Genomic DNA, 576,716 nt, shown 5'->3' with positions numbered 1-576,716 from the left:
TGGACACACACACACATATATATATATATACACATACACATAAAATAAATGCAAAAGGAATGGTCATCCATATATCTTACTTTGCAACATTAGGCTTTATAACTCAGAGCCACCAACAAATATGATATGTCTATCCTCATATTATTTTTATTATCAGCTTGAGTTTTAGAGTTTTTGAGTTTTTAGAGTTTTGTCTTCCTATGATTTTATGTAAAACAAAAGTTATTTAGGGTTTGCAGGATGCATAAATATATATGTCTAAGAAACTAAAATCTCCAGAATTAACTCCAAATTAAACCATAAAAAATAAATATTATCATTAAGGTAGTCTTTTACTGAACATATATCTAAGGAAAACACATTAACCATGCTTTTATTGCCCCTTTTTAATTCAATCTAAATTAGATATTTAAATATATTTCCTAACTTCAAATACATTTGATGCAGCTCATAAATTACTTTGATTTCTTATATTTAAAATACACCTTACAAAGTAAGAATTTTCATATTCTTTTAACTCACAAATTAAAAGTGCCATTAATTATCACCAAATTCTGAAATAAGATAAAATCTTCTGAAAACATAATTAATTCATTTTTAAATATATCTCCCTGATTTTTAGTTTCAATGTCATAATGTCTTATGGGAATAAAGTCTGTTGTAAGAGGATATAAGCTCTCATTATTTAAGAGTATACAAATAATGCATAAGTTGAAAGATAGGTTGGCTCATCGATTTCTACAGAGTCCTGCCAAAGAGAAAATTCTCAGCTATAACCCACAGAAGTAAGGATGAAAAACCTAGTCTTTAGAATTATTTTTATGTTATTGAAAGAATACGGCCATTGATAAAAGTTTTTATAGTGCATAGGTCTGCAGAGAGAGAAATTATTTTCTGTGAAAAAAATTTGGAGGTGTTCCTACGCTTTAACATCGCCTGGATGAATGATATGCTGTGTACAAACAGACAATATTTGAGCTCTTGGATATTTATATTTTAACAACAGTGGCACCAACTTACCAGGTATTTACACACATTACTTTACATTAAATTTTATTTCCTCTTTTGCAAAGACAACATATTTAATTTTACCAAGCTATGCTTCAAGTTAAAATTTTGTGTGGATATCTAAAAACTTAGGTGATTTTGATTAACAAAAATATAATCTTATTTTTCTGATTTTAAGAATAATAAACGATCATTTGAAAGTATTTATCAATATTTGAGCAGAAAGTTAGAGAATCCCCTTAATTTCACCCTCCTAATATAACAAAGGTTATATATGTATATTTATATATCGCATACATCCATATTAACACTGCCATATTCCATGCCTTCCTATTAATTTCCTTGAGGGATCCCAAGTTGATAATTATTTAAAAGAAACTTTTCTTGTATAAAGAGATACGAGTATAGTTATACTGGAAGTCACCGTATAATCTGACCTAAGCATAGACATGCCTCTGGAAAGCTCAGGATGCAGCTTTTCCTTCAACAATCCATCAACCCAATGACCTGAAATGTAACAAAATTCTATTTATAATATTCCATGTTTCCCCCAAACCAGAAGGTTATATGCTAACAGATCCATACATATTTTTTCTGATTTTCCACATATATACACCAATGATATACTAATAGTTCATATTATTAGGCAAGTAATAATATTATTATTAATTTACAAATACTGAATAGAATTTTAGGTCCTGTCCTGCAACTTCTTCCTTTTGATTAATAATCCTTGGACCACTTCCTCTGCCAATACATAGAGATGTGCTACAATATTTTAAATATTGAACTGAATTCCTTTAATAAATACATCATCATTTATTTAACCAGTTCTCTAGTAATAAAATATTTAGATTGTTTCCAAATTTTAACTGTTAGAAATAATTCTTCACTGAACATTCTCTCTTAAACAGTTTGCATACTTGGGCTTACATAGCTATTGTGTAATTTTTGAAACTAACATTACTGGCTCACTGTGTATGAACACTATTCAATTTATTGATGCTATCAAATGCTTTCCAAAAACTGTAATAATTTACATTACCAACAAAATTGTCAGAAGATGCCTGTTTTATCACCGCTCCTATGCAAATATGAATATTATCACAATTTCTCTTTTTTTCTTTTAAAAAATAAAGCAAATAGTACATGCTAATGTAAAAGACTTCTAGCAATCCAGAGCTATATATAATAAGATTAAAAGGCAGTGTTTATTGTTCTTATCTCTGGCCCTCTTATTGCCCCTTCCTGACACTCACCCACCAATCTCACACCTCTCTCTACTACAGTTGTCTCTGGGCAGTGCTTAAGCTATTTTCAGGTTTTCCCCATACTTGTGTATTTGTGAAAAATAGATTATCTAAAATGGAGATTATGAAATCAAAGAATATGTACAACTGAAATTTTGATTAATACTGCCAAATTGCTTATTAATGTTTAGATTATAATTTTTATGTTACACTGAATTTTCTACATTAGAGCTTTAAAAATTTCTTCTATGTCTGTGAATGTGTTCTTATTTTACCTCTCTCTGTTTTTTTGATTACTTAATGTTTGATCATTTTATTGTATTCCTCCCCAAAACAGCCAGTATATTTTTGCTTTCGATTCTGTTGTTTTTCTATTTTCTAATATTTAAATCTTTTGTTTTATTAAATATTCCCTTCACTTTCCCTTAGGTTTTATTTCAAAGATGCCTTCAAATTATTTGAATTAAACATTTAATGCATTTATTTTTATTCATTATATCTAGTTGTCTTGCAATTCCATTCTCATCTTTTATAAACAAATCTAATGGTTAGGTGGATACATTTTTCTTTAGCTACAAGACTATATATATTTTTTTCTAGATATGAACTTCAAAGTAGAAATATAGAAGCATTAGTCCTTTTGCCTGAAATAACTAATGTTAATAGGTTTATTGTTATAAAATCTTATAACCTTAACTATAATTTGCTAATGCTATGGAGAAACAATGAGTTTAGGTTAAATAGTTTGAAAATGATAATATTTAATAACATAATAATCTTTATATAAAACTTCTTTGCAACAATTGTTTTTAAATAGTTTCTCTTAAATACTTTATCAAAATAATTTTCTACAATGAATATAAGTTTGCAAAATATATGAAAGCACAAAGAAAAAAACTTGAATAATTGGTTATATAGCTACTTAGGTATAATATATGTTAACATTTATGACAAAATAATAATTTGTGTCACAAATTCGGTCTTATACATATTGTTTTATGATTTGAAATTTTTAACTTAATAATGCATCATTATTATTTCTCCATGTCTTTAAATTGTGGCCTCAACCACTAATTTATTGAATTATGATTATAATTATTTGATTATATTGTAACTTATTTATTTCATATTAACATCCTATTTTGGGACATTAGAATTAGAATCTAAATGAATAAAAATTTATTGAATGAAACCTGTCAGAAAACACTAGGTTGTGTGTTTTGACTGTATAAATATAAGTCAGGGGACTTCTCTTTAGGGAAGGCATATGTACATGTGATAAGTACAGCGTACAGGAAAAATGTGGGAGAAATTAGCTCTACTTGGAGAATTTTTTTAAAGGTGAAAATTTAGGTTGGATATTTAACAGGACTAGGAACTTGACATGGGGCCAATATGGAGGCTTACATTCTAGAAGTCACAGAAGTACTGTTTAGAAATAAAAAAGAGGGTGGGTGCAGGGTAGAAGGGGTCAGTGGAGGAAAGGGGGACATCTGTAATACTTTCAACAACAAAGATTGAATTAAAAGAGAAAAAATTTAAAAACAAAAAGAAAAAAAAACAAAAAATAAAACTATTTCTGAAAAGAAAAAAGAAAAGTAAAAAAAAAAAAAAAAGAACTTTGAGGTTGGACAACCTAATGTGATGCTTAAATAATACATTGGGGGCAAATTATGAAGACCATTTATGCCTTGCCAATGATTTGGAGGACTATACAAGTAGTATGATGTCATTTATAGCTTTTTAAATTATAGTCTAGCAAATCATTCATTTAGAATAACAAGGCACTATATAGAAAGTTAGCTTGCAGGTAGAGAAATACGACAGTGGGTGTGTAAAAACACTGGCTGAGAGCTCACGTGGGCAGGGAGCAGTGGTGCAGGGATAGAGGAGAGGTGACAGGTTCAGAGACATTTAGGAGGTGGGCTCTCTCAGACATGGTTAATGAGTGATGTGAATATTAAAGAGATGAGAGGGAGAACACAGAGATGCTGCTTCAGTGACTAGATACCTGTTAGTACAATGAGCAGCAACGGGGAGTGCAGCAGGAGGAGCAGTCTTGGAAAGGATGGTGACTTTATCTAACACATACCTGCTAAGAACAGAGCCAGCATCCTGCTGGCTGTGGGCCTATGGCATGGCTCCGCTCACGGAGCTCCTCATGAAGGAGCAAGGGGGATCCTAGAAGTGTTTTTCTAATTCACTGTGGTAAGGGTTTTCAGCAATCAGAAGGGTCCCAAAATGACATTCATAAGTTCTGCTTTGGTAGACTAGGGAAGGATTCCCAGAGGCATTTAGGCATTACAGGAACTGCACAGGAGGGTCTGTTCTCCGGTGGCGTTGGTATGCGGCAGGGAGGTGCACACAGGAACCTGGTCTGATGTGGCCAAAGCACTGGATGTCCTTAGGGGACTGAGTGGAGATGTGGCTGCTAAATAGGTCAAGGCAGTCGTTTTTAGTTGTGGGATGCTCAGAAGACACCTAAATCCGTCTCTAGATCTGGGCTAGAAAAGCATAGGATCTCTTGATCGCCTATTTCCCAATTTCAGTTTTCCAGACCTAAAAAAGTAATTTATTACTCAGTGTCCTTAGCATGATCCATGTATCTGTTGGTGAAATGTATAAATATTCACAAGGCATGAGATAAATAAAAGAGATTTTGTTCAAAACAAAACAAATTCAGGTTCTTTTTTGCTGCTAGTGAGTTTTGTAGAAAATACAAAGAGCTTTATGGCTTTCAAGATGACAGATAAAGGGCTGTGACCTGTATGTTCACTCAGATAGGAGTAATAATACACTTCTGATGATGTTTGCAGTAGTGGGAGTGGATGAAAATGTCCAGATAGAAAAATGAATTTTAAAAGTAAAAAGTGTTAGTAGACAAACACTAAGAAAAATCATCATCTAAAGGAAATTTATTCATTGAAGGGAATCCAGAGGGATAAGCCTGAATTATTAGAATGGGACATTTAAGAAGAAAATGTCAACCAGATCAAGTATGACAGACTGAGCCAACAAACAGCCATGTGAACAAGAAACTAGAAGGCATTTATAAATGTTATGATGAAAGGAAAACAGGATGTTGTGGTAAAAAGTGCCCAGGAGGCTGCTTTGGAGTGGGTGGTCAGGGAGCCTCTGAGGCGGAAGACCCAACATCATCAAGGAGCACACATGGGAGAGAAGCATGGCCTGGGCAGGAATTTTGAACATTTTTATGCCATTAACTTGACCTCTGTGGAGTTCTGTAGAAGCTATGGATTCTTTCTCAGAAAAAATATTTGTAAATTGTAAATACATAACACTACATAGAACTACAAAGGAAATAAATTATATTTAAATATTACATCAAATATATAATAAAACTCATGCATTTTTGATGTAGTAATATGTGCATTTTTAATTAAATTATTAAAAATCAAAAGCTAGCAGGAAGGTCTAATAACTCATACTATTAAGATAATGATGTATAGAACATAATTGAAAAAAGCACTAAATGAAGAGGTAAAAGTTTTCCTATTCAAGAGAGATTAGTTAATTTCCACAGAGTTTGTCTTCACATGTGATGGACACAATTATTGAAATCTATCACATAATATTCTCCAAATGACAGCTTTAAAAATCAGAGTTGGTTGTTACAAGTTTCTAAGTAACCATGAGACAAAATGATGCAATCTTTCTTTCAGATCCATGTCATAAATTAAATGAGGTTACTATGGAGAGTATCCTAAAGAAGTGTTTTGGTTTTTTTTCAGGTCGTAAGTAAATATTGCAATTTTATACCCTGGTTGTGTTCCTCCTAGCAAAGTCTCTGCTTTTTTTTTTTTTTTTTTTTTTTTAATTGAGGTATAACTGTCATACATTACATTAGGTTCAGATTTACAACATGATTCTGTATTTGTATCTATCGAATCATTATGAAATGATCACCACAAGTCTAGTCAACATCCATCACCATACACAAAGATTTTTTTCTTGTGATGAGAACTTTTAAGATTTACTCTTTCAGCAACTTTCAAATATGCAATAAACAGCATTAGCCATAGTCGCCATGCTGTACATTACATTCCCATGACTTATTTATTTTGTAACTGGAAGTTTGCACCTTTTGATCTCCTTCACTCATTTCGCCAGTGCCCCATTCCCACCTCTGGCAACAGCCAATCTGTTCTCTGCATCTACGGAGAACTCTCCGCTTTGTTGATGAATTTTTATCTGATGACGTTATTTCTTAATTGTATCAATCTGAGCACATCCTTACCACCAGGGAAATTTAATAGGCCCTTCTTCACATCCCTTATATATTCCCAAGAATGTATTCCAGGCGTTGAGGTTTTTGCTTTCCATTCTTAAATACATTGGCACTCAAGGCTGCTTAAACAAAGCATCAACAAAGGTGCCTGTCTTCTTTGAAGTTATTTTCTGCGGAAATCACAGCCACTGACCAAATGATTTGGAAAGATTAAATTGTGCTTATTTTATGGCATTCTAAAACAGCAGGGTTAGACACTGGGCCAGCTGCCAGCCACTCGGCACCCACACTTTCATGTTTGGCTGCCAGATACATCCACACGAATTATTCTGGAGCAGAAATGTGCAATGGCGCCATTCTGGAGAGCAGAAATAAGTTTTTGAGTTTTAATGCTTTGATGAATGACTAATTCAAATATTATCCATTTTTACATGCATACAAAATACTACTTTGGATTAGATTGGATTTTGGTTGCTGGAGGAAGTTTTTCCTCTCCCTTGGAGGAAAGCCATCCTTTACACTAGTTAAATTTCCTTTTTCTCTGATCCAGAGGAATGTGGGATCCCTTTCTCCAGCTCTATCAAAATCAGAAGGTGTACTTAGCTATTTTATTTCTAATAGAAGTGACATATATGTAAATATATACACATTTATGTATATCACATATATATAATATATATACATAAATACACATACACATATATACAGCACATTCATAAATATTAAAGTAAAATGCCAAAATAATAAAGGAATCATAATGACTATGTTGAGACACTTACCCAATTTTTTCTATGTTAATTCCCACCGGAAGCATTTTCCTCTCTGAACTCCACCACAGTCACGAGGCTGAGTCCTGGCTGTACACTCATTTCAGACATCTCGATGTCAGGATGAAACAGTTTCATAGGCTGTGCAGATTTTTGTATAGGCCTCAGAATCTCTGTATAGCCTCACACTCAACGCTCAAGGTCTACAGACACACAGGTAAAACTTTATTAGCAATATGAATTATCTAAAAATACAAGAAGAGCAACAACAAGAATCCTAAAACAGATACCATCCTTAGGCCAAAGTACTTGAGATTCTGCTGTCCCAAATGAATCCAGGTCATTTACATTTAAAAACATTTTGAATGGACATGTGCTGCATTATGTTCATGCTAGGCTGTCTCAAATCATTTTTAAAGGCAGCTGAAATACAGGCTGTACATTCAAAAACAATAACAAACCCATGGAAGATGGTGTTTTTCCTTACATAAAAATATTTTATTAATTTTTTTCTTCTTAAATTTAAGAAGGCCTCATGGAATTAATGCCCTTGTTTTATAAATCATTCAGTGTCTCTTTCAATTATTTTATAGCATTACTAAATAACTAATAAAATTTGTATTGCATTATAATTAAAATCTTAACTACAATGAGAAAATGTGAATGTGTCAGGCTGTGTGAAGTGATGTTGAAATCTTGCCATAAATGGTCCCAGTCAAGCCTGAAAAACTATTATTATTTTTTTATTAATGTCTAAGTAATCTGCATTTTTGATAACTTTAGTAAGCCTCATGACTGTCAAAGTTTGCCATTTACTTTTACTTTCCTCCAAATTATTTTTGACATTTTGGTTTCCATTTAACAAGTAAGTAAGCTAAGCTTCCATTCTTGGAGATGTTATTTAATAGATACCACATGTACAAGGCCATAAGTAAACACCATTTACTGCAAAACAGGTTAATAACACAGTGCAAATATTGTTGCTATGGTACTATATTATGCAAAGAAGAGCAAACTATTTTTGTAGCAATTATCTGAACTCGACAAACCAAAAACTAGCAGAGGCCATCATACCTCAGGTGGGGATTAACACAAAATTAAATTTGTACTAATCTCCCCTTGAGGAAGGAAGCATTAGCAAATGCTCTGTGGCCGCTGCTCATTTTACTATACAGCCAAATGCTACCAACAGGAGGGAATGCTTAGGAGACCAATTTGAATTAACACGTTTGGAAAGTTAGTGGAAGTATAAACACATATGACGTTAAAAAAGAAAAAAAAAGAAAGGACTATACATATAATTCTTACTTAAAGCCACACTTTTCTTTTTAGATTTTTCCTAATAACTCCATTTCTTGAAATTCTATCCAGGCCAGTAATCAAGATGTGGTTCTCTACAATAACAGTTCATTGGTATAGCAATCAAAAAATCTTTTGAGATTTATGTGTAGCAGGTTAATAAAAAAAATGTGATCACCTTTTCTGGAGAAGCTGAAATAGATCTCTCGGAACTGATACAAAATAGGAGTGATTTCCTCTTAGGGACTATTAGCTCAAAAGAAGGCAAAAAAGGGAGCTATCACATGCACCCAGTTAGTAAGAAAGGATCCAGGACTTGGACTAAGAAAGGAAGACCAAGGAAAGGAGATGGATTGTAAGACAGCAAAGGAAAGGACTTATTGCAGTTGTAGAAGTCACAATGAATAGTCTGTGTAAAGAGGATATTAGGAGACTGGTTTCCTCAGACCAAGAGTTCCATGTTACTTGTAGTAACATTAAAATTTGGAAAACTTGTTACATGATAATAAGCCCATGAAAAGAAATATTTGTTGTTGTTGTAGCCTTGTCTGTTTATTATGGCTTTACGATTTCTGTTTGATTTATGCATGCATTGTAAGAGACATTAAGCACTGGTAGATGACAAGTACTACGTTAGGCACTGAGGATACTCATGCAACTCTTGCCTTCGAAGATTTTATAATAGTTGTGTAGCAGTTTAAATATGAAAAATGTTTTTATTTACTCTTAATTGATGCAGAATTCTGTTTTTCTATGTACTTTTTGGGCAACATGATCTTGGTGTCCATGGCAATATTTTTTGTAAAAAGGGTGTGTGTGATTTTTCACATATAAGGAATTATATTACAAATAATATAATGGTGGCTAACTTAGTCAGCTCGGGCTGCCATACCAAAATACCATAAACTGGGTAGCATGAACAACAGAAGTTTATTTTCTCATAATACTGGAGGCTAGAAGTCTGAGATCAGAGTGCCAACAGGGTATGGTTTTGGTGAGAACACTCTTCCTGGCCTGAAGATGGCCACATTTGGCTGTGTCCTTACATGGTGGAGAGAAAGTGAGCAAGTTCTCTGATGACTTTTCTTATATGGGTGCTAATCCCATCATGTGGGCCCCACCCTCAGGACCTCATCTAGACCTCACTGCCTCCCAAAGGCTCCATTTCCAAATATCATCATATTGGGTTTAGGGCTTTGATATATTATTTTGGATGGAGACAAGGCAATCCATACCATTGACATACATGCTGCCACTATAAAATGAAGTTATAGAGTATGTCTAGAATACAAAAGCTCTCTTAGGTCATCTCTTAGTACTATTATGCTCTGTGCTTAAAATCAATGGAAAACTACAACCCATTTCAGACAAGACTACTAATGATCTGGGACCTTCTGGAATGAAGGTTTGGGTCATCCCAACAGGTAAAACAACATGACTAGCTGAGATGCTTTTGTGGGCTAAGAGAATCTGGAATAGAGAGGGGAAATAGGTCCTTATAAATACCAGCTATTAACAGGTAGGCAGTTGCAGAAACTACAACTGTAATTGTCATGTTTCTTCCTTATTATGAATATATATTTGTGTATATATATTTTTCTTCTTATATAACATAAGATGTGTTGACTTTGCATCATAGTATTTAAGTTACAGAATATGAAGGGAAGAGTGATTATCACCCAAGGGCTTACATCATCTTCTGGTGAAACGGTTAGTGGATTTTTAGTTTTACAAAGGATAGCTGTGTCATATTAGGCAGAAATATGACTTTGTTGAGACCTTCAGAGATTAAGTATGATTTAAGGAGATATGTATGGGTGCCACGTTGACAAGGGGTGGACTATGATGGTTAATTTTATGTGTCAGCTTGGCTAGGCTTTGGTGTCCAGTTGTTTGTTCAACAACCAGTCAAGTTTTTGTTGTGAAGCTATTTTTAAAATGCAATTAACCTTTAAATCATTAGACTTGAGTAAAGTAGACTACCTTCCATAACATGGGAGGGCCACATCCAATCAGTTGAAAGCCTTACGAGGAAAGATTAAAGTGTTCCCCCAAAAAAACAATTCTGCTTCAAGACTGTAGTATAGAAACCTTGCCTGCTGGCTTCCCCAGAAGATTTCAAACTTAAGAATGCCACATCATTTCTAACCTGAATTTCCAGCCTGCTGACCCACTCTACAGATTTCAGGCTTGCCAGCCCCCACAGTTGCGTAAGCCATTTTCTTAAAATATCTATCATCTATCTATCTATCTATCTATCTATCTATCTATCTATCTATCTATCTATCTATCTATCTATCATCTATCTATCTATCTATCTATCTATCTATCTATCTATCTATCTATCTATCATCTATCATCTATCATCTATCTATCTATCTATCTATCTATCTATCTATCTATCTATCTATCTATCTATCTATCATCTATCTATCTATCTATCTATCTATCTATCTATCTATCTATCTATCTATCTATCATCTATCTATCATCTATCATCTATCTATCATCTATCTATCTCTATCTGTCTATCTATCTATCTATCTATCTATCTATCTATCTATCTATCATCTATCTATCATCTATCATCTATCTATCATCATCTATCTATCTATCATCTATCTATCTATCTATCTATCTATCTATCTATCTATCTATCTATCATCTATCTATCTATCTATCTATCTATCTATCTATCTATCTATCATCTATCTATCTATCTATCTAATCTATCATCATCTATCTATCTATCTATCTATCTATCTATCTATCTATCTATCTATCTATCTATCATCATCTATCTATCATCTATCTATCTATCATCTATCTATCTATCTATCTATCTATCTATCTATCTATCTATCTATCTATCTATCTATCTATCATCTATCATCTATCTATCTATCATCTATCTATCATCTATCATCATCTATCTACCTACCTATCTAACTATTCTATTAATTTTGTTTCTCTGGAGAATCCTAATACAATCTTATAGTCTGCAAACCTGATGTACTCACTTTTTAAAATAATTTACATATATTTTATTTTGGATTATATGACTATGAAGAGTAACAAGTTTATTTCTGTGCATTTTATTTCCTTTCTTATAATGGCTAGGGAATCCAATAAAATGTTAAATAGCAGTGTTGATAACAGGACATCAGTGGGGAAAACTTTTAATATTTTATAATTTTTTATTTTGCTGTGGATTTTTGTAGATACATTTTAGTATAGAAATAAACTTTTTAAAATTTAATTTTATTAAAATTTTTATAAGTGATGGATATTGAAATTTGGTGAATTATTTTTTCTGATTGCAAAAAGAAAATGTATAAGTTTTTTCTTCATTCAATGTAATTAAATGTACTTACGATTTTTCAAATGTTGAACCAACTTAGCATTATGGGAATAATTCATTCCTAATTGGAACATTTTTATTATTTTTATATTTTGCTATATTTGGTTTGGGCATTTTTTCTTTAAAAATTTTGCATTGTGGCTTATATTACTTTGAATTCTTGCTTTATGGCCCAGTGTGTGATCATAATTTGTAACATATTCCATATTTATTTTCTATTTTCCCTTGAATTTCTGTTAGTTTTGTCTCATAAAGATAAAGCTATATAGTTAGGTATTTAGTATTGTTATATCTTTCTGATGAATTGAACCTTTTATAACCATGAAAATTTCCTTTTTATCTCTACTAATGCTTTCTACCTTATAATACATTTTGATATTAATTTCGGCACAGTTGATTTTTTTGTTTAGTTTCTGCTTTTCATTTTTTTCAACTTTAGTTATTTTCTTAACTTTATTTTTAAATGATTCTCTTGCAACAAGCATAGAATTGTTGTTGATGATAAATTCAGTATGAAAATCTTTGACGTTAATAGGGAATTTAATGTTTTTAAACGTATTTGTGTTTAAATCTACATTTTATTATTTGCTTATGTTATTTTCCACATTGTGTATATATGTATTTGCTGAATTTTCTACCTTCTTTTGGCTTGAACTTTTAAAGATTAATCTCAGTTCATAAGCTTGAAAATTATAATTGATTACATTGAATTCAGAGCTTTCCTTGTACATGCATAACTTTTTACCTCCTTTCAAGACTTGAACATCAAACTCTCTTTGACCTGAAACTCAGCTATTTTATCAGAGAGAAGTAAATGACAAATTCTAGTAAATAAAGAAACCTAGGACATGAGGGTACAATTAAAATAACCCACAATAAGAATGGTATGTTCCAGAAACTTTATGCTTCACCGTAAAAATTCATATGATATTCCTCACAGTATATCTGTTCACTTAAATATTTAACAACTATGTTAAGTAACCACTGAGAAAAAGAATTAAAAATCAATAAAAATAAACGACCACTATGAGTTAGTTGATGCAATGCTATGTCATTGGCTCCATCAATTCCTGAAAAGGGAGCTGAATGCAGAGATTTGATTCCACTTTTTGAGATCACCTGCATGGTTCTATATTTCTGTTTCATATCACAGTACTTAAGAGAGTTAGATTCATAGAAGTAGATGTTTATGAATGTGTATTTTTTATTCGCTGTTTTTAAAGTGGTCAGAGTAATCGTGAAACACAGCCAGAAATATACTGGCTTGTAATTAGTGTCAGGTTTTTTAAATATAACATACTTGAACAAAGATAAAAGTTTTACAGTTCTGGAGTTGGGAAAGCTTATACCTCAGTCACTTCCTATCTACATAGCCAACTACATTGCTTGGAACAGCCTGGGCACTGAGGAAATGGACATTGCTGTAGTGATGCTTTTTGTTATGATTATCTTTAGTTGTGAACTCTTCATGCCTTAATGACTGCTAATATCTTAGACCCAGAAGGGATGTGATACAACTTTGAAGCTAACCTAAGATGTAAGTTGCCTGTAGTTTTAAAGTCTTTTGCTCTTCCAAAAGCACAGTGAAGAAAATGAAAAGGCAAATCACAGCCTGGTAGAAGCCCTAATGCAGCTACCGGACAAATGATTTGAATCAAGCATGTGTGGAGTTCTTACACGTCAATAGACAAACAAACCAAAGAATAAACAAAAGATATAAATAGAAACCTCACGAAGTATTTTAAATGGTGCATAAACATATGAAAACATGCTCAATGTTAGAGAAATTAAATCCACAATGAGACACCACTATACATCTATTACAATGGCTAAAATTAAAAAGACTGGCTATGCTAAGTGTTTGTGAAAATATGGAGCAATTGGACCTCTCATACAATGGAATGGAAAATTGCACAATTACTCAGGAAAAGTTTGGCATTTTCTTAGAAAAGTTAAAAATACACTTTCCCTATGACACAATCATTCTATTCCTAGGTATATGACCAAGAGAAATGAAAGCACATGTCCATACAAACGCTGGTACCTAAATGTTTCCCTTTATTTGTAATATTAAACACTGAACTCAAATGTTCCTAAATAGATGATGTAATAAACAATTTCAGTGTATCACATAATGCAATACTATTAGGCAATAAAAATAAGAATTAACGATAGAGATGCAATTAATCAACAGTTGAGTAATCTAGCATTCATGGGCGGCTTCGTGGTCAGAGAGAGTGGCTTTAAATAATAGTGCAATTAATTATAAAATCATTGACATCTAAGAATAAAAAAGACAAACTGAAATATAGCTGCCACTTATAGGACTCAAAGGAAAATAGATTTTCTGGCAACTAGTTATTCAAATTAGTGAATCCTAAGGATACTTATAATAAACTTACCTAAGCTAACTTAAAAACTTGTACACATAAACCTTAGTGTATATACATTTCAAATTTTGATTTTTTTTTTTAATGCTAAGTAAATAATGAATGACCTGGCTTTGTTATTTGTAGTGCTACACAAATGTATGTGTTATAGCACTTTTGATGATAACCTTCTCATGTACAATACTGATTATTTTGTGTGATTTTTGAAGTATGTTATATTTAAAAAACCTGACACTAATTACAGCAATGTAGTTTTAAACAAAACTGATATGAGCAAAGTTGCATATTGATCTCCCTCGAATTTTTGCCTTTCTAACAGTTGCTCTTTGCTTTTGCATAGGGTCTTCTCCCTCAAGCTTCCATCCTCCAAAGCCTCTTAACCCAATGGGTCTTGCTCTACTTCTCCCTCTGCTCATCCAGCACCTATTCTTCAGAATTTCTGGAGGAAGAAGGTAAAAGCTATTTCCAAATTCAGAACTCTTCCTTTGAGGTAACTGTTGGTACTCCTCAGTGCTCTTTCAAATTCTTTCAGGTTCCCACCCCTTCAGGCACATGTTGGATACACTTGCTGGCCCATTCGTGGTTGTGGGGGTCATGTGACTGGTTCCAGTCAGTGAGTTGTGAGAAGTGACATGTGTCACTCTGGGCATCTGAGTGTCTACGATGCAAGATCCTTTTAAGAATCCCCTTTTCTTTTGGAATAATGATGAGAAAAGTCCCTGAATGACTTCGATGAACAGAAGCCCTCTGCTCCAGTGATAGATAGGTCACATGAGCAAGAAAAGAAAAGAAAACTTTTGTTATTTTAAGTCACTGTGACTTCGTGGCCGTTTGCTACCACAGCATGAGCTTGCCTATCCTGAGTGATATAGAATCATGTTTTATAGTCACAATGGAATTGCTTTAACCTTTGGTTTGGAATCCTTAGGCAAGACTCTAATGGTAGAATTTGTTATGGGAAAGGAGAAAGAGACCCTATGCTGGGGAATCACTGGGGAAAATAGAACTCATATGTGCACCTGGAGGCACATTATATAAGCAGCTACATATTCAGCCTACCTGCAGGGTTGGTTATTGATGATGGCTTAACTGATGGATATTTTTGGGTCTTTGTTTTATGATTGAGAAAAAAATACAGGGTGTCAACTAAAGGTTTTGATTCTCAGACATTATTTAAAACCAAAGAAAGCTGGTGGCAGCCTTTGGCTGCAGGATCCACCATTTAACACACAATGTTGGGGGTGGAGCTTTTCTTCCCTCTCTTTGACAAATGCAAAATGAAGAAGTCAGAGGAAGCTACTTTAAAATTATCAAAGGGCTTACAAATAAAACTCAAGCACTTACGTTGATAATATTGCCCAAGTCTCTCCGAGAAAACTTTCTGAAGCTTAAGTAGGAAAAATGCACTGTAAGAGCGATGACAGCGGCTCACCAATAATTCGGTAAAATATGAGTAATAGCACTGGAACAAGAATAAAGATTTTAGATTTTTCTGTGGGGGAGGGAACACACACAAACACAAAGACTGGTCTTTGGTTATGGACAAATCAGATCTAACTTCTTAATACGAAAGTCGGTTACCTGCCAGAAGCTCAAAACATTTTTTATAAACAAGTTTTCAAAGACACTGTCAAGTCTTTCCCTAAGTGAAGCGAGATGCCAAATCAGCAGAGAATTAAAATATATTTATTTAAAAAAAAAAAAAAAACTCAAGCAGAAGGGCATCTGATGTTTTACAGACATTCCAACACCTTCAGGAAATTTGAACTCACACCAAAGGGTCTGATAGTCATTTGAGTCTCCATCTGTACTGGAACACATGTGCACACACAATGCACATTGAATCACTCCAGTGGAAAAAAGAAAAACAAACCCTGGTCTTAAATTATAGAAGTCTTCTACCATTCTTCTTAACCGCAAAGCCTTTGGCAGCTTCAAACAGTGACTTAGGGTGATCTGGTCATAAAGCTTCCTTTGGTGCTAGAAGCCACAATGCTGAGCTATAGGCAACTGCTGCTCCAGGGACACAGTGGCTATAAACGAAATAGCGCAGAAGAAATCTAAGACTGGGGGACAATATTGGAAGCAAACTAAGAAGCAGGCAGGACTCGTTTTGATTTGTCTCGTGTAACTGCTTCTCGGTTTCTTAAGTTTAATTATGTGCTTCATGTTGTCAGCTCGTTGCCAGGATATGGATGTGCTAAAATTAATTTTCCTATTTCTTTCTTGAAACCAAAAATATCCCTGCCATTTTCAAATCCTAGCTTTATAATAAACTATTTTCTAATATATAGTCTGGCAGTAAAATAAGTGAGAATCTTAGATTCATTGAGGGGAATTACCTATTAGATTGTTTGGGGGCAATGTATGTTAAGGACATTAAATTAATTGCTAACCATTTATTATAATCTTATTGTCCTGGGTATGTGCTTCCTAATCTGCATCATCTCATTTAATCTTTGTAGTAAACCTACTATTATTCCCATTCTACAGATGGGAAAACTGAGTCTTAACAACATAGCTACGTGTCTAGGCTCACACAGCTTGGAAATAGGCAGAAGATGAGATCCAAACCCAGTCCTAACTCTTAGAGACTCTGTGTTGCCTTCTTAGACAGCCCTTTCTTTTCTACATTTATAAAATGTTAGTTTCTCTTGAAAGGGACATCTGTATATCTTTGAAAATAATCACTAGTGCTCATATCAGGGCTTCCATTGGAAAGGAGAGGCAGATGGCTGAGTGCTTGAGAGCGCAATCTGGAGCCAGGACCACCATCTCCCAGCTGTGGGACCAGGGGTGAGTCACTAAACCCTTGTGCTTCCGTTTCTGTGCCAGGCAGCCTTGTTGTGGAGATTTATTTACTTTATATTTATAAAGCCCTAACTGTGTTTAGCAGAAAGTATTCAAATGCAGATGTTCTTATTACATGTGTCTGTGAATATCATATTTACACACTTAAATAAATCAGAACCCACAGATAAGCTATCCCAGCTCAGCCACCCAAATGACACAGAAAGTCCCTTGCGCAGGTTAAATAGAAATCCTCCCTTCCAAGAAGTCCCAGTCCAGAGCACGGCGCAGTGAAAAAGCGATGGTGTGCCACACTGACTCTTAAACTTTTACCTCAAACATTGCCCCGCACCCCCTCCCCAAAATCATGACATGGTAATCCTGTTCTGAACTTTATCCTACATTTCAACAGTTCTTTGGGCCATCTCGGTGGATACAGTTCAAATTTCCTGCTGGTCAGGTAGCACTAATATCTGCATTTCCCTTTTGTTCCTCCACATCATCTCAGGGCTTTCCTCACTGAGGAGGCACTTCCAGATCTGGGGTGAAAACTGAGACTGTGGAGCAGCCGTGTGGGCAGCAAAGCCGGGGCAGGGAGGGCTCATTCATCAGGGCCCGAGCCCCCCATGGAAGCGGGGAGGCGGAGCCGACCTTCCCCAGGGTGAATGTGGAAGTGCTGGCCTCCTTTCTTCTCTCCTTTCCTGTGGTGCCTCCGAAAATGTGCAGGCTCTGGCTCCTAGCCAGTAGGGTGATTTCTTTGCTTAAGGAAAAGTGTAAAGTATTTTCACATTAAATGAAGAACTTCAGACATCTCCAGAATCTGTCCTTTGAGGGCTTGTTAAAATTCAACAAAGGCCCATTTGTACTTTAAGAGAACCTCTTCTTCCTTTCCCGGGTCGCCTTGGGGATTTTCATTTCTTTCTGCAACACCGCTCGATTTTGTCTCAGCAGCTGCTCTCAGAGGAATTACTGCCAAATGCATTCCTCTTTTGTTTTTAAACTCTCGGGTCTCTCTTGCTAATATTTAATCTCATATGTGTTCATCACATTCTTTTTTTAAAAATACAAAACTAAGACATTTGAATTTATTTTTACTGCCCTATCCATGTGTTAGGGGCGACAGAAACATTTATGTTTGATCTTTGAAATCACCAAAATCACAAGTGATGTACTCAGAAACTAGTTTTCTCTGAGTTTGTGATTTCTCATTCCAAGTTTTGTGAGACGCCTATGCATTTCCAGTCTGCACAGTAGACGTCAGGAAATTAAATCAGGAGCAAATATCCAAACAAAAGTTCATTCCTGCCCCTGTATTTACTGGGCACATACATATCTCTTACTTTTTGGGTGGGGAATAAAAATATCCTTTTTAAGAATGAAGAAGATTGTGAACTAGAGGAAATGAAGAGTTCCATTTATGCTGTGTGCCCATTAGCCAGCTGAGTGCCTCCCATGTATCAGACACTCGAAATGTGTTGTCTGAAGGAATACATGAATAAATAAAAAAGATAAAATCTTCATCTTGAAAAACAGTTTTGAATTGACTCTGTCATGTTTTATTACTAGAACTTAAGTGTGTTCTCTAGAACCATTTGTTGTTTCAGTCGTGATTAACTGTATACCATAACACCTTGTGGGAAAGAAATTAACCAGCATTTTTCACAAGTGTGGTAGACTAAAATCACATTTTTGGGTCTTCTCGGGTCTAGTTACATTCACTTTACATTCCATTACCCACCATTATAATTACTCTCTCTCTCCTTGTGTTATATCCGTCTTTCGGAATATCCGTCTTTAGGATCGATACAGCATGGCTATTAGTCCTACATGGCTGCATAGTCTATCTGCAGTTTTATCAGCAACTGTCTCAGAATTGTACCCAGTGACACACTCCATGCCATACCCTCTCCGTAACACAAAAAGGAAGATTAGTCTTTATTATTGTTGGAGAATTCCCACTTCATACCAAAAGAATGCTTAAGTGAGATAATTTCCTGCCTAATTACATTGATTAATTCTTCTGGGATAGTGTAAACTGATCATGTGCATGACTGTGGACACTTTTCTCACTAACTATAGAGGGTGTAAGAAATGTCATTCATATAATTTAATTGACTGAAAAATTACTTGTTTTAATCATATGGCAGGACGTCTATGAGAATTTTGAGGGAAAACCTGAAATAGTGAAATTGAAAAATATTTATTTAAAATCTATCTATCTATCTATCTATCATCTATCTATCTATCTATCTATCTATCTATCTATCTATCTATCTATCTATCTATCTATCTATCTATCTATCTATTATATCTATCTATCTATCTATCTATCTATCTATCTATCTATCTATCTATCTATCTATCTATCTATCTATCTATCTATCTATCTATCTATCTATCTATCTATTATATCTATCTATCTATCTATCTATCTATCTATCTATCTATCTATCTATCTATCTATCTATCATCTATCTATATCATCATCTATCTATCTATCTATCATCTATCATCTATCTATCTATCTATCTATCTATCTATCTATCTATCTATCTATCATCTATCTATCTATCTATCTATCTATCTATCTATCTATCTATCATCTATCATTATCTATCATCTATCATCTATCATCTATCTATCTATCATCTATCTATCTATCTATCTATCTATCTATCTATCTATCATCTATCATTATCTATCATCTATCATCTATCTATCATCTATCTATCTATCATCTATCTATCTATCTATCTATCTATCTATCTATCTATCTATCTATCATCTATCTATCATCTATCATCTATCATCATCTATCATCTATCATCATCTATCATCTATCTATCATCTATCTATCATCTATCTATCTATCTATCTATCTATCTATCTATCTATCTATCTATCTATCTATCATCTATCTATCTATCTATCTATCTATCTATCTATCTATCTATCTATCATCTATCTATCTCTATCATCTATCTATCTATCTATATCTATCATCATCTATCTATCTATCTATCTATCATCTATTATCTATCTATCTATCTATCTATCATCTATCTATCATCATCATCTATCATCTATCTATCATCTATCTATCTATCTATCTATCTATCTATCTATCTATCTATCTATCATCTATCTATCTATCTATCTATATCTATCTATCATCTATCTATCTATCTATCATCTGTCTATCATCTATCTATATCTATCATCTATCTACCTATCTATCATCATCATCATCATCTATCTATCATCTATCTAATCTATCATCTATCTATCATCTATCTATCTATAATCTATCTGTGAGTCGAGCAGGTTGAGAACCCCTCCTGTAACTGAAATTGGCTCTTTATTGGGACACTTTCCCTGGAGCCCTCATATCAGTGGCTTATTTCCCTTTCACGCTTTCCTTACCCTGGGCCTGGACACAGAGCAGATGTTTTCTTCTTCCCTGTCACTCCTAGGCAATCTTTTTTCTTTCTTTTATAAACCCTTTCACTTTTAAAGCTCATGCTGTGAGAGCTCATATTACCCTGTCCTGCTGCACTCATTGACCAACCTCCAGGTCTTTCTCCCCAACCCTCTCTTAAATTGCTCCTGTCTTATTCTTGGTGCTTTCAAAATCTGTGTAGATGCTTCTTCATTCTAGCTTCTCAACTCTTGGACCGCCTCTCTAAAATGATCACCTTGCATCTACATAAGACAGTCAGTGCTAAGGTTATAGACCATATAGTTTCTTTTTGCTAACAACTCTTAACTCTCAAAAATTTCAGTATCAGGATTCTATCTCCATGGCAATTGCCTTTTGTCTTTCCAGTTACCGAGCATTTACACCCTACTGGAACCAAAACCAACTGATCAGAACACCTTTTCATTGCCCCCCCCCCCCCATGAACTCCTTTTCTTATTCACCTTACATTCCATTACCCACCATTATAATTACTCTCTCTCTCTCTCTCCTTGTGTTATATCCGTCTTTCGGAATTTCATCCATGGTTAATCCATGATTAGATCCATCTCTCTGTGTACTCCATATCCGCTCCCGTACAGCTGACTATGGCTACAGAAAAACATAACCATAATGATTGTCTTCTTTTAAATGTAGGACCTCTAATCTCAAGTGGGCTCTTAACACTGCCTGGCAATCATATTATATTTCCCTAGTCCATTCATTCTCCCACTCTCCCTGAAAAATATTTCCTGCTTTTTCTTCTCTCCTCAAACTTCTAATACTTCCTCTTAAATCCTAACTCCTAGATGATGACCTTGCTTCCAGAGAAAACAGAAACAAACAGAAGAAAGCTTCCACAAGCTCCTACCAGAGTAGCGAACTACCTATTTGGCACCTGTCCCTTTGATAGTGGATGACTTAAGAGTGTCTCTAGCTAACACCAATTCCTCCACTTCTCAGGAGACCTTTTGCTTTCTCTCCTACTGTTAGACATTGCTCTCCCTCCCGTATCATTTTCTTCCACTTTCTACTAGATTATTTATATCAACATACACACATACTCTTTATTTCTCCCATCTGAACAAAAGAATTTTACTGACCTGGTCCCCAGTCAGCTATCACTGAATTTTTCATTTATTTTTAATATAAAAAACATTTAAAATTTTGCCTAAATTAATAGTCCCCAACTCTTCCCCTACATTTTTTTCTTAAACCTTCTTCAATCAAGCTTTTGAAACTCACCACTCTAATGGATTTCTCTTATTGAATCACCAATGATCTCCATGTTGCTGAATCTGAGTCAGTTCTGATTCACCATCTCACTTGACCCATTATCAAATCTGACACAATTGATCACTCTCTCTCCTTCTTGAAAGTTTCCTCATGTGGACTCCAGGATACTGCACTCTTCAGGTTTTCTTTCTTCTCACTGGTGGCTCTTTCTAGGTCTCTTTTGAGGATGTGTCTTAATCTCCTTTATCAGGAATCACTGGACTGCCCCAGGGCTAAGACTTCAGACTCTTCTCTCCCTACTCTCACAATTTTTCAGTCTCATCTTTTTCATAGCTTCAAAAATCATTTCTCCATTGAAAACTCACAGAAAAATATCTCCATCCCTGACTTCTCTCAATTCAAGATCTTGTCACTTAGTTATCTAATATGCTTCTCAAATTTAGCAAGCCCAAAATCACACTCTTACCCTTGCTTCCAAATATGCTTCTCAGCAAGACTTCTCCACATCCATACTTTAATTTGCCCAGGCCCAAACCCTTGGAGTCAATCTCTCATTCTCTCATAACCTGCTTTCAATCCATCACCACTTACTGCTCACTCTACCTTTAAATACATCTACAATCCAAACATTTTGCACTCCACGTCTATCAATTTAGTCCAAGTCATCATCATTTCTTGAATGAAAAACTATAAATTACCTTCTAGATAGCACCCCCATTTCTGCCTTTGTCACCCCAACAGTTGATTATTGATATAGCTGACTTATAAAGCATACATTCAAACATGTCACTCTTCTATATAAACACTCCAATGACTTCTCATCTCCCTCAGAATAAAAGCTAAAGTGCCTTCACTGGTCTATATATCGGGTCCTGCTTATACCTCTGTGCTCATCTTTGCTGGTTGCTCCATCTGGGTCATATTGGTCACATTGTTCTTCTCATACTCCATGCATAAAGTGCCTCCAAAGCTTTGCCTTTGTTTTCTCTACAGAACAATTTTCCTACTATAAATGCGCATGGCTGGATTCCTATCCATTGAACTATAAATAGCCTTCTCACTGAAGCATTTCCCAGCTACCATATTTAAAATTCCACTCCCTATTCTTCTTGCTTCCTTTATTTTTCTCTGTAACACCTGTCAATATCCAATATCTAGCTCACTGTATATTTTACGTTTTGTTTTTTAAAATGTCTTTATTGATTTCAGAGAGAGGAAGGAGAGGGAGAGAGAGAGAAACATCAATGATGAGAGTCATTGATCGGCTGCCTCCTGCACGCCCTCTGCTGGTATCGAGCCCACAACCCAGGCATGTGCCCTGACCAGGAATCAAACAGCAATCTCCTGGATCATAGGTTGATGCTCAACACCTGAGCCAGGCCAGCAGGGCTATATTTTATTATTTTTTAAAAATCTATTGTTTATCTTCTTTTGGTAGAGAATGGGCTTCGTTCTTTGTGTTAACTATTGTTCTTCCAGCTGTTCAGTTAATACTTGTTGTATGAATAACTAAGTAAATGAATGAATAAATAAATATAACAATGCTGCTGATGGTCGAATAACCAAAGAGCTCTCAGGGGGGGAAAGTAACTGTAAGAGAGAAAAAGAGAAAAAAAAAATGTTTTAAATGTTTAAAAAGGGTTATAGTGAAATAGAAGACTCTATCTGGGAATTCTGTTAGTATATTCAAAGAGCTAAAACATAAGTGTAAATTGTGTAGGATTCTTTCCTTATTTACAACTGCTTGGCTTTACATTAGAGTCACTAATTGTTAAGAACATACATTCTTTTTTTTTTTCTTTTTAAAAAATATATCTTTATTGATTTCAGAGAGAGGAAAGGAGAGGAAGAAAGAGAGAGACAGAAACATCAATGATGAGAGAGTCATTGACTGAGCCCACAACCTGGGCATGTGCACTGACCGGGAAATCGAACCCCAATCGCCTGGATCCTAGGTCAACACTCAACCGCTGAGCCACGCCCGGCCGGGCAAGAACATACATTCTTCATAAGAGTTTGATGGGTAAAGGTAAAGTTCAATGCATCTTTCAATATTTAATAGCTAAACACCAATTTATATAGACCGGAAAATTTACAAGTCGCCACTAGCAATAACAGAAGTAGAAGATGATCTAGAACATTTTATTTAGTGATACTCATTAATTCCATAGTGTTATTCCTTTATGAATAAAATAGATAGCTAACCTTTAGGGCTAAAAATAAAGTACCACATGGAGTGGGGAGACCTGTCACTCATGATGTAGGTTTTATACTTAAATTTTATATAAAATAGTGAGCGATTCCACTGGCCCTTACAAGGTCCTTTTTACTATAATTAGTTATTAGCGCTCTATATGCTTGTGGAATTTTTTGTACCACAGTTAATCAGTCTGTGCTTCCTATCCTGCCAGTAACTATAGAGTTACTTCTGAAGATCTGATCTTCTTTTTTTTAGTGAGTGAAAAGCACCCAGAGACAGCTTGAAGAATTCCAAACGCTGTCCAAAAACCAGACTGAATTAGCTGAGGGAGGAGAGGGGAAGTGGAAAAGAGCAGTCGCATGAGTTCACGGGCCTGCCTTTTTATCATGCCTACTCCTGGGGCCACATCAGTGGCCTTGCTTTCGTGCCAGGAGCAGTGCAAGTCATAATTAGAATATGGAATATTGCACAGAACGGGGAAAAGGCCCCATCTGTGCAGCCACTTTAACTACAAGCCCAGAACCTGTTTTACAGCTGAGACACAAAGACTGTATTAATCCATGTGGTTAGTTCCTTCTCTGTACATACTGTAGATTCATTGTGTCTGCTTTTTCTAGGTGGAGCAAACACAGACATAAAATATTTTGTTCTCTTTTTGCTGTTACACTTCCTTTCTCACCAGATGCAGCAAACCCTTTCCTAAGCCGTTCTGTCTGAGCTGCCCCGCATGTTGACACCAGTCAGCTTGCAAGTGAGCGGGGCTGTCAGCGCTGGATATTTTCTCCTCCATTGTCACTGGTCTAATGACATCCTCTGGTTTATGCACTTTTCTCCCCAACACCACCATAAGCTAGAATAACTCACACAGTCTGGGTGTTAGGGACCTCTCCTATAATTCATGCCAAGTAAAGGAAATCCCCAGACTTATGGACAAACAGTGGAGCATATGTACAGGGTACTGTGCAGTCTGCATGTGTAAACTCTGTATTTAGTATAATGAAATCAAACATTTCAATGTGCGTGATGCTTTTTATTTGCAGATAAAGAAGTAATTAAGGATGAGCAGTCCTAGTACAAAGACCATTATTCCAAAATCATGGTGAAAGTGAGAGTTTTATATATTTCAAATGGATTTCAGAGTCTAGAATGCTATGGGAGCCTAACAAATGATTGTTAATTATTATTTAAGCACAAGTGCCGACTGAGTAATAATGCTAATGGGTGTCTCTGGAAATATTCTTTACATAGCAATAATTTACCCAGACTTGGTTTCAGGGTTTAATGAAATGGATCAATATAAAAATGCCATATGCATCTTTGTATTTTCAAAAGCCAGCAGGGCCCAGCACATAGGAGTTCCAAAATATATTTTAAACATTTGAACTGAATTTCCTGGATTTGTATTACCTCTTTGGGTTTTGTTATGACAGCTAAAACCAATTGAGAGCTGTATTCTGGCTGCTCTGAAGATAACTGCTTAGGAGCAGTGTTTTAGGATTTTGTTGAGCAGTCCTTGTCTTTGGAACTTACTCCTCTTTAGAAATTTTCCTCGTTAGAACGAGCGAGGCCATTAGCATCAGAGGAGACCAAGTTTTAAGGCTTACTGTTATGGGTGAAATGTTTCTAATGTATTTGTTTAGATTATATTTTAAACTTAGTACATTATTTTGCTTGAACCTTTAGTAATGATAATTTTGTTACAGAGATATTTGTTTAAATCCAGGTACATTATATTTTAAGGCTGGTACCATTCTCTTGGTACTGGTTAGTGAAAGGCAAATTGCAATGGAAACACTGGGCTATAGCCCATCTTCAACTACTCACATAGCATAGTAACTCTTCATGATCTAATGTGGAAATCATGATATATGAGTAGAAAATTACATGAAAATGAAGCCAACTAACTACAAAAGAGAAGAAAGGGTAGTCTAAAACGTAATCAGTATTGAAATAAGGTTTGTTGAGAATTTCTACAAAGTTGTGAGTAGAAAGAGCTGGGAAAAGGATCACTTGAATTAGGCCTGCTGTGATTTTGAATTTTAAAACTTGCTTTGCTTTCTTAATTTGTATTAGAAGTTTGGTTGATTTGTGCCTGAAGGCTGAGCTTATATTTCTAGGCTCACTATCTGATTATTTATCTCTTCTGGTTTTTTTAAAATCAATTTTACTATTTTTAAAGGAATTTCTTAAAAGCTGAACCATGTCATACATGGAAATTATTTTGTGTTTGCTAAGGGGTTCATATCCAAAACATATAAGGAACTCATACAACTCAATGACAAAAAACAAATAACGTAGTAAAAAAAAAAAAAAAAAGGGCAAAGGATCTGAATTAACTTTTTTCCAAAAAAAACATACAAATGGCCAACATATACATAAAAAGGATGCTCAACATCACTAATCATTAAGAAATTGCACACTAAAACCACAATGAAATGTTACCTCATACCTGTTAGGATGGCTGTTATTAAAAAGACAAGAGGTAAGTGTTGACAAGGGTGTGGAGAAAAGGAAACTCTTTTACACTGTTGGTGGAAATGTAAATAATACAGCTATTATGGAACACAATAAGAAGTTCCTCAAAAAATTAAAAATTAAATTTCCATTTGAACAAGCAACTTCACTTCTGACTAAATATCTAAAAGAAATGAAATCAGTATCTTGAAGGGATATCGGGCCTCTCACACTCATTGCAACATTATTCACAATAGTCAAGATATGTCAACAACCAAAGTTTCCATCACAAGATGAATGATACGCGGTACAGGAGGAAACAAGAGGGCGGCCCAGGTAGCAGCTGCCCCCGCCGCCTCCCGCAACCACATCAAACTCACAACTAAAGCACAGAACCACCGTCTCTCAGAGCCCCCTGAGATCCGGCTGCACAGAAGCCCCACAACCAGGGGACTGAAGAAGCACCAAGACCAGTAGGAGGGGCGGAGATGCAGGCAGATCCGGGCTGGATCCCAGAGACACGGCTGCGGGCCCACACCTGGTGCCGTGGGGTACACCCGGGAGGGCATCTCAGCAGCGGAGGTTTCCCGGAGAAGCGAGGGGTCCCAGCCCCACAGCAGGCCCCCAGCCCAGAGCTCCAGGGCCGGGAAGAGTTGGTGCCACAACTCTGGCTGTGAAACCAGCGGGGACTGTGGCTGATTGTCACGGAGGCTGCGGGAGCCCCAACAGCTCCTCCTAAAGGGCCCGGCACGGACTCACTCGGACGCTCCCTCTGAGCCCAGCGCCGGGCAGCAGCCTGAAAGGACCCGGGACACTTGGGGGGGAACTAACCTGCCTGAGATCCGGGCAAGAGGCGGAGGGCGGCTTCCTCCCAGGCAGAAGGGCTGGCAGAGGCCATGGCTCCTGTGGCGAGTCCTCCCCGCTCACAGCCCGCAGGCAGGCACCATGTTTGAATCGCCAGCACCCGACTCACCTTTGGCCCCGCCCCATGATTCCCGGAGGCCCCGCCCTCCCCACCTGCAGCTCATCCAGGCCATTTCTAGGGGCTTTTCTGTGCAAGTGGCCTCTCAAGCCTCATGCTTAGGACTTTCCTAAAATCTCTCAAACAAGCAGCAGCTGCCCCATATGGCTCGATAAGTGGCCCCAGGCCTGGCACTAGTGGCAGCTGCACTGGCTCATAGCTTGGCCTCTCCTGGGCACCTCCAAGCCCAGCACAAGTAGCAGCCAACTACGGTTTGCTGAGTAGCTCATGCTGGGTGGCCCTGGGCAAGGCACTGGCACAGGCTGACTTTGCACCTCCCGGGAGGCCCCAGAGACAGTGCACCTGGTGGTCAGACTCAACCACACTGGATTACAACCCTACCACATCCATGGGTGACACACTCAAGAGGCGCACTTGGTGAACACCAAAGCCCCACTGAAGTAAGTCCTGCTCCATAGGGGTGTCTCCAGCACAGCAGCTCTCTGGCTGTAGTTGCAGCTGATCCTCGCAGCCGATTGGCCTGTGGATCAGTTCCTCCCAGGGATGCCAACAGCAACCAAGGCTCAACTACAACAGGACAGTGCACACAGCCCACACAGGGGAGCACCTAGAAGGCCTAGTTCAGGTGACTGGGGAGGCTGAGCCACTGGACCCTACAGGACACCTACTACACAAAGCCACTCTACACATTCCAGGAGACATAGCAGCTCTACCTAATACATAGAAACAAACACCTGGAAGCAGCCAAAATGCGGAGGCAAAGAAACACGTCACAAAGGAAAGAACAGACGAAATCTCTAGAAGAGGAACTAAATGAAATAAATCCAAGCAAGCTAACAGATACAGAGTTCAGAATTTTGTTTATAAGGATGCTCAACGATATTAGTAAGAGTATTATGAAAATAACTGAGAAAATGGATGACAAAATAAAGTACCAATTTGAAATGAAGAATAATTTACAGGGAATCAACAGTAGAGTAGAGGAGGCTGAGAATCAAATCAGCAATTTGGAACACGAGGAAACAAAAAACACCCAACTGGAAGAGCAAAAAGTAAAAAGAATCCAGAAATATGAAGATAGTATAAGGAGCCTCTGGGACAACTTCAAGAGGCCCAACATTCATATTACTGGGGTGCCAGAAGAAGAAAGAGAGCAAGGAATTGAAAACCTATTTGAAAAAATAATTACAGAAAACTTCCCCTACCTGGGGAAAGAAATCGACTTTCAAGTCCAGGAAGCACAGAGGGCCCCAAACAAGAAGAACCCAAAGAGGCCCACAGCAAGACACATCAGAATTAAAATGCCAAAGGTTAAAGACAAAGAGAGAACCTTAAAAGCAGCAAGAGAAAAGCAGTTAATTACCTACAAGGGAGCACCCATACGACTGTCAGCTGATTTCTCAACAGAAACCTTGCTGGCCAGAAGGGAGTGGCAAGAAATATTCATAGTGATGAAAAACATGGAACTACAACCAAGATTGCTCTACTCAGCAAAGCTATCATTTAGAACTGAAGGTCAGATAAAGAGCTTCACAGATAAGAAAAAGGTAAAGGAGTTCATCACCACCAGACCAGCACTACAGGAAATGTTGAAGGGCCTTCTTTAAGAAGAAGCTCATGAACAAAAGAATCTGACGAACTAAATAGACCAGAGATATTGATGCAGGCAACAGACGATCATATTTCAGAGAAAAGAGGGAAGGGGGGTGGAGGGTGGGAAGAAATTAACCAAAGAAGTTACATGCATATATGCATAACCCATGGACACAGACAATGATGGGGTGAAGGCCTGGGGAGCAGGTGGGAGCGAGGTGGAGGGGGTCAATTGGGGGGAAAAATGGGACACCTGTAATACTCTCAACAATAAAGATAAATTAAAAGAAAAGAATATATGGTACGCACATGCAATGCGATTTTATTCAACCATAAAACAGAGGCAATCCTGCCATTTCTGACACCGTGGATGAACCTAGAGGACATTATGCAAATTAAGTAAAGCAGGTGCAGAAATATGGAATCTAAAAAAGTTGAACATATGGAATCAGAGTAAGAAAGTGGTTGCTAGGGGCTAGGGGTGGGGAAAGTGGGGAGAGTTGGGGAAAGGATAAACATTTTCAGTTATAAAATGAATAGGTTTGGGGACCTAATATTCAACATGGTGATGGAGGTTAATAATACTGCATTGTATACTTGAAATTTGCTAAGGGGGTAGATCTGTTTTCTTAACACACACACAGGTAACTATGTGAGGTGATGAATGTGTTAATATACTTGATTGTGGTAGCCATTCTACAATGAATAGGTATAATAAATCATATTATACATCTTAAAAATGTACATTTTTAAATTTACTCATTATACCACAATAAAACTGAAAAAACCGAAACATCAAAAATCATTTTTAAGAGCTAAACAAAAATAAAATAACAAACTACTGTTGATATCTGAATTTTTGTACATATTCTTCTATTAGAGATAACAATATAGTTCATTCTTAGTTGAAATATGAAACACATTCAGATGCACACACCCACATCTCATTCATTCTTTGATCAATAAACTTCAGTGTTAGTGGTTGGAAGAGCCAACTGTCAATCATCAACATCATTATAATCAAGTTATTCCCTGTTTACATGACCCATCCTAGAATCACATGCCAGGCTCCACCCATGTGCGTAGTACAGAATTTCTTCTTCATAAGTACACAGGAAGCCAATATTTTCTAGCTTCCCCTGAGTTTTGTTGCAACCTGGAACTGATACCTTTGTTTCCCCCCATTCTTTCAGATCTCTTTAAGTGGCCTGTGTGCCCATGCCCCAGCTTTAACATAGCTTGATGCTAACGACTGGCCCTTGACCTCCAGACACTTGCTTTTGGCACTGGTGCTGTCTCACCCCCAAGATGTGGAAATATCCAGGACTTTTACATCTCTTTTTATCTCACCAAACCCAATGGCACAGCAAGTCACTAATAACTGAAATTGCACCATGCTTGACTTTCTTTTCTTGTTTCTCTCATCCATTACTGATTTCCCCTGGGATTACTTCCTACATAAATCCTTGACTCAGGGTTTGAGTCTCAGAGAAACCAACCTAAAGACAGTTACTGAGTTCTGACAAATGAAACTATAAAAGGAAATTTATCACTTCTGATCTGTAGTATTTAAGAGCCAGTGTGTCTCTTCAATCTTTTTTATCCTTTGGCAGCAAATTTGGAGGCCATGTTCTGAAAGCATCGTGTATTCCTGAGTCACCCTATGGTAGAGCTTTGCTCTAGAGAACTTCTTCTTTCAACTTTTATGACTGATATATCAAGGTGTTTTTAAATTCTACAACATAGCCTAGCTATCCTAATAAAAGCTCTTTTATTGCATTTATATATTAATATTTTAATCCTTCCAATAGATTTAAAGAAGAGTGCATGTGCCTTGTATGTCTTTAGATACTCTTCAATGCCTATGCATAATAAACACACAGTATATATTGAACAGTGGCTGAATGGTTGAGTGGTTGCATGCTCAAATGAATTAATGAAAAAACAGAATTGATATGTTTATTTATTTAAAGTAGCAGAAGTAGTCCCCAATCCTGGTAGACTGACTCTATTGCCAATGTCAGGAATAATAATAATTCATATAACTAACAAAGTCTGTTGCCATGTGAAAATAACCTCATAAGCTCTCATGGTTTTAGAATAGTACCAATATACCCAGATTCTTAGAAATACACTGCCAATTTGAAATAGTTGAGTTAGAAAGTCTTAGAGAAGCTGACCAGATTTATATTTTGGATATTATGCTTTTTTCTTGGCCTCTGATCTTGGGGAAGTGTTGGCACATGGCTCTAGTCCCTGCTCTTCACATTTGCTTCCTGAATGGAGAAACCCTGGGCACTGTTTTCCTTTGTTCAGGGGGTTAATTATGTTTCAGGGTGGTACTCACGGGGCAGAACAATTTTATAGCTCCCTGCTTCAATCGGGCCTGCTCTGCCAATCCTTGTTCCACTTGTGGTTAGTGAACCCAAACTCTGGAGAGCTTAGTTTCCCACCCAAACTGCCCACCCAAGCTGGGAGCTTGAATTTAGCATTTGCTTTCCCTGTCAATTTCATCTTTTTCCATTTGCTTTTACTCTTTTCCGGTTCTCATCGAGTTGAACCCAGCATGGTTTTCCCTTAGTTAACTGCTGTGTTGTTCTAGGCATTAATATCATTGTCAGCACAGTTGTGTGAACAAGTTTTATTGGTTATTTTGGGCTTCTCCTGCCAGTAGGAAGACTAAATCTCTAATAGCAATCAAATGCCTTGGAGAATCATTCATTCCATATTTCTCACTTGCCAATTCCACTGAAGAGGATCTTGACTCCCTATTAAAATATTTCCTATTTCTGAATTTAAAAATTAGTAGAACTATAGAATATGAATAAAAACTATAGAAAATATATTTCACTCATAATCCTATCACTCAGATATAAAAAAAAAGAAATATTTTTCAGTCCTTTTTACTCCTTAATACTTATAGTTATATATACATAAACATATGCATACATACCCAAACATTAGTTTTCAAAATCAAGATTACAACACGTAATTTTTCATTTAACATCATACTTCAAAATTTTCCAGAATCTTTAATTATTATTACATGACATGATTTCTAATGACTAAAACAATTTCTCATAGAAATGAATCAACTTATGTGTACACCATTCACTTTTTGATGCACATGCAGAATGTTTCTCACTTTTTGGTACTATGAATACTTCCAGATTTTAAATGTCCTTGCATATCACTTTGTGCATGTATAATTATTTTCTTATGATCATTTTCTAGAATTGGGTTATCTGGGCAAAAATGTATTAAAGCTTTTATATTTCTTGCTTTACTACTCCAGATTCCTTTCCTACAAGATTTTGGCAATGAAAGTGCTATTTTACAGCTTTTATAGCATTAATAACTATTGTTTTTAACCTTCACTAAACAGATTAAAACTAGATGCCATCATGGATATAATTTGTATTTCTCTGAATAAGATATTCTTTATAGACTTGAATCTCATATTCAGTGCCTCCCTTAGAGCATTGATGTGTTCTTTTTTCCTTCTTTTTCAGTTTTCTTTCCTTTTTTGTTTTATTTCCTGCTTGTTTCAGTTTGTCATCTCCCATTAGGAGCGTTCCTAAAATGCCTGGTAATCCTGGATTCCCTACTGTTTCTAAGAGTGAAGGCCCTGAAAGGCTGATTGTAAGCTCTGTGCCTGTGATGGGAACTATTGATCTTGAGATTCACAGTAAGATTATTTGGGCCATTTGTCGGGGCTCCCTCCATGTTAGTCTCTGTAGACCTCTTCTCTTGCGGTGATCAGATTTCCCACTGACAAATTCTCTAAACTCGTGCCCAGAAGTTAAATCCTGTCTGCAGTGTTCTGGTACAGAGGCGCAGGGAATTGAAAGGGGAGTTTCATCATGCAGTTTGCAGATGTTCCACCATTCCCAGGGGTTCTGTTATTGTTGTTGTTGTGATAGCACACCTGCCTTCAGCTTTTCCTTGTGTCCTTCAGTCCAGAGAGCCTCTCTTTCATGTTTCCAATAGGGGGAGGGAGGCAATTACTCAGGGCAGAGAGTGGGAGAGGAGATCTAGGCAGACACTGTCTCTCAAACAGCTCTCAACCTTCCTTCCTCAGCCATCACCCCCACTTACAAAGGAACCTGCAGACATCAATTTCTGAGTCTTTTGACGAGTTTGGAGTCAAATTGGGCCCACGTAAGTGTGATCTTTGTTCTTTAGGATCCTTTGGTCCTAATGGACTTTATTTACTTATTTGAGCACCATGTGATGCTTTTGCTCTTTCCAAACAATGTCTATAATAAATATATAAAAATAAAATCCAAGTTCTTTTTCTCTAATGGGTAAACCTGTACTCTTCTGTGGCTTTTGGTGCAACCTTACTGTACCTATAATAACTCCAGACCATTCTCTATCTCAAGAAAAAGTTGAGCAGCTTGACTGTTCTTGGAAATAAGTAATCTGAAGAAAATAGGCACAAGACGTAAAGATAGAGATGTTTCTCTCTCTTTTTCTCAATTTTCTAAGAGAAAAGCAGGCCCCTCCAAGTAGGACATGGAAAATTTCCCTCAGCTGCATGCTCTTCCTCTGAGATCTGCCTGTGTGACTGCCGGAGCCCACCGGAGGAAGCAGCCCCGATAAGAAAGGATAACAATGGCCTTGGCGTAGCTGAAGCTGCCAGTCGCGTGATGTTGCTTTTCCTCTTTTTCACTTCACTTGGGAGGGTTGACAGGTGTGGCTTGCATGAGGAGTAGAACCTCAAAGCTTGCTGTAGAAGGCCTTATTTTCTCTTTACTGCTCCTATGTTTAATCTGATATTCCAAAGTCTGCACTATTTTTACAGAATCCATTGATCTCTGCCCTGAGCCTCAGGAGCATGGTGACCAATGAGAGTGCTGACACTTGACCAGGGACTTTGACCGCAGCTGTCACCCCTTCCAGCTTTCTGACAGTTTCAACATAACCATGCCTGTGCCATGACTTTTCTTGTATTATCTTCAGTTCTGCAATTATATTCAAGGTACATTTGTCTCTAAGTTTATAGCCACCAATGCCTTCTAAGTGTTTTTGAAGGCATCCTTGGGGTTTCATGTTGAGTTTATAGGATTCTGCCAGTGAAAATGTAAGATATGTATCTAAGAATTAACTTACATGCCTTCATTTTAAAAATTCGCCTGTATTTGCTTTTGTGTTCATTTTTTTGGGGGGGGAGGGAGGCTTTGTATGGTTCCATTACTTTTTTTACATTTATCAGAACAGATTTATGCAAGTTAATCAAATAAAGTCAGCAATAAGCCCCAAATGACTGTTAAAATGATTAAATAAATTTTGTCAGCCATTTTCGGTGATCTAGTCATACTCTTTGCCTGAAAGTATTTATAAATAAGTGCCTGCATCACAGCTAACCAATTATCAGTACTGGCAGAGAAGGATTCAGAGAGAGCCTGTTTCATGTCATTTGTTTTTTGTGGGGTTTGTTTACTATGGGTCCTGTTTGGTAGCCCCTTTTTACAATATTGTAAACCCAGCATTACAATATTAAGACTAAATTGGTCCTTAAAATTTTTCGGACACAGATGCAACTCACATTGCTAAACTTCTACAGTATATTAATTCTTCAATTCTCTCTTTGCTTCTAACAGAATGATAATAGGGATATTGTTACTCTATTTTTACTATTGAGAAAATAGACCAAGTAGGGCTAAATAGAATGTCTAAAGTCATTTAACTATTAAGAGTCAAGTACTTGACTCAAGTTTCAGTGTTCTTTCACTGGACTATCGGCACCCAAATCATTGTGATCATGGTACATTCAGGTGCACAAAGTCCACTCAGACCTCCCATTTGCACTTTGCATTAGTGGGAGAAGGAGGAACAATTATGATAAAAAATAAAATGTCGCCCGGCTGGGCGTGGCTCAGCGGTTGAGCATCGACCTGGGATCCAGGTGATCAGGGGTCGATTCCCGGTCAGGGCACATGCCTGGGTTGTGGGCTCCATCAATGACTCTCTCATCATTGATGTTTCTATCTCTCTCTCTCCCTCCTTTCCTCTCTCTGAAATCAATAAAGATACATTTTTTAAAGAAATAAAATAAAATGTCACAGTCTAAGCAAAATTTGTTCAAGTTGATTTAAAAAACACACACACAGAATTTATTAAAAAGTAATGAGCATTTGAAAAATGTTCAACACAAGACTCACACAAATGGTGCCCTGCCTCCTTGAACATGGCCAAATTTCCAACAGTGCATGTGTGCACCACACAGCAGCAGCTTTGCAACACTGCTACATATTGTCTGGGAGCTAGACTTCATAGTAGGGGAAAAACACACAATATAAATGTTATATTTAGTGATCCTCAATTATGTAAATACATATTGGTGTGGAGTTGACCATCATATAGTTATAAGAAGAGAAAAAATAACTTTGTCTTTTGGATAATTTTCACCCATTGGGTCAACTCTTTCTGCCCAATAGATCATACTCCATTCCATGAAAGGTAACTGTAGTGTAGGTTTTATATAATTTAAAACCATGTTCCTTAGAAGGAAAATATCTAGCCAAATGTATACCTCTGTTTCAATCAGAATAACTTGGTTTTATAGCAATTTATATATTGTAACTTAATGAAAGATTTAAATAAATAAATAAATATTAAAATGATTATCCAAAGAGCATAGAATCTAGTACTTACACATTTTGATGTCATGACACATGTAGAAAATCATTATCTTTAATCAGCACACTGATGTTATCTGGAAGTGATTTGGAAGGGGGGAGTCTATCTGAAGCTTGATGAGAAACATTATTATATTTTCTATATTTCACTTCCTAGTAACAAGAAACATGAAAGCACAAAGTCTAAATGAATGTTTTCTAAAGTTTTAATGAGTAGTTGAAACTTCCTAAATGAACATAATTACTGTATAATTTTGATGCTTGAAATGGCTATATGCAATCATTTCAACAGATACAAATTTTAAATTGCTATAATATTGTTTTAAATTTTGTTTTCTTCTGCAACCATAACTGTAATCCATTTACAACCCACTGATTGTAAATCATGGCACACTGATTGTAAAATGGTGCATTATTCCATGTTCCCTGGCTTCAAACTCTTAGAACATTCTCAGCCCTATAATATTTTGCAATTTAATAAAGATAATATGGAAAGCTGACCATAGAGAGTCTTAAAGTGAGTTTACAAATCTCTTATAATCCTCAGCATAGTTCTTCAATCTTTTGTATTACTTTTAACCCCATTTACACCAGATTTTTCTCCATTCTTTTTTATAAATATTTACAAACCTTTATTGAGCATTTATTATGTGCTAAAAATTCGGCTCAGTGCTTTGTATGTAAACTAATTACCACAAACCTATATAAGATAGATGGTATTATTATTCCACTTATATTGCAAGAAAACTAGAGAACAGTGTGTCCAAGTTTGCAGAGTCAGACAGTGAGTCTCAGCATTTGTTCTCTTAACCACAGGCTCATATTGCTGCTTTCCTGCTGGAAGCCCTCCAAGAGATGGGAAACCAGCTCACTGCAGAGATACATATTCTTTTTTCAGATGCCTCTTATGTGTACACCTATTTTTCTTTATGTTGAACTCGTATCTGATGATGAATAATTACCAGTCTGGCTTTCCTTATTAGGAAACAGAAAATGATGCCTCACTGAAGACTGTTTCAAGGCTGCCCTTGAGATATTTGGAGAGTCCCTCTGCCTCTCTAATGGCTCTACAGGCAGGATAGTCCTCTTAAGGTATGAGACCATGACTTTAAGCCTAAAATTTCTGGTATGTGAGCCTCCATTCAGACACCAAAATTCCAACTGATGAAAAACCAGATTAGAATTTGTTGGCAGCCTCATCACAATGTTGACACCAATTATATGTGATTAGGAAGGAAGGACCAGAATACTTAGGATCTTGTGGCATATAGGGGTGACGTTTATCTTATTACTGCACAGTAAGGGAATGTTATGAACTGCAAAGTTCCTCATTCTGGGTTCTGTCCTTTAACCATCCTCCTTACGAATGAGCCTACGGTTTCAAGTACTCCCTTGAAAATAGCAGTGACATATGGCATCAACTGTGCGAGTGAGAGTAGTGTGGCCTCAGTGGGAGGCAATCAGCCAAAACAAATTGGGGGAGAGATGAGAGATTGCGAGACTGAAGGCTCTTGTTTGAACTTGGAGTTGAATGAGACCTGCCGGGGACAAAACCAGCACATGAGACAAATTAAGGAAATAAAATATTTGGAAATGTGCTCTTGGAATAATAGAAGACTTCGAGGTCTGGCTTTTAACCAGGGCCTGAAATTGGTGGTTCTTTGGTCTAAGTGAAACATTCAGTCATTACAAACTGAACAAATATGGTTAAGTCATGTTCAGAAGGAGAGATTGACTCTTTCTTAAGCTCCTCATTCCCTGAAAACAGAGTATACAATTTTCTAACAATGTGATTTTAATGATATTGGCGTGAGATTTTATTTTTCAACTTTCAAACCATTCTTGATAATTAATCTGAGGCTCTTCATAAACAATCTATAGAGAAAATGCCCATGTTGGGTAGGAAAAATCTAGAATTGTATCCCTGAACTACTATTAGATATTTAATATGTCTCTGCTGCTTTTATTTATTCCTATGTAAATTAAGATTACTTTTTTCCCCCACAGAGCTAAATGTAATGTTTCACAGGAAAACCATTGTAAAGTGTAACCTACTATGTAAGTGTCAACTATTGTCATTAATATTTATAACATTATGTTTCATAGAGATTGTTTTCTATGTATGAAGTTCTTTAATACTGTAAACAATTGTTAAATTGGGGATATTCTACAAATTCTCTTTATCCTTATATTAGAGATTGGTAGCCAACCACCAAAGTCTTTCGGCTCTCCTTCCATAGCAATAGGATTGTAGTTGGAACAGTTCCCAGACCTCCTTGCGGTTAGATGTGGCCAGATGTCTCGGTTTATGTGAGTGAAAGTGACGTATGCCACTTCCAGGGCAATTTCTTAGGACCAGGCAGCACTTCCTGAGTTTTTATTTCTACTGCTCACTAAGTCTAACTTGGGCATGGTGATAATATATGAGGAAGATGCCTTAGAGGATGGTAGAGAGAAAAAAAAATAAAACTTGGGTCTCTGTATCACCTTCTGGACCAAAGTTGCCTGGTACACTGGAAATTCCAGTGTGCACTATTTTGGGTAGAGAAATAAATGAGTTTTTAAGCCACTAAGTCTTTAGTGCCTGCTTGATACATAGCTAAGTCAATCTTGACTGATAAAAAAACCACATCCATGATGTTTTGAGATAGTTTCATGTTTCCTCTATAATCACAGAAAACACATAGGGGAAAATTAGGAAATGTCGTAAAAATAAAAAAAACTCTCAAATTGGCAGCATGGGATGAAATGCATCGAGAACCTACTACTGGTTAAATGATCAAGAAGTTTGATTTATTAATATTGAGATAATTTAATACATATAAAATAATTGCAAAAATTCTACAGAGAGTTCCATATACCTTTACCCAGCTTCCTTTTATGTTAACATTTTATGTAACTACAAAACATTTATCAAGGACTAAGAAATTAACCTTGGTACAAGTATTAACTAAAGGACAGGACTTATTCAAATTTTACCAATCCTTTCATTAATGTCCTTTTTCTGTTTCAGATCTAATCCAGAATTCCACATTGCATTTGTCATGCCCATGTAGTCTCCTCCAATCTGTGACATTCCTGAGCCTAGTCTTGTCTCTTACAACCTTGACACATTCGAAGAATACTGGTCAGTTATTGTGTAGAAGGTCCTTCAGCTTGGGCTTGTCTGCTGTTTTCTCATGATTAGATTAGACTGAGGTTATCAATTAATGAGGAGAGTGTCACAGGAGTAGTGTGCACTTCTCAGTCCTTCATATCAGGGGACACATGAAGTTGATATATAGGACCTTAATCACTTGGCTTTGGTGGTATCTGCTAAGGTTTTCCACTCTAACTTGTGGGTTTTTTTTGTTTTTTGTGGCTTTTTTCTTATTGTAATTACTAAATACTGTGGAGGAATACTATGTAAATATCCTGTTTTAACTTAAACTTCTGCTCACTCATTCTAGAATCCATCTGTGGACCTTGCCTGTGGCAGTTTTTTACTGTGATGTTCTAATGGTGGTTTTCTATTTTCTCTCGGTACTTTTAATTTTTCTAATTACAATTCTTCAGTAAAAAAGAGTCACCAATTTGCCCCCATTTATTTGTGCATTAAATTATTTATTTATATTAGTATATATTCATAGATTTTTACTTTGGGGCTTTAATTTCAAATACTGCAGCAACTTATTTTGTTGTTCTAGCTATTCCAAGTTTGTCCATTGTGGGATCCTTCAGGTTGGCTTCTGTGCCCTTTCTATATGCCTACATGCTTTGTTTCTTTTTCCCACTCCATTATTTCTCGCACAACATATTGTTCCAGCTCATCTTATATTTTCTTGCCTCAGCACTGGGAAATGAGCATTTTCCCCAGGAGCCTTGGGTCCTTTTATTGGAGTGGCATTTGGAAACCAATATCGGGGCACGAGATGGGCTAATTTGCTAATAAGGGTCAGGGGGTAAAGAAATACATGTATGCATACAAACTCATGCCTGCAGCACGATGTCCATAGCTATTTTTCTGTTTACCAGCATATATATTTTACATATATAGAATGAGTCAATATTGATGCATCCACACCAATACAGCACTGCAGGATTCATTCTTACCTTCCAACCCTTTCCTTGTTAAAACATTTCTTTCTCGGTGAGCTTGAGACCTGGCTCTTATTATCTACAATCCATTTACTTATTTGTTCAACCCCAGTATACAAATAAGATAGTTTTAGAATTCTAATCCATATCCCTGAGAGAAATTTCTAGAACAAACAAGAACACATTGTTTCAGCTTCTTTTGTCTCCATCCCCTTTAACATAATTGATTAAGTGATTTATATGGATTACCCTTTCTCCTTACTCCCCAAATCCCCACACGCTGGCTGATTTATTTTTTTTAATTTACACTTAGTAAAATGTACTGTTTTATTATGTGCGATTCCACAGGTCTTGACAAACGCAGAGTCATTTGTTCACCACAACAATTCCATACAGAAAAATTGTATCACTCAATGTTCCCCCCCACACTCGACTTTTATAATATCTGTGTCTCCTAGTCTCCAACTCCTGGCAACAACTGACTTGTTTTTTACCATATAGGTTTTGCCTTTTCATTAACATATAAATGAAATCATACAATGCTGGCCTTTGGGGTCTGGCTTCTTTCACTAAGCAAAATATATTTAAGATTCATCCATGTTGTCTGAATCAATAGTTTGCTCCTGTTTATCTGGAAGCAATGTCAGACACAGTCTAACCACATGGTCCAGACTTTGGGAGGCCTGGCTCCTTATGGAAAAATCAGAGCACTTATATCGAACAAGGGGGAGCGGATGCTGGGCTGGTAAAAGCAATTGGTGTTCACTATAAAGGCCCTTAGCCTGGTGAAACCGAGTGGAAGAACCTGAAATGAAAGTCAGGGAGACTTGGATTGCTTCAGCTTCACCACCAAGGGCCTGTGAGAAGCAATCACTTGTCTCTCCTGCGCATAAGAAATGTGGCAAATGAGTGAAGTACTCAGAATTCTTTAATAGTATGTCCTTATGTAAATTATAGTTAACCATAAAACTAGTATGCAGCGTATATAAATTGTAAAAATTAAAAACCTATTATCCCTATTTTCGCTGAAAACAGCTTATGGCAACATTTAGATAAATGCTATTGATAACTGGAACATTAGGAAAGAAAGAATAGCATGGATTTGTGAGTGTGGGGCAGAGTGGATGCTGGTTAAAAAGTCCAAGTGAAAGGAAAAATGGGAAATAATTATCGATGAACCAGAATTTTTAACTACTATAACCCCAAAAATGTGTGCCTTATTATTTTTTTAATCCTCACCTGAGGGTATTTTTTCCATTGTTTTTCAGAGAAAGTAAAAGGGAGCGAGAGAGAGAAACATTGATGTGAGACACATCAATGGGTTGCCTCCTGTATGCTCCCCAACTGAAGCCAGGGATTTAGCCTGCAACCGGGGTATTTGCCCTTGGCCAGAATTGAACCCGGGACCCTTCAGTCCTTGGGACAACACTCTAAACACCGAGCCAAATCAGCTAGGGTTCAAAAATATATTCCTTAAAAATGACATTATGGGACTTCAAAAAATCATATCCTGCAAAAGCTCAACCAATGAAGTCACAAAGAGAGTATTAAACTAAATTTGAAATCAATGTTCCTGTTCCTCCACATGTAAAGAAATGTCAAAAGGAGACCTAAGGAAGATGCTGGGCCCTTCTAGGTTTTACATTTCTGAGGGACTTTGAGGAGTTCCTAAAATATCTCATCTAGGTTTGTTTTTTGTTAGTGCAAGAACAGCCCATGAATATAACAAAACAGTGTGTATTGTGGGTGAAATGGTCATTGAATGATAGAATATAGAACCTGAGAGAAATATGGGAACCTAGACCATCTTCATTGAACACAGGCTAGTGGTAATAGACTGGAACAAAAGGTCTCTTGCCTAGCTCTCAGTCTCCTGGGATTTTTTTTCCTCCCAAATTTTTACGTAGCTTTTACCGCCATATTTGGTATTTCCCAGACACAATATAAGCAATTCTTAAGTCTTATCACCTGGGAGGGTAAAGTGATACTGAGAAGTCCTTGAGCCTTTCCTAGCTATGGGTAGGAAGACGGAGTGAGCCAGGAGAGAGCCCAGTCCTTTAGTTCACTCAGAGAATACCATTCAGCTGCACAGGCCATAAACAGCTTTCATTCATTCTTCTGATAAATATTTATCAAGATCTTTGTCCAGTTCTGAGCTAGGCACTGAGATGACCATAATAAATAAATAAGAGTCTTTTCCTACATTTAGGGGCCTTACATTTAATTCATTTACAAGTTTATTGTAGGCATAAGAAAGAGAGAGATTTCTTTTCAAGAGGGTGTTAGCGTTTCTCAACACAAGTCCACACCCATGACTAGGGTGTGTGTTGGATGACACATGCAACTATGCTGGGTTTTTTATTTCAGGCAAGGGAGATAATAATCACTTCTGACCCTCACTTCCTGAGTGAAGAGATACAAATATTTTCAGAAAAATGTTGAGGAGCTTCCTGTTGTAAAGCTGCTCTTGGAGACTTGGAAGAGCTACTTGCTTACATCAGTTTTTAGGAAGTAATTCACAGAAGAACAATTCAATTGCAAAGCTTAATGTTGTTCCTAGAGCTACACCCTCTCTCCCTTCTTGTAGAAAAACACTGCCCAGACTTCCTATTAAATACAATATTTTCCTAAAAGCTGGTGAGTGGCATCAATTTTGAAATAATGGAATGCCATCTGGAATGATAATTTATAGAAGAGAAGCTAGCTTAAAAAAAAAAAAAAAGCATTAGTATTAAGGAGACTGACCATGCAGAAGCTGAAGAGTATTTCATTAGGCTTTAACAAATAAACTACTTACACTCTTAATCAAAACATAGAATCTTTTTTGATACTTTTTGAATCAAAAGTCAAAGCAGAACAGAGAAATACACAAATATTCTCCAAAGTATATGTGTATACATCACATATATACTTACACAGTATATATAAATATAATGTATTTGTGCAATGTTTCTGAATGTTTAAACATAATTCTATATAGATAGCAGGATAAATTTAGAAATAAAGAGGAAATAATTTCAAACACTTTAAAATAATGCAACACCAACTTTGAAAAGATTATCTAACTTCTACCTTTTTGTGAACTGTTTATAAAATAGCAAGTAGTTTTCAACTTGCTGACATTTTCTGATCACTACTGTGAGTTCTAGTGAATTAAATTTGTATTTCCTTCAAGATCATATTTTTAAATCATAAAAGTATTTGAAAATTACACATGGAAAATAATCTACTGGAGATACATTAGCTGAAAGAGACAGAACACTTAATTTTCTCATAACTACTAACAACTGTGTGGTTATGCATATTCAAAGACATTGGCAGTCATCTTTATATGCATCTGAATATTCATCTTTTGTGTTTCACTGTGATACTTGTGACAGTATTACACGTCACCTTGACCTCTGACCATCACCAAGGATTACAAAGATGTTCTGTTGAGTGGCAATTGATTAAATTTCACCACACACCTTCTCATGACAAGAAATTATGATCTCCCGCTAGATGTAATAAGTGAGAAACTTCTGTATTTGAAAGTGTCAGGAAATAGGGAAAACTGCCTCAGTACATGCAGGTCAAAGTTCGAAAGAAAATATGTTCATAAAATAGATAGAGATGAGTAAAAAAAATATGTAAACAGAAATCATGTTAACTGGTGCCTATTTTGGAAGGTGCTTCACACACACTCTCACATAGTCACTTACAATCTCTATGGAAACTTCAACTAAAATTATTCAGTGAAAAGCTGGAGACTTTAGACATTCTTTTATGGATCTTGCATATATTAAATTATGAATTTTGGCATATTCCAAAAATATTTCCTGTTGTACTTGCTACATTATCATCTTATTTGGTGGCTGGAAGAATATACTACCCATTATTCAAATGGATTAAAAGCAATCTTTAAAAAAAAAACATGATTTCTCTTGCCCAATAAATTTTCTCCTGCATGACTTAAAATGATTTGTTCTCATTGAGAATTCAAATTTTACTTGTTTAACAGAATACTTGGTTACTATTTGCTCCACATATTATTTCATAATGGTTATTATTAATAAGGCTTTGATTCTGGTTAGATATTTACTACTGAGAAGAATTAATGTATTGAATTTGTGAATTTTTATAAATTTATAAATGTATAAATTTTATTTTAAAGAGCGATTAGGAAAAAATCAAGGTAATCTGAATTGTGTTGTTCTAATTCTTTGCTTGCTTGACTTCAGGAGAGAAAATTCGAGATTTGGTTCCTGGACATGGCAGTTTCAGGCATAGGAACATCAACTTCCATGGGAAGTGATATGAGAAAACTGTAATTAAGTACATATTATGTCATCTTGAAAAAGAAGGTTCAGGTTATATATTTTTCCTCTAAGACACGGGTGTGGAACTTTTTTTCTGCCAAGGGCCATTTGGATATTTATAACATCATTTGAGGGCCATACAAAATTATCAATTTAAAAATTAGCTATGAAAAAGGCTCCTAGATTTATTGAATTTTGAGTCCCGCCTGCGGTTGCCTTGGCAGGGCCAGACCAAATGATTTTGAGGGCCATATATGGCTCCCAGGTCATCTAGAGCCCCCATCTCTGCTCTAAAATATCTATTTTTTAACTAAACTTTTTTTTCAAATGTGGTTCTAAGTCACCTTGATTTATTTTATGTAGATGATGCTTTTAGGAGGTAATAGGCATATCTTTTTTCTTTTCCCTTTCACCTCAATGTCATCATTAATTGTTTGTTCTGCCATCAACTTCTGCAACTGCTAATCTCATTTAAATGTTTTTTTAAATGCTGCTAAAACTCTAAAAGGAATCTATCAGACCCTAGAGTAAAGCCCTGGAAACAGACTGGAAAAGACTTGAATGTAGCAATTAGACCTACCTATAAAATGCAGGACAGAGGCATCAGGGCCAGGTCCCATTTTGGTTGAAGGAATACAGTGATAAAAAGGGCTCTCTGGCTTTCAGGATTTTACACACTCAGGGGACAAAATGACAGACTCTACTTCCACATTAATAATTCCTAAAATCAGTGACTTTCACCTTTTTTTTGATGTGCTAGCTGATGTTCAAGTACATTGCACTGCTCTGAGAGTATACAGGGTTATGAATATTTCTATTCCACTAGTTACTGTTGTGATTTCAATGGTGGTTATTGTCATAGCGGCTACAGCAGATTGATGACTGGTTATCGCGGGGGTCAGCAATAAAATATCAAGACCGAGTGGCAAGTATCAGTACTGGATTCCAGTTTCTGGAGAAACATGTTAAAGCAGATGGGACCAAACATTTCTGGAGCAACTGAAGTTTCAGATCAGTGTTGAGAGAGCAGGAATGAGAGAGCAGGACTTACAGAGCAAATTAAACCACACACCTATCAAACTGAGGTAGAGGTCAAGGACTTGGTCTTAAACTTAAGACAGAATACTTGAATTTAGAACTATAATTTATGATCAAAAAAGGTCTAATGAATCCAGCAATTTGAAAACAAGTCATAGCTCAAACTTCCTCTTCACTGAAGGCAAGACTGGTTGAAAACCTCGAAGACTATTAGATGAGATAATTCACCTAAAAGCACCTAGCCCACCTAGCCCTGGCACTTGGTCAATATAGTTATTTATCTCCTTTTTATATGCCATCCAGGAACCTCTAAAATCATCTACAACCATTCCATTTATACTATTCTCTCCTAAATCAGGAGAAATTTAGCTTAGAGAAGATTATGAAAATGCAATCTGTATCATGTTTTATCTTGTACTAGAGCAACACTTAACAATTATATCAGCCCCCTCTGAAAATAAATTGCTTCCTATTCACCAATATATTGATGAAGAAATTTAAAGAGACTTTAATACATAGAGAGCAGGCTGACAGCTGTCGGGGCGCAGGAAGGAGCTGAGGGGGGCAGGGTGAAAAGAGTGAGCAAAAAAAAAAAGAGAGAGAGAAACAAGGTGGTGATTGCCAGGGCAGAGGGTAAAGGGGGGGGGGATAAATGGTCATGGACAGAGACTTGACTTAGGGTGGTGAACACACAATACAGTGTACAGGTGATGTGTTGTAGAATTGTGCACCTGAAACTGGTAAAGTTTTATTAACCAGTGTCACCCCAATAAATGCAATAAAAAGAAATATCAAAAGAGATTTTAATTAAATGTTATTAGGCTAAGAAATTGGTTCATATAATATCAACTGTGGGTGACACTTAAAGTATTTGATTTGAGAAATGATCTCCATCACATTTCTTTTGTAGAACTACATGCCATGGGAAATAAAGAAAACAAGTATATCTTCAACTAAAAGCTCTGAAAGGGAAGCCATCATATCACAAAACTGAATCACAGTGCAAGGAAGCCATCTGCACACCCCTTTTCTGCACTGAATTTCAAATGTTTGGAACAAAGCAACACCCACCCGCCATCATCTGACTCCCTGTGAACTGTCAGTCTGATAAGGCTAAAAGGTTTCTATCACTGATTTTTTTTCCCCTCCAGAAAAAAAATACCATTTTAACTTTATGTCTCATGGTTTACATTCAGCATATAAGCATTTAAATATCACTCCTGTTTTATGTGTATATTTGAATAACTCCTAATATTGACGTACTTTCAAGAAAAATCTTCTTTAGAAATTTAAACAAGATGTTCAAGAATGCAAAACCGGATTTTAGTAAACTGAGTTCAACTTAAAAGTGATGCTGCGAGGAAAAGAGCAACAAAATGTTTCCTAGTGGTTATGTACGATTGTTTTATTAGGTTTGATAAGACTAAACAGTCCAAAGATTTGACAGTCCTGACACCTGGCATATGAAAGATGGAATTCCTGAATGGAAATTATTCTTATTGAACTTCTCTGAAGAGTTTTGGCTGGAAAGAAGTATCTTTTCCAAAGCCAGTGCATTCTCGGCACTCCTTCAACTGGCTGAAAAATGAGGTACTGAATTCTTTGCTTAATGGGAAATCTACTGTTGTTTTAATACATATTTTTGGAACCTTTCTTTAAAAAAACTTCTGTCATCACTTTTCTTTTGTGGAAATAAATATGACACCATATGGGAAAAAATGTTGTAGCTCCATATGTATAGAATAATATTCTGAATTTAAGGATGAACTAACTCTACCCTCCATTTAATGACTAGAAAATACTGAAAACAACACTCATACAAGTTTATATGCAAAAATCCAAGGTGGTATGGCTACTGTGTACTTGGCTGTGTTTAGGTTAAATCAAAGGTGTTTATAATATGAATAATAAGGTATTTTTATGCGGCTACATTATTTATCTTACTGATTCTACTGTGTGATGCACAACAGACCCATTATTGTACTTCAGTTCAGATATTTATATACAATATAGTTCAAAGAACTGATTCCTATCCTTCTACCTACTGCTTAAAAAAAAAAAGTAAGACAGAAAACCAAATAAAAAGAGGTCATAAATCTCAATAGTACAGATGTTGAAAAAGGAAAGTGCTTTTTTTGTGGGGGTCTGTCAATGTATCACATAAACTTTTAAGCTATGAAATCCATAAAGAATAGTCTCATGATTAAAAACAAACAAAAAAGAGAGTATGGATTAATTGAACAAAGAAATACAGAATTCTGTAGACTTGATTTAGAGACCAGTAGAGGAAGCTATCCATTTTCAAAGGTCTAAGACACAAAGTATTCTGTGATTCTGGGTTATCTTCTCTACTCAGCTCAAGTCTCAACAGTAGGAGTCAATATGGGGCCCCTACTTGGTGTAGGGAGCCAACAGGTATCCTGAACATTTGCCTTTTTAACCTCTTTGAATATGTTCCATATGAGTCTGATGTCGTAATAGGTGATGGACCAGGATTCATGAACCCAGAAAAATGAGCCAAGTGAAATTTTATCCTAGACATGATTAACATCTCTTATTGAATCACTTCAGATGGCAGAGAACTTACTTCCTTCTGAGACATTTTATCTTTGATCCAAACATGATTTCTCTCTACCTTTTACTTATTTTCCTCTGGCACCTAGAGAAACATTTATCTTCTATTCCAGATGGTAATTTCAAACATGTGAAGATAGTACTCATGTTCCCCAGCTTACAGGTCCAATTGAATATAGCATTCTCCAGAGAAATCCACAGCTCTTTCTGTCTTTTTTTAATTAAATTTACGGGGGTGACATTGGTTAATACAATTACATAGGTTTCAAGGGTACAATTCTATGATACATCATCTGTATATTGCATTTTGTGTTCACCATATATTTGATTCTGTTTACCCTTTACTAGTACTCCACCCCCTTTCCCTCTGGTAACCACCATACTGTTGGCAGTGTCTCAGTTTTTATTAGTTTTTTCTTGTTTGTTCCTTTGTTGCTTTCAGTTTTATATCCCACATATTAGTGAAATCATATTGTTCTTAACTTTTCCTGCCTGACTTATTTTGCTTAGCATGATATTCTCAAGATCTGCATTGTCGCAAATGGCAGCATTTCATCTTCTCTTATGGCTGAGTCGTATTACATTGTATATTTATGTCACATCTTCATCCAGTCATTTATTGAGGGACACTTTGGTTGTTTCCATGTCTTAAGAACTCATACAACTCAACACCAAAAAACCAAATAATTCAATTAAAAAATGGGCAGAGGACCTGTCACTGTAAAAATGTGAATTATTATCATGTTTGTTCCTCATCTTAATTCCACATCTTTAAATAAGTTACTGTTTATCCCAATACATTTTAAAATGTGTCATTTAGCACACCTCAAACACATTCCAATTTTTTGTTGAAAATAGGAACACTATCACCCTTTTAGTAACATTACCTGTGATCAGAAAATAAAATATGTTCTACAACATTTACAATGAACCACACTTCCAACACATTGACAATGTTGATTTATCCACAGGATTACCTCCTTACCATTAATGAACTCTCTCTCTCTTTCTAAAATTTTTCTTTTTCTTACAGTAATTTATGGATAAGACAGCAAAACAATACTTAATCTACAATACAGTTTCTTCCCCACATGAGTATTCATGCTTTCCAGTTTTCACCTTTATTTTATCTGAGGTCTCAAATTATTGACAGGATAGTCATTTTTTATATACTTCCCTGGGCCAATACTTGGTTTAATTTCAAACTCCTGTTAAGATGCAGGTATCAGTCTTCAGCTCTGAACCCCTGTCAAACATTTCAGAATGGTCCTTGTATTTCTTTTTTGTAAAATGAAAAATATCAGAGGTGAGGAGGCTCCTCTTTTGCAATTATTTTTTCTTAATATTTTATTTTTATTTATTTATTTTTTAAATATATCTTTATTGATTTCAGAGAGAGGAAAAGAGAGGGAGAGAGAGAGATAGAAACATCAATGGTGAGAGAGTCATTGATCAAGCCCACAACCCGGGCACGTGCCCTGACAGGGAATCGAACCCCGATCTCCTGGATCCTAGGTCAATGCTCAACCACTGAGCCACGCCCGGCCGGGCATATTTTATTTTTTTATTGATTTCAGAGAGAGGAAGGGAGAGGGAAAGAGAAATAGAAACACCAATGATGAGAGAGAATCATTGATTGGCTACCACTTGCATGCCTCCTACTGGGGATTGAACCCAAAACCTGGGCATGCGCACTGACCTGGAGTCGAATTGCAACCCCCTGGTTCATAGGCCACTGCTCAACCACTGATCCACACCGGCTGGGCCTCTTTTTCAATTCTTAATTCCCCTGTTTATACTTATGCATACAAATAAGGCTCAGATGCAATCACTTGATATCAGATATGTGAGAAAGGAGTACAAAAAAAAATCTTCAAGATGAATGATTTCAGCTCTCACCTTTAAGAGTATCTCTTGGAACAGCCAGAAGTTGGTAATTGTGAATATTGTCATATTTGCCCTGGATAATAAAAGCTTTAAAATTTCCTTTTGAATGCATGTGTTATGTCTGAGGAATGTTTCAATAGTACTAAAGATTTATCACTCATTGAAAATGTTGTCAGAGCTTTCCTATGCGTTGGATATTTGGATAGTGAAAATTTTAAACTCCCAGTCTCCTGGCGCCTTTTGCAGGCTCCAGCCTAAAGCTGATCTAAGCTAGAGAAGAGATTTATGTGTAAGCAAGTTGAGAGTTCTAATTAAAATCTTGTTCTGGACATGCTAATAACTGAAAGAAGACAGTGTTTGTAATGAAATGACCCATTACATAAAGAATGAAGGGAAAATCAAGGGGCCTGTTTAAGTTTTCATCCAAGAATGAGAGAATTCTCTCATGGAATAAAATTTAAAGGGGCTGCAGGGAACAAAAGTAAAGCTGCATTTTGATCGGTTATAATTCATGATTCTTGCTACTTTGGAGGTGGTGGCAGCAGAATCTCTGAGGGTAATTGCTTTAAGGAAACTCTCAGGAAGACCAGAGAGATCATGGGCACTGAAAATGCAGATTTGAGCAAAATGCCCTCTTCCAAGCCGGGCGAGGGACCAGTGGTGCCTCCCACCCTTAAGAGGCCATTCCCACCCCATCAATGTGTATTGACAAATGGAAAATTAAATCTAACAAACAGGGAGGCCCCCTTCTAATGGTATGGATTATACACAATCCTTGGGACCTGGGGATCTGCAATAAGAGAGATCAAATTTCTCACTAGTGACTCAGAGTCAGACTTATTTTGATTTAGAAATTTATATGTTTTGATATCTCAATGTGTGGTTTTATTTAAAATATAATATTTGCTCCCTTTTTAAAAGTTTGTGGAAGAGAAGGAAATGAATGGCAGTAGTTGATTCAAGACCTGTACTGGGTGAAAAGGCCATTGGAAGGGCATGGAGTGGGTGATTTTGAGTCAGTAATATCTAAAGATAATTCATAAACAGCCTGGAGTTTCTGCACATCTCTCTCTGGGGCCCCCAGGATGTACATCCCTGTCAACGGTGTAGTTGTACATAGTCCAAACACCATAAGAGCATTTTAGAAAATTACTAATCTTGCTTTACTTGCCTTCCTGGCAAATTCTCTGTGAGTGGTTATTTTTTAGTCCTTAATAGATAGGCGTTTTGTGCCTTTAGAAATACACTGCAATTTTATGGCTCTTTGTGATGAGTGAATTTTTCAGCAACCATATGGTGTGGCTGGCTCCGGCTCCATCAAACTCTAATAACCCTCAGAGTATGCGGAGCAGCTTGCTCATTCAGATCTCTCCTAAGCCTTCCTATACTGATTGCAGTCTTTGATAAGTCAAGTTGTTGAGTTTTCAGTCTCTGCCAGAAGTTTTAAATAAGAAAGCTTGAAACTCATCATTTGGTTGAGCTTCATTTCGCAAAACTTGCTTTCTCCTATGCCCTAGGCACAACAAATTTAAAGCATAAGTTTGCATATTAATTTTGAATATTTTGGAAAATTTTGTTTCTCAAGCCTCTACATGTAAAGTTCTTGAATCTCTTGGGATAGTTTTACTATCCCTTTTCATTTTATTTGTATCAGGATATTTTCTTTTGACCATATACTCAGAGTTTATACTTATTGAAATTTTCTGAAATGTGCTTAACTTTGCAATTATTTCAGAATTTAATGTAGTATAATATTATGTAGTATCATGAACTTGTTGTATAATGTAAAAAACTCTTCTATTTTTTATAATATGATAATCATTTAATTAATATCTACTATATGCCTAATATGGTATCTTCCCTGATGAAATTAATACCTAGAATGAGATATTACTACCATTAGTCATAATAGTATTGAATACAGGGAATATTTGTCGAGTGGTTCCTACCTACCAGGCACCATTGTAGAATTTTACATGTCAGATGTCAATTTTCATATGTAAACAAATGAATACTATTATTACTTTCTTTTAATATTAAAAGAAAGTGAGAAAAGAACAAACTTATTCTCTTGCTCCACTCAGGTAAAAAATGTCACATAGATAGTACAATGAATTCAAATTTAGGCAACTTAATTCTTCTGAATTATTCTGTTTTTCTAGCCAAGATAGAAAAGACGGACAAATTAAAATATTTCTGATAAGAGGAGTTCAGCTTATCAAAGGCCTAGTGATTCTTACAAAAAAAACCCCGGGGCTTTATCTTTGGAACAAGGTAGCTTACTGAGGCAATTTTAGTGAGGGACTGACATAATTGGGTGCAATTTCAGAAAGCTTTACCTGGTAGTTGTGTGGTGAATTAAAGGCAGGAAAAGAGAAATAGTCAAATGTTATTCCTAAGTTTCTGGTTTTTGTTGCTGGTGAATGGAATATTTATATGACAGTGGAGAAGTCAAAGAAATAATGAACTCAGGTTTGAAAATGTGGGGTTGCACTGTGGGAAACTGGGAATGAAGTAGAATTTGGCACTCAAATAGAGATTTGCATAAGAGTTCTGGATGGAATAAATGAGTCTCAAGGAGTTGAATGGGATTATCCTTTGAGCGTTATAAAATATTGAGAGAAAAGAGCCAAGGACTCAGGAAAACTCCAAGAGTTATGGGAGTCCCAGAAAAAAGGGAGTTGACAAAGTTGCCTGACAAAAATTCTGAACAGTGATGGGAGAAATACAAAGCTAGCAGGTATTATGAAAACCAAGAAAGAGGGCATTTCAGGAGACAGGACAATGGTTATCCATTCTTAAGAAAGGCTTTGTAATCTGATGACAAAAGATTCTGTTGGATTTATTTCCAATGAGATTGTTGTCAATCTTGGTGTGAGTAATTTCAGTGGACTGATGGCTTTCACAAAGCAAGCTGAAGCTGATTGGGGAAGACTTGGGAGGTGAGGAAGCAGAAATAGTCAATGTAACAACTCTTTAAGATGATCACCTGTGGAGGCCAGAAGCAAGAATGAGTGGGTGCTGGCCAGAGGGATGTGGAAAAGTAGTACCAATAAGCTTAGAAATAAGAATTCCTAATCAACTGTGGCACTAAGAAAGCAGGATAGGTATAGGCATAGGTGTGTATTTTTACAAATGAATGTAGTGTCAAGAAGCTGAAGTCCTCTGCAGTGATACAGTGGGTTAGAAAGAAGGGGGGGGGGTGCTTAAGGAGCTTAGAGAGCTGCATTAGCTGTGGAAAAGGGAAAGCAGCCAATTGGGGGAACGTAAAAGGATCAGTAAACTGTGTTGAGGAACAGGTTGAGGGTACAGTTCATGGTATGATCCGGGAGTTGGTACTATTTTCTCCAGAAGAATTTAGCACCCTGAGAAAGGCAGACAATTATATTCATTTGTGCTTTGGGGTTTTTCTGTACTAGTGACTAAAGAACTCATTAGAGAAGCGGGCAAGTGTATTATTAGGAGAGGAGTTGAAAAAAATAAATCATGTTTAGTTTGAGTAACAGCAAAAAGATAAAGCATGAATTATTTAATAAGTATCAATACTGTACCAAGTGTAAGGGGATATAGGTACGTGCAAAATAGCTGTGTCCTGCCCTCAATCATGTTACTAGTTGAAATAGAAATAAATAAATACTTCTACAATACCAATGATATCAATTGCTCTGAAAGAAAATTACAATATGTGGTGAGAAGCTAAAAGACACAAAGCGTAGAATGTTTTAGATTGTATATTTTGGAAACAGATCGGCGAAGTGCTTTCAGAAGGAAGTGGGCTTGGATTGAGAGAGAAGATGGCCACAATGTGGCTACACCTGGAGTCTCAGCTGATCCTATATGAAGTCTAGTTATGGGATGACCCTTCAAAGCTGTCCCAGATTGAGGAAAGCAGACAGAGCTTTACATCTTCACTTGACACAGTCATTGTTCACAGGTTGCTGCCCTGGAAAAGTTTATAACCATGAACAAAGTATGCCCACTGCACCTGAGGGAAATTGACAGTGAGGGATGTCACAATGTGCTCTCAGCAGCTCATATTCCCAATAGCGGGGTGTCTGTGGGGGGGTGTATCTCTAAAGAGATCTGAGTGAAGCACTTTATAACTGATTATGGTCTACCACTAAGTGATCCAGATCCACCAGCATCTTCAAGTAAGGTTTCCTATCTGGGAACGGCTCTTCCAGGATTCCTGCTGTCCTTTCCTGGGAAATTTACAATAAAAGGGTTATAGGATGAACTACATACAGTCCCTGCTGCTGCATGTGATCTCTTAGCAGTAACTCACAATCACTGCCCTTCTCCACTGCCCATTCCAGGCTATCCTCATTCTCAGCTAACTCATTTGTGTGCTAGATGGTTTGCCTGGTGGAGTGACTAAGATCTTCACCCCTGAAGGGTCTGAGTCCCTGGTTACCGTTTTCTTCTCAGACAATGACTGCTGTGTTTGTTCATTATTAGAACTGGTCGTGGAAGCAGTGGGATACCCCAGTGAATCCCCTGAGCAAAAATACCTTCAGTCTCATTTTGTAGCATGATCAAGGTGAGTCTTTTGCCAAGATACCTGCTGAAATGGGGATTCTGATATTTTCTTGACACAAGGAGTCTGAAGTTACTAGGGAGCAACTTTCAGATTGAAAGTTAAATTAGGCTCTTATTGTGTCCCTGGTGTGATAGAGAGCCCAAGTGGGTAATTGGACTGATGGTAAGTGGGGCCATGTGTACTTTCAACTCTTTGGTTTCCAGCCTTATGTGTTCGAGATATCAAGGACAAACCAGCATATAAGGTTCATGTGTCCTGGAGAACTACAGTATCCCTCCCTCTCTGTTAGGGGTTGAACTGTGTCTCCCTCCCAAATTCATATTTTGAAGCCATAAACCCCACTATCATGGACTGTGACTGTATTTAGAAATAGGGCCTCTAAAGAGGTGATTAAGTTAAAATGGAGGCCTAACCCAATCTTGTGTCCTGAGGCTTCAATCAGTCCTATATGACTATATGGAACTCAGTTGTCTCAAGCTGGGACAAGGGGCCAGGAATTATTATTCCTGCCTCAGACATGGTATAGCCTTCCGTAGGCAACCATTTCCAGGGAAAGCCGGATGGAACTCTAAGCAGTTGATAGCTGATACTCCCAGCCGTTTACATAACCTCTGAAACAAGGATCTAGGGGAAGCATGCGGTATTTATTGCAGGAGAATTCAAGGTAAGGCTTTTTGTTTTGTGAAAAAATATATAGATTAGTGTCATAAAAAGGAAATGTAAAGGCAAGTGATGGGAGAAGAACCTTTCAGGCAGAAGGAAAACCATGTGTGAAGCTTTGGGGGTTAGGAAAGACTTCTAAAGGACTTGAAGTCCACCATGAAGTACAGTGAACATGGGTGAGAGTAGCTCAGGACCTGTCTGGAGAAGTAAGGAGCAGCTGGATCATGTAGGATCCTTAAGGTTCTGTTAAGGATTTTGAATTTTAGTGTAATATAATGGGAAGTCTTTGAAGAATCAATGGCCAAGAAGTTTAAGAAGTCAAAGTAACATCTTTTTTTAAAAATATCTATTTGAGTGTGAGAGGCAATATTGAGAATGATTTGGGAAAGAACCAAAATACAATCAGAGAGGCCTCTCAGTGATTGTGAATATGAAAACGAGTGAAAAAAGAAACAAAATTTATAACAGAGTCAAATGCACAGGACTTAATAGTGAATTAGTTAGGAACATTGAAAGAGAGGAAAGTGTCAAGAAAGACAAATGAAAACAGTATTCTGGCTTAAAAATCAGATGTTTGGTGTTGTGATCTGGGGGCACTGGAGGTGGAGATTGAAGATCTGAAAGAACCTACAGTTGAGTCAGAACCTGTGAGATAGATGCCCTATGGTGATATCAAGGCAGTTGAATATATGGATATGAAAGTCCAATGATATTACTAGGCCAGAAAAATAAGTTTAGGAGTTATAGATTATACTTAAAGCCAAGGGAAAGAATGGGCTCAAATATGAAGAGGGTATAGGGTGAGAACATATAAAAGATCCCAGATAAGAGACATGAAAGATATTTCCAAATCTGATAGAGTACCTGATTTCTAAATATTCAAACTCCAGCAGTTTACCTTCCCTTTATGTTCCTTTATTCCCCCTCTGTCTCTCTCTACCCCAAACCCGTGCACCTCCACTGGGTGAGCTCCAAACTCTATCAATATGTGGTGTATGTTGCAGACTGTTGCAAGAATGACACTGGAAACCCTTGTCATTCAACTTGAGTGGGTTCTAGGATGCCTTGTGTTTAAATCCAAATGTTTGCTCCCAACCTAAAATACTTCGGAAAGTCTCTTTTCTTTTCAAAGTTGTCTTTATTACAGTTTTATATTTTTAGTTATGCTTATCCCAGAAAAAGATGTTATTACTCCCATTTTTCTTGTCTTTGACACCAGTCTGTCTTGCTTTTGAACAAAGATGTGCCTCAGGATGTGTGAGCTACTTGAATGCAGTGACCATGTCTTATGAATCTTATGGTTCTAATGTTTAACTTATTGTATGGCAAGTAAGCAGTGGTAAACAAATGCTTTTAAATAAATAAATAGATAAATATATAGATAAATAAATAAAAAATAAATAAAAACTGAATAAGTGACTTAGAAGGTGGTATGGGACACGGGGAAAGTTACTATAGCAGACACACAAAAAGGCAGTAACTACTTATAATCCAAGTCATTAGAAAGTCATTGTACCAGGACAGTCTTTTGTACAGCCTGCTCTGACCCCTGGGACAGACAATAGATTCAGAGATGCTGTTAGGTTTGTACATACATGAAAGTATTAAGTACTTTAAAATAGGCATGTTTCATAACACTGTCAAAATGCACATGCTAGGATTGTGGTGGGGATTTTTTAACAGCTGCGTGATGGGTATGAAGCTCCACTAAGAATGCCTGAGGTTACCAAAAAAAAAGGCAGAAAAGAAATGAATCACTTGACATAAAATGACTAAGAAAAGAAGCAAACATTTTTCTATTAGTCAAATGTCAAAGTATGTAGCAAAACTCAAAGCTTAAAAACAAGCAAAATCAAAACAAGATTGCTCAGGCAGAAAAGAAGCGTCGACCAAATAACAAAAGGTTATTCCAAAGCACAGACTTCAGCTCTTTCCTCTGTTCACCAGCAACCTGGCAGCAACTCAGGTTTTAACAATGTACTTTACCAAAGATGATAAATGTGCCAGAAATGTTTATCATAAACAATGGGGGAAGGGAAGACTGCAAAACCAAAAGACCCTGGTGAGAGGTGGGAGGGGGCTGGCTGGAGCTCTAAGGGGAACCAAGGTGCTATGTTTGAGCAATTTGTATTTTCTGAAAACCAGGCTCTGGGATTTTTCCTTTTGCTCTTTTCTTAAATTACTTTTCTGATATAAGTACAACACATTTATTAATAACAAGTAAAGCTAAGTAATATTAGCTTGATCAAAGAAAGTTTGTATTGTAGGATTTCATAACTGAAAACCATTTGAAATTATAAACAAAATATTAGGGGTTTTTTCCATGTCCAATATTTTTGGGACATTTTGAAGGGAACTTTTTCATTATTCAAAAAGGAAATGATTAATCTGCTCTGTTCATTGCCAGATGGTAGCATGAACTTGTAGTTTATTTAAGGACAGTCTTAAATGTGGGGGGAGGAAAATCCTTCCTACTTGCAATGTATCAATAATTTGGTTGAACATAAATTATTTACTGTGTAATTACATGAAAGATGTGTTTCCTATATTCTCCCTGACGTCACCACAAATAAATTGCACCCAAAATCATATTACATGCTGACAACTTTATGGGGCTATTCAAGAATCCTTTCTTGAAACTATTCTAATACTAAAAGAATTTTCTCTATTTGGCTTTTTTAGACCTTAAATGACACCCAAAATATTTCTATTTGACTATGTACTACCTGTTGTTAATAGATAAACTGACTCATTTTATTAAAAATAGTTATTCTAGCATTATTTTCTAGCATTTTTATAAATATGACTCAAACATACCTTGAAAAAAGTCAGAATTTTGGAATATCCATTTTTCTTGAAAATACATTAAACGATAGAGAATTCAGTACACAAACCCACTCTCCAAAGGCTACAGAGATGAAATAAAAATCTATTTCTTACATCCACACAATGGAATATTATTCAGTAAGAAGAAGAAATGTGCTATTAAGCCATGAAAAGGCATGAAGGGATCATAAATACATATCGCTAAGTGACAGGAGCCAATCTGAAAAGGCTAATAGTGTGTGATTCCTACTATATGACAACCTAGAGAAGGCAGATGGAGAAAAAAATATCACTGCTTACCAGTGTCTAGTAGGAGGCGGGGGTGATGAATAGGTGGATCACCAGAGCTTTTTAGGGCAGAGAAATCATTTTGCATAATGACAGATACGTGTCATTAAACATATGTCAAAACACAGGATGTACACACAAAGAGTGAACCCTAATGTCAACTGTGGACTTTAGTCAACAATCAGGTATCAATGTTGGCTCATTAATTCTAGCAAATATATAATACTAATGCAAGACATTAATAATAGGGGAAACTGGAGGTGAGGGGGTATATGAGAATACTCAGTACTTGTCAGTTTTTCTGTAAACCTATAACTGCTCAAAAAAAACCCAAGTCTATTAATTTTTAAAAAATCTATTGTCTTTTCCTGCCCAAACTTTAAAATCTAGGCAGGTGTATAAATAACTATCATTAGTTTCCTAGGTTTGCCATACAAATTACCACAAACTTGTGGCTATAAACAACAGAAATTTATTTTCTCACAGTTCTGGAGGCCAGAAGTCTGAAATCAAGGTGTCGATAGGATCATACTCCCAGAGGGGAGAATCTTTCCAGCTTCTGGGGGTTCCAGGACTTCCTTGGCTTACATCAATCCAATCTCAGATTCCAATTTCCCATAGTCTGTCTTTCTTCCTGTGTGTCTCTCCTCCATGTCTTGTAAGGACACTTGTATTGGATTTAAAACCCACTGTTATAATCTAGGAGGGTCTCACTTTAAAATTCTTAATTACATCTGCAAAAAGTCTGATCTCAAGCGGGGTCACATTCAGAGGTCCAGAGTGTTAGAGTGAGGTGCCACCATTCAACTCATCACATTACCTATAACAAAGAGATGACAAATAAGAGCTATTTTGAAGGTAGAATAGACAGCATGAAATGAATAACTGAATTTAGCGAGTGGGGAAGGATCTGAGGGCGGATCTTCAGCTTACAACTTCAAGACTTAATTTGATTCCATTATCCAGAGCAGAGACTTTTGAAGGAAGGGGGTGGCTTTATGCAAGTGTAGAAAGTCATGAGCTAACTTTTGGATATATTTAATTTTGGTGTATCTTGTACCCAAGTTCTACATTTGGTATATCAAAACGTTTTGCTTCTGAGCAGTAAAGGCCTCTGAGCAAAGAAACTCAAGCTCTTGGGGAAATCTTCAAAATTACCTTTAGAGTTCCCTGCATGGATCCCTCCCAGTCAGTTCCTGTCACAGATGACAAGCTCAAAGAGACCACATGGCCCTGGAAACAAAAGGAAGGAGGGAATCACCAAGTATTAAGAAGTTTTATTGCTTCATAGAGGCAAGAAATATTTTCCCCTTTTGAGGGGATAGAAGAGTTCTGAAATTACTGCCACAAAATAGCAGCCCAATCAATCCTATTAAAAAGAGATTGTACAAAGAGTTAGAGCACAAGCTTTCACCAGGGAGGAGGTCTTCAAACCCACAGAATGTTGCCGTAGTACCTTTATTTTTATCTTTGCAGAGCTGGTGCAATGAAAGAAGAAATCTACATTCCAACATAAAAAATAAACATAATATCACTGTGACAGGGACTGATTCAGTATGGAAACACTGACTGTAGAGGCATTCTGGCTTACTTCAAAAGACTTTCAATAACTGCCAAAAGAGTTTATTTGGATAGTTTCAGTTTCATGTGTTTAATCAACTAAAAACTCAGCCCAGAGTCGAGAGTGTGACACAGCATGTGTTCTGAAGGGGGTGTCCATGTGTTCACATTTTGGGGGGCAGGAGTGTGTTTGCATGTGTGGATGTTTGGGCTTGAGCAAAGGGGTGTGTATGTGTGTGCGTGTATTAAAAAAATTTATTGTTTGATATTCATTTCTTTAATAGGCTCACACTCATAATCTTCACAGCTGTGATCATACCAGGCCTAAATTTCCATGATTTCTATAACACTTCATCACACTCTAGATCTTACAATAGTATGTCGCAAAGGGATTCCATAACTACAGATAAGACTAGAAAGCAGGAAAATAAAACTGCTTTCTTTCCCTCTCTCTGGTTAACAGACTTCATTCAGATTGATGTCACAAGCCTTTCTTTTAGGATTGCTATGTTCTATCTGTTGGTTTCAATGTACTAGAATGTACATTTTGGCATTTAGTTATACAATAAAAGCAAAATAGTGTGTCCTTAAAGGAATTAATCTCTTAGATTTTTCTGTTATTACAATAGGCAAGTCCCTCACCTTAGTCAATCATAGGCCAATGTGTTAAAATTCTGTGGTGACTGCTGCCTACTATACAGTTGGCTTTTTGAGGTTGGGGGCAGGGAGATCAAACAACACTCAATATGATGTTTCTCCCGTTTTTCTTACGTCAGTTATTTGGAGCATTTGATAAAATCATGGATTCACAGGTCCTGTCCCTGCTGAATAGCAAAACTCAGAAAACTATCATTTTAGCTAGCACTTAGTGAGCTAATTAAAATTCAGTAAGTTTGGGAAACAGCAAACTAGTCCAATCCCTTGTTTTTCAGTTATGAAGACTGAGACCAAGGGAAATTATTAATGCTGCGAAGGTCCATTTAGGCCTAGAACCTATGTCTCTTTCTCTTAAACCACTGAGTTGGCCCCCCTGCCTCTTAGGAATACAATACACATAGAAATTCTGATACTGGTGAGTTTTTAAATGGTTCTAGTATGCCACAGTGAATTAGGTCCCATTAATCCATTCAAATATGCACATCAGCATGTAGCTTAGTGGTTGTATAGTATACAAGGTTTTTGTTTTATTTTATATAGTAGATAAACTTTAGTTTTTAAAAAGAAACTGATTTCAAGAATGACTGTATCATTTTACATTCCAACCAACTATACAGTGTTAATGATGCTAGAGTTGTGATATTTATCCCTTTAGTATCACATGAAAAAACAAAAACAAATGTGTTCTGTGCATCCTGCCTCTTACCATGATTCCAGCCAGCTGTCCTGCAAACGTTTGCTGCTGATCCAAGGGGGGCTCAGGTGACAGAGTGTGGGCGACTCGGCACCACCACCCACAAACTCCAGTGTGTGTGTGACCACACTGCCTCAGTAGCAGCACTTCTGCAGATGAAGAGCAACTTCTCTTTAAAAGCAGTGTCATTCGATATTAACTGTTCTTAGTAGAAGCATAGAAATGGCTCCGGTGCCTCAAGAACTTAAAATGTGGGTGGGGAAACAAAGACTGATACAGAAAGGAGAGACTGGTTACAGGCCAGGCTGTGTGCCCAGACCTGTCATTTTGAGCCACTAGGGAAGACACTAGGTTCCCTCTCAATCTTCATTCCATCTACAAGTGTGATAAGTTATGTCACCTGATTGAGAAAATACTGTGGATGATTTTTTTTACACTGACAGTCAATTTTATATTATCCTGGCATCATCCCTCTAAATGACATGCACTCTTTCCTGAAGGAAACAACTCAGTAAATATACATGTAGCTAATTATCTTTCCTTTACAATTCCTCTAAAACCATGAGCAAGGGATTACACATACTGTGTTTTCTTTTTGTAGAAAACATAAACAAGACTTGTGTCTTCTTAACAACTTTGTGAATGCTCATAAACTACTCACATTTTTCACATTTCCATTCGTTGTGATCAAGAACAACTGGTTGGACATATATGGTCTCACCTGGGGCACTGTAAGCCAAGTGCTCAGCTACCTGGCCATTAAATTAGGCAGTATTCACAGTGTAGGAAGTCAGTGGGCGAACAGATAATCACCCTTCCCTAGCTTGCCACTCTCTTTGGGCAGCTCAGAATGCCCTTTTCACTTCTAAGTTTACCAGAGCTGACAACAGATGCTACTGACTTATTAAGAGAGATAAGAGCCCTGCCGGGTGTGGCTCAGGGGTTGAGCGTCGATCTAGGATCCAGGTGATCTGGATTCGACTCCTGGTCAGGGCACATGCCCGGGTTGTGGGCTCGATCCCCAGTAGGGCGCGTGCAAGAGGCAGCCGATCAATGACTCTCATCACTAATGTTTCTATCTCTCTCTCTCCCTCTCCTTTCCTCTCTCTGAAATCAATATATATTTTTTTAAAAAAGAGAGAGACAAGAAAATAAAAACAAATCCATATTAAATTTTATCAACCTCTCCCTGTTGTCAGAAAGCTAGCAAATGGTATCAGCATTAATAGCATTATTAGCATTAATAGCATTAATCACTGCATTTGTCCCCCATTCCCTACCTTCAACCTCATCGCTAACACTGGGGGAATGATTTAACAAATTTTACCATGTGCCAGGGTCTCGTGTAGACACTTTATTTTCATTAATCTCATTTGATCCCCTCGACTACCCTATATGTATGAACATTAAAGTTCATTCAAATTTTCCAGGGAAAATTAAGGCTGAGAGAGGACAATTTTCCCAAGTGCACATGACTATCAAGTGTAAAGCCTGGTATTTGAACACTTTCAATATGATTCCGCAGGCAAAGCTTTTAACCACTCGACTATACTTTCTTCCAGTGAAGAGCTATGGGACCAGAAACAACCGAAAGTCTAAGGCACCACAGCGTGTCTCAGGCTTAAAGCAAGTGCTCGGTGTTTGGTAACTCCCTCTCTTCTTCCCCCTCATTCTCTACGTAAAACTCCTTCTAAATTGATGTTTGGAGGGTCACTAAGGCAAGTTACCAAGGGATGTGTAAGTTGGAGTAATTTGTGGAGAATGGCCCACTGACTTCTCAGGAAGAGAAAGGGAGCTGGCATCCGTTGAATACCAGGCACAAGTGTTTCACTTACGTTGTGACATGCACCTACTGCTATGTGGCGTTGGCCCATTTTGCAGAGGAGGCATTTGAGTTCTTCGGGGTAACCCAGCTGCATCACTTCTACTACCGAAGATGCAAAGGTATTGTTTCTGCCTAGCGGAAAGCCAGATATAAAAATATTCATTACAATAGAGAGAAATAAATGTGGTTAAAGGGAATTATGCTCTAAAATATGCTTACTGAGACTTCATTCACTCATCCAAAAGCTTCAAGTAAAGATAACAAAGAGCCTGGCCCCGGTGGCTCATTACTTGAGCATTGACCTAGGATCCAGGAGATCGCAGTTCAATTTCAGGTCAGGGCACATGCCTGGATTTCGGGCTCCATCCCCAGTGGGGGGCGTGCAGGAGGCAGCCGATCAATGACTCTTTCACCATTGATGTTTCTCTCTCTCTCTCTCTTCCTTCCTTTCTCTGAAATCAATAAAGATATATATATTTTTAAAAAGATAAAGATATTTTCACGAGATTCTACTGAGTTTATTTGGAGAATAGATCAGTTAAGTCTAGGTTGGAATTTAACTCATGTTCAAGTATTCGAAAGCCGTTTTTAATTTAAAGCTTATTCAAGTAATCAAAGGACACCATTAAAGTGATGTTTCCTGTGGTCCTGGATAACTTTCTCCACAAAACTTCCATGGATGGTGCTGAAAACATGACCGTTTGCAGGGTGAACCAGGTAAAACTTGGACAGTGTTCTGCAGTCAGAGGCAGTAAAATCAAAGCTCTGACATTTTTATCCCATCAGGCTATTCCAGATACAAGTTCTACCTTTTGACAGGATGCCAAGGAGTCAACCATTAAAGTAATGTATCTGGCACCACAATATCTGGCTTTTTAAATACTCTTTTCAATAAAACATAACAACGCTGCACTGCACTGGAGTTTTCAATTGCTTTTCTTTTTGATTCTCTTTGAACAGACACATATTTGATTGACAGGATGCACTTAAGTTTAATGTTCCCAAAACCAAAGGCAAAACATTGGGCTATTTTAAATAAGCATTTTAATAGAAAGCATGGACGATAGTAAGAAACACAATAAAATCTAGTGACTTCCCAATACATCCATAAACTGTCAGCTGTTTTAGGGTAATGTGAAAACAATGCACAGAGAGAACCTATCCCCAAAACCAAATCCCAAATATTCCTGAATTAAGTACAATTAGAAGGAGCAGTTGAAACTAAGAAAACACATTCTATATGGAAGACCTGTGAACAAAGAAATATTAAAGCCATTCCCAAATATCAACGAAACCCAGATCTATGGAGATGAACAATGTTATTCTGAAATGACATTATCAATACTAAGCAAAGTAGTATAAATAATGACCTAATTGATAAATGTAAAAAAGATTTCAAAGTATTATAAAACTAAATGCCTACATGTAGTCTATAAGGAAGAAAAATGAAATACATGGAACAGAAGCTAATTCTATTCATAAATATTATAAATTTACTTTTCTTTATTAATAAATGTTTTACTACATTTGCTCTATCTTATAAAGAGATATTGTCATACTTTTATCCTCAGTTTTCATAGAGTAAAAAATCATATATGCTCTCCCTTGCTCCCAAAGCAAGAAAACAAGACCATTCTTTTCATGGGCATTACAATTCACTATTTTCCCCCCAAAATATCACCTCTTTTACTATATCCACATTGAGGTTATTGAAAATGTAAACCAGTCCTCCTGTCTTAAAAACATACATAAGAAGTCTTTCTTTTAAAAAATAATAAAAAAAAATAAGTAAACTTTTTTCATATTGGGATCTAGGGCACTGTAAGAAAGGTATTGCAATTGATGGCAGAAAGCCATTCTGGGGAAACAAACTGTATATAAGCATGGGGACACAGCCTTTGTAGCTCTGAAAAAACTTACACAAAGAACTCATATATAAATTTGGCTCACCTCAGCAACACTTTTTCTTTAAATTACACAGAAATCTGAAATGCATTGGGTGTGTGTAAGGGCAAACTGTGGCCCTGAGTAAAAATGTGTATTTAAAAGGGGGAAATGTGGAAGTAATTATTACCTTGATGTATTTACCAGAATGCATGCACAGAATGTATTCGGCAAGTCTCGCTTGGGCACTGAGGGTTTTGCAGCACACCTATGACTCTGGAAAGCCAGCCTTTGGCATCACGTGATCCCAGAGTTCACGATAAACCACCTTTACCCAGGCACTGTTGCCTTGCAATGCCTCAACCAGCTGGGCTGCTGAGATGGACTGAAATAATTATTTCAAATGAATGAGTCACACTGTTCCTGGCTTCAGCTCCTCTCTGGTTCCAAATGAACAAATCAGTGTTGCAGGCAGGCACTTTAGAGAAATAAACAGGAACTTTTGTTTCCTTCCATTTAGAGGCTAAAAAGGCAAAGACAAAGGAGGGAGTGCTAAGTAACTGCAAAAAAAAAAAAAAAAAAAAATCGAGTTGGATTTCATGATTACTGTGGGGACTTTAAATCTTGCTCATGACTATGCCAACATCCATATTTCCTGCTAACCAAACTTAAAAGGCGGCTCTGGTCAGTATTAAGAAGTGTCCATATGCCCAAGAGTGGGAAGTATGTGTAAGGGGTGGGCTCCAATGTGCTGGCTACAATTGATATGCTCTACAAAGCAACCTGAAGTGGGGGAGTGTGCAGTGGGGAGCCAAGCCAGGGACCTTGAGGAAACGTCCAAAGCAAGAAGCTGATGAAAACAAGAAAATCTCTCATTTAGAGGTGCAGGCACAGAGCTGCAAGTTGGGCCCTGGGAAAAAGGCTATATTGAAATAGGGAGGTCATACATGGCATGGAGTGTCCCTATGACTTCAGCACATTCCAGTGCATATTTTGGGCTTATATTATGGGACCACAAGTGTGTAATCCATGGATATGTTGAGCCAGCCAAGTAGTGCAGGATCAACAGGTCTAAAGTTTTGCATTTGCCTTGGCCTCCAGAACAATCGATGATAACAGCAAAGTTTTAGGGCACATTACTACTACTCTTCCTTTGTGATCATACCTGGTAGATTCTCTAAGTGACCTTGAGAATAATGGATACAAATAAAATGCTGAGCTTATGAAGTAAAAAAGATTTGGGGTTTGCCTGTTACCTAGAAGCTTGAAAGACCAAATCTACTAGAAGTGAAGCAAGGCTTAACTAAATCCAGAAAAGCACGTAGCAGTTGTCTGCTCAGGACAAATGTTGGAAAGGCCATTCCAGGTAAAGGAGAAATAGCATGTGGCCACAAATTAGTGTGCCCAAGGAACTGGAGCCACTTATTAGGGGGTGGACCACAGATTATTTGTGGGGTGGTGGCAGAAGCCGGGCTAGAACTGTTCAGGCTGAGGCCAAATTATACAAGAGCTGACCAATCCATGCTACGGTATTTGAAATTTGTCCTTTGGGTAATGATAAGCGACGGAAGCTACTGAGGTGGGATGGGGGAAGGTCACATGTTTAGACTCACACTTCAGAAACCTCACTCGGGCAGCAACAGGAAATATGGTTTGGATGTGAGAAAAACTGGAGGCAGGGGGAACCCAGTTAGAAAAAAGGTTCTTATAACAGTTCAGGAAAATAAATTGAGATTGTGGAATAAACAGCAACAGGAGAACAGAGGGGAAGATGGATTCAAGAATGTTCAGGAGAAAATGTGTCAGTACTTACGGAAATGGGACATCCTAGAAAGTGGTGGGGTATGGAAAACAGGAGGAACAGCAGACTTGTTGTGGAGGAGGTGGTGGCAGGGGGAGAGAGACAAGGCTCGCTTTTAAAATGGTGTGCCTGTGGGCCATCTGGGCGGATTTGCCTGGGATCACATGGAATTGTTGCTTACAAAATTAAATTCTATTATTCAAGTCGCTTTTTGTTGCAAGTGACACAAACCCGATTCAAACTAGCTTAAAGGAAATCATGGGATTTATTGGCCTTTTCAAGTGGGCACAGCTGGATTCAGAGATCTAAGCACGGTCCTCCGGCCCTTATCTCTCAAATCTTGTTGCTTCTGTTTGGCTTCCCTTTCAGAGGCTCCTTCCCATGAGGCAGCAAGAGGGTCACAGACAGCCCCAGTCCTACATGCTCTTGACTAGGCAGAGAGCATCCTATTTCCAATAGCTCTCTCAGAGTTTCTGGACTCTAATTAGCCTGGTTCGAGATCCACCAATCATGTTTCCAAGGCATGAAATACTCAGATTGTCCAACCCTGAGTCACATTCCCGATTCTGGGGCCAGATCCCAGGTAAGGCCCTGACTGACTTTTCCTGAACAACCACAAGGATAGAGAGGGGTGAATCTCTACTGGAAGGGGGGTTCTCAGTGGCAAATTTTGTTCTGTTGGGGCTGTGTCATTTTTGGAAGCGTTTAGAACTGCCTGGAAACTCTGAGTTGGAAAGGTAAGGAGAATGGGAGCAGATCCTGCATGGCCTGGCTCCCTGAGGAGCTTGACCAGGTGGGCCCCATTCTGGGCTGGGCAATTCCAGTGACTGCCCCAGCATCCTAAGAGCCAGACCAGCCTCTGCCTTGCCCTGTGCCAGCAGATCCAGGTGGCTACTGGGGTTTACCAGGAGCAACCCTGGGGCGTGCAATACCACCTGAGCCTCACCTGCAGGGTGAGTGTAGAAACAAGCTTCAAGGGCTCTGCTGAGAACCAGGTAGGGCCCTGTCTACAGCCTGATTTATAAGTTTAAAATATTCAGGCACGCAATAGGAGGGCCTCAGGTTTTGCAAATGTTAGGACCAAGCCTGTGTCTAGCATTTACCAATTCAAAGGCTTTTATAGTGTAATAAATAACAAATTTAAAGCGAATCTAATTTTGATGCTGTTGCAAAGAGAAATGTTATTTTTCCCAAAGAAGGTTCACTGTTACTGAAGCAATACACACTCCTGACTTCACTGGTTTGCCATTTCTCTGTGGGATAATGCACCATAATGGGACATTTATAAAGTGCCTTTTAAATTCTATTTGGTTTCAGCATTTTAAAAGCTTATAATTGTTTTTTGTGTTTTTTTTATAATCTTTTTTAATTTTTGTATGTTTGTTTCCAAGACTTTAGATGAAATTTCACCTTTAGGGGAAAAAAATGATTGACCTTTGTGTGATCATCGAGCAGGAACAAATTAGGTTCTTGTTGCAGGTCACCTTCCAGTCATCTTTTATAGTCACCTGTTTTATTGTCTTTTGTAAGTGATCACTTGCCTGTGCTGCCCATTAGCCAATTTGTGGCAAGGAACTTGGCCCTCTCGAAGCCCATTTCCTAACACACACCCTTCCTCCTGTTGCATGATTCTGTACCATCCAAAGGCCTTTGCCCTAGTTTTTGTGAAAGCTTAAAAACGTGAAGGGACAATAAATATGCAATCTGCTTCAATTGGCAATGTTATTTTAACTCTAAAAAAATGTTCCCAGGGAGAGTAAATATACTCGGTGCTAGACTAATGGGTAATAGAATAATTATATAAATAGAATACTGTATGAAAGAATAGATTGCCTTAAGATAATGTATTTTGACTGGTGTTAGTTTCCAATATGGGAGATTATGTTAAAGTTTTCAAAGCTATCTGAAGTCTGGAGATGTTTCAGTTCTCGTAAGCTCAAAAACAGATGTCTGCGGAGCCTCACTGTGCTTCGCTACGAGTGGGGACTAGGAAGCGTGTTTGCAGAGCACAGATTACCTCAGCCCTAACCTGTGCGTCTCTGTCTTTAGTTGTATTCTTTACAGTCTGTGGCACATAAACTTTTTATAGACAGTGGGAGGAGACAGTAGCTGAAGTAAAATTAAGTGTCTTACCATGAGAACTTTTATTACAACTTCCTCTGTGACTGAGCAGAACTCCCAAAGAATAGAAAATCTTGAGCCACAGAATGCTCTTGAGGCATTTCTGACCAAGAAAAATGTTTACTTTTGTTGACCATTAGGTAAAAAAAAAATTCTTTCTGGTAACTAATCCACAAATCTAAGTGCTGTCCAAATCACATAGAATTTGGGTTCAGATCAAACTTACTAGCTATGAATTCTCAAGGGGGTTACTTGGTTTCATCTGTAGATTAGGGAGAAAACACTGACCCAGTTGGAATAGTCTGAACAAGAAATGAAATAAAGACAGCCCAGAATCTGGCCTGTAAGACGTGATTAACACGAATTAGTCATATGTCTGTATGTCTGACCACGACTTTCACTTTTTTAGTTCAATATTAATAAATTAATACTATTACAATTAATGGTACTCGACATCTGACACATGTGCCCACCTTTCAAAAGCAGTAACTCATAGGAAACATTACAGAGATGAAAACGTAATTAATGCAATTTAATTTTATATCATATCTTCAAATATATTTACCTAACATAAATAGTGGAAGAAATGACTGTAAATACAGTATCTTCCCCTTTCATTAAAATTTTTGTCCTTGTTTAATATTGCTTTAATAGAAATATATATATTCATATATTGAATCTTGACAGTTTCATTCCAGTTATTTTGAAATTAAGATAGTTTTTCTTTCCAATGACTTCATTATGTATTATTCATTTTTCACATCCTACCACCTAAATTTTCTTCCTTGGCTCCCATTTAGTAATTCAAATGCAACATCTTCCAAAATGAACCTCAAGTTCATTACCCTTCCTTGTATCCCACCCCAAAACAGCAGTTCCTTTTGATATTGCTATTTCTGTTAATGGTACCATTTTTTCCATGTCACCTAACCTTGAATTTTCCTCCCTTTCCTTTAACATCTTATCCAAACTGTTGCTAAGTTATTAAAGTATGAATTTGAAAACACTGTGCCATGGACTTTATACACAGTTTATGTATGTGTGCATATATGTACATATATATCTATGTACATATATGTGCTAGGTAGTACATATATGGAGAGCTAGCATATGTGTGTATATATGTAGAATCAAGCATTTTTAAGTGGATATACACACATATGCTAGCTCTTTCTATATGTACTACCTATCATATATGTGTATGTGTATATGTGTGTGCATATCTATCATCTATCTATCATCTATCTATCTATCTATCATCTATCATCTATTCTATCTATCTATCAAGTAGCCAGTATTTGTTGAGTGGTTACTGTACAAGATACAGAGAACCTGTATTATACAACACAGGAGACAGGTTTCATTTATTCTAATTTACAATCAGCCTATGAAGTAGGTACTATAATTATTTCCATTTTGCAGATTAAGAAAATGTTTCTGGAAGTTATTTAAGCTCAAACAAATAGTACAAAAAGAGAGCTGGGTCTGGAATCTAGATCAGTCTGACTCCAGTACCTGCTCCACCACCTGCTGCTCCTCACATCTACTCCATCCTGGCACCACAGTGTCCCTTCTGCTCCTGAACTGTCACTAACCTCTATTACATTTCTCCCTTAATGGGTTTCTTTACAATAATATCCTGAAGCAAGATGTATCATTTCCCCCCACTTTGGCATGCCATAAACAAGATATACATTTTCTGCAATTCTTCCTATAATTAACTGTTCACTATAGCCGTCCCTTGGTATCCAAGGGGATGGATCCTAAGATCCTTCTCAATACCGAAGCCTGAAGATGCTCCAGTCCCTTAGATAAAATGGCATAGTATTTGCATATAACCTATGCAATCCTCCCAAATACTTTAAATCATTCCTAGATTACTTATAATACCTAATACAATGTAAATATACCATACAGTTTAAGGAATAATGACTTTAAAAAAGTCTGTATATGTTCAGTATAGATGAAGCCATCATAGGCCTAACTGCGTAGTACATGTCAGTCACAACATAACATTTTTCCCAAATATTTTATTTTTTAAAATTTATCTTTATTTTTGAAAGTATTGCAGATGTCCCCCTTTTTTCCCCTCATTGATCCCCTCCCCCCTACCTTCACTGCACTATACCCATGGGCTATGCATATATACATAAAAGTTCTTTGGTTAATCTCTTACCACCCTCACCCCCCCACCCCCAACCCCCAACCTCATCTTCCCACTGAGATTCATCAGTCTGTTCCATGCTCCTATGTTTCTGGATCTATTATATTCATCAGTCTATTTTGTTTATTAGATTCCACATATGAGTGAGATCATGGGGCACTTGTCTTTCTCTGACCGGTTTATTTCCCTTAGCACTACTATCCAGGTCCCACCATGCGGTCTCTCAGGTCCATGGTGGTTGAAGCTGTGGATGTGAACCCTGTGGATACAAAGTGTCTACTGGATTTTTTTTCTCATTTAAAACTCACTATATGACATTGTAGTGTGGGGACAAGAGGGCTAGATGAGAAAGTACATCAGAGTTATTTGTGATACACACAGTAACTCTATGAAATTCTGCTTCAGAGAACTTCATGCAATTAAGGAAACACTCTATAACCTGTATTGTCCAATACAGTGGCCACCAGTCACACTTGAAATGTGGCTAGACATGCTAAGGAATAAATTTTTCTGATTTTATTTAATTTTCATTAATTTAAATTTAAATGGCCCCATGTGGGTAGTGACTACTGTGGACAGTACATGATTCAACAATTTTCAGAGAGCCTCATAATTTAATTCATTTTTGATTCTGTGTAATAATGTTTAATTCTAATCACGTGACCAGATAGATTGGAAACATATCTTTACAGAAATTCTGTTAAAGTCAGATTATAGAATTGATAGTAGAATTTTCTGGAGAACATCTAAACTCATGTTTGATATAAAATATTGTTATGTGACAAAATTAGTCAATAATTAATAATGAGGAGAAATGCACACAATTTGCTTTTCATTGTAATGAAAGGAAATGTTTTTCTGTTGGATAAAGGTAGAGCCATGAATCACATTTGTGGCTGTAGGACCCTGAGCATGCCACTTTACCTGTTTACACCTTCATTTCTACATCAGCAAACAGAGTAAAAATAAATACAAGATCAGGAAAGAGTAGGTTTACAGTTGTTCATATGGCAAATAATACAATAATTAATAAATAATAATACAAAAATAAACTCCATGGTTCGAGTACTCAGAACTATAAGCCTACTTTTGCCCAACCCTGTATTTTATCAGTGAATTATGAGCACCAGTCGGGATAATAAGTGTTAAACAAGAGTGTTCTCTAGGACATAGCAGATCCTCAAGATAGCATATTCCTCCCCCCATAATTTTTTAAAGTTAATTAAAAAATACTTTATACACAATTTTTATTATAGTCTGGAGGGTAATAATTTTTTTTCATTCCCTATTAAATTTGGTTTTGTTTCTTTATGAAAAAAAAAAAAAAAAAGCCACAGACAACAATAATAAAAAAACCACAGTGAAGTATAAATCACAAATCAACAAATCAACGCAGAGCAGAGTTCAAACACTAAACAAAAGAAAAATATTCTTCACCTTGAAGGCCCTTTCCTCCAAACCAGCAAATTAAAGGATTTCTCCATCCACTGTTGGTGCTGGCAAGGAAACCATGCCCTCATGTCCCTTTGCTCGCAGCGTTCATTTCTAAGCCTTACCACTAGGGGTGTTAGCGCCCATCCTTCCAAGGATGCCCTATCCTATCTGGAAGGATTTGGGGCCACCAGGTTGCTAGTGGCTCCCCGCCCCAGCGGGACTGCCAAATGCGTGGGAGCAACTTCCTGCTCGTCACGGGCTGCGCTCAGGCGCCCGCAGTGCCAGCAGCTGTGTGGGGTCCACTCTCACCACCCGCCTCTCACTCGCTGCTGAAGCATTCTTGGAAAGCCACGTTCCAAAGCTAAACAAACTGCACTGATAAGTTTTGCAACAATATGCATTGACATTTTATAGCACGGTTGCAAGGGGGGGGGGGGGTCAGGGGAAGTAAAACACACCCACTAATATTCACACACAGCTCTAACATTACCAAGCTTAGTAAAACTAGACCCATATAGGTATGGGATTCTCATTCAAAGTGATATTCCACAGAGATCCTTATTTTATATTTTTTTACCCTCACCTGAGGATATTTTTCGTTTGCTTTTCAGAGAGAGTGGAAGGGAGAGAGGGAGAGAGGGAGAGAGATAGAAACATCAATGTGAAAGAGGCACATCGGTTGGTTGCCTACTGCTTGTGTGCCACCCAGGGCCGGGGATGGAGCCTGCAACCGAGGTATGTGCCCTTGGCCGAAATCGAACCCAGGACCCTTCAGTCCGCGGGCGGACCTTCTAACCACTGAGCAAACTGGCTAGGGCCACAGAGATCCTTATTTTAAAGAAGCAACAGTTTTCTGTAATTGTGTTTGCTCTTCTTTTTCTAGAATGCTACTGGTGACTCCCCATCTGTGTCATGGACTCTCTCCTCAGGCCTTCTAGTATTTTCAATGTTTGTGAAAAATAAATTTTACTGTGGAACTTGTGTAATTGAACCAGGATAATTAGTCAATGATATTTCTTCAAGTAAGACGTATGGTAAAAGTCATGCATTGAGGAGTCAGGTCGTGAGATGTTGGAAAGCATAAGTCTTGGTTTATGCCTAAATGTACATGCATTTCTCTGTTCGGGGAGACAAAGTGCATTGCTTCCTTTAAGAACCTCTCCTAGCTGTTTAATCTCTTACATTCAAGGAGCACATGCTCAATTCAGTGGCAACTTGAAAACGGGTGACAGATGTACAATAAAATGCTCACACTCAGGGCTCAGAAGGAAAATTAAATGTTTCTGAGTAGGAGAGCACAGGCAGTCATTTTTTCCATACTTTTCTGTATGTGCTACAGGCTCTGGAATGTGCTGAGGAATGCGTAGGGAATGACCGTGTAGACATTCTTTCTTCAGATTTTATTGCATTTACAGGGAAATATAAAATCACTAGGCTTACCTTGTCCATATATTGACATAGAAATGAAATAACATGTGTGATACTTAATGGATATATTGCTTTCTATGTCTAAAAAGGAAAACTTCTTTTCTCCCTGAGAAAAAAAGTCACATATAGTTTATGCCAATTATAATGCAACTTTTAAAACCCCATGTTTGGTTTAGGATGTAGCACTGGAAATCAAAACACACCTTCCCATGTATAGTGAGGGGCTGTAATGCTTCACCCATCAGGCATTGTTATAGGATGAGATGCTTCATGTAAAGGAAATAGATATTTGAATTTGACTCCTTTACATATAAATTGGAAATAAAAAACACAGAAACTATTTTTCTAAGCTTCCTTAAAAATATTATATGTTGCCTTCAGATGCTATGTGCCCTGAATACAATATAATTTAATCGAGTCTGAAACTGAGCTCAGCCACTGATCAGTTACGTAACTTTGGAAAGTTAGTAAAATCCAGCTCAGCCATTTACTCGTTTTATAATTTTGGCAAATTAGTTAGCTTGTTTTCTCATCTGTCAAGCAGAGATAATTATATCTATGTCACAGTTTGAATTAGCTAATCTATATAAAACACCTCATAAAACACCTAACTCATAGACCTACCCAGCATAGCCTGCTGGCCAGGCCTGTGTGTTCTGCAGCCAGACTGTCTGGATTTGAATGCAGCCTTTGCACTTCCTAGCAAGGAAACTTGAGAGATCTTTTTATTTAACCTCTCTATGCCTCAGTTTCCATATCTATAAAATGGAGATAATAGGATTAAGTAAGTAATTCATGTAAAGCCCTTAAGGCAGTGACTCCCATACATACTCAGTGTTCATTCACATTAACTCTGATGAGTAAATATTTTCTGAAGCATTCCCGAATTATCCAGCTGCATATAATTTTGGCAGGAGTGTGTTCGTGTATGTGTGAGGGGGTGTCACATATTCTTTTCCTCCAGCTATCTATGTTTGGCTATTTCACTAATATATTTCTAGGTATCCGCTATAAAAAGTTCTCTGAGGTAGGTCAATAGCTATTTCTATGCTTTTGCACTTTCTGTTTGTCGGTTGTTTTTGTTCTTCCTTCTTGGTTCTCTTGTGAAAACATCACACTCATCCCAGCAAATGCTGCAGGAATCCTAAGGTGGCTGAGAAAATGAGGGCTCCTTAGAGGATCTCCCAGTGCAGCTATGGCTAGTGCCCAGCAAGAAATCGGGGTCACTTAGGCAAATAATAGCCGATAAAATGGTTGTTCTCACAATGCTATGCTCAGATTTGGGCAAGAAAGTTCTTTTGCTTTGGCCACACTTCTCCCAAGAATTTGGGTGGGGAGCCAAAGGATGTGCCTACCTGAAGTCCACATTCCCCTTCTGGACCACCTTCCTGGTGACTATAATTCTAGAATATTTTGCCCATAGAGCCTCGGCCTATTTCTGGGTTACTGAACTGGTATGTACTTCCCTAGACCCACAGGTGGCTATTGGAAACTGGGTATCGGAGTAAAAACAAAGCTCAAATACCCGACCTAGACAGTCCATATGGATATGAACAGGGAGATTTTTGGGGGATGAGAGGTAGTCTGGACTGGGAACAATGCAGGCCGGAAAGCTTTGGGCTGGCTTCCCCACACGGCTACATTCGGTGTGAACTGTGAATCTGTCCCACTAAATCATTCTGAAGGTAGATATGTTCAAGGTAGGGGGATAAGAGATGTTTAAATAATAGTCTGCTAGCTTGATTTAGAAGTTTTAAATATTAGACCATAATCTGCTGATTTCCCTTTATAGTCCGGTCCCAGCCCTTGCACATATTGGGAGTAGGCCTGTACATTCATCTTGTCAGCTGGGATGCTTCTAAACCATTCTGTTGAGTATGTTGTAGCGTCTCAGTATGACCTAAGGTCTATCTTGTCCTGTATACTTCTGTGTCTTTTAATATAATTAACTTCAACTCTAAGCCATAGTGAAATCACCCACTGGGTTTCCAAGTTCTAGTTCTTCATATCTTGAGTTTGTGTTTTAAAGTCTAGCCCTGCTTTAGAGCAATGAGGTTTATTTGTGTGGCCCGGAAGGCAAAAACATCACAAACGCATGGAAGTTTTACAGAAGTCGGTGTCAGCTCTATATAAAAAAATATTTCCCAAGGGAGCTATAAAACCACTAGGGGTAATGTGTTCATCAGCTAATATACATGTTCTGGTTCACTTAAAATTTGATATTCTCTTTGCAAATTAATAAATGGCGTTCTGAGTCATTAACACAAAAATAAAAACAAAATGGGTTGCTGCTGTGAACTTAATTAATTGACTTTAGTCCTTCAGAATTACTGGGTTCCTTTTATTGTGGAAATCATTTCATAATACATCATATATCAAATCATCACATTGTATACCTTAAGCTTATATAATGTTATATGTCAATTAGATCTCGATAGATCTGGAAAAAATAATTATTGGATTCCTTTGGCTAGATATCTGTAGCCTCCTTACTACTGTTTGGTATGTTCTAAAACAAGTCTCAGGACAAACTTGGCCACACATATATTTATTAGTGAACACACACAAATCAGAAATTCAACCTGAAAGCTTAATGAAGTGTCTTTGTTCTTTTGGACATCCTTACAATAAATGTAAAGAAAAAGATTGATCCCATAAGACAAATGCCAAAACATTCCAGTAGCAGAATGGTCAGTCTGCTAGTCAGAATAACCCTAAGCACAGGGCACCATTTTGAGCAACTGAGCTAATCCAAGATTCTTATACCTCATTGAACCAAACTCGGTGATTGGTCCATGTTATCTTACACAATACTCATTTCATCACAGAAAACTCACTGCTGACTCTCCTTAAGCTGATTATCATATCACCTGATACTGAGTGGGAGAGACTCAGGACAACTGAATTGGTTCAGACCACCTTTTTGCAGGGTAGGGCTCTGATGAGGATTTTCCAAGTAGCAATTCACCATCCTTGGGATGTGTAGTCTTGATTAGGATTCTTCAAATTAACTAATGGTTCCTAGGACACAGATTAAAACTAACGTGCACATTTACATTACTTTATTTAAACTGACGTAACCTCAGTTAATTTATAGAAAATAGAACATCTGCGTCATGAAGCCATGGGTCCTTGTTGATGTAAGTGACCAAGTAGATGCTGTAAGGTCAGCTGTTACGGTCTTTGCCATTGGAGATCATCCCTTCACTGAGTCCTGTAGGTCCTCAATCCATTCTAAAGTTCTCTTTTTACCCAAAGTCATACATCTACTGCTAAAACTAGGAATGGAAACTGGTTCTCTTTCTGATCGGAGTGTCTCATTCAGGTTGGCCCTGAGACTTAACAAGTTATTCTACATACTCATTAAGCATTTCTGATTGTTATAATTCAAACACTCATCACTTTTCTTACAGAAATGATACTTTCTTTAGTATCATTCTCTTTTTTGTGATTTTTATGATAAAGTTTATAGTCTGAAGTGATTTTTTATTCTGCAGACTAATCGCAAATCACACTTTACATGAAAAGTATGTAACAAATGTGGTATTAGCTTCCTCTAAATGAGAATTACTCTTGGCATTCACTGAAGTTACAAGTGAAGCTTCAGTTCCTTCACAGCTCACTACTTATACAGTAATTTGGAATATTTGTAATTTTTCAGAATGGCCATATACAATATCTACATCTTTTACTTTTCTACAGATTAAAAACTATGAATTTTAATATGTACAAATGAGATAAAAGCGTAATATAGGTCTATTTATTCTACTCTATTAATTTAAAATGCAAAATTAAGCATCATAATTCTAAATTTTAGTACTTAATGGAAAATAAACATTATAGCTGAGTGATATCCTTGGTAAAGTCACCATTTCAAAACAATTAAAATTGTTTTCATTTTATAGTGAAATTAACACTATTTCTTTTATTAAATAAAACATATTACACAGTAGGACTAAGCTTCAAATTGTCCTAAGGTAACGTTTCCATTCTTTACTGATGAACCTTTCTTGTTCCTGTCGTCACCTCCAAGTTTAAGGGAATATGAAAACCAGCAAAAGGAACAAAATGTTCTGTGGCATTAGGGCTGGTGGTTTTATGGAAACTCAGCAGGATCCCTCTTTCTCTTAACTGTTCATGTATTCTCAATGAGGACAGCTAAAAAAAGGCCAAAACAAATGTTTCCTTTCTGGGGTTTTGAGGCCTCCATTTCCAGTTGAGGAATAAAGGCGCACATTTTGTGGGCTGCTCTGTTGCAATAAAAAACTACTATTCAAGGTCTGAAGAGCTGGATGAGTGATAAATTTAAAGTACAAAAGTTTTTTGTTTCTAAGGAATAGATTTTGATAGACTATTGACAAGATGTCTAATTGAATTTCAGCAAACCAGATCACGGGGAAAAGGAATTCACATCTTAATGCCCGAAGAGTGCTTTGAAAACAGATATCCTACTGGGCACTGCAGCTGAGTGAGTACAGATTGCAAGCTCCTTGAGGACAAACGTCTTTTATTATTTATCTTTACTACTCAATAGTCCAGGCAGGGGATCAGTGGGTGACTGTTGAATGGGTGACATCATTCAGTGCCTTAAGAAAGCAACGGGGCCTTCACCCCGTTATTAACTGTGTCCATGGGTTATGCATATATGCATATAACTTCTTTGGTTCATCTCTTCCCACCCTTTACCCCTTTCCCTCTTTCCTCTGAAATATGATCATCTGTTGCATGCGTCAATGTGTCTGGATCTATTTAGTTCATCAGATTCTTTTGTTCATGAGCTTCTTCTTAAAGAAGACCCTTCAACTTTTCCTGTAGTGCTGGTCTGGTGGTGATGAACTCCTTTACCTTTTTCTTATCTGTGAAGCTCTTTATCTGACCTTCAGTTCTAAATGATAGCTTTGCTGAGTAGAGCAATCTTGGTTGTAGTTCCATGTTTTTCATCACTGTGAATATTTCTTGCCACTCCCTTCAGGCCTGCAAAGTTTCTGTTGAGAAATCAGCTGACAGTCATATGGGTGCTCCCTTGTAGGTAACTAATTGCTTTTCTCTTGCTGCTTTTAAGGTTCTCTCTTTGTCTTTAACCTTTGGCATTTTAATGATGACGTGTCTTGCTGTGGACCTCTTTGGGTTCCTCTTGTTTGGGACCCTCTGTGCTTCCTGGACTTGAAAGTCTATTTCTTTCCCCAGGTAGGGGAAGTTTTCTGTAATTATTTTTTCAAATAGGTTTTCAATTCCTTGCTCTCTTTCTTCTTCTGGCACCCCAGTAATATGAATGTTGGGCCTCTTGAAGTTGTCCCAGAGGCTCCTTATACTATCTTCATAGTTCTGTATTCTAGGTGGTCCCCTGTATGGGCTGTGTGCTCTGACCTGTTGTAGTTGAGCCTTGGTTGCTGTTGGCGTCACTGGGAGGAATTGACCCCCAGGCCAATCAGCTGTGAGGACCAGCTGCAACTACAGCCAGAGAGCTGCTGTGCTGGAGACACCCCTATGGAGCAGGATTTACTTCAGTGAGGCTTTGCTGTTCACCAAGTGCGCCCCTTGAGTGTCACTCATGGATGTGGTAGGGTTGTAATCCAGTGTGGCCTGGTCTGACCCTCCGCTGCACTGTCTCTGGGGCCTCTGGGGAGGTGCAAAGTCAGCCTGTGCCAGTGCCTTGCCCAGGGCCACCCAGCATGAGCTACACAGCAAACCGTAGTTGGCTGCTACTTGTGCCAGGCTTGGAGGTGCCCAGGAGAGGCCAAGCTATGAGCCAGTGCAGCTGCCGCTAGTGCCAGGCCTGGGGCCGCTTATCAAGCCACATGGGGCAGCTGCTGCTTGTTTGAGAGATTTTAGGAAAGTCCTAAGCATGAGGCTCGAGAGGCCACTTGCACAGAAAAGCCCCTGGAAATGGCCCGGATGAGCTGCAGGTGGGGGGGGCGGGGCCTCGGGAATCACAGGGCGGGGCCAAAGGTGGGAGTCAGGCGCTGGCGAGTCAAATATGGCGCCTGCCTGCCGGCTGTGCGGGGAGGACTCGCCACAGGAGCCACGGCCTCCACCAGCCCTTCTGCCTGGGAGGAAGCCGCCCTCCAGCTCTCGCCCGGATCTCAGGCAGGTTAGTTCCTCCCCGAGTGTCCCGGGTCCTTTCAGGCTGCTGCCCGGCGCTGGGCTCAGAGGGAGCGTCCGAGTGAGTCCGTGCCGGGCCCTTTAGGAGGAGCTGCTGGGGCTCCCGCAGCCTCCGCGACCCTCAGGACAGTCCCTGCTGGTTTCACAGCCTGGAGTTGTGGGGACGTCTCTTCTGGGCCCTGGAGCCCTGGGCTGGGGGCCTGCTGTGGGGCTGGGACCCTCCCTCCTCCGGGAAACCCCTGCCGCTAAGATTCCCTCCCGGGTTTACCCCGCGGCACCGGGTGTGGGCCCGGGGCCGAGTCTCTGATTCAGCCCCGACCCGCCCGCGTCTCCGCCCCTCCTCCCGGGCTCGGTGCTGCTTCAGCCCCTGGTTGTGGGGCTTCTGTGCAGCCGGATCTCAGGAGGCTCTGAGTGACGGTGCTTCTCTGTTTTAGTTGTGAGTCTGATGTGTTGCGGGGGGCGGGGGCAGCTGCTACCTGCGCCGCCAGCTTGTTTCTCTCTGGTAGTTGTAGCATTTGAAATACTCATCAGCAATAAGTGCATGAGAGTTCCAGCTGTTCTGTATCCTGTCCAACATTTGGAATTATTTGTGTGGTGTGTGCATGTGTGTGTGTATGTGTGTAATTTTGGCAATTTTAGTGGGTTTGTTAAGCAGTACCTCTTATGATATTAATTTGCATCTCTGATCATAAAAAATATACTTGGTCATTCACACAGCTTTTTGACGTCTCTTGCCCAGTTCTAATTGTTCACTTATCTTTGTAGTATTGCTTTGTAAGAGTTTTTGTGCATTATTAAGTTAAGTTCTTTGTAAGAAGTTAATTGTGAATATTTTCTTCCATCCCATGGCTTAATTTTTCATTTTGTGATATTTTTCGTTGAGCAAAATTTAAAAATTTTTTAAGTCCAATTTATCAATTTTTTGTTTTACAATTAGTGCTCTTTTATTTTTATTTGTTAAAAATGTTTATCCGATATTTCTCTGCCATTTGTTGAAAAAGACTTTCTTTTCTTTCACTAAATAAATTCAGCATCCTTTCAAAAATAAATTGACTACATATTATATATTTAGTTCTATTTCTGAACTCTATTCTGATCTGTAGATCTATTTACCTATTCTTATGTCAACATCATATAACATTCCGTTTTATATATTGTATATTTATAATAAGTCTTAAAATCAGATAGTTAAGCCCTCTAGCTTTATTCAACTTTACCAATGTAAGCAGCATAAACTTGGATATTTCTGAAAACTTATTCTGAAGATCTCTGCCTTCAAATAGGTGTTTAGTTCACTTACATTTAATGTTATGGTTGGCACTATTGAGTTTAAATCTACCATTGTTCTATTTTATTTCTATTTGTCTTACTTATTTTTTGTTGTTGTTCTTTTGTTCTTCCTTTCCTGTGTTCCTTTGGAACAATAAAAGTTTTTCAAGTATTTTGTATTATCCCCTTTAATGACTTTTTATCTATACCTCATTTGCTTTATATTTTTAGTTATTACTTCATAGAATAGAATATGCATTCCTTGTGATTGTTTTGTGAATTTGAACTTTCCCTCTATATAAGATTGGTGAAAGAGGTATTTGGCTATTTAATATTAATATTTGTGTTCTAAGCTCAGATTATAAAGACATTGGAAGACAGGATAAGAAATGAGAGAAAGGTAGTTCTTATAAGAGAAAACAAGGAGTATAAGAATAACAAATATCAATAAGACTAAGCTCCATTTATATTATTTGGACTGAAGATATAAATATTTTCTTTAAATTTATATTAGATTTCAGACAGGTGGTACTGCACAATGAGACTTGATCTACATGTCTGAAGCTATAGCTTGGAAAGGAAACTGTCCTACATGAAAATATATATATATATTTGACTTCAAGTCTTTATATTCAAGACTTTACATTTATACTCTGTTAAGATAAAATGTGACATACTGTTCTCTTCTGATTTCACTCATTCATTCATTCATTTAAGCGTTCAAGAATTAGCTTAGTTTACTATAACATCACCATGACCACTGAGGAAGCCTTTGTCAATTCCTAAAAAGAAGGCCAGGAACAGTTAAAGTTTCTTTTTTGTTCCTTCAAAGCCAACGGAGGCCTGGCCTAAATTAAGCTGGGAGTGCTTTTTGCAAAGCATACCAAGCTTTATGGGACTTCAAGCTCAGCATTTTAGGCACAGTATTTCAAACTAAATCACAAGAAAAAAAGTTCAGCACTATATTACTTCTTTTAAACAACTCAGTATGGTGCATTTTTTTCCTTCGGAAATGGGATACAGCTGCTTCCTGGGTCTTGATTATGTTTGAGAGTCTTTTTGGTAAACTGAGGCCTTCTTGAAGCATTGCTATTAAAATGTGTAAAATATAAGTCTTATTACATTAAATACTTATTGAGCTGTAAAAAAATAAAGATAGTGGACTTCTAAGGAAAAATAATAATTTTCCAGCTTTCTAATGCATATTCTTAAATATTCTTTTTTAAATGCAGCATCTTGTTTTTAGACCATTAAGAGCAATTAAAATTAGATTTTTATTTTTAAGAAAAGAACACTCTTTGCTAAAGAATAATTCACAGTGTAAGAAGAGTTTTATGCACTATTTCAAGTGTTTATATAGAAATGCATTTTACAACCAAACTTTCCCAAAACATTTCATAATTTAAGAGGAACCAAAACCATGTAGCTTATTCTTTATCTTACAGATATTTTTACCATAATGCATATTAACTTGCTCATGGTGTATTTTCTTCCATATTTTTAAGGAAATTGCTTAGGCTTTTTTTTTTTTTTCATGATTGCAAGAGTAATAGATACTCATTAGAAAAAAGCTACAAAGAAAGCCCCAAAAAGTAAATAATTTAATGTATCACTTGATGAAAAATAGTCCCTGTTAATATCTTGCTGGACTTTATTGCATATTTTCCCATATACATATTTTAATGCCAAACATGCATACAAATACAGTATATAGAAACACACAGATATAAACATATATGTTTAATGAGTTCATACTATACTTTCCAAATATGTGTTGTTTTATACCCTGATATTTCTTTCAAACAGGCTTCAAAAATGTTGCATATCTATAACTATAGGTTCAGTTAGACTTTATACCTATTCCACTGAAACTGCATTATGATAAGATCACTACTATCTTCTAACTCAATGTACCATCCTTATTCTTCTTTTCACTTGACACAGTAGGTCTCTCTTTAAACCAATCTTCATTTGGCTTCCAGAGCCGCTTCTCGTTTTATCCCTCTAGCTGCCCCTCAGTCTCCTTGATTGGTTTCTCCTCAATGGCAGTCTAATCATTGGGGTGGCATCAGGCTCCGCCCCTAGACCTCCTCTCTCTCTATACCCATTCCCTTGGTGCTCACATATAGTCCGGTGCCTTTAAATTCATGTACAGGATGGCATCTCCCGAATACATATCTCCAGCCTGGTCTTCTCTGAATTCCTGACTGACACATACAACTGACTATTTGACATCTCTGTTTGAAGATTTCATAGGCATCTCAAACTTAAAATTCAAAACTTCAGAATTCAAGTTCAAACCTGATAGATATTATCCACCAAACTCCTTTTCCCTATCTCAGAAAATGATAACTCCATGCTTCCTGTTATTCAAGAAATAAATCTTGAAGTCATCTTTTTACTGATACCCCACATCTGATATGATAAGAATGTTGTCGACTTTCTAAATAAGCCCTCGATCTTACCGCTTCCTACCTCCACTACGGCACCCAGGTCCAAGCCCTGGCTTAGATAATTACAGAAACCTTACAACTGGTCCTCTTTCTTATACCTTTAGCTCATTCTAATCTATTTTTAACACATCTGTCAGCATAATCTCATTAGAATGTAAGTCAGATCACATTATTTCTCTGTTCTGTCCCCTCCAATGGCCAAAGTCCTTCACTGGCACCAATTTTCCTCTCTGACCTCATCTCCCAGGACTCACCTGTTTACTCACTCCCTTCTGCCCTTGCTGATCCTTTGCTCTTCTTCAGGGGTCTTGTTATTAGCTGTTCCCTCTGTGTAGGATCCTACTCCTCCAAATATCTGTGTAGTCCGTTCTCTCACCTAGTTTATGTCTTCGTGCAAGTTTCACCCTCTCAATGGGTCATTTGTTAGCCACCCTACTATAAATTCCACCACTCCATTTCCCTCTTTTATTATTCTCCTTAGTACTAACATAATATATATATATTTGCTTACGCGTTGCCTGTCTCTCCAGTTAGAATGTAAGCTCCATGATGGCAAGACGTTTTTTGTTTTACTCATTTCTGTATGCCCAGTGTATAGTATAGAACAGTGCCTAAAATATTATGAGCACTGAAATATTTGTTAAATGAGTGAAGAAATAAATGACATCATAGCACTATTTGTAACTACTAATCGTGTTTCATTACATGGATGAACTGTTACTTTTTTCAACCAATTCTGGATTGATGCATGTTTAGGTTGTTTCTGTTTATTGTTATTGACAACATCTGAGTGTTCCTTTAAGGTAATTTCTGAAAGTGTAATTAGTGCATTAAATGATTGGCACAGTTTTAAGGCTTTAATTGTGTGGCTAATAGACCTCCAGAAAACATGCAAAGAATCACACTCCTGAACAGTACACAAGTGTTGTTGTTTCGCTTAACGTCATTTTGTTATAATGTTAATGAGAAAAAAAATCGATACTAGGCAGGGCCACTGTTTGTGTGGAGTTTGCAAGTTCTCTTCATGTCTGCATGAGTTTTCTCTAGATCCACTGTTTTCCTGTCACATCCCAAAGATGTGCGCAGAAGCTGAACTGGTGTGTCTCAGTTGTCCCAGTCTGACTGAGTGTTGGTGCGTCCTATGATGAACGAGCGTCCTGTCCAGAGTGGGCTCCCACCTTGCACCCTGAGCTATCAGGAAAGGCTCTGGCTACTCACAACCTTGAACTAAAATAAACAGGTTGGAAAAGAATGACCTTACTTGTTTTTATTCATCTCTCTTAAATGTTTCTATATACATTTATTTATATATTTATTTTAAATTTATCTCAATCTTTAAAATTAGAAGTGTTTTGAGTCTTTTTTTTTCAGAAGTTTGGTGATGTTTTTGTGACCAGAAATATGCTGTAGGAACATACCTCTTGTTCATATCAATTAACCTATAGTAAAATTGGTTTCGTTATGCATTGTTTCACTTAAAGTCAAACTTTCTAAGTACCTATCAATGACATTGAGGACTTACCGTGCCTCTAGTCCAATGCATTGGCTATAGTGATTATAATCATTCTCTCAGGTGCTTTTCAAAATAATATTAAAAACTTGGCATCTCAGTGTTGTTTTACATTCATGCGACATTTCTCACAAGCCTAGGTGATAGCACCTCCCTCAGCCAACTGGTGAGTGGACAGCTTCTGTTAGTAGTTGTGTAGCACCTTCTTTGACTGCACAGGGAAATTCCTACAAATCCCTGAAATCGAGTTGACTCTTCACTTTCATATATACTTTCTTCCCATTCACCAGACTCTAATTGTAGACCCAGTAACAGGACTGATACTAGTTGTTTTTTTCCTTCAGAGGAAAATAACAAACAAAACCTACCGTAGCTAAAATATCTTTACAAAGAAAGGCACTTGTAGTTCCCCCCTGTCGTTAGCTCTTCAGTGAACCCCTCCATGAGTGCAGGTTTTCCCATCCCTTTCGGGAGGTGAGAGACTGTCAGGAGTATGTAGCTATTTGGTGGGTCTAATGTGAGTCTTTCAAACTGAAGCTTATTTGCTTTGGCTGAGATTCTGACAGGCCTCCTTCCTGTGCTCTTGTTAGATTTTTCTGACTACATTCATAAAATAGAGAGCCTGTCTCTTCATGAATATTGAATTCCTCTATATGATAACTTGTGATTTTAATGAAGTTTCATTCATCTCTAAAGCTTGTGCTCTTGTGTGCCTAGTCCCTCCAGTATTCCTGAGCTGTTTTTACTGTCCTTAGCTAGATGTTACTATCTTGTCTGTCAGTGTAGTTCAGAGTTTCTGTGAATTCTAATAAAAGATGGCCTATTGTCAGGCATCTTCTTCTATTCTAGAATGATAATTTTTAGCCATCTCACTTTCCCTAACTACTCTTGAGTCAAATACAGTGTACAAAGTTGAAGGGGAAAAAATGATGGCCTACTGATATATTCAAATTACATTTTAAGAAATGTATTCCTTCCCATGACTTTAGAAATAGAAGTTAGTTACTCTGTTTAAAAGTTATTAATATAGTGGTTGAAACTACCAGGAGCAATAGTGACAGAAAAACACGATTCTGTATTTATGGGCTTTTGCTTTTGGAGGCAAAGGAGTAGATTTACCTAAAGCAGCCATTTCCAAAATTTTTGGTCTCTGCATAACTTTAAACTATTAAAAATTATTGTTGACTGCATAGAGTATTATTTTGTGAATTATAACTATTGATATTTGTCATACTAAAGCTTGAAACTCAGAATTTGAAAAATTCTGGTGAATTGGTTTATTTAAAGATGAAGTGTTAAACCAGTCACATGTTAGAAGAAAGGGCATATTTGTACAAAAATAACTAGTTTTAAAGTTTCTATGTAGAAGAATGGCATTGCTTTCCTTTTTTAAAGTGTCTTTAGTAGATGAATTAATAGATGGTAGCTGGACCCTCAACCTGTTTTAGTACCCAATCTGTTGCAATATCACACATCACATAGCTTCTGGAAAACTCCAGAGCACATTTGTGAGAAAATGAAAATGAAAAAGACAAATAACATTCCAACATTATTATGAAAATAATTTTGACCTCACAGACTTCCTAAGGATTCCCCAGGGGTCCTCAGACCATATGTTGTCCTACAATAAAGAGTCAGTTTGGTCCAGAATGAGAAAGGGCATAATTTAGGACAAAACTTGAAAAGTTGGAACTTATTACCCTTGGTTTACAATACCCGAGTCTGAGAAGAAGCTATGAAGCCAGTTGAAATTTTAGTGACATGAAAATAGGGCTCACTTGCTCGGTTTACTGATACATCTACATTATGAAAGACTTTCTTTACTTTATTGAAACCTGCTGAGGTAGCAGAGACTGTGTCTCATCAGAACAATTTTCTGTGCTTTACAATGACTTTATTATATCCTAGATTATATCATTCAAAACAAAAGCAAACAAAAGTGAACTAGGGTTTCTCAATTACGAAAGAGGCGATGTTCTTACAATGCCATTATCTTCCAGATTTGTTTTAAAAACCTTTGTTGTAACTTTGATTGAATAGGTAACTAAGAACTGTGTCTCAGACACCTGTTACTCTATTTTATTAAAGCTCCCATGTTGTCTATCACAAGTCTTTTGACTTTGGCTTCCTGAAAACCTTCCTGAATTTAGAAAAGAATGAAAATATTTTCAGGATATATTTTCAGCCTAAGACATTTTTTTAGATTTCCCAGAGGTCTCCCAAGAAATCATAAATCTTGGTTCTGTCACCTTGAAATAAAGAGAGGTGAGATAGCTTTATGTTCATATGATTCATTACTATTCCAAAAGTTGCATGGGAAAGGTTGTCAGCTCAGAAGAGGCACTCAGCCTTTCCTAGATCATGTGCATGTAGGTAAAATAATGTTAATTTAAGCATTTCAGAAATATGGGAGGCCCTTGAAATTTTTTCAGTGCCTTTTGTGTCTGTAATATGTTTCTACTCCCTGGGGAAAACTTGATAAAAATTTCTATACAATGGTTAAATGTTATACTCCAATAGAGAATTTTATTTTATTTTATTTGTATATTATTGATTATTATAATAATACTATTGATTATGGTGATAAAGTAACACAAGCCATTATGTCTCTACATAGTTGGTTTTTTGTTGTTGTTTTTAATCCTCACTTCAGGATATTTTTTCCATTGCTTTTCAGAGAGAGTGGAAGGGAGAGAGAGAGAGAAAGAGATAGAAATGCCGTTGATTGGTTGCCTCCCTCATGAGCCCTGACCTGAGCCAGGGATTGAGCCTGCAAACAAGGTAGTGCCCTTGATCAGAATTGAACCCAGGACCCTTCAGTCCAAGGGCCAATGCTCTAACCACTGAGCAAAACCAGGTAGGGTTCTACATAGTTTTGTTTTACTCTGATGCTTGCCTGAAGTTTCTGCCATGAGCTACTGTCCAGAGTAGTGCCATCAACAAAGGTCTCTGAGACTAAATAATTGAGACTTCAAAGAATAGCTGTGACTACAGGCTTGAGAGTTGACATCACACAGATGGCTTTCACACCATACTAGTAGACTGCTTCATGGAATTAGACCACTAGCCCAAGATCCAAAAGAATAAGACTTTATTTCCTTAGACTGAATAAATTGATGATGAGAATTTTGTTGTGATTATTGGCTTGAATACTGCTGGTATAGTTTTAATTTTCTATTTTTGGATGAAGAAGCCCTTTCTCTTACTTCTTAAGCTATCTCTAAAGCATACAATTTAATAAAATCTGCTTTTTTCAAGCTTAAATAGAGCATTTTGAAATAATATTTGGTTCTTCCTGACCACCTATATTAGTTTTCTTAAGGTTGTCATAACAAATCACCACAAACTTGGTGGCTTAAAATGACAGAAATTTATTCCTACAGTTCTGAAGGCCAGAAGTCTGAAAGTCAGTGTCAGCACAGTTGATTTCTTCTGAAGGCTCTGAGAGGATCTGTCCCATGCCTCTCTCCTAGTTTCTGATGGCAGCTGGCATTCCTTGGACTGTAAACATATCACTTCAGTCTCTTCCTCTGTCTTCATGTGGGCTTCCCCTTCTGTCTGTGTCCCAAATCTCCTCTTTTCTCTTGTAAGGACACCAGTCATTGGATTTAGGACCACCCTAAATCCAGGATGTTCTTAACTCTAAATTCTTAACTTAATTACATCTGCACAGAGCCTATTTCCAAATAAGGTGTTAGAACTTCAAGATATCTTTTTAGGGGACACAATTTAACTCACTAAACCCCTTCTCCAGAATTCAAAAACTTTGTATGTCTCCTTAATTTTTATGGAAATATTTGTATAGGCGCAATAAGAATATGTACTCCAAGGTTTTGTCTAGGGTATTGTATTTAAGACTGGAACTCTTAATCAAGTATGACAAGATGCCTTTGAGAAGGGGGTGGGAGTAAAAAAAGCTTTATTTATGGAGCTAATACCTCCAAACTGTATCTCCATGTCTGCCCACAAAGCATGTGTACTCTCTCTCTGTGTTCATTTTTTACCACTCCTTTCACTCATTCTACTCTGGCCACACTTTTTTCCCCTAACACCTCAGGCATGGTCTCACCTCAGAACCTTTGCACATGCTATTCCTGCGACCTGGAAGACTTTCCCTCAGATAACTTCGTGACTGCTTCTCTCAGTTCTTTTGGACTTCTTCTTACATGTCCTTTCTTTGAAAGACCTTCCTTGGTAAGACCTGTATATAGTCATCTGCTCCTCCCCCCATTCTCTTACCCATATAAAATCATCTACCTCCATTCTCTTACCGCCATTCTCTTATTCTTACTTATAGTACTCTTTGTCATAGCAGTTTTTAATATTTGCTTAAATATTCTTCTACCTTGACATGAAAATATTCATGCCACCTGACTTACTGTATGCTTATCTGTTTTTGTTTATTGCCTTTTTTTCTCCTTTGAAACAGTTAGCCACTGATTAGAAATTTTGTTTGCTTTTCTGTTATGTCTCTACAGCCCAGAAAAGTGACTGACATAGCGTAGATTCTCAACTAACTTCCTATGTGATCCCAATTCTGGGGTATAGGTTGACTGAAAATGCCTTCCCTTGTGCTCATTACCTTCAATGCAACACCCTCTGGAAAGCAAAAGTGAAGTAGTAGGGCTTCTAAACAGGCCCTGGATAAACATCAGAACCATTATTGAGGTGGGGTAGCCTCAAGTCCTTTCTCACTTATCTAAAACTCTCGGATCAGGTAGCAAGCTTTTGGAACCATATGTGCAACAGAAAATCCAACTCAACATGACTTAAGTGATTAGAAGGCATCCAGAGGTACAATTTTTGAGTCCTCAGCCCACAGTTCCTTTAGTTTACAAGTTCTATCTGCTCTCTCCTATGTGGTGGGGCTGGCTTCATCCTGAGGATGCTCCTTTTTTGTGTTCCTGGTGTGACTGCCTGAGGCATTAAGGTCACTTGTGTTGTAACTCACATGAAATAAGAGAGAGAGAGAAAGGCTTTCTGTATCCCTCTCATCAGATCCATGAAAAGTTTCTCTAGAAACCGTCAGAAATCGTCATATCTTTTTGGTCAGCGTAGAGTCACATGTCCATACTTGACTCAATTGCTAATAAGAGATGGCAGTTACCATTAGTCAATTCAGGATCACCCATGAACAGAGGGTGGTGTGGTCAACTTTCTTTTGAGTCAGGTTAGTTACATGAATGAAGTCAGAAATATAAACTAACTCAGACTCGGGCTTCTCTGGGAGGTAGAAAGGAAGAATGTCTGCTAATCAGGTGGTCACAAACATTCACTGAATACTGAAACCAAAGACCTGAAGGCACAGCGACTTGCAAGCTAAGAGACAGCAATAACTATGCCTGTTGAGACAGGCAGTCAGGTGTATATGTATACATATATATTTTACATTTTTGTATATTAGGGTGTTTTGACATCTTAAAAACCTTCCTAACTATGGAAAAATTGCCCCTCCTGGTACAAGCCAATTCTTTGAGATAACAAAGGATCTAGCTGGGAGGCATGCCTTTGAAATGCAAAGTAAGCAAGCCAGAGCACCACCTCCTCTATTTGGTATCTATATATGGACACCTCAGAAGATATTCCTCAGCCTTAGTCACCCAGGGCCAGATACCAGGCAGCTGGGAACCACTCCTATAGCTATATAAAGCCTACTGAAGTTCCTAAACTGTTCACCCTGCCCTGCCTTGCCTTTCCCACAGAAACCCCAGCGAAGGCTCTGGCCTAATGCTTCCTCCTCCCACCTGTCTGTTGCCTCCTGACCACACTGGTGTCTTTTCCACGTGGCCCAGCCTGGTGTGTGGTGCCTCCTGTCTCCTGGACCTGTGAGCATAATAAACTTTGTTTCCTTGAGCCTCTCCTCTGTTTGTTCTTGTGGTAACACCTAACTGACTATCACATAAAAAACACAAAACATTGGGCTTTTTCAGAGAGTGAGGGTATGTGGAGAAGGTTACAGCATATTTGTGGGTTTCTTTGCTCTGGTCTTGGCCAGTTCACTGCTCCAACTACTCTCACTGAATTTAGAAAGCATGAATGAAGTAGACTTTTTCACTGACTTTTTCAAACTTCTCTGGTGCTAAGGGTTTTAAAAAATATATTTAATTTTCTTTCCATTTCTAGCTTGTGAGTGAAGTAAATCAAATATGTATTTGTGAGTAGCAATAATTGGGTTCAAACTCCAAACTTTACCACTTATTAACAATATGCCTTTGTTGGAGTTATTTTTCCTCTTTAATATTCATGTTTTTATTCACTAAAAAGATGACTATAATGCTTCCTCCAGTGGCATTAAATGCAGAGTGTGTGTAAAACACTCTGCTGAGAGTTTCTAAAAGTCTACAGCTCTCCATCAAAGAATGTGAAAGGACTAAATAGGTAACCTTTCTTTGTTTCTAGATCATAGGTCATAGGCATTGTTTAGTTCCTAAATTTCTATTGACAAAGAATTATTCAATAAATAATTATTTTCATTTGATTGGTTCGACTCCCTTCTTTCCCTGACTCTATTGAAAATAAGATAACCCACTCATTATTTGGAAATAATTCAGACTTTAATTCGTAATTGCAAATATATTAATTTTTCTTTGTTGTAATTATAAATACTTTTGAAGACTAAAAATAAACAATAGCATGTTAATTTACTTCTTTCACATCCTCACACTGTGTTTGGAGGTTGAACTGTCTTGTAACTATTTTGATTAGAAAATGTTAGGATGGGTGGTGTCTTGTGCTATTTAAAATAAATTTTTAACATAATATTTTTTCTTTTTAACATTACATCTCTGTGCCCATTGCCTCTTCCCAGATTTTTTTTATCCTCACCTGAGGACATGTTTATTTTTTTTAGAAAGATAGGAAGGGAGGGAGGGAGAGAGGGAAGGAGAGAGGGAGAAAGGGACAGAGAGAGAGAGAGAAACATTGATCAGTTGCTTCCCATACCCACTCCGACTGGGAATGGAACCTGCAACCTAGGATGTGCTCTGACCAGGAATCAAACCCACAACCTTTTGGTGTATGGTACAACACTCCAACCAACTGAGCCACCCGGCCAAGGCTCTTCCCAGATTCCTGCTGCTTACTCCCGGTAAACCCAATCTCCTAGTGACCATAATGACTCACGGATGTAAAGTTAGTTGTCTGCAATATTTCCTCAACAACTTTGTGAAATTAGAGCATTGTCCAAAAAATAAATGAAATACAGGGATTTGAAAAAACCCCAAAACCTGACATGATCCATCCAGGTAAGAGCTAAATTTCTTATGTCTTTCCAAATCATTCCTTTTCCTTCTTGTTACCAAAAACAAGGGCCAATCATGCCAGAAAACCCACAACTCCCTTTGGTACTACCTACTTGCTTTCATTGTCAAGACATGAGAAGGGAAAACTTTCCAATTTTTTTAGGCACTCAAAACTCTGAAACTAGCTTTGACCTTCTGCCAGTATAAATGAATTGCTTTAAGATAGTAGCTATTTCACAAAAATAATTAATTGGAATTCCCAGGCCAGATGACATTAGTGACAGAGAATCCAAAGACTGGGCCTAGCTCTAGGTCAACCCCTGACCACGACGGGGGGGGGGGGGGGGGAGAAAACAAACGAAAAAGTGGGTCCAAAGACTAAAGACAACACTTTGTGTTAGATAATCACTCATCTTTTAGAATCTTGTATAATGTCTAATGATTTCACTCTACATGCCTCAGTCTGTCCTAGCAACACCAACTGTGCTTTTCTTGGCATCCCTTACAAACTACTCTAATCTCAGTGCAAGTTTCCTAGTGGAATCCTGTCTAGCACCCAGTTACACTGAGCGGAGCCAAGGTTCTCAATTCCTCAATCACTTACACCAGCCAGAGGCCCCTCTGACGGGCACACGTGTTTTCCCCACCAGAGCCACGGTTCTCTGCTGATCTGTGCTGATTCTACACACACTTCTGGTTGCGAGTTCACATTTGGATCCAGGCAGTAAGATCTGTTCAGACTCCAGAGCCCATTAAACTTCATCATCTTGAAGTTCACTGGCATAGTTATTATTTTCAAGAACACTTAAAGTATGAAACACACATTCCACATTTACTAAGTAAAACTTTCATCACCGGGAGAATTTCCATATTCAAAATATGAGCTTAGATTCGATCTACGCTTTATGAAAGAAATTCTTCTAAAGAAAGCCTCTATTTCAGTTGACTAAACACTCTTTAGTTTCTAGTTTCTCCAAACCATAATTATTTCCAAAAAGGAGAAACCTAAAAATGAGAAATTGGAAGATCCATTTGTAGAGATAACTTTTAAAATGAACACTGTCTCATGCTATTCTGGCCTTATATCAATTCCAGCTGATGTTCTGCAGAGCAGCGAGGCCGTCACGGTGCTTTCTCTAAAGGCTGTTGTCCTTGTTACTGTGGTTTTACTTTTTAGCATATCAAGAGGCATCTAGTGAATAAATGCGACCAGCAGCACTTCTACTTGAGACATTACCTCCTTGGGGATTTACAAATCTTGAGAACCACAACATTAATTTCATTAGAGATATGAATTTAATGTTTTCACATTCGAAGGTGACATATTTACCCAAAGAAAAGGAAAAAGTTCTATTTATTTTTCATATGCAATTCACTGAGCTGTGCTAAAGTGACTGAACAATGGTTATGATTACAGATTAGCTTTTCAAAGGAGTTTCTAAATAGGATTTGCTTCCAGTTTCAGGAGTTTTTTTTCCTTTTAGGGGATCAGTTCCTGATATGTCTCTGCTGTCAGTTTTATATCCAGAGGTCTGAAAAATGCCACAGGTAGAGTGAAACGTGAATAAATGAGAGAATGCTCATAACTAACAAGGGCAGAAGCAGCAGCAAAAATATACAATAACAAATAAGGGCCAAGACGTGTCTCTTGTCTGTAGCAGGCACAAAGACCTCCCTTGATTATAGTAGGTAAATAAATTAATAGCCAGACATAGAAACATTTAACATTAGACCACATTAGTCTCCTTTTAAATCTCTTAGCTACTTCAAATTATCATTATTCAGCTGGATCCTCTAGAAGCATATATAAGAAGGACTTGTGAAGAAATGGTTTAATTCTGGCCAAGCACACATCATGGCTCTGATGTGCTGATTTATGTTTGTAGAAAAGCATCCCTCAACATTCCAGTGCAGGACTTTCTACTTAAAAGGATATTTGGTATATTGGGGTAACTTTCAGATGATTCTAATATTGTAAATATAGATGATAGATACACAGCTGAAAAGATTGATAAACATAGACAGACAGATACATAGAGTATTCCATGAGATAGTGCCATTATTTTCTTATTCTTTCCCGGTATTCTAGGCAGTATTTCCAAAGGATTGTAAATAGAAACAATGCACACAGATTGTGGCCACTTCCTCTTACTCCACAAAGTCGGAGGACTCTGCTACCTGCCGAGCACACCCCTCTTCCTCCCTGCTCTCCCCGCTGAAACCGAGAGATGACATCTACGCTACTCCAGCGTATTTTATGGCCAATCACAAAGAACAAAGGGTCCTGACATGTTGCTGAATTTCTCTGGGGTCTTTTAAACAAATAGCCTTCCAATGGATTCCAGAAGAGAAAATATCTGGGGCATATGGTTTAGGGCCTTTTATTCACACCAATTTTGAGAAGTGGCTGCCTTGCAGTAGTCCTGAAATCCTAAACTACCTAGGGAATGCCAGGTGAATGCTAATTCTGAACATATTAAGAAGAGAAGAGAAAAATCTTCACTATGATTGTCTCCCCCCAACGCAAGCTGTTTCTACATAGGCAAAGAGATTCTTATTCTTTAACAAGACGTGATTTAGTGTCAAAGCTACCACCGTTTTTCCCATCTGAAAACCCTCAGCAAGTTGAAGGTATTCTGTATTCAGCTGAAGATCACTTTACTAGCTAGTGTGATTCTGTACCATCTAATGGTATGTCCAAGTGCAGAGATATTATGGGTCATGTAATGAATGCATTTATGATTTTTATACTACCTTTATGATGACCTAGCTCTTGCTTGGGAGATTTTAGTCTAATTAATACAAAATAAATTTATGTCAGCATATTATAGGACTTATCATGTTAAATATTAACTTCCTGTAATGTTTTAAGATATGTTTTCATATGTTAAATCAATTTGGAGTGTTTAATGTTTTATATGAATTATTTGGATCATTGCTAATTGTAATCTAATTGAAATAAGAAATCTGTAGTGAGTGCCTACTTTTTAATAATATCAAAATTAATTCTGGGTATAATCAGTGAAAAGTCACACATCCAAAACTGTAGCACACCCTGCCTAGGACAGTAGAGCGCAGTGAACGGTTTGGTTAAAACTGGTAGTAAAATAAATGCACATTCTGATTGGTCAATCAGATAAATAGTCCAAAGGGATCCTTTCGTCCTTGATAAAAAGTGGTGTTAGCTCTAGATGAAAACACCTGCAAAAGATAAAACCTAGAAACATATGTCAAGGAATTCATTGCATAAAGCATAGCTGGAGACAATACATTTTATTAAAACTAGTATGCCCGGGGCTTTCGGGACTTGCAGTTCTTGTATCACCTTGCAGTCTTCCTAATGATCAATTGCCTGTTTCAATGTTCCTTTTTGTTTACCCCCAGAGAAGGCAACTTCGTTTCTCTTGTAAACAGCTCCATTTCCTGTTTTGTATAGATCTTATGCTTCTATTAAAAGGTGTCATTAATTCTTTGTTACTTGACAACCATGTTCTCTTTCAAAGACACGGAAGAAGTAGATTACTCCCCCATGCCTATTGTTGAATGATTGTTTTATTTTATATCTGGATGAAAGTTTCTGCAGAATAAATATATTATGTTTCTTTGAAGTCTAGTTCTACAGAGATTAGGCCAACTTTCCTTTCTAAAAGTGGCACAGTTAAGTGCAAAGAACCCAGGTATCAAACCACACATAGATGAATCAAATCCAGCTCTGCCTCAATGAGCTATGTGGCTTGGAGGAGGCTTCTTAACATCTCTGAACCTCATTTTCAATGAAATATGAAAAATAATTTGTTTCCTTTGGGATTGTTGGAATAATTAAAAGAGATACTATTTTAAATACCTAGTTTAGTGAGCAATGAATATTAGGAGTTTAATAAATATCAGTTTCCTTCCCTCTTTCTGGTCACATTATTGAAGTGCTGATATTATTTCTCCTAGAAAAGGATCCTATTTTAAGGAGATATTATGTATTAGGAGAACATAATCTGTTCTGGCACCATGAAGACCTGGACACTCTTACTACTTGGGTGACTTTGAGTAAGTTGATTCAATTCTCCAAAACTATTTCCTGTAAGCATCACCTACTGAGCCTCGTAGTTATTATATTAAATACTATACAAAATTTTTCAGTGTCTTTTTTCCATATTTAACTTGTATCCCTTTTACAGCCTAGAGAAGGTAGAATGGAAACAATAATGTCAGTGATGGAGACACAATGTATGAAAGTTCAAAGAGTAAAAAATATTCCAAAGGTTCTTGTGGATGAGATCAAGAAAGCATAAAGTAGGGGATCTAGGTCACATAGAGAGTATAGGATGGACAAGTGGATAAGGGAGGAAAATTAGATGTAAATCAGATCATCATATTCCTCTACATGTAAGATTCCAATGGCTTCTTTACACTGAAAATAAAGTCAACCTTTATTTCATGCAAGATCAGGCCCCACCTGTTTCTCTGACCTCTTTTCATGTTCTCCTTCACTAAGCTAGAAATACTGGCTGTCTTTCATCCTACACATGCCAAGCTCAGTCCCACCTTAGAACTTTTGCACTAGCTGTGTACTCTGGAAGAGGCATGAGGGAACTTTTTAGGGTTATAGAATGAATCTCTATCTTTATCGGACTGGTTGCTACATGGATATACGTATTTATAAAAATTCATCAAGCTGTACACTTAACATAAGTGCATTCTATTGTATGTAAAATATACCCCAACAAAGTTAATTTAAAGGGAAAAAATACCTCTAACTCAGTTACAGAAGTCAACAATAAAGTAGAAATGGACCTAAAAATGATCTAAAAAGTTTTAAGAAGAATTGGGCAAACATTTATCAATTATTTAAAGTGAACTGGTAAAATTCAGCTTCTTCGGTATGTTGAAACTGATTTTCCCAGCCTTCAAACATAAACAAATGGATATGGGTTAGAGTCTAAAGGAAGTGGAATTTGGCGAGGAGCAGATAGCATGAACTAAAAAACTGGGTGGTGGACTTAAAATTCAATAGGGAGATATCACAGACTTCATCTATGATTTTCATCCAGGAACAGATCCAGACAGCTGTAGACTGTGTAGGGGGCCTTTAAAATACAGCTACAAAAATCTATTTTTTTAAAAAAAACCCTGATTTGAGCTAAATTTCTTGAGTCAGATTTCAGTTCATCATAGCAAAACAAAAGAAAACAAAAAACACCCTTGGCTTCTGCTCTTACAATCCACTCTGTCTACAAGTAAAAAATATATTAAAGGAAATAAGCTAGGACATAAGGAAAGTATGTACTATTGAGAAGAAACTGTGAATTGTAAGAAAATGAAATTACTGGTGGTGTGTGTGTGTGTGTGTTTTTCTTTTGCTGTGGCCTTGATGAAAAGGAAAGGGAAGAATTTGTGCAGTTGGTTCACTACCCCCCAGGTTTTTAGAATTATGTAAGGATAATAGTATTTCCCCACCCATCCCCTGAGGAGCTTTTAAGACTAGCATCTGTGAGGTGCATTTCCTAGATAAATGCGAACTGCCCTTTGACTCTCTTCAAGATAAGAAAACATTGACCCTTTCAACCAAGTTATTTATGACATTCACATAATGTGAAACAGTGCTTAGACCTGGTGGGAACGCCCAGAAGTACATATACGGAAGGCAGTTAAGATTCCCCTCTACTACTATCCAGGAAAGACCACCACACAAGTCGAACAATGCCCAAGGCTCATTAAGAAGTTTGATGTATTTAATACAATTCGAATTAAAGGAGATCTCAGGGGAATGTGTTTAGAAGAAAACCAGATGGGGCTCTAGTGTAGAGAGCATCCAGGGAGCAAGTGTGGGATGCCCTATCATCCTAGAGATTCTGGAAACATGAGAAAATGGGATTTATCTTCTTGGCGAATGAACACGCAAAATGTGTTGGTGGCAAATTATTGAGTTTCAGATTTCATAGTGAAATTGTCCAGATTGTGAAGAAAAGCGTACAAACAAAACAACACTGGACATTGGAAGGAGTCATCCCCCCTTCCGACGAGACTTGTCAGAGTAAAGGAGCATAAAAGAAAGGAAAAGAAACATGCACACAATATATCAACATTCATTATCAAGTAGGAAATGTCAAGGTGTGTGCCACCAAGAAAATAAGCACAGCGCTAATTGTCAGCTCCCCAGTCGTCATCTTTTCCTTTTCTTAGTACAGAATAATAACTGTAAATAATGACCTTGTGTGCTGGAGTGGAGGGTGGGGGAGTGGGGACTTTTTTCAGGGGAGTATAGAGAAAGGAAGAAAATAAAACTCAATTAGATATTTTAAAAATTAACACAAAGTTTAAATGTAAGCCCCAAAATAGTGAATCTGGAATTGTCAATTTGACTTAGTCATGGTGATGTTACCATTTGTGAAATTAACCCTGATAGACTTAGGCATAGGTGAGGTCCCAGTGTTTCTCTGGTCAGACAAGGGCTGCTAACTCAGAGACGATGGAAAGTTTTTAGTTTGTTTTGTTTTGCAACATCTCATGAAAACATTCTTAAAATATGGCGCTCCTCATTTGTATTACTAATATCTTATTTTGAAATCTTAGCAAGCTCAGACCCAGGACAAGTATTCCCAAATAAAGAAAGCAAGTATTCTGAGTTTCCAATGTGCTCCCTTCACCAGAAAATATAAAATGGTAAAAATTAAATTAATGTTACTTGAAATTCTATCACTTAAATAAAATCACATAAAAAGAAATCTATCACAAAATAAGATCACGTTTTACATGTAATTATATGTGTTTTTCCTTTATATTATATATAATGAATAGCTTTTCCTGTCAAAATTGCGGACTAAAATGATTTTTAATGGCTGCTTAGTAGATTAGCTGAATACAGTCACTAAATATACCATCTTAGTGCATTTTGGTTGTTTCCATTTTTTTAATGCACTTAAAAACAAATGCTAAGATAAATATATGGAATTAAATAATTGGAATGCACTTTAATTATATTTCTGTGATCTTAGACTCAGTAGTTTAATTTCATGACACATAATAAATAATGTGCAGAATTCCATTCTGTCCCAAGGAAATAGGAATCATTTAGAGAGGAAGTAGAACACAGGAAGCCTGAAGTCACCTACAATGACCTTATTAGAAACCTAAGGAAAAATATGTGTCACATAACAAGTAGCTTAACTATAGCTCACATTGACAGAGAGAATGAGAAATGAGGGATGAGCAGAACTTGTCAAAAATGAGGGGTAAGATCATCATTAAAGGAGAGCAAGGGTTGCACAAACTATGGCAGGTTGATATCTACAAACAAAGTGGTACTGAGTAAAAAAAGGATATGTTCTATATTTAATTGACAGAGAAGATATAAATAAGTCATCAGGGACACTGCTGAAACGTTTGGCTAGAATGTGCAGACTGTCATGCTAAGCTGACATGTGGTAGCCAAGACTAATGGTTTCCAGTACACAGTGTCCATTGGGAGGAAGTTAGAAGCAAACGTGGGAACTTCAGAGTGGTGATTCGTATCCCCATACTTGTCAGGATGGCAGCACCTGGAAAGAATGATAGCGTCATGGATTCCTAGAAAAATATAACCTTTGGGGAGATATATAACATGGCTTCTACAAGGGGAAAATAATGCTCCACTAATTAACTCAATCACAATTGTATATTCTATTGATTAAATAATAGATTTTGTTGAAAATAATATATTTTGTCTCCTCTCCTTATTGTTGCTGCTCTCCCAGCTTAAAGCATTGGGCTAGTTTTTCAGATAATCTGCAAACAGCCTCACCTTCCATAATACATCCTTTATTCCATCATTAGAGGAATGTCTCTAGGATGTGACTTAGTGGTCCCTTTCCTGCAGGAAACTACAGGATAAAACAGGAACGACAGAATAAAATAGGAACTTTCCACCATAGTTCAGAAGGCCTTCTGCAGTAGGGCCTCTTCTGGTCTCACCTTGCCCCCATCTCTTGTTCAGAAAGGCCTCATAGCCTACACACAGTTCTCCACACTGGGTGCTTCCTCCATGTCTTACATGTGCTGTTCCTTTTTTTCAGAATGCACCTCCTGTCCCTTGACAGCCAAGTAAATTGTCTTTGGAGACTCTGCTTAAGTGTTCCCTTCAGTTAAACCTACATAAACGTTCCTCCAAGCTAGAGTTAGAGGTTTCTCCCTCTGTACTCTCATTAGAGCACCTAGCTGACTGCAAAGGTGAGCCGTCTTGAGGGCCAAATAAACTTTCCTTCTGTTTCCTTATAGTCTCATACGGTGCCTGGTACTTAGCGGGTTCCCAACAAAGATTAATTGAATAAATGAATCTCTTAGATTTCTCAGAGGTGATGTAGACAAAAGAGAAGGAAATCTTATTTCTACTTTCAGAAAGACTTTGAAAGTGTTATCCTATAGGTGGTCAAACAACCATTTAAAAAATTGGTTTCCTTGTTATTATGGAAAATGTTTTGTCTTAAGTAGGGAAGTGGCATAATGACAGGAAGCAATGTGTAAGAATAAATGATCATTTCTCTACTCAGAAAAGTGTTAGTGTCAAGATTCTCTAGGGACTGAGGCTGGAACACAATCTCAAACAGCATGTTAAATATATTGCTCAGGGAAAAAGAGAGAATCCTTTAACTTTTCTGTTATCTAATTATCAAGGTCTTCTGTGTAGTGAAATACTGAGTTGACAGGCATAACATGCAAGAATATAACACAAGCAATGAAAATAAAGGATACTACCACCACTTTGACTTAAGAAAATAAAGGTAAGAGAGTTAAAGCAAAATCCATTCATCCAGTTTATTTTTGAGGACCTATTATAGACAAAGCCCTATTTTAAGAGTTGCAGGGACTGCAAAAGTGAACAAGACTGAGCCATTGTACTTACTTTAATACACAAGTGCAAATATTAAAGTAAAATGCAATAAGCTTTAAATTAATAAAGTTATATAGATGTTTAGAAGAGTAAGTGATAATTTTTAGTTGGAAGAATTGGGAGTTTCATAAAAAACATGATGTATGAGCAGCTAATGATGTCTAGATGTTATTTTTAAAGGTAAAGATTAACAAGGCGGTGATTTATAATCAAAATGAAATGAGAAAAAGCATCAGATATGACTTTATAAATACAATTGGGAATGACTGACAGGAAATAATTGACAACAAAAAGAAAATATTCAGAAAGCTAATTTGAAGTGAGAAAAAGAATAAGATGAGCAAGGTTGAGGGCAAAGTGACTTTATAAGGTAGGACACTGTGAATTATAAATTATGACTAGAGAAAAAGATCATAGAGTCTGGAGAATATCTCAGACTGTTGCTGCAATGGCAATAGCAACCACAACAAAACCTTGCAATTATGCATCCTAAATTTTATTGGAAATAAAGAATTTTACTGGCAATAAAGCATTTTATTAGAAACAAAGCATTCAATGGGACTCAACTGTCATATAAAGCAATGGTGATAACTGTACTTGAATAAGTCTTAAGCACTACTGTTTGCAATTTATTTCATGGACATGCCTCTCACATCAGGTAAAAAGAATAGGTGCTGTCATTCTCATCTTAAGGGTAGAAGGGCATAGACCTAAGACGTTTAAATAGCTTTCTTCAAGCTTGCATTACTAGCAAGAGAGAGGCAAATCCAGGGATAGAATCTAGACTTCTGTATGCAAATTTAGTTTCCTTTTACTTATTCCACTTAGTGTTTAAGGGAGATATAGATATAAAGAGCTAGATAAAGGGTATCACTAAAAGGGCATCACTGAGAATCAAGAGGATTCTTTAGAAGCAAAACTAAAAAGTATGCATATTAGAAATCTAGAAATCAGCAAATTTTGTTAATAAAATTACAAATGTTGCAAATACACTGAAGATGGCTTAGATTATAAAATTCAGGTATCTAGAACTGGAAGTTAGTCTAGACCAGACGTTACAAACGCCCAACCTGTTGGCCACATCTCTCCTCTAGACACGATTTGCATGGTATATTTTAATATATTTTAAGTAACTGTCACAGTTTTGAAATTGGGAGATTTTTTAGAAGGACTCATATTTGCAAATTCTTTCAAAACTCAGAAGCTCTAGAAAAAGCAGGCTTTGGCCCAATAGTTCACTCAGCCAACTGAAAGGGGGCTTCACCATTTAAGAGGGGAGTTTGTTCTCAGCTTCAACATACTATCGTCTGATGTACGCTACTAAGTACACTACTTCCCAGTGGATTATCCTCAGTCTGCTTTACACCTTTGTACTCCTTGGGAAGCATTTGAGAGTTGGCCACTGGTCCAGAATCTAAGCAGAGATGTTTGAGGTGTCGTTTGATGCTAATGGCAGGCAGGTCAGTTACACTCTCCTTCAAAAGAATTCTTTGGATATGCTAACGGAGAATGAACACCGAGCGAGACTTTAGAAGACACGTTCTACCCATAAAAATAGACTTCCATGTTAACCGCAGAGCTCCGTGGGGGAAATCTAAACACTCCTGCTTCTACAGAATGTGTCCCTGGCTCTTTCCGAAGCCAAGGCTTTTATTCTTCATCAGATTCCATGAGACTCAGATTCATTCATTTATTCAATAAACATTTACTGAGTTCTCACCATAGGTCTGGTATTGTTTTAGGTGCTAAGGCAAAAGGAGTGGATAGAATGGTCTAAAACCCCTGCCTTTGTGGTTAGTGAGAGTAGACAGAAAATAAACAATATAAACATATAAATATGTAGGAGGTTCACGAAGGGGTATTGAGAATGTGTAAGAAATTGTAATTGGGTTAAGGGACATTATGAAAAGACTCATTGAGGAAGTGGCATCTGAATAAAAAATGGGGGGGAGAAAAGGAAAATCATGAAGTATCTGAGGGAAAAGTTTTCGAGAAAAGATGCTCGCTTATCAATTGGCCTTTGTGCTTCTTAGTTCAAGCTTTATTTCCTGCTACTGAAAACCAAGAAAGAAATATTTTTGATCCATTGTATGACATGTCTGATGATTCCAATGCTGCAAAGTTATTTTTTAAATATGTTTTTATTGATTTCAGAGAGACAAAGGGAGAGGGAGAGATAGAAACATCAATGATGAGAAAGTCGTTGATTGGCTTGCCTCTTGCATGCCCCCTTTTGTGGATCAAGCCCACAACTGGGGCTGCCCCAACCAAGAATCAAACCCTGAGCTCCTGGTTCATAGGTTGAATGCTCAACTGCTGAGCCACACCTGCCAGGAAAATGCTGTACAGTTTTTAAAGGTATATGTTAATGTGTCAGAGCACAGATAATAAACTTAGTATCCAAAGTTCTTTGGATTTTGTCAGCTCTACATGGGATATAAGATTTTCTTTCTTTCTTTTTTTTTTTTTTTAAAAAAAAAATGTATCAAGGAGCTGTGTACTCAAAAGCAAACCATCACTACCAGAAAAATGAAGAATTGATTTGGGCTTTTTCTTGAAGTGAGGCAGGGGGAAAAATACATTTTCCTCACTTGGAGGATTCTTCCAAGACTCTCATATTTTAATTATCATTTTAAAGAAAAGAAAAGAAACTGCTACTTATTTTACATTGGGCATGGGCCAGATATTTTAATATTTATTTGGCCTTATAAAATTACTACACAAATGAGTAGATTGAGACTTGGGCTAAATAACTTATTCAAGTTTATACAGCGAAGAAAGAAAAAAAAAAGCCAGGATTCTACCTCACCTGATTTTAAAGTTGGGTTTCTGTATTACGAAAAATTCAGAAGCTTGTTCTAGACCATAATGTGACCATGACCATGGCACTTACTTAAGGTGGCTCTTTAATATATCTCTCAGAAACTCACACCCATTTTTGGCATCATTGTGTGATATTGGTGGAAATATATGAAGGAGAGAGTCATAAATAAATCACCAGTGAAAAAGGTGTCTGTTATCGATGTCCTCCTGCAGATTTATCTGTGCATCATTAGACATCACTCTTTCCTTCCAGGACACTTCTGGAAAAATTCCCGAAACAGCAGTTTCTATATGCAGAAAATTGAAGCAACAAGAACTGAAGAAAAGGAGAGAAGGGCGGGGGAAAGAAAAAAGAAAAAAAAGGCTGTGTTCCCAATGGATTCCATTGTGCTCAGGACAGAGCAACCAAACACTGCTCTCTGCAAAAGAAATGTCAGGCCATGGTGCTTTAGAGGACCATACAGCCCTCTCACGTAACTGTTCTGATGAGGTGTCACCTATTTCCATCCAAAAGCTGTTGTAATATGATAACACCTTTGGGATAAGGCACTTTTCTGTCTATGAAATTATTGAATGCAGGCTTTATTCACCTCTCCACGTTAGGCTTGGATGTTCAAAATCTGACTTTAGGCCCTGCAGAAACGAGAGGAGGCATCCAGCACATGAAAATCTTCCATCTGGAAAACTCCTTAATGGGAAATAGATGAACTAGATGATCCAGTGAGGTCCTCCACGTCTTTAATTTCCATGATTCTGCCTAGGAAGTATTTTGGAACTTTCCTAACCCAAGGCAGATTCCACTGATTTCTAAAGTGGGGAGGGGAGAGGGAGGGGACTGGCACTGAAACAAGGAAAGGAGGCGCTGTCCTTGATCGCTAGGGAAGGATGGAAAGCCCAGGCGGGAGGAAGTGGGGGTAATTGATCTCACACCACCTTATCTTGTTCAAATACCAGAATGGGGGAATGGGACGACCAGGCTGCCAATTTGCTGACTTTTCTGGCAATGGAATGGTCGCTGAAACTACCCTCCCAGTAATTATCTGTTAAGAAACAGACACACTTTCCTCTTTAAAACCCAAGGCCTATTTTTACGTAAAATAAGCAATTAAGTAAATCCTTTTTGGTTCTCAGTCACTTCTTTAACTTCAGTTTCTAATCTGCTTGTTGTTAACTGTCCACATCCTTGAGAGACAGAAATAACAGCTGGCTGGAGAAAGTCTCAATGTGGCGAAACCAGAACAGGATCTGCAATATTTGGTCAATACTACATTTTACTGAACAAAAGAAGCTATAGGAAGGGATCTGTATCACTTCTGAAATGTTGCTTAAAATATTAAATGAAAATGTTGCAGTTTCAACTACATTTGGATTCAGGAATATAAAACAAAATCTCACTACTTCATCCTCATGGTTGCCAATGTTATTGAATCTTACGGAAACTTTTATGACAGAACCAGTATTTCAAACCAGATCCACCTGCCCCAGGGTCAACCAACACACCATCCCATTTAGAATTAGAAATTAAAGTCTCTCCATTTTCTGTGCTTAGTAAACTGGTTGTATAATGAGTAAAGCAATTTTCTATTTGAAATTAAACATATTTTCTATTAGATTTTTATCTCTAGGATTCTGAATCTTTCCTGCTTGAGATCTGTCCAAAGTCCTCGACTGTTCACTATTTTTAGTGCTCTTTTATTACCTGTATGCCCAACACTTCCTAGACACTGCCCCTGCCTTCTAGGAATTTATTTCTGATTCTTCCATTTCGTGTAACTCTTACAGAAAAATAATCACTCACATTACATGTGTTTATATTTCTTTAAAAACTGTTTCAGTGATAAAAATATATTTTCTACAAAAATGTCACATGAGATATTTCCTGAAATAGAATTTTTAGCTGAAAGGGACATAGGCTTTTATCTAGCCTGGCATTCTTACAGGACCGTAGGTTAGTGTTTTGTTTCTTTTAAACTCTTTGTGAATATCTTCCTAAAAGAAGAACCCATCTCTTGACCTCTATTCCAGAACCTAAAAGAATGATTTATTCTTAAAAGTAATGTTTCTAGAGAGTAGCCACGTCTGAGAAAAACTGCGATTCAAGGATCAGTGAAGTATGTGGACCTCTGTCCTAGTGCAGGCTCTCTTTTTGCTACTCACGTGTCGTCTTCCATGATTGTGTTACCATCAGAGAGTGGCAGCCGTGACTGATTTTGAAAATATGAATGTACCACCCCTTGAATTTTTTACTCTACGTGGCAGGAGCCATCATCATGGTTCAATACACACATGCTACGGAGAGTCCTCGTGGCCTTTGCTTGTTAAGGACCAACTCGTTTTGGTCGTTGCCTGTGGAAGCTGAGAGCTGCTCTTGCCTTCTGAGACCTCATCTGCTATATCCAGCTCGAGGTCCCCAACATTTCGCCTGCTGGGGGGCTCATGTTCTTTAAAGGTTAACTGAAGAAATTGAATGAACAAATGAAGTTTGTTCATGTAGTAACGATGTTCTTTTTTTTTTTTTTTCCCTGTCACAGAGCCACCAGTTGTTTGTAGAACCGTGAGGTTGAATTGTATTAATATAAATAAACATGGTCTGTCCCTAATTATACGGGTGACCTTGTGCAGGGGACTTCCCTCGCTAGACCCTGGTTTCCTCCTCAGTAAAGCGAAGGAATTAAACCAGGTAATCTCCAAAGTCCCTTCCTGTTATTCCGCACAGTGATTAGTGCGTGATGACAATAGCGCACGTTCTAGGGTAATTTACAGTGTTGGGACGGCGGGCTTGCCACTGCCGCCTCCTCAGAGGGGACAGGAGCTGAGTGTAATCGGCGAGGGGGGAATGCAAAAGCAAGGGTTTTCTTTCATGTGCAGCCTGTTAGGCTTTTCTGTCCAGGTTTCCACAGGCTCAGAATTAAAAGCTTCAGAAAATATATATATTTCTTAATGCTGGAAAATATTTTATTTAGATCAATTAACTGGATAATTGTTGGTTTTAGTCACAGGAAGGACAGTGCTTTTCATATTCATGAAATATTAGTGACTCCAGCCCCATTTAATTTCCACACATCTGTTAAGTATAGAAAAAAAAGAAACCTAATGATCTAACAGAAAAACGCACTAAAGGCTAACATTTGGTTCACAGACCTATCTCTCTCTTTGCCAAAATGAAGTTACTGAAGCCTGAGTAGTAATTGTTGTGACTGCGCAGAGCAATGGGACTTATGTACATTCATGCTGTATACACATGTATTTGCGCCTTCCAAGCCCATATTAGAACCTGCTATTTATTTCCTGAACGAAACCTAAATTAGATAGTGATATTCTGTGATGTGCTGAGAAGTGGATATGCAATGTGTTCTCGTTTAAAAGAGAGACAATGAATAGACAAAGACACAAAAGCATTAAATTACTGTGCCCCAATTTATTTTTTAGCACAGTTCTTGTTGAAAGGTCTTTCAGGAAAACAAGGACATTCGGGAGGTAACCCTCAGTCTCTGTGGACAAATGTGTTTCTTGAGAGCCTGCTTGGTGAGCAGCGCACAGATTCCTGGACTTGGAGCCCTGTTTCAGCTGTATTTCCCTCTAGTACTACTGCGTGAAACATCCTCAGTTTCTTCATCTGTGAAATGGACTTAGTATAGAATGGTTGTGAAGGTCAAATGAAAACAATGTGAGTATAAAGAAACAGTGGGGAAGGGCATGGAGAGGTCAATGTAAAGTCCACACTGAAAATGTTATTCTACACTACTGTTTTTACTTCTCACAAATTTCATAATCCCCTTGGCTGTCACTAGGCAAGTATGAAAATTACCTTGTCACAGTAGCTTATAATGTTCCTTTACCCTTGTTATAACATAATTGTAATTATAAGTTTACCACCACCACCACCAACTAGGGCACCTGCCCCACCCTTACCTGCAAGTAACAACATTAAAGCAGAGAGGGAATAGAGTGTACGTTCAGATATTATTATAATACATAAAACACAATTTGTAATGAAATTAGCTACATAAATTGTAAAATATATGTAGTTTAACTTGTTTTGTGAAAGTCTAAATTTTGAAAATGTTAAGTCGACTGTAAATCAAAACAAAGATAAAATATGAGTGCCATTTTTTAGCAAAATCTATCACTACTGTATCAGATTACAGTCTTCCAATTTCAACACCTCTACTCCTGACTAACGAAAAAATTTAGGATGTGTGCATTGTGGGGGCAAGTTACATTTGCTCCCAACCCACCTCTACACTACTACTTGATGCTGCTACCTGGCCAGGAAAAAAACATTCTGAGATGTTAAGATTGATCTGGGCCAACAAGAAGGGAAATCACCGTATTCCAGATATCTCCATTCCATCCTTATGTTTCCCATCAATATAGGATTTGTTTTTCTGCACAGCTCTTCCCAGAACTGGCAATTAGGGTGTGAAAATTGGGTATCTCTACCTCTTGAAAGCTCTTCATGACTGCTGCCATTAGTAACCAATCCCGGCTGAGAAATTAATCATCTACATCTCCCAGTCTGTTTTTTCCAGAGTGAACTATTTGCTGCCACCCTTTACCAAACATGGCATCAGAAGGAAGTGCTAAAATCTTGCAGTTGGTCTGTCCTGTTGTTTAGGTTCTCAGGCTCCTTGGCTTTATGTTTCCTTAATATCAAAAGAGTTTCCTGCTGATACACCTACTGAACTTCATAAAGAAAAAAGCTCTTCCATATAGTACCATGAAGACATATATAGCTCTACTAAATAACCTAAACCTGAGTACACAGGAATGTAAGAATTCGAAGTGGTAGGAGAGAAATTCCAGGTAAAGGTGTGGATGGAAAGTGTGTCTTTTATGAATGTCCTCAGCCTGGTCAGTCTGAAGGTGGGTGGAGGTGATAAACGTGTTCACTTGAAAACTAACTAAGGCCCAAATTTGGAAGGTTTTACCTACACTTGCAGGACTACAGGGACTTACTTCATCCTTTATAAAAACCTTTGCCTGGCTATGTCTTGGAATTTCTGAGGGCTACTTAATTTGTGTGCAAAATTATAACTGTTCAGGTTCGTTCATCTCAGTTTTCATTTTCTTTTCTTTTTTTTTTTTTTTTAAATATATCTTTATTGATTTCAGACAGAGGAAGGGAGAGGGAGAGAGAGAGATAGAAACATCAATGATGAGAGAGTCATTGATCAGCTGCAGCCCACAGCCCGGGCATGTCCCCTGACCGGGAATTGAACCCTGATCACCTGGATCCTAGGTCGATGCTCAGCCGCTGAGCCACGCCCGGCTGGGCTCAGTTTCCATTTTCAAAGGCAGTGCCCTCCAGCCATGTAAGGAAGGCTCTCCTGGAAAAGCAAGGCATTGGGCCACACAGCCTTCTTTAGACTAACTTCTCTAATAACATGCAACAAGGTGTTCCATGACTAAACGCATATTTGATGACCTGGAGCAATATTGAGAGTCCTTTCTACATTAAAATAAGCCTCTTTAATGGTCCCTTTAATTGAATTCTTAACTATGTCAGTTTATATAATCAGTCACAAGATAAAATCCAAAGAGAATTGTACTTGAACTCATTAAGCAGTTTAAAACAAAAAACAATGGAAGATCTTTTTACCTGTAAATGTGTGAATTTGACCACTACCACTTGTAAACTCTAATGGAAGAATGTGGCATTTAAATTTTTTGCCAATCAATTACAGTGTTATATTTTAGCCATTCTAATTCGATTCTAAAAGTTTGGACTATATACAATTTTACAAGGAAAACCACATTCAATATACAATAACTATTTAGATTTAGGAACAGTTAATTTATAATATGCATATGTCAAATGTCCATGTTTATCATTCATACGTGTTGTATCCCCCTGACTTACTCTAGGCTAGCCCAGAGTAAGTAGTATAGGATTAGCAGAGTATGCAATCAATTATATTTTATAAGTGAATTCATAATACATATTTTAGTTGGCTGCTGACTAAATACACTATCACATGGCCCATGGAAACTTCATTGCTTAGGGGCTACAATTTCCAAAATCAATTCATAGAATCCATATAATGTGGGGCAAGAGACCAAGCTCATTAACTGCTGTTGTCTCTTTATCCGTAGGCCTTAATAATTTAAATTTTATTGCTCATAAATAATTCATACTGTGATGATATTGTTTTTTAAAAACATGAATTGTCTTATAACTCCTGGTTTTCTTAAGACTCCCTGGCAAAATTTTTCTGTGAAAAACTAAGCATTGGTTCTTTAACACTCCCTGGGAACAAAGAGTTTAACTTGAAAGATGCCAGATTCACTTAAATAATGAACCAGGGGCCATAGATCTTTAACTTCTCCTTCATAACAAAAAAGTACAATTAGATAATTAAAACTGAGTTATATTAAAGTAATAAACCAAATAATGAGGGAGGCATAATGCTCAGTAGAGTCCAAAAAGGGACTTGTATATATGGACTAATGTCTCTTTCTCTGATTATATTTTTTCTAATATTTTGACTATGGTAAAGTGCACATACCATTTACTCTCTTAACTGTTTTTCAGTGTACAGTTCAGTGGTACTAAGTACATTCATATTGTTGTACAACCATTAGCAATATCATCTCCAGAATTCTTTTTATCTTGCAAAACGGAAACTCTTTACCCGTTAAGCAGTAACTTCCCATTCATGAACTCCTCCCCTCAGCTTGTGGCAACTGCCATTCTACTTTGTGTCTCTATGATTGTGATTATTCTAAGTGCCTCCTATAAGTGGAAACATGCAGTATTTGTCTTTTGATGATTGGCTGATTTCACTTAGTATAATGTTCTTAAAGATAATCTATGTTGTGTCACATGTCAAAATTTCCATCCTGTTTAACGCTGAATAATATTCCATGTATGTGTATACCACATTTTGCTTATCTATTCAGACCCTGCTTTCAATTCTGAGTACACACCAGAAGGGGAATTGCTGCAGTACATGGTAATTTTATTTTTAATTTTTTGAGGAACCATCATACTGTTTTCCATTTATAGATTAGCCTAAATTAGCCTATCATAGAACTATGATTCAAGGTAAAAAAACAACAGACCAAATGTAAATATTTACTAATGCTTAAAGATATAAAAATTTTTAAAAACTGAAGTACAAAAACTGTGCTGAAATGTATGCAGTGCTTTTTTTTGGTAATATAGTAGTAGATATTAATTATTATTTAGTTTCCCTTGAAGCATATTTTATCTTTAGGTTATTTTGGTGTATACAGATTGAATACTTTCACATTTGTACATTTTTCCATAGCAGCTGTACCATTTTACATTAACACCAACAATGTACAAGGGTTCCAAGTTTTCCACATCCCCATCAACACATGTAATTTTCTGTATTTTTTTTTTTTTTTTTTATAGTAGCTATACTAATGTAGGTGAGGTGGCATCTCATTATAATTTTGATTTGCATTTCCATGATTATTAGTGATGTTAAACTCTAATTATATTTTTAGTTGTATATCTATAACCCCTTTTCCTTTTACTTGACAATTCTAAGAGAGAGCTAAATAAAAAGGAAATTCCAAAACTATGAGCACAATTTTACCACTTTAAACACATTTTTAAAACTAACAGCTTGATCCTGGGTGATGACATCAGATGATGGGACATAAGAAGGGAATTAATACATCTCAGGAAATGCTCCCTTACCCCTCATCAAGGGTACTTACCTAACCCCATGCACCGGGGAGCAAATATACTTTTCTAAAGCTTTAAAATTTTTCTACAAACCTGACTTTGTAATTTTCAATAATTTTTGTTTAAATATTTTGTCAAGATACGGTACTAATTTGGAATTTTTGTTCCACATCTGAACACTAATTCTAGAAAACAAAAACACACCTATTATATTTGAATCATTATGTTTTCAATTTTTGATGCATGCATTTATAGATTAGCCTAAATTAGCCTATCATAGAACTATGATTCAAGGTAAAAAAACAGCAGACCAAATGTAAATATTTACTAATGCTTAAAGATATAAAAATTTTTAAAAAACTGAAGTACAAAAACTGTGCTGAAATGTATGCAGTGCTTTTTTTTGGTAATATAGTAGTAGATATTAATTATTATTTAGTTTCCCTTGAAGCATATTTTATCTTTAGGTTATTTTGGTGTATACAGATTGAATACTTTCACATTTGTACATTTTTTCTCTCAACAAAACTATGGCTGCATTGCTCATCCTCGTATTTACCTCTGTATTGGAATGTTTTTTTGAAGCTTTCTTTCAGATCTTTAAGTTTCCTATTCTACAGTAGAATGTGCTTGCTGCTCTAACTCTGCTGCCAGGAAGTTAAATTTAATAGTAAAGCTTTATTGAAAAGTGGAAAATAGGAAAATTTGAAAATCGGAATCCTGTGCCTTTCTTCTTTTTTTGAGGAAATGTTTTTGTACCTATGTGCTTTGGGATTTGACATTAGTCACTTGGTTGACCCTAGGAAAGGATGTGAACGGAATCTTCTTTAAGTAAGGTCATTTTCATTGTTAAATATTATTGTATTCTCTGTATAAAACTGAGCTTCAAAATTCCATCTTTCCTGATTGGTTTTGCCTTTATAAGGATATATATATATATATATATATATATATATATATATATATATATATATATATAAATATATTTAACTTTATCAATCCCTGTACCTATTTGTTAACATTTCCTTAAATGTGTTTTCTCCAGATGTTGAAAGTAAAAAGGCCCTTGTTATTTTTTCCATTGTCACTCTTTACTACTTTCCATAGGCGGCATATTGCGCAGGCCAAGGACTGGAGGAAATAACAGATGTGTGAGCCCCAAATTACAGGCACAAAAATAACTTTCATAAAATGGGTTTTAAATGACACCACTTTCCAAAAAGCCAGCTCTAATTGACTCAAGCCTAGAAAGCAGTAACTTTAGGGAACATCAGACACACGTCCACTGATCCCAGAAAGTGTTCCACAGTGTGACATTAGCTGGGATGATGACATTCCCAGCTTGCTGCCAGCACATTCCAGAAGGCAGGCTGGGTATTTTGGTACCGGGCAAGACAGCCTCCTCAATAGTATTGTTCTGACATCGCTGAGATGCTATGTTATTTATGCAACAGCTCCTGAGAACGCCAACTCCACTGCTCACCCGCAACAGATAAAAGACAAGACAGAGGCAGAGAAACAGGAGGGGGAATCCTCCAGTTTTTTCTTTGAATGCAGACAGAATCCTCACCCCGGCTCCCTGACTGGGGCTGCACGGGTTCCTGCTGTTCGCAGAATGTTACAGATGGCTGCCTGGGCAGGAAGCCCCCCTTCCCTTAACGGGGCTCTGGGGAGTGCAGGGGGCCTGGAACCAGCCCTCTCCTTCCCTTCCAAACCTCTTCTTCAAACCCCTACTGAGCAGGAGAAAAAAGGAGGGGGGGGGGAATGCACGTCCCTGGAAACATTTCTGCCAGTCTGTTTTTTATGGAATCTTGAATTAACCTCTTCACTCCCGATTAGAATAGCGATTTATAACTTTGCCGGCATCTCTTTAATGTCCTGAATCAGTTCCACCAGCTCATTGAAGTGCCCTACCATTTGGGTTGAATTATAATGGCACGTTTGAGTTATGCAACAATTTCAAGTAAGCAAAAGCAGGTTTGAAGTCTGAAATAATTAAAAGTATTTTAGCACATCAAATATTGTATTAATAGTGTTCTCTGGTTCCTTTTTTTTTTTTTTTTAAATCACATTTTGAAAGTTTTGTGTTTCCCATAGTTTGTCCTTTGGTGCAATTTCTTTCTTTCTTTCTTTCTTTCTTTCTTTCTTTCTTTCTTTCTTTCTTTCTTTCTTTCTTTCTTTCTTTCTTTCTTTCTTTCTTTCTTTTTCTTTCTTTCCTCTTTTCAATTATACACTTTAAAAGTACTTTGCCTTTGTTTTGGACCTATTTAATATGGAGTTATTTTCATAATCACAGTTTTTCATTTATAACTTGATAAATGAAATTTCATTACCATAGTTCTATTTTTACATATTTTAAGACATACTATATTTGTGTACTAAAACAAGATGTTTCTTGATGATAACTTTTATTTTGGACTTACAAAGTTAGGACAATCAGCTAATATATGTCTCTGCCCAAAGAGGAAGCATAAACCAAATACTTTATGCAAAAATGTAAAATGCAGTATTGTTTCTAACCTCATAACTGTCATCACAATAAAAACAAAATATACCACAGAAAGAATATACTTATTTTGAAGCATTTATACTGCACTTAATTCAAAAATAAAGTGTAGGGGAGGAAAAATCATTTTACCTCTACCTTTCTCTGTTCTTGGCTGAGACCACCCCTGACCCCCACCCTTGTAATGGAAAACAGATTAACAGGATAAAAAGAAACACAAGTTTAATAACATATATGTCTTCAATATATATGGAAGACTTAGGAAAACTGAATAACTCACTCCCTGAGTTGGCCCAAGCCACCACCTTAAATACAGACCTCCAGCTAAAGACAAAAGAAGATACTGGGGTGTGGGGAAGCCAGTTGTGGGAGGTTATAAGGAAAAGCACAGGTGGGTAGCTTTCCCAATGATATCAGTTTGTAGAGATTTAGAATCATTCTTCTCTTTCTGGTACAGAGAACAGACACCCTTACAAATGGAGATTTCCCTTACAAATGGAAATGTCTTTTACAATAGGGTAAAGTCTTCTCAGTTTTCAGAGCTTTTCCTATATCAGCCGTTTCTTCAAAACAATCAGCCTAAAATAATCCTTATGCCAAAGAGAAATCATTTAGGGTGGCAAATTGTGTTCCCCCTCAAAAGTTACAGACCACTCAAACTCTATACTACCAATGGTCAGGTATTTCAACATACCAAGAATAAAATATTCTAATCAACTGTAGTTATACTCCATAAAGAGACAAAAGCTTAAAAAAGGGAAACTAATACAATTTAAGAATGTAACAGATGAAGGAGTAAAAAAGAAAAGAACTTCTCATTTCATACTAAGAAATCTAGATATGCTATGATTCACTACATTTATCTGTTAATTAATTCACCAAATATTGAATGCCTCTGTGTTTCAAGCACCATATTAAGGATTCAGTCATGAGTAAAACACACTGTTGGCTCTCAAGAAACTGACAGTGGAGAACATGACAGTCTGTATATCCATCACATTCTATCTAAAGCTCTTTTACCTAAAACACTTAGAAAGGTTAAATGAAGACAAGTCAATTCAATGAGTTCTCAGTTAAACAATATTCCAATAAATATACCTGGCATCCATTCTGATTGGTCACTGCCTCTGTTCTGATTAGTCCCAAAGCTGTACCATTCCTTAAATATTTTTAATATTATACCTGTTATACACAATAGAAACTTGAATCATTTGGGATTTCTTCTGTGGACCCTGAGAAGAAAGGCTCATTTAATCTGCTAAGATGTACTCCCCATGGTCAACTGAAGGCCCAAATTTTATGAATAACAACAGTCTAGTGGCCATTTGCTCACAGGGGCTCCTCATGTACTCTGTATACCTGGAGGAACCTCAGGCTGAACTCTTGGCTTGCTATGCTATGCCCTGCTTGGTTAAGCTGTCTGAGTCAACCACTTCAAGGAAACCTTGGTTTCCTCTTTCTGCCTAGGTACTGAGACCTATTGCTTTCAATCAGAACTACACAATTGGAATTGGAATACCTTAGTTACATAAAATAGACCCGATCAAAAACCTGGGCACAAACTTTAGTATAAAAGGTGGCCTTCCCTTTGTCTCCGTGGAACACAGTTTAAGTCGCTGTCTCAATCTATGTCTCAATCTCCTGGGCTGCAGCTCCTTTTTGCTTAAATAAATACTTTTTATTCTCTATTACAGTTCAAAGTTAATTTTGGTTTACAGTTCAAACATTTTTTAAAAATGTACTTACCACATATGTTCCATTCTAACTAAAAACTAATACATAATTAAACAAACAAAAAATAAGAAAAAAATACATTGAAGGATTTTTGAGAAATGTTTTTTATTTTTTGAGAAAAAGAAAGAGAAATGTGAGTAGAAAGCCTCAACTATTTTTGGCCTGGCCTCGATATTATTGTGTTACGAAGTGATGCTTACAGGTAAAACAGCCTTGCAATTAAAAAGGAAAGCTAATGTCAGAGGTGTTTGAGCAGGGTCCCTGAAAATTCGAGCTACTTAATTACCCACCTGGGATGGGCAACCTCGGAATTTCTTACATAAGCTATGTTAATAACTCTCCCTGTTTAATCTACTTTTATTTTGGGAATCTGTTACTTGCAGTCAAAGTCATCTGAACTGAAATAACATATTTAGAGGAAGTGGGGTGACTTTTGTTTCATAGGAATAAAAACGGAATGACTATACTTATATTCCAAAGAAAGGATTTTGTAATATGTATTTAATTCATGCAGGTTTTCAAATCATAAAACTTCTTGGGAGGCATATTAAACTCTATAAAACCTAGATTCTAGAATTAAGTATTATTTCTTGGATAAACAGCCCTCTTCCATGCACTCTTGTATTTCAGAAGTTTATCTGACTTTGATAGCTCACTTCAGGTGACTCAGCTTCTGGCTTCAGAGTCAGTGGTGTGTGGTCTATAGTCATACCATACAGTTTGATCCACCACAACATAAAACACTCAATAGAGATATAGGCCAACACATTCAAGCGAGAACCCAAGCCAGAAGCCAAACTTTCCGTATCCATGTGTAATTGTCATTGATTTTAAATATGTATTTGAAAGAAAAGAAAAAGGCCTATTGGGCAAATTAGAGCCTATCAAACTTTAGCTCACTAACTGTATCATAATCATTTTCACATCATATAAGTAAAAACTCAGCCAAAGGGAAGGGTCTGGAAAAAGGGGCATTCTATTTCCAGGGAACGTTTGTCTTCTAGCCTACAGACTCCCTTTGCTATAGTACAATTAGTTCCAGTTCATGTGAAGACAATGATATACAAGAATATATATATATATATATATATATAATTGGGAAATCTAAACAAGTAATGTCATGTAGTTTATTGCAAAATTATTGGGATTTAGGGGTTTTTGAAAGATTCCTTGAGCCCAGTGAGCATGAATCAGTAGTTGAGCATCTGCCTATGATCCAGGAGATCCTGGTTAGATTCTGGGTCAGGGCACATGCCTGGGTCGCAGGCTCGATCCCCAGTAGGGGCCGTGCAGGAGGCAGCCGATCAATGACTCATCATTAATGTTTCTATCTCTCTCTCTCCCTCTCCCTTCCTCTCTTTGAAATCAATAAAGACATATGACAAAAAAACAACAACGATACCTTGATTTCCAAAGCGCAGAAAAAAATTACACAGATATCCTCAATAAAAGTAAGAAACAAAAAAAGCTGTGTGTATGTGTGTGAATGATCCTCATTTATTATAGTTTTTACTGAATAGTTGGATAGAGCATAATAAAGATGCATGAAAGTGGAAAAGGAACCTATGTTGCCTTAGCATAATAGATAAAACATGAAGTATGTTTCAAGGAAAAAAACCAAGTCACACTGGAAATGCCTTAAATGTCTACATATGCAGTGATTCAGCAAGGCCCAACGCGCTAATGACGGCCCAGTGCCGCATGCCACAATGCTGCAAAGCAAAGCCATTCCTTTACGGTCCCCTATCCAAGTCCATTAAGAAATAATGGTTCTAAGATGAAAGTCTTGTTAGGGTTTCAATGAAAAAGTTTGGCACACCATGATGAAAAGTCAACAATCTGCTTTTTAACGAGAGACACTGGAAAAACTTTGGTTAACATACCACTGAAAATATTAATTCTCCTTAATGGCAGGATGCAACATAGCTTTTTATAGTTTTTGATCCGTGTCATAAATTTGGCTATGACAAAGGGGATACTCCGGCTTTAACTCACTGGCAAGAGTATTAGCTATTTTCCAGGCCTAAACGGTTTGGCCCTTGGTATTTTTTTTTTTTTTGTAATGTGCACCAAAGGGCCAGATTTCTATTCTCAGAGGGGTAGGCTGTGTGCGTGCGTGTGCAGCCATGCACAGGCATGCGAGTGCATGTGTGAGTGTGTCGTCAGTGTATGTGTGTTAGCGTGTCGTCAGTGTATGTGTGTTAGCAGTATGAATAGGTTTTTGGGGCTTTTTTGAGCGTTTGGAGAGAGAAAATAAAGAAAAATGTTACAAGTCCCTAGTCCTGGTATCACTGCCAGAATTCTGGAATTTGCAAAGTTGAGTCAATGAGAAAGATAACAGCCTTACAAACCACGATAGCTCCATCACCGTATGCCTGATAATATGCTGCCCATTTCAACTGGACCTGTTCGAGAAAGCATATTTTCCTCATGCCTTTTCCCTCAGCATGAATATAAATTTTCAGATTTTAAAGATGAGAGAGCAACAAGGTGAGAGCAATGAATTTTGGCTTCACAACTTACATTTCAAAGCAGTGTTTTTCTTGTTCAAAATCCTCAAGTAGTATCTTCTCTTCCTAAAATAGAAATACATATGTGATAAATATAACTCCAGTGCCAGACCATAACATTTTATACTGAACGACTTCTTTCAACTCTGCCAATGACTCTTTGTTTTTCTTCAACGCTATTGAAAGGGAAAGGATTTTTTAAATTAGAAAACCACAGTGATATTTACTAGAGGGATAATTCTTGGTTGCTATGTGATAGAAGGACGTACACCAGGTACTGGAATAACATCATTTAGTTCAATGTTGTTTTGTTATAATGATGGGGACATTGGGCATTGACTCCCAGCCAGGGCCCCCATATCTGTGGAGTTTATACATTTTACCCATGTCTGGCTGGGCTTTCTCTGGGGACTCTGGTTCCCTCCCATATCCCAAAGATGTGCACTGAGGGGAACTGGCGTGTCCACATTGTCCCAGTGTGGGTGGGTGTGACTCACCTTTCACCTGGGCTGCCAGGATAGGCTCCAGGAACAAGAGACAGTGATCTGAAATCAGCAGGTTGGAAAGGAAGGATCTGACTTGTTGTTATTCATCTTTCTTAAATGTATGTGTCGCTCACCTTTATTTCAATGTAAGCTTAGAAGGGTTTTAGGTCTTTATTTAGAAGTTTGGTGATGTTTTGTGACCAGTAATATGCTGTAGGAACTTAACTCTAGTATACATCCATTAGCCTCTGGTAAAATTTGGGTTCATTCTACGTCACTGCTTAAAGTCACAGCTTCCAAGAACCTATCAACAGCATTAAGTGAGGACTTACAGTTAATCGTAATCACGTTTCAAGTTTATTCCAGATTGTTTGCATTCTTCTTCAACAACGGCAACAACAAAACCTCATAAATTTCAAATATGTTAATAGATTTCTGTTTCAATAAGTTTCATTGTGGATTCAATGTCTTAGAGCAATAAATGAAGAAAAAATGAAATGTGAACTTCATATACAGGAGAAATATAAAATAGCTTCCCACAAGAACATCTTAAATATTTTTTTGTATGAATAGGAACATGAACTATATGTGGTTAATTATACTTTAATGCTGCTTCCTTATACAAGCAGCTCTTCAACTTCCTAAGCATAAGGACACTTAGTGGATGTGGGGTTAGGGGACCTGTTAAACCAAAAATTTTAGGCTAAAGGAAATTCTAATTCAGTAGGTCTAGGGTGGGGTCCAGGAACCTACATTTTAAACAACCTTCTCTCTCTTTGATACTAATGTCAGCGGTTATTTCCTCAGCTTTGAGAAAACACCATTTTATAACCTATGACTAATTAAATTTTGCACAAAGTCTGTTATTCTTATTCAGGTACCTATTCTATTGGTTTTGCTGTTAAGGGAATAACTTCATACTTACCCTCCAATAAAGTGTATTCCTTCAAAAGAAGAGCCCTTGCCAATGCAAGTGCTCCCATGTTGGCTTAGCACACACATGAAAGGAATGTTAAAAGATAATATTAATATCAGGGCAATGATTAAATCAAGCTAACTTCAAGGTCGCTTCCAACCCTGACCTTTTCGTCATGAGTCCTGTAATGGTCAGTGTTCTTATTTAAAAAAATCATGAGTCTGAAAAGGGAAAAGGGACAATAAAGCATTAAGTTGTCTGTTCATTTTCTTCGTATTTTTTAAACAAAACTTGATGGAGAACTAACATCATACACCTTGTTTTTGTGGCCTCTGGTTGCACTGAGTTGAAATAATCTTACTCTTCAGTCAATGGATTTTATTTTATTTTTATTTTTTGGTTTATATGTACTCTTGTGAAATATGTCCTTTTTTTAAGGCGCACTTGTGTTTAGTTTAGATCCATAGTACTATGTGATATATCACATTCTCTTCTGTGCCTTTTATTGACCATTATGTCTTTAAGGTCAATTTACATTGCAGAGAGTAATCTAATGCACAGACTGACTGCTCGACAGCTCAGGTTGTGCGTCCTTCCAGGTTGTACCCATCCATGTCCCAGCTTGCCTCCAAATCCCTCCATGAAAAAGATGCTGCAGCGGATACCCTCTTTCATGTCCTTTGATGGGCTTGCACACATCAACTTCAAGGCAGATGCTACTGATTTATATTTTAAAACAAACTTTAGCAACAGGAATCTATTGCGGTTTCAAAATTTCTGTCATTTATTTGGTAACCTTAGGACACTGAAAAAAATCTATTTATAATAACTCATAAACTGTATAGTTCACTACATGAAATAATTGTTATAATTCACCCTTTCTCCCCGGTAATGTTCTCTAGAATGATACACTGACTTAAACAAAAAGGAAAGGAGAAAAGGGGGGGAAAGAAACTATTCTCTCTTTATGGCTTTCAAGGAAAGAGAAATAAACCCTACCTCCCCCAAAACCTACTTAGAGTCATGTGACTAAAAACATAGACTTTTTCACCTGTGATTATCGATCCAGGTATAAAATTAGTCCAAATATATGCAATGGTCTCAATAAAATATAATGAATAATTGAATTCTTTCAAAAAAAATTTTATAGCTTTAGCAATTTTTGAATTTTATGTCTAAGTACTAGTATTTTAGATTCATATATCGTTTAATAAGACATATGTTTAATAGATTAGTCTGTTGTATCCATATTTATTGAATAAACTTTCACATCCTAGCATTTGATGAAGTGTTACTGTAATTTGACTTGTTTATCTGGTTCTTCTCTCTTTATATTTAGAATTATCCTGGCAGTAAATACACAAAAGCTACTATGCAAAGATCAGCAAATATCTTTAAAAACTTAACAGCAATTTAAAGGAATGTTCAGAGCACATATTAAAGCTCCTTCCACAGCCCCCTGAAAACATAATCCATGTGGCCATTTCTGTTCTTGATTTGATTTCTGCGCACTTTTAACTGTTGAACGTCCGGAAGAATGGCTCGAATAGCATGTGCCAATAAGATGAGATTTCACATAATATATTTTAAACACATCAGCAGAGGCGCTTTTATTGATTAAGCATCTCAATAAAGTAGGAGGGGGAAAACCCTTTTTAGTGGAAGCAAAGATGTAAAAAAGCTCATAGGAAGTCATTGTGGAAATGAAATTTGAGAGTAGATGAAGCTGAAAGGGTACCTCAGCCCCTGAGTTTGATGTGCACTTAGGAAATTCCCTGGGTTAACCCTAAGTGCATGGCATTTCTTTTTCACTGGGTTGTGCACAAGCTGACTGTAGGGCAGGACAGACTTAACTCAAAGGTGTTGTGCCCCCTGTAGCTAACCATTAAGAGAAGGCTTTAAAAGTTATCAAATACAGTGGATATTTTTCACTTCATTCTCATGATCCTCTGAGATGGGTGAATTCACCACATTTTACTGATAAGGAAACTAAAGTTTGAAGAGGAGGAAAGTCCCTGTGGTTATAGTTAATATCATGATGCTCTTGAATATTCCACCATGCAGAACATCCCCTTTTGAGTCTGCTCCTTTACTCATGGGCAAAACCCTAAGTGTCTTTTGAATCTTAGGAACCTCAAAAGTAAGTTTCACTTGAGGAATTTGTATTAAAAAAAAGTCAGGAATCACAAAGAAAAACAATATTTTATTGGCTTATTCAAAAAACACAATAGTTATTTTCAAAAGGAAATAACAGATAAACATTGTTTATATAAGGGTAATTCAGAATTACTTGGCTGCGCTCGCGTTTGTTGATAAAGCTGAAATGAACTTTCACTTAGATATACTTTGAAGCCCGGCTTCTGGCCCGGTTCCAAGGGTGGAGTGAAGGAGAAATCTGTCAGCAGTCAGTCCCGATTGTATTCAGAGTCCTACGCCGAGTACAGAAGACACATTTCCTTCCTTGCACAGATCCAAAGAAAGGCAAGGCCCGTGCCTGCTGTTTGTAACACCTTTCAAATGTTCTTTTCCTTTCTGATAGCCAGGCAGGAGGAACGAGAGCTGTGATAGCGCTACTTAAAGACCTTTTCATTATTGTATAATATACATTGATACTAACTTGATACCCATGTCCTTAGGCCAGGGTGTCTGTCACCCTCATCATTCTCAGTGTCATTTCTAGAGACTCATTAGTTTTTGACAAACCAGGTTTTAAACACACCATGTAGATGTGTAAACCTTACACAAGGGTCTGTCCAAAATCCATTTTTCCATTAGTTTCTTGACATAGCCCCATAGTGCTAGCATTTCATTCATATTCAACAGAAATTCGGATATCCATATAGCTTTAAGATAGGCATAATGAATCTCTAAGAAAAAGATAAGAAATATATAGCATTTCTCAAATATATTTGATTTCAGGAGGCTAGTGGCCACTTATTTTGTTTTGTCTCAGAAATTAGCCTCATTTGGGTGATATGAGGAAGCTAACCAATGAATAAACTAAAGTGGAATATTAATCTGATTTCTACAGTGGTTCTCAGTCTTGGTTGCATAATAGAATCATCTGGCAAGCTTTAAAAATACTAATTGTCAGACCCTGGTACTGCCAGAGTTGAGAATTATTGAGCTAAGCAATCATTTTTATTAAAAAGTAAAAAAAATGTAAGCATATAATTTCAAAACATGGGAATTTATTTACCTAGTGAGAGAGAGGGCTGTTGGTCTTCCTTGTTTTCAAACTTCATGTGCAGGCATAGGGTAGTATATCTTAGGTTAATCCTTCATAATCTTACTCACCAAAGTGTGGTTCAAAGGTGTAGAAGCTCGTTAGAAACGAATAACCTTAGACTCCTTCTGAGAGCCACTGGATTGTAAGGTGTCTTTTAACAAGACTTCCCTGAGAGGTTGGCATGCACATTTAAGATTGGGAAAAACTGATATATAATTTCAGCTAAAGGAAACTATTTTAAAGTTAGGAATTCATCAGTTTTGTGATTCAATTTTATACTGGAAAATGAAATGAGAACTATATTAAGAAAGGGACAAGGGGATATTACCCCTCAAATTTATAATGTGCCAGATGACAACTAAGTGGACAACATTCTTTTTTAAAAATATATATATATTTTAAACATTCTTTTTTAAAATATATATATGTGTGTGTGTGTGTATACATATATATACACACACACACATATATATACATATATACATATATATACACACACACACACACACACACATATATATATATATATATATATATATATATATATATATATAATTTCAGAGAGCAGAAGGGAGAGGGAGAGAGAGATATAGAAGCATCAAGAATGAGAGAGGGGAGAGAGTCATTGCTCGGCTGCCTCCTGCACACCCCCCACTGTGCCCTGACCAGGAATCGAACCGTGATCTCCTGGATCATAGGTCGATGCTCAACTGCTGAGCCACACCAGCAGGGCTGGAGAACATTCTTAAGACGATTCATAGATATTCATTTTAGTCATTAATTCTTTTCATCCAATACCTAGTTTCATTTAGTAATGAACGTGCCATCTTTTTACATGTGCTTTCTTCCTGCGGCACTACACAGAATTTTTCATTCTAAGACAATTGCAACAGAGGCAATATAGCCAAGTATCGAGGAATGATGTGGTGATTGGCAGCTGGTGACTGAGAAATTTTGCCAGCAGAATATTCAGTTTCCAGCATTGAGTTTCATAGTTCTGACAACCAGAGTCACATTGAATCTTCCATAAAATATTCTTAAACTTCTATGTGGGATTAATTTGCTTCTTTTCAGTGCTTAGTTTAATTCTTCTTATGGTTTTTTTTTCAATCTCACCTCACCCTTCTTTGTACTGGGAACAGGTTGAAGAAAAATCAGGCAGATAAACTCTTCTTGGAGGATCTAAGGATACTTGCTGATCTTAAAAAGTACATCTCTGATAAGACCTTTGCTACACAAACTTTTTGGTACATAAAAAGGCAGAAACTCTTTAGTTTAACTATTGGCTTGTTGTACACTTTCAGTGGACTCCCAATAAAAAAGAGTTTCCTACTCTGCCAAAACATCTCCCTTTCCTAAACACCTCTGAAAATGGCTAACACTTTTTATAAAATAGCTAACACTTATTTGCCTATTTATATTATCAGAAACTAAGTACTCTATATGTATTAATTCATCAAATTTTCATAAGAAAACAGTTGAGGCCACTGAAGCATAGTTTTTTAAAAAGTAAACTTTATTTTTCAGACCATTTTTCAATTTACACAAAAATTGCAAAAATAGTACAGATTTCCCATATTCCCACCCCACACCCAGGGATACTATCAACATTATAATTAACATCTTACATTAGTATGGTTTTAATTAAGGAACCAATATCAATACATTATTCTTAACTAAAGCTCAAACTTTATTCCTTAGTTCTTACTAATGCCATTTTACTGTTCTGAACATGAGATTTTTAAAGTAACCTCCAGGTTACACAATAGTAGTTGACAGAGCTTGTCTTTAAATCTAGACAAGCTCCAGAGGAACAAATATAAGTACTGCTTTATAATGCCTTGTGAGAAAAACGTATGTCCATTAAATCAGACCTCTTTAGAAGAAACTATACCAAATAAAGGGGGAAAAAAGGTCTTGGCTCTAGTTCTGGAAAAGCTAGTAAACTCTGAGGAAGATCCTGATGTTTTGGAAAGCTCACATGTGGCATTTGTGATCAAATAGGCCAAGTCATCGCCATCATTTATAAGTAGGCTTCAGTTTCCTTTCAGGAAAATGGACATAATATCAGTATTCAAGGGCTACTGAAAGAATTTTTGTAAAGGAGAAGGGACTATTATTCATCGAACATCTCCTATATGTCTCATGCAAAACTACTTAAACAATACATTTTTCCACTTCCTTTCTTTCATATCCCAAACCATATGTGTCTATGTTTACTATTTGTAAAGAGAAATTTCATTACTGAGAGGTGATAAAATGTAGGAATGGCCACACAAGTGAAAATCGTGATATTTCCCTTCACCCCGAGGAAGTTGATTGGCCACCATCCTGCGTGATTTTCTTATCTTTGGCTTTATGACAGTATCACAAGACTTGATCCAAATGAGCATTTAAGACCACTTTGGTTTTAATTTTATATTGTGCTGTCTCCCTATGGTCAGTTTCAGGATATTTAAATAACTGATTTTCAAACCCCAGGAGACTGGTTCTCTGCACAAGGATCAACTCAGTATTGTAAGGCTTCTTTCCAAAAGCTGGTCTGGCTTTCCAAAAGAGTTGGCTTCCAGTGTGTTCCTACTGCTTCCCGGTGCTTGTAACAGCATTGGGAAGAGAGAGTTCATCTTTCATACATACAACATGGCTTTGGCAAAAGAGAAAAATGTCTGTCCAGCCAGGGAAAAACATTCACACACTCCCACGTGTTCATGCCACCCACGTGCAAAAGCCTGATCCTGGGAGCTGCCTTTAGGATTGTCATGGTGCTCTGACATGGACACGGGGGCTAAGGCACATGCATATTCCGTAGTGTCTCAAGCCCAGGGACCTGCTCTTCCATTGCTATTCCGTTGCTTCCCTTTTCTTTCCTTCCCTGTTACTGCTTCTATATGTCTCAATATGTCTATGCTATGAATGTTCTAAGATGATCGTTTAATGACTTTAACTAAAATGTGCAAAATATGCTAAAGCCACAAAGACACAAAAAGAGCTCTAAACATTAGATGTTTTAAACTTTGTTAGAGCCCCCTCATTAACTATAAAGAAGTATATTTCATTTGTACTCACATGTAATAAAAATTAAATTTTTTCCTAAAAATATACAAAGAGAAGCCTAATTTATAAATATGAATTATTTCCCACTTAAGATACTAGCTGTTTCATTTCCACATAAAAGAAGCTTATCTGTATCATACATCAATGGATTTAGAAAATCAAATTATACAATTATATAGGGCTCAAAGGGGACCCTGCAATGTTGTAAAAGTCATTCGGAAATACTCTACTATTCCAAATAATATGTTGAAAATGTCCAGAAAAGAGATTTTATGACTTTCTGTAGAAATGTGATATATTTTTTAAATCCCTCCTGTCTCATATTCATATCTCAAGGGAAATAGAGAATTATCATTTCCCACTAATATCCCAAAAATCTTACACTAACTCTGCAAAAGTGGTAACTTACATGAGATTTGACAGCCAGTGTGTGTCAAAATAGATAATAATAGAGACCAAGAACCCCTGTGCAGAGTGACCTAGTAGTTAAGAGAGTGGGTTTTGGACACATTCAACATCAATTGTCTAATGCTGCCATCTCTGTTTTTCTTTAACTATTATGATCTTAGAAAATTATTTCTCCTGTCTGTCTCTCTGTTTCCTCATCTTTAATTAATGTAATAATATTACCTCATCAAGATGAATATATTTTAAGGAGATAGAAACATACTTAGTAAATGGAATTTGTATTATTGCCTATGCAACAGACATGGTGCTTCTAGAGATATTTTAAATATTTAGTCTTCTTTTTATCTCCTGATATATCATTTATGGGCCATTATTATTCCCATTTTATGGGCAAAGAAGCAGGGGAAAGTGAAATCAGAAACCCCCTCTAGAGGACTCCATTTGACAATGGCAGAGTAGAGTTGAACTCAGGGTTATTTCACTTCAAAGCCCATTTCGCCATCTGCCTCCACAATGAGACAATTATCGTCCCTCCCTAGAAGTGATAGCATTGAAGCTCACTCTGCAGATTTTCTTTTTACAGTTTTTTTAACTTTATTATGAAACTATAGATTAAATCTGTTTGACTCAGTTGCATGCTACAATGAGAATTTTACACTATTTTTTAAAGACTGTGTAAAGTACCTTAAAATAAAAACCAACGATTAGGTCTTTATGGTCTGTTTTTTTGTGTTTATTCATACACTTATACAGTAAGCATGTGGTGCACTATGTGAACAATGTTCTAGGTAAGATGAAGATAAAAATGTATTAATGCTAAATGCCACTTCTCAAAGTATTATCTAAATAGAAGAGATGAGACAACTCTTCATTCAATATATGATAAAATACTCAACATTGTCTAATTCACTGAATTAACATCAGTAACACAGGAAAGAGAACGCTTATAAAAGTTTCAACGGTTTTAGGTAGCTCAATAAAATAAGTTATGAGCTAGGAATGAAGTAATGAAGAGAATTTACCTGCGATACACAAGGCGTTCCAGACAAATGATACAGTGTGAGGAAAAGTGTGCAGGTAGAATGCAGTATGGTTTATTTGGAAAAAATAATGAAACAATTTCATGGTAGCAAAAAACCGAGTTGAGATGATATAAGAGCTGAAAAGTGGAAAAACTTATTTCAAAAATATACTATGACCAACTTGGATAATAAATTGCAGTGTTTCCATTTTACTCTCTAAGTATGTTGGGTTCACAGACAGTTTGTGAGTCAAGAAAGTTCTGTAATGAAAGCAATATTCTAAATGATGTTGGGTTCAGTACTAACTTATTTTAATCCCCTTTGTCATCTAAACTTGGTGGAGGGGGGAAAGTGGGGATAGGGTTATGCAAATGCTGCCAGTTTCCATGGAGTAAGAGAGTGTGAGCTTCCAGTCTGAAATATCTGTGCACAATTCTTTAGAGGACGAGATAAAGAAGATCACTAAGACATTTCTGGTGATAAGTGACCGAAGCTAACACATTGTGTGGGAATGGAAAGAATATCCTGAAGGACTAGCAAAAGATTTGGAGGAAAATGTCAAAAACAGTCATACAAATGTCACCAAAAACCTGCTTTCCTGTGGATGAGACTATTGGAGTGCAACAGCTAGATCATAGATGGGACATTGAAAAGATGCTTTTTAAATATACAGAAATACCTTAATCTGTGCCTAAAACTGGAGAGTGAAAAGGCTGTCCTAATAGAAACCAAAGAATTCCTGATATTGAAAAGAAAGCTAGTTGATTTAAAATATTTAAGAGTCCACCACTTCATTTCCCTTCCTGAAACCCCACAATAATACTCTGCATATGAAGGAAAACTGTATGAAACCTGACCATATCTTATTAAAATTCTCTATTTTAGAAGAGTGAGATTCTCTCAAGAAAATCTGAGAAAGGTGTAACTATGTAACTAGAGTAGGCACTCATGAAGATTAAAATCTAATGTCAGAGAAAGATAGGTGGAAATGAAAAACATGGCTGTAAATTTATACAACTATTCTGGAGAATAATGGGGGAAAATCACAAAACTTTAATAATATATAAAGTCTTAGACTCAAGAATTCCTTTACTAGGAATTTGCCTTAAGGAAATAATCATGATTGAATACAAAGATTTGGGTGAACAGATGTTCACGTAAACTCATTGTTTATATTAACTATAAATGGGAAACATCTAAATGTTCAACAAGAGACTTCTTTTTTTAAATTTTTTTAAAAAAATATATCTTTATTGATCTCAGAGAGAGGAAAGGAGAGGGAGAGAGAGATAGAAACATCAATGATGACAGAGTCACTGATCAGCTAGCCTGCAACCCAGGCATGTGCCCTGACCGGGAATCAAACCCTGATCTCCTGGATCCTAGGTCAACGCTCAACCGCTGAGCCACGCCCGGCCGGGCAAGAGACTTCTTAAATCAAGTATATGTCTTTAGGGTAAGAAAATGATTAAATATTATTCAGTTTTTTAAAATTATAATTTAGAGGAATATTTAATGACAAGAGAAAATATCTACCAATATATTGTTTATAAAACAGAAGTCATGGGGAAACAAGAAGATGTGATTTTATATATATATATATATATATATATGATAGTATTTCAGAATCCTAGTGAATATGCTTTTCATCCCTCTTCTCACATCCTTTTACTTAATTTGTTCCCCATCACCTTCCATGTACCTTAAAGGAAACTCAAGTCTCAGCTATGCAGAACATCAGGTGACAATTTTTGTAAATATGGTAGAACAAGTGGCCTAGATCTGAGATCAAGACTGAGAAGTTAAGACTCCCTTGCTCCACTGAGAGCAAAGACCACTGTAGCACTTGGACCATCCCACCTCTCTTTTTCCCCCTTTTACCAAATTTATGTGTGAAGAAAGGGATTAAAATCATGTGTAGTAAGCCAATAAGCATTAAGACATCCTTGAATAAATGAGATTATCAGGAATATGTATCTAATTTTTTTCTTCATCAGAAAAATAATTTACTTGCATTCAGAAAAGAAATTAAGCTAGTTTATGAAGTTGCATTTCTTACACACCCACATTTTTTCACAAAGAAATTTATACCTGCTTCTAAAACATACTTACTGGCAGCTATTGTGAAAAATATTCAAAAATTTGGTGACAACAGTGGCATTGTTTTACATTTTTGGAAATCTCTTTGATGTCTTAATTGAAGACAGTTGCGTTCTTATATTTTCTTCCCTGAAGCCAATCTGTACCAGTGTGAGGGTTGTGTGTGTGTGTGTGTGTGTGTGTGTGTTTTGGTGAAATATATAAAGAAAATCTGTTCTCCCACAGATATATAATTACAAAAGAGAGGAGAATTTTCAGATAATTGCAAGTATTCTTCTTTAATGCTATACCAAAATCTGACAAGGAGCGGTTTCTTAACAGTTAGTTGGAATGTGGAATCGGAAATCTCATCAATCAACTTTTCTTACCCTGTTATATTAAAATACACTAGTTTTTCTTACATTTTAAATGATTAGTTTACTCATATGTGATTTTGTAACCTTATACATTTGTCATTTGGAAAACAGATCACTGATTTATGTAACTCTTCCAAACGTTGACATATTTCATTATACGTTATCAAAAAGTCACAATCATTAATGTCTTCACTAATTTCATCAGAGATGTGTTTAAAGTGTCAGGAAACTAGAAAACCCATGGTGGTACATAAAAATCTTCCAGACTACTCATTTTCTTTTGACAACTCTAATTTTATCACAATTACTGCCAGTTTTTTTCCTCAAAGTGCCAGGTTCATTTCATTAATTTTTGAGGATATATCTGCCCAATACCCAAGCCTGAAGAATCATAGTTTGTTAGTCAATCATTATTTTGATTAAAGATAATGTTTCATGATAACATTTAAGGTCATTCTAGAACAAATAATGGGATTATAATCATACTTAAGAATGGAAAGAACATTCTAAGTAACAGACTGACAAAAGACACAAATGCATTAAAGTGTGTGGCATCCTGTGTACCTGTAAATATACTCTTGTCTGGAGCATAGGATAGATAATCAGAGCAAAGCTGGCAGGAGCTAAAAGGTAGAGGAGATTTTGTTAGCTATTAGAGAATCTTGACTATTATGTTAAAATTTAGGTCAGTTAACTATTTTACTGACTGAATCACAACTAGTCTATTAAATTTGTCTTATACATCATAAAAGATGGTAATGTTTTTTACACCCTCAGCTGTGTATTTCAGTAAATCGGTATTTAGGATTGTAAGTGTCCTTGAAAAGGCTTGCACGAAGACTTAAATGAGGTATTATTATACCATTACCCTTGATCTCCTATAAGCCTAAAAGTCCTTTTGGTAATTAGAAAACATTTTTTTCTCTTTTGGCTTGTTATTGAATTCTTTACAGATAAGCAGCATCGACACACATTTCACCCAAAGTCTGAAAAGGCATCCTTGGGAATAGCTATCTAGAGTCAACTTCTTTCAGTTACTTAACATGAAGCACCAAGCTGGAGGATTTCCAGCCTATAGCTTGTTCTGGAAATCGGTGTCTACATTTTCACATAGATTCTAAGGAGCTTTCTTAGTTGTTACTCAACATTAAGTTTAACTCTGACATTGCCTTAACAAGATGATCTGAAGATAAAAAAAGAACATATCAAACTGTGCAAAAAAATTCTTTGCTGTTTAAAGTCCTTCTAACTCAATCTAAACTTCACCAATAGCTAAGTGATTTCTTTTTGTGATTGTTGGATCAGATAGGGGTTTTATCCAAACTATTTATCCTAATCAGCAGTTGGAGGAGAGGAATGTTAAATAAACGATCTTATTTTGATTCTTTCTCTGGATGTTTACCAGGCTGTTGACAAAACCCAGAGAATGTTTAATGACTTAGTGGGGGGACTTGAAACAGAAGTGGGAACTGCTCTCAAGGAGGCTCATTTGCTTTTTTTTTTTTCAGTGCAACAAAAGGAAAATGATGACAGGCCACCTCTTGGTACCCAGTTTGAATTAGAAAATTCATCATGCTCCTTGTCGAGAGTTCAATTCTCTCACGTTGAATTGAATAAACATTCTCAATGAAAGCCAGAAGGACACAGATAAAATTCAGATGTCTTTAAAAAGAAATTTTACACAGGGGATCGAAGGGGATAGGCTCTCCAAAGTCTCACACATGGACTTATGCAAGGTTGCTTGCCTTGTGCCAAGAAATAAGGCGTGTGGCCTCCCCATTGCATTACAACTGAGACCCTATGGTCACAAACTTAAGAGAGTTATCTCGTAGGAATGCAGTGATAAATAAGCCATTATAATATTAACCAAGGAAACAGATTGGATGCACATCCATTAAAGGAATTACTGGAGTGATTCAATTTTAAATCCTTATTAATCTTTTTATATCTTGGGTAATACAAATTCCCTAAAGCATGCTATTTAAAGCTTAGGGAAAATGCATCCTCAAGGACCGACTGCCAGCAAAGAAGCCGTTTTCAACATCTGGGAATAAAAATCACCACCAAATATAGATCACTGGGTCAACTTGCTTTGGGAAATGGTGAAATTAAAAAACGTGAGTTACAGCATTTACATGAGCTTGCTGGCTTCATGGTAACTAATTTAGAGTCTATTCCTATATGAATGGGAAAGTACAGAGGTGATTGGTATACTATTTTCTTAACTGGCAGCAGAAGTCTGGAAATACATCAATATTTGTTTCAGTATCTTCTTGATTTATTTCATTTTTCTCCCACTGATATCAAAATCCAACCAAAGTAACTTATTTCTTATTTCCTATCTAAATAACTTCAACGATTACTGCACAGAACTTGAAAGTTGTACTGAGTGGCTGCTCTCTCGTTAGAAAAATTAAAGCCAAGACAAAATTTCAGTGGACCTAGGATGTGGGCATCATTTTAATACAGGTGTTACTCTAAACATTCTTGGTCAATTATTTAATATTGACACTTCAATTCTCTTATTTCTAATCAGTTGTTATTTAATCATCTTCTAATCTAGATTTTGCTCTCACGATTACTGAATGTCTCCTTTTACTTTTCCAAGGAATGCTCAACTATCCTCACAATTTTGTAGAATTTCTCCAATCCAATAATAACTCAACCAAAATTGTTCTCATGAACAGTAGTGCCTGCCTCATTGCCCAATCCAGCGGTGATCTGCTGTGCTGAGCACATTATATCATTCACTTCTTGAAATAAATTTATTGAAATAACTCTTGGATATCTTTGTTCCCCACTCACTCTTTCTTCTCTGTTTCCTTTTTGGACACCCCTTTTCCTCCACCAACCCTTAAATTTTGAGGTTCCCTGGATTTTGTTATTTGTTCACTAATTTTCCCACTCTCTCTGCTCTCTCTGATAATTTTCATTCTCATCACACACACAGACACACACACACCCTGCCAGCCAGAATTCCTCTGATAAGCCACAGCAACAGTCTTCTCATCCAGCTGCATCCCACATATATTCATTTGGGTTTCGCATAAGTAACTCAAATTCAACATGTGCCAAGTTGAACTTTCCCACTGACATTTCTCCTCTCAACATTCAAAAACTGTGTTGGTTGCACTGCCAGTTTTAGAAACCTGGGAGGTTCTGGAGCTTGTCTATTCCCTCCCCATTATCTCACAACCAATCAATCTTACACTTCTGGAAGTTTTACATATGAAGTATCTATTAAATCTCTCCTACTTTTCTCTATCCAATCACAACTTCTCCAAATCAGACTTCTATCATACTTTCCTTCGATGACTGTTAAAGGATCCTTAATAGAACTTTCTGCCTCCAATATTGTGTCACCGTAGTTTTTAAATTATCCCCTATATTGTAGTCAGCAAAATCTGAAACAAAAAATCCTATCCTATCTTACTCTGGTTAATAGTCATTAATGTCATACAAGGTATAAGCACCTAAATAGAGAGAATGTTTTAGTACTTATAGTTAGGAGCTTGAGTTTATATCTATAAAATAGAAACACCAGAAATGATACTTGAGTTGCTTATGAAAGAGAGAACTGTATTTATATCTCATAAATATTCTGAAGATAGATTTAGGTTGATGTGGAGGTTTCACAATATCATCAATGACCGGGGAGCCTTTTTTGTTGCTCTGCCATGTTCAGCACAAGATTTCCATTCTCAAGATGACTTTATGATTCAAGATGGTTGCTGGAGCTCCAGCCACCCTACCTGTTCCAAGCAGCAGGAAGAGAAGATACAGAGTGAGTGTCGGGAATGAAAAGCATCTCAACCAGCTCCTAAGGATTTTTTTCTCAAAGTGAGATACAACAGTAAAGAAAAAAAATAGAATTTTATAAGATGGGCTCTACACGGTGAGATATTATATTATATATATTATATTATATTATTATATAATTATATAATTATATTTATTAAACTATTTATATTTTATCTTAAATTTATATTCTAGTATCTTATTATATTTTAATGCATTATATCTTATTTACACTCTATGTTTTCAAGGGCAATCATTTCTCAGTTATTGGTTACACTGCTCCCTCAGAAGATGATTTTGAAGATTAAGTTGCATGTATAAAATTATAGAAAAATTCATGACATATGGAAGATGCTAAATTAACCATATCTTTCACTGTTAATAACACTTATGGATGAGAAAAGACCTAGAAGAGACTAGTATGGAAGGTCCTCTAAGAATGATTTACCCCTGGGGCATTTAAAAGGTCTAATCATTTTCTAAATGCTTGATCCTCTGTTGTTGTTGTTTTTTATCCTATGCCAGCTAGATCCAAAGGTCTTCACAGAGTTGACCAGGAAACGAAAAAGAATAGAAGAGTGAAGTGGAAAGGAGGGTAGAGCAAAATAAAAAAAAACAAATAAAAAGCAACATAAAATCCAAGCCACCCAAAGTCCCTGCCCAAAGTGAATACTTTCAGTAAGAGGTTTAAGGTCTAATTGGTACAGTCTTCTAGAATTTGCATGTTCTCAATTACTTAACACTATTTTGTGTTGATAGCATGTAAATTTATATTTTCTAACATAAAGGGGAATAAATTAATAATTATTCAAATATTAACTCATAATGCTTTTGGTTTTTCTTACTCAATGAACTAACGTTTTGCTCAAATCAGCCTCCCTTATACATTTATTGTGATTCGAAAAATATGATGAGAATAATAAGTTATATACAAAATGACTGAAACCTTGTCAAGTATATCTTGAAATCCTAATAAGTAGTCTGGTATTATTTAATGATGATGAATCTGTGTGATATTATTATTTATAAATTTGCTGTCTAGGAAAAATATATTTCATAGAATGTTTTTATAATAGGATGTTGAGTGGGACTTTTTTAGTTGCTCTGGATTTTATCACTAGAATTGAAAGATAGGGACAAATTGCTGGTCCCAGCCCATTTTAAAAAGAACCAGATGTCTTGAAAAGACACAATACAGTGTTTAAGGATAAACAGATTCACTGTCTCCAACTTTCAGGTGATAGATAGATAGATAGATGATGGGATGATAAAATAAAACATAAACAATATATGAATCCAGGCATTTGGGAGTTTTCTTCTAATGTATTTTAAATTTTCTACAGGTTTGAAATTGTATCTGAATTTTAAATAACCAAAAAAATAAAATAAAATTTACAAAGCTTTAAACATTTAAGGGTCAGATTCACATACAATTTTTAGGAAGATACCACAATAGCTGTGCTACCTTCAAACATCCTTTATCACCACCTCCCTTCAAGCCTTTATAAGCAGAGAGACAATGGAAAGAAGCAATGAAATCATGACTCATTGAGACATCATTCATTGGAAATTTTAATAGTTCCTTTCTTTCCCTAAGGTGTAGGAGGTGAATGAAATAATTTATGCTTCCAATCTTGTGAGGGGAGCCATAAGAGCCACTTACAAAGATTGGGGGCAAAGTGAGGAGACTGGTATCTCATTGCCCTCTTAGATATTAGCTTCTGCAGAGGATTAGCCAATGTGCTTTCTGTGCCTTTTTAGTTGAGGGAAAAGGAAACTGGGATGTGAAAATAGGAGAGAGAGTGAGAGGGAAAGAAGGAGAGGTAGAGGGAAAGGGAAAGAAAGTCTGCGTGAATTTTCCAAGTCAAACTGACACTGAAGAAAACAGCTAGTCTAGCATGATCTTGCCAGGACCACCCTTCCTTCAAATCCTGTTTGTCTCATGGGACTTATAGATAAATTCTTTCCAAGCCCTGCTGAAAGTCTCCCCCTGCACTTTCCCTGACCTGGGAGATCCACTTCCAATTCTTCTCTTCCAATACTGCTTTCAGCTCCTGCTCTTGGTGGTAGGACTGTCTCCAGCAGCCAGCCTCTCGGGTGTGGTGTGTGGTGATAGTTGGGAGTATCAGGCTTTCCTTAAACAAGTTTCACTATCTGAAAAGGGTGTCTGAGCCCAAACTGTTTACATCCTTTTTGTCTGATAGAAGCCAATTTCAGAGCAATCCAAAAATATCAGTGACCATCTACTTACACTTTTTTTGACACATAAAATAGCAGAAACAAGTTAATCTGGCGGAGATCTAATATGACAAATAAATAAGTTCACATTACCCTTTAAGGAATGGAATTCATAACTTATGGAATTGAGACTTCAGATTCCTAGGTTTTTATAATCATCTTCTAATGTCCTTACTGTAGAAGGAGATAAAATTTTTATTTCACTATTAATATTCTTTAAACATTCTTACTCTCATGCTGGAAAACATTTTTGGCTCCTCACTACCTATAATATCCAGAGCTATGAGCGTGCATTAAAGGCTCTATGCAACTCAAAGCAGTCACTCTTGCCTAATATTTCACTGTTCCCCACGTGAATTATCTGCCCCAGTCTGTGAATTCCTTCTTCATACTGTCTCTGGTATTTGTCGTCTTCTTTTCATTCCCACAGCTAACCCTCTAGTCTATCCCACTGTGACCTCACATCTGGATTATTACAACAGCCTGCTTAGGTAGTCCTGTCAAAGCTGTTCTCAAACTAGACTGCAGGCTGCTCCCAGATAATTCTTCCTAAAACATGACTTTAACCATGCCCCTCTGTTCAAAACCATCAGTGACTCCTAATTCTCAAGGATCTAATCATTGTTCTAAGAATTTTCAATGCCTGACTCCACAGCAATGTGCCAACCTTCTCTACTCTCCGTACAATGCGTTGTGGTCCCTCCATGCAATTGCCTTACACATTCACAGTTGCTTTGTATGACTCCCCAGCTTGCCTACCTCTTTGTTTTTACCTTTACAAGTCCTCATCGTTCTTCAAAGCCAACTTTTTTTCTATCTTTATGTAGACTTCCAGAGAATACATATTCACCGAGTAGCTTCTGTTTCTGAACTTTGTTGATTTTATTATTTTTCTGGCCATTTGGAGCACAGGATTTGTAGAAGACACATAGACTCTGGAATAACAGGATCACAGTTTGAGTTCCAGGTCCACCACTTACTACCTATGAGTCTGGGCATCCCACCTCACCTTTCTGAGCTGCATTTGCCTCGTCTGTAAAAATGCAGTATTGTATTTGTATACAGTTTAAGGGTGTAGTCTTGTGCTTCCAAGTAAAGTGTAGTTTTATTAAAAGCAGAATTTCACATCTTATACTCCGTATTGCGCAATGTCTAGAACTGTTCATAGTCGATGCACACAACCAGAGTCTTCTAGTCTTGTGATCTTCCATCTGGGATCTGTGACATCAGGGGGTACATAAAGATTTCTAAGTAATACATGAACATGGGTAGCTTAAAAATCAGGGCAAATTTCCAAGTCTTCATATTTCATCTGTGTTCTTTCCTAAGATTCATCTACCTAAGTAATTGCCAAGGAATTACTGGCTATTCTTCTGTTTTACAACAAAAAGACTGAACCTTTCTTTCATCCATAACCTATGGTGGCCAAACCTCCAGGGAGATGAAAAAAGAAACAGTTCAAAATAGTCTAAATATTGGTATTATGACACCACCAAAAATTAATAACACTACCAATTAACAAGCTATTATTTTCTGCATATCAGATGGTTTTAAATTCTTTGCATTGAGGAACACTGAAATAGACTGTAATCTAGTTATCCACTAATAGATTATCAAAAATAATTTTAAAGATAGACCACCATCTCATTTTTGGCATATGACTCAGTGGGTGTACGAAAAATTTGACAGTGGTAAAATAAAACTCCTTTCATTTCATTTTTTATTATTTATGAGTACACAGTTCCTTAGGGCTTAGATCTATAAAAATGAAAAATGGTAGTTAATAGATGTTGAAACCCATCTTATCCCAGCAATAAAAAATATTAACCCAAGGATACAAGAACTAAACTTAAAAAAAGAGAGAGAGAGAAAGCCCTATCTATCACATTAGGAAATGCATTTCTTAAAAACCTTCACTTTATTATTTTTTTAAACCTTCACATTAAAAGTTTAATAATTACTTTTTAAAATTTGTAAAATATGTTACTTGAATCAATTATTAGGATAATAGCAATAATTACAATAATATGCAGAAGAAAGCACTTTTTTCCTTCATTTTATTCTTGACACTATTACAGATGTCCCATTTTCCTCCTCTTTCCCCCCTCCACCCAGCCCTTGCCCCCCTTCCCTCTGGCCATCACTGCACTATTGTCTGTGTCCATGGGTTATGCATATATATTCTTTGGCTAATCCCTTCACCTTCTTTCTGCCTACAGCTTCACAGTAATATGCCAACTTCCTTAAAATGTAAAACTTAAATTTTAAAAAGAAAACACTTTTTAAAATTTAAAACACTGTATCCTGAGAAATAAAAATAAAACTTAACTGGCAATTTCGATGTCTATTGCTATGGCATAGAAGACTAACACAGAAATCAGTAAAATAATTCGAGGCTAAAAATACACTACATTATGACAAAAATAGTCCTTGGTGGAAATTAGGTTAAAAAGGTGGTAGTACACACATTATAAAAAATACAGTATATAGTACATGTCATGAAATTGCTATGATATTTATTAAAACAAAGATTTCAAATAGTGGGGAGATTGTTTTAATGTCAGTTTTTACAATATACTAGATCACATAGCTCTTGCAAAAAGTATTAAATAAAAATATTTAAATGCATACATGAAAAAGTGAAAAGAAACATATAGTTTTACAAATTATTAAAGAAAATATTAAAGAAAAATCTTTAAGGTGTACCATTTTAATTCAGCCTATTTTTTTCTCACAAATTAATCCTTGTAATTAGGTGAAAGTCTAGTATACATTAAAAAAAACAAAAAAGAAAAAAACAATTGCTTTTTACTAAGCCATATTTCTAATCTTTCAAAATATAAATTTTCACTAAAAAATAAAGAAAGCAATTATGTTTCCTGTCCGGATGGGGAAATCAGGATAAGATTTACCTTCCTGGCATAAACACTAGAAAACTGGACAAAATACATAAAACACTGTTTGCAGACACTGGGCAGTCACCATTACAGGACCAGTATCCTGATATTAGGAGAAGGTAAAGAAATTGTCCTTGTGGCTGCCTCTCTAGAGGCAGGCTCTAGCCCATGGTGCAGGGAACAGAAGCACAGCTACAGAATGGTGGTTTATCTGAAGGGGCAGAGAGAGAACTCCAAGAAGGAGGCAGGCGGACACTGAGGAGTGGAGTGTAAGAAGAAGGAGAGCTACACGAGGGAAGGGCCTCAGAAACCTGCACAGAGCACCCTTGAATCTGTTGCTCAGATGTCAATTCCCCATGCACAGAAAAAGTCCTCTCATCCAGGAAAATAAAGACCTGAGACATGAAGGCCTAAAAATATGCGACTTGGCCCTGGCCGGATTGGCTCAGTGGTTAGAGCATCGGCCCTGGGACTGAAGGGTCCCAGGTTTGATTCCAGCCAAGGGCACGCACCTCAGTTGCAGGCTCTGCCCCGGTCCAGGTGTGAGCAGGAGGCAACCAATCGGTGGGAGAGAGACGCATCGATGTTTCTCTGTTTCTCTCTCGCACTCCCTTCCACTCTCTGAAAAGCAATGGAAAAAATATCCCCAGGTGAGGATTTAAAAAAATATGCAGTTTGCACAAGACTGAGAGACCTTTAAGTTTTGGCCAGTCAGAATGGAGCATTCGGGTCATTCAGTAGAGGCCGCAGAAAGACATAGTAAAAAAAAAATGCTCTAGAATAAAACCACCTTAAACTTGCACTAATAGAGCTTAAAAACAAGCCTCAAAATAAGTGCCTTAATTTTATGCCAGACAATAGTCCAACAGCCTTTAAAAGAGTTTTTAACGAACTGTAATACTCAACAATTTAAACTCACAAATGCCTAACATCTAATAAAAATGAGTAGACATATAAAGAAACAGAAAGATATTGCCTATAACCAGTAATATAAACAAACCCCAAAATGACAGAAAGAATAAAATTAACAGATAATGATTGTAAATTGATTATTACAAATATCTTCAAGTGTTTTATGAATATTAATATATTTCTAACACAAATATATATTTATTACATAATCCTTTTTTATCTTTAACATTAAAGTCAACAGTTTAATTCAGCATGTTCACAGACTAAAAAAACCCCACAAAGGTTACCGCATTATTACCTCAGTAGGTGATTTAGGGCAAAAACATGGAATTTCCCTCATTTCTTCTACACTCGTTTAGGGCAAAAACATGGAATTTTCCTCATTTCTTCTATATGTATTATTTAGAAATCTTCTAAATGGAAGGGCTGCCTTTTCTTTCCCATATATTTATTTTCTAATATTGTTTATATTAGTATGTGTAAATCAATTTTTACTGTAGTCTCCCCCTTTCCACTGGGGATACATTCCTAGTGGATGTCTGAAACAGTAGACAGTACCAAACCCAATATATATTATGTTTTTCCCTATATGCATATACCTATGATAAGGTTTAATTTATAAATTAGGCACAGTAAGACATTAACCACAATAAATAATAATGAAATAGAACAATTATAACAATATACTATAATAAAAGTTATGTGAATGTTGTCTATCAAAAATTAAATTTTTGAAAACTTTCCACCCACACATGTAATCCCTTTTCCATCATGACTATTTTATCTTTCACCGTGGCTGTAGCATGTTGCAGTTGAGATGCTCCAGCAAAACTAGAATGAATTTCTTCTTCCTTCTTCACAATTTCATGAGCAGAAGATTGTTCTAACCATAAACCTAGCACCCTCAGCATACAATATTTTTTCTTTACTTATTAAGTCAAGAACTTTCATCTTTTCACAAAAAGGAAACACCTGATGACTTCTTTTTTGCAGATCCAGATTGCCAGCATGACGACTTGAACTTTGGGGCTATTATTAGGTGAAATAAGGGTGACACGAACACAGGCACTGCGATACCACACGGTGGAGCAGAGAAGTCAGCTGGCTGCTGACCATCAGGGGGGTGGCGTGCACATGGCGAATCCATTGGACAAGGGATGATTCAAGCCCTGGGTGGGACTGAGTGGGAGGGCGAGAGATTTTATCACAACAATCAGAACAAAGCACAATTTAAAACTTATAAATGGTTTATTGCTTTAATTTTCTATTTAGTATATTAAGACCAGTTGACTGCTAATAATGAAACCATGAAAAACGAAACTGCAAATAAGAAGGGAGGACTGTATTTTACTTTATGGGTTAAAATTCAATACTTTATTATTTTTTTTCAAATTTTTCCTTCTTCGCCCATGAAAGTGAAGTCAAGTTTGCTCCTGTAAACTTTTGATCTTTTTTTTGAAGCCAAAATAATTTTGAAAAAAACACTAAGTTGGAGGACTTATACTACCTGATTCAAAGTATAAATAAATATATAAATCAAGGAAGAAAAAAGAGAGCGCCCCAAAGTAAACATGCACATATATGGTTAATCAATGTTAGCAAATAGGCCAACGTAGTTAAATGGGAGAAGATTTCTTTTTAAAAATGGTGCTGGTACAATTAAAAATCCATTTGAAAAATATATACCACATCCCTTACCAGGTTACACTTTACATGCAAAATTAATTTCAAATGAATCATAGATGTACTATCAAAATTAAAACTATTAAATTTCCAAAAAAGTAAGGAAAAATCTTTATGATCTTGGGATAGGCAAAAGTCTCTTGATAACCAACATGTATAAATTACAAAAGAAGAAAATCAATAATTGGACTTTATTAAAATTAAAAACTTCTATCATTCAAAAAACACAATTAAGAAAGACAAAGACCTAGAGAAAATATACCCAATACATATTTCTGACAAAGGACTGATTGCTAGAATATATAAAAATTCCTACAATTTAAGAAGGCAAATAAACCCATTTAAATGAGCAAAATATTTGATAAGCTTTACATAAAAAAAAGATATATGAAAGACCAATAAGCACATGACAAGTTGCTTAAAATCGTAAGTCACTGAAAGCACAATGATATATGCTACACATCCACTAAAAAGGCTAAAATTAAAACGACAGGAATTCTGTTTCTTCCTATAAAGGATTAACTGCTACAGGCATGCCTCTCTGTATAAACAGAAAACTGGACAAAATATTTGCAACAACTGTTTCCAGACATTGAACAACAGACAGCAGAAGCCTGGGAGCCCTGAGCGAAGGGAAACAAACAAGGCGAGCCCCATAAATGCTCCAGTGTACTTCCTGGAAGCAATTTCCAGTCCTCAGGGTAGGAAGGCTGCGTCCAACTGGGGCCTGGTGGCCTTATGGGTCTTCAGATTTAAAAAGACAGACATCAGAGTTTGAAGAAGCCACAGTCGCTGGAATTTGTGAATCAGAAAAAAAAAAAGTAAGCTTTACAGAGAGAGCCTTTTCTTTAGAAATATACAAGCTGATTCTAGAATTTATATGAAAATTCCAAGCACATAGAATATGCTAATCAAATTTGAACAGATTCAATTTTTTTTTTTTTTTTAAAGCTAAAGTTAACACACCAAAATTCAAGAATTTAATAAAGGTGCAATAATGCAGACATTGTGATAATAATGTTAAGGGTATACAAATAGATCAGTGAAACAAAATAGGGGATCTAGAAATGCGTCTATGAACAATTGATTTTTGTCAAAGTTGTCAAGATAAATCAATGAGTGAAGGACAGACTTTTCAACAACAGATAATGGAACAACTGAATATTTATACAGAAGAAAAAAAATGGACCTGAACCCTTACCCCACGCTTCAAGGAGATTAGAGATGTAAATGTTGCTAAAACTATACAACTTCCAGAAAAAACATGGTAGAAAATCATCATAACTTTGACATAAACAAAGATTTCTTAGAATTTATAAAGCTAATCCATTAAAAAAAAAAATGAACTTCACTAAATTAAAAATTTTTACTTTTAGAAAGAAACTATTTTTAAAATATGAAAAATCAAGCCACAAACTGGGAAAAAATATCTGCAAAACAATGATCTGATAAATGTCTTGTATCTAGAATATAAAAAGAATGTAAAATTCAATAAGACAAAATAAAAATTCAAAGCTGGACTGAAGATATGAAAAGAAATTTCACTGAATAAAATGACAAATAAGCATAAGAAAAGTTAATATAAGTCATTAAGGAAATGAAAATTAAAGCCACAATGAAATATTATTATCTGCTCACTGCAATAGTGTCATATCTAAGAAATCTTTCCCAGTACAGTTTTATAAAGATTTTCTCCTACTTTTCTGTTCTCAAAGTTTTATATTTTTAGGTTCACATTTAGATCTGTGATTTATATTGAGTTTATTTATATATATGATGTGAGGTGTGCATTAAAGTTTACATTTTACATAATGATAGCCAATTGTTTCAGCACCATTTGTGTTTCCTTTTTCTATTGAATTGCTTTTACAATTATCCATATATATGTGGTTCCATTTCTGGATTCTCTCTTGTATTTAATTGTTCTATTTGTCTATTTTGATGCCAGTGTCACAGTGTGTTAAGTACTATAGCTGTATAATAAGTCTTGATATCAAGTGTTAGTCCCTCAACTACTTCATTGTTTAAAAATTGTTTTGACTATTCTAGGTCATTTCTACATAAAATTTGAAATAAGTTTATCACTTTTCATAAAATTAACTTGCTGAGATTTTGGTTATAATTGCTTTGAATCTATAATTTGGTGATAATTTACATATTAAAATATTGAGTTCTCCAACCCCAGTTCAACGTATATTTCTCCATTTAATTAGATCTTTAATTTCTTCCAGCAATGTTTTGTATTTTTGTACAGGTCTATCACATCTTTTTTTCTAATTTATCCCTAAATTTTTGATACCCTCTTGATGTGTTTGGGGCATCATCGATCTAGACGTCTAAAATAAATTGTGTTAGAGTGTCAATCCTGTTCCTGTGGGTTGTCTGTCCTCAACTGCAAGGACAGACAAAACATTGAAAAAAGCATCACCCTTATAGCTCAAGCAATAAAATCTTGAGGAAGGATTCCAGTTGGCCTGGCTTGTTTTATATATGCAATTCTGACTTTATCTGTCAGGAGTGTTTTTGATAGTTAAACAGAATATAACATCATAATAATGGCTTAAACAATTGGAAGATTATTTCCCCCCCCAAAAATAAAACCAAGAGAACACAGTCAATGGCTAGTGAAGTGGCTCAAAAACCCAAGCTCTTTCCATTTTTCTGTTCCAACATCCTTGATGCTGACTTACGTTGTTGTGTTTATTGCTTTATGATTACAGAACGAGTGCAGCATCTTCAGGTGTCACATCTGAATTTCAGGCTGGAAATAGAAGAAATGAGCAAATGACAAGTCACCTGACTGTTTTCTTACCAGAGAAGCAAAAATATTCCTAGAAGCACTATTCAGCAAATGTACATCTCATTGACTAGAAATGGGTCACACGACCACTTATAGCCACATGAGAGTCTGGGAAATGAATTATTTTATCTTTTCCAACCTCTGTGATAGAGTCAAGAAGGGGAGAATGGGATTATATTTGAGTAATGGGTGAGCCAAACTACTATGTCTGCCACACTGACCAACGTACGCCTCGGGGATGGGAAAGTGTTATTATTCCAGTCTGGGTTATGGGCCTATCTCTGTAGTTAGGTGAGTGCACAATTTATTTTCATAAGAAAAAGGTCAGCGTATGAAGAGGTTGATAGAAAAAATCGTTTGCTTTTTTGGTTTTTGTTTTTAAATATGTCTTTATTGATTTCAGAGAGAGGAAGGAAGAGGGAGTGAGAGAGAGAAACATCAATGATGAGTCATTGATCAGTTGCCTCCTACATGCCCCTTGCTGGGGATCGAGCCCAAAACCCAGGCATGTGCCCTGACTGGAAATCGAACCACAATTCCTGGATCATAGATTGATGCTCAACCGCTGAGCCATGCTGGCTGGGTGAAAAAAATAGTTATTAAAGATTCACAGAGTTAAGGCACATCTCTGGAGTTTCTCTCTTGGAACAATGTCAATTGGGTTGAGTTCTCAGGAGGATTTAGTTTTATTTAAACTGGATGGGAGGCAGAGTTTAGAATGACACACCTTATCCACTCCTAGTGCCTAGTGAGCTTGCTCTAGTGAATAAGCACCGAGTATGAAAAAAAAAAGAGCATGGGTCTGGTGTCTGAAGCCAGAGTTCTGTGTTCAGATCATAGTGTATATATTACCTGGATTTGTCATAGTCAGTAAATCACTTGAATCTCAGAAGCCTCAGTTTCCACATTTGTAAAATGGCAATAATTAGACTCAATGCCCATAGTATTTAGGGGAGATTAAATGAGATATATGCAGCATCTAGTTTCTACTTGCCACTTAAAAATGACCATTTTCTTCCCAATTGCTCCTTTTTTCTGTTTTCTCCCTTTTATTTCTTTTGATTAATTTAAAGAATTCCCCAAGGTCCTATTTGTGCTCTTCCCCACAGGACTCCTCAAATGCCAAGTTAGGTCCAGATTTTCAGAAGTTTGCATAATATTTGTGAAAGAGCCATGGAAACGTATATGTCTGGCCAAATGACCTTAACTTTCCCAGGTCTAACCAAGTTATAGTGCTGGGAAGCCCTTCTCAGTTTATCTGTGCTCGGAATATAAACTTCCTCATGATTCTGAGATTGCTCTGTATACAGTATAATATAGGTCTTCATAAAAGCCTTCCTTGATCCCCCAGTCCGTTCATACATTTTACGCACCCTCATACAACCTGTATTTCTCTTTGCTAGTATACTCACAGCAATTCTAATTTTGCATTGATGTGGCTGTTTTTAAATTTAGATTTGTATCTCTGATGGAAGAGACCGTGTTTTCTTCTCTTCACTACTGTATCTTGAGTGTCTAGGCCAGAGGTAAGAGATGGAGAACGTTCCAGAAGTAATCAAGTACCCTTTCTGAGATTTCTCTGAAACACAACTTCATCCCTTCCCTTCCCACAATTTAATTTATCAACACTTATTTGTATTCTAGGACTTGGGAAGCTGCCTTTGTGACTAAGCTATTGCTACCAACTTAAGGTCTTCCTTTCAATTATCCACTCCCTAATATATTCATTCACTTGCTAAAAATAATTTTATGGAAAAAATATCTCATTCAGCTTTTATTTTTATTTTTATCAATGACAGAATCTATTTGCAAAAAGTGGGGGTTGGGGTAAAAGGCTCTAAAAATGCATTTCCAGTTAAGCTGATAGACTCTTGTTCAGTGTGCAGTTGAATGGACATTTCCTGTCCTACAACTGCAGACGAGTGGCAACACTAGCTCGTGATCGTGTTGGGGCCTTGAATTCAAAGTGTAGCCCTTGTAAGAGCTGTGCTAAAAGGCCTCTACACTGCCTACCACCTCCTATTTGGAAACCCATTTGACTTTTTCCATTAGTGTTTTCCTTCTTTTCAGAGTGTTGTAATTCAGCCTCAGTGTGTGGTCTGGCTTCATCCTCACTAGAGCAAGGATGGGATAACTGAGCCAAACTGTGGTGGGCCAGTGATAAAAATTGCTTCTATTTTCCATTTGAACAACAATTGTTTTTACTCTAAAAACTTAGAGGCTGGGGCTTTCTTGGGGTGGGGAGCAAGAGAATTTTGAATAGCCATGAATAAAAATAAATAAATAAAAGTAAAATGATAAACCTATGGGAAGGGCCAAACAAGGAAAAATAATTGCACACAACTAATATTATTTCTAAATCTTGATTTAATTTTTTTGGAACTGCTGCTATCTGATTTGTCAGGAGTCATCAAATTAGTATGTGATACAATTTTGTCACTGCAAGCCCACTCTCTTTCCTTTCTGGTGTATTAGACTTCCTTTAAGATTCTACTTTGGGCTTGAATTCATGTTTGTCCATAAGTCAGCCTCTCTTGAACATGAATCACCTCCTGACAACACTTTTTGAATATATCAGTGGGGGATATGTCCACATTGAGTACCTAGTGCTGGATTCATTGCCTTTCTGGTTACCCATAACTGGATGATTACAGAAGAGAAATCTATTGTAGAGTACAGAGTGTGAAGCTGTTCTCACTATGTGGAAATTCATGTTCATCATATAAATTATGTAATAAATTATGTAGTAAATGCAGGAACAAACATGTGGCTATGAACTGAAATTCATTTACTCTAAAATTAACAAACCATTTGTTTTTACTACCTCAACTTATAAAGTCTTCTAAATGGGATAATGACCCCTATCTCTACCGAAAGAATTGTTATCTATAACATGATTCTAAAGTCATCTGGCCCCCAGATGTACTGCTCTTTATAATAAGAATAGACATAGATAATCAACTTTATTCATTATTTACTATATAGCTCAATATTCAAATTAGGTCAATTTCAGAAGACTTAAAACACTATCACTTATCATCATTTTGTAAGAACAATTTGCCCATGACCCACATTTACCCTATTTTTATGAATTATAGCCATGGTTTCTGAGGCTGTGTCTCCTTCCTATATGGTTGATATTTTACTCTGACCCTCTAGATCTTCACCTTTGATTCACTCTGAACCTATGCTTTGAATTAGAATATTTCAATTATTGTTGTTGGTATTTACTCCATTTGTTCATTTCTTTATATACTTATTCAACACATTATATATATAAGGCTTAGAAATATACCCAAAATAAGAAATTCAAAGTCGTCCGTACCTTTGAGTAGTTATATTTTGGGTAGGATCATGAAGTTATAAAAAAACAAGGAAATATTGCACAGGGAGTGATAAGATGGACTATGGCCTTTCTAAGGCAGAAAATATTGAAGAAAGAGCTATAATGTGTAAAAGGGGGATGTTTTGGGGAGCTGCAAGACATATCCTTGGACAGGCAGAATAGTTTCTGCCTTCAAAACCAAGCAGAAAAACTGAAATTTATCATTATTATGCTGTCAGAATTTGCTCAGGGGAGTAATGCAAACTATACTTAAGAAAGACTAGAGTCAGTGTTATAAAGGTTCAATAAAACGAAGGACATTTTGAAGTAATATAACACAATTTTTAGATTTTAAATTTGAACAGAAGTGCAAGAAGTCAACTTGTTTTTTCAGATTGTTATGCCCTGTGAGGATCAAGGAAGAGGAGAGATGTGAGTCAGCATTTGGAACCGAAGACAGGATGACCTTCTAAGCGTAAAGTGATGGCAGCATCTTGACCAAAAAGGGAGCGATTTAAATGTATGTATAATAAAATGTATAAATGTATTTACATTATGCATAAAGGTAGTTTTACTTTTTACTGAAATATAACTTGCATACATTAAAGTATACATATTTGAAATGTACAGCTCAATGAATTTTTTGCAAAGGAAACATTCTTATGTAACTAACAACCAGTTGAAAAACAGAACGTATAGAACATATAGAACATCCAAAAAGTCTTAACTCCTAACAGCCTACCAGTTAAAATAAAATGCCCCAAATATTAACCAATATCCTCACTTCTATCAACTAGATTCATTCTGCCAGTTTCAAACTTTAAATAAAGGGAGTTACACAATCTAGGTGCTAAATTTTAATTAATTATAATAGTTTAAATATTTCTTAAATCTGTGTATTTTATTTTATTTATGTTTCATTCTGAATTGTTTTCTGCTAAAGTCTAATCACTAACCCTGTCTTCTGCAGTTACCACAATGCCATTAAACCCATTTTCTAATCCTTGATTTCAATTATCCAAGGTTTATATATGATTCTTTTTCAAAATTAATGAAATTAATGTTGCTATGGTGAAGTCTCTCAAATTGTTGTCTAATTTATTAAATTTATTAATCTAATTTATTAAAATCTATGTTTATCTTCAAATTTTGGATAATCTGCATATTTGTATCTACCTGTTTTCTCTGTTTTTGGTGTTTTTTTTTTACTTCTTTTGTAAGTTTTTATTGAATGCTGAACAGTATGAGGAAAAAACTATAGTGGCCCTGGATATCTGCCTCCAAAGATTTAGTGTGCTTGATTTTCAGCCCACATTTAACTAAGAGCAGATCAATTTCATCCAGGCAAAACTGACCTATTTTTACTTTGTTTTTACTCGTGTATGAAATGATTGGGAGGAATCTCAATGTAAAAAAAGTTTAAGTATTTAAATGAGATCGTTCTTATTTGGGGGATCTGAACACTGCTGTTTGTCTCTCTAGCACCATGAGATTTTCACAACCTCTGCTAAACTACTGAGCTTCTGAGCAGAGCCTGAGTTCTTCCATGTCTCAGTCAACAAATGCTTAGTGTAGGCATCATATGTAGACTGTAAGACTCACTTTTCTGAAGTCCCTTAATTTTGACCCCCTCAAATTATGGCTCTTCTGGTAATCTTTTTTTTTTTTAATTTGTCTTTATTGTTGAGAGTATTACAAGTGTCCCATTTTTTCCCCTCAATTGACCCCCTCCACTTCGCTCCCACCCCCTCCCCAGGCCTTCACCCCATCACTGTCTGTGTCCATGGGTTATGCATATATGCATATAACTTCTTTGGTTAATCTTTTCCCACCCTCCACCCCCCCTTCCCTCTTTCCTCTGAAATATGATCGTCTGTTGCATGCGTCAATGTCTCTGGATCTATTTAGTTCATCAGATTCTTTTGTTTGTTAGCTTCTTCTTAAAGAAGACCCTTCAACATTTCCTGTAATGCTGGTCTGGTGGTGATGAACTCCTTTACCTTTTTCTTATCTATGAAGCTTTTTGTCTGACCTTCAGTTCTAAATGATAGCTTTGCTGGGTAGAGCAATCTTGGTTGTAGTTCCATGTTTTTCATCACTATGAATATTTCTTGCCACTCCCTTCTGGCCAGCAAGGTTTCTGTTGAGAAATCAGCTAACAGTCCTATGGGTGCTCCCTTGTAGTAACTAACTGCTTTTCTCTTGCTGCTTTTAAGGTTCTCTCTTTGTCTTTAACCTTTGGCATTTTAATTCTGATGTGTCTTGCTGTGGGCCTCTTTGGGTTCTTCTTGTTTGGGGCCCTCTGTGCTTCCTGGACTTGTAAGTCTATTTCTTTCCCCAGGTAGGGGAAGTTTCCTATAATTATTTTTTCAAATAGGTTTTCAGTTTCTTGCACTTGCCCTTCCCCTTCTGGCACCCCAACGATATGAATGTTGGGCCTCTTGAAGTTGTCCCAGAGGCTCCTTATGCTATCTTCATATTTCTGGATTCTTTTTTCTTTTTGCTCTTCTGGTTGGGTGTTTTTTTTTCCCCTCATGTTCCAAATTGCTGATTTGAGTCTCAGCGTCCTCTACTCTACTGTTGATTCCCTATGAATTATTCTTCATTTCAGCTCGTGTAGCTTTCATTTCAAATTGATACTTTATTATATTTTCTCAGTTATTTCCCTAATAGTCTGCTTAAACATCCTTATACACAAAATTCTGAACTCTGTATCTGTTAGCTTGCTTGGATCTATATCATTTAGTTCCTCTTCTAGAGATTTCTTCTGTTCTTTCCTTTGTGACATGTTTCTTTGCCTCCGCATTTTGGCTGCTTCCAGGTGTTTGTTTCTATATATTAGGTAGAGCTGCTATGTCTCCTGGAATGTGTAGAGTGGCTTTGTGTAGTAGGTGTCCTGTAGGGTCCAGTGGCTCCTCCTCCCCAGTCCCCTGAGCTGGGCCTTCTAGGTGCTCCCCTGTGTGGGCTGTGTGCACTGACCTATTGTAGTTGAGCCTTGGTTGCTGTTGGCGTCACTGGGAGGAACTGACCCCCAGACCAGTCAGCTGTGAGGACCAGCTGCAGCTACAGCCAAAGGGCTGCTGTGCTGGAGACACCCCTATGGAGCAGGATTTACTTCAGTGGAGCTTTAGTGTTCACCAAGTGCGCCCCTTGAGTGTGTCACTTGTGGATGTGGTAGGGTTGTAATCCAGCGTGGTCGAGTCTGACCACCAGGTGCACTGTCTCTGGGGCCTCCCGGGAGGTGCAAAGTCAGCCTGTGCCAGTGCCTTGCCCAGGGCCACCCAGCATGAGCTACACAGCAAACCATAGTTGGCTGATCCTTGTGCTGGGCTTGGAGGTGCCCAGGAGAGGCCAAGCTATGAGCCAATGCAGCTGCCGCTAGTGCCAGGCCTGGGGCCCTTTATCACGCCGTATGGGGCCCGCGGCTGCTTGTTTGATAGATTTTAGGAAAGTCCTAAGCATGAGGCTGGAGAGGCCACTTGCACAGAAAAGCCCCTGGAAATGGCCTGGATGAGCTGCAGGTGTGGGGGGCGGGGCCTCCGGGAATCACGGGGCGGGGCCAAAGGTGAGAGTCAGGTGCTGGCGAGTCAAATATGGCGCCTGCCTGCCGGCTGTGCGGGGAGGACTCGCCACAGGAGCCACGGCCTCCGCCAGCCCTTCTGCCCGGGAGGAAGCCGCCCTCCGCCTCTCGCCCGGATCTCAGGCAGGTTAGTTCCTCCCCGAGTGTCCCAGGTCCTTTCAGGCTGCTGCCCGGCGCTGGGCTCGGAGGGAGCGTCCGAGTGAGTCCGCGCCGGGCCCTTTAGAGGAGCTGCTGGGGCTCCCGCAGCCTCCGCGACCCTCAGGACAGTCCCTGCTGGTTTCACAGCCTGGAGTTGTGGGGATGTCTCTTCTGGCCCGGGAGCCCTGGGCTGGGGGCCTGCTGTGGGGCTGGGACCCCTCACTCCTCCGAGGAAACCTCCACCGCCGAGATGTCCTCCTGGGTTTACGCCAAGGCACCGGGTGTGGGCCCACGGCTGCGTCTCAGGGATTCAGCCGCAGTCTCTCGCGTCTCCGGCCCTCCTCCCGCTCTCAGTGCTGCTTCAGCCCCTGGTTGTGGGGCTTCTGTGCAGCCGGTTCTCAGGGGGCCCTGAGTGACGGTGGTCCTGTGTTTTAGTTGTGAGTCTGATGTGTTGCGGGGGGCGGCGGGGGCAGCGGCTGCCTTGCGCCGTCTCGTTTCTCCTCTCTGGTGATCTTGACGTTCAGTTTTTTGTAGTCTGCTGCTTTTGATCAGTCTCTATGTCCATGGCTAGGAACTGGCCGCCGAGGCTGGAAAGTAGAGACAAATGTAGGGTTTATTTCAATGCACTTCGTTTCTCTTCAGGAATGCGGTTCCTCAGTTTCTTATTGCTTCAGTTATTGGCAAATAATTTCAAACAGTTGTTCTATTTTGTTTTGTTTATAATTGATCTCAGTGGGAGGTTTAATACCAACTACTACTGCGTCACAGTAAGAAACCCTGAGTTATAGTTTCAAATACATAAAATTATATTGAAGAAAAACTGGTAAAGTCCTTTCTTTCCATTATTGCACCATTTTAGATTTTTTGCATATTTATTATAATCTTACGATCTCAGTATATGGCATATATGAAACTTCATAATCTGAGTCTTAAACTACTTTTCCGATATCATCTCCCACCGTATTTCTTAAACCAAGCTGAACTTCTCAAGGTTTCAAAAAGGTTTCATGCATTTCCTCATATCTACATTCTTGCATGCCATTTTATGTGGCCAGTGCTAAGCTTCTCAACTTGTACATTTGGAATATTTGTATGCAGCCAATAGATTAAAGATGTGATAAGATACGAATCCCCTTAGCCCATGGGGCAGCTGGTCAGAGCCAGAGGTGGCCAGAGCACTCAGGAAGTTGCCTCTAGCTGAGAATTATTTCCCCATTTCCCACAGCGGGCTATAAAAATATTCATGTGCCATAAGTTGAATATATTTGGAAGCAGTGGCCAGGAATATTTTCCTCCACGCTCTTTCCCATCCCCTTGTATAATCCATTTTTTCCATGAAAGGTTTTGGTCATTATTTAAGACTCTGCACAAGTGTAATCTCCTTTCCACTCACTTTATTCATTTCTATAACAACATAATTTTGTAATTTTGTGGGTTTTGATATTGTACCAAAATTATGAGTTTTCAGGTTAGGAAAACTAAATTTGAATCCTATATGAGTTCTTGTGGTCTTTGGTAAGTTTTCTCTGAGTGTCAGTTGTTACATCTGTAAAATAAGGAAAATACTACCTATCTCATATTTTAAAGCATACTTATTGAATGCATATTTTATGCTAACCACTGAACTGGGCATTGATTAAGAGAATATCTGTGAATGCATATAGTAATAGCACCAAAAGTAGCTTATTATAGACACTTAATTTTAAATTATACTTTTTGTTATTTTAATATCAATACATTAGGTTGATAACAGAAAGGTGTAGAACCAGTTTATAGATGTTCTAAATTTTAAAGTCTGACTAAATAGGTAAATTGTGCCCTGCAACATTAGGTCCTCTAAGCTCTTATTGTTCTGTAGACGAGTTCTAAATGGACTCCTTTGCCGTCCTTTATTCATGAGACCCATTAATTTGAGTACACAATCTACAAATCACACATGTCTTAAGTTTGCTTCCTAATTCATGATTATCTTTTTGCAGTGGCCCATTTATCCAACCCTGCAGGTTGTCAAGAATGTGGGCCCTAAATCAGGCCAATCTGGGGTTGAATTATGGCTCTACCATTTACTAGTTGTTCATTTCATGTTCTTAGAATGTTCGTTGATTAGTTAACCAATCTAGGCTCAAGTTTCCTCATCTATAAAAACTGATGTAATAATTTCATATGCCCTGTAGGAGTTTTGTGAGGATGGGGGCAGGAGTGTTCTACGTGTAAAATTTCATGGCACGGCACACAGAAAGCGCTCAATAACTGCTGGCTATCATTATTTTCCCAACTTTATGCTGTTTTCCAAAAGTCCTAATGCATTAGCCAAGGAGTAATTTAATCTATTTCCTTCTTCCACCCCCATTTTCCAGAGTTCTCAATCCCAGGTGAGGGTGTTGGAAAAGGTTTTCTTTCTGAAATGTTTTGGGCAATCCAGTTACTCCACATAAATCAAGTACCCCCTTGAGGTTCCCCAGTTTTTAAAAGCATGTGAATGTGGGTAGTCTTGGCTTCACTGCCTTTGTCCGGTGTGTAGGATGTCCTGGCAGTTCATCCACTTGAGCCTGAAATTTGGCGTTGGGGTTGGGTCCTGTTCACTTCCTCCTAAGTAGACTTTCAGGCCAGGAAAATGTTGTAATAGAGTTTCTTCTCTCCAGAAAATCCCTAAAGATTCCTCCTCTTGGACTTCAGGGTAGATATTTAAATACTGCCTTCCTGGGATACTTTATAGTTTAGCCGAGGTTTAAATTTTTTAAATTGTCTGCCTTAATAAATATGTCCAACCTCTCTATTCATTCTGTATTTGAACCCAAGATCAGGGGGCTGTTTATATTTAAGCCCCTTCCAGAAACACTCATTCTTTTTTCTTTGTAACCTTTTAACCTATGTGTGTGTGTGTGTGTTGGGCTCTTTAGGTGCTTGCTGACTTTTCCATTTACACGTTTAATCTTCTTTTATATTTTAATATATGCACTAGGGCACAATGAGGGTTTTTTTAAATGCTAACATAAAAGGCAGAGAAAAAAATACTTTGGACCAAGAACAAAATATGCAGGAAATGGACATGGAAAGACCCATTTTAAGTTTAGCTGGTAAAAACATAAGCTCTTTAGGGAGGGCGAAAGTGCTTCCAGAGGACAGCCCTAGTAATAGAAGAGACTCCCATGGCTCTGATGCACAGTCATTTCATATTAGGCTGTGTTCCTGAGTGCAGTGTGAAAATGGATGAAAAGCACTATCAGGACAATTTATTGTTGAGGCCCACAAGTCATGGGGCAGAAAATTTTAAATATACCGAGGGATGCATGCAATGGCACAAATGACTGCACTACAAAGGGTAACCTATACCAAGAACCACTGCTTAGAAGCCCTTTACTCATCTACATCCAGGGTGTGTTGTTTTTTAATTGAAGGCACAGGGATAGGTGGGGGCTATGCGAAGGGTTTCCTCAGGTACAGAGAAGTGTCCTTGGAATATATGCTATTCCTAACAGAGTTCAATAAAGCGTTAGAGCTGATGGCTACAAAGAAGAATGTTCCTCTCGTTAGCTAAGTGAGGCATGCACTTCTTTGGGGAAAGGAAAAATTCAATCCAAATAACCCTGAGAGCTTTTCCCTTTTTCCTGTTATACCTTCAATAACCTTCACAGATATCCTAAAGACTAATGCAGTGAGAGCCGAATTCCCTTAAGGATGGTCAGTGCCTTTTAGAATAAACTCTTATGAAGGGTCATGAGTGGAGGGGCCTGCCTCATCTTAGACTGTGAAGTTGGCAGGCTACACTCTTACTTGCTCTGTCTGCACTTCCATCACCTTGATTATGTTCTAAAAAAGTCTCATGTATTTCATTCTTACAGAACATGTGAGTAGGATTCATTAATTGAATGAGACTAATCCATGTCCAGGGACAGTGGAGAAGCCAAATGTGCCAGAGCTTTAGATCCAGCTTTACTACCATCTCTACCCTCACCTTCTGCCATCTCTTTGCCAAAGAAAGGCCCGATTTGTTACATGGGAAGGTTACTGGATAGTTCTTCTCAAATGTTCTTATGTGAGGTTTTATATTCCCTGAAGTTTGACATTTCCTGGATTTTCATTAATTCTGATGGCTGGAAAATTATCACCTAGTGAAATTTGTAAAATCAAAGTAGCCATGGGCCTCTCTTAAATACCAGCTTTAAAATGCTTATGGAGCCTGGCAAACTAATTGGCTTTTCTATATGTTCCTTCTTATAGAACAGTTGCAACCTAATACTGGGAAGACTTCCAAAAGAATTTCATCAAATAATAAGCAGATTATTCAGTGATCCATAATGATATCTTCAGACCCAAACACAGAAACACTTTCTTGGAAAGATTACAGTGGAAGAGAGATTCAAAACGGACAAATATTTTTATAATTTTCAATAACAGTAACATAAATATTATGTTGGCTAGTGAATGGTATTTTATCGTTTTCAATATTTTGACTAATAAAATTTATGAACGCCTTATTTAAACATATGACAAATGCTATTGGTACTGAAATATTTTTATGTTAAACACACCTTTGACAGATAATATCGTTGTGGTTTTTTTTTTTTTCTAAACTAAGCCAACTTGGTGCTGAGAAGTCTATTTTATATCCTGACTCATTGTCATTCCAAATCTAAGACTTCTCCTAGAAGATCAGTCAGTATACAATGTTTAAATCACTATTTACAGTGCCCTATATATTTTCCCTGGATAGGCTTCATGCATTTCTTTTAATGAACGTTTGATTTTTAGACTGTGCTGTGGCCAAGGTATCCCCTATGAGCTAGAGAGAAAGAGATTTCTAAGTAACTATTACACCATCTTGGTAATAGAGTCATATTATCAATTGCTAGAATTATAAGCAGAAAACTTGAACTTGAGCACTCTGTGGAGAGAATCTGAAAGCAAAACAATAAAAATAAAAATCTAAATAAAGTCAATGTAAAAATAGAAAAGATGTTCCAGTGCTTATTTGGAGTTTGTCAAAACTAGAATTATACAAAGAACAGAGACAGAGCTAGACAAAGTTCAGTTTCAGGTACATCTTCTGGTTTAACAAGCCAGGTCTTGTATTAAGAGTGGTCTAATTGACCATGGCAGGCAAGAGGCCCTTAAAGAAAGGTTTTCCCTGTGTATGCCTTCTCTGAGTGATCTCCCTTACTAAAAAGCCTGAAATTTTTAATCATAAAACCAAACTATAAAATCAATTGTTTTCAAGTAACAAAAGACGTTAATGCAATTTTTATAGCGCAATGGCTCTCATATGTTAGCACAGGCTAATGCTTCATATTACAAGCTGTAATTGGTCTCAGAAATTAATAAGTATGTGATTTGGAAGTATTGCCTGTCTTTTGGGATATATAAAATAAATGATCTATTTTACTAGACTTCACATTTTATATCTTCTGGTGATCAAAGAGAACAAAAATAAAACATTTTCTTGAAAGCACAATTTTAAGAACCATGAATCCTTATATATCTTTTCAACTTTTTAAACTGGAGTGAGATTCTCTCTTTTTCCAATTTCTTTTTTTCTACTCATGCCCCAATTAAATTCAACAAATAATTATTGAATGCAACAATGAACCCAGCACTCTGCTCACAGGAATAGTATGAACAATAACAGCAGAAGTCATGGTTTCCATTAAGGATATAAAATTTTGTTAGAAAATGTAAGTATAAGTTAAATAGATAACATAATATGCCATGCAGGGTGCAAAAAAGTATATCTAGTATAGTAATACTACAGGTAATATTAGGGAAATTTTGCAGAGCAGTTGAGGTGCCAGATAATGGTAGATAGGAAAAAGACAGATTTTAGAGAGGAGTACTTTAAAAATACAATTTAGTAAACTTGGCAACAATCATGAATTCTTGTACAAAGTAGGTTCTTTAAGACTGCTGCTTAGGTGAACTACTGAAAATAGAAAACTGAATAAAACATAAAACACACACACACAAAAAGCCAATTGGAGGGTTTAGAAAACCACCAAGAAGACTTCGGAGAGAAAAGACATGTATTAAAATAAGTCATACATTTGCCACTGCAATTTTCCCCTGGGGGCATTTGGCAATTCAAAGCACTGAGCACTGAGCATAGAGACTAGCTGAAAATATCAGACTATAGGTTTAATCAAGCAAACTGGATTCAGGAAGCAAAAAACTGGAATTCAAGGCCACCAAGACAGCCAAAATTTGAGATTCCAAGTTCCCAGCTAACAAAGAGAATCACAGATAAATGAGCTCAACATTCTCTGTACACTTCCCTTAAGGGATTTTCTAATTCCCAAGCCACTTTTGTGTCGGCCAAATTTAAAAGAAAAAGAGTAAAAATAACTGATAAGGAGTAAAACACATTTTATCAGTCTCACAATGTTACAGAGTAAAAAATTAAAATTTAGTGCCCATCAAGGAGAAAGGACCCTCATTGATGGAGGCCCTTGTAAAAGATCCTTCCTAGGTTTAAAAGCACACCAGAAATAAGCCAACCTTCAAAAACATTTAACCAATAATTATTTTAATTTGAATGGAAAAAACAACCAACCCATAGTCTCATTTATTGCCAGATAAAAATTAAATCTCTGGTACAAGAGAAAGACTCCATAAATTTTTATATACAAGGTACAATAAAAAATTACCAGGTATGCCAGAAGATAGAACCAAATGATCAAAAATCAGGAGAAAAAGTCCCCAGATAATAGAAACAGACACATAGGTGATCCAGATATTGCACCTAGCCAATATGACTTTTAAAATAATTATGGTTATGCTAAAAAAAAAGTACAAAATGGACGGCCTCACTATAGAAGTGGAATCTATAAAACAGAATCAAGTGGAAATTCTATAACTAGAAAATGCAATAATTGAAATTAGGTATTAAATATTATGAACTCTAAGCAGGATATATGCAATGAAAAATACACCTCATTATGGGCTAGAAAAATTGTTGAACAACAAAGCCTAAGAAATTATTTTAAAAGCAGCCAAGAAAAGCAATCACGTTACTTTCATAGTTGCAACAGTAGACTGAGAATCAAATTTTCAACAGACAAAAGGCAGTAGAATGACACTTTTAAAGTTCTGAAAGCAATAACAGCAACTTAGAACTCTATAATTACCAAAACTAAGCATCACAAATGAAGGGAAAATACATTTAATTTTCAGACCGAAAAATGTATTGGCAAGAAATTAGTATTAAAATAAGCATTAAAGGGAATTTTTCTGGGAGAAGAAAAATGATCCAAGATTAAAACAGTAATGCATGAAGGAACAAAAGCTGATAGAAAGGCTAAATATAAGGGTAAATGTAGTAAATGTTGACTGTAAAAAGCAATTGTAACAATATTTCATACTGCATAAGATATATGCAGATTTAAAATGTTACCAAAGTAGAAAAAGATGAGAGATAGTTAAATGGAGTTAAAATAAATAAGATCCTTGCATGTCCGGAAAGTGGTAAACATACTAATTTGAAATACAGTCTAATAAATCAGAGATCAATCTTGCAATCTCCAGGGTAACAACAAAAATAATTAAGGAATACATAACTAACAAAATAAAATAATAAAGCATAGATTAAAAAATCTATGAAAGACAAGAACAAAAGTGCTGGGACGATAGAAACCATATAATAAATGCTAAATACAAATCACAATTATCAGTAAAACTTTAAATGTAAATGGACAAAATGATCCAGTTAGAATTCAGAATTTTCTGACTGGGTAAAAGAATAAATAAAAATCAACTATAAACTGTATAAGATACAGTCCTTGAATGTTTAAAAGTAAAAATGTTAGACATATGCCATGTACACTCTAAACAAAAATAATCTGAGATAGCCATACTGATATCTAATAAAAGAGGCTTTAAAGCAGGAAGTATTACTAGGCAGAGAGAAACATGTCATAAAGATGAAGTTACCAGTCCAACAGGAAGATATATCAATTCTAAATCCTTCTGCACAAACATATAGGAAAATTTTGAGTATACCCGGCCTTCAGAAACTAATAGAAAAAAGCAGACCAAATATCTTAAAAATTAAAGATTATTAATTCACATCAGTATGAATTTAATGTGCATTTTACTGCATATATTACCTTTCATAATGCAAACTTTTCTAGTGTTATACAAGCCCCTCTTTCTTCCTCTCTTCCTCTCCCTGCCTTAGACCCCATAGCCAATCTGTCAGAGTCCTATTGGTGTCACCTTCAAAGTGTAGCCGGCACCCATTCCTTCAAGGTAGTACCCACCACCACCTGGGTCTGAACCACCCTCGCTGAGTTTGTGTGAGTGACGTAGCTTTCAGCCAGTCTTCCTGCTGCTATCTTTCTCTCCTACAGTTCAGACCCATCAGAGGAGTGATGACCTGTTTCAAAGTATAACACAGTCTTTACGGCGGCTTCCAAGGCCTCCTCCCTTTGCCCAGAGGAATTATCTCCCCTCTCCTGCTCTGCTCCATCCTCAGTGGCCCCATTGATTGGCTTCCAACATTGTAGGCACACTGTCGACTTAAAGTCTTTTTTCTAGCATTTCTTTCTGCATAGAATTCCCTTCCTTGTACATCCATTTAGTTAGGCTCCTCATTTCTTTCACTATTTGCCCAAATTTCAGCTTTTCAGTGAAGAGTACTGCAGTAGATTTCATTATCAGCATCCACTTCCCTTCTGTAACGTAAGGTTGGGCTTGGCCGTCTGACTTGCTTCAGCTAATAAGGTATAGGTTAGAAAGAAGCTTTGATAGGTTGTGCTTTGCTGTATTCCTTTTGAACCCAATGCTACGGCTAAGAAAATACTGTTCCTGCTCCATTCGCCTGTTTACAGGAGAAAGGATGACTGCTATGAACAAAGTTCCTGCCAACCAAAGGTGGACACGTATGTTAAGTGAAACAGAAATCTCTGTCACTATAAACCACTAAAATTTGGAACTCTTTTTCTTTTTTTCCTTCTTACTACAGCATGACCTAAGTCTATCTTCTTTACATTACAAAGTACCATCCCTTTTCCTGCTTCCCTTGTCCTGGTGACCCTGATCTACTGTATTCTTCATTCCATAGCAGATATCACCTTCCATCTTTTGGGAAATTGCCTTTATGAGTCACTTGTGCTTCTACACATCTTGCTGGGTATGCCAAGATGCAAAGTGCAGATAGCTCTTTAACTCGGACATTTCTCAGAGTTGTGTTTGTAGCAAGCAAATCTCAAGAGAGAAGTTTGTATCTCTTTCTGAGCCAACGAAAAGACTTGCTTATTGCCTGTTATAAAGTGGTGATTTTCTCTCACGTGGTTTTCCTCAGTTGTGTTACAACTCTACTGTGTCACAGCATACATCTGGTTCCATCTGCATAATCGCCATGCAAATATGCTCATGTTCATATTGCCTGCTGTGTTGTGCATAAAAGAGAACCTTGTCTCTGACCTAAGGGCCTCATGTCTTCTGCTAACAACCACGAAACAGTTAACAGCGTCTTTATCTTATTAACTTTCAAGTAAGTAAAATCCCAGATTACATCATAACATTATTTTATTAACTGAATTATTATATTTATTACTTATTCTTTGTCTCTTCCCACTAAAATGTAATTTCCTTGTAAGTAGAGATACGTGATTTATGCCCAACTATTAGGTTAAGCCTGGGACATAGGAAAACACTCAGTATTTCTTGTTTAAATGAATGAACAATAAACAAATGTCATCATGAAATAATAAGCACCTAAAATATGTTGAGCTTCCATGCTGGAAGTAGGAAGCTATGTTAGATAATTGCTATGTTCTCTTCTATTAGATAATGTAATTAAGACTATGTAATTCTATGACTAGTTTATAAGCAACCCATACTGTAAAAATTATAAAAAGGAGATTTAAAATATAAGGCATGAATGAGAAATACTTAGGAATTCTGTCTCCAAGTAATTCAGGAACATGATAGAATAAGTTTTCATAAATTAATATGTAGAAAATGGCCATTTGGGTACCTTTTATTATGAATATGGTATGTGTTTACGTGTGTGTGTGTGTGTGTGTGTGTGTGTGTACTAAAGGAATTGTTAAGACTAAAATAAAATAATTTCTTGCATCCAAATTGGTACTTTTGCTAGAGCAGTAATAATTTAAAAAGGGGATATAATTTTTTCCAGTTGAAAATGGGTTCTTTCGACACTTGAGATGGAAATATGAAAATTCATTTTAACCTTGGTGAATGGTTGGCAGTGAAGCGAGATTGTTGAGGATATTTTATCTCAGGAGTGGAGGTGGGCTTGACATCTGAAAGGAAGAGGTTAGAACACATCACTTGGGTAGAGTAGGAGGAAATTAAATCTCAGAAGTGGGCCAGGACATCTTTACAAAGGGGAACAACTTTGGCAAGTGACTAGATAAAGTTCCCGATGGTTTGGTTAGTGGGTGAAGTGCCCCAGAAAAATGGAATGCGTGTGAGGGGATGGTCAGTTCACTCAGCAGCTCATTGCGTGGAGTCAGATTGGGTAAAATGAAAAATTTCTAAAGGCTTTTTTTTCTGTGGTGGACTTGGAGGGGATAGATAGAAACACATCTTATTTCCTGAGTTCTTTCCTAATTACCTAGAAAGCCACGTTTATGTTTCCTAAAACACTGGAGCCAGGATCAAACTATCTCCATTACATAAGCCAGGTAAAACCTTTGATGTTGAACAAATCATTTCAGGCATCAGTCTGACAAACCACAGTTCTTCTGAAAAGTCTAAGAAAGTGTAAGTTAGTTTCCTTTACTGCTTCTCTTAAATAATTAACTATCAAAAATGTTTGTAGCCCCAAATTTTTAGATAAAGTTAAAGAACACAGTAATTTGCTTAGAGTCAACATGTTCCAAATTTCCTCAGTAGTGTGCACCACATTACATAAAGAAAAAAGTAGAGAGAAAAGAAATTGCATTTTCTGATCTCTTGTGGTAAAAATAAAATTCTTATGTTCCTGACTGCAAGATCTTTCTACTTTTACTTCAAACAAGAAAAGGATTTTAGATTATAGTGCTCAGATGACGATAAGAGACAATAAGGTCAATAAAGAAATCTGTTAGAAAATGCCAGACTAATAAAATACTTCTGGTTTGATTCCTGAGTAAATCCCTTAAAAGAAAGGACAAACTATTTTTAAATCGATAATTAAACTCAACAGCATTAGAAAATGAAAACAATACCTTCCTGGCCCAACTCTTGTAGAAACAGACTATTCAGGGCATGATTCAAAAGGTCCATGCATAATACAGCAGGTCTGCATGGGTGGACTAGTAGTTCATAGGAATTTCTGTAAAGTAGAAAGCAGGTAGAATCAGATTGACAGGGAAGCTGCAGGGTAACATGGAACAAAACAGTGTATAGACATGCTATCATGGAAGACAGATCAAAGTAACTGAATGTGAGAAGCAGAATGATACTCAGGGGATCTGCCTGGGTGACTAACTGTAAACTTCATGGGAACTAGACCCTCCTGTCTCCCGCTTTGGCTAATTAAGAGGAAGCAAAGGTATTTGGAATAATCCAGGTAGCTAGCAACTCTCTAAAAGGAGATGGAACCCCATATCCAGAAGACACGTTATAATTACTCCTCTTACAGGCATATTCTATCCACTTCCCACAATCATGCAAATTCATACAAAATTTGAACAGAGGTTATCAAATAACACAATGAGCAGACAGTAATGAACCTCCAGGCATATGAAGAAAATCCAATAATCAGAATAACATAGAAGAAAATTTCTCCCATAAAAATTACCATCTTCAAAGTAAGTGTACATACAACAAAATTCAGACACAAAAAGGGTTAGGAAGAGCCACATAATAGAATGCACAGTAAAATGTAGAACTCAGAGGATGAATAGAAAAGTTAAAAGCTTCTCGAAAGACAAAAACAATTTACCTACAAAAGAACTGGTTGTTCAGTTGTGTCAAGTGCAGCATGAATCTTTTACAAGACGTCTTTATGAATTACTTCTGTAATTAAAAAATAATAATTTAAAAACTAAAAGTTAATTATTTCAATCCTATATCCAAATACATGCATACTTTATGGATTTGCCTTGTAAGAGCCTTAATTCCAGGGGCTGAGTTAAAAACCATGTATTGCTTAGGTATAAGACACTATTTTGGAGACTGTGTGTGTGTGTGTGTGTGTATTGGAAACTTCCTAATATTAAATTTTCTCATATATTTATATATTATTATATCATTTTACATTAAAATTATTTCTGGGTGATAAATTATTTTCTTAAAGAATATGTTCCCTTGGGAAGGTCAGTGATAGATTTTAAGGGCCAAAGTCCTGAAATTATCTAATATTATCTGACTAAAAGCTTAATTAACCAATAGAGCCCCCCAACCCCCACCTACTTTCTTTCCCACTCACATAGGTAAAGAAACAGGACATGACAGAGAACAGAGGACTTCCCTATTATTTTTCCAAACCAAGGTTCCTTGGGTCACCATGCCAGTGTGTATTTTGAAAGTTCCTAGAAAGCCCTCTTTCACGTATTCCTTTCAATCTCCAGAATGTGATGTATTTAATTCAAGTGTTACAGGAAGATGAACAATATAGATTTGTTAGTGTCCTTTTTATGAACAAAGATAACATTTTGGTCATAATTGTTACAAATGAATACTTTGTGGTTTTTTAAATTCACAATTAAGCTATGCAAACTAGAGGAAAGTAGAAAAGGTCAAGAAAAGTCTAGAATTCCATTAGATATTTATTGTTCTTTCAAATGATTCTAATAAAAGAACATAATCCAGTGGATTAACAAAAATGCACATCTTTAAATAATGCACTGTCATTGTTCTGAATATGTGATATCTTTCCTAAGATAAGAGACAAGGTTATGTCTTTTCAGCTATTCAAACAATTCACAACTGCTCAGTTTGGGTATCCAGAGCTGGCTTCATAGCTAAAATAATTTCTGAAATCTGCTTTCTGAGATTAGCAGTGCCCTCTCCCCTAATTTGAACAAAAATAATTGCAAAGGCACATGTACGAGCTTCCAGTTTATACAAGTTCATTTATTTAAAATCCCTTGAGCTCCTCCAATTAGAAAACAAGTTTTTGAGTTAATATCCTTCAATTGTTAAAAACTTGCGTCACTGCGAGAGCATAGCGAAACGTAAAGGTCCCAGCACACTGGCAGTTGATTGTGAGGGGATGTGATTGTTCCACATTTAGACTGGAAAGGGTTAGGAACTCTGCTTCCCAATGTGGTTAATGAATGAAAGGAAAATTGGACTCCTGAGCCAGAGTCAATGACCTAAGGGGGTGAAAAATGTTCACAGGTTAACAAGGGCAACTGTTTCTTGCCGTAATTCCCAGAGGAGGTAAATGACAAAAGGGCCAATAAACTTCTGTCTTTGTATTATTTATTAATCCATTTTCTTCCTAGGAAAAATAACTTGGCATAGCTCTGAAAGATACTAGCGTTGAGCATCTTAAACTCTATGCCTGTTCCTTCTTGCGACTGACTCACTCATTCATGATTATATTTTGTTTTAATAATGCATTTGGCATGTTTAATTTAGATCTACGAAGAGATGAATTTATCATCCTATAAATTTTTTAATATTATGGATATCATATTCCCTCACATATTCAGCAAAGTTGAAATTAGAGCTGCTAACTTTGCAGTGACCTAGTGACAGATTCTTTTTTATCTAATGATACAAGTGGCTATAGAGATTTTTTCCCCATTAAAGTGGGAATTATTTCCAACATTTGTTTAAAAATATTGTTTTCTCTGAACTGAAGGGAGTTTTCATAACCATAGCCAAGACACCACCCCTGGTCATGTTCACAGATACAAAACCCCTGATTGGCTGCTGATGAGTCATTCCTGGTGAGGAATCTTATCTTAACACCTGCCTTATCTTGAACATCCTTTTCAACTTCTTCTAGAAAAAACAATAACCAAAAAGGAAAAAAATATTTGGGACCAATCCAGTTTTGAAACACCTGCCTTAGAGATAAAGACTATAATTTTAGGCATCTGTAAAGTCCTTATTTTGGTCCGGAATTTGTTCTGCCTGTTGTAAGCATCTGCTGACTTTCTCAAATCTGTACTGTGCCTTGGAATTACTTCAGGCTAGTAAATTACAAAATGACAAGATCATCTTTGTTTCCATGGAAAAATGTGTGTATCAGAAAAATCTCTGGAGCTCTGGCTTCACAGTAAATGTATTTTATGAGTTAAAGAAACATTACAACACTGGCTCTAATGAATCAGTCAATAGTCCTTTATGATGTAATTCCAGTCTGATAGTGATAATCTTCAACTGAAAGTTAAAGAGGATATCCCAGGTTTATGTGACCACTGTGAACCAAAATAGAACCATTTAGCAAAAAAAAAAAAATTACAGACAGGAACTACACAGCTGGAAACCAGAAGCACCGGTTTTACTTGGGCTATTAAGAAAATTCACAGTTAACTGAATAAAAAATATTTGTTTTACCTCCTTTATTTTCCCCTTGGTAATCAGATGTGTCCCAGATTGGTGCCTGTGAAGAGGTTATTATAAGGGCATAAATTTGTTTTTAAACCATGAGTTAATTTGCTGTATAAACAAGCACAAATTACTGAGCAATTAGATAATTTAAGCTCTTTTATTAATTAGCTATATTAATTTTTAAAGATATACTTTTCTCATGTGTACCTGCTCCCACATTGGACAGTCCTTGCCTGAGGCTCACTTAGCTGAACTTGAGGCAATCAGAAACTACCTGGAAAGAAACAGGGAAAGTGTCTCAGCAAAATTAACCAGCTTCGGGGGGCTTGCCTTGCTAACCCAGACTGACTACATGATGGCAAATGCCTTGATACTAAAAACAAGCTTTTAAAAAATAAATAAGTAAAAGCCCTAAATAGCGTCATAAGGTCCTCTTTCCGGTTAGCTTTCTGAGGGTCGGCTGGCACTAGTGTGAAGAAGAAAGGTGACAGAGAAAGGCCAGCAGGAAAGGGCAGAGGGCAGAACTTGAGAGCTTATGGTTAAAACGGTGACATCAAGAGTTCTTTTAAAGTGACAATGGAACCCTCATTCATCACTGAGGCTAGAAAACTGGTCAGCCATTCTAGAAGTTTCTCAAAAGGTTAAACATAGAGCTGCCGTATGACCCCATAACTCCTCTCCTAGACACGTACCTGCTATGGACTGAATTGTAATTAATTTACTGCCATCAAGGGCCCAGCATGCACAAGCCTGGGTGGGGCAAGGCTGTCTCCTCCTAGGCTACAGAGGGTGGGGCCACCTCCTTGGTTTCAGCAGGATAGGCTCTTCCTGCTCAGGGCCTCAGGGGCAAGGACACAGCACATGAATAAGAGGGCAGGGTCACCAGCCAGACCCCAGGCTGCTGCCCTGTGGGCCCTGATTGTGAAGCTCCACTCCGATGGGTCTGGAAGGTGGGGCTCCCCCTGTGGTGGGCCCAGAGGGCGGAACAATTAGTCCAAGAGGATTATTCTGAAGCTGTAACAGCTCGTGATATTTGCCTTGCTCGGTTTTAGAATTGCTTGGGACCTGACACTCCTTTCTACTTTATGTTTCCCTTTTGGAATAGAAATGTCTTTCCTATGCCTGTCCCACCATTTTATTTTAAAAGCACGTTACATGTCTGGTTTTGCAGATTCACAGCTGGAAAGGAATTCTGCCTCAGAATGAAATCATTCCTCCACCTTCACTTAAACTTGGAGTTAATGCTTGGAATGAGTTAAGACTTTAGGGTCTGCTGGAATGATATGAATGTATTTGGCATGTAAGAAGAATGAGAATTTTGGGGAGCCAGAGAGTGGAATGCTATGGGCTAAATTGTGTCCCCTAAAATGCCTATGTTGAAACCCTAACCCCCAATTTGACTCAACTTGAAGATAAAGCCTTTAATGAAGTACTTACAGTTAAATAAGGTCATAAGGATGAGGCCCTAATCTAAATGGACCGGTGTCTTTATTGGAAGAAAAGAGACATTAGGAGTCTATGTGCATAGAAGGAAAGCTGTGTGAAAACATAAGAAAGTGGCCATCTGCCAGTGAGGAGAGATTTCACCAGAAACCAACCCTACTGGCACCTTGATCTTAGAATTCTAGCCACTAGAAATTCGAGAAAACACATTGCTATTGTTTAAGCCAACTAGTTTGTCATAATCTGTTATTGCAGCTTGAGCAGATTAATATAATTCTCAAAGTGTGAAAAAGATATGTCCACACAAAAATTTCTACATGAATTCCATAGAAGCATTACTCAAAATAGTCAAAATGTGGAAACAAACCAAATGTCCATTAACTAATGAGTGCATAAACGAAATGTGGTATATTCCCACAATGGAATATTTTTTTGGCAATAAAAAGAATTAAGTACGGATCCATGTTATGACATACATAAGCTCTGAAAACAGTAAGCTAAAAGAAATGAGTCACAAAGTATCACATTATATATGGTCCTATTTTTATGAAATATCCAGAAAAGAGAAGTCTATAGGTAAAGACAGTAAATTAGTGGTTGCCTGTGTCTCAGAGGGGTGGGGGAAAGGAAGGTGATAAGGGGAATGATTGCTTAATGGGTGTGGAATTTCTTTTTTAGGGTGATGAAATGTTCTGAAGTTCGACTATAGTGATGTTTGCATAAGTCTTTGAATATACTGAACATTACTGACATGTACATTTTAAATCGGTAAACTTTATGGTGCATGAATTTTATCTCAATACATTTTTTTCAATTGGCATCCTCCAAGGCCACACTAATTAATACTGATATGCATGGTTTATAGACAGTATATCCAATGGCACCTACAAGGGCACCAGTCCACTTAGATTAGGGCCTCATCCTTATGACTTCATTTAACTTCAGGTACTTCGTTAAAGGCCTTATCTCCAAGTTGAGTCACATTGGGGCCTAGGGCTTTAACATACATATTTGCAGGAGACACAATTCGATTTATTCAGGCATGAATCTGTCTAAAATGGAAATAACACCCCTGATTCCTCCTACTAGTCCCAAAAGATTATGGCAAGTGCTTCAATTTCCTATTTTTTAAATCTCTTCCAGTCTTCTTTTCTTTATCTTCTCACTCTTTCATTTATTTTATTGAATAATTTCGTTCTGAAAGCATTAGGTTAGGCAGAACAAGGTAAGTGGCTATGGCAGCATTGTAACAGAGGACATGAGGCTCATTAGAGGGGAGGAGTGTCAGAGCTCAGAGTGAGGAGTATGCCCACAAAGCAGGGATGTCTTGGAAATATTGTCTAAGTTCTACTGGGTTTAGACTGTCACCCTGGCATGAGGTATCAGAGCCTAAGAAAGGTAAGAGGGCATCCCTATAGAAGGGCTGTCCCACAGAGTGTCCAGCCTGAGTGAAAGTGGTGGGAGGATGCACACAGGACAATGTTCCAATGTGGGGAATCAGAGAAAGAGAAGAGCAAGGAGTGTGTTCCTGAGGAGGGACAGCCTGGTGTGAAATATCAGAGGCCAAGATGGGCAAGGAAGATATCAAAGCAAGTGAGATGGTCTGCTGTTTTCTGTTAGAATCCAAGCAAGGTGAGGAGGAAATTTATGTAGAAGGACAGCCCAGCATGAGTTGTTGGAGCCCACGTGTGCTAACCAGGGTTTCTATGCAAGAAGGTGGGTTGCCAAGAGTGGAGAGTCAGAGTCTGAGCAGGTTGTGGAGGGCATCCACATGGAGGGGCTGTATAGTCTGAGGTATTGCAGCTCACAACTCAGTGCTCTGGAAGGGGAAACAGAGAAATGGGCCTTTGTGGCAGAATCCACAAAGCTGGGAAAGCTGGGTGCTCACTGACTCTTACATTGTCCCTTGGAAGAAATATTGGGCCAAGAAGGTTTTTCTTGGCACTGAGCTCTGCTATCTTGGGTGGGGTGATGTGTATAAAGTAAAATTATTCCTCTTACCTTCTCCAATGCATCCAAATTTGCAATTTTTTTTGTTTTGTTTCAGTTATGTGCTGAAAGTTCTCTGCTGTACTACTGGACTTTCACAAAAGTTCACTTGTCCATGATTAATTGTCTAAAATAGTGTTCTCCAGAAAAGAAACATAGAGAAAGGGTTCTGAGAGTAGCTAGATCCAGCTCACAGGGTTCACAACCAGGACCTAGGTCTGTACTCTTCTTACCCAATGCACAAGTGAATGAGACTCCTCTCAGGTCCCTTGGCATATGGTGCTGGATTGAATAGCTCTCAAAGGTACTTTTACCTGTGGTTGGAAGCCAAATTGTTGAAGAATGGATACAGCAAGAAATGTCTTATTTGGCCATCTTGCTGATCTATCCCACATCATCTATTTTTCTTGAATAAACGCTCTTAGTGTTGTTGTAAGCCTTTGGTCAATTTCCAGAGCTCTAAAAAAGTTGATTTAGATTTGTTTTCTCATTAATTTTATGGAAGCAAGGATTTTCAGAAGTCTTTACCTCACCATTCCTTAAGTGCTTCTCTTGCCTTTCATTTTATAGGACATGGTCAGTCATTATCTAGACCTAGACATTTTAAATGATAGCTTTTCAGAAGATATATACCAATAAGATGAATAAACTTTTAGAAATGTAAACTTGAGTTACCCCATATTATTTAAACCCTTCATTCTCTCAAATCAGATCTTTCTGAATATTAATCAAAGATCTGATGACATCCAGTTCCAAATTTGCTATTTTCTTCCAGGCATCCTATTACTCAGAACTGTTTGCCAAGCATGCTGTACTTGCTGCTTTTAATTTTCACACACTCTGTTCCCTTTGGCCATCTTGCCTGAAGAATTTCTTCTAGTCATTCTTCAAGTCAAATCTCAAGTCAAAACTCAATCACTCCTTCTCTAAAGTCTTCCTGTAATGCCAGAAGTAATGTCTTTTTATATCTCCCTCACACCATGTACATTGTTCTATTAAAACACTGTTACATCATATATAACTGTCAAATATGGATAATTTTCCTTTCTTTCTTCTCCAGCAAATGATAAATGGCTTTGTTCTTTTTTCTTTCCTGGTAAGAAAAATCCCCTTTAGCTCAGTAATGCCTCTGAGTGCACCAAGAGTTAATGGTTCAGAGCTCAAAGGAAAGGACTTGGCATGGGCACGGATGGGAGGAGAATTATGAAGCCAAAATATTTGTCTTCATTTTTTCCTCCAACTCTAGGAAGGGAGAAAACATAAAATTGAATATTATATTAAGCGTTAAACAAGGATAACATTCTCACTCTATGATTAAAGGGCAATGGTGCTATTGTGATGTCAGGTATAATAAAACAAACTAAATAAATTATAAGAAGTAACCCTGTTTGTAGGAAGTTATACTGGTTGACATGTCATATCTTTTCCATTTGTAGTTTCCCTAACTTTCTGATTTGTTTCCAACAAAAATTGGTGTTGGTAAGAGGAATAAAAACCTAAGCATGGGAAGAACTTGATGGATAGCTTTATGTGGTGTGCATGGAAAAATCCTCTTCAGGAAAAAATCCAAATTACTAACTGGAAAAGGGTGGGAAGAATAACTCATGTCAGTAAAAAAAAAAAATTATGAAAAATCAAAAGGTCAGAACTTTGGATATTTGTAAGTTAAGGTGTATTTTGACTTGTCCTGGAGAGATTCAAAAACTACAGTTGAACTGAATTACTTCCAATGAATTGCTTGGCTCAAATAATTTCCTATTTCACTACCTTGCCTGCCATAAGGATGAGTGAAATAGACCAGTGCAACTAGTGAGCCAAATTACACAATATTTTTGGGAGACCTTGAATCATGACAGTGTAAACTATATTGCATCACATTTCTCTTCATGTACCATTATTCCATTATTGTAATCAATGATTAGCTCTTCAAAGTAACCAAAACTTTTGCCAAACTTTCTTATATTCTTTCTTCTACACTTAGAAATGTAGTATAATTTCTCATACAAGAAAAGAAATTAATGTATGACAGATGTCCATTCATTGATTAATTAAAATATAGAATTGAAGCTGTACAAATAGTAAAAGCTGGCTTTTCTGTCACTTCATTTAAAATATTACTAATTGATTAAAAATAACATTGATACTAATATATAACTCGGACAAGTTATTTTCTATCAGTTATCTGGTACTTAGAAAAACAAATATGCTTATCACGAACATTAAATTCTGCTTTATACACACAGATATCTTTTCAATTTGCAAGTATAATATATACTGCTAATCATAAATGTTCAATGAAGTATGAGGAAGCCACAACACAAGGAAATTATTAGGAGCTCTTTTAAAAAAATATACTTTTATGCTTTTAACTTTGTGTAGATTATTATACAACATTAATGTTAATACACTCTTTATAACTCTTTGTTAACTTAAAATATTAACATTTTTCTAAGTCACTAAGTTTTCTTACATAGTATCATTCTTTTTTGCTCCAATACTTAAAATATTCTACCTTACCCCCAGAGGCAAAAATCACTAACCCATCCTAATCTGCATGAAAAATATTATTAGTCATTTATGGTGAGGAATGTGAGTTGTGAGTTATGCAGAGCTTAATTTACTTATCCCTGTTAACACAACCACCAAGAGGTTAAGCTGAAGTTGGAATGCAAGAATATTTGCTTTCATATTCTGCCTACCTCTTCCCTTTTTCAACACATAGTTTGAGTGTCCTGGTAATGTGCTATACACCAAGGATTTAACCATGAGAACATCCCATAAAGGACATGAGTATTCCTGCCCCTTTGGGATTCATGCCTAGCGGTTTTTTGTTGTTGTTGTTTTTAGTTTTTTTAGGTTTTTTTATTGTTCAAAATATTACAGATGACACCCTTTTTCCCCATTGACCCCTTTCACCTCCCACCCACTCCCCTTCCCAGGCCTTCACACTATTGTCTGTGTCCATGGGTTGTGCTAATGGTCTTTGAATTAGGCATCAAATAATGTGCCACGGTTAACCAAAGGTAGAGTTGGACAGAATTTCTAATAGTAACCTAAAGGAACATAAAGACAAGGGCCATCAGAAGACATAGCTGTCCTAGGGTGGGCTTTGGCCTGGGGAGAGAGTAGGGGGTGAGGGATGTAACCAAGTTATGGATCAGAAGAACTTCCATAGAGAAAAGTCATGGATAAATAAATAAAAAGATAATAGGAGACAAGTAGTGGTTGAAACAACTGCCTGCATCAGGATGTTCTGGCCAGAAGTAAAGTGAGAGGGAGTTCAAAAGTGAGTTTAGGAAGACAGTTTCTCTAGGGCAGGTCATTGTCCGGAAGAGACAGGAGTTTAAATTCTTAGGTTACAAAATTTAAATTCGAAAGGTAGAATTTCAGTTGGTTTTAGTTTTAGAAAGTGGGGTAAGCAAGGGGATCACCTATTGCTGCCCTAGATAATGGCTGCACTAGTGGCTAAACTTATAAAAAGAAAATTAAGACTTAGGAGCATGTGTCCAGGGTACTGTTAGAATTTAAGGAGAGAGAAGCCATAGGTAAGACAGGACTGAGTTAAGGTCTCTGGCTTATATCTCCTTACATCACCACTGACCAACATCAAGATTGGTTCTATACCCAGAAAAATGCCAAAATGGGGAGGTGTCTCTAAGTGTCCTTAGCTATATGGAGAAAGGATAGAGGTATCCAAAAATCAGACAGATCATTACAATAAACAGGGACAACAGAAAAAAGAAGAAAAATAAGATTTGGACAAACACCCATGGTGGGTTTTTTCCCTTTCTTAAATTTCTGAATGACTAATTTGTCCCTGGATACCACAAACATCAATTACTCATTCCAAACCACTTTGAACATTACTTTTTAGTTTTTTGAAAACATTTTTCATCGTTAGTCCCAGTTTATATAAGCAGAGTTCAGATATAGCCCCTCCGAACATTCCTATTTTATGATATACAGGATGTTGTACTTTTGAATTGGGAAAATTTCCATTCATTTAATTTTAGGCCCCCCAGGATCTTGTCTGTAATATTGAAGAAACACAACTTGACTCCACTCCACGGAGGCTACATGTAAGTTATGGCATTCTCACAAACGCTGTTATGGGATCGCCTAGAGAAGCAAAAAGAAATACTCCATAGAATAGTCAGCGATGGCGAACGAGAAGCCTCTAGTTAGATGCAAGAGGCTGAGTGTGGCTATGGTATAGCAAAGTGGTTCCAGTACAGCTGACACAGTTTAAAGTATATCTTGGTTAAGGGAATAGACTCCAAATGTAAGATAACTGGGTTTCAATCTTAGCTCTGCTCCCTACTAGCTGTGTCATGTGGTGAAGTCACTTAATCTCTTGGCATCTCTGTTTGCTTATTAGTAAAAAGATATATAACGACAGGACCTGTTTCAAAGGATATTATGACAATTACAGGAGTTAATATATGTAAAGTGCCTTGACCAGAACATTGCAATTATGATGATGATAATGACAGCGATAATGATGATGATGATGATAATGGTGATGATGATGTTAGTGAGGCACTGCAGAGGTTTTAGCAGTAAGCAGTCCTAGTGTGGCCAAAATAGAAGTGTGCCCATCCATTTTCTGCTCAGATAACTAGAAACTAAACTGAGATTCATAAACCTCATTGACTATTCTTTATTAAAAATCCAGGTACAGATGACCACAGACAGAAGTCATATAACTGACATTTTGAACAAAAATACAACGAACCAACCTGATACTTAAAATACAGTTGTCAAATCTAACATCAGTTTGATAGCCCTGAAAGGAGGGCTCCTAGTGTACCTTCTATAACATACGTGTTCTGCTGATGTGTCCTGCTTTGCCACCATCGCGCAAAGCATGGAGTACAACCCAAAAGATGGCATGTTTGATCAGATCAGGGTAGCAATTAGCTTTTTGCTCTTCTTTTCCAGACATCATATTTATCATTAGTTTTTCTAACAGCTTTGCTGTACTTTCTCTCAAACTGTTTGAATTTAGAGTTAAATAAAACACTGCGCTACCCACAACATTCTGAAGGTTTTTGAGTTGATAGGAAAGATGAGCGCCAGTTCAATGCTGCTCTTACATAAGAAACTACCAATTTTGGTTCTATTGTTTCAGCTAAAAAGTGACCTCATGCTTGCTGACACATGTTCAGTGGTTATACAAGAAATGTTGATATTTTGTCTTTCGTGCGTCAAGTCAGTCTTCTTTTCTCACTCTCTTGCAGTTCCGCCCTCCTATTTCTTTGAAGCCACTGTCCATTTGACATGAAAAATGTACTTATAGTCTTGTGGCTAATTATTTCAAGGGAGGTGAAAAAAATCTTTAATATGGCATGATTAACTCCATCTGCTTCAGCTAAAGCAATTGCACACTTCAGAATTTCTTTGCAATGAAAACTTTTCAGCAATTCACTTTTGTTAAACATTGCATTCCGTTCCCCCAATGCTGGGCTGATTTTTCTATATATCTTCAGAGAATTAACCCTATCCCACATCACACTTTTAAGGTTATAAATTTTCCTGTGAAATTTTATGTAACCATTTTCTCACCTCTCATGTCATTATTCAAGTTTTTAGCTCCTGATTCTCTAACTTTTCATTCAAAAAGTGAGTGATCCCATGGTGGTTGACTGTCCCATTCAAGATCCGAGGTGCAGAACTGTAGCTGGGGTTAAGGCTAGACTCAGGAGTGCTACCCACATTCTTGATATATGATTATTACCTCTGCTACTCGGCTCCATATCAGTAATATTTCTCTTGTTGCCATCAGACAGAGTTGTTTGCAATAAAGCTCTTAGAGTTTTGCACCTAACCCCAAGCTGGGACTTGATCATATATCTGCTACTTATTACCTGTGTCATCTTAGATAGGTTCTTTAGACTCTCTAACCCTCAGATTCCTCATATATTAATGAAGATAATTAATGCTGAAATATTCCTGGTAGAGTTGTTATAAGGATTAAGACAGATTATTTCAAGTGTTCCTCATAACACCTGACACGTAGAAATTATTCAATAAATGATTGCCACTATTATTTCTGAAAATATTTCAAAAGTCTGGGTGATTTAGATTAAATTATTTTGTATTAGGGTGTAATTAAACATTAAAGAACTTGAAGTAAATAGAACTTTACCGGTACACATATGACTGTATAAACGTTTTGTTTACTGCTATCCCCCAAATACTTAGAAGGGTATTTGAAGTATAATACTAGTTCAATAATTGTTAATTAAATAGTTTTGGACTATAGAGTGAATATACTCCCTTCTATTAAGGGAGGCAGTCTTCAATGAAATTAACAAAAAATTTGTTTATAATTGGATTTTCCCCAAGTTTGGCTTTAGTGATAAAATATGTTTATCTATAATAATGAAGCTCTGCTTTGTTTTCTCCTTGGTTAGTGATCCATGAATGCTTACTTCCTTTGTCAAAATCTAGGAGAGGAAATGTGTGTGGCAGTTAATACAATTCCTTTGGTATACGGAACTGTCCAAGGCCACTCATTATGTCCAGGTTCTATTCACTAAATGTGGCCTCAAATCATCCAGTAATCTGACTTCAAACCCAGAACTCCTTTTTTAAAGAACAGCCATTTTTACAATGGATTTTTAACTCAAAGGCTCTCCAAGATACTACTTTATAAATACTCTCCTGTATCCTTGATCTAGTACAGGGCACAGCAAATTATTGGTAACTGAAACTCTGCATCTTTGTCCAATTAGGCTTACAGGCCATTGGTCCCAGAATGTACCTAGCAAAGTGTTCCCTTATGACTGGGTAGAGGAGTTAGCTTAAAATGTTCTCGTAAAAAATTTATATCAAGGTATATATACTTTACATATCATAAAATTCACCCATTTCAAGTGTACAATTTAATGATTACTGACATTACTAAGTGGTGTAACCATCACCATAAATCAGTTTTAGAACATTTTTATCCCTCCAAGAAGATCACTCTTGCCCATTTACAGTTAATCTGCTTGAGGAAAACATTAATCTATTTTCTGTCTCTAAAAATTTACCTTTTCTGGATATTTCATATATATAGAATCATACAATATGTGGTCTCTTGTGTCTGGCTTATTACACTTAGCACAGTGCTTTGAAGTTCAAATTGACATAGCATATATGTCCAAGGTTCTAGTTTTTATTGCAGAATATTATTTCATTGTATGGATATGCCACATTTTTTATCTCAATTTATTTTGTCTATCAAGTTGATGGACAGTTTTTGGATATCATGACAAACATAACCATGAACCTGTCTATGTGTAGAAGATGTATGTTCAGTTCTCTTGTATAGATATTTAGGAATGGAATTGCTGGATCATATGGTAATTTATTTTTAACCTCTTGAGAAACTGTCAAACTGCTGTCTAAAGTGGTTGCATCAATTTACATTCCAACCAGCCGTGTTTCTCCATATCCCCACCAACATTTGTTATTTTCTCTTACTTATTATAATCATTCTAGCAGGTGTAAAATGGTATCTTACTGTGGTTTTCAGTTGCATTTCTGTGGACAGGGGGATGAGAGTAAGCCAAGTTAGATGTCAAAGACTCCACTGTTTTTACCGAAGTTCAGTAGTTTTTCTTAAGTAATTACTATTGAGATTGTTGTAAGCCTTTGGTTAATTTCTCGAGTTCTAAAAAGGGTAATTTCACTGATATTTTGTTGCTTTTGTGGAGAAAAGGATCAGCCAAGGTTCTAACTCCACCATTCCAGAAGTAATGACTCAAGTCTAAAATATTGTTGTGGCAAGATTTTTTTCTTATTTTAACCTTATAAATTTCATCATTACTCAGATTTGTTAAGTGTCCCCTTACATTTTTAAAAAATTATTTGATTCCTTAACATTAACATTTTTTCTCCTTTAGAAATTTATTTTGATAGAAGCTAGTTAATTGTCTAAATGCCACATGTTAAATACTTCCATTCTCCATATGCTTACCTTTATTCTTTGTCATGTGTAAGCATTTTTCAAGTTTGTATTTTTATTAACAATGATATTTTTATTTATAAATTCAAAAAACACACTGAAAAGTAAGAAGAGAAATAGCCCTCTGAAATGTCACTTAAATACTGTTACCTTCTATTTACATTATTTATCTATATCACTATCTACTTATATTTTCTAAAGTTTCCCCTGGTTGTAATTTTTACATGATCATACTGATTAATTGGATGCAGAGACATCCAATAATCACATGAAAAATTCTCCACCAACTTTTCATTATTCCAATTTTCCGTTGTTGTAAAAGTGCCAGGATGATGATGATGATGATAGTAACAGTAATAATAACACTTATATGTTGTGTATTATGTGCCAGGCTCTGTCCTAAGTACTTATATATATTAACTCATTTAATTTTCACATCAACTCTATGAAGTGGGAACTATTATTATCTCCATTTCACAGAAGAAGAAACTGAGACCCCGAAAGGTTAAATAACTTTTCCATGGTCTCTCAGCTAGAAAATGGTGGAGTTGGTATGCTAGCTGTAGAATATTTGCTGTTAAATCCTATTGCTATCCTTGCTTTCCATGAGCTAGCTAAGGCACAGAGAGGTTAAGAGTTGTTCAACCAATAACTGGTCAAATTGAGACTTTGATTCACTCTAGAGGTGACAAAAGACAACTATTAAGGATAGTGCACCCACATGTCCCCAGGTTTAAGATGGATCAAAAGGAGAGTTTGGAGAGAAAGATATTCCTACTGTCCAAATTACCTGGTACTTGAACTATATTCCAGATATCCATTCCTTGATTACTTGCCTGGAAAGGAGAGTAGTAAACAGTTCAAATATACCCAGCCAGAAGAATATTGCTGGAGCAACAGGAGTTTGAATTCCAAGATGAGCTGTTAAAATATCCCACCTTAGCAATCTGCCTCTGGCAACATCCCAGCTACAGGGACAGGGCCACTCCAAGCCTACAAAGAGATGCTGAAAAGAAAGTATAGCCAGTACTCTTACCAACCACCTGCTTGAGGATCTGTGCCCTTCTGAATAAACTGGCAGCCCAGGCTGACTGTATGATATTCTAGAGTCTAGATACATCGATGGCTCTATATCCCAGCAACATACACATTGAGGAGGTCACATGGGCCAATTCAGACAAACAGATCTTCCTAAATTACTCTAGGATACCACCCAAGGAGGAATACCCATCGCATCCTGCCCTTTCTTAGAACCCAAGAAGGCCCCTGGCCATCCCATCTAGTTATTGCACAAAGCAGGAAGAGAGCCAGTTGAGATCTCTCCAAATACAGTAGACCATCTTTTATCTTCTTTCATCTGCATGAAATTTTTTGGTTCATTTCCCTAAACTTTATTGAGGCATGGTTTTCACTGTGATCATGCCAGCAGTGAATGTTCCTGTTAGTTTTAAAATGTTGACATTGACACGTGACAGTAGGTAGTGACAGTTTATAAAATTTTTCTGTTTATAAGCATTTGTTTACTTTAACTATTGAATGTAAACTTGAAATTTCCTCAACAGGTAATGTTAAACATATGTCACTGATTTTTTAATTCAATATAATGCTTTAAAGTATTTATGAAAATCACATGTACCTCAGAGTATCACAGGGATATCTCTGCTTATGCCTACTGTAATATGTATTTAATCAGAGAACATTATATATTACTTTTTCAAGAGTTGTATGATAGAGTATTTAGTGGAGACAATGTAATAAATTTTTTATTATATCCACTGTAATATATATGGCTGGCTAACTACATTAAACATAATTAATATCATTAATCAGCTAGAATGATCTGTATTATATAAGCTAACTTTGCTATAGTAGAAATAAGTGATTTTTTTTACCCAATTATATTAACATTTCATTGGGCTTCAGAAGCTGGTTGCAAACACTACCGGAGAATTTACGAACAGCAATAGAGGTAAGGAAATAGTTTCTGTTGGCTCATCAGCCAGATTACTCTATAGAAGGATGGAAGGACCCTGCACATACGTGTAGGTTCAACAATTCTTCCCACCATCCTGTCACCAGTGCAGATTTACCAACAGACATGGCTACTGCATCCAAGTTCCCCTTAGAAAGCATATGGGTCTTGACAGTGTTCACGTAGACACTAGACTGATCCCTGCCAGTAAATTCCTCCACCTGTTTTAACTACCTAGAATTTTTTTCACTGATACCAAAGGGGCCCAGCTTACCCAGTCCTCTGCATTTTTCATAGGCTCAGTAAGTCATAAGTGTACAATAAAAATTAAGAATGAAAAATGGACATTCAACTATACATGCTTGATTTCATTTTGGTTTTAAGATCGAAGAGAAATGTCAAATGACAATTCAATATTTAAAAAGTGCAAAAAATTTTAAATCATGGGAATCTGAGTTCATTTAAGCCATATTTCTCAATGTGTGGTTCTTAGGACACCAGTACCTTTCAAGGCATTGTTCTATTGCACCTTAAGTTATCAAATTTGTGGGCGGTGAGTTATTTGCAACTTTCATTTATTATCCTTTTAATGCAAATGAAATCAGTAGACCTAGCCAGTTTGCTCAGTGGTTAGATCATTGGCCCACGGACTGAAGGGTCCCGGGTTCGATTCTGGTCAAGGGCACGTACCTCGGTTGCAGGCCCGATCCCTGGCCTTTGTCGGTGTGTGTGTGCAGGAGGCAACCAATCGATGTGCCTCACATTGATGTTTCTCTCTCACTCTCTCTGAAAAGCAATGGAAAAATATCCTCTGGTGAGGATTTAAAAAACCAAAAAAACAAGTGGAATCAGTAGTAATGGCTTCTCTTTCATTTTTGATACTAGTAACTTGTATATTTTCTTTTTTTGTGGTTAGCCTGACTAGAGGTTTATATGTTTTATTCATCTTTGAAAAGAAACAGTTTTTGGTTTCACTAATCTAATCTATTGATTTTCTATTTTTAATTTCATTGATTTCTACTCTAATTTTTATTATTTTTTATTTTCTGTTTACTTTAGATTTAATTTGCCCTTAATTTTTTAGTTTCCTAGTGTGGAAACTTAGATTTTATTTATTTATTTATTTATTAGTTTAGAGCCTTATTTTCTAACGTGTGCTCATTGCTTGCAATTTCCTTCAAAGCACTGATTTCACTGCATACTACAAATTTTGATAAGTTGTATTTTTATTTAGTTCAAAGTATATTTTAATTTCTCTTGAAATGTCTTGAGTCATGTGTTATCTCAAAGTATACTGTCTAATCTCCAAATATCTGGAGAATTTCCAGCTATCATTGTTATTTATTTTTAGTTTAATTCCATTGCAGACTGAGAGCATACTTTATGAGTTTGATTCTTTTAAGCTTGTTAAGGTATGTTACATGGCTCAGAATACAGTCTATGTTGGGGAATGTTCCGTATGAGTCTGAGAAGAATGTGCACTCTGATGTTGAAGTTATTTTATAAATGTCAGTTAGATCCAGTTGATTGATGGTGCTGTTCAATTCAACTACATACTTACTGATTTTCTACCCCTTGGATATGTCAATTATTGATTTAGGGATGTTGAAGTCTCCAACTAAAATAGTAGATGCGTTTACTTCTTGAAGTTCTACCAGTTTTTGTGTCATGTATTTTGACATTCTGTTGTTAGGAGCATAAACATTAAATATTTTTATGTCTTATTGGAAAATTGATTATTTTATTATTATGTAATGCCCTCTTTATCCCTGATAATTTTCCTTGCTCTGAACTATGCTTTGTCTGGAATGAATATCATTACTCCAGCTTTCTTTTGATTAGTGTTAACATGGAATATCTCTCAATATCCCCTTATTTTTTCACCTGTTAAAGTCTTAAGTTCTACAATATTTGTCACTGTTTTCTTTCATTGGCTTTGTTCTATTTCTTTTTTTGTTTTCCCACTTTTTTTTTTTAAATTTAGCTATCTCTGGTTTAATTGAGCATTTTATATGCTCTTTTCTCACCTCCCTCCCTCCCCCCCTCTCTCTCTCTTTCTTTCTTTCTTTCTTTCTTTCTTTCTTTCTTTCTTTCTTTCTTTCTTTCTTTCTTTCTTTCTTTCTTTCTTTCTTTCTTTCTTTCTTTCTTTCTTTCTTTCTTTCTTTCTTTCTTTCTTTCTTTCTTTCTTTCTTTTCTTTCTTTCTTTCTTTCCCTTCCTCCCTCCCTCCCTCCCTCCCTCCCTCCCTCCCTCCCTTCCTCCCTTCCTTCCTTCCTTCCTTCCTTGCTTTCCAGTTTGGGAAGTTTCTGTTGATATGTCTTCAAACTTTCCAATTATTTCCTCAGCTGGGGCTAGTCTTCTAATCAGGTCAAAGGCATCCTTCATTTCTGTTAGTATTTTTCATTTCTAGCATTTCCTTTTGATTATTTCTTGAGTTTCTATTTCAGTATTTACATTACCCAACTGTTCTTATATGTTGTCAACTTTTTCCGTTAGAGCACTTACCACATTAATCATAATTATTTTATATTCCAAGTCTGAAAATTCCAAAATCTCTACCATCTCTGAGTCTGATATCTTCAGAATGTGTTTTTAGCCTTTTTAACACACCTTGTAATTTTTTTTTGTTGAAAGCCAGGCATGATGCATTGGGTAAGAGGAAATGAGGTAAATAAGCCATTAGTGTGAGATTTTATATTTATTTGGCTAGAGGTTGGGCTATGTTTTTTATTTGTTGAAGCTGTAGATGTCAGGGCTAAAAATTCCCCAGCATCTTGTTTTTGTGTTCCCTTTTGTCTTTGGATTTCCTTTTAGACCCCTTCTTAAATAGGTTCTGAGCTTTGCACTTCTATCAGCTGTAATCTCATTATAATACAGCAGACTTCTTTAATGTGTAGGACAGGAAACATTTTATAATCCTGTGATTAATATTTTAGTGAGCTTGTGCCCCTGGCCTGTGACTTTCATCTGTGCTTCTTAGGCTTTTTCCCTTTTTAGGTGAGACAGGAAGGTTAGAGCAGGCTGTGGTTGGATATTTCCTTTCCCTACGGTCCTTCAGGCTCTGGTAAAACTCAAGTTGTTTAGGCTCTGGTAAACTAGTTTCCTTTGAGGACAGGCCTTTGCCAAGGAAGACAGAATACTATGAGCAATTTCCAACTGGTGACTCTCCCCACCCCCACCCTCCTGCCACAAACATGACAGGATCTTCTGATTTTCACCTTGAGAAGATGGCAAACTCCTGGAGGTAAAACTCAGGACATACGGCAGCCCCTTTAAGGCTGGGTCTAGTCCTTTCTATCTGTGAAGTTAATCCAAGATCAGTCTCTAGCAATTAGTCAATTACACTCTTTAAAAAAAAAAATTATTTTGTTGTAGAAAGGACACTTAATATGAAGTCTAACATCAACAAATATTTAAGTGTACAATATGTTATTGGTGACAAGAGGTACAATGTTGTACACTTAACTGTTACTACCAGTTGCTGTCTTCCGTGGCTGCTTCTCTTCTTGGGAAACTATGATTCTCTGTATTCCCGTCCTTTCTGTTCTCAGGGCAGTGGTTTGCCCTGTGACTTCAATTCTCTGATGATTCTAGAGTTGTTGATTTTCAATATGTTAAGGTTTTTGTTGTTGTTGTGAGAATGGGGTTGATCACTCCTAAACACTTTACATGTTGGACTGGAAGTCGTGAATATTTTTTAAAGCATCAACAAAAATTAAGATCATAACAATACCATCATTTTAAAAAATACATAAAGGAAGATTTGCTAATTTAACCTTCTAATAGCTTCCCAGAGGTAACCCTGACAATGTTGAACTGTACCCAAGCACTTTACTCCTGGAAAACATGGGTGATTAGGAAATCTTCACCACTATTTCATTTTCTAGAATCTTTCACCCTTTTGTATTTCAGGAAATGGCTTACTGTAAGAACCACCCTTCCCCATGTAACTTACATTAAACTTGCTGTCCACTTTCTTTTTGTGACTCTTCTAAGACTTATAGATGGCCCCTTTGCTCACTACTTGTGACAAGGTGAGATATAGACCCTCTGAATTCCCATCCTTTGTCTCACAAAGGATCAGCAGAAATGTCTGTCCCCTAATACTAGCTGCACACAGAGATTACTGACTGAGACTCCCACTGACTGCAATAAAAATCCTTACTATATAATGACCCCACATATAAATGGTTTATTCTTATTTGTATATGTCCAAAGGAAAACCACCCTCCTGAGAAATTCTGGTATGCAGATCTGGAGTGCTCTCCCTATTATAATAGCCTGAATAAAATAATTTTCCTTTCTTGTATGGATATTTGTCTTTGATACACCTCCTAGCAAATTTGTACACATTTTCTCCCACTTTATGAAATAGTTTTGAAGACTTTATCATTTTAACTTGTTAGGAATTTTTCAACCTTAAAATGACAGATAACTTTAAGACATAATAAAAATAATTGACATTTAGTCATATTATCCCATGCCACAAAAAATCAATCATACAATTATTAGTTGCAAGAAGAAAGTCATGATTTTAGTATCAATTTACATAAATTTGTGATGTTATAAGAAGCAACTATTTTTCAAAACTTTTTATTTTGCTAGTTCTCATGGAAAATTATTATATGATCAATAAGATTCTTTCCCAATTTTTTTGAAATTTTTAGAGTTATACATATTTTTTTGTTACCCAATCCAAATTCTAATATCATATTGACACAGAATCTGAAATAAATGCAAATAAGCAAAAATAAATAAATATTCTAATTCTAATCACATATTCTTTCAAGATGCTGATAAATGATAGCTCTTATAATCCTATGTCCTGAGAACCACAGACTTTGCCAGTCAAATTCGATCACATCCTATCCTTGACAGTATACATTCTTCTAACGGGATATTAAAATGAAAACCTTTCTGTTTCGGTTTTGGATGAGACTTCAAATTCCAAGAAGAAAGTAATAGTGAGCAAGTGCTTCCACATTCCACAGCGAGGCGATATACTGCCTGTCTAAGGCTAGCAGAGGAAATAGTGAGGAGACAAAAATGAAAGCTGGTTTTTCAAGCCCTGGTTAAATACACATCTCAGCATAAAAGTTTCGAGGCTGAAGACGTGAACAGAAGAAAGAATTTAAAAAGTTATTGAAGTTTTTTGCCATTTTTCCCCCTCCCCTTTCCTCAAAGAGTCAAAAAAGCTCAGAAGGCACTTTATTCTGAACTGAAGTTTACTAAGAGGGGTTCAATTGAGCCATTTGGAGACCTTGATACACACGCTTTAGAGAGAGTGAGAGAAGTTACCTGCAGAATCTCTGAGCAGAGAGAGAGAGAGAGAGAGAGAGAGAGATGAGGTGGTCATTACACACGTCTCTGAAATAATATGTGAGTATTTTCTGTAATCCAGAGTTGTGCCAAATGAGAAAGAGTTGGCCAGGGCTGGATTTAAAGAGGACCATCTGCAGGTTTGCTATTACCCCCCAAAATGTGTACCCCTTCAGAAATACAAGACTGAGGGAGGGATCTGGAGTTGGGGAGCAAGGGACAAGCAAAAGCTGTTATCACCCGAGTAACCAGAAGTGTGGTACAACTCTCCATGGGAGAGAGTCAAATTTAAACATTTGCCAAAGCATGATCATGACAGTTCTAGGCAAGTAAAGCTGTTTCCTTCCCCAACCTGTCCTTCCTTCCAGCTCCTCTTGCCCTGAAGAAGATAGAAGTGTGGGTTAGTAAAGTGGGGAGCTGAGGGGGGTGGGGGGGGTAGAAAAAGAAACAATAGTTTGCAAAATAGAAAAGATGAAGCTGCATTCCCCTTTGCACGGCAGCCTCAGCACCTGGACGGGTACAACAAGGGAGGGCGAAGAGGAAGGATCACTGATTTGACGAAAATTGGATTTTGATAATTACATAGATCTGGGCATTTTAATTACTGAACACAAAAAGGCAAGCAAAGGACTAGGAAAAATATTTGAGAGACATATCTGACAACAAACTTGTATCTCAAATATATAAAGAATTCCTCTAACTCTATAATTAGAAGATAACACAATTTAAAAATGGGTAAAGATTTTAACAGACACTCTTGTTCTGATTTTTATCTTTTTAGGTGGGTAATCCCTGCATAACCCACACTTCTTTAAGCTACGACCACCAATTATAGTTAATAAAGATATTTTAAATATGTCCAAACCTATATAACTATTTAGATGAAATCTGCTGCCATAAAATTGTATTTTTTTTCTACAGTCTTCACGAAAGTTATCAGTGGAATAAACTAATGTAAATATTCAGACCACTAGAGTTCAGCAATGCTATAACACTCTTCCTGTTCAATTTTGGTGCCTTTTTTGTTTGGTAGTCTAGACATAGCCTGTGTTTCTTAGACATGTTTATAAATGAATCCGAAAGGTGGTCTAAATAAAGGCATTACCGAAATACAAAGCATCTTTTTGTTATACATTGTTGTTATTAAGAAAAGATTCCAAAAGAGGGCTTCTGGCAATGAGTCATATATTCTGACAGATGTTTTCTACACATGAGAGTTCAGCTCCACCTTTCCCAAAAATTTAAGTTTTAGGAGAGGTCTTTCTTTCAAAGCCCTTGGGAAATAAGTTGTAGTGTAGACTGTGTTTCTTAAAAACCACTCCTATCATTGTTTGAAATCCAATGGCAAAGGTCTTCTCTGGTAAATAAATGACTTTGAAACTTTAAAACTTTCAACATAGTTTGCTTCTTGATTCGAAACTTCTTGCAAGAGAACTTGAAAAAGAGAGAAATGGGGAACGTTAAGAAAGTTCATTTTACCACATAAATGTGAAATTGAGTTGTGCAGACAAATATTATGTCCCCTAAAATATGGAAGAGGCTTAGCAAATTACCAAATTCAATCCCCTTCTTTCATAGATAAGGAAACTGAGGCCCAGAGTGAGTAGGTGTAAGGAGCCAGGAGCGGAAACCAACAAGCCACGATTCTGCGAGTTCAGTGTTCTTCCCATTACACCTTCTGAAATGACAGGAGGAAATAATTTCTGACAACATAATTCAGACCACTTAGAGAGGTCAAACAAATTGCCCAAGGTCATGTAGCTAGTGAGTGGCAATGCTGGGACAAGAATCTAGATATTTGAGACCCCCAAAGCCCATAATTTATATTATATTCTTGATACATTTTTACAAAACCAATTAAAATATATTTGTGTTTCAGGAAAGAAACTTCCTGGTTTGAGGTTTGATTCATTATTGTATTCTTTTTTCTTTTTTTTTTTTAGAAATATATATATATATTTTTATTGATTTCAGAGAGAGGAAGGGAGAGGCAGAGAGAGAGAGAAACATCAATGATGAGAGAGTCATTGATCACCTGTCTCCTGTACCCCCAGACTGGGGATCGAGCCCGCAACCCAGGCATGTTCCCTGACTGGGAATAGAACTGTGGTCTCCAGGATCCTAGATTGATGGTCAACCACTGAGCATGCCCGGCTGGGCCATTACTGTATTCTTTACCATATCATAACTACACAATTAATACTGGATATTCATTCACATCCACACATATTGATTGATTTTTATGTGCATATTGTTTAAGCTGAATGCATACCCACTATGTGCTTTGAAGACAAAGGACATTTGTGCGGGCTATAATTCTGACAGCACAAACTTATCTCCTCTGGGACTCTCTTAGAGATGTCTTTGCCATGACTCAAGATGCTCTGGTGTGATGAAGAAAATTTCTAGCTGATCTAATTTATCCATAGAAAAAATAATAAAAGAATGGTATAAATTGCTATTAGTATATGGGTGCAGACATATTCAACTCTATCCACTAATTTCATTTCCCTGGAGGAATTAAGAGAGATTGGGCTGAAGGAAGGTGAGAATGACTGAAAGACAAGTTTCCTTCTATAAGTACATTTATCTTGAACCCCTTAGTAATTTGGGATTTGCTCCTTGAATATCTTTCTCCAGCTATAATTTCCCATTTTCTGTTTCTCTGTCCTCAGTCCCCATCTTTTAAAATATAGTCACTGAAATCTGATTATTGCCTGCAAATCTAGTCCCAAGCTCCCATCATAATCCCTATGATATTGATAATATGAAATTGTGAAACAATATTTTATAGGGATAGAACACAGTACATTTGTTTATATATGCCTCTCATAAGTATGCTAGAAATTGGTTGTGCCTTAAAAATATAGCTTATGAAGAACTGTACAAAACATAGTACTTCTGGCAAGCATAATCTCAATACTTTAGTTCTTTGTAAATACTTCAATTATGTCTGCTAAGTACTTTTAAAATGGCCTTTAACATACTACAATGATTAAGAACAGACAGTACAAAGCTGACATCTTTAACATGTTTTTAAAGTCTAGCATGTGTGGGTTGTGGGTTTGTTGTAATTGTATGTGCATTTAAACAAGTGGAGTATATTTCTCCATGTAGTCCTTGCATAATATACAATCCAAAAATTAAATCAACTGTGACTTTTTAAATGTTTTTAATTATTAAAAGTTTAAAATAAAAAGTTTAAAATATATGCAAACATAATAAATTTAATTAACTTTAATAACTTACACCAAAGACATCAGTAGCATACTAATAGAGTAGATCTTACATATAATATTTAGTAAAATTTGAGAAATAAAACTTAGTAAATAATTTACTAAAATAAGAAAATGAGTAATACAAATGAAGGTGCAGACTAATGTAAGAAGAATTGTAAGTGATCAGCAAACATAAAAAACAATCCTCATCTTTACTAATTTAATATAATTAAAATAATGCTATACTTTTACCTAGATACCTAATTAAATTAACAATCTGATAATATTCTGTGCTTGTAAGGATGTGGTCAAAAGGGTACTCATAAATATTTGGTGTAAATAGATATGGGTTATCTTGGAATATGTGTTTAATTTTAACATTTGTCTACTCTTTGCCCCAATAATTAATTCAACCTCTAAGAATCTATTCTTCAGTTTTACTAGCCTAACAATGATAGTGTACACACACACATTTATGTCCTCATGCAAAGCAATATTCTTGCAGGTTAACAGTGCATAAACATAATGTATTGTCCAGCTACTGAAACATGGATAAGGGATAGGAAGACACAGTCCAAAAACCAAAACAAATACCACAGTTAGACCAGCTACAATGCTAATCTGGTATAATTTGAGGTTGCGATGCTGAGCTACACACTTAGATCTGTCTAAAACAGAATGGGGAGAAAATTCACTTGAATAAAAAAAATTTATTTCACATCTTTGCTCACCATTTGATTACACTACCATTAAAATATAAATTATTTTTCTTCCTCTCACCAAACAATGGGCACCTTCCAATTTTCCTATTGCTCCCAATGACACCATAATTTTTAGTCTACTAGATTCAATATTTAGAATAACCTATAACTTTTCTCCTTTACTAACTTCTACAAATTGTGACAACCATAACCCAAGCCCACATGTCTTATATTTCATTCTAATAACTAAAATAGTCTCCTTGCTCTTCCTGATCAACACAGAAGTGTCAAAGTAATCTTTTTCAAGTTAAATCTGTTTTATAAAGTCTCAACTTGCCAAGAACATCTACCACATTGCAGCTACATGACTTTAGACATGTAATTCATCACTTTCAGACTAAGTTTACCGATTGATAAAATAGGCATAAGAATATTTAATGAAATTTTTATCTCATAAAATCCATAAAGCTGTTGTTAGAATTTAATGTTATCGTCCATATAAAGTTTGTTCTTATTGTTTTGGCGCACAGGATGGCACATAAATATTAACAATCATTACCATCCCTAAAAATGACAGCCTGTTTCTCTTCTTTTCTCTTTCTTACCAGTGTATGCATGTAGCCTTTTAAATGTATAAAAAATGTATAGTTTTGTCCAATCAACAACAGCCAGAGGTGGAGGGTCCTCTAGACCCTCACCAGCAGATACTGTAGGCCAGAGCAACTTCTCTGAAAAGGAGGCATAGAAAGACAGGCGAGTTGCTTTACAAATCAGCTGCAATCTTCTTTCCCCAAATTAATATCTCAAGAGAATCCTCACTGCTTAGGCAGTCATAAGGCACAAAAGTGCTATTATCTCTTCTCTTGTTATGTCAAGTGTAGCGCACTGTTCATTTTTCATTAAGCTAATACTGTGTTAATATTAATAGCACCTGTTAAACATGTAACATCAATATAGGACCTATTCAGTCCTATATTCAATGCAAAGGGGAGTTGAGTTTAGGGGAATGGGAATTTAAGAAGAAAATATTGAGGAATTAAAGAAAAATTAAGTGAAATGGTTTCCTGTTCTGTACTTAAACTCATTCACTGTGTACCTCAGCCTCCATGGGAAGGAGGGGCTTCCAGAACCAAGTCTGAATAGAATTCCAGTATATTCTTTCCTAGGAAGGGTCAGACATTGATGGTAAGGAATCCAATGATTCCTTCTCTTCTTATTGGTTGGCATTGGTATTATTGACCAGACACATTTCCAAACTAAAACACAAGGAAAGAACAATCTTTTCAAATGCATCATTCTTTCCACATTTGAATAGTCAGTATGTACTGAGCATGCAACATCTCCTGCCCCAGATGTTGTTTGTAGAAATGATATACATATCAAATAAAAAGTCAGGACATTCTGGTATTCCACCTGAAAAAAACTGCAGTTGGCCTGGTTACACATTAGAATCAGATGGGAGGTTTTATAACTTATTGTTGCCCAAGATCCACCTCTGACCAATTTAATCAGAGTCTTTGGTTAGGGGTTCACACATTGGTATTTTTTTAAAGTTACCCTGGTGATTCTCATGTGTAGCCAGGTTTGAGAAGCATAGGCTAGCCCTTAGGGAAATAAAAGTTATTAAGAACACATGGGAAACAGATTCTAGCCAGCTGGCTGTACTTCTCCAAACTTAAAAAAAAAAAAAAATACTAGAGGAAGTCAGGAAAATCCAAGTACCCAAGAGACCATGGAAAAGAAGTCTAAGTGGGCAGCCTAGTTGCTTCACAGGTAAGACTGTCACTCAATCAGAGTTCCCAAAGCTGTGTTCTCCAACTCAGGCATGAGGCAGAGACTACTAAATTCAAATTGCACTGTTCTAGATTACATACTTTGTTTAAATACAAAGAAGAAAAAACATAGCATATTATTCTTCCTGGGAAATTGCATATAACTTATATTTAGTCACAAACTAATGCTACTGATATTGGGATTATTTAGGGACTGTTTTCAAGATAGAAGAAGGAATAATCATTGTCATCTGGTGAGTTATAGTGCCATTTTTCTAAGAGTGGTTTTAGACAAGTCCCTCATCAACCTACCACCCAATTTCCTTGTTTCTAAAGTTAAACAGTTGATCTGTTTGTTTACTCAATCATCCATCCATTTATTCTGTGAACTTACATTGATCAGCTCTCTCTAGTCACGCATTGTCCAGTGCTAGGATTACTAAATGCATCAACTGTGCTTTCTGCCTGTAAAATCTTATAGACGAGTGAGTTGCAAGTAAATAGTTTACAGAACAATACAAGTAGGAAACCTGGGGAGATGGGTAGAGGGGTTCAAGAAGTCGGAAAGGATTTCTCATAGGAGTGCCATCCAGGGTGTATTTTCATTCAGTGATAGTGGGTTAAACACATTGGGAAGATCGATCGGATAACTGTGGAAAAGATGAAATGAAGAATGGTAAGTTTGCGGTTGACGACAAAGAGAGTAAAGACATACCCTGGAGGAGAAATTATGATGGCCTGAACTAACAGTTTTTCTGGTAATAAAATTCTAATTCTGAGAGAGGGAAAGAGAGAGAGAGAGAGAGAGAGAATAAAATGAACTCATAACCTCCAAAAAATAATACCTACCAAGTGTTTTTTAATGGCATTTTTGCAGTACGAATAATATACATATATTTAGAACTTTGAGGCCAAGTATTTATATTCTTCTAGTTATCAGTTAACAAGATTATATTAATGTGAGGATGAATGAACCTATAAGGATGTTGGCTAATTGTATTGGGTTTGAAGATACCCACAGATTTCTAAACAGCTCTGTACATCTTTACTTATCTCTAATATAGCCCTGGGGATTTTCAGAAAAATAGCATGTAATGTCAACTCTGTACTTAAACTGTAAGACTCAGACCCTTGGGAACTATCAAGTTATCAGTCTTTACTACTGAAAACATAACACGGTTTAAGTAGAGCTACTCTAAATGGTTCAGATTACATTTAGGTAATATTTTGAGTGAGATGAAGACAGAGAGATTTTCACCCAAACGACTAGTTTAAATTGCCTACATTTGTGACCCAGATTGTTTTCTGTGAAGTCAACCAAGGGTATAAAAAGCTTCCTTTCCAAACAGGAAAAGGCCTTTATATTGCTGAGGTCTGGACATGTGCAAATGGAATACTCTTTATTCCTAAAAGAAAAACAATTGGAACCTTTTTTGTGCCCCTTTTTAAATTTCTTCATAAAGTTTTTAAAAGAAGGAGTCAACCAAATAGAGCTTTATGATCTCACAAATATTCTTTTTGTTTCATTTTATTTGTAATACCTGATGGAGGTTTCATATGAAAGGAGAAATAACCTTGAGGTAAATAACTAATGTGTACAACTCTTTTGCTGTTTATGCTTATAAGCAAATTACCTTTTTTGGATTTTTTAGAGTAGATTCAAGTGCCAAAGCCAACTCAGTTACCCATGAAAACATTTTTGTTTCATCTTGGAAGCCTGGTTACCCTTTGGCCTCATACTGGTTCTCTAGTCCATGTGGCCTCTTCTGCTTTCCCGATGGTGTAGCAGAAAGAGAGACACAGTGGGCCCCCAAAGGACGTTTATTTTTAAAAGCACAAATAATTTCCCTGCTTCTGTCAGAGGAGAAGGAAATAGAGGAAGAGGAAGAAGACGAGGGAAGAAAATGAAAAGGGAGCCAACTGACTGCTAGTTTTGGAAAGAAAAGCTCGTTCCACACGCCCATGAGAGAGGTTAGTGTCCTCTGACTAAAGCAGGGCTCCAAGGTAAAATTGAGAAGTATACGCTTCCCTTGCCACAGGTTCCAAACCTAATTACTATATAGAAACATCTTATAATAATGCTTTCATGATTTAGTAATATGTTTTTCATGATTTAGTCATAAGTTTCATTTCTGGTGGTACTTCCAAGTACCACCAGAGAAAAATAAAGACTAACCTTCTAGGCCTTTAATCAAGCTCAGATCTGTATTAGGATAAAAGAGGATTTTTCTTGACCTGTGATACAGGAAAACTGTGGCCACTATATTGTACTGGAGAAAATTTTGGTCCTGATGAAAGTAAATTGAGTTTTCAATCAGTAATTAGTTTAGGAAGCTGTGTTTTCGTGTGGCACATAAACCTATGTTTAGAGATTAGTGGACCATGTACTACGTATGTTTGGCCAACTGGGAACCATCTACATCAATTATTATGAGGCCATCGAAAAAGTGTAAAATGATAAGTTCAAAATAAAGTGTTTCATATTAGACACAACTGTGTATGACATGGTTTCAGAAGTTATTTCAGTTATTTACAGTGAGAGGCTTTGCTCCAGTCTCTTTCCATTGTAGTTTGAATTGCACTTGGTAGATGGCGCTGACAGGGTGTGATTCATTGTCTCCAACGGAAAACATTCCTCCACCCTTTTCTCAGAATTTCAAAGCCAGTTCCATATTTGCAGATTCTGCTGGGGGAATATTCTTAGGCATTAAGCATACTGAGAATTGATTTTCCAGGTAATTCTCAGAAATATCATTGCATTTTGGGACATGCTTTTGGTGAGCTGTTGTTCCAGAAAATTAAGATATCTAAATCTGGTGTATCAGACCAACTTCCACTTCCCCAACACTTAGGCATATTTTCCAGTTTTTCTTTTTTTTTAAGTTTTCTTTTTTTTGTATTTTCCCGCCACGTGCAGGTGCCAGTGAGAGATCATACAGGTGTGGGATGTAGAGGCTCTGTGAGGCAAACAGCCTTTCTTGTCTGTAGCTATAACTGTATCCAGGTCCAGTGCAACTTTTGCATTCCAGAACTTCTAAACCTTTAAAATCGTGCAGGGCTAAAAAAATATAAGAATAAATTATGTGGTGCAGCATTCTTTTCTATCGCCTGTCGTCCACATATCTCGTTAAGGCTACCTGGTTCACAAGCTCAAGGTTAATGAATAGTTTTAAAATTTAAGAGAAGGGATTTTGAAGTTTGTAGGAAAAGCAAATAATTCAGAGGGAATAACAGAAGGGGAAGAAAACAAGGAAATATATCTTTCAGGTTTAATTTCCTTAGCGGTAGAGTCAGCCATTTCTACGGTTCAGTCAACACAAGTCCAAAACATCTGACCACTGGAAAAATAGGGGTTTTCCACATCTACATATTATGGCTCATTTCATAACAACAATAACAACAATAATAAAACACTCCTTAGAAGTTTGTTTCTACACCTGTTGTTAGAAATTAAAATGTAACTATTGAAGGATCTGTACTTCATTGGTTTATATTCTACATTTAATATATAAACTTTAAAATAATGTACATAAACAATAACTGTCAAAACGTCTTTGCTTAAAGGATTACAAAGTTAATAGGGCTCCTCTATCAGCTAAGGATGCCCATTTTCTAATATTTATAGCTGAAAAATTTGAAGACCATCTAAAATGTGTAGTTTTAGATTATTGTTTCACACTAAGAGCAGATAAGGAATATTCTTCAAAAAATACTATTTCTGTCTTCCCTTTTCTCTATCAAGATTACATTATATACAGTACTGGCCATGTACAGTTGTTTACTCAAGAAGCATTCTCAATCTGAGATGCTAAAATCTATAACATTTTAGTCTTTTTTTTTTAATTTAAAAAGAAGAGTTTAACATCTTGATGTTTTTATTTTAAAATTCAATTGTGGGAGATCTCTAAGAATTTATTCCTTACAAAAACATGAAAATAGAAAAAGGGACAATGAAATACGTCATTAGAATATTTTCTTTGACTCTGTACATCCTTTATTTCCAACTATTACGCAAATTCCTAAAATGCACTTTATCACGCAGAAGTGTGACTCAGTTAAATGTCATCTTCATCATCTGCTATGTTGACAGAAATGTCCTACAGTGTGAAATGGTGATTCATATTCACTGCTGAGAATCATATGAAAGTTAAAATTCCCTCAGGGAGGCAAGAATTTGGGAACCCAAATATATATCCTTGTGACATCAGGGCACGAGTGTGGGAAAGAATGAGACGGTAGCCATAAAGCCTCTGCTTCTGTGCTCACATTTTTGATTGGTTTTTAAATCATGTCAATGGCTTTCTGTCACCCATTTGATTTTTACTTTTTTCCTTATTATGATAGTGTTTATTTGGGAAAATTTATCTCTATACACATTTATGGATTAATTGAATATAAACATATATTCGAATGTGTGTTTAGAACATACCTTATATATACCAGAGGTCTAATTTCAAGAGTATTTGAAAATTTGTCATCATGATAATGGCAAGTCATAAATCATGAACACTGAGAAGGTCCTAGCTGCATCAGCCCCCAAACCACAAACCTGAGTGAGGGGTTTTTGTCCAATAATGAGCATTTTACAAACTCCAAGGTTGGATGAGTTTGATGTAATTTGTCATTTTAAAAAGAAACACTATTTAAAACAATAGATATTCCACTAATGGAAAGGAAACTGGAGATATGTCTCTGAATAAATAAATCATCTGGGGAAATGCAATCGTTTAGAAACTGGTTCTCAAAGTAACTATCATTTTCCAGAAAAGAGCCTAGTACTATATGAACATAGTTAAGATTGGATCATAACCACACTATTACTTTGCAAGCCACAGGCTGGTGTCATATTGTTCAATACCTTCAACTTTGGCGGTAATTTTATAGATAGAAGTTGTCAAAACTAAAAACCTTTTATGCTTCCTAATCAGTTCGAGAAAATCATTTTTTTGTGTGTGGTTCAATGTATCAAGCACAGTATTACAAATATAAATGTGACATTTTTAAGGTGTTATGAGAAATGCCAAAACATCTTTGAACAAAACTCTTTCACACCAAAATATTGTATATTCAAAAATTCTAAATTTGAAATCAAAACAATTGATTAGAATTTGACAGGAAATCAGAAATTTAGCTCAGTGCTTCAAATTTCCCACTTGCACTACTTCTACTATACCAATATTATCTTAATTCAATCCATTTGTTTCTTCTTAAAATGAAATCAATTTTTATGACTATGTATTGACAAAAATTAAATATTAATATTAAATAACATTAAATTAAATATTCTTGGTAATAATATAGATATTCACATGGCATATGGTAGTTATAGGTGTAAAAGTTTAACATATATGATTAATAATAAAATGTCCCTTGACATTTCTCTGTACCTAAACTGGACTCAGAAATAAGTCTTTTCACTATACAGGCTTGCTTTCTTCAAATTAGGAAAACATTTTATGAATTTAAAATAAATCTTATGATATTTGTGTAGGCATAAAGTACCTTTTTAGATCGTATTTTTCACTGGTTATTTTTAAGGCAGAAATATATAGTACTTCCCCAGTTTATATTCCATTTTGATGTAGTGCGTGCATACACATTTTTATTACTAAGGATCTATATCCTAATTATTAAGACACATGAAAGGTTCTCTGTCTCTCTCTTGCATGCCTGGAAGCTCTAAATTTACCTTGGTTGCTATTATCTCTTCTCCCCCTTTCAAATCCTGTTTTTGTATGGATTGTATTTGTTTCCCTCTGTAGTAAATTGCTACCAGCTCATCTGTTCCTAAACTAAAGAATCCACCTGGGAAGGGTCTCTTTTTATTTCTTCTACCACCCTGTTTTATGAATGCTGTGGACTGCTTTTATGAATGAAAAACTAAAAGTTTGTTGTATAATAGCAATTCTTCTAAAATTAGGGACACACACCTTACCTTTTTTTAACTAAAGAGTTGTGAAATCTGTATATATATAACGCATATCTATATATAGTCTAATATCTGATATATTTGTTTAATATCTATGTTTTGTATCTTATATTGAGATATCTTTCTATCTATCTAGAGATACAAAAAGACAAAGTCAGAAAATCGGTCCTTTGTCTCAATAATTAGAACATACGTTCCCTATGCTTTGAAAGTTAGCCTGTCTAACTGGAAGTCGTATTATATCCATAGCGCTGACTAAACTAATTGCAATTCATTCTTTGTCATCTCCTGGGGAGGACATTAAGCCGTTACGTCGGAAAGGACTACAGCACGCACATTCTAGTCCCACCCATATTCAGATAACTGCCAATTGAAGAACCCCACGGTCTTCTAGTCTTCTTTGCTTAATGAGATAAAATCATGTTGTCAGTGGCAGCTTCGTATCTCACCTGACCCACAGTGTTCTGCTTAGCCTGTGTATTCACATAAAGAGTAACTCTGTACTAGGTTGCAAAAAAAAATTACTAAACCTAAAGAAAACTTAGTCCAGAGCCTGTTCTCAGATGCCACAACCACACCCCAGCTCCGACACTGGACTAGAAAGACCCTCCCTGGGTGCACCGTTTGGCATTTCACGGGCTCTAAGCTACTGTTGGTTGTGTCGCATCTGGAGCAAGGGTCCTGGAAGGCTCAGAGAAGAAATGGAAATGAGGCTGGAAGGCAGGCTTTATTAGGAGCATACTTCTCTGTAGGAGAATCTTCCTGTTTTCCTGTGTTCCTCTGAGGCCGTGAATTTGGCTACATAATCACCCTACGCTGGCTCTGCCTGTTCTCACCAGGCTCCTTTATTTCCTGTCTCCTTCCCTGAACAGAGTGAACTCAACGGCTTTTTTTTCTTTCCTCTGCTCTCCTGTCCTTGAAGAACACAGAAGGCCACTGATGTTTTTAAAAAAATCTTCATACTTCCTAACAAATGGAAAGAAAAGGCTGTGTAAGCAGGGTTCCAATTTTATCTCCTTTTGTTCCTTCTCCCCCCCCCCTTTTTTTGTCTTCTGCATTAAGAATATAGACCTATAACCACACAGCAATAATAATCCTAAAAGATACAGAAACTGAAGGGGAGGTTCCTGTGGAGGGTCCTGAGTAGCCAGTGTCACTGTAACCAACAGCAAATCTGATCACGTCCTTAAATCTCTTGAAGCGTCACCTCAAAGGAAAAAAGATGGGATGAGATTCATATTCTCAGGGGCGTGGGATGGCAGGACGGGAGACACGGGTGTGCTCGCCTTACCTTCGCCTTGTCCTTTGTCACTGTCATTCCTGACATGGTACATCCTGCCCTTGACGAAAAATAAGATGAAGAGATTTGACCAGCCCAGAATTTAGATGAACTAAGAAACACGACTAGGGCTAAAGGAAACACAAGGTACCTATTGTAGTAAGTGCGTGTATGTTTGTGTTTACGTGGATGGATATTCTAGGAGACAGCAGGCTTTAGGTGATGAGATAGGAGGCAATCAAGTGAAATAGGAAAGAAAGGCCTGGAAATACCCTGGATTATCATCATGGAGGTGGAAAAGATTTTTCCAGATCCCTAAACTGGAAGGAAGACTAGTCATTCTTAGTGACATTTAGATTGAAGGGGCACAGTTAAATTGCATTCATGCAAATTGGGAATGTTTCCATTTTTAATTGTGCACTGATTTCCTTAAAAAAATGTACCCTTCTCCCCCCCCCCCCGGCACATTAGATCCCCTCCCAACATGTTCACAGAAAGTTTCAAATGGGTTTGAGCTTCCAAAAATAATACGAAAAGTCAGCATAAAGTGATGAATCTGCATATTGGCAGACCTGTGATATAACAATAGTCAAACATTCTTACTTGAAAAGTTAATGATTTTTCCCATGTGACAAATTTGAGTTTTACTTCTAAAAATTTTTATTTTCATCTTTACTTTTCCATACTTTCCGCCCTAGCCCTGCCACCAAATTCCAAAGTAACTTAGTAAAAGAGATTTGTCAAATTAATGCTTATATAGATGATCTCAGAAATACAGAATCCCTGTAGGCACTGAAAGTGTGAGATTTTTTCCCCCTGAAATAAGTTCTGGTATGTGGTTTAAGGAACATAGGTCCCATATTACCAATTTTCTAATCCATGTCAGTTTATATCTAAAAAGTAACATCAGTCCATTCTTGTTTTAGGATTATTGCAATCCAGTTCATTGTCAATGCTACAACAATAAATGGAATAATTTTAATAAATTATCATCATAATCAATGTAAAGGAAATGAATATTAAGATAACATCATGTGACTTCAAGTGAAAGTTTTTCACAGCTCAATAGTCCGACATATACTTACCATAGTTTATACCATACACAGTAGTGTGTGTGTGTGTGTGTGTGTGTGTGTAAAATAAAGGCTGGTCCGCTGCCTCAAATTTCTCTCATAGTACAATGGCTCCCCTAAGAGGGTTATAATATTCCATTGACTGGTTTGTGGATTCATTTGCTGTGAGTTATTTCTGGCCAGCGGAAAGCATGCAGTTAACTTTTGGGTATTATTCAAGCAGACACTCTACGATTTTACCAGAGATTGTTTCTGTAGGAATAAATCTGTATACTATTTGTCTAGTCAAAAACAGATCATGCTGACATAGAATCAGTGGGGGATTGGAAAATGGATCAGGGGTTGAGAGGAAAGAGAAAGGGGAAATCTGCTTATGTTAATAATATAAATAATCTACCTTAGGATAGAAAAAAACCCAAAATATGTTCTTTTAAGCTCCCAAAAGGATAAGCTATTGAAATAATGTGTGCATGGAGCTATATCCAGGAAAACTTTAATCGATTTAACTTCTCTACACACATACTTAACTTTCTTGTCTATATACATACATTTTTTTGTGAATGATTTCTTTTCCCCTTATTTCTGGGTGTATTTCATTATTTTTAACACCATCTTGTTGTGCTTGATTTAGGAAGAGACATAAATATGCAGTTCTCAAAGTTCTGGAAAAAATTATTTACCTTCTCATTTTATACATGAAAAAGGAGCATGTGTACTCCACACAGGCACATATATACATACACATACTCACCACAACTTTTGACTTTATATCCTAAGATATAAAGGATAAAAAGTAAAAAAAGGCATTATTTGCCTTTTGAGGAAAAGACATTTAATTTATCACAGTATCAGCCAGACTCTTAAAAATCTTTCATAACACACATCTTTTTATGATGCACTTTTCACATTCAAAGGATGGATAGTGCTAAGGTAAGCCCCTAGACGTAGGCTATTTTTTAGCAGTAAGGCTTAAAGAGGGTACACAGTGATTAATATATAAATTATTAAAATTAGAGACTAAATGAACATGCTAAATATTTCTTTTTCTTGCATTTCTGTAGAGCAATAGCTTGGGTTTTATTATAAGGAACTATGCCATCCTATTTACAGACAGCATTTTTTTGTTGTTTAGATTTAAGTGTGAATTTGTCTAATAAATAACTACTAGTACTACTGAAGTTAATAGTGAAATCACTATTTCTCCAGTATGATATTATTCAGTAAAATATAATTTAAAATGTAATAGGGGAATGCTGATTTCTATGAAAGTTGTGTTGTACATTTGTCTGATGCCTTTATAAAGGGTATTCTGTTTATAAACATTGTGGTTATAAATCTTGATTATTTGCCCTTAATAGCTACCCCTAAGGTTAACTGTGTGATGAATTTTTAAAATAAATGTTATGAAATTTTTAAAGTTTTTATTACAAAAATAAAACAAGCATTAAAACCTTAATACAACTGAACATCCACATGTGAAACATAAATCTGGACAGAGACCTTACGCCTTTACAAAAATTAATTCAAAATGGATCACAGACCTAAATATAAAATTCAAAATTATAAAACTCCTAGAAGACAACATAGGAAAAGATCTAGATGACCTTGAGTATGGCGATGACTTTTCAGACACAACACCAAAGGCACAATCAATGAAAGATAAACTGGACTTCATTAAAATAAAAAACTTCTACTCTTTAAATGACAATGTCAAGAGAACAAGAGGACAAACCACAGACTTGGAGAAAATATTTGCAAAAGACACATGTGAAAAAGACTATCATCCACATGTACAACAAACCCTTAAAACTCAATAATAAGAAGATAAACAAACTGATTAAAAAGTAGGCCGAAGGCTTGAACAGACACCTCACCAAAGAAGATATATAGATGGCAAATAAGCATATAAAAAGATGCTCAACATCATATGTTATTAGGGAATTGAAAATCAAAACGACCATGAGTTACCACTGCACACTTACTAAAATGGCAAAAATACAGAACACTGCCAACACCAAATGCTGGCAAGAATGTAAAGTAACAGGAAATATTCACTGAAAATAGTACAGCCACTTTACAAGGAAGTTTGGCAGTTTCTTACGAAACATAGTCTTACCATGTGATCCAGCAATCACACCACTTGGTATTTACTGAAATAAGTTGAAAATTCATATCAACATAAAAACCTGCAGACAGATGTCTGTCTATTGCAGCTTTTATTCATCATTGCTTACAGTAGGAAGCCACCAAGATGTTTTTCAGTAGGTGAATGGATAAGCTGTGACACATCCGGGCAACGGAATATTTTTCAGTGCTAAAAAAGAAATGAGCTGTCAAGCCATGAAATGACATGGAAGAACCTCAAGTACATACTCCTAAGTGACATAAACCAATCCGAAAATGCTCCATATCATATAATTCCAACTATATGATATTCTAGAAAAGGTGAAACTATGGAGACACTAAAAAGATCAGTGCATGCTGGAGATGTGGGAGAGGAAGACAGGAACAGGCAGAGCTCAGAGGATTTTTAGGGCAGTGAAACTAGTCTGTATGATACTGTAACGGTGTATACGTGTCAGGACACATTTGTCAAAACACAGAGAATGTATAACACTAAGAGTGAACCCTAAGGTAAACTATAGACTTTGGTGGTGCTGTGTCAATGTAGGTTCATCAATTATAAGAAATGTTTTATGCTAGTAGAAGATTTTGATAGTGGGCAAGCCTGTGTGTGTGTGTGTGTGTGTGTGTGTGTGTGTGTGTGTGTGTGTGTGTGTGTGTGTGTGTGTAGTCAGGGGTTAGATGGGAATTCCGTACTTTCTACACACTTTTACTATGAACCTAAAAGATAAAGTATATTTAAAAAACAAAACAAAACTTTAGTACTATGTTTTCTTTAAGGAATCAAGTAAATTAAAGTATATCAAAAAATCTTTGAAACTTTCTCAGTAATTCACAACTTGTATTAATCATCATGCAATTATTGGAGTCGATTATAATGCTTAATTTTATTCTGTAGATGAGAATGGAATGAATTTCAAACAAATAATTACATGGTAGGACTAAATATTGATTTGGGACAGTAATGCAAAAAATGATAAAAGAGATCTTGGAAATCCACATATTACCTGAAACTTTCACTTTATCCACAAATTCTGACCTGTTACTAACATCATTTGTCATAGCTCATAGCCAGAAATATAGGGCAAATTCTGTTTTACTTGTAATGCTTTCTTTCCTTACCCCTGCCTTTTAATTTTGGAATCTGCCAATCAACAATGAAAAAGCCCAAAAGTCCATATGAAAAGAGTCATAAAAGTAAATAAATGAGTTTGGATTTCTCAAAACTTGTCAATTGACATTTAGCTAAAATTAGCACCAATTTGAAAGTTGAAAGTTTGCAGGACTAGAAACTGACTAGTAGTGAAATATATGAAACAAATCTGATTTCTAAATGTGATTGAAGTTCATCTAGCTTTCATAACAAATTTCCATTGCAGGAATTAAATTTAATAATTCACCAATTGATTTATTTTATTTTTCTTTTTTTTTTTTTTTTTCAGGGCAGGGAGAGAGTTATTTGACATCTAAACCATTTGAAGCAATAGATTCAGTTTCAGGTAATCTGTAATTTTTCAAACCATAATCACTAATATTTACTCACAGACTTTCCAAATAGAATTTAAAATCCATGATTAATGTAAGTGGAATTTGGACAGATGACTAGGCAAACTTTTTTCACTATGAGAAACAATAGCAGCAGGTATTCAATATATTTCAGTTAAATTAATGCGTGAATGTCCTAGTGGCATTATGAATGGACATTCCCAAAGGTTCCCACAAATTAACCTGAGAATCTTGTTTTAAGTTTTTTCAACTCACAGAATGAAAAAATAATGACATTTTTGCTTCTTACTAATGGTGAATTTTTTATGGTAAATTTGTATTTATAATGCTCAACATGTAAGATTCTAGGACCCATTCCATTTGTAATTCTTTAAAAATGCTGCTGCTGAATGAAACAGGAACTGTTATAACCACAATTTTCCTGCAGCATTGCATTATGAATGGTCTTTTTCTAAGTGGCATTTCCATCACATGGATTGAATTTTAAACTATTTTTTTCAATGACCAATCAGACATTATAAAATAGTTATGCTACTGACTTGGTATGTGTTCAATGTCAAGCCACTTTTTTTCCATTGACAGCTTGAGAATATTTTAAAATCATTAAAAAAAGTATAAACTGTGGCTCAGAGGAACTTTCTGAAGTTGGACTGCTTTTAATGTTCTCATTCTATTTAGTGAATACTTGCCTTTCCTTGGATATAGAACCAAAGTAAACCTTATTGGATTTTTTAAAAAATATTTTTATTTTGGAGCTCAGATAAAAATAAGAAACTCCTATATATTAAATGTTTGAATAAAGAAAAACCAAAAGGAGATCTACTTATAGACTTTAAATATTCATAAAAATATACTTGCAAGACACTATTTTTTTAAAATTATGCGTTCAGTTACTTAAAATAATGGAGATTATTTAAAGAAAGACTGACTTCATTCATTTGGAAGTTCTGGAAGAGTCCTTTAAGATGTACTGGCCTGATGCTGCTATCAAGATGCTCATTTTTGAGCAACCCATTGAACAATGACTCCCCTAAAGGCTGACACTGTATTTTTTACCTCTGAACACCAGCACCTCTATAGAGTCCAGCACACAGTAGTTAATTTTAATAGCTGTTAAATTGAATTGAAATAACCATTTTTTGAAAGTTAACCTTTTTTCATCGACTAATGTTGAGCTCTGACTTTTTTGTATCAGGCATTCTTTCAGGTGCTTAGGCTACAAAGGTAAAAAACATAGTCCCAGCCTCAAAAGTAGAAAAGAAAGCCAGATGTGTGGTAATAATCAGATGTGGCAAGGGGTATACTAGAACAGGATTCTCAACCCTGATGTCACATTAGAATCACCTGAGATTAAAAAAAATTCCCATGTCCAGTCTTCATCTGAAACCAATGTCTAAGTGAGAATGAACTGAGTTGAGTGTGAAACACTGGCTAATTAACTCTGGTTTTTGTCAGGAACTTAACTTGGACAGAACAAATGCTATAGGAGTAAAGTTACTCAAGTTTTCTAGTTGTTCTGTGCATACAGTAGGGGTCAATAATTATAAATTATATATCAGAAGATATTATGCAACAAAGAAAATTTATTTTATCAAAATCTCATTGGAATTCCAGGAAAAGTGGCACCTGAATTTTTCTTACTGAGTAGATATGGTTAATAAAGTGAAATAACTTGTACCTATTTTACTTTTTTTAATGGTGTGAATGCTAATAGATAGTCGTCTTATGTCAAGTATTATTGTTAAATTTTTATTTCAAAGATTTTAAAAATACAGTCCATATTTTTCAGTAATCTCAATTCCCCAGCTTTCATTCCTCATGCAATTTTTATTTAAATAGGAATTGTATTACTTCCAGTTAATTAAGTACAAATAGTATACTTCATTGTTATATTTCTTCTCATATAGTAGTTTTCATAGCTTTGTTTCCTGTACCTTTATATTATACATATCACACATGATTAAATATTGACTTTCATTTAGCATCAACACCACAGTTGCATTACTACTTGTCATCAATATTTTTTACATAGAAATCTACTGCTATTAAATAAGGGTGTTTTTGAAACCCAGTCTAGGATCTTGTATCTATCGCAATACTGCAATTTTAAAGCCAATACAATTTGAGTAGTAGAGCTAAAATAGGTGCAGCTGAAGGAATGTGCTTAAAAGCCAAATTATTTTTTCTGATATTTTAAATTATGTGTACTTACATCTCTTCAAAAGCTATTAATCAGGGAGCCTCCAAATTCGCTAAACTGACATTTGGAATATACCTTATTATGTTATATTTATGTTCTTACCCTTTATACTATTTCAGAAAAATCATTCAGAGTCATGGCTTCCTTGGTTACTTGGCAATCACGCCTTAGTTCTGTCTTTATTTCTAATGCAAGCACCATCTCATCTACTAAAGAAACCTGGTTAAGAAGCAACCAAGAGCTCACATCCCATGTATTTAATATACAACCCACCACCTTCCTCTCTGATTCTGTCAACTACAACATTCTCCTAGTCTCAACAGGACAGACCCCATAGTCATCGATAACTACTTCTTTGATCCTAAAATGTAATCAGTTGACAATTCCTACCTATCTAACATGCCACCCAAACAATGCACAAACATTTCCTCTAAATGAAATTCCAGATTCCCTTCAAGTTTATGCTGCTTCATCTCCATACGGAGCCTTTGCAGGCCATTCTGATATGGAAAGCCTTTTTTTTTTTTTTTACATCCATAAATTACAGAAGCATAACTGTTCTAACATATCCTTATATTATTATATCCTTGTATTATTATCTAGCTGCTTCATGTATATAAATCTTGTCTTACTATAAATACAGCAAGTTTCCTCAGGACAGGAAACTTTTAAAATATTACCTTTATGACTGAGCACTTCTTTCAACTTATTTGGAGTTTTAAGAGCTGTGACATTACAGTACTCAAATTATTCAATTCTCAAGTTTTCTAGAAAAGCTAGATCCATGTTTAGTAATTAAAACCTGAAATATTTTAGTACAGAATAAACATTTGTTTGCATATAATGTGTGTTTAAAATAAAATGATGAGTTCCAAAGGACAAAGGCGAAGCAGAAGAAAATATAAGTAGCAATATATTTTTAAACTAGGTGGTTGTCACTTATTTCAAATAAGAACCAATACAAGTAGATTCTTGCATATATAATAATCTGTGTATCCTTTTCATGCCTATAGAAGTAAGCATTGATACCTGTTTTAAAATGTATATTTAAATGTATATTTGTTGATGTTTTCACCTAAATTTTCTACTACAGAATCAAATTGTTAAAATTAACTTGATGGTTTTTATTTGCGATAGGTTGCGATAGGCAGAGTAGTAAAATACACATATTTTATAGGTACCTCTCAGATAAACTAGTAACTTTCATCATCAATAACTACAGAAAAAGGTTCTCATTTTATTTGAGTTAATAATTTATGCTCAAAATTGACATATTTTCATTAAAAGTATAATTTGCTTTTATGCCACATGGTTAATATTATTTGCAGGCTATATAATTGTCAAAATATGATGTTAAGAAAACAATAATTGTGGACATATTTAATAAACACATTCCTAAAAAACTCTAATATAATTTCAGTCTAATCTGAATTTTATATCTCAGTTTATAAATATTCATACATAACGTATGAAATAGAGAAAAATTAATCTTAAGAAACACTTTAAATATCTTGTGTGTGCTCATACACATATGCACACATACTCTTTTAAGAGGAAGAATCTTAAAATATGAGATTTTAAATTAGGTACTTAAATTAGATACACTTTCCAGCCAGGCATGGCTCAGTGGTTGAGCATTGACTTAGGAGATCTTGGTTCTATTCCTGGTCAGGGCACATGTCCGGGTTGCGGGCTTGATCCCCAGTCCAGGACGTGCAGGAGGCAGCCAATCAATGACTCTCTCATCATTGATGTTTCTATCTCCCTCTCTCCCTCCCCCTTTCTCTCTCTGAGATCAATAAAAATATATTTTAAAAAATTAGATACAGTGGTAAAAACACTGAGTTAATGCATGTGAGTATAACGTAACAAACACATCAGGTAAGAATTACCATTTTCTAATTTTTCAATTACAGTTTATGTTCAATATTATTCTGTATTAGTTTCAGATGTACAGCATAGTGGTTAGACAATAATGTACTTTACACAATGGTCCCTTCAGTATTTCAAGTACTACCTGGCCCCATATATAGTTATTAAAATATTATTGATGATATTTCCTAAATTGTAATTTACACCTCTATGACTGTTCTGTAACTACCAATTTGTACTTCTTAATCCCTTCACTTTTTTCATCCAGTCCCCCAAACCCCTTCCCCTCTGTGAAGAATCACCATTTTGGAGATCCAAGATGGCAGGGACTGAGTAGGAGCTACACTGACACTCTCCCAGGACCAATCTGGATTTACAACTAAAACATAGAAAAACCATCCTGAATAATCAACTGAAGATGAGCTGGAGAGCATCCTCATAACCAAGGAAGAAAAGTGGAAACCACAGAGACTGGTAGGACGTGCGGATGCAAGAGGGCTGGCTGGGCTCCCACAGGCAGCAGCTGAAGGTCCAACTGCAGGCACCCTCTTACAGAGCTAACACACAACATTTTGTGTGTAGCCACTCACTTTGGGCTCCAGCGGAGGTGGAGTGGAGTGGACTGGAGCTGTGTGGGGAGAGTCTGGGTTTGTGGCCTCTGGAGAGTAAGATCAGGAGATGCGGGACAGTTTTCTAAGGCAGTGAATTTTCAGCTTTTACCTGAGGGGGAAGCAATTGCCCCACCCTGCTGGAAAGCCTCTCTTGCCCTGCCAAGAGAGGTTTCTATGGCCTGAGGCTTGTTAAGAGACTGATAACAACCAGCTGCCCCACCCTATGGAGATTCTACCTAAATAGACACTTCTCCAAAGAGGACATACAGATGGCCGAGTGACGTATGAAAAAATGCTCAATGTTGCTAATCATCAGAGAGATGCAAATTAAACCACAATGAGGTATCACTTCACACCTGTCAGAAGTCAACAAGTCAGTGAACTACAAGTGCTGGCGAGGGTGTGGAGAAAAGGGCACCCTAGGACACTGCTGGTGGGAATGCAGACTGGGGCAGCCACTATGGAAAGCAGTATGGAGTTTCCTCAAAAGATTAAAAATTGACCTGCCATTTGACCCAGTGATCCCACTTCTAGGAATATATCCTAAGGAACCCCAAACACCAATCACAACGAACTTATACACCCCTATGTTCGTAGCAGCACAATTTACAATAGCTAAGATCTGGAAACCACCCAAGTGCCCATCAGTAGATGAGTGGATAAAAAAAGCTCTGGTATATTCACACCAAGGAATACTATGCAGCTGTAAAAAAGAAGGATCTTTTAGCCTTTCGCACAGCATGGAGGGAAGTAGAAAGTATTATGCTAAGTGAAATAAGCCAGTCAGAGAAAGACAAATACTACATGATCTCACTTGTATGTGGAATATAATAAACAAAATAAACTGATGAACAAAATGGATCCAGAGACATAGAAGCATGGAACAGACTGAGGGATCTCAGAGGGACAGTGGGGTAGGGGGAATGGGTGGGGAGAGATTAATCAAATAATTTATATGTTTGTAAGCATAACCCATGGACACAGACATTGGCGTGGGGAAAGCCTGGGAGTGGGATGGACGCGGGGTGGAGGGGATCAATGGGGATAAAAAGGGGACATCTGTAATATTTTCAACAATAAAGATAGAGAAACCTAAAGAAAAAGAATTACCATTTTAAATGCTATTATATTGATAACTAAAGGTAAATTATAAAGATAATAGAGAAATAAATACAGGAGAACTCAAGTTTAATGATTGACTAATAAGGTCCAAATACTGTACAAGTTGTTCACATGCTCAATCTCATTTAATCCTAACTACAATTGTTCTATTTATAGGAAGGAAACAGGCTCAGAAGTTAAGCTTCCTTCCCAAGGTCATTTTATAGTAAATAGTGGATCAGAAATTCAATCCTTGATTTGTCAGTTTCTATAGCCCATGCAGAGCATGTACATAAATGTCACACTAGTTCAAGTTTTCCATACAGACATCATCAAACAGTACAACAGTAAGGTTGATTTAAAAAATAAACAAGTGGTGCGTACTCATATTCTTCATACCTTTTTTTTTTTTTTAAATGCTGGGCTGACGGCAAATTTTATAGTGTAAATTTATTGCACTCACCTTTGGATTCAAGCCATGTCTGACCTGTTAAAAGTGAAATATATGGCCTACTTTAGAGCCAAATATTCCCATCACAGTGTCAGGTATAGATTTTTTAAAACCCCCTATTACCACAATTGCAGTGAGCTAAATATAATACAGTTTTTGAATGGGGAAAAAATAAATCAAGATAAAAAGGGAAATACACTGTTGACATTTTTTAGATAAAAAATATAAAATGATGTGTGTTTTGCTTCCCGTAACATGCATCTTTATACCTCTGGAATCTTGAAACTCTTCTCCTCCTTATAACTGCATTTTTTGCCAGGAACCTTTCAGCTTCATCATTTTACAGTAAAAATATATATCCACTAGAGATCATAGATCAAAGTCTTCCTAGTATATAGGATAACTATTTCATGAGAAAATGTCTATTTATATATTTTTATTGAAATGAATTAAAAAGTTCTTTCAAAGTATAAAAATGTTGAAGCCTTAGTAGATTATGGGACTTTGAGGTAATGAAATAATTTATAGCTAATGGAAAATATTTTCTACTCACTTTTTAAGTGTAAATTTTAATAGTGCCTCACTAATACATATTTTGCGCAGAGACGTTTATGGGTAGTACTTTTAGTTAACTTTGGCTATACAAAATAAAAGAAAAATCCTTTAAAAAAGGAGACAATACAATATTTTGCACATATATTTTGATTTGAAGTAGGAAAGTCCACTTTTCTCCATCTTCAGATTAGTTCTTTCAGGATACAAATATGTATTAACTGAGACCACTTAGAAATTTGGGGTAAAATTATTAACAGCCAAATTAACTTTGTAATTGAACCAAGTACAAAATAAATTTTGCTTAAAAATTTTTGTATCCAACTAAAAAACAAGTATTTTAAACATTAGCATTTTATATCAAAGAGACCATTTTGTAAAATATGTGATTGTTTAGCCAGAATGCTGCACACCTGAAACTAATACAAAATAATATTGAATGTAAACTGTAATTAAGAAGCAAAGCTTAAAAAATAGCATTTAAAAAATAAAATGTGTATGCAATAATAACAATGGGGTAGAAGACAGTCAATTTGGGATATTTATATTGTAAGTGCTTCAATAATTACACTTTCATTTTCCCAGATAAAATTTCTGATATACACACATGATATAGCTATCTCTTTGTGGCTGGTTGCATGTGCCCTTGTATATGAGTTTGGCTACTGTGGCAATATAAAGTGATGCATAGGCCCGGCCGGCGTGGCTCAGTGGTTGAGTGTCGACCTGTGAACCAGGAGGTCAGGGTTCGATTCCTGGTCAGGGCACATTCCTGGGCTGTGGCTCAATCCCCAATAGGGGGCGTGCAGGAGGCAGCTGATCAATGACTCTCTCATCACTGGTGTTTCTGTCTCTCTCTCCCTCTCTCTCCCTTCCTCTCTCTGAAATGAATAAAAACATTTTTTAAAAAATAATAAAGTGATGTATAGTTCTTTGGGTCCATACTACATTAAAGGCCTCAGCAAAGGCAAGCACCTGAGGAGGCATTATTCTGCTTTCACTGCCAACTGTGGCCTTTCTCCGTGCAGCTCTAGTGGGATTTGGAGGGAAAGTCATGATAAATAATTAATAATCCAATTGACAAATGTCTTGTTTTTTTATTCATCTGCCCATTGGAGGCTAAAAAACTGCATTTGGGTCTATTATCTTAAAGAAATTTTAGAACAATTTTCTCATCAAAATAGAAACATGCCCACTTTTCCTTCTATATGTTATATTTTAATAAAGAATTTGGAAAAATATGGAATTGTGCTATTACTTTCAAGGGACATTCATCTAGGTTTTTGTGAATTTCTATGTTTATGAATATCGTTTATATTTATAGTTTCTCCCTCCTTAGCTAAATAAAATGTGCAACTAAAATTGAGAGACCTCTTCAGATCCTTCATGAGGGTTTAAAAACTGTAATAATGAAATAATAGCAAACATCAATGCTGCTTTAAAATGTAGCATCAGGTTTGTTGGCTATCTGAGATTGAAATTTTATCACATCCCATTAACAAATTCCTACTAATTTAACTTATGACCTTATGGGTCACTCCTAAGTTATCAGTAGTCTTTGTATTTTTTATATGAAGAAAATTGAACTAGGTGAGCTTTCAGCTCTCTTTCAGCACTAAGATTTGTTTTTAATTTTGTTTCAATGAATTTCCACCATGGTTTTAACTTTGATGATGTCAAAGGTATTTTTATGTTAAAGATACCAATAACAGTATCTAAGTCATATGGTAGAGAGAAGAGGGTGGGAGAGAGAAAAAAAGAGAGAGAGAGAGAGGGTGTTTACTGGAACGGATGTTAAAATGTGCTTTTCTTCTGCAATATATTCAGTATCAAGTAAGTAAAGAAAGCTTCTTTAGTTATGTGTTAGACATTTGAATGTGCTATTTTTGCATTACTAGTTAAATGCAACATATTTCCCAAGATGATACCCACTGGGAATGAAGGTAACAGTTTGAACTTTGTAGTGTGTGTGAAAATCTGCAGATAGGGAACCTGTAAAATTCTGCTTTAATACTGTAGCAACTCATGCCTCTTAGACAATAGGAGGTGTCATGTGATACTCTGAACTTTTCACTTGTCATACCTCAATAGGAACACCTTCTACTGTTCTAGCCCCCACTAAAGATTATACTTCGCCATTGAAAAAAATTTCTTCATCCGATCTCTACTTTCACACATGGGAGAAGAATTGGTTTCAAATTTACTATAACTCAAACCATTAAGGACTATATTTGTCCAAGACAACACCTTGGCTTATACTCCAGACACTGCCAGTGTAAACTCTCAGCCTCAGGTGTAATGTGCTCCATATGCTTCTGCTCACTGCACAGGCAGACAATTGAATCTTTCACGTTTGAGTTAGTTCAGATTAGTTCCAAATTGGAGATACAACAATAATAAAGTTTTTGAGTAATAGATGTTATTTAAAAAGAGGAACAATACGTAGTCTCTAAGACAAAGATAGAGTAAAGATAACCCATGCATTTGACACAAGCCACTAGCCAATCGCAAATTATGTAATGATTACATTTATCATGGAACGATGTGACTTGTGGAGAGTTTATTCAAACCACAAAGCCTTTTCTATTTCATAGGGTATCTTTTAAATGTATAGAAAGAACAATGTTATTTTATTATAACTGTTGTCATTTTGAGTATATCTTTTTCTATCATATATATGTATATGTGATATACATAGAAAATATTAGATATAAAAAAGATGTATGATATGGTTGTATTTGGATCATCATTTATATGACTGTAAGCTGCTTTTTTTCTTAGCATTATATCGCAACTAATTTCCTGTATTCTTATTTTAGAGCATGAGTTTTAATAGTTGTACTGTATTTATCATAATGATTTACCATAAAGAAGTTAATCAATTTTTATTGTTTTATATATTTTTTTCAGTACAGTAAATGTTACTTCAGAGATTTTACTATACACAAACTTTTGATATAGTTGATTATTTCCTTTGAATATATTAATTCACCTGTAATTATTGAATCAAAAGTAAACATTTTACTTCTAATTTCGTTTTGGCAATCTGTTTTAATTATACGCTTAAAAGTAGCAGATAAGCTAAATCCTTGTCATCATAAACTATTTGTTTTAAAAATTTGTCAATTTGTTGGATGGAAAAGGCTATCTTCATTAACTGGCATTTTTATTACAAGTAGTTTAATATTTCAGTAATTTCATATTTCTTAATCATATATATTTCTTTGTTGATAATTTAGCAATCTGTGTCTTTTACCCCTTCTTTTATTGGGCAGTCTGTTTTCTGGCATTGAATCCTATGGATTAGATTTTTTTCTTTTCTTATAAATTCTATTAACACTGTGGTGTTGACTTTATGGGGATGTTTGTTGCATAGGTGTTGTTGGTTTTTTTTGACTCTTGATAAATACAGGGTTATTATATATATATGTGTTAATCTTCACCCAGGGACATTTTTTCCATTTATTTTTTAGAGAGTGGAAGGGAAGGAAGGACGGAGGGAGAGAGAGAAACATCAAACATCGATGTGAGAGAGACACATCGACACCCACCCCAATGGAACCTGCAATCCAGGTACATGCCCTTGACCAGGAATCGAACCCAAGACTCTTCTGTGCCTAGGCCAGTCCTCCAACCGCTGAGCTGCACCAGCCTGGGTTATTATATTAAAATTTTCTCCACTAAAAGTGTTTCTACACTCATAGTTCTTAGCAATATATTTTTTAATTAGAAAATCTGAAGGAATTGATGACGAGACACTTGAAGACAGAAATAGAGGCCAACTATGTGACTCAAATATTTGCCCCAGGAGTGTGCCTACCAGATGAATTAATGGATTAAGAAAACACAACTATGGCGTTATATGGACCATTTTACTGGGTGTATTGGATAGAGATTAATGGTTTTCAGGTTGTGTCCCTAGATGTTTTTGCTTCTTTGTAGGTGCCATACACAAACCTGGGGCAAGTGAGAAGGAAAATGCTAACCAAGTGGGAGCAGGTCCCTTTTACCTGCTATCATCATAACTGCTCTGCTTCTCACTGTTCACTTGATATAATTGGGTGCTATAATGAATTTCCTTTGGAAAAAAGAGGGTTCTTCTGATAATTAAGGTTTTGAAACTATTGCCCTAGAAGGTTTTCATCTCTTTACATTATTTTGTTATATCAGATTTTACTACAAATCACTACAAAGCCTTTTTGTAACTAGGAAGAGATTCAGTTCTAAGGTAATATAGTTTTAATCAGTATAATATATAGGGTTCATATTTATCTTCTATAGCTATCTCTGATTATTTGGATATTGATGATATAGTGGTGTCTAGACATTACCTGTGTAACAATTGCCTTAGTTTTAGCATACTCTATATATATTCTGTACATGAATTAAGCATAAGTCATGTACATAGATGTTAAATCTTAAATTCTGTAGTGTCATTTGTTTCAGGAGTATTTTGTTTCATTGTTAGTGTATCTAATTGTTTGGAGTTGAGGGAGTTACATATTTCCCCAGAATTGAGAGTAGGATCACTCCAGTTGTTATTATCCCACTGAATGCCTGTTGTTAAAGAAATGTTCATTACCTTTGAATCAAAGGCCAGTCCAGTAAAACCTAAAATAATATGTGCCAAATGCTACCATAAATTCATTCCAAAGTACTCTAGTTAAGCAATGTCATATAGCTTCTGCTTGGAACTTAATAGTCTTTTTTTCCCTTTTTATTGAATTTATTGAGGTGACACTGGTTAACAAAATTATATAGATTTCAGGTGCACAATTCTACAACACATCATCTGTATTCTGTATTGTGTGTTCACCACCCCAAGCCAGTTCTTTGACTATCACCATTCATCCCCCCATACCCCTCCACCTCCTGTACCTCCCTCTCTGCAGCAATCACCACACTGTTTTCAGTGTCTATAAGTTTCCTCTTTTTGTTTTGTTTTGGATTTTTGGTCATAATGAAGTTTTTGTCACCCACCCCAACTTCTAAGTTTTATATGAGGTTTTTTAAACCATATTTTGAAGCAAAGAGAAAAGTCAAGGGAAATATGTGCAACCTAAATGTATGATCATCATATACAAAATGTCGATTTAATTAAGTTTCATTTATCATTAGCACATTTTTTGCTCATTTAACAAACACTTATGGATTTTGTCCTAGGAGTAGATGTCTCAAGATATTAGTATTGACTGGGGGGAAAGTGGAATGAATGGCTAGATATAAGTAAGTACTCCCAAATTTTGTTACAGGATCTCCTTTGTAGATAATACAAGATACTCGGGAAAAATGATAATAAAAGTTATAATGATTATAATATCTATCATTTATAGACACACTAGACTTAGGTGACTTGATAATTTATATCATTTGTCAACATGAAGCTATATAAATAAACATCTTTCTTTAGAAATAAGGAAATCTAGACCGAAAAAGTTAGCCTCACCGTGATCAAAATGCTAGGAAGTGACAAAACCAAGACACAGCCCAAGATGTCATCTCTGGAGTCTGTGCTATGAAGCATTACAGAATTTCAGAACTGATTGAAAATATAATGTGTGACAGAGTGAACATAATTTACAAACAGAGATTGGTGTCCCAACACAATAGCAAACACTTGATGGTAAATTTCCCAAAGAATACGAACCACTGTCATTACATGTAGACATGATTGTTCTAATTCCAATGAAAATGAGGAATGAATCTTTGCTCTAAAGCAAAAATCAAAGCAAAAAATACAATACACAAAACAAAACTCAATCAAACTAGGCTGAACATTTTTTCAGTTAAATTTTCTTTGCAGCTAAGTTGCTGTTATACTTTCCTGATGTGATGTGGCAGCTATGTGGGAACTCAAGCCTAATGATGAAGTGAAACTTGCAGATCTGTGCTCTACTGAGCATATTTACTCTGTGCCAAACACAGTGCCAAAAAACGCCAACATAGCACACCAGGAAGACTTAAGGAATATGCTGTTTAGGGATGCAGGTGAGACCATTGGCAACAAATTTGAAGTTTGGTGTGGCAGAATATTTTCTAGTCCCCTTTTTTTAGTATGCTTTTTTTTTTTTTTAAAGTATGTTTTTATTGATTTCAGAGAGAGGAAGGGAGAGGGAGAGAGAGATAGAAACATCAATGATGAGAGAGAATCATTGATTGGCTGCCTTCTGCATGCCAGGCATCTGGGATCCACAACCCGGGCATGTGCCCCAATGGAGAATCGAACTGTGACCTGCTGGTTCATAGGTTGACATTCAACCATTGAGCCATGCCAGCCAGGCAACGGGAATATGGCTTTGTTCTGTCCTACAAGCTATGAGCTGAAATGACATGTGTCACCTCTGCATCAAAGTAGGAAGATCAGGTATGTGACCCTCCACCTCTTTTTACCCCTGCTGTGGTATTTGGGAGAAACATGTTGAGATGACTAATTCACAAGATCAGTTGCTGCTTGGAAAGCCAACCATCTTGTATCAGATTTTGTAGGAATAAAGACTAAACTTTTGCTAAAGGAATGAGATATAGAGGGATTTAATTCATTGTGACAACATTGTGTAGTCCACCATGAATAATGCACATGGCTCCTCTTTCTCTGCAAAGGCTGTTGCTAAATGAACTCTTTCAAGCACATCAACAGTTAATTGATGACAATGCTCCTGATACACAGAGGAGTAGCTGAATGTCTTCAAATAGGATGTTTTGCCACCCCAGGAATTTCCTGTGCTTCCTTGAGGCCTTGCTCTGGAGGTTTCCAGGTGTGATACCACATTGTGAAGCTCCTAACCATGAGGTCAAGAGGATCAACTTACAGAGATACTTCAGGTCCTACATCATTTTGACAGATATGTATGTAATTTGGTACCTATTTGTGAGGGAGGAATAAAGAGAAAAAGTTAAATGACATCCTCTAGAACAGTACTGTACAAGACAAATATAATGCAAGCCACATACTGAATTTTAAATGTTCTAGCTTCTACATTAAAAAGAAAGAAAATTAATTTTAATATACTTTGTGTAGTCCAATGTATCCAACTATTATCATTTTACATGTAATCTATATAAAAGCCTATTAATCCCACTGAAATCTGATGTGTGTTTTGATTGTAAAGCACATCTTAATTTGGACCAGCCACGTTTTAAGTGCTCAACAGCCATATGAGGTTGGATGTGACAGTGCAGCTCCAGATGTAGCAAATTCATTACTTTTATTGAGCTTATGCCAGGCATTATGTTAGACACACTCACAACATTGTTGAATTTATTCATTATCATAATTTTTAGAGTTAACAAGTGAATGCACTCACAGAATTAGAAAATGAGAGTTAAGATTCAAACCGGTTCTCCCTCCAGCCTCTGAAGATGGAGCATTGCTCTGGGCTAGTGCAGTACCCTGGCAAGTCCTCTGTAATCCCAGCAAAAAGGGCTAAGCCTCCAAATAAAGTAATGGCATTGCTGACGGAGAGATGGATGGAGTTAATGAGTATGAAGGAGGTGTAATCGGGACTACTCTACCCGGATAATTCATTGCAGATGGGAGGAAGAAGGCAGAAGGGGCTTGCTGAGGGTGTGTTCCTGCTACAGACTTGAGCAACTCAGGAGGCAATGGTGATGTTTAGGGAGAGATTGACATGAGGTTTGTTAACACAAGGTTGGGAGTTAGCAATTTTTGATGACTGGACTTGTTAGTACAGTGCAAAGAACCTAACCTACTTTTTTGTTTTAGCCGTGACTATGTTATATTTGGTCAAAAATATCAGATGATAATGATTTAACACCTGCTAAACTTTTACAAAAAAATGATATCTACACAGCAGAACTACTGATAGATTGGCAAATATTTAATATTAATACAGAAAGAAGGAACATCGACAGCTAATTCAACAAACTCAGATTTATAGCTATGTATAACATTTACAAGCTTCCATGTGCTTCTTTGCATCTTTTAAAAAATATTCAGCTTTGTCACCACACGTGCAACACTGGGCATTTTTTCACAGTTGTATAATTACGGGCTTATCTTTGGACCTGTAAGAACAATTCCAAGTGATGCTACCTGGGTCTGAGCCACTTGCCTTGGTGGGATCTATCAGATGACGGTATGCCACGTACTTTGGAAAATCTGATCTTAAAAATCCAAAGGAACTGGGCATTTCCCTCTGATCAAATCACATTAACTTGCACAGTGTAGGAGAAAAGATTTTACTGAAAACAAAACTGGGAGCAATCCAAGTATCTCATAAGCTCTTGACAGTTAGTACTGGTCCACAGATTATAACTGTGATGGAAAAAAACATTATAATTATCCTGGAAAGTCATAATTGTGCTCTTTTTATTTCTCTATTTTACTAAATGAGCAAAATATCCTTAAAGTTCTCTGCAATAAGTGGAGGTGTTTGTTTATGGGTCATATTTATTTAAATTGGCTTTGAATATGTCTTCACAGAAGTAATTAACCTGGGTGTAACCAGCACACGTAATCATCTGGAGTAAGTTATGTGCAGAAATTCTGTGGCCAATCACTACAGGTGCTCCTAGTTTCCTATTACTCATTACGCATTCTCAGGATCAGTACATTTTACTATATTCTATCATAACATATTCCAAAGTTGTTTAGGCTTTTTCAGTCGTGGCTGTTTTCCTTTTCACTAGTTATTTATGCTCTCAAGTTTTAGTCTTTAGAAACATGGAATGGACCAAGGTGGTTCCTGCAGCTCTGAGGTTACAAGGCAAGGGTCATGCAAAATGAGTTTGCCAAGTAGGGGGAAGAATCTCCCGTAGCCTCTCTAAGTGTTGAAGAGTTCATCGGAGTATTTACACCCTTACATAGTATAGAGGAAGCTTTGCTTTGATCACAGCTCTCTGTTGGTGAAAACAACCGTTAGCCGATGGAATGAGGAACTGCCTTTTCCTGGGCTCTTAAGCTCAGAGCTGATATTTCTTCCGCGTTCTGGTTAGTGTTTGATTCTACCGGAATTCCCTTGTGCTTTGAAGTGCTCTGAGATGCAGTTGGTCCAATACTTTTTTTTTTTCTTCTCAGCTACTGAAAGTTGTTGAAAATAGGCCTATTCCCTTCCCGTATATTATTACCTTAACTTAGCAGAAATCATCCTCTAAAAATAAATAAAATTTAGGAAACAATGGACTACAGTGAGTTTCGGGTTACAAATTTGTAAGACAAGAAGGCAATGATTATTCAGAACTTCAGACACTCAGTAGCTTGCACATGTCCAAGGCATAGACCACATCTTTACATTAGTTGCACATTAGGGATGTGTGATTAGTTGGCACTGTCTCAGAAGGGCAGTATTTTGTTATTATCACATTTATCAAAAATATATATGCCATAGGTATCTTTAAAAATAAGCCTTTCTCATGGCTTTAAAAAAATTTTTCAATAAAACTAAAATATGTACCTGGGATCTTTTTACTATTATCATAAGTGTATGTGACTTATGAATTGCATATTTGCATTATCAAATACAGAATGATTTTCCATATAGGTAAACTTATCTTATTTCTTTGTCTTTTAACCTGCTAAACACCTCTGGTTTTCCCTCGGCCTATTCTGTCCTATCATCTTCTGATTTCTTAGGTTAACTGTGACAAAAGCAGACAATTGTCATTTAATCATTTCCATCCTTGCTTTGGTCGATTTCCATATGGCCATTGCCTTGTATAACAATACTCCACCTCACTTATCCAAATCTTTTACAAATCCAAACTGAATCAAGGTACTGATATTAAACTCCTAAAAATATTGTTATAAGAAATCACATGTTTGGCTTTAACTTTGCACTCTGTTTGGTACACAAATATGCAAAAAGTTTCCTTTATTCCTATGAACAAAAATGTTGACATCAAAGACAGCTGGTGTTTCTCTGCTGAGTCTGAATCACATAAAATGAGAGTCTGCAATTAAATATTATGAAGGAGCTATACAAGCACAGCTAAAACACAGAAGCTTTCAGTGATTCAAATCATAATAAACCCAGACTCAAAATAAAATAACCATTTTAAGAATAAAACATGCTACAAATTGATGAAGCACAAAAAATAAAAACACGCAAGAATAATCTTCCATAGTGCCAAAATTACAGTAGTCATATTAAATTCTTCAAGTTGGAAATCTTAAAACAGAAGACTAAGGGTTTACCTATAATTCCTGTCTTTAGTTTCAATTGAATTTTCGTTCTTCAAGATTTATGAACTTGTTCTAAATTCAGTTCACTTGGAAGTATAGTATTGCTTTTTACGACATGGGAGAAATAAATGGTTTATTTCCTTTAAATTGTGGATAGAAATTTAGTGCTTGTGAGTTTCATGGTATAGAATATATAGCAAAATACATAGCATTTTATATAAAACTGTCTTGCATTAGTGTGCCTATACATGTTATAATTAGATATGCAAAGGAGTCAATTTTCAACCGTAAAACATTGAAATGCATACAGTTATCAATAAAAACAACATACCAGGTGAATGCAAATGAAAATGTAGAAATTGAATGAAATTATTCTCCATGTACGTCATTATAAGGAAACTTTGTTGAATATTCTGAATTTAAAACATCCAGAACAAAAGAAGTTCAGTTAAAAGTTTTTGAAATTTGAGAGGCAGTCAGTGTCTTCCGCATTTTAACCCCTACTCCACACACAAATAATTAGAATTTCATAAAATGTAGATGGAAAGCAACTGGACTTATGGAAGATTGCATATATTCTGAATTTTTAATTAAATCAGTCATAATCTACATTTCATGCTAGCTTTCTGAAAGTTATTTACTATGTAGTATTTCAATTGAAGAAAACTACCAATTTCTGAAAGAAATCATAAATCTAAATGTAGGAAGAGATAGAAATTAGAAAAACAAAGTATGTTAGATATTATTTTACACTTTTTAGAAGTAATATTTAAGTATTCATTTCTCTTAGTATATATAGAAACATAACAATTTTAATTGTGAAAGCACCAATTAGTGTTATGTAAAAATAGTAATTTATTTTAAAAATTGGTAAAAGCATATAGAATCACTAAATAACAGGTGTTAACTAGAGCAAAATTATTTCTCAAACTTTATAATACTTAATACCTGGAGAGAGGCAATTCCTTAGTTTTAAAAAATGAGGTACATTATAAATCACATAAATTGCAAGTGAGCAGTTAGCATATTTTAATATATTGTCAAAATTCTTTATTTCTTAACAAACAACCGCTAGACATAAGTTATTTCCTAGAGAAATATAGCAGAAATATTTCCATCCTCAACAAAACCTTCAGAGATAATTCCAGTTTCAATTTAATTTTCCATATTTTAATTCACATAATATAACTATAAGTTACCAAGGTAAATTTATCTACCAGGTAAAATGCAAAGTGAAGTTTACAGTATCTGTAGCTAATGGTCACATTTAATTTTAAATATTTTTATTCCCATCAAACCTCACATCACAAATGTACTGAAGGAATTATCATGATGCTTAAAATGTAAACATAACATTTCCAGATTGTTTAAGTTCTAGTACCTTTAAAAGAAAATAATTTTAATTTAAGAACTCTCTGCTTTTACTATTATCACTTCATTTAAACAGAAATAATACTACATATACACATTTATCAAATTTAAAGAGCACATACTTAAAATAATTTTGATTACATTTCCTACAAAAGATGAGGAGCTTACATTTTTTATATATTCAACCTCCATTTATAATATGGGGCTCGATATCAACCTTGCATAACATGCTGTACTAACAGAACACTTTTTCAGGAAGATTCAAGAATACTGTACATAAGATAATCGCCGTGGTACATATAGTTTAAACTAAATGCCATGTAAAATCTGTAATAAGTTTTGCAGGTTTTACCATTCTTACAATATGAGAAGAGGTACAAAGTCGACTTTCAACATCAGATCTTGTTGATAGGAACACTAAAGTAGCTATTGTAGGAAATGCTAGGGATTTTTCCTGTTACTATGTTTTTCAGAACATTCTCTGTGGCCTAGAAAATAAAAATCGACATTTTCTCTTACTCCAAATATTCTAAGATATGAAAATTTTGAAAACAACTTAATGGAATAGTTTATATATATTTGAAAATTCAGAGAAAAAAGTCATATTTAGTTCTGGAATATGTCAGGACCCCCTTTTTCACTCCTTTCTTTTAGAATCACACTTTTTTCTCTGCCAAATAACATTTTCTTTATATGATGCTTTCTCTTAGAAATCTGGACATCATAATTTTTACTGACATTATACGTCTTGGATCTTCAATTAAAAAGACTATTCCTGGGGGCTTTGTTTTAATTGTGTGCCCTTCAGAGAAGCTCCTGCCCTTTCCACCATCTCTGACTTTTCTTTCCCACAGTCCCAGAGGCTGGCGGACTCAGGGCAGGTTGTACAGAAACTTCAGGACATGTTGTCAACATCTGACACAGGGAGTGAGAAAAAAAGCCAAGTCCTGAGCAGGTTCACGGAAAAGTGGCAGTTGCTGGAGATGAAAAGTTTGTGTTTTTGCTAGTTGCCGGTTCCTTGCAACACACTGGTTAAATTCATACCCATTCACTTCTCAGTCGCTCGCTTTCTCTAAACCGCTGTAATGCAAACCAAAAGGGCTTTATGGATGCTTTTTATTGATGCCTGCAGATCGAGTGTATCTTTAGTTAGCCTTGTCTGACATTCTCCATGGTGCTTTTAGTAGACAGCATGCTATTATGTAAATATTTCTGGTTACCGTTTATGGAGGTGTTGCCTAAATTTCTCTCTGGATGAAGCCCTTAATCCTTTCACCCAGAATCCATGGAGGAGCCACCCGAGTTTGGGAAGTTTAGTGTTGCCCTTTGTATTGCAATTTTTAATATTAGGGCACATATTGAAACCATAAACACAATGAAAATTCAAAAAATATTCCGACGATATTAGAACAATATACCTCCTCTTTTTTCATCCTTAAAAAGCCAAGGGCATGGGGAGTGGCAGGAAGAAACAGTCTTAAGATCTAAGCCCTGGACGCCATCCTGTGAGTGCTTAAAACCCTCAGAAACGTGCCACCTGAAGAACACCCCTTTGGAAGTCTAAAACAATATTAGATTCCCAAAATATCGGCAAAGAGAGTCTTACCGGCAAACGCTTGCAGCAGGTTCCAGCTCAGACCCAGACTGAAAAGCTGAGCAGCTGGTGAACAAAAGTTTTAGCTTTTTTTTTTTTTTTTAAACGAAGTCTGCAAAACTAATTTCCCTCAAAATAGGGCTCAATTTCCGTTAAAGAAAGCAGCGCTTACAAATCTCAGAATTCCTGATCACCCCCCACCCCATCCCACCTCCAAGCAATGGAAAACAATTGCAACTTTCACACGGATGGAAAGGGTGAGGGCGACGCCTCTGCTCAGCAGCACCGCTCAAACGAAAGGGGGGACAGGCTGGAGCCCGGGGGACTGGGCCAGGGAAAAGGTTCTGCCTCGGGGACACCTCTCCAAGATTAATCAATACTTTTTTTCCTAATTCAAACCAGATGGTTGGCCTAGTTTGCTGTCCCCATTAATCCCATTAACAACTTCAAAGACTCGGTCCCCATCCTCTGGACACCTGAGACAACGAAAATAACGGGGCGAGGCTATGCTGGTGGCTCCTTCGGGGCGCCGGGCTAGCTCTGTGCGCACCTATGTTCTCTTGACGCGGCACGTCCCAGGCAGGACCCGACTGCTCCTGCAGCTCATCCAGGGTGCGGATGGGGTGGGGGGCTTGCTCGCCTTGTGCAAACGACTCTGCCCCCAGCACACAGTGTCTCGAGCCGGGGGCAGCATCAAAGCCCCGCGGACGCCCGCACCAATGTCCTGATCAAGTTTTCTTACTCATTTCTGTGATGCAAGATTAGCCAGGGAGATGGGAAGCGCCCAGGGTTAGTGAACTCCGGGGATGTCGCAGTGTAACATTGCTTAGTAAATGGGCCACGGCCGGGGTGGGGGAGGGGGTGCTCCTAGCCGATTTGCTTTTGAGCGGGAGGAGATTGATTTCTGGATGGAAATGAGGAGAGATGGGCTGGCTCCTGAGGGGAAAGACGAGGTGTGCGTGCAACCTACACATCACTTGGGACCGGGTCAAAATCGCTTCGGAATATTCCTGACCCAGGAAAAGTTCTTGGTGGCAATTCGCTGGGACCAGGAAAGTAAGGGAGAGGGCGTTTGCGGAAAGCGGGGGACAAGAGACCCCACCACGCACCGCAGGTGAGGATGCCAGGGCTGGGCATCTGCAACTGTCACAGCCCCTTGCTCTCCTCCCACCCACCCCAACAGGTCTCCTTTCTGCACCCAGAATGGCCCCTTCGCGTCCGCGGGGCGCATCCCTGCAACCTGGGACCTGGCGTCCGAGCCCACTAACAGCGCACCCACAGACACCAGCTGCAAAAAGCTAGGCGGCCACTGCGCCCGGGGCAAGGGGAGATGAGAAGTTTGAAAAAACTTCTCGGAGCGCGCGCCAAACTAGCTCCGATCTTTCTCCTTAACTAAGCTGGTGTTCCTCTCGTGTTCCTCAAGAGCGGGGCGCAGCTCTAGCTTTCCTGCAGGTGGCAATGCCCAAGTGGCACTAACAAGACCCCTTTCCCGAGCGGGCGGGACGCGGGGTGCGGGGTGAGGTCTGGCGGAGCGCGGCGCTGCGCCTCAGCGGCAGGCGCGGGGCGGGGAGAGCGGCTGCGGGCCAGCGCTCGGGTTTACGCGCGGGGCGCGCCGCGCGGCTCGCAGCCCTGGCGGCCGGCAGGGGCGGGCGGGCGTGGGCGCGCTGTGTGCGTCCAGCGGCTTTAGGAAGTGGAAGTGGAAGCGCGTGGCGCAGACTGAGCGGGAGTTTTGGAGCGAGTTTGCATGTGGTCAGCGCTGGGCTCTTAAGCCAGCCCCCAGCTCACATTACACTCTATTTATAACCTCTCAGAGCCGTTTCCCCCTGAAAGCAGTTCTTTGGGACCACCTTCTTTTGGCTTCAACCTCTCCTACTCTTGACATTTGAGTAGCTCGGAGGGAAGCTCCTCCAGGTCAGAGTGTTTATATGTAAAGGAGACTGGCCGCTAGGGCTCAGGACCGGGATTATCCAAACTCTGCAGAAACGGGAGCGGCTATTGCTTGGGGAGGGGAAAAAGTCACACGGTTTCCAGTGAAAAGTGACAGAGGGGTGGTGGCGTTTGCAGCCGTCGCGAAGTCTTCTGCCTGGAACCCAAGACTTGCATGCTATGGAACACCCGCTCTTTGGCTGCCTGCGCAGCCCCCACGCCACCGCGCAAGGCTTGCACCCGTTCTCCCAGTCCTCTCTCGCCCTCCATGGAAGATCTGACCATATGTCCTACCCCGAGCTCTCCACTTCTTCCTCGTCTTGCATAATCGCGGGATACCCCAACGAGGAGGGCATGTTTGCCAGCCAGCATCACAGGGGGCACCACCACCACCACCACCATCACCACCACCACCATCAGCAGCAGCAGCACCAAGCTCTGCAAACCAACTGGCACCTCCCGCAGATGTCCTCCCCCCCGAGCGCGGCTCGGCACAGCCTCTGCCTCCAGCCGGACTCGGGAGGGCCCCCGGAGATGGGCAGCAGCCCGCCGGTCTTGTGTTCCAACTCTTCCAGCTTGGGCTCCAGCACCCCAACCGGGGCCGCGTGCGCGCCGGGGGACTACGGGCGCCAGGCGCTGTCACCCGCGGAGGCGGAGAAGAGAAGTGGCGGCAAGAGAAAAAGCGATAGCTCAGGTAAGGGCGCGCCGAGCACCCTGGGCGAAAGGGGCGGGGAGATGTCGGGGAGGACACCCTCGCCACGGTGAGGCGGCTGGGAAGATGGCACAGGTCTTGCCCTCTCTGGCTCCCCGCCGCCAAATTCCGCGGGGGCTGCCTTGGTCCTGTTATTCGGGGACACGTGTTTCTGAGAGGGCACAACTGTAGCCAAGAGCACTAAGCTCTCCAAGGTTCAAACTAGTTTACCAGAGGGTTGAGAATAAAGAGGACAAGTGACAGTATGTGAAATCGATTGCGAAGCGTGACCTGCCATCTGAGCGCTGGGGAGGGCAGCGCAGCCGGGGACGCGGCGCTCGCCGGGCGTGCGTGAGGCTGCCGCTCCTTGACTTTTTCCCCTCCCAAGTTCCCGGCTCCGAGTGGCTCGATTTTTCCCATCATTAACTGGATTTCCAAATTATTGCACAACATTTGGAACTTGCAATGGAACTTGGCAGAGCGTATGAGAAAAAAAAAAAAAAAGTTTTAGTGGGTTTTGTTTTTTTATTCTGATTTCAGAGCTCTTTAAATAGCACCCTTTTCCAAATGGTAAACATTTCCCTTTCTTGAGGAAGAAGATAGAATCTAGGAATTCAGAGAATTTTAAGGAATGGGTCAGAAAATTGTTAATAAAGACATGCTCAGGCTCTTGAAGAAATACGAGTCTTAATGATAGTTGTGGCGCTAATCTAAAGAGAGAACCCCAGTTTCAAAAGAGGAAAGTAATACCCTCCTCCAGTTGAGAATTATCGGAGACAAGTACTGGAAACAAAGTAACCCCAGTGGTGCTGGCTCGCTGCATCCCAGACGCTTGCAGGGCAGGGTGCGCACAGGAGGCGCTGGTCTTAGTGGGGGTGAGCTGAGCAGCCAGGCAAAGGGGGATGCTTGAAGGCTCAGCCTGTCAAGTAAATTGCAACAATCCAGAGAAACTAAAGTTTTTCAGGCAGCTCCTCGAAGCCCTTAAAGGATGCTGTACAATTAAGCGAGTTGTGAGTTTTCTTCCTTAGCTAGAGCGCCTCAACCTGCGTTCCATCTTTTTGGAAAGCGTCATTGGTTTGATATAATATTTACATATTTTCTACCTTTGAGGAAGTGGTTTAACAGCTCTAGAAGGTAATTCCAGATATTGGTTTGGAGGACTGGAGAAATGTGTATCTTTTATAATGCTTTAGGTAAGATCCCATGTAAGTGACAATGATTGCGCAGCATTATTTTGTGTTCCTTTGCAGCAGTGCTATAAATTGTTATTCAGCAGGACTTATGGGAAATCTAACTTTTACTTTCCAAGTCACGGGTAAACTTTTAATGCTCGATCACAAATTAGCTTATATCTAAGAAAGTTACCAGTAGTATCACTCATTTCTAATGGATTTTACTAACCATAAGTGAAACTCTCAAGACGGAGTTAAAAGGTTAATCATAGCAAGAAGGTTTCCATCTTCATGCTAGAAGAAGCCAATTTTAGATGCGGCGATCTTTTCATAGACACAGCATTGGATATCGATGTAACTTTTTTTGGAAACAGATCCCAGTTCAGATTTGTCAACTCACTTTTGCAATTACCAGAAGCTCTTGCTGTTCACTTCACTTTCCGCAATGAGAAATCTGTGTGAGAGATTGTTGTTCCTTATGTTTCCTGAACTTAAACCACTGCACCTAAGTTTCTTAGGGCAAACGGAATTTTCACACAGACATAGGTTATTTGGGTTGGGAGGAAACAGAGAACGTGGGATCTAAGAACTGGTTCCCTTAAATTATTTCATTAACAACTTTCTTAAGAAAATTGGTTATATTACTAGTTCTACTCTCCTTTGGTGGAAAATAACCATATAACAAAATTAGTTTATTTTTACATGTTGAAGCTAATAGAGTGCTGGAAAAATAAACAAACACAAAAGTTAACATCAGCTACATAAAGTATTGATAGATTATATCTTAAGTGGGAAATACAATTAGTCATCACCAAGGATAGAATCCCTGGGGAGTTAGAATGAGCATTTTCTTTGATGGGATATTTTGAAAGAAATTTTGACTAATTAAAAGGAAATATCACAATAATTTCCAGTTAAATATATGTATACTCTTTGAAAATAAAATTTAATTTGGTAATTTTACTATTTGAGTTAATTTATATTTACTGGATCTTTAGATAGATTTAAGTTCATGATATCTTTCTCCTGTGATAATATTGCATTTGATCTTCCATCATTTATGTTCACAGCTATTCCGTTTTATAGCATTGTAAGGGCATCTTGATGTAGCAAAAATTAAAGTGATGTAGAAAATCACTATAATTCTGGTATATTAGTAACACATATCTTTTACTGCTTATAACACAGTTTTGTTATTTCATGATTTCCAAAAATAAAATAAAATTAATTTCTGGACTATTGAAATTTTAAAATTATATTAGATGAGAATTACATCATTTCTAATAGAGACCATCTATATTTTGTTAGGCAGTTTATAATTACTCTGTATTTATAGTTCAGAATAAATGCAGTACATAAATCCAGGGCAAAGTCGAAACCAAATTCTATATCCTTGCATCTGATACCCAGATATTGTGTATGTGTGCATGACTGTGTGGAATTTTAATAGGATTTTAAGCACCAGAAAATACTGAAAAACAACCCGAATTTTGTCCATGGTAGTGATGCTAAAACTACCCTATGTAACACTTACCAGCATGCATTTACATGCATTTCCCATCCCAAACACGCACATTTACGAACTCAAGAAGCTTAAGGATCTAGAAACAAATATTTAAGGACTTTATTCTTCCATTATAGTTTATTGACAGTTGAAAATAACCAAGTTTAATAGAAAAGCACACTGTTATTTTTTATACGAGTTAAACATTTTTGTAACTCTGAACTTGTTCGGCTTTCCAGTGTTATTAGCAAAGCCAACATCTGCCACCTCTTCAAAGGAACTCTTAAAAATCGAAACTTTACAACTGTACTTAAAACAATCTATACAAAGCAGGTGATTCTGAAAAAAAGTCTATAAATAGGGTGAATTACTTGGCTTCAATTACATTTGATTGTTTGCCAAGCGATGTAGTAATAGGTATAAAATGCCCACTTGCAGATAAAATAACCAAAATATATTAATCAATTTAAGTTTAATTTTTATACAGATAATACACAATATAAACATGTAAATATTTTCTATTCAAATTAATTGAATGGATACAAGTACATAGTTTATAAAAAATAAAAATTATATTAAAAGGGAGTGATTTGGAGATGTGGATTTTACAGGGTTTTGAATCATATTAGATTCTTGTAAAATGGCAAATATTTTATTTATAGCTACAAGATCATAAAATATTTATTGTCAAATTATGTCTGTCTATATGCCTGACTATGCAGAATGACAAGAATGACATTAACAAACTGGAAGTTTAAATATAGAGTAATTCTTACCCACCCCAACTCTGGTATTATATTGTAACTTTTTCTAGATATGTCAATCATTATGTTTTCTAAAAGGAAAAAAAGTCACTTTATCATTCATCTCTGTGTTACTGGATTATGTGTGTGTGTTTTTAAAACATTTGTTTTAGAAGTTTAAAAATAATCTATTGGATCTTGGTTATCATAGGAAAATACTGAACAAATTAAATGCCTCCAATTTATGGATTAAAAATAATCACTTTTAGTCTTTTTCTTAGAGTGGTAGATTAATTTTAGATGTGAACATTTTTAAATGGTAAATTGACATTAAAAGATCTAAGCACCATTGACCTACATGCGTGTTCTCAAATGATTACACGCAGAAGAAAGAGCAGCATTAAGGTGCTTATTGTTGAAAGTCAACAATAAATGGGAGGAAGGATGCAAATCGAAATACAAATAGTTTCATGTTCCCTGTAAATATATTTATAGTTTATTTGAAAAGGAAAAGCATTTAATATAAGGCATGGCACTTCTAAAACTTTCATTTGGGTTAAAACTCAGTACTAAATATTGAATATTTTAATCTTTGTTTAAAGTAATTATCAATAGAAACCACTATGTTGGCATCCTGCAAGCTTACCTTAATTAAAAAAATTAAATATATTTTAAGCATGAAAATATATGTGTTTTCCTCCGTGTTTAAAAACATATACTCTTCATCACCGCGTTGGAATTTATAGTAGCTTACAATATTTGTTGTATAACATAAAGAGCTTAAGAAATTAACTTTAAACAAAAATGAAATGGCAGAGGAATCAACTCTTTCCCTTAGATTCAGGGAAATTTGGGAGACAAAGTCCATAGTTATTGGAATTAACTTTTTTTTATCATTTGAGAAATAACCTATGGATTAATTAACAGCTGAATTATGTAAGAAATCCTCACATATAAATCTATTACCTATACTTGGCCTGGTAATGGTGCCAGTTTTATTCATTTACTATATTAAAAATGGCAGCCAGAAATACAAAACAATGATTTGAGAGCTTTGTAGATTTTCATTTCAAATGAGAAAAAAGAAAATAATGCAACAATATATTTTAGTTTTGACTCTGTTCACTTCCATCATTTATTTCTAAAATTTCAGAATGTGTCTCTTTTCTAGGCATTGCTACAATGATTACAAACATCTATGAATGATAAATTCCAAAGATGGAAAAATATTAGAAAATAAAATACACATAGGAATTCCTTAATATTGTTGAGTTATTAACTGTGAGTGATTTTTCTATCTCAAATTTTCTGTATTTTTGTCATATTGTTTTTTATTATAAAATATTCTGTGGGTAAAATATATTAGCACATGAAGTGAGACTATCAGGAGTAGCATTTTTACCTCTTTGATTATAATCATAAATAAGAAGGATTAATTCTTGAGTTGCCAGTTAAATTACATTTCCTGGGTTTTGGTATTGGTGACTGATTCCAAAAGTTTATTAAAATAAATAAATAAATAAATAATAAAGATGAGACACAAACCAAGACCAAAGTCCACAAATTAGAAATTGAGGTAAGTATGCTTGTATTTCCTATTTAACATATTTAAGCAACAAAGCACATTTTATTGTCGCCACTTATTTCTCTATATTAAGTGTTTTAGTTGTTAATATGGTTTAGTCGTCACTAATAACCTTTCTGTTAAGGTTGTAAAATAAATGAAGCACTAACATTTTTTCTATTTTTGTTATGATGCTCTTACAACTATTTCTTGGAATAGTTGTATTGACCTGAAACCCCCAAATAAACATGGAGTAACACAATCAAGAAAGGTTACTTACAACACTCTCTACACTACTTCTCAATCAGTCATCGGTGAGGTTCAAAATCCAACTGGATAAAACTTTGCAGAATGTTTTATTTCTCTCATGGCGTAAAACTTACAGTGGGAAAGGTCATTCCGCCTCAGTCTTCCATTTGCATTACCTATGTTGAGGCAGAATTAATTTAAATCTGATGACCTTTTCTCTATGGTTTTCCAGTTACTTTATAAAAGTGTGAGGGATTTATTTTCACTTTAAGTTACCTTAGATAGCATTTTATGATACAAAATAATCAATAACATATCTGTTGAATGATTTGTATAAATTTTGGACATGGATTTTATATTTCAGAGCATTTCTACTTAAACCCTTTAGTATATTTTTACTAAATGATCAGAAAGTTACTTGGTAAGAGTAAACGTTCACATGTGATTGAATGGGTCAATTATTTTTCCTTATATTTGGCATTTTAAATATGTAATAAAAAAGTAATCCATTATTTATGAAGCCTTCATTTATAATTGTACATTTTCCACAGCACTATAATATTTCTGAATTTATGCATGTTACTGTCTATAATTTTGGTACTATGTATTGGAGTATTTGTTTTTATAAGATTTTGAAAATATTTTATGATATGTTCTCGGTCTCTTACATGTGCATATGAGCAAGAATAATCAGGTAAAATCTGTATTGTATGTATACATTTTTGGAAAGGGTTTGTATGAATGAGAGGAAAATTCTGTAAAAAATAATCACGCTCTCTCTATACTATATAGATTTAAAACTAATAAGTTAGATCTTTAGCCTATATGATATTGCTATACTATTAAAAGCCAGCATTTTTTAAACATTTAATAATTCTAAATATTTGTGTATTTTTGGTGACTTAATTCTTACATCCTTGGAGGTTTTACTTTTATTACAAATATAACGTGTTTACTAGGTAATACTTTCAGTAGTAAAACGGAGTTTTGATTAAATATTTGAATTCAAAAATTGTTTCTCTTCAAAATTTCACAGAATAAATTTAATTCAAAAGTTTTAAACGTATATAAAAATCCTATTGTTTGTTTCCATAAGTTTTCTTTCTAACATATTGTAGCTATGTTTCTGGAAGCTTAGACAGGTACACTGATTGAAATTATGAGTATAAAGTCTTTCTTTTTTATAGCTTTTAGTTTCTCCTGTGTTTTAGAAAGGTAAAAAGGGGAGCTTTGAATTAACGAGGACATGGCATCTATACTTAAAAGCACACTTTTAAATAATCAGTTTATGTAGAGATACACACACTAATAGATAGAATTCCAAATTTAATTACTTGATAACTGAACCTTTGAACTAGAGCATCCACCTTAAACACTGCAACGTGATATTCTATATTCCAGCTGCAAAATAAAATATTAGGCTTGGAGCATATACAGCTGTGTGGAGAGTCCAACGGGTTGAAGCTGGTAATCATTGATAGTCACTAAAGTCAAACCTGCCAACTCCCCTGCAGTTTTGGTTTTCTGTTTCCCCCCCTTTAGCTCATTACTCTCCACACATTTCAAGAGATTCCCATAATACTATATAAAAAAAATCTCCAGTTATCTTACATGACTGTGGGCAAGAAAATGATTAAGATGAAGTCATTTCTCAGGCTCCGCGGAAACCTAGAGGCGGGTCCAGCTTAGGCTGGTGGATGCCAGTAGAATTTTGAAGGCCTGGAATTTTGCTCTTTGAAAAATACAGCCTTAAAGCTTTGCCAGAAATGACACCCAAATAAGACCTTATTTCTGCAAAGTGATAGTTATTTGCAAATGTAGTGGTGAAATGTGCTCAGTGTCTGTAGAGATGGCTTCTCACACTGCCTGGACTGCACAGTAAACTTTTGGATGGTTTTTCTTAGCCTCTTAAAGAAGGAGCAAACTAAACTGAGCTGTAGTCTTATTAGCAGAAAAAAATAAAATGGTAGTGACTTATGAAATGAACAATGAAAACCAAGTAAATTTTGCAGATGGATGATTTTATTTTGATGGTAAAATCACGTGGTTCGGTAAAATAGAATTGCGCCATCAAAACCTTAGTGGGCACTAAATACATAAAATGTAGATTTGATTTTGTAGGAAACCAATAATTTGGACAGTGGCTTTTACATTTTAAGAAAAACCTAAAGAGAACTTTACTACTAACTGAATAGATTGAAATTAAGTGACATCTCTCTGCAGTTAATATTTTTCAAAAGTAAAATGGGCTCTCAGTGTGTTTGCTGCTTTTCACAATTAAAATCTGTGCAACTACAGGTGCAAACTGTGTTTACTTTGGAATATTTCTTTTTCTTACTTGAAATATAAATGGGGCTGCAGGCATTAAACTAAACAGCATGTAGATGTAAACTATTGGGACAGATCGAAATGACAGGAAAGCCTCAGGTTAGGCATCCAAATCTGACGGCCTGCTGCCATTCACATTTCTAGAATTACCATCTTTTGCATGTCTACCTTCAAAATTCAGGGAATTATAGATACCTTTTCTTCCAGAACTATTCTTTGTTCTTGGAAATAGAACTTTATTTACCAAACTTATTCTTGGATATCCAGATCTTGGGAATATTAAAAGAAGCAGCAACACTTTTTTTGCATATTTAGCTATTAGTTGATACATCATAAAGGATAGATCTTATTTCTTAGTCATCCTATCACACAAGAAAACAGATGGCCCATTCAAAGGTATAATTTAAGAGAGTTTGATTATGACTATTTGATGATGGGCAGCATGTAGGGAATCAACAGGAAATGGTAAGTCACTCAGGGCCTGCCCACAAGTAGAAAACATTAATGTCTCTAAACCTGAGGGGGCGAGTAGAGGGAGCTTTTATACGAATCCAGAATCCAGTGAGAGGCACAGGAGAGAAGCCTCCTGGGAAAGTTGGGACCTCAGGTGGAGAATTGCAGCTGATACCAAATATCAGTCCAGTAATCTATCTTCATGCTTCCCAATCGCCTTCTGTTCCCTCCCATTGGCCACATGTCATCAGAAGACAAAGAAGCCGAGCACAGGAGGCCCAGTAGATGAAAGCCAGAGAAGTCAACCTAAAGGAATACAGACAGTCCTCAGAGCAGTGGCCAGAGTAGATCTAGGAGAACACAGCGTCTTACTCTGTCTTTTACAAACTTTGATTTAACTTCTCTGTACCTTAGTTTCCTAAAAATTATAGTGAGTTAATAAACACAAGTCACTTAGAGCAGTGTTTGGCTCAGTAGGTGTTATTTTTGTCATGTATCGAAGTAGGTGCAATTATGTTGTGGGTGTGCACCATCTGAAAACAATTTTCTATGTTGCCTGTTTATTTGTATTTTACTACTAATAGTGCTATAGAAAATGTTGCTTGCTTAAAAGATTGTTAAAGATTTAAAATAATCTGCAACTGCCCCTAGAATTGTAAGTAGCATGTTGTTTTCTTGAAGTACAGGGTGAGTTCTAGACCAAGTTGTATAAAAGGCTCAAGTTGCCTTCACTTATTCACCCTCAAGATTCCCATTCCGTAGCCTCTTTTGCTTGGGCATCTCCAACCTTCTTTCCTAGATATATCCTGCCACTTCTCGGACAAACACCTGTTTTCATGAGGTATGGATAAAGGGGCATTTAGTCAAGAGGGAATAGAGCTTAAACCGAAGGGATTTAAATATGACAGTAAAATTTTAGGGCTCTGTTTCAGCTGTTAACTTGGAGGTTGGGCGTGACATTTGTCTGCTGTGCTATAAATTTTATTGCAGAAGGACTTTACGTATTGTAGCTCTTTGTTATTTCTGGTGGTTCCATTTGGAGACCCTCATGAATGGCAAATATGCAAATACCACTAAAACTAAAAATGCATTATATCCCACATGATATGCATAAAAACCATTTTAGTTTGGCGATCATCTAGTTTTCCAAAGAAAATTATTTACTTGTTTGTGTATTTATTTATATTTAACAAATTGTTGAGAATCATTGTGTAGGTTGAGACCAGAGAGAAAAGCAACACTCACCCGAGTTTCGAGTTCTGAGTGATTAGTTTGTTTCACTCTGCTTAGCTTAGTCACCTCTCCTGCACCCACTGTTCAATGTGGGCAATTCAGAAACGTATTTCAGAGATGTTTTAAATTATTATGGTGATGGTCCGTGGCAGTTGCTTTTACATAAATAGGAGAATCAAATAGTGTATTAAAATTCTAAATGCGGAGTTAACTCTTTCAAAGCTCCTACATTCGCAGCAATTTAATCCCTAAGATAGAAGTGGAAAGGACTAGTGACTCTGGCCTGCTAGTTCATGGGAGGCTGGGAGGGAGGGAGAGGTGTGTGTGAAGCACAAAACAGTGCATGTTCAGTAAGAAACAGCAGGAACAGCCAACTGCATCATCCTCTTCATTACTTTCGGATTTCAGGGTAGGCTTAATTTGTTAAGTTTTTTAAAGCTAGGTTGTAATCAATAATGTTTGAACAGGTCATTAGAATCAGAATGATCAAGACAACTAGAAGAGTCCCAAGGCATCAGCCAGCTCAATGAATGTATTTCCTAGATGAGAGACAGGGCCCAGAGAAGTTAAGTAATGTCTGTCCATTCGGCCAAGTAGTGGCAGCTGAACTTCCATATCCTGACTTCAGCCTAGTGCCCTTAAAAGGAAAATCTCATAAAATATTTTTAAACCTTAAGTTTTTAGTCTTCCCAATAAAAATAAATTTCAGCATCATTTAAAATGTTGGCTACTGCCTTTGGGTGAATAAAGTGCAATTTCACCGAGTGCTTTACTTGGGTGTAAACTACCTCCTTCTGAGTCTGATTCGATGTCATTACCTCAGACGTTTCTCATTCTCATATTATAAATATGAAAACTGTTATACTTTCTCAACTTCAGTTTTCTTGTTTTGAAGTACCAGCGTGCCTGTGTGTTTTTTTAACCCTCACCTGAGGATATGTTTCCATTGCTTTTCGGGGGGGGGGAGACAGAGAGAGAGAGAGAGAGAGAGAGAGAGAGAAACATCTATGTGAGAAACATCCACACCGATTGGTGCCTCCCACCTAAACCCCGACCAGGGCCGGGGACCAAGCCTGCGACTGAGGTATGTGCCCTCACTCAATAATAAACTGTAGCATTTTAGTTTAAACCAGAGTTTAGCATCTGGCAAAGTGCGCATGGACTGTGCTATATTGCATCAGTAGATGTTTATGTAAACAGAATCTGATTTTGGGTAGCCATTTGTGAGTTGAAGAATTCGTTACCTGTCTTGAATTTTCTAAATCCAATACAAGTGAATTTTGTTGAATTGAGTTTTACATAGAATGCATTTGCTTTTTTGTGTTCAAAGTAATAAACAGCAGCAACTAGACAGCTATCAACTCTACTTTGTCTCAGGTCATTAACTTTATCTACATTCTTAGGTATTGATCTTACTTTTTAATTTAATATACAGGATGGGGTAAAAGGTAGGTTTACAGTTGTTTGTATGGAAAATAATACACTAATTAATAAATAATAATACAGGAATAAACTGTGTCACGCACTCACAACTGTAAGTCCTACTTTTGCCCATCCTGTAGTCTACTTACATAGAAGACCCTAAAAAATATTAATGGTTGGCGCCTTGCCTTTGCTAACCAGTGTGCCTTCCTTGTCTCTCCTGCTCTTCTGCCCACCCCCGTCTCCCCCACAATCTGTACGCATCAGGCCCATCTGCTCCTCCCCGGGAACATGAGCCGTATAGCCCCTGGAACACTCTTCACAGTGACCGCTCATGCCATTCCCAGATCACTACTTCTCACTAAACCCTCAAAACACAAAATTAAACGTGAACAATACAGCTGGTTTTTCCAAGAATTTTTTTCCTGTTTTTTCTTTTTTGTATAAACTTTATTTCCACAATCATAAAAAATAATTCCTCATGTGCATAATTTTAATTTACACTCAAAATGCCTTCACATTAATGATCTCAAATGATGATTTCTTCTTTTCCACTAGACTTATATTCAGGACTCAGCCATGCTGTTGCTGCTTACACAGCTCAGCCCGAATCCATTCTGTTGTACATGCTTCTAGATTTTTCCCCTGTTCCTACTTTAATGTATCTTGCACTTAATTTTGTTTTCTCCCCAGGTCTCCTGATGTAGCTGTCTTCTGAGTATCTTTATCGCTTTTCATTCCCTAATAGAATCTTATATTGAAAGTAAAGTAATATTTTGACTAATGCCCATCAATGATATAAGACTAGGTTTTACTTGTACTGATTCTTGTGTGCAAATTTTGTTTAATATCAGACATATATAAGATAATTAATATGTAATATAATATATAATTCAATATATAATATAATCTCATTTGTGTTGCATATATAATCAGATAGATAAATGTATTTATAATAGTGCTTTCTTGGCAAAACATTGTTTTCATAGTCTATGTAACATGATACTAAATGTTAGTTTTAAACAGTGTTCTCATACTTTCTAACTTGGGTACCTAAATGTATGTCGTCGTAGCTGCATGTAAGGAGTTTTCCACATGATTTTCTGCATTTCCCATCTACTCAAGAACATTACTTACTATCTAATTTCCTTGGATAAGAATTTAGGGCTATAAATAAATTAGCTTCCATCTATAATCTCCCAACTCAATCATTAAAGGCTTTATTGACCAGCAGGGCCAGTTTTGTTGACATTGTTTTGCTTTTATTATAACTAATGTTTCTTCAATAAAGTCGCTTACACTTGTCACTTTTTAAAAAAACTTTATTTTGAGAAAGTTGTAAATTCACATGCAGTCGTAAGAAATAATACTTAGGAATCCCATATACCTTTTACCCAGTTTCCCCCAATGGCAATATCTTGCATAACTATAATACAAGAACATAATAGCCAGGAAACTGATATTTCTACATTCTAGGAAACTGATAAAATCCACTAACCTTATTTAGATTTCATTAGTTTTACATGCACTTGTGTGTGTATGCCTTTAATTCTATGCTGCCTGCCTATTTATTTTGTATTTTGATCCCATAGCCTGCAATATCTTTTCCTAATATATATTCATTATTTTCACTCAAATCTGGCTTGTGACACCTTCTCAGGCCAGTACTACCTTTCTCTTACCAAATTAATATCTATAGACTACATGATAATACACTTAAATTTTGCCTGATGGTTCTCTTTGCTGTTCCTATTTCACATCTCTAGTTTTTATTTGAATTATATGTGCTCCCAAAGGGGAAGTCAGTTTCTAATTTTTATTTTATGTGGTATTCAACATTGGGTTAGGTGCACAAAAATGCTGGATAAATCCTATTTGCAGCCTAGAAAATGCTTCGCTAATGATGAATGAGTTATCTGTTAGGAGTTTTCTGAGAATCTTGGTTCCAGGCATCTAGTAGGAGGGCAAATTCAGAAGAGTTTTGAGCATTCCACCAGAGAATTTAATGAGTATCCAGCTTAAGTAATTATCTGTTTGTTTCTGATTGATTTTCATGGATGCTTCCTAAAGTGAAATACCTGTGATTACATGGTGTATATTTACTATTTATGAAGAAATGTGGACAAAAATTAATATGCACTTATTAAAAACTTAAATAAATCAGCAAAAATCTCCATTTTGAAAGGTAAGATTAACTAAAATTTAATTAAGGTTAATTTTAATTAAGTAATTTCATTTAAATTCAATTTAATTAAGATATAGTTAATTAAGATTAACTAAAATTTAAAAATCAGTTTCTTGATATCACTAAATGTATTATGAATACTCACTAGCCATGTGTGGCTACTGCCTAATATAATGAAGAAGGCAGGTGTAGGACATTTCCATCTGTTAGAAAGTCTAATTGAACAGTGCTGCTAAAACCAAAGGACGAACTGTTGTGGTCTTCAACTACTGAAAGGGTCATCAAAGGTGAGAACCTCCTTAAGTGGAGAAAGAGATGATGAGAATTGAAATACCACACAAAGTCAAATGCGCTTGCAGCCTTATTTACAGTAGCCAAGCTGTGGAAGCAGCCCAAGTGCCCATCAGTAGATGAGTGGACAAAAAAGCCGTGGTGCATACACATACATGCGATGGAATATTACTCGGCCATTAAAAAGAAAGAAACCTTACACTTTGCAACAGCATGGCTGAACCTAGAGGTTATAATGCTAAGTGAAATAAGTCAATCAGAGAAAGACAAATACCACATGATTTCCCTTAATATGTGGAATCTGAAGAACAATATAAAAAAACAAAACAGAAACAGACTCACAGATACAGAGAACAGACTGATGGCTGCCAGAGGGGAGGGGTTGGGGGACTGAGTGGAAAAGGTGAAGGTATTGAGAAGTACAGATCGGAAGTTACAGAATAGTAACAGGGATGTAAAGTACAGCATAGAGAATATAGTCAATAATACTGTAATAACTGTGTATGGTGCCCATTGGGTACTGGAAATGTCAGGGGGAACACTAAAGTACATGATTGGTTAACCACTATGCTGTACAACTGAAACTAATACAAAATAATATTGAATGTAAATTGTAATTTAAAATTTTTAATATATATGTATTTTAAAAGTAATAACTAATAGTTGTAGCATATCTGAAAGTAAAATGTAAGGAGCATTCTTTTGCTAAAACTTTTTGGATAAATACTGGGTTTACTCAACCAAATGTTTACTTAAAGAAAATACATTTATGGTTTTGAAGAGGTCAAAGTGTATCCTAAAATAATTACTAATTAAACATAATCTCTAAGTCTGAGATTTGGGCAGTTATCAAAATAAAATAAAAATAGCGACATTAAATTATTGATTTATATATACAGTATTAAAATGAAGTAAAACACAATATAACAATGATGTAAATGTTTTAAAAAATAGAATTTTGGAAGTGGGAAGGCAAACAATGAAAGCATATTAAAAAATGTTAGGTCAACTAGGGAGATTCTTCCAGGCCTCTTGAGGACTAGGGAGGAGAACATTTTTCTGGGAAAGGGTGAGGAACATGCCAGGAATTAGGCTAGATTTTCCAGGGGAAAGTATGAAAACGTAATAGAATCAGACAGTGGCAATTAATGATAAAAATTTATTAACTTTCAAAGCCTCTCAAAAGATTTGGTCTTTTATAGTCCCTGGTGTGAATTCCAGAATTGCAAATGTCAGGTAGTTGACAAACAGAAGAGCCTCTTAGGGGAAAGTTTTAACTTTTGGAGGAAGAAAGTGAGGATAGAGTATCTGTCTTGGCATCAGAAAAAGAGCAAACGCAAGGAAGAGTGACGTATAGGGAGTCTCCTCTGTACCGTGGAACATCTGGGCCTGTTTGGCTGTCGCCATACATTACACAGTGAAGCTGCCACAACCGCAGGGTTCTGAATATGTGGGGAGCAGGAGGACTATACATCAGTGGATTCATTTTTAATAGAGATTAATTGGTAATTAATTGATGATTGAACTGCTAGTGATTTGTGAGAGAAAAGGCAATATTACCACTATGTATTAAGCAAAAATATTACTAGATACCTAGATACGTGCATGTTAGAATTTATGAGTTGAGGGTGTACATTCAAGTATGGAAATGTAGAAAATTGTTAATGATTGAATTCAGGTTATCTTAGGACCACATAAACACAAAACAATCCAAAAATACGTACACTGCAGCATTGGGCAAAGCATGCAGGAGTGTCCAGGCAACTCTCAATTTTTTTCAGAGATTTTGGAACAGAAGCAGGCCAGACCAAATGTAATTTGTAATAAAGTTTTATTGGCAGTGTAGAAGTGTGGGTAAAACATTTTAGTAGTTTTCAGTAGGTGAAATTGATGATTTACTTTTCTACTGAAAATGTGCTCATTATATTTGTAGTCATTGGTTTGTTTGTTTTTTTACTTTAGATCAACACGTCTTAATTTTTCCCAATTAAAAGATACCGTACCTATTTCAGGAACTAAGTAGAAATAAGAGGTTATTTATGTCTGCAATTCTTTTTAAAAAGCATCACTAAAGAATGTTAGTTAAACGCAGTCAAGTAGTTAAATGCATGTTGGTACACAGTAGAAATAGGTGGCTTCCAAATTGAATGGTTTTACCTTGAAAACTCAGGATGTGAGGAAGCCAAACTAAACCAATAGAAAATTTAAATATTATTCAAAGTGGATGGAATAAAGTGGATCCTTAATTTAACTGTGTCCTAAATAGGTGCTGAACTACGGAGAGGTAGCTACACCTGCAAGTCACAAACAGAAATCTCATTAAGGGATTTTCTTCATGAGGCAGTTGTGCTATTCTTAGGTCAGCTATAAATACTATTTCACATTTTCTCTGTATTTCTGATATTTTTTAAAAAGCATTCTCATTTCACACTTTCTAATAGAATTACACCTCATTTTGAATCACCTATTAACCTTAAGAAGCAGTGTTAGTATTTTAGATCATGTTGAATTTCTGAGAAACAAGTAACTCGGAGAAGAACTATTTAGATAAATGGTAATTAATGGCAGATTGTAGCCCATCCTTCCCTGGCCCAGGACACACACACACCGATGACATAGGTGTTTCAGTGGTATTATAATTCACAAACTCAGACATAATTCACTAACTGCCTACCGTGTGCCCGGGGCTTGGTTCTGCGAGTACTGTGTACTATGAGTCTACTAAATCGAATAGAACTCCTGAGGCTTCTAGAAGGGCCCACAGCACAGTAGCAAAGACTGAGATGAAAACAACTGGATGCAACAATACGAGAGAGGATGCTATAACGTGGCGTAGGTGAGGAAAATATCCAAAGAAATCCAGGAAAGTTTCAGGAAATGACAAAACATGCCATAATTTCTCTCACTTATTACTTTCCGTTTCTGAAGTCATGAGTGTATGAAAATCTATTGCACTGTGACCTGGATCAAATCACCTTTGGAAAAAAGTATAAGGATCCTTGTTGATTAATACAGACGTGAAATACAGGGTAGGTTTTGGGTTCCTGGAATCATGCATGAAATTTATTCCTAGTCATTCCTGTTCAGATCCTCAGTTGTTATGCTTGAAGCATTCTTTTGTCTTATGCACCAAGGTTTATGGGCAGTAGTAATTGATCGTAGAAAACTAAACTCTGTAATTCAAAAATATTTTTCCCAGGACACCCTTTGATAAAATCAGAGTGGAAGGTAAGATATTTTGCTAGCTGGTAAAATGTGCCGTATTATTTTTGGCACGAAATCGCTACCGTCTTGATATGGCAGGAGAGGATTAGGCCTACGGAAGACACTGTGGAGTCCAGCTATATAGGCATGCCTCTCATATGTAGGCTCTCTTATATTTCAGGTACTGACTTCGTAGGAATATTGTGAAACAAGCAAAATGACTCTTCGTTTTCCCTAGGTTTCCCTTCTTTATACTTCTTGGCATTTCTTCCATCTTTATCTTGAAAGCTATTAAGATTTCCCGGCAGGCTATCATCAGACACATTCACAGGATGTTAGAATTGAAAGGGATTCTAGAATTCATCACAACCACCCCTCAGTCGTAAAGATGAGAGCACTGAGGCTCAGATAGTGGAACCCCTAAAATAATGTTTGCAAAGCTGGGACCGATAACTTCCAGCTCAGTTTCTTTCGCTTCATTTCTATAATCTGCTGTTTGAAAATTTCATCCTGATTCTTTATTAAGATGTCAGATACCTGATATTTTCCTTCGGAGGCCTGCTCACATAGTTACTTTCTACAATAAGGGTAAGGACAGCATGTAAATCTACTTTCCTAGACTAGTAATGGGATAATTGAATTACCAAGGTCTATTTTATTTGAATGAGTATTGAAGGTTAGTTCCCTGACGTTTAAAAACCTTGATCTAGAAGAGAATTTCCATTGAAGAGATACCAGTGTCTTTCTTGTCTGACATTCACTTCCTGCCAAAATCAGTCCTTCATCAAGGAGGAAGACTTTGGGCCATTCTGGATTTCATGCCTATTCTTCAAATTTACTTTGAAAATTGAAACATTCTATCCATGGTTAATAGGGCAATTAAATCTATAGTGTTATACTCGAAATTGCCTCCTGATCTGGAATTTCAGGGTTTTCCTCTGTTGCAAGTGCTCTTTCTGAATTCCAAGCATCGTACTCGAATCCTTCCAGTTCATCACGTTTGTTTTATTACTCCTTCAGTTATTTTCCTAAAGATATCCAGTGTTACCAATTTATTAGGATTCTTTTTCCCCTCTTATTTTAGAGTAATATTAGTTTCCTTTGCTCGTTTTCTTTCTCTAAGTTATTCTGGAAATGGACATGGAGGAAGTCGTATCAGTTCACAAATTTGACTATATTAATTCACATGGGCTTGATTTGCCAAAATATATAACATTGTCTCGAACGTTTAGAGTGTGGTTAGAAGGAAGCCTGAACTGTAAGAAAAGGTTTTTTTGTGTGTGATGTCCACTTAACTAATAAATCTGTCATCACTGACTGGTTTCCATTTCCTCGGAAATAAACAAATCACCATTAAGTCCTTTGAAGCAGGAAACTGCCAGGAAACACGAAAGTCACTTCTGCTTCATCTTCCAAGATAAAGTAGTTAATAAGTGGAAATGAGATGCAGCAGCAGGGGCCATGGGGTCCTTACACCTGCTAGGAAGTCCAGAAGCTCTCCACAGAGCAGGAATTCAAACAAACCTCAAACCTTGACGTTCAGCAAAATTGCAGAAACGAAGCCAAGAATAAACTCTGCAGGGCCCTTGAAAATTTCCTAAGTAGAAAGCCTGAGTTGTAGGAACATGGGCATTTGAAGAGGAAAGGCTAGGAATCTGGAGGCTATGGACCGCCCCCCCTAACTTAATTAACTCTGGAGATGTCTTATCTTTAGGTCACTTCATAGCCTACTTTAAATCAAATGATCATTGATCCTTGTATGAGAACTTTTATTAAGAGAGAGGGTTTTGGTTAAGGCATAAACGTCCAGCATCAGTTGGCGAGGGAGTTTTTGTTTGCTGGGTGGCTTGCTTATTTAATTTCATGGAATTCCAGTCTTCTGCTTTGTTTTTATTTATGTTAACTAAAATAAATGAGTACCTTTCAAGTAAGGGCACATGCATTCTAACCAGCAGTCCACTAGGGAAATACATGTTCATGTAAAACCAGGGCAAAGAGAAGCCAAACTGCTAGAAAGACCAAAACCAAATAGGATACAAAGGAAACAAACAGGCATTAAAGGGAAAACTGAACATGGATCCCAAAATAAAATCTCAAAAGGTGACACGTTGCTATTTTCCCTACGTTTTGTGTTCACGCTTTATTTTTGATTAAGGAATTTATTTGTCTCAATAACAGAGCAAATCTTTCTTAATCTTGATCTATAGTTATTAGCTTTTTGAGCACCAATAACTGGTTGATATTGTTTTAGCAATCATGCTACAAAGCCAAAAAACCCAAAGACACTTGATTTGAAATGAAGTTTTTATCTGAACTAGAAATTTTCTTCATCTCAAGGTTTGATAAACTTATTACATGATGGTATATGTTTTTTCAAATAATTGATGGTGAAAGGATCAGGAGTGTAATTGGGGAGATGGAGACGGCAAGTTGTTTTGTGTCTGTGACTGGAACGGTCCCATTGCTGTACCCCTGCTTCTCGCTGCCTGCCTTATGCTCGCCTGGCCTTATTTTAAGGATGCCTGCACCACTCAGTGATTTATAAGAGTTCTGCTTTCATAAAGCTTGCACATTCATTTTTGTTCTTTTAAAAATTAATTTAGTGCTATGCCATTCGGATATATTAAAAATTATTACAGAAATTTCTCTTGCTCGATAGTAACAGATTTGGCCACAAGTTGAGAATTCTTATTTCATTCCATCGTTCAGAAAACTGGATCTCCCTACTCATCAACTTCTCATCAATAAATTTATAACTGTATTGGTTTTAGAGTTTCCTGAAACTTTTAAACAAAATACAGTTTGTAGCTGTGAAAGAGAGTCATACCAGTGTGCTCTGTGTGGCTTTCATATTTGGGAACTGCAATACGAAAGCTGATATTCTTCTATCCACAGATATAGCTTTGGTTATTTACAGATGTGGGAATGACTGCTACGCTAGTATATTTGAAGGCCAAAGTAATTTACTTCTTTGAATTATTTGATCAAAAGGGTTATAGGCCTTTTCATTCTAGAGCTATTGTTCCCACAGTATTGATAATACTTTAGATTTTGACCTCCAGAGCATGAAGAATTCATTTTCTGTTAGGCTAGTACTTTCTAATTATGGGAAATATTGATTGGTTTAATGCAGTTGTGTTTTTAAATTTTCATATGCACTACATTTAGTCATAAACCTTTTGGAGTAGTTCCATTCTTTATAAATCTCAGGATGAAATACAAATATATTACCAAAAATACTCTCAGTCTCTCAGACACGGCACTGTATGGGTATTAAAGAAGATGTGGAAAAACTTTGAAGGAATAGGGGCCTGCTCCATTGTTCTAAGCCAAAAATATCAAAATTTGGCTTATAAGACGATGGAAACTAAAAGTCTGCTTATTCCTATAGGGGATTAATGCATTACTCAACCTTGAAATATTATATTGCCTGGCAACTACAAAATATGTTTAATTTTCCCAGTCCTATCTTTCCTCTTTTACTTTTGAATCCAGGATCATTCAAAAGTTCTGATCTGCCGGCAGTTAAAATCTCACTAGAATATTGTACAGCTGAATTCTCCTCATGGTATGAGAGCTTCTTTATTGATTTTAAGAGTTGACTCAGTATTTATTTCCGTATCATAGGTTTGAATTTAGGAAAAATGGAGAACTGAAAAGCACTAACTTAAACACTTCTCTAAAGAGAAAGTATTATGTATTACATTAACATGGCACCCTCTTTGAAGACCTCAAAGTTGCCAAATATAGAAATCTCTAAATAATAGTGTGGCTGATTTTATTTTTCCCTTTCAAAAATAATCCAAAAGGCAAATAGCAGTAGTGGTATTGATTCTCTGTTCTGGATTTCCTTAGTTAATACCAAAAGAAGAATAAATTGTTGAGTTGGGGAGCGGTGATCTTACCCTTTTTTTCAATTCTAGGGCATAAAGGCGGTCCTGCCGGAAATAAAATAGTTAGCTTTGCAAAGTTCTGTATAACTATAAAATTATTTTATTTTACCCTGTTCAACTTAACTTGTTCCATTGCATAATGCTATCTCTTATTATGTGATTAAGCGTAACTACGGTGGTAGTCGCACCTCTATCTGCTACCCCAGCCAGTCATTATCTGATACTGGAAAATTTGTCAATTAGCTCAAATGAGTAGAGTGGTGGTGATAAAGCCAAAACTGCAGAGAATGACTCTCATGGCTATAGAACCCTGCTCTAATCGTTGCCAGCCATAGAATAAATGCATTCTGTGCTATGCAGGGAACTACATGTGTTTGCCCAACCATAAATGGAAAACCCATTTAAGAATGTCACTTTGAAATGGTTGATCATATTTTTAGAATGACTGATTCATTCCCCCCACCCCTTCAGTCATTTACAATGTGCATATTGACTGCCTCCCATTGGCAAAGTGCTGTACTTCTAATAAGATGCGTGGTTGATTTAAAAAGCTAAACGTGCCTAAAGCTCAGGCCCAATATATCATGTAGGTGCCTGGGAGGCCAAGTCAATTTAATGAGTATGTTAATGTATTCATAAGTTGAGAAGAAAATTGAAGTAATTTGAATATTTCTCTCTCAAACCACGCGAATTAGCTTAACTCTAAGATCTCAGTCACAGATTATGACAAGTTTGATGTGCAAAGAAGACAGCCACTTACTAATAGCAAAGCTATTTATGTATTTGGTTATCCAAATCTATCAATTTTACTTTATGAACAACTATTTAATATTTCCCTTACCTTAATTTCTTAGTTTAGAAATGCAGTTTTTTTTTACCTGACCATTGTGACTGCTTTATTCCTCGTGTTTTTTATAATGTGAGTGTGACCATTGATTTAAATATCCTTAAGTGACCACTGACTGTCAGGCACAGAGTTAGAACTTTAAGGGAGGATCAGTTGACCTCAAACTGGGGTGATTTTATTTCCCAGGACTCATTTATAGTATCTAGAGACAAATAATTGTAACAACTTGAAGGTGGGTGGAATGCTATTGGCTTCTAGTGGTTAGGAGCTAAGGATGCCTCTAAGCATCCTCCAATACACAGGTCAGCCCCCGAAACAAAGAGTGATCTGGTCCAAATTGTCAAAAAGTACCTGAACTGAGAAATCCGTGGGGAGGGATGGGGTGGAGCCAATCTAAATAATAAGGCCAGGTTCCTGCTCTTCAGTCACATACGTCTAATTCTGCCCTGATTAAAACCCTCAAATTAATATGCTGCCTGTTCACACCTCCTAAACTTGACTGCAGAAATTGAGGCTTTAGGTCCAAGTACATAGGACAATGTCTGGCACGGAGTTTCTGTTCAAATATTTGATAAAAGATTAAAATAAGTACCTGAATAATTATAGAAAGAGAATGATGTAAATGGCATGGAACTTTTAAAAATAAATAAATGGGATCTGCTTTCCTCTCAAGTGTTTAGAATTCTGGATTTAGACACTGGGCATCCCTTGACATATAACAGACATAGATATGAAATTTGCATTCCCTATATACACAGGAGAGTGCAAGATCATTTTTTTTTCCTACTACCGATCTCTTTATGGTACTTGCAAATAAACACATGGAAATTGCTTGCAAGGAAGATGCAACATTATGGTTTCCACACTGCTCATATTTTAAAATAACATTGAATAGTTTATAAGTAAGTTTAAATATTAAAAGTAAATTTGCGGGGGTTCTGATTCCAGACAGATAGAATAAATGTACATTTCTCATGTCCTTTCACAATGTATGACTAAAAACACTGGATACTACATATAAAACAAACTCAAGAATATTCTGAAAGATTCAGAAAGGCAGGGAGAATGGCCAGAGACTTTGAGACTCAAGAAATGGCGTGATGGGAAGTTCCCTGGGATTGCTGTTGCCTTTATGTCCCAGACTTGGCGCCAAAGAAGCCAGCAACCTCGAAACACCAACAAACACAAACACAAAAGGCTCCAATAAAAGTCTGCTATCTTTAGGCTAAGGTCCAGGAAAGGGGTAGCCAGCCTCACAAACTGAAATACTTTAAGACAACAACTGCTCTACTCACACAAACCAACTTTTGCTCTGTGAAAACCTATTAAGAGGGTTAGTAGTTAATGAGGAGGGAACTATTGATGAACCTCAACACTTGGATGAATCTCTAGAGAATTATGGTGAATGAAAAAAAGCCAATTCCAAAGGTTATGTCCTGTATTATTCTATTTATGTAACATTCTTGAAAGGACAAAAAGGATAGAAACAGAGAACAGATTAGTTGTTGCTAGGATTTAAGGAAGGGGCAGAGACCAGAGGGAACTGGGTGCGGCTATAAAAGAGCAGCAGGAGGGATCCGTATGGTGATGAATGTTCTGTGTCTTGACTGTTTTAACGTCAACATTCTGATTGTGATACTGCGCTATAGTTTTGCAAGATAATTTCTCTTCTAATGAGAATTTGTTAGTGCTGTTTCCCAAAGAAGAGGAACTCCTTTTTTTTGGCCGAGAATAGAAGATCTGCCTACATGACTGGCACTTACAAAAGATGTCACAACATGTGTTCTGTGCTTTTATGCCACATACATTTTGCTGAAAGTATTGTAAACTATTTAGTGAGAGTATTTAGGAAATAAGAGTAATTACACAGGAGTTTTACACTTTGTGACACGGTTCTAAAAAGGCATCCTAAGAATATCCTACTCTCAGTTGACCTATTATACAGTTGACCCTTGAACAACATGGGGGTGGCTTCTATTGAGCAGTAAAAGAGCATAACTGCCGTTGAAAACAAATTTTCAGAGAAGTCCAAAGAAAATTAATTCATTGCTGAGAAGCCTATAGTTTAAAAGCAGTTGAAGCCTAATACTTCATCATCATACCCAATATTAACATCCCACCATTAAAGATGGCATTGTGTAAGCCGTTTAGATCTTTAGATCCCTTGTTGGTACAGTCCAAGGCTAAGAAAATGGGTTAATAATGGAATGGGTTTCATATCATTTCTTCCTCCCAGGATATGCTTGTTAATGTCCAGTGGTCTTATGATGGGGGAGTGAAATTACCAGATAGTCATGTTGGTCTGTTAATGATGTTATCACCCATGTAATTAAAGACCTTGACAATTTTGAAATTGTGTATGGCTTTGAAGTTTTTAGACTGAGAAGGTACAAGCCATTAAACGTTACTCATGGTGTCTTGTATCCTTATTTTGCATTTCTCTCAGTAGGATCTCTTTTGATGTAGGTTCAAAATGGAGCACAGATTCTGGTGGAAGATTGTTTAGCATTGAATCCTAGCTCTGTGCCTCCTGGCCATATGGCCTTGCATGGGTTACTGAATCTCTCTGTCACTCAGTTTTTTAATTTCAGAAATGAAGGATTAATTGAGTCAATAAATGTAGATACTCGTAATATAGCCTGGCACATAAGAGCTAACAGCTAACCCTTAACCCATACGACTTAAGGGTTAGCTGTTATTATGTCAACATAAAGAATGTTGTAGAAATTATATTATATACTTCATGAATTTTTTAGTGATTAGAAATGGTATTGGTTTGGAATTTTACCAGAGACAATAGCTTACCATCTTTGACCATCTCAGGATTATGCTAGAATTAATTGATTGGTTTTTGTGCAATGCCTATCATGCGCTACTATTAGTGGTGATATGCCTTTAATTGCTCTGGATAGGAGCATGAATATTTCCAGAGCAGTAGAAAGGGAGCATATGTCAAATTTATTTATAGATACCAAAATTAGGCATTCAAAACCAATATTTAAAGCAATATTGTTTTAAAACCATCAGTGGCTTTCTGTTTTCAAGATAAAACACTCAGCATGGAAATCAAAGGCTCTTACATGCTGGCCCTGTCCTCTCCTCTTTCCCCACATTCTTTTGTCTAACACTGAGATAGTTCCTGTTCCCAGTGCATTACAAGTGCTCTAACCGTCCTCTGTGCACTCTGGTCTTTTTTTATTTATTTAATATATCTCTATTGATTTCAGAGAGAGGAAGGGAGAGGGAGAGAGAGAGAGGTACATCAATGATGAGAGTCATTGATCAGCTGCCTCCTGCACGCCCCCGACTGGGGATGGAGCTGGAAACCTGGGCATGGGCCCTGACCGGGAATCGAACCTCGATCTCCTGGATTATAGGTTGATGCTCAACCACTGAGCCATGCCGGCCAGGCATGTTCACTCTGATCTTAATGCAATTCGTGGTTTCTCCTTTAGACAAACTCTTCTCCTTCTCCCAGTTCTGGCTTACACTTGTCTTCTATGCGATTCCTGCTTAACTGAAATCAAGCAGATTGAGTGCTTCCCTCCCCTCCCCTCCCCCGTTTCCCTCCCTTTCCCTGTATAAATATAATCTGTTCACAAAACTTTTCATGATTCCTAAATTTCATATGATGTTTTTTCTTCTTTAATTATCCAAAGGTGTTTGTATCTTTCTTCTGGAACTAAACCTATTCTTTCATCTTTAATTTAAAAGAATTGTTTTTTTCCTGATATCTTCATCCCCCCCCCACACACTTTTTATAATCTCCTTACTGAAATTACACGATATGTTACTTATATTGCTTACCAATTTGTTAGTTGGTACCTCTTCAATAAATATTTATTGAGTAGAATTCATATGACAATTGACGCCTTGAAAATGATGACCTGTTACGGCGTGGAAATAATTCATGGAAGATAAGCGGACTAAGCACTGCCCTTGGAGAATCCCCCACTATGAGAGGGATGAGTATGGGGAACAGGGATGAAGCAGCCCAAAGAGATGGGGACCGGCTTAGGTCATTCAGGGGGCTGTGGGAGGGCCTCCCTAGGGCCCAGGTCAACTATGGCTTAGCTAGTGAACAACTTAATTTCATGTAAATTAGCTATTATTAATCATTTACAGAGTGAGATGTTTCTGCTCCTATTTTATAGCTGTACTGGCAAGTGGGTGCCAGAGGAAAAGGGAATTCCCTGGGTAACTAGACTCCAACCTCAAACCTCTTTACTTCCTCTGGATGATTAATTATGTTGCAAGGTTCTTAACAAAGGACCCTTGATTCAGATCCTGAAGCACTAGGGTATTAATGCTGCGGCACTTGCCCTGCATCCTACTTCAGTTAAATTTTTCTCAAAGCTGGTTCCTATTTCTGGCAGTAACCCTTCAGTTCTGGAACTTTAGTTCCAGCCAAAATAAACTATTGTCTCAGGTCCATTTTTCCTGAAGCACCATGGCATTTTTATGGATTGTGGAGACAGTTTTATGTAAAACTTTAATGGTAACAATAAAGGACCCAGATCCCCTTCTCTGGCCTGCTATCCTTTCCTCTATATCCCAGCAGTAGTATACAGCTTCCCAAAAGAGGGCCATCTTAAACCTTCCAAATGAAATCTGTCATTTATTTATTGTGTGATGTGATCCTTCTTCACTTTTCGGTTTTTCTCTCCTCATTCACAACAGCATAAAATTATTTTTTATGTGTAGCTGGTTGCATTTTTAAAGAGAAAAAAAAGTAGTTCCCTATGTCATGATTGTATAATTCAAAATTATCTTGTTATTCCATTAAATAATGATAATAAAGTCTTTTAAAATAGCTGTGCTTTATATGTAAATATTTTATTTATCCTACTAATGATGATTATTCAGAGAAGCAAATATTACATTCAATCTTAAAAACTTTTAAATATAGAAGAGACAAACCAAGCCTATTCTTGATTTTTTAAAAATATGTATCAATTTAATTAAAAATCACATGTCAATAAGGATGAATTTGTATGCTGTGGGATTATCTCTAGCATGATTGGATCACCATGTAATAGCATTTTGAAGGCCAGATTTTCCCACTTCAATGAATGAATAAGAAAATTCTTCTGAGATTATTATGTTTCCATTATTTGAATTTGTCTTATGAGCTCTCCAAAACATGGCTGGTAAATTGAGGAGTTTAAAAATAGAGTTCTGAAGTCGTGTCTTTGTAAGAAGATGAGCTAATGCATACATGGTAATCCTAGATTGATTGCTTTTCTAAGTTAATTAAATTTTAAAGTCCTATTGTTTTACTAAATGGTATCTTTTTAAGTGAGAAATTACGTTCTAATAGCTTTAGGAACATTGCAATAATAAAATTTTTGTGGTTTGTTGTTGGCTATTATAAACAATTATAAATTTTTAGTCTTGTAAAATTGCCACTAGTATACAATAACTATTCACAACAGCTTTAGTTTCATGTTCCTTAAAATTGAGCTTCCTGTCTTTACATTTTAGAACCTAGGTTATGATCCTTGAGATTTTGCTATGTTAATGCATACAAATTGCTGAGGAAAGGAAATGGCGTAACATGAGAAGACAAAGAAATTGAATCATCAAAGTAGACTTTTGCATAATAGGCAGAATCTTAGTGCTTGGTGAATTTAGCTATAGAATTTATTAAAACATATCTTTAAGCCATATGTCTGGAAATGTCTTACCATTTTAATGTGGAAAGCACAAAGACCACACTGAGATACTATTATGGTAGGTTCATGAGGCAAACCTGGATTATTGGTAAAAATGAGCAATGATGATGTTTTTACAACAAGCATTTTATATATTTTTAAGTAGCATAGTTTTGTGGGAATTGCTTGATAATTTTTTTCTCAGCGGAAACCTCAGTTAATATTTTTAGAACATAATCACTTTCAGAAAAGACCTTACTTAAGCTAATAAAACTTTCTTATTAAGGAACTATTAAAATACCCAACTTAAGGAATTTTTCTAATATTTGAGAGGTATTTATGAACATTAGATAAGGTATAAGCTTTAGCTGTTGTTTGTTTTACATAATAAATATATTTGTTATAAAAGTTTCTTGGTTTGTGTGCCCATCTATATAAACACACAGAATTAGTGTATAATATTGTATATAAATTGCATTTAGTGTGGCATATGTATTTTGACATATGCACAAAACATTCAATATAGTACCTTGAGTATAACAAGCTATAAATAAAGAAAAAACACTTATTAAAAGTAATTATTATCTTAAGAGAGGAAGGGCTAACACAGATTCACTAAATCATCATTCTTTCATACTCTGGATAATTAATTTTATGTCAGTGTCATTTAAGTGAAAAATACTAGAGCTCTTCTCAAGTTTTTGATTAAATATAATTATGAATTATAGAGCTTTCTCTTTTCAGTATGAAAACTTTCTTTTTAATAAGTCATTGCTTTATAGCTAAGTTCATGATAGAGCTCTGCTCGTAATATAATAAACATTTAAAATATAATCACAAATACAGTATTTCCATAGCCCAGATATTTACTATCATGGATTTTACTGAGTTTGACATACTTTATACAACTCAAGTTCAAAATCTTTCTATCTCGTAAAGCTAGTGTCTTCTTCAGGTGAGAAACAGTTTATTCCAGAGTGGAAAGAAGTAAAGGTACAAGTGGCATGTCAGAGAGATGATACAAGAAAGCCAGTGTCACCCTATCTGATGTTTGGTGAGAAAAGGAATACAATAATATTGTGAAAATATATTTTCAAAGTGCTCTAGGAAGGAACTTTGTCTTCAGTAAAACAGTCTATTTATTTATGGGGAAGTTTATGAAGTATTTTCATGTATATTAAGAAATCAATGAGACTGGCAGTAAACTGACTATACAGAGATGACAACTATTAGATAAATGAACAGGGATGAGCCCTGAGGTTTTTATGCCCAGTTTGTTCCCATTTTCACTCTATAGCTATCGCCAGAAGACTTAGTGTTTTAAGTGTGAATAAATTAACATTTATTGTGTAGCGACTTTTGTGTGTGGAGCTTAATTATAAACACATTCATTTTAATTTTCAATATTTCATGGTAAGTGTCCATTATGGAAGAGTCCCTTTGACTTTGTAATTAATCATACCTTTAACACCAGGAAAGTTTTTCGTTCATGTTGCCACAGGTACGTGCACACAAGCACACATTTAAATGCATCCGACACAAAAATACTCATACACACTCCTGAGAACACAAAGTTTTTAGGTTTCTTTGATAGTTTTTCTTCTGTTTACTATTTGTAAGCCAACCCTTTCGAGGGACCAGGTACTTTGTATATTTTACTTACATTATCTAGTACTTAAAATAGCATGATAGTCAAGAGGCCTTGTGAGAAATGCTCTTTCTTCCTTTTCAGGGCTAACAACTTAGGTACTCTATTGTCCTTTTTCTTTAAATTCTTTAAGTAATTTCCATGTAGAAATGTTTTCAGGAGAAAATAATTCAATACCCATCTTTAAAGAAAAATCTCACTGCAGTTGTCGGAAATTTGGACTCTCTTTTCCAGGTATGAGACCATTTCTATAGTTTTCAGGATTTGGATATTTAAGGGTGGTCCTTTTCTGCTTGATGTACTCCATTCTGTTTGAGATTTGATACAGCTGTTATTTCATTCAAACAAAACCCTCAGCTGAGGCCAATCGTTGCTGGGTACCCTAATGACCTGTGATTAGCGATGGCAGTTCACTGTGTATTCATGCGCTTAAAAAGCCTTTCACTTACTTATAGCAACTCCGAGCCTTTAATGGCATGAGCATAGCCTCTTTATTCATCCTGGCGAATCGATTCTTACCTCAACCCAACAAGGTTTATTAATGAATCATAGAAAAATGTTGTCAGTTCTGTAAGATGAACTTTAGAATACTGCTTTAAATATTGTTGTCTAATCAGTAAGGTTACTCACAAATTAATCATACCCTCTTAACCTAATCTTTCTTTTTCAGGACGAAATCACTGTAGAGATTGTTATCCGTGATTTTATGATAGTTTCTGAATACCAGAATGTACTCTGTGAAATAGTAGGGTGTTACAGTGGTGTGCTGGGACCAGTTAGTAGGGCAGCTAGGGAGCCAGTTAAATTTTCAGTAAGTTTGAGAGCCAGTTGACATTACCTTAACTTAGTGGCTTCGAATTCACTATGGTGAGAATATTTACAACATAGAAAGTGCCAAATTATACAAACCAGAGCATTTCTCCCCTCCTACCAGTTCATAACTGGGTATAATTCATTCTAAAACATTCATAAAAAGTTAAAATATTGCATACTTGATTGAAAATTTTGAAATCTAGAAGTGCTTTGTATTATGTACCAAAAAATGCATTAATTTGACCAAATGCATATGTGAACAATGTTGAGTAAATAAAATATTTTAAATGTTTAGAGTATAAACAATTAGGTATTCATACACATACAAACATGCATACACTTCTTATTTTGGCATTCCATTTAATTACAACCAGAAAAAAAAAGTATGCTTTAATTTTACTCCACTTTTTAGTAGCAAAGCTATAAAAGAAAATATGAAAGAAATAAAATCATACAGACTTGCAAGCCCATATATTTTTTAAAAGGAAACATAATTAAACCTTGTTGATTGGCCAAAGAAATTATGAGCACAGCTGGGTCTTTTAAAATATGTATTGGTAGAAAGAGCTAGAAAATATAATCACCTCCTTTCTAAAATCAATTTTATTTTATAAAAATAAGTCGAGATGTATTTCACTAAATGCTAGGTGTGAAATGACAGTTAATGATTCAAATAAAATTAAAATGCTAGTAAATGTGGTTTAACAAAAATTTCAGTTAATTAAATCTTAGTCATAGTACATTTTAAGTTTAATAATATTATTAATAATAGGTGTATACTATTGAATTGGTACTACATTTCAAATATACACACTTTAAATTCCCCAGCTTTCCTCTTTACAATAATCATGTGAGGATCCTGTAAATGGGGAATCTGAATTTCAAAAGACCACACAGTAAGTAGCAACAATGCATTCCCAGCTTAGGTTGGCTGGCTTCAAAGCTCCTGCTACTTTCCCCAAGTCATTCTTCCTATCAAAATATGTAAAAGATATAAACAATGTGTAAAGCTGTAAAACATATACAGCTTTAATTAAAACCACAGTTTGGATAATCAATACAGAACATTTTTAAATGTACACTAACTATTGTTAAGATTTTCCTCACCGATTAAAAATTATTGCAAGATAAGCAAAGGAAATACCTTGTGTGTATGTTGGAAAATTACATTTTTGGAAGTAAATCCTTTACTTCTTTTGTACAACAAAGGTGTTGACCCACAGGTGTTAAGTACAACAAAAAATGTTGAAACTTAAGCCCCTCTCCCTCCACAGTGTAGTGGAACACTGAATCTATTTAATATCTATAACTCATAAGCTTTTGAAACATTTTAAAAGCTATACACTGTGATCTATGACAGGTGAAAAAATTATTAAGTTGTGAGTTTTGATGGAATGCCTCAATTTGATGTAAAATTATAACCCAAGAATTGTCTGTAATACCTAGATGAAAGCTTCACTTTCTCATCAACTCAACCCCATATCATTCATATGCTATTTTGATAGAGATTAAAAATAGGTGTAGAAGACATTTCTAATATAACATATATATTTCTAATATAATAATGTAAGCTAATGTAAAAGTAATTATATTTTTTATTCAATGAAAATAATTTTCTTAGTGTAACTCTTTTAGCGTTACATTTAAATTAGCCTTAAAATATTACAAATACGTAGAAAATGATTGCATTTAAGTTCCTATGTTTCTATATCAAATGTGTAATTGCATTTAACTTTCAAATGAGTGTTTAGAAGCTCCCTATATAGTAAGCAGTTCTTAAGGCTTTATCCAGAATGTTTCATACCATATGTGGGATTAAAGGAAGGCTTCATGGGTAGATGAAGGTCTGTGACATATGCAAATATACATTCCTATCTTTCTATAATTGTCCTTCCCCATGAAATGGAGTAATAGCAATATTCAGGCATTTCTCATTAAGTGAGAACAGAAACACAGGTTATGCATCCCAAAACATCAAATATTTTTAAGTTTATTTTTATTGTTGACATTATTACAGATTTCCCTATTCCCCACCCCCTTGTCCACCTTCATCCAGCCCCCCTTCCCTTGGATCATCACCACACTGTTATCTATATGCTCTTTCACTAATCCCTTCACCTTCTTTCATGGAATCCCCTCTCCTGCTCCCCTCTGACAGCTGTCAGTCTGTTCCATGTATCCATGCCTCTGTTTCTATTTTGTTCATCAGTTTATTTTGTTCATTGAATTCCACATATAAGGAAGATCATGTGGTATTTGTCTTTGTTTGACTGGCTTATTTTGTTTAGCATAGTAATTAATCTCCAGGTCCCCCCCTGCTGTCCCAAAAGGTAAGATTTCCTTCTTTTTTACAGCCACATAGTATTCCATTGGGTAAATGTACCACAACTTTTTTGTCCACTTCTCTGCTGAGGGGCACTTGGACTGTTTCCAGATCTAGGCTATTGTAAATAACATTGCAACAAACATAGGGGTGCATATAGTCTTTCAAATTTGTGTTTCAGAATTCTTAGGATATATCCCCAGAAGTGGGATCGCTGGATCAAAAGGCAGCTCCATTTTTAATTTTTTGAGGAACCTCCACACTGTTTTCCACAGTGGTTGCACCGGTCTGCATTCCCACCAGCAGTGTCCTAGGGTGCCCTCTTCTCCACATCATTGTCAGCACTTGTTGTTTGTTGATTTATTGATGGTACCACTCTGGCAGGTGTGAGGTGATAGCTCATTGTGGTTTAATTTGCATCTCTGATGATAGTGACTTTGAGCATTTTTTCACATGTCTGTTGGCGATCTGTATGTCCTTTCTGGAGAAGTATCTATTCACATACTTTGCCCATTTTTTAATTGGATTGTTTGTCTTCCTGGTGTTGAGTTGTGTATGTTCTTTATATATTTTGGACGTTAACCCCTTTTATTTGTAAATATGTTCTCCCATACGGTGGGTTCCCTTTTCATTTTCTTGATGATTTCTGTAGCTGTGCAGAAGGTTTTTAGTTTGATGTGGTCTCATTTATTTTTCTTTTGTTTCCCTTGCTCTACGAGCTATATCAGCAAAAATAAAACTAGAAGTGTTTCCTTTGAGATCAGAAACAATACAGAGATGTCTGCTTTCACCACTCTTAGTCAACACAGCACTGGGAGTCCTAGCCACAACTATGGGACAAAAAGAAGAAATACAAAGCATTTAAATTGGAAAGGAGGAAGTAAAACTGTCATTATTCGCAGATGACTTGATATTGTACATAGAAAACTCTAAAAACACCAAAAAACTACTAGATCTAATAAATGAATTTAGCAAAGTAGCAAAACACAAAATTAATATCCAAAACAATGAATATATAACACACCACGCTCTCTCTATATAGTGTATAGATACTTGGTTCAAGGATGGCTTATAGCATAAATTTGTATGTAAATCACTTTATTGTTCAGTCTCACAGTTCAACAAGATTGTCAGTTCCCAATACCTTTCTCCACAGACAGGAAGATCTTGGACTCAACTGTCTTTCATACTTTCCTTTGTCCAAGTGGAGCTTTAGAATCTGTCTCTTTGAGCTCAACCTCTTCCTTCATGTCTCTGAATGACATTTATAGACTAGATGGAGGCCTCATCTTTTCCTCTCTTATTCATAATCTTTTAGACCATTGCAACCATTTTGGCTTTACTGGTATCTGTCACCAGCCACCTGTACTTGCATATTCTTTTAGTGCATAGACCAGCAGTTCTTAACATTCTACTATCAAAAATTCTTTTTAGTTATGATTTCATCCCCATGTGCAGATCTCATATTTCAGATTGTTTTCCAAATAAATTACATTGCAGTTTTTCCCAGCTCAAAATTGATAATAATAGTGATAAGGAGAAGGGTGATATGATTTGTATATTTGGAGATCCACCAGCAGCTTCTTTGTCCTTTTCATATTATTATGTTCAACATATTTACATCAGACTTATTCTTTATTATTCTAGGAATTAATTAAATCATACAAGTTGATTTAAACGCAGAACACTGATTTTATTTTTATTTTTTAGAAAAAAAAGTATTAGTCAATGAGAACAGAAATCTATTTGTGGAGAGTATTAGTGTTCCATAAAAACAAGTTCTAAGTTCCTAGACTTCTAATCAGGGAAACCCCTTAACACAAACAATCATGCTCTAGCCAGTTTGCTCAGTAGCTAGAGAGATGGCTGTGAACTGAAGGATCCTGGGTTTGATTCCGGCCAAGGGCATGCACCTCGATTGCAGGTTCGATCCCCAGCCTGTGTGCAGGAGGCAACCAATTGATGAGTCTCCCTCACATTGATGCCCCTCTCTCTCTTTCTCTCTCTCTTTCTCTCTCTCTCTCTCTCCCTCCCTCCCCCCCTCCCCCTTCCATTCTCTCTGAAAAGCAATGGAAAAAATATTCTCAGGTGAGGATTAAAAGAAAAAACCCACCACAAATTGACTTTAATGCAGATAAGTCACCCTGAGACTTTTCCCCTCTTGCCAGTACAGCTGCAATAGAGAGAAATAGGTCACAAAACATTTAATGCTGCCAGCAGCAGTCAGAAGGCAATTTCTGCTCGATGCACGGACCAGAACCCCAACTGATTGGGATTGTCAATTCTTTTTATTTATTACTTTTATGTATTATTTATTATTTGAATAATTTGTCTTTTATACTGTGAAATTAAAACAAAGTCAATTTATAAGTCACTTGCCATTAATCTTCCAAAATGATTATTTCTAAGGATAAAAAATACCTAAGTGACTTACTTTTCAAAGCCTCTATGTGAAGCAAGTTATAAGCAGACAATATTTCCAAGCAAATAAATAAGAACATATTTAAGACAGTGAGTTTATAATTGTTGTTTAGTAAATACTCCTGATCTGATTTTTTAACCCATTTAAGACTGCTAGTAAAAACATTTTGTATACTCTAACATCGAAGCAGAATATGACTCTTGTTTACTGAAATTCCTAGATCTGGCCACCAGGATTCTTTAGAAGAAAAGAAACACACACGAACAAACACTATCTGATTCCAGGTTATTGGTATGCCAGGTTTGGTTTAGTTTCGTCAAATTTCCCAATAAAACTTTCAGAGGAAACAAAAATTCATACGTGGATCCCACTGGGCCTTGTAAAGTGTCACCTCCACAGTTTCACTGGAAAATCATAATTAAAGCTTTAGCTTCATTTGTGGAGTAGCCAAGAATAACATATAGATTTTTTTTTAGATTCATGCATTTTTAATGTAAAATAGAAGTCTGCTAGTTACTGTGTAAATTTTAAACTTCCCAGGTTTTAGGTTGAGTTCTGTTTTCAGAAGAAAATTTTCCGACACTTAAAAAAACCTGCACCTTTCTAACTCCTGATTCTATCAAATCTGTCATTTTCTCTCTTTTTTGTTGTTGCAGTTTCAACATATTTTATTATATTTCTGTATGCATTACTTTTAAAACATATTACAAGAAATAATCAAACCTTTTAAAACCTTCACATAAAAAATCTGAAACACTTTATGCCCCCAGTTGTACATATTTATAGTTTAGAAAGATCCTTTTTCATTAAATTATTGGGGTGACACTGGTTAATAAAATTTTACATGTTTGAAGTGTACAATTCTGCAATACATCATCTGTCTTTACATGGTGTGCCCACTACTCAAAATCAGATCTTCCATCACCATATATTTGACCCCTTTCACCTTTCACTGCTCCCCCACTCCCCCTTCCCTCTGGGAGCCACCACACTATTGTCTGTGTCTATGATTTTTTGTTTATAATGTCTATCATTTTCAATTCCCGAGGTCCTTAGACCACCATCCTCCCCAAATAATGGCCAGGACTTACAATCGATTATTGACCGCTCACAATACGTAGGTAGTGTACTAAATGACTTACTCATTTTAATGCCCTTTACTTTCACTCTGGGTTAAAGACGAGGAAATGGTAGGTTAATGGTCGAATAAATACGTAAGTGGCAGAAATTATGCTCTTAATATCTGTGCATTTGGCACCTCGACTAATGAAGATTCTGTTTGTCTAGTTTAGCTTTTGTAGCAATATTTAGTATCACAATTACATGGGGATGTTTCTCAAATCCTTGTTTTTGTGAAAAGGCCATGCAATGGGTCAGGATATTTGGGGAGTTCGGAAAGTGTGTGTATGTCTATTTCTATCACTGAATGACACCTGAGGCCTAGAAACAGTGTGTGACTGTATATGACCTGTGATGAGCACTGTAGTCACCCTCAGTCTCATTTTTCTCATCTATAAATAGAGCAGGTGGACATAAATGGTCTATAAGAACCTGCTCAAGTCCTAAAACCCATACCTATAAAATAATTATTTAATAAAACAATTCATTATAGCTCTCATGTCCTTTGATGTATTATAGAAACAATTAGCACTGAGACACCCTTCTTGAGCACTTTTGACTCTATAGACAGTTTCGTCCTTGGCTTAGAGGAGATAAGCCTTGTCTATAGTATAATCATGGTTTTTTTGCACATGAGAAATTCACAGTAACTTCTAGGTCAAGTTGGTCATTCCTACAGAGAAATGTGGAACTTGGAGTTATTGAGGCCTTGTGTCAAATATCATCTGTATTCAGTGGTTGTCAACTGAGAGTAATTTTGCCCCTTAAGAGATATTGCTAATGTCTGGAGATATTTTTGAGTATTATAGCTGGGTGGGAATGGGTTACCAGATTAACCAATATAGATGCTAGTTAAATTTAAATTTCTGATCAAATTCAATATTTTAATATAATTATGCACCATGCAATATTTGGGATAAACTTATACTAAAATATTATCCATTGTTTATCTGGATTTTTAATTGAACTGGGAGTCTTGTATAGTATCTGGCAATAGTCAAATGGGGTGGAGGGTGGCTGTAGGCATCTAGAGAGTAGAAGCGAGAAACACTGGACGTCCTACAGTGTCCAAGAGAGCCATCACCACCCATTTATTTCTAACATGTTGACATTTCACTGAACATAAATGCAACAAGAATTATCCAGTGCAAAATGTCAGTATTGCTGAGAGTGGGAATTATGACCCATGTGCAGTCTGTTCTTTCATTTGGTATAACATTGAATCTCTTGGGTTTCAAATTTTCTTACGTGACCCTGATTTGGTACTTTTCAATTTGAAAGTTTAGAGTTATGGTTACATATATAAATGAATATTACCTGTTTCTACCTGCCATTACTTACATGAAAGACGTGTAAAAGTGCTTTGAAAAGTTAATGTAAAGCAATATTTTCTTCTGCTTTCTCTTTTTTTAAGCTGAAGGTTGTTTAAATTCTTAGAACAAGGCTTCATAGGGTTATCACTGCAGTCATAATCCAAGACTAGAGAATGAAAACCAAGGACCTGGCATTAATTCAGGATTAGGTGCTTAGCATTTTAGTTATGAAAAAGTAAGGCAAATTTCTTAATATTCAATTACCTGGAGCCTAGAATCCAGAGAAGCAAAGCAGAGATGAAAATAAATGACAAACTCAGTAATTTATGAGCTCCTGCTATAAAAATATACTAAAGTCGCTGCGGTGACTTGCCAAAAACGGCTCAGAACCGTGGCATAAATGCAGCTCTCCTGTCCCATGTCCAAGGGATTTACCAAGCTGTGGACAGGACTGGTAATGAATTTTCTAGCACCTCGCTGTAAAAGCTGTGTGCTGTTGTCTGATGTCGCAAGAGATCTCAGTCCCTTTTGCCCTGTTGACAGCTGTGAATTAGAAATGTCACCATTCCTCTGGCCACTGCCAAGTTACATATTGTCCCTAATGCCTTAAAAAAGTTTCTTTTCCGCCTCATCTTCTCAAGGATACACTAACACCATATAACTTCAAACCGTTTGCTGACATAAGAAGGGAATAGATGAATGGAGGGTGTATGTGGAGGCCAGCATCCTTCTATGCCCTTGTTAATTGCCTCTGCATGTATTAAAATGTAAATGTGAACTCCAGTATTATCTCTATTCACCTCCAATTACTGAATGAATGAGAACTTCTATTCTAGTAGAGGAAATAAAGGGTCTGTATTGTGGCAGAATGTGGTAAGCCCTGTAAGAAAGGGACAGCGATCAGCTGATGAGGCCCTGAGGATGGTTGCACTCTAGGCCAATATGCCCAGGAAGGAAGGACAGCAATGCTAGGGGGCCCTTCTCTAGGGGCCCCTAGTCCCACTGAGGGGCAGACGGTGATCCTCGCGCAGGCCTTGCTTTCAGGCACAGTCCAAGCATTTGCATGGGCTTTGTTCTGTTCGAGGGATGGCCATGGTATTTCTGTAGTTTGTTTTCTCTCTGGGATAGAAGAAGAGGCATAGAGTCAGCTCCGGGCATCTGTAAGCAGTTTCTAAGCTGAGCGTGTGTAACGAGACTGAAGAAGTTTACATTTATGCAGAGGACGTACTGTTCTTTTTGTTTGTGTGGTAAATACTTTGAACTTAGAAGTGAGAACAAAATTTATGCGAAATTTGACTCAAGTAAAGTGGCATTGTGTTCTCATTCTGTGTGTCTTTGGCCTCTAAATTTTTAGCAAGAATAGTATTTTTATTAAATATATCTGGAGTTGTACAAATTAGTCATGATATTAATTTCACCAAAATTTTTTTTTTTGTATATTTCACTTTGTGACTGTGTCACAAAGGGAGAATCACTAGGTTGGCATCTTGTTATGATTCAAAAGAACTACGTAGTAAACAAATAATAAAAAAAGGCAAGGTAATGAAATTAAAACAAAATTAACATTTAAAGTCTCATTATTTAAAAGCAAAGGAACTCCACTGAGATGAGGTTATAAGGTAAAATAGGATTCTTCTATTGATGGACACAAAAAAGTAGGGGATTAAAATTAGTTATTGACTAGATACCTGTTTTAAATTGGCTAAAATTTTATGACTGCAGTTATCTCAGAATTACAGAAGAAAGAGAAAAGCTTTGTTTTATACTTCTGAGTTTATCCCAGGAAAGCAACGCAATGCCAGGGTAAGATCGGTACCTACTCTGAGCAAATGTCTACATAGAAGGAGTGGAAGACTTTAAAGACGGAAATATTTTAATTTTATGTAAATTCTGAGGTATATGTTTTAAAATTATTCATATCCATATAAACACTAAATTATTGTATTAAACTGGTATCAATTTAAGACCAATCCTCTGCTATTATCAGCTCTCTCCTCTCTGTCTCTCTGTCTTGCTGTTGAGACCTAAAAACATAGATTTTATAAAGTATCTCAAGCCTTCATACTCTTTCCCATGATATCATTACTTTGTATAGCATAATTGTGTAACAGAAATAAATAGGGTATCCTCTATAAATTATTTGATCAAAACATGCAGTTGGCTACACAAATACAACAAAAATGAATATCTTTTTTTTCTCTAAATTGGGATTTATCTGAGTCGTTTCATCCCTGAAGGCATATTGGACATCCCATGAGTAACCAAGGAGGCAGTAAACAGAGGCTGGGTGTGGAAAGAGTACACCCACCAACTGACAGCCACTGGCCCAGCCTGTAGAGTGATTTTTGCATGTTTAATACAACTATGATCATTGCTATTCTTATTGGTAAAAAAAATGGAAATTCCATATTTTTGGCTGAAATTTGTATTTGCTTTACTAGAAAAACTATTATAGTTGTTTTCTTCATATCAGAGGGTCAAGAAATAGTGGATGTTTTTAGTGCTAATTTCTATTCTAGATTTAGCAATAGTAGGTCTCAATCCTATTTTCTCCTTACACATCTCACTGTATACTAAATGCTTTCATTAGTAATCGTAGCTCACTGTGGCTGTGGTTCTCAGATCTGGAGAGTGGATCAGTCTGAGGATTTAAGAACCCCTTGGGAAAGTTGTTTACTCTGGAAAAAAAAAAATCTGGAGAGGCTGAAATGCCCACTCATTAAGAGCCTGGGGTAGCAAATTGTATAAATTTCCCCAAAGGAAGGCAATTTCCCTTTTAAATGTGAAAATTACTACCATCAGTAACATTATTCTATAAATCTCCCTTCCTCCATCCACAATCCATGTACCTATGTAAAAATAATCATTAGCTTCCTATACCTACTGTTTGTTCAACTTTGTTAATAAGAACAGACTATCATTTTGAATAGCTTACAAAACGTTGATACTAGAAGTTGTAAAAGACTAAACGAGACTGTGGCTTAGTATTCAACCTCTCTTCGGGAATATGAAAAAGTATTCATTTTAGTCTAAGCTATAGAGACATTCCTTTGCATTTTGATATTTTACAGACATAGGTAAATTATGTCCTTCATTTAAACAAGTTAATAAGTTTACCCAGGGCAGCCAAAAACATACTCAATCATACTTTAATATTTCTCTTTTGCTAAAAAAGCATTCTGTGCCACTAGTGAACAGACCAAGCCCTCGCATTAGTTGTCTTCAATAAAACATTATTATCTTTTGGCGTCCTTTTGCACTAGGGGAAATAAAAAGTCACATGTGGAGAGGTTCTGAATGCTAGACAGAACTGATCCTTGGGGGGCAATTGTAATCCCCCACGGAAGTGTTGCAGACTTCTTCCATTAGCAGAGTCCCAGGGAGCAAAAGGTTAGGGAGCTGGGGCTGCCAACTCTACCTGAACGCATAAGTCAACATTTCCTCCGAGCCGGGAGCGCGCCCACGTGTGCATTAAGGGATCGGAGACGAGAAACTACAATTGTAATATTTTACACTGGAATACACTGTAGAGATGACGGCATTTTGCTCCTGGTTGCAGGGAAGAAAGGAAGGCAGTTTCCAGATCCCCCCCCCCCCCCCCAACGGCACCTACCATTTGGCCTAGGATCCGGGAGGTTGAAGAAAACGGAGGAAGTTTTGCCTCAGTTGAAACAGCTGGGGAGCAGATGGAAGCTGATGAGCAGTTTGCCAAAAGCCTCTTCTGAGGTTTCCACCCATTTTCCACCCTAGAAAAGCTAGTTGGGTGATAGCAGTAGAGGCCTCAGGGTGAGCAAATGATGGGTTTTGAAAAATGTAGGGGGAAAAGTCAAATCATTTTTAAATTTTTAGATGATAGGAAATATAAGTATAGAGATGAAATTCCAAGGAAAGTGTTTTTAATAGGAAAGGAAAAATGGGAGTATCATGGGTGAAAACCACAGCAGAATCACAATTGCAAAGATCTAAGTGTCCCCAGAGTTAACATTGGTGCACCCTCAGCTACCTTGACCTTCTCTCTCTCTTAAGTAATGAAGCTGAGAAGCACAGCCCACTCTTTGTCATGTTAATTACTATATAATTATTCCATTTGTCACTATCATAACTGTAAGTGTGCACTGTTTACATCATTTTAGCCGGTGGGTTTCACTTCATGAGCTACTTTGGTTTGGATTTCAGGCATTCAGTAAGTTGCTTTTGGATTTAAATGTTGAATTATAGCCAGACTTTTGTTTAAATTCAGTCACTGGATGTATAAACCTCCCATTTTATATTTCGAGTTGCAGTGGGCATGTGTATAAATCCACTACATGTGACTGGTTGCTTCCAAGCATTGGCCCAAGTTTTGTGTGTTGTTGTATTTGTTTGTGTATGTGTTTGTGTGTGTGTGTTTGTGGTATTTTTTAAGGACTTTTGAATGCCACAAAAGTTCAAGGGAATCGGCTTCAAAAATAAATACAAGTTAATAGGCTTTTCGCAATGTGAATTTGTTCATTCATGCTTATATAAGGGAATGTGTTAACCATGAATCATTCGAACTGGCTTGCTCCTGAGAAAAAATGCTCTGGCTCCGCTGTCGGTTTCCAGAGTTGCTTTACTGAAGGGAACAGAGCATTGTCCCCACATAAAGAGTAATCAGCCGCAGATTTCAGACTGAGTGCGACTCCAAATTGGCAAAAAACACTCTTTGATTCACGTGAGAACATGGATCCTTGTGAGAGGGACTTATCTGAGTATTCTGGGCTGTGACTGAGTTTGCAGCCTGCCAGAATAGCCAGTGGAAAAGTTAAATTAAAAAAAAAAAAAAAAATTAATCATTGGGAAGTTTTGCTCACACAATACCAGAATAGCTCAATGCTCCAGAAGACGTGGAGGCTGGCAGATCTGCAGCTGAAAGAAATGGTGTTGGACTGTAGGTTTCGCTCAGGGCCTGGTAAGTTGGCGCTGGGGAGGCGGTAAGTAAACACGGCCTACGTGAGGCCTCACACATCATTTATTACGTAGCTCACCTGGTCCCAGGGCCTCACTGTGAAGTGCAGGCGGCCTGTGCGCGACACCCCACAACCACTTCTCCTCCCCCTGAGGCCTCGCCTGCCCAGCCGAGCTGGGGAGCCAGCGACGAGCCCAGGAACGTGGTCAGTGACTCCTGAAGCATTTCTCACGGTGCCAGGGCACCGGCCAGCCAGGGAAACGTACCCTGGGAGCCCTCAGAGGGAAAGGAGTGGCCAGCGTGCCAAAGTTTTGATGCGAACCTATTGCTGCTGCTGCTACTAGACCTAGAAAACTTCACATCTGGCCAGCGTAAAGGCTCTGGTAAGAGTCAAAACAAAATTATTTACATTAGAGGGCCTTGTCTAGTGGATATTCATTATGCGGGGCTCTCTTGGCTTCACTTCGACTTCTCCCAGAAAGCAAAACACACACACACACACAAAAAAAAACCTTTTTAAGCATCATTGGATGAAGAAAGAAATGTTGCCTGACAAGATCCTTCATAAAGCTTCAGCATTTATTACATTTGTCAATTTAAAAAAATTCTAAATGTCACTCTCTGTTACCTTTGATTAACTATCATTTTTCCTATGTCACTTATCTCATTTGGGCTCCCAGAAGAGTTTGTTGTGCTCCCACCTGATAAAGACATCACTATTTTTACGTACGTGCTGAAAAATAACTAGGAAACTGGAATAATTTTCAAGAAAGCACAAACATGCCTTTATGTTGATTATGTTGATATTTCACTGAGGATAAATTTAACATGAATTACTAGAGCCGGTATGATTACCTATTGGTTTGTGTGGCATTTGTTTCCATTTTAGACACTCATTCTGTTCTTCAGTGTATTAAGAATGTCTTTAACTTTTATCTCAGGGATATTACGTGGATAAATGAACTACTATATGTAAATTATGTCTTGAACCCTTAGGAATAAAGATGGAATGATGTGCTCTAAATTATTATTTCTACTTGCATTTTACGATTTGGCATTTGGATAGCTGATGTTAGGTGGTGTGCATCTTATGTTTATGACATGTATAATGAAAAAAATTTAAGCTCTGCTCACATTTTGAATTATATGAACACAATTTAATTATAAATTCCATGTTGGATTAAGTATTATACAAAATAAGAGCATTACTATTGCCCTCAAGGAGACTGAACTTAAATTGAAATTAAAAAGCTAATAACACTCTTACATATGCTTAGTCTGATCTTGAACTGACTTTTATGATTCAGTTGCTAAATGTCTGAATTGCTCCAATATTTGTATATTGAGTCATTACTATTTTTTAGGATTACTCTGTTTAACCATACTTAGAACTCAAGTATATATGTTAAACAAATTATTAGACAAAATATTATATCTAAAATTGTTTCCTAAATTAGTTTTGGTTTGTCTTATAATAATATATTAAGAGCAGTCAAATTTTTTGTTCAGATTTCAAAAGAAAAAAAACGGTATTTCCCAATTAGGCTGTGAGTCATTTGAAGGTATATTGAAAAAATAAGAAATATGTAAATTCACCCTGATTAGGTGAGATCATTCTTATTGTTTTGGGTCTCTATTTTCCCCGTGTCTGACACAGTACATGAAAAAGCAATTACTCAATAAATGTTTCTGGTTTGAATGACATAACTGAATGTGTTTGAATGAATGAGCTAAATTTAATTCTCTCCTGTGCTTTTTCTCCCCCAGACTCCCAGGAAGGCAATTACAAGTCAGAAGTCAATAGCAAACCCAGGAAGGAAAGGACAGCTTTTACCAAAGAGCAAATCAGAGAACTTGAAGCAGAATTTGCCCATCATAATTATCTGACCAGACTGAGGCGATATGAGATAGCTGTGAATCTGGATCTCACTGAAAGACAGGTAAAGTCAGACATTGTCATGATATGATATTTTTAATTGCTTTGGGTCAACAATCTTCTCCAGGGATTTTTGCAGTAAGATCTATGGTTCTTAAATACCATTTGGAAGACAAGTCTTCTATTTCGTGATGAAGTTCTTGCCCAGGAAAATCACAAAATTAAGGATAAGTTAGCAGTGTTTTAAAGAAAACACCATTGATTCAGTTTAAGGAGTCATTCTTTATTGGGATTGTGCCCTCTCTGTTTTTAAAATAGTATTTATTTTATGTAATGATGTAAATTTCCCATATGGTGGGAAATTTTGTTTGCTTATATTTCAAAATCTCCTTATATGGTATAACAGAAAGCAGGCAACCCCATACGAGTGTCCTCTATTGCTCAAGATAGGGTTTATTATGTCGCAGTAACACATAGACCCCCAAACCTCAATGACATAACAAATAAAGTTTCTTTTTTGCTTACCACTTTACAAGTCCAGCATTCCAAATAATCACTCACCAGACCCAGTCTCACTCTCTGGCATCTCATTATGTGGTGTCCTTGGTAACCACAGGAGGTAAGAAAGAGTTGGAGGTTCATGCATTGACCTTTAAATGTTTTCACCTGGAAATGACCCGTGTCACTTCCATTTACACTCTAAGGTCCGGAAATAGTCAATTGTGCCACTTTAGTTCAAGGGGGCTGGGAAATGATGGGAGTCAGGGCACATAGATCATTGGTAAATATTTCTGCCCCATTACCCCCAGATATTTTGGATACTGTATTGGTTTCAGAAATCAGAATTGTGGTGATAGTCATTTAGAGAACATTTTGAAATTATTAATAATCTGTGGACTCCAGTTAATAGGACTTAAATAATATTTTTAAATTAATTACTTTTTAAGTTTTGTCTTGGATTTTATTTGAATGGCAAGTGATTCTCTCCAGTAGCACTCCCAGTACTTTCTGGTATGGGTTCTGATTTGTCCTAGGAGAATCTAGCCCTAGTTAAATGGTTAACAGTTGCTAATCTTTGGAAAGACATTCCTGAAATGCAAATGCAAACATCTTTATGGACAGTGCAGTTATGATTGGCACTCTCAGGACTAGAGTCTCATTTCCTTTTTCACTGTATGCACCTCCTCCAGGGATCCCATTGGAACCAAAGAAATATCAACAGGGTGTGTACAAATGAATACTATCTTAGAAGTCCAAGCTATTTTGTCCAATTTCTTAAGTCATCTGTTTTCCTTCTGTTAATTTCTATATTGTAGCTTTTGGTAGGATAGTTCTGCGGAGTGGAAATATATGGAGGAAGACTTTTATGTGGTTTTATTTATTGGCAGTTTATTTTTATTAAATATTATGACTAGTAGCTAAATTATGGAGCACAACATTTTCCTTCCCTTGAACTTTTTATACAAAATTCCCTCCATAAGGGTAAAACATTTGGTGTGCTGGAAAGCAGGATCCAAAATCTACATCATCAGACAGCTGTGATTTTTTAAAATTTTTAAAATTTTTTTATTGTTGTTAATGGGAGCAGGAAGAAAACGAAGGGAAGGGGGAATTACATATGAATGTTCTTTTATAGAGACAGTGAATTCTAGGAAATGCAACCATGTTTTATAGGATACATAAAAGAAATAAGATGCTAGGGTTTGCTTCCAATCTACAAAAATGATGCGATGCAGTACTGTGCTCTTACTGAAGAGGAAAGTCAAGATTCTGTGCTGATTTTCTGGAGATGGCCTATGATTACTTGGCATTATGGATCAGAGAGCAGAGGTTTTGCTCTTGGCTAAGAATAATTTCCTTTTAGAAGCAATTTTGTAAATTTGGTTTTGGAATTTTGGAGGTTGGATATTTCTTCTTATCTGATTTGTCACTTTAGGGAAAGCATTATGTATATGTAAAAATGTATATTTAACATATACACACATATATATGTATATATATACATACACACAATTTTTAATCCTTGTTTTTTTAAAAAGGTCCCTTTTCACTGTTTTATCAATTAAACTTTACTCTGTAACAAACCACTTAATCTTAATGGCTTCAAACAACAATCGACATTTCATTTGCTCTCAATTTTGTGAGCCAGGAATTTGGGCTGGGCTCAGTTGGGCAGTTCTCCTCTGGCCGTGCCTGCATCTCTCACGGAGGTAAACTCAGCTGGCGGGTCCGTCGAGGCAGCCTCAGCTGGGACGGTGTGTCTCGGTTGTGTGTGTAGTTTCATCTTCTAATAGGCTTTCTGGGATTCTTCAAATGATGGTAGAAGTGTTCCCAGGAGTATTTAAAGGAAAAACTCCAGTGCACGAGGGCATTTTAAAGCCTCTCCCGCATCATACTTACTAATATCACATTGTCTAAAGGAAGTCATATGGCTAAGCTCAGCGTCAGTGCAGGAGGGGCCCCCTAAGGGAGTGCAAGGAACTTTTGTTGGAGGCCGTTACTAGACAATCTGACTATGGCCTCGTGGTGGGGGGGGGGAGGAATAACAACAACAACAAAATGAGAGATAATGAGGTTTTCAAATAATTGAAAATTTGGTATTATGCAGAAGATATTTTTTCAATCCTATAAATTTCTATTTGGAGCATTGCAAGTTAATATAAAAAAGGAGATGTATGCATGTGGAATCTAAATACCCAAACTAAGTCTTTAAAGGGCTGCTATTTGTTACACAGAAAATTGAATTATTATGAGAAAAATCTGAACGATAATCCTAGATTTACCAATTGGAATTGCATATTCTTAGGCAAGAAGCAGTCTCCCCAAAACACAAAATGGAAATTAAAACTACTTTCTCTTTCTTCTACTCAGGTTTATAGGTCATAATGGATGTGAAAGAATTTTTAGCATAAACTATGAAACACAGCGGTCATCAGAGGGGAAACTGCTTTGTTATGCAAGGCATAGTGAATTAATTCTTTTATAACACAAATATTTGTTGGGCTATATTTTAGAAATAAAATTTTATTAAAATAAGTTAGACAAGTCTCTGCTAGAACTCATAAAAAAGGCAAAAATTCTACACTTTTTTGCACATGTAGAACCTAAAGACTTTATTTATGTTTTCTGGGCTGAATTTTACTATGGTAATTTATCAGAAAAATATTGCATGCTGTCAGTCATCAGTTTTGCTAAATTTTAGACCCCTCTAAGGGTCTGAAAGCATATTCCTCCCAGATGCCAGGGCTCTCATTCCCAGGAGATATTTTCAGTGTTTTTTCTTCCTTAAGGTTGGGCTTTTAAAGTTATAAACATAGAGTTATAAACTGAACCTTTTTCATTCACCTTCTTTTAAATATAATATATCTATCTTATTACTTTGATTTTGCAGTAATCCATACAAACTTACCTATATCATCTATATCTTTACCCTATAAATTCTTAAGCAACACCCTTTTTATAGGATTTCCACATGTAAAATATTCTAATTATAGATACTCACATTTTTTACTTCCATTCTGCAAGCCTTGTCTTTTCCATACATTAAAATAACTTGAGATTTAGTAAAGTAATTTGCATGTATATTCCAAAGATTATATCTAACTCCATTGTTTTATAGAAATAACTTTCTCCTAAATGAAAACTTACTTTACGTTCGGAAGTAGCCTTTAGGTGTACTTTTATCTATAAATCTTACCTATTTGCCTATACAATATGCCCCTGTGTCACGGAAATGTTATTTGTAGATACCTTTCCCTTACCAGTCAATACCTCTGCCTCCCGTTTTATTATGTACCACATACATGTGATTATAAAGACTTACAATAATGATTAGATTTCCCTTTAGGAAAAAAAAAAGTTATGTTAAATGGTCAAATATCACTCCTGACTTGAATTTTCAAACCCCCACCCGAAGGATGAAATCTCACAGGGAAGTAAGGTTCCTACGTCTGTGTTTTCCAGAAGGTGATCCCTTCGCAGGTCAGGGAAGCCTGTGATTCCTCAAAACTCCATCTGGCCAGAGGAGAAAACAAAACAGGCTCATCCTGCAAAGTAATTCCACGTTAGCGCATAGCTTTGAAATAAAACTATTGTTTTTTATGTTAAATAAATATGGAGGCACTAGAACAAAGTTGAGCTTCAAATATATGCATATTTTTACCCTCACCCAAGGATATGTTTATTGATTTGAGAGAGAGGAAGGGGGGAGAGAGAGAGAAAGAGAGAAACATTGATCGATTGCCTCCCTTAAGCTCCCTGACCGGGAATCGAACCCGAAACCTTTGGTACGGGCCTGCTCTCCAACCAACCGAGCCACCCAGCCAGGGCAGAGCGTCAGCTATTTGAAATTATATAATGTCGCTCTGCAGAGTAGTTAGCACTCCGGTGATCTTCCAGCTTCTCATTTACAGCTTTCGGTTTAGGACACATTCTCATATACGCTTCTCAATCAACAGCTAATAACCTCCAGTTGGCAGAGCCCCTTGGAATATTCTGAAGAGCCAGTCATTGTAAAGACCTCCTGTCCCAACGTCCTTTTAAGTTTGACAAGCTTATTCTGGCTTTTTCATCCATCCAGATACCCTTGGATCAAGCTCCCGCCAAATTTTTAATATCTCACAGCGGGGAGAAGAGAGAAGGCAGTTGCCTGAAACTATAAAAGGAGTCACAAAACTGACATTTTTATAGAGCCCCGGCTGCCAAACACAGAAAGAATGGGAGATCCTCCCTCCCACCGATGGTTTTGCAGAGCTCAGGAGGTGCAGCGAGGCCCTGCCTCAGCCCGGATTGCGCAGTGGACCGGCTGAACCGGGCCCCGCTGCCAAGAGAAATGGAAAATCCCACCTAGCCGGATCGCATTCCATCAGGGGAAGTAGAGGGATTGTGTTTTGTTTGTTACTCATAAATCATTAAGTGGCTCAGCGCCAAGTATTTTCAAAACAGGCATCCATTTTTTGGATGACTATGAAGGAGAATTTTTAGTGTGCCAAATAAACAGCGGTTTTGTCCTTTGCTCAGCATTTTACATAATCCCTCTCCTTTGCAGGTTTATTTCTGTAAATTTGTATGAATGCTTTTAGTTATTTAGCTAATAAATTATGTCTCCATGACTTGAGACATATTGTCTCAAGACTACCTGTGTAGCCAGTGATTGTAGAAGATTTTTTCTTTTTTTTTTTTTTTTTTTGGATTAGTATCTAACAGTCACCTAGAGCAATAGTAAGATATTTATTTTACTTAAATCATGGTGTCGCTGCCATTTTGAAAGACTAAACATGATTTGACTCCAACTGGAAAATGTGGGAAGCACAGTGTGTAGGGATTGAGAGTGGGATGAGGGATGGAAGCTTAGTTTGAAATGAAAAGACAGATTTCCTGAGTAGCTCTGCTTTTTAAAAAGAATGCAGATTGACTGTGCGCGTTGAGCCCCACAAGCCAGATTCAGCACTGCCTCAGGTTCCACAAAACTAAGGCTGTGTTGTAAGAAAAGTAATTTCAGAAGATCAAAAATAAAGCAAGTTCTTTAAAGAGCAGATCAACAAATCATCCTCTAATTAATTAATTTTCAGAAATATTATCCGCGTAAATAAGCAGTTCATCTCTAACCATTTAAAAATGTAAATATCCAGGCGTAAAATAACATAGACAAAAAATCTCCAGAAAATAGGATCCTACCCTTATTGAACCAGACAGAATATATAATCTGTTTGGTATTTTTTATGTTGTGGGCTAGATGAATAGAGATAGAGGTATACAGGTATGTATGTATACATGCAAATGTGTATGTATGTATACACACACACACACACACACACACAGAAAATAATCCTTATTTTAGAAACTTAATTGAAATTTGCTTTAAAGAGTCTTGCCATAGACATTAACCAAACTGACATAATGAAAGGGTAAAAATAATTCTTTCCATTAATCTCAGAATTTGCCACATTTTATTCTCCAATTTCCTCAATAAAGAAACAAATATTAATTTATATTTATTCAACAAATCAACAGTAACATTCTGAAACATCATGCATTGCACCACAGGGTCATCCTTTAAAGTGTAACAATGTTAAAATAATTTCTGCTATGAAAGATTACTCCTTTTCCACATGATTATTATATACATTGATTTTAAAAATTTAGATCATTAAAAAATTCTAAAACTAAGAAGCTTCTGAATATTTTGAGGAACTGGTGCAAGTTTTGTGTTGGCGTTTTCAATGGTAAGGAGATAATCTATTACCAAAGTCTGTTTATAGAGCAGTATATATATATATGTTCTATGACATCTATAAAATAAGAAACCCAGTTCTAAGAAAACAGACAATTTCTAGAGAATTTGGCTTTAAAAGACTTTCTACCAATTGGTCTCCCTATTCTCATGACTCCTCATGAAAAACCTCAGAGATGTATTCAATTCAGAAAAAATTTTAAACTATTTCTTTGCTAAACATTTTTATTTCTTATCAACAGTCTTTTATCTCTATTATTTATTTAGTCATTTACATTACAACCTTCTATGGATAAGTTCATGATCCCTGTAATGTATAAATTCATAATTTTCTTAAATCTCTTTATTACTTGTCATTTTTATGCTGAATAGTATTTTTAATTTTTGAAATTTTTTCAGTTATTGAAATAATTACCTATTTTTATATTCAATATAATAGTAATAATTATCATTATAAGTTCTTACAGTTATCTTGGATCTAAAGAGATAGTCCCTAAATCTAATAAATGTGTAGTGAAGTTTCACATATATTCTGATATTGAACTTAAAGTCGTCTGGAACAGGCAAAAAACAGAGTATATGTTTTGGTGTGTCGCAGAATCTTAGTAATTAGTTTATGTGTGCCATGAGATGAAAAAGGTTGAAAATCGCTGGTATGTACTGATCATGTATGTCACTATTCTTAAACGTTATTCCAGAGATTAGGCAAGATACTGAGAACCAAGGCCATCATTCTAGTTGATCTCAGTAGTTTGAACCAGGCAAGTACAAATAGTGGCTCAAAATACCCGAATTCCATGTATTCAAGAGCTGCTATTCAGGAATTTTTAACACAATAAAGGAGAAAAGTGCCTAATTTTGTTTTGATATTTCCACTCATTTGCTGAAGTCATTTATTCATGTAATATTTAGGTAAATAATATTACACTTTAAAAGTAAAAACTATATATATTTTTATCTTGTGTGAAAGAGGTAGAATTGAGAGAAGTGAAGTTTCATTGTAAATTAACATTAATACACAAGGTCATCTGAGCTGAATTTCATCAGGTATGACAAGGAGGTATAATTGCTAGCATTTACTACCACTGTGACATTGTTCAAAGGTCAGATTGAAAGAACTCAGCCCTCAAAGGACTTTGCACTTCATGACGAGGGTTACTTTGGGTACGTTATTGGACAGGAGTTCATTTGAATTCCTTTATTATGATATCCTCCATAATAAATATCATTTACTGCCTCAGAAAATAGCAATTTTTTCAAATTGTTAATTTTCTACGGCTGCCAATGGCTAATGTGTATTCAGTTTGTTTAAAATGTGTAAAAGAGGAAAAGTTTTATGACTACAATAGTGAGCTTTCTAAGTAGTAAAAAAAATAGACTTCAAAACTGAAAATTATAGAGATAGGAAAATGATGCCCTGGTCATAAACACTGAGCTAACATAGAGGGAAAAGGCGAGAGGCAGTCCTCCAAACAGAAGTTCAATCTTTAGTCATGAAATACGTCGCAATCTTGTTCACCCCCCGACGCACACACACAGCCACCTCCCAACCTCAGGCCCGACTGCGCTGAAAACAGAGCCTCCTGGGAGCTCCCTCCAGCAGCTTCTAGGAAACAGTGGATTCCTTCTCTTAATCAGATACAAATCTTCTTTTCCCCATTTTTTATTGCTACCTTATAGAGCAGCAATTTTCAACCTTTTTCATTTCATGGAACACATACATTAATTACTAAAACTCTGTGGCACACCAAAAAATATGTTTTTGCTGATCTGATAAAAAAAAATAGGTATAATTTAGATCCATTCGTACCAGATGACTATTGTGTTGGCAGTTGTCATTTTATATTTGACAGTAGTCAGGTATTGCATATTTTAAAAATTCTTGGGGCACACCAGTGTTCCAAGGCACACCAGTTGAAAATTCGTGTTCTAGAACATTCTCAGTTCCAATCCTTCAGCTCATCTACTGACTTTGCCACTGTATTACTTGGGTAAGTCTTTCTAGGGACTATTTACATTGGGTTTACCAGATCAGCTGCCATGAGCAAATTTAATCACAGGAGACGTGATTAAATCTGAAAACGGTATTTATACAATTACTCTTTGCATGTTTTCACCTGTTAAAGATCGGAATAAATATTGGTTAGACAGTGTCTATGGTATTTCAAGTTCCCAGATACAAATAGGAACAGTTGGGATATTAAATCTACACATTCCATATGCTTAGAGACATCCAGATATGTTACTGAAGTATTCAGTCTTCGTTCATATGTTTGCTGTTACGATTATTTCTTCAAAAGATAGGCATTTGTGGTATTATAGAAATATTGGTTAAGGAATTATATAGATTCAACTTACTATTAATAAATTTTGCCTCTGGTCATCTTAGAAAATTGTGTGACAATAGATACATATTTCATTTTGTGTTCTCCTGTGATATATTGTGAGCCCTAAAAGGTATTGTGAACCTGTACACAAAATGTTACGTGACTGAGTAAATAAATTATATAGAGAGATAAAATGAATGTTTAGCAAATGGTAACAAGGATTCTGATTTACAGCATTTTTATTAAAGGCAGAAATATGCTTTCTAGATTCTGAAATGCATCATTCAAACAAATTAATCACAGCAAAATTCTCTTGGCTGCTTTCTTCAGTAAATAGAGTCAAGATGTGAATAAATGTTTTTCTATTTATTTAAAGAGTAGTTTGATCATCCAGGAAATGTAAATATTAAATAGTTTGTCAATGAAGGGATAAAAAGTGAGACTTCTTTATAATAAGCAGATGTCCTGATAAGTAAGGTGTATGAGAACACTATAAATATTCACTACTAATTCAGCAGGCTATCATATACTTCTGTTACTTTTTAATAAGAAGATTTTATTGAAAAATATTATCTGCATGCAGAGATATTAAGGGCCTGTGAGGTTTGGTTCATATTGTTTTGATTTCATAAACAATATTATTTTTCATTACTCAGATTGTGGAAATAAAGGATTTCTTTTTATCTGGGTTGTTAATTTTACTATGTTACAAAACATACTTAATGTGGAGTCTTGCCTTGGATCCAAGCTTGAAAAAAAGAAAATATTTTTTAAAAACCCACATGCTCCAAGATGGACAGATTTGTTTTAATTGTATGCAATTTAATATTTGATGATTGAATTTCCTGGAACCTAGGGTAATACCCTAGGGTAATACCCTAGGTTACTAGGACAAAAAATTCAGAGGGCACATAGGATGCTAGGAACAAGAAGAGCGTGAGATTCCCAGAGGAAAGAAATTATGTGATATGTTAGCTGGGTGGCAGCATAGATGTGGGATGCTGAGCCTCGGGGTAGAGTTCTGAGCCATCCATGGACCATTCAGGGGAATCTCTCAGTGAGGGATGAGCAGTGACACCAACTAAACCAGCGAGCATTTCAAGGATATTTCATAAAATACGAAGCTAATCTTTACATCAAATGCTTCATATTCAGGCAGTAGACTGTTATTTACTTCTCTCTTTTTTTTTGACTGTGAATGCCTTCAGAGCGGGGACTGTCTTATTTATTTGTACATTCCTCACTCCAATCCCTCCCATCTTTCATGGATCACAGTACCTGTTGCTAGGCATTCTGTAACATTAAGTGTATGAATGAATGAACATATAGGGACTTCATGTATGTCACCAAGGACACATGAGATTAATTTTATTTAGTTTATAAATGCAGATTATTATATGAAACACATAAATTTTAATAAAAGTAAATAACATATATTTTTAAATGAGGTGTTAGGCATTTTAATGATTATGCTTTTGCTATCTTATAAACAAAACAAAAGCTATTTTTACAATCCAACCAATTAAACTTAGTTATGAAATGATACTAAATTAAACTCTAGTTTTTTATTTATAAAACTGTGTTGTTATTATTTTATACTAGCAATATTGACTTGCAATTTCTGTAATTGCTTTTGTAGATTCATTTATAATACTGATGCTAGTAGGAAAACATATGCTTCCCCCCAAATCTCCCTCTCCTTATTTCATTTTACCCCAATATTTTATAATATACTTGAAAATAAATTTGGATACACTGACTTTGAAGTCCTGCACTCTTCCTTCCCATTTTCATAAGATGTGCCCATTATGTATCTGTAGTTTACTTTTTGTTTCATTACTAATTTCATAGAGTTCTAGTATCAAATATGTAATCTAACTCCTAAAGAAAATAGTACATAAAGGTATTAGAATTACTATATAATTATCAAATGCTTTACGTGTATATTTATACATCTGTAGTATGCATTTATCCATGTAGATATATATATATATATATATATATATATGTATGTATGTACATATATATAGCTACTACTGAAACTACAAAGTCTTTTATCAGTCTGTTTTAAAAATTGAAATGGCAAAATTTCACATGATAACATAGAAAACAACACATAATAGCCTATACTATTTCTAAAATTAATACCATACTCTTACATTTTTTCATATAAAATTGCACAGAACAGGTTTTATACTGGTATTATAGAATTACTGAACCCCTTTTCCCAGAAAAAGGAAATAAGAGTAGATTTTAAGAAATCTATTCCTCTCATTTTCTGCCAAGATGATTTTGACTGGCTGTTTCAGCTCTTGGTGACAATGATGATAATGTGTTTCTTCCATCTGGAATTGTCCATGGAGAAAATATCCCTATGGAGAATCTTGAAAGGCTCATTATTCCGATATTACAAATATGAAAATTGAGGCAGAGAGAAGTGTAATTTTCTCAAACTCACGCAGAAACTCAGAAGTGAAGCCAGGAGTGGAACCCAGCTCATGTGGAAAAGATCTAATGCGACATGCAATGTCAGGCTTGCAAAGGTAATTAGAGTACTATAATTACCCAAATTATAGTACAGGAAAATAGTGTCATATTTACAAACCTAATTATATTGAGTAAGAGAATTACCTGAATGATAGTAATCATATGGATGGAGTTCACATATTTTATATGCTTTACTTTTCTGTCCTGAATGCTTAAAAAGTAGGAGTTTGAAATATAACAGGAACAAAAATAATTAAAAAGAAAAAAAAAAGAAAAATCTGGGGCCAAACTAGCCCCAGGTTTAAATGTTGGCACCACATTTACCCATCTGTGTAATCTTAGACAAGTCACTTAACCTTTGAGTCTCAACTTCCTCATCTATAAAATAAAAATAATGCTAAAGATATCTGGAAAAATTATATTACGAACAATGCATAAATAGCACCTATTAATATGGTTGCAGAGCCCTAAGTAGGTATGTTTGGTTTTTAAGTATTAATAATACATGCACTACCCACTGGTTAGCTTTTAACCAGTCTTCTTTTGCTGTATTTTAAGGCATCCATCAGTTCTTCTCACATTTCTTTATTATTTTATTGTCAAGTGGGTTAATATATGCATGGGTAATACATGATACAAGATTTCAGTTATGGCCTAAAAGACCACTGAAAGTACAGAGTTGAGAAGTGTCTCAGTTTAAATATTTTTTTGATGCAGGCAGCTGAGGAAACTGTACCGGTTTTGATGGAGTATTGTGATTTGAAGAACACTAAAGTCAAAACATCTTTGAAAATTTATTTATATATTTTTCCTTTCTCTTTAGCACCGTGCATTTACGGAAATTGAGATAGTTTCTAAAATGAAAACGGAGAATATTCAAAATATTCCTGGAGTAGAATAAAACAGCACTATCTAGACAGACTTATTATGAAATTAGAATAATTAAGACTGTGGCTTTGTCACAGGAATAAGGAAACTGGGTGCATCAATAAAGCTGTGCATATGCAGAAACTTGATTTAGGGCCGAGCTAAAACAGGGATCCCTGGGGAAAAGGTGGACTATTTAATAAATGGGCCTGGAACAACTTCTTATCTTTATGGAATAAAATAAATTTAGATCTTTTCTTTGCAGTATATATGAAAATCAATACTTCCTGATTGCACACTTCAATTTGAAATGCAAACCTTAAAACTCTTAGAAGAAGACATAGAATTTCTTAATGTCCTCAGCAGAGAGACGGTTCTTGGTGAGGACACAGAGTGAGAGGCACAGCAGAAACAAGTGATAAATGTGAATATATTAAATTTAACAGTTTCTGATCACCAAAGGACACTCGAAGGAATGAAAAAAGACACAATAAATTGAGAGAATATATAGTAGCAGCCATATAACCACAAAGCATTAAATTAGCATTCGGAACGTATTTTAAAAGCCTATAAAGAATAAATTTGAATGAAAAAGGGTTCAACGCAAACCAAATGTGCAGAGGCATTTCAGAGAAGCGGAAAGGCAAATAGGCCGTGAGCATTCTAAAGATGCTCTCCTTCATTAGCAATCAGGAAAGGCAGAATTAGAACATGCTTAGATAACATTTATAATCGTACTGGGGGGAAATGAGGAACTATTTTTTCATTGACGACAAAAAGGGAAGAACAAGAGCGCCCACCTAACTGCCTGCCTGTCTGTCTGTTTGTCCCTCTCGTTTGTTGAAGGTGAAAGTCTGGTTCCAGAACAGGCGAATGAAGTGGAAGAGAGTAAAAGGGGGGCAGCAAGGAGCCGCAGCCCGCGAAAAGGAACTGGTCAATGTGAAAAAAGGAACACTTCTGCCCTCCGAGCTTTCGGGGATAGGCGCAGCCACCCTCCAGCCAACAGGGGACTCTCTAGCAAATGAAGACAGCCACGACAGTGACCACAGCTCCGAGCACGCACACTTATGATACACGCAGACAGGACCAGCTCCATTCTCAGGAAAGCAGCGTTGTGATGGCAAGCCTTACTCAGACATCGTTTACACAGAGAGATGACTATGACAGTGATTTTTTAATATTATTAAATTCAGGCATCTCGAGTCTGTTTCTCATGATTTATAGAGGGTTTAACACTAAGTGCCACTTAGTAAGGATGCTTCCACGGTGAAGATGGACACGGTGAACTTGGCTTTGACTATTCCAGATGTGTTGGTCGGGTGTGTGGCAGTGAGCAGGTATGTGTTTGCTTTTGCTTGCACTGAGAAATTAAATTGCTCTCAAGAGCAAACTAGGAGACAGTTTCATTCAACATCCCTCCAGAATGAAGATGCAGAAGATGAGCTTGCTTTGAACATTCCAGATGTGCAAGGTGATGTGTATGACAGTGGGCAGGTATTGGCTTTTGCTTGCACTGACAATTAAATTGCTATCGAGAATAAACCATGAAACATTTTATCCTGAACAACCGCAGTGCCTGAAATCACTCTTAAGTGGATAAAAAAAAATGTATTTTAACTCTGTATATATTACCCTTAAGTCATTTTCCTGTCTTCACTAAGTTTAGCAATGCATTCATATTAGCTGATGAAAATAGGGAATCACGATGACAACCAGACCAGCTTCTTGTCTTTTTATACATTTTGTCATCCCAGAAACAATCAGCACATGCTTACTTGTGTTCAAGTAGAGAAAAATACATTAGAGTCTGATAGGACATATTCTTGTACCACAGACAAAACAAATCTTATGTTGCATTTTCTATCAACTGCTGCTAATACATTATTATAAAAGTTACCTAGCTCAATTCTTCCTATCTTATAGCTTGAAAAAAAATTAGGATCATAGGCAAATCAGTTACCTTGCAGAAAGAGCTTTGTATGACAGACATTGTCTGATTTTATTTCTATAAAATGTTAGCTGTTATGAATATCATTTAATTTACAAGAAAAAGGTCCCCCCCATTGGTGATGGTGTTAGACAAGTTGCAAAAGAAAACTGATTCCTCAAGTTGGTAGACAAAATTCTGAATGTCTTCAAATAAAATTCAGTAAAAACACATTATTTTTTCATATATGATGTATTCATGCAGAACAACAATCTTTGTATTTTGTAAAAAAAAAAAAGTTTAATAAATGATCCTTTGTAAATAATTTTGGTCTCCATGCTGTGTTTTCCTAAATTTTTACAGCTTTTAATATAAATACTTAATAAGTCCCAAGTTCATCTGCACTTGTGTAAATCCAGATGATCATAAATTAATGGATCATCTACTTTTATATTTCTGAATTTTTATTATAAAAAAATCAGCTCTCGGGTAATCAAAGACTATCTAGTAATAGGTACATATGAAGCCATTTCCCTGATTTGAGGAATATGCCAAATGGATTTCTTTGTGTGTTTTATTAAATCAAAGATAAAAGTAGGAGAAAAGATAATATCACTCCCTGTGAGATAAATAAAACAGTCATAAATTTTAAAACATGTATAACATGTGAATTAATCAAATAATTGTTAAGTCAAAATATCCAAGGTTGTTGATGTGAAAATAAGCTAAATAAACTAATGAGCATTCTCAGTATTGATGGGCATCGCCAATAAAAAACTCAAAGATTATATTGACATATTTTGTGTCACAAATGATTGCACATGCCTAGGATACCTAAGTCCTACTTATAACTTTATAACATTGTTTTTCATTTGTTCCTTACTTGAACCAGAAATGTATGGAAATGCACAGCAGCTTCCTCTCCCTAATTAATTAGAAATAGAAACAGAGAAAAAGAGTGGATAAAATTTTCCAAAAACCTTATCATGTAATTGATTTCATTTGCTTTAGAGTGATGGTACTGCAGAAAAATGGATTCAATGGATTTTAATTTACTTAGTCTAGCATGATTTATAGACAGTGTTAAAGAATTGAAATAAATAATAGGTTGTATCACATTTTCCCTTTGTGAAATAGATTTTATCACAGCAGTTAGCAATAATTCTGAGTTAGCTTTGGAGGGGAGACTATTCATATTAACATCTTCCAGGCATAAAGCAGACACTCTCCTATCAATCACTTGAATGAATGCGAAGTATCCTTGTACTGATGACATCTACTTGGGTGGACTGGACTTTCTTATTGTAGGATTTAAATTCAAAACATCTTGACAAATTGGAGAAGTGGGAAAATATAAATTGAATTGAGTTCAATAGGGACAAAGTGGAGAATAATTCATTTCGGCAGGAAAATAATTTCCAGAAATAAGAGGAAAGGACTGCTTAGAAGCAACTAAAGAGGGAGCTAAGGATTGTAGCCAAATACAAAGATATAGAAGAATTACAACTTAGTGTGACAAATGAAGCAGGAAAAAGTGATTCTGAATTGGTTGGACATTGAGGAAATGTAAGGCGCTTGCATTGTGAGCCTTGCCTTTATTAGAGAATTGTGAGCTGCTCTGAACTGATGTAACGCAGTAGGACTCCAGAGAACATGAAGGATCACCAGGCAGGGCAGGCCGCTTGCTGACCAAAAGAGGGCATCGTTTTATTCACAATGAATTAAAATTATCCACCACATAAGATGCTGGAACACCCTAGCTCAATTATGACAAATTGACAAGTAGACAAGCAGGCTAGATTTAATTTAATTGCCATCTTCTTGGAGTATTTAAAGTATTCCCTCTTAAAAGTGGTGCACAGGCTTGCTTGCTGGGTAATACCTCAGCGTCCTTCTAGAATTATAATCCTGCCAGGAAACGTAAGGTATTCTCATGTACTATCAGGTTTCACTTACTGCAGACATGACAGTGTCTAAAGGAACTCTGTTTTTATTCTGCACTGGGATCCTGGCTTGTTATGATATCTTTTTACATAATGCCCTTTTCATATAATTCTGTCTCAGACCTGGTAGCTCTATGGAAATTTATATAGCATGAAAGTACCTTTCTCTGAAAATAGTATGGAATCTTGGTTAGAGTAATTTTTCCAGCAGGATTTAAAGGGATGAACACTACAAAGTTTTTCCAAAAGCTGATCCACATCTTTTTAACTCATTGTTAACATGACCCCGATTCCCTCTTACTTCCCATATTTACCTAGGGTTGTCAGCCTGTTTTCCCCTTCAGAGACCTAAGACCTGAGTTTGCCATTTTGTTTTTTTTTAAACAAACTAAATGCACTTAAAATAATCCCAGCCACAGTTTTTATACATTTTTGAGTGACAATATATAAAATAAATGTGGGAATGACTTGCAAAATTCAAGAAGGGCTTTCCTTAGGAGAATAGAATTAGATTAAAGGGCAGATAGAAGAACAAAGTAAATTATGAAAACATATATTTTATGTTTTTAATGCTACTGGTTTGCAAGAACATTTAAAAAAATTACTGGCATATCTAACAGTGGCAAATGCTAATTTCCTTCTCAGAGAAGTTTAAAGGAAATAATAGGGCAAAAATGAAATCAGTAACAAGGTGGCAGAATATCCTAAATTAGCGATGAGGAAGGTTTACTGTAAAATGTTCTCTCCCTAATTTCTAAATATACTTAGACCAGTGAGTCTCTAAGTACATAGATTTAAAGAGTAAGTCACTTATGCTGTGACCTATTTTCTAATAAAACAGTGTTAACATAACTAAGCTAATATGTGAGGTGAGTGGTATTTAGATTAGAATGAGATGTTTATCAAACACAAATAAATGCTCAATTGGTATAGGGTTTTTTGAACTATTTGAGGAATAATTCCATTTTTATCAGCTGCTTTTATTGTATTCTTTCAGTAATAAGCAATCTATAAATAAAAATAAATTCAGAGCTACTGAGAATTTAGCGTTCAGTGTGATATTCTAAACATTCCAATTCTTATGAAGATTAGGAATCTGTAGGATTCACCTGCAAGTACTGTTACAAAGCACCTGTTTGTTTGCATGCTTTCACATCCCTCCCTAAAAACGGCCAGAATATTGAAGAAGAGTCCCTCTCATCGGCACCTCAACATTGCTGCATTAGGCTCTTGTAAAATAATGCTATAGGTAGTGGACAAAGGAATGTAAGTGGCCCCAGAACAAAAGATGGTTACACGGAGCTCTGAAACCTGTAAAATATGTACTTCAGGATTTAAATATGGCTTTTCTTTTTTTCTTCCTCTTGTTTTTCTTTTTTAATGTATCTTTATTGTTGAAAGTTTTACAGATGTACCCCCCCATTAGCCCCTTCCTCTCCCTCATCCCACCCCACTCTTTGCCCACCTCAACCCAGATGCTGCCCTCCCGCCGTCTGGTCTTCACCGCACTGGTGTCTGTATCCCTGGGCTACACATATATGTTCTTTGGCTGTTCTCGTCACATTCTTTAATCCGCCCCACCCACCTCTCCTCTGCCATCTGTCAGTCTGTACCATGTATTGATGATTCTGGTTCTATTTTGTTCATCAGTTTATTTTGTTCATTAGAGTCCACAATAAGTGAGATAGTATGGTATTTGTCTTTCTCTGACTGGCTTATTTCACTTAGTATAATAATCTCCACGTCCATCTATGCTGTTGCAAAAGGTAAGAGTTCCTTCCTTTTTACAGCCAAGTATTATTCCATTGTGTAAATGTACCATAGCTTTTTATCCAGTCATCTACTGATGGGCACTTGGACTGCTTCCAGATCTCTTGGGTCTTATTCGTAACAATGCTAGGAGCATAGTGGTACATATATTCTTTCTGACTGGTGTTTTGGGATTCTTAGGCTATATTCCCAAAAATGAGATCACTGGGTCAAAAGGCAGCTCCATTTTTAATTTTTTGAGGAACCTCCATAGTGTTTTCCACAGTGGCTACACCTGTCTGCATTCCCACCAGCAGCGTACGAGGGTTTTCTTGATCTAAGCATATCTTTATATCTTCACAATACTCTGATCTTGACATTTAAAATGATTAAATATATTGAGAGTACATTTAAGAGAGTAAACATTTTATCTTCTATGTCTTATTTTTCTTAATAGCTAAATTTTATTCAAATTCAACTTCAAACCATGGCCAAGAAAAATTGTAGAAAAAAAATTATTGCATCTCAATGTATCCAGCCAGCTCAATAAAGACCAATTAAAATAGTGTTTACTTTTGTTAAAGACAGGTTGCAGAAACAATTTCCAAAAAATAATGAATTTGCAAATATAAATTATTATCACATTCCCTTCATGGAAGGGATGATGCAATGATTCGAGTATATAGTAATATCAAGTTTAGGTTGTACGTGATAGTTCTGCCTTTTGTGCCTAAATTCACTGATGAAAGGGTGTATTTACTTTCAGTGAAAGAGAAATCACAAGGTTTAGGAATAATTACATTATCCTTGAAATATTTAAACATACATTGTGTTTTTCCATATGTGTAGGTGGTATTGTTAGTTGAAAACATTAAATATTATGCCATTTATTATGTTTAATACAAATGTTAATTTTGAAAATGTATCATTATTTGCCTGGTTTGATGAAATATTAAACCCACAGTATATATTTAAAGCTGAACTACTAATCATGGGTAAATTATTTGCTTGGCTTTGGACTTTCTTTAGGTCAGAACTCAATTTTCTTTTAATTTGCCAACATTGGAATATAGTAATTTTTTATGATCTCACATCTATATGATCTAAGAGAATGTTTTGGTATTTTAAAAACTTTAAAAAGTAGATAGAGTATGTGTTACCTAAAATGGTAAGGTTAAAAAAATACTTAACTCAAGTGCCCATCAATAGTCAGCTGGATAAAGAAGATGTAGATATATATAATGAAATATTATTCAGCCATGAAAAAGGATGAAAATTTACCATCATTGAGAGCATGGGTGGAACTAGAGGATATTATACTAAGTGAAATAAGTCAGACAGAGAAGACAAATACCATATGATTTCACTTACATGTGGAATCTAAAGAACTAAATAAATGAACAAATAAACAGACTCATAGATACAGAGAACAGGCTGATGCTTGCCAGATGGGAGGGGCTTTGGGGGACTGGATGTACAAGGTGAAGGGATTAAGAAGTACAAATTGGTAGTTACAGAATAGTCTTGGAGATGTAAAGTACAGCATAGGGAATATAGTCAATAACACTCTAATAACTATATGCATGGTGCCAGGCAGGTATTAGAATTATCAGAGGGATCACTTCATAAGTTATATAAACGTCTGACCACTGTGCTCTACCCCTGAAGCTAATATAAAATAATATTGAATATCAACTGTAAATAAAAAATAAAATAAATATATAAAAAAATAAAATCTTCTTGTATGTTCAGTAGGAAAAGACAAATTGGCTCATGACATTACAGATTTTATAAAAGTGACATCAACTTAATTCCTTTTAGAAGAATTCATCATATCTGAGTTCACTCCCTTTTCATTCAGGCCTTACATTCCCTAGTCCCTCTACCTAGAATGCTCTTCCACCAAATATATCTTCTACTTATTACCTCATGTCGTTTAGGTCTCCACTTCCTCATACAAGCAATCCCTCATCTTCTGAAATAAAATGGCACCACCTGTCACCTTCTACCCCTTTAAGTAGTAATGTTTTTCTTCTTACCTGTTAATTAAGTATCTGCTGATTTCTTCCTCTATTAAGTGTAGGCTTCATAGGAGCAAAGACTCTGTTTATTGTGTTCATTGCTGTGTCTCTAGCACCTTGAACAACCTCTGGAGGCCCTACCACCAGCCCATATCCTGAATTTGTGTGAATTATAAAAGGGTTCTCCTGCCTCAAAGTATTACAATGCCCACACCTGGTGACCACAGTGATCATTGTAAAGCTACATGCTAATTGTGAAGTGAACAACACCCCCCAGAGGCATTCAATGCATAATTTGCACAATTATAAACACTGATTCTAAGCTGGACAGGTTGTAACAATCAATAAATATTTGTTGAATTAATGCCTGAATGAAATGACACAAGGCCCATTCAAAGAAATACCTATAAATCTAAATTAGTTGTAAAATATAGCTCTGGGACATTTTTTTTTAATGGGCAATATATGGGTGTAACAGACAAAACAAAATTTTGGTTATCGTCTTTGAAATTGTGCTCAGATATAAGAATAAGTAGAGAGAAAAGTTAAGGAGAATAGGCTTTAACAGATGTTCATTTATGGTTTAAAAGAAAAGGGAAAATTTTCCTGCTGCTCAGATGCTTGTCTTGAAATTCTCGCCATTTTTGCAGACAGTTTGGCTGGTTTCCAAACATACATCGTTGCTTGTCTGGTATGAGGAATGCCATCTGTAGAGTATGGAAGTCCTTTTTTAAAAATGAACTACTAATTACGCTCTGGGCAGGTGTTGTTAAAGTGAAATCAGGTGTCAAGCTTACCATTGTCTGAAATCACTGCGTTACATTGGAAAAGAATGGCATACCGTATTGTAAAATGGAATTTAAAGGTAGCATGTAAGCATTCCATTTTTGGGGTGTTGCAAAGGTCAGCTTGCATAGCAAAGCTGTAAAACTTTCAGAGTACTTCCCCGTCAACAATGGAATAAGTTTTACTTTAAATCAATGGTATAGGCTAACTCAAAGTTACATATATTCTCATTAAAATATCTTCCCAATTATATTTTTTCTGAAGTTTATGAAAGAGGAACAGTGAGCTAAAAGTATGACTTACCAATTCCAAAATACAGAAAATAATTTTGCAAAATTAGTCAAAATCCATTTATCATAGTGATTAAATTGAACCCATAAGATCATCAGAGTAAATAGTCTTCAGTGGAGATCTTTAGCTCCCTGTGGGGCAAAATAACCACTTTATCTTCTTTAAATATACTAATTAAATAGAAGTATTTTAGGCTTTCACACTTTTACTACAGATTCATGTGACGCACTCCTTTGACACTCTGCTAACTCATATAAAGTGAGATAGAAAACCTCTCAGACAAATTTTAAAGTATGAGTATAGATAAGTTTACTACAATAAAATGTCTTCATTATCATTGTAAGAATCTAATTTTGTTATTGCTTATTGTGCTGTTTGCAGTATGGTTACTATATTATGTCATTGAATCCTTACAGCAGCTCTATTAAAGTGCAGTATTGGCCTAGGCTACACGGGAGATAATTGAAGCTCAGCTGGTTGAAGCATTTTGCCTAAGCTCAAATGCCACTAAATGGCAGAGCTGGGGCTTATAGTTTAGTCTATGGAACCCCAAATCCCATGTCTTGATCACTCCAAAAATACTCTCTTCTTTAAGCAAGTACATTAGGTAGAAGAATTTCCCTTATTAACTCATCTAATCTCAAAGGAAATGTCATTAGCATAGCAAATTATTGTAACTGACATACCACTTGGCCTCAGCTAAAATTTCAGCCACTGTAGCCAAGACACATAGGGTCACAAACAGGACATTTCAAAGGCCCTCCTGCATCATGAATCTAGTGGATCTACTAAAGCCAAGAGACTTAAAGCAACAGGGTTATTCCTATATCCATTCTGGCCAGCTCAGTTATCTTGTTTCTCACCCCACGATGAGTTAGAATTATCAAATAAGACTTGGAAAGTAGTTAACATTAACATTTCTCATCCTCTGGGTCAAAGCTGAATGATAACATTTTATAGGCTTTCCTCATGCCTTTTCATTCCGAAACTGTTCCTTGACCTTGACATTGTGGTTACATCTAGACTTCACTCTACCATGTTCTTGGAAATCTAGCTCAGTGAAAAGATGTGTATGAGATAAATTCTCCAAAACTCAGTATTGCTGTATATATTCTCTGACCCTGAAAATCTGGTAAAACTGAAGGAACCAGAATCTGTGGACAATTACAAGTCGATTGTTAGCAAATTCTTGATGCTGGAACATAGACTGAAATTGGAGGTTCACAGGGAGAATGGCTCCCTATTTCCCCTAAGTATTTAATAAAATGATTGCTTTGAGTTCTAAACCTAGAAACAGTATTTTTGTAGGAGGTTTCCATACTATAAATCCCCTCAGAGGGACAACTGTTCCTCTTGAATAGGAAATGAGAAATACAATACACATTATTTGTTTTCATAAGCAGGAAAAACATGACAAGAAAGGGAGAGGAATTTGAACAAAGATGAAGATACTAAAGCCTATAGCTTCGCAGTGGTGGTTGTGCAAGACCAATAAAAAAGTACTTTATAAAACCATAACTTTGTCTGCCACGTGGTTCATTCATATTTTTATTTAAAATGTATTTTCTTACTTTTCAGTACCACACCGCTGTCTTTCCACTAGAAATTCATATGTCTTGAGCTGGTTTCAATGCTAGGTGTCCCCTTGTTTGGGAAAACTGTTTGCTTTCCACCCCTGCTTTTACCGGGGGCCTCGATTTCAGTTACTACCACTCATTAGCCAGCGAATCGCCTGTTGCTGTTGGTCATAGCTCTTTTTCTAAAATGCCTGTAAATCCAATTCCTGAAAACAGGGCATGATGCTAAGAGTTTTTACCTTTACATAGAAATTGCTTTTGCAGAAATTGCCAACTAAAATGGTATCCCTTTCGCCGTTAAAATGACATTTCACGAAATAGTCATACTTAGTAAACAAATATTATGGCCTTTTATTAAAGATTTGTTGATATTCAAAATATAATCAGAGGTATATTTCCCATGAATTAGGTTTATATGGAACATCTAAAGGAGTAATTTTACTAAGCTGGGACACACCAGTACGGATGATTTATGGCTATAGATCTGATATGTCTTAGTGAATTTTTGTAGGAAAGTCATTTCACCTTCTTTCTTATTAAACAGCCTCGTCACCTCCGGCAGCCCCAGCCACCGGGGCACGGCCTGCTATTTCCACATGCTACACCTCTAGCTCTAAGCCTTTGCACAGTGTTGTTGTTCGTGCTCCGCAGTTGGTTTTGCTCGTCTGTACGTCGGAGGAACGTTTCCCTGGCAGGATTCACTCCTCCTTTCGCTGGAAGCCCTGTCCCTGCAGCGTTTCTCAGCCGGCCTCCGGCCTCTGCTCAGTTGCGCGGTTTCTCCCTGCACCAGGGAACTCTGAGAGGAGGCACGACCGTGGCTCACGTCTCAGGGGCTGAACCGAGATTCCCGAGCAGTTGCTATTGATTGGCTTTTTCACCACTTTTCTGAAAATAGACAGAGCTCAATTAAAAAAGAAAAAAGATTCCCGAAATCAGACATTTGACTTTTCTACCCAAACCAAGGTACAAATGTTCCCCCATGAAATGCTGTGTGACCCTGCCCCTCTTAGTCATTCTTCGTGTGACTTCAACAGAGCCAGGCCTCTACCTCTCTTCCTTTACTTTAATGAGTAAAGCAATATATTTATAAGATCTGTTTGTATTGAATGCCATAAATACATATTTTACTTTAGATAACCTGTTTCTAAGTTGATTAATCATTTTACATCAATATGTTTGCTTTCTTATACAGCCCAGGCCAAATTTATAAACCACTTCTTCTCAAAATACTTTGGAAATTGATTATTACGTAAATATGTTGAAAGAGAGGAAGAAAATGATAGAATTCAATGTGTTCAGATAAGTATAAATTTCATAAAGTCTAGCAAACAATTGAAAATATAAATCCTTTAGTCGTACGCAGTTTTCAAATAGTATTAAAATTCTGTATATAGCCTGGGATTGAGACAGGAATGTCCTCTGTAAAGGAGCAAACTGAAGAGGAGAATATATTTCCAGCATATACCGATATCTGAGTATCATCAAGTTTCCAGTTGAATGGGAACACTCTGCTGAGATACAAATTTTTAAAAAATTAACTGTGAGTTTTATGAATTCTGCTTCAGATGTGTAAAGTAATACTTCCATTTCACTTTCATAAATTCACTTATCCTTTACACACTTAGAAGAGTTCATTACCAGCATGACTGTACGCTTTAGACTTTCACCGCAGAGCTATTGCAGATGACTTCTACCAGGTGGCATTCACATCACGCATATTTAGGCTGCCCAGTGATGGCAAATGCAAAGAGTCAGGTCCAGACATATAAAAAATATTGTTTTCCTAGACACTTTTCCTGTAATAGGACACATCTCCACCTGGAACAAATCCACAGATGCTTCAAAATGTAATAAATCCCCATCCAAACTTATTAGCTCTTTCATTTCCTAAGCCTACGCTTCCTGTGCTGTGTCCTACTCAATTTATACCACTACTAGCCTCCTAGATGCCCAAGTTATAATTCTGGATCAAAGTCCTTCTCTGCCCTCACAAATTGATTATAGGCGGTTGGTTCCGTTATCTTCACTTTAAGTCCATTCCTTCCACTCCACCTTTGCTCTTATTTCCTTGATAAACATTCATTATTATTAGAGACCTTGATGACTTTATCTTCCTCCAGAAAGGATTCAGGTTTGCTCCTGACATTCTTGTAGCACAGAAGCACTGAACCTTAATCCAATTAAGAATGAGGTACTTGGTAGCTGAGTTTGTCTTTTGAGAGAGATCTATTTCTATCCTTACTCTAGATCGTAACTCTTTGAGCCTTTCTTCATTACTGAAAACAGAACTCTAATTTGTACCCCACACCTCACACATCCACCTACCCATCAGATTACAGAAAATTCTGCACAGCTTCTGGTCCGGCCCGTTACATCATTCATCTCAGTCATGTAGTTTCTGAGCTGATGCTTAGAATCAGCAAATGGTTTGATGTAAAAGAAGCACTAAATGTCAGAATTATTTATGTTCACATTCCTTCTTCTCAGGACCAGGGGTTATCAAGTCCTACCTTAATCATTTTCTAACGTCTTCAAGTAGAGATGATTTAAAAAAATTGTTTTTGAGGGGGAGTGCAGTTAAGTTTAAAATGAACCTTTTTTAAAGTGAACAATTCAATGGAATTTAGTATATTCACAGTGCTGTGCAACCACTGCTTCTATCTAGGTCCAAAACATTTATCACCTCTTAAGAAAAATCCCATCACCGTTGAGCAATTACTTCCCATTACCTCCCTCACCCTCCAGTCCCTTGAAACCATCAGTTTTCTGTCTCAGTGAATTTACCTATCTGAATATATCATAGAAATGTAATCATATAATTTGACATTTTGTGTCTGGCTTTTTTCACTTAACATAATGGTCTGAAGATTCATTTCTGTTGTACTGTGTTATCAGTACTTTATTCATTTTTATGGCTAAATAATATTCCGTTGTATGTATAGGACACATTTTGTCCATTCATTCATTGATGGGCATGGGCTGTTTCTACCTTTTGATTACTGCAGATAGTGCTGCTATAAACATACATGTCTAAGTATTTAAGTACTTATTTTCAATTCTTTTGGGCATATACCGGGAAGTGGAGTTGCTGGGTCGTATGCTTATTCCATGTTTAACTTTTTGAGGAATCACCAAACTGTTTCTACAGTAGCTGAACAATTTTATATCCTTACCAGCAACATAGAAGTGTTTTAATTTTTCCGCATTTTTTCCAACAGTTGTTTTTTTCTGTTTTTGTTTTAAATAGTAGCCATGCTAATGGATGGGAGGTGATAGCTCATTGTGGTTTTGATTTACATTTCTCTAATAACACTGAGCATCTTTCAATGTGTTTGTTGGCCATCTGTATTTCTTATTTAGTAAAATGGTTATTCAAGTCTTTGATCCATTTTTAAATTGGGCAGTTTGACTTCTTTTTTTGTTGCGTTGTAAGAGTTCTCTATATATTTTGGATATTCTACTCTTCATATAATATAATTTGGAAATATTTTCTCACATTTTGTATGTCATCACTTCATTTCTTGGCAATGTGCTTTGATGCATGAAAGTTTTTCATTTTGATTAAGTCCAATTTATTTTTGTAGTTGCTATTGTTGCTCATGGTTTTGTGTTATATCTGAGACTCCATTGCCAAATTCGAGGTCATGAAGATTCAATCCTATGTTTTCCTCTAGGACTTTTATGATTTTAGTTTTTATATTTAGGTTGAGTTAATTTTTAATATGGTATAAGGAAAACAATTCAACATCATTCTTTTGTATGTGGATATCCAGTTATCTTACCACATTTGTTGAATCATCTTGGCACTCTTGTAAAAAATCAATTGGCTATAGATGTATAGATTTATTTCTGGAGTCTCAATTCTATTCTATTGGTCTATATTACCAACCTATGTCAGTGCAATATGTTTTGATTGCTGTAGCTTTGTAATAAGTGTTACTAATTGGAATATGAGCAATGACTTTTAAAATGAAACATCAAAAGCACACTCCACAAGAGAAAAATGTGATTGGTTGGTCTTTTTTAATCAAATTCTGCTGGTTTGATTTTCTGTTAAAACCATTTTCACAAGTCAACTTTGCTTCAAAAACACAGTGTTTAATTGTCATAAATTGGTATTCAGTCTTTCATATTTGACTCTTAGATACCTCTTCAGATTTCACCCTCACTATAGGAATGCACCAGCCCTTGCAAAACAAAACGATTAATTTGTCCACAGAAAACTTACCTCCAGGGCTTATAGGCACACATTCCCAATTAATATATTTTATTCTCACTCTCACCCAAATGTCAACATCCTATTCATGTCCCACCTCGTCTCTGCTGACACCTCAATTTTTGCAGCTCTTATTGATTCTACTATTACACTTTACTGCGACTATCCTTTTATGTCAGCGTTACATGGTACTATTGAAAGTTCTTATTGGAGGTAAGGAGATTTTAGTGTTACCAGCCCAGATAATGGCCATAATTTATATACTAGGATTCAATGTGTCCTCCATTGAATGGTAAATTTGCAGTCAGAAAAAGTCTAGAGAGAAAATACCACAGAAGAGTTTTCTCTTCTGAAGGAAAGATAGCATGGTTTGACATTTATTTATTCACTCAAAAATATTTACTGAGATCTTGCTCTTTATGAGAACTTGGACCAGACTCCAGGATACCAGCCATAAAGAAAATACATTAGAGTGTTTATTAATTATTGTTCTAGGCATATAGTATTATGCCTTAATTCCCATGGGCCTGTCTTTTAATAATATTATCAGGCACATGCTGTGCAAATATTTGCAAGGTTATGGGTGGGAGGGCAGAAATCTCAGTACCTCAAAGCAGCAAGAACATTCATTAAGGAAAAGCCATATGATTCCTTCTCTATGTGGCCATATTATGCCAAGGAGACAGGCTTTTAACTCTGCTTTATACATCAAGACAGTGGAGTTTTTCCAGGCAGGCCAGATCTATGCCAAATTTGCCTCGGTGAAATCTAGAGAACAGGCCTTCCCTATTTTAAGAACTCATAAGCCATGAGGACAGAAGTCATCCAAATATCTCCATTTTCAGTGTTCATGTCAATATTTCTTCCAGCTTCCTCTAACTTGCTTTGAAATAGGTTTGAACTTTGTGGTGACTCTAAAAAATTAATGAGTTCTGTAAAAGTCATAACCTGTTGTATCTCAGTTCATCCAAAGTTTCTTGGGATTTTTATATTTGAATCAATAAGAAATCTCTTATGTAATACTTGTTTGCAGCAGGAGTTATAAAAAATATTTAGTTTAAATTATTAATGGAAATTAGAAACAAGTTTATTTTAATTTATTTTCATATTAATATCTGCAACCTGGTGATTTAATAAGGATTGCAAAAACTTTAGAATGAATGAATTGGCACCCCTAATAATTACATGAGATCATTAAATGTTTTCAGAAAGATGGCAATGTCCGTCTTTGCTAATAATCACTAGAACCACAATTATGTGTAAAAAAAAAAAAAAAGCAAACATTTTTATTCTCTTTAAGACTATGGTTTAAAAAAATCTCTAGAAATAAAGATCTAGAGAGAAAAGGAAGAAAACCACCTCAAAGAATTGACAGAACATACAGAAAATATATAACAAGATGTTAGAATATCTTCTGGGTCATAAAACAAGCTTCAATAAATTCAAAATATATGTCTTACAATATATATTCTTTAAACACTATACAAGTAATGTAAAAATCAATAATGAAAAGATCTCTAGAAAACACTCATATATTTGGAAAATAAAAAACACACAGCAATAATCATGTATCAAAGAATAAAATATAAAGAAAATTAGAAAAAATACTGTCAACTAAGTAAAATAAAAAATATAACATATAAAAGTATGTCTTTATTCTCAGTTGATATTTTCATATGTATATATCTGGATGTACAAAATACAAGACCTCACTAGTAAGGCTAGCAAGGTAGTGGGATGTGAAATATAAGACTGATTTTATTTCTATATTAGCAAGTAACAAAAATAAATTGAAAGTAAAAAATAAATACCATTTACAATAGCATCAAACATTATAAAATAAGGATAAATATGACAAAATTTATGCAATGACTACACACAGACGGCTCAAGATTGTTAAGATGTTAATCCTATCCAAACTGATCTATAGATTCCATGTAATGTCAATTAAAGTCCTGTCAGGCCTTTGCCCTGGCCAGTGTGCCTCAGGTGGTTGGGTGTCGTCTTGTGCACCAAAAGGTTATTGGTTTAATTTTTGGTCAGGGCACATGCCCAGGTTGCCTGCTTGATTCCTGGTAGGGGGTGTGCAGGAGGCAGCCGATCATTGTTTTGCTCTCATATCAATGATTCTCTTTCTCTCTCTCTCTCCCTTACTCTCTCTAAAAAAAAATCAATAAAAATCCTATCAGGTTTTGTTTTTTTGGTTTTTTTTTTTTGTAAAATGGCATACAAATTCTAAAATTTATATTAAATTTAAAATGATCTAGAATATGCAAAATAAGTTTGAGTAGAATAACAAAATTTGGGAACTAAGACTACCTAATTTTAATACTTATTATAAAGCTACAGTAATCAAGAAAATGTATTGATGTAAAGATAGAAAAATATATTAATGGTACAGAATACATAGAAAAATATATATATACACACATACATATACAGCTGGTTTTCAACAAAGAAGTGAAAACATTTCATTGGAGAAAATACAGTCTTTTCACTATATAGTTCTGGGACAATTGGCTATCTAAATGGAAAAGAAATTATAAACTTTGATCCACACCTTACATTATATGCAAATATTAAGCTAAAACATTTCATATGTCTAATGTAAAACCCAAACCTATAAAACTTGTACAATATAGAGGATAATATTTGCCTCCATGGGTTAGACAAAGGTATTTTAAGTATAACACCAAAAACACAAAACACAAAATAAAAGTTGATAAGTTAGACTTTATCAGAATAAAACATTTATATGCTTTAAAAGACCCTGTTAAGAGAATGTAAAGACAAGACAGAGACTGGGAGAAAATAAATTTGAATCATATCGATAATAAAAGATTCATATCAAAATATGTAAAGAATTCTTAAAACTCAATAAAAAACCAAAGCAACAACTAAAACAACAACAACAAACCCAATAGAAAGGCAGACAAAAGATTTGAACAGACAGCTCACCAAAAGATGCTATACAGGAGACAAATAAGCACATACAAAAATATTCAATATTCATTAAGAAAATGTGAAATAAGACCACAATGCTAGATCTCTTTAAACCTATTTTAAAGGCTAAAGTTAAAAAGACTGACTATACACAGCATTTCAAAGAATAGGCACAGGAACTCTCATATACTGCTGGTGGAACTGAGAAATAGTAGAACTGCTTTGGAAAACAGTTTAGCAGTTTTTAAAAAGTTAAACATACACTTACCACATAATCCAGCCATTTCGCTCCTAGGTATTTCCCCAAGAGACATTAAAGCAGATGTTGTATAAAGATATACACATGAATGTTCACAGCAGCTTTGTTAGTTATAGTAAAACACTGGAAACAACTCACAGTTCATCAACAGATGAATTAATAAACAAATGGTGGTATATCCACATGACGGATATTATTCAACGATAAAAATGAATAAACTTGATACACACAATGGGTTGGATGACTCACAAATGCTGAGTGAAAGAAGCCAGAGGAAAAGGAGTTTAGTTCATGCTATATTACTCCATTAAAGAACATTTTAGAAAATGTGAACTAATTTGCAGTGACAGAAAGTAGCTGTGGTTGGCTGGGGCTGGGGGTGGATTTGGGGGGTGGCATGTGGGAGCAGAGCAGAAGGATATAGTATAAAGGCCATGAGGAAATTTGGGGTGTGATTAATATGTTCACCACCTTGACTGAGGTGATGGTTCCATGGGTGTACACATAGATATATGAACAGTGTACTTTAAATATGTATAGCTTATTGTATGTTGGCTATACCCCAATAAAGCTGTTTAAAAATACTTTGGTCTATGTTGCACTTTGAAGAAATCTTTTATCCATGGACAATATTTGTAACAACATGCATTGGTCACTTGGAAAATATCTGTCACTGAATTATACTATCAAGCTAAGGATGGCCTAAAATTTTTTTCTAAGATGATATTATTCATCTCGTTGAATTGGAGGTCTTACTTGATTCAATGTCTGGAATATATCTCTAAATACTGAAGTCTGAATAACCATAGTTTGTCAATTGTTCTTTGATGTCAAAATGAAAAAAAAGTGGTTAAGCTCACAACGCAATCATAAAAATGTCTTTTCTTGAGACATCCATTATATTTCAATATGCAACAGCAGTCTGCTTTACGGGCACTTTCCATTTCGTCACACACTAGTACAGAGATGTGCACCCAAAGATTGAGAGCTCATAAAGTTGACATTTTTAACTGTTTCAGCAAGGACATTCTAAGATGCACTGTTCCCTTCCTCTTTGTTGGGCACTGCCCGTGTGCAGTGGTGGGGAGTGCACTGATTCCTACAGATTCCTACTATGGTTCGTTGCCAGCAGTTCTACCCACATTACTTTTACACAGAGTGAAAAAGACAAGTAATGTCTTACTGCTATTATGAAAGTAGGTTTGACCTTTTAGCCCCCAAAAGGGTCTTGCGGCACCACAGGGTTTTGCAGACTACACTTTGAAAATCATTGGAAATGATATAATTGAAAGATAGAAAATTTTTTTTACATATCGTAAATACAAATAGTATAAGAAACAAAAAGACAATTAAAAATAACTTAGGAAATAAACTAAATAAGTAGGTCATGTTCCAAATATGAAGTAAACTAAAATGTAGGATGATTTTAGACAGTTCAGTGAGAGTCTTAAGCAAGAAAGCCAGTAACATTTTCATTGCATAGTCCAGGGTTCCTGACATTGGAACATACAAAAAAAGAAATATAATCCTGGTATAATTTTTGGACAGGAGTAAACAATAGTTATATAGTCTTGTAATTCAGACCTTCTATATTTATTTCCAACCTGTAGAGTAGACAAATCATGTATGACTTGATTGGGATTGCAAAACTGATTCATGTATTAGCATGGACTGTGTGAAGGTCCACCAGGGATGGGACGTGGCTGTGAAAACTGGCAGGAAAAAGGTGGAGAGAAAGAACAAGGCTGCTGAAAATTAGGAGGCAAGAAATACCACCGAAAATAACTGAACAAGGAACACAGATTTGTTTTAAGGTATTCAAAGTTACAATTGTAATAACAATATAAATAATACTACAAATAGCAACAGTTAAAGGAGACGTGGAAGAGTGCGATGGTGTGAGTGAGCTAAATCTTCAGTTTCCAGGGCAAGGGGCTCAGTAATTGTGGTAACTGATGAATCAAGATTAGAGTAGAATAGTCATGGCAATAGCTTCTAACAGAATTAAAAATATAAACAGTAGAATTCTGTTTCCAGGAAGTAGGACTGAGGTAAAGAGGAAGAATGATGCTTTGTAACATTATGTTTTCTGTGGTGATTTTTTCCAATAGAAGCAGTCATTGAATAATTACATAAATAATAATATATATAACATATATAATATATTAAATAATATGCATTATTCTCCATATCACATATTGATTACATAAGGTATTTATATTTTAAGTATATTTATATTATAATATAATTAGTTACAAGGTTATTCAATTAATCAATTATATAAATAAATATTTGACCTGTGTTTTAACACATATGTGTTGCTGTCACGATAATGTACCTTGAGCCTTCAAACTTTGATCCTTTGAGTTTATAGGCTTTGTTTATTCTTTGTATTCTAATGTTTAGTACCATGTCTACCATACGGTAAGTGGGCAATTACTACTGAGTGGACATATCACTGCCATGATATTGTTGTAGCCCCAAGGAATATGGTGACATCCTTTAAATAATGTCATCTGCTACAACTTCCCTTTCCTCCACCTATCCACAGTCTGGTGCTAAGTGCCCTATATCAAGAAAAGGGAGGAAGGAAAGTAATGTTTGTTGAGTATCTATTCTTTGTCTCATGCATCATTTTATTTAATCTTTACAATAACTATACATATAAATTATGATAGGGAGACCATTGCAGTCACCTTGTATCCCCTACAAGGTGCCAGGCAAATGGAAGAGTTTCAGTAAACAGTTGTTGAAAAAATAAGTTATCATTAAAAGATAAAATTATTTCAGTTAAACAATAGAGGAAACAAAGCATCAAAAACATTAAGCAACACTCTTGGAGTTTACTAAGACCAGTAAATGGTTTGAAATGTACACCAGGCCAAGTCCAGAGCCTGGAGATTCACACTATGTCCTAGTGTGGCCCGTCAGCTCTGAGAGCTCAGTACTGTGGATTTTGTTTTCTAAATTAGTCTAGCTTTATTTGATTTGAAGGAGAGCACTTTATGTCTGACCCTTGAGCCATCTGGCAGAATAATGATGACAGTGTTTGTTCCTTCCCTGATTAACAGGCTGATTCTTTGCAGCTACTTTCCTAGACTGTTACGGCTCCATGAGTGGCATGCTATTGATTTCCAGTACCCAATTTTCCCATAAAGAAACTTGTAGGAAATGGAAGTTCAAGTGATAGCAGCTATTATGTTTAACATACTTACAACTTACATGAGTCTGACTGCCTGAATTTTATCATGTAGCATGTTAAGGAGAAAAAAGTAAGCCTTGACTTAATATTGACTTTGAAGATTTAGCAAGCCACTTGGCTCAGTCATGGCGGCGTAATCCAAACATATTCCACTTTCTGTTAGATGTGTCAGGGCCCTGTGGTTTTTTGAAGTATAACACACACACACATACACACACACACACAGTCACACCATAGCAATAGAGAAGCTACATCTAACCTATAAATGCTAGCCGAAGCATAGCTTTAGATTTGGTGTTCTCTGTACCAAGAGTCTGTGCTATACTTGGTAACCAGACTAATAATAAATGTCATATAAATCCCCAAAAATAGACCACTGTCAGTTCTGACATAGTCTGCAAACAGTTGGACCAACAATTTTGAGAGTCAAGGGTGTTCTCTTTTTTGTTAGCTTGTTTTACCATTCTAAGATAATGTTAAATAATAGAAGTAAATTGCTTTGGCTCAGTTCTAAATAGCATTTGAAATCCAGTAAGTGGCTGCTTATTTCACATTGCTCTCTCTGGCTTGCCTCTCTCCAACTTGCACATCATGAGTTGTGTTTAGTTCAGGCCCAGTATTCAGAACCTCAAATGAGACGCATCTGGGGAGCCTCTGTTTTGAAGTGTGGATGGGTCAGAAATAGCGCAGGGAGGTGAGAATATTGCCTGCTTTCAGTGTGGGATACAATTCTGCTCCCATTCAGGTTTAATGGATATCATTGTCTTTTAGATAGTCCACTACTTTCCATTAAATAGAATGTAAAAATGTATTTCATGTAAAAACACTCGGATGCTAGTAGGTGAAAAAGATTCCAGTTTTTGAAATTTTAATTTACATTATATTTTAATATTCTTATTTGAATTGGACATCACTATTTCAATTTTCACCTCCCAAGCAAGTCAGTATGACTGCATTCTATCTCCTCCTTGGTGCCCCTTAAAAAATTTTTTTAAAAATATTTTCATTGATTTCAGAGAGAGGAAGGGAGAGGGAGAGAGAGATAGAAACATCAATGATGAGAGTCATTGATCGGCTGCCTACTGCACACCCTGCTGGGGATCCGGCTGTGACCTCCTGTTTCATAGTTTGACACTCAACCACTGAGCCACGCCAGCCAGGGGCTGCCCCTTTTAGACTCATTTCTGCTAAGGCACAGAGCACATTCTGTCCCAAGAATGGGCTCCCATAATTGTCCTTAACAGAACTGCAGGGCCCTCAAAGTTAGCTTTGACCTTTGTCACTTTTAATGCATAAGGGTGGTCAAAAATCTTGTATTTGCCTTAGGCATATTTATCTTCAAATCTGGTCAGTCAGGGAAAGGGGACTTTATACTGAGAATCAGCATGTTCACCAAAGTGCCAATGGACCCGTCGCAGGAGTGGATGGAATTTTTGCAGCCCCCTTGAAGCGTCAGGGCCTGTACTGTTGCCAACATGAGAGATTTTATTTTTACATAAATGATCATTTCATATATACATTACACTGTTTTCTTTATGTTAATAATGGTGTTCAGTTCATTAAAGTTCTCACTTCAAAAAAATAGTTATAAAAGTTATAAAACACATTGGCCTGGAATAGTTAGGTACTCTTTTTGACCCCCAAGTCTCACATCTGTAAAATGGAATAATACATGCCTCGTAAGATAAAGGTTAAATGAGATCATAAAACAGTCAAGCTTTAGTTGTGTGACTAACAATTTTGAAAATTTTGTCAGGCCAATTGTTTATTAAATATGTCTTTAATTCATTTACAAATTAATAAAATTGTTTAAAGAAGAAACTTTATATTATAAATATAAATGAATACTCTGCATTACTTTCTGTATATAGATGGTAATTAAAAATAATACAAAAGTAAAAGTAAACACAATAAATGTTTAATATATACTAAAATTAATTTAAATACAAATAATAAAAATTTAATTAATTTATAAAATGCATAACTAAAAAAGTTCCTGAATGAATAAAGGAAAATATTAAAATTCAATTGGCCATGAACTTGCCATTGGACTCAGTATTGTTTTCCTTAAGATTAAGAAGAGGTTTTTTGTCTATAAGATATCTCAGTGTTTACCTTTTGATATCAATTAGCATAGGCATACTAAATGATATGTATATGCAGCAGGAATAAATATTATATTATTACTCAGAAAGTCATTTAAAATTTTAATAGAGGTAGGCAACCATACTGTCCTTATAAGAGGAGTGCAATTGTTTACTAACTTATCCCAAGATACGTTGAATTATCAAAACAACACCACCTATCTATGTATTTTCGGACTCTTTCAGAAACAGTCAGTGTTTCAGACATAAAGTATTAAGTACATGAAATGCCAAATATGCTTTCTGAGAAATAGAAATTCTAAGAAATATTTATAATTATAATGCTTTTCAAAGATCATTACAAATAAGTTTAACAGAAAGTTATTTAAATTGGCTGAAAGTTTATAAGAAGCTCCCAAATATTTTTTATCTTAAAAGAATATGGAAAACGGGAAAGATGAAGACCAGAAAGGGCTAGTAAAGATCATGTATTAATGGATTTTTAAATAAAAAATCTTCCAGCATCGCTGCATAGTTGCAGGAGACTAAGCTGCAGATGGGCACTAATCCGGAGCCGGGACCTGCCAGCTGTGCTCTCTTTGCCACCGGGTTTAGCAGCCTCTGCCTTAATGCAGGCATGATCGAGGCTCCTAGCGCACTATCCGAGTCATGAGCGCTCAGAGTGGGGCAGTGCACAGTCCTAGAGATAAACAAATTATGTCATAGAATGATAAGATCTATAAAGTTGGAAAATCCTGGGAACTTGAACGCTTCAAACATGCTCTGGCTCTGGCTTTCGCCCTGGCTCTGATATACAGGCCCTGGCATAGACAGACATCTTCCTGCCCAGGATCGGGAGTAGAACAGACAAGACTTGGAGACAGGGTGGATGGGAGAGTAAGAGGACTCAGAATGATGTATCTAAATTTTAGAAAACAAACACCTGTACAGTTATGTGCTGCGTAATGGCATTTCAGCCCAGAGTGCTGGTTCCAAAGATTATAACAGAGCTGACAATTTCCTCTTGTCTGGTGACATCATAGCTGTGGTAAAGTCCAAGCGAGACACATCACTCAGGCGTTTGTGGTGAGGCTGGAGTACAGTGTTGACAAAGTCTACCTTTGTGTATGGAATGTCCTAGGTCTTCAAATTCACAAACCACTCATTCACTGACACCCAGAGCGCTTTCCAGTCTTGCAAGTTTCATTCATGGTAAGTGCCCTAAACAGATGTACCACTTTTTATCTTTTATACCATATTTTACTGTACCTTTTCTATGTATAGATACACAAGCCTTGTGTTACAATTGTCTACCTTCTCTATAGGTTTATCGCCGAGGAGCAGTAGGCTATATACCACATAGCCTAGGTGAGAAGTAGGCTATACCATCTAGTGTTATTGGAGTAAAGGGTTCCATGTACCTGCATGCACCCAAGTCCAATAAGACACAAACAGGAGCTTGCTGCAAAGAAAGTAGGGTGGTTGTTTTTTAAGAAGTGGCCCATGCTTGGAGACAGGTGAGCTAATGCTCAAAGACCTGGCTCCTGATGGCATCCAGAGGATGGGTGATATAGGGGTTAAATCATTAATCACGGTGACTAGGGAGTTAGAGTCGTAGTCTCTCCTGATTGGTTGGCACTCAGGGAGGGGGAAGGTAGTTGATAAGTGCAACTGGCCCTGAAGGCAGCCACGGCATGGCTTGGCCTGGGTTTGCTGCTTTTCTGGGCCTGGAGCTGGAACACAATTGAAGCCTAGATGTTATCTCTAGTTTGACTGAAACTTTAAAAAGTTATTTGGCACATGACAAGAAGAAATGAATACATCTTATAGCAATACACTCAATAAAGTTTTATGATAAAACAGAGTGAAATAGGTGATAAAAATTAAGCAAGGAAAATTCCAGAAGGAATCAGTGTGAATCCAGGGGTGAGTTTAGTATGCCACCACTGGAATCCTATACATGTGCCAGATTTATGCCCTAAATTTGGCACTAAGCTACATCTTAAACCATCTGAAGTGGGAAACATGATTAGGTAGGTGATTCATAGCATCCATAAAATTAAATAATACAAATGCTGTTCAGGAGAAACATATTATTCTTGGTACTGAAACTAGAGAGAAATTCCTAACCACATGTCCTAGAGAATGATAAGAACTGGATTTATGTCTGCGATGAATTGCTTCAACTCTGTTTCATAAAAGAAGGTTCACAGGTCCTTTCAACAGCCGGCCCCGGGTTCTGTGATGGATATTTAAGTGAAGGACTTTGTCTGATCTGCTGCTGTTATTAGAAACACACTTTTGTACGTAGTATAGAACCCTAGTCTTGCCTTTTACATATTTTCTAGCATAGATAAGTCCTTTTATGGTGATTTTTCCTTCAGATTGTGATCATTCATTACCATTACCAAAGAGAGGCGTCCATTCTTTCCCAAACAGAGAAACGGCCCTACAGAGACCGTAAGTTAGACAGCACTCCCCAGGTAACACATTTTCTCAGAGGTGTTCACAAGTGTTAGATTAATAGTAATTCTTTAGTAAGTTACAATTGATAAATTACAAGCTGAGCAAATTAAAATAAATTTACTTGCTGCTGGACTTGTCAGAACCTTTAAAATATCTATTACACAATAGGTTACTCTCTAAGATGCATGTGTGTTATTTTGTGTTTTCCAAATATATTTTCTAAAAGAAATCCTTCTCTTTGCAGAGAATCTCATGAGTTACTTCAAAAAAAATACTCTTGAGATCTTCCAAATTCTTTTATTCTGCACTGTGCATTTGGATTAATTCCAACTTTGACTCAAAATCAATCCTATAAAGAGCAAGTTACATATATTCTGACACCAATATGTGTGTGGCACCTCGAGTTGCTCTTTTGGCACTCACTACTGCTGAAATAACAATGAGATGTATTAGCTTGACGGGATTTTAAAGAAATAACTTCTGAAATCGTATTAGTTTTTTATTCTCTGAACTCAAATGTATGCCATACATTTCTTTAAAGATCATATTCTACCTGTTCTTTGCCTTCTAAGTTGTGGAAAGGACTTTGGCCAAGAGTAATAAAATCTGATATAAGAAAATAGATTGATTTAAGTTTCACGTGGTGCTATTTTCTAATGAAATGTATTAATACAAAAGATTCAAAGACTCTTAGTGACAATATTAAAATTTTTGTAAAACGTAGGTATATATTTTTAAAAATTGCCCTCAAATATATAGGAATGTAGATAATCAACTTCAAATTGTGACAATAGTATTCTACACAAATTATGCCACTCATTTAGATCTGAAAATATATAATGAAAAATAAAAACAAGCCTGGATATAACAAGAGCTAGAAGACAGGCAGAGAAACTGGAACTCTCGTACTGGTGGGAATGCTAAATGGTACCTACACTAGAGACCAGTTTGCCAGTTTCTTAATGGTAAAACATATGCTTACTATAGGAATAGGACATGTACTTTCATTACTTCTATAGTAAGATTATTCATAGTAATGTGCAAATTGTATATTTGAACTATAAAAATTGCCATACAAAAAATAAGTATAATAGATATGGTTTTCAAATTTAAAATGAGTATTGTTTAAACTTGTGAACATGGTTGAAGAGTCTGTATGTGGAAATCATCTTTCTGTGTGGCTTGTAGCTCTTCTAGTCAGCACTTTTTCTATCTGTTCATAGCTAATTCTCCTATTTTGAACTGTGAACTGCAGATTTATATATCCAATGGCTGGAACAATCTCCACTTAGGTGTCTACAGGCAATCCCTCATGGTTAAAGCCAAATACCCCAGTTTATTCATTAGTAAATAACTCCATTCTCTCATCTGCTTAAGCCAAATTTCTAAACTATGCATGTTCCCTTAGGCATTCTGTTAGTAAACCTTGTCATTTCTGCCATTGAATGTATCCAGAATCTTTTTACTTGTGAAAGCCACAGACAGGTGGTACCTGGACTATATCTTTCACTTCTGAGCAGCCCTTGTTTTCACTCCCTCCAAATCTGTTCTTCATGCAGAAACCAGACTAATGGTTTTAATACCTACATAAGATTATGTGACTCTTGTGTTCACAACCCTCCAATACATTTTTGTTTGTATTAGTTAGGGCACCTTTAGCCATAAACAGCAACAACCGAAACACATAACACATTAGAAGATAAATTTTACTTAATGTCCTGATGGATGGGTAGCTCTTGTCAAGTAATGATTTGCACACTAACACATCTTCCAATTTGAGGCTTTTCATTTATAATGTGGCTTCCAAATTTTAAAAAAGATGGACCTAAAATTACCTGTAGAGTGTGAAGTAATCTATGTAAAAAAATCTTAAACATAAGATGTTCATTAAAATATTAATGAGGTTCTAATCTGATTGATGGGGTTATGATGACTATTTTTTCTTAAGCATGTTCCCCATTTTCCTATATTTTTACATTGCACATATATTGATTTTATAATTTTAGAAAAATAAACTTTTAAAAAGATGGTGACTCAAGAAGAGGTTTTCAGTCTCTGCCAAAAATTGACTCAAGTGATTAAAGAGAAAGATATATGGAGAGGTGCTATGGACTGAATTATGATTCTCCAAAATTTATATGTTGAGGCCCTGACACCCAATATGACTATACTTGGAGATAGGGCCCTTACAGAGGTAATTAAGGTTAAGTGAGGTCATAAGGGCTTGTTGGGGTAAGAGCTAAATGTTCCCCCACTCAGAAGGGTAAAGTCTGGAGATAAGGCAGTACCAAGGCAAAGTTAAGAGTCTCCTTTCTTGCTTCTACCTTGATGTTCACCTTGATAGGTTTTTCTTCACACTTAGTATAAACATGATTGCACCATGAGCTGCTTCTTCAACCCAGTGTTTCAAAAGCAGAGTTTATGCCTCTGCTGTAGTGACTGAACCCAGTAATCTGTGTGTGGTCAGGCCTGGTGTTGACAACTGTGGCTTGGATTACTTAGGCTTTTAGGGTCAATGACAGCAGAGGAGAATGGGCTTATCAAGTATGTAGGCGAGTATAGAATTTCTCACAAAAGAAAAAGCCCATGGACTTAAAAGCTTTTCTATAAACACATTCTCACTTTCCCCAATTGTCAAATTGTCCAAAATCCATAGACAAGTTTTCCAACTGGAAGCCTTCTGCAATAGGCCATGGGCACTCCTGAGCCTGAAAAAGTGGAAATCACAGGAAGAATACCTCGAATGGTCTTTTTGTAAGACTGGAATAGAAGAGGCTAAGGAGAAGACAACTAAGATAACTACCATAGTTCCAACTCACTGAAAAAGCATTCAGGGCCTGGTGGAGACTGGATGTTTATAGCTCTCTCTACTCCCTCAGGTTGATTTCCTGGGAGTAGCTGGAGGGTCACATCCTCTCAATGACTTCCTCCAACATTACTTCCAACAAATTCCTCAGTCCAGCCCTGAAGGTAGTGGTTGCTCATGATATCTGCTATTCCTCTTTTCTATAGAGTTCCCTTAATTTTTATCAGTCAATCCCTCATTACTCCAATTCCCTGTTGTAGCTGATAATTCTTTATATTAAATTGCTATGATTTCTTTTTCTTGAATGGACAGTTATCAATGTCACTAGAGATTTCTAATCACTTGTTTTTTTTTATGTCTTTTCAATATAAAACACTTCTAAAATCTTTTTGTGCTGATTTATTTGCAAATAAGAGCACTAAGAGTAGCAGGTTTTCATGTCTTGCATTTTCATGGGATGCTTGTCACTCATATCAGGCTCTCCCAAACATTTCCACTTTAATTAGATTTATAAGTAAATAAATAAATAAATACAACTGCAAGCAGGGCCTTATTGACTAGGAAACTTTGGGCAAAGACCTAACATAGATACTTGGATAGAAAGGCACCTGGAACTACCTTGGGCCTCCTCTTTCTGGTTCAGGTATAGATTTAAAGCCCTTTATTCTGTGAACTGTGGCTTTACCTGCCAGATTTCTGTCAAAGTGTTTTGTCTCTTTAGAATTTTGGGGAATAAATTTTTGAATAAGAGATTTTATATTTAGCCAAGCTATTATATAAAGGTAAAAATATTATAGTAAGATAAGCAATTATATATGTCACCTTCTGGAATAAAGAAAGAAAGAAAACTTTGCAATTTACATCAGAACAACCAAAAAAGAATGGAGAAGGTAAGGAATCCAAGGATTGGTAGTGAGCATTGGCATCATTTAAATACAGAACTAAATTTAAATGAGTGTAATATATATGTTTATTTGTTCCAGACAAGTTTATTGAGTGCCTATGATGTCAATTTTTCCAAACCAATTCATGAATTTAATGAAGCTTCAGTTAAAATGCTAATAGAATTCTTTCAAGTTTAGTCTAAAAAGATTCATTAGAGCAAATGTAAAAATATATAGTTTAAAATTTTTGAAAAATAAAATTCATAAATGAGAAATGGTTCAACAAGTTACCAGAACTTATTATGATAGTACAATAATTAAGACAACATGGTATCAGCACAAGAATAGACATCCTAGGGGAACAGCGTGGAACACCTAGAAACAGTCCAGGTATGATGACTTCACACCATATATGTAACTAAACTCCATGTGACTAAAGTAATGACAACCTAAAAATCCTGTAAACGTTCTTGAAGAAAGCATAGATTATTTTTATAGAACTGTGGTGAGGAAAACATTCATAAGCAAGTCCCAAAGGCAGAAGTAAACTAAAAGATAATAGCACACACAAAGTTACATTGCTGTATGACAACATATATGTAACACAATTAAAAGAAAATAAAGACTGAGAGAAGATTTGCCACATGTGTAAGATATAGAATGCAAATAACTTATAAATCAATACAGAGAGACAATATAGTGAAATCATGTGCAAGATATATTTAAAAATAAATCACACAGGAAGCAAAACAAATGGCTAATAAATTTAATGAAATGATTATCATAGTCACTAGGGATATGCAAATTAAAACAAAATGACAATTTGAACCAATCAATTGGTTAAAAATGTAAAAGACTGATAGTAGCCAGTGTTAGCAAGAGTGAAAGACAATTTTGGAGCTGGATTTGGCAGCAACTATCAAAGCATAGATTTCACATACCCTTCAACAACATAATTCCTCTGCTAGGAATCTATTTAGTGTGAAAATGTGAACAAATGCACAAGATATTTATACTATGATGTTCATTGATGTGCTATATTTATTAACTAAACCTGGAAGACTACACTTAATGGCACAACACTGGAGAAGCATTTAAGTAAGTTATGATGGTGTGATGGTCCTCGGTTGACTTTTTCCTCAGATACATTCTCCTCTGTCTCTTTCCTTGCTGTGCATCTCCAAGGATGGATCCCGTAGATTTGTTTTCCTAGGCTCCTCTCTCAACTGGCTTGTGATTCATTTAGGCCAATGAGTAGTACTGCGGGAGACTGGTTGGCAGGGAGGAGCCACAGCAGTTTTTTCCATTCCCTCTCTGCTCCTGCTAGAAAGGTCCATTGTGGTTCTAACTGGTGACCCAGCCCCTAAGCTCAACCCACACAACCTCCTCCTTTTGTCCTTATAGCTTAAGGATGCAAGTGGCTTCCTATGATATTAATCTCTAGATTGCCTCTTTGTTCCCACTTGGCTTTTTACCTCTTCCATCATCTCTGTAATTAATTCTTTGTATTCTAGTTCCGCTACTTTAAATACTTGAAATAATTTTGTTTTCCTGCTTGGAATACACACACACACCTCTGCAGCCAGAAAAAAAAAAGAAAAAAAAGAAAAAGCTATATAACCATATACTGAGCGGAATAAAGTTCCTGATAAGTTGCTGGCTCCAAGAAGGAACATTGCTCTATCATACTGTTAATATGGTCTGTTAGAAAAAAATTTAAGCAATGTGTGTATGTTAAAGTGCACTGACATGACGGTAATAATAAATAATAATAACCACCTCTGTAGGGAAAACAGGTATGTCAAAATACCCACTAGGACAAATTGTTCTTATGAAGTTGAAGGGAGGGATGTGTGTATGTTGAGAGGAAGGGATACAGCTACTCATTACTTTATATACAGCTTTGTTGTATGAAATTTTCCCCCCAAAATGCATTTGCAATTTCAAAAATTTTTTAAAGCAAGTAATAAAACACTGTGTCTAATCTGATTCTGATTCTGGTCACTTTTATTAAATATGTATGTCCACATGTATTCCTTTGCCACAGTAATGATCTGAAAGTACTGTCAATTGTGCAGTATTTTGGAAGTGCAAATTTGTTCCAAATAGTATTAATATGTTAGGGAATCCCTTGAGGCTGCCACCTGTGCTGATGTGTGGTTTTGTCAGGGAGCCACACCAGGTGAATATCAAAGGTTGCATTCAACCGAGCTGAAAGGTTGAGGAATACACAAAATGCACACCTGCGCATGCCCTAAACACCTACCAGTGTCCTCAGTTCGGCTGTGCGTTATGAGCCATGGTATCCATATATGGTTTTACAACTTTCTGTATGACTTCAGGTAAGCCTCCTTCCAATGCTCCACAATGACTCACAATCTGTAACTCTTCCAATGCCCACTTCAGAGTTTTTCTCTAGACAAAGCAGCATATTTATTGCAGTATTTTTGCATTTCTTCATGTAACAATTCATGTGTAAAAATATGCTACCATTTTTATTAGGCTCTGATTTTTTTTTTCTCCTTATGGGTCCTTACAAAGTTTTCGAGTGTGGCATCCTAATCCCATTTTCTTCATAAGCCCAGTGCTTTTTATTTCACAAATTGGTGTAATATAGTGATTTTTAGCAATACGTAAGTCATGGAATAGTGGAACTATGTTTTGAGGTAGTAATTTACTTGTTGCTTATCTAGAGTTTCTATTTTTTTTCTTAAAACAATTGTGTATTAATAATTTAAATCTCCATAGACATTTTTAAAAATAAAAGATTAGGCAGTAGCCAACGGATGAGTTCGGCTATTCTAGGTGTAAGGCTTGAGGCTGTTAGGGGAAGCTCTACACATTCACTAGTGATGCAGTCAAGTGCCCTCTGGTCTACGTGCAAGAAACAATTAATTGAAGCTCCCAGAGATAAGGTCTCACAGGCACATCTTGGGAGCTTTATCAAACAGATAGCTTGTACAGTAAATTTTAACAATCCCGATGTGACTAGTCAAGGTTCCATTGAACAATGTAAACTCTGTAATAAGCCAAATGCCTCTAAATTGGTTTGCAAACACCCCCAGGTTAATATGACACAGATCCAGAAATTTACCAGTTACGATACATTCAATGCTTTTTTGACTTTCAGGCTTAGTCTTGTTAAATGAGATTAGAACACCCTGTCCTTTCAGGAAATACGACTCTGAGGGGCGATGACAAACTTGAGCACCACGTGAACTGCAGTAAGGGAGAGAGAAAAAAACAAGAATTTTCTTCATGTGATTTGAGCCTTGAATTTCTGCCCACTTTTTCAGAGCGACCTTCCACCCATTAACACTCCTTTTTCTTCCCCTTTGCAAAGAGGTATCGTGTTTTTTTCTGGGCTTGGGCTTGTTTATCTTGTTTCGATCAGTTACTCCACCTACAGCCAAACTCCACTGTTTATCTCTGATTTGGGCAGGCTCACACCCCTCCCGCCGCAGGCCCGTTCCTGGGACGGCGCCCACTGACCTTTGAACTCAGCCTGCTCCCAGCATTTTCCAGGCCTCTGCAGAGTGCTGTGGGCCCAGCTCTCCACCAGCTCTGTCCCCGGCAGGCTCTGACAAAGGGCTCCTTCTGTGCAGCACATCTCGGCCTCCTCGTGCAGCCTCTGGCTCCGGCCGCAGAATCACAAATATTCTCCAGCTGGGAATCAGAGCAGCCAGACATGAAGAGCCCAGAAGCCCAACAGGACGTTTCCCTTTCCCAGGGAATTCGCATGATGTTTTACGTGATGAGGCCCAATGAAACATCATTCCAAACCCTGGAAGAGGTGCCCGATTATGTAAAACAGGTGAGGCTGTCTGGGAAGAAGCTGCTTTTGCTTTGTCTTAATAGGAAGTTAAACACATCTTGGGGTTTTGTTTACTTTCCTTCTTCAAATTCTAATAAAAGTAATTCCATTTCACAGAGACATGGAGCAAAAGTAGAATTTCTACGTATTTCCATACCATATCCATAACCACCTCCTCCTTTTAAACTCCCTTCCCCTGCTACGTCGCTCCAGAATACGACAAAACCTTTTAAAAAGTTTTCCTGGACACGGTGACATTACAGATTCAGCTGATAGAAGCTGACATCAGTAAACTTTGTAATGATTTTGTTTTTAAAGGGTAAGCTTGTCTCCTGCCTCCCAGGAAACTATTTCCTTTTTAATTTGTTAGAGTAGTTCTGCAGAATGGATACACAGCCCACAGAGTCCAGCTCTGACTTCCTAACTTTGAACTTGAACCAAGTTTTATTTGAAACCCTGAAGTGTTTAGAGGCACTTTTCACTTTTGGTTCCTGGCTATGATTGGAAATGGAAATATCCAGAATTAGACCTTGAATACTGAAGTTCCCCACCCAGTCAATGTTGTTCCTATAACACTTACTAGTTCAGACCAGAAATAGAAAAAAAAAAAAAAAAAAAAAAAAAATGACATCAGAGAATATGTTCTTGGGAGTTCAGCTTTGAAAACTTTAAAACTCATGACCAGCTTCCAAATGAGTGAAGCCCATAACTTTTTTCAGGATTAGATATTACCCCTACTTTCTGATTTTTTTAAGGGAAAAAAAGTGGTACTTACATCTTTAAAATAATTATTTGTTATATTGTAACACCAAACCTAGTCCAATATTTGGTCATTGGTAGTGGAGCCTAAAAACACCTATTATATAAGACAAAATTAAAGCTGAACAAATAAAATCGAATGAAGCTTCAAACATTTATGACATCCTTTGAAATACTCAGAATATTCTTTGTTCCCACAGTTTCAATTATGTCATTCCTATAATATTAATACAGAAAAGCAGAATTCTCTCTTCTTTTTTCCTTTTTTGCTCAATCCTTCCATCCAGTCCCCCCCCCCCCGCCCCCCAAACATCCCCTGCTACCAGAGCTGTCTGCTTGCTCTCTATCTATGAGTCTGTCTCTATTTTGCTGTGGTGATTGTGGGGGGTAGGGGTGGGTGAGGGGATAGAGGGGATAAATGGTGATGGAAAAAATAAAATAAAGTTTAAAATTTAAATTAAAAAAAGAAAAACTAGAATTGTGTACATCTTTAAGGACTACCTCTTAAAGTGATTCTAGCTTCGCCAAATGATAATAGACTTGTGATTTTTGCACTTCTTTTAAAATGTATATTTTAGATCTAACTTGTAACATGTCCCCCCAGTCTTATGTTCTTGGTGCAATTATCATGGTTACATCTGTTTATATTTTGTTTCCCAATTAGCTGGTAGAATGGAGCACCTGTGTAGTATATGTCTGAAATTATCAAATTTATTCGCTAGGAGAAAATGATCCCCTAGGAAAGGTGTATACCTTCTTCTTCTATGAGATGTCACTCTGGACCTCCCACTTCTGGAATGACTAATGAGGAAATGTGAGAGGATTTCCTACCGAGCACAATAGCATCTCTTTTCTGCAATTTCCTTTCCAGGCAACTCCATTTTTCATCTCCTTGATGCTGCTGGAATTGGTTGTCAGCTGGATTCGAAAAGGGAAGCCCCCAGGTCGTTTGGATGATGCATTAACATCGATATCAGCGGGTGTTGTCTCTCGGCTTCCAAGGTGAATTAGTTGGTTAGCAACACTGAAGGAACCAACTGAAATTCTCAAATATGATGGAAAAGGAATTTGTTTGCACATATATCTCCAAAGAACTCAGTTACTGTCATTATTTAAAATTTTGATATTTTGTTCATTATGGAGTTTTCTTCCCATTCATTTAAAAAGACTCCTCTAAATATTACTTATCTTGATTACTGAGCTAATTGGTGCCCCTTTAAATTTTGTGTCTGGAAGAGTGTGCTTCATTTGCCTTATCCTAGGCCCAGGCCTGAGTTATAGTTTAGTTCTCAATTGGAAAATTAATTTTGCTTCAGGAAAATTCAGATACTATAGAAATCTGATGTGCAGACACTCCCTAGTCAAAATCCCATAAAACTGGATCACTACAGTGGTTTCCTAAGTGGTACCCTACCTATGGGCCTACCTCATTGTAGCCAGACATTTCCATAATGTGAATCTGGTGGCAAGTCTTTACAGGTTCCATATCTCCTGAGGATAATGTATGAATTCCTTTCCTGATCTTTGGAGGCCTTGGCCTGTCCATCTTTTCTTCTGGTCCCTTAATTATCATTCCCCCTTTTGCAATATTTGTTCCTTCCATACTCTATTTCTTGCCATTGCCCAGAGGTCATACATATTTCCCTCTGCTTGGAAAGCCACCTATGTGATGAATTCTGATTCATTTCTTAAGTCTAGGCATGGACTTCTCTTGAAGAGTCATGCTCTTCAGCAAATCATATTTGCTTTCCAACCCTACCTTAGACACCACTCCGTCATGGTCCCATGGAATCTTGTGCCTACCCCAGGCATAGAATCGTCTCCTGGCCTTGTCTCACCAGCTCTCTCCCCAGCCCTTCCTGCTAGCTTGTGTGCAACCTGGAAGCAAGAGGTGTTGGTATTAACTCCTTTGCCTGGAATAATGTTTGGCACGTGGTAGTTTTTTAGTTTTATTTTATTTTAGAAACCACATTTAATATTCTCATAGTATACATCCAATGATAAAATTGGATTATGAGGAACCCAAACAACAGTAAGCAGTAAATGACCGATGTGGGGGAGGAACAAACTTCCCTCTACTCTCAAGGTTCTTCTGGTTGGTCTAGTAATTAAGCAGACAGGAGACAGATTAGCAAGAGCAAAAAAACACCACATTTAATACATGCATATGTATGGGAACCCTGCATACATGAGAGAGTCAGAGACCCACATGGGTGTAAAAGAAGACATCCTGAGCTAGGGATGAGGTGAGGTGCCTTGGGGGCTTCAAAGGGTCATTGGAGGGCCAATAAGAAGAGCAGAACCTTAGTAAATAGAAGTCTACCTTGCTCTATAGAGAGGGCAAAAAAAGTTATCTCTGATCATTTCCTAGGGGCAAGGCATCTAATTCACATTCTTCTGGGTAGTTAAGGGGTGAGGGAGGGAAGTGTCTCTTGAGCTTGCAGCTAAAGTTGATTTTAGCTCAAAACAGTCTGCATACCACAGAGGCATACTTGGGGTGACTCATTCTGGACCCCCACACCTACTACGTTTTAGAAAGAGTAAATTATGATGTGTGTAGAGGAGAAACCCATGAGGATTTTCCAAAGAGGAGAGGCTGAGGGAAGATTCCCTTAGTAGCACTTGCTTTGTGTTGTTGATGAATGTGCTCATTCCTGCTTCCCACCCATTGCTTCTATTACTGTTTTAAGAGCTTTACTTCTGACTAGTGCTCATTACTTAGGAATGTTTCTATGAACCACCCAGTGGGAAACCAAGGTGGATTTAAAAATAAAATAAAATAAAATGAAAACTTAAAGATATCTGACAAAAGGTGAAATAATTTCATACAATTGCATAAAATTGTCTAGAGAGGAAGTAAACCTAAAAGTCAAACTTCTTTCATAAATGGCACTATAAGAAATATAGGTTAATAGGTATAAAATAATAGTAATAACAATAATTACAATAATAAATGCTCTCTCTGAAGAACTACTTGTATGGTTGCACGTTGTTTCAAAATCAGAGGCTATATCTCGAGTTATTTGCAGTTAATTCCCAGAATACCCTAAATAAGAATTTACAATTATACATAATATCCTCTATTCCCTATCGCCCTTGAATAGAACTGAACAAGAAAAACCTCCAACCTACTCAAAGGATATGTACATTTGGTTATTGAAAAATCCCCATTTGGTTACTGTAGTTTATTCTGAGAAAGTTAAGTGTGTATAGGTTTATGGAAATCGGACAACTGATGAACTGTAAAAATAACTTGGTAACTGAGAAGTACCCTGCACGTGCAGTTTTGAATCGCATATTCTGTTGAGTTGAAATGAATTCACTCCGGGAGACATCAAGTTGAATGAACGCTTCAGCATTTCTTTTACTCTTTCAAGTTTGACTTTGGTCAAAGTGAAATCTGATTGTTCTCTTATCATAACATTTTAACTACTGGACATATAAACTGCATCCTCAGTACAATTTCTGCTCAGCAGTGCAAGTTCAAGATGGTACAGAATTATAACAGGATATGCAAGAATCAGAAGTATATTTTCGCTAAAAAACAAACCCCCAAAGCATGAAGGAAGATGGGAAGGGAGGAGGGAGGAGAGAGAGAGAGAGAGAGAGAGAGAGATTCCTCTCATCCACATTCCACTACTCATAACACTCCTTAAGCTAACACAAGCTGTTAACTCTGGTGCCCTTTAAAAGAAAGGTGAAAGGTTGTGAACTGGAATTTGGAGCATACTTTTCCATAGCTGTATTTTGAATGAGAACAGCAAATGGCTTCTTTTTTTATTCCGGCAGGTGTGAACAGCAATTCTAAACTATGAAGTGTGGATAGTTCTGTAAGTTTCGCAAAAAGGATTTTTACCTTTCACAGCCTTTTGCCTAAAAGAGCTCAGCAAAGCAAATTATCTGGAAATAAAATTATAAAATATTTGTATTTATTTTGTTGCTATTAAAAAAAACCCAAAACCACAGATGTAAGCAGAGAAGGAAAGCTGATCCTCAGGACCCAACCCACTCCATCCCTCGGCAAAAGCCGAGAAGGATTGAGCAGAAACTCTTAAAACGCTATTTCAGTTGAAGCCACGGCGTCAGGGGGAATCCTCGTGCAAATCATTAACAGCTGAAGGTTAGATTAACACGGCAGCGATCGCATCCTCTCCGAGGGACTAATTTCATTTTCCACACGAGCAACGGCGGCTTGCTGAGTCCTTTAAATACCCGATTGCGAGGGAAGCGGCAGTGGCCCATTTGTTAATTCATTTGAGAGGAGTTACATTTGGATAATAATTCCGAGTAGGCATGTGGCCTCTGACAGAAGGAGCGGTGGGAATCAAAGGGAAACCCTGAACAGATTTTTCCACTTTGCCCTTCATGTGATGGAAATGATGTATGCAGACTTTGAGGAAAAACAATGTTTATTTGAGGATCTCCATTTTTATTGTTACATAAAATTTGAAATGTCCTGAAGATTAGTAGCATACGTACCCCATTGATAGAGAAAACGACGTGCTGTACCTTTCAAATCTTTATGTCAGGGAAAAAATTAATCATAGACAAGATTATATCTTATTTACAAGCCTGTCGAACAGGCCATCGTGTGTAATAAAAGTCCATCCGTCCTTAGAACCAGATTCTGGGCCAGCTTTGCATCTGTTTTGCTCTTCTGTAGTCCAGTGGGCAACCCTCCTGGGCAGAATCTAGTCTGGAAATTATAGCCAGATATTTTTACTTATCATAGTTAACTGCAGTGTATTCCACGCAGATCACCTGCTTTTCTATCAGTCATTGGCATACGTGGCTTTAAAAAAATTAAACTTAGCAAAACTGTTACTGAATCTGTTTTTGAAAAAATCTATCTGAAACCTGTGAAATATACGGCTACTGACTTAAATGCTAACGAGTGAAAAATAATCACATCTTTTTCCCCCCCTGCTTCTTTAAGCAGAACTCAATTTCCAAACCTTCATTAGAAAACCGGGACCTCAATTTGTTACTTCCTTCCAATGTTTCTGCTTCCATAAATTGCACCCTCCCCAGAGAAATGTTATTCCTGATATAAATATCTACAGTATGTTTGTTTTTAATGGGTTCATTTATTCTGTTGAAACAGCAGATTATAAATCAAATGGCAATAGGTTGGAGGAATAATTTAAGTAGGTAAATTTTCAAATAAGTTGGGGACTCTCCACTTTTAATACGTATGGGTCACTGCCAAATTTCACTATGGAGTTAGCTCCAGAATGTTCAAGCCTATATAGGCACAGTTTTACTGGCCATGACTGCCCTGGAATTTTCCATTCCTGACAAGAAAATTTCAAAAAAGAATTTTTTAAAGAGGAGGAAATGAAACATCTTTGAAATACTTTTGACTCCTTGGGGTGGGACTGGAGAATAAAGAAAAATTGTATACTGGGTTTTTATATGAGACTTTAGGATCAGAGACAATACTGCCTTTGGCAACATCAGACTTCTAACAAATGAGTGCCTGTCATTTTGGATGATGACTTTAATAAAGGGTTATTCTTTGTCCAAAATAAGAGATAAATGTGATTGTGTAATATTAATAATAATATTGAATATTGATAGTAATGTATTTATTAACCTGGAACATTATTAAAAGAACATTCCCTGTGAAGAAAATAAAATTTTAAAACTTGCTGGTTTGTTAATTATATTTGCTAAGGAGAAAGCCTCATTTCTTCTAAACTTCTACCTTAGAAACCTTGGAAATAGACTTTGTTATTACTTGGGTCCCTTCAGAGGTTGCTGTTAGAATAGCCTTCCCTATTGCGTGCAAACTTCCCTGTGTTTATCAGGCGGGGTTTGTGCACTTATTCAATGGAGTAATTGAGTGACTTGTAGTAAGTTACTTCTTGCAAAGTGAAAAATGATGCAGATTTACTTTAAAATCTACCACACTGTGTATAGAAAAGTCTGTGATTTTGTGGCTGTCATAAAATGAAATAAGATAAAATAATTGTTTCATAAATGTAATGCCATTTCACAGCAAGTTATAGTGGTACACATTTTATCTGTCTGCAGAAGGTAGAGGTCATATTATGTATTTTGTTATTACTGAGCAAAAATTAATATTCCACTAGATGGAGCAAAAGTGGCAGCTGCTATACAGATAAACAGTGCAAGTTCCTGGGCCAGGTTTAAGAGATTTTGGAATTAACAAATAACAAAATTTCTTGGGAAAACGAATATCTATGTCATGCAAATTTATTTATTATTTATTTATTTATTTATTTATTTATTTATTTATTTATTTATTTATTTATTTATTTATTTATTCATTTATTTATAACTTCCTGAAGCTTGTAAGGATATTTAGAATGATGTCATCTAAGTATTGATTGATTTTCTGATTTATGGGACAAGATTACTAGATATAAAAATGTGCAATTTATTTTCTTTCACTTTGCATAATCTGGCCAAACCGAACAGTACACATAGCTCTAATGACAGTTGTGAAATAGTATAAATTGGCAGATGTCCGTGAGTACTGGGTACATAATTCATAATGCTGAAAGTTGCCTTGACATTTTAACAATTTGCAAGGAGAGCATGACATTTCATTTGTTTGGTAAATGATTAAAGCATGAAAGTATTTGAGATCTAGATAATTTTATGGTCCATTCAGCCTAATGCTCTCAGATCTGAAAGGGTGAATGACATGTCCAACATTACCTTTCTATTTTACATTCAAACTGAGATAACTATTATAACTAATTAGCTTTAATCAGTAATCACAATCTCCAATAATATTCATTCTAATTTACTATTTAAAAAATCTGAACATTATAAATTAACTTTATCTTTTAAAAAAATCCAGGATCATACTGGTTTAGCAATTTAGTGTCTCACCAGATTTTATAGTAACTAAATATTGACAGGACACATTACTAGTGTTGAGAGAAAATGTTATATAAACACAAAGAATTGGCTACTTCTCATTTTCCAAAAGACTGACCTCAGACACAAGAGAAAATAGCTCTTTGCAGGGAATTTATGAAGAAAATAGGGCAAAGAAAGGAAAGCCTCTCTATATATACACAGGTTGTTGATTAGAGGATTCTAATGTCTCCTTATATTTAGATCATTTTGTGGTCTTGCATTCAAACCTAGTGAGTAAAGGGGATCTAGTATTGGGTTATTCAAAACCCCTGTGTTACCCAATATTCCGTCTCCACGTGATCCAGTAAGCTCACTAAATACATACGTATTACATATGGCACTTCCCACAGGATGGGGTTTACAGGGTTGAAGTTTGAATTCCAGAGTGCAGTCATATGCTGGGGGCTGGGGCTGGGAGAAGATGAAGGAATTTGGGGGGAAAAAGAGGAAGGCGCTTTGGTTTATGATTCAAGGCCTGGTGGGAACATTTTTGAAAATGTAGGTGCTATTTCCTGCAATCAAGGGCTTTCCAGAGCTTGCTAATCATTTCCCAGCTGTATCCCTTCGCTGAATTGTTTTTAGTTGTGGGCAGTCCATGGCTGTTTTTTCCCAATTTCTGATGGAAGAAGATCGTATCCATCTTGCTGATAGAAAGCAGGGAATTTAACTCCCGCAACTTCTCCCCTCTTTCCCTTTGCCTTGAGGAAAGTTTGGCTTCGTGCTAAAGTGTGAAAAAAAATTAAAAGCCTCGACTGTAGGATGTCAGGTATATTTCAGCTCGATTTGTGTCAACCCTAATAAGTAAGTTGACAAAATAATAAATTGGGTGTCTGCTCAAGATCTGGCACCTGTACAGGAAATAAAAAGTATTTCAAGTGCAGGCAGGTTCTCTTTATTTTACAAATGGGAGTTTTCCAGGGACCCTCTTCCTTTTATTGGGGTTTTGGTGTCTTAAAATATATTTCAGTTCTGACTGCAACTCGCAAGAAAGACAGCAACTTAAAAAAAAAGATTCTGAACGGTGGGACGTTGATGAGGCTGGTGATGATGTTTGTCCTGTTCACCTCTGTGTCCTCCCTGTCTTGTGCTGTCCCTGGCACCTAGTAGGTTCCTAATACGGATTTATTGAATAATTGAATGAACCCATGAACAGATGAGTTTTGACAGCGTGTACTAAAACAAATGTAAAAAACTGTAGGTTATTTCAATTTTTTGTTGTATTTTCTCAGTTTTAATTTTTCTTTCTGGATCAGTCTATTTTAGGGTATCAACTGGGGCAATTTTGGCCCCCAAGAGACATTTGGACATTTTGTTTTCACAGCTTGGGTAGAGGGCTATGCTACTGGCACCTAGGAAGCAGAGGTCAGGTGTGCTGCTGAACAGTTTACAGTTCACAAGACAGGCCTTCACACCAAAGAATGACCTGGCCCGAATGGCAATAGTGTCAAAGTTTAAAATCCTTGTTTTAGAGAAATTATTGGACTTAACCATATGAAATTGATATTAGTTATCATTTTTACCTAAAAGTTAAATTTTATGTGGTTAACCTTCTACTAATGGGTAATAGGAAACAATGTTAAGATTTCATAATTTGGGTAACAGTTTCCATAGGACAGACCTCTACAAAAAGAATGTTCTTGTCCAGATGTCAAGAATTATACTTGAGAAGCCTAGTCTAAATATATAAAAGTTACCAACAAAGCTAAGATGCTTTAGAATAAATTTACTCCCCCACTTTAATAGATAACCTCTATAACAAATTGGAAGACAAGTTCTAAATTTAGATTCTTGGATTCCTCATGGTTCCAGAACAGGGTGGGAGCCCCTGGCCCCACAGCCTGTCCTGTCTTGTAAGGTACCATATTCATGTGCGTGGACACCCCAGATTGCTGTCCCACCTTTGTCTACATGTCCGAAAATAGACACTCTTGACTGCCTTGTCATGTCTAGAAGTTTGTGCACCTGCACAGGCCAGCCTTCTAAAGGACTGGACCAGGAACGAGGCCCGCGAAGGGCCTGCAAGCAGGCTTGGACCACTTGGACAGGGGGTTGTGGAATATCCAGAACGTGGCAAGGGTTGTGAGAGGAGTTGTGGGCAGGCAGTTCCTTTGGGTCAAAGACACACGCAGGGACAAAGATGCTCTTTCCAGCCATATAACTGTTGAAGGTCATTGAGAGAAATGTGGGTTGGCCCATGAACTGGACGTGGGCAATGGAGGCTTCTTACCCCATCTCCTGTCCTTGGGGTATATGTTCTGCCTCCTAGTCCCACACCAGCAGCTGTTTCAGGACGCAGCCTTGAGAGAGTCAAGTGTTGTTGAGACCATCTGGATTGAATACGTGACTGAACCTAGTTAAGGCCGCTACACAGACATACCTCATTTTATTGCAATTCACTTTATTGCGCTTCACAGGTGTTGCGTTTTTTTAAAAATAATTGAAGGCAAGACCCTCCACCAACAAAAAGGTTATGACTCACTTCATTGCAGTAGTCTGGCCCCAAACCCTTTTAAGATTCTTGTGGGCTGGTGCAGAGATTTACTCATCTTGAGGTTGCCCAAGACAAGCCTTGAATGTAAGTTTCCTTGTTTTTTTAAACTTGCCACCTACCAGCCTGAAGTGGTCTGTCTCTTTCTTAGGTCTCTGGTTACTAGGGCCATTTTACAAACCTAAAAAAATCTCGAATTGAAAATTGGGTTTTCAGATCTATTGATGTGCAGTCCTTTTCAAAAGTGTAGGCATTTGGCATTTCTATTAGTTATTTATATTAATGCAGTTGTAAAATAGCCTACTGTTTTATTTACAGATTAAATGATAGAAGCATTCAAAAAATGAGACAATTCTAAAGTTATTATATCATAATTAAAGTTATATCATCATTAAATCAATCTCTAAAAGACCTAGTAACATGTTCACTCATAGAAGCTGACTGTGTAAAAGGAAATGCTATTAAAATGGTGAATTTTAGCAGTATACTAATTTAAGCTGGTTCTTCAACTTTTATTTAAAATTAAAATATTTAAGAATTTCCTCACTTGTTCATGGCTTATAAATAAATCTTCAGTAGGTAGAATTATCATTTCTTTTTACATGCAAATGATAAAAAGAAAAAGTCAATTCAATCAAATTTGTAAAAAAAAAAAAAAAAAAAAGGAATCATTACCATGAGTCTGATCTTAAACTTGACCACAGTAAATTTAAAGAAAGTAATTACCACACTATACTTTTTGGAAGTTCTTGAAATAAGAATTTACAATTTACAGCTTGGTACAATGGAGCAAGACATATCCTGTTGTCAGGGTTTTAAAAACAATTGTTTATTTTAACTAGATTCATATACTTTGTTTCTGGGGTAAGATTATTCCCTTATACCTTGAGAGCTGTAGTTTATATTAAGACAAGGAATACTGAAATGCTATGAGTATCCAATTTGCAATCTTGAGAATGACATCTAAAAACTATTAGAAGTATGTGTGTGTGTGTGTGTGTGTGTGTGCACGTGGACACACACATGCTACTATAAAGAGGAGGGAAGGAGGGAGTAGAGAGGAAGAGAGAAAAGTCAGAAGCCAGAAGCAACTTTAATCTAAAGGCAAATGTTATGGTAGTAACATATTTTAAGGCAGTAGGCAATTTGCTTTTAAAATGTGCTATTTATAATTTCTACCTTTTATACTTACTTTAAAAAGCACCCTTATCGTGTTCATTAAGATTTAGGAATGACAAGTACAGAAAGTACGCCAGGGTTTGTCATGTTTATGTTTATGGGTTCCAAGAAAAGTATTTTAAGAGACAAAAAAGATGAATGGCATCCTAAGTTCCATGACACTGAGAGTGCAAATAGGTGGCCTCTGTGACACCTATGAAACAAAAGGAAACATTACGTGAGTCATCTGATACCGAGAAAATTGAGTCTCTTAAAAGGCACTATGGAGTGAGTAATCAGAAACAATGGCGAAGGGGGAAGGATTATATTTTACACATGAATATATTAATTTTTAAATATTATCTAAAATACTTTAGCATAATTTTACATCTAAAATGTAGTATAATCATTGTTTGTGAATTTTATTTTCCCAGTTTATTTTCCAGGAGCGTCGAACTGACCAGTTACATTTATATCTGGGAGAACTACAGGCTAGTCATTTTACCTTGGGACTCTCCATGGACTTGGTATTTAACCTTCTTAGGAGTTGACTTAGGCTACTATTGGTTCCATCGCATGGCCCATGGTAAGTGGCAAATCAAGGCTTTACTGATAATTTCTGTTGAGCTGTGTTTGGCACATGGTCAGTGTTTAGTAAATATTTATTGAACTAATGAATAATAAATGAATAACATCGTTTATGTTGCAGCATATAAAGATTAATCATGAAATTTTACTTTGGAACTTAAATGGAAACAATCTGAAGTGACTTTTTAAAAAGTGAAATTATTAGAGGTGCATTTTTTATACTCCTATCTCATTTATTATAAGAAACTGTTCAGAAATTGATGGTTCTACCATTACTTTTTGTATCTTGCCTTACATTGTTGTTATTATGACTTGCTTGCTGGAGCCTACAGACACGTGCAAATTCAAACTCCCCATCCCATTCACCCAGGGCCATTCAGAAGAGCTCAGTCACAGCACGGAGTCCTAGGTAACGTGTGCTGTTACACTAAGCTTGATGGAAGCTCTTGGCAGCACCCCCTCATTACAAATGAAAATACAGTCAGCTAGGCGTTAACCGTAGTGCACTTTCGTATTACCGTAGCTTTGCAAAATTACTCATCTAACTCAAAGCCCTGTTACTGCTCTGGTTCTCGGAATTTACTTTTGGGGATTCTTGGCTGCCCCCTCCAAAGAAATATTTTGTAATGGAAAGAGAAGTGCAGGAAACGGCCTGAACCTCTGTAGGGGTAAGTGGAGGTTGGGGAACGAGTGCAGAGCTGAGGTGAGCGAGTGGTCTCCGAGGACAGAGAAGGCAGGCCAGAGTATTTGGGAAGGGAAATGAGGAAAGGGCTAATTTTGAAAAACTCCTGAAGAGCACAACTCAGGATTTCAGTGGGTGGGTGGGTTGAGTGGGTGGGGAGGAAGGAAGGAAGAGGAAGAGACCTGGAATAATAATAAAAAATAGATGGGAGATGGAAAGAAGAGACCCGAGATCAGGGTGCATAACTGAGCTGTGTGTAGGAGTAGGTGACCAAATATCCTTCCTACGCAAGGACAGAGGAAAGACAAGCAGCACCCACAGGCGCTCGCTTAAGGCGGCTAAACTTTAAAACAGCATTGCTTTTGCGAAAAACTTTAAACATATACATTTCAGGAAACTGTTAAGAGCGTTAATTCATTAAAATAATGTGAGGCGAACATGCAAACTAGAAAAAGTAATTTATTTTGTGTGTGATAACCTTTGTCTTTGAAAATAATAGGTCAGCTCCTGACATCATTTCCTCATATTTAAATGCAAGAGGATACTCCCAAATTGAATGTGATTAAGAGTAAAATATGGTCTAGGTAGTATTATTTCAAAATAATGCTTTTTCTCCCTAAAATGAACCCACTGGCAGTCTTCCTTACTTTGTATGCAGCAACTGGTTAATGCAGAAAGCATTTGCGTTCTGTTAGCTAATCTCAGGAACCTGCTAATATCACACTGTCCTGTGTGGATGTGTTTGTTTGGGAAATCTGCAAATTCGCTTAAATTTTGAAAGGCCATTACAACAGGAAACAAAGAACCAACAAAGTATTACCAAATATAAAACTTTTAAAAAATAAGTTGATGGTTAAGGGCTCTCAGTGAAGAGCAATAAAGTAAAATAATATATTAAAAACATGAAATCAAGGCTGTTTAAAGTATGCTTCCCATTAGAAAAAAACTGAACTGAGTCCAGTGGAGGCAGGCACTAAAAAAAATCTGAAAACCTTCTGGAAAAACACTCACCACCTTTAGGCTCTGGAGCCTAATCATAAGTTCAAAGACTTTTGACTTGTGATGGAAAGCTAGTAGGAAAAAATAAATTATGGAGTTGAATGTGTCAAACTTCAAAATGACAGTCAATTTTTAAATTCTTTTTGATAATATAGAATATTAAAATAGCTTTTTAGAAATCCAGTGATACACAGGGACAAGAAAAACTTATAATATCAAATTTCTTGAGCCTCTTGGATTACTAAGCTTATACTGGTTAATTGGTTCAATTTATTCAACTGAAAAGTTTGAACAGTTCTAAAATCCAAATGTCTCAAAATATGAGAAATAACTCTGCTTCTCCTAGTTAATGTGTTACTTTCCTTTCACTATTTGCAATAAAATGATATAACTATATTCCACATTTGTTAATATGTTAAATGCTATGAGTTTTGAAGAAATAATAATTCTCTTTTTATATATAGTTAAATTACTTTTTTAGCAACCAAAATTATTGCTAGATATTTTTTGTTGTTGTTACTTACTTGTTTTGATACATGGGGAATTTTCTCACATAAGGGGACAGTTTGGTGTTAGTGAAAAAGAATTTATTCTCAAAAACTTGAATTTCATTTCTATTTCTTTGCAAAAGAGCAGAGGGATATTTGAGGCTCTACATGTTATTTATATTATATTCCATTTTTCTCTGAAATAATGAGAAAGAAATTGTTAATCATTGTCAACATACACTAAAAAAGAGAAGCACAATAATTTCTATAGAGTGACAACTTTAGAAAGAAATGTAAAAGAATAAAATTAAATAGGTCTTCAATTAAAAGTAGCTTCTTGCATGCTTAATTTCTGTTACAAAAGGATGCATTATTTTTTTATGCTTTCTATTAGTTATACTAAACATGTAAGATAACAAGTAAAGGTTTTTAAGGGAACATTTAAAATATAAATGATTACCTCTTTGCAAGAGTAAGAGTGAACTGTCTAAAAGAAGGACTTAGCTTCTTTTTCCAGAGTGCTATCTATGTTCCCTGGGTCACATAACAGACTAGTGTACTGGAACCTGGTAAAAGACTATCTTGTCTTAGGGGGTAGTAACATGAGTATATATATTTATAAAAATTTATTAAGTTGTATGTTAAAGCTTATGTACTTTGTGCCTCAATAAAATATTAAGTTGCTAAATAATACCACTAACATGACTTCTTGGTAAATAGTTTGAAGTCAGAATGATATAATAGGTAACTATATTTAGAAAAAAGAACCAAGAAATTATTACCTGTGACTGTGAGCATAAACGTGTGACTTTACACAGGATGGGGGCAGTAACAGCAGGCCAGTTATTAATTTTATTGCCTTCTCCAAATGCTTCTTTGCTATTTCTTGTGCTACCAGAGGTGGGCCCTATAGATGATTCTCCTTTACCAGCTGACTTGATGTTAGGCTTTGCCAATTTAAGGGACTGAAGAGATACTACAAAGCCAGAACAGCAGGAAGGGACTTAGTTTCCTTTTCCAGAGTGCTATTTTCTCTGTGCCACTTAACAGACTAGTACATGGGGAACCCGGGAGTGTTTACTTCATGGCTTAAGCTCTAGCCTAAATCTTCTGATAAAAACCTGTGTCCTCTGGGATCAGAGGCCTACCTGTAATCCTCACCCTCTGGGTGCTACACACTCTAGCAAGTACCTAGGTCACCAGCAAAGTTCCTGTGCTAGTCACAACCTCTGAATCAAAGATATCTGATTCTTAGACTTGGAGTGAGAGGCTCTGCCTGGTTCCCTCTCCCTCAGGTCTAAAGGCAATAGCTGTGTTCTGCAGGTGCTCTTTCTATACCACTTAACTACTCCTCATTTACCTCTTTTAGTAGTTAACACTTTTTTACTAGTTAATAATTCTTTTAATTAAATTTATTGGGCTGACATTTGTTAATAAAATTATATAGGTTCCAAGTGTACAATTCTATAATATATCATCTGTAAATTGCATTGTGTGTTTACCACCCAAAGTCAAATCTCTGTTACCGTACATTTGACCCCCTCACCCTCCCTGCCTCTGGTAACCACCATACTCTTGTCTGAGTCTATGAGTTTTTGTTTGTTGGTTTGTCCTGTTTGTTCACTTGTTGCTTTCAATTTCATATCCCACATATGAGTGAAATCATATGGTTTCTAACTTTTTCTGACTGACTTATTTCACTTAGCACGGTATTCTCAAGATCCATCCGTGTTGTTGCAAACGACAGTGTTTCATCTTTTCTTATGGCTGTCGTTCCATGGTATATATGTACCACATCTTCTTTATCCAATCATCTCTCTAAGGACACTTTTTTCCATTTCTTGTCCACCATGAATAATCCTACAATGAACATAGGAGTACGTATATCTTTATGAATAAATGTTTTCAAAATCTTTAGGTAGATACCCAGAAGAGGGGTTGCTGGGTCGTATGGTAACTCTATTCTTAACCTTTTGAGGAATCGCCATACTGTGTTCCATAGGGGCTGTACCAGTTTACACTCCCACCAGTAATAAATGAGGGTCCCTTTATCTCCACAACCTCTCCCACACTTATTACTTGTTCCTTATTGAAATTATTGGTGCGGTGTCTGTCTAATTGGACCCTGGCTGACATAGCCAGCCTCCTCACACAGTATATAGGGTTCTAAATTAGAGTTCGCCTAACTATATTTTTAATTATTTCATTCTGAACATTGATTATACAGTCAGTCTACACCACCATTTAATTCAGCTCTGAAATAAAGGTTTTCATCTGTAAAATAGTTATAATAAACAATCTGTAAAATCCCCTCAAAACTCCAATTCCTTTAGTTGACAAATTAACTGCTTAGTTTATTTTCTATTCTTCCTATCTTTCTGTAGTTAAACAAGGTGGATGATAACAACTTTTATGTAATTAGTTACAAACACTTATTCCCATACTTTATTGTGATGAAGTGAGCCTTTGCATATGGCTATTAAACTTACTTTGTATGTTTTTCTGACTTGGAAGGGAGTTAAATTTAGACCATCCCAATTTCTATCATTGTTTAAACAAAGAACATAAACAGATGTATTAATCAGAAGTTATTTTATTTTGTGTTGATGCCAGGATTGTGCTCTGTATTAAAGAATAAGTTACATTGTTACATTTGTATTTCTCATTTAAATACCAGAATATACCTATTTTTATAACTTCGCTATATATTATGCCTCACTATTTTAAAAATGTAATGCGATTGTATTCTTATTTGATCAGTCTGGTGAAGTCTGCTCAGTAGCTGCCTGAGTTACTGCCACTCCCCTTGCTCACCCCCAGGATTTCTCACCTCGGGCAGCTCCTGGTGTAGTCATCACTTAGGACACGTGTGAGGGGAGCCTTGCACTTCCCACCAACCTGCTTATGGCTTCCAGTTTCTCAAAACTTTCTGTTAAAAAGCATGGCACCTATGTTAACCATTTTCCTCTGAGTTCATTTCCATGACAGAGGCTACCTTATGTTTATTGTTAAACATCTGTCCATAGAAACACTTAAACTGTGTATGAATGAAAAGGTTGCCGTTATTTTTCTTCAGAGAGCCCCATTTGAGAGAGCCTTCTTCCTAGAAATAACTTCTTTTTTTTTCTTTAATCCTCACTGGAGGATATTTTTTCCATTGCTTTTCAGAGAGAGTGGAAGAGGGGGAGAGAGAGAGGAACATCGATGTGAGAGAGACGCATCGATTGGTTGCCTCCTGCATGCGCCCCTCCCCGGGGCTGAGCCTGCAACTGAGGTACATGCCCTTGGCTGGAATCGAACCCGGGGCCCTTCAGTTCCAGGGCCAATGCTCTAGCCATTGAGCCAAACTGGCCAGGATGAAATAACATTCTTATTGCTGGCAGCTGCAGTCACCCTTAGAGCCACAGCCTAAAGGCCCTTTGGTGTTCTTAGGGTCTCTGTGTAGGTAATGCATGGAAAGCCCATTTGAAACAAAGATCCTGGCCGTCGCCTAGGTGTTGAAGGTATAGATGCATTGAGATATCAAGAGGGGAACATATACACTTGATAATGAAGAATAAAATCTTCAGGCATCTCCATCAGCCTATTTTTTGAATATTGATACTAGTGTGTAGAAATAGTTCCGGGAAGCATCGGGAACACTGGAGGATGGCTGTGGCAGTATTTTCCAGAGATGAAAAAAGCCGTGAAATGAGTAATCAGATTGAAACTGGAAGGCAGCGATAAAGATTAATTTCTGAGCCCTGTTGGACTTGTGACTGTCCTTGAAACAGAGAACACGCCTTATTTTTCTTTTAGTACAAGGACCTAGGTCTCTTGCAGGCTCTGTAGGGGGAGAGCACATTGGGATTGGTTTCAAGAGATCTGGGTGTATAACTGTGTGTGTGCGCAACTATTTAGCACACATATAACTTTGGGATTAGCCTCTCCTAGAAAGATTTTATTGTTTTTATTTACCTCCCATTTTTGTGAAGAAGTCTAAAAAGTGCTTTAAGAGTGCAGGAACCGAGTAAAATTGAATGAATGAATGAATGAATGAATGAATGAATGAATGAATGAATGAATATATACACAAACTCCAAGAACGCTGGATGGAGACTGTGATAATATAACGCATCATATTATTTAAATCCCAGGACATCACTATTAAGTAGGCATTCAGTTTTCATCAGATAGTAAATGAGTGCCTATGATATAGTAGGAATTCTAATTGCTGGGAATATAGCAGTAAACAAATAAATGTCACTGCCCTGATGGAGTTCACATTCTTGTAGATAAAAAAAATTCCAGGTTTCAACACAGATGTATAGACACCCGGGGCCACTGAAAGACTGTTCTAGGCTTGTACTCATATAGACATGATAGTAACAATCTTTTCCTGGATAAATGGTTGGCAACACGAATACGCAATGTGCTTTTCCTCAAGTGAATATCCTAAAAAATAAAATTCTTTGAACTTATTTTTTGGTAGGTTAAGCTTATCCATACTTCTTTTTCCTTCAAACTTCAATGTTTTTTGTTAACTTTTTTTAAAATTAGTGACAATTTTTGAAAGAAACAAAATCCATTAGAATTTGTACATTTTATCTATATTCTAAAGTGGTTTTTTTTGCTGCCTTCTCATCTTAATTAACTGTAATTTATCTAAATGTTTTATAATTGAAATCTCTTTTCCAGAACCTAGAAAATGACTTTACAAAAATCACTCGAACAGATTTTTCTTTCATCTCTTAACAAATATGTAATTTAACTTTGGCCTTTTTCTTACAGTCTGAATCCTTGTACTTCGCAGAATGCCTTCCAAAATGTAATTTTGTGTCACAGGCATTCCTAGAGCATGTATATGTTTTTCTCCTCTCAAAATTCACACATCTTGATAGAAGCACAGCTGAATATTTTCACAGTGTACAGCTTGTGCTGCATCATTTCTGAAGCAAATGCCCAGCGCCTACTCTGTGCCTTGGGCTGTCTGAGGCGCTGGAGAGGGGACGTCCTCTGAGCCAGGTGCTTATCCCTCCCTTACACCAACAGTGCAGAGCCCTCCCTTACACCAACAGTGCAGAGCCCTCCCTTACACCAACAGTGCAGAGCCTTCCCTTACACCAACAGTGCAGAGCCCTCCCTTACACCAACAGTGCAGAGCCCTCCCTTACACCAACAGTGCAGAGCCCTTTGTTACACGAACAGTGCAGAACCCTCTGTTACACCAACAAACAGTGCAGAGCCCTCCGTTACACCAACAGCGCAGCCGAGCCCGGACAGTTACGCAGGGTGCGCAGCTGGTAGTCACAGCAGCAAGAAGTCTTATCGCCTCAGTATGAGGCTTCGGGGCGCTGATCTCTTTTTCTTAATTTAGGAATACAGTCGGGAAAATATGTCGTTATGCAGAATTTGATTGGCTCCGCCGTGTTGATCACATTGCTTAGGAAAAAAGAAAACTGACTGAGTTAAAGGACATAGTGAACTGCACGCAGCGCATACAACGAAACGAGGGATAGGAAATAAAGACTGTACATGGGCTGGGTAGAAGGTGTGTGAGCGGGGGTGGTGATATATAAATCACATGTAGAGCGAAGGCCTGTAAAACAAATTTTAAAATTTTACTACAAAGCAATAGTGAAAGAAATCATATAACTTGAGAATAAAACCAGATGGTTAAACAAGCACATTAAGTTACAATCATAGCTTAATTGTTATGACTAAAATATCAGTCAAAAATATTTGGGGTATGGAAAAAAAGAAATACAATTATTAACGTCAAGAAAGGGGGTTGATTATCTTATGAGAATGGAATTAATATTTCAATGTAAAGAAATATATAAGCACAGCATAGCAGGAGCTCCTTTTAATGACAATATGTATCACTAGGCTCTTAAGTACCCACCACCTTTTTAGGGACCCTAAATGCGCACTTCAGTGTATACACAGATCCAGACCTTCAGCAGGAAGAACTGAAAGAGCGCTCTCAGGGGTTTTGCTTAAACTTTCTGTGTCAAAGCTGAACGCTGAATTTCACTAATGTTTAAGGAGCATGTTTTTTAGGCAACTAGAAGTCTTCTTGCCATTGTCAAATCTTATAGGACTCCAGATTTTGTATCTATTTTGTTGAAACTAGGTATAGTAAAGAAAAAAAAAACCTGTGAATCTGTCAAGGCCCAATAAATACCAGAGCTTCTTGTCCTATTAGGCATCGAAAACCTGTCACTTTTTGGAATAATATTAATAATGACATTTACTGAGTTCTTTCTCAGAGTTTCTAAGTGCTTCTCATACATTTTCATATTTAGTTAAAACAACCAGGCGGTGATTTCTGTTATAGCAGTTTTACAAAAGAAAAAACTAAAACAAAGAAAGTTGCCCAACTCAGACTGACGTGCCAGAGCCTGGAAAATCAATGCAAGGCCGTTGATCTCAGAGTCCATGGACTTTGCCAATTTCTAGCCTCTTCATGAAATTAATATTTTTCCTTAAGTACAGCATATACAAATAACATCTATCCAATCTATATGTTTAGATTGTGTTGATGTATAAATTCTCAAATATTTTGGTCAGAAAAAAAATTTATTTGCCCGGCCAGTGTGGCACAGCGGTTGAGCATCGACCTACGATCCAGGAGATTGCAGTTCAATTCCAAGTCAAGGGCACATGCCCGGGTTTTGGGCTTGACTCCCAGAAGGGGGCGTGCAGGGGGCAGCCGATCAATGACTGTCTCATCACTGATGTTTCTCTCTCCCCCTCTCCCCTCCTCTCTCTGAAATCAATACAGATGGAAGGAAGGAAGGAAGGAAGGAAGGAAGGAAGGAAGGAAGGAAGGAAGGAAGGAAGGAAGGAAGGAAGGAAGGAAGGAAGGAAGGAAGGAAGGAAGGAAGGAAGGAGGGGGGTGGGGGGGAGGGGGAGGGGGGAGGGGGGAGGGAGGGAGGGAAAGAAAGAAAAGTATATTTTTTTAAAAATTTAGATTAGTGATTTGATTGTTAAGGTGTCAAAAATTTTTTGAATATAAGGATTAAGCTAAATAAGGATAAGTTGGGGCTCCCCATCTCTCTCTCCCCAACTAATATTATACTTACATTGTAGTCCTCTCAAGTGCAGTGTTTGGTTTCTAAGTTGATTGACTTTTGCTGTGATCTTTTTATGGCTACACTTTAAAATCACCTTGGAAGCTTTTTAGAAATATTGATACCTAGATTATAAATGGAACCACTTAAGTTGGAATCTTTGGGGATGGGACCCTGTCTCAGTTGTTGTTTTGTTGCTGTTGTTGTTTTAAGCTATCCAGTTATTTTAACACAAATTCAGCAACACTGACTACTTATTGAAGATATTGACATATGGAATCAGCAACATGCTAGCTCTTTCAAAGATAATTGATAATAATATATATTTAAATATGATAGCTAGACAGATGTGCGTGTATGTGTATAACTGAACAATTTCCATGTCCGTTGAAATAATAGCTCTACCCCCAGACACTTCATCATGCATCATCAATTATAAGAACATTAAAAAAATACTATTATTATCCTTAAGAAATTGAACAATAAATTCATGACATCACCTAATATTCAGCCAGCCCATTTTTTAATTTCTCCAATAATGGCAAGAACGTCTTTTATGAATTTTTATTAGATCAAATCAATATTTACTGAATAGGTGTTTTGTCTTTTTTGTGCCTTTTAAGTTGAAACTTTCACCACATTTTTAAAATGTCATTTGTATACATCTTAAATGTCCCAGCCAGGCCAGTTGTCTTATAAAATGCTCCACATTCTAGATATATCTGACTATTCTCTCCCAGTGGTGCTTAACTTTACCCTCTGTCCTCTGAATTACTTGCAAATGAAAGTTAGGTCTAGACTCTAGATTGATTAGACTCAGTAAATATTTTTGGCAAGAACAGTTCATAAATAATGTTAGGTACTTCTGATCAGGATGCCCTGTAGAGCACGTTGCCATACTATGACATAAGATAGTGAAAGATTAGGACTGCTTTAGCCAAAACCCATAAAAGTACATTTTCCTCTTTGTAATTAGTAATAAATCAATACATAAATATATGTATATAATTGTATACATGTTACATGTTTCTATCTGTGAGTGAAATAAACTTATGACAAATTCCTAGAAAAAATTTGCACATCCAAACTGATACCCTACAGAAAATAAAAATTTTCCTGTAGACCATTAAGAATTCAATCAGTTGTCTAAAATTGGCAATTTTTGTAAGTAACTAGCAATTAACCTCTACTATGACACATGAATATGTTCTATTCCCACCAAACCTTTTATATAATGATTTTAATCTCCATTTTTGAAAATTGTCTGAATCATTTATTATGGGGGTTACAGAATGATGATTTAAGAAAATGCATTTTCATTATCTGGCATTTCTCTGTCTCATAGTGGACAGACCTAGAATATAGGTATATGTATATACAATTCAAGTTTAATATTTTAGCATTTTGCTCTTAACTTTTCATATCTATATTTCTCCTCTCTTCCACTGAGAATCTTGACTTATAATCATATTCATGCATTTAATTATTTGCTATGTCACATAGTACATGATAAATTTTTATAGTAAAAATATCAAACAAAAAATTTACTGATAGAAGGTTCAGATTTATTTTTCAGGTTTTTTTTTTCTTTAAACTATATCACACTATGCATTTCTTTGAGGACTATTTTAAAAGTTACTTGAGATAATTATTTTCTCTGTGTGGTTATGGTAACAGTTTGACATATATTTAAATTAATTTGTTTTATGTAGTTCATTTTAGTTTTATTTTCATGACTATGTACATAAAATAATTCTAAAGCATAAAAATGTATCCTCAAAGAGTGTATCCCACCCCTCTTACTTCTACCTTATTGCAACCACACCATATAGCTAACCATTTTTGTAGCTTCTCTTAATTTTTCCTGTGTGTTTCAATAAAAGCATAAGTACACTCACATATACATACACACAGACACACACATGCACATGAACATACAAAACGTATATAAAACATTTATAAATACACTTCAATGTGAAACAATCAGGTACATACAGATATAACTATAGATAAGTTAAACCTATTAATCACAATAATTCTTATTTCTGTTTTATTGTCCTTTCATTTTATTAATTAGATGATGTGTTAAGCTCTTGTGCTCTGATAATAACATTTTAAATTCTTGTGATTCTGTGAAGTTTGATTTTTAATTGTTGTGAGTCTATGCTATACACACATTCAAAATCATAATTTTTCCTTGAACAGTTGAACATTTTATTTTGGAGTGTGAGATCTTCATCTTCTGAAAGCACAGATATTCCTCATTGGTGTCAAGCTTCCTCCTTCCTATATTCAAATTGTATTTACTTTGCCAAAAAAAAAAAAGATGCTTCTCTTATAGCTGTGCGGACAGTCCTCGTCTGTTCTTTCGTATGAGGGCTTTGTTCTTTATTCTATAGAAGCGAATGTTAATGAAGCACATGCCCCGGGCCACCCTGGGCTCCTTTCTCCAGAGCCAGATGGAGTTCAGACTGCTTATTTTTATACTTACTGATATCCTGGGGAAAAAGGTAAAGAAGAGTTTATAAAACCTGGACAAAAGAAGGATGTAACTTTTTCAGTGCTCCCAAGGGCTGAATCTCGGCTGAAATAACTGACAGGCTTTGGACATACAGAAGGAAATGATGAGTTGGGCTAAATGTCCAGATGTGTGCTCAACAGATGTATAAGGTTACATTTTAAAAGACTAGGAAGGCAGTACCTGTATCTTTAGAGAGGAAGTTGTAAATAGTAAACATATAACTTAGCGATCAACTGCAGTCTGAGTTTTAAAGATTTCCAAAGTAGGAAATACTTTCCATCTCATTAAACTTTCAGCAATGCTTTAAAAATCTTTATACCTGTAAGACCAGTTCATAAAAGATCATAAGTTGAATTAACTCAAATGATGACATAGAATATTATGATTCTCTTGGTCATCCTTAATATGTGCTTGAATATTTTTGATGAAGTTATTTTTACTATAAAATGGAAATAGACTGTTTTTTATCTTATCTGTGCCTGGGATTTCTTGGTCTTCTTAGACAGTACAAATCGTCCTCATAAATAGCTTGTGAATATTCTGAGTTACAGCAGACTCACCAATACAATTTGTAGAGAAACAGTAAAATTACTCCTAAAATGCTTTTAAACCCTACAGAACAATGTCATCCTGTGGCAGTATATTTCTTAATTCTCTTATGAACTAATATAAATAATGCCTTTAAATATAAAGCAAGAAAAGTGGAGCCTTTTCTACATGAGAAAGCCCTGGTAGTGGAATATTGGAATGCTCCCTTTTCGGATAGATACTGTCCTCATTCAAATATTCATTCATATACAACAAAACATTCTTTTATGTTCTACGTGGCTACCATGCCTCGCGTGCTTCTTAGAAGCCAAAATATACATCCATGGGAATGACAACAGAACACATCCTAATTCGGGAATTTTAAAGGGCTCTGGGATTTGAGGTTGACACGTCTTTGGCTGAACTCCAACACGCAACTGAACTAAGGAGAAGAAAGGAGCTATTTGGATTCTGTGTTTCCCTCTTGGAGTTCGGGAGAGACAGATGATGCCCAGAGTAAAAGTATGATAACTGGCTCAGGTAATAAGAAGTAAATTTAAAGCGAATTAAGTAGGCAAACTTTAATAAAGAGAAAGTTGGCAGTGGAAGTTCACAAGAGCTGGACCAGGGTGAAACCTTGTGGTGGTCTCAGGAGCATGAGCGGACAGAAAGTGAGCCCTTGTGTTGGAAGAGAAACTTAAAAGTCACAGCTCTTCCCTCTTTCCTCCTTTGTAAATGCACCCAAGGGAGAGCCCCTTCTCTAAGGTTTAAATTTCTCCTGCTCTGGACAGGTGGTGGGAGGGAGCGAGAGTGAGGAGAGAGCAGAAAGAGGAGCCCAGCACTGGACAAGGCGCTCAGGCGTCTCGGGGGTCAGCAGCGCCTCCCCTGCCCCCGAACAGCCTCCCCCTCCTGGCATAGGTGTTGCTTCCCTCCTGCCTTATTTGTGTTTCAGTTCAGAGACGGGGGATGGGTCGGGGGAGGGAGGGAACATGAGCAAGATGACAAAGCTCGGCCTATCTCTAGAAAAGTATCTATATTTCAACCAATACTTCGGAAGGCCATCAGGGAGAGATGTTGGAGAGAAGGGTTAATTTAGTTATTTTTGCAAACTCTACCACTAACCCTGTTTCCTTTCTTCTCTCCCTGACATTATGTAGCTGTGCATATGACAAGTCTTTTCTCAAGATGTAAAAGCATTTTTATATATTCATATACTCTTTTAAGACATTCATTTATTCTCTTTCCTACTTTTTAGATGCCCCTCATTTTCAGAAAGGCGGTTTCACACAGAGAATAAAAGGAGAGGTTTTAACGACAGATAGGCCTGACCTCAAAGTCTGACTCTGTCATCTATTAATTACTGTGACCTTGTAATTGAGTATCTCTGAATCTCACTTTGTTTATCTGTAAAATGGGTATTATTGTATACCTTTCAAGGTGCTGTGAGATTAAATGAAATAATAGTTCAGTTTCCCACACATAATAAATCTCTTATCCATGATTATAATTTTAATTATTATCATTCATCTATATAACAAGGATGTGGTGACTATTCCAGGAATTCCGGAATTGCAGACTCTAAGCGACAGTGCTCACTGACTAAGGAGCCTTGTCTCATGGATATTATACTGTCTTTATCAACAGAGTGCTCTAAACAACTTCTTCCAGGATGAAACCTGTATTCCTTCACTTTATAGGAATGTGAGAAGATCAGAGCAGGGATATTGTCTACTCATCTTTGAAAACCTAACATTGAGTACTAATTGGTATATTCTATATGTTTTTAAACGCTTTCTGCATGAATTGTCTAGATGAGTAATAATAATGATTCTACTTTGCACTTACATTTTATCTTTCTTTAAAGTTTGAAACAATACCTTCCCTTATGTCTTTTAGTCTTGAATTGTTTGGCTTAAGAGATTTAAATCAAATATTACACACTTAGTTTTAAAATGATTTAAGGAATGGTATTTTCATTACAATGAAAAAGTTAAATAGATTTTTACTTCTGAATATGTAGTCGAGAGAAGGAGGGTAAGTAGGTGTCAGGAGCCCTGAGGTTCGTGAGTTCCAGTTTTGACATGTTAGAGTTGAGATACTTATTAGACCAAGTGAAAATGTGAAGGAAGAAGTCAGACATAAGGCACATTCCAGAAAAGGTCTAGGCTGGAGATATAAATGAGCACATCTTCAGCATATTGATGGTATTGAAAGCTGTGGGAGTGATTGAGATTTAAAGGAAAGAGCCTAGAGAGTGGGGACACTGTAAAACCTGAGCCCTGTGCTGTTTTATTAGTTGTGTTTGGTGTACCAGGAAGTAGCAGCAAATTACACCGGGAAGGCATCAGAAAGCTCACAGGAGGGTGTGGTCCAGGCCCCTGGAGAGAGTGAACCAAGTGTTTCAGGAAGGTTGTGATCAGCTATGTCAAATTCCACTGAGATTCCTGCTTTAGGAATAATAGGCCAGGTTACTGGAATAACTTCCTCTCTGAGGGAAACTAAAACTGCTGAGTGAAATATAAAAACTGTCTTGCTAGCTTCAGAGAGATGCCAGAATAGCGAGGAATCACCAGGCTAAATCTGGAAGACAGTAAGGACGCGGAAAATTAAAGTAACACCCCAATCCACTTTTAATGTGTGGGCGTGCAGTAGTCCTGTATAAGCAGCAGTAAAAATGGGTGGTGTTTTTGGTTGTCTTCAGGGACAACGGGGTAGAAGTAAGAGCCCAGGGTCTGTCAGAGAGGGGGACCCTATCAATGAAGGCTGAGGCCTCAGAAGGTAAGGGACAAACAGAAGAGAACTCACCCTTTCCCCAGTGCTCCACCGGAATGTGGGGAAATTGTCTGATGCTGGGTAAATAGAAGAAATTAAAAGAGATAAAAGCAAAATTGGTCCCTAATTGTTTATAAAATCAAACACCAGCCCAAACAGATAAGTATAGCCAAAATGTACAGGTTTATCCAAGACATTTCAAGCCATGAATGGAGGTAAAATGGTGCCCCAGGGACCTGACAAAAACTGAAGCAGATACTACTGAAAAAATAACGATGCTTCTCTGTGCCTCAACTATTTTCCAACAGCAATGGCCAGCATGCATCAAAGAAAAGCAGGCGCACAAGGAAACAAGCAATTTTATTTGACAACCAGCAAAAAGAAAGAAAAAAAAAGAGGGCTAATGAATCTCACTTGCAGAGACGTTAGGTACCACAGTATTAACACAGCTTTTAACAACTATGCTGAGTAGTTTATTTTAAAGAAATAAAAGAAAATCTTGCAAATAAATAAACATATTAGGAAAATTATGTTAAGTAACATTGAATATTTGCAAAATAAATAAATAGAAGTTCTAGAAATAAAAAATATAAAAATTGAAATTAAAAATTGAGTACTTAGGCTTAATAGCAGATTGTATAAAGTAAAGAGAAAATTACTCAATAGTGGATTAAAAGAACCCACACAGAATATAGCCCAGGGAGAACAAAAGGATGGAAACTGAAAGAAAAGATTAAAAAAAAGAGTGGAATAGCCTCCTGCATCTTGAAGAGTATTATTTCTCTAAGACTTTGTAATCTCTGCAGTCCTCCTAACATTTGTCCAAATTTTTTCTAAATAAATGAAAATTATTGAAATAGGAAAAAAAAAAACCTTAAAAAATATTGTCTGAGGATACTGACTTACAAATAGTCAATCTCAGTAAATGTGTAGGCAGACTTCTAGTTAACATATTTCTCAGTAGAAAAAGAAAGGTCGAACTTCATCATAAGTGATCTGTAATGAGAGACGTCAATGTTATTTGCTAATTTTATTTTAGAAGACAACACGAGAGATTGGTAAATTCAAAGAACATTAAACACTGTCATTCTGAGTGTGAGACATTGGGATGATGGGTGTGTACTGCAAAATTAGCTCTATTTAGCTGATTTAAGTTATTTGTGTATTCACTTCCTTTTCTTAATCAGTGGTCCCTATTTGGCCATAAGTAAGTTATTCTTTCAAAGCCTCCTTTTTCTTGTATAAAATCAGATATAATGACAATCCCCTTTTACCTTCCTAGATTCTCATGAGGCTCCAATGAGTTCATGCCTATTAAGGTCAGACTCTTAAGGTCTATGCAATTATTAGCGGCGGTTGCATGCAGGGCTTTTAAACACCCACATAAGCAAAACCGTTCTGCCAAGTTTTAGCACTAGTATCTGTTCATGTTCATCCATGTTCATGAAAGAAGCTAATTTATCTAGAAAGTTTCTTCTAGATCTAATTTCTTTGACCTGAATGGAATGCATTGAGCTATATTTGTATGTGACATTTTCATGCATTGTTATTTACATGACACTAAGAAATCAAAATATGCCAAAAATACTGTCAATTTTAAACGACCGTTTCCAGACTAAATCGAGCCTTGTATGGGTGAGGGGTGGAAAGTGAACAGAATCTTCCCTTTTTTGGGGTGTGCACGGGCTCCCTTCAGTCTTCTGTTGGCATTCTTGGTGGGCTTTCCTTGGCATTTGTATCTCTTTCCTTGTGGACAGGGTTGAGTTCGACTTCGTTACCATAGCCTTTATCTCTTCTTCCATTTTTCGTCCCCTATGTAGGTTTATCTCTCATTTCTAATGGGACCCCCCAGCAAGACAAAAGAGGGTGTTTATTGCAAGGAGCGGCTGCCCCAAAGGAACGCATTTCAATAGTTTCACTGTTTATAAAAACGAACAAATCAATCAATCACTATTGTCTCTAATCTTCCAAAGAAAAGGGGGTTACTCTACAGATGCAGCTTGCATCCTCGATTCATCACAGGTTAATGAATATACATTAGTGAATATATATGAATATTCACTATAAATATACATTTACTGCTTCCCAGACACTGCAGACACTTCACAGACTACTTCCATTAATTGTTTTCCTATCTTTTGTTCAATTTTTGTCAGGTATTTTAACTCTATATGTAATTCAACCCCACAAGGCAATTATTATTATCTTAAACAGTATTCATTTAGATTTATCCACTTATTTGCCTTTTCCGGGAACCTTCTTCCCTTCCTGCATTATTGGGCATTTATCTGGGATAATTTTCCTTCTTGAAAAGTCCCTTGTGCTACTTTTAGCACAGATCCGTAGGTAATGAATTCTACTAACTTTTGTTTCTTTGAAAATGTCTTTATTTCATTTCCACTTTAATTTCTATTATGGTGAGTTTTTAACAAAGACAAAAATAGGCACCTGGGGCCCATCATTTATCCCTCCGGACAGCACCCCATGACTGATCCTACCCTTTTCACACCTACATCCACACCCACAAAATTTGTGTGAAGTAAGACTCAGATATTGTATCAGTGGATTCATTTGATTTGTTAAAAATTTAGTATCATATCTAAAAAATAAGCCCTTTCCCCCTTCTTTTATATATTTACCTGACCAATGTCACACACACACACACACAAAACGGTTAAAAAGAATTGCCCAATATCATGGGCTATCCATTTAATGTTTAAATTTGTCATTGTCTCGTATATTTCATAACATTTTTGCAACTTAGTTTATTGATAACGATGCAATAAAGTCCTTACATTACAATGATTGCTTTATTAAAATGATAACTCTCTTTTAACCATAAGTGCTATTTCTATCTTCTTTTTCCTTAGAATTTATTTGTTGAAGGAATCATGCCTCTCCATGCCTATCTGGGTTTTGCTGATTGCAGCCCTTGGCATAGCTTAACATATTCTGCTCTCCTCTGTGCTTTTTATAAATTATTGGTAGGATCTAGAGTCTAGAGGAGATTCAAGTTTGATTTGGGGGACAGGATCCCTTTTTAAGTGGCAGAGTATTCTTTTGTCAGGAGGGGTACACTTGTATTTTTTTCTCTTTTTGTGAGGTTAGCACTGACATTTATGCAGCCAGTCCTTTAATCAATGTCTCTCCAGTCATTACAGTTTCCTGCAGTCAGTTCCTTTGGGAACAATATTTCTTGACTTTTTGTATGCTGATAACAGTTTGTCCTTGGCTTTTATTCTTGGAAGTCAGTTTAGCTACATATAAAATCCTTGGCTCACAGTTTCTTTCCTTGAGTGTCTGAAATGATATTCCTTTTCTTTTTTTTGTTTCTTTTTTAAAAGCATCATTTTAATAAATCTGACAGAAATTTGATTTCCGTGCCTTTTTAAGTGACCCGGTCAAATCTCTGTTAAATGAGACCGTGATCCTTTTACTCAGTCTGTGGGAAATTCATTTTTCTTTACTTTAGTAGGCAGGGTATGTTATGATTTCTCTCTTAACTTCACAGCATAAGAGCTCTCTCTTTGTTTATGAAATGTTAATGTAATACATCTATTATATTATACATCTATTGTAATATTACATATACACACACATATGTACACATGTATATCTCCTCATACTTTCTGAGATTTGGCTCTATTTTCTTCTCCCACTTTTATCTGAATTTTGTATTTCTTATGCTCTCTAACAGTGTCTGTATCTAGTGATACTACAGTTAACATGCAGATGGAGACTATTTTGGGTGCAATATTAGGGCTAAATATTATTTGAGGACCTTGCCTTCATTTTTGACTTTGTTCCACAAAGACACCAGAGTAAATAGCAAACTAAGGTTCAGAACAAAACAGGCAGAAACATACCACACAGCATTATCTGCAACTATCCCTCAGTACTCCTGGAGTAATGCAGATGACTGGAACACAGACAGATGGCCCCTGGGGACAGTGGTGTCATAAACATTGTCACAGAGAGCCAGTATAGTGCTGGTTACAAGTACAGACTCTAGAACCTGACTCCTGGTGTTCAAATCTCAGCTCTGTCACTTAGACTTTGTGCAACTTGGGCAAGTTTCTTAACGTCTTTATGCCTCAGTTTCCTAATTCATAAAAAGAAAATAATAGTAATTACCTTCCTTTATATCATTTATATGCAGTTCCTAGCACAGAAATGCTCAACTACAATAACTTCACTCAGTTCATCCTTAAAAGTTTTGAGGTAAATTCAAGTCACTGAGCTCAAAGTGTCCTGCTAAGTAAATTTAGTTAATATGACTTTACTTTTGAATTTAATAAAAGTGAGACAAATCGCAGTTCAAATGAAAATAAATATTCCTTCTAGGTAGTGTTGATCTTTCTAAGATTAAAATTGTGTGTTTTTTCCAGTCCTTTTTAAAATTTGCCATTGTGGTAGTCTAGACTTTGGCAACTTGCCAAGTATGTAGGTGGACACTTCATTTTAAAATACTGAATTTTGTATCATGCTGAAGCTATTAAGCTTTAAAAAGTCATCAGACAGCTCATCTGATAGTCATTTTTGTTTTACTTTTCTTCTTTGAAAACAGAAATAAAGAGTCTGTTTGGACTTCTTAGACTCTCTCTGTTATTAATAATTTAAGCAAGAAAAATATTTCCGAAAATCATGAAGAGATGGGAATTATCCCAACTATTTTAAAGTTACAACTGCATGGGGATTTGACATCAGTTAATTTCTACAGAAGTAGTTATATGCATTATGTTCGCATTAACTCCCCTGTCCCCAGGAAAAACAAAGTCAAGGCCTCTTGCAGCAATATGGTACAGACACCTGATATCTGTTTTTATGCCTTTTTGTCACACACACACACACACACACACACACACACACACGCACACACAATTGGAAAGAAGGGCGACAGTCCTTGTGTTCATTCGGATGATATAGAAATAACATCTCTTGCTTGGTCTAAGTTGCAGAGAGGAATTTTAGTTGTAGTCCTGAGTAAGCACAGATATCTATAAATTCTGCTAAATTACTGACCGCGTTTCCACCAGACAGCACATGTTAGCTTTATATTATCTTATGTGAATACCAGGCCTGTGTCTCACTCTCGCTTGATTGTATGGCCCATCGTCTCTACCGCTCATAAATCCCGGTGACCTTGAGAAGAACAAAAAGAAAAGGGAACAGTTTTTCCTGTTATTTCAAATAGACACACTCTCTCTTATTTTAAGTATAATGAAAGGTTTCCATTCACTGGTATCTTCATTATTACATGAAAAAATGTAGCGGTTTAGCAGTAGGGGGTTGGACTTGAAGCATAAACCCAGAGGTGCAGGTCTGTGCCCGCTGGAGATCAGACTTGGGGAACTGGATTAATGCCATGTATAATAATCATGAAATTAGAATTGACATTATAAAATTGAGGGCTTGGAACACATAAATAATCCTAGAAAACACTTCAGAGTAGAATGAGCGATGATTACTAAATGGTACTAAAAACCCAATAATCATTTTTTAAGGATAAATATTGAACTGAGTACTTTGCATTTGTTGAGGCGATATTTAAAAATGATTACATCTCCAGTTCCAAGTTAGGCTGTGTGTTTTCTTCTGGAACCTATGACAGGATGATGTTTTTTTCTTTACTTTTTTTTTTTCTTCTTTCATTTTAACTAGAAAAGGAAAACCCTTTCTTGTCATTTTTTTTTTTTTTAACCCTGTCCAAGTGATATACTTATATTTAAGAATGTAGTTGTTAGAAAGTACTGCTATCTATTTAAAACTTACGGAAACACTTAATTTTTAGGGCAACATTCACTAGGGTTGAATTATGGAGCAATTCCTCCGGAAGTTCGTGTCAGAGGAATGTTATTGCCAAATAAATCCACTGTGATCCGTTGAGCGACAGTGAATAGGAAAAGCACTTAAAATAATTGGACACTCAGGGGTACCTTTCCAAAGTCTGTTGTGACATGTTAGCTGTGTCACTCCCATTAAAACCAGTGGGGGTTTTGAGGTTGAAATTCATCTTTACAGATTAAAGCCTGCCTTCTTCACGCGTGGCTCTGTAGAAACCATCAGAGAAGCCCAGGGTTGGAGCAGGCCAACTGCTCTTTGCGAAGTAGTGGCACTAACTCTTTTCTCCTCACATTTGTCTTTATAAACTTTCTAGTTACAAATGTGGATACATTCAGCCAAAGATGGAAAGAGAGGATGTGATGTTTACACTAGAATGTAGGCGTAAAAAGCATGATTTTTGCTGTTGGTGTGCTGGGTCAGAAAACTAACTACTGGCTTTTAAAATGTCTTCTTATATTTCATCCAAAAACCATATTTTTCTTAGATTTCCACTCCCTCTGCTGGTACTCAGATAGATGCCTAAATTTCTACTAGAAGGACTAGAAGACTTTTACATAAACTGACTGCTTTGGGGAAGACTTAAGAAAAGTGTGATCATTAAAACTATACAGAGCCAGTTTCTGTCTGTAAGCTGAAAAATGAAAGCATGCTCATGTTACTTATCACGCAAGAAAATGTAATGTAGCTGATTTTTTTGAAATGGAGGCAAGAAATGTGACTCACTTCTTATTGATTTTAGAGAAATTTGTAATATTGTCAGACAATACTAGTCAGTGTTTATATCAGTTGAGTGCCCTGGGTCACTTTGTACAAACCAAAAATGTTCTTATTGCAATTTTAAGTCTATTTCAATGGTAGGTATTCAAATGCAATATTTGAGTGGTGTTCTGAAAAACATGTTAATTATGAAATCTGTAAACACCAGTTAGAATAGTAGAAGAGTGAAATCTGGCTTCCAACCCCTGCTCCGTGACTTTACAATTGTTTGCTCCAGGATAGTCTACCTGGCTTCTTTTATCCTGTTTTCTCCATCTGTAAATCACAATAATGAATCTTCCCCATCAAAATGGTTGTGAGAGTAAATAACCAGCAGCTCATTTAATGATGGTCTCTATCCCAGATTTACAGGTATACCTTCCAACTGGCTTCAAAAAACTTAATAAGTAAATAAGTCAAGAGAATAAATGAATGACTTCAAAGTAGTGGGCCAATTTAGCTCTGATTTGTTCTGTTTTTTTGGAATCAGTGCCTCAATTCCAAAAACACCACCGGTGGTGGGCCTAAGGCACTGGTGTGGGCAGGTCAAGGAAGGTATGCGAGGGACGTTAATATTGTTCTCATGTTATGTCCCTAAATTTAAACCTATATCACTAGCACAGACTCAGAAATCTAACACATGATGGAGACCCAATCTGAACACAGATCATGCATTGAATTCAGTGTTGTTTTTGCTATCAAGTGTTACAGTGACTAAATAACAAAAGAGTGTTCTTTTTTCTCTAAATATACTTGCCTGATTTACTTTCCACGTTTTTGTTTCTACCCTCCTAACGTCTTCCTTAACCTAAAGTATTGTTTTTCATCTTAGTTGCCAAGCTGAAGTCTTCCTTTCTGCAGTACATCATTTATTCCTTGGAATAATTTGCCCTGGCATTTCCTAGGGTGGCCCTTACAGAATCCAGGGGAAGAGATGAGAGGGAACCTTATGAGGAGGCAGTGCAGGATGCAAATGTTAGCCAGGCCCTTGAAACCATCAGCAACTCTCTGGAGGACTGACCCTGCGAGCAGAGGACCACTGCTTTGATAATTTTAAGAGGTCCATTGTTTATTATAAGTTGTGTCTCTCTGCGAAGTGACAGCAGCGGTCTATATGATTATAAAGTGCTTCCCAGTGTCCTGCCTCTGGCACTCACCCATGCTGGCAGAATGTGGGTGTGCGGGGGAAGGGGCAGCGAAAGAATGTTTAGAAATGGGGGGCAGGGCTGGCTACAGTTGGTCTTCACTAGCCTGAAAAGGTGCAAAGGATCAGGGAATTTGGGAGAGGTGAGAAAAAATAAACTTGGGTCATCTAATTACAGAATGTCGATTTTAGCACACTTAAGAGACCCTTTGATTTAAAACCCTCATTTAGCAGATGAGAACAGGCATGCCCAGAGAGGATAAGTGGATTGATCAGTCATCCAAAACCTGAGACTTGAGCTTAGATTTGTGAACTGCAAGACTTAAACCAACTTACCTCCTCTCAGTTGTTCTTTACATTCTATTTTTGCTGAGTTTTGATAAAATTTATTTTGAATGCCAAAAAAATTGCAATACCAAGCATAGAATTAATCTAATTTCCCTAACTGGGAAATCTCCTTGAAACCAGTTGTGTCCTTTGTATATATTCCACTAGAGATAAATACTCAAGCTTTTCTCTTCAAAGTCACTAGAAATAAGGCCTCTTTGGTATTCCATTAATAGAGTATTGAGTTAAGCCCACTTGTTAATTATTTTCAATTTCTCAGATTTGATTTTCAAAATGTAATCTTGTTTGTTAATTAGATGAAACATTTACATCCAAAGTCAAAACTCTAAGACCAAGCATTTTTTGGAGAGAATTTGCTTTCATATACCCCACATGTATATACATCTACTTCTGTCCTTCCCATCTGCATAAACTTTTTACTAATTCTTATTTCAAAATTCAATTGCTTCTTTCTGGGGGGAAAAAAACACACAAATATATGCATGTGTGTGTATGCATATAATCGTATTTTCTCCTCCTTTAAAAAAACAGCATATGGTAAGAATAATTTTGTACATCGCTTTTTTTCACTTGGTAATATGTCTTGGAGATCACTGTGAAGAAGCTTATAGAATCTGCCTTGTTCGATTACATTTGCACAATACATTGTGGGATGTATCATGGTTTATTCAGACAGCTCACTATTGTTGGACATTTGGATTATCTCAATCTTTGGCAGCAGTAAATAGCCTTGTCTATGTATTCTTTATTATTTTTTGGCAGTGTATATCTAAGGGGGTTTTTTTCAAAGGATACTGCAAAGGGAAAATGAATATATATTTTTTACAGTTATTGCAAAATTCCCTTTCGGTGGCGTTGATCCATTTTGTATACACATCAGCCTTGTCTGAAAGCACTGGTTTTTTCAAAGCCTCTCCAAGAACAGTGTGTTGTGAAACTTCTAAATACTGGCCAATCTGATAGGTGAAAATAGTATTTCAGAGTAACTTCAATGGCATAGTGACCCATTTGGAGCATCTCTTGTTGATAGAATAAGTGGTCATTATATTATGATTTTTTTTTTAATGCACATGCACCTCCCAATAAGCCCTTCCTGAGGTAGGCACTGGCTTCAAAGCTATGCTCAGTTCTACTCAATGCTTAAGGCACACACGGAGGGAGAGCCTGGGGTAAATTCGCACGGGGGGAGCAGTGGAAAGAGGGTCTCATCTACACTGTTCTCAAACTTACCACCAGAAAAGAAGGATCCAGATGTGTCGCATTGAAGTTTTTATTTATCACTCCTTAAATGCTCACTTAATAAGGATCCTCTTCAAAAAGATCTAAAAGCCATGAACTTTAAGCATGAATCTTTTTTAAGCATAAGAACAGGAGAATACTTGTGACTCAACACACCTTCAGATTTTCTATTTTAGATGCTCATGACTCGTGCAACTTTTTTGTGGATGATGTGACTTTTATATGTCAGAGATTTTTTTTTTTCATATTGCGATATCAAAACTTTCTTGCATTTTTTAACACTGCTGCAAAAGAGTTTGAAATTTATAAACACTTCTGGGGAAATATACAATGGATGTCTTCAGAAAGTACATTTCTCACTGTTTCTCATTTATATTCTGAAAACACAATGAAACAAGAACCAGATACCATTTACATGTTTGTACCTCTGATTAAATTAGACACTTGTGGTAAATCAAAATGTATTTTTTAAGTGAAGGAATAAGAAGCCGAATTGCTATTTGGGCTGCAGATTTTCTAGAGAGGAAAATAAGCACATTGTTTTGATTTGGTCAATGCATCAGTAAGTTTAATTTTCCATCACTGGAGAGATGCTGTAATACCTTAGACAAACATGATTTGTAACCTTCTAACCTCTTTTATTCTGAGCACACAAAATTAAACTATTTTTCATCTGTAACAAACTGCAGAAACATAAGCATGGAAAAGTCATTCTTTGCTTTCTCTGTGTATACAAGTGACTTAAACAATATAAATAAGCAGAATAATGTCTCTCAAAAAAGGCATTCATCGGTTTTCTAATGCAGAAATTATAGAGTTACACTTGAAACCATTAACTGGCCCCATTAGCTACCCTCTTTTGTTAATATACAAAGTAAATGATCGCTATCACATTTTTCCACGGGAAGGAAAACTTTTCAAGGAGTTACATCAACTTATTTTTTGAGTGATAAGTCATCTTAACTATTTCTTTTTAAAAGGTGTCATTTTGGACAGCCTGTATTTTTGTTTTGTTTTCTGTAATAGTAGATACAATGAACTTTTAGATAGCCAAACCAATGATCTCATGAGCTTTTGACATTAATTTTAACCAGTGTGATCTAATTCACTGAGGGGAACTGTGTGTGGGGGGGTGGGGGCCAGCCTATATAGCAACATGATATAATCTGAAGAGCCTTATCGCCACCAAGTATTTCTCCCATCAAGTATGATACGGTGTCCAAACAACAACAAAAAGTATTATTACAGACATATTCTGTTTGATTAAGGCATTGGTCTCTAAATATGTTGTTAATCCAAATCTCTTAGTAGGACTTCTAAAAACTTGATTGCTCAAGTCCCATCAACCCTAGAGATGGACCCAAAATAATCTCCCAGAGATGGACCCAAAACTGAAGAATCTCTTTAGTTTTTGTTTTTTTGAATGTTGATTTTGATAGGCTTTCAGTTTGGGAAACCACTGAGTTAAGGAACTGTAGTCCTCATGTTCCTTAACTCAGTTGCTGATATACTGCAATCGTCCTTTGAGTGGAATCAATATATTGGGATTCACAAGTCAGGTGAGTCCCAGGCAGTGTTATTAGTGTGGCAAAGATGTTTTTATTACAGTTCTTCTCTTTGTTTTTGTATGTGTCTTGTCTCTTCATATTTTCTCTCCATCATCAAAACATGGTAAAAAGAATCTAGTAATTGTGTTCACAGTTGAGTTTCAGAGTTAATGTGACTCAATGTATATGCACTACCATTTGTCATTATCAAAGGAATGAATGTCTAATGATTAAATAAAAAGATATTCTTCTGAGACTTTCCTGTCATAAGATGTGATATCTTACTTAACTTGTCAAAGTTTGCTCAGAGACTCTTTATTCCTTGATAATATTTGTACCTGCATTTACAGAATTTTTTACGATTTACAACACACTTTCTAAAATATGTTTTTTATTTGATGATGAAAAGAAATCCATGTGAAAGAGTCTTGTTATAGAAACAAAGACTCAAAGAAGTAGCAAGGCTTGGGAGACAATTGAAACGAGTGGTTGCAGACCAAGGCAGGGTTCAAATCTCAGCTACATCATGGAACCCTGAGCAAGACATTTAACTTCTCTGATTCACCTTGCCTCATCTGTCAAATAGAAATAATAGGATTGTTATGTAGATTAAATGTAGGTAAAATGATCAGTGCTCAAGAAACTGGTTATTTGAACAAATAGGTGGGACAACTAAGGTGAGGGCTCCAGTTCTCTAAATTAGAGTCTGTTGCTCTTTCCTCTAGAACACACCTTAGGTGTTTCTCATCTGTTCCATTTCAGATGTTATAGCTAGCAGAGAGCTGGGCAAGAATGGGATAGACTGTAGATAAATAGGTTCAAGGCTAGGGGCATTGTGAAGGACAGAAGGTCACTGAGGTTTCGGGTTAACTGAGAACATGGTCAATAAATAAGAGTGAAAAACTGTGAATGAATATTACACAGGGCTGAGGTAATTGAAATAATCCTTGCTAATTTCATTAAAGTCCTGAGCTACTACTAATTTTGAAGTCAGATTTTAAAAATACATATTTAATCAGCATTTTATGCATATTTTCGATCAACTAGCAAAGTCCACAGAACTGCCAGTGAGCATCCTAATTACTGTTGACCACCTAGATCCTGCACTTGACTTTTTGTTATATTTGCATTATCACAATATCTATGTGTCCATCCTTCTCACAGCAATTGCAGTAGGCAGAGTATTAGCATTTTCACCAGCTCCCCCAGCCTTGATTCCTACAAGCCAACAGGAAGAGACAGTCAGGTGACATCAGAACACACAGCCAGTTACATTACAGGACAGAAACATTGACCTTAGGGACCCCAAGTCTTTTATAATAGATACTAAGCATCCCTCCCCTCTGCTCTTTGTAGCAATTTGTCATTTTGTTGTAGTATAATTTTGATCAACTCTCAACATGCTCCACAAGGCTCATGTGCAAAGCCAGTCATTTATTTAGTGGCAAAACTGGCTGGATGCTGATCAGGCACATCCCAGTTCTGCTTGGTCAAACACTTCTCTCACTGCCTGTTATTACCCTCTCAAGACACTAACTAGGATGGTCACATGGGAGTTAAAGTCTTTTCACTCACCTTCAAGATGGATATGATATTTTCAGTGCTGCTCAGCCTCACAATATTCGATAAGAATGTGTTTTTTGTGTTTTGTAAATACTATGGATTGAATATTGGTATTCTCCCAAAATTTGTATTTTTATGCTCTAATCCCAATTATGATGGTATTTGAAGGTGGACTTTGGGAGGTAATTAGGTTTACATTAGGTCATGAGATTAGAGCCTTTAAGAAGAGAAGGAGAGAGACACCCCTCTCTCTCCATGTGCATGCACCTTGGAAAGGCCATGTGAGCACAGTGGTAGATAGCTGTCTTCAAGCCAGAAAGGGCCTTCGCCAAGAACTGAATGGGCCAGCACCCTGATCTTTGGGCTTCCCAGTCTCTAGGACTGTAAGAATAAATGTCTGTTGTTTAAACCACCCAGTCTATCATATTTGTTATAGCAGCTCAAGCAGACTAAGACAGTAGATGTGCTTAAAAATAGAGGTTTAGGAAACTATGAACTATAGGGATTTAAAATTAGAACCACTTTTTCTCCTTAGTTACTGTGTAAAGCTTACAAAATCCCTTTTTCTATTTTAAAAGGAAATGGTATATGAACTAGTTTGGTAAGACTACTTGAGCATCAAGTAATTCTAAGCAAACAATATTCTGATGACATAAGGGTAAACGAATCACAAACATATGGACTAAATTATCTCTGAAATACGCTGGAGCATAAACATAAAGGGGAAAGGGTAGTGTCTGGAAAGGTGCCAAATCCTGTTGGGCACTGCCAAGCCCAAGTTAGTTTGTGAAGAGGAGGGGGACTTTTAGAACTTTAGGAAAGTGATCAGAGCCTTCTGAGTCCTAGAATTTAAGGGGATAGAATCTTAAAAATCTGAAGCACAGGGAAAAATGTGCTAAGTGGGTACCAGCAAAGGTATCAGCGGTGGGGGGTTGTATTTTTGCTTCTGAGAGTTGTATTTGCCAAAGTTTTATTTACTAAAACAAATGAAACAGTCATACTTCAGGTTATCCTGGCATGGGAAAATTTCTAATGCAAGGCAACATTAATTAGTTTATTTATAATTAGTTACAGCTGCCTGCTCGTCCAATTTGTAAATCTTGGTCAACATACTCGCAGAAGTGGCTACACATCAGTATTGCAGTTTCTTCAGGACACTGTATTTAGAATGGTACTCTGAAGCTGTATTTTAATGCTCTTTTAAAATGGAGCTCTCAAGATCTTTTTCATAATAGTTAACAGGATATTCATGCATTGGGCATTTTCTATAAGCTCTCTACTTATTACATAATTTTCAAGACTGTTGAGGAAAAAGGCAACCTCTCCTCTGCTCAGACCCTCAGCTAGAGTGAGTGTGCTTCTCCCACATGACACCTGGTCCAGGAGGACCTTTGCTAGGTGGGCTGTGAGCAGCTTCACTGGGCACTTAGCTAAGTGTTCGCTACAGCTGTTTCAGCTGACACGCGGTAATTAGTATAAACACACTACAACATAATTTCAAGTATTTATACTATAATTGCACATTTTAATTTCAGTCATTAAACATATTTAGAGTGCATTAATTTTAAAATTAAGTAATTACTTTAATTGTAGCATGAATGTAATCAACCGTAATGCACTAGATCTGGTACTCAATTCAGTTTCAGCATATGCTTGACCTGGTGAGTAGCTGTGCTGAAATATCCTTTACCCCTTACGTTTGAATTTTGGTAAGCCTGTTCTCAAATCAGAACTTGGTAAAGGAGTGCCTCCTGAAAGCCCCTTTCTCTTTGTCAATAAGTTTATAGGGAGCTATTTTATATACTTAGCCCTCACTATGTGTAACAGACCATGCCAAATCCTGAAGGTATATGGTGCTGTGGGACTCACTCATGGAACTTAAGAGCCTGAATTTGGTGTTGAGGAGGAAATAAGAAACATACATTACAAATAAATATCTGTAAAACCATGTGCTAATCTTGATCTTGTGCTGGAATTATGGGACTACCCTGGTCTTAGAAAATACATACAAAAGGATTTAGGGGCGAAGGGGCATGAGGCCTCCAAATTATTAAGAAATTATCAGAAAGCAATCAATAAAGTGTGTGTTTGTGTGTGTGTGTGTGTAAGAGAGAGAGAAAAATAAAGGGAGAGAATAATAAACAAACGGGGCAAAATATTTTTAAAAATTGGTGAATTTGGTTAACGGTTATATGGGAATTCCTTGTACCTTGTCTGCAACCCTTAAGTAAGCTTAACGTTTTGTAAAAAAAAAGCTTTGATATAAACCTTTATTAGAGGAATTTGGCAATGTCTTAATCTAGATCAAGATGTTTATACATGAAGTTTGAAACAAAATTTTCACTCTCAGGGGTCTCTCCTAGGGAAATATTGGGAAATTGTTTATTGCAGCATTGTTTCTAATAACAAACACATAAAACATCCTAAAGAGCCCATGGTAAGAGAAGAAAGTGATGAGGTCAGAAATAGCAAACTACATTTAAGATGAAGGAGAAGGCATACGAGCTGGCAAAAGAAACAAAACAAATAAAAAACACAAAGTAGGACCAAAGGAAAGGCGAAAAGGCTATAAAAGGACCAGGGTAAAGAGGGAAATATGGATACAATCCCTTCCTTCCTTCCTTCCTTCCTTCCTTCCTTCCTTCCTTCCTTCCTTCCTTCCTTCCTTCCTTCCTTCCTTCATCTATTAATTTAGCATGTATTTATTACATCCTTACTAAGTCCCAAACACTTTACTGGTATTAGGGAAATGATGAGCCAGGAAACAAGATCCCTGCCTTCACTGAGGTTATGGTCTAGTAATAATAATAGTAATAATAATAACAACAACAAAAAGGAGGAGTTGATAGAGTGTTTAAAGATATAAGAACTTTGAGTGATAAAGAACATAAAGAAGGTCAGAAATATTTGTGTTCCAACCCATTCAGGAAGCATGGGGAACGAAAAGGAAAGGAGTATTTCTCAATGAAGGTACATTTGAATTATTTCAGTTTTTCTCCAGGAACATTTTCCCTTTTTTTTGGTTCAAAGAAAAAAAACTTAGTTTATTACAAACCCAACATCCTCTGCTTTGTGGAAAATAGAAAATAATCTAATAAAGTTAAGACTTCCTACGTTCATCATTTGCAAAGGTATTTCCTTTTTCATAATAAAGGGGCCTTAAGAAGCCATTTACTGAGAAATTTAGATATTTCTTCTAAAACAGAAGTTTCCAAACTTTCTTGGCTTAAGATGCTCTTAGTGTCTCATTTACTTTCTCATAGCATCCATGGGCTAAAAGAGCTACCGAACAGTTCTGTTTATTAGACAGTTAGGTCAAAACTACTTAGAAGTGTGTATGTCCTAACAACTTAGTGGCTCTTTGCAAAAATAAGCCACATAAATTGAAAAATGTCTATCTTATTCTTAAACAACCATGACTACCTCCTAATGGGATATGCGTGTCTATTGGGATATGTGTGCACAGTTTCCAAATCCGGAATCAGATTGTACACCAACGCTCTCATTTCCTTCCCTGCATTAGATTATGCACGGTACTTGTGTTTTATGAAAACCCCACTTCACAAAGACAGGGTGTCCTAGAAAGAAATGTAGTGAAATATGATGTTGGAACTATGACCACTTGGAGCTAGTAATTTGTGTAGTGTCAGACAGATGTCAAGTGTAACTCCGAGGGGTTCCGGGGTACCTAAGGACACAATTTGGAAACCACAATTCTAGAAGATTCCATTTCTGGCCTCCTTGGAACTTGTGTAGTCCTGTGGAAAATCAGGACATATCCATTGCTAGTGAGTTCATTTTTATTATTATTATTATTATTGTTATTATTATTATTTCTACAACTACTAGTATTTGTATTGGGCTTCAAAAGGACCTGCTTGAGGTTGCAGTAAGTTGCATTTATCCATCCTAGTGGCCCAGCAGGAGGACTTTGTCTTGTCTCTAGGGAGGAGCTGTGCTAACCCTGGTATGGAGTAAAAAAAGAACTGATGTCTTTGACAATCGGATCCTAGCTGTGTATTAAACCAGTCATTTCACTTCACAGAGATTCAGTTTCCCCAAATGAAAAACACATCTTGCTCTAGTTATAATCCTAGAATGAGTATCAAATAAGATGTTATGCTTGAAAACACTTTAAAATGCAGGAAACTCTCCATAGTTCGATGTTTTAATCCTGCCATCACTGTTGGGGTTGCCACTTTGCAAGGTCTTAGTGGGCTAGGTCCTTTATTCTAGAGCTGAGCTAAGCTGGTACTGACAACTAGGTTCATCGGGATAGCTAATTAGTTACTCCCTTCAAGCATTTTATAAAATTTGATTTTTAAATTATCAAACTTTGTTTTTTAAATATAGGTTTCTGGTGAACTCAAGGTCTGTGGCAGACAATAGGTATTCTATTTCCCCCCTGCCCCCATTTATTTTGTCTATGAAATGGTGAGATTATTTTTTATTTTCTCATATTGATTTCCATCTTCGCTTGATTTAAATTCCTTATGCTCTCTGCATTTAGAATTGTCTATTACTAAAATGTTCCTTGCAGATTGCTCAGTTTATGGTGCACAATATTACTTTTTCATTGGTAATTGCACTGCAGATTATTATATGAAAAAAGATCCATTCTTTTCTTGAGGCATAAAACCAAGTTCCTGTCTGTGTTGCGGATGTTAAAACTCCCAAGACACTTAAGGAAGAAGAGTGGGAGCATTAACTCCACAAAAAATCCTTTGGCCAAATACCCATGAAAAGCCTCTCTCATCACTGCACAGGGGACTGAGATTGTTAAGAATGATCTCTCTGAGAGAACTACTTTATGCAATTACAATAAAATATTGAGCATTTCTTTGGATATTGTGCACATTCCTTTCCAAGAGGAAATCCCAAAACATTTTATAAAATCTTACAAATTTATACTACCAGAAAGTAAAATTAATGATTTAAATAAATTATGAACATTTCAGGAACAATACTTTAGTTGATTCATAAGCTATCCTAAATACTAAATTGCTAAAAATGAGTGAGTTTTTTCCATCTAAAACTATGTAATGTTTACAACTCCAGAGTCCGCTTTTATATAAATCTAGTATTTTAAAATGGCTTAGGGAAGACTCCTAAAAGCACATCAACTAATACAGTACAAGAGCTTATTGATAAGTCTCCTCAAATAGGACACCTTTCAGAGTGCCATGGGCATGGAGAAGCATAAGTTCTAAAAACAATTCACTTAATTGAATTAAGTGAATTGTTTTTAGCTTTTTTTCCATTTAGTTATTTGTAATATTTTAATTTGTCTCCATTGTGCTTTGGGTCACTTAATAGTCTCCCCATCTCTTATGCTGAAATATGTTTACTTTTTGGTGTTGCAAATTCTTCTCCTTACAGCTCAGTGTTTTCATCTCAAAATGCAAATCCTATCAAGCTTTTGAAGCGTGCAGACACTCTGACCTACTCATTACCTTAGATGACACAGGGTTGACAGACCACAGGAGGCTGGGCTACTGTGCCCAGCAGAATTGATGACGGCGCTCATTGCAACTGGGGGCTCTGAGTGTGCGCTGGTTGTTAAGATAAACACAAAATGTTGGTGCCAAGAGAATCGGCCCAGCGGAGCTGTAGATGGATGTTATTATTTTTACGAAGAAGGCCTCTGGTGATAAAACAGGGTTGACCCTGTTAGTGGGAGCTCCATAAATCTTTCCTGGCTGAAGGTTCCTGGCTGAGCAGGTTGGAGAGTGGACAAAAGAATCAAAAGTTCCAGGATGTACTGTACATGTGAGGATTGCCTATGGGACTCTGCAATAATACAACAATAGCCAAGACCGCAAGGCTCAGCTTCAGTTCCTGCCTGCTTTCAACTGCTTCTAATAAGAGTTTTAATTTTAGATGCTTTTTTCTTCTGAATGAAAGAAAATTCTTAGTTATACCAGTTTTATTGTCAATTAGGGTCATTATTTCCCCCAGTGAAGGCTTTCCCATGTATCTGCACAGTCTTATAATAAATATTAGTTATTTTACTGTTATTTTATGGTTTAATATTTCTCAGTTATTTGATATTGGACACGTTCAAGGACCTTTCCTGAATTCAAAAGCTATCCTTAAAAAACATATTTTACTTTTTATAGTAGTGGTCATAGTTTGAGGACAGAGTGTGTAATTTGTTGGAATCTTTATATTTTATCAATGACTACAAGTGAAAGTAAGGATACACTGATTATGCTACATTGCATTTGTTTTCCAAACTGATCTGTTTGAATATAAGTGTTTAGCTTTAATAAAAACTAACTGAATGCACAATTTATCAGACATTGTCATTTTTTCTATCAATTTTTTTTTTTTAATAACAAAGAGAAGAAGTTAGTGCAGATTCAGTTTCTATTGTTGTTTATGTGTAGTGTAAGGATCAAAATAGAATGTTTCTTAATATACATATCGTTGGGCTAAACATGTTAAAGATAGTCTTTCTTGTTGGCAGTTCTAAACTATCCTGAGAATAGTTTGTAAGAATGCAAATTTAATAATCTTCAAATATTTATTAAGTATCTACTAACTGTTCAGCACTCTTAGGTGCTTGTGGCTTAAATAAAATGTGTGACACTATCCTTAATGATTTTCTACGATTATATCAAAGCCCAGTAATTTCTCACCCTTGCCAAATAGATGATAAAGAGTTTTACATTACATGACCCATGATAATTTCAATAGGCTATTTAAAATTGTGTTGAGTCTGATTGCTGAAAGCCACTTTCGAATATTACCATGAAGATAGAGCATATGATAGAGATCAACTGCCTTAAGTATGTTTCCCTTAAAAACAAAACAAAACTTCTCTTCTTTTGTACTAAAGAATATGACTCTAAGTAAAAATTGTGAATGACCAGAGTGAAGCTGTTTTTTTGTGGTATGTGTGGTTTGTTTTTTTTAAAAATAATTTGCCTGGAAACCATAATTCCAAAGAGCATCTTTAATACCACAGCTAAACAGATTCACTTGGAGTATAATATTTTTAAAAAAAAACTACCTTCTACCTCCTGTTAAGCTGAAGCTCTGGTTGAATAGCTTTTGAATAATTGGGGGAAATGTGTTCCACATTTCAATAAACTTAGTGGCTTTATGCCTTGCTCTCTGCTTTTGGGCCAGCTATAAAATGTGCCGCTTCCTTCCCCTTTTAGAAACAGAGCTTCATTCTAAATAGATCGTGGGGAAAATTATATGTATATCGTTAAAGTGAAAAGCCATTAAAGTCTTAAGTCTCAGTTCTTGCTGATTTTTTTGAAAAAAGATTTTTAATTGGCTAGGTCATTATTCTCACAAGTCGATTCCTTGTGTCTGTTCTGATCACATTGTAGGTGGAAATATATTTTAGCTGTAACTGACATTCCAAGATATTGTCAGATACTTTTGAAGGCTCTGAATATAGTTTTCATCCCTTTGAAAAGCCATCCCTGTTATATGGACTGTTTTCCTTGAAATGTCTGACATCCTTTGGCAAAGTTGTTTGAATGTAAAATAAAAGATGTGATTAAGAAACATGTTTAAATAAAAGAGTAAATTTTCTTATTGGCTTTGAGTGTTCAGGGAGAGAATAGGCTCTTGCATGTTTAGGGAATTTGTCATTTCTAAGTGTGTTTTTAAAAAATAATCATATATCTAAGTAAATTGCCTAAATGGAACATACTATGTAAACAGAATCGCTGCTCGGTTGCTCAAGTACCAAAATTTCTATGAAAGGGAAATTGCAATTTTCATCTTTACCAATTTAAATATGTTTTTCAATTTTATCTAATGTATTTGCTTATCCCCCAAATTAAATTTACTAGCACAAGGAAGTCGTAAGATATTCCAGTAAAAAAAAAAAAAAGCTCATGTGACCTGCTTATCTGTATTCCATTCCATAGCTAGGCTAGTCTATTATTATTTACATTTTCTTTGTTTTAAAATTGTTCTATTTTTTTAAATTACAGTTTTCATTCATTATTACTTTGTATTAGTTTCAGGTGTACAGCGTAATGGTTAGACAGTCATATGCTTTATAAAGCGTTCCCCCCGATATTTCCAGTGCCCACCTGGCACCGCACATAGTTATTACCATATTATTGACTATACTTCCCATGCTGTACTTTACATCCACATGATTGTTTTGTAACTACCAGTCTGTAATTCTCAAACCTTTCACCTTTTTTCACCCAGTCCCCCAACCCTGTTCCCATCTGGCAGCCATCAGCCTGTTCTCTGTATCTGTGAGTCTGTTTCTGTTTTGTTTGTTCATTTAAATTGTTCTTTAGATTCCGCATATAAGTGAGATCATGTGGTATTTGTCTTTCTCTGACTGACTTATTTCACTTAGCATAATACTCTGTGGGTTCATCTATGATGTCACAAGTGGTAAGATTTTATTCTATTTTTATGACCAAGTAATATTCCATTGTATGTATGTCTGTGCCACAGCTTTTTTATCCACTCACCTACTGATGGGCACTTGGGCTGCTTCCACAGCTTGGCTAATGTAAATAACGCTGCAACGAACATAGTGCTGCACATATTCTTTTGAATTAGTGTCTTGTGTTTCTTTGGACAAATCCCCAGAAGTGGAATGACTGGGTCAAATGGCAGGTCCATTTTTAATTTTTTGAGGAAACTCTACAGTTTTCCACTGTGGCTGCACCAGTCTGCACTCCCACCAACAGTGCACCAGGGTCCCCTTCTCTCCGCATCCTGGCCAACGCTTGTTTGTTCATTTGTTGATGGAGCCATTCTGACAGGTGTGAGGTGATATCTCATTGTGGTTTTAATTTGCATCTCTTTGATTAGTGACATTGAGCATCCTTTCAATATGTCTCTTGGCCATCTGTATGTCCTCTTCAGAGAAGTGTCTAATCAGGTTCTTTGCCCATTTTTTGAAATTTATCTTTATTGTTGAAAATATTACAGATGTTCCCTTTTCCCCTCATTGATTCCCTCCACCCGGCATCCACCCCCGCCTCCCTGCCTTCTCCACACTATTGTCTGTGTCCATGTTTGTTTTTTTGATGTTGAGTTGTATAAGTTCTTTATACATTTTGGAAATTAATCACTTATCAGATGTGTCATTGGTGAATATGTTCTCTCATTCAGTGGGTTGTCTTTTAAATGACTCTATTTGATTTCACATTTATTTTTTTCCCATTTTAATTATTTTTTACAATTCATTTTGAATATTTTTTCATGAAATTGGAGCACAAAATACTTTTTATTTAAAATGTTTATAAAAAATACTCTAATCTACTCAGCCATTATTTTAAATATAATACATTAGAGGCAATTTGGGAATAACTAATTCCATGTCTTTTCATTAATTCTTAACTTTTCTTCATCTACTCAGACTAAGTGGGATTTGACAATTTTTTCATAGAGGATGGGAGGGTGCCTGGTGGTTGCCAAGAAATCAGGGCAGCCAGGAAAGGCTATTGCCAATGGCTCTTTGTTTTTGTCTTATTTGCATATTTGTTTGTTTTTGTTTGTTTTTGTAAAGCAGAGATAGAGAAAAGTTACTTAAATCGAAATAACTTTGCCCATTTCTTCCCAATGAGTAAGAAGTTTTTCATATAATGAGCATATTGTAGTCAAAATGATCATTATTATTTGAGATATAATATAAAGATATACTTTTTTGGAAATCTAAGTGGACATTACTAATTTAATTTGCTATGACAATAGAATCACCATTACGTTGCAGGATGTATTGTAATTAGGTTCTTATAATTTAGTTCTAGTTTTTTAAAATTACTTACAGTACTATTTTTTAAACTACCACATTTTGTCAGCCTCTCTATATTTAGCTTTTCCTTTTTACAAAACTTAAATTTTTTTCCTTATGTATTTATTTAGGCTCATTCACAAAAATTCAGGAGTCATTGGAATGTTTTGTTCTGTCAAGTAAAATCTCTATTTCTTCACGTTCACTATGTATAGTCATTTACTCAAGTATTTTATTTTAATTCCTGAGAAAGCATTTTTCATAAACCCAGGGTCACAGATTCGAACTGCACATAGGCCACACCACTTTCTAGAAACAATATTCTGCCTCCTAAATACAAATTATGCCCTGACTGCCTGGAGGTTTTGTGTTGGTATGCTCCTGAAGGCCCCTGAGCTTGGCTGATGGAGTCTAGATACTGAACAGCACACTAGCAGCACCTCTGCTTGCAAGCATTTACTAGCAACATGCTTCTGCTATGAAGGGCGGTTTGTGTTGTCTCCAAATGATATAGCAAGAATCCAATGCGTAGTGCGTTGGTAAAAAGCACTTGTATTGCAGTCATACTATTCTGAATGTAAAATTCAGAACTGCTGCTGACAAGCATTTCTTAACCCCCCAAAATCTGTAAAGTAGAACTGAGCTTCACTTAATAAGACAACTCACAAATGACTCTGTAACTCTATCAATAGCTTTAGCAAATTTCAGACCTTAGGCCCCCAACCATGTCTGTTTATGAAAGAGAGGTTGATACAATGAAATAAAACATGCCTCACGGAGCAGGTAGCCTTGTTTGTCAACAACAACGAAAGACTCCTCGTTGATTGTCAGCAGAGTGAGGGCAACACCATCCTGGTAATGATCCGGGGGCACCGTGTGAAGATTGTGACGCCTATAATTTGTCATCTGCGTTTTCTTCCAAGGTTGCCATTAATCTCCATCAGGCCCCAACTTTTCACATACCCCCCACTAAAGTAGGAGAAATATCTCTGTTTTGCTTTAAGAAGTGAGTTACAATGTGCATTTGTTAACACTGAGCAGGGTTCCCTGACCACCAAAGCACACGCCGCCCCAGAGACCCAACTGAACATGAGAAAATTGATGAAGCCTGCTAAAAGCTCATGAGCACAGATCCAGGTAATTTAGGTTTCTTGGTTTTGTTTTTATCTTCTGAGCCGACATCGTCGACCATCACTCCTGTATTTCTCTCTCTCTCTTTTACTCTCCTCTTCCCATACTTAGAGAGAAAGCATCGTTGTTGTTTTTATCAGCGTGTTTCTTGTATCTCTCTGTACTCATATGAATTTAATTTACCTTAGAGCCCTATTTCTCTTCCTTCTTTGGACTTGCCAACCTTGAGAGCTGCTTGTTTACCCCTTTACATATTTCATTGATGTATAAATCTAGCTGAACAGAAATCATAAGACCTTTTAAACAGGTTGGTCCTCAATAACACTTTTAACTTGGTGGTATTTTTTTTTCTCTGACTCTGAGACAACTTCTAGGTTAGTGTTTTTCATCTATTTGTACTATTTTTCACAGATATTACCTTATCATCTTCCATTTTTATAATTTCATTTTCAGAATTTGGTACCAAAAAAATAGAGATGGGAACTGTCCTTGATTTTTCTAGTGTATGGAGCTCTTTAAAATTGGCACCAGTTCTTCCTTACTGGTTGGAAAAATTCATCCACAAAAATATTTGGGGCTTGATGTTTAGCTTGGGGCAGTTTCTAAGTACATATTTAATTTCTTTAGGAAATATAACACTACAGATTTTCTAATGATTGCTTCCTTTTTCATAATATTTTGTTTGTAGGTACTTACTCGATTTGTCTAAATTTTCAAATGTATTGGCATGAAATGGATCATATTGTCATCTTATTAACTTCTTCTTAGGACTTTAGGATTTATAGTGATATCTTATTTTTATTCCCTATATAGGTAATAGATGACTTTCTTATATTTTTCTTGATCAGTCTTGTTAGTGGTATACCAATTTTATCAGTCATTCTAGAGAAATATATTTTACTTTGGTTGAGCCTGTTGCACATTTTCTTTTTCTTTTCTTTTTTAATTTCTGCTTTTTTATTATTTCCTTCTGATTCCTCTATTTGGGTTTAATTTTGTCTTTTAACATTTTAATATGAATATTTATATTATTCATTTTTAACCTTCTTTTTTGTTACTAGGTATGCTAAAACTACAAATTACCCTTAACGCAATGATCCCACACTTTATATGATCCCACAATTGTGATTTGTGTTTTTATTATCATTTAATTCATTGAGACTTCTTGGATCATCCTGTTACTTTTAAGCATATTGCTCGATTTCCAAATAGTTGGAAGCTTACCAGTTAGATTTTTATTATTAATTTCTAGCTTAAAGCCCTACTGTGTTCAGAGAACATAGTCTGAACTCTTTCAGTCTTTTGAAAATTATTAAACTCGATCGTAATCCAGTACATAGCCCCAAAATTGCAACAAGATCACTTGAAAATAATAAAATTCTGTATTAATGACCCTAAAATACACAATTAACAAAGTTTATGTAGTTTCGACCCTTACTAAGTTTTTTGTCTGTTTGTCTTATCAGTTACCGAGAGGTGTATTAAACCCCTCATGTCAATATGAATTTATCTGTTTATTCTCTAGTCTTCTGCTGTTAGGCACATACAATTATGACGGTTACAGTTTTCTCATGGGTCGATCTTATCACTGTGAACTATTTCTCCTTATTCACAGAGATGCTTTGTGCCTTTCTCAATCAAGGAAAACGTCTAATTCTTCTTCATGTGAAGCTTTGATATCTTTGGCAGGGATTCAAGGCCTGGGTGGTAATTCCCAACACTTATGTCACTCTCAAGGTGTTCCCAAAGTCCTTTCCTACTGACAAAGATTCCTTTTCACTTTTCCAGACCTTTCCAACATTAGCAACTGTGGATGGAATCCCTGCAATAATATATCTTATATTAAGAACCATCATTTCTTAGACTTCCCTCCTATTTTATTTCCCTCTTCTATGCCACTCTTTCCATTTAAAGCAGTGAAGAGAGCATGTTACAATCTAGAAGTAATTTTTCTTCAAGCCCGCAGTCCTGTAATGATGTGGCAATATATATTAATGCTATAGCTGCTTCCATTTCTCCCTGACACCTATGAACCTATAGCTGTGAGGGTTTCTTATGCATTAGTCAATCATCATGGCCAACACGTACTTAGTTCTCAACTTTCACCTTGACTGGAGCTTGACTGAGGCTTCAACCAACAATCACCACTTTCCTGTGTAACTGACTGGTGACTTTTCCAATAATTTTCTTTATATAATAGCACAGAATTAAAAAAATATAAACTATACTATTCAAACTATAAAATTTATTTATGAAATAGGAGAACAGATAAAGAAAATTCTGTCCACAGTGTTTTATAGTTTGATACTAATGTCTTCAGCTAATCTTGGGAAGTGTTTGAATTTGCATGGAGCCTGAAGGAGAATTTTAGCCAAAATTAGGGCAATTTACAAAATTAATCTAATCATACCCTGATTAGGATTTCCTGTTATGGAGATGCTACTTAGTAGTAGGAAAAGCTATAACTCCTAGTCCTAGGATGTCATGTGATTCTATCCTATCCATCTCTTTTTTTTCTTAGTGCTCTCCTCTACCCTGATGACAATAACTACATGCTGAAGGCTACTCAATTCCCCACTTCTACTGTTCCATACCCCTCTCCAAATTTTAGGAGTTTAATTCCCGGGGCTCAAGACAGTATTATCTTTCTCATAGGCCTTCAAACTGAAAATGTCTTGAACAGAATTTCTCTATACTCAAAAAGATATGCTTTCTCCCACATGACTGAAGCTCCCATACTCTAATCTGGAAAATTGAGTAATCCTTTATTACATGCACCGGCAATTGACAGTCACTTTCTAATTACTACCCGAGACTAATATTTCTATCTTAGAAATAACTACTGACTTCAACACTTCTGTGTCTGCTTTATTTCAGGCTCACCATCTTCTCGGGCTATGGTAACTGTTTCTGGTTTGGCCACACTGCTATCTCACCTTCTCTTGCCCATTTACCTCAACAAGCCAGTGTCACTTCCTTCAATAAACTCTTCATGGAGCTTTTTTGCTCCAAGTCATCCACAGACTCTTGGCTGCCAAAACGTACTTTAAAACTCTTACCAAGGGCACATTCTCCATAACCTGGCTCCTTCTTACTAACCTCTTATCACCACCCTTGTTATATATCTTTTCGCACCCTTCTGTTCATATGCCAGTCTCCTTTATTAGAGAGGAAATACGCGGGCACAAGTTAGGCTCACAGAATAGATGGAACACATGATTCGAAGCAGAAGAAGACAGGTGAAATTTTATTTTAAATGACTCTTATTAAGTTATGTTTGCAGGTGTTAACCCAAACTAACACGGCTTCTTCATTTTCATCCCATGGTAGTCCATGAAAAAAAGATGGTAATCTCCTTCAAGTTAGAATCACCTATATTCAGTAAAAATAGTGAAATACTCTAAAACTGTTGCTATAGGATGTATTGGAAAGAACATTGTCTCAGATGTCCAGAGATCCTAGTTCTAGTCCCGGGAATTCAGATAAGTCGCCTAATCTGTCAGGGACTCATTGTCTCCTAGGTTTTATTTCTCCTGTCCTTCTGTCTCTAGAATTCTATGGACTTCAAACGATTTTCGCATCATCTGTGTTTGTATCTGGTTGATCTTTTCTGAAGCCTCACTGGCTTCTTCCCTTTTCTGGCTCTGCCCTCACTTCACCTTTGTTACTTTAAACTCTGTTTTCACAAATTTGAGAGCACTTCTTATTTTGTGATGTCCCCCTTTTACCCAAACGAATTAAATGTTTGTTTTTTTACATCTATCATTTCTGCATAGGGAATGATGATGTAAAACAATGCATCCTTGCTTGGTCTGCACAGATTTTCGTATTGATGCTAATGAAAACTGCTCATGAGCAATTGCGTGTCCAACTTCTTCAGGCCCAGAGCTGTACCACTCATAGGCGCAATGTTTATGAGCTCATTTGTCTGACATAACAGGATATAAAGTTACTGTACAAGATTACGTTCCCGGTACCTAACCCATATGATGAACAGCATGACAGATTAGGGTTCTCGGGCACACATTTTATGATAAAGCTGGTGAGCTGGGGTGTGTATTTTACAAAAACCAAATCATTAACTTGAAAATAAAAGAGAAGGTCTTGATTAAGTCAAAATAATTGCTACAGATCTGATCTGATCTGAGCAGTCTTTGCTTTAATATAAATAACAGACTCTCCGGCTGGCCCTGGAGTGAGAACAGGAACAGGATCAGCGATGACAACACATGACATGGCTGGTGTCTGAGGTTCCCATCGTAATGTGTGGCGTCCTGTTCAGTTCAGCAAATTCCACAGGATTTTGCACCCCATTGACTGTACTAGTGACAAGATCTGATGTCTGTCAGCAGACAGAAAAGTCGCAGCCAGGTTGTATGCATGTGCTGGACTGGCTCTTCTGGTTTTTGTAAAGTGTATTGGCTGGTTTGCGTCAGTGATCGCTTTGCAGCCTGATCCGCAGTGAGTTGGGGAAGGAAGAAATAGCAAAATGTCTCCCCTATACTTTAGCTGTATTTTCAGTGATACTTGAGAGAGAGACTCAAAGAGGAAGAGATACTTCCTCTTAGAAGAGGACCCTTGGAGATTACCGAGTCTTATAGTCTCATTTTATAGACAAGGGAATTAGAAAGCGACATGCTCAAGGCCATTTATCAAATTAGGGAATACATTAGGGCCAAGAATTCATCTTCTTCGAATTCCCAGTCCAGGCCTTTCCCACTTTTTTGTGCTCATTTTCCAATTAAGACTAGAGCTATGTTATCTCATAAGCATGATTAAATAACCAATACAAACAGGCTTTAGTTTTCCTTACCTGAGAGGGGATGGTCTCTGGTCAAAGACAAAACATTTCTCTGGAGGTTATGTGTCTCTTTAATATGCACTAGGTAAAGGTATAAGGGTGCATCTCTCAAAGTTCGTGATTCTCTACAAAGGAGAAACATCTGTAATGTTTCGTTTACATTTCGGAGAGACTCTCCGTTACCATGACAAGAGAACAGCATCAGAGTCTCTGTTGGTGTGATCAAGGAGCCTGTGTTGGTTTAATGTTCTGGGTGATTCTGACCTGCAGTCAGGCTTTGGACTCACAGCCTTTGTGGAGGGAGGTCTCAGCTGTTTGTGGTTTTCTGCTCTAGCGTCAGCCTCTCTAACTCTGTGCACTGCAACTGGAAATGTTTAGGTCATGTAACACCTTTCAATAACGTTGGAAAGCTTGCTTCACATTGACAAGTCCATATATTTAGGTAATAATGCTTTCCTGGTCTTTTCATAAGGTATTATTATCTCTGTAATATGCAGCTAAACAGCCACCAGGAATGGACAAGCCTATTTAAGGATTAAATCATGCCTTGGAAATGTAGAATATCTTTTTTTCTCTACTGGTCTTCCTGCCCTAAACTGAGGGATACATCATTTGGAACTGTTTTAACATTTTTTTAAAAAGGAGGGAAATTAAATGTGCATGTAGAAGGTAATTTCAAACTTTGAAGTACCACAAAAAAATTCTGGGGAAACAAAGCTTTAGGTTATGATCTACAAAAAATTGTCTTTATGGATTATTCATGATAATTCCTATATTTCACCCAAGTTTCAAGCATGAGATTCAAGTTAAAATTCTGGCTTCCAAAGGAGAGGGAGTGAAAGAGTGACTAGACCAATATGTGCATTATTTTAAAAAGAGAATGGCTGTGGGAAAATGTTGACATTTGGGTAAACAACTTAAAATTGATTGTTATGCATTAGTGACCTCTTGGTATCTTTGCCTTTTTATTCTGTTAGGCTTTTGACTTAAAAGTAAGGAATTGACTTAATCGTTCTATTATATTCACATATGAGAAAAATCAGTTTCATGGCAGTGGTTCTGAAGAGACATAAAATTAGAAAAGAAAGGAAGCATAACTTATGAATGCCTGGAGTATCAAGGCAATTTTATGTCTTCTGATAACCAATGGAAACAAAATGAGATCTAAAAAGGAAATAAAAATTAGCCCTGGCCGGTGTGGCTCAGTTGGTTGGAGCATCATCTCATGCACTCAAAGTCTGCCTGTTCCATTTTCAGTCAGGGCACATACCTAGGCTGCAGGTTCGATCCCCAGTGGGGGCGCATACGGGAGACAAGAAGTCACACATGGATGTGCCTCTCTCTCTCTCTTCCCCTTTCTTAAATAAATAAATACTTAAATTAAAACATAAAAAGGAAAAAAAATGTTATTTTACTGGTTCACTGAGTGTTAGTATTTTAAATAGAAATATTAGGGAGCCCACAGGAATTGCCAAATTTTTCTTTTCACAATTTGTAAACTAAAAACCTTTTTAAAAAATTCTACTGACAAATATACATTTTTTTTTTTTTTTACATTTTCCTGCATGAAGTTTTCATTCATTTACATTCATCATATGCTGCTTTTCTGAACATAGTTACACCTTGACACATGGGAGGATTATACCAGAAGACAGAGTGAATGTGTATGCAACAGTTATTTGATGAAAAACATTTACTGTTGTCTATGGGGAAGATTCTATAATCCGATTTAGTTACTGTTTCAGTGGCATCCAGCTACTGCAGTCAAAGGATGCTTTCTTATTTATGTATTGCTATACCTTGTCTTTGTTCTTCAGTGCTCTATTTTAGTTAAATTCATTCCTTTAATTTGAAACTATGAACTTTGCTTGACACATAAAGCAGTTTTGAGAATTTATCTTTTTAAAAAAAGGGATTTTCTAGATTGGATGTTCAATGACAGGCTAATGATTTTTCTGTACATACCTAATATTTTTTATCACAGTCTGATGTAAGTCAATTTTTAATAAAGCACTCTCAGATTATTGGGGGGTTGTTTTGTGAAGATATATCCTTGGGTAAGAAGAAGATCGTGATTGTTAGGAGGTGGTCTCTGGACTCAGAATGTTGGAGTTTAAATGCTGGCTCAAGTGGCAAGTTGCTTTAACTGTGTTTCCATTCCCTTACCCCTAAAGTCAAGACAATGATGATAAAGTTAACCTCGGGCAGGACTGTTATGCAAACCGTCTATTTTGTTTTACATGTGTTTCACAATATTTGGAAATGTGTTTCAAATGTTTTAAAGTTCAACAGACTTAATCTTATCAACAACTCTCATTCTCAAAGTTTGATAGAATTCCATCAAAGTTTAATAGAAGATTTTTTCATACTTCATTTATTTCTCACAGACCACAGACCAACAGCTACCCAGAAAGCCCTCTTCACAAAACAGAAAGGAAACCCGGTATTGTAATGTCCCCCAACTTTGAAAAGAATCTAATTTAAAGGAGAACGTTATAGGGAAAATAACTTATTTTATATCCATTGAAATATGAAAACTAAACAATAGCAACAATCTCCTTTATCCAAGTCCTGCCTTCCTTTGAACTTCTTGTCAAGTAAACACACATTGGGGCATGAAGAATCATTCCATGGAAAGAATATCTTCAGAGACTGAATTTTTCATGAAGGTTGTAGCTTACGACTTTCAATAAAATGTCAAGAATGATATAATCCATATGTGGATTAATGTATCCTTACAGAAATCTTTGAAATCTGAGATGCTGTTTTGGAAAACTGTTACCTTGGTTTCCACAATACTTTCTTAATAGTCTCTGCCTATTTAAACAGCAGTGTTCTTGATAATGGAGGTCATCTTTCAGTCCTTAAGGATAAAGGCAAAACAGAAGAGAAATTAGATTTCTACCTCAAAATGTATTCCTACTTTGTACATATTTATATCAATAAGCTTTCACTTAAAGTTACACTCTAAAACTTACTTGCCCCTAAGTTTTGCTTGAGTCCAATTTGAACCAGGCCCAGCATTTCACTTACCTTGGTTATTAAACTCTAATTCAAAAAGTTGTGTGCTTTTTTGCTTAGATCTCATGTGGAAAATCAACCATTTGTATTTAAAACTCATTTAAATCCTATTTAAATTCTGCTTCTCTCATCGTTTGACTTCATCTTTTACAGCCTCCAGTCATGTCTAGCTGAGTTACATTCGAAATTATAAATCAGGTAGAAGAGCGTTGTTAGATTTACATTTAATAAACCTAAATTCTTTCTTAGGAAGTATATGGTAATTGTGAATTTACAGATTCTTGATATGTTACATTGAGGAAAATTAGGTTTGGCCTTGTTGATGAAATATATGACAAACATACGAAGAGTTCAGTGAGAAGCTGCACAAATTGGATGCCAGATTTCCTATTGTTCAGTTTCCTACTGTTTGTGTGTTCCAAAAGTACAGTCAAAAGTGACTTTTGGGTCTACTCTTAATCACTTTGAACAGGCCTAATTAACTTGTAAGAGAGTTCATTCACATAGAAAAATTGAGTATTTTGGTTTGATCATATATATGTACAATATAAAAACACTTAGCTATTGGCATATGCTAAGGGGCAACATATAGGCCAATATTGCCTCAACAAAGTTCCTTTAACATTGTCAAGAAATATGATTACATTAATGGCATTAAAACATCAAACAAATCTCTTTTTCAGAAAAAAAATATTTTTCAAATTGTGATAGCGGGGTTCTTTCAGTGATTTCACAGTAAAACTGTGTGACTTTTTAAAATCAGCACTACCTTTTACTTACGTATACAATGTAGGGTTTAGACGGGGTGACACCTAAGATTTTTTTCAGTTCTCAAATATATTAGTCTGTTCCAGTGTGTTAGAAAGGATCTCCCATATTTGGTCCTTTTTTTTTTTTTTTTTTTTTTTTTATTTCACAGAGGGGTAAACAGGTAAAAACTAATTTGCGAATTGCATACATCTGAGTTTAAATGGAGATCTTTCCATTTAAGAAATACATTTCCATTCAGCTTTTTGTAAATGTTTTGGGGTATATTATAAATTATTCTCCATAATGAATTAATGAGAAAGTCATTGTAGCAGGAGACTTTATGACACTGTTATTGTTGACATAAATGTGTTTTCTCTGAGCTGGAACTTCACCCTGAAAGACTGACAGTGGCCCACAGCACTGAACACTAGGCTTTGTAGAATTTAGACATATGAGTAGTCATGGTCCTTAACCTCCAAGAGTTGAAAGTCTACCGCAAACTGCTAAAATTGAATACATCTTTCAAAAACTTTTCATCAGAAACTGTAGCCTTCACCATTTTGAATGGCTAGATCGTTCAGAATTAGCTCACATTTCTTGTTAAGATTCTTCTTAATACAAAAATTATTTCTTTTTGTGCTCTGGTGTCTGGGCAGCCAAGTCACCCTGCTAATCAGTCTATACTTCCACAACTTCCCAAGCTGCAAATAGATCTGCTGCTCTTCCTCCTCGGAGACTTGCCGTCCCATTTGTTTTTAAGCTTTTTGAAAGAAAAAAAAAAAAAATCTTGGCTTTACATAAGAGCTGTGCCTTGTGGAAGTTTTGGAAATTTTAAATTGCAGTCAAGAGCCCCACTCACAGGTGAAACATTATCTGGTCATCTTGTCATTAGTGCTGACAGTTTTGGCAGAGGCTGAAGCTAAGAAAAATGCTGGACTGGACCTGGAAACAGTCATATGTTCCTCATTCCTCACCTCATTAATCACAAAGTTAACATTGTCTCTGAAACAATGCTGTTTTATTGTGTGGTAATCCTCATTTATGGTTAGAGCTACTAAACAATATCCGAGAGTCCAGATTCTGCTCTCTGCCCTGCCAAGTCTGGCTGAGACATGACAATCATGGCATTATTCATTGGTAATTAAAGCAGAAAGAAGGATCCTGGGCGATGACCTCATTCTTGTAGTTATCCAGAATGGAATATGCTCATAAGAGGTTCCATGTAGACCCATAATTATCCTCTCTTTTCTTTCTTTCTTTCTCCCACTATTTGTAGCATAGCTTGTGACTAGATACACAATGAAGTCAGAAAATACTAAATTTAAAGCCCTGTGTTATCTCTGTCCACTAATGGCCAACGTATTTAATGTCTCATCTCTAGCTTACAAAGTTATGAGGTCATACCAGTGTGCAATATCAATACAAAAATTATGGATGAAATGGAAAAGTGAAAATGATGACAATTGGGTACAATTCTGATTTATGTGCACACTATTCTAAAGGTGTACATAAACCACGTAGGGAGATGTGGTCATCTTAATGTGTTGGAGTTGCTATATATCATTAAATCCAGAGAGCAAATGTATCTCTCTGAGAACTTAATTTTTACTCAGTGGCAGCTGATTATCCCAGAAGAACCCGCTTATTCTTCTGAAAAAAAAATACAATTTAGATGTAAGTTTATGAATACACTTAATTATTCATAAAAACATATACATGCTATACAACTTAGAAAAAGAAATCTGTTACCTAGGTACTCCCCAGAAAGAAAAGGGTGCATTTGAAATAAATATTGTATTTATGGATGGCAGAATTTATCTCATTTTTTTCTTTCAAGGTCTTTAAGTATAAAAAAGTAAATTCTCATGTTTCTCGAGTTTGCTATATTTAAAAAATAGTAATTTGAAAAATAGCAAAGTCTTTGAATGACCCAAGATCACTTAAAGTTGAATTTTGGTGTTGTACTGGTTCAAGAAGAGAACTTAGGTCACATAAAAATATTCTGGACTTTTTCCATTTTTAATTTAATATGACTTTAAGTTGAGATTGATTTAATTTGTGAAATTCAGTCTATTAAGGTTCTAATCATAGATACCTAATGTTGCGAAAGTGTGGAAACAATTTGAATCTGTTATTTCTAACTGTTTAAAAATTGACAAGCCCATGTAATAGGCAAAATTAAAAAAAAATAGGAGTTGGAAAAACTGAAGTCACAGTCATACAATATGACTATTTTGACCATTGATGTATTTCCTTCACTTTCAAATTTCTTGCTCTTTCTTCCTCAGAGCTGTTCCACCTAGTTTCTGCCTCCAACACTTGGCCAAAACTCTTCCCAGGAAGGCTAAATGTCATATCTTAATGATTAAATTATACAACATATTTCCAGACCTTGTTTTATCTCTTTACATAGTACCCTGTCTTTCCTCAGTGGCTGCCTTCTATTTTATTCAACCTCTTGTTCTTCTCATTCATCTTGACCCTCCTTTCTCAGTCATCCACCCATTCCTCTTTTTCAGCCTAGACCTTAAAAAATTGTTCATTAGGTGTTTGTTATTTGGTCCTTTTACCTATGAGTCAGCTATTCCCAAATGAGATCATCCATTCTTGTGTTTTTCTCTAGTATGATATCCTTGCCTTTCCAAGTTGACAGGCACGACAGTCATCTGAATCCTCACCTGAGATCAAGATTCCTTTTTTCAATTGTATCTACTAAATATTTCTTTCTTAACTTGTGTCCAGACGGAATCCTGTCTTATCCCGCATCTTCTCCGGTGTTCTATATCTCCATTGACAATATTGCCACCTCAAAGCCACCCCAGGCATCTAAAAAGCATTAACTCTTTTCTCTAAGTCCCTTCTACATTCAGCCAGTCACACAATCCTGTCAATTTACTACTAAGACAGTACTGTGTCTCCCCTTACTACTATCCTCTTCAGACTCTCCTGTCATTAAGCATCAGGTGCTCAGGTGAACCACCAAGCTTACATAGCCAGAAAGTGTCTCAGCAGTTGGCTGAACAAACACCAGTGAGTCTCCTCATGCCAGGTTTTCTTCAGCCAGATAGTATAATCCATGCATTTATTTTGTTAAAATTGGTTACGTAGTAGTTGTTGTCGTCTTTGTTTTTACGTATGCATGTACTTAATTAGTACCTGTGTTAAACATTATGGGTAAAATTTTAACTGGCTTTCCTCAGTTATCATCTGTGAAGGTAATGTGTATCAATGCATTATTTCATTAGACGGTCCATCTCCCTTGCTTTTTACAAGAAAAACTATGCACTTACACATGAGGTTTTCAAACCAATCTTCAGTAGACACACTAAGTCACAAGATTTTAAAACAGCCAATGAAAAGGAACTTTAAAAGTTCTCATTTCAAAAATAGGATGGAGAGGAGGAAAGTTGAAAGAAAACATTATTTTGCATAACAACAGTGGTCTTATTACTGCCAAAAGTGATTTCCAAAAGCATAGAGCAGCTCTAGACCATGCAAAAGGCTTTGTCTGGGTCATCACGGCTTTATATTGTGGCAGTTTATCAAACCAATCAAGTTATTGTACCCTCACTTTGTAGCATGCGAAGAAAACAACCCACAAATTCCTCCTTGAAAAGTGTACTCCTTAAATACGTTCTGTTTGCATGAACACAAATAGAAAAGGTAAGGAAAACAGAAATCAGCCTGTCATGCAAATAGAATCCTTAGTTTCCTGAGTTATTATTGTGATATTTTATTGATTATAAAAATAGATATGGAATATACAGTAGTTACCCCCTGCCTGTGGTTTTACTTTCTGAGGTTTCAGTTACCCGCAGGTCCAAAAACATTAAATGGGAGATTCCAGAAATGAACAATTCATAAATTTTAAATCATGTGCCATTGTAAGGAGCATGATGAAACCCTCCAAGTCTCGCTCTTTTTCACCTGGGCTGTGAGTCGTCCCGTTGCCCAGCGTCTCGTTACTGTGTATGCCACCTGCCCGTTAGTTAATCAGTAGCCGTCTTGGTTATCCGGTGGACTGCCGTGGTGTCAGTATCCCAGAGCTTGTGTTCAAGTCACCCCCATTTTACTTAATGACACCCCCAAACACAAGAGTAGTAACGCTGGCAATTTGGGTATGTCAAAGAGAAGCCGTCACATGCTTCCCTTAAGTGAAAACGTGGAAGTTCTGGACTTAAGGAAAGAAAAAAGTTGTATTCTGAGGTTGCTAAGATTTAAGGAAGAACAAATCTTTTATGTAGGAAATTTTGAAGAAGAAAGAAAAAGCACGCTGGTATTGCTGTCATACCTCACTCAGACTGCAAAAGTTACGGCCACATGCGTGATCACTGCTTAGTTAGGTCATATCTATGTACTGTGCACGTCTTCCACCCACACATGGCTCATTCCTACTGGGGTCTGGGAACAGTCCCCTGGGGGCGATGGGAGACTGCTGCATCCCAGGCACAGCGTGGCTCTGTGAAATCACTGTGAACATCTTGTGAAGTGAGGCAAAGGAGAACTTAAAAGTGAGAAACTATTAAGTCTACTGAAGTCAAAGAAGTTGAGTTTGTGTGGGATGTGGAGGGGACTTTGCAGGGGTCACTGGTGGGACAAACACCTCACCCAGCATCTAAGGATCATACTGTAGTAAACGATGGGCATCTTCCTAATATAGGGACATGTAAAACCACTCTTCTAAAAGGATTAAATATCTTCATCTCCGGCTATGTTTTCTTAAAATTTTAGAATTAGGAATAAGACAGTGAATTAAAATATAGTTTTATTTAACGAATCCCATACTGCCTCAGAAAATAATATCCAAAAATGAAAGATACCTGTTATTTAATATGGTGCAAATACCCTGTGTAAAATTCTGGATTTTCTATTTGCCTGGAAGAGCCATTATAGACACAGTGTTGGGGTGTAAATATTTGCAGAAATCCTGCTATTATTAAATTTCCATGCGTTATTGTGAAGCTTTACTACTTTTGTATATATTTAAAATACTTTTGATTCTGTTTTTTTTGGAAAAGGAAGAGCACTAAAATGCCTTCAATTAAAACAAGCTTAATTCAAAAACACCTATGTCCAAACAAGTTATAATCCCATGACCGTTTATATTGTCAGGGCGAATATTGTAGCTGCGTTTTCCTGCCTTCCTTTCCCATGAATTAAGCCTGATATGTCTGGCCAAGTTTTCTTCCAACAACAGAACCCCCTTCCTCTTAGGCCTTTTACATTTCTTAAATGTACCATTTTGCTGCTCAATACGTTCCACATGTCCACACGAAATGGGGGCGCCACAGTAAACTCAACACTTCCATTAGGGCGAGTAAGAATACAACCTTTCATTGTTGTCTGGATGGCGCTTTCCATGTCAAATCCCCCGAGAGAATGCTCTATGGATAGGATTTACATTCTTCCACCCTTTGTTACATATTTTCTAATTTAGTAGGACTGTAAAACTGTATTATCCGTATTTGAGAACACTGTGGCAATGGTATTTAAGAATCGACAGGTCCAGGCTACAAATACTGTTTTACACCCTTAAGTTGTACTTACCTTGCTAAGTTATCACTCATCATTGTCGTGGTTTACATATTAAAAGACAGAATAGTCCTGGCCAGTGTGGCTCAGTTGGTTGGGTGTCGTCCCGTGCACCAAGGGGTAGCTGGTTCGATTCCCAGGCAGGACACATGCCCCAGTTGCAGGCTCAATCCTTGGGGGGGGGGAGGGGTGCAAGGGGCAGCCCACTGATGTTTCTCTCTCACATCTGTGTCTCTCTCCCTCTCTCTCTCATACTCTCTCCCTCCCTCCTTCCTTCTCCCTTCCTCTCTCTCTAAAAATCAATAAAAACATATTTTTAAAAAAGACAGAATAGTGCTTATAAAGTATGGGCCCTGGACCCAGAATTTTGCTTGAAACTGACTTTACCCTTTCTTAAACCCACGGCACTTAAAATATGAGTATTTAAAGCTGCTTGAAATGCTTTACAAACAGTAACTTATCTAATCCTCTAGCAACACTATGAGGAAGATACGATTATTAGTCCATTTAACAGATGAAGGAACTGCATCACAGAGAGTTCAAAATCACACAACTCAGGTAGCAGAGCAGGAATCCAAACCCAGGCAGTATAGTACTCAAGTCTGCACTCTCAAATTATTCTATGCCAGCTCGCCATTTAGACAGCCTCGGGCAGTTCCATTAACCTCTCTCTGCCTTTCTTCATCTATAAAATGGGACTACAAAGGGTACCTAGCTCAGAGACTTGTGAAAATCAGATGTGATAATAGCTGTGAAGTGCTTAGAGCAGTACTTGGCATGTAGCGCTAACAATTATATTTTCATATCATTTTCCCTACTGACCTTTTATTTCTTCCAAAGCACTGTGCGCCTGCCCTAATCAGAATTTGCACATGCAAGTTGGAATTCTCTTCTCCCCGGCTCCTACCCTCTGACTGTCATCTCCAATCCGCCTATGCTCTGATAATGTCTGTACCCATGCACCTTTCTCAGGGAAGCCTGTCCTGACCCTCACGCTAGGTGAGCCTGCCCCACCCCTTCACCCTGGTTCCCTGGAAAATAAAGCCTGAGGCAGAGCATATGCTTTTGTGTTTGGCTGGACATTTTCTCAGGAAGTGCAATCCCAGGGAAGAGGGAGTGAGGAAAATGAAAGCCAGGCTTTAGAGGAGAGAGATCGAAATGCAATAGAGCACAGTCCTCAGCTGGCCCAGCTTCCTGACAAGCTGATTGTTCCTTCTCGGGCTGCACCTTCCCAGAGTCCTGATAAGCTCCCCGAGGGTTATCATCAGGGTTAGGGAGGGAGAAGAAATTCTTCCACCGGTTCTGCTTCCCATTAGGTGAAGGTGCTCCATGAGCCTCTGACTCCTCCACACTTTCGTGGGCATCCCCGGGGGCCAAGCAGGCCCACCGTGGTGTTTGCTTAAAAAACAACATCAGATCCGCGAGGTAAAAGGTTAGGGGGGTTTTGCAAAGCCTGGAGGTAAGACATGGCCCGTGTGTACCTCATAGGCAGTCACCTGAGGACTGCACAGCCACCCCGGCAGGCCCCGGGAGTGTGATGGTGACTGCTGGTGGCTGCAGGGGTGGCGATTCGGCTTCAGGATTTCCAGAAGAGCAGAGGGAGAATATCTCAGGTAATAAAGCAAGTCTAGTGCACAAAGTGAATGAGGCAGGGTGCAAAATTCCAGGCAGCATGTCCTCTCGGACACATTGATAAACCCAGGTCTCTTTTCCTTTCTTACTATTTATCACTACAGTGGCAATCCTATAACAATATATAAATATATCCAAGTAACACACTGTCCACAAACTGAGGCAACGCTACATGTCAAATTTATTCAAGAAAAATAGTCACAGTAAAGGCTTTAAACTTTTATGGGGTTATATTACTACTGCAATAAATTTTTTCCAACAAAAGGCAATGTTTCCTGAGCTACTTCATTTAATTACCGAAGAAAAAAAGATGGCAGTGTAGACTCGGTGCCGTGTCAAGCGGCCATTGACTCCTGGTCTGTGCTTGCAAATTGCAGTGACCATAGGGCACGACTTCTTGCCAAAGTTGCCTCATTTGATGTTATTAATGACAAATATTGAGTTATTATTTTCTTGTCAAGAGTTCTTGTCCTAGGGATCAACTAGTTCCATAATTGCTTTTGTTGGCCTTGTCCTTAGCATTTATTCTTTTGTAATCATACTTGGTGACTCCTTTTTAAGAAAAAAGCCTGTGTTTATTATTACAACACAATACAGTATATTTGTTAACTACTTGTCTACAAGCAATACGATCATCTAATACCCTGAAACTACCGCAGCCTTAGCCTAGACCTTTCTAGGTTCACGTCACTGAATGTTTTTATATTAGAAGACTTTCCCCTTAGATTAACCAACCGACTTTTTTTGGGGAATTTCTTGGCCAGTGTCTTGCAGGAGTTGTGGACGAAGTATAACAATAGAGAAACTACCAGAGGAATTAAGTATTTCATGAACGTGCGTATGACTTACCTGTTTCAAAAAAATTCTTACGAGGAATTTTTTATTTCTAAATGTACCACGTCACATGCAGCACACTGGAGATTTATCTCGCCTAAAAGGATTTGCTCAACTCCAGATTTTAAAGCAGCAGAATTATTTTAATATTTAAATGACTATCATCAGCCAAGTACCTAGTTTTTTTATGGCAAGCGATCAAGTAGCTCAGGCTCAGACTGCAGGTTTTCACGGAGGGAGTTGCTAAAAGACTCTGGGAAACTCCTCCCTGGCTCTGTTCCAGTTCTGCCAGGACAGTGCACAAACAGGAACTCTGATGGGGGGTGTTTATCTCGGTTTTGTTTGAAGAATTTATAAAGACCTGCATTAAATGATCAGGATTGTCTCTTACTTCTTCGAGCAGACAATAGAAAGGCTACCAAATCCCCTTGGCTATTATTGGAGCATGTTATAAGAAGATATTGGTCAGTATGTTTCTCATGGCTCAGTGTGATATCAAATTATGCACAATATGGTACCAACCTTCAGCCAGCCCTGCTGAAACACTGTGAGGGTGGTTTTCTAGTCTTACATCAAAGAGCTTTAACCGGACTTAGAACCAAAAAATAATCAATACAATTTTTACAGCCCCAAGTGTTTGAAATGGTTACAGTGGTCCTATACCTGAATGTTCAAATGACAGCTTTTTCATCACTTTAACAGGTCTGTCGACTTCAGAGAAACATAATTATTTTTATTTTCCTGAATATTTTCTTTGCTTTTTAATTGGTCATTTCTCTTCATATCTGGCATGTCTGCCTTCCCTTTCTCTCTGATAAAAAGGCCCAACTCAAATTTTGCTACCATTGTAGTTCTTTCCAAAAGGTTGTTGAGTTGTTAAATTTCACACAGCAAGATAGAGGTATTGGCTCAAGCTGTATATTGTAAATATACCCAGATACACTCATTCAGGAAGAAAAGGGACCCTAATGAATTTTTTCCTTGGCGCTCTGGTCTTAAACTTGTTATGTGTTAAGAGATGCTTAATTTCTTCTCTTGAAAGTAAATGGACTAAAGTAAAATTATAGAATCTTAAAGGACAACCCAGTTTATTACTATTATTATTATTATTATGTGTGTGTGTGTGTGTGTGTTGCCAATAGGAGTAAGGTTAGAAGACAGGTGGTAGAGGAAGCTGTGGTCCTTCCCTTCAAGCAACTGTAGTGAAGTGAATATAGTTCCATTTACAGGACTGCAGTAGGCAGAGGGGGGAGTAAGTACCAAGTCTGATTATGTAATTTGTTAATAGTGAAAAAAAGTCTAGTATGTTCTCACTGCTTCTAGCATGCTCCCTTACTGAGAGTCACTCATTGCCTCTACTTACTTACAAAAATGTTCACTCTACTTAAAATATCGTATTTTATACTTACTGTTTTTGTATATTAAACAATTACTACTGATAAATTATTACATCCCTAATAGACACACCAAAGTTTTATCCAGTGATTCAGAAGTAAAGGACAGGGGAATGTACTTTCTTATTATAACTTATTCCAATTACCTAATTCGTAATAGTCATGCCCCAGATGATCCCTTCCAGTTACCTTCATTCACATCCTGTAGAAAACTCCGTGAAAGGGGACTTTTTTAGGGACTCAGACAGCCTCTCATCTACAGCTTATGCCTGCTGACTTCTACCCCTAGGGAAATTGGCTCAGAGTTTTAGAAGGTGTCTTTAGAGGAGACAGGATTGATTGCACCTTGTAGTAATTTATTTTTGTTCTTCATCTCCCTATTTACATGGATTCACTTATAAATTATTATTATTCTATTAGATTGATTGGATATGTGAAATGGTCATTAGGACATTTTAGCCAATCGCACAATAGAGCTTAATTTCTCCTAGTACCTGTGATAGCAAGTCCTAGAAGAGAAATTTATAGTTCCTACAGTTAATGAACCAGAACTGTAGACAGATTTAGATAGAGGTGGTATAGATCTAGAGTTCCTACATTTCTTGCAATTCACATGACTGTAATTTAGCCATGCCTTTTACCTTTTAATTTTTAGTGTTCAGTACTCAAGGCTTATCATTTTCCTATAGGAAATATGGTTTTTGAAAGTTATTTATATATTTTAGCATTTAATTGGATATACTAATTTGTAGAACTTTCTCAATGTTTGTATATTATAGAAATAAAATGTCTATGACATTAGTAGAATTGATTTTCAGGCAGACTAATAAATAATATCAATGCCTTATATTTGTGGGAACAATGATATAAAAACATTTGTTTGATTTTTGTAGGCTTGAAATCTTCCATCTTCTTCAGAACATGAGATAAATTAGAATAGAATAATTTCACTTTACCAAAATTTTGTAATACATCAATGTCAACTGATCTGTATTGAGCTTGCATGGGTGTATTAGGCATAATTTAGTGGACTGGGGGATACATACAATGAAATTAGATTTTTGATAGTCTCTAAAACTTATTTTACTTAGAAATTCTAGGTTGATGTAGGTCATAAAATGGACCACAGGACTTATGTTACTTAGAAATTGTATGTTGATGTAGGTGAGAAAATGGACCTACAGTATCATACATATTTTGTGTCTTGTTTTTATTTTAGAATATTTTTTACTTTTCCCAAGTAGGATTCTTCTGAGTCCAACCTAATATCATTCAACCTTAAGTTTGTGAACCTGTAGTCATTTGCAAAACTATTATGAATCATTTGAAACATTTGTGGTGCATAAATAAGATAAATGTCTTATTTCATTTATTTCAGTGTTTGTAATATTTGTCTATCATGACATTGAATCTCTAGTCCTTCTGCCAAATATAACCACAAAACAGCATTCTTATTTTCCTGGGAGTCCTGGGAATTTGCACCACACTTCTTCAAGTAAATACATGTGTAAATATGTGAGCGTCTCAGTCCCCCAAAGACTCTGGTTTTCCTTTCTTGGCAAGGGAAATGAATTCTAAAACCCTGAATCATTTACTGAGTATGCTTTTTTTCCTGATCTCCCAGAGGTCTATCAACAAAGTGCCAAAAGACGTGCTCATTCTAGAGAGACCAGCAGCCCAGGTCTCTCTGCAGGAGGATTTGATAAATGTTAATGAAAACCCCTAAGGCTCAGATATAGAGAAGTTAGTGCTCTGGTAAAATAGGTCCTTTGTGGTTATCCTAATATTTAAGTAGATCGCCATGTCATATAGTTTTTTACTGAAGATCCTTATGCTTGACTTTAAGTATAAACTATTATGGTTATTATTATCTCGAGGTGGTAAAGATGAAGTTGTAACATTGAGAGGAAATATGAATGAAGCTGTTTCTCTACAACCTTTATTTCACGTGTGTTTTGACAATAGAAAGGGTGGGGGTGGGAATCAAGGTTGGACAAGCAAGTTTAATAAAAAACAAAAACAAAACGTGTGAGATTAAATAGCCACTTTGAAACCTCATGTATTCCTTCTGTTCAACATTGTGTCCACAGGGCTGCAAAGTACTGATTAAGCTTGCTACACCACAGTTGCCACTCGGTGGCTACTTATGAACATACAGAAATTTAATCAGTGAATGAATACAAATTCTTAATAATTATTAATCACAACATAGCTTAAAATTCAGTTTTGACTATGACCATAAAACATGCTATCCACCTGATAAAATCCAGTATGACTGAGGAATCTACCTGTATCTTAAACAATAGTTGTTACAGTTTGCCTTGTCAAATAGCTTGACATATGGGTATTTCTTGCTTCTTACTCGTATTTTTCTCTCTCAGTTAAAACCGAGTAAAATCTATCCTTAAAAAAAAAAAAAAAACACACATAAAAAACAAAAAAATATCACTTTGCTTAAAACCATTGTAAAAATCTATGAACACAAGTTATTAAATTCATGGTTTGGGCAGTGTGATTTTTCTTTTTCTTTTTTAAATGACTATCTTTTTTTTTTTTTTAAGGAAAGCTCCAACCTAAATTTTGCCCATCCTTAAAAGTTGAAAAGGAATTATTTTAAGATTTGGAAAAGTTCATTCCAGGACCTTTTATGATATCTATGCCTCCCTGGGGAGAGGGCAGGAAATGAGAGCATTCTGAACATGACCGCTCTTCCCTCCCTCTCAGCATCCTGAGGCCTTGCAGAAGGGCCTCTGTCATCTGAGAACTCCCTTGAACCCCTGCCCACAAGCACCTTTTCTCACTGCATCACTCACACTATTTCTATCCAAACGAACCCTTTTAAACCAACTTTATTGATTCATTCAGTAAAACAAAAACAAAATAGTTTTGTCAAAAAACCATTGGACGATTTTATTTGCATAGGCTCGACTGACTCAGTCAAATTGATGAAACCAGCATGTGTACACAGACACAGCTTGCAGTGCTAGAACTGATGTTTTAAAATGAAAAGAAACATTTAATTTTTTATAGTACACTTTTAAAACCGGGCATTTAGATATGAGTACTATTGCAAATTATCAAATATCTTCACAGGGGTTCTGTATGATCGAACTATTTGATATCACTGCTATTCTTGTGCTTCTGACCTGGGGAAAAAAGAGGGTAATTTTGTGTGCTCCAGTCTGACACAGGATAGAAAATAACTCCCTTAATGTAGGCTGACATTTTGTAAGGTTCGGGGTTATGTTAAGCTAATTAAAAGAAGAAAGACCATGTCACAGGGGTGGGAAGGGGCGTGTCCTTTTTGGATTTGGAAGCAGAGGTTTAGGGTACCACACACAGTTCTATCATTTAGTGATTGTGGAAGTCTTAGGCAATTCACTAATCCGTTTTGATCATCAGTTTTCTCTTAGATAAAGCAGAAATATTAATAACACCCTTGGTAGTTGTTGCATGGATTAAAAGAAGCAATGTATGTGAAAGTAATTTACAAACCATTGAGAGCCATAAAATCCAAGATAATATGCAGACTCCTGTTTAATACTGTCTAGCAAAAGTAAGATGAGTAATGAGAAAAGCAAGAAAGCTTTTCTCTTGTATAATAACCGATTCCTATCATAAAATGAAAAAAATGTAAAATATTATACTTGCTGCTTTATAAGACAGACATCCCATGTGCATTTTTAAGCTATGATATCTGCCAATAAAATTCCCAGGCTAGGCCATTCCTTTCCTATGAAGGCAAGTCACACCACTCCCAAGCTTCGTGCAAACTGTCAGTACCATCTAAAAATACTCCTGCATATTTGAATTAATGCTTCCCACTTTGACATTACAGTATCGTTTTCATATACTCTCTCAGTGCTTTCCTCTAAGCAGGATTTTATTAGTGCTCATTTTGGGTACAAGACAAAAACCTCTGCAAATATTTGTTCTTGTTTTTCTTTGGAACTGTGAAAGGAGACTGCTGGCTGTGGAAGGAGGGACAGGATGTCTTTTTGGGGCTGGAGTTGTATTTGGCTTGATCCACTGAAGGAGAGACAGTGCTCTTAGGTGCCAATATTTGGTTAAGAGCTAACAGCAGAAAAATAGCTACGTTGGTAATTCAAGTGACACTTTCTTGTAGGCAAGTGAGAGAATAAACAGTCCTATGAGTTAAATAATCTTTCTTCTCTCTCTCTCTCTCTCTTTTTTTTTTTGCTTCCTGGCTCCAAATAGTTTTTATGCAAATGTACTCTAGTTTACTTCATTATATAGTATATAGTATATAATTGAAATAACAATTTTGAGCATCTCAGGTGGGTTAGTTTTTCAACACATATGTATCTGTACTAAAAAATAAAACATGGCAAGGCTGTGACTTCTTCTTAACTGTGGAACTAGGTAAAATGCGTAGATAGCAGGAGTAATTGGTTCTTTATATTTATGTTTTCTGCATAAAATATGACTATCACACTTGATAGTCGGAGTCCAAATATTAATGATTTTACTGTAGTAATATATCCTGTAAAAGATATTTACTTTTTTGTTTTTTAAATCCTCATCTGAGGATATGCTTATTGATTTTAGAGAGAGGGGAAGGGAAAGAAAGAGAGAAACATTGATTGGCTGCCCTCCGACTGTGACTGGGAATGGAGCCACAACCTTTCAGTATATAGGACACACTCCAACCAACTGAGCCACACCAGCCAAGGCAACATTTACATTTTAAAGAGCTAATTGTATAGTCTTATCCTTGCCAAACTTATCAACCAAACTTAAGTCAAGTAATATTATTATCATCATGGCAAACTAATCCACTATAACTCTTTTCTAAGACATTTAAGAGAATTGATAATAATTGCAATAAAAATTACACATTATGTCAGCAAACTGTACCAGGGAAAATATTAAACCCACAGCAGGGTTTCATAGAATGTATTGTACAGAACAAATATTCTACTGGATATTGATAGGAAATTTGCAGGGAAATTGTCACACTTTCAAGTGTTTAGAAAATCAAAATTTAAACAAAGTTAAATTTTCTTTACTCTGAACTTTTATCTTAATAAGTATCGTGTGTGTACCTCTAAGAGGGGGACATACATTTATTAAAATTATTTGACTAATGAATAATTATTAGACTTTAGAGAACACTGATTTTTTAAACATAATATGCACTAAGAATCAATATAGAGTGTGTCAAAAGAAGGTTTACAGTTAAGAGTACACGAAATAGTTTACAGCCCCAAGTGTTTGAAATGGTTACAGTGGTCCTAAACCTGAATGTTCAAATGAAATGTATTATTTATTAATTATTATGTTCTTTTCCATACGAACAACTGCAAACCTAGTTTTGTCTCACCCTTCGTTTCAAATTCTTTGTTTGGAAAATTGACAGTCTTGATATTACATTCCCAAAACTTCATTGAAAAATAAGTTTTTTTGGTTTTAAATGACTGAGTATTATGTTACATTATTAAACATCATTAAAAGATAACTCCATAGATTATTTATATCAGTTTACTCTACAAAACATGGTCACTTGCTTCCACTTAACAGGGCTGATTGATCACTTGCATTATCTCTGCTTCTTGGAGAAGTCTCCTGACAATCATAGTAAGGAGATTAACCTCATGAAAGTTACAGTTATAAGATAGACAATGAAAGTCCTAAACCCCAAGGATATTGAGCAATAAACAGAGGGTGCTTCAACAAAACTTGAAAGATGAAAGTTAATGGACAAGACTTAAACGATAGCTGAGTCAAAAAGGCTGAAACCCAAGGTCACAGAGTTTGGTGCCAAGAACAAAGATGATTTGCACCAGAGAACTCATAAAAGTCTCAAGAACTGAAGACAGTAGGTGCATCTGAAGGGGTGTATAGTTGGCCTTGAAAACTAGAGGATCAATTGAAATTCTGTATTAAGCATTAGTCATCCCCAGAACCCCACAACAGCTGGGCAAACTTTATTTCTTAATTAAAGAGAATACAGAAAACTTACTTTCTGATCACAGTGGACTAGAAGGTCTTGACCTTAAGGATAGCAAATAGAGCTGAGGGCAGGATGATTGAACTGTGAACCGAGGAAAACTAAGGAAATTTTTCCCCACTCGATTCAAGAATCTCTAGAGAATTCTTATAATCTGGCCAACAATAGACAGATTTCTTCCTCACCTATAAATATTCAAAGTGTCTGAGAAAGATAGAGGTCAAAATTTAAAAAATAAGACTGCAATAGCAACAAAAGAGTCTCAGAGGAAACAGAGACACTCCGAAGAGCAGAAGAAAATAGTTTTAAATCCTATTGCATGTCTTTAGAGAAGGGAGAGTAGGCACTGTATTTATGAAACAAGAAAAGAATGCTATATAAAACAACTATATAAGAATAAAAATGATATCTTACAAATTAAATACATGAGAACAGAAAGAAAATACTCCAAACAAAGCTTGGAAGATAAAGATGAGAAACTCTTCTACGGAATAGGGTGAAATAACAACAGAGAAAAAACTGGAAGTAAGTTTTAAAAAGATTTTGTTGAATTTAAAACTTTGTTTTTATGGAGCCTTCTTAGGCTCACAGAACAAGTTAAGGGGAAGGTACATACGGAGATTCCCATGTACTCCTTGCTGCCACACATGTGTGCCTTCCCCATTATCAATAGCCCCCCAGAGTGGCACATTAGTTACAAATGATGACCCTAAATTGATGCACCGTAAATGCCCACAGTCCATAGTTTACATTACTGTTCACTCTTAGCGTTACATGTTCTATGTGTTTGTAAAAATGTATGACATGCATCTATCATTATAGTAACACATATTTTCATTGCCTTACATCTATTATTATAGTAACACATATTTTCATTGCCTTACATCTATCATTATAGTAACATATATTTTCATTGCCTTACATCTATTATTATAATAACATATATTTTCATTGCCTTAAAAATCATCTGTGCTCCACCTATTCATCCTTCCACCTGCCCCAACCCCTGGCAACCACTGATTTTTTTATTCCCTCCACAGTTTTACCTTTTCTGAAAAGTCATATAGTTGAACCATACATTATGTAGCCTTTCTCGATCGGTTTCTTCCACTTATGAATATGTGTTTAAGGTTCCTCCACATCTTTCACAACTTACTGGCTCTTTCATTTTAGTGCTAAATAATATTCCATTGTCTGGATGTACCACAGTTTATCCATTCACCGTTATCTATTTTGTGACATCAAAAAATGTCACGGAAGGACATTTTAGTTGCTTCCAATTTTTTGCTGTTATAAATAAAACTGCTACGAATAGCCATGTGCAGGGTTTTGTGTGGATATACTTTCAACTTCTTTGGGTAAATACTCAAAGAACACAATTGCTGGTTCATATGGCAAGTGTGTGTTTAGTTTTGTCAGAAGTCACCAAATTATCATCAAACTATAACCTCAGTCTCCAAAATTTCATTTCTGTTTTTTCCATATATTAATTTGTTGAGAGTGTGGTTGTAATACATAAACTATAAGTCAGGCATGTGGCTCACGATAAATTCTTACACATATGTAAGAGGTGATTATTTGTAGTATTATTCCAATTTTGTCACCAAATTACTTTGTGCCCTTGGGCAAGTTACTCTCTCTGCATCTCATTTTCCTTCTCTAAGTGAAAACTTGTTAACGTTCAGGGATTGCGTATATTGTAGTGAAAAGAGTCAAGAAATAAGTACAGCCCTGGCCTATGTGGCTCAGTTGGTTGGGCACCATCCTGTGCACTGAGGGCTGCCGGTTCAATTTCCGGTCAGGAGCCATGCCTTGGTTCCAGGTTCGATCCTCAGTTGGGGTTAGTGTGGGAGGCAGCCAATCGATGTTTCTTTCTCATATTGATGTTTCTCTCTCTCTAAAAATCAATTTTAAAAAAAAGAAAGAAGCATAGAGCCTATGTGACAAGGACATGTGTCATAATGATATTCCAAAGAAAGCAAATAAAAGTTGCACCAAGAAGTAAGAGTACACATCTTTTCAGAATTATCATTCAGGTGAGATAAGATGCTGGAGAACCAGAATACTTAATAACTGGGGAATAAGAGAAGATGATATTAAAAACAAGTTTTATTCAATTTGTGTTATACACATCAAATGCAAAAGGACATGATTTAATTTTTGTATTTGATACAGCAAAAGTAGTGATGAGATCCATGTACAGAATTAAGCAGGATATTAATCCTTAACTGATAATGAAAATTAGGAGTCGGAATATCTTAGATAATAACATTGTAATAACTCTATAACATGTAATACTTGGTTGCTATCAGGTAATGATTTCTTTCTCTCTCTTCTTCTCAATTTTCTCTCCTTTAACACAGCAAGAAAGTAAGAGTCAAGTCCTTGTTGATATTAGTGTACTGACCTAGAATCCTATACATTTTTGCTTTTCCTTCAACATACCTTCACCTCTCTTTCAAACTCCCTGGAAGAATCATTTTATTTATAGTTTTTAATTATCTCTTCCTCCTTTGTTTTTGTTTTCCTGGATGCTTTTCAGTGACTCTAATTCAAAAGCAACAGGAAACACCTGGTAGAATTTTACTTATATTTGATAAAGTCTTGGCAGCAACCTAAGCAAAAAACTTAAAAAAAAAACAAAAAAAAAACAACACAATAATAACAAAAAAGCTTGCTGGAGAAATTACTCGTGGCTGTTAGGATCAATTCGAGTTTTCTGCTTAATGATATTACTTGCAAACTACTGAATGTCTGTTTCACTGGGTGGTTCAAAGAAGTAAATCATTTGCTGAAAGCATGGAGATAATAAGACCAAGCTGGTAGCTCAAACCACCATCTGGTTAGTTGTTTCCATTGGATCTGTTGGCTTTACTGCATTTGTAACCTGAGGCAATCAAATGAGTACCTTATTTATATCAATCAGAATCCAACTCACCTATAAGAAAGTAAAACCCACATTCTAGTCCTTCTTGATATTGCGAATGCAGCCACATGGTTCTCTTGATGAGAAAACAATACCTTAACTCACCCATAGAGAGAAGAACATGGTGGACTTGAACTGATTTTGTTCACTGAAGATCTTGCTTCCACAAGAGCACCTTTTCCCCCCACTAAGGAGCTCAGTGCTTCTTAAACACCTGTTTCCTCTCATCTTCTATACATTCCTTTCATTTCACTTGCATTGAAAAGGGTTCCCTCCTATTGCTCTGTTCTCCATAGGGGTGGAGGTATAGCTGGATCCTGTTATACTGTGGAAATTACTTCTAAAACAGCATACTGACAATTGCTATTATTAACACAATTGATCATTACTAAGCTCTTATGTCTGGAAAAAAAAGGGTCAGGCGTTGTTAAACAGATCCAGATTCTCCCAGGCTATCACTGGACGATATTCTGGTGAAATGTTTAATGATTGAGGAAATTTGGAATCTCTTTTAGTATTGGTTAGAGAAACAGCGCAAGTACCTTCCAGCTAACATACTCATGTATTTCCTTTAGTGGCACCATTTGGTGCCTCAGCCTTCAACCACTAAGTTTTGAGCATTGTGGGAAAGGTTTCATTGGCATCGCTTATGGCCTTTAAAACACTTCCCATCTGAATGCTGGCTGCCAAAATATGTGGCGTCCTGTGGAGCAAGAGGATGAAGACATAGATTGCAGCAAGGCTGAACAGTATGCACGTCCTAGCAGTGACACGAGACATCCATCTTTCACAAAGACGGCAAAGAACACAAGAACAGAAGAACAAACGAGGCGCTACACAACCAAAAAAAAAAAAAAAGAAATGCAATCAAAGCATTTTTCTGGTATCTCAGGAATGGAAATGCACTGAAATTACTGAGGCTGTCATGTTGGTTGTTTAATGAAACAAACAAATATATTAAAGAGGTTGAAATTATTTACAGCATAGTGTGTAGGAATCATTTAGTTGCATCTCAAAGTACCAGTGTTTCATGTTTTACATGTGCATATCAGCTGGCCTTAAAAAGAAGGCTAATTTGGTCACAGTTAATCTGTTTCATGTGGTCTTCAGCATTAAACGTGACATCATTATAGGAAAACGTGTTATGCAACTTTGCAACACCAGGAGCATTGTTGATGTTTTTTCTGGTTGTTGTTTTTTTTGTGTGTGTGTATGTGTGTGTGTTATTTGACAATGTTTCTGATAAGTTGATCACAAGAAAAAACAGAATTGCTAGGATGCATGTGTTAAAATCATTGTTTTTGTCCTACGTTAATTTGTGGTGTTACCAACTAATAGATTTGTGGCTACTCAAATTTACATTGTACTACAAAGCTCAGAGATCAAGGCAAGTTATTGTGGATTCATGGACATTAGATTTTCTGAGGAATGTTCAATGTGAGCATTAGATTTTGATCATATTCTTCTTCGTGACATTACTTGCCACCAATTTAATTGATCTCCATTGCAGGCACAATAACTTTAAAAATAACAGTTCCTGATATTAATGACACTATAAAATGTTTGCGCCAACATATTTTTAGAAATTATGTTTGAATACAAAGTTACTCTCATGAAGAATATTTTTTTGATAAAATTGATGATTCTTTGTATTTGACAGATTAAGTCTAGTTCTAAGAATAACCACATATTTTGAATGGCAGGTGAGAGGGAGAGAGAGGGAGTGTGGAAGACTTGATTGATTTCCTTTGGATTTTACAAGCAAATGGGGCTTACACTGCAACAGAACCACATGAGTAGCCTTATGTATTTTGACCATTTCTTTGTTTTTCATTTGGGAATTTTAAAATGTTTAGAGGATTTTGTGTAGTTATAGTCTTTCTTTCTCCTGTTTCCTCTTTTTCCTTCATCTTCTTTTTTAATGTTGAGGATTCTAGGAAAAAAAAAATGATAAAATGATGTATCACATTCATATTCTCTTAACCTCAAAAGTGTATCAAAATATATGTATTTTCCACATAAAGATTAATTTTATAATGAAATAAGCTAAATTATGAAAAACTGAGATAACTCTAGTCATGACAGCCTTTCAAGGGTTAAGAAATCTAAAAACAGCATCCAGGTGGATGGACTCCAAGTTTGATATTCCAAGTTCGGGCCCAGAGGAGCAGAGAGATTTAAAACGAGAGGAAAGTGTCTGTGACTATGAAAGCTATCTCATTATTTTAGAGTTTGATTTGTCAAATACAGTTTTTCAGTTCTTTCATGCACTGCTCCTTACGAATTTCTCTAAAATATCAAATCCTTGAAGAAAGACTATCTCATTTTATGACAGACCTTCACTTATAATGTTTTTCCATGTTCCCTTTGCCATTCCACATTTTCCTTCATATTTTCTCATATATATAATTGTTCCTTTAATAATAAAACCAACTTTTAGGCCTGTTTGCCACAGTGTATTAGTAAACATTAGCACAAGCTAATGTTTAAAAATTCATTCATTGAGAAATAATGGGATTTGTGCTGATTATGTGCCCAGTACATCATAATTATCTAAAGAGAGGCAGAAGGTTACAAAAAAGCTCTAAGATTTAGCTCTGCTTGGAGGTCTTCCCTGACTGTTATCTCCATTGCCTGGGCCACCAAGATGATGGTGCCATTAAGAAAGAAATGATACCAGGGGTGTGGGAAGCAAGACAATGAGTTAATTAAGGGCATAACATGTATACAATGCTCACAAGAATTCATACCCAGAAGTTGAGGTAGACCTGTAGACCAAAGTATTTGAGATTCATCAACTTTGTATAATTGATTATTGAAGTCATTTCAGTTAATAGAATACAATGAAAAATAATGAAAGCGAGGAACAAAGGAAAACAAAAGCTGGTTTCTTTAAGGTGGGTGAGAACAAGAGAAGAAGTTATGGACGTGCACTTGGCCTGAATGAAGAAACAGAGCTGGGAGCAAGGGATGTTAGTGAAGCCAAAAGAAAAGATTTTCCAGACAGGAGCCCTGGTTAAATGTTTCAGGAAGTTCAAATAGGATGACATCTAAAAAGAAGTCTTTCGTTTTGGCAAAAAAAGAGGCCAGTAATGATTTTGGAAAAAATTAAGTGATATTAGCAATGAGTTTAAGAATGAATGGGAGGTACGGAAGTTAAATAATCTGCTCTTTTAAGATATTTGAGATAAAAACATATTAAGGAAAGGGAAGGTCAAAGGATCATGTTTTGCAGAGTGGAATGTTTGGATATGACCGAAGTTAGAGAGAAGGAGTCAGTCAGTGTAAAGAAAAAAGAAAAATTTAAAGAATTTTTTATTTTACTAATTAAAATCCATGTATTTAGCAAATTAAATAGTGTGACTTGGTTATTAACTATTCCAACGAACCGGTTTTATTTGATAAGCATTGGTTCAATCAAGAAAAAAATATTAGTGTCTGTTATGCAAAGACACAATGGTAGGTGCTGTGGGAAACACAATGGTAGACAAATTAATCTCATTAAGAAATTTATAAAATAGGTAAGGATGCAGCATAGCAGAGAACTTGTGATGTTCAAGGCATAGGAGCAATAAGCATTACATAATGACTGTGGCTGGGGAGGACTAGATGTGATTTCCTGAAGAAAATGACAGGTGCAGTGGTCCTTGAAAAAAGAACATTTTGCCAGGTTATGCAAAGACAGGGGACCATGGAAGTGTTGAGGGTGCCCACAAAGCCCAGGGAGTAGAGGCTATGTGAGAAAGAGGAAGATAAATATCTTTTTATGTAACATTCATGTGTCATAAACTCTTAATCCTTTTGGTTTTACTTAAATTTTTACTTGCATTTAAAAATGTAAGAACCGTTCTTACCTTGCTGGCTGTATAAAGCAGGCTGTGGGCTGGGTTTGGCCCATGTCGGGCATTTGCTGACCAAGCTCTAGACTGTGAGCCATCCTGGGCAGCACACCTGATACACAGACATCACGCAGTAAATATTCCCTGATTCTACTGACACAGTGAGGCCTGGATCTAGGAAAGTGGGTATGAGATAGGAAAGGAAGGAAGCGGGTGATACAGTTGATTGATGGAAGCCCATAGAGGCATCTTGATGGGGGTTAAAGGGAGGGAAAAGGGAGTGTTTGAAGGTCTAATAGTCATATTACAAGATCAGGAAAGCAAACAAACCAGGAAGCCTAGGCAGAAAACAATGAATTCAGTTCATAAACAGCATTTGGATTTGAAGGTCATGTAGCAATGGAGTCATGGTTGAGGGACCTAGGGAGCAGGATATGAGATGATCCCTATGAGAATATTGAGGGAATATATTCCTACGTAACCACTTCCATCTCTCTATGCCCAAAGGTCAAAGACTATTACATGAGAATTATTTCTCCAGTAATACTAAAACTTGGTAGTCATTGGTATCATCTCGTTCATATGTTCAGATTTAAGGAGTACTTTGAAGGGGACAGAGGAAATGGCAAAGTAACTCATCAAAGTAACAAATAGTGTTCAGTTCTAAGGTGTGTCAACAAGTGGTAACAGCAGAATGTGGAACAGCAGTTCCTGAATGTACAGAAGGAAATCCATCAGGTGTAGATTCTTCCTCAAAGACCAGTGGCAATGCTAATCTGTGTCAAAATGACCCCATTCGCAAAGGATAGACTGATTCATTCCAATCGGGACAGTCAGTAATAGTGAATTCAGTCATATTGAATGTTTCTAACGTGAAAGCCAGACTCATTTGCTATGAAGCGGTAAAATTTAGTTCCAAACACAAAAGCAAATGGTAAGAGCAATAGAAAGCCCTTATTATTGGCAAAGAGATCCTGGTAGGTGTTTATTGTTGTTGACAGGGGTAATCTACATCCATGAGGTTCATTAGGGAAAGAATGAAAACAGATTGCGGCTACTTTCTAACTAATGGTTTTAGTGCAATTTTTTCCCTGTTTTTCTTTTTTCGGACAATCCCTGTTTTTTTTGTTTCTTTGTTCACTTCCTTACGTTGCTTTCCTTTCAAACTTTGGAGGTTATTTGTTCTTGGATTCTGTGACTTGTGGAGACAAATTATATAAATCATTGTTCCAAACATAATACAGCAGAAGTTCATTGTGTCTCGCCCCAGGCTAGCATGCCGCACAGAAGTGTCGTGGGAGTGCTTGCCAATCCCAGCTGATTCTATTGACATAAAGACAGTTCTCTCCCCTCAGTTTCTGCCCCCCTGATTGTGCTAGCAAGGTCGTTATGAATGCCAATGATATATCATTAAGTACTTGGGAAGATTTCTTGCTTTTAATCTATGTAAAGCATGTAGACGCCTTAGAATCTGAATGTATTGTAAGATAAAATCACTAACTGCACCAAAACCTAAGTCTTGACATTAATGTTGCTGCTGACAACCAAGCTCAAAGTGCACTAGAAGTGGGTTTTATTAAATGGATATGTGATCTTCATGAAACATCAAAATTGTCAAACTGGTAATTTTTTTTTTTAATCCTTACTCAAGGGTATTTTTTTCCATTGCTTTTCAGCAAGAGTAGAAGGAGGAAAGAGAGAGAGAAAAAGAGAGAGAGAGAGAGAGAGAGATACACAGCGGTTGGTTGCCTCCTGCAGGGGCCCTGACCAGGGCTGGGGATCAAGCCTGTAACCGAGGTACGTGCCCTTGACCAGAATCCAACTGGAGACCCTTCAGTTGGTGGGCCGATGCTCTAACCACCGAGCCAAACTGGCTAGGGCAGTAATTATTTTTAAATGTAATACTGATAACTTATATTTCCAGGACTTTTTATTTAATTCTGCTAGTTTTGCAGAGAGGGATAATTTTCCTAAGGACGTGGCTATTTCCACATGGTTGAGAGGTATGGGAATCTTCTTTAACCAAAAATGTCTCTTCACCAACCTATTATATTTCTGGAAATTTCAGTATTCATACCACTTAAGAAAACTTTAGTTCAATAATAAATTTTTCTTTTTTAAAAAATATGTTTTTATTGATTTTTAGAGAAGAAGGGAGAGAGAAAGAGAGAAAGATAGAAACATTGATGAGAAACAGCCATCAACTGCCTCCTGCACGCCCCCTACTAGGGATTGAGCCCCAACCCGAGCATGTGCCCTGACCACTGATCCACACTGGCAGAGCTATTCTTTTGTTTTAAGCCAGTGGGCGACTAGTTTATCTCACAAGTTGGAAGTGTTACAGAGAATATATGGTTTGCCCACATGCAATAAAGCTCAGTCTGCTTTGAATAGCTGCAATTTGGAACTCTCTCTGCCTTCACACATAAACATACTATTTACTTCTCTTCAGTGTATAGGAAAAGCCATCAGCACCATCCTGTATATCTGTACTCCTAAATGGAATGTAATTTGAAACTATGTGTGTTTTATATCTGCCTGTCTACCTTAAATGTACACAAACACATGTACACACAGGTGAAATACTGCTTTTTACCGTGTCCAATAATATTTTAGGAGGGAACTGCATTTAGCCTTTAAACTTGGGAAGCCAAGGAGCATCTCTCTCCTTGCAGCGGAGTGAGCAACCCCCTCTTACTTTCTATTCCACCTGCCTGATACAGGATGAGGGAAGTTCGTGTTTTATTTAAAGGCATGGCTGGTTTGCTTGGACAAGGACTCTAACCTGGAAAGGGTTAGACAACGAGGTTAAAGTGTGGAGAGAGACTGTAAGTCAGAGACTTTTGGGGGCTCATCCCACTACTAGCATGAGCTCCTTTCTTTTTGCTTCTGTCATTCCTCAAGACCTGACTGTCCACTTCCCTTTCTATTCCTAATACCTCTTGCTTGTCATAGGGATCTTTTTTCCTAGCATTTGAACTTAAGCACCTGTGTAACAGAACAGAACAGAACAACAGGTGCCCTTTAGACTCTCTCCTTCTCTCTAAAAAAACCCACCGTTCAGCTAAAGTTTTCTAAACACTCTTACTTCTAGATCTGGCAAGGCAACCAGGAAAGTTTCCCACTAAACCATCCTATTCTTTTTATATTTAGAGAGTAAAGGGAGGAACAAAATCTTGCATAACTTATAAAATGGTGAGTCTTTGGTGAATAAAATTACTATTCATCTGCATTTGGAGAAACACGAATAGTCAGGTACAGGCTTTCTAAAGCAGAGAGATGATGAAAGAACCTGGATGTAAGAGCAAAAATAGTGTTGAGAAGACAGTGAGCACTCTCGGAGGAACATGGAGATGGGCCTGGTAGCAGATGCTACTAACAAGATATGAGACTTTTTTCTTTCCTTGGCAGTCCCGGCCCTGTTACCTTAGGCAAGTTATTAAATCTTATTATATCTTCATTTCCTCAACTATAAAATAAAAATAATAAAAATGTTTAATTTCTAATATAGTTATGTGCAATATATGAATTGATACAGATAAAGTATTTAAATTTTTCCTAGTACATGCTAAGTACTTTTACATTTATAACCATTGCTGCTATTATTATTATTATTATTATTATTATTAATAATCTCATCCTGAGTAAAGATAGGGAGGAACTCATAGAAACTCTAACCACTGAGGCACGCATGCAATGACCCAACTTTGAACTGCATGAGCTATTGAGAAGTCTCATTTCTAGAACATTTTGAGAACAGACAATACAGAAAGATGGGTAGGGAAGTGTCCACTTAAACTCTTAGGAAGAGTGAAACTAATGTCTTCTTACATTCATTCCATGGAAGCCCTGGTTAAGACAATCTTTAAAAAGTTTTTATAAAAGTATGACTACAGACTAATGCAGGATATCTACAATTGCACAGAATTATTTTTATTTTGAGGCATGTAAAACTTTCCTGTATCAATCAGCTCTTTCTACATATTGCTTTTGCTTCTATTTGGTTGTAGGTTCTTTGAGGGATTGTTTTTTCTGTTTTGTGCTTTTATCTATCAGAATGCCTATGTAACAATTTGTACATAGTAGGGATTCAATAAAATAGTGCCAAATAAATCTTTATTTTTAAGAATATACAATATAAATGAAATCATATTAAATATAATTTTAATTCTTAGACTTCCTCAAATGGGATTTAAAATAGAATAAAACTGACATAAATATGGATACATCAAAATTCTGAAATTTTAAAATTACATTTTTAATTTTAATGCAAGCAAATGTGGTAGGTAGTAATAACATTCTTTTAATTATAGTTAATTTTAGCATTTGTTCAAATAATTCAATAATATGCATTACATTATTTCTCATTTTTGCATTGTATAGAAATAGATGTTTTGATCAAAAAGATGATATAAATTTTTATAGATTTTTTTGCCTCATACTGAAAAGCTATACCTTTTGTTTTCCTTTGTTTAAATTTTGAAGGACTATAAACATAAATGAAGAATATTCATTTTAAAATTCTGAAGGCTAGAAGTTAAAAGCTTTCTTTTGAATATAAATAAAAGGAAAATGTATTAAAGTTATGACTACTGAAAAGATTAGAGTGACAATTTAATATTTGTGACAATTTTAGAGCCATCATTTGTTACCTCCCCTAAAGAAATGATTTAATATCTACATGTTGCCAAACATCCAGTTAAAAAGTGAAAATTTGGAGAGACAATGGTTGGGTAACTGGATGAAAAAGGTGAAGGTATTGAGAAATACAAATTGGTAGTTACAAAATAGTCATGGGGATGTAAACTACAGCAAAGGAAATATACTCAATAATATCGTAATAACTATGTATGGCACTAGTTGGGTACTGAAAATGTCAGGGGGAACACTTTGTAAAGCACATGATTGTCTAACCACTATGCTGTACACCTGAAACTAATGCAAAATAATATTGAATGTAAACTATAATCTTAAAAAAATTAATTAAAAAAAATTTTTAAGTGAAAATTTTGGTTTTCATAATGCTGAACATCTGGATATTTGCAAAATATGTTGAACAAAAACATGGGGATCCAGCCAACTTATCAATTTTATTCTCAATGATTTGACATTTTTAGATGTATTTAGTAATTTGTATATTGGTATTAAGTGGGCAAAGAACAGATCAGGAAAGAATACAACAAAGAATATCTACTTGTTGCATGAATTAGCAATGTTTTCAATTTTACTCTCCCACTTTTATTTGCTGCTATAGAAAGTGAGAAAAGTTGTGATGACAATTGATAACATTGCTAACTTATTCGAAGAGTACAGAACAGGAAAAGAGTTGAGGGTATATTCAATGTTATTCACATTTTCCAGTTAGACTTGAGTTTGATAGCTTGAGTATGTTACTACTTTTTTTTGTTTGCTTAATTCAGTTAACTTCTTGAAAACATTTATCAATCATACTTGTCTGTCGGAAAAAGATGGAACAAACTTTGAAAGAATTCACATTTCTGGCATCTTCAAAGTCAAAGTGACAATTGTTTTCAATAAAAAATTGAGCAGCCCAGTGTTTTACAGTGTTGGATTTCTTGTAAAAGTCAGTAAGGCAGTTGTTCCAATTCAAAAGGTTTAGCACCATCATTTAATAGGGTGTGTTGAGCTCCTTAATGTCTTTTACTTATTGGAAATTACCAAATATGTGCCATTTGAGAATACTTGGACCCAGTCACCTCTGTTTCTGAAGGAGAAAATGTCCAGTTCTGAAATAAATAAGTCATGGAGATGTAATGTGAAGCACAGGGAATATAGTCAATAATATTGTAATAACTTTGTATGGTGACAGATGGTAACTAGACTTATTGTGGGGATCGTTTTATAATGTGTATATATATGGAGTCACTATGTACACCTAAAACTATAGGATATTGTATATCAATTACACATCAATAAAAAAATATCCAAGAGGGCAGTAAATGCATCAAAAATCACTGCTGAGAGGCAGAATAAAAAGCTTTCTCTCCTTTAATGAAACTCTTTTTCCTTTTAATTTCATTTTTATTATTTATAAAATTAAAAATTTGAACTGAAACACTCTGCACTTCTCATGTTCCACAGTCACCACACAATATGCTAAATGTTGCATAAAGTGTTTCTAACATGCCTTAGTGCCAAGCATTAAATATGCCTGTAACATTTTTTCCTTTATAACTTGAGGATTTTCCAAATTCTGAGTGAACACAGCATCATCACCCCAAAGATGCCTTAAGACTTCCTGGCCTAGCCACAGTTGAAGATTAAATAGCTATTATATAGCTGTAAAAATTCCTTGTGGACCGTGTTTATGTCTCAGATTAATCTAAAGAGTTATTTCTCTCCATTCCACAGCTGACAAGATATGAGACAAGAGACTTACATAGATATATTTTAGGTGTACAATATATATAGACTCTCTTAGTTTCTAGGCCCTTACAAATTTCTCATCATTCTGAAAATTTCTACAAAATTGTCTGTCTTCTTTGTTATAGACAATAAACATTTTTTTTTTTTTCACAAAACTCTAAAATATATAAGTTGGATTTACATCAAAATTGAAAACTTTTGTTCTTCATAAGATAGTGTTGAAATATGAAAAGTCAAACTGCAGACTAGGAGAATATGTTTGCAAATCGCACATCTGATAAAAGACTTGTAGACAGAACATATAAAGACCTTTCAAAACTCAATAATAAAAAATAATCCAATTAAAATGTGGGCACAAATTTTAAGGAGGCAGGTTAAAGAAGCCTTATAGTTACCAAATAATACTTGGAGAAATAATTGTCATTAGCAATTATAGCAATGCAAATTAAAATTCCAATGTGATAGCCTTACACACCTATTAGAATATTTAAATAAATACGTATAAATGCAAATAATGTCAAATGCCACCAGCGATCTGCTGCAATCTTAATTCTAATACACTACTGGTGATAATCTGAAAAGGCACAGCCATTTGGGAAAACAGTTCTTAGTTAGCTAAATGTTAACATACCACACTGCTCAGTAATCTCACTTCTAGGTATTGTACCCAAGTGAAATCAGAACATTTTCCCAGAAAAATCGTATTAGAACATTTGTGGTTGTTTCACTTGTAATTGCCTAAAAGTAGGGCAACCAAAATGTTCTTCAACTGCTGAATGGCTGAAAACAAACAAAACAAAACAGTGGTACATCCACACAAATGGAGTACTACTCAGCAAAAAAAAAAAGGAGTGAAGTACAGATAAACACAGCAGAATGGAGGGATCTCTAATGCATTATGCCAAGTGAAAGAAACCAGACGCAAAATCCTGTATAATTCATTTATATATCATTCTCAAAGAGGCAAAACTATAGGAAAGAAGCCAAATCAGTGGACACTGGTACTGAAATGAGGTGGAAGGGGATTGACCACTGTATTAATTGTCTACTGCTTCATAACACTAGTGGCAAACCTCAGAGTTTCTGTGGGTCAGAAATCTGGGTACAGTTTACATGAGTGCTTCTGGCTCAGGGCTTTCATGAGGTTGTAGTTAAACAGTTAAGCTGTCTGGTGACTGCAGTGTTATCTGAAGGCTCAACTGCAGGAGGATCTGCTCCAAATTCACTTACATAGTTGTTGGCAGGATTCAGTTCCATGTGGAATTTGGACTAAGGAGTTTAGTTCCTTGCTAGCTGGTTAGTTTAGGGCACTCCTAGTTCCTTGCTATACATGCTTCTCTGAAGGTCAGCACACAACATGGCAGTGACTTTCCTCAGACAGAGTTTGTGAGAGTGTAAGGGAAAGCACCCAAGACATCAAGATATAGGCCACTGTCTTTTTACAGCCTAAGACCAAGAATGTCATCCCATTGGCTTTGCCAAAACTATATTTAGTAGATGGGAGTTATTAAACCTCGCTCATGCAAGGGGAGGGATTAAACAAGAGGATGAATACCGGTGGACTGGGAATTATTGGGGACTATCTTAGAGGCTGCCTCCCATAGGCAACCCTCTGGACCCCAGTGATTTATATTTCTCCCACATTCAAAACATATTCACCTCTTCCAAGGTCTTGAGAATTTTATCCCATTATAATATCCCTTCAAAGTCCAGAATTTTATCATCTGGAATCAGGGGGCCATGTTAGAGTCAGCCTGCCACTGACTCGGGGTAGAATGGGGAACTTCTTGGGGGTGATCAAAGCTGTTTTGTATCTTTTTTGTGACAGTGATTACACAGCTATATTTGTTTGGTAAAAACTCATAGAACTGAATACTACAAGGGAAGGATTTCATTATATGTAAGGTATACCTTAATTTTTAAAAGTATAAAAAAGGTAAACTCAAGAGTATAACATACACACAAACACACATAATACATTAAATTTTGGACAAACAAGTTGAATGATTGGTCAATGTATTAATAAAATATATTTTTACAAATCTACATTTTGGCACTGGAAAACAGTATAATTGTTTCTATTTATATCACTGAAAAGCCATAATAACATACCATATACATGTATCAATAATTTGCTTATAGGAAAATTGTTATTGACTATAACTTTTAATTATATTCTTTTATAGAAAAAAGTTTATTGTGATAATATTATTTTTCACTTTAATATTTGTTTTTATTCCTTAGATCAGACAATTAATTCATCAATTCAACAATTAGGGAAGATGAACATTTTTGCAAATGCACTATTAACCTTTTCTGATTTTATTTACAAAAGAACTATTGGAATTATTTTCCATAAGTTATATTTTATAACCATTTTTATTTACTTCAAGTCAGCTGAATATAGACTGTGAAAAAAATCCCATATTCTTGTTTTCCCCAATTCTGCAAAGTGACAGAGGTAAGGCAATAAGATCCAGTTACTGTACCTTGTTTACACAGCTGTACTTCATTGAATGAAGGCTTGTGTTACACACAGTTTGTGATAGGAAGTAAATGCTTTTAAAACAACTAAAGAGACAGGTCTTTGACCTCCACCTTTGTGGATTCTTTGTTCCGCCATTTAGCTTCTGTGGAGGTTATAAGGAAGTAGTCTCAATATATCTTATCACTGTCTAATTTAACCCCATCTGATTATTTTATCCCCTTGTGAACTCATAACATGGATGCATTATGATGAATTTTTTAAACAAATCCTGAAAGGGCCAACAATGATTGTATTTGTAATGAAGCTTGTAAGTCATGGATTCTGAAATGTTCAGTAATGGGTGTGTTCTAGAGAGAAAATGCTGTTTAGATTGCTTGAGGGCCTCAATCTGTAAGAAGTTTTGAAAGACAGGAGATTCATCAAATCTATTACCTCTTAATAAACTTCCACCTAACATCTGAAGTTATCAAGTGCCACAGGGTTCTTTGTATATCTCTTATTTGTAGCTCTATAAGCTAGTCAATAAACCAGAGATTTAGGTTCTAGGTTATTTTAAGGATTATGCCTAGGAATTTAGGGGTCATTATGGTGAGGTAGTTTGTATTTGTGTAAGAAGAATTTCCTTAATTGCTTGGGTAAAAACACAGAGTCATTACTATATATAATTAAAATGGCAACCAGTAAGCATCCAAGTTACATATAAACTGATGGTTTATAAAAATACTTGCAAATACATGACTTTAATAGAAATTATTTCTGATAGGTTTATTGATTCATAATCTTGTTCATAATGTTCTCATTCTCACAGAATTAAGCCTTTCTTATATCTCTGAGCTATCATTTGTTTACCAGAACTCTTTTGCCAATTTTGTTTGGTAACTCCCTACACAGGTTGTCCAGAGAGCTTTCATTTCCTAAATGAATGGCCGTAAAGCCCACCCAGATTAAATATATATGTATATATAATACATGTACTTATAATATATATAATGTGTGCATATATTTTATTTAACTTAATTTTTATTGTTGACATTATTGCAGAAGTCCCCATTTCCCTCTCCTTTGCTCACCTCCACCCAGCCCCTGCCCCCCGGCCATCACCACACTCTTGTCTGTGTCTGTGGGTTATGCCTAAACGTTCTTTGGCTAATCCCTTCACCTTTCATCCGGTTCCCCCCTCACCCCTCCTCTCTAACAGCTGTCTGTCTGTTCCATGGATCCATGTGCCTGTTTCTATTTTGTTCATCATTTTATTTTGTTCATTAGATTCCACATATAAATGAGATCACATGGTATTTGTCTTTCTCTGATTGGCTTATTTCACTATGTCTATAATTTTTATAAAAACCTCTAACAAATTATTCTGCCACGTGCCATTACTTTAAATATTACTGTATGATAACTACAAAGAAAATTAATCCCAACTTTTCACTGTTAGGCTCACTGTTCAGTTGCCATGAATCCAAGCCTCAGAGATTTAATTATAATCTACACTGACAGACATACAATGACCAATCATACCACATGGTGAATTCTATCTCCTATATTTGTAGCAAAGGACTAAATATGTTAGCTTAGCTAAGAACATAATTTTTAAACATTGCATATAATATAGTAAAGCATTTTGATCTGTAATTCTGGTAGGAAATGAAAAATATGGACAGAATTAAAAATGTGGGCCTGTTCTCTCCTATGCCATCTACTTAGGGGCTCATTATAGTAGCATGTTTGTTGTAGAAAAACAAGCAACTGTCTTTTGGGGGCATATATGAATTTCAGTGCATTATGAGAGCAGTTTGTATAATGCTTGATGAAAATAAACAACTTACATTTCCTTTTTTATTATGAGGAAAAACAGCAACGATGCGGGACAGTTTTAAAAATGGCATAGGGTTTTGGTAAGGCATGAAAAGAACTACATGTAACAATTAGCTAATATATTTCTGTAAATAAAAATGAAACCTTAAACTCAAGGAACAAATATTATTCTGCTTTGCCTCTTATGTCAATAGATAGACTTCGAGATTTCTGAAAACTCCATCAGGAAAGAATATTATGAAATGTCTTATTCCAAAATTTATGCAGCAACTTCTCCCATCAGAGTATTCTTCTTTAATTAGAAATATGTTATCACATACTGAAAAATCATCACTATTCATTGACTGTTGTTACAACATTACCAGTTAGCTTTTATGATCTGTCATATTGTAATATGTTAGCAAAGCGTAAATTTTGGAAGTCATTTCAGCTTGCTGGAGGCATTTAATTATATCATATACACTATACATATTTATTGGCTATGTTTCAATTTTTTATTTGTTTGTAATTTATACCCTCCCTGCTTCCAAAAGTGATTTGAGGCAGCTTATTTTAATTATAATTACATTGGCCAGCTTTCGCAGAGATGTTCCAGATTTTCTTCCTCACTCACCAGAGCAGCGCACATAACTGAAAATGGAAGTTGCTTTGTAGTTATTCTCATGGCTCGTTTCAAATTATGTGTTTTGCAGAGGTTAATATTATGTGGGCTGCACACCAAACACACCACAGCTCTGAAGACTATAACTTATCCACGGCACTGCGGCAATCTGTCTTCCAAATATATACTTCCTGGGTAAGTTGTATGAAATTGAATAAATGTGATAATATAATTCATTTTTAAAACGTCTCAGCTGTTTCTATTTCCTATGAGTAAACTAATAAGGTGTTTTTGCTAAAATCCTTCTTTCTCCTCTGTAAGGACAGACACTAAAATGAAGCAAGTGGTGGTTTCCGAGGATAGTCTTTTATTTAACCGAAAAAACTCACCCCGAGGTATAGAGCAAAGTGAGAAAGTGGCCGTCTGTTTTTTATTTATTATTAACTAAGGGAAGTGATAGATAGACAATGTATCTCAATTCAAATATATGCAAGCAAATATTTTATTAGAAACTTTTAAAAGCAGTTTTTTTGTTTTTTTAAAATCAGTTCCCATTTTTGAATGCCCAAGGAAAATCTACTTAAACCCTTTGCTTTTTATCTACATATCAGAGCAGTTAGGGTGATGCTCAATAAAAAGTCTGGCTCTACAATATTTTCACACAAGGGAATGACAAAACTAGCGAACCCCACCAACAGCCCCTAGCTCTAAGGTTCTTCTGACTCACTGGGCAGAACTGATCTCTTGGTAGCAGCCCTCATCCTGGATTGTCTCTCTTTAGCTTTTTTTTAACCATCTCAAATACTGCTGCTGAAATGCACGTTGAGCTAGAAAGTCAGAGCTGTCGATGTCTAAGTGCATTCATCAATAAGCTCTTTGCTAACTATAAATTGTAATGATCAAACATTTGTATGGCTCTTTGTAGTTTCTAGGGTACTCCTCTTACATACCGTTTATTGAGTACTTTCCATGTGCTGGACAATCTTCTAAGACCTCTTCACTTATTGATTCATTTGATATTCATGACAACTTTAAGATACAGATACTACTATAACTCCCATTTATAGTGATGGAACTGAGTCCATAGTTTAGTCACAAAACTAGTAAAGGGAGGAGTAGACTTTGAGCTCCTTGAACCTGGCTGGCTTCAGGGTCCCAGATCTTTACCTGTACACTGTATCCACTTCTATGCACCTCTGTATTGTTTTTCACTTATGTTATCTCACTGGATCCTCACAAAGAGGCCCATGCCATGCTAGAGCAAGTGTTACTAATGTCAGGGAGCCGAAGATCAGTGAGGTTAATTCTGCAGCTAGTCAGTGATAAAGTCCCATATGTGAAACCAGATGCCTCATAACCGATAGAAAAATATACTTATTGGCAGAATAGGCAAAACAAATCTGTAAGGCAGGATGATACTAATACATTGGCTGAAATGAACATGAAAAGAAATCTACCCCTCTCCCAATATCATACACCTGTGTTACAGATGTATTGATTTCCTAGGGCTGCAAAGGAATACAAAGGAACACAAACTGAGCTGCTTACAACAGAAATGTATTGTCTCACGGTTCTGAAGGTCAGAAGTCTGAAATCAAAGTAGCCGCAGGGCCATGATCCCTCTGAAGTCTTTAGGAAAGTTGCTGTTCTAGTACCCTCCCTGGCTTCTGAGAATTCCTTGGCTTTGGGGAGCATAACTCCAGTCTTCACATGGCCGTCTCCCTGTGTCTGTGTCCAAATTACTCTTGATTTTATAAGGATACCAGTCACAACTGGATTAGGAGCCCACCCTACCCCATTAATACCACATCATAACTAATTACTTCCACAATGACCCTATTTCCAGATAAGATCACATTAGATTTTGAAGTATTAAGGGATAGGATTTCAGCACATGAATTTGTGAGGTGCAGTTTAACCTATAACACAGCTCTAAGCAATATAGATGGAAAAGAAGGAATATATATATATTTATATATATATATATACATATATATATATATATATATATATACACACACACACACATTTTTCCATCTCCTATAGCATGTGCTGAAAACTCTGGATGATTAAAGGGTAGAAAAATATTCTGCCTATTTCACTGCTGCATAGGTCAAGATTGGTCTAGAAATCCAATGAATGGAGCAAAGAACAGGCCCCTGATGGAAAGAAGGGATACTGCCCACCCTTCCTTCCTAAGAAAAGCAGCATTAATACAAAGTTTTTTTATCCTGTACAAAATTGGCTGAATTTCAGACTGATTAAAATAATAATCTCAAAAATCTTTATTCTCTCCTGACTTGTATACTAGGTGTCCCCAAAAAATGTATACACACTTTAAGAGCTGATAGCTCAATTGATGTTACTTTTCAGATTTAACCCATTGGAATTAATAATTATTCAAAGTATGTATACATTTTATTGGAACACCATATATTTCTCTTTGCATGAGGGTAACTCAGACCTCTGATAGTTGCATTTTGGGGAGGAAGGCCTCCATGACAATGCAGCTGTATTCCAAGTTGCTCCAGAGAAATCAGTGCAGTTAGTGAATTAATCATCTGAGCAATCATCAAAGGAACACTTTATCAGAGCCTAATAGATTTCAGAACTAAAAGAAATCTTGGAGAAACTATATTTAAATCACCCATTTTGAAAGCTACAATAGAATCTCAGAGGAGCCCACTCTGTCATACAGTATTGAACATTGATGGTTGGCCCTGAGTTTGGAGAGCTCACTACCAGTTTATGGCAATCTTTATCTCGGTTCGCTTGTGTCTTCCCCCCTATTCAGTCAGTGCATCCAAAGTTACAGATTAGAGAAAATTGAAGTGAAACGCAGGTTCACACCTATCTATTGCAGGAATAAATTCCCATTGCAACTTCATATCAAGTCACCAAGGACTCAGGGAAATATGCTGGTTAAAGAAATGAGCATTGGGAATGCATCACAAGCTGTTAATTTGGGGGTGGGGGTGGGGACAGGAATGGAATTCTGAGGACTTGCAGTGTGGGAAATGAAGGTCCAGATTGTAAACCAGCATGAATTCTTTTCTAGTAACTGTAGGTCTGTTTGAAGATAACATAGGAGGTTCATGGGTCTGTGATAGTTAATAGTCTGTGATAGGTCTTTCTAGACATTAAAGTCAAAGAGCAATAATCAGGTCTCTTTATTTTCTTTGACTCTCTTGAAAGACTCTTTTCATCCAATACTCCTACATAAGGCATGTAATTTGGTAGTTACTAAGGTAACAGTGTATTTTAGAATAAATAAAAAATGGGTCATGTCATTGAAGATAAAATTGATTTCTGAAATGGAAAGCAAAATTAAGCTCAGAGGACTTGTCTTTGATAGTACTATGAAAATTAGGGTGGCAGACCTGTCATTTAAACGAGTGAAACATAAGAATTCAACTTTAAGAATTTCTAGTCATACTTTTTGCATTTTTAATTTTTTAATCCTCTCCTGAGGATATGTTTTTATTGATTTTAGAGAGATGTGAAAGGAGAGGGAGGAGAGAGAGAGAGAGAGAAACATCGACGTGAGAGAGAAACATTGATCAGTTGCGTCCTTTACACACCCCTGTTATGTGCCCTGACTGGGAATCAAACCCATGACCCACACCAGCCAGGGCCTTTATATATATTTTTAAAGCTACTTTTCCGCTTAGATTTAACATTACTTATCCAAAAAGAGCTGCAATTTTTAAGTGAGTACCATTTTAAGTGAGGCTTATTTATTGGTTTTGCACGCTACTTCGATCTTTTATTACACATCTTAATTAATACAATGCCTTAAACATGATAGTCTCTCCACTTTGCAAATAATAAAATACGTCTAGACCGATGGATATTGTGTAATATATAACAGTGTAGGGATTAACATTTTGTTTTCTGCCAACTTTATAATAAAATACCTGAATGCTGCAGTTGTATATTGAAAACATAGCTACAGAAGTGCTTGAAAAATAAAAGAATGGGAAATGTCAGAGGAATACAGGAGCCAACTTGAAAGAGCTCCCAATGGCCAAAATCTGGAACAATTTGAACAATGAAATATATAACATACTGTGGAGTTATAAACCAAAGCATAAAATAAATATCTTTGAAATTGATATACCATACTGATATAGATAAATGATTGAATAAATAAATGGGGACAAATAAATGGGAGACAAATTCCCTTAAAGAATTAGAAACAATATATTTAGATACTGTCCCCCTCTAGGAAATGGAGCTTAGTGCCTCCCTATCCCTGACTTTTGAGTATGGCCTATGCTTAGTAAGTCCTTTAGTAAAAAAGATTATGGAAAAAGGCCAGAGGGTGGGATGGGGTGGGAGGGTAACTTCAGAGTGGAGAAACTTGGCAAACACAATCTCAGATCAAAGTTATCCTCGAAAATGTCTTGTTGGTGGCATGCACCCTTTGCAAAAATGTGATAAGAATGTCCTCTTAATAGCATATATTGTTTGATAACATATAATGAGAAGGACCTTTCACCCCTGTGGTCTTTGTCACCAAAACCCCAACCCCAGTCTAACCAAAGAAAAGACAAGTGTCCAACCCAAACTGAGGGACATTCTACAAAATACCTAACCAGTACTCCTCAAAAGTATAAAGTTCAGAAAATATAAGTATCGTCTGGGAAACTGTCACTGATTGGAAGAGGCTGTAAGATATGGAGACTAAATGTAATGTTGCACCCTGGATGAAATACTAAAACAGAAAAAGAACAGTAGAAAAACAAACAAACAAACAACTAGTGAAATCTAAGTAAGGTGTGGAGCTTAGTAGCATTTAGTTGCTAATAATGTACCAATGTTGGTTTCTTAGTCTATAGATCACAATACCTTGATACTCGCTGTGATCTCCGCCTGGAAAATTATTTCCCCTTTACCTCTAATGGTTACAACCTTCAAAATTCAAATCATTCCTCTCTTACAGATGCTTTCCTAACTTTGCCCAGGTTGATTTTGTTTGTTCCTTTGTTCAGTAAAATCCTTGATTATCTCAATTATAGTACTTATTACTTTCTACCATACCTTTCATGCCAGCCTGTAAACTTTAAAAGAGGCTGTTTTTCATGGCTATATACTTTGTCTATGCAAAGTGCCTGATATAGCCAGTGTGTCATAAATGTACATCACATGAATACATGAAATAAAGGTTTATAGTTGTCAAAAATCAATTTGTCAAAGGAAATATCTTGCTAAGTTAACTAGGTGTAAGACCAATGTGAAACTTATAATGGCACAAGGTATAAAATAATTCAAATCTGTTATTCATTTAAATATTTTTTATTTAATGGATCCTCCAAAAATTAGAGCATTGGTGAAATACTTATGTTAAAATAAGTATATTTTACCGTATTTGTCATATATGAAACTATTGAATGGGAAATAGCAAGCTATCTACATTCAGTGAGCTGAGTATTTCTCTTAAAAACATAGGAAATTAATGATAAATGAATTAGTTTAAATAGCTAATTTTTAAATAAGTAATTTTTAAATGAGTAATTTTTTTTAGCTCTGTAGTATCTCTTAATCATTAAAGTAGTTTTGTTTTCAAGGTTGAAATTATAATGAACATAGTAAAATATGTTTATAGTATATTTAAAATCTAATAAGAGGTAAATTTTAATCACCATCAGAGGAAAGAAATATAGTTATAACATCAATGAATGAAAACCTTTATTAAAACTGTTATTACTATAAATTAGAGAATATGTAAATATATAATAATATTTTTAAACATAATTTTTAAAATATATTAATTACATTTGGAAACAGTAGTTAGCAATTCACTAAGAGTAAAGAAACCTGGATCACAGCTGTAGCCTAGTTATTACCTAGCTTTGCCACTCTGAACCAATCAATTAATGTTTCAATCCCAGTGATTTTGTACATGAAATGGGACAATTAATATTTGCTCTGCCTTGTCAAATTGTTATTTTGAAGATCACCTTAAGTAATGAGTTTGGAAATTCTTTGAACTATATCAAATATGATTCACATGTATAATATTGTTTTTATATTACATATAAGACTGCAGAGAAACCTTTAGTGAAATCTCAGATCTTTTTATTACATCATACTTCCTGCCAAACTACATAACCAAAGACTATTTTTCAATATGCGGGAGTTGGAGTTACATAAAGACAAATGTGAACAAATAAAGACACAAGAAACTAACAACTTTGATGTAATGCAGTCAAATGCACTAGGGATAAAATTCTCATAACTCTTATGTTACAGAAGGAAAGCATGCCTTGAGCCCCCCCATGAAGTAAAGAAACATAACTTCTCTAAGAACCTTCCCTCAGAACTCCAAGGCATGCCTTCGCCTCCTTCAACTACCATTCAGAGACAGTAAGACAAAGTTTATGATCACATATTAAATAAATGAAGCTCTAAGCCAGTTTGTGTATTGACCAGTTCCAAAGCCCTGATTCTAGCACACATCTCAAAGATGGAATTATTCTGTAGCTTACCAAGAAATTTTGAAGTTTGGTAAAAATTAAATTATTCTCTGATTTTCCATGTTTTTCGAAATCTGATAGTCATTTGTAATCTTTATAATGAAGGCTAAATAAGGGGAATCATCGTGAAGAGCTCTACATAAAACAGCACCATCTTATTGTCACTTTGAAACAAAGTACAACTGGCTGAAATATTCAACTCCTTTTACATGTTCTCATTCTTATTTTGAGAAATGCATGTGGTCATTTTTTTTTCGCTTATACAATCTTGACTGGTGGAGTCAGTCATGGTGGCAGAGGTTGAGTATATAGTGAGAAGACATGAGCTTCTCTTTGTAAGGTGATTGCTTTCCTTGGAGGGATTCAAGCAAGTCAACAGACTTGTAATACAAGTTATTAAGGTTTCAGAGAGAAGTGTCTGCTCTGATTACCAAGGAAAGCATCGCAAAAGAAAGGATGATTGACCCCAATCTGTAAGAAGAGTAAAATTTTGTCATGAAAAGGGGTTGTAGATGAAACAATATTATAGAAGGAGAGTGTCTGTGAAAATACAAAATAATGAAAAAATATGGAAAATTTTAGGGAATGACAAATAAAATTTATGGTATGCCTATTAGTCTTCTGGGCTGCCTTTAAAAAGTTCCAAAAACTGAGTGACAACAGAAATTTATTGTCTCACAGTTCTGGAGGCCAGAAACCTGAGATTAAGGTGTCCACAGGGTTGGTTCGCTCTGGGGGCTATGAGGAAGAATTAATTCCATGCCTCTCTCCTAGCTTTTGGTAGTTTGCTGGCAATTTTTGGTATTCTTTGGCTTGTAGATTCATCACCCAAATCCCTGACCTCATCTTCATATGGCTTTCTTCTTATGTACATGTCTGTCTCTGTTTCCAAATTTTCCCCTTTTTATGAAGAAACTCATCATTGAATTAAAGCCCATCCTAATTACCTCATTTTAAAAAATTTATCTTTACTGTTGAAAGTATTACAGATCCCCCTCCCCCCTCCCCCAATGATCCCTTCCACCACCTCCCAGGTATTCACCACACTATTCACCTCCATAAAGATCCTGTTTTCAAATAAGGTCACATTCTGAGGTACTGGGAGTCAAGGGCCTCATATGACTTCTTGGGGGTCACAGTTCAATGCATAACAGTATGAGTATGTCTAGAATACAAGATTTATGAGAAGGTAGGATGGGGAAAAGAGGAAGTGGATACACCCATAGACATGGGGACAGAAAGATGGGCCTAAATACTTAAAGATAAGTACCTTCTAAGTAGAAACAAAAACACTTGTTCCAAATGTACAATTTACAATGTGTTTTAAGGATAGAGATCAGTACTCTCTAATCGCAACCAGAGAATTGGGTTGTGTCACAACTAAACATAGACTTAAGGAATGTGGGATAGTGTACTTAATTATTCAATCTTTAGTTTCTCAAATCTGAAGAAAAATTATTGTCTCTAAAGTAATAATATTTAAAAATGAGAATCACTGAAGTGCAGATATTAGTAAAGTTAAACTACTTATTGAAATAAAATAGACATGAATCCTAGAGCTCAGAAGATTTTTTTTCATTTCTTTTAAAATAATTATTCACTGAACTTCAACCATTTTGATTAGCAGCTTATTCAGGGGCAGCTCTCCTCTCTCAATCTCTGCTTTTTCTCCAAGTTATCATGCTTCATGGATTTATTTCCGATTTCACTCAACCTAGTTTCCATGATTTTGGAAAGCACAGTCCCCTGCCTTCTGTTACATCTGCTGTGAACTCCCCAAGCCATGCTTGAATCCGGTCACCCACTTACTTCACTCCCACACCCTGACTGTTGAGTACCATGGGTGTCCTCCAGCACCAGCTGGGCAGTGTAGTTCCTCTCAGTAGACAGCTTCCAGGCCCAGCTGAGCTGTCAGTGCTGCTCACCAGACTGTACACATGAACCTTCTCCCTGCCTGGGAGAAGCCTTTCCAGAACTCCAGTCTCCTCAAGGTCTCTTCTCCACTGCTGTCCCTTTCTGTTAGCTAATGGGCATATTTTAACTTCACACAGAAAAATGAGACTTTCTGGTTTTCCCTCCCTCTAATTACTGTTCAGATGTCTTCATTAAAATTTGTGAATTTCTAAGTGCACATGCTTTCTTACCTCTACTTTTACAGAAAACATTCACCTCTCTACAGCAGGTCTAGTTCTTAGATTGGTGACATTGCTTCCATCTTAGTTATTTTCTTGGACTTCGTCTGACCTGCTACTTTTAGCATTTGTCCCTCTTTCTCCCAACTGGCTCCTTTTGAATACACCATAAATATATTAATGCTTCATAACATAAAATCTCCTTGCTCATCCACATGTTCTTTCCAAGGAATACCCCCTTGTTCAAGAGGGAAGTAAGTAATCTCTGACTCTATGCCATTAGTTTCTCTGAGTGATTTTTAAACTTACTTAGGTCTGGATTCCAGACCTACTGCCCCACTGACCCACATCTGCAACTCCAGTGTCATTTTTAGTTCAATTGATATTTCTACAACATACTCTGCTTACTCAACAGCTTGCTTGGGATATACCTCAAGGACTCCAAAAAACATATCCTAAGTTGAACTTTACAACCTATCCTTCTTCCCGTTCAGTGTTTTGGGGAATATCACGCAAGAAAACAAGCTAGAAATCTGGATGTTTTCTGATACTCTTCTGTCCTTTTAATCTTTTATGTTTAAATAGTTACCAAATCTTTAGACCTCTTTTGGTATTTAAATGTGCTGTAGTTAAATGTGCATGATTTTTCACTGAGCTATTAAAATAAATTTCAAACTGATTTTTATGTTTCTTACAAGCTTAACAAAAAAACAAAAACATTAACTTCGCCTTCATGGCCTAGGATAAATTCAATCTCCTTAGATGGCATTAAAAGGCTTTTCTTTCTGGTTTGACTGATGTCTAAATTGTCTTTATCACAGGCTCACCACAGACTCCCTGATGAAAGCTATAAAATGTTTCTTCAGAAAATTGCACATTCTCTCATGAACACAAGCTCACAATTTCTTGTAATGATATGAAGGCCATTCACAGACTCCCTGAGATCTATGTATGAGTGCCATGGTCCAAACCAATCTCTTGCCACATTCTCCAACACCTTCAGCAATACCAAAATACTTATATTTCCCGCTTAATACCATATTGTTTTTGGCTTCATGAGGTGCCCCCCTCTCACAACCCTGCCTGCCTCATTCACTTGAGGAACAAAATAAAACTCACTCATTGCCAGTCCTGGCCAGTTTGGCTCAGTGGTTAGGGTGTCGGCCTGAGGACTGAAGTGTCCTGGGTTTGATTCCAGCCCAGGGCACATACAATGATTGCAGGCTCCATCCCTGGCCCTGGTTGGGCCCTTGAGGGAGGCAACTAGTTGATGTGTCTCTCTCACACACACGTCTGGGTTATTCCTCTCCTTTAATACCTTATTAGAAATGACTTGTATCAAAAGATAATAAAATAACCAATGGTAGACAGTGTAACCTTAAGGCTAAAGAGCCTTGAAGTGAGAATGACATGGGTTCAGATGCATGGCAGAAATTGACAAATCTGAGAAAAGTAAACTATCTCCTGGCCCAGGCACTGAGAATTTACTTTTGAGGAAGATAAATTTCTTTTGTCAAATTAGTACCATTTGAGGCTTTCTGATGGAAGGAACATTTAAATTGGTTTGAAAAGCTGTAGAGAATTTGGGAATACAAAGGCTGGAGGTGAAGAAGAAGACAAGTGGTAATTCTCAGACCTTGATGACATTTACTAAGATATAGAAATTAGACTTTTGATTCTGTCATTAAATTCTTTTTACAGTACTATGTTAAGCCCAAGAATTTAAATTTCATGTAACTCATGTCACTTACTCCCTGACCTTACTCCCTTTATTTCTTATTAGAAAGGTGATTTTCTAATATTCATGCTGAGTCCATTTTTCTAATTGTCAGTTCATCATTATATTTAATGACTTGAAAGACTTGAGGCATTGTTTCCTCAAGTGTGTTTTTAGGAAATCTAATCTTGTGGGAGACTTATTAAGAAAGTATTCTATGGGTTAACAGGCTTGTGGCTCACAACAGTGTGGTAAAGGCTCTGAGAAGTTCTGTAGTGAAGAAACTTACCTTGTTTAACTCATCACGCCACAACTTATTTAACTATAGAACTCCCTTTTCCATAATAGCTGTTACTATCTCAAAGGACTATTTCTCCACACTTTGGGGTATTATAACGAATTATGAATAGTCATCTGGTATGAGCTCTTTTTCCAAATAGAACTATTTATTAAGCATCCATGCCCGGCCGGGTGTGGCTCAGTGGTTGAGCGTTGGCCTACGATCCAGGCGACTGGGGTTCGATTCCCAGTCAGGGCACATGCCCAGGTTGCGGTCTCAATCCCCAGTCGGGGGCATGCAGGAGGCAGCTGATCAATGACTCTCTCATCATTGATGTTTCTGTCTCTCTCTCTCCCTCTTCTTTGCTCTCTCTGAAATCAATAAAGATATATTAAAAAAAAAAAGCATCCAAGCTGTTTTACATTTTTATTCACATCTTAAAGACTCCAAAATACTCCTTAACTCAAAGTATTTATATCATATGTCATATATATGTTTTAAAGAGTTTTATGAACCTATTGTAAGAGAACTATTTTAATAAATTGCAAAAAATCATATTATAGTATCACAGATCTTTTGGAACCAAAACAATGGCTAGATTTCAAATGGTTTTCCCCTTCACAATACATCTGAGGAAACTGAAGCCTAGGAAAGCTTAAGAACTTTGTGAATATCATGGAGAGATTCTGTAGTAGAACCAAAGCTTAGAAGTGGATGTCTTGAGTAAGAGCCCAAAACTCTTTTGTTGCTCACTAATCAAATTAATTGCCTAATAATACATTTATAAATAATGAGACTGATCCTGTTTGTTATGACAGTTGATACTTTTCATGACTTAAGTTTAGAAACAGAAACTAGAAGAGCTTATGTAAATGTCCAATTTCTACTGCATAATCATTACTAAACATTGTTGAAATAATATTTGGCCTAATTGAGAACAAGACCTTTCAAATAACTTAGAAATAAAATTGTAATATTCAGAAGAAATATTTTTTAAAGATCTAGAATTTGGGAACTATTAACTTTACAAAATATGCAGTGGAAGTCAGATTCTTTTTATTTCTACTTGATTGTTTAGTTTTTCATTTAATAAGATGTTTTCATACAACATGAAACCACTCTTGGGGATCAAAGTCATTAGGAGAACACGGTGGATTGTGCTTATTAGTTGATTCTAACCAGTTCTGTGGTTTAAGCATAATTTGCTTTTTTAAAGCAGGGACATTTCCATCTGTTAGGAAATATTAAAATTTAAAATTTGTTTCCACTATGGCACTATAGCACAACCCCTTCCTTGCTCACTTTGGAAAAATTAGGAGATATTGTGCCTGCAATCAATCACATAAAAACAAATTTGAGAGGGGACGTTTATGTTATCTTCTCCTGAAATAAAATCACTGTCTTTTATTATAATTTCATTTTACTACTACGAATACCAGGTTATAAGATAGACTTTGGGAGCTGTCAAGGTATAAAGACACAGGATCCTACATTTCTTTCCCTTGAAAGTGAATATGTGTCTATATAGAAAACCTCTTTAAGTGCAGGAAACACATCCAGCCTTTTGAAGATTAAGGAACTAACACACCATGTACAGTGTTTTAACTAGACAATGTTAAGTGCAAAATGGGAGTTCATGCACTTAGCTCTAACATGTTTGCAACTTTATCACCATGTGGAAAATTAATGTTGTAAAGTCAAACGTGACAATAAAAGAAATAAGGTAACTCTGTGAAAGAATAAGATATATTTGCCAAAGTGTATACTCAGATGCTGAATCATTAATAATAATATATGTTATGTTGAGAAATCACATGTGCAAATTAAAAAAATTTTTAATCTTTCAGATATTCTACTCTCCCCTGGCCCTCTTTGTACCACCTTCAGTATATGCTGTTCATCTTCAGTTCAATCTCCTCTACCAATTTTGGATCCACACAGAGGTAAATCCTTTCTTTTTTAAAAGTTTTATACCTAAATAGCCTGAAGCAATGTCCTGGAAATCCACTAGCAGCTGATTTATTGTGTAAGAAAATCTTTGTCTGCATTCTTTAAGGAGAAACATCTGTTCATTTTTATTCCTTTTTACTGAATATATATTGCACAGTTTATAAGAAGCAATGAGGCCAGTTGGTCTCAATTAAATAAAATGATTTTTTGAACTATTAAGTAACAAAACATTTTAATACTTTATTCAATACAATATCTTCCTGTTTTACAGTTTATTAAACATTGTATGCCAAAAGATATTGAAATTTATTTTAATATAAAGATACAAATTTATGAATAAAACTTATGTATGTTTATAAGTATATGTAATATTTATATATATTTATAATAATTTCTTTTATAATATAATTTAGTATTACATATTAATAAATATTTGATTACATATGTAAATATATAATATTTATACATAATATAAGTGGGAAGTTCTTTAAAATTTCTTAACAAAATTTTAATGCCTAAATAAATTATAAAAATATTTTCTGTTTGGAATTTTGCTTTAATTTTAGAGCTTGAATTTTATTTAAAAGGTGTTCAATATATTGTTAGGATTTTTGTTTTTTATTTCACCAGAAAAGTGAACAAATATAATTTCTTGGGTCTTCTGTGGTATCTCAAATTGTCAGACTTGAATGTTTGCAGAAAGATCATTAAGCAACTGATTGGTTTATGAACTATTGTACTGATCTGGTTGTTAAGTACCAAAAAATCACAGACCCAGAAAAATTCTTACTTATACACATGAGAACCCTTTCAAGCATTTGGTATTTATTGGAAGCCCTTTGAAGTTCTGTAGGAAGCACGTTGACAGGTGTTGCAACTGGTTGAACAATACCGCAAATCACAGCTGCATTAGATGCCAAAGCTCTATGCAACAAAGAGCATTATTTCTTTAATCTACAGTATTTCATGCTACTGATTTGCTTGGAATAAAGAGACTGTTACCATGACTTTGGGCATATGTGGCATTATTTGGAGATCTGTTATGAAATAGCATCGCATTTTATGGTAGTTGACATACATCAAACAGTCAATACTACAACCATCTGAAAGAGTTGTTGAGGCCAATTCTGACTCTAGAGGTCAAAGACCAAATTTGTTTAAATCACTGAGGGAAGCTTTGCAATGATTTATATGGAGGGGTTAAAGGAGAATTACATTTTTATAACAGCTCTGCTCCAGGTCATGCCATGTGTTGGGTCAGGTATTAGTTTGGATACAGAACAATGGTGCCTAAGTAACTTCTGCCTTTTCCTGTGTCCCTGCAAGAGGACCGTGAGCCAGGGTTTAAGTTCTATCTCAGGAAGAAAGGGAGAGGGGAGGAAAGCTAGTGGTGAGGCATTTTTTTCCATCTCAGAACCTCCAGGTGGCTTCTCTTCCAACTCAAAAGCAGTGCATTAGAACCTCTCAGTTGTGTTGTGCATCATACTTTTGAGGGTACCATATAATGTGTAGTTATTATAATTGAGCTGCATCGGGAGCAAGAGCACATTTTTTGAAATTAAGGTTTGGATCTTAGAATTTTAAATTATATTATTATCTGTGAATATATTTCTAATGGTTTCTTTTGGCAACTGTATATTTAATTACATTTATTATTATTATGGACAGCACACTATGATTTGTTTACAAATAATACAGTCATTTAGGAAGTAAAACCAAGAGATTTATAACAGTGGTTGCTTCTAGAGAAAGGGGCAAGTGAAATAGAGAAGACAACCTTTGTGTGTGTGTGTGTTTTTATAAGTCTTATCAGGCACTTGCCTTACTTTTTCAATTAAAGATTAATACACATTCTATTTAAAAATGAAAAATAAAAACTGAAAATAATGGCCTCAGTCTAAAAAAAATATCCACTTTTTGACCCTCCAGGCCACTTGAGCACTGCTTAATTTCAGGCATCATACTTGGGGATTCATTCACAGAAACAATATACGAGCCATAGACAGGACAATGTTGGCCAAAGAGCTCTGTGCATTCCTGAATGGAAATTTGATTCTTACAGTTGTTTCACTTCACTGACCTCCATAAAATCAGTTCTCACTCTGAAGGGAATCTGGCCATAAGGAGGTACTGATTTTCCAAAAGTGAAAAAAAGTTCACTCCCTTCAATCAATCAGGTTAACATAAGATGGACAAAGGAACAAAATAAAAACATGTTTTTGAAAAATTATATATGAAGGAAAAAATAGCTCATAAAACAAACTGAAGAGTTTATAATGAAATTTTTTGCTACTTTTGATTTACTTGGATGAAAAAACAACAGCATCTCTTCTTCTCTTTTGACAGTTACAAAAGAGGGGGGTGGGGGTGAAAGGGGTCTTAATACATGGTGATGGGAGAAGATACGACTTTGAGTGGTGGGCAGAGAGCAATATACAGATCTTGTAACATAGAAACCCACACCTGAAACCTATATGTTCATATTAATGACTGTCAGCCCAATACATTTAATAAAGTGTTATTAAAAAAAAGAAAGTTACAAAAGATTCTGCTTGAAACTTTGTTGCTTAATTTTTATGATTACATTTTTGTTTATTGTTTGTTCATTTGAAATGTGAGCAGCACATAGTCATACTCTTTCCTCGTGAGTATGCTAATGACAATTAGGAAGTCTTTTTATTTAATACATGTTTTAAGTTTCATAAATATGGAATTTTGTGATATTAGATGATATTTGGGTGTTAGCTGATTTCTACAGTACAGTGGTAATAGTAACATTATCTATTACTTAGATTTTTGGGGAAGAATATTTGGGATGGCTGTGAGAGAAGTATTAGAATAAGATATTAACATAATTTTGTTTATTCTAATGGATAAAGAGCTATCATATGGTTATATTTCTCTAATAACTAATGTTGAGCAGCATTGTACGTATTTATTGGACATTCATATCGTTGCTTTAATGAGCTGTCTGTACAAGCTCTTATCTATTTTTTATTGAGTTGTTTGCCTAATTGATTTGTTTGAATTCTTTATAGATTCTGGATATAAGTCATTTATCAGATACATGTACTTTAAATGTATTCCCTCAGTTTGTAACATGCCTTCTCATTTTCTTCCTGATAACTTCTGATGAAAAGAAATTTTGAAGTTTAATTTATCATTTTTTCCTTTTATGAATAGTTGTTGTTGTTTTTTTATTTTCTCTAAGAAATTTTTGATTATCACAAACTCTCAAAGAAATTATCCAAGGATTTCTTTTGAAAACTTTGAGTTTTAATTTTTCCTTAGAGTCTGTGAGATACTTGAATAAACTTTTGTGTATGGTATTTGGTAGGGCTCAATATTTATTATTTCTATGTACATATGCACTCACTCCAGCACCATTTATAGTGCAGATTTTCTTTTATCGATTGGATTACCGTGACTAGTTGGACCTAATTTTAAACTTCTCTTCCATTGATTCATTTGTCTCCACTTATATGAATCCCTCACTTTATTCATTACTCTAGTTTTGCAGGAAAAATGGTTTGTAGAATTTGTAAAATAATTTGTTTTAAAATTCACTAAAACTTTTCTCATGCACAATTTTGTGGTATTTGAACAAATACAGTTTTGTATCTTTCTTTTCTGTATTTATGTCATTTATTTTTTTCTTGACTTGTTAGATAGAGCTCACAGACAATATATTTTAAATCAAATTTGGAATAAAAAAGTCCATTATTTTCTTAAACATTCTTTCTGTATATTTCTCCCCTCTTTTGGGATTCCAAATACATGTTTATTAGACTACTTGATATTGTGTCACTGATCAATAATGCTCTGTAATTATTTTAAATTTAACTTCATTATTTATTTTTTTATTTTTAGATTTGCTTATACCCACTCATTTGTCTTCAAGTTAATTTACCCTTTCACAAGCTTTCTACAATCTGCTATTAAGCCCATTTAGTAGATTTCTCACATCGGACATTAGACTTTAAGTTCTAGAATTTTCACTTATTTATAAATAGTTTTCATTTCTCTGTTGAGATTGTCTATTTGTCGCTTAGTTACTATATGTTATTTAAGTCTTAATAACAATTAATTTAAAATTATTGTCTGCTAATTCTAACAACTGAGTCTACTTCAATTGACTTTTTGTTTGGTTTTGCTTGATTTGGATCACATTTTTCTTCTTTATTTGTCTAGTAACTTATTAGCTAACATTTATGGCAAATTTATTGTATAGACTCTAGATTATGTTATAGTCCTCTTCCCACTCCTTAATTTTATTGTAAAAGGTGGTGAAATAATTGGCTAACCATCCTGTGTTTCTAGAAGCTTTGATTTACACTTTGTTAGGACATGTAGATATTTAATTACTGTCTTTAGTCTTGCGGCATATTTCTTATCCTTGGCAGTCTTTAATTTTAGAGTGAGGTCCGTTATAAAACCCATTTCACTTGGTAGGATTTGAACTCCAAATTCTGTCTAGCCAACAACAAGCAGCAATTGAAATCCCTGCTCAGCAGTTTTCTAGCTTTTTTCCTTGCTGCTTTTCACCAGGTTCCCTAGTGCCTTGTTCTATGCATGAGTTATTTAAAAGTCAACCAAGACTCTTAATTCAATTCAAGAGTAAGGTTTGAGGGAGATGTGTGTGCAGATAGTGTGACTCCTCCTTCTGTGATTCCTTGAAGGGGAAGAGGGAAAGGTTTCCCCTTTCTATTTCCAGTTCTTAGATCAAAGCTCCCTCTGACTCCTAAACTAATGAGACTGAAATTTTCTCTTTGAGCTCTACCCCCCCACCCCCATTTTCCTTGCACCAGACGTGCTTTAAAACAGCTATTCTATTAGAATGTTACTTTGCCAGCTATATCCACCAAACACAAATATTGCCATCAGTGACCTAATTGACAAGCTTTGGAGAAAACAAATTTTCATTAGCCACACTTTATCAATTATCCCAATCAAATCTTTTCGCTGGGAATGTATTTATGGTAGACCTAATATAGTAATGGCCATTAGAAATTAAAGTATAGGAGAATTGCAGAAATGCAGTGTGCAAAATTAGAAAGCAAAAGAACTATGCAGTAGAACTGGGAAGGAATTAACTAGAGTGACAATCGAAGTCAGAGATGTGCAGAAGCTAGGCGGTATAGAGAGGATAGGAAAATGTAGCTCTATGGCAGCAAAAACAATCAAGTGGTAGCCACATGAGCAGAGATTTAAGAGATTTGACTTTTTAAGGCTACAACTAAATAAAGTGTTTTGCTTATTGCCCTTTTGTACCCAGCATTGTGGCTTTTATGGGAGTCTGGCAGTACTTATATTTTCTTCTAAATATTATGGAGTCTACTCTAGACCCAGTCATGTGCAAAAATTTATTTTTATTTTAAGCATGTATATCAGTTTTATTCTATCTTTTAAATAAACCATTGATGAAGAATAAAATCACAATTTTTATGACATGAATTTTAACTCATGATCGTAGAGAAGCATGTTTAGTTTGTCTCCAGTTTCTATAGCTGTTATTTTGTTCTCTGTGTAGGTGAGAACTGTATTGAAATTTTAAGCCAGTCACAAAACAATCTCTCATTAACAAATTAATATTTATTTTGCATAAAGAAAGATGACACTGGGAATTACATTTGAATATTTTAGATACAATTATTAAAACTTACATATAAATACTGTGAGCACACAATTATTCATTTCAAGTGCTTTTTGAAAACATGAAAAATTTAAACTAAGTAATACCATTTGCAACATATAAAATGTGTTTTCCTTTAGTGACATCAGGTATTAAATTGCCTGGGTTCAGATTCTGACTTTATTCATTACTATCACTATAACCTTAGATACAACTTCCCTGTGCCTCTGTTTCCTCATATGTAAAATAAGGATGATGTAGATACATAGAATTGTTGTGTTTTTAGCACCATTATTGTCATTGTTATCTATTTCTGCAATCTAGATACCTATTGAATTGCATGTCACATACTAATCATTCCTAGCGATCATTTATGATTAGTCATGTCTATTTGATGACTTAATTTTAATGTAATCCATACTGCACCATAAATTATTAATATGAATGAATGCAGATGGATTTCAGACTTAAAAACATAATTAATTACTATACTAATTTACTTAAAAAATACATCCGGAATCATGGAATTCTGATCACGAAGTGCATTGCTTGGGTTTTTGTTACAATCTTTCTTTTTAAATTCAAAAACTAATCAATGTACAAAAGTATGAGATTTGCCAAGTTCAATATGTCTTTTTAAATATTTCAGTTGTTATATCCCCCAGACATTCAATGACTGTCTATTGCATTCCTATTATTGCATGAGATAAGTAACAAAGACCAAAAAGGAGTAAAGATGGGAATATTCTGCATGAAGGAAAACTAGCTGAGATTGAAACGTATACATGTGAGAAAAAAATAAAATAAAAGACTGAAGTTTAGGAGAAGAAACAGTTACAGTCACCCCAGGCTAGGAATTCTCAGATACTGGTAATTATCATTAGTCTGATATGTCCCAAGAAAAATTTGATGGGAGGACATTTCTGTTTGTCTGTTTTTTTCCTTTTGTATGTCATATACTTCTTCAGAACTCACTATTTTTCAGGAAGCATTTTAAGCATTAACAAATACTATCTCATTAAATCTTCACAACAACTCTATGGAATTGGTTATACTATTTCCTCCAATTAAATATACTAAGTAACTTGCCCTGGGTCACATGATTAGTAAATGTCAAACCGGGGTTTTGTAACAGGTAGTCAGATTCCATATTTCTTGCTCTCATCCACTACACTATAAAGCTTCCTTCTAGATGGGTCATTTCTGATCTTAATGTTATAATATAATAGCCACTATGTGAAGCATCCAGTACGTTCCAAGCAAAAATGTTTTATTTAATTCCCATAAAATAATTTGAATCACTAAAGGCCAATTAAACTTTTATGGGTTGTAAAGAATGAATATAAATTCAAGTAACTTCAGTTAATGGGGCTTTATTTTAAAGGTACATGTAGAAGTTCATGGAGCAGGAAACCATTCCAGAAATTTAATAGACAATTTTAGAAAACTGGAATTTTTCTATTCACCGACTCTGTGACAAACACCATCCCTTCTAAAGCTAAGACTATTGAGATTCTACAGTTTATATAAGTAACATAGCTGGTTTCAGAGCTTGTGCTTTGGCCATTACTCACCCATCGCACTTCCTCTCCAATGTATTTATTTGGTTATGCCTCATTATACCTCAGCAGATGGCAACAGGGTTCATAAAGAACCTGTATGGCACAGTGAAAAGGCCAAGGCTGTGGGTTAGTTAACACAGAAATCAGTTGTAATCTTGCCTCGACCAAATTACTGTGTGAACTTTACACACATCTACTTGCTCCTCTTAAAATTTAATCTATTCTCAGAGGCTAGTCCCACTGAAAAGCCTTTGGTGATGTTCCATTGCTTGCTGAGTAAAACTCTAAATTTTTTGCATTTTATGTACTTCCTTCCAAATTGATCTCCTGATACACCTACTATTACTTTCCATCCTGTGCAATTCAGTCAGGCTAGGCTGTTTTCCATTTCCCATATACATCTGATGCGTAATCATAGTTTCTCTCATTTTCATATTTTCCACACTTTGCTATTCTATAGACTTTTTAAGGCCCAATTCAACGTCTCTCTTCTTCATAAAGTGTTTCCTCCTTGGAGAGCAAGTACCTATACAGCTCAGATTGTGTGTCAGTCACTACACTACGATTTCACAAAAGCTAATTATTTGAGCATTGTACAACCCTATGTTCTCCATTCAAAGTGAGGACATTGAAACTATGTAGAGATTAAAGAACTTGCCTAATGTTGTTGTAGCTAGATGGTAGTAGATCCATGCTTCAAAGCCTGGTAAATAATTCTCCTTTTCTCATCTGAAATATGGTATCATTGATTTTATATCTCTTAGAGAAGTCCTAGTTTGCCCAGAACTGCTCCCAATATATGCCTATTTTTTTGGCATAATTGTTAATAGCAAATCCTTCTACTCTCTTAAATTATTCATTATACCCTTGAGTTTTCCTCCTAAACTGCTCTTTGATCTCTCTTACTCTTTCCATTTCTATTGCCTCAACTTAATTTATGGTTCTATCATTGATTACCTAGATGCTTACAATAGAACTCTATTTATTTTCTATTCCTACAAACTCTTTTCTCTGCCATATATTTGCATACATCAACTGTGATGATCCTTTTAGAACCCAAATATCAAGGCACTCCAAACATGTGAACAAACATCAACAACAGGAATTTTTAAATGGCCCTCTGCCTACAAGATAAAAATCGAACACCTAGAATTCACCAATAGATTTCAGCGTCCATAGAATATAAGCCATTCTTATTCCATTAACTGGTCCAGTTAAGCCACATTGCTTTTTGCTCCCTAAGCATAGCAAACACTTATTCATTCTCAGTATTTGCTCGTACTCTCTCTGTGAAGCTCTTTTTCCATTGCATCTTCATGATGCAATTCAACTACCTCCTCCTCTGGAATGTCTTTTTCATCTCCTAGTTTGAGTTAAGTGCACTATTTTTACACTACTCCTGTGTTTATTTCTATATCCATATTGGCAGTTAATGATTAAGAACATGAGCTGAATTGGGGGACATACATGAAATAACCCATTAGTTCCTGCATCTGGGGAGAATCCAATTAATGGTGATAAAGATTAATTCTTAAACCACTATATTGCATTTGTTGCTTAACTCTGTCTTCCATTATTCTCTGAGTTCCTTGAGGCTAGAAATGTCCCTTACCTATTATGTGAAAATATGTTTGTGTGTATATGTACATAAGTTATATAAAAACATTAATAAATACAAGTAAGTGTTTAAATAATTAACTCTAATGAACTATTTTTGATAATTATTAGTGTTAGATATTAATAAATTTGTCCATATATATTTGTATTTATATGTGGAATATACTTATGCCCTAGATACCTTCCATTAACATTTGTTGATTAATGAATGTAGAAGCAACACCTGAAATTGGAAATTTGATCATAATGGCAGCCACAATGTACTGAGTTTTGGAATGAGCTGAATGTTTGAAGCATGCACTATATGACCACCTGGATTGGATTTTTTTTTTTTTTTTTTTTTTGGATTTTTGAACAAAAACTACTTAAGCTCTCAATTTATCAGTTACCTTCTTTTAACAGAATGTTATTACTACTAATAATAATGTGGTTCATTTTCTCACTGAGTGTCCAAACTGGTAAATATAAAATAGTGTTGCACAAGAATGAAGTTTTATGTGGTTATGCTTATGAATGTTTCCCATTCTCCTGTCAATTTAATAGGTGTTTTTAAAAAACAGTCCCTTGGAATCCACCTCCCTTTGAAGGAACACATTCAGCAGCTAGTTGCATTCATTTTTCCAGGAAAAGTCAAAAGTGTTATCCAAAATGTAAGCTGAGACAAATTTTTAAAAATATGCTAACTTGTCCAGCTCTTGTCCTCTTATTTGAGGAATAAAACAATCTTAAGTGACTAGAATCAGCCTTCAAGATAATTTATTATAAACACAGTCATTTAAAACTGTTGTTTATTGTATAAACATAGCCTAGTCTCATTCTTTTTAAAACTAAGCTTTTAACTCTTTAACCCTGTGGTATAGATTCATCAGAAATTTACTCCCTATGAAGCTCTTTATGATCCCAACAGTCCTGATTCTTCCAGATTGTTTTATTTCCAAACTAAAAATATTGTTTTTTCAGTCTTTAGTGTGGAAATTTAGCTACCTCCATATTACATGCTTACTGAAGTAGAAAACTGCCTAATCAGATAGGAAAACATTTGGCTGTGAATAAATCAGCATTTGCTGAGGATTTCAAAGTGTGAAAGTAGGCGGACAAGCACATATCCTAAGAGCTTTGCTTTCTCTTGCTTCCCTGTAGAGAAATCATAGGCTAACATGGCCACCACTGCCATCTGTCTAAATACTTGAGTTGTTGTCTTGAATTAACACAGCAGAACTAGTGAGGGATGTAATTAAGATTTTATTTTTACACTTTATCACCAGATGCTCTACAGTATAAATGATCTATAAATGTTCAGATTGATTAAGATTTTAACAAGGAAAACAATGAATGTTTAGAGATCAACTAATTCAGAACAAGAAGTGAAATTATTTTAATGTCAATTTATAGTGCTCATAGTTATTGTCCTGTTTCTAAAACTTCAAATTAATTGCTGTAGATTTCCTTGACAGGGCAAAACATATTTCTACATATATTCAAATAATAAAATCTGATATTGTCACTCATTCCACCTTTAAGTTAAGAAATTGTTCAATTATCTTCTACTAAATGATAACTTTCATTGTTCCACATTGTGATCTCTCAAAAGATCTTAACACAGGCACTCAATAAATATCTATTGAATAAATTCAACCCACATGGGGTTTTTTTTTATTTCCATATAATCAGTTGAAGAAGTTTATCAACAAGGTAGAATTTCCATAGCATGCCCCAGAAACAATCAATGAGACTATTTGCAAAGCTGCACTATTGAAAGCTAAACAAAACATATAACTTTACCAAAGGTAATTTGAAGCTTTTGACCTGGAAAGCAAATTCAAAATTTTGCATTTTAATTATTTAATTAAATTTATTGAGGTGACATTGGTTAATAAAATTATATAGGTTTCAAGTGTACAATTCTATATACATCATCTGTATTTTGCTCTGTGTGTTGACCACCCAAAGTCAGATCTCCTTCCTTCACTATATATTTAAACCCTTGCTTCTTGTTAGATAATTCTGGTGCTGCATATAAATTAAAATTGATTATAAATTCCAACATCTGCACTGTACAATATAGTAATTTAAAAAAGAAAAAAACAATGATTTTCTCATCCTTCCCCCCAAAACACAGAACAATTGAAAAAGATAACTTTTTTGTAAAACCCTTTTTTTTCTGAAATCATTTTACCATTCTTTTTTTTTTAAGTTTCTTTATCTTTAGTTGAGAATATTACAGATGTCCCCTTTCTATCCCCACTGATCCCCTCCACCCCGCATTCATCCCACCCCCAGGCTTTCCCCATACCAAAGTCTGTGTCCATGGGTTATGTTTATAAACATGTAAGTTCTTTGATTAATCTCTCCCCACCCACTCCTCCTCCCCACCTTCCCTCTGAGACCCCTCAGTCTGTCCCATGCTTCTGTGTCTCTGGATCCATTTTGTTCATCAGTTTATTTTGTTTATTATATTCCACATATAAGTGAGATCATGTGATATTTGTCTTTCTCTAACTGGCTTATTTCACTACGCATAATGCTCTCTAGTTCCCTCCGTGCTGTGCGAAAGGATAAAAGATCCTTCTTTTTTACAGCTGCATAGTATTCCATGGTGTGAATGTGCCACAGCTTCTTTATCCACTCACCTACTGATGGGCACTTGGGCTGTTTCCAGATCTTAGCTATTATAAATTGTGCTGCTACAAACATAGGGGTGTGTAAGTTCTTTGTGATTGGTGTTTCGGGTTCCTGAGGATATATTCCTAGAAGTGGGGTCACTGGGTCAAAAGGCAGGTCAGTTTTTAATCTTTTAAGGAAACTCCATACTGCTTTCCATAGTGGCTGCCCCAGTCTGCATTCCCACCAGCAGTGTCCTAGGGTAAACTTTTCTCCACACCCTCGCCAGCACTTGTAGTTCATTAACTTGTTGATGGAGCCATTCTGACAGGTGTGAGGTGATACCTCACTGTGGTTTTCACTTGCATCTCTCTGATAATAGTGATGTTGAACGTTTTTTCAAATGTCTCAGCCATTTGTATGTCCTCTTTGGAGAAGTGTCTATTTAGGTCCTTTGCCCATTTTTTAATTGTCTTCCTTTTGTTAAGTTGTAAGAGTTCCTTATATATTTTTGATATTAACCCTTCGTCAGATGTGTCATTGGCAAATATGTTCTCCCACACAGTGGGCTCCCTTTTCATTTTGTTGATGGTTTCTTTTGCTGTGCAGAAGCTTTTTATTTTGATGCAGTCCCATCTGTTTATTTTCTCCTTAGTTTCTCTTGCCCTAGGAGATGTGTCAGCAAACATATTGCTATGAGAGATGTCTGAGATTTTGCTGCCTATGTTTTCCTCTAGGATTTTTATGGTTTCATGTCTCCCATTTAAGTCTTTTATCCATTTTGAATTTACTTTTGTGTATGGTGTAAGTTGGTGGTCCAGTTTCATTTTTTTGCATGTACCTGTCCAATTTTCCCAACACCATTTATTGAAGAGATTGTTTTTACTCCATTGTATGTTCTTGCCTCCTTTGTCAAATATTAATTGACCATCATGGCATGGGTCAATTTCTGGTTCTCTGTTCTGTTCCACCGATCAATATATCTGTTCTTGTGCCAGTATGAGCCTGGTTTGATTACAGTGGCTTTGTAGCATAACTTGATACCTGGTATTGTGATCCCTCCAACTTTGTTCTTTCTCATGATTGCCGTGGCTATTCGGGGAAATTTTTGGTTCTATATAAATTTTTGAAGTGTTTGTTCTAAATCTGTGAAATATGCTGTTGGCATTTTAATAGGGATTGCATTGAATTTACAGATTGCTTTGCATAGTATGGACATTTTAATGATGTTAATTCTTCCAATTCATGAACATGGTATATTCTTCCACTTGTTTAAATCTTCCTCTATTTCTTTTTTCAGTGTCCTATAGTTTTCTGAGTAAAGGTCTTTTACATCTTTGTTTAAGTTTATTCCTAGGTATCTTATTTTTTTAGTTGCAATGGGAAATAGGAGTGTTTTTTTAGGTTCTCTTCCTGAGAGTTCATTATTGGTGTATAAAAATGCCATCGATTTCTGGTGTTAATTTTGTATCCTGCTACCTTGCTGGATTCATTTATTAAATCTAGAAGTTTTTTAGTGGAGTCTTTATGATTCTCTATGTACAATATCATGTCATCTGCAAATAATGACAGTTTTGTTTCCTCCTTTCCAATTTGTATGCCTTTTATGTTTTCTTCTTGTCTGATTGCTGCGGCTAGGACTTCCAGTACTATGTTGAATAAGAGTGGTGAAAGTGGACACCCCTGTCTTGTTCCTGTTCTTAGGGGATCGTTTTACCTTTCCATTGAAAGGTCTAGTAGACTGTAAATAATCTTCCTGGTTATTTATTTCCTTTTAAAATTTATCACTTTCTTTCTTTTTACTTACAAAACCTAGTAAGTTTCATAGAAATTTAGTAAATTTTTGCTGAATGAATGAACTGGCTTACAAGAAAATACTTGCTCTGTTTATTATGCAAGTAGCTTTTAATAAGAAACTTTGATAAGAATTTATAAATACAGCTTTTAATAATCTTAAACATTATTTTCAGTGCTAAGAGAAAACCCTTATTGGTAGTTTGGTATTTAAAATTATTGTTGATTTGCACTTGAGTACATATTTAAAATATGATAAATATATTTAGAAGGATTAATGTATTAATATACATTAACATACAGGTTTTATTCATGTATATTAACACATTAATATGTAGGTTTTCTGTCTATAAATGGGACTAACAAGCTGTAATATATTATTGAAAAGTCATAGACATATTTATAGCTCCCCACTTAATTCCAAAGTGATATGCAAGGGCCTAAAGTTAATTATAAAGATACTTCTAAATAAAAGATTTTCCAAATTTTTTACACACAAATGCACATGCACACATGCTTAGATAGATAAAGAGTTGAAAGAAAAAAAGGAAAGGATGAGAAAAAAAGAGGAGAGGAAGGAAGGAAGGGAAGAAGGGAGGAAGGGACAGACAGAGGGAAGAAGGAAATAAAGAAGAAAGGAAAATTTGGCGAGGAAAAAAGCCAGCTAATCATGGTATAACTATTAGTCCACTTAATTTTAGTTTGGGTTTGCATTGAATCTTGCTACTAATTTAGCTGAAATGTTTTGTCATTTTTATACTGCACTTCAAGCATATCTTTCTCAGTTACATATAACATAACCATGATTTTTATATCAGATGATAAATGTATTAGGAGCTGGTTTAGTATTTCCCTTAAATACTGACTGCAGTGAAACATGGAGGCCCACGTTGGTAGGGGTCCCTCTGGAACATCAATCTTGTGCGATGCTGTGAAGAAAAGTCCTGACCAGTTAGAGTCAATGTCGACACTCCAACCTATGCTCATCTGAATGCAGGCATTTTCCTACTACGGAGATTTTATTTCACTTTACCCTCAAGCCAGTCACTCCTCAGCATTTATCATATTGTTAGCACATTCGTTTTTATAATGAGGATTCTGTAAAGCATATGCTTCTGAGGACATATTTTCCCTATTATGATTTTTTCCTCCCAGACAGGAAGCATGAATATTTGTAAGCATCTCTTATTTGGAAAGAACATTATAATTAAGTATAGGCCTCTGCCTCCTTCCTGACAAGTAAGTGGTTATAAAATATTCCTATGGCCTTTCAGTAATATGTTCCAGCATTTTGAGTACCCATTTTCAGATAATATGACATTCCCAATATTATTCTAAAATTGAACAAAAGAATAGAATTCAAAGGGTTTTTAAAAATTATATTTAGAATTTCTTTTCTCCAACCTCAATAGTAACAGTGAGGGGAAAGGAGGCAATTTTCCAAGCAATTCAGGCAAACAAAATAATTTTGTTTTGAATTAACTGAATGTTTTTGTTAAAAATAAGCCTCGTCTTTCAACTTGACCATTGGTTAATTGTTCTTGTATTCTTAAGTGAACTACAAAAATCTAACCAGTCAATGCTTTCCAATCAGAAGAATCATAAAAATAATTAAGAAATGTGTAAAATGAAATAATTTCATAAGAAATCATTATAGACAGGACTTAATTTAGAGTATTTATTTTGATGCTTTATAGAGTTCAACTTTAGTGACTTTTCAATTTCAGTTTGGAAAGACCTATAGAGATTTGTTCTTCAGGTAATACAAGGTAGTCAGAAAACTTGAGAAACCGATATCATGAAAGAGTTAATTTCAATCAGTTCATAGTAGGCATTTAATTATTTGATGTACCACATGTACGTAGTTTATCAATTTCCAGAGCAAAATTATTACAAGCTTGTAACCTAGATACAGTGGAAGTTTCGTTAATCTTTTAGGTCTCTAAGTCGTTCAACTCACTCAGTGTGACTATAAGGCAAGGGGGACAGGGTCATAAGAACTTTCAAAAGAAAGTTCAAAGTCACTTGGTGATATGGAAACTATATTTTTCATCTTTGGCTCCTTTCATTGAAACTGAAACCTGCACAAACCTGTACTGAGACAACCTAAAAATAATTCAAGAAATTCACCTGCCAATGATCAACAGAATTCAGTTATCCCATCATCTAGCCTCTGTGGTTTTTATTTGTTTGTTTTTTGGTATTTTAGCTATTTATCTTAATTTTCCAATTCACTAGATCAAAGATCATGTTTGGACTTGCTTTCTTTGGCTTTAAACTCTAAGGGCATTCAGACTCATGTTTGCCTTTAGCCTTGGGAGTGACCACCAGGCTCATTTCCTAATACACCCTTTCCTTCGACTTCCAAATGAGAAGACAGAAATTATATAATGCTTTTTTTCTGAACTGCCAAGAATGAAGCACAGCGGGACATTCATATCCATAACAGAGTCTCTCAGCCTCAGCACTATCGACATTTTGAACCAGATAGTTCCTATTTGGGGGGACTGTGCTGTGCTTTCTAGGATATTTAGCAGCACTAAGAAATACCATTCACTAGGTTACAGTCGCACTTATTCCAGTTGTGAGAGGCAAACATATCTCCAGACATTGCCAAATGTCCCTTGAGAACACAGTCATCTCATTTGAGAACCACTACTGTAAAGACATAGGGGTGGAGGTCATAAGGTGGATTTATCTACTCTACGTAATCTTGTTGAGTAATTACTACATGCAAGGCAATGTTATATATGCTGTGAGAAACTTAAGGAAGGGTGAAAACACAATCTCTGTCCTCATGGAACTTGCAATATAATACTGTAAATGAACACAAATAACTAATACAGAGAACAGCATGTCACAAAAATTAACAATGCCTCAATGCATATTCAAAGAAAGGAAAACAAAATTCTCATTTGAAAAATCAAGCAGAGTATTTGGAAAATTTAGGTAGGTTTGAAGGAAAAGAAGGATTCCAGTAGGTCAGGATGGAAGGTTAAAGTCTTAGAGGCAGTAGAAAGAGAACATTGGAAATCAGTCTTGAAGAGTGAACAGCTAGGAATGCCAAATGTTCCGGACTTTATTTAGTTCATTATGAGGAGACTTTTGTTGTTATTTTATTTTTGATGAGAAAAAGTGACTTGATGAGAAAGTGGCACAGTCTCATGGCCCCTGTTTAATTGCTTTTAGACTTAACTCTTTTTCCCACCCCCACCATAAACTATGGAGGGAGAAATGAATTTGTAACAAGTTCAGCAAATGATTCAGAGCGCTTCTGCTAGAAAAAAAGTTAATCAATAGAATGCAGGGAGCTTATTATTATAAAATTATTTTTATTTTTTTATTTTTAATAGTAATTATTATACAAGTAAAAACAGCCTAAGAAGTGATCTCTTTTGGAAAACAGTGATTTCAAAAAAATGTTACTGTTTTTGAAATCTGAGTGAGAAATTAACACTTAAGTTTTAATAATAATGAAATTAAAAACATAAGAAGAGCAAAGAAATTAATCTGAAGTTCTCTGTTTAGGACATTGGTTCTTAACTTTTGCGGATTTATGTATCCCATAGAGTATATGATGCAAAGGGTAATTTCCTTCCCAGAAAAATACCCATAGACACATATTCATAAAATTTGGCATGAGACTTCAGGGTGTTCTTGATCTTATGAAGCTCATCCATAGCCATACTAGGCATCCATGGTCCTCAGATTATAAAACCCTGAAAAAAAACTACAGGATGCATTGGTGGAAGACCTAAGAAGCACCAAAAGTGCCTAAAATGCCACGAGGAGCAGTATAGAAGCTGAAATCCTTGCACTCATTATAAATTCCTGGATTCATTTTAATGTAAATGTAATAAAAAAGCATTTAATTATCATTTTCCATTGAAGGTCTAAAAGATTAAATTACTTTTATTTGATAAAAAAATTGCTTAATATCTTAAAATCAAAATGATAGAAAAATAGAAAGATTCCTGAGGTATAATGAAAAAGACTCTAAGCTTCCTCCCAAGCTGTTTAAACTTGTACTAGTAATTTAATTTCTCTGAACTTCATATGTATGCTTTTTTAAAATAATAAAATATTGGACTATATTATTTTTAAGTCCTCTGTATGTTCTAAAATTCCATAATTTAAATTAATACATTTAAATCTAAAGACAAGACAAACAACTTCTAAAAATGAAAATAGCTGCAGTTATTTCCACAGTAGTTTCCTGAAGCGGCTCAAAGCTAGCTGTGCTGGAATTGCTAAATGACTCAATTTGCAAAAGTGGGCGATAATTGAGTTGTTACGCTCAACCCTTATTAATTATTAATGACTTCTCTTTGACTTTGAATCAGAAGGGTTTTCAAGCGGAGAAGTTCTGACTGGGCTGTCTGAATGATGAATCATCTCCCACACGGAGGTGGTCTTTCCCAGCTCCAAGGTACTCATAGGCACTACCAGGAAATTTAACTGTGGTTGCCTGTGTTGTTCTTGGCTTTTAACTTAAAAAAACACGAAAGGAGCTTTCAATATTGCTATCACTGTGCTTTAGCCTGCAGGAGCAGAAGATTTTCTTTGAGGAAAAGCGCTTGACGTTAAAAAACAATGCGCTCAGCCAAGGCCCCAGTCATCTGAATGCACTCACCATTTGTGTGGCTTTCAATCTGGCTGCACACACATGCCAGGACCAAGGATCAGAAATGCATCTGGGTCGCAGAAGCCGGCCCTGGAGTCTCCTCCACCCCCTTTTGTTGTCTGTTTTTGTAGCATATGTTAGGCACCAAGGAGACAAACAAAGATAAAATGCTATTCTCTTTTCCCGTCTGATTCTCTGCCAGAGACACAAATCCCAACCAAAGCATCAGATTTCAACGTTCTGACCACCGAGAAACCCCACTTTCTTGTTCTCTGTCCATCACCACTCTTTTCAGCAAATATTTTTCCACCAAGTACAAAGCAACGTAGTCTAATAAAATACAGGGTTCTTTCTCCCTACTCCCTTTCCAGTGCCTGGCCATTAATACTGTGTTTGTGACATAATATTTCGTAGAAATGCCATCTGATATAAAGGCTATCTATTCACAGTATTTTGAACTCCCGAAATTAAAAAATATAGATAGTCCTTTGTCTATGAGTTCTGTTCTAGGAATTAATAATAAAGTCTGTTGTTTGCATCTCATAAAACATTTCTCATGAAATAACTTTAAAAATGGTGATAGAGCTCCAGATTAGAAGAGAGGCCTAAATTAACATGCAACATGTAATATTACACATGCTTTGCATGCAGGCGTTTCTGTCTGTTCCACATGGAAACTGAGAATCCCTCCGGTGGGTTAATGGTGGGTCTAATAAGGAGATGGAGGCACCTGCCCCATGGAGGGATGCAGCACTGCTATGTGTCTACACTGCCCCAGTTTCTACTTCAGTAGGAAACAGGGCCCCACAAGCTGAGGATGGTGTGGTTCCTGTGGCTCTTTATATTTGCAGAGCGCTGGTACATTGGGTGTTTTAATGTCAGAGATTAAACAATGATTAAGCCCTGCTATATAAAGAATTGTAATCTAGAAGTATGTTTGGGACTTTAGGGATCTGTTTGAACTGAGCACTACTGTATATTAGAGTAACAATTTCTTTCACTTAAAATTTTATCTTAAAGTCTTCAAATATTCAAAAAAGTAAAATTAATAATGGAATGAATTTATGTATCTCTATCACTCCCATTAAAAAATCATTACGGTTTTGATTAACTTGCATCAGCTATCCTTTTTTTATTTTTATTTTTTATTGCCAAATATTTTGTAGCAAAACCTAGATCTCATGTCATTATACTTCAGTTATACAACTCTATAAAAGTTACATTTTCTACACAATGACAATGCATTATAAGTCTCAGTAAAATAGTGCTTTTATCATATAATACTCTTTTTATAATCAATTTTCCACATTGCCTATAAAATGTCTCATATGTTTAGTTTGTTCAAATTGGTATTCAAACAGGATTTCCACACTACATTGGTTGTTATGTATCTGAAATATTGTTTCATCTTAAGCAATCCCATCTGACTTTCTTTTCCTTGTCACTGACTTGTTACCAAATTCATATCAGGGTCATGATTTCCTTAAGGGTCATTTAAATATTTGTTTGTAACTCATATATCCTCTAAAAGGAACTTAACACTAGAGGTGAGTGATTTTTAAAAATATCATAACAATGTATTGATGTTTGTCATTGGCAGGCTCTAATAAATCAATTTAGATAGTGATTGGAGAAAAGTAAAATATTCTGTTATCTACTGTGATCTGTGGAAGAAAGAATAATGTAATTGAGATTAAGAGGCTTCCAACATTGCCCAATATTAATTATATAACATACTAATTGTCTTACACATGGCCTGCTATTCGTGTTTATCACACCTAACCTGGTTCCTATACTCCTTAGGATTTGCAGCCTCTGGAACAGTGGATGTTTCTTGCAACTGAGAAATGTTGCAAGAAAACATTATAGAGTTATTTACCAGATTTTAAGGGACTTTAATTATATTTAAAAAGCCCCCTTTATATAGTTGACTTTGATATGTGCCTCTATTCAATAAATAACAGCTACAGTAGTAATTTGTTTTTACATGGCTGATTATTGGGTGAAACCAAACTCAGAAAATAAATAGAATGCTGTATTCTTCTCTCCCTTATTCATGTTCTGGTAACATAAATCATCAAAGGCATAGTTGAAGGGTGAAAAATAAAATGGGAGATGCATGCCTTGGTAACTGTGCCATTTTATGGTACCGTTTTAAATTCTCAGAACACTATTATATAAGTACTGTTATTACCTCCATTTTAAAGATGACAAAGTGAAGTTATAAAAAGCTTAAGTAATTTTTCCAACAACAGAGTAATAAATGGAGAACCCAGGAACCAAATTGAGGCATTCTAGCTCTTAATTAACAATAGACTCTCAGAATAGATTTATGAACTTATTTTCAGCACCAAGTGATAGAAAAACTTCTAATTCTGATGTCAACCCTGAAACTTGGGATATATCTTAACCCATGTGGAGTTTTAATGTGAGTACTTATATATTGCATATGCATTTACTAATAATTGTGTATATAAATAAGTATTCCTTTTGCTTTAAATAGGTCATTGATAACCTTGGTCCTTTGGAACTGATCCTTAACACTCCCAGCCATCACAGGGTTCATCATGGTAAGGAAATTTGATCTCTTTCTTTCCTTTTTCATTTATTTAAAAATTATATTATTTTGCATCATTTCATTGCAATTACCCAATGTAGTCACTACACACTGTGCAAATAAGCATTGCTTCTCCTTTGAATGTGGACAATCCTCATCTCCAAAGCAAGAACCAGACACACACACACATACACACACAACACACAAACCAACAACAACGACCAAAAAAACCCACCAACAGTTTATCTGGCTGTGGATTTTTCTTTTTGCCTGAATTTTCTCAGGTTTAGTGGAGGGGGGAAAAAGAGTTAAACTGCTGAGTGGATGGATATATACTTTATATCTTGAAGGCCACTCTTTGACCCCATGCTGAGAATCATTCCTGTCTAGAGCCAGAGAGTTCCTGGTCTTGAAAACTGTTGGGGTTTGAGAAAAGCCTAATAAACAACATTTGGCCTTCCTGCTGCAGTTCTGTGAACAAATCCTCCATGAACTGCATTTGTCTGACAAAGAGAAAGTCCTATGTGGCTAGAGCCTAAAGTTTAAAGATACGGCTGAAGAAATAATAGAAATTTTCGCATTGTGCACCAAAAGCCCTGGGCAAGAACGTGCATATCAGCATGCCTTGTAACAGGAGAAAAAGAGACGGAATTCCCATGTTAGCAGCAGTAGAACAGATAAAGTGCAGAATATTCACGAAATGGAAAACCGTATCCCAATGACAACACCCAAACTATTGTGACACGCCATGGCATGAATAAATCTCACAAACATATTGCTGAGAAAAGGAAGCTGGTAACAGGTAATAAAAGAAGAAACACTATTATTCCGTTTGATAAGTTCCCAGCAGTCAGACAGCCCTGGAGAGCTGAGGGTCTGCCTTCCCAAGGGAGCAGGTCCCTTTCCCACGGCAGGGGACAGAGCGGGAGCCCAAGCTCCCCAGGGAGAGGAGAAGACACTGTGAGGCTGGGCGCGGTCAGTGTCCTCCACGTTCACCAGTCATTCCCCTACCACGAGGGCATCATGAGTGAGGGGTGGCGAGGCCAAGGGTATTCTGCTGTGGGGGTCCCTCCACACAAAAGGAAACATATAAGGCGTGGGGAAGAGCAAGCCCACACTGAAGAAGAAATAGGGAGACATTCCTCTGACCTCAGGGCACCGACCTTCCCACACCCGTTGCTGTGCATCAGCCTCAGCACTGTTCACATTCTCATGTGAATTTTCACAGGACCAGCCTGCTCTTTGTTTGGGTAGAGGGGCTGTCCTGTGCATGATAGCATGCTGGTCTCTACATGCCAGATGCCAGGGGTGTCACCTTGCAGTTGTGACCGCCAGCAAGGCTTCAGACACTGCCTCGTGTCCCGAAGGGCCACATGCCCCCCCATGCAGCTGAGAGCCACTGTTGACACCGGGCATGACACGGGCTGTGCGTCTGTGGACCGGCCACACCCTGCCTGTGCCCCGGGACAGACTTGTCCTGCGACCCTCACTTGCATTTGCATGTAGGGAAGGTGTGTAAAGAAATGACACATGAGGCAGTGACTTTGCTGGAGTAGTGGTTTAGTGCGTTAATAATCTTTATTCTTTACAATTTCTGGACATGCTTGCGTTCTTTATTATTAGTACATAAATTAGGCCCAGCTGTTTAAATTATAATTTGACTTCTTTGGAATGGAAAAATATCATATATGAGTAAATAAAAAAGTTGAAGGTGACATGATTTTCACGTATGTCTTTTATAATTTAAAAAATAGTCATGTCTCACTCTAAGTAGGAAATTTTCTTTCTGGAAAAGATGCAGAGAAAACGAGTAGACGTAATGCACTTAAATTTTTCTTTAAAAATACAAATTACATACATTATCTATCTTATTTCCTAGTGCCAATTTTTCTGGACCATTTACTTTTTAATTATTATTTTTTGTAGTCCTAAAAATAGAATTATTTATAATTATCCAAGATTATTTAAAAACTGGAAAATTGTGAACGCAAACTTTTTTTTTCTCCCCTCATCTGGGATCATCTTAATAGTTGTAAGGAAATCTTTGCTCTTTTAGTGAAATAAAATAAAAACTCACTTTACTAGTAAATAAAGGCTTGTGTTGTCAGTGAAAAGTTATTTCTAGGAAAATCATTTTGTTGCACAAGTCTTAATGCTGTGAATGGGTTCTAAAATACAAGATGAGGTGTTCCAAGAAGCATAACTTTATTCTTTAAAAAATATTGTATAAAAAATATTTTTTATATCTCTCTCATAGGCAGAAACCGTTATTGCATAGACAAAAATTATGCCGGCACACTTATTATTTGGGATAGAATGTTTGGTAAGTAAAAAGTACCAAAATTTTGAAACATTAGTTAACTTCTTAATTCTCAGAAAGTCAAAAATCTTATCCTCAGTGTTTATCTTCCAGGGACATTCGAGCCCGAGAATAAAAAAGTTATTTATGGTTTGACACATCCCATTAATACATTTGATCCACTCAAGGTTCAGGTATGTGCTCAGTTTTCTCTCTGAATCGGTCACATTCTATCATAAACTCATATTTAAAAGAAAATATCATTTTAAAAGGTGGTAGTGCATTACACTATCCTGAAAAAAAAATTAACTGTAAAAGAATTCGAAAGTAACTCTGGCACTTAAAGACTTGAATCAAATTGGGCAAAATACATTAGAAAACAATTAGTAAAATTTTTAAACATGTTTACTACTTAGCATTTTAAAATGGCTCTTTAGCAAACATATTCTTTCTCAGAATTGACCTGAAATATATTCATGCGTTCAGAAGGGGCGGTAGGAACATGTATAATTAAGGCTGATCCCGCAGTAAGAAAAATATTTGTTTCAAGTCTGCATGACTCCGGTTAGAAATCCAGCGTGAGGCCTTGGCCCCACTCTTCGTGGACCTACGTGTCAGGAGCTATTAGGGGGTGGCTAGGCCTGCACGTGCCCTCACCTGCGGAGCTGGTTGCATCGGCCCAGCTTTCTGTTAGACATGTGGTATTTATTGGTTGTTCTCTGGTCTCACTGGTTGGCACCAGAGAAATTAGGAATGTCTGTGAAGCTCCGATCTGTCAGCAGCAGACCACCTCAAACACTCCTGGGGTTAGAGACTAGTAAATGAGAAAAAGAAGAATGCTTGAAACACTAAAGAGGTTCATCAATGACAGCTCTGTCCCCGGAGACTGGGTTTACAGCATTCAGGAGGGCAGAGAATTACAGGTTCATACTGGGTCTGCTCTTCAAACCCACTTCTTCACATTTTTAAGAAAGTAAAAATAAAATAAGTTGATATTTATTGAGCCGTTACTATGTGCAAGGCATTGCTAACAGCTCAGCACAAATATTTAATGTAGCCATTGCTAAAACATTTGGAGGGAGTGGTTCTTTTTAGCTCCATTTTTGGAGGCTGAAGCTGAGGTTCCCAGGATTTAAATAATTCACCCAACTACACACAGTTTGTCAAGTGCAAACTTAGCCAAGACAGGTTCCAGGCCAAGCCCCAAACTTGCTTAACTCAGTTTAAGCTTTACACTCTCCTGCCTCTTTACAGAAATGGCCATCACAAATTGCCTTCCTTTTTCAAGTGAAAGCATTTTTATCTCACACTTCAAAAGAAAAAAATATTTTTCTAGAGCATTTATGTCTGTGTCTCTTGGTTTCTTGGTCTCTCTCTCTCAGGCATTATTAAGAACATATCTCTCAGGAGAATACTAAGAAATATTTCGGGACACTTTCTTAGTAATAAGCTTTACAGAATTGAAACCAACTTGGAAATAATACATTGAGAGCCACTCTTTCACTTAGTGTAGTCCTGCCTCTGTCATGGGGAGATTAAAAAAGAAATAGACAACTTGGTCTCTGAGCCTTTCAGGCTTAATGTGCATGTGGATCCTGAGAGCATCTTATTAAAGTGCAGATTCCGCTCAACAGGGCTGAGGTCTGTCCAAGACTATGTGTTTCTGACAAGCTTCCAGTGATGTCTGTGCTGATGATTCGTGGCTGAAATTTTAAATAGAAAGGCTTTGGAAGTGTACACTCTTGCTGAGGAAGATTAACTCATGCTGAGGTGGAATAAGAGATTGAAAACTGTACAACATGAGCTGTGCGAATAAGGGGTGTCCCCCAAAAATGTATACACATTTTAACAGCTGATAGCTCGATTTTGAAAATGAAATGTATTTTAATAAACACTGCCTTTATCGTTATTCAAAGTGTGTGTATACATATTGGGGGGACACCCTATAGTTGGGTGCTTAAGATTTGGAGAGAGACACTATTCGAACAATCACAAGTATTTATGAGCTGCTGCTGAATTTGTGTCAAGTTCAAGTCCCCAGTCATCTGCCCCTCATACAAACATTTTCTTTACTATAGTAATTGTCACAACTGTGCCTAAGGTTTAGTTCTAGAAGTGTCAAATCAGCAAATTGTGATAAGTTAGGGGTTCCAGAACCTACAAAAACATATACTTTCACTTCCATTCTTTTATATTCAACTCAATCTCTCACCTTTCCCTTAGGAATGCCCCCTTAGGGATTTCTTTTCCTTATTGTTGGCATAAACAATTAATTCACTTTGCTCTCCTCTGGGGTCCAAGAGTTTCAGAGCATTGGATAGTAAATAAGGGAGAAAGTACTACTGATTTTAAAATGTTATCATGTATTTCTTATGGCTAGTGTCTAGTATGACAGCAATAAAATTGCAGTCAGTTGTCAAAATAACACAACAGATAGGTATATTAATGTATGTTATAACTTCTAAACACATTAACTTATTGCATTATTATTTTTTTTATTATTGCAAAGCTCCAGGGTAAGGTCCCTTCTAACATTACCTTTTTCCTCAAAATTTACTCCACTAAATCCTAAGTGGCCCCTTAATTGCTTAAGATTCCTTATTGTAATATTTTAAGCAATTTTTAAAACCATTTAAATAATCCTAGCAGTTTCAATTCTTTAGAATACAGTGAAAATGCCAGCAAGACTGCAAATTCTGATGGGACCAAAGCTTCTTTCTGCATTAATTTATTGCTACACTTATAATAGAACTCAACTCTAGAGTCTATAGCTGATGTTCAACCTCTAGGATTATTTTTAATCCTATGACACATTATGATGACAAGTGTGGCATTTATAGCTAATTATCCTAATAGCTCATATTTATTGGGCACTTTATCGTGTATGGGCTTACTTTTCACTTCTGCATATGTCAAATATGTGTTATTTAAAGAATGTGATTCCTGTTATAAGCCTGAAGGCAAACTTTTGACTCAGTTATCAAACTTTTTCTTTTCTTATTGCAGAATATAGTCTACTTAATACTCAGAGATCTACTATCAGAAATAGCTTTTTAAAATTTTTCTTAATGTGACATGTTTGCCTATAACTCAATGGAGGAAATAAAAGGTTATTTTTTAAATATGTGACATATATGTAATATTTCCACATTCAGCCTAATACCCATTTAACAAGATTGAAAAATATGTCATTAGACATGGATACTGAGTACACAGGATTCTAGTTAATTCCACTGGAAGCAAAGCCTCTTAACTCACTTTTTCTGCTTTGCTGAGTTTCTAGACAATTGACCTATTTTTTAATTTCCAAATTATAATTTTGTGGAGCTCCAGAAATATTGACAAAAAGACATTTAAGTTAAAAGTATGCAGAATGCATAGAGTGAATTATAATTTGTAATGCAGTTGCATATTAATTACATTAATCAAATTATACCTAACCTATATATTAAAGAAAATATGTAAATTACATTATACAATAAAATACATGATTTATTGTATTTAATCTTTTTGCTAAGAGTTTTTTAATGTTAAATAAACTATATTTTTATTCTTCTAGTTCCACCATTTAGCTTACATGTGGACTGCATTCTGGGCCACACCTGGATTCTTCAATAAGTTTTCTGTCATATTTAAAGGACCGGGATGGGGTCCAGGGAAACCAAGACTTGGACTGAGTGAAGAAATCCCAGAGGTAGGTTAAGCTCATGGTTTTGGTGATGGTGAAGATTAGTCTTATATTTTCAGGTCTACAGCCAGCCTGTGTATATGCTGACTTCATGCAAACATGAAAAAGAGATGCTCCCTTAGGCAGATGCAGCCTTGTGGTCCTTAATGAGTGGACACCACCTAGGGGCCAATAAGAGGGGTGCCTCTTACCAGGGAGCATGGTTTAGGGGACAGAGCAGCAGAAGCTGATTTTGAGATCCACCCAAACTCACAGCCAGGAGACTGTGTAGCACAGAAACCCATGTGGCTGCATCACAGAATCCTAAACCACTAGAGATGGAGGGAGCCTTAAAGATGAGTTAGTCTAGCCTTTATTTTGTTCATGAAAAACTGAGGTCTCCAGAATGGAAGGTCTAAAGTCACACAGAGATGATGTAGTTATTGGATTAGACCATGCCTTTATTCATTCTGTAGTAGAATAGTAGCATTAAATACAGAAATCCCACTTTAAAACAAAACTAAGCAAGGTCTAGAGATTTAGAGCACTAGAAACCAAATAAAATACTCAGTTTTATTCTGGAATTCCTCTTATAGACATGGAAAAGGAATTTCTGTCCAATCATTCAGGATTGATATTGTCATTCCTTATTAAAATAACTGCCATTAATAATGACATAGAAACAACAGAAATAGTAAACCACTGTTGATTTCAAAGATAACTATAAGTATAAAATTTAGCCAATATTTCAAGGAAATAAAATAATGTTTTATATGGGTATTATTCTTACTTTCAAAAAAAAAAATGATCTAAATAAGGATGTTTTCTTTTTTAGTTAAGAAAGCTTCTGTGTTGAAATTTCTCAGATGCTTTTGGTTCTGATCAAAGTGACTTATGTAATGAGAGCTAACTTGATATAGGTGAAAGTATTTTGCTTATTCCAGCTCCAAAAGGTTTAGCTAACTATGGTCTATTTATTATTTTTTCTTTTTTTAAATAGATAGCCTAAAGTAAATATTTTAAAGTCATATTGTTGCTTAAATCTGCGTTTAAAAATAGAATTGTAATGTTTCTAGGAAACGCTGTAGTTTGAGAAAGTTGTTTTTAATACAGCAATATTTCCCTGTGAGGCATAATTATCTCTGTTACCCAGTCACTTTGCATATTCCCTTTTGCTATACTTTCATGTACATATAGTCATGGGCGTATTTTTCTATTTATATTTTCATATTTCATATTTTCATGTTCATTTTGGCTATGTTTATCATCAGGACATACTGCTGAATCAATTCTTACTTTGCTCTACATAAGGCAGACTCAATCAGAATCACAGTGCTGAAATGAAAAACAACTGTCCTAACTCTTACATTTTTTCTATCCAAAAAGTGAATGTGAGAGTCATTTTGGAAGAAGAAAAGCAAAACCTCCCTTTTCCACTTTTGTATCTTCTGTTCACCTATTCTGAATTTCAATGAGAGGAAAAAGCCAGGGAGCGATATGAATGAAAGTCATCTTTTTTGTCTTCCTAGGTTACGGGGGATGAGGTGCCCTTCTCATCATCAGCGCCTTACCTACTAAAGATATACGCAGCTGTACAGTTTGCTATGATGCTAGTGTTTTACGAAGATACCTTCGCAGATAAAGCTGTAAGTGCTGTTCATGTTAAGTAGTGTGAAAAGCTGTCATTTTGCATGATAAAATATCTCACACTGAAACGAGTAAATTAATTCTTCTAGACTCTTGAATGTAAATCAGTAAGGCCAAAGTGTTTCAGTGTAGGCTGTCCATCAAATGGTGAGCTGTTGATCTCAATGATAAAGGGTAAACAATTTTCCATAAATAAATTCCTCAACAAGCACAAAAAGAGTATTTCAGAAGTTAGAATTAAATGTTTGGGAAAGTGTACTCTATACTAATTTCAACAAACTTACCTTCAATGAGAGAATAACCTGATACGCTGACGATAGAGAGTTTTCAATGTGGGGTTGGCTCCATTTGTTTTATTTTTTCTAAACATTCAAAATCTTCAGAATAACTAGAGCACTGGGCCAGGTTTAGAATCTGGGTCTAGTTCAGGTGTTACAGCCTGGGGAGGATTTTTGTTTGTTTGTTTGTTTGTTTGTTTGGGCTTTTTTTTGCCACATAAGAATGCTCTCACTGCCTACATTTTGGAGAAAACAAAAAATAGCATAATGTATGTAAAAATACACAGTACATTGTAAAAAGATAAAAACAGGTATTTTGAAATACGTGTTTTGTTTTCTACATTTACTTATATTCTTTTCTTCCTAAAAGGATTTATATTAGTTCAAACGAGTACATAAATTATAGTAAGGTAACCAATTTGGAAGTAGGTGAAATTGAATATAAAATCACAGAAGAGTAAAAAATCAGTGTCTTTGACTTTGTTACCAGGAAAATATGTACCTCATGAAATAACCTCACTAAATCCGGAATTGTGATGGCTCGCAGGAGTCAAATAATGCCATCAGGAATCTTCTCATTCTTTCTTATAGCTATGTTTTTCCCAAAATGCAGATTTTCCTACAGATTTTCAGCCTTTGTGGTGGTAAGGACGCTCCAGGAGTGAAAGTTTTAAATTGGAGTTCACCAAGATACTTGAATGTCTAGGCAAGTGTGAGTGCTTCCTGGATAAAAATGTGGCCAGACACTATTTATATGAAAACATGTAACTTATAGCATATTTCTCACAGGATTTTTCAACTGCAGTAAAAACTATATGAGAAACTCATGTTGATATATCGACAAAGAGAAATATCTAGTGTCGAAATCCTTTTCAAACTGAAATTAGAGACAGGTTCGTTCCTGACACAAATAACTTTTGAAAGGTACATTTGCTTGTTTCCCACACATGTTTTTCTTTGCTAAAAACATGCTGTTCAACTAGGTAAAAAGATTACTTATTTGCAAAATTCTATAGTGCCTTTCTAGCCTCAGAGATGTTTGAAAGCACATGAAGACGTTAAAATCCAACAGCAATATTTTTTTCCAGATTGGCTGTAGCCAATAATCACATAGAAAAGTTGTGGCTGACTTGTAATTGGGGACCCTGCTGTGGTCCCACAGCCTTTTCTGTTTATGCATATACCAGAGTAGATAAATACTCACTTGTCTTATGTGTGCGAGTTTTGTATAAATAACTTTGGGAGTCAAAAAAGCAAGTTGATGGCCACCACAAAGGTGTAGAAGGCACATTCCTTTCTTTCTGAAACATGCAATGCATACATTTAAATATATAATGTTTGGTTTAGTGATATGACCCACAGATTTTTATGTTGATTTTGGTTTAGTAATGCTTGGGAAATCAATTCCTTAGCTGCCAGGGTCCACTTCATGGGGTGATATCATGAATACACATTTGAAATGAAAATACGTTTCCAAAGTAAAATTGTAAAGGCAATGCTATCCTTTTAAATAACAGACACATTCAAAACAGTTTGAATATTTAACAGAGTCTTATAATAAAATGTGAATCAATGTTACTGCAGATACGTTTTTTAAGATTTTTTAAAATTGATTTTTAGAGAGAGAGGAAGGGCGAGGGAGAGAGAGAAACACTGATGTGAGAGCAAGACATCGATCTTGCCTCCTGTATTCCCCATGCTGGGGATCGAGCCAGGGACCTGGGCATGTGCCCTAACCAGGAATTGAACCAACAACTTTTTGGTGCCTGGGACAATACCCAAGCAACTGAGCCACACAGACCAGGGCCGTAGATATGTTTTAACACAGAATATTTGATTATATATTTCAAGTTAATGAGGCATCTGAGAATATCCAATATAAATTTGGAAACAGATTTTTATAGTTCTAAATTCCTCTGAGCACTGAAATTTTGTAACTAATGTTTTCATGTTGACCTGTTTTAACAGACCCTTTGAAAAAATAATCAATGTATTTAGTTGTACTCTTATAACAGAGAGTATCATTTGCACAAATTCATTCTAGCTTAGTTTCTATGTGAAACCACTCAAGTCAATATCCTCTGTATACTGTTTTCTTCCAGTGCAGCCCATTGGGATTTAATTTAATTTCCTTAAGTTTTTAGGTGGTAACTGAAGTAATGTGAAAAAAAGGAAATGTGAGCCAAAATGAGCATCAATTATAACTTAAAGCCACAAAATCAATGTAATAAATGTTTAATAAAGAAAGATTATTAGCAAAAGTTACCTTACTAATAAGCATATACTCCGGGAACTTAGAATAGTGATCATTGTGAGATCCAATGAAAACTATAATTTTTTCCACTATATTGGAATATAATAAAGTAGGAAAGTGCATGTTAAAAATGTCATAGACATCAAATAATATAACATTAATTGTGAAATTAAATATACCTTTATACTATTAGTACTGTCCCAAATATGGTCAGTATCAAGCAGCACCTTTAAGTTATCACACAATAGCATTGGCTGGCGTTGCTCAGTTGGTTGGTGTCTTCCTGTGAACCAACAGGCATCCGGTCCCTGTTTCTCTCGCTCTCTCCCTCTCCCTTCCTCTCTCTCTAAAATTGATTTTTTTAAAAATATATATGTTTTTTAAATTGGCCATGAGGAAATAGGGCTGATTTATACCATGGTGTGGAGCTGGGATGTTGGATGTGAACAGTAATCACAACTGGTGGCTTCTGCTTATTGTTTATAAATTTGAACAGATGCAATTTAGTTATAGGTACCTATATTAGCTAATAATGAGTTGAAATTACCTGTAGTTGTTTCAGGAAAAAGAAAAAAGAGAAAGAAAATGTTTGGGTAATGTTTCGATCACTATTTTGGCCAAACTATTATATCCTGGTGTTCTCACAAAGGTGAAATGTAAGCACCATCAGTGAATAGGGAAATTATCTAGGGGCTGTGCATCCAAGTCCTTGCTTTTACTGATCCACTTTCAATCTAGAGCAGTATTTATCTCACCCTAAACGTTAGCTACATAACTATAATCTAGATCTCTGCCCCAGCTCCTTTTCAGTTTGTTGCTCAGATGTATTCTACCATTGTCACACTTTGATCCAGAAAGTGTCAGGAAGGGCTAGTTTGAATTTCATGGCACGATTTATTTTTGTGTGATGATAGAAGATTTACTAAATCTTTTGAGTCCCAGTTTGGTTGTTTTTTCAGATATGAAGCAGACAAATTAAAAGGTTGTTGAAACTCTAAAAAGAATTACAGTGTATGAAACACATAGCATAGAAGTTATAAAATAATAGGCCTTCAAAAACACTACTATTATTTTTGACATGTAAATAAAATTCATAGCCCAGGCGAGATAGCTTAGTTGGTTAGAGTATCATCCAACAAACCGAAGTTTCAGGTTTAATCCCTGGTCAAAGCACATATAACAATCAACTGATGAATGTATAAATAAGTGGAACAAGTCAATCCATGTTTCTTTGTCTCTCTTTTCCTCTCCCTTTCTCTCTCTCTCAAATCAATAAATAAAAATTTAAAATAAATAAGAAATAAAGTGAAAAAATCTTAAGTGCATAATTTGTTTATAATTATGACAAAATTGTTGTTACTATTATTCAAAATATAATGCCTTTGACATTACAAATAAATGTTTAGATTTCAACAAATACGCGCACGCGCGAATGTGTGTGTGTGTGTGTGTGTGTGTGTGTGTGTGTGTGTGAAATCTCTTTCATACATGTGTTTGCACTCAAAAAAACATTCTCCTTTAAATATTTTCTGGATTCAAGACAGCTTTATGTTTAAAACCACAAAGAATTGGTCATATTAAAAATAGCTGTTGGCCCAGGCAGTTGTGGCTCAGTGGTTGAGCATCGACCTAGGATCCAGGAGATCAAGGTTTGATTCCTGGTCAGGGCCCATGTCTGGGTTGTGGGCCCGATCCCCAGTTGGGGACATGCAGGAGGCAGCCGATCAATGACTCTCATCATTGATGTTTCTATCTCTCTCTCTCCCTCTCTCTCTCTGAAATCAATAAAGACATATTTTAAAAATAAATACATACATACATACATACATAAATAAATAATAGGTATTGGAATGTGATATTTATTCACAAAAATCTGACTTCTCCATACATGGGAGCATAGGTACTTCAAAGAATTATAAAAGTCAAACTTTAAAGGAGAATTTTGAGAGGAGAAAAATCACTAAGTAAAATATCATCGTGAAATTGTCTAATTCATTCTTCAAACATCTAGTGAGATAAATAAATGACACGAGAAAAACCCAAATGTCCTCTTTTTGAAAATGTCCACCTCTTTGAAAAATGTCAGTGACAAATAGTGTATTATGAAATAAAATTTGGGGCTCTTTTTCATGTCAGCTTTCAATGCTAGTGCACCTCTGATAACTCCTAAAAAAAAATTGTGTTGCTCTGTGCTCGTTTGACAGGCAATGACACAGGTCACGCTCCTTCTGAGGGTTTGCTTCTTTATCCTGACTTTGACCTCCATTGGATTTCTTCTGGATCAAAGGCAAGATGTGAAATTCTTTCGTTTTATATAATTTTAGAATGCAGTTTTTAAAATATATGTGAAACTTTGATATTCACCAAACATTTGTTATTGAAAAAATAAAGTTGAAACTACAATTTCACACCTTTATTTTCAATGAAAGAGTAGCAGTTTGTCTGATTTTATATATATTTTAAATCTAAGCTTTTAAATGAAAGGATTTTCAAGTTTATTAAAGAAAACCTATAAATATAATGATTAATTTGGCAAAACATAGAACATAACTGAGTACTTAATAAAATCTAAAACATATTTTTGAGTATTTTTCCTTTGCCATTGAATAGTTCTTAATATATGTCTGAACATATGTATATTTAAAGTTTATGTCTTTTACCCTCACACACTATTTTATTTAAGGAATCCTGTTTTAAATACTACCCTGGCCAGAAAATACATTCACTTGAACAATTTTAAATTGCTTTTTTGGCATGAGTTACATTAAAAAGTACTTATTTCTTATTGCTCAGTATTTATCAATCATTAATATTAATACTAATACCAACATTTATGTAATTAATATGTACCATGTACTATGTTATTAATGCTTATAATACTCTGAGATAATATTAATATAAAGCATATAGACCATATAAAATAGAACAGAGCACAAACCCAAGCCATGTGATCCAGAATTCAGAAATTATAGAATTTACTTACATTGTAACTCTGAAAAACTGCAAAAAGCTCAGTCATTGTTGAAATCATATCTTTGTTGTGGTGTTATTGTTTTTCAAGTAGGTAACCAATAATCATGACTTTCAGTAAATGTTAAATATAAAAATCCAGTAAACATACCTTTAACTTGTGCTGAATGTCTGTCACTTTCCCAAGGTTAGCTTAATGGATGTTCTGGAATAGCAAAAGATTCTGGTGTTTCATCAAGATCCAGGTCCAAATGAACTTCGGTTAATGATACTGTTTATAATGCGCACCCCCTGTAAGCATGTGGTAGAGAGCGATGCAGCTGGCACATTTCACATGCTCATATGTAAACAATGTGTAGAATTCTAAACCTGTTTCCTTCCATGCTTAAAAAATGGTGTTTATTTTATCGTTCATTTTGTTTGGCTCTCTATCCCTCCTTTTCTACACTAGAACTACATACTGAGCCATAAAACAGGAAAATGGAAAAATGAGTCCTAAGTCCACCTAAAATACTTACCCAGATCCAAAAAATCAGAATCACATATTAAACACCCCAATTCTATTATTTGTATACACTTAATAAAATTAGCAATTAGCCAATAGCAATAGTATAGTTTAGTTTTTTATGAAGATTGATTTTTGTCTCCATGGATGCAGATAATAGACCAAACAAGTAAGCTATGAATTTTAACACAATAATATCCAATTATTCTTCTTGTAGATAATTATTTAAAAGTCTAAACTGCCTTGGGCCTTATTCAGGGACTCATACTGAGGTACATTCTGAGAAATGGGTCTCTAGGCAGTTTTGTCTTTGTGGGAACATCATAGAGTGTGCTTACCCAAACCTAGATGGTTATTCTGTTGCATAATTATATGTGCTGTGCTTTTATAAGACTGGCAGCATAGTAGGTTAGTTTACACCAGCATCATCACCACAAACATGTGACTATTAATTGCTGTGTAAGCCTTCACAGTGGCTGTTTCTTCTCTGCATTGAAAGTGCTCCACTTAAGCTTTAATAGCTGAAGCATCCACTCCAAGGAAGGTTATCTGGAATAGTCACCTGTTAGCCACATCCTGCTGGATAAACAGCCAGATGGCCTCCCCACACTGAGGCTCCTTTTATTCAGGGAACCTTGCTGATTTGGGTAAACGACCCTTTGGCTGCTTGTGTTTTTCTCTTCCCACATTTTAAATTCACCTAAAAACCCCAAGTCCATGTCTCTCTCTCTCTCTCTCCCCCTCTCTCTCTCCCCTCTACCTCCTTCCCTGTCTCTGTGTCTATCTCTTTCTCTCTCTGTCCAAGACCTCCTTAGTTGCCTTGTGTACTCTATGACCTGTATGTAAGTCAAAGGTTTCTAATGGTTATTGCTGAAGGGTGTTTTGCAATGTAATAAGAACCACCAGAGTCCATTCAGTTGCAACATTGATTTAGAAAGTGGAGATGTCTTTCAGAAGCTCATCAAGGGCAGGTGAGTGCCCCCAGACATTTCTAGCCAATAGCTTTACTATTGATAGACTAAGACCAGTACGAAACAGTAATGCACTGCGCTACAACCTTACAAGAGCTAAGGTTCACTGGGCAACAGAAATTCTTTAGCTCCGTTATAGTTTTATGGGAACACCATCCTACATGTTGACCGAAGTGTCGTTATGCGACACATGACTGTATAAACAATAGCATCAAATATATCAAATACCAAGAAAATACAATCCTAAAAAATGAGTTTAAAATCTCACTAAAAACACTATAAAACTATGTAAATATTGTGAAAAATAAAGAACTAAATAAATGGAGATATAACTATATTCATAGATTATAATGTTCAATAGTGTAAAGATTACAATACTTTCCAAATTGGTTTACATTTTTTCTCTTATTTTTTAAATTTAATGTATTGTGGTGACATTGGTTAATGGGATCATATAGGTTTCAAGTATACATTTCTCTAATACAAGATCTGTGTGCCCACCACCCAAAGTCAAACCATCTCCTGTCACCATTTATTAGGCCATATATTATATTTTCAGTACAATCTGAATTAAAGCTGTGAAAGGTTTCTTCCTAGAATTTGACAAGCTCTTTCTAAAATATATGTAGATAGTTCAGTAATAACCAACACTGTCTTGAGGTTAAAAAAAATGGCGAGAGTTACATAACTTGCTATCAAGATTTATTATAAAGCCACAGTAACTAGACATGTTTTATTGGCATAAAGATTAGAACAGAAAACCTCGAAAGAGATCTATGCTTATATTTAGACTTAATTTGTGACAAAGGTGTCCCTGCAGAGCTGTGGGGAAAGGCTGGCTTTTCAATAAATGGTCTTGGAAAAATTGGATTTCCACATAGGAATAAGAAAAATAAACTTGACAAATATTTCACACCATAAAAATTACTTCTGGGGTCAGGGGATTATAGATTGAAAAGTGAGAGGAAAGCCAATACAGATTCCAGCAGGTAGCCTAGTAATGTATCTCTATAACCTTGGAGTATATAAAACTATTAAGTGATACACAAGAATTCCTAATTATAAAGATAAAATTGATAAATTAGACTATAACAATAAGAAAGTCCATTTTTCAAAAATTAACTCTCATTAAGAAAGTAAAAAATAAAACCAAATAGGAGATGCTATTGGCAAATTTTATAAGTACCAAAGACCTTATATCCCAAATGACTAAATTAAAAGGATTGAGCCTGGGCGTGACTCAGAGGTTGAGCATCAACCTAGGATCCAGGAGGTCCTGGTTCGATTCCCGGTCAGGGAACATGCCCAGGTTGTGGCCTCGATCCCCAGTGGGGGGCGTGCAGGAGGCAGCCGATCAATGATCAATGATTCTCTCATCACTGTTTCAACTCTCTCTCTCCTTCTCCCTTCCTCTCTCTGAAATAATAAAGATAGATTTTTTAAAAATCTATCTTTATGGCTCAGCGGTTGAGCGTCGACCTGGGATCCAGGCGATCGGGGTTCGATTCTCTGTCAGGGCACATGCCCGGGTTGTGGCCTCGATCAATGACTCTCTCGTTATTGATGTTTCTGTCTCTCTCTCTCCCTCTTCTTTCCTCTCTCTGAAATCAATAAAGATATATTTAAAAAAAAAAAAAGAATTGATAATACCAACTGTTAGAATTCTCACACACTAAAGAGAGAGGTTTATATTGTGATACTTAATTTGAAAAACTGAGAATTTTTCTAACATAAATTTAACATATAATTAGCAATATATATATATACACACACACACACACACGCCCTGTGATCCAGGAATTTAATTCTAGTTACATACTAAACAATACATGTAAAGGCATGTAGGGGAATGTGCAGACAGAATTGTTTATAATAAACAAATATGGCTAACACCAAATGTTCTTCATGAGCTGAGTGGATGCACACATGTTGCATGTCCACATAATGCCACTACACAGGCAAAAAGCATGAGCCTCTGCTACATGCAGCATCATAGATCTATGTCACCAAAAACATTGAGTGAAAGATGCAAGATACAAAAAAGTGCATATAGTATAATCCCATTTATAAAAAGTAAGAAAGAGATAAAACTATAAAATAGTTTTTAGAAATTTATGCTAAAGTGGTAAAATAGTTTTAAAGGGGGGGGCGCAAGAAAGGGTATGGTTACCATAAAAGTCAGGGGATTGATTCTCACTGAGATTGTGGGAGGGTAAAAATATTGAGGAGGTAAAAGGTGTCTTTGGGGTGCTCATAATGGGTAGTGGTTACATGGTTGCTTATTTGTTGAAAATCACCAAGCTGCACATTTCTGTTTTGTATACTTCTTTATATGTATGTTTCATTTACAATATAAAAATTTTAAAGGTAAAACATATAATAAAATTAACAAAAACTATGTGTTTTAAAATAGGAACCTTATTTTGTTTTTTAATTGAATATTACCCAGATATCATTTTAAAAATTAATTTATAGTAATGAGTTATAAAGTTATTTTACAAAGGGAAAGCTTTCTTAATTTTTTTCACAAAAAAGAAATTAATCACATTACTTGAATGCAAGCAAATCATAAACTATTATCCTGTTTCTGTTGAGTTTTAAAACATATTCCCTTTTTGTACTAAAATGTTGTTATATTCAACTTTACAGAAACAATGGGTCATAAATAATAGACAATAGAAGAATGTTTTAAGTTAAAAAAATACTACTTTAGATTTTCTTTGCTTTTTCTGTACCTCTATATTCTAAAATAAATAAAGTTGTATTTTATTGACATTAATTCGAGAATATTTTAGTTAGAAAAATCACCTGTCATAACAATACTATTTGTCTTTTACAAAAATATTTAATTTTCCAACAAGTGTAGGTGAATATCATATGAAGCTATATTAAGCTGATAAAGTAGCTGTTTATCACTATCATTATAAGGCAATCACTAAATGCTTATGTGTGTGCCATTCAACTCTGTTCCAAATACATAAAGATACTTATTTCATATATTTTAGAGATACCATATATACAGAAAATAGCCATCACAAAGTAAACAGAGATCTATATTTATGCTATCAAATTAGATGTAACTACAAAAATTTCATGTTCGCAGTATTTCAGAATTCGACTGTTCATTATTTTAGAGTACTTAACTATATTAGTCCTCCTAACAAATCACTTTTTAAATGAATGAAACCTAAAGCTAAAGGTATTGAGTGAGGGAAGTGTCATTTACTTTAAACCCTAGAAATTTCATTGTCTAAAATTTCATTTATTAGTTGGGAGTATGCTCCACCCTACCTCATCAATGCTCAAACTAAGGAATGCATTGATAAAGAACAGATTTTCATTTTATTTCTTTTTTAAAATTTTTTTCTTAGTTTAATGCCTCTTTTCAAACAGCTTCAGAGGCACATGACTGTCAAATATATTAAAGTACTATGTATTTCTTGAAAACTAAAAGAAATGTGTATCAGTGTATTATGTAAGAAGCATATTTAAAGCTAATGCTTGTTAATGACACTTATTTCAGACCTAAGGCAGCTGTTGTGGAAACTTCCCGTTGCTTGGTGTTTCTAATGCTGTGTAGATTTGGTCATCTGAAGCCTCTCGTCCCTTCCTTGTCATTTCCTTTTGAGGTAAGACATTTGCTTTAGTTGCCTGTAGCAGCATTATACATCTATTGTGTATTTCATTCATTCATTCATTCATTCATTCATTCATTCATTCATTCATTCATTCATGTTTTTGTCTATTTTGTGACTAGTACTTGTGGGAAATTTTTACCTATTCAACTACTTACCAAAACTTTTTGTGACTATTAACTTTGAGCTAGTTAATAGTTGTTGAGCCTCAGTTTTCTGGTCTCCAAATTGGGATTGATATGGCTAACCTCATACAATTGTTGGACAAGTTATAGTGCACAATGTTTATAAAGAAATTAGGCCACATAGTTGGTTCTCAACAAGTAGTAGAAATCATTTACAAAAAATTCTTGGCAGAGACTTTTGCTACTTGAGATTTTTCCTTTTAGAGTTAAAGTGAAAATTGTAAGATATTTTGTCAAATACCTATAATTACATAGAATCATAATTATCTAATATATGTGATAATTCTATAGAAATAAAATCATTAGTGTCATTAGGATTTTCCTAAAGCTGAAAAATATATATGTTATAATTTGATCTTGTGTAATGGTTAAAACATCTTTTAAGAACTACATTGAACATTTGGGTATATATTTATTGTTTTGGATCTTAAAGTACTGTTAAAAAACATTTATTTTCATCACTAATGTTTTAATGGTCATGGTTTAATTCTTTTACACTAAGGGTTATGTTATTTAACTTTGGTGCTGAGCAACCAACCAACATCCCCTAAATGTGCAATATGTAACCTTGTTTAAGCCTAAAACATAAATGCTAACATTCCTCCCAGGATTAATGACAAAACTAAAATAGGCATTTTTGTAATTTAGTCATAATTGTAAATTGAAACAGACTATTTGGAAAATAACTTGGTGCTACCAAACATGGCATATAAGTATAAAACTGAGGTGGAGAGAAAGATGTATATAAATATATATGTGTGTGTACACACACACACACACACACACACACACGTGGAAAGATAAAGAAGAACCTAACATAGAGTTGCTTGTAGGAAGGTGAATGGTGTGTCTAGGAAAAAGGAGTAGGGGAATGATTCTTTATAAAGTTAATATTCTATGGTACCTTTAAATTTTCCAAAATGTGAATATATTTCCTACTTTAAAAACCAGGTAACACTTTTAAATATAGCATAAAATATTAGTATCAGAACCTTGAATATGATCAAATCTAAAACAGCTTTCATTTAAATAGGCATTAAACAGGCATTTTATAATATATACATATATTATTTCTTGAATTACAACACTCACTGAATGCCTGCTCCAGCAAAAACAAAGCAAGGTCAGGCATATTTTTGCTTGATACTCTGTTCAGATCTCAAAAGGCTGCATTTAAGATATTGCCCAGAATGTGTTTACTTTTGGAGGCTCAACTATGGAAAAATCCACTTCCAAACTCACTCAGGTTGTTGATGGAATTCATTTCCTTGTGGCTATAGGACTTTAGGGCCCAGCTTTTTGCTGCTGTTGGTCCCAGAGGCTGCCTGCGGTCCCCACCACATGGGCTTCCTCAACACGGCTGTTGAGTCCATCAAGCTAGCAAGGAGGGCTTCAGGGAGGGCTCAGCCACTCTGTTAAGGGCTTTTACCTGATTAAGCCAGGCTCATCACTGATAATCTCATTTTATCAAATGGAAATCAAACGACCCCCATTACTGCTCTGAACATATTTTCTACTATTTCCCTCTTGCTCACTCAATTTCAGACATGTGCAGCTATCTAGGAACATGTTTAGCACCTCCTGCCTCAGTACCTTTGCACTTCATTGTGCCCTTGACCATTCTTTCCCAGAATTCACATGGTTTCTGCCCTCACATCAGGTCTTCACTGAAGTGCCACCAGCCTTTCCTGGGTACTATTTCTGTTATTGTTACTGTTTTCTAATTTTGCATCTGGGATATTTTCACCATAGTACTTATCACTGGCAAATAAACATGTGAATATAAATACATATGTTTATATACATAAATATTTGCCTGAATTACTGTCTGCACCCTCTCCAACTGTGCCAGGCAGAACTAGAGTGGCCCATGACCCTCCCCCTGTTGTTTATGACCTATGAGCCTGCATAATTTCCTCCACTAGAGTGTGGATGAGACCTGTGACTTGCTTCCAGCCATTACAATATGGCAAAGACTCTTCAATATGTATGTATTGATTCAGTAAATATTGTGTGTGTGTGTGTGTGTGTGTGTGTGTGTGCATGTGAGGATAAGCTGATTTCATTTTTTTAATTTATTTTTTATTATTGACAGTATTACAGATGTCCCTCATTTTTTAGTAAATATTAAACTGACCCTGACAACACCTGTTCCCTTGTTGGAGTAGGGCAAGTTGCTGGAATTTTACCCTTACAGAGAATGCTGAATTAAATATTTGTTGACTTTTAAATACAAGGCAGGCATATTCAGATGTCCCGTGTTATCTAAATAGTTGGTCAAATAACGGGTATCAGAAAGCAAAAGAAGGGTTAGTAGTTCTTAGTAGCTTCCTATCTTCATGGAGCCTTTCTTTCTTTCTTTTTTGGTAAAATTCAGCCTCCTTTGGTGATTAAGTTATCTGTGTCTGCATAACAAACCAACCCAGAATTTAATGGCTTAAAATAATTATTATTTTTCACAGTTTTGTGGGGATTTTACTGCTGCTTTTACCTGTGCTCACTCACTAGGCTATATTCAGCTTAGGGGTCAGCTGGCTGGATGGTCACATGGGTCACATGAGGGAACTGTATTTTGGCTGTCAGAGGGAACCTTTATTTTCCCTCCACATGACCTCTCAGTCTCCAGTGGGCCAGACCAGGTCTTTACAGGCCATTTCACAATCATGACAGCTGAATCTGCAAAGCTTCTTAAAGCCTTAGCTCTGGAACTCAAAACAGTGTCACTTCTGCCACATCCCATTGGTCAAAGAGCATCACCAGACCAGCCCGTGCTAAAGAGGTGGAGAAATAAACTCCATCTCTTGATTGGAAGAGCAGTCAGGTCAATTTTAAAAGGGCTCACGTGAATTAATGGCCATATGCAATCTACCTACCACACTTGGGTTTTATATTATTCAGGCTCATCTCACAATAATGATTGGTATATATACACAGAATGTAGACACAGGTGCCTGAAGCCATCTTAGACGATTCATTTCAATGGTACATCTGGCCCACATAATGAATGTAAAGAAGAGAATGGACCCAACTTTTTAATGAAATATGTGCTAATCTCCCATAAACATACTTATGGATTCAAGGGGAAAATAAAACAAACACATACACGCTGATCTATGAATATTTATAGTATACAGCAGTTTTGACTAGTCTAGTTCAACGTTATTCAGACTTCAAATATTTTTATTCACTGCACAATGTTTATGAATAGTAGTTATATTAGTTTTAAATAATGCTTTTCTTATCAACTCATAATTATGTTTCATTATGTAGTACTTGTATATTCAGTTATATAAAATATCTTTAAAAGATAATGAAATGAAAACCACCCGTATGAAAACTGTAATATTACAACACCAGCGAGGTATTATTGACACTATGTGGTCTTCCTGCTACCTGTGTGATCCTTCTTTATTTCATACTCCCACAGGCACAACCATTATTTTGCACTTTGTGCTTATATCTATGCTTTTTCCTGAACAAATTCTACTTTTTTCATACATACATAAATTTATCACTAACCAATATTTTATTTTTTAAAAATTTTTAGTACAATAAAATGATGTCATACTATAGATATTGTTTCCTGCAATTTTCTTTAATGTATTGAATGTTTTGTTTCTAAAATCTATCCTTTTTGTTGCATGTAGTTGTCATTTATTCATTTTTCTTGCTATAAAATGTTTCATTATATGAGTGTCAGAATGTCCATCCTTTAGTGTTTGTTTCTAGATTTTACTTTCACAGTGTTGCCATGAAAACTCATGCATAAATCTTCTAGTGCACATGGCGTATATGGAGCTTTTCCAGGTTATACTGCTCAGTGTGAAATTGCTGGATTGTAGGAAATGGACATGATTACATCCTTAAAAGAATACCAAGTTGTTTTACAAAGTTGTAAAATTTGCTATCAGAGTACAAATTCCCTCACTAACATCACAATTGTCAGATTTCTTGATTTTTGTTGCCTGGGGGATTAAGTGATATCTCTTATTTCTAATTACCATTTTCTTCTTTACCATTGAAGTGGATCATCATTCCATCTTTATTGGCCATTTATGTTTCTTTTCCTGTGATCTACTTATTCATTTCATTTACCCATTTTTCTATTTGGTTATTTTCTTCTGCTGCTCTTTTAGAAATTCTGTATATGATGATATCAGTGCTTTGTCGCATACACATTTTTAGCAAGGCTTATGGACAATTTGAATTTTAAACACACACATCAGGATTTCTTCTGTCCTTTAGTAGGGGAGAGTACTCAAATTTAAAATTAATCCAGAATCTACTCTATAGCCTATCAAAACTGCTAAAATGTATTGAAATTCTACATCCACAACGCTGTATCACTGAGTACATATGAATCTCTGTTGAACAGTCCAAATATTGGCCATTTTATCTGTGCATTAGCCATATATCCAACAGATGAATATGTCACTTCACCCACCAGGTCCTAGTCCCAGTTTTTAACCTTCTTGTATTCTATAAGTTAAGAAATTTGAAATAACCTACATGTGACATGTAAAAGCATATTTTATAGGACATATGAGATTTTTATTTTCAGCAAAAAATGAAAAATTTGCAGAATAGCATAAACACACAAAAATTGAGGTTTTTAGCAAATTCCCTTTGAGATTATTTTGTGTTCATGTAATAAAGCTCTGTCACTCCTGTTCCTTCACCTCTAACTCAAGTTAAATATCACTGCCAATTTCTTTTAACATATTTTTATTCCTTCACCCTCTCACACCATCCTTATATTTTTTGAACCTAAAGATACAATTTTTTTCAAGGTTTATCATCACATATAATTAATAAATGTTCACCCTGTTCCAGGTCACAGAGCCTCCTATGTGTAAACTCATTCCCAATGCACATATATCTTTCATGTCTGTATCGTGTACTATTTCATAAGAGTGGATAGAAAATAACTAAATGTATTGAGTGTGCAGCAGACTAAGTAGCAGGTGAAAACAAGCTTTTTGGAGTGATTTATATGAGGCCCGCTTTTTAAAAAATACTGTCCCTTTCCTGTGATTCTTCTAAAAGTAATTACTTTCTATGAGCAACAAAATACTTGGTAAACAAAGTAAAGCAATATTAGAATATGGTGCTGCTTTTTTGTTTTATAAAAGGAAAAAAAGTCTAGCTCTTATACAGCAGATTGTAAACTATCCCATTAAATGTCCTGCAATTTATTGGCTATGGTGTGATTTTTCTAGTATGAATCTGTATACTGGAAAATATTAATCCATGATAGCTTTCTCTATATATATTTTTTTTATTAAGATGGTTAAAATTTAAGAGACATTAATAAACCTTATATCCTTGCCCATCCATTTCTTTTCCCACAGGCCCGTATTTGAAAAGTTCTCACCCAGACCTCCACCAAGTGCACTTGCTTTGCCAAATACTTTAGGTTCAAAGGGATCTCCACCATCAAGCTCTTCCCCCCCCCCCATTTTAATATGTGTATTATGAGGAACACACATTTTATATATCTCTGATAAATTTATACTGAAATCATCGAAACATAGGTGTTTTAAGGAGAATTTTACATTAAAAACGGAGTTTTTCAAAAAGGCATTTTAAATGTATTTCCATTAGTTCAGTTTTTGTTTCATTTACTTTGTCTTGCCTTTTTTGCTTGTTTTACTTTCCTTGTGTGAAAGCAGGAAAGAGTAGATGAACCGAAGAGCAAGCATGTTTGAATTCAGCTCACCATTGCACACTTTGGAATTTCGAGGGAGCTGGCGAATGCATACGATCTCTATTAATTACATTGTTTGGGTGAAAACAGAAACTCGGGAATGGTAGAGGGCTGGTCTTGGGCATGGCCCATTTCTGGCCACTGAAGCGGCCTCCGTCCTGTGGGCTCCCTCTCCCTCCATTTCTCACGCCTGGCCTTTCCCCTGACTTATTTGTGGCTGTAAGCGACCAGGGGCAGCCTGGTGAATTACGAGCAGCAGCTTAAGGTAAACATCATTGACTCCTAAGAAATTATTTCCACATCACCTAGGCTTTCTGCTAGGCATTCAAAAAAAAAAAAAGAGAGAGAGAGAGAGAGACCCTGCCCCTTTTTTATAATCACCTGTCCTGCATTTGAAATAACAAAGAGCCCCCTCCAGCCCGTGTGCCACGCGCTGTGCCATGATTTATGGCCTGGGCATCCGACACTCTCCATGCACTAACAAGATGGCCCGCTGCGTTTGAAATATATGCCCCGAATGAAAGAAAGCAAACACAGCTTTGTGATAGAAAGCCTTGTCAGCACGCGAGGAATTAAACACACACAGGTTCTAATTTGTCAGTTGTCCTTTCTTGCGTGGCCCTTAGGAACAGCTCCAGTGGGTTGAGATCCATGGGTGGACAGGATTTCAGAGCTTAGAGCAAGCCTCCAAGGGGAATCCTGACCCTGAGAAAGGGGTGCAGGGCTATTTGGCAGCCCGTCAGCGTGGTTTGCACTAGTACATGACAGGGACTCATTACGGGCTTGCTGTTGCCTGTGAGCTGGTTTCACTACCATCAACTGCGAGGCCAGGGTGCCTGGTTCCAGATGCTCTCGCCAATTGACCGTAAAATTGCTGTGCGTTTCTGGCCAAGCCCAAGGTTTTAAAAGCTCCCCTCCCCCTTTCCTCGACACCCTAACCCCCAATTCCCTCTAAAAAGCTGCTCATTATTCTTCCTTTGCCCCCTGATCTCGGCAAAAGAAATACTTCTGGAATCAATTAGAAATGTCTGCCCTTGATGAGGTTTGCACGTGAGCTTGGAGTTGTGCAGTTTTGATAGTCGCAGCCAACAGCTGCAGTTTCAGGTGGTAAAACCTACCCAGGAATTTTCCAAGGTTTATTTACCGTCGTAAAAAATTTAAAAATAGGCAAGACAACTCGGGAAACTGTCTTCTATGCCTTTGAAAGTGAGGTTAAATTTGGAGGATGTATTTCTTTTATTCATAGCAAGCAAATTGGAGATTTCTGTTTGGGAGAATCTTTCCATTGCTTTAATAGATTGTGTCAAATGGTTATAAATACTGGAAATGGGGGTCTGCTTTCTGAAGGTTAATGGTAAAAGAGCATCTGTTATTTCTTCTGTCATATTAATTGCTTGACAAGTAAAGATAGTCAAGGTTAATGGAAATCAGAACCCGTCTTCTGAAAATAATGTGAGTACTGTATAGTACATTGACCTACTCTCTTTCTCTCTAGTTCTATGTATATATAAGATATTATATATACATAAATTTTGCAATATTTTTTTATTTTTAAATATAACTATTTGGCAACCTTTTATTAACGCTTATTTAATACGATGCTATAAACTTTTTTATGTTTATGTGCCCAATTAAAATCATTAGCAGTTGTAGCATGAAAATGGCGTTGTTTTCCTAAAGCCAAATTGAAAAGCATAGTAGCGACCCAGGTATCCAAATTATCACTTGGCACTTTCAAGCACATGGACTTTCCTTTTCCTTGAAAATATGATATGCTTCTTGGAAGTCTGCTTTTCTTTCTCCTGCTGGCTAAAAAGCAGAGACAATTTCAAGCATGTATTTTTATCACTAAAATTTTCACTCATGCCTTCAAGAAATGTTATCAAACTATTTTCCCCCCAGAGAATCACTAGTCTACCTCTTACTTCTATAATCAAATGAACTTTTAAGCACCTGTTATTTCTCCTTAACATATTGCCATTTTTATTTTACAATGGCAGAGAGGTATTTTGTGTTTGGTAGTAACTCCATATTTAAAAGTGACAAAAGTAAGGTTAAATTTGCATTTTTATGAGCATTCTTTGTGCATGTGCAGGCATTTGCCCATTAATCAGTCTGGTTTCTAAATTGAAGTTTATTAGTTAGTAAACTGCATGTGTAAATAACTGTATTATCAAGTGCACCTAACATGTAGTACAATTTTATTATGTTCATGGAATAACTTTAAGTAGGCTGACAAATTCAGTTACTTAGAATACCTGATGTTCTCATGCATGCCACAATGTGATAAAGGTTAAAAAGTCATATTTTACCTAATAATTTCCTGGGCAAAGTTGCATACTACCAATAACAAGAATGAAAAATAACAAGGCTGGACAACTTTTAATGACCATCTTTCAAAAATCATTCCCCATTTATCCTCAGTATCCTTCATATGCTCAGCGTGTCACTAGTGAACCAAGCTTCCTTTTGAATAAATGAAACAAACCAAAAAAAAATCTATATGCAAACTTTAACAACATTCTGGAGGCTACTTCACTGTGATCAAATTGTTACAGAAAGGAAAAGCTGGCTAATTTGTTCGTTCCCTGTTCTTTGAGAGGAAATATCCTGTGTGCAGCCTTTCCTAAGCAAATGTTCAGATCGAAGAACAAAATTGGTTGTTTGGTATTAAACCCATGGACAGTGGAACATTCCAGGCAGGAAGTGGAGATCTACTCTCTGACTCCAATATTAGGCGTCCTCTTAGGTCTTGAGTGAGGCTGCAATGTCACTAACAGCCACTTGGACATGTAATCTCAGAGAAAAGCATCTAGCTGGGGGGAAGTTGCTACCTGACACTCTCCCTCACTTTCCAATCCTAAATTTGCTGTTTATGTGGTGTCATCTTCTCTCCATGCTTACATAGTAGATCCAGGGGTTCCTTTAAAAGCTAATATGGATTTTTCCACACAGCTTATGTTGTCATTTATATTATTTCTACCCAAATTCAATTATTACCATGGGATTAGATCTAGTGTACAGCACAAGAAGGTAATACCTCTCTTCAATTTTGTTTGTTTATGACAGCGTCTGACACTGGCTTGGCCTAGCTTTATACAAGTATTTAAATTACTTGTGACGAGAGGGAGAAAAACTTGGATTCAGATTGCAGACATATGCTGTTATGAATTAACAACGTGAGGAAAATCACTTAGTTCTCAGTTTCACCATCTGTAAAGGGAATGAAGTAGATTTCTAAAGTTACTTCAGTGTTTAAGATTTCATACTGGCTGTGTGATTTAAAAAAAAACAGCATTAAATAGTTGCTATTGGTTTACATTCATATAGTTAATTCACTAAGGAGAATGAGATTCTGAGGAATCTTTGAGAAATGAAGAGTTGAATCTATGAGATTTTTGAGGAGATAGTACATGAGGACATTAAAGACAGGACTAGTACAATTATGATCCTCACTGGGCTATGTGAGAATTTGACTGCACCTCCATATAATCACCACCATGCTCCTTTCAACCTACAAAGTCATTCCAAACAAATGAATCATCGAAGTAGATTTTTTTAAAAAATATTGCTTGCTATAAATCCATCTTCCAGATAAGTTTTCGTAGTGGTAAGGATGGAGCTTAGAGGGATTCCAGACCAGTGGAAATGGAGTCAGGTCATTGGAGTTGAGCCTGGAACAAATTTGTGATGGGGAGTGCATTGGGTACTGGAATACTAAAGACAGTATCTTTGATGTAAATGACAGCAAGTCTTTAAGAAGGTTTTCTGAGCGTCCATGTGCCAAAAAGTGATAATAGCTCTGCACAGATAATGTTATCACTATGCAGCAAGATTGAATTATTGTCAATGTGCCTAGCATAAAGGTAACCAGAGGCATATATTTCTTCCACTTTGTTCTCATAAAGTGTTCATTGTAAATCACTGAGGTGTCACTCACAGAAAGAAGTCTCGATGTGAGACCTATGAGTGGTTTACAATAGACATGTGGAAGTGTTTAATCAAAATGCATTAAGCAGATAATTTAGAGAAACTTTCAGGCTTGCTTTTCCATTTTTGTTAGTGATACTGTGTGGAAATCACAGCGCAAAGATTCTTTTTCTCAGTTTGCTAATAGTCTTCAGGTGATTGCTGAAGGCTATGGATAATTTTATACGAGATTTCCATTTACTTTAAATCCAGCCCTACCACAACTAAAATGATGGGATTATTCAACCTGCAGTGGTACTTTCCACTTAGGCTTATTCCATCATCTCAGAGGAAAATCTTCAGGTGAAAAGGAGGGAGATACTTTACTCATATTTAACTACAGGAATAATGGCCTGAAAAAATAGATTCTACACTAGTGTTATAAAGGAGCAAATAGAAAGGAATCTAGCCAGAGCTGTAGCGGAATAGCACATCTCTGAGAATACCTAGTTCCAAAAAACCATACAATATATTTAGACGTACTTAAAAGTTTGAAATTCTCATTATTCAGACTTCTGCCAGCTGGTCCCCAATCTTTTTATTTTGGCGGTGGCAGTTTTACCCATCATTCAGTGCACTTCTACTTACTGCTGGCCAGAATCATTCTAAGCATGCATTTGACCTTAGCAGTATATGTGTGTTGATGGAAGATTCTCTCAAGAGAGAGGGTGTAGATGAATGAGTTCAGGTATCCTTTGGGTGGAGTTGGGTCATTGGAATGTGGGCTTTGGGAGAAGAATTAGACTTTGAAATGCTACACTATTCTCTTTGGATTACATATAGGTCACAAGGGATTTTACAGGGTGAAGCAAGAGTAGATTTACAGTTGTGAATGCATGAAACCAGTTTATTCTTGTATTATTTATTAATTATTGGATTATTTTCCATACAAACAACTGTAAACCTACTTTTGATCCACCTGATATTTACTCCCTTCTGATAAAATATGTTTATAAAACTTTATATTATATATTATTATATAATAGAATACATACAATAAGATCACATTAATAATTATAATATCTAAAACATTATTATAAAACATTATTATGAGTGTCAAAGGTATTCTGGAATAACAGTTGTCACGAAGAGTAATCATTAGCCTAAGGAAAATGTCTTTGAGAGCAAGAATTAAGAATGAAATTTATTTTGTAAGAATAAAGGCAAAAGAGGTTATAAGGGTTACTTTTGACATAGGCTAGATCTAATATCCCAGTAATAGTCTCACTTTTGTATCAAGATGGAAGGATAACAGATTTTGTTTTATTTAGGTGTCTGCCAGTGTGCAGGGTCTGCACCGAAAACTTGAGGTTCAGAAGCGAAATGCGACCTTTGGTTGTACTTTGACCTGTAGAGAGCTATTTGTTTCTAATTTAAAATTTGATAGGTTACTGCCCTGGCTGGTGGGTCCCAGTTGATTGGGTGTCATCCCACACACCAAAAGGTTGCCTCCCGGTTTGATCCCCAGTCAGGGAACATGCTGAGGTTGCAGGCTCGATCCCTGGTAGGGGGTGTGCAGGAGGAGCCAGTAGATGTTTCACTTTCACAACGATGTTTCTCTCCCTCTCTCTCCCTTCCTCTCTGTCTAAAAATCAATTAAAAAAAAATCTTTAAAAAATTTGTGATAGATTATTAGCATTTTTAAATCAGGAGACTCTAAGAACCTGGATTAATATTATTTTCTTGAATAATTCAAATATTTGGCCACCCTGAGCCTGCATTCCCTCAAGAGATCCATGAGTTGGAGGTAAGGAACAGAGTTGAGTCCATGAATGCTCCTCTTGGCAGCGTTTTGACTTCCTCGGATCATAGGGATCAAGCAGGAGAGGCAAACAGATAGCATGTGAATTGTTGTAACTTTGTGCCATGGAATAAAATATTAGATTTCCTATTCCAGGTTAAAGAAGGATGCTTAAACTTTGAGATGAAAATAAATGCTGCTCTCAGCTTTCATCCCTGAGTGAGTTTAGAGTTGGGAGGAGCCTATTCATCCTTTTTGGCACTTTCTACATATGCGATACATCTAGTGACTTGTCCAGAGTTACATGGCTAATGAGGAGTCAGGGCATGGGGCTAGGTCTTTTAGTGTCTGAATACATATGTGGTTGTATGTCCACAAAATTTGTCAGGAAGTACACACACACACACACACACACACACACACACGGTAATACTGGAGTCCTCTGGGAAGAAGAATTTCATGGGAGGAGGACAAATGTGGAAGGGAATTTTTCAAGTTTGATTCATGTGAATGTACTACCTATTTTTTTTTTTTAAAGAACCTATATTGACACTTCAAAGAGTAGTTTTGCCAGGAATGCATAAGAAAAAAATATAATACATAAAAGCATATAAATTTAGATATAGAAGTTACTTGAAAATGCACGTTTAATTTAAACAAGTGGATCTAATTTAAATTAAAAAAAAGGCGCATTTCAATTCAGATACTTTGTTTTTTTGCTTATAATCAACACTAAAATCACTATTTCCGAAAGCTGTATGTTGCATATTTCAAACTCATTCTTCAGACTTTAACCCTTAAAAAACCTTTTTTTAATATTAGCAACTTTTAATATTAAATAACTTTTTTTTAAATTAGCAATTTGATTAAAATCTAATTATTGAAGTTTTCCAAGTATAGCTTTTTAAGTATCTTCTGTTTTGCTTTTAGATCTGTGACTTTAAAAAATAAAGAAGCTTTGAAGTATAAGGAAGGGTTACAATGCAATATTCCTCTTATTATTTAGGAGTTATGCAAGAAAGAGTACCTAAAGTAAATTATCCCCATAACTGTCAAATAAAAACTGCCTGATGAAGGAAGATTAACAAATGTCATGTTTTACCATTGAATCCTAAGCCCGGAACACTTGAAACACTTTGTAATGTTTAAATGTTGGGAATAGGTGTTATGAAGAAATGAATATACAAAGCCCAAGTTATTTACTAACTAAAGTACTGAGACCTAGACCAAATAATGCCGTTACCTCTTTCCCAATGGAATTTGAGTGATTACATCTGTCTTGGCAAAAGTGGTTTGGTTTATCTTAATGTAGAGCCCATGTAATGCTTATATTACATTGTTTACATTGCTGATTGAAAGCTAATATATAGTATATGCAGTTTGAGATGCCTGTTTCTAGTTTGAAATGTATAGTTTTTATATGGCAAAGAATTCTATCAATGGATTTTGCAACTCACCTGAATTTAACACACTTTTTTTTTTTTACTACATCTACTAAGAATTAGTATTTTCCTTTCTATTAAAAATCTATATAAATGACCTTCTCTTTGATTTATAAGAAAATGTTCAACTATATTGAGCAATAATTTTATTATTAAGACACCAATGGTTCACTCACCTAACTTAGATTTAATAGGCCCATCAATCACTCACATACTCAACAAATATTTAAAAGTACCAACTTTGTGATGAGATTGTTAATACTGGTTAGGAACAGGGACTCTGGACTCATACACATTTTGGTTTGGGTTCTGACTTTGATATTTACCAGCTGTGTGAATATTGGTAAGTAAGTTTGCAAGCTTCCTGGGGATAATAATAGAATTGTTGCAAGAATTAAATAAAATATTGTATATAAAGTGCTTAGGGTAATTTTGGCTATACTGTAAATATTTAACAGTTGCTAGCTGTTGTGGATGATAAAATTAACAATAACAACATTATTAGTACCAAGTTCTGGGACAGATACTAGGGGGAAAGGGCAAATGAGATATCCTAGTCTTTAAGAGTTGGGAGGAGATGAACAAACAAACTAGTAATTCCAATGGGGTTTGAGAAATGCTATGTTAAAGTTAAACTCACTGAGAGAACATAGGAGAAAAACATAAATAATCCAGCTGTGGTGTGTAATAAGATTATTTGAGGTGGCCAGATGGGTCTTAACCATGAATGGAAGTTCACCAACGGAAGGACTGTGAGAAAGTGCATTTCAAGCAGACCAAAGAGTTCAGGCCAAGGCCAGTAGGTAAGAAAATTCCTGCTATGTTGGAAAATAGACAGTAGTTACTGGCTGTAGTGCTATTGAGAGTGGAAGAACACAAGGGATAATATTAGGGAAATGAACAGGGCAAGAGCAGAAAAAGATGTGTAGAGAGTACAGGTAAAAAGTTTGGGACTTTGTCTTCAGGGCATTACCACTGATGCCACTGGAGCTTAGGAGTCATATGATCAGATCCTCAGTTTAGTATAATCACTGAAGTGGTTTTGTAAGGAAGAAGTTGGTGGGACACTGATGAGAGACAAACATGGTAGGGATTTACTTTTGTAATCCTGGTAGGATGTGATAGAGACTTGAACTAGGATAGTCACTCTAAGAATAGAAGCATAGAATCAGAAAACTCTGAGAAATTTAGGATAGTTTATCTCTTTCTTTGCCTCTCAAGAAAATGACAGTCTTACCAGAGAGATAAACTAATAGATATAATAGAGTAAAGCTGGATCTACTAAAGATTCTTTAACCTCTTTTGCTGACCCTTTCATTCAAAAATTCTAAATAAAAGATTTGGGGCTGTCTACATTTCATAAAACTTAAAGGTATGCTGGTCTTAGAATAATAAATGAGTTAAGTATTTGATACAGTATAGTATATAGTTACTACAATTTTATATTTAAACCTTAATATAAGATGAAATAAGGGTGAATCAACAAGTAGGGTCTTCAAGCTCTCATTGACAGAAAGGCAATTTTCTACTGTATGTATGAAGAGAAAAAGACCGATATATTCTGTCATAAAAGGCACATAGTTATTAATTTAAAAAATTGATCATTTTACAGTGGAGAGTTGTGAGATACACTATCACACTAATATACAATTTCAAGGGGTGTCCTTAGAACTTAACCCACTTTCATTTACTCCTTACAGCAGCTTTTATTGCATATTATTATCCATACTTTTTAGATGAAGAAATTGAGGCCCAGAGAGATAATTAACTTTTCTAAGATCATATGATTGTGGGTTAGAAGTATAGACAGGAATTTCATTTCTGTCTATACTTAGTCTACTGTACTATACTCCCACAAAAAATAATAACAAAATATGACTGTTGATCAGAATATTGACACTTGCGACAATTCCTTTCTAAATGCATACCTGAATGAAATAAGCTATTTTTAGAAGTCTGATCAGGACAACAAGCACAGTTCTCTTGACCTCCCCAAAATCTTCCCATTCTGAGCAATTTATTGATGAAACTGCATCATAATAATATAAATATAACTTGGAGGAAATAATATAAGGATGACATAAAGCCTGGCCTGGCTAGTGGCAGAGGTAGGGGATGATAGGGGAGGGGGTGGGGGTACAGTGAAGTCATTAACACTGGATTTTGAAGATGAGTCAGCTTTCCTTAGGTAGAAAGGGTGTGGAAGACATTTGTGAAGTCGCTTCAACCTCATTTCAGAGCAACAACCTGGACCCTGGCCTCCTACATCGTTCCTTCTGTTTTCCACAGCAATGCACTCTTGCAAATTTGATTCCTGCCCACTATTTCTTTTCAGCTGCTGGAGCCAGCTTTCCTTCTGAACCTCACATCTCATAGTGCCTGGGTGGGGTTCAGTCTTCTTAGTTTCACTCCGCTATCTACCCTCAACCCAAGACAATTTACCCAGTTCCAGGGATTTAAATGCCTTCTTCTGTATGCTATTGACATGAAATTTTATGTACCCTTTCCTGGTTTCTCCACTGAACTTCAGACTTATATATCTAATTGCCTACTCTATATCTTTATGTGGAAATGTAATTTTGGAAAGAACAAGAGTTGTCTAAGCTGGAGATATAAATTTGGGAGACATCTATTTAAAGGTCTACGGGAATTGATGAGTTTGGAGAGATAGGTTTATTTTATTATTCTAACTACAAAAATGCAAACAGTCAACTTCATCACTAACTCATATTACTTTATTTGAATTTATTTAAATCTAATTAACGATTATTTGATTAATGGTATAATGATTATTTCTAATGGAAACAATTTCTGTTTGAAAACCACCAGGTAGCATTTAATCTTCAAAAACTGCTCTCTAACCAATTTCTTTGTGAGAGAGATTAGATAACTTGGTATCATTACCAATTCTTTGATTCTTTATCAAGCAGCTGAGATTCAGCCTCCTAGTACCAAACATTGGTCTGTATTAAAATAAAGATCTAACATATAAATGCTTAAGACGGTGTGATTAGGTAAAGGTGATTCTGTGCATTACATTTTTAATGAAAGGCTCAGCATAGGTGCTCATGAAATCTACTCTTTTTTGAAATAAACTTCCATTCATCCCTTTATTTGTTCATTCATTGACACATTCAACAGTACATTTATTTTAAAGTTGGTTTAATTTTGGGGATGCATAGAGTGCTAGGTCTTCTGAGTGGAGACTGGAGTGGGGGAAGAGGAGGCCTGTGGAGATAAGTACATGTGGAAAAGTTTTGAAAGGTCATCTCCATCAGATGTTGACCTTCAAATTGGATAATCTGAGAAAGTCAGGGCTTCACAGCTACCAAATCTGAAAACAGAGATAGTGTCAAAATATTCTGTGTAACAATCATTTAAATGATTAAAATGCAATTCTATTGTTTTTATCTACAGTTAAAAATAAGTTTGTATAACTTTTATATATTTGTGTATCATAGGAATGTGAAAAAAATTCACCTTTTTCTCCTGTAGTGATGAAATGTTTTAGAACTTGATAGAGGTGGTGCTTGCATGATATTACACTAAATGCCTCTAAATTGCACACTTTAAAAGAATTTTATGTTATGTGAATTTCACTCAAAAACAAAAAAAAGGAAAATAGAGTTACACAGAGAAAAAAGATTAAATCATATTAAAATGTCTGTAGATGGTTAAAAAATAAAACTTTATTCATTCATATACATGAAAGTATTTCTAAAGTACTTAGAAAACAGTCCTCTTGACCAGAGATAAAATTTTTATGACATATTCCCTCCAGCCAGCCCAAGTCACTGCTTGATTACAACCCCAGATCCTCTATTGTGTCTGCCCTGGAGCCTTTAATTGCTTTCTTCAGCTAATTGCTGGAGCTAAGAATCCAGCTTCCTCTTGCTATTGCAAGTAGGGAAGGTGGAGCCCAGGTATCTTAATTTATCTGTCCACGGTCAAAAGCGCCAGCAATCTGGTAAATGTAAGAAATAGCTGGAGGCACTCAGCCAGTCTCTGCACTCAGAGGCAGGTGGACAAAGGCTGCTAAAGAGTTTGTCCCTGAGGACCACTGCGGCTGCCTCGCTGCATCTTGTGTCTGTGTTGCTAGGAGGCTTTAAGATTCTGCAGGGTGAGCAGGTGGGTTGCAATTGGCCCTCCCATTTCCCCTGGCAGGATTATAAAGAGCTCTTCTCTGGGGACATGCTGCCTATCTTTCAGGTGAGGGTGCATTTACCCAGCTTCCATAATGCCCCGTTCTCCAAAATCCTTTACTCGGCTTGGAGGGCCTCTGACAACGCAGAGATGAGCCGCTGGGGCGGATGTCATGAGATGTCCCCTTCAGCTGTGCTAAACTACAGAGCACACCCTTATTTTATGGGTAATCATTCCTCTCATTGCCTCTCTCCCCTTCTTAATCTTTTATTCCTCCTGTAATGATTGACAATATAAATTATGTAATTATAAAATGTGCTCTGTAATTGAAATGTGATTTTTGGCCTAAGGACTTTCCTCTTGTGTACTTCTAGCATTATTATTTGGTACTATTGATGGGCTTTGAATGAAAGGAAATTTCAAAAGGATGAGTATGTTTGGCTCAAACTTTAGAAAGCTCGTGGTTGCAGTTAAGCTTCTTGGTCAAAGCCCTTGCTCCTTACCTCACAGATTCAGAGATGTGACATCTTGCCGCCGGGATAAAAGGACCCAGTTACTTTCTTTCAAGGAAACTTGATGGCATGAGCCGTTGTGATATACAGGGTTACACATGTTTGGGTGCCCTAGGGAAGGCACTGGAATGTTTGACAATCCTGCACATGTTTTTAGATGTTGAAGTTCATGAACTTTAAAGGACCAGGTGTCAAAATGGTTTTGTTTATGTGGTTTGGGGAAATTGCAGTCTAAATGTAAATAATATCCAGGTCATCTTGATTTGCTGAAATATGTGTAGGGCTGATAAGAAATTACTTAATAAATGTCTTTTTAATCACATAAAAGCTACACAACCTAGGACTTATTACATAGGTCTAAATAGGAAATAACATGTAGTTTCGATTCTCTATGACTTTCTCGGTGTGTATCAAAACACACAAAGTAGTCAAATTACAAATTCTTGAATATGAGTATAACAGCCCAGATCCTAGAATCTAAAGAATGTGACTAATATATTCAATGGCACACATTTAAATGGAAATTAAATTTCCCCAAAATCATGAACTCAGAACACATAACTTCACAAAATATTTTTTATTCAACAGCAATCCTTAAACATGAATCAGTAAGATTAATTTTGGGATTCAAGATGAAGAATAACAAGTGGGTATGCTGAAAGTTAATGGTGGATATTTTTTCCGTATTGAGTCAACCAACTTTATAGGAAAGAACAGTGTCCGCCAAATTTAAAGAAAACAAATAAACCTTAAAATAGTATGGTTGCTTTAATTCAGTTGGCACTGAGATTTTCTAAATAAAGGAAAGAACTGGGTGGACATATATTTGTGGTGAGAGCATAGGTTTTGTTTTTTTTTCCTCCTTGGTGGACATGATGGATTTCTTTCGCTGTCACAATTTGTGAATTAAATGTGGTGGAAGTGATGACCTGTAGAATTTTTTGATGTGTATGTATGTGTGTTTGTGTGCATAGTGGTTACTTTTTACGTGAATGCAAAGATTTAAATAACAGAGAGTAGAGGAGTAGTTGATTTAACTTGGCTTAGCACTTAGCTTTAAGATTATTGTATATTTTTACAGGGCCTCAGTTCTCTTCTGTATTTTGGAGTAGATCTTATGCTTATTATGAGTATTTTCTCATAATAGGAATATATTTAAAAGCTAAACTAATTTCTCTATGAATTAGTGATATATATGTATATATATAATTTGTACATTGGGTTTAATGTGAATATTTAAAGTAACATGAAAACTACTGTTAGGTTTTGGTGCAAAATCTGAATATTATGAGTGGCTACTGAAACCATCACTGAAGACAGGCAATAGAGAGAATGTAGACTGCTACCATATTATCTACGTTATGGATCTAAAAGCTTAAATATATTTATCTACACATGATGCAATAAATCTTAACAGTAACTGGTATGCAGAGAACATTTGAAAGGTAGTGCTGGCCAGACACAAGTCATTTGGCAATGGCCTTGCCTAGTATATATTTTCAGGGCCTGTCTGCACAAAGATGCTGGCACATTAACCATGATTTCTATTCCAGGTGATGGATTTCTATCCAAGTGAGCGAGTGACTAAATATTTTCCGGTGGAATCTAGGCACCATAAAAATCACTGAAGCTGAATAAAAAAGTCGTGGACCTTTCTAAAAAAGTAATTATGATAGTTTTGCGTACCACTATGACAGAAGAATTATTTCCACTTAGATCACCAAATAATGGAATGGGGAGAGCCTAATTAGAAAAAAAAAGTAACATGAGTATACTGCTAATATCTCCTTTTATCTGCGCTAATGAATATCTTACTGAATTTTCATGAATTTCCAGAAAACTTCCCAATCATTAACAATAACTGAATGCATGGGTTCTACATCCAACTCTATCAAAGAAAAGAAATCCAATCTGAACCCACCAAAAACCCAGGCCATCATCACTTCATCTGATTTATTCTACACAAAACCAGTTAAGAAACTGAACACTTTCCATTAGTTTATTTGTGTTACCCTAAGCAATTAGAGATGAATATGCCTTCCCAAGCGATACAAATGTGAGTCTCCCTTTGTGGCAGGTTGTTTAAATTTATAACATAAAGCTAGCATTTCCATCTCCAATAAAATCCAAACAGACATTTAATTTTGGTGCATGACATTTCTGACTCAAACGGAGCCAGAAAAGACTCTCGGACAGCTCTTATTGTTCATGAGTTCGAAACAAATTGGGGATCTGTGAATTTATAGCCAGGTTTTGTTCTACTATTGTTTAAAATAGCACACATGGAAAACACGCCATGGGTGTGTTGTAATTCAGCTTTAATGATGTAACACTTGGTTTCAGTCAATTGTTGGAGGGCTGTAAGTGACATTGGTTCTGTGCTTCAGACGTTGCATGTAACCTAGCAATTATAGTAAGGCCTTCAATAATGGCTGTTGGCGGGATATCCGCAAGTGAAGTCATAGCAATTTTGAAAGAGAAAGCTAATAAAAATACACCTGCTTGTAGTGGAAAGTGAGCCTTTAATATCTCCGCTTTGAAGTCGGGTGAAGCCTTTGGTATTAACTAAAAGATATTATGATGTAGGAATAATCCACTGCCCCGGGGGAGAGCAAGGTTGAAGTTACACCAGATTGTTATTTTCTAATCACTGACTTTTCAGGCGCTCTGATAGCACAAAAGGAGAAGGGAATGAGGTGACAGTTTTTTCCTAAAATGCCTCAAAGACATTACTATTGGAAAGCAAGTCACTGTAATTGTAAATACACAAGCAACACATACATGTATTCCTTAAGTTAATCACAAGGAAGGAAATAACGCTTTCTGAGAAGTGTTTTGCTGTTGTTGTCAGGAACTTCAGAAGGATTTGAGATTTCACGTTCCCTTATATAATTTCAAGATGATGTTTGGAGTTTCAGATTTGCTTTGTGAGTCCTTTCCTGTTTGCCTCTTTTCATTGGCCTCTTTCTAAGTCATTTATTAATAATTCTTTTTATGTAAAAGAAGAGAAAATAAAGGTGGTTATGCAACTTCCTTTCAGATCATCTGGAACATTCCTGCTCCCAGGAACCCTCTTTGTGCCATGGGAAGAAAATTCTTGCTCTTGATGACTTGATTCCCTCACACATACCTGGGCTTACTTGTAGTCTAAAGTAACTTTTATAGGCCATTTAACATATTGAGTTCATAGGAAATATTGATATATTGAGAGCCCTGGGGAAGAGATATTTTAGGAATAAATACTCTTGAAATTTGGAAATTTTGCAAATAAAAATGACTAGTAAGTACCAAACTACAATTATTTTAACCACTTTTCCCAGATGTTTATTGCAGTCGTCCTTTTAACTATTGTTATGTCTAGATTAGTGTAAAATCATTTGCATAATCAGTATTTTCCAAACACTTCAAATATTGATGGTTTTCTGTAGTTATTTTCTCTACAAGTGAATGTTTGAACCCATGGAAGTAACTCTTTTTTTTTTTTTAATTCAGTAGTGCATCTCTATAGAGAGTATCAAGTAACCCAAAGGGTTTATACATTAGCTCTTGTCTGGTCCACATTTAACATCAACATGCTAGGCACACTGAAACTTACTACCAAGTTCAAAGGAAATATATGGACTTTAAATTGCTTGTTAATGTGGTAAAGAATCAGCATCAAGGTGTTTGTTTTGTTGAAAGGAAGTCACATTTTATTTCTCATTTATGAAATGGACTTTGATGTTTCTTTAAGCCAGAGGGATTTTTTCCCCCAGATTCATTTACTGTATCATTTAAGTGCAATTTCATTTAAAGAATATTGTACAAGAAGTCTTTGGGGGCTGGGGGAATGAGTTGTTTTCTTTATAGAATTTCAGTGTGTAATTTGCATTTAACTTTGAAAGTGGATGGTTGTTGAGTCTTGACACCTGCTGGGATGAGTATCCATTTCAGATTACAAAGTGGAGCTCTGAAATAAAGATCAGCAAGCTTGTTAAATTGTGTCAGGTGTATCATCACATTAGTAGAAAGAATTATGGTAAAATAGAGTGGAGTTTAATTTTCTGGTTATGTGTTTGGGCTATAAGCTTTTCCTTCTAGTGTTCATGAAGAGTTTCTACACCAGAGACATTTCAAGGTTAAAAAAAATCAGGGGGACAGATCCATTTAACTTTCACATGCCCAGAGTGCATTATGTAATTTACACCATAATTTGAGATACTGACTTTCCTCTCTAATATCTGCCAGAGAATTGGGATATGAAAATATAAACTTTTAAATATCATTGTGTACTCCAAAAAACGTGAAGTATATTTTTACTTAGGTAGTAAATATAAATATAAGTCATTTTGGTAAATAATTTTTATTTTGAATAATAATCTTTATTAAGTCACTACTAAGTATCAGGTACTCTCATGGGCTCCTGGATTTGTTTACTTTATCTCAGTTCATATTAATTATTGGAATTATACAAGAAAGGTCTTCTTTTAAATTTCAACTTGTCCAAGGTCATACAGCTAATAAATAGGAAAAGCAAAATACCAGGTTAGATTGGATCAGAAGCTGTAGTGGAGCTGGTTAAGTGAAAAGAGAAAATGCAGTAAAATATCAGAAAGAATATATAATGAGAGATATTAGGATAAAGGAAACTGTATGTGAAGTACATTGAATCCAATGCCTGAAAATGTGATCTCTTGTATTTTGATTTAGTGAAAGTTCCTGATGAGACAGATCTTAGTCTCAGTGGGACCTTTAACTGTTGAGATCAATTCAATTCTTTGTATATTGCTGAATTCCTACAATTCAAACCAGAATCAGACACAGAGTAAGCTGCATTTGCAGTAGGCAGTGTGATGTTAATTGATGTACACATCACTTAACATAACACCTACTCCAATGGATAAACTCCAAAGTACCCGTGGCTTACAAAAATCGAATTTTAGTTTTTTGCTCACAAAAAGACCGTCAGTGCTCTTGTTGGGTGCGTAGCCTCTTATGCAGTCTTTTAGGAATCCAGGCTCCATCTGTCTCATGGTTTCACCCTCCCTCCATTCTGAAAGACAGCAGAAGGAGAGTAGATTGTCCATTGAAAAGTTTTTGGTCCCTGGTGGAAACAGCACATATGACCTCTGCTCTTATTTCATTGGCAGGATTAGTCACATGGTCATTCTTAACTAAAATGAGGCTGGGAAATACAACTAGCCCAGCAGAAGAGACAATATGTTTTAGTGAATATTTAGTCTTGCTTACAAGTTGCAAAAGCCTGTGTGGTAGCACAGCCAGTCCTGAGACAGGGTTTTCTATCCCTTTCTTGGGTTTAAGCACCTACCCCCCTACACAATTTTAGTAGCACCTAACCCCTACCCCCATATTTTTAAGCATATACTGTGTCACTATATTAACCTCTTTATATACATTTTCTCGAATTGTCCCCACAACATTTTAATCAGATATGTTACTCCTGTTGTAGTTGTATGTTGTAGAATGTCTCCATAACAAATTATCCTAAGCAGTAGTGGCTTAAGCAATAACAATCGAGAATTCTAGGAAAGCTTAGCTGGGCAGTTCTTACGGCCTCCCTTGCAGCTATAGTCATATGTTGGCAACAGTTAAAGAAATCTAAAGGCTTGACTAGGACTGCAGGGCCCACTTTCAAGGGTAACAAGATGGTGCTGGCCATTGATTTGGTGGCCTCAGTTCCTCCTCATACAGACCTCTCCTCTTGTTTTCTTAAGGTTCTTTAAAACGTGGCTTCTGGCTTCCCCAGATGAACAATTTGAGTGGTTAAGAGAAAACTATAATGCCTTTTATAACCTAAATTTAGAAGTCACACCATCGCTCCCCCATATCCTACAGCTCACACAGAGCCAATCCTGATGCATTGTGAGAGAATCTTATAGAGAACTGTGTGTATATCAGAAGGTACAGATCATTGGGACTATTTTGTAAACTGATTACTATCCCCCCATCTGGCAGGTCAAAAAGGTGAGGCTTAGAGGAAGGTTAAGTGTATCGCCCAAAGTCACTTAAGTAGCAAGCCCAGACCTGCACACAAGAATATTTTATACCTAAATCTACTGTACCAAAAATAAATGCTACAATTTTATAAATTAATGGCATTTCTTCCCTCCACCACCATAAGCAACTTGAACACAAGATATATCTTGATGTCCTGTGTGACTTCTAAAGCCCCCTGGCCTAAAGCACAATGCTGATACCCCATTATTGTTAGTGAGCTCCCTCCTGCCCTTTACCAAACCCCAAAAGGAAAAGACATTTACGGGATATGGACCTCCCTTAGGCCCCTCCTGCAAATAGCGTCTAAACTATAGACATGGGTTTGAGTGCAAAGCTATCACTTCCTCTCCCGTGATCACTCTGTTTCCTTCTCTGTAAAAAGGGGGAATAGGAGAAATCTCCCTGATATGAGAAGATTTAATATGATAAGGAACAGAGCATATCTAATAGAGATATCAATAAGTGGCAACTGTAGTGTCAAGATTAATTGTATAAAAATGGCACCTGTTAGTTACCAGGTTATTCCTCTCCTAAAATACAGAGACATTTAAATTGTTTTCCTGTCATCTTCATTTCGAAACAGATATTTTTCCATAAGCTGGTGTTAATTGTTTACCTGGCTCTCGGCTGCATGAGAATGATGTCTCGTCATGCCCTTTGGGAGCTCCCAAGTGAATTTCTGCACAATTTTCTCCCTCTGCACTATTAAATGTTAATTAGAGGTTCTCATAAATTCTCTTCTTAGGTTTCTGAAATTTTTAATACACTATTTTTTCAGCAACAATGATTTAATTCATTGAAAAAATACTGAATGGGCACGACTATCTTCTGGGAATTGTTTTAGATTCTAAAGATACACCAAAACCAATGCTAGCAGAAATGAAAGCCCAGAGGAGAGAAAGACAGACTATAGAAATAAGTTAATAAAATATGTATGTATGTTACATGGCGACAAGTCAGACACGAGGAGTAACAAAGAAGTGGAGGAGGGGTTGGGGTGTGCAGAAGGGGAAGGATGGCAGCTGAGGAATCTGTTCTCTGTGAACTCAGCAAACGCCTGGAGGAGGTAAGGGAACAAGGCAAACTTAGTGTAAAACAGGAATCCTGGTAGAGGGACAGGATGGTCTCAAGCCCTGCTATGGGAGTGTGATTGATGTGTCCTAGAAAGAGCCAGAAGGTCACTGGAGAGGGGTCATGGAAGGAGAGAAGAGCAGGAGATGCATCAAAGAACAGAATCTGCAGAGACCTGTTGGCAGGTATTTAAAAAAATACGAGAGATTACTGGAAATTTTTGAGCAGAGGAGGAATGTGATTTGACTTAACCTTTTGGTAGTTGGTGTCCTTCTAGGAATTGGTCCATTTTATCTATGTTAACTAATTTGTTGGCCTACAATTGTTCACAGTATCTCCAATCCTTTTTATTTATTGACAAAGTGCACCATTATACACCGTAAGCCCATTGACACACATTTATAAGTATTGCTTCAGGCAGTTGCTTTTTATATCAGATGGGACAATAAAACAATTTAAAACAAAAATCACATTTATACTGTCTTTGATATGTACCTATGTCGTTTCCTTTGCCAGTGCTCTTTATTTCTCCATGAAGGGAAAGAGAGACGCGAAAAGGATAAATTAAAATGCCACAAAACACACTGTTCTTACCACGATTCAGCCGCTTTGTTTGAATAAATGCTTCTTGGGGGAAAATATACTTGAGAAATTACTGGAAATTTTTGAGCAGAGGAGTCATGTGATTTGACTTAACCTTTAAAAGATGCATCTCAAGTTTACTTTTAAAAGGAATATTGGTTGACTATTTTGAAATAAAAATATAATGAATTTCCTTCGTTTGTCTAAACTCCTCCATAACTGCCCTGGGCTTCAGGCATATTATGAGAAGCTCCTTTTTAATTAGCTGCTCCAGCACCAGACTTTTCCTTCCACCCCCCTGGTGTCTCCCTCTTTAAAAGTGAACTTTTCATTGCACACTCCAGCCTGGGTGCAGGTGACCCGTGTGGGAAGAATCTCCTTTCCTTGCTCTTCATCACAGTCTTCCTTCCTTAATCTGCCTCAATTTTTAATAGTTTAAGAAATCAGCATATTATTTTCTCGTGGGAGCCTTTCCTCTCTCCGTCTCCCTTCCAAACCATACACTCCACAAAGGGAGATCACCTTCCAGTAGTTTCCCATTGTCATTTATATTTCCTGTATCACTGTGCTACAATTGCCTGTTTTCTCTCTTCTTTTCTCTCATTAATCTCCTACATTTTTTCCTAGCTTGCATTTATGGATATCCAGCCCTCCCTAACTCAATGGCTGATACACTGCAGTTGCTGAACAAATAATATTTGCATGTGATGAGCTAGTAAGTGAAGCTCCAGGAAGATGCCTCGGGCTGAGTCTGGTCATCCCACACGTGCTCCTTTTCTTTGTGGTGTCCAGGTCCAAGTACTCTTTCTGGTAGTTGATATATTCTCCCTACTAATTGCAAATATAAAACAGAAAATAGCAAAATTGAGATTTAAAAAAATGTTCTCAGAGAAGCCAAAGAAAACGTATTTGTTTTCCATAAATAGTGTGTTGATAACAACAAAACATCCTCTCGGCTTTTAACGGGACCTGTTCTTAAACCAACAGGCTCAAGCTGACACAGCAGCTTCATAGCACAACATAAGGTTCCAAGCTTTGCCTTAGCAAAATTACTAATAGTATACATTGTGAACTTGCAGGATTTATCAAAAACAATGTCCCTGGCCGGTGTGGCTCAGTTGGTTGGAGCGTCATCCCATGTACAGAAAGGTTGCAGGTTCGATTCCTGATCAGGGTGCATATGGAAGGCAACCAGCTGATGTTCTCTTTCACATCAACGTTTCTCTCTCTCTTTCTCTCTCTCTCCCCCTCTCCCTTCCCCTCTCTCTAAAATCACTAAGCATATGCTCTGGTGAAGACTGAAAAAACAAACAGTGGAAATAGTTTACATTAAGACTACAATACCAAATTTCTGTTCTCTGGAAAGTAGTAAACTTTGCTGTCATTCACAAAATCTTTCCCATCTTGGCCCTAGGACTATAGTCTTTGAATCTTTTCTAAGATAATACCTGGAAATCTGACCAGTTTAATTATTGAAAGCAGGATGCATCAAATGTCTGATTTTTTTTTTTTTTTCTTCTCCCTTTTGCACATAGAAATCTCTCCTCTGTGATTGCCCTACTTCCCCAGAGGTCTAAAGATGCAACCACAACAGATTGATGGTATTTGTCTCACGTAGGCCACTTGTATTTTTGAAGTTGCTATCCATGGGGGTGATCAAAGAGTTTTGTCATTTCTCACAATAGAGAAGGCATCTTTATTAAATAAAATCATTGTAACCACACGTAAGAGATATATATGATCAAGAACAGGAATGAATGTCTCATATGATCAGTAGGTTCAGAAAAATTTTAAAGATAAAACTAGAATGATCTTAAGAGCATTAATGATAATTTCAGAGAAGGCTTTACAGAATAGAATGTTGAGAGGCAGGCGCAAAAGTAGAGAGGTCTGTGTGAGAGAACCTGTACAGAGGAAGGAGGACCCTAAAGAAAAGTAATGTCTACTTTTAATTAATTTATATCTGCCAAGATACTACAGTTGGAAAAAACACCTATTTCCCCCCACCCCTTCAGATCATATAGCTTATTTGTCAGTTTCTAAGTAATCAAATACAGCCAATTGTAAACGTAGTGAGGATTTTGCCGGATAGATGCCTGGGCTCCATCTAGTGGCAGAAGGTAACTGCAGGTTTTTACCATTTTCACAAACGGCTTTTATTTTTCCCCTCCAAATCTATTTGATTGGGTTTGCATCTTGAAAACGTCATGAATTAAGTCCCATATTCTTTCTAAGAGACAGTAATATTTAAGGTTTAAAACTTGTGTCAACCATTTTAGTTTTCACTGCTACTAATGAGAATATTTTATTTCCTCTGCTTTATAAAATTTAACTTAGTTATTAGAGTGAATTTATGTTTTTATTCTTTTGTTTTTGTTATTTTGGTTTTGTCATTCAACAGAACAGACACAAATTGTAAATCAGTGAAGCTAAGATGTCATGAATTGTCTTATAATTCAAATGTTTTATAATGCTTATGAACAAAAATTATAATAATATATTAATAAAACAAAGATAGGATAAAAGAAAGGTGAAATTGGATAAAAAACCTAAGATGAGTAGCTAAAAGTAAGATGTGAGGTGGTAAATTACAATATGTGTATATATATATATATGTGTGTATATGTGTGTATATATATATGTATACGTATATAATGCATTGCTGAACACCTTGCTTTTTTTCACTTAGTAGTGTGTTATTATTTTTTAAATGTGTTTTTATTGATTTTAGAGAGCGAGCAAGAGAGAGGGAGAGAGAGAGAAACATCGATGAGAGAGAATCACTGATCGGCTGCCTCCCACATGCTCCCTACAGGGGACTGAGCCCGCAACCCGGGCACATGTCCTGACTGGGAATGGAACTGGCGACCCTTTGGTGCATGGGTCAATGCTCAGCCACTGAGCCACACTGGCTGGGCTACAGTATATTTTTTTAATTTAAGCATTTTACTTTTTACATGCTATTTCTTTTACTGTTTTGAGTTGTTATTTTTTTCTACTTTAATATTTTTTAAAATATGTTTGAAAGGCCTGATGTATTATTATAGACATTCGACTGTGTGCATTTATATGTGTAGAATGTTTTAATCTTCATTAAATCATTTCAAATGTGAATTTTGTGAAATTAGTTTAAAAAACACAAACTTTTTACAGTAAATTTTAATCTGAGATGTCTTTAGAGTTTCATTTATTAAATTATTATAGCTGTAATTATTTATTAAATTACATATAAAATTACTAAAAATATAACTTTTATATATAATTATGTATATATTAGTGAAAATATCTGTTAGATATAATTTACTTATTTCTAATACTTTCGCAATAAAGTAGCACTGCAAATTTAAAATGCATTTTAGTTTGGATATAAAAATTTCAACATCATTGCATAAGACCAACTGCATATATCCAGTATGTATTTCTCAAGGACTAAATTTTTTTAAATTAAAGACTGGCTTTTAAAGTACGTTTTATGTTCACAGCAAAATTGAGTAGATACAGATTCACATATCCCATCTTCCCTCACACATGTATAGCCTCCTCTGTTATCAATATTCCACACCAGCCATGCAGTTGTTACAATAGATGAACCCGCATTCACACATCATAATCATTCCAAGTCCACAGTTTACATCGGGGTTCACTCTTGATGTTGTACATTCTATGGGTTTGGACAAATGGTGATACATACTCATCCTTATAGTGTCATACAAAGTATTTTCACTGCCCTAAAAATCCTCTGTGCCCCGTTTATTCATCCCATTTCCCCCTAACCCCTGGCAATCACTGATCTTTTTACTGTCTCCATAATTTTTCCTTTCCTGGTTGTGTCTTTGGCAAATATTTTCTCCCAGTCTGTGGCTTATCTTCTCACTCCTTTCACATTGTCTTTTGCAGAGCAGAAGGCTGTGGTAGTGGTGAGTGACTGCCGAGTAGTGATAAGCACAGTTATTTGATAGAAATGTTAAAAACAAAATTCAGCCAAGTAAATCTGAAGACCTAATGGGCTTAGTGAAATGATTCTTGAATCAGCAGCATTCTTTCTAGCAACTAGCAGGGCACTTAAAGGGCTTGTACAAAATGGAAGGTTCTTATAGGAAAAAGGGTAAGGCGAGGGGGCTGTTAAGAAAAAAATAGGATTATTTTTAAACCAGGACTCTTATTTGGGAGGGAAGGGATGTTTATACTACAGATTGCCTTTTCTTTCTGTGGGGGATGGAGAGGGCCCAAGTGACAGATTCCCTCATCGGTGTTGACCAGAAAATTCCAGACTGGCTGATTAAGATTATGTTCTGGGTGAAGTAGAAAAAGCAATTAGGTCAGGTATTAAATCTAGATTTGCTATCGTGGGCTTTAGCACAAGTGACACCATTTGGACCTGTGGTTTTCTCTTTAACAGAAACATTGGCCTAAAGTAGACTTATTTTAACATTAACACTATAATTCATTGTTTTAACAATACATAGTAATATATACAGTAATTATGTATATGTGTATTTTAATCCAAAAAAAGAACTTTAATGAAAGCAACACTTTGGAGAACGTTGCTAAAGATGTCTGCAGCAACCTTGAGTTTTAAAATTGCCTCCATCTGAGGTAGTAGAAAGACTCACTTTCAGGCATTTGTGTGCAATTAAATGAACTTAAAACAAAAAAAAAGAAGTATTTGGCAGCATCTCATGACTATTTTTATAATATCTTTATTGAAAATAAGTATAAAATCATAACAGTATCTGGTTCAGTATTGCGAGGCTGTTTCTTTCTTACCCACTGCAAAGCCTCTCTAAAGCCCAGAGTCTGGAGGCTCCCTTTTCCATCGTATAACCATTTGCTCTGGCAAAGGACCACAAGCTCAAGAGAGAGCCCTGAATGATCCTTGAATCTCCAAGTTGTTGTGTATCTAAATATTATTTTAAAAATAAGGAATGCTTTATTGTCCCTGGATATGTCAGCAGTTTTCTGTAGCATGGAATCAGAGATATATGGATTGTTTACTGAAACAAACCATATAGAACAACACATAAATGCTACCAAACAAAACTCTAAAGATCAGTTTAATTTTGACATCTCTCCTGCTACCTCCATATTAAATATTTACATTGTATATACTGCATTTCTCTTCTCAGAATAAGTTTTTCTCTTATCCCCCTGGAAAGGAAGGTAATGGGATTACTCCCATGCTGGTCATAGTTTCCCATCTGCCTTCCTGCAATTCTTTCATATCAAAGAATTAAAAAAAACAAAACAATACATGGATACAAACAAACACTTGAACAGTCAGAATTAATTAGTCCATGACTATTGAAACTTATTTTTAGGATAAATTGCCCATGCCAGTATTGAATAGAGATTATTCAATAAATGAATTAATATATATTTAAATAAGAACTTATCAGTCTTGGTAACTTGTGCTTTTATTCTCCTCACCCTTTATTTTCTTCCCAATCGGTATGGCGTAAATCTGCCACATTTTCATCGATGTACATAAAGTGTATTTGATTTTCCAAGTGATGTCTGATAATGGTGTGTAATTTGGTATCTCATTTTTCTTACCGGTTATATATTTCTATTTAACAAGAAAGTGACGTTTCCTGTAGCGGTGAGAATCTTTGTTAAAGTGTCTAACCTATTTTGCTTAGTTTATTCCCATTTTAATGACTTTTTAATTCTAGGAAAAAACAGCAGGAAAATAAATATTAAATAAACCCCTAATTTTCCACTGTTATAGCCCAAGATTTTGGGAGTGGGTCTGGTATACAGGTTAAAGTCAAGAAAAAGAGGCAGTTTAGTAGCCTATGGAGAATAATAACCCATCTTCGCATATTTTTGAAATCTTTTGTTCAAGTTATAGAAAAAAATAAAAAAGATCTGTTGAAACTAAATCTGAGGACACTTTTGTGGGTTTTTTTCCTATTAAAATTTAAAGTTGATTTTTATTGGGTAGATATTGTTTTCTAAGTGTAGCAGTGATGTATGTCTTTTCAAAATGTGTAGATCTTGCGCTGTTAGATGCTTCTACACAAATGCAAACTGTAGAGATGAGAAGAGTTTCTTTATACCTTCCCATTGCGTTCTTCACCCCATCCCCCAAAGAAGGCCCTCAAGAGCTGCAATCTTATAATTTGTTAATTCTGGATATATCTGCTCTTGTTTGGAAATGATGATCTATTTATAAACATTTGCCACCAACAGATCCTGACTATTGCTTAGTACAAGAATATATCCCACTTGGAAAGCTTTAGTGCCAGGTGTGTTAGAATTTGGTATATTTTAGAGTTTTAAAAAGATGCATGTACCATATATTATGAAACACCCCTAGGGTGTCTGTAGCAGCACCTTTATTCCAATAATAAATTTTTTGTAGGAAATATGCTAGCCAAAAAAAAAAAAATTGTAGCAAATTGACCCTAAATTTTCTAAATGAATAGAAATGACTTTCTGACAATTCCAGTTAGTTTCTATGGCCAAATGAAATATGAAAAAAAGTTGGGTTTTAAAGCTTTTGAATTTCAGAATTGCAGAAAAATATTGTAAATTGTACCAAAGAATCCTATCAGAGATGTCTTCACCTCTCCCTCCCTCCTTCCCTCTTTTTGCCAGGACAGGAGCTAGTCTTAAATGGGTGAGTGGAATTGGAGCAACTTTCCAAGCAGAGCTATTTCAGACAATTTGCCATAACATTTAACTTCACATTTAAAAATACAAATCATACAATATTTAAATTGTAATTGTTTTTAAAGACTCAAAAACCTCGGTCTATAACCAAAATGTAACATACATCTGATAAGTATTTTAAACACAGTAGTTTCCTTAACTTGATTTCCCTGATCAGAAAGGGGAAGATTTTGTTTGTTTGTTTGTTTTTCTAATGTGGAGATTGTTTTTCCAAGCTCATTTGTATCTATACATTTAATAGGACGTAACACTCTGTGATGTCTATCATCTCATTTAATAATGGTTGTCAGTACATTTCCCAGGAAAGGCAGGGAAAATGAGAGTGTCGAACTACTTTGAAAATCTAACTGTTTAGGAAGTAAATTCTCTCTAAGGTTATATTAATGCTCAATTTTATTATTTCCCAATGATGAAAATGCAATGTGAACCTCTTAATGCAAAATGGAGAGTCGAGAGATTTAAAGTCCTTTTTTTTTTTTTCTTAAACTTGACCATAATCCATTAATAATATTTAGAAGTAAAATCTCTAATCCATTATGAAACTAGTATAAGAAACCACAGGAAAGAATCAATATATAAGAATTTTCACCTAGAGAGGTGGCTATGATTTGGCTTCTCTCTGGCTTCTTTGAAAATGTTCTATTTGGTTTTCTGCAGTTTTACTAGAATACATCTCATTTCATATTTCTTTTTATTTATCTTGCTTACAATCTTTGGGTTTCTTGAAATTATAACTTGGTATATTTCATCAATTTGGGAAATTCTTATCTTTAATCTCCTCAAATACCACTTCTGCATCTTCTCATTCTGAAACTCTAATTAAACATATTTAATCACTTTATTACTATATCATTTTATATCAGTCTCTTCTGTTTCTTCCTCCCACCTCCACTTCTGCCCCCCCACCTCCTGGGTTTCATTGTGGATTGTTTTTGCTTTGTTTTTTTAAGTCCACACTCTACTTCACTTGATTTTGCTTCCTGTATGTCTAATTTATTCCAAAGCAAACCACTAAATTTTTTAATTTTAGTTCCTGTATTTTTCAGTGCTATGGTACCTAGACAGTTTTGCAAATCTTTTGTGCAACTTCACCATTTTCGGCCTCCAAACTAAAGCTTGGCATAGATCTCCTTAAAAAGATTAAATGTAGTTATCTATAACTATATCAAATAATTCCAGTATCTTCCAGTGCCTGTTGGTCTACTTTGTTGTCTATTATTTCTCCTGCTTCTCACTCACGGAGTCTTCTGTCCTTATGTTTCTTATGATCTTTGTGTGATGGATATTAAGTTTAAAGTTTAATTTATAGAAATGAGTTTGAGTTCTAGAAAATTGTTACTTTACACCAAAGAGCATTTTAAATTACCATTTCCACAGACCCTAACAATCCAGATAACCTAATTCAGCCTTGAGGCATGAGATTTTCTATATAGATGACTAAAATCCAAGCTTCAGGTCATACAAACCATGGTTAACTTGGTTTTCACACTCAGTTCTATTATGCATCCCATTGGGGCCCCAGTTCAAATTCAGTGTGGATTCCCCAGGGTCACTCTTTTAGAAGACCCCAGACTTTGATTCTGTTCCCCTCGCCTCCTCCACTTGGTATATTGTATAAGAACAAAAGAGTCCTGAATGTTGGACTCACTTCTCCTGATTTTTGTTCTTTTCCTATTTCTTGCTTTGGTAATTCCACACTAACATTCAAGGATTTCCCTAAAACATATTTCTAAATTATTTCTAAATTATTTATTTCAAAATAATTTAGCTAATTTTATTAGCTTCAGTATGGGCTGTATTGGGGGGCTGGGGGAGTTGGTTACCAAGATTGCCATTCTTCAGCGAGGAAGTCCCATCGTGTGACATCAACCGGCAACTGTGTGAAAAAGAGCAGTGAGTAAGAGGGAGTCAGGAGACGACAAGGCCGGTGCTGCTGTTGTCTTCCTGGGCAGCAAGTTCTCTTCTGTTTGCTGTACCAGATGCTTCTATCAGTTCACTTCTGACTTTGTGTTTGGAAATCAATGAATGAATGAACATCTTCTGGGATATTTTATTTTACTGTTAGCAGCTTTAATAATAATATGTTCATGTTCACGCCAATCAAGTTTATAAGACGTTTTAACAGGTGTTTAAAATGGTTAAGAAATTTTAGACCAACCAATGATTTAGGAAAGTTCTCTTATTACAAGATGATATTGTAGCCAATAATTTGAGTAGAATTTGAACCTCTTTACCTATCCCCACTCCTGACTTAATATAGAAAACTGGATTACTCTCTTATGATTTATTCTAGGTCTGCGTTTATTTTTATGTCCCAACACTAAATATAAGCATCTGGTTTCATCTAGACATCTGTCAATGGTCAGGTTACGGTTGGTTAAATAAGCTTTTACAGGGTCTTGGGATTATGGAATTGACTGCTTTTCAGGATCATAAATTCATACCTTATACATGTTAGATATAGTACATAGCTACAGCTCCAATCGAAAATAATCTTCACATAAAGGACAAAGATTCAAGTTAATATTGATCCCCAATATATTGGACTATTTCCCTGATTTGTGTTAAACAATGACACAGAATTTACTAAAATGAAGGTCAGATTACTATTTTGAGAGTCTGAGTCACAAGATTCGCTTGACTGATGGAGAAAAACAGAGTTGCAAACTAGAAGTCTTTTTTGAAGTACTTACACAGTTTAGTGACAATGCCACATGTAGGCATGTTTGTTCATTTTGTTTTACCTATATCCATTCTGCTAGTTATAGAAAGTAAAAAAGCTAAAAATTCTCTTTATATGAAGACAGTTTGGTTTTACCACCAGGATATTGGAGCACCATTGGAATACAGTGAAATATGCTATCTACATACTAGTAAAATAATAAAATAAGTTATTTAATTACTAAAATAAAATAATTTATTGAATACTTAAATGATTTGGAATGATTTATTCAGTTACACACAGAATTCTACCTTGAAACTGTTTTTTCTTGTTTTCTGTTTTTGGCTAAAAATTATATTGCTAACAAAGTTGAAAAGTCAAAATGTACATTAGCCTATAGAAGACTTCAACACATCCTAGAGCAAAACAAAGAAAGTCTACTTTGTTGAGATCCCCTTTGTCTACTTATCTCACTAACGAAACTTTTTTTTTTTTTTTTAAATCATATTTGTTGGGAAAGCCTGCAGTCTTGCTTTAGACCTCTGTTACACCATATAATAATGGTTCCTGAGTCTGGAACACTAATTTACCAAAAGATAAAGAACCCAAACAGCTTATTGAAGGGCTTATCACCTTGAGTGGGAATATCTTCTCCGTTTCAGATTCAGGGAATACTCCTTTGTTCTGTTTAAGCCTGTTTGTCATTGTCCTTCAGCCACACCCCCAGCTTTCAATATTTCAGACACTTGGGAAGAGGCCAGGTCCTTCTACTCTAGCATGAGAAGGGTGGGCTAAGCTTGCCCTGCTGCTAGGTCAAGAGCATCCACTAGCCTTGGGGAACTGATGTACACTATTGGAGATGGTTTTGTCCTGTCTCTTCTCTTTGTGAGTGAAAGCATCGTTCCATTCAATGTCTGACTGTGTTGTGGTGTCCTGGGAGACTCCTATACCAAGATGCAGTGGTCGTAAGTGTTCCAACCTCTATTCGTAGTGGATAGCATTGTGATGATCTTGGCTCTCCTTCATGGAGTTGGAGTCTTCCCCTGGCACTGGTATTCTACTCAACAATATTACTCCTAAAAATATCTCTCAAAATTAATACTTCATTTAGAAGTTATTTTTCTAGATAATCAAAGTTTCAAATATTAGAGAGGTCTTGTGTTTTTGACATTTACTAAACTGCCTAGGAATTGTGAAGTTGACTTACAATTAAGAAATTTATGAAAAATTATATGATGATATTTTTTAATCTATTTATTCTATGGATGTGGTTGAGGGCATTGTTCATTATGCTCCTCTTTATGAAGGAGACTTTTTATCTGATCTCAGTAACAGATATAGTTATGTAACTTGATGGGCTCATTTATAATGTCTCTTAAGTATGTCGATGCCTGTTAATTTGTAACTAGATCTTATTTTTCTATTTGTGTTGGTTGCTAAATAGTTCAGAGTCAAATATACCACAAGTATCTACATTTTGTTTTTCTTTTCATTTTTACTTTAATTATATTTTAAAAGATTTGCTGCATGTATTAGTTTTCTATTGTTGCCATAACAAATACTACAAATTTGGTGGCTTAATACAACACAGATTTATTATTTCACAGCTCTGTATGTCAACAGTCTGGGTGGGCTCAGCTGGTTTCTCTGCTCCAAGTTTCCCAAGGGCAAAACCAAGGCAATCTGCTGGGTTCTTTTCAGGAGGCTCTAGGAAAAATTTACTCCAAGCTCATTCACATTGTTGAGGAAATCCAGAACCTTGTTGTTGTAGGACTGATGTTCCTATTTCCTCTCTGGCTGTCAAGGAAGGGCTGCTGTTATTGCCAACAGGCCTCCTTCCAATCCCTGCATTGAGACCCCTGCTTATTAAAGCAAGCAATGGCATATCAAATCCTTCTCACACTTGGAATCTCTATGTGACTTCCTGGTGTTTGTTTGTTTTTTCCTTCTGCCTCTAGCCAGAGAAATTTCACTACTTTTAAAGGCTCAGGTGATTAGATTGTGTCCACCTGAGTAATTCAAGATGATAATTAGGTTTCATAACTGTCATTATATCTGCAGGGTGCCTTATGACATGTAAGATAATATACTTACAGGTTCCAGGAATTAGGGCATGGACATCTTTTGGAGGTCATTACCCAACCTTCCACACTATACCTTATAAATGTTTGTATATTGTTTTTTGATATGTCATAAATACAAGTGTAAGAATAAACCTAGAAAAAATTAGGTGATATTCCAATGAACCAAAAAAGAAAGAACCTCTGATTAATTTAGATATATGGAACATTTTGTTAAATTTTTTGAAGAATAAAATCTGATCTTAACCCTTTGCGGTCATTTGTCTACTCTCAGCCACCAAAACTTTTTTACCGTTCCAGTCGTATGTCTGCTCTCAGCCACCACAGCAAGGAACTGTACGAATCTTAACTCCATTCATGTATCAGTTCATAATTTCTCTGAAAGCTCTTAATTCCAACCAGTACGACACCCATGTCCAAATTTAATGCGACTGAAAAGGGTTAAGTACAATGCAGTTATTTTCATTTTTTAATTTTAGAGTTAGGTATATAAAATCAGCATTTTTAAACATTAAGCATACATATTTACTAGGATTTTTGCCTATTTTTCTAAGGTAGTAAAGAAAATAAGTGTCTATTTGTGAATTATATCATACAACATTATTCTGTTTTCCTTTTCTCTCTTCTTTGTTTGTGATTTCATGAAGTAGTGGCTTAATTGCATCAACTTTTGTGTTTATCAGAACCCTAATCCTTTCACTTTGCAAAATACAGGCATGTACGCTAGTAAAATTCACCCATCCTCTTCAGGAGGCGTAGGTATTGATATATGGTCTTTCTGAGACTTTTTCTGACAAAAGTAAGATAAATCTGGACCCAAACGCTTACTAGTTTTAATATATTTGAATACTATGTAAATGTACAGTCATGTTTCCTTATTTGTACATAAGTTTAATATTATTTACCTTACAGGCCTGTGGGTAGTAACTGAATTGTTTAGCCCTATGTCCGGAATATAGTTAATAGGAAGTCAATGAGGGAGCATTTATTTTTATTAAGACAATTATTATAGAGGATCAGTCAGAAACGCGCATTTATTGCCATGAAAGAAGGCAAATCATAAAATCATAGAAAGGTCTCCTCCATCCACCTAAAACATGTTATTTTTAGGCCCATAAGACATTGATCATTGCTTTATTGCATAGTAGTGAATGTTTATGTAGACATTTACACATACTTACACTCTCCTCTGTATTCTTTCTGAATCTCTGACCTTCTATCTCAGATCACTTTTCTTCTGAGGAAGTTCATTCTTTAGAATTTTCTTCAATGAGTGTTGGCTGACAGTGAACTCTTTTGAAGGAAACTTGCCTTTTCTTCTCTCCTTTCCCTGGCAACTTCAAGCATTTCCTTTTTGTTTAATGTTTTATAGCTTTAATGTGATGCATCTAGGGTTGACTTTCTTTTTATTTATCATGCTTAGGACCCACCTGGCTTCTGGCAGCTATGAAGTGGTGTTTTATATCTGTCTTGAAAAAACCTCAGCCTTTCACTTTTCAAATATGGCCTCTACCCAGTTCTCTCTCTTTCACCTTGGAACTCTGAATTAAATGGATGTTAGATCTTCTTACTCTGTCTTCCATGTCTCTTAAGTTCTCTCTCTCTCTGTCTTTTAAAAAATACAATCTATTATTTTTTTCTCTCTCAGAGCTTCATTTGGATAAAAGTTCCTTTACTGTTCATAAATTCTAATCTGATATTATAATCTGATGGTAAACCCATCCACTTAGTTTACAAATTTTATTATATTTTTTATTATCAGAAGCTCTGTTTTCTTAAAGTATATTCCTTTATTATTTCTTATTTCCCACAGATATTTTCAAATTTGTCTTTTCCTTATTTAAATATGAAAAAAAAATAGTTGTTTTAGAATGTATATCTAATAATTTCAGCAGCTCTGTTTCAACTTTCTACTATTTATGTTTTTTCTCACTCAGGATGCTTTATTTTCTTGTGAATTTTATTACTTTTATTACATATTAGTCACTGCCTTTAAAAAATTATATTTAGTGATTCATTAAGGGCTAAGATGAAGGTGACTTCCTCCAGCGAGAATGTCAGTGGAGGTTTGGTTTGGCCTGGCATTTGGGGTTCTACCAGATCAGTTACTGATCCTCCTAACTGATAGAAACTTGGTTGCACCTTTGAGCAACCGTTGACTTGTGATTACGCTTCTTGGGGATATTTTTTCCACACCTCAGCTCAGAGCATAAGCAACTTTCTCTCTAGTAGCCTGGTGTTTAAAAGAGTAGATGGAATCGTTTGGGGTTCCAGATTAATACGGGGAGGGTTTTCTGCTAGATTCCCCACCTTGCGTGGTTCCTAAATTTTCATTTATTTCCACCTTCACCCAGAGTAAGGATGCCAAAAATTAAGTCACACTTGATAGAGCACAGATGTCCTTGGCCCAAAACTAGTTCTCACACTCTCTGAATTCCCATTTTCCCTTGGCTATTTGGCTCTGTCATTCTCTTGTTAACTCCTCAGTGCTTTTAAACAAATTTTATATATATTTATAATTTTCTTTTAAATCCTCACCCGAGGATATTTTTTCCATTGCTTTTCAGAGAGAGTAGAAGGGAGATGAGATAGATAGATAGATGATAGATAGATAGATAGATAGATGATAGATAGATAGATAGATAGATAGATAGGTAGATAGATATAGATATAGATGATAGATAGATAGATGATAGATAGATAGATAGATAGATAGATAGATAGATAGATAGATAGATAGATAGATAGATGATGATAGATGATAGATAGATAGATAGATGATAGATAGATAGATAGATAGATAGATAGATAGATAGATAGATAGATAGATAGATGATAGATAGATAGATAGATAGATAGATAGATGATAGATAGATAGATAGATAGATAGATAGATAGATAGATAGATAGATAGATAGATATAGATAGATGATAGAGAAACATCGATGTGAGAGAGACACATCGACTGGTTGCCTGCCGCACGCTCCGGACCAGGGCAGAGATCCAGCCTGCAACTGAGCTACATGCCCTTGGCTAGAATTGAACCTGGGACCCTTCAGTCCGCAGGCCAATGCTCTAACCACTGAGCAAAACCAGCCAGGGCTATATATTTAATTTTTTTTTTTTAATTCTAGAATTTTTTTGTTTTCATTTTTAGTAGCAGGATTGTTTAACCCTTTATGGTAGGCAGAATTATGACCATTTAAATATGTCCGTGTTCTAATTCCCAGAACCCGTGACTATGCTATGTTACATTGAAAGGAGAAATCAGTGTTGCACTTAGAATTAACATGGCTAATCATCTGATGGGGACATTGTACTGAATTTTCTGTGTGGGCCCAGTGTAATCGCAAGGGTTTTAATAAGTGAAAGAAGGAAGCAGGCAAGTCAGAGTGAGGTGATGTGAGAAGCACTCAACTGGTTATTACTGGCTTTGAAGATGGAAGAGGGCCTTGAGCCAAAGAATGTGGGCAGTCTCTAGAAGCTGGAAAAAGCAAGGAAACGGATTCTCCCTTAGAGCCTCCAGAAAGGAAAGCGGCTCTGCCAACATACTTGATTTTAGAACAGTAAGACCCATTTCAGACTTCTAACCTCCAGAACAGTAACATAATTAATTTGTGTTAATATTAAGCTAGTAGATTTGTGGTCATTTATAACAGCAGCAGCAGGAAAAATGAAAAATAATATACTGTCTTATGAACAATAGAAGCTCCTCATCAGTTTATGAAGTATAGTTAAATATTAAAAATATGAAAATAACAACGGTGCTATCCCCATATTTTGGGTTGCTTTACACATTCAATATTATTTACAACATTATACTAGTGAAATAACATGATAGTAAAGAGAGTAGGCATTCTTGTCTGATCCAGTTTGTTTTGGTATTCATGACTGATGCTCCCTACCTTAAATCTTGATTGAGTTGAAGCTAAAATACAAAAATATTTCAAACGGTTACCAAATAAACTTATTTCTGGCAAAGTGATAGAAACTGAAATCTTAACTGACTCCCTTCCTCCAAAGTTGTTATAGCTAAGAATGGAATGGAAATTTTTGCTAAAAATATTATCTTGACATTTTTAGCAAATAAAAACCTAAATAACCACAGCTTTGAACATTTACTACATGCGAGTTTTTGTGAGAGATTTTACATTTGTTTAAGTAACATTAGTGAATCAAGTTATTCTTTAAATTAAAACCAAACTTGATCTATTTAAAGGGTGCCAAGTTACTCAGCCTTACTGCTATGCGTTTGCTCATAGCAGCTGCTAATCCTAAAAGGACTGGCAAGGAGCATGTGAGGAGCTTGGAGATCTGATTCTATGACAAACCATGATGGACAAAGATTTCCTTCCAGGGGGCATATGATATATATTTTTCATCATAAAATATGTGTGGAACTGAAGGAATATATAGATGTATATAGTGCTGATTTGGAAACATTTAGAGAGGGAATTGGGAGAATTAGACCTCACTTCATCTGATCTAGAGCCAGTATGCTTTCCAGTGGTAGTAACGTTTATTAAATAAAACGATGGTCACTGATTGAGGGACCTTAGTCAAGTCAATTAGTCCTTTTGTTTTATTCGTATTATCTCTAAAATGGTAAGGACTAAATATCATAATAACTAGTATTCTGACATTCTGACTATTTTTAGAGAAGTTATATACACACAAACACACCTATACACACATATATGCATGCATAATATTATTTGATATATAATATGGTAACAAATAAGGACCTTCCCGTAGCATTCTGAATATGTCTTTCAAAATAAAATTCAACAAAAACAACACCTGAGTTACCATGGCTAGATGAGTTCTTATGTTGGGTGAAAGGAATAGAAAAAGATGCATCTCACTGTGGCAAGGGCAATGACCTTCAAAGGTGCCTTAGTTTCCTCCAACACAGAAAGTTTATTTTATAATTACTTTGGTATCGTTGCAAATCATCACACACTATTACAGAATGATGTTTAGAAAGCATGAAGCATTTCTCCTCTGCTGATCATCTTTTACTGGTACCTTCTCAAAAATTTGGAGATGTCCTCCTATGGAAAAACTGTTGGCTCTACTCATCTGGCCTGTCTGTGAAAGAGCTCAAGTGAGGGTAATGATAATTCTTCATAATGTGGGCCTGTAGTTGCAATTAACATGTTCTCCCAAAGGATTTTCAGCAGTGCTTGTCTTTCAATAATAGATCATGTCTCTTTTTTACTGAGCTCTTGGTAAAGAACTGCTTGGACTATTGCTTTTGGACTATTGCTTCATGCGGCTGTTTCAACTAGTGATTTTAGCCTAATACCTGGGATAATGGAATGTGTAGTAAAGCTGCTTGATATTAAGACATAGTAAGCTTGGCAAAGGGGAGTAAGAGGTACAAATTTCCAGTTATAAACTCAATTAGTCATGGGGATGTAACGTACAGCATAGGGAATATATTCAATAATATAGTAACTTTGAATGGTGTCAGATGGCTACTAAGATTTATTGTGGTGGTCAGTTTGTTAGGTAGGCAAATGTTAAATAACTATGTTGTAGTTATTAATATTGTAACTATAATATATTAATATATTAATATTATATTAATCAGAAATTAATATAATATTATGTAATAACTATATTTTAATAAAAAAAGAAATAGTAACCTTTTAAGTTGTGAATTTAAGCCAAATCACTCATTTGACCAACTACAAGTCAGTGATATTAAAATCAAAATTACTTGGGTTGAATATCAATTTCACCACACACTTACTTAAAGACTTTGGATAAATTACCCAAATATTATGAAACTTTTTTTTTTTTATGCACAAAATGTAGAAAACATTACCTGCTTCCAACCATTATATGAAATCTTTTGTAAGCTATAAAGCATATCATAATAATTGTTGTATTCTCATTATATGTGATATAATAATATGATGATTAACAGATACAGGAGTGTCAAAGGGCTTTGCTTAACAGAGAAGTATTGATGGGATTTCATTTGTTGAACATGTTGACTCATAATTTGAAAAGCTCCGCTGAAAATGCATTTAAAGGCGTAAACTTTGTCCTTAAGAAACTGGCAGTAAATTGATACATGAAATGGGAAACAGTTCCAGTGCTCAGTGGACAGCCCTATGAGGTGAGTAGATATGAAGCGGATGCTGCAAGAGTGTCGTCGAAGAAAAATTCAGTCTTGCTTGGTAATTTAGAAAAGGGCTTTTCAAATGAGGTTTGCTTGGTCAAAGGTTTAAAGAAGAAGAATGAGCCCTGGCTGGTTTCTCAGTGGTTAGAGCACCAGCCTGCATACAAAGGGTCCCGGGTTCGATTTCAGCCAAGGGCACATACCTAGGTTGCAGGCTCGATCCCTGGCCCCAGTCAGGGCAAGGGCAGGAGGCAACCAATCAATGTGTGTCTCTCACACCTATGTTTCTCTCTCTTTCTCTCTCTCTCTCCCTTCTACTCTCTCTGAAAAGCACTAGAAAAAAATACCCTCAGGTGAGAATTAAAAAAAAAAAAAAGTATGAGCCCTGGGCCATGCGGCCCAGTTGGCTGAGCATTTCTCCGTAGACCTAGAGGTCGCACATTTGATTCCTGGTTGGCCCACAGGCCTGGGTTTGGGGCTTGATCCCCAGTAGGGGGTGTGCAGGAGGCAGGTGATAAATGTTTCTCTCTCATTGATGTTTTTCTCTCCTTCCCTCTCTCTTCCTCTCTCTCTTAAATCAATAAAAAACATTTTTTTAAAAAGAATGAGAGTAAATTAAGCAGAAGGGGGGGAAGGACATATTTTTAAATAGGAAGAAAAGTATGTGCAAAGTCATGGCAAGTTTTCTATATTTCGGGGGTAACAAATGGCTTGGAGTGGTTGGTGTATGTGGGAGAAGTGAAGGGGATATGATCAGTAAGGGATGTACATACAGGATAAGCAGAATTTACCCCACTCTAGTCATGAGAGCTAAAATTCTTTTTTTTATTTAATTTTTTGGAAAAATATATCTTTATTGATTTCAGAGAGAGGAAGGGAGAGGGAGAGAGAGAGAGAAACATCAATGATGAGAGAGTCATTGATCGGCTGCCTCCTGCACACCCCCTACTGGGGATCGAGCCCGCAACCCAGGCATGTGCCCTGACTGGGAATCGAACCGTGATCTCTGGATCCTAGGTCAATGCTCAACCCTTGAGCCACGCCCGGCAGGGCGAGAGCTAAAATTGTTTGAAAAGAGAGGTGACATAAACAGATTCAGTCTTTTGGAATATGTTTCTGGCAGTGAGAAAAAGCAAGCAAGACTGGAGGCCTGAGACCTTCTGGAGAAATTCTAGGTATTTAGAAAGCAGGGATAAATTTAAGTTGGGGACAAATGGTATTGACTAGAGAGAGATTTAAGATCTAAACCATCAGGCTTGTTTACTGACTGGTCAGAGGTTGGGGATGGATGGGAGAATTGTTTGACGTAATCTTCTAAATGTCTGGATCGGTGAGCTCATACTCTCATTGAGATCGAGACCTGGGATAAGGCAAAGAGTAGAAGGGAGAGACACTGAGTTTATCTGTTGATGTCTTTATACTGAGGTACCCATGAAATACCTGAATCTTAATTAATCTGAAATTCAGGGAAATAGGTCAGGCCTGGAGTTGTAGATTTGGGTGTCAATTTGAAGGGGTAATTGCAACCATCTGCATAAAAGCAATCAACTTGGGAAATTTTTTTATTGTTCCTCGCCTTGACACAATTGTCTGATTAGGTAATTTTAAAGTCTCCTTCCCATAGATTTCCTAAGAAAAAATGCCTAGGATATGTTAGTGATTTATTCGGAAACATCCCCATTAGTTTTAAAACAAGTAAATTGAGTCATATTGTTAGATTTTAAATTGATATGTCCCTCTAAGAAAACAAGTTCTATAGCAGTCATTGCAAATATCACTTTTAGAATAGATATTATTAATTATAAACAACGGTGTATGCCTGTTTTAACTTTTTACTATGTGATTAAATTGCTGATTCAAGTTTTCTTCCAAATAAATGGGTTTGGTTGGAAGACAAGTCGTGTCAAACAAGAATTCCCACCTGGTAGGGTCCCGGAGCAATCTGTCGTGATGAAATATAAATTATGTCTTTATCTCTCGCAAGACTATTGATAGTTAGGTGACTGGGCTAGACATTAAATCGTGTAGTATCTGAATCACATTACTACTATTGGTAGATTGTAACTATAAATTGGAAATTATTATACTTTTCTTTTGGAGTGATTTCGTCACTGTTTCATGATTGAATAACTTTAAATGTAGACACTTATATGGCTTTTAATATCTAAACTCCTCAAATGTGATGGGTCTTATGACTTTTATTTCTCATGGTTTTAACTGAACGCATTTAGAAATGGTGAACTATTTTATATAAAGACTTCATTGTCTTTGTTATAATGATTGTAACTTATTTTAATAACATTTTATATATCAGATATATAAATTACATTTCTCCACTAGCCCTTTTCAATGTGGCATATGCAGCATAATATAGCAGAAATCTTAGTTTGGGGAGATCCTGTTCAGCCTACAAGAATTAATACAGTCTAAAATAGTAGGTCAAAATTTAAACTGTGCTAATTCTAAACCTTAAAATCTAACCATTTGAGGCATTAGCAATCTTTAACAGTGTCATAAATCATTTTCACTTTTTAGCAAAGTGACAAAAATTGCTACATTTCATAATGCTATTTTTGCAGTCATGTTCTGTTATAAATAAATTTGGGCTCCAGGCCAAGGAGAACTTTGGAGAACTTTTAAGTTTGAGAGACTGTCTCACAGCTGGAAAGCACCCCAATGTGGATCGATCACAGAAGAATATGTTTTTCATTATCCAGCTCTCCACCAAACTATTTCTTGTAGCTTGAAAATAATAAAGATTTTGTAAGCCTCAAGAGGTCTTTTTTGATCCATGAATGAAGTTACCCTGGATTCATATAACTAAAATCTGACTTCCTTTTAGCCATTGAAATTCAAAACCCTCCCATTTATTAGTGTGGAATCAGAAAATTCTTCCCAAAAATGTCAAAAACTTTGTATTTTAATGAAGTCAATGTCAGTGCATAGCAAAAGTTTTGATTCCATTTAAGGTGATTGCAATACAATGTGAAAGGAAATGTACGTAGCGTGAGTAATGGAATCGAGTTAATTAACACAAAATATTAGAGAATGCAGCCAGGTAGCTTTCACATCACTTTTTTACAGTTTTCTTTAATCAGAATTGCACTTTTTTCCCTTTTACTTATCACAAAAACAATTTTATTTCTATTTCAATGTTTAGTTTATGAATTTTCAGAAAAGTGATGTATTTTATTTTGTGATTGCTTTAAACAATAATGTGTTCTTCTGGCCCATTCTTGAATCCATAATGCCATTTTACCTCCGATGCATTGTACATCCTTAGAACCTTTTGTAGAGGAAACCAAGTATAATTTACAGAATCTTCTCTACAACTTCTCTACAACCACAGTCTCCACTTACAATAAATTAGACAGTTAAAAAACTGAGTTGAGTTGTTGTATATGACTGAGGCACCCTAGTAAATTAGTAGTGTATCTAAAGTAATATCCAAATCTAGATCACATATGTATCCAGGTTTTATATATATACACATATATATGTAATTTTAAAGCAATTTTCCTCATAGTAAAATTGGAAATTATTATTAGGAATTGTTTTCTATAACCATCTGAGTCTAAAGGGAATAACTACGGAATCACAAGTTTTAAAAAGTGGCACAATCACCCGTATTTCCAGGTGGAAAAAAAAATTGATGCAACATGTTGAACTTTGGTAATTCATGTTCCACCAATGAACCCAAACACACAAGAAATACTTGACTCAAATTGCTTACAATAAATGCCAATCCTCATTTTTTCATATCAAGGAGAGATGGGGATTTGGAAAAATTTTAAAAATCTGCAGATAATCTTCAAATCTCATTTCTGACACAATTTTTAACTTCCTGCCCTATCAATTTTTTTTAACCCGATTTTGAAACAGAATTGCCTTCTCCTGGCCCCTGCCTGCCCCCTTGTGGAGAGCAGCGGGATAAAAAGGGGAAAGGACAGGGCAGGGCATCCCCGGCAAGGTAATGAATAAATTCTTAAGATAGGTGTGGCCACATGTCCCTAGATAAGAACATCTAGTAAGAAGTCTTATATTTCAAAATAATGCCCTATGTTTAATATTAAATTTATATTTAACTACTGAGTGTCAGCTGGCTCACTCTGCTTGAAGATTGCAGGAGGGAATCCCAGAGGAAGGGGCAGGCAACAGGAAATTGTTATCCAGTGTGCTTTCCAGGGTTTAGCTAAATCACTGGCCGGAGCTGACTTTCTTATTAAATGCCGGTGCTTTGTGAGAGTGAAAGAGTGGTAGTGCCTCCTATTTTCATGAGAATGTTTTTCTTGTACGGATGGAAGAAGATGTATCGCTTCCCAGATCTGTTTAAACGGCCTGATTGTTTTACTTTAGTTCCTGCGGGCAGCATCTCAACAAATAAAAGTTTCTGTTTCTTTGGGTCCATTGGACTAGTAAAAAAATCATGGCCCAGTAAAAATTCGGGCAGGGACTCTTGAAATAGATAAACAGAACCCTTGACTCATAACCAATAACCGAATAAATAAGATTTTTATTATAAAATGGTCGGGAAAATCTCAACTCCTTCCATTGTAAAATCTCCCCTATCTTTCCATAACAAAGCTGATTTGGCAAACACTAAGTGGTCATTATTTAACGGTAACATAATTGAGAACTCGAAATGGTTCAGTTTTCCTTACACCAGTAGGGGGGAGATTGTACCCCAACTTTCTGTCCTTGTTTGGCCTGGGGCCTCGAGCAGCCCTTTCCTCCCACAGCTGTTTGTGGGTGCACTCCTCCTTAAATAATGGGCTCTGTGGAGGGGCCCTCAAGGGGATTGAGGGAATGAAGAGCTCTGGAGAAGAGAAAGAGACGAAAGACACTTTGAAAGGCGAAACAAATGTTAGGAGTTCATGTAGGCCGAGACATTTGAGCTTTCTTCTATTAATATTGTAACGTGGGGATTGTTCAGCTATTTCGATCAGAGAGCCCACTTAACAGAATAAAAAAGTTCTGAGGATACTCTCAAGCATTGCATGCGAGTGTTGACTTGTTATTATTTTCTGTAAAAGGACTGAAAGTCAGACTCACATAAATTGATGTCTTAGACTTGGGACACTAGGAGTTCGTAGAAAATAATATTCGATATTTTGAGCTATTAGAAACATGCCTATGGGCCTGTGCTCTTCCACGTAAATATCATTATTTTAAAGTTAAATGGAAGAGATTATCGGAAAAAGAATCGATCCCCACAATTGAACAAACAATGACAAAGCTGTGTGTGTGCGTGTGGATCCAGTTTTGTGTACAGAAGTGCAGATACACATACTTACTTTTATCTTCCTTTTCGCCTACCATTTTTAAAAGGCAGGGCCAACAGCGTGCGATTCCATTTTTCCCTTCGCCTGCACCGAGCTCTGCACACCCTGCTTCTTTCTTTGGCTTTTCAGCACCTTCAGATCCCTCACATTCTTTCATGGCAGAGCACAGCTCTCTCACTTTTCCTAACAAGAAACACACATTGCAGTTAAACAGACGAGGTCATCCCCATGCTCGCGTCACAGGTCAAGCAAGATCACTTACATTTTTCAGGGGGTCACCTCTTCTCGCTGGGTGGGATCTGACCTTTTTCCTTTTCATAGAAAAGAAACCACCCCAGATGTTCACCACCGCTTCTTTTTTTCCCATTCCCTTCTCCGTTCGCTGCCAAACACACATCCTTAAACATCATTCATCTTGTTTGTTATCTTTCACGATGTTGACAAAAATTGGATCTCTATTTCTACCTAAATGTGTTTTAAAATAAAAACACAGGACAAACAAAAACACCAAACTGTGGTTTAGAATAAACGTTAGGCCACAGATACTCATTTTTTTTATATTTGAGGATGTAATTTAGAAAACTCCTTGGTAATTTCAGTTTATTATAAAGTCATGACTAAGATGCATCTCTCTGTGTATCTGTGTTGCCATCTTAATGTCACCCATGGGGTGCACTCTTCTCCTAACCACCTGCACATGGAGCTGTCTTTGGGGGAGTAGCTCTGAGAATGTAAGATTTCTTCTGCTTTTCCTGTGTGGATTGTCCTTCCTGATTCTTCATTGATTATCCCAGATAATTTGTTTCTTTAGAGGTCCTTCATATTTTCTCATCTAATACAACCAAGTTTCCAAGAGTTTTGTACTGATTGGAAGTATATACATAATACTCCTATTTTTATCTCTCTAATTGTAGTGATATCTGCAGAAATAATTGTTACTATCAATAACAATTTCATGGCTTGAATTCTGCCTTCTTTATGAAGCTCAACCATAGTTGATTGGTTAATTTGGCACATAATAATTGAAAACATACTGCATGACAACTATTACTCCAGGTGTTAGAGGTACAGCAGTGACCAAAAAAACAAAAAAGTGCCTCTTCATGCAGCTTACAGTCTAGTGAAAATAGACTTTCAAATTGTAAACAGCCAATATATTTATTGAAAAATAAATGTCTCCTCTGTAACCACTACCAAACTGAGAGCCCTATACCAGTCAGCTTGATTTATGTATTTTTTTTACTTTCATTTCCAGTGATTTTAATTTTGAAATAACTTAAAATTTTTCCATCTCTTTTACATCCCTAAATTTGTTTTTATTAAATTCTGGAGTTGGAACAAAATAATACATTTTAAAATAAAGGAATCTGGCAAAAATACCCCATACCTTTTGTCACCATACAAATTTTATTGGGGAACATTAATACCCTATAAAAACCCATAACCAATATGATTTTTAAAAAGAAGCCCACTGTCTAATATTTTGGTTAGAAGAACAATTCTGTAAATTAAAATCACATTTCCCATGAGATGAACCATTTTTCCCAAGGAAAGTTTGTTCATTTCAGAGATGAAAAATCTTTATGAAGACCAAGCTAACAGCTTATCTTAATTCTAAAATTTTACTCTTAAAGACTCTAATGTTAAGTAGCAATTAACTTATTCAATCAAAGGGCTCAATTATTAATATCTTCACTGTGAATTATTAAAAACTAAAATAAAATGACGACAAACAAATGTACCCAAGAGAGTTTTATCAAATCTCATTATACCACAGCCACTTAATGTATTAAAGTAAATGAAATATTACAAAAAGCCTTGAGGAGCTCTATATATACTCTTCTCTAATGCCATTTTCCTTTCAGCTCCAGAAATAACTTCTACTATGAGTTCTGACTTTCATGTTCCCTGTACACTTTTGCCTTCTTGACCTCTTTTCTCCACAATAAAAATCTCAAAAAAATTAGATTTACCATTGTGTCGGTGCAAAGATGGCTATTACTCAGAATGGACTCAGTGTCATATATTAAATATTATTATATTCACTTATTTCATCTGTAAAGATTAATCACTCAGTTGCCACTTGCTGAATGCCTTTTGCATCATCTTAGAGAACTGGTTGCATAGTTTCGGTTGTTATTTTCTGGCATTTAAAAAAAACAAACGGTATTTGCCTTTATTTGTGCATTCATTCACTATCTGCATTCAAGTTGCTATCAATGACACTTTCAATTTCACTCATGAGTGCATACAGTCAGACAAGCACCATAAATATGGGGCAGACTTCTTAAGCATACGGCTGTTCCTTGGGACACACGAGGTCGTTTTCCTGTGCTCTGCAGTGGAAAATGTGCTGTGTGTCCGTCTGTGCGCACGTTTAAAACAAAGGAGGGGGGAGCGAGGTTCAGCTGGCTCCTCAGCGTTACTCGCAATATACTGCAAGCTTGCACTTAAACGCTGGCGTGTTTAGAGACGAGGCCCTGGAAAACTGTGCATTTCGCCTGGAGAAAGTGTCTGCTGCTGCTTGGCTGGAGCGTGCAATGCCATAATTTGTGTCATTTTTTTTGGACAAGCAATGCTACAGAATGTCATCCACACCTTTAAGATTTGCTAATTTCCTCCAGGAGTTTTGCTGTTTCTCATGCCAGTTAGTGGTCGAAAAATAGCTTCTTCCATTCATCAGATGAGGTCATGCTCTGTTCCTGTTCACATTTGAACGTACTAGGAGTTGAAGTGATATCAACAGGGGGAAAAAGTAGCTGCTTGCTTTTGACGATTACTTCTGTGCGTGCGCTCTTGAGGGACTTCAGGATGGCTGTGCCGAACTATTTTCTTGAAGACGTTTAAATTTTCTTCACCTTAATTAATGAATGAAAAGTGGCTGTATCAGCTACTGTGTTAAGTCATTAAAAATGCCAATACCACTATAATAAATTAACCCTGTCATAACTACTCTAGCCTGAGAATATGCTTGGATATTTTCAATATATTCAAATCTGGTTAAGCTCTGGAAACATCAATCCAGGCTCCCTGGTTCCTGATAGAAGACACCACTCTTGCTCTCAGGAACTGCAATCTAGTGGACCTGTTTACTAGCAACTAAACATGCCCAGCTTTCTCGCAGGGTGCTTTTATTTTTCCCCCCTCTATCTGAGATTTCAACCTGTACCTCTTGGATCTCTCTATGTTCAAGTTCTGATGATCTTTCCAAGTGTCAGCTCAAATGGTACAAATTCCTTAAAATCTTCCTCATTTCCTACTCTGTCGTCTTGACCTCTGTATTTCCCCATTTCTATCAATATGAAAGTATTTCTTATCTTCTGAAACCCCCTGCCTTTGTCAGTGTGCATCACATGGTATTCACAGCTTTCTTCCTTAGGCTTAACCATATCTTCTTTACATGCTCTTATCTGCTAGGTCAGGGCAAAGGATTTGTTAAATATATGCTTCTAATGTGTAAAACTCTGAGCACAGCATTAGCCCTTAGTACATACTTACATGAGAAATAGATAGCAGCCATTACTAGACCTAGATTATGTGTTGAAATGCAGAGTTGAGTAATATACACTGTTTTTTTCTCTTGAGAAACTCACAGTCTACTCACAGACACCAAGCAAAAAATAAATTATGGCAAAACAACTCTTCTTCTTATCATCACAGAACAGGGAGCACAGAACAGAGAGAAAACATGAAGTGATATACTCTGGACAATGTACTTTACTTTTATCGAAACCATGCTGCATATTTCTATATTTGTATTATTATATTATGTCATGTTATGTTATATTTATTATACAGATATGATAACTGAATCTCGGGTTAACGTGCTCAGTGTAAGTAACTTGTAAGTAGCAAGGATAGGCTTTGGGTTGCAGAACTCACTAATCCAGAAATTCTCAGAAACATGAGAAGAAGAATCTAACGGTTTGGAGTGATGATGACAGAGCGGCTGCAGATCCAGCCCAAGAGGAGGTTGCACTTGAGCCTTAAAAGACGAGTCGAAACAGCAAAGTACGAAGGGCTGGGGGACAGTGACAAGGGCAGACGTGAGGTGTGAAACATCACGGGGAGGGAGGGGACATGGAAAGAGTTCGGCGTGAGTGAGACAGAGAGTGATGAGGCAAGAAGTGGGCAGGAATAAAACTGCACAGGGCATTTAGCGTCTACACCGTTGAGTTTCAACCCAGTCATGGTGAAGAGTCTTACGCAGAAGGGTGAAGGTGTCGTTGTTGCTCTAGTAGATTGGAGGCAAGTATTACAAGTAAGAGGCTATAGCTCTAAATGACTGAGTGGCACTGATGACAGAAACATGGGAGATAAATGAAGACGTGGAGGACAGAAGTGAGCAGGCAGACGGGTGTTAGGACTGGAGTGGTGTGGAGGCAAATCAGTAAGGGGGGGATCAGATTTAGGGGGCTAGATGGTAAAGTAAAAATGTGTGCTGTGGCTAATGAAATGCACTTTATACATTTCGTATCTCATTAATAAAATTACAAAGCAATGGATTAGCAAGTTGTCTGCCAGTATAATGCTGATCATGCCGAGTGACTCTGTGCGTCTCTTAGCTTTAAACAGCTATTCTTCAAGAGCCCAGAGGACATGAAACTGTGGGTCCTTTTATGGATTTATCAAACATTCCACATCAAATGCACTTGGATATTTACTGACTTATCTTGAATTGAAGTATTGCCTTTAGAAGGGCATCACGTCAGCAGATGAACTAAAGTGTTTCCTTTCAACATTGAATTCACCATCACCCCCTAAAAATAAATATTTAAATGATTAGAAGAGCCTTCCTGACTGTGTGAATTTCCTGTTCATTCAATCTATCATTTTTTCTTTATACAAAGCTCATTCACTCGTGTTTGCCTACTTTCCTGTCAACTCTTTAAATGCATGTAATTCTCTATTCATGCCTGACAATGAGTTAATGAAAATATCCATGGAGTCAATACTTTTTATAATTATCTGAAAATCTTTTACATTCTCATACAAGAGCAATCAGTGTTGCCCGGGGAGGGGAACAAACTAGTTAGATATTTTTCCTTTGCTCGTTCGTGTGTCTTATTAACAACCCCTGAGCCAAATGCAACACTAACTTGTCCGTAATTTACTCTATAGCAAGTCAAGAAAGAGGTGAACCTTTTCCTTCAAAATCTGCATGTTTTGGCAAGCTTTCGGGAGTCATTAGATGCTGAAAATTTACCACACTGTATAATTATAGCTCCATTTCTATTAAGATATTTGACTTGAAGAAAGTCCATTTGAAACCGTATTGCATAATGCCAATAACTACAATAGTAAAATGTAGCACCACCTAGGATTTATATACTCTCATCCGTTACAAGTATTAAAAGTATTTTCCGTTTTCACTGCTCTACATTCTTCATAGCCCTGTGTCAGTGCGGTTGGTCTCTGATGGTGTATTCCAGGGATTTCTTGCCCGTGTTATCTTTAACGCTGGGATCAGAAATGTTAATAAAGGCTCACTGGTGATGGGTTGAACTGCGATTCTCTTTATATCTGTTTACTACTCACTGGTCTTTATTGAGCAAGTACTTTCTTCTGTGTGTGTGTGTGTGTGTGTGTGTGTGTGTGTGTGTGTGTGTGTGTGACAGAGAGAGTCGGTGCTGTTCCCAAGTTCAAAGCACAATTTAGAAACAGGGAAGGGAGAGGTTTATTCCATTTGAGGAATCTTAGGATGACGATGGTAATGCTGGAAGATGGGAGGGGGGCATAAAACACTAGTTTGGGCCCCTTTCAGACCCAAGGTCAAATTCTTGTTCAGCTAATTGCGTAAGTGCGTAGCTGTGGCGAGTTATTTGGTCTTCCTGAACTCCCATTTCCTAATTTGAAAAACAGAACTAAAAATTCCCACTCTGTGGTTTGGGGTGAAGAGGGACTATTACAGAATTAATATTTGTAAAAATATCTGTACTAGTAATCTCTCCATTATGTCCCTTGTATGACGTGTGTTCATTGCCGTTATTACTATGCTTGGTATTGCTGTTGTTTATTTTACTATTGCATAAGGTGTTCCTGGAAAGAGTTGTTAGGTATCAAAAAACTTCCAGTTGGAAAACTTCTGTTTTTTAGACAAGATAAAGTAGGTCACATGTAAAAGTAGGTCCAGATTTGATCTGGACTTTTAATTTAGCCTGACCAGCTCTGGGCCTTTTAGATGGTGAAGCTATATAAAAGTATACTTTTGGGGGGCAGTCTTCTGACATTATCTAAATTATTTAAGCATAATGTAGTTTCTCTATTGGTCGAGAGGTTAAAGTTGGTAATTGGAGGTCTCATTCACTATAAAATTTTGTAATTCTGGATAAAAATACTATCATCTTAAATCAGATTATTTCTGTATATTTAATCTCATGGAATCTTTTTGTTTTGGCCAACAATGTTTGTATATGTCAAGATATTTGAAAAAAATGTATATACGATATGATACTCTGATTTTTTTTCAATTAACACTATTGTTTATATTTTCCACATATTCATAGAACTTGACACTGCAATTTTTAAAAATTACAAAAAATATGTATATGATGATACATATATCCCCTATTCATGGACATTCAGATTTCCAAACTTGTTTGCAGATTTAGATTTTTATAAATTAAACTGTGTTGAGCTCTGCAGTTCCTTAGAGCTGTTTCAGTATTTTTTACTTTTCTTGCAAATAACTTTCCAGAATTGAAATTCCTGAGTGAAATGTTATTACACATTCTTAAGAATTCTGATAAATATGCTACTCTGCTTCCTGGAAGCATTATAACTTTATACATTTCCATGAGTGCTGGATACTTACTAACTTTCTGTGTTTTCAGGACATCCACATACTATTTTAATTCAAACTTTTTGTGTTAATAGGGTTAAATTTTAGATCACATTGTCATTCTCTAATCATTTATTTGTGAATCAGAAACTATAAACTATAGTCTCTTCCCCAATCCCACATTTCCTATCACCCTCCCCTGCACTGTTTTCTCCCTGGCAGTTACTACCAGCATCATCACATTTACTTTTCTTTTTTAATGTCCATCCCTCCTGCATAGAGGCAACACTGTGGTCCATTTGCATGCTGCTCTTTCTGCAGATTTAGAAAGTTGCATGCCATATATTATGTGCTTAGTAAGTATTTGTTGACTTAATAAATGGGTAGCTATACTTCTTTATTTTGGTCATTTTTTTAGTCCATTTATCTTTAAAGTAATATATGTTTTCTTAACAAAAATGGAGACTGTTCAACATGTATATGAATCCTTATTTTAGGCTCTGAATGTTTTCCTAGTTTGTTGTTTGACATATATATTTAATAAATATATATTTAATAAATAAATATGTGTATACTATATATAGTTCAATATAGATATTGTAGGAAACTAAAGAAAACAGAAACTGAAGTGGTGGTTGCCAGGGACGAGCATGGGAAATATGGTGAGATGTTGGTTGGAGTACAAATTGCATTCTTAGGATGAGTAAGTTCTGGGAATCTAATGTACAGCGTGGTGATTATAGTTAATAATACTGTATCTTATCCTTGAAAGTTGCTAAAAGAGTAAATATTAAATGTTTTCACCACAAAAAAAGAAATGTTAAATATGTGACATGATTGAGGTGTTCATCTTAAACTGACACCATGTTAGACATCGATCATATCTCAATAAATCTGGAAAAATTTGATGTTTTAAATGTTTAAACATCAGTTCATCTTTTCTTTTGCAATTACTATTAACTCTACAGCTTTCAAGATCAGTAATTTCTCTTTTATTTTTGAGGTTGTTGTACACGAATGTTCAGTTCTATTAGACTTTAGTTTATGGTGGCTCCTTCCATTATTGATTGTTATGATTATTTTATTTCACTATTAATTAGGTTTCTGCTGTGGAGGTTAACATGTTGTTTTCACATTCACTGTTGTCCTAGTTTTTGGATAAATTTTAGGACTTTATTTTTTATAATTCATCTATTGAATTATCATATGCAGCCTACAGCTTCATTTCTATTTGCCAGGTAGTTTTATTGCTCTGAATGAAACCTTAGGTACATTTTAGAATAACACAGTAAAGCTCAAACAACTCCCGCTGGTGTTTAGATGGAAGAGTTTCCAGCCTCTAAATAAATGAGAAAATGCTCAACACCTTTAAACTTATCAGCCTTTCCATCCACACAATTTATATTTCTCTTAAATTATTCACATTTTAAAGGAAATATTTTTCGTATTGCTTTAAGATTATCTTCACGTCTAACACACGTGTTCTTTACATTAGGCTTATCTCTGTGCAGTTTACATTTACGTTTTTTGAGAATTAGATTTTTTTATATTTTATAATTTAATATTATTAGTATGTTGAAATATTATTCTACTCTTACTTTGCTACTGGCAATTTATTAACCACTTCTACTAATTCTAATTTTTGTTAGTTTATTACTTTTGGGTTATGGGAATTAAATTAAATCATTATCAAATGATTTTTTTTTCTATCATCATGGAAGTTGGGGAAATATTGACATAAGTAAAATTTTAAGTTTTTTTGTTTTCTTTAAATGACCTGGTAAACTGGAATATGGGTATATCTAACCTACCTTATCAATAGGGAATTCCCCCTCTCTCCATGAAAAATCATAATTTGCACCAAGTCCCTGGTGGCTTCATTCCTCCATATAATCACATGCAAGCCCAATCTCTTCTCCTTATATTCAAGGTAGACATCACTGGGAATAATAGAAAACACAGGGGAGACACTGAACTGAGTCTTGTCAGAAGATCATAATAAGTGAATTTGATTACCTCCTCTTAGGCTTTAAACAACCCTACCAAAAGACATTTCATGGATTTTATTTAACCCAACACTTTCCTAAATTAATATATTTTAGAAACTTTTCCTGTGCTACCTCGCCCTCAACAACTATTAATATTCTACAAAACCAATGCTTTAAGAAGCAAATTTATGAAAATGCTAAAGAAATAATACTCCTGTGCGATATCATAATAGCCACTTAATGTAAGTTATATAAATGTCTAACCTCTATGCTGTACACCTGAAACTAATATCATATTGAATGTCAACTATAACTGAAAAGTAAAAGAAAAAATAACTGCCACTTAAAAGTGAAAAATTCAGACAAAAAAGTAGTTGTGTATATTTCTAACAAAGCGATACCCATGTATCTACCTTTTATTTTAGTAAATTTTAGCATAAATTATTTTTTTCTGTTTTAACAGATCAGTAAATTGAGACACTAAAAATTTTAGTTTGAAATATCAAGATCCAGTACTTAAAACTTTCTTTCTTTGGATTACTTCTTAGGCACATTTTATTTCTCAAGGGGGTTCATAGATCCGAGTAACAAATTTTCCATAGGCACACTCATGAAACAATATATATTCTTGAAGAAATATCACAGATTCAATGAAGTCTATATGTCAAATGCTTTTGTAAATTTCTTTTTCAGAGATTATGGACTCTTGGTGAGCCACAAAGCATATATTAACCAAAGTAATGACTAAACCAAAGTTTTTGGAGTAAAACTGTATACTTAATAGTAATATTTTGGATTTTTGTCTATAAATATATCTGACTAAATATTGTTTTTAAAAATGTGTCTACTATTTTTTAAAAAGCAAACTCAGAATCTTAACCATAAAGAAAAATATACATTTTAAAATTTGATAACAAATTCTATTTCATCACTTAGTTTTATAAGGGAACATAATCAACATTCTTAAAAAGCTACTTTATGGAAATGGTTGAAAAATGAAAAAACTGTAATTTCTTTTTTTATATAATGCAAAACAAAGAACTAGAAAGTTTTTAATGATTTGAATTATGAATTTAAGTAAATTACTTTGTATATGCAGATACAGTATTTAAAATTTAGTTTTTTTGTAAAGAAGAAAGAAACAGTTCTTTTATTATTCTTAAGATTCAACAATAGGAAAAGAAAATATAAAGAGTGAATAAAAAAATGTTTCAAATTGAGCCAAAAGTGTCAGGTAATAGAGCAACAACACACTAAGCAGATCTCTGACTACCAGAATTTTGGATCAAGTCCCAGCTTTAGAAGTTGGATGAAACTGCTGTGGTGTTTGCCAAAACTGATGGAGGCTCTAAAAATGCAAAAAATAAAATAAAATAAAGATCTGTTTATAAAGATGGAAATGTTCTTTCTTCTCCATTAATAGTGTTTCTTTCATTTCCAGAATGATTTAATTCCCAAAATCTGTTACCATAGCACATTTTATAACTTATTTTGAAGGCATGTAATAATGACAATAAAATTAAATTTTTAAAAATTGTGCATCAGAATCTTTATGAAAGCATAAGAAAATTTCAGATATATAAGGCTGAAAATAAGATTGCTATTCCCTTTTCATGGCTGAATTCTTTAGTAAGTAAAGTCGTATGGAGATGTGGGGACAAAGAACTCTGCCTTTATTAAGTCACAGAATTGTTCATTCATCCATTCCTACTTAAGAAAAACAAACAAAAAATGAGATAGTTTCACACAGATTCATTATATCACAAGCTACTTTTGGGAAGAAATGCATCATGATAAGAAATGAGTACACAAACACAATTTTGGCTCATTATATTGACTTCACCCTATATTTGTATATTTTAAGTTTGTTCTTTTAATCAGGGAAACATAATTCAAAGTCTAGAAGAGACTGTTGTTTAAAGGCTGATATTATGCTCAAATACTTTTTTTCTCTCTCTCTTAAAACAAGAATTTAACTAAAATTAATTTTTTAAAATTGTCACTTTTTTGGAAAATTACAATAAGCATTCTAGTTTAATTAAATGAGATTCAAGATTCCTGTCACACCTAGAAAATATATATTATGGGTGCATAACAGTTGAAGGACTGAAAAAATGCCAATAATTAAAAAGACAGGAGTTCTGGGAAAGAACTTTTTATACTGAAAACACATTTGGTAAAGTATTCCAAGCAACCAAATTTAACAAACATATAATTATTTTAATTGTGCTAAAAAGCACCTAAAATATGCATTGATGCCAATGTAGACACTTGAGAAGTCAATGGAATATTTTGAAAAGTTTGGTGCCTATATACAATTATTCTTAGATATGTGCATATTGGTGCCAAGTTCTGCTTGTATTTAGAATCATATTGGTATAGTTTTTGTTTAGAGTCTATATAACCTCAACATTGTATTTGTGAATGTTCTCACCTATTCAAAAGATTGATTAAAATCTATCATGACACAACATAGGGAAAATAATCCATCTTGGGTCAGGTATAGGACCAAATTATGAATTATCTTGAAGCCAAGCAGAGAACTTCAAAGTTAATGTTTTATGTTCTTAAACAGGGCAAATGATTTGATGAAAATATTGCTCTGTCTGGTGAGGAAAAAATTTTAGTGGCGAAGAAACTAGGAATAGAAATATCAGGAATGGGACATTTATAGTAATAATATAGTTTGTTGAGTTACCTTGTTCCCAATATTTTGATATTTACTATTAATTTTTGCCTGTGGTTCTATGTTTTAAAAAGCTTATTTTAAAAAACAGTATTTATTAACTAATTCATTTACTAATTTTTATCATTTGACAACTCTACACTGAGTTGTTATAATTACAGGCCCCTCCAAAACCAAACAAATGAAAAAACAAAAAAGATACCAGATAATTGTATGATCATATGTAATATGTACACAGAATTTCCAGTTAGCTTCTTAAAATATTGCTAATTGCCAGTTAATACCCATTTAGATCATCAAAGACTCAGAAGGACTTTGTACTCTATGTTAGTAACCACATGGGTAGAAGTGAGAGAAGAGGTAACAGTGTTAGGAAAATTGGACAGATACATGCCAGAAAAAGAAACTAGACCACATCTTTACACCATATATAAGAATAAACTCAAAATGGATTAAATACTTAAATGTAAGATTCAAAAACATAAAAATTCTAGAAGAAAACATAGGCAGGAAAATCTCAGATGTTTCTTGTAGCAATATTTTTTCTGATATATCTCCTTGGGCCAGGGAAACAAAAGAAAAAATAAACAAAGGGGACTACATCAAACTAAAAGGTTTTTGCACAGCAGAGGAAACCATCAACAAAATTAAAAGACAACCCACTGAATGAGAGAACAGTTTTGCCAATGATATATCTGATAAGAGGTTAATATCTAAAATCGATAAAGAACTTATACAACTCAACTCCAAAAACCAAACAATCCAATTAAAAAATGGGCAAAGGACCTGAATAGACACTTTTCCAAAAAGCACATACAGATGGACAATAGACATATGAAAGGATGTTCATTGTCACTAATAATCTGAAAAATGCAAATTAAAACCACAACGAGATATCACCGCACACCTGTCAGAATGTCCACCATCAGTAAATCAATAAACAAGTGTTGGCCAGGATGAGGAGAGAAGGGAACCCTTGTGCACTGTTGGAGGGAATGCAGATTGGTGTAGCCACTGAAAGCCTGGAGTTTCCTCAAAAAAATAAAAACAGAACTGCATTATGACTCAGAGATTCCACTTCTTGAAATATATCCAAAGGAACCCAAACCACTAATTCAAAAGAACATACGCGCCCCTATGTTCATAACAGTGTTATTTACAATAGCCACGATTTGGGAGCAGCCCAAGTGTCCATCAGTAGATAAGTGGATAAAAAAGCTGTGGGACATTTACACCATGGATTACTACTCAGCAGTAAAATAAGAAGAAAATCTTAGCTTTGCAACAGCATGGATGGACCTAGAGAGTATTATGCTAAGTGAAATAAGCCAGGCAGAGAAAGACAAATACTATATGATTTCACTCATAGGTGAAATATAATGAACAAAATAAGCTAACAAGCAAACTAGAAACAGTCTCATAGATACAGAGAACAGACTGACATCTGGGAGGCTGGGTGGAAAAGGTGAAGAGATTACCCCCAAAACCAAACAAAACTTATAGACACAGACAACAGGACGGTAATTACCAGAGGGAAGGGGGGTGGGGCAGGTAGGAGAGGGAAGTGGGGGATAAATGGTCGTGGAAGGAGATTTAACTTCGAGTGGTGAACACACAATACAATGTACAGATGATGTATTGTAGAATTGTACACTTGAAATCTATATAATTTTATTAACCAATGTCAGCCCAATAAATTCAATGATTCTTTTAAAAGCATGATTTCAGACAATCAGGATGCAAATCCTGGCCATACATATAAAACAACTGTTTCTTTATGAGGTTGGAGCGATTTTGCTTTTTCATCATTTCATTAACCAGAATGGGCAACCAAAAAATATATATAAAGAAAAATCCTGCCCTGCCCAATGTGGCTCAGTTGGTTGGGGCATCATTCTGTGCACCGAAGGGTCTCACTCAGGTTTCAGTCCTGTTCAGGGCACATACCCAGCTTGCTGGTTCCATTCCCGGTTAGGGCACATACCCTGGCTGCGGGTCTGATCCCTGGCCGGGTTAATACAGGAGGCAACCCATCCATGTTTCTCTCTCACATCAACTACCCTCTGCCTCTCCCCCTCCCCTCCCCCTCCCCCTCTCTCTAGAATCAATGAAAAACATATCCTTGGATGAGAATTTTAAAAAATCTTAATGGGACTTCTGTTTTTAATCAGAGATTCAGAAATAAATATTCCTCTAGATATAATCATATTAATATTTCTGTTAAGAAAAAAATACTCCTTTATTGTCATGCAACCTATATATAACACTCACAATAACTGGAGTAAATGTTTGGTGATGGTTTTGTGGTGGATAATATAGAAATTTAATTTAAAGGAAAATTTAACAAGTTGATTATATTTAGTACATTGCCTCTTACATTATCTCAGAATTGTTACAAAACTTCATTATATTTCTTAGGATTGGAAATATTTGTAACATCTTGGAATACCCCGCACTTGCTTTTTGGGCTCAGGTGTGATAAGATTTTGACCTTTCGTTCTACATTTTGCCTTCGGTTTGTGTAATCTCTGCTCCTAAATGTTTTCAGTTTCTGCTCCTGAGCATGTACAACCATTTTTATCTTCCAATTTCATTATTGATTGAAAGATATAAATAAGAAGCGGTGTGTCCTCCTTGTTGAGAATATGTGCCATAATTAACCACAAACAAAAGGTGGGTGTGGGGAGAGTTGTGAACTCTTGTACAGAACTGTACAATCCAGTTTGTCCCTGAGTAACTGTTGAAAGAAAGCATATATGGGCTGGTTTAGATGAAATAGTTGTTGGAACACCCCAGTGTAATAATCCTGATGTCTTTTTACCTTTAAAGATTATTATGACAAGAAGAAATTCATTTTTTTAATGATATGTTTGAAAGTACTTTGAGTTTGTTTTCTAAGTTGTTTTTTGTTGGTTTGTTGGTTTTTTGTTGGTTTTTTACTGAATGAATCCATCTATCTCTAAATTAATGTATAAAACACATTTTGGTATAGTCAATGTATCTCACTATAATTATCTGTAGCATATTTTTCCAAGAAACAAAAGAGAAATAAGTTTGGAAATAATATTTTTCAAGTAAGAAAATAATGAGGATTAGCTACACATGAAACATTTGCCAATTTTCTGCACATGTTTTTAAACAAATCTCAAGTGATTTCCTCTTAATGAGAAGAAACCTCCCACCTACTAAAATTCTCTCAAACAAAGTAAGCACCTCTAATGGGGTGGTTTTATCCAAGAGGTCAAAGAAAGAACCTTTTCCATCTTCTCCAAGTTCTTTCTCCCACTAAGTGAGTTTTAGCAAAAGCAAAGAAGAGTACTGTCAATTTGTGTCAGTGTTTCAGACATCAGATTGCCTCTTCCTTGGAATTTCCAAGGTTGGCTAGTCTAGTTTGAGATTGTGGTGGACTCTTTGTTTCTCTAGAAATTGTGATGCCATCTGTATATGCTTCGTTACACTTGTCAGTTACATGGAATGTCCTAATATTTTTAAGACTGTTAATCATACAAATATATGTGAAAGGATATAGAAAATCTTTTCTTTGTAATGTTTATGTTAGTGAGGAGAATTATTTCATAAATACCAAGGAAGGAAAGCTCCCTATAGTAGAACAGTTTGTCCCTCTCTCTTAAATTCCTCTAGAATATTTTTATGAAGCAGTGAGTACCTAGGAAAGAATCTGAAAATGACAAACACTGAGCAGAGGACAAATAGAAATAGAAGTAGCAATAAATCATATGAGTAGAGTAATAAATCACTCTCCAGAGGGAAAAGCCTTTATTTTGTAAAAATTTCATATGAGAGAATCACAAGGAAGGGACCTTCCCTAATAGTTGCCCCATTGAAGTAACTTAAAAATGGGGATCAAACTAGTAATCATTAAACTATCTGCCTTATTAAATTCAATACTAATTAATACCACAGAAAAGGCTTGATGATGAATTAAGCCAAGGTGCATTTTTTTTTTTTTTCCAAATGAAATTTAAAGTATTTTTTGGCTGGGTCTATCCATGTCTTTGGTTTTATTGCAGACAATTTAAGATAGAATGTATGCCAATTATTTCACTATGAAGAAATTCTTTTTATGCCATTTTTGACTAAGTTATGATGTGTGATTAAAGGAGTTAAAATATATCTTTTGAACTTTCCTAAAATTACCATTTGAAAATGGGTAATTATCAATCTTTTAAAAGGCTATTTTTAGGTATTTTTGTGAATGCACACACATAATAAATTAATATAACCCTCAAATATTTTTTGCTTTCTTCTCTTTTCTGATAGGTCAAACCTTCATCTTATTTTTTTAACCTTTGATTTTCTGTTTCATACCTCATTCTTTTCTGCATAGAAATGACCTGTATGGCAATGTATCATTTTATTATTTCATTCACAAACAGTGCCTGTGATTTCTGGATGTTATATTTATCATTGAAAACTTTAGAAATTTCCAGAAAGTATTCATTGTGTATTTGTTATGATCTCCTTTTTGTTTTAAAAAAATAAAAAATAATGAAGATTGCAGATGTACCAGGTGGACATAGGGATTTTGTAACATACTAAAAAATAAAACATTGGTATAGTAGATATTTTTAAATGCAGATAATGAATCAGCAAATAATCCCATGTAGGTAATTTGATCATTTAAAAATTTAAGAGAGAGAGAAAGAGAAGGAAAGAAAAGAGTAAAAAGTAATATTTGAAGCCTCTAACTGGAAAAACTATCTTTGGTCACACATAATGTATATCCTCTTCAAAACTTCAGTTCAGATGTGTGCTTCAAAATTAGAGCCCTGACAAAGGGGGGGAAAAATTTATAACTAAGGTGATCCCTTAATTTTTATAAAATTATAACCTAAAACTGCACCTTGATACAAGGAATTTTCGTAGATAGTGTAAATAACATTGTTATAAGATGTCAATGTGGTTAGGAATGTTTAATTTTAATGAAGGTTAGAGAATCATGTGTTTTAGTTTATTATTCTGAGTTTTCTTATGCTAAATAGAACATTTAAAATACAGTTTTGGTTAACTACAAAGAAATGCTCAATAAAATAAATCTGTTTGCGACGTGTGATTGGGTGTGGTACCAAACAGCATCTTTACGTTTTAGCACAAATTGTTAAATGGGTGGTAACCTCCACTGCCCACACCAGTTGTACGCAGAAGTTGTAAGAAGTGAGATGAAAGCACATGACTCACTTTAGCTGGAGCAGGGAAGAAATCTTTCTTCCCTGACCTTCTCCACCCCCCGCCCACCACTCTGCAGTCTTTTAATTGTCTTTCATATGACTATAACTTCCTGAACATACAGATGTTTCTGGTAAATTGTGTTTATAAATCAAATGTAACATCCTTTGGATCAATTATTCTTGTTAGGTTGGATTCTCTTGAAAAGTTCTTTGCCATAAAGAAATTGTATTTGTAATTATTTGGGGAGATTTTAAAAAAAGTATTCTGTTACTTAAGTGGAAAGTAATATTCTTTGTATTTACGATCAAGAAAAATTGATATTCAGCTAAGTTGATTTTTTTGTATGGCCCAAATGTCAACATAATATCAATAATAAATCTTGCATTGTTATAAGAAGAGCATAGAGAAATTGGTAATCAATAAATTCATCCCAAATTATATTTCATAATAACATTGAACAATTATACTATCTCCATTAGTTACCCAATTCATACCTTAATACTTAAATGATATAAAAATCTACCTGAGATAGAAGTCCTGTGTTGTATGTTGTGATCCTCATAAACCACACATTCTATTTTTGTCCGTTTGGTTTATGTCACTAATGTATTGAAAGCATTTTTCACTTCTCTTGAGTTCATGACTTATAATTTATGTTGTGGTTTGAGGAATTCTTTTAAAAGTAAAATGAATACTAAAACCAAACCAAACCAAAAAAACTGTGTTAAAAAGTTAGAGCAGTTGCTTTTTGTAAATAAATGTAAGATTCTCCTAGAATAAATGTCCCTTTTTATTCAGAGACTTTCTAGGAGAACATGATGGAGTATTTACACGTATATTATTTTCTTTGCTGTCTTTATGGTAATTTGGGGGTAGTTAAACAGTTTTCACTTTTCCACTACCATCTGAGGTTTTACCCATTTTTTTTAATGATCTTCACTGTGAGTAGAGTGATACTTTAGTAATAAATTAAGACCCCTAATCCTCTATATTTCTACATGGCATTTATTTGTATGTAAATAAGTCTGAAGCCTTAGGCATCACTTTCCTTTTTCTGATATTTCTCTTTTTAAGTTAATATACTGATAGGTGCTTCACCAACCACTCATACATTCAACCACTGCATATTGAGTGTCTGCTACTTATTAGGCACAGTGTTTAATATTGGATTTATAAGCGTAAACTTGATAGACATGGTACCTGCTCATGAAATTTACAGTTTGCTATGAAAAGTCATTGAATGAAGAAGACATAGGCGGGGCAGGAGCCTGGATGGGGAGGGGGACGGTGTCATGGGAAAAATTGCTAGAGGAACTTATTTTCAAAGCTAATAACTAAAGTCTTAGCTAATGAAATGAATAATAAGGATTACGGAACCAGTAAGGTTCAATTAGTTCTTTAGGGAAAATAAAGAACCTGTGTATTTGTGAAGACTAGAAGGCAAAAGATCATGGCTGGAGTTTTCAGGGAATTTCAAGTATTTCAGTGTGCTCAGTATATCGTGTGGAAGGGGCAATGTGCTAAGAGTTGAGGTTGGAGATAAAAGGAAGTACCAGACTGTGCTGGATTGTTTCAGGTGTGGGGTTTGGGCTTTATCCTGAGAGGAATTAAAAGTCATTAAGATAATTTAAAGGAAGGATTCCCACAATCATAGTTGCTTTATAAATATATTGCTCTAGCCTGCCCGGTGTGGCTCAGCAGTTGAGCATTGACCCAGGATGCGAGAGATGGTGGTTCGATTCCCGGTCAGGGCACATGCCCAGGTTGCGGGCTCGATCCCCAGTAGGGAGCATGCAGGAGGCAGCTGACCAATGACTCTCATCATTGATGTTTCTCTCTCTCTCTCTCCCTTCTTCTCTCTGAAATCAATAAAGATATATTTTTTTAAAAATATTGCTTTATTGTGCATATTGAGAATGAATTGGAAGTTTTAAGGGACATTGTGAAGTATTACATCTGAATAAGCCAATTTAAAATTCATTTCCTTTTTTCATTAAATTTATTGGGATGACATTGTTTAATAAAAGTATAGAGGTTTCAAGTGTAAAATTCTATGATACATCTTCTGTATGCCCACCACCCGAAGTTAAATCATCTTCTGTCTTTCTGTATTTGACCCCCCTTTACCTTTTACTACCCTCCACTCCCCTTCCCTCTGGTAATCACCACAGTGTTATCTGTATCTATGAGTTTTGTTTGTTTTCCTTGTTTGTTCCTTTGTTGCTTTCAGTTTTATATCCCACATATGAGTAAAATCATATGATTCTTAACTTTTCTGTCTGACTTATTCCACTCAGCATGATCTTGTTCTAAATAAAACCAGGTCTGCCATGGAGACACTGCTTCACCCAGAGCCCTGTCAGGTGGTGCTCTTTTCTCTTCCACACCAATTGAATCAGTGGTTCTAAGAGTGAAGTAGGTGGGGTTTTTGCTTATTGATGCCTTGAGTCCATTATTTCTCTCCTTCATAAAAACACTCAGCTTTGTATCCCATGAGGGGTACTGTTTGGGGACATATAAAACTCTATCAAACAGTACCCCTCACAGTTACTTTCCTATAGGCTACCAGGATGTGCCCCCTCATTTCTTAAAAAAAACAAAGTTTTTAGCTATGTTCATTCTAGCCAATACCACTCTCAAATAAATTCTGGGCAACTTTATTATATATGTTCTTTTCAAATCTCTGGACTACTCTCCCCCAATGATCCAGCCCTACACACTGCCTCAACACTTACCGTTGATGGATATATCAACGATCTTTGTCATTACCAGTAAGTGCTGGCACCTCCAAATGCTCAATTTTTTATACTTACCACTCTCTCACAGAAAAACTAAGCAAATGAAAACAAAATACCTGCTCACTCTCAGTTGTGTGTGTGTGTGTGTGTTGCATTTTGGTTCTTCCTGTCCAAACCCTTGTAGTCAGCCTTCCATTTTTTACACACCATATCTAATTCATCTGGAATTCCTGTTGGCTTATTTCTTCAAAACATAACCAGAATCCAACCACTTCTCACCATTTACAGTGTCATTTACTCTGATCCAAGTCACCATCATCTCTCACCTAGATTGTTTTAATAGCCTCCTAACTGGTCTCTTTTATTACTATTTTGATTTCCTACAACTTATTCTCCACACAGCAGTCAGTACAAAACTATGAAAATGTTAATTTATAGCATGTTACTTTGTTCAAACCCTCTAATTAATGTCTCCATTTCATTCAAAATTTCTAAGCCCTTACTCTAACTTATAAAATTCCTACATACTTTTCTTTCTTTTTTCTCTTTCTCCCTTGCTCACTCAATTCCAACTGCACTGGCTCTTTGCTAGTCCTAAAACATTCCGACTTCAGGATGGTTTCACTCTATTTTCTCTTCCCCAAATTCTCTCTCCTAAGAACCACATGATGTTTGAGCACCTTGTTAATGGAAACCACATTGATTATTAGTTATCTATTGCTGCATAACAATGAACACAAATTTAACAGGTTAAAATAACACATTTGTGTTCTCACAGTTTCTGTGAGTTAAGAGTCTAGTCATGGCCTAGCTGTGTCCTCTGCAAAGCTGCCATTGAGCTGCCGGGGCTGCAGTCACACCTGAGGCTTGACCGGGGAAGGAGCTGTATCCTTGCTCACATGTTGTTAGCAGCAGTCAGAGCTTCATGGGCTTTTGGAGTGAAAGACCCAGTTTCTTGGCTGGAGTGTGCCCTCCACTTCTTTCCACACAGGCCTTTCTGACATGGCCACTTTCTTTCTCAAAGATAGAAATGGAAAGGCATTACTATCACATGTAATATGATCATAGAAATGACATATTGCCACCTTTGGAATATTCCATTTGTTATAACAAAGTCACAGCTCCACCCACACTCAAACAGAGAGGCTATCACAAGGGTAAGAGTACCAGAAGGCAGAGATCACGGGGTCCATCTTAGGGTGTGTTTATCACACTTGACCTCTATGTTTAAGATTTAACCACCCTGAACTTGTAATTCTCATCCTCTTCAAGTTTATTTGCTCTATAATACTTACCAACTTCTAATATACTGTATAATTCATTTTTATTGTGATTATTTTGAGTGAAAGAGTTGACAAAACTCTTTCCCCACTCTATGGGGATTAGATATTCGATTAAACTCCTGGCTCTGTTTCCCTAAAATGAGCTAAAGATGGTGTCAACTATGTTACAAAACATTATTGCTAATAATGACCCTTGATTGGTAAATTCCATTAGACTGGGAGGAAGTATAAATGAGCTATAAACACCTGATGAGGACATCATCCTTTGGCTTCTCTGAATACTTTGAGTCTTGTTTTAAGGCAGAGCAGTGCTGGCCAGAAGTTTATGCACCTGCCCCATGTGGGCCTCATCTCCCTATACCTCAACTGTCTGCTATGTGGCTGCTGCAAGGACTCCACTGGGAGGAGTGCTTGACACTGCCTTTCCCTCAAGCTGTGATTTCTGTCTTACAGACTTCTGTGTAGACTCAGTCTGTTGAGTCAGAATATTTAGTAGACTAAAAGGACCCCCTGGCCCAGCTGGCATGGCTCAGTGGTTGGTTGAGTATGGACCTCTGAACAAGGAGGTCCCAGTTAGATTCCCAGTCAGGGCACATGCCAGGGTTGCAGGCTTGATCCCCAGTAGGGGGCGTGCAGGAGGCAGCAGATCAATGACTCATCATTGATGTTTCTGTCTCTCTCTCCCTTCCCTTCCTCTCTCTGAATCAATAAAAACATATTTAAAAAATAAAATAAAAAGCCCCCCGATAGGCTATATAATTATTATCTATCTCCCTTTCTAGAACATTAACTCCACAAGGACAAGAAATTTTGGCTACTTTGTTCTCCAGTAGCTCCAGTAATACCACTCCCTCTCTTTGTTCGGCCAGCCTGTGGATATAGTGGCTTCCTTTTTTGCATTGACTCACTTTCCCCCACTTGGCTTCAGAGCTCTTTCTTCACAGATGTAACAAATGCCCTGCAGGAAATACTCTTAGTTTTAATTACCCAGGATATTTTTATTTTTCTGGTTAGTGCCTGATTTATGCAACCCCTCAGTCTGTGACTGAGTTCAAAATTCCAACTTGTTTTGAGAGAGAATCCAATTGTCTAATATTTGATCAAGTGTCCACCCTTGAATTTGTCAGCTATGAACAAAAAAACAGGGTCATGTAGTATGGGAACAGTGATGGGCTATTTCAAAAAAAGAGATTGGCATAATGAGCTGTTCTTGGGTATTTAATATTCTAATAGAGTTGTTAAATATTCTATTGATATATTCAAGCAATACAAGCCTGGATCAAAAGCACATAAACCTATATATGAACTAACTTCTTTGGTTCAGAAACAATTTTTCTGGCTAAGACATTGACACATAAATTCTTCATTTCCTCATCTCACTATGCTTGGTCTGTTTGACCCTACAATAAAATTCAGAGGTGAAACTTTTGAAATGGTTTCAAGTGGTCATCTCAGAAGTTTCTTCAACCTCAGATTTATATCTGCAAATCAATTCAGTGACCTAAATCTGTGTGTGTGTAATTCAATTTCCTTTTAGGCTCATTTCCGTCTGAACCTTCCACTTACTTAAATATATTATCAGGTCATCAGACAGTCTGAATAATGCTTGAATGCTACCAGACAGTGGTTCTAACTATTATAGAATAAGCAGATCATCAATTTTCATATCTAGTGCATGCTTTGCACATGCAGAATAACTTTTTGTTAATATTGTGTGCCTTAATTTTTCAAGTGTATGAGTCTGATTTCTTAACAAGAAAATCTAGTCATTCCTTAGGATTCTTTTTATTATACTAGGAATATTCCAATAAATACTTTTTGACAACCAACTGGATCACTGAAAAAAATTAATAGACTGTGATGGTTTAAAACAGAACTTCACAGTCATCCTTCCCCAGAGATCATCTAAATGAGCCTCGGTCAGCCAAATAATATAAATATTGAACTTTACTTAATAATCATTGCACAAAATGTGGTAACTCATCACAGTTATATTACATTGTGAAGATTTCAAGTACAATTGCTAAAAGATTGGGAGCAAATCCGTGAGTGGAAAGCAATCACTTGTCTCCTAGCCTGGAATAAATACTGACAGATGCAAACTTGTGAAAAGGCTGTATATGAAAAGATACACTCTAAGTCAGAATTTAAAACCTTTCTTTGGACGTTTTCCTAAGAGAAAATGTTATATAAGTCTGAAGTTCTCAAGCTCAATTTTAGAAACCCTTAAGACTATGATATTAGGTCATAATTCTTTTCTAATTTAACATGTGAGGAAAAAGTTTTGAGAGTTTCCTACCCCTTTCTCAGCCATGAATGTGACTCTAGGACATTTTGTGAAATGGGTGTAGCTTATCTCTTGCATCTTACATACCCTCTTTCTTATTCGCCTCTTCTGTGGTATACCAAAAAATATATTTTTGCCGATCTGACAAAAAATAGTTATAATTTTGATTTGTTTACAACAGATGGCTATTGTTGTATTGACTGTTGTCATTTTTTTATTTGACAGTTTAAAGTAAAAGAGATCAGTGTCCCTGACTAAATAGTCAGGTATTGTATGTTATAAAAATTCTTGTAGCACACCAGTTGAAAATTGCTACTCTAGCACGTTCTACTCAGACCTACCTTCAACTGAGGATGGCTTTCCATGGAAAAGTATATCATGCCTCAAAATTACTTTTTTAAATCTACTTTTACCCTGATTAAAAACTACCACTTCTTTAACATAACAGATAAAGACTGGTATAGGCAAACAATGACAGGTTAGAATACTGTTCATTCTAAAAACTGAATATTTTTTGCATATTTTTATAAAAGTTTTAATCTTATGGAGATTCTTATTAATTCAAATAATCTGACCCTCAAATTTATGTGTTCCTTTAGTTACCATTATTCTTTGTGCAATACCTTCACCTAAGAATAGGCTAATATTCTCACCTACTTGTTTACTCCAAAACTCACCACAATTTGAATTCCATTCATATGTCCTTATTGATATTCTGTCATTTAGATCAGCGATAACCTTTCCATTGCTGAATTCCATGGCCATTATTCAGTTCTGTGCATGACTGTTCTGGAGTGTTTCACACAGAATTAGTTAAATACGAATTCTATCTTGGAAAACATCTCTTTTCTCTTGGTTTCTGTGACACCTAGAACTTGTTCTATTTCTCTGGACACTTCTTCAAAGTATTGTAATCTACAAAGTCTTATAAGTTTTCTAGTGTCCTTAATTTTATTTTTCTTAAATGGTGCAAAGGAAGCTTATCAGTGCTCAATCCTAAATTGGGCTTTCATTGAGGGTACAGAAAGATGAATTTCCTTGTTATCAAAGAGCTAACAGTCTAGGGAGGAAATCAGTAAAACAAGATATTTTACTACAGTATGGTGAGAGTCACCATAGAAATGGGATTATCAAGCTGTTCCCTTAGTTAAAGTTCTTTGACTACACTGCACTATACCCAAATCAAGACTCCAAAGGATAGCCTACACATTCAATATGATTTCTTGCCACTCCCCAAAAATGCACTTTGTGTGTGGCCCAGAAATAGCCATAAGATAATATGTGTCTTGTGTGTCACCACTTTCAAACTCAGTGTCCATGAAGAGTGTCATTAATTGCTTGCAGCACTCATTCCTACTAAATCTGTATCAGTAGCAGCAACAAAATTTCTACAGTTAGGGGGTGGCACTAAAGTTTTGCAGGCCACCCCTTGGCCCTACCAATGATCCAGATGGAAATGGAAATTTTTCTCAGCACAGCTATTTCCAATTAATAAAAGTTGACATTCAAGTTGAAACTCCTTGCCTTCTCTGTTCTAAGCTAGCTTGTTTTAAAATACGTGCTGTAGCTTTCTTCCCCTTTATGGGACTCTCTATGATCTTTCCCTAACTGCCTCCTTTATCTTCTATGTGGTGCTCATTTTATCCCAAATTTTGATGGCAAGGGAAATTTTATCAACATAATATTCAGGGAAAAAAAGAATTGTTTCCTGAGTAGGAACTGAGCTGAAAAGGGGAAAAAGTTGTGCAAGATCATGGACTTTGCGACACATCTTTATGACATGGTTAAGCTCTTCTTTTGTCCACAACAGCTAATGATTTTCCTGTCTACTCTTGTGTGGTCTACATTCACACATATGACTTCTTCTGTTTGGAACATTCTTTTACTCCTCTGCTTCTCTAATTCCTTCCTTCTTTTCAAGAGTGCAGCCCTCCAGTTTCCCTACGAAGCTTTCTTGGGTCTCCATCTCTCCTCAGCCCATTCTCTGCTAAGATGGGCATTCCCCCTTGGCCTGTTTTAGGTGCTCTTCCATCAGAGCCCCTTTAGTGTTGTCACTGGTACCTTTGCCTCTGCCACTAAACTCAATTTTGTGTTTCTTATTGCCAGTGTCTAGCATGGTTTGGCATATATGGAAGTTTTTACTCAGTAAAATAGCAAATAATTGAATATTTAACTCAGTGTTTAAAATAATGAAGTAAAATATTTGATTTTCTTGGACAAAAATATTTTGATAGTACATTTTAGAATATAGTCATAAGATTATAATGGAGCTGAAAAATTCCTACCGCCTAGCGAGTGGTAGTCCTTGTTAGGCTCTGCTGCAATGCATTACTCTTTTGTGCTGGTCTCAGTCTATGGAATGTAATACTATTGGCTAGAAATGCCTGGGGGCACTCACCTGGGCCCTAGCGAGCTTCCCACAGACATCTCTGCTTTCTAAACCAGTTTTACAACTAGACCAATCCTTGTGGTTCTTATTACAATTGCAAGACACCCTTCAGCAACAACCATTAGGAAACAAGAAAAATAGAATTTATTACTTATAAGCGTTGGAGCTTACAAGGCACACCAGGGGGCACACAACAAGATTGTGAGTGGAGAGAAGAAATAAAGGGGGTGTGTAGGCCTGGTGTTCTGCTTTTATTGAGGTGCAGAGTGGGGGCCTAGGATTTTGCAGATTCACTCTTTATAGGTGAATTTAAAACATAAGAGTGAGAATTTAAATTGTGGGAAGAAAATAAACAAGTAGCCCAATGGCCAGTTATGCAAATCAACCAGGATATCTGAAACAAAGGAGCCTCACTGAGGGGGGGCCACCTGGCTCTTTTCTAGTCCTGTGGTTGGCAATGTGTTTATGGAGATAGCTTTTCTTGAATCTGCTGCTTCTTTGAAATGGGTGCCTTGGCAATGAAAACTTAAGTCCAACACTTGTGTTTCAAAAGGAAAAGCCAACTGTCAGGGCTTACACTACAGTTACTCACCTGTTTGTGGCGATGCTGGTATAAACAAGCCTACTGTGCTGCCAGTCCTGTGAAAGTATAGCACATGCGATAGGGTATAGCAGCAGTATTGTGTAGATGTTCACACAAATATGAAATCACCGTAATGTATTAAGTGGTACATGAATGCACACTCCTTTCCTTTATTTGGGTACACAGTATATTCAAATTACAATAGAACTGTGAGTGTATCTGTGTATACTGGAGGTAATTAGAATGTGTGACCATGGCTATTCATATGTGTGAAAGGAGATGTGTATGTGTGTGTATGTATCTATCTTTATACATATATATGTACATACATCTATATCTATATAGAGAGAGCTTTAAGTTATATATGTTAACAAAATGTAACTAATTATAATTTGGAGACTATCATTGTTTCATCATACTTCATCACTTCAGCATTTGAAATTTTAATGAATTTTAAAGAAAAATATTTTCCATTTCAGTAAAAGGATATATAAAAGGATGTGATTCTGTCTAAACACTGTAAATACTGTTTACATGTTTCTGCTTTCTAAAACTAGGTGGTATATGAGGAATTTTGGTAATGGTCATTTCTCTCTAGATATGATAGCTATGAGGACAGAACACAATAGTAATTAGATGCACAGACTCTGGAGTCAGATTAGGTACAAAAGCCACTCACTTACCTTCCTGACCTTGAATAAGTTCCCTGTTCTCTCTTTGGCTCCCGTCCATCATCTTGAAATTAGAAATAATAATGGCACCTACCTTATAATTTTGTTGTAAGGAACAAACAGAGGGGTCATGTTAAGGCTTTAACACAGTACTTGCACATACTGTTCAATAAATATTAGTGACTGGTGTTAGTAGAATAAAAATGTAATTCAGGCTATGTAATACTTTGTACCTTCTCTGATAGCTGTGAAAATCATGTTGAATTGCTTTCTTCCCCCGCCATCTCTTAAAGATTTCTGTTTTGCAATGTACAAGTTTCCAAGTCTTCATGCCGAACAGTCTATTTCAATTCTATTCAATGGGCAGAGTAAGAATAAGACAACAATATGAAACAGCAACCTTCACTTATTTTATTAATACCAGGGCATCTGTCTGAAGAGAATCAATGAAAAATCATCCAAGTTAATAATAAGCTCAAAGCTCCAAATTAACATCACTGCTGTGTTTAATTTATTCAAATACAAACACTTTTGGAGTATTTTTACTGTAACTCTCACCTGCTAGATATAATACTTGCTTGTCGAAGAATTTTTTAATTGAAAAAAAATATTTTAAATCACCTGCAGTTCCACCCACCAGATGAAACAGCAGTCAACACGTTGATCCATAATGTTTCAGTGTTTTATGGGTTTGTACTTTCATGTTCATATAGATACAATTTTTTAAAGCTTAGCCTTCAGCTTGGCTGGAGTGGCTCAGTGGTTGAGTGTAGACCCATGAACCAGAAGGTCACCGATTGGATTCCCAGTCAGGGCACATGCCTTGGTTTGAGGGCTCGATCCCCAGCAGGGGGCGAGCAGGAGGCAGCTGATCAATGACTCTCATCATTCATGTTTCTATCTCTCCCCCTCTTTCTTCCTCTCTCTAAAAAAATCAATGAAAACATTTAAAAAAAAAAAAAAAGCTTAGTGTTCAAGGGGGGAAAGAATGCTAACTAGAACAAAGACTAAAGGGGAAAGAGGGCAGAGGGGAAGTTTAGAGAGTCTTAAGCCTGTTTAAGGATGGGATAGAAAGCTGTGAGCTCTAAGACCTTTAAAGAGAAAAATGAGGCATGTGGTAGCCAGACAGGTGTGTGATGGAGAATTTGGATAATGGGTTCAGAGCACAGGGAAGAACCCATCCACTGGAGATCCCCTTACCACAAAGAGTAGAGACAAGACGGTAAAAATATAAAATCATATATAACATATATATGTGTGTGTATATATATATATATATATATATATATATATATATATATATATGACATGTCTCTTAATGTGGAGGGAGAGGCTGTAAGAATTGAGAAAGCTCCACTTTGTAGCTTCTGTTGGAAAAGAATGCAGCATAATTTGTGGAGAGTAAATAAACTTTAAGTCATCATCTATTAACTGACAATTTTTAAAACTACTAAGAAATATAAGGACAAGGGTCAATACATATATAACACAAATACTGGGGAGGGGCTGTTTTCATTACCATCCGGTGTCATTTACTACCCCAGAAGCAAATTTATTCATTAGTTAAACAAATTTCTACTGAGAATCAAATGCAGCATATTCAGTTTGGAAACGTTTATCTTTTTTAACCACTGGAAGCTATTTGTAAAACCAACATCCTTAGAGAGCTATTGCTGGAATATGTAATCATTTTGGCATAAAACTTAATCCCTAAAAATGCAGTTTGATTTATTGCATGATTTCTTTATCTTTAGTAAGTGAGGGTTTGTGATGAAACAGATGAGCCATTTAATCAGCTTTAAAAAATGCTTGCAATGATGTATTCTAGGAAAATGCCTCTATTTTCTATGGTAAGACATCCCTTAATCATACCGGACAGTTTCATTGTATCTGCAATAAAGGAAATGAGCAATGGAAACATTTATGTAGTGTCTGATTGTCTGGGGATGGCGATCTGTGAGATGCAGACCTATTATTTAATGCTTTGGGGATTCCCTTCTCTTCCGCCATCATTCTTTTGAGCTCTGGTTTCTGTACTAATCATGGGGAGAAAACACAAGCATTTATGTTATTCCTGGATTGGAAAATTAGACTTGTACTTAACAGTTAAATAATATTCTTAATTAACTAAAAATAGAGTTGGTTAAATTGCCATGAGTCATCACTGTGGCATTTTCTCCTTTTAGTAGAGAAAATGGCCCATAACTCTGGGCACTCAGGACGTATATATGAAACCCTTCCAATTTGTAGGTTTGTGATTCTAGGTTTTGAATATTTATGGTGCACTATACCTCTGTGATGGTGATTTATTTTTACTGAGTCTCATGGGTTGCAAATTGTCTTGCCAAGTTCGGGGGAGGATCAGAAGAGGAAAGGAAGGCTGAATGCTATTTTGTTCCCTGTTGAGCTAATTAGGAATCTAGGGTTTATTTAGAAGGCTGCAAATCTCAGACTCCCTTTCAGCCAATTAGTCTAGCCCAGGTTCTAATTTAGACGATGTGTATTTAGTGTTTCCTCAGGTAAAAAGGAAAAGAAAGATATATTCTTAAGTTCCAGACATCAGAGAGAGACACAGAAAGACAAGGCAGGTGAGGATGACATTGGGATTCTGATGGCGTGGGAGATTAGTTGGGAGGAAGGGCATCTTTCATTGTAGTAAAGTGAAAGGAAATGAAGGATTTGCAATGGAAAGTGTCATGTAATATACAATAACCTGATCTACGAGAGAGCTGGAGCTTCCACGTGATCTGGAATACGCAGATCATCTGCTGTTGACATTGTTGTCCTTAGCATCCACAGACTGACTTTTATTTTTAATTTGATAGACTCTAAGATACCTTTTTAATAGTCTAAAAGTGGTATATATATATTTTTCAAGATAGGAAATTAATTAAAATTAGTCCTATTTTCATCTCTTTAAGACTTGGTGAACTCTTTATTTCTTTAAGACAGGCAAGAAGGTCTGGTCTCCTCATCAACACATTAATGGTACAAACTATTACTTCTACATAATGAAAAGACTGGCTTTCTTTGTGCTGTTTTTATCAGTTTTTGTTTCAGAATATACCTTAATAGGGTGAATTGAGGGCAAGGGTTTATACAGTGTCTTTACTATATACACTATACTAGATCAGGTCAGGGGTTTAAAAAAAAGATGAATAGTACATAGCCCTTGTTCTAGGAAAAATTACCAAAAAATAAGGGAGAGAATGTTCATAAACATACAACCCTGATTAAAGATATTATTTTTTATATTTAAATACACCTTTAAACAGGTAATCACCTGGTTTCAGAAATTAAGTTGATAGACAAAGATACACATTAAGAACTTTAATCCCCACTTACTTTTTGTGCTTCTTATATATCCTTGGCAGTATTTCTTTTTCAAACATGAATATGTGTGTGATGTGTTCTCTCCTTTTTTATACACATAACTTACTATGAATGTACCATTTTGCTGCTTATACAAGACTTGCTGTCAGTTTTGAGCAAATATTTAAGAAGAGACAAAAGAGGAAAATTACTTTTCATTAAGAAGAGTTGAAGGATATTTCAAGAATGAGTTTTTGTTTCATTTATGACCTAAAATATGGTGATGCAAGGGAAGACCATTCTATACAGAAAGAATATCAAAAGCCCAGAGGCAGGAAAGTGGAAGTTCATGGAATGAATGATTAGAAAACATCGAACAGTTGACTGGACTATAAATGGAGAGAGTAGTGGGAGACAAAGCTGGATGAGTGGTGTAGGGGCAACTGTGGGTATTTTTATCCACTGCAACCATGAAACTTTTCATGCTTTGGAACAAATACATACACCAATTATGCATTCCCAGAGCTGGTGGATTTCCAGGTTTTGATTACTGCTAAAATTTCATTTGACTAAACAACTCAATGGTTTTTATATTACTGCTTAAAATATTTAAAATTCAGTTTGAAGCTTAAGTGGCCTATGTTTTGATCACAGTGTAGCTTCTCTCTTTGAAACTATCCAGCCATGATCACTGCAGGCTCTTCTCACCTTAGTGTCAAATGACGTTTATACTATCCATGGCTACCTGTCATGGGCCGACTCTAGAAAAACAGATTTTTCTGAGTCCCAAACAGAGAATAAAACAGATGGATCTGGATTAATTTAACTTTCTGCCCTATCTTTTGTGAGGAGAATCTAATTCATAGAATTGCTGTTTAACCAGGGTGCATCAATTTTAACCAGATGCACTCTGGGTCTCCAGATGATATTGTAATAATATGGTAGTCTAGAGAGTAATAATGCTCTAGCTGCTTAGAAGAACAAAGAAACATTGATAAGCATTTACCACCCAACTCTAAAAAGACGCCTTGCTTAGATTTAATTTGGAGATACTTTCCTAATGATTTAGATCTAGTGAGTAGACTTGTAAAAGCATTCTCCTGAGATCTGACTATTCTCTGCATATTAAGATGAAGGGGATTTTTTTACATCTAAATCTCCATTTTTGAGTACATAAAATTATAAATTCATATAATAGAGTGAGTTTTTAAAGTGATATAAGTGATATAAAGTGATATAATTTCTTTCATCTGTTCTCACACTCTCCCAAATTCCTATCCTTCCAAACAATGTTTGTGTTTTTACTTAAAATTTTTTTTCTAGCTCAGATTAGTGAATTTGGTAAAATGTTCAAGTGGCATCTATCATTATCTACACTCAATGTCATTTATCTTATTTCTATTATTCAAGAAATCAAATATATTTTTAAAATATAGCTAAGATAATATGTTATCAGGTGATACAGCTTCTGCTTATTATTTCACTTATTTATTTTATATTATACATATTTGGCTTCTCATGCATTTTTCCCTGTAGCTTTTTACCCTACAATGAGGAAGGTTGTAATTATTTACATGCAAATATTTAGCTCCTTCTAATACAATCTCAGTTTTATTGATTAGTCACAGGTACTCTTTATTCTTTTTATGTGATATTGTTTCTAAGTTGTTCAGGGGACTAATTACAGTGGACTAATTACGTGAGATTTATTTGAAATTCAAATTTAACTGAGTGTTCTGTATTTTATTTGCAATTATAAAACCCTACTGTGAAGAGACCTGGCATACCTGACATTTAGCATGTATTTAATAAACAGAAGCTTATTTTATCATATTATTCCTTTCATGTGATTTGCTCATCTGTTAAGAAAAAGCATGTTTTTCTCTTTTGAAAGTTTCTATTGGCAGCAGCAGCTATGGCTTCATAATAGGTTTTTAAAAAATAAAAATTTAACAAAACATACTTAAAAGGCAAAATGTTAGTTTCAAAATGCATGGATGAAGAAGTACAACTTGAAAAACTGCCTGTTCTTGCATATCCTAGACAGAACTGTAAGGTTGCTTTTAAGGCTAAAAAACCATGAGGTTTATTAAATAGTTTTATTCAACGCAACAAGGTAATCAAATATGTTAATTTGCAGAAACATCTACGCAGAGTTAAATGATAGCAAGTTAAATTATTTATAAAACACCCTGATTAATTTACAAATATTTCTAATTGGTTTATTAACATAAATGGTGCTTTAAAATCATACCAAAATATTAACCTTAAAAAGAGTTCATTTATTTGGCAGGCATACTGCTTTCAAACAGAAACACAAATTGCTGTAGTGTTCCTTTAGAAGACGCGGAAGACCCAAAGTATATATACATGCCCAGCTTGGAAAGTAAGGACCAAATTGCCTAAGGACCAAATGGCCTCCGTACAACCTCTACATAGAGTCCCATGGCTTTCCTGTTCCATCGTCTTCTCTAGCGTGATGTTAGCCAAGCAAATGGCTAGATATTTTATACCGGTCCAGACTGATTCATCTTTAACAGAAAGCTGCAAGAGACAGTTTGTGCCCTAAATTCTGAAAACCTTTTGCCTCAAATATCAATGTGTTTCCACCAACCCTAGACCACTGTATGTAGATCTTTACCCAGTCTACTCAATCCATCCCTTAGTAAGACCAGCATTAAAGCAAACTTTCAATTTTCAGTAAATTCTGACCTTAGATTCCCTCCTCAGAGGCACTGCTGTGACTCTGGAGGTGGTGATCTCCTTTGGGGCTGTAAATCACAAACTCGGCTTTGTCTCATCAGCAGATTGTGTGAGTGATATTTGTGTTAGTGATAGTTGGCGGTCAACAGTGTGAAAGGCACAGATCTAGCACCAGACTTCCTGAGTTAAAATCTCAGTTCTGCTACTTACTACCTGCATGACGTTGGGCAAGTTATTTACCTTTTCTGTGCCTCAGTTTCCTCATCTATAAAATGGAGGGTAATACTATCTACTTTAAAAAGTGATTGTGTGAACTAATACAGTTACATAAGCAAACAACTTTAAACAGTACCTGGTGTGTAATAGGGGTATATATCATTAAATTGTTTAAATTAGTATAATAATTATTAATATTACATTTTTGATGCCCTGATGCATTTAAAATATTTTATATTAAAAAATAATTATACCTATAACTTTTCATGAGCATATTATTGTGTAATGTGGTATAATATATAGTCATAGAATATAACATTGGAATATTTTTCTTAAACAAATTGTATAATTTCACTACTCAGATTCTCTGAAATGATGACATTTGACTTACCTTCATTTTTCACAGACATAGTCTTGTTTGCCTTTGTGCCTTAAACTATTTCTTAAGCCTTTGGTTAATTTATTAGTAAAATGAAGAATTGTTAAGGAAGAATAATTTGAAAATATAACTTGCTTTAAAAACGTATATGTGTATGTGCGTGCATACCTGTGTGTTTATTGTAGAGCAGAAATCACTCTAGATTCTTGTTAGAAAATGGCAAGAAAGACTTTATTTAAGAATATTTCAGTAGAGGTTAAAAGTACTGTAATAAAGGAAACTGAACTCAACTCCACTGGAAAAAGGGTGGGAGGACTTTTAACAGCTGGGGGAAGCTAATGAGAAAGTACCTGATGATGTTGGTGGGCACGTGGTCAGTGTTAGTAGCCATCTGTGCTGGATAATTGGCACTTATTGAAGTTGGGTTCCTACCTTTCCACAGAGACTAGGAGATAAACTCCTTTCTGTCTTGATGGTTACATTTCAAAGGGATGGCTCCCAGTTCCCCAAGAAAGACATTTCTAGGTTGTAAAATTAGCAAGAGACTAGGAGATTGACATCTTAAAGGTCAGAGAAATAATTTACAAATGCAAGTTTTATAAAGTAATTGCTCTATGAAGAGGGAGGTCAGAGGCATATAGTCAAGATGAAGTCTTTCTAAAGTGCAGTCAAGCTCAGGGGCCCCTAAGGCTAGGTTGGGCAATATACAGGGTAGGGCAAAAGTAGGTTTACATTTGTGCGTATTTGAAACACAGAATTCATTCTCCTATTATTATTTAATTATTGTATGATTTTCCATATGAATAACTGTAAACCTACTTTTGCCCTACCCTGTCTATGTATATAAGTATTATTTAAAGGAAAGCTGTAGATCTTGTACACCCCCAAGAAAAATGTTCACCTTAACTTTTACCTTTACATTATTATTAAGGAAGAACATCTTTTCATTTCCCTGCCTTCTTATATCCCACTTCCTGAAACAGAATTCAAATTCTGTAGTTGTTTATGGACAGATTTCAAAAGTAAATTATTTTATACGCAAGGAAAAAATCTTTCTCTAGATTTATCCCAAATATACCAAACAGACATTGTCACGGGTCTGCAGACAAGATCTTAAGTATCAAGAAGACCCATTTCTTCTTTTCACCAGTGAAGAGAACATGGGGTAATAAAAGGGAAAGGAAGCCTGTATGAGCTTAATGGTAATGTTGTCTGAAAACTGACATAAGCCCAACCCTCCAAAGAAGAAAGCGCAGACAACATTGGGAGACACAGTTTCTCCACCCACGTTCTGGATCTCAGCTGCTGCTTCTGGAAGCTGCTTCCCCTTGTTTTCTCTCCATTGTCTGGTACGAATATGTGCAGACACAAAGCTTCATAGCAAAACAATCTTTCAGGAAGTTCCAAGACTTACAAGGCAAATTTGAGGTTGATTACCAATGAACATAAAAGAAGTATTCAAAGGCTCTTTTTTTGGGTCTTAGTTATAGAGATTTCTTTGATTTTTATGCTGAGGTTTAAATATTTTCTATTTCTAAGATGGCTGTTTCTTAGTTGTTTAGGTCTGAGGTGATGGTAGCACTTGCAGCGCCCTTCAGTTTAATTTGAATGTAATCATAGTGTTTGGAAAAATTTTTAAGAGAATTTTGGTGATGGAATGAGAAGTAGTATGAAAATTTGAAGTATATTAAAAACCCCAGGCCAAGTTATTGCCACTAACTAGTAATTAGACTTCAATTTAAAAAATTAGGACAACTTCCAATATATAATAGGAGGGCAGCAACCCCAAATCTCTTGGTATTTAAATTATATATCCCCAATTTACATCTTAGTTGATGGTCTTTCATTTCATTGCACCTGCCAAAAGCTTTAAGCTTTTGAGTTACACACATCAGCCCTGGGACCAATTATTGTCTCCATATATATTTCTTATATCCAAGTCAAAGCAGGGATCTTAGAAGGGCATTTTTACATCTAACATTTGATGTGTGTAGTTCAAGACAGGCATCTTTGTCTTCTTTTGCCATACCTACCTATCAAAAGCCGTTTCATTTGTTCACCAACTAATTTTTTAATAAACATGATCACTCTCTAAATTTATGAAAAGTCAGATAGTGTCTTACTTATGAACAGCTATGAATGTAGTTTTTAACAAGCTCTACAAAATCATATCGTAGTACATGAAGTTCTCTTAATTATTTATATAGAGAATATTTTCCATCCACCCCACATTACATTTTTCTTTAAAATCTTCAGAATCACTGTCCTCAATTAAGGAATCCTCCCAATGTTTTTAAATTGTTACCCAGTGGTAGTAATTTACAATGTGTAATTTAAATATCTTGTAGCTGCCCCTCTTGCTCAGGACATAGAGAGCAGTGTCTCATTTTCCTTTTTAAATATCTCTTTATAGTGTTGGAGGACTATTACAAAGCCGTTCAGACTCCCCATTCACTAATAACAATATCTGTAGGATCACTGACCACAGAACTTTCACTCCTGAAGAACACCAAAGGGCAGCAGTCTTTGGTGTAGAATTTCTTTACAATCTCCCAACTTATAAAAAAAAAAAAAAAAAAAAAATCATAAAATTTTGCTGTCTAAAACATAATATTGCTTGTTTACCAGTTTGTTTTTAAAAAATAATGTTTTAAATTACTTTCTAAAGTAAATTACTTTCTTTCCCTATTCAAAGAATATAAATGTAAAACTGACATAAAGTCACAAGTGTGGTTTCTGTGCATTTCATCCCCATGTTGCCAAGGGTCCATGGCTATTGGTGACCATAGTGACCTCAGTCTCTCTCTCTTTTTTTTTTTTTTTTTTTTTAGGATCTTTTAAAACTATAATTATTTAGTCTCTAGGAAAAGAAAAGCAACAACAACAAAAAACTCCAAAACAAGATAAAACCAAAAACTTGTTTTTGATCATAGCTACTCTAATAAGAACCACTACTCTCCTGTCACTGCAGTAATCCTCTGTGAAGAGAGTCAAGTTGGAAGTGAGCTTTTACCTATAATACTCTGGATGAAATTTAGTTACCAATGAATACATGAGGAAACACTGCTAAGCTCTCCAATATGGTAGTCACTTACATGATGACTTAAATTTTATTTTAGTTAATTTTCAATCTAGATTTATTCATGAATATCTATTCAATATGCATTTACCATATTCTAGGCATTTCACAGACTTCTAGGGATGGAAACAAATAAATCAAGGCCTTTGTCTTCATGAAACAGAAGGTCAATGGGAAACAAAATGTACAGATAATTTCAATACAATGAGAACCATGTTTAGATGCATATACATATATTGCAAATAGCAAGAGGTTATAAGAGAAATGTTGGCTAAGACAGCTCAAAGGGCCTGGATAAGCCTCTCTGAGGTGGCTTTCTTTGAGCAGGGATTTTCTGAATTCATAAAAGATAGAGGATCATTCCAGGAAGAGAAAAACTGTAGCAAAGAACTTAACATGCTCAGAGAATGGTAAGGAGGTCAGCAAACTAAACCTCCTGGGGTTGAGCGAAGGATGTGAAGGCATAAGACTGAAAAAGGAAGGCACTGCCCATAAGCTAGGCATGGTTTTTATGTTTCAATAGTAGAATAAAAGTCAAATGAAGAGAAATATTTGATGACACATGGAATTACATGAAATTCAAGTTTCAAGGTACATAAATAAAGTTTTATTGGCACACAGTCATGCCCATTCATTTACAGAATATCTGTGGCTGCTTAGCACTAGGAGGGCAGAGATGGGTGGTTGTGACAGAGACCATATGGCCTGCAAACCCAAAAACATTTGCTATGTGCTCCCTTCCAGGAAAATTTTGCTGATCCTTGCTCCAAACCAAGCACTTTAAGGACTTATGCTGTAGGAGGGAAAGGAGACATGGATGAGTTTTAAAGAAGACAGGGTCTCACTAAGAGCTGTTGTGTAAACCATTTTCTTGCGTGACATATTTTGAAAATAGTTTGCGTGCAGGCAACACCAGTGTCCAGGCAAACAAAGACATCAGCAGATGAGCAAGTCAAGATCTTTTCCCCCCTTTACTGTGCTAGAAAGATGAAGAAGATATAATTATGACACACTAACCTGGGAGAGAATCAAGGGCTCAGAGTTGGCAAGGAGACCATTATGTCCCTTTTGAGGTAGGAAATCATGAGCTTCACATTGGAAGAATTAAGTTATAACTTGTTTAACAAACACAAATTCATCTGTGGTCCAAAAAATAAATAAATGGAAGGACTACTGTTAATCCAATTGCAGGGGTGTTTGTTAGTGATTGAGTTTCAGGTGCAGATATTTTTTAACCTTTCTTTCTCTATTATGTTTTATAATTTGGTCAAATTATAATATTTTATAATATCTTTTTAACAGATTCCCTTGAGATATGCCCAACTACACCTTCGGCAATGAATGTTGTGTGGGGGTGACTTGCTTGTTTCTCCCCGATGTATGCCCTCCTGCCTTTTGCTAGCTCCACTCTGGATTGTGGGGACTGCGCCTTGCTAACTGCACTGCTGGGCTCTTTAGCCGCTGTCTTCCGCCTGCTTCTGGCCACTGCCAGGCAGCTGTGGGAAACTGACAGTTAGGAGGAAGGCAGAAGCCAGAGGTTCCCCCTCTCACTGCTTTGGGCAGCACCTTCAGCAGTGGTTGCGTCTTGTCTCCTTCATGGTCCCACCTCCCGTTGGAAAGCTCCCACTGATGTTCCAGTGCTGCCAGGACCTTGGCTCCCCGACTCTGGCAACCACATCCTCTCTCCCTGATTTTTTGCGTTTTCTCTTAGCCCTGCTCTACTCTTCCATCTCCCCCGTTCCCTTCCTCCTAGTCACTATTGCTAGCACCACCTATTTGTGTGGTAGGTTGAACCAGATGGAATATTTTTTAGTGGTTTGCGCATTTAAAGTAAACATTGGTGTAATTACTGTGTTTTGATAGAGTACTGAAGTGTTGGATTGTAATTGAGGCAATTTTGTAAGCTAAAACTTCCTTTGGTTCAGGTTCTGCTCTTTGGCAGATGTTTTCTTCACGGCTCTGTGGCGCACATTCTTTAAGATCCTAGCCTAGACATTCCAAGTTCTAAAGGCCAAACTCACTTCTCCATAAAGTTCTTTGGCACTCATTAACTGGTCATGCCCAGCTCGTTCGCAATTCTCTTGTCCATCAAGTTAACAGTGGTGAAAACTCACATTTTTATGCCTCGTGTATTCTGACATGTTGATGCATGATTAAGGCAGTTTGGTTTATGAAAAGAGGGCACTGGGACAGGGACAGTGGAGAGGTAGAGGGAACAAAGGGGAGAAAAAAGTGAATTTTAAGTCTTTTATGTATGAAATCTGTGACCTTCTGCAAGTCACTTAGCTCCACAAACCCTAAGTTTGTGCATATAGAAACTCAACATCTCCATCTCCCATGCCTGGTAAGAAGATTGGTATGACCAGCTGGATTCTTGGACGGTTGTGCAGAGTGAGCAAATGAGTAATAGAGAGAACAGAATGATCTTCATTGAAGAGGTTGGTTTGTTAGCTGAGGATAAGAGAAGAAAACATTCAGCAAGTGGGAGGATGAGAAATTTGAAAAAATAACTGGGGGGTTTCTGTGAGAGAGATTGAGAGCAGATACACTTATATGACAAATATGACTTTGGAGGGGAAAAGATGGTGAAAAGAATTAAGAGCTTTTTTATTTTCTGTGCATAACCCCCCTTTGGCATTTTTCTAAGAGTCTGCAGTGAATATATAAATTACCTCTGCATTATTTGTGATTGTTAGATTGGTGTTACTTTGGCCAAGACGCCATGCTATGTCTGGGCCACAGAGTTGAACAGCTTTTTAACCAGCTACATATGAAAAGAGGTGTAGAAGAGAGGGAAGAAATAAGTGCTGAAGGTCACATTATTTCATTTTAAGCGCACAGAACCCTGCAAGACCAGTAATATTATCCCCACAGACAATGCAGTCATGCCTAGAAGATCTAGGATTCTAACCCAGGTCCGAATGGCTCCACTTGATTTTGCTTTACAAAATGAAATATTCATATTAATTGATTAGGGTCATTCATTATGCAAAGCTGTTGGATAACAGGGATACACACTTCTTTCTTAAATGGCATCTCATTTGACACATTAAACTGACTTCAAAGAAAGTTTCGTGGTGTGAGAGATGACAATTTGATCTATGCCTTCAGATAAGGTGGGGAATGTGGAAGACCAAGAGAGTACAATCTGGCTCCCATTGCTGGGGCAGTGAGAGAGAAATGTGGAGGCAGCATTCATCAAACTGTCTTATTTACAGGTTTGATTGTAAAACAAAAACAATTAAAAGCTATTAGAAATTGAGCAAGCTTCCCAGTGGCCATAGTTTTGTGCTATGCGAACCTCTGTTTGACTTACTGCAAACATCAAACTACTATATTCAGGAATTAATGAGAAATTAAGGAGGGAGCACTTTATATTTTCCCATGCTCTTAAAAGCCTCTTCTGATGGTGCTTTAAATTGTAAATGAGTCGATTTTACTCATTATTGCTGACTGGGGAGCAGCAGAGCTGGGAGAGAGAGGTCAGAGTAGGTGATTAAGGCTAGGAGCCAAAATGAAGGAGTCCGGCCTTTAATACCACGATGATATAGGTAGGAGGCTAAAATCAGAGAAAGGCCCAACTCCCCCTCTTCCATTTTCCCCATACAGGTGGAGAGTCAGGTGAAACAGCACAGATGTGGGAGCTGCTTCACTCGGCCAAATAAAATGATCCGGCGGGTTTATAGACCCTGCACTGGGGAGAGGGCCAGAGGGAAGGGCTAGGGGTGGAAAAGTGCTGGGTATTGAGTCAGAGAGGAGTCTTCAAAGTTTCCCTGCCTTACCCCCATAAGGAGGTCTCAGCAGAGGCACCTGAAGACATCCGGCCAAGGCATCAGATAAGAAGGCTGAGAATTGAGGTTGCCTGGCCTAAAAGTGTCAAGAAGTGAGGGTGCATATCCCAAGAAGGGTGGGTTGAGAGTGGATACTGAGTCCCTGACTGCACCTCCCTGCAGAGACCGCGATGCGTGAGCAATGTGTGAGCTGTGCACCACGACTGCGTGGGGAGGGCTGCTTCCCCCCATGAAGGGGGCCGGGGAAATCCTTGGTAATGGCCAGTGGTCAGGCCTGGAAAATTACACGTTGGTTTTTAAGCAGGAGCTGGACTCCCAAATTTTCTTTATTATGAACTCTTCTGACCGTCAATTTTGCAGTGTACCAATACCCTTATAAATGTAAGAAGGGAAATGTAAGAAGTTTTGCTATTCTTTGCAAGAAAAACACCACTGCTTTGGCTAGCAGTGCTTCTTCTCCTTTCCTGACGCAGAGGTCTCAGCGCTTCTGCAGCCAGACATCTGTGAGCTCCTTGGGTTCCTGCTGCTGCTGCTTCCCCCCCTCTCTTCCTCCTCTTCTTCCTCCCCCTTTTCCTCCTTTCTGTCAACTTTTAATGGAGAAAGTAATCATTTTAGAAAATTGGGCTTAAAACTGTGTGTGCCTATGTGTAGACACTGTTGCAAAACGAGGAATTAATGTAAACTGCGTGTTTATGTGAATTTGGGTTTCACGAACTCAAAATGGGAAATATGGTTTGTGTTTAACTGTTGTGAGGAGCTGCAAATTGATCACTGGAGGCAGAGTCTTAAAGTATCACATATCAAGAGAATATTTCTAATTCCTGTTTCAGGATAGCATCTAGCATAATTTGGATTCTACAGGAGTCATGAGCATCTTGTTAGAAGACATGAGCATCAGTTTGGTTTGCAAGACACAGAAAAACACCTGGCTCAAATTATGATTATTTTATATAGTAAATGCTTCATTTTTCCATAAGCATGATCATTTCTGACATTTTAATTCTATAGTAGAATAAGTTCTTTTTATTTGACCTTGAAATGAGTGAAAGTTTTGTGAAACTGGCAAAATTCTCGTGTCCCCCCCCCCCCCCCCGAACTGAACGTACTCTGCAGAGGACTGCTTGTATTTTGTTCTTCCTTGCCCTTTATTTTTTGGAAGGATAGAGGGAATGTGTAGATGAAGAGAACTTTCTAGTATAAAGGAGTAAGGCAGTAGCAAGGCAAAAACTCCACCCTGTTGGATAGCCTTCCATGTGTTGTTCTAGTTCCAACCACTAAAATTCACCTTTAATTTTCACTCTATTATCTATACTAGCATGAACACTGTGTGAAGGAATTTTGTGGGTTGAATGTGTGCCATGTTTGCGTATAGTATCTCTGGTTGTAAACATGATAAAATTATCAATGAAACTCTCTAATTTGATCCTGAAGTGAAGGGATGTTGTCCAATGAATCATTTGCGTTTGTAGGAGGCAACGTTGTGGCTAATAGAGCAGGAATGGGACCCAGATGTTTTCTGAAAAGTGAGTTGCATTGGAGGCAAGGAGCATTACCTAAAGTGTAGGCGGCCATATGGGAGGGAAGGTTGGAAACATCCCATTACAAGTCATATATCACTGAGCTGACAAGCAAGGGTTTCAGCTTGTTTTTATTTAAATCATGAAAGCAGCTGCTCAGCTGTCTAGCTGTATTAAATTTAACCCCTTTTCCTGGCAATTGCATTCAGTAATTTATGCAATTTTGATTGGACCACTGCATAAATATCATTTGGAGGGCTTTCATTTACTCTTGTCCCTTAAATTAACATCCAGACCCATGATTGGCTAGCTTTTCCCCTGAATGAGAGGGCCTAGGATAATGCACCTGGCCGAGTCCGTTAAGGCGAATCGCAGAGGAGCCCTGCAATTTCAGCCTTGGCAGGTAATTGGTATGGCCAAACGTGAATAAATGCCAGACAGGGTTTTGGGTTTTTTTTTTTTATTGATCTTTTTTATTTCTTGGTATCTTTTACTTACTCTCATTGTTAATTTTTCTCCTATCCTCTGTTTTCTCTTGGTGACTTGCTCTTTTACTTCTCTGGCCTACCCGCATTTTCAATATGTGACTCTGCCTAACTTTGAATGTTTTATTTTCTAGTTGTGCCTCTTGGCTGTTTTTGTTGATCCTTACACAACTCTCCTCCAGCTCTTTTTCTTCTGTCTTTGTTTCTCTCTCCTATGCATCTCTTTTTTTTTTTTCTTCTCATGTTCAGACTTCCTTTAAATCCTTTTTCATCTTTGTAGCTTGCAGAGTTGGTTTTAATTACTTTTCCTTGAGCTCTATGGATCTTTGGGGATGTTCCATGCCCTCCATGAAACATATTTTGTCATCATCTGGAGAGCCTTCAACTCAGGTTTTGGCCACATGTGCCTCAAGCTACCTGTTAATTTAAGATATATTTTATCACTTGCCCACCAAAGTAGGGACTTACACTACTGCCTGTTGGAAAAGTATAGACTTTAATTTCCTGTGGAAAGAAACACTATAGAAGAAGCACAAATTCAATCCAAAACAATAGGAGAGACTGGTAATATAGGGGGGGAAAGATGAAGTTAAGGCAGGGTTTTTGCATTTGTCTGGATTTTTCAGTTAATTTCTCAGGTAGTAACTCAGCCGTCTTCCCTAACTATAATTAAGGGTCCTTGCCTTTCCTCTGCTAGAGGATATTTTGTTGGAGAGATTCAGTCTGGGGACGTGTTTTTAGTTTTTCTTTTTATTGATTTTATAATGGTGTTTTCTGATGCGTTATTTTTCACGGATATGAAACTCTTCACAAAGTAACTCTAATAATGAGTTATACCTGATACAATCAGGATCCAATGTTCTCCCCCTAAAAATAGATGAAAATTAAGGTTTGAGAGTAATTTAGTGTGCTGTTAGGTGACAAAGTGATTTGCTGTGGGTCAATGAGCAAGCTGACATTCTCCAGGCTATTTTCTTCAGTGCTAATAATAAAATAAAAGTCCTATGCAGAGAAAATTTTTTTTCCCCCCAAAAGCCAACTCTAAATAGAAATTCCGATCCCGTATTTCCACTCAAAAAATGTAGCATGGCTCAGTAAGCTAAGTAATGGACTGGAACATCATATATTATTTGTTAATTTAGGAACGGTAGAAAATTACCCTATGATTAATTTTATATCTGCTGTTGCTTATTAGAAATCAACTCAGAATATCCTTCTCAGAACTGATGTCAGAAAATAATTGCCCTCTCATAGCTTAATGGACTTCTCTAAGGTCATGTCTGACATGGCCAAACAACACAATGTCCTTCTAATCCAAGAGCAAAGTGTTTGGTTTCTTTCAGTGCAGATCGTCTCCTCCGTGTGTCAGTCTGAGTTTAAATATGGACCTGGTCCAGTGATATTTAAAGTAAAGTGGGCATTATCAGATGTTATGTAGAAGTAACACAGAACTCAAAGCTCTGCTTTTTGGATATCTTCCAGACCCAGGTTTGATAAGATTTTAGCCAATAAAATCTGATGTGTGAAAGGCTGGTTTTTATTAGGGCAAAAGATGAACAGGACTGGGGCAAATAAAACCAGGACAAACTTTGGCCACATTTACACATGTGAAATATTCAATGAGAAACCACATATCACAATAGAGACTGACTTGTCTCTTTCATTCATTCAATAAATATTTATTGAGAATGTACTACGAGTCAAACAATGGGCTTGGTGCCTAGTTGTCCAGGTAAGAGAACTATGGAAAAAACTGTCACAAAAAAGCCAAGTTTCACAAAATTAATATAAAAATTTGGCTGGATCAGTTTAACCAGTATTCAAATAATTAACAAGTTACATTAAAATATCTGCTGTCTGTGCTTGTCTCTCCTGAATATTTTATAAACCAAGAAATATTTATTTACTCATATGAAAAAGAAATGACCTTAAGAATGAATCTGCATTTATTCAGAGCTAGTGTGAGTAACAATTCTAGTAGAAGCTGAATTACCTAAGCAATTATCAAAAAAAGTCTCAGTAAAAAAAACATTAGGGTGCTTTTTGCCTCTCTCAGGTTTACATATATATATGTAAACATGTGAATATTTGCATATATATGTATATATGTAAATTTATTTATTTATTTATTCCAGAGAGAGAAGAAGGGAGAGGGAGAGAGAAACATCAATGATGAGAGTCATTGATTGGCTGCCACCTGCATGCCCCCGGCTGGGGATCGAGCCTGCAACCTGGGCCTGTGCCCTGACTGGGAATCGAACCTCAATCTCCTGGATCCTAGGTCGATGCTTGACCACTGAGCCAGCCAGCTGGGCAGATTTACATATATTTTTTTAAATAGATAATATGAAGATTGATGTGAGTGCAATGAGATGTGTGTACTTTTATACTAGTAGGATTATAAAATTTCACACAATTTTACAAGGGGTTTTGGTAATACATACTGAGAAATTTCAAATATGTGTAGCCTTCGATACAGTAAATTCAGCCACAAACACATAAGAAACTACAAAGTTTAACTAAAGGGTTGCTGTACAAAGATGACAGTCACCTGTTCTTTGCTGTTGTTGCTCATGCGCACCTAAGGATGTTTTTCCACTGATTTTTAGAGAGAGTGCAAAGGAAGAAGGGATGGGGGAGAAAAGAGAGGGAGAGAGAAACATTGATGGGTTGCCTCCCACACACAGACCAGGGCAGGGATCAAACCTGTAACCCAGGTGTGTGCCCCTGGCCAGGAATGGAACCTGGGCCCTTCAATAAGCGGGTGACACTCCGACCACTGAGCTACACCGGCCAAAGCCCAATCACCTTGTTCTTTGTGGAGGTAAATTATTCGGAGGACATGGAATGCTCAGTTTTAGGAGAATGGATGAAAATTGAACATTCGCCCGGCCGGGCCTGGCTCTGCGGTTGAGCGTCGACCTAGGATCCAGGAGATCGGGGTTTGATTCCCAATCAGGGCACATGCCCGGGCTGCGGGCTGCAGCCGATCAATGACTCTCATCATTGATGTTTCTTTCTCTCTCCATCTCCTTTCCTCTCTTTGAAATCAATAAAAAGATATATATTAAAAAAAAAATTGAACATTCATGAAGTGAAACTCTATATAATCCTTGAGAATCATATTTTTAAAACTATGTAATTGCACAGAAAAATGTTACACTATATTAAATAAAAAATATTTAAACAAAATATTTAGTATGATTTTAGCATGTAGTAAATTAACAAAGGGAGAAAGAGAAACATAAAGAAAAAAAATTGAAGGAATTATACCAAATTCTACTAGTGTCTCCCCAAACATTGCCCCCCTAACCCTTGAATTAGAATCTTTCTTTTTTTTTTCTTTTTTAAAAAATATATCTTTATTGATTTCAGAGAGAAGAAAGGAGAGGGAGAGAGAGAGATAGAAACATCAATGATGAGAGAGTCATTGATCAATCCCGCAACCCGGGCATGTGCCCTGACCGGGAATCGAACCCCGATCGCCTGGATCCCAGGTCGACACTCAAGTGCTGAGCCACGCCCGCTGTGCTAGAATCTTTATTTTTTTAAAAATACTATGCCTACTTTCTAATATTTCCACAACCAATTTGTATATGCTCCTATAAGAAAAAAATTAAAAGTTTAAAAACCTCTCAATATTTCTAGATGTATAAAATGGGGCAAAATATATATTTTTTAATTTTTTGTGGCCGTAACTGGACCCTATTACTACTACTGACCAATATACTAATAGCTTTGTTCTATTCAGGGCCCAACCCATTACATCATATTTCCTATGGACAGTCCTCTCTAATAAGTTAGACTTAGAAAAGGAAAGTGGGGCTCAGACATATGATAGGGGAGAATTTTCAGACATACAGAGTTCCAGGGGGAAGGAATGATGAGCGAGAGATATAAAATAGAGGTCATGATTTGGCCCTACTATAAGCAGTAGGCCCCCTTATCTACAGTTTTGCTTTCCATGGTTTCAATTACTCACAGTCAACCATGTTCCAAAAATATTAAATGGAAAATTCCCCAAAGTAAACAATTTCTAAGTTTTAAATTGTGCACTTGTCTGAGCAGTGTGAGGAAATCTTGTGCCATCCCACTCCATCCAATCCAAGGCATAAGCTATAGCTTTGTCCAAGGATCCACGCTCTATGTGCTCCCTCCCCGTTAGTCACCTAGTAGCTGCCTTAGTTATCAGGTCAGCCGTTGTGGTATCACAGTGCTTGTGTTCAAGTAACCTGTATTTACTTAATAATGCCCCAAAGTGCAGGAGTAGCGATGCTGACAATTCGGACATGCCAAAGAGAAGTCATAAAGTGCTTCCTGTAAGTGAAAAGGTGAAAGTTCTCAACTTAGTAAGGAAAGAAAAGAAATTGGATGCTGAGGTTGTTAAGATCTACAGTAAGAATGAGCCTTCTGTCCGTGAAATTATTTAGAAGCAAAAAGAAATTCATGTAAGTTTTGCTGTCACAACTCAAACTGCAAAAGCTATGACCACAGTGTGTGGTACATGCTTAGCTAAGATAGAAAAGGCGTTAAATTTGTGGGTGGAACTTATGAACAGAATATACAGGGTGGGGTAATAGTGGGTTTACAATCCTTTGTATGAAAAAATAATACAATAATTAATAAATAATAATAAAAGAATAAACTGTTTCCCATACTCACAACTGTAAGCCTACTTTTGCCCCACCCTATCTATATGGTTCGGAGCTATCTGCAATTTTAGGCATCCACTAGGGATCTTGGAATATGTCCCCCATGAGTAATGAGGGGCTACTCCAGTTCCAAAGAATAGAGACTCTGTGAAATCACTTTTTATTTTATTTCTCTCTTACTCTCAAAATCTTTGGATGCCTGTCGATAGGGAGGTGCACCATACCCCTTAGAAAAAGCAGGTATCTGACTGCATTTAATCAGACCTCTGTTCATTCTTAGTACCCGTGTGTAAGAATCCCGGCACACAGCCACATGAGTATTATATATCAAAGGCTCAGAAAAATAATACTTCCAAGAATAGTTTCAGTTTGAAACTATTTCACACTGAAAGGTGTTTGTTTAGAGCGCATCTTAGCATACTTGCCAATAAAGCTGGGGATGACACAGTTTGCATATTTGCATATTCATAATTTATTTACCCTTTATCAGGAATCTATTAATTGTACAGATCTCAAGAAGTCAAATATAACATTGGCGTTCATGTGATGTTAAATGTAGTTATCATTACAGCTTTTCCCTCTATCTGAAATTAGAGGGTTCCTATGAAATGTTTTGTAAGCAGGGGTGAGTTAAAGGGAAACAAGTTCCCTGTGTTCTGAAAGATCTTATTAGGCCATTTCACTTTTACAAAAGACCTACATTAAGTCCTTATTTTTGCTAACCAGATGGAATCCAAAGAGGATTTTCACTTTTGTGAAAAAACTCATTGCCATACTAATGTGAAGTCGAATGAACTAGAACTTACAGAAAGTGGGAGATACCTGTATAGTAAATTCTGAGTGACTGAGGGCAGGTATTAATCAAGGATATTGAAAAAAAAGTTGTGCCTCAGTGAAAAGCTACACATTGTCTAGACTCTTAGCAAAGGCTTTTTCATGCATCAGTCTTATTCTAGGGAAGCTATTTTACAGCTCTATAAATTGTAGATAACTGATAGGACTGTATAATAATTCTTATCTGTAGACATGTAAATTGAGTCCTGTCCAGCCTCCCTTGCCCACATGACAAAAATCAATTTTGCCTCCTATTGCACGTTCATGTAATGTTTTGTAACTGTGCCTGTTCTGCACTTTCTCTTTGGAACCAGTTGTAAAAATCTTCCTGGTTTCCTCACTGAATACAATCTTTAACAAATGTTCCTTCTTAACCTTCATGAGACTCACTTTTTTTCTTTCTAATCTTTTTGCAAGGATAAAAAAAGCAGTTATTTTCTACTTGCAAACATGGTGGAGACTTTTAATGTACCATAATGACATCACTGAGACTATATTTTATCAAAAAATTTATCTATTCATTGGATATTAGATATCGGGTACTAGCATTTCTAGTATCCCTTAGTTTTAATACTAAGTTTAATGAGAATAATGATTAAACTAGAGATATCAATTACTGTGAGATTTTGAATTGTCTTTACATCTTGTAAGTTTTGGCATAAACTGGATTTCAATATTTTCTTTAAATTGCCTTTTGAACATTTATTTAAAATTTGAAGAGTTATTAGGTTCTACCTATTATGCTTCATCTAAGCCAGTGAGATCTTGAAGTAGTGTTTGAATTAAATATAAAATTTAACAAAATGCAGTGCTTGACTCTTGAGCACACCCAGGTTACACACATGCATACACATGGGCCTTGAGAAATTTGGGGAAATACGAATATGGACCATATATTACACAGTTATTTTATAAATACTAAATTTTTTGTGTGTGATGATGTTTTTATAATTATGTAGGAGAAAGTCCTTGTTCTTAGGAAATGCACTCCAAAATGTATAGGGGCAAATTTCTTGCTGATTTCAATTTCAAATGTTCAGAATGTTTAGAGAAAGAAGGATAGGGGAAGGCTCATATGGCATAATATACGCGAAAGATGTAAAGATACAGAGGGTTTGTACTACTGTTCTTTATATTTTTTGTAGGTGTGAAAATTTTCATAGTAAGATGATGGGAATAACATACAATTTGTTTAACAAATGAATAGGATAAGTTAGTAAATGCAACTACTTCCTCTACATGAAGTATCTAAGTGGGGTTGCCAGTAACTATTGACCATTTCTAATCATTAGCCAAATAGCAAGCTACAAAAGGGGGCTAGCACAGAAACAACTTTTTGCCTTAAGGACTGTTTGGGTGAATATTAAAGATCTCCAAATCTCAACCGTTCCTTTCTTTTTCTCTCTCATTTTCTTTTCTTTGCCTGTTCTATTTTGAAAGTATTTTGAGCCTCTTGTTTAAGTGTGCTTTTAATCAGTCTGAGTCATAGTTTATTCTGGTTTCCAGTACCAAAAGTTGAGGCTACATTTTGAGTGTCTTGAAACTAATTAAACTGATCACAAAATCTTGAATAACCTCAGGATCCTGTTAACTTAGACCAAAACTTCTGTTGTTAGGTACCTTACGAAATATATCGGGTTCATAGTATTAACACTCTTATTTCAAAAATGTTTTAATAGAGCATTAAAAATTGGTAAAATGACCTGGCTGGTGTTGCTCCAGTGGTTGAGCATGGACCCATGCACCAAGAGTTCACTGGTTCAATTCCCTGTCAGGGCACATGCCTGGCAAGGGGGGTGCAGGAGGCAGTGGATCCATGTTGAAGCTTCTCCCCCATTGATATTTCTATCTCTCTCTCCCTCTCCCTTCCTTTCTCTCAAAAAATCAATAAAGATATATTTTTTTAAATGTGGTAAAATGGACCAATTTGAAGTTTTTGTCTTGCCTTCTTCTCAAATAAGTGTTTTGGACCAAAATATCTCAAAAGAAAACTGCAGGAAAGATTAGAGATTTTTGTCCCCAAACTGAATAACTAATCTTAAGACAACCATTTGAGTTGTCTATGTATTTCTTTTGTGTAAAGTTTGAGATAATTTGAAAGTGAGGAGAGTAATGCTATATAAATAGCAAGAATCTTTGGCGTTTACATTGACAGAAATTGTTATGAGATTGGTGAAACTGCATAACATGTGTCTAGTAATCACATGCTAATTCATACATACTACAAAAGAAATAAAACTGTGTTCCTTGTGTTGCGTTTCTCTCCAGAGGGAGGGCAAGTGGCTATTCCTTGAAGGAAGCAGATGCTTAAATTTAATTTTATGGATGGCATGTTTAACATTCACTTGCACAATCATTTTACGAAAAAAAAAAAAAGAGCTCCCATATGTTCATTCTCTCTTTTAAAAAGGGATTCCACAATTTGCTTTCAGTGTGCCTGCAAAAAAGGCAAGGTAGCATATCCAGCTCATCAGCAAGGAGAAAAAATATCAGAGTTGACTGCTGTGAAATCAAGACTCTGTATTTGATTTTTTCGGGGGAAGAGAATTATGTGTATGGTTGCCACTATTGCCCTTTGTCTCAGCAAGGGAAATAAAGAATTCAAAGAGAAAAACAAAGAGGAATTTTTTTTAATCATGTAATTTTTTCCCTCCCTGTGATTATGATGTAGGTAAAGTTGTTATTTCATGAAAGGCACCTCTGCAGCAGTCAGCATTATCAGCCAAATTCCAAAGTTTTGATAGATGACTTATGAGAGCTGAGCTCTGGCTCAAGGAACTGACAGATGGATTTTACTTCCAAAAAGGTTGGAATAGATTCATGGAAATCACCCTGTAACTCTGATCCGGCACACATGTCCTCAATATCCAGAAGCCAAATAGGGGCCAAATGATTCTTCTACATTTTTTATTGGCCCAGTACCAAGGAGGCACGTTGATTCAGAAAAATTTCCCCCCCAAAAAAAGTTTATCTAATTTGCCTCTCTTTCCTTCTAATCTTGGGGAAATGTAAAATAAAACCAAGTTATTAAAAATTCTAATATCTAAATTGTTCTTTTCCACTGCTCTCAACTCTAGTTCATGCATTTATGGTTTTCATTCTATTTTGTAAGATTTATGAATATCATCACAAAAAACAGCATCACTATAAACCTACATATCACTTTGGATACCTACTTTATTTAAAATTAGATTAATTTTATTTGTTATAAGATATATATTAAAACCATATATGATAATAATACATTATTATTATTATATATTGACATCAATCATTGATATACTTTGCTTTACAGTCAGTTCTAAAATGTAAACAGTTTTAAAGTGCGGTTAATTTTTTATTGAAAATAAGTTGTAAACACATAGTTAATGAAGTATTTCTGGATTAATAGAGTGTGTTATTATATACACTGTAACATACTACATATAAAGACTAGCTTTGATGTGTACAAGACAGACAGTATGTCAAGTACTTTAGAGGGAAACACGGTGAAGTTGGTATTTCCCCTGGCCTTAAAGCACAGTTGGGTAGGTACATAAAATACGCAATAACCATCATAACAGAAAATATGTAGTAAATGCAATAAAAGTAATAAGGGAAAAAAATCTGGAGTTTTTGAGAAAATAGAAATTTTGTGTTTTGGAGAAGAACTGAGATCATGAAAGATTACATGAAGGAGGTAACATTGAAGCCCATCTTGAGTGATGGGTGGGATTTAAAGAAATGGGATTGAAGAAGAGAATTAGAGGACATGTGCATGAAGAGATCTGTGCAACAGGAAAGATCTGGAATGTATTCAGGAAAAATGTAATACACTGTCTGGTTTGTCTGGAAATATGTTAGGGGATTATCAGGAGAGCATAAAAATATTTTCTTATGTATATACCCCTTGGGAACTCATTCACTCTCATGGCTTAATCCCCTAAAATCCTTTAAATACATCTTTTTCTCTTTATCCCCATGGTTATCACTGTTCTAGTTCTGGTCACTGTCATCATCAGCTCACTGAGACAGCGTCCTATAAGGTCTCTCTTCAGATTTTCCAGTCTCCATTCTCCATACCACAGCCAGGTGCTTAAGAACAAATCTGGCCCTGGCCAGGTAGCTCAGTTGGTTACAGCATCTTCCCAATATGCCAAGGTTGAGGCTTTGATCCCCAGTCAGGGCACATACACGAATTAACCAATGAATCAATGAATGCATAAATAAGTGGAACAACAAATCAATGTTTCTCTCTCTCTCTCTCTCTCTCTCTCTCTCTCTCTCTCTCTCTCTTCTTTCAGATCAATACATTATTTTTTTAAGAGAACAAATCTAATCATATCACTCCATGATGAATATCCTTCAGTTGCCTGCCCAGTCTTATGCAAGCCTCATCACTCTCTACTCTTTTCTGGTGCTTTTTGGGGTATACCTGTCTGAATGTCTCTTAATTCTTCCAGAGAGTAGTCTTTTTTTCCTCCCTGGATTGTTGTGTCTGTCCCCCAAATGTCCCTCCTCCTTTTTTCAACAAGCAAACTCTTCTTTATCCCTAATAACCCAGTTCAAATATCAGTTCATTCAGTCATGCAGTCATTTATTCATAGGCGCTTAATTGAAGTACTGTGTTCCAGACTCTTTCAGTAATCTCCCAGATTATATTGTGTGCCCTGCTACTCACAGCACCCTGAATTCTAATTGTCTGTGCAATGATCTGCGTTATCTATTCTAATTCAAATCCCGTAAGAGTAGAGATGGCCCAGGAGTAGAGGTGATCATTGAGACATAATAAATAATTATTTGAAAAATAAATGTTTTAATTATCACCTTTATGTTGATGAATATTGTATAGATAACTCACAAGTGGAGACAATTAATAAAAATTTGATGAATAAATTAACAAATCTATACTATTCTTTTTCTCACCAAACATGATTCTGCCAGGTTTTCTGGATTTGAATGATCTACTGCTCAATTTATCTCACATATTTTAAACTTTTGCCATAGTATTCTACAAAATGGTCAAATGAGATCTCCATTCTTCAGAATGGTTTTGAATGGCCCCATAGAAAGACTTCTTTTTCAATTTTCCTTCTGTTGTCAAATATAGTCAAAGAGAGTCAGGCCAAACCCCTCTACAACAGGGCTGACTGTCGACTGCACTCTTCAATTGTGTTAGTCCTGTTTCTCTCCACCTCAGATCCAATCTGGTGCTCGGGCCAGCAGGTGGACCACTTCTACCCAGAAGCTTGCTGAACTTTCGGTCTTGTTGAGTCTCTCCTTTTTTTTTTTTTAATTAAAAAAATATTTTACACTGTGATTTTCTTCAAAAATACAATAAAACAAAGAAAGCAAAAATACTCATGATTTAACACTAACCAAATTTATTCAGGCTTAATGTATTTAAATTTATTTTTTCAGCTTTATAATTGACCAGTAAAATTGTAAGATATATTTAAAGCATATAACATGGTGATTTGACTTACATATATGTTGTGAAAGGATTCCTCCCACTGAATTAACACATCTACCATTTTTCTTTTTTTTTCTTTTTTGTGTGAGAACAGTTAAGTTCTACCATCAGCAGATTTCAATTATATAATGCAGTGTTATCAACTATATTTGAATTATGCAATAAAGTGCTACCTAGGTTATAAGTATAGTTCTATACTTATTACCTATAGACGCCATGCTGTATATTAGATCCCCTGACTTTATTCATCTTATAATTGAAAGTCCGTACACTTTTACCAACCTCTCCTTATTTACCTGACTTCCCAGCCCCTGACAACTACTTTTCTACTCTCTTTCTATGAGTTGAACGCTTTGTATTTTTGTTTTTAGATTCCACGTATAAGCGAAACCATGCAGTACTTGTCTTTATCTGTCTGGTTTATTTCATTTAGCATAATGCTCTCCAGGTCCATCTATGTTGCAAATGACAATATTTCCTTCTTTTTTTTAAGGGTGAATGATATTCTGTTTTATATATATACAGGTTTTGGCAAAAGTTGGTTTACAGTGAATCCCATGTATATTTTGAATATTAATCCTAATCAAATATGTGGTTTGGAAATATTTTCTCTCAGTCCATAGATTGTCTTTTCATTTTGCTGGTGATTTCCATTGCTGTGCAAAAGCTTTTTAGTTTGATGTAGTTCCACTTGTTTATTTTTACCTTTGTTGCCTTTGCTTTTAATGTCAAGTCAAAAACAAACAAAGAAAAACCTTGCCAAGACCAGTACCAAGGAGCTTACCCCCAATGTTTTCTTCTAGGATTGTTACAGTTCTAACTCTAACGTTCAGGTCTTCAATCTATTCTGAGTTGTTCTTTGTGTATGACGTTATATAAAGGTCCAGTTCCATTTATTTTTATTCCATTTTATGTGGCTATCCAGTCTCTCCAACACCATTTATTGAAGAGACTGTCCTTTCCCCATTGTATATTCTTGGCTCCTTTGCTGTAAATTAATTCACCATGGGTTTATTTCTGGACTCGTCTAGTCCATTGATCTATGTATCTGGTTTTATTTCAATACGGTTTTGATTAATACAACTCTGTAATATAGTTTGAAATCAGAAGTATGATGCCTCCAGCTTTATTCTTTTTCTCAAACTAACTTTTGTTTGACTATTTTAGAAGTTACATGTTTCATTTCTCTTGGTGTTATACATCCAGTTTAATGTTCTTAGTTGATTTAATAAATGCTTTAAATTTAACTCCTGTATCTCCAATGTCTAGTATTTAATTCTAACTAGTTTTAAACTTTCTATTTATTATTCTTGATTAATATTATTCAATTTATTATCATAAGGTGATGTTTACTTGCCTTCCCAAAGTCTACACCCACATTGTTGATCTTTCTTTTCTTTTTTTCTTTTCAATTGCTTCTTATATTTCTTTCTTGCTTTAATTTTATCCATTCTGAAGTATAAAGTATAAGTTATTCTGTGATCTTTTAAAATAATAGTTTGTTATTAATGAATTGATTTTTCTTTATCTGAAAATACTTTCACTTTATCTTCAATCTTAAATGACAGGTTAGCTGGTATTGTGCTACAGGTTCATATTTGACATTTAAAGAGATGTATTGAGATGTGAAGATATTTTATTAATGTTTGACCAAGAGTCTTATATACTTTATTTATATTTTTTATTTCAAATATGTCTTTTGTTTCTGGTTTCCATTAAGATTTATCTCTTTGTCTTCAGTATTTTCTAATCTCACTAAGTTACATACAGTTTGTTTCTTTCTTTCTTTTTAAGTTTCTTAGGCTTCATTTTGGTTTTTCAGTTGAGGAAGACTTGTCTTCTTTTTTCCCGTCACTTCTTAAACCTTATAAGCCATTACCACTTCCAATGTCACCTCTCTGCCATTCTTTTCATTTCCTCTTTCTTGAACTCCAATAGGACACAAGTTAGATTTCTCATTCTAGCTTCTATATCTCCAACTCTTTTATATTTTTGTTTCTACATATATTTCTCTGTGGCATTTCTATCTTGCAGTTTCATAATTTTATTTTCTTCTGTGTAAACCAGTTTTTGTTTTGAGATATTTTTACTTGGTTTATGTTTAAATTTATCTGCCATTTTTCTTAGCTCCTTGTTTGTCTCTCATTACTTCTATTTTTTTATCTCTTTAAGTTAATTTTAAAAATTCTTACCTTATACATCTTTCCAGCTCCTCCGTTGCTTCTTATATTTGTGGTGTAAAATATTTATTTATTGCATATGTTAAAATATTCTTCAAGATGTTTGTGTTCTTTTTTATAAGGTATGTGCTTCTGTGTGTGTGTGCATTTAAATTTTTACTATGAGCTCTTCCTCACTTGGATTGTTCTATCCCTGGCTTCTCATGTGCTCGGCATATGAAAGCATCTCTGTGGCATTCAACATTTCTTTCCTTTGGGGCCCCAGCAATTTCATGTTACAGACTCAATGTTATACTATTTCTCATCTGTGGATATCTGAACCACATTCACTGTAGAGCAAATTTCATTTTCATTTTCTCACAGAACATTCATTCCCCCCCCCCATCTACAGCATATGGTGAACTAATAGCTTCCTTGCCACTTTTCTTGGCCAGCGTTTGCTTTTCTAGCACCTTCTCATGGATGGGACATCATTTAGGGGATTAGCATTTCCAGCTACCACAACTCTCGTAGATTCAAGGCCATATTTCTTGGCTCTCATGGCTCAAATGGAGCATTAAAACTCCAGCTCTGGCTCTGTATTCCCTCCCTCCCAGCATCTAGTATTCCCTTTCTTTCTTTTGCTGTAAGGTATATATTAGGTTTTCAAAGGTTGCATTTACTCAGAATTCCAATGTGTTTGTAGTAGAAGAAGATTCTGTATCTGTATCATCTGTCACTCTACAGGAAGTCAAGCCTCTTTGACAACGCATATTATATTTTTATATATGTATGTATTATTTTATAGTTTTATTTCATGTTATTTCTCCATCCCTTTGGTTCTAACACATATCTAGGAATATAACATGTGCTCAGTACATATATATTAACCTGTTGATCCTGGAACTTCTAAGTCTGCTGTGCAATAATTAACTCTTACTCTTATGCTTGATATTTTCCATAAAAAAGAACCTAAACTCTAATATACTTAACTTTATGACATATTCTGAATTTAATATGTAATTTGACCTAACAGAATGTTTTTTATATTGTAGCAGTCTTTTTGACCATTAAAATTTTTATTATTTAATCTTATTACTACTATTTATAAGGATTCCATATAGAATTTCACTCAAAAGATTTTGCTTATCCTTTCACCATAAAAGTAGGAGTTAATTATTATGGTGTGGAAATCAAGGCTCCTGCAATTTAGTATTGCTCACAAGTTTATCCATTTGTGGCTACAGTTGAAAAGGAAGAAAAAGAAAAGAAAAAGAAATATTGTAAAATCATAGCCATGGAGAAAGTGTAGTTTTCTAACTCCCATGTAAATTTCCCCAAAAGAGCAGGCAACCCCCTCATCGACTTAAACAGAGATGGAGTTTGATCACAAAGCCATGAATTCTCTGATTGCTATTTGGCCTGAAGGTTTACTGGAAGCATCACCATCCCGGTTAGACTGTTTTCCAGCTTTTCAATACGCTAGACTATGATTGTATTATGTGTTGACCTTGATTTATGTTGAAAACCCAGAAACATTTTTTCCAGAAGAAGTGCTTTGTGTATGTGTGAGCCTTTGAGTCCTGGCCCCATCTGAGAGTTGACTGGCTCACCTCAGTGCACTGTTCATTTATTCAGATGGCTGGACTCTAAAGGAGGAATCTTTAAATATCCAGCGGTGTTTCAGTGAAATAAATATTGTGAAGCAGATAGGGGTTGTTTAAAATGTATCACTATGATGTAATATGTCAATGCTCAATTATACGTTTGCATGCACCTTAAAAATTTCTGTCTCGAGAGCAAAACTGATTGTCATAATACTGCGTTTCAATTAAACCCACATCCTAGGCATTCTGAGTTCCAAATTCCTGAAACCCTCAAGTTAATGTGTTCCATGTTGTGGGGTTAATTTACATAACGTCCTGCAGCTCCTGCTGCACTGTTTCAAATCTTGGTAGCTTTGATATTCTCCATAGTGCTATACACAAATATTATAAACTGGTTTTCACAGAGACGAGTTATGATTATCAGCAGGAATTAGTTTTATAAGGGGATCTCCAGCCATATTGTACCAGAACATTACCCAGACCCTCTTATTTCTGAATTTCATTTTGCAGTCCCTATAAAACACATCTGTTGCAGTGTGTGTGTTTTGAAAATTAAATGTTCTAATACCATTGCGACTGACCCGGCCACCAAACTCATGTGGGAGAAATCCGGTTCACAACCCAAGTTGTACTAAGTCTTTAGGTCTCACGGGAGCTTATAACTCACTACACCACAGCAAAGGGAGAAAAAAGGGGAAGAGAAAAAGAAATGAAAATAACATTTCTGAATGTGTGTGCTTTCTTCTTATAAAAGTATAGAAAAATTCAGTTAACTATGATGCAATTCAGTCAATATTCATAGTGGGTCATAACTAGGTGAAAAAAAAAGATAGTATGCCAATCTAAATCTAAAACTAGTTTACTTCTAACAGGAAATCTTGATATATTGCATTTTTAACTGAATTTATATTGGGTTTGTTCATTTGAATGCTTGAGCCCTACAGATGTCTTAGAGGATCATCACTGTCAAAGATGCAGTTAGAAATAGCAATAAACACAAAAAGCTGAGAGCAGCTAAAACATCATTTTAAAACAAAATGTTTATGTCCAAGAAGACAAACTAAATATTCCCCGGTATATTAAGATAAAATGAAGTGATGTCATAGGTGCATTTGAGCTACTCTCAGAATCTGGACCTTACTGCTGACTGCAGTGCATTTCACTATCTTGTGTGACCCTGACAGACGCTGCCACATCCCCTTAACATGTTTAAGAGCAACGATTTTCAACCAGCGCTGCAAGAATTTTTAGAACATGCAACACTGGACAATTTAGTGAGGGGCACTGACCCCTTCTCCCTTAGGTTGTCAAATAAAGAAATGACAACAGCCAACACAACAGCTGTCTGGTGTGAATGAATCAAAATTATACCTAGTTTTTTTTGTCAGATCGGCCAAAAAAATTTTTGTTGGTGTGCCGCAGAATTTTAGTAATTAATTTATGTGGGTCATGAGCTGAAAAAGGTTGAAAATTGCTATTTTAGAGCCATAAAGACTCAATATGAAAAATAAAACGAGTAAACTCTAGATAAACAGAAACAACTTAGAGCTAGCTCACCATCCCTTTGTTTTCTTTTTTCCTAAATTTTGCTACTTAACCTAAAGCAATATAGATTTAATTGTCAGACATTCAGATATTTACCTAGAGACTTTCCTTTGGTTACTTTCTTCAGTCTAGCACAGTAGTTCCCAACTTGAATGTGTGAAAGAATTATCATAAAGGATTTGTATACACAGAACCATGTGTATTACACTATAGGGGTTACTTAAGAGATTTTTCTAGGGCAATTTAATTTTGGACAACTTTTGTCATATGTGCTAACTTCAGAAGCTAACCAAGGAGGTTTCACTTGCCCTTACTTACTTATGAGAATTATTAACACATTTCCCTGGAATCCATAAAATATACCTTTTGACATAATTATAAACACATTTTCAGCTACAAGGACACTTTCTGAAAACTCATACTGTACTAAAGTATAATTTTCCTTTATTCAATATTGTATGTTGGTTACAAGTTTCCCCCAGATTTTTTTACAATATAATAATTGTTTTAAGAGACCCTCGTGATAATCTTCCTCCCCCACCCTCTCTCTTTTTTGTCTCTGATCAGACAGAGAAATAATGGAGACGATGAATGATGGACTAGATAAAAATAACTTTGAAGATTTCATTATATAACTCAACATAGGGAGTCCATTAAATTGTGGCTAAATTATATTTCTTTTCTCCCTCCCCCACCAGCTTTATTGAGGTGAAATTGTATTTCTTTAAATATAAACACAAACAGGTTAAATATTTTCTCTCTAAAATTGTCACTGTCCTTAAAATTCATCATTAGTTACCAATAACTGTCAAAATTGTTCATTACTTGTTTTTAGTTTGGCATATGCCTGTGCAAAGTTTTATAAGAATTACTGCTGCTGTTACTTCTCTGTACCTGGTGGTGCCCTTTGATTATGGTTTCAAGGATGAACCTAGCAGGTCTTAACTTTTAAATTTTAGGCAGCAGAGTGCCAGGAGGCCAGCTATGCCCAAGGAGAAGATGAGGGATCTTAATACCTAGAAATGGATGATTTGGGAATTCATCTCTTCCCTTCTTTGCCAGTCTCTGGAGGAGGATTTGTGTGTGTGTGTGTGAATGCAGCATTTATCTGAAACTCTACTTTTCATTTTTGTTTTTTTGGGGGGATTTCAATTAAAACACATTCAGTTAATATATAGGATTTAATGACATTCTGGAAGATGATTTTTCAAAAAGCTGTCATTTTTTCTGTTCTTTCAATTACCTTATTGTACTAGCAATCAGGGCAAGATAAAGGTTGTGTTCTTTTTATTAAACATTTAATTATCCCAGGGAGCTTTCTACTATTATAATACTGTACTGGCCAATTTATTATTTTTCAGATAATAGAACTGAGAAACAGAAATCAGCACTTTTCTATTTCCACTCTGTCAATGGACAAAAAAAGAAACTGCTGTCCTGAGAAAATAAAATGACTCAACCATTTTGTGACAGAAAAGATGAGAACCCGGGTTTCAGGGCTCTCAGCCAGTGTTTATCCCAGGGCACCCAAGCTTTGCATCCTGAAAGAAGTGAATATGAGAAATTCTGTCTATAGTTGTTTTGTCCTTTCTTTAAACAGAAACAAGTTTTTATATGTGTCTTTACAAATAATTGAAAAAATTTTAAGTTAAATATAATGGTGGGGGGAGAATTGCTAGGATATATTTTCAAAACAAACTTTAGAAAACACCACTATAGAGACTGACCTAATATCAATAGTGACAGTAATCATCCAAGAGCAGAAACTAAAACGATTGACATTTGTTGAGCACTTGTGTACATGAAGCCTTTTAATAAGCATTTATGTACATTATTTCAAATAATTATTCCAGGAATCTTGTAAGATGCATGTAGTTCAGATGGAGAAACTGAGGCATAGCAACATTAAATAACTTGTTCAAATGGAACTATTTAAGCTCACTTCTTTTGTATTCAAGAATTACAGCTCAAAATACTGAGTTATGGATGCTTTAGGAAACACTCTGCCTGCTGAATGAAGATGCTCCATCACTTAATCATCTAAGAATCCTGTAAGAGAGCTGTGGGCAATAGGATTTATTTCACTAAAAAGCTAAGTCAGTGGAAAGTTTAGCATAATTCTGTGATTAACCTCATTTTAGTAAAACATTTTTTTCTTTTCTACTTAACCACAATATTATGAGGATATTTCTAAGTGAAGATTTAGAAGTAGAATTATCCAAAAATACCAGCCTTTAATAGATACGTTCATGAAAACTGTTGATCTAAGTTCTATGAATTCAAGGACTATATTGCTCACCAGTGAGTTCTGTCAGCAGTGAGGTGCCTGACATAAAACAAGAGTGTGATAAGTATTTCTATAATGGACACAACCTACTAAGGACTGATTCAACGTAAGTTTTTGTGCATATATTCACCTTTGAAGTAGGCGCCATGCTATTTTTTCTGATGGACTTGACACCTAGCTCTAAATAAATAATGAATACTTAGAATAGTATGCAGGTTTTTTAAGGTTTGCTATTTTGTCAGTTGTGACTTTAATGTACTAGATTTTCCTACATTGGGTCTATACTAAACTTTTTAATTGTTTTTCAAGCACTTTGATCATCTGTCAAGGTGTTGTTTATAATAAAGCAAAGGTATAGAATAATAATTCCTTGCTGACATTTTTCTGTTTTTCTTTTACTATTTTTAAATTACAGTTTATATTCAATATTATTCTGTATTGATTTCAGATGTAAAACATAGTGGTTAGACAATCATATATGTTATGAAGTGATTCCCCTAATATTTCCAGTACCCAACTGGCACTATGCCTCGTTATTACAATATTATTCACTATATTCCCTATGCTGTACTTTACATCTCCGTAACTACCAATTTGTACTTCTTAATCCCTTCACCTTTTTCACCCAGTCCCCCAACCCCTCTCTCCTCTGGCAACCACCAGTCTGTACTCTGTATCTATGAGTTTCTTTCTATTTTGTTTATTTATTTTGTTCTTTAGATTCCACGTGTAAGTGGAAATCTCATGGTGTTTTTAATTCTCTGTCTGACTTATTCCATTTAGCATAATACCCTCTAGGTCCATCTATGCTGTTGTAAAATGTATGAATTCATTCTTTTTTATGGCCAAGTAATATTCCATTGTATATATGTACCAAAGCTTTTTCAGTCCACTCGTCTGTTGATAGGCATTTGGGTGCTTCCATATTTTGGTTATTGTAAACAATGCTGCAATGAACATGGAGTGGGGCATACAGTCTTTTGAATTTGTGTTTTACATTTCTTTGAATAAATACCCAGAAGAGGATCACTGGGTCTTAGGGCAGTTCCATTTTTAACTTTTTGAGAAACCTATACACTGTTCTTCGTAGTGATTGTACTGATCCGCATCCCCACCAGCAGTGCAGGAGGCTTCCCCCCTCTCCACACCCTCGCCAGCACCTGTGGTTGGCTGATTCCTTGATGAGAGCCATTCTGGCAGGTGTGAGGCGCTATCTCATTGTGGTTTTGATTTGCATTTATCTGATGATTAGTGATGTGAGCAACTTTCCATGTGTCTGTTGGCCATCTGTGTGTCCTCTTTGGAGAAGTGTTTATTCAGCTTTTCTGCCCTTGCTGGCATTTTCTTACCATTCTTCTTCCATTACTGTCCCTTAAGTTTGGCCACCTTCTTGGCCATTACGTATATTCAAAATGTTTATCATGCCTTTAGCTTAGTTGCACTCAGAACTGTCTTGACTCGGCTTTGCTTAATGCATTTTTTTTTACATTTGTCAAAAAATATTTCAAGAAAAACTACTTACAAAGAATTATCTCTTTATTTATTATAGAATTTTTGAGGAAGATACTTTCCATTATATTGCTCAGGATCCCCCTGGAATAACATCTGTGTAAAAATAATTATTTTTAAAGTAATTAGATATGAATAGAAAATTTAATGTAATGTGAAATATCAAAACAGTAGTTTGGTAATAGGAGTGGGAGAGAAATATTATTTATTCCATATTTTTGGGCCATAAATAAATAAAATAAAAACATTTTAGGACACTAAAAACAAACTAACATTTTAAAAACTCATCAAGAAATTGAACTCCACGTTTTTACAGAATGGGGTACAAAATGGAAATCTTTCAAACAGCAATCTATCTAGAATTGTACTTACCTACTAAAATCTTACTCTACTTTGTAGGACAACTTTATATTGCCAGTGATAATGATATATCCACAGCTTTAAAATAATAATTTTAACTTATGTCCATCAATGAGAAAGAACTGTCATTGCTAAAATCTCTCAGGTTTCAAATTCTGCTTATAATTCAGGAATACTTATCTGTCTCTGTTTTCACTTTTTGGTTATTGAATCTTTTTAGCCATAAAAATAGCAAACTTAATAGTCTATCTTATGTTTTATAATCCTTTATACTTTTTAAAAGTTGAATAAATATGTACCATAATCTTGTGGAAAAAAGATTATTATTCCCACTTTATAGAGGCAGAAACTGACACTTCATGTAACCTACTGAGGCAAAGTAACTTGTGCTGAATTGGGATAATCTAACCTTATTTCTTTCCCAAAGTTATTTTGGTTCTGCTAAAGTCAGTCACTTTATGTCCCAAATTAATTGCGTTGTGAATGTGGTTTATCATTCTTAGCCTATTCAGATTTCCCATCAATAGCTTTATTTTTCACTTATTAGTTGATCACTTTACCAAAATTATTTTTCTAGAACAACTTGAAAAACATTCCCTCTACTGCTTTATTCAGTATTATTTGTTCTTTAAAGAGCTCGATTTAAGTCCCATAGCAAACAATGTATACCACTCTCACAGAGGAAAGGAAAGTATGACAGAAACAACGGATATATTGAAAAAAACAGGCAGAGCCAAAAAGCATTCTTGTGAATCATTGAGATAAAAATAATGAGAACCTTAAGGTAAAAAATTAAAGGCAATTCTGTCCTTAATAATAGGAACTCACTTTGCTATAAAGGAAATTGAACAGACACCTAGCAACATAGACAACTGGAGCTCCAATTTAGTTCTTACAATGTTTATACAGATTCTTGATGAAATATGTCAAATATAGAAAATATTTAAAAATAAACCTGTATTTTTTACTTTTAAGCATAAGAGAGTTATTTTAATCTTTCAGTTTTCAAATATCAGCTCCAAAATGTGGAGATATATATATATATATATATATATATATATATATATATATATATATATATAACATGTATATATAATACATATATATATATTAAGCAGGGAAAATTAATATTAATTAGAATGTAAATCAACATCTTCTCTATATTTCTGGGCCTGATATTAACATAAACAGGGAACCTTATGTAATATTTCATTAAAATACTTTCTTGGATATTTTACCTATATTAAATTTCAAATAGTATTTTTAAATATATGTGAAAGAAAAGGAAAATTTACTTTAGTGCAAATGGATAATGCAACCTCTGATTGCTTTTTGCTGGTTGTGGGGAAAATAAGATGAGTAAATTAAGTGTACATTTTGATCTTGTTTCATAAAGGGAAAAATATATTCTTGTCCCTGAAATGTGGAAGTCATATCTTTCTGAGCATCTTTGTATAATTTGAGCTCTTTCCCAGCAATACATTATATCGTGTTTCCTTTACTAATCCTTGCATTCATATCAAAGCCATTACTATTAGTAGTATCATGTTATTGTTATTGTCATTGTCATCATTACATCAGCACCATGATCGTCGTCGTCATTATCTTTATTTGGAGTAGAGGAGAGACAGGGTGTTGGTACAGGCTCACACCTTTTTTCTAGCTTAAAAGCTAGAAAATACACGCTTTGAATGTTTGCAGTGTTTATGTCATCAGTCCCTACGTTGCCAGGGCTTATTGAAAACAGCTGGGTCCCTGCTGCCTCCCTCCCCCTTTGTTGGAACTGTTGCCAGAACAGGTAGTCAAGAAATTCAGGCAACGGGGGTGCCTCTCAGGAAAGCAGCTGCGACTTCCTGAGGAAGCTGTCACTGTTTTCCCATCAGCCAAGACTCTGTATACCCTTTGGTCCGGCTCTGGCTTGGCTGGCCTGGCAGGACGCAGTTTATGACTTAGAACTTACAGGAGAAACCATTTGGTCAGCCCCATCTCTGGCAGAACACCGAGAGAAATCCCGCAAGCTGCAAGCCACACGTGGGCTGCTGGCCTGCCCGGGGAGGCACTTACAGGGCTCTAAGCATCCCTTTGACACAAGACAAACAATACAAAGGAATCTTTTCAAAACATAGCTTTCCAAGATATACCGTCTTGTTTTGAAAACCAGACATCACTGTTATTTCTGTAAACATGGCATTTTTTTCCCCCTAAAAATGAACTCATTTTTAAGAGACTTGTTTTGTTTCCTAGGTAGTAGGCAAGTACAAAGAATTTTTTAACAGCACGCTAAAAGATCTGGATTAGCAGTATTGAATGATATTCTCCATTTGTAAATATATGCTCTTCCAGGTATACACTGTTGTATATCAAGTGTTAAAAATTATTATCCATGTGAAATGATCTAGGTTCTTGATTATGTTGGAGGGATGTCAGTGGCCTGCTCTTGCTACATAGGAGACACTGAAAATCAAGATGCTCTTGTGATGGGGTTATTTGCCAGGGACTGCCGCTCATTTATCATAAAAATGGTATTTGGGTAAATTAGAGCTGAATGGTTTCCTTGATAATCTTTGCTGAAACAAAGCTCTTGTTTTTATAATGTAAATGCTTCAAATTTTATTAACCAAAGACAAGAGGGTTTTAGAGTGGTGTAGTATTTTAATTTTAGGTTAAATATCATGTTTTTCACCATTACAAAGAGTTTGGTTAGGACACGTAAGGACCATAATTAAACCAGCATAATTTTATTCAAAAATCTTTAGTTTCAAAACATGCTAAATATGAGGGAACTAAGTTTTTGGTAAAGCTAGGCAGACAAAGGTAAATTAAAGGAAATTTTATTTCTAGTGGTAGTCAGAACTTATTTGCAGAAATATGAAAGTTTAAAAAAATTAACTCATAAATTTTAAAATTTACTGAACTCTCTCGTACTTTATATATAATCGATATAAATCTAAGGTGCATAGTTTTTAGGGCAAGGGGTCAGGTTGTTTTCAATTGTTAGCCCATCACTAATTTTAATAGCCAAAAAAGTCTCAGCACAGAGTCAAATTAATGTTCATTGAGTGCCTTGTTATTTTTTTTTTTTTTAACTCTGTTTCATCTCCAACTTTATAAAAACTAACACAGGTTTTCCTTAAAATGTTTAATTGCCCTGATTTTTTTCCTTCTCACATCTATAAAAAGCAGAGTATTAGGGTCCATGGTAAGTACAAGAGGAAGATTGTGAGTGTAAAAAGATTCTTTCCATAAAATACACCATTCTTAAATTTTTCCCTACAGAATGGTCAACAGTCACCATAACATTCATTCTGACAAGTGGTATTTGGTCCTTTGTCAATTTGACCTTATTGCAACCTTCTCTCCATGTCTCCATGTTGTTGTCCCTCCTGCAGTTCAAGAGAAAAGTTCTAAAAGTTTTACCCTTCTATGGCATTGAGAACTTGGATGATTAGAAAAATATAAAGTCAGGCTTTAGTTTTGACAAGGCATGTACTTTTATCACCTGATAGACATAAATCATGTCTAGTCTGCCTTGTCTCTAATTGTTCTGTTAGTTGTGGTAAATTTGGCATTCTTTGTACTTGTCCTTTGGGCAAACTTCAAACTTAAAAAATATATTATAATAATCTGGGGGGAAAAATGAGAAGAAAAAAGAAAGCCTGGATATTGAAAGCTTGTGATTAAAATACTTAGAAATTTCCCAGGGAATCTATATAAATCTAAGATGTATTGTTGTAATGTCATATATCTATAGACACTTTATTCATAACTTTGAATTCAAAGATGAAAATCCACAGACATTTTTGAGAAATGTAGAATATATTTTCACTTTATGCTAATGATGGTTTACACAGTTCCCACCAGATGGGTTTGCATGCACAGTAGCTAATTCGTGTCAACTGTCTTTGAGCACATTCTCTGAATTGTAGGTAGGTTTAGAGACTTCTATGAAACCGCAGATCTTCTTATATTTATTCTTTGCAAATGTGCTGCAGTAGTGCAAACGTGGTATGCACGAATATTCTATAGGATATTCTATAGGAGTATTATTGAAAAGAATACACAATTTCTTGAGTAGTTTAAATTTTATAAGTGAATACATTATTGTACATAATAAGATATATTCACTTCTGGAAAACTGAAGAAACGGTTGCAATAAAGTTTCTATATTTTTTGTCTAAATTAGTACTTTTTTGTCACTAAAATTATAAGGGTCCTTTGCTACAACTGAGTAGTAAAATAGTGAATATCTAATATTTCAGGTTCAGCTGAATTACTTAAAATCTTTGTTCTAATTTTATTTTGTGCTTATTTCCTTTAAAAAAGAACATGACTATGGTATGTTTAGTATATTCTCTTGTTTAAAAATTCATATTAAAAGATATTTAATGATTAAGGAAAATATATATTCTTTTCCAATAAGGCTTTATTATCACATAAGTATTCCCATAAACTTTCTTTTTTATGTTGTTTTTCCTTAGTGAAAAACTTTAATGTATATATATTAAAACTAATATAAAATAATAATTTTTTATTTAAAATCTAAATAGTAATAAATCTTTATACGACCACATATTAAACATAGCTGTAATTTTATCTCATCTTGAATAGGGTATAGAAATAAACACAAAGAGCGAACACAAGACTTCCCAATAATAGGGGCAGTGTTTGCAAGTTCTTTCTCTTAAGACTTTTGTTTGATTGTTTTGCATGTGAATCTCAGTATTTTAGTCATATATAGGATAATTGGAAGAATAATTCTCAATTTCTCTTGAATTGTCATTTGTCAAATTGTATTCTTGTAAAGTTCTGGGGGGAGGGGGGGATCTATCATTTCCTAATATCTTCCCAATGTTTTCATTTCAAAAGAACCTTCTGTACATTTGAGTCCGATTTCTACCCTTAGTTCTGTTTGTGTTTAGCTGTTCTCTTGCATTAATAGGAAATAGAGATATTTTCTAGCAATTTAGGTTTGATCTCTGTTGGAGCTCTTATCTGTACAACACATAATGGTCATCTATAAAAAATGAGCATGTTTAAAAGTACATTTAACAAAGAATTCTTTTTCTCCAAATAATTTTATAAAAACGTTTGTATGTTTAATGTGTTTTTATTAAAGCAAATTGTTGCTGTTATGGTTGTTATAGTTGTGTTAAATGGGCAGTTAACTGGTATTTTATGAAGCTCATCAATGTCAGAGAAATAATTTTTAGGTAAAAATCGACACTTCTATTTATAGACAGGGTATTATTTGTTAGGGATACAAAAAGAGACATTGATACCAGGAGAATTTACACAATCAAGTAAATGGTAATATATTCTAAAAAATTATTTGAAAGTGATTAAGTCTCAAGTCTTCACAAAAATGCTATTTTATATTTAAGATATTTCAAGTTTCTTCCTTGGCAAGATAGAATTAGCAGGCAATTTTATGCATTATTTTCAAAATGACTTAGCTTTTCTAACTTGTTCATTTAACTTTTTAGTGATTTAAAATGTTAAATGAATGAGTTAGTTATAATTATAATACCACTACGAATAGGCATATGATTATATGAGATATTAAATCTCAGTGAGTGTTTACTATGTCAGTATTTGAAAAAATAAATACATGTTTGGAAATAAAAATAAATTTGAACCACTTCAGAGATTTTATTTCTCTTGTGGGTACATTAAAGCTTTCATTTTATTTGCAAATTTATCTCATGGTTAAATGATTTGAAAAGTGTGAGGTGTTGCTAGCTAGTTCTAATGAACATTGTCCACTTCTCAAGGTGATCTTTAATTTTCTTTGCTCGTCAGGTCATTTATTAATACATACAGTAGGTGGATTTAAACCAAGAGAGATGGATATGTACATAGACGCAAGAACAACCCACTAGCTTTGTAATTTAAGGGGTAGCAGTTAGAGGAGAGGCCATATGCGCCCAAAATATCTATTCTTATACTTTCTCTTTCCTTTAAGATTAGGCGCCTGATTTGCTCATAAGTAGAGTCATTTTTAATAAAGCCTCTTAAAACAGACATAATGGGGAAGACCAGCAGAATAACGCATCAGTTCCCGCTGGTGTTTTAGTTTGGATGAGTGACTCAGATTAGCCACCTGCCAATTGATGAACCTTTTGGAAAGGGGTGGAGGAAACGTGGAGAGCATCTGTACAGGCCAAAGTTCAGGCATCAGAGTCGAGGGCCCTGGGAAGTCAAGGAAATAGCCTGAAGACGAGGGCCATTAATGATGTGTTAGCGCAAGGAGGGCTTGACTCCAAGAGTGAACTTCCTCTGTTTCATATTTTGGAGCCAGGTGTTAAAATCATGGGACTTGCCCAGACTTAGGCTAAAATAAGTGTTTGTTCAGTTTGTACATATCCAAAAACATCATATTTGTAGATTAGAGAAGCATGTTGCAAAAGAAACCACTGTGGTTGCCATTTTTTCTTATACTAGCCTAAGTAGTAATTCTTCTATCTTCATTTAACAAATAGTTGATTGAAACATGTATTAATGAATGAATCTCAAGTGATGTATTTAATCACCAGCTATGGAAAACTCAAATAGCAGCTTGATATGAAAATCAAGAGAAAGGTTGGATGAGGGAAAATTTAAAATGGAATGACTGTAATAATCAAGTAGTTACATATTGAGTCCACATTAAATAATTTTATAGCTTAAAAATTTATACAAAATCTAGATCATGCACACACATATACACAGACATATATTCAAAAATATAAAAGAAAATCTGTTTTTTCCTACTTATTTCTAATGGTACAGGGTTGATATTTCAGTTATACATATTTTGAGAAGGACATATTCATTGCATGTAATTTCTATGCTCCTGTGCCAATCTGGATTTCATTATATATAAGAACTCCATTTATGCTTAAAATATTGATTGTGAAAAGGTCTCAGAAACCTAGCATTTTCTGACTCAAAAATCACCAGGCAAGTGCAGGTGATGAGTAAAAAAGAGGAAATGAATTCACTATTGATGTTCATATTCATTGACCCGACTTCCAAGGATGTGCAGTTAGATTTTCTGGGGGACACTAAATAAATGAAAAACATCATCCCGGCTCTGAAATTTTGTTGTTTGTGATTTCTTGGTAAACCACATAAATTCTGAGTTCCTATTGCCTCATCAGCAAACTGGATATCAATTCTCCATGGTTTCTACGAGAATTAAACATCATAATCTTATAAAAGTACCTATGACAATGCCTTGCCTAAGCAAAGGTCTCACTGTGCGTTAATTTAAATCTGAATCTGACTCCTATGCTTTATCAGCTTTTACCCATCACCACTTGGAGGGAAAAAATGTAGGGGCCTAGAAAAAACCCCCACAGAAACAAAATAAAACTGCAAAGTGGGCAACATTGCATTTCTGGTAAGACTCTAAAAGCATTTTAGAAAATTGGAAAAGACAAGATCTTTGTGTTGGGAATGTTCCCTAAAGGAAATAGGACTTGATTATACATTCTTTTCTTTCTTTCTTTTTTGTTGATGAGAGAGAGAGAAACATCGATTTGTTGTCCCACTCATTCATTCATTCATTGGTTGATTCTTGTATATGCTCCGACTGGGGATAGAACCCACAACTTTGGTGTATCGCACTGATGCTCTAAACAACTGAGCTACCCAGACAAGGATTGATTATAGTTTCAAAAAGGAAAAGATTTAGTTGTAAAGTGGTTGATTAACAACAAAGGCATGAACTAGAATTGTGATATTTTTCACTCTCTTGTTAGATCAGAAGTTCTTGATGTTCCTGGAATCCCACATGAAAGTGTGGATCATCTAGGGGTGGGAATTGGGGAAGAGAATTATGACATACAAATTTTACATACAATTTTAGAGGTTTCACTGAAATTACTGCCCGTAACCTTCACTCATGGAAATAATCCTTAGACCCTAGAAACTAGATCACTAGATTCAAAACCAATAAAAACTCCTATTGCCAAATATATTTAGCTCATCAGGATCCTGCACAACACAAGGCACCTAGTTACTCAATGAATATTATAGATCCAAATTAAACCATTTATCCTGATGTTATAGATTTATCATTTCTGTCTCACTTAAAAGTTGTTTTCTCTGCTATCCCTCTGTCAACATTAACCCATCTTCATAGACAAATGTAATTCATGGCAAAACCTAAGGCTTTTCACAAATACTTCCCAATCCTAGTATTATTTTACCTGGCACCATCATGAGAAATCCCATGAGGTTATTTTTCTTGAATTACAGTCAAAAGAAACAAAATCAAAACCAGACTTTATATGTATTGTATTTGATTCCTGAGGTAACTCCAAAATGTTAATATTATTCTTGACTTCTGCTTCAATATAATTGTTGGTTTTATTTTGAGTATTTTTTTTTTTTCATATTGTAGATGTTATGGGCTGAAAGGAATGCATGGATTTGAAGAAAACTCTTCAGATTTGGGGATGTAAAGGATAATGATTCTCTAGAAAGAACCAGGAGGTTCATATGAAACTGAACCACCTGCCCATAAAATCTAAATATCAATGTTTAGGAGGGTCTTTTTTGTTGTTCTCCATATCCAGTCATTAATAGAAAAATTACCACAGTTCAGAGTATTTTCTGTGAATTAGTGACTGGCCTCAGTTAATGGCCTTGACTTCACTTCAATCCATTGCTCCAGAATGTTTCCCATGCCTCCATTTTATTACTTAAATGTGCTTCTTTGTATATTTTTATGGATCTTTCAGAAATAGTGATCCTCTTCTTGGGATGAGTCAACTGGTCATATTTTAATAGTTTGCAGAGGAAGTTTGTACACACAAAAAAGTTGGAGAAACTCTTGCACAGCTATCCATTAACCTCAGCTGTTTGGGCATCATTCTTTTTCATTATACTAATAACACAAAAAATGTTGATTATATAAGCAATCTTAAAGCTCAATTTTGGTACATAGGTAATCTTAAGAGGAAGAGTTAGCTTAGGAACGATCTGATGGTGCAAAGAATGTGACTGGTGCTTGGATTTTACCTCAAGAGAAGTAGACAACATGCATTGTGGCATTTTGATTATGCATAGTAAAAAATTCTACAACCATGAATTCTTACTAAGGATGACTGTATAGTCATTTTTATTAGGATCATTAGAAATCAAAAGTTTTATTTGGCTAATTTTTGGTGCTTTATTGGGAATGTGTGGAATTACTTGCAAATAAAGAGAAAACTCAATAAACTCTTATGGATGCCTCTTATCACTTAGTTACATCTTCAATTTAAAAGAGAATTTTCCAGTTACATTTTTATACTTGATAAAATCAAAAGATTGGGAAGGTAAGTCAGCAGTAGTGTTTAGAATTTAATTCATGTTGGGTGAAGTTCATAAAATGCTAGATCATATTGCCTCAGAGACAAATTAGTCTTTAATAATGTTTTCATTTCTCCTTTTCCAAACGTTTCTTAAACTATATAAACAATGAGATCATTTAATACAATACATGCAATATGCAGTATGCCCAAATGCCAGAAGAAAGCTCTGTTTCATTCAAGATCTAACTTACATAGCCCCATCCTTATAAATGATCCAGATTTGTGAGTATGAAAAAAAAAGCCACAGAGACAAACCATTTTACTCTCACTCTTGTCTTCACATAACATGTTTTTAGCTGGGTTGGCTAAATCCTATCAATGAACAAGTGCTACATTCAATTTTAATTATCTCACTGTCTAAAATATTTATGTTTATTTTGTCCATATTTTTAATTCAATTGAATGAAAATGTTCAATTCTAATTGTTTTTACTCTTTGTGTTTTATTTCTTCAGGTTTTTTTTTCCATCTGCATTGCTTTCTGGGGAGTAAGAAGCATTACTCAACTTGCCTCTGGCCTTTGGAAATAACTTAAGTTTGTACATAATTCTCTTGTTTTAATCAGTTGTCTACAACCACAATATATTAGCACTGACTATAAAAATAATTATCTTATGTAATAATAACATGAACCCTTTATTTAGTGAAAGACAGTATACTTATTTACTCTTGTTTGCTTTCCATGCTATTTTCTCTTAAAATGACAGTCAGGTGCAGTTACTTTATTGATAGGGTTGACAACAAATGATTTCAAATGTAATGATGTTATATCCACTGGTAGTATCTAAGCCAATGAGAGTAAGAGAAGGGAGAAAACAGAAAAATAGTAAAAATAATGAAGATGTTGTTTGCACTGATCTAATAACTTTTTCTTTGCTGTTTGCTAAAATTGTTTGCTATATGCCATTGAGTGGGCTCCACCTCCTGGCAACCCTATGAATGAGTGATGTCCACAGTGTTCT

The 576,716-nt window shown here is 36.0% G+C and overlaps 2 protein-coding genes and 1 long non-coding RNA gene across 4 annotated transcripts; 2 read left to right on the top strand and 1 right to left on the bottom strand.

The window, feature by feature from the left end:
• Positions 1 to 7,420: 7,420 nt before the first annotated feature.
• LOC107541680 (uncharacterized) lies at positions 7,421 to 118,156 on the bottom strand. The gene is made up of 3 exons (XR_001603630.2): positions 118,121 to 118,156; positions 59,030 to 59,104; positions 7,421 to 7,477 (listed from the first exon to the last, which is right to left on the bottom strand). It is a non-coding gene; the product is annotated as an uncharacterized LOC107541680 (long non-coding RNA).
• Positions 118,157 to 223,312: 105,156 nt separating this feature from the next.
• On the top strand, positions 223,313 to 281,634 carry MEOX2 (mesenchyme homeobox 2). 2 transcript variants are annotated; one of them, XM_087821188.1, is made up of 5 exons: positions 223,313 to 224,289; positions 267,361 to 267,533; positions 278,491 to 278,571; position 279,978; positions 280,229 to 281,634. In XM_087821188.1, the coding sequence occupies exons 1-5, from the start codon at positions 223,776 to 223,778 to the stop codon at positions 280,405 to 280,407; spliced, it is 948 nt and encodes a 315-aa protein (XP_087677314.1). In that variant the 5' UTR covers positions 223,313 to 223,775; the 3' UTR covers positions 280,408 to 281,634. The 2 variants fall into 2 exon arrangements, with proteins under 2 accessions (XP_087677314.1, XP_016074331.1); XM_016218845.2 differs by lacking the exons at positions 278,491 to 278,571; position 279,978 and having other exon boundaries at positions 223,321 to 224,289.
• Positions 281,635 to 312,189: 30,555 nt separating this feature from the next.
• Positions 312,190 to 576,386, top strand: AGMO (alkylglycerol monooxygenase). Its single transcript, XM_016218917.2, has 13 exons — positions 312,190 to 312,350; positions 313,981 to 314,111; positions 324,084 to 324,235; positions 404,670 to 404,773; positions 417,034 to 417,129; positions 437,470 to 437,536; positions 439,781 to 439,846; positions 439,937 to 440,016; positions 443,382 to 443,516; positions 445,019 to 445,135; positions 449,873 to 449,955; positions 455,638 to 455,743; positions 576,210 to 576,386. The coding sequence occupies exons 1-13, from the start codon at positions 312,225 to 312,227 to the stop codon at positions 576,282 to 576,284; spliced, it is 1,338 nt and encodes a 445-aa protein (XP_016074403.2). The 5' UTR covers positions 312,190 to 312,224; the 3' UTR covers positions 576,285 to 576,386.
• The last annotated feature ends 330 nt before the right edge of the window (positions 576,387 to 576,716 follow it).

This window comes from Miniopterus natalensis, chromosome 10, assembly GCF_054644295.1.
Source record: "Miniopterus natalensis isolate mMinNat1 chromosome 10, mMinNat1.hap1, whole genome shotgun sequence".
Taxonomy (NCBI): Eukaryota; Metazoa; Chordata; class Mammalia; order Chiroptera; family Miniopteridae; genus Miniopterus; species Miniopterus natalensis.
The sequence above is the reverse complement of the archived record's forward strand: the minus strand, read 5'-3'. Positions and strand labels throughout refer to the sequence as shown.

Bases quoted from the DNA above. Each gene is read 5' to 3' on its own strand.
- MEOX2 (XM_087821188.1), top strand. From the start codon at position 223,776: ATGGAACACCCGCTCTTTGGCTGCCTGCGCAGCCCCCACGCCACCGCG. The intron at 224,290-267,360 runs GTAAGGGCGCGC...TTTCTCCCCCAG, and splicing joins GAGAAAAAGCGATAGCTCAG to ACTCCCAGGAAGGCAATTAC. The intron at 267,534-278,490 runs GTAAAGTCAGAC...AAACTCACGCAG, and splicing joins TGGATCTCACTGAAAGACAG to AAACTCAGAAGTGAAGCCAG.
- AGMO (XM_016218917.2), top strand. From the start codon at position 312,225: ATGAAGAGCCCAGAAGCCCAACAGGACGTTTCCCTTTCCCAGGGAATT. The intron at 437,537-439,780 runs GTAAGGAAATTT...TCTCTCTCATAG, and splicing joins CCATCACAGGGTTCATCATG to GCAGAAACCGTTATTGCATA. The intron at 455,744-576,209 runs GTAAGACATTTG...TTATTTCTTCAG, and splicing joins CCTTGTCATTTCCTTTTGAG to GTTTTTTTTTCCATCTGCAT.